Here is a 576,716-nt window from a genome sequence, read left to right as displayed (position 1 = left end):
GGTAATTGACGGTCTCTGTTTGTATCTGGGAACGGTGGACAAAGCTTGAATGTGTGGGCAAGGGTGTTCCCGCCCACTGATTTAGGTAAAATGGAGGACCCTGGCCTAGCCCCGTCTCTTCCCACCCGCACTGCACAAGGAGCCTTAGAAAAAAGGCCTGATACACTATAAGTGCTTAATAAATATTAGCTATTATTATGTTTCCAGTTGGCTTAGCGCAGGGCCTAGTCCATACTAGGTATTTAGTAAGTTATTTTTTTTTGAGTGAATGACTCAATGAATGGTTGATTGAATTATTAGCAAATTATTAATTGGAGTCCTGTCTTGGATCTGTTCTTAGGAAAAGTCACTGTGGATTTTAACTGAGGTTTTATTCATTTACTATGATGTTGATTGGCTGCAAGTAAGAAACACTGACTTGAATTCACAGGTTTAGTGTGAATTGCAAATTTCCTTTCCTTATCAGAAACAATGTCTTACCAGTAATTTCACCCAATAACAGTTCTCCAAAAGTATCTGCATCTTATTTGAGTGAATAAATTATTGTCTTTCACAAGATAACCACAAGGGATTTGATTTTATGCACTCTCTGATGTTTTCTCTTTTAGAAGTATCCACCCATGCTCTTATATTTGCAGAGATATTTATAGCAGTAGGATTTACGACAGGATTCTAGGCTTCAAGACAACTCCAGTGGTTTTATAAACACAGAGGACTTTTATAAGCAAAGTAAGTGGCTGACTATATCATTATTTGAGGACCAAAAATCCCAGCCCTGATGGCTAAACAGTGGCCAAGAATCTCGTGATTTTTATCACTTCTTCAGTTCATTAACAAATGTGGAAGGATCATGGACTTTAGAGACAGAGTGGGATCAATCCCACATCTATCACTTGTTAGATATGTCATCTTGAACCAATTTTTTTCTTTGCCCCAGTTTTCTCACCTGTATGAAGGGACTAATAATATCCGGTTATCATCATCATCATCATCATCATCATCATCATCATCATTATTATTATTACTGCTACTACTACTACTACTCAGGTTACTGAGTAACTAAAAGAGGTGATACTGTTAGAGGACTTAGCATAGTTTCTGGCATCCAGTAGATTTCATTCCCTTCACTAATAACCATTTATATGGCCGTGAAACAGAGAGTACCTTCTGCCTTGATCTTGTTTTGACAGCAGTTATACAGGAGGGGCTGAACACAGACTTTTAAATCTGATTAAATAATAAAGTATTTCACCAATGCAATGTGTCAAACATGAGCAAACTTGGTAAAAATTAGTAGTGAGAGCACAGCAAATTTTTAAAATGTTTAGCAGACTATTTTTAAGAGCCAATTCAAACATTCAGTTTGTTTAAACCTTGTAAAATTCCATTTCATTAAATTGCATCTTTATTTGTGTAAGATAATTGTCATTTTATTGTTAAAGGAGGTAGAAGAGTATAAATAATAAAACATCTTTTAAAATAAAATAAAGCAAAATTATGTGTGTGTGTGTGTGTGTGTGTGTGTGTGTGTGTGTGTTGTTGTTTATTTATTTTTTGGTGGGGGAAGTGCAGGGTCCAAGAATTGAGCCTGGGTCTCCCTCCTGGCAGACAAAAATTCTACCACTGAGCTAACTTTGCACCACCCAAGCAAAATTATAATTTGGCTGTGGTTTCTCCAAACTTACTTAGGAAGGTGTTCTGGTTTGAAACTGTTATGTACCCCAGAAAAGCCGTGTTCTTTTAATCCAATCTTGTCAGGGCAGACCACTTACGGGTAGGCCGTTTTGATTAGGTTATTTCCATGGAGATGTGACCCACCCAATTCAAGGTGGGTCTTAATCTTTTTACTGGAGTCCTCTATGAAGACAATGAAAGGCAGAAAACAGGGAGAACTCAGAGCCGCAGAGAGAGCAGAGACTGAAACCATGAAACAGATATTTGGAGATGCTAAGCTAAGAGATGAGTTGGCCCAGAGAAGCTAAGTGAGGACCCACAGATTGTTAGAGATAAAAGCCACTGGAATCAGAAGTTGGAAGTAACAAACCGGAAGCAAGGACCAGCAGATGCCGGCCACATGCCTTCCCAGCTGATGGGTGTTCCAGCAGCCTTTCTTCAAAATCAAGGTATCTTTCTCTAGATGCTTTAATTGGACATTTTCACAGCCTTAGAACTGTACATTTGTAACCTTTGTAGAAGCCATCCATTTTTGGTCTATTGCATTCCCACAGCATTGGCAAACTGAAATAGATGGGAAAAAATATCTCCAAGTCAATTTTGGATCATTTTTAAACCAACAACTCAAGAGCTGCCTCGGGCCCTTTGTCCCAGGACTGGTGAGGAGAATACACTTTTCCCTCCTGAGCTTCATATCCCTCCAACCCTCACTCCTGGCTGCCTCATTCTTCCTTCCTTCCTTTCATCCCCACTGAAGTCTGTTCTTAGAAGGAAAAGAAAGAATCCGACATTCAATTCCTTAAATCAGGGACAGTGAGCTGAGTGCCAAGAGGAAAGCCCTACTTGGAAACGGACCTTTCCCTTGGTGCTGCAGCCAGCTGGATGTGACTTCAAGAGCCTGAGTGGCTCGTTCCTTCTCCAAGAGAATCTGTCTCTGTCCTTCTTACCGGAATACGGAAACTTCCTTTCTACTAGTAGAGATAGCTTTGGGACATGCGAATGCCTCTTGGGGAAAGGAACCACAGTGACTAAAACTCATGATAAAAAATTAAATGACTGAAATCAGTGAGATTCTTGGAAGTAATTTTGTTGGGGATGGGAAAGGTGAGGAAGGAAAGAATACAAAGTGTGAAGAGAAGGGTACAACAAGAGACAATAGGGAGCTCAAAAGAAAATCCCCCTGGCTGTGGTTTTAAACCAGAATCTGAAGTTTTGAAATTCTTTAGTTCTAGCAATGGGCTATGATTTAAAAAGGAAAGAAAAAAAACTCAAAATAGACATGCAAAACGTATTTCACATATCCACTTAGTGGTGGTTTGCAGCCATTTAACTAACATGCTCGGTAGTGACTCCAGGGTCTATTATGGATGTCAAGGCAATAGCCCGGTTTTTATTTTATTTTTTTTTTTTACAGTTTGATTTTCAAGACTTTCCCATAGCTTTTAGTAATATTTTTTTGACTCATCTTCATTAAGGATTTTAAAAGCAAAGGTCTTTGCTTACATTGAAAGTATTTTTTTTTAGCATCATAGTTCCTTGCTAATGGGTTTCTGAATACCATTTTCATTATTTAATTTTTATACAGCTCCACTTCCTTTATTATTACATTTGCCTTTGTAATATGTACAATCTGTTGGCTACATATTACTAGGCTTTAACTATTTTTCCTGTTTACCATTAATTAAAAAATGGTTGCTGACTCATTTGCTTTGCAGAATAATTCACTAATCCATCCATGCTCAACAGAAAAATTGTAGGTATTATCTCCTGATTATACTCACTAGCTATTTTGTTCTGCTCTCTCTCTTCTCTACACTAGTGAAGTCATAATATTCTTTGGTTATGGAGAGGAAACAGGCACAATAATAAAGCTGTTTAGACATTAGAAATTTAATATTAATCATTTACCTACTTAATAGTAATTAATATATATACTGGGCAGTTTACTGAAGACTTTCACTTATTACCACGCTTGAGTTCTAAAGGATTGGCTTAATACTTATCTCAAAGATTACCAACCCAAATTTATGATTAGTAAGTGACTCAGGTGACCTCATTCTTTCCTTTAATCAGGTTCCAGTCTTTTCCATCTTAAAAACCAAAATCCTTTTTCTTGTCCCACAATCCCTTATAGTTACAACTCTCTTCTGATTCCAGTCAGAGACAAGCCACTTAAGAGCAGTCTGTATCACTTTTCCCATGTCCTCACTTCCCATTTGTTTTCCAGAACACGGAGATTGGAGGTTGTGTCCACCCTGTACTGGACCTACCCATTCTTAGAAAGGTCATGGCGCCCTGCTGGTTGCTAAGTGCAATCAGTACTTTGCAGTCCTTCTTTTACTTGATCTCTCTTGTACTATTTGCCACTATTGATTATTCTTGCCTTCTTACAACGTTTCCCCTGGTTTCTGGGACACCACTCTCTTCTGGTTTTCTCCTCCATCTCCAGCAGAATCTTCACAGCCTCTTCAAAGATTCCTATTCCCACATTCCCCCATAAGTATCGAGATTTCACAGGATGACTGCTTCCAGTTAGCTCCTTTGCCTTTTTGTTCTCTTTCCTTCTCATGCCATACGCTCTCCCAGATCAATTTTATCCATTTCTCACTCTTTTCTCTATAGTTAAATAACTCTTTTTTAAAAGAAATTTATTAATAAAGCACCATACAAACACACAAACATTCTTAACATACAAACATTCCCTACATGGTGTACAATCAATGGGTCACAATATCATCACATAGTTGTGTATTCATCACCATGATCATTTTTTTGAACATTTGCATCACTCCAGAAAAAGAAAGAAAAAAAGAAAAAGCTAATACATACCATACCCCTTACACCTCCCTCTCACTGACCACTAATATTTCCATCTACCCAATTTATTTTAACCTTTATTTCCCCTATTATTTGTTTATCTTTTATCCATATTTTTTACTCCTCTGTCCATACCCTAGTTAAAAGGAGCATCCGACACAGGGTTTTCACAATCACACAGCCACATTATAGAAGCTATATCAGTATTTAATCATCTTCAAGAAGCATGGCTTTTGAAACACAGCTCTACAGTTCAGGTACGTCCTTCTATATACACCACGTCCACTCCAATATACCATAAACTAAAAAGAGGATATCTATATAATGCATAAGAACAACCTCCAGGATAACTTCTCTACTCTTTTTGAAATCTCTCAGCCACTAATACTTTATTTTGCAGATGACTCTTTTTTAAAAAAAAGTTACGTGTGTTTTCAAGCAAAAATAGAGAGAATGGTTTAATAAATGTCCATGTACCCATTATTCCTCCGAAACAATTATTAACAGTTCGCATTATCTTGTTTTATCTATCTTTCCCTATTATGACAATTCACTCATTAACGTTTCAATAAACATTTCTGATAATAAGGGATTTTAAAAATTATAACATCCATGCCATTTTTGTACTTAAGTAAAATTACTTAATATCATCTAAGTAATACTTAATATCATTTTTGAGACATCTAAACTCCTGATTGTCTCAAAAATATCTTTTAATAGTTGCTTTGTTTGAATACATATTCAATCAAGTAGTTGATGACTCCTAAATAGTCCCCATTTCTAGTTCTGTCAGACTCAACCTCTCCCTTGGGCATCAAACCCAAGCATCTAGCTGACCTCTGATAACTCCATTTGAAGGTCTCAAAGGTACTTTGGACTCTAACTTAATTTCCTTTGGCTCCAAAAGCTGACCTTTGTTTTGGGCTTCCTCTCTCAGTGAATGGCGCTACTTGTCCACTGTTCTAGTTTGCTAGCTGCCGGAATGCAACACACCAGAGACGGATTGGCTTTTAATAAAAGGGGATTTATTTTGTTGGTTCTTCAGAGGAAAGGCAGCTAACTTTCCACTGAGGTTCTGTCTTACGTGGAAAACACAAGATGGTCTCTGCTGGCCTTCTCTCCAGGCCCCTGGATTCCAACAACTTTCCCCGGGGTGACTTCTTTCTTCATCTCCAAAGGCCTGGGCTGAGCTGCAAGTGCTGAGATAAGGAATGCCGAGCTGCTTAGGCTGTGCTACGTTGAGCTCTCTCATTTAAGCACCAGCCGATTAAGTCAAACGTCACTCATTGCAGCAGACACGCCTCCTAGCCGACTGCAGATGTAATTAGCAATAGATGAGGTTCATGTACCGTTCGTTGGCTTATGTCCGCAGCAACAAGACTAGGTATGCTCACCTGGCCAATTTGACAACTGAATCTAACTAACACATCCATCCAATTGTTCAGGCCAGAAACCTGGTTTTCACCTTTGATCGTCCCATCTCACTCACTAAGTTATCAGACACTGTAAGTTTTGTCTCCTAAATATCTTTCCAGTCCAATTTTCTCTCTCCATTGCCATTGACTTAGTTCAGGTCACCATTTCTCTCCTGACTTGCAACAGTGGTATCCTAAATAGACCCCATTGCTGATTCTGCCTCCTCCAAGTAGTCTTTCTATTATAGCCAGGGATTTTCTGAAGTGAGAATCTGGTCCTGTCACTCCTTCACTTACAACTCTTCAGCGGCTCCCCACTGTTTTCAGGATCAATTTTAACTTATAAGGCCTTCAAGACCTATGCCTTGCTCACCTCTCCAATCCCATTTTCCTCTTTTTCTCCTAATGCTGTATGCTGCAGCCATATGCTCCCCTATTGTTCTATGTCCCCCTCACCTTTTTTTTTATTTTAATCTTGGGCCTGTGCATATGATGTTCCTCCTACTCAGATTATTCTTTCATTTCTTCTCTGTTCTAGTTTGCTAGATCCCAGAATGCAATATTCCAGAAATGGAATGGCTTTCAAAAAGGGGAAGTTAATAAGTTGCTAGTTTATAGTTCTAAGGCTGAGAAAATGTCCTAACTAAAACAAGTCTATAGAACTATCCGATCTAAGGTATCCAGGGAAAGATACCTTGGTTCAAGAAGGCCGATGAAGTTCAGGATTTCTCTCTCAAGTGAGAAAGCACATGGCAAACACAGTCAGGGCTTCCGTCTCAGCTGGAAGGGCACGTGGCGAACACGGTGTCATCTGCTAGCTTTCTCTCCTGTTTCATGAAGCTCCCCGGGAGGTGTTTTCCTTCTTCATCTCCAAAGGTCGCTGGCTGATGGACTCTCTGCTTCGTGGTGCTGCAGCATTCTCTGCTCTCTCCAAATCTCTCCTTCTCCAAAATATTTCCTCTTTTATAGGACTCCGGAAACTAATCAAGACCCACCCAGTTGGGTGCAGACATGCCTCCAGCTAATCCAGTTTAACAACCACCCTTGATTAAATCACATCTCCAGAGAGATGATCTAATGAGAGTTTCAAACATACAGTATTGAATAGGAATTAGAAGAAAAGGCTGCCTTTACCAAATGGGATTAGGATTAAAACATGGCTTTTCTAGGGTACATACATCATTTCAAACCAGCACACTCTCCTTATCCTTTCCTTATTGATTTACATCCTACTTGGTTTTACATCTTTATTTAAGCTACACTTTTGGGAAGTCTTCCCTATTCCCCATGCCTGTGTGAGATGCCTGAATCTGGGTGCCTATTGTTGCATCTATTCCACAGATTAATAATTGCTCATTTATTTGCTGTCTCACTGGATCCTTAAAGGCAGGGATTATGTCTCATTTATGGTTCTATTCTTAGTGTCAAGAGTAGTTTCTGGCATGAGGTAAATGCTCAAAAATGTTGGTTGGATAAATGAAGTAATGCCTCTTCTAAGTCCCATGTTCTTTCCAGTAAACCACTCTGTTTCTTGGTGTTGAAGTATTGTGTGTGAAGGGCATGACTCTAGCATCTAGATCTTAGAAAATTCAGACTTAGTTAAACATGGGAATAAGGTAGTGTAGGGTAAAGATTGGGAACTTGTTCCTGCTTTAGGGCCTTTGTGCAAATTATTTATTCTCCTTGGAATATTTTTCCACTATTTTCATCTAGTGGGCTTCTTGTCATTTAGACATAAGGATGAATATCCCTCCCTCAGAAGGGCGTTTCCTCACCACTCAATCTAATCTAGCCATGTGGTTAATATTCACTGTTCCAGTTTTAAGTCTCTGCACAGCACTTATCTTACCCTGTTTGGTTGTGTCTCTCTCTCACACAAGGGAGGCAAGGGACCTTCTCTATCTTGTTCACTGCTGTATAGTAGACACGCTATAAATACTTGCTGAATTCATGGGAAAATGCCTGAATGAATGACTGCTATAGGAATTGAAGTAATACAGTGCTAGGACTGGTAAGTGAAAATGACAAGCCTATTTCCCAAGGGGTAATGTTTTACCAAAATAAGCAAATCCTGGGTAGATGCTTGGTTATGTATGTAGCCTCTTTCTGAGCTATTCCTAATTTGCTTTTTCTTAAGGGGATGTGGAGAGCTGTTTGATGGATGCTCCATTAGACCACCTTGCTTTAGTGAGTTGATAAGCATGTGCTAATATTAGCAGAACCCAAAGAGAAGCAAGCTCTGGGAAAGGTGTAAATGAATAAGAAAAGTAATCTGGGAGTCTTTTAAGAAATCTTTTAACAAAAGAGAAAGGCAATAGTTTGCATCCTTTGATTTCAAAAGGCTTATTTGTAGTGGCTCATTATGACGCTAATTTAGCCCAAACAGCAACCAGTAAGGTTCAATTTGAATTGCTGGCTTTCTGCTCAACACTGGCAGTTATGCAGACATCAGGCAAAAATGAGAGGTTTGGTAGGACGGGCAGTAGGATGTGAAGTTACAGTTCTAGTGATAGAGCCAAAACCTCGCCCTTGCAGGCAAGATAGAGCCCATGGCTGTGAAGGTAGGTATGAAGAGTTGGATTAAATTACCTTCTAACCTCTGAGAATGTAGTTTGAGGATGTCTCAATATCACAGTGCCCATTTGGTAGCCATGGTAAATCCCTGGGTGGAGCATCTACTCATGAGACCAGCCTTGAATTGTAACATTTGTCTTCTCTGGTTCATTGACCGTGAAGTCAGAACATATGGCTCTCCACCTTCTAGTTTCATGGTTTCTGAATGTCAGTGCTCAGTGAGACTTTTACTAGCTCCTGATGAAAAGAGAGAAATAAGCACACCAGAGAGATTTTTTTCATAAAAGCGACATGCAGTCCATTTCAAGGACCGTCCTTTATTCTGAAGTGGCCCTTTTGGTGTTAAGCTTTTTCTTTTATGAATTGATGATGAGAAGTATTTTGTAGCTTTTTTTAAAATATAGAATCTTTGTGTAGAAAAAAAGTAAGAAGTTGGCAATTTGTCTTTTTTAAAAAAGTTTTCTGGTCAGTGAAATGCAACCACTGGTCTAGCCCATTATCCGATCACATTTGCATTGCTTCCTTTTTTGTTTCCTAACACATCAAAGCCTAAATATGTGCAGTGTGAGAGTTCTGGGAAAACCTGTACAGGCAAAGGACTGTGAGATCTCAGTGCTATCACAGCCCCCACTCTTCTTGTGTATCCGAGACCTGTGTTTGCATATCACGGACCTCATCCACTAACTTTGTTTGTGTCTAGGAATCTATCCTTATCTGCTTTAGCGCTTTCTCAGGACCTGTTTTAAGAATCCTTTAGTCACCTAGAGAGACAGGGTATTCATTCACCTAGAGAGAAAGAATCATGTACCGAGGCACAAGGTGTGTGCAAGATTGGCTGGTTCAAGGAATAGAAGCAACAGTTTGGTGGCATTTGAGCCCCAGGTCTCTGGACAGATGAGGCCTGGGAAGCGGGTCTGAGTTGTGTCACGAATGCTGTCACGAATTTTGAATTTTGTTCTTTGGGCAATGGGAAGCCGTTACATTTTTAATGCTAGGGAGTGGCAACATATGTTTCGTGTTTGAGAAATATTACTATGGTCAGCCATGCGAGGAGTGAGGTGGAGGTAAGGACACTAGGGAGACACCTCTCAGGATGGTCCTAGGAGGAAATAGGGATTTGAGAGACATTTAGAAGATAACTGAGGATATGAGGAATATAGAGCAGCTGTATGAGACGTATATTTCGGGTTTGGGCAACTCGGTGTCATTAACTGGGATAAGGACACTAGTAGTAGTTGGAGAAGTGGGTCTGGGAAGAGAATGGTGAGTTTAATTCGGAGCATGTCAGGATTGAGATGTCAATGATATTGATAAAGAATAGGAATTAGAAGAAACGGCTAATTTTCTCTGGGGTCTGGGATGGAGATGGGAGTTTTAGCTAGATCTGAGGGGAAACCAGCATCAAAGGATGAAGGGAGCATATAAGAACTCCTTGAGAAGGACCAAACAGCTCTCATTTTAAGGTGCTCACCATTTCCTGAGGAGCACATTCCATTGGTCATTCCTTTCTGAATTCTTATATATTTCCTAGATTTTTAAGCCTGTAAGTCTTCAGCAGAGTACTGTGCAAGAGAAATATACTGTGAGTCACAAATGTGAGCCACCTACATAATTTAACATTTTCTATTGGCCACATTTTAAAAAGTAAAAAAAAAATTGAAATGAATTGAAATTAATTTCAATAGTATATCTTACTTAATTCAATTAAAAGTATTTCAACATGGATTCAGTGCAAAATTTATTGAGACACTTAATATTTTCTTTTTTTTTTTTGTACCAAGTCTTCAAAACTTGATGTGTATTTTACATTTACAGCACAGCTCAATCTGGCATAGCTGCATTCAAGTTCTCAATAGCTACTCGGGGCTAGTGGCTACTGCTTTGGACAGTGCAGCTCTAGTACCTCGTGTCATTACCTGTTTGACAGGGGGCACAGTGTCCTACCTTCCTAACGAAGTGTAAGCCCAGCCCCTCTTTGAAGCAGCAGTGCCTCACATAGGGTCCTGCACAAAAGACAGCTCAGATGAGACCTATCTCAAGAAGTCTTCCCTAGCAAACCATTTCTCCCTCCTTTGCATTCCTCTAGTACCTGCCCTGAATCTCTGGGGTGCCTTTATCAGTTTTGACCTTGCATTGTAGTTGTTGATGTAAAAGTATTGGAATTCCTCTTTGTAGATGTGAGCTCCTTGCAAGCAGAGTCTGTGTCTTCATTTTTGGTTTCCCCATGGTGCCTAGTGTACTACCTTACACAGAGGAAAAGCTCAAAGCTCAATAAGTATCTGTTCAATAAATAAATACACATAGTAGGCACTTAATATTGGTTATTGAGAATTTTGGTAAATGATGAGTACGTCTGGGCTTTGCCAGATGAAAAATGGTAAAATGGATTGGTACATCCCTAAATACTTGAGATCATTTCCTCTCTATTTGGCAGAGTAGTTTTATACAAGTTGATTGTAAGAATAAATAATTAAGTTTGTATTTATACTTAGTTATTTCCTTCTTATAGTAATTAATTAAAAAAACAGCTTTATTGAAGTATAGTTCACTTAAACTATACATATTTAAGTGTAAAATTTGATCAGTTTAGACATATGCGTACACCTGCGAAATCATCACACTCAAGTGAACAAATTCATTACTTCCAAAAGTTTACTCATGCCCCTTGGTAATCCTTCCCTCCTGCCCCTCTACCCTTCCCTGATAGACTTTCCACTATAGATTGGTTTGCAATTTCCTTAGTTTTATATAAGTAGAATTATACTTTATTCTCTGTCTTGTCTGTCCACTCTCTGTCAGTGTAATTATTTTTAGATTCATCCAATATGTTATGTTTATCAATAGTGTGCTCCTTTTTATTGCTGAGTAGTATTCCATCATATGGCTATATCACAATTTGTTTATCCATTCACCAGCTGGGTTGTATTTAGTTTTTGTCCATTACAGGTAAAGCTACTTTGAACATTTGCATACAAGACTTTCAATGGACGTATATTTATTTTTCTTTTGGGTATATATCAAGGAGGAGGGTGGCTGGATGAAACGATATGTCTGTAACTTATTAAAGAAGCTGCTATACTGTTTTTAGTCTTACATTCCCACCAGCAGTGTATGAGAGTTTTAGTTCCTCCATAACCCTACCAACACTTGTTATGGTCCAGTTTTTAAAATTATGAGCCATTGTAATAAGTGTATGCTGGCATCTCATTGTAGTTTTGATTTGCATTTCTTTAATGAGTAGTGACTAAACATCTTTTCATATGCTTATTTGCCATACACAAGTAAGCACATACATGTACTTATGTGATAAAGTGTCTGTTTATATCCCTTTCCCATTAAAAAAAAATGGGCTGCTTACATTTCTTATTATTTTGAGTTTTTTGTTTGTTGGTTTTTATTTTGAGTTTTGAGAGTTGTTTATACATTCTGGATACAAATTCTTTAGCAAATATGTTCTTTACAAGTATTTTCTCTCAGTCTGTAGGTTGTGTTTTCATCTTCTTGGCAGTATCTTTTGAAGAGAAGACATGTTAAATTATGATTTGTGCTTTTAGTGTCATATCTAAGAAATCTTTACCTAACTCAAGGTCACAAAGATTTTCTCCTACATTTTCGCTAGAAGTTTTACAGTTTTAGGTTTTACATTTAAGTCTATGATCCATGTTGAGTTAATTTTTGTATATGGTTTAAGGTATGGATCCAAGTTCTATTTCTTTTGCTTTTTAAAAATTTATGGATATTCAGTTATTCCAGCACATTTGTTGAAAAAGGCTATCCTGTTTCCTGCCTTTGTTAAACACTAGTTATCCATTTATGTATGTTTCCCCCCCAATTTAATTGAGATGTATTAACATACCACACCAACCATCCAAAGTATCAATCACTGGCTTACAGTATTGTCACATAGTTGTGCATACATTCTGATGATTGGTTTTAGAACATTTTCGTTACTCCAGAACTGAAATAAGAATAAGAAAATAAAACCCAAATCCTTCCCTACATCTTATTCGCGCCTGCCCCCCATTATTGACCCTTAGTATTGGTGTAGTACTTTTGATACTGTAATGAAAGAATATTAAAATATGATTGTTACCTAGAGTCCATAGTTCGCAATAGCTGTGGTTTTCCCCTTATACCCCTCTTTTTTTACATTTGTAATGGTTCATGGAAGAACCTCTTAAACATATGACTTTAAACAACCGTTATCAATCAAATTACCTACAATATTTCTTTTAATCCCCAAAATGAGCTGCCATCATCTCTGTCCATTCCCAAACATTTAAGTTCAATCTTATTAACAATTCTGTACATATTAGGTAACCTCTCCATTCTCTAGCTTCTGTCTCTCTTTAGTTACCCTAGAATCTACATTTTCCCCTTGCATGTCTTTATTATATTACCTGTCTAACCATACACTGGATAATGGGGGTATCAGTCACAAGATTTTTACAATCACACAGTCACAAGATAAAAGTTACATAGTTATACAATCATTATTAAAGATTTAGGTTACCTGGTTGCAGCTCAGTAATTTCAGGTTTTTTCTTCTGGCCATTCTAATAAACTAGAATCTAAAAGGAGATATCTTTATAATGATTCAGTAGTGATAATCATTTGTTAAATCCTAACTTCTCTGTTACAACTCCTCCCCCTCACTTGATCAATCTCTCAATCTTCAGAGGTATTTGGCAGTGACCATTCTAACTTCTTCATGTTGAAAAAGGATGTCAATATTATGGGGTAGAGGAATGCAACTAGTTAATGTATTTGGAGAGACTAATACCTCTGGGTTTCTGGGCTTATCTGTCATAGGAACAATCTACAGATTTTAAGTTTCTGAAAAAAATAATCTTAAAAGTAAAACTTTTGTGGGGTCTTAGATAGAGCTCAGGGTATTATTTGGGGTTTTCAAGAATATTAGTGGTTGGGCTTGGCATTTCATAGCAATTTGCAATATCTGGCTGAAGCTTGCATAAGAGTAAACTCCACAGTGACCTCTCTACTCAGAATCTCACAGCCATTGAAACCTTATTTTGTTTCATTTCTTTTCCCCTTTTTGGTCAAGAAGGCATTGTCAATCCCATGATGTCAAGGCCAGTCTCATTCCTGGGAGTCAAGGCCCACATTGCCAGGGAGATTTATATTCCTAGAAGTCATGACCCATGTATAGAGGAGAGTAGTGAGTTTATCTGCAGTACTTGGCTTAGAGAGAGAGAGGCCACATCTGAGCAACAAACGAGGTTCCCTGGGGTGACTGTCAGGCATAATTATAGGAAGGCTTAGCTTTACCATTACAGAAATAAGTTTCATAAGGCCTAGCCTCAAGGTTGAGGGCTTGGCTTATTAAATTGGGAGTCCCTAAAGATTATAAGATTATCAGGAATTATCCAGGTGGGGAAGTTTAATAGATCTGTATATTTTTTCTCTAGTCCCTTAAGGGACTTTGCAATATATGGCATATTTTTGGACTCTCTTTTCTATTGCATTGTTCTATTGTCTGTTTTTTATGCCAATACTGTTGTTTGATTATTGTTCTTTATAATAAGTCTTGAAAGCAGGTAGTTTTAGGCAATTAAAAAAAAAGACTTAGAGTAGCCCAAAGAAGAACAAAAGTGGAGGCCAAAACTTCACACACATACAGTCCATACATGGTGTAAAATCAATGGCTCTCAGTATCATCATATAATTGTGTATTCATTACTATGATCATTTTTAGGACATTTGCATCACTCCAGAAAAGAAATAAAAAGGAGAAAGAAAAAGCTCATGCATTCCATACCCCTTACCCATCCCTCTCATTGACTCCTAGTATTTCGATCTACCCAATTGCTTTTATCCCTTATCCCCCCTATTATTTATTTATATACATATTTTTTACTCATCAGTCCATACCCCAGATAAAAGGAGCATCAGACACAAAGTTTTCACAATCACACATTCACATAGTAAAAGCTATATTGTTATAAAATCTTCTTGAAGAATCAAGGCTACTAGAACACAGTTCAACAGTTTCAGGTACTTCCCTCCATCCATTCCAATGCACCATAAACTAAAAAGGGATAACTATATAATGCATAAGAATAATTTTCAAGATAACCTCTCAATTCTGTTTGTAATATCTCAGCCACTGAGACTTTATTTTGTCTCATTTCTCCTCTCTCCCTTTTGGTCAAGAAGCCTTTCTCAATCCCATGATGCCAGGTCTTAGCTCATCCAAGGAGTTCTGTCCCATGTTGCCAGGGAGATCCACATTCCTGGGAGTCATGTCCTATGTAGGTGGGGGAGGACAGTGAGTTTACATGCTGGTTGGCTTAGAGAGAGAGACCCCATCTGAGCAACAAAAGTGGTTCTCTGAGGGTGACTCTTAGGCCTAATTTTAAGTAGACTTAGCCTATCCTTTGCAGGAATAAACTTTATAGGGGTGAAACCCAAGATCCAAGGCTCAGCCTATTGATTTGGTTATCCCCACTGCTTGTGAGAATATCAGGAATTCTCCAAATGGGGAAGTTGAATATTTCCTCCTTTCCCCCCAGTTCCCCAAGGGGACTTTGCAAATACTTCTTTATTCACCGCCCACATTACTCTGGGATATATTAGGTCATCACACTAACCTGGACAAACCATCAAAAGCTCAAGTCTTATTCAAGATTCCATGTAATTATGGTGTTCAACTAAATTGACCCTACGAGTTAAAATAGATAAGCGCTACCCAAAATAGAAATTTTGCACCAAATAAAAATCTTTCCCTTTGGTCTCACACAAAAGTTGAAGTTTTAAAATACAGATGATATCATTCTTTACCCTGTATTCTGATCTTCCCCAGTCCTATCCAGATCATCTTCATATCTCTAGTTGAAATCTGAGCCTCTTTTCAACTTTTTAAACAGTTCCTGTATGGGGTAGTGCTGGCTTTCATAGCTTCAGAGATCTAACTCTGAGTCTCAGGTGTCATATAAATACTCGAAGTTTCTGGGGGATGATAAGGTTATATACCAACAGCTCAGTATCTCAGAATTTAGAAATAATAGTTACAACTCCTTACGTCTTAAAATCTTGGAACCATTACAATAGGTCCCAACCTGATAACCCAAGTTCTTGACTTCCAGTCACCGAGTTTTTACATTATAGTGAGTCCAATGAGTAGGGCATGATAATACTTGTCTTTTTGTTTCTGACATTTCATTCAATGCGCAGTCCTTAAGGTTTGTTCACCTGGTTTCATGCCTCACAACTTCATTCCTTCTTGCGGCCACTCAGTAGTCCATTGTATGTGTACACCACAGTTCCCCCTTCCATTCCTCACTCATACCCATAGGCCACCTCCATCCATGATGAATACTAAACATTCTTACCATAAACACCAGTACGCGAATGTCCATTCATGTCCCCACACTCAGTTCCTCGAGGTGTAACCTAGCAATAGGGTTGCAAGATCATATGGCAACCCCACATCTAGCCTCCTGTGGAAATACCACACTGCCCTCCAAGGGGCTGCACCTCTCAGCTTCCCTACCAACAGTGAATAGGTACATCTCTTTCTCTGCATTTTCTCTAGCACTTCTTTCTCTTTGTTCATTTATAAGTAGTTTTATTAGCACATCATACAATACAACCTGAGTACATAGATACGCCTTCTCCACCATAATCTATATGAAGGCATTTCCTTTTCTTCCATAAGAATCCATACCCCTCCCCCATACCCTCTCCCCCACCTGTCGACATTCAGTTTTGACATAACGCCTTCGTTACATTCAATGGAAGCATATTCCAATGTTACTGTTGACTATAGACCCTAACTGGGATTGATTGTCCTTTTCCCTGTATACCATCCATTTTCAACACCCTGCAGTGTTGACATTCATTTGTTCTTCCTCAACCAAAAGCATTTTTTATTTGTACATTTAATCACCATCATTGTCCACTCTTACTCTAGGTCTTTTGCATTTCCATGTGAATTTTAGAATCAATTTGCCAATTTCCACAAAAAAATATTGGATTTTGATTGGGATTGCATTAAATCTGTAGATCAATTTGAGGAGAACTGACATCTTAGTAAGTATGATGTCTTCTGACCCATGAACAGGGTATACCTCTCCATTTATATAGGTCTTATTTAATTTCTCATAGCAGTATTTTGAGTTTTCAGAATACCTTTCATATCTTTTGTGAGATTCATCTCTAAATATTTCCTATTTTAATGCTATTGTAAATGGTAGTTTAAAATTTTAGTTTCTTATAATTTGTTCCTAGTTCATAGAAATATTGATTTTTTATATTGATCTTGTATCTTACACCCTTGCCCCATTTAATTTTACTTATTTATAGTAGGTGTTTTTCAGATTCATTGAATTTTTCATATTTTGGTTTAAAATATATAATGAGTCAAGATAACTTTGTTGGATTCAATCACACTTGGCCAGAAGTGTGTATTGCATTATTAAACTTGTTTCTCTAAGTGAAATTAAGGCATTGAGCCAATAGTAATTGGATTCCTGCTGTTCTAATTGGCTCTTTGGAGGAAATATGGCAAAACAAGATGGGCCTCTGATTCTGATGTAAGAACTTGGGGAAAGAGAAACCTAGAGAAGAGGTTATGTGAGGTAAGGTAATGAAAGACATAAACTTGGAACTCACCCTAGGGTTACTGTGGTTGCTATTACGGGCATCATGGCCCGACAGTGGCTTTGGGCCTGGGCCCACCTCTCTGACTTTTCCCGGAAAGGACCTCAGCAGTATTCAGCAGCTGGGCTGAGCTGTAAAGAGTCAGAGCCACTAGCAGTGTCTCATCCTCAGCCAGCTGCAACCAGCCTTAGATCCATGACAGGTTTGATTTTTGTCCTTGGACAGGGGCCTTAGGTGGAAGAATAGGGATTAGGCAAGAGTGAATTTCTATGACTTCATTTTAGTTTTAGTTTTTTAACATTCAGGAAAAAGACCTCCTTTCTCCCTCTCTCTCCCTCCCTCCCTCCTTCTCTCTCTCTCTCTCTCTCTCTCTCTCTCTCTCTCTCTCTCTCTCTCTCTCCTTCTGTTCAGGTTAAGTGTTCAGTTTGGTATCTATGTTTACTTCATGATGCTGTACACCAAACAGCACATGTTTGGTGCCCTAACTCGGTCACATTTGGGGCACTGCAGATGAGGTGAACTACAGGTTAGTCTGATCACGGGAGCTCATCCTTTTCTCACGCACATCTGATCTACCTCACAAAGCTGGGGTATAGATCAAAAGAGATAATGGTGTGGAAGTGTTTTTGTTACCATTTTCTAACTATCAATAAAGGATGTTTATTATTTTTTAACTAATATTGATTGAACACACTGCATGTTAGGTACAGTAGGAGTAGAGAGAGAACAGGCTTTGTCTCTGCTCTTGTGGTCCTCACACTTGAGTGGGAGAGACAGATAGGTATATTATATAATAGGTATATTATAATCATATAAAAGATTATATGAGTATAATTGTGATAAGTGTTATGGGGGAAAAGTATGAGTTCTGTGAGAATGTAAAATGTAATTTGGCTTGGAAATCTCAGGAAAGCCTCTCTGAGAAGGAGACATTTAAACTGAGAGCTGAAGGACGAATAAAAATGCCCAGACAAAAGGAAGAACATTTCAGGTACAGGGCACCATATGTGTGAAGACAAAGCAGCAAGATAGAGATTAGCATATTTGAGGAAGTAAAAACAGCTTGGGGGTTCTGGGGAGGAGAGCCACTAGTTGAGGTCAAGGAGGTGGGTGAGGACAAGATTCTGTAGGATCTTGAGGCCACATCAGGGTTTTTGGACTTTTTCCCAAGTGCAGTAAAGGAAGTTAAATCAGTTAAGGTCATGTCAGGAAAACAGCAACCTCTCTATCTATTTCAAAGGAAGGAAGTGAATACAGGGAATTGGCTGCACATGTACTGGAGGGCTGGGAGAGCAAAAAGGGGCCAATGAGAGAATTGGGATTAGGATTGCAGGCAGCAGGTATTATCTGAAGGACTGATGGTATCATGAGAACCCAGGAATGCACAAGAGCGACCTTTGGACGGGTGGAGGCATCGTGGACGAGGAACCTGGGGTCAAAGCTAGGATCGCCAAAGGTCATACACAGCCATTTCCAAAGTTGCTGTCAGAAACTGAGAGAGAGAGAATGGAGGCAGAGGGAGAGAGAAATGCCTTTGCCCTTTTGCTGTCCTGCAAATACCACCCATTAGTAGAAACTCCTAGGCAGCCAGCTGACAAGAGAGGAAAATGTAGTTTATAGACTCCACTGCATTATGGAGTAGAGTAGAAAAGGGTGGGTATGGAATTGAGAGATAATAACAACGTATGAGTCAGGAAAAAGTTTAAAGGGAAAGAGCCCACACAGTCAGAGACCTTTAAAGATGAAGGAAAATGCCCCCAGGGGAGCTTCATGAAACTAGAAGCTGGAGAGAAAGCTAGCAGATGTGGCCATGTTCACCATATGCTTTTCCAGTTGAGAGAGAAACCCTGAACGTCATCGGCCTTCTTGAACCAAAGCATTTGTTATTGTATTGCTCACTCACATTGATTCAGCATGGAAGACTCCAAATAGCTCCCACCTCTGCAAGGACCCTCACTTGTTTGTTTCATAGGTAGTATTATCTGGTGAATGCCCCAAGCGCTTAATTTAAAACCTGTTGAGCTTACGTTCCTTTTTTCCAATCATACCTATGAGTTACTCAAGAGGATCTGTTAATAGATACCATTCCTTGACACCTGCTATATTCCAGCACATCACAATGTCTCGTTTATTCCTCACAACAAATCAGTAATCTGGGTGCTTTTATTTTCTCCTCTTTATAGTAGGGGTGACTGAGCCTGAAGGAGGTAATCTGAAAATGGCCTGAGGTTTAAACCAGGTTTTTCTGACTGACAGTTTGTGTTCATAGCATTATAGCAGTGTCCAGCCTTGAGTTCTGGGAGAGAGCTCTTCTCTGTAAACTTTGACATGTGAATTTATTAGCTGACATCCAATTTCTTCTTAACTGGGGCAAGATCCCAAATGGGAATTCTGTGTTAACTGAGCTGGAGGTGCAGCACCCAGGATCTCTAGTGTTGATTTTTTTTTACTATTGACACTTAAAATTTGTGATTAAGGAAGTTTGTTGTTGTTGTTTACTGTAGGTAAATATTCTCACTTTTACCTATAAATTATACAGGTCTCTTCCTAATAGAAAAGTTATGATTGAATTCCCCCATCCCTCTGGTTCATTTTTAATCAGGTTATTTTGTTGAGAATGCAGTTTAGTTAAGTAGCAACCAGTGTGAAATGTTTTGCAGATAATTTAATGAGGCCACAGTGACTTAAAGAGAAAAGAATTCTTCTGGAAGAAGAGCTGAAATTCCTTCTTAGTATCTATCTGACCCTTTTTTGAACTTTGTAGCAATATAAAAACTAAATAGTGTTTGGAGAGCGTTTAAATCTAAAGCAAACCCATAAATACCATTGTACTCTATTTACAGTTCAATTCAGGAAGGGAAGGACCCGTGCACCTATTAGTAAGACAGTGCTATTTTAAAATAAAACATGGAATGTGTTTTGTCAAAGTAGGCCAATTGGTTGGTGCTGATTGTTAGGTTTTTCAGAAGCTGAAGTGTAACGACTCACCCTTTTGGTAGAAAATCTATTGGAAAGGCGGCAGAGAGACATACACTAAAGTTGCAGGTGATGTTATCATAACAGTGGATGTGCTCTGAATATGCATGATAATGGTGTATTAATACAATATGAACAATGCCATCAGACCTTGACCATTCTGCTTAAAAATGTGTTGTCATTTCTCCAAAATTGATTCCTATGTTAGTTTAGTTCCTTTTTTAAAAAATTAGAGGCCAAGGTCTTTATTTAACAGAATCATCCATGCAGAGATGTTCTGTTTTAGGCATTGTGCCACGTGAGGTTTTTGTTAGAATCGCTATCATTCTTCAGGTTCCTTTCCAGTTACTCCTCATGCCACAAGCCATTTAAAATTACTGCTACAAGCTTTTTATAACATTCATTCCTGAAAAGCCTTCAGGCTATTGAACAAACTTCAAGGCGGTGTACTTATCATGGAAAATAGTATTGTCTGGTTGATATTTGGTCCCTTTTGTCATCCAGGTTATTAACTCAAGGTGATGTTCTTGTGTATTCTATACCCTTCTGGCATGTTCCCTTGGTTGGCTTACCATTAGGTAGCTGCTATAAAGATAAACATTGGTGGAAGAAATGACATACTAGTTGTCAGCGATTGCTTTAACTCTTTGAAGCCACCTGAGTTCCATGTTAAATACAACTGTTCATGCCTTTCCATAAAGGGAGAAATAAGTCTAGATAAATTGTCCAAAGGGCAGAGGGCAGTTCTCAAGCAGCACTGTCTTTGCTGCATCCCATCACATTTTCTTTTCTTTCCTTTTTTCTTTCTTTTTATTTTTCACATGTGCAGGCTCTGGGAATCGAACCCGGGTCTCCGGCTCGTCAGTTGAAAATTCCTCCACTGAGCTATTCTTGTACCACCCCCATCACTTTTTGCATGTTTTGTTTTTGTTTTCATTTGTCTCAAGATATTTCCTAATTTCACTTGTGATTTCCTCTTTAACCCATTGGTTGTTTAAGAGTATGTTGTTTAGTTTCCACTTATTTGTAAATTTTCTATTTTCCCTCTGTTATTGATTTCTAGCTTCATTCCATCATAGTTGCAGAATATGCATTGTATGATTTCAATATTTTTTAATTTATTGAGACTTCTTTTGTGATCTAACATACAGTTTGTTCTGGAAAATGATCTCTGTGCACCAAGAAGAAAATGTATTCTGTTTTTGTTTTTGTGAAGTGTTCTATACACATATCTGTTAGGTCTTGTTGGTTTAGAATATCATTCAAGTCTTCTATTTCCTATTGAGCCTCTGACCAGATGTTTTATCCATTATTGAGAATAATGTATTAAAGTCTCCGACTATTAATATAGAACTATCAATTTCTCCCTTCAAATCAATATTTGCTTCATGTATGTGGGGCTCTGCTGTTAATTGCATATATATTTATAATTGTTACATCTTCTTGTTGAATTGTCCCCTTTATCAATATATAATCATTATATTTCCTCTAGTAACTGTTTTTGTTGTAAAGTCTATTTTATCTTATATTTATTTAGCTACCCCAGCTCTCTCTTAGTTCCTTTTTGCACAGTGTATTTTCCTCCATACTTTCACTTTTAACCTATTTGTATCTTCGAATTTAAGGTGATTCTTTTTCAGACAACATATAATTGGGTCATGCTTTTTTATCCATTCTGCCAATTTCTGCCTTTTGACTAGAGAGTTTAACCCATTTATGTTTAAGTTTTCTGCTGATTTTATATAGGACTTCCTTTCTTATTTTGCTATTTAGCCTTTGTATGTCTTATGGCTTTTTTATCCCTCATTTCTGTTAATGTCTACTTTTATATTTATTTTATTTTGTGTTGTATCATATTGAATACTTCCTCATATGTATCTGGACATATTTTCCATCTCTCTTCTTTTGGTTACCACAGGGTTAAATTTTAACATCCTAAATATATAACAATCATATTTAGTTTGATACCCACTTGACTTCAATAGCATGTACATACACTTTTCCTGTACTGCTCTGTTTCCTCACTGTTTTTTTTTGTACTTGTTACCCCTTACATCTTTCTTCACTGTATGTCCAAAACATAGATTTATCATCACATTTTATGCATTTGCATTTTAGCACTTGTAGGAAGTAAGAAGTGGAGTTGCATACCAAACAGTACAGAGTGGATTGTTGTTGTAATAACACTGGCATTTGTAATTACCCAGATGGTTACCTTTACCACAGGTCTTTATCATTATTTTTTATACTGCTTTGAATCACTGTCTAGCGTCCTTTCCTTTGAAGCATTGCTTGTAGGGCAGGTCTATTGCTAATGAACTTTCTCAGCTTTTGTTTATCTGAGAAAGTCTTAATCATTCATTTTTGAAAGAAAGTCTCACTGGATAAAAAATTCTTGGCTAGCAGTTGCTTTCTTTCAGCAATTTAAGTATTTCAACCCACTGCTTTCTTGCCTCCATGGTTTCTGATGAGAAATTGGCATTCAGTCTACTTGGCATTCCCTTGTACATATTAGGTTGCTTTTCTCTTGCAGCTTTCAGAATGCTCTCCTTGTCTTTTGCATTTGATAGTGTGATCAATATATGATGGGGTGTATTTTTCTTCATGTTTATCCTGTTTGATATTCTCTGGGCTTCTTTGAAGTGCAAATTCATATCTTCTGCTAACTTTGGGAAGTTTTCTGTCATTATTTCTTTGAATATTCCTTTTGCCTCTTTCTCTCTTTTCCTTCTTGGACTCATATAATCAGTATACTGGTACACTTGATGGTATCCCAAAGGTGTTTTAGGCTATTTTTGCTTTTAATAATTCTTTTTTCTTTCTTCTCCTCAGCCTGACTCATTTCAAGTGTCTTTTCTTTGAGTTCACTGATTCTTCTGTCCAATCCAATTTGCTCTTGAAAACTTCCTGAGCCTTTCTCATTATAGTTATTGTGCTCTTCATCCTCAGTAGTTCTATTTGGTTCCTTTTAAATTTTCCTCAATTTTCTTTACTAAGAATCTTATCCTGGTCATTCATGGTTTTCCTCATATCCTTTTGTTCTTTCTCTGTATTTTCCTTCATCTCCTTGAGCATATTTAAAAGCATTTTTTAAAGGAGCTTTACAGTATATCCACATTCTTGTATTTTTTTAGTGGTGTTTTCTGGATTTTTACCCTTTCCCTTTGGATGAGCTATTATTTCCTGTTTCTTTGTTTGTCTTATACTTTTTTTGTTGTGCACTACACATTTTAATATTTTAAAATGTTAACTTTGGGGTTTATTCCTTGAGAGGTCTGTTTTTTGATTTTGTAAACAGCTGATGACAATACAGAGATTTTCTTGAACTTCAGCCCTCCTATCAGGAAGGTCTGTCAAGGTAAATGCAGTGTGCAGATTTTTCCGTATCTTCCTGGGCCTCTGTCTTGTCCTGGGCTTTTGCTTATTAGTTGTTGTAGAATCTTCCTGTTTACAGAATTTTGGTTGTCCCTTCTTTTTTACCTACCCTAGGTGTTTGAAGCCTGCAGGCCTTTGCCCTGTATATCCAGCCCTGTAGTTTCTTACACTCCTTTTGTTGTCTCAAGCTGCTTTTGCCTGGAGGGCAAATTCTGGAAGGAGGGGCATGCTGTCCCAAGTCAGTCTTTCCCAGCCAAAATGGGGCCAGGGACTCATGAAAGGGGCAGACCAGTGCCAATGTGCCCTGGGGAGGGGGTCAGCTTCTTCCACGGCTCCCCAAAGCTGAGCTTTCCTGGCCTGCCCCACAAATGCAGCTCTTCAACCAACTGTCCCCTGTAGCCCTAAGGAAGTGCAGCTTAACGTCTGCAACACCACTGTCCCTCTTTGGAAGGCTTGAAACAATGGCTGCCACTGTCTTTGTCTGAGTATTTAGCTGCTATTGAAGTGATGGCTGCCCTCAGAGCTGGGCCCCCAGTGATCCAAATTCACTCATCAAAAGCAGTATTCAGCTGTGCCCACCCTGTTAGTGGAGAAGAGAGTTTTTATGTCCTTTTCAGTCACCAGTGCATTAGCCATGGGCTGGACCCCACGGTGGCCTGTTGTGAAGGTGAGAGATGGGTACTGTTCTTAACCATAATTTATCAGCCTCTTCCACCTGCTGTTCTCTGGATGCTGCACAATGTTTTTCTGGCCTCTGGAGTTTTAAAATAGCTTTTCCAGACATTTCCTACCTGTTTAATAGTTTTGGTGGAAGGACTGAGTCCTGGAGCTCTCTGCTCCTCCATCTTCCCACCCCAATGGGTTTTCTAAATTTCAGTTATTGTATCTTTCCATTCTATAATTTATTTTTTTAAAATAATTTCTATTTTTTTGCTGATATTTTCTGATTTTTTCTTTTTTTCAGGAGAACTTATAATTGCTTGCTGTAACATTTTTTAAATGCTTCTTATTATTAAATATAACATGCATACAAAGAAAAGAAAGAAAAAACAATGATTTGAAAGTACACTTCAACAAGTAGTTACAGAACAGATTTCAGAGTTTGTTATGGGATACCCTTCCACTATTTCAAATTTTTCCTTCTAGTTGCTCCAAAACACTGGAAGCTAGAAGAAATTTTTTTTCTTTTTTGCAGAAAATAACATATATTAAAAAAACCCAATAATTTTCAAAGTACATAGCAGGAATTAGTTGTAGAACAGATTTCAGAGTTTGAAATTCCACAATTTTAGGTTTTTACTTCTAGCTGCTCTAAGGTACTGGAGACTAAAAGAAATATCAGTATAATGATTCAGCAATCATACTATTTTGTTAAACCCTGCCTTCTCTACATAACTCCACCATCACCTTTGATCTTTCTCCCACTTCTTAGGGGTATTTGGGCTATGTCTATTTAACTTTCTCATGTTGGAAGGGGATGTTGATAATATGGGATAGGGAGATGAAACTAGGTGATGTTCTGGAGAGACTGGTCCCTCTGCATTTCAAAACTTATCTAGTCTAGGGACTCATCTGGAGGTTGTAAGCTTCTGGAAAGTTACCCTAGTACTTGAAACCTTTGTAGAATCTTATATAATGCCCTAGGTATTTAGGATTGGCAGGAATGGTCCTGGTTGGGGTTTGGCAAGTTATGACAGGTAGCAATATCTAACTGAGTGATCTCCAGAGTAGCCTCTCAGCTCTGTTTGAACTCTTTCAGCTGCTGGTACCTTATTTGTTACACTTCTTTTCTCCCTTTTGGCATTGTTGATCCCACGGTGTCAGGGCCAGACTCATCCCTGGGAGTCCTCTACCACACTGCCAGAGAGATGTCATGTCCCACGTAGTGGGGAAGGCAATTATTTCACTTGCAGAATTGGACTTAGAGAGAGAGAGAGAGAGAGAGAGAGGCCGCATCTGGGCAACAAAAGCGTTCCTCTGGAGGTGAATGTCAGATATACCTATAGATAGGCTAAGCTTCTCCACTACATGCATAAGCTTCACAAGAGTAAGCCTCAAGATCATGGGCTTAGCCTATTGATTTGGGTGTCCCTAATGTTTGACGCAGTATCAGAGGTTTCCCCAGTGGCAAAGTTTAACAGTTCCGTATTTTTTCTCCCATTCTTCAAGGGACTCTGCCAACACTCTTTGACTATCTGCTTAATATACTCTGGCATGGATCCAGGCACTACACCAAGCTGCCCAGTATTAAAGACCCTCATTCCCATTCCATGCTCCCTGTGTTATTTGCTATAACACTTTTATGATGGTGGCTTTAAAATCTTTTTCAAATATTCCACCATCTGGTTCATCTCAGTATTGGCATCTATTGTTTGTCTTTTCTCATTTATGTTGTGATTTACCTGGCTTTCGGCATGACAAATGATTTTTCATTATATCCTGGATATTTTGACATTATGAGATTTTGGATTTTATTTTATCTTCTTTCTTTTTAGTCAGTAGTCCCACACATGAGATGGAGCTTGAGGGTCAGGTGGATCTATAAGGTGCCTCCCTCTGGGCCCCACTAATCCCTTCCCAGTGAAAGTGGGACACTGACGCACACTACCTAGTGGCTTCTGAATGAGGGGGAAAGATCAATTCCCTGCTGGGCCTCACTGCCACCAGACAGGGGGAGAGCTGAGGGTTGGTTCACACCACTTTATTGCTGTGAGGTGGGGGCAGAAGGTCCTGAGGATGCCAGGGAATGGGAGGGAAGAAAGCAGAGTGACATCCGGCCCTGCTTTTCACAGTATTGCTAAGCCTCGTTGCTGCTGAGCTGGTGGTAGAAACTTGACAGCCCCCTGGTTCTTGCTGACACCATGGAGAAGGACTGCTGAAAGCCCTGCTTTGCACCACCCACTAAGTCTCACTGATACTAGAAAGAGGCTCAATGTGCTCCTTGATTTCACTGTTCACTGATGCTAACTAGTAAGAGAATCAGCATTGCCTGCTTTTGCCAGGTAGAGGATGGAAGATCAGCTTTGTGCTCAGCGCTGCCAATACTATCCCAGGAGGGGAATCTAAGCACAGTGCCTGGTTCCATTAGGTGAGTGAAGAAAGAGCAGCTGCCCATTGGTTGGCCAATACTTCTCCCATGGGGGTGCCGGGTTGTCACCACTTACTTCTGTCCATCAGAGGATGGAAGATCACTCCCTGCTCAGGCTGTCACCAACACCTGGCCACTGCCAGGCAGGGGACAGAAGGTTATCTCTTCACTTGGCCCCACCACCACTACTACCCAGTGGGGAGTTGGAACATGCTGTCTGCTTCCCCAGGGCAGTGGGGTGGGTACATACAAGAGCCTCTTCCCACTCTGCTGAAATGTGGACAGTCCAGATTTTTTCTGTTTGGCTGGACTTGGGTGGGTATTGTCAAAAAGATTTTCTGTTGTTAAGGCACCTTTTCCCCAGTCTTTTGGATAGGGAAAATAGAATTTTCGTGGAGCTTTTTTGGGTCTATACCTGTTGACAGTTCCAGGTTGGAAGCATCTGAAACTTCCTCTCTGGACCACGTGGGAGACAATAAGGAAACTAAGGGAACTCATTGCTGTGTAGTTTATCACATCCTGAAGCTCCCCACATAGAGGCTTCCTCCTTTCTGCCTCTCAGATACTTCCTATGCTTGTTTGTTGTGTTATTTCTAGGGTTTTTAGTTGAAAGGGGAGGACCTGGGAGGGACAGAGTTACTCCATCTTGGCAGAACCAGCAGGCTCTGGTATATATTAGTTGAGAAGAGTGACTTCGTTTATATTTTTGTGACTCCCTTGAATGTGCAGCTGGATCTTCATATTTGCTTCTTTATTCAGCTTGTGGCAATATGTTGTTTTGGTTGAAGTTATGAAGAAAATCTGTCCTCATATAGATTTAAAGGGGAAGAAGGGAAGGGTATTTTAATATCATTTTCAGATAACTGTGGATAATCCTTTTGGATACTATTCCAAAACTGGATAAGTGGTAGTTTCTTCAAGATTAATTGCAATCTGAAATCCAAAACCTTATCAATGAGCTTTTAAAATTCCGTTAGGTTGAATTGATTTTTCACCAAACAGAATTTTGTAATCATGCGCTGGATTAGTGATTTAGAAACTATTGCTTCATTGAGTTATGGAGGTTTTCCAAATGTTCACGTATTTCATTACACAATATTTTAAAAATCACATTGAATAATATTGATTTTATCCAAAAAATCTTTAAGTTTTGAGAAGCTATTATGCTCAGGGAAGTTTATTCAAATTTTCTAAAACTGATTTTCACTTGAAACCTCAAATTTTGATCATTAGCAGCAAATGCTGTCATTTGTTTTCCTTGGAGTGACTGGCTCATTTGGTCATTTTCAAGAAAATCTCTGCTAAATGCGCAAGTATGAATAATCAAGATTTGTTTCTCAGTGATTCTTTGAAGTAAAAATGGTATTCAACGTAAGAAAGTGACTAGTTTTTACAAAGTTTTTACTTTGGTATGCAGCAAATGGGCTTTACATATACTTTCCATTTCATTACACAGAATATTAAAAAACTCAATGTACTTAAGGGTTGAGATTTAATAAAATTAATAACTTTTGCTGTTTCATCAAAGATATTCTTAAGTGAAACTGACAATTTTTTAAAAAAATTGCAAGTATGTAGCTATGAAGAAAACAGTGACTACTAACAGTTTGGTATCAGAACTTTTACCCAACATTGATAGTGTACCATCAATGCAAATGTCAACACAATGAAAAAAGGCAAATTGTGTCTTACTTAATTTTATAAGGAAAATAGTTTTGACCTTATAGACATCTCAAAAGGAGCTCAGGAACCCCAGGACTTGAGAACCACTTGGTATCTTTGTCCCTCCATCTTTTCGTCTCTCTCTCTTTTCTGCAAATGTTCTATGGAATTTGAGAATTCAGGTTGAAAGAGGATTTAAATATCATGTAGCTCATTCATCCTCCCTATCCAATGCTTAGATACTGTTCTAGTTTGCTAGTTGCTGGGATGCAATATACCAGAAATGGAATGGCTTTTAAAAGGGGGAATTTAATAAGTTGCTAGTTTGCAGTTCTAAAGCCGAGAAAATGTCCCAATTAAAACAAATCTATAGAAATGTCCAATCAAAGGCATCTAGGGAAAGATACCTTGGTTTGAGAAGGCCGATGAAGTGCAGGGTCTCTCTCTCAAGTGAGAAGGCAAATAGCGAACACAGTCAGGGCTTCTCCCTCAGCTGGAAGGGCACATGGCGAACATGGTGTCGTCTGCTGGCTTTCTCTCCTGTTTCATGAAGCTCCCCAGGAGGTGTTTTCTTTCTTCATCTCCAAAGGTCGCTGGCTGATGGACTCTCTCCTTCGTGGTGCTGCAGCATTTTCTGCTCTCTCCAAATCTCTCATTCTCCAAAATGTTTCCTCTTTTATAAGACTCCAGAAACTAATCAAGACCCACCCAATTGGGTACAGACATGCCTCCAGCTAATCCAGTTTAACAACCACCCTTGATTAAATCACATCTCCAGAGAGATGATCCAATGAGAGTTTCAAACATACAGTATTGAATAGGAATTAGAAGAAATGGCTGCCTTTACCAAATGGGATTAGGATTAAAACATGGCTTTTCTAGGGTACATACATCCTTTCAAGCCAGCACAGATACCTTCTACAATGCCTCCACAAAATTGCTATTCAGCTACCACTTGAACACTTTCTGAGTTAGGCAGCTTACAATCTCTTACTATTCATCTTCAGATAGTCCTGATGTCATGAAATACTTACAGTGAACTAAATCTTTCTCCTAACTATTCACCCAGTGGTTCTAGTTCCATGCCTTTGGTGCCATATTGAACAAATTTTAAAATACCTATTATGTCATGGAATATTTAATACTTAGGATAATGATCCCAAGATTTCTCAGCTGTGGCCATTCTCTCTCCTTGATTCATACATCTTGTAAATTATGGTCCCTAGAAGATGGAATGCCAGATTGGTCTGGCCAGTGAGGAATAGAGCAGGACTCTGTTCATTTATTCATTCAACAAACATTTTCTGAGTTCCTACAAGAGTCAGTGTATTAGTTTAGGAACATAGAGATGATTAAGGAAGACATATTTCCTCCTTTCATGGCTCTGTCTGTCAGAGAAGAGAGAATGAAACAAATAATTTCAAAGATGATCTCCCTTATTGTAGAATCTATATTGCCATTAACACAAATTTAGATTAAAATGGCATTATTCCCCCCTCCCCACCCCAACAAGTTCTCCCACTTTCTACCCTATGATCAAAGTTTTTCTTCTTGCCTTGAGCCTGGATTTATATTCTACTGTCTGTTCTCTATGGGATGTACCAATTCCCTAAAACTTACCTCTTTTCTGATTCTTTAGGACTGTGGTTAAATATTTTGAATATCATCACTGGCCTGAACTATGACTCCATGCTATTCTCTCTCCCCATTTCCTCTGGCCACCCTTTGGGGATGCAATCAGTGCCCCATAATAGAGTAGCACTTTAGATTTGGGTGGAATGATGACCTTTTCTACAGTTCACTTGTTAAGACATTTGATCCTCACCAAAATCCTGGGCAGATAATGTATAAGTCCCATTCAACAAATGAGGAAATGAATGACTAAGAGAGACCAAGTGAGTTGCCCAAGCAGGAAGATTAAGAACAGGCACAGTTTCCTAGACTCACTTCTAGGTTTTACTCTTGCCTCAATCATAGCTTGCTTGTCTCTTCAGAACTGACCATTAAATATATTTTCCAGAGGACGAGGTCTAATGGCATAATAGAATTCCCTGTCTGAAACATAATTATTAATACTAATGGTTGGGTATTATCTGGCATGCATGTGCTGGGTTTACAGTAAAGAATGTCTACTTTTTATTAACTGTCCTTTTAGATATATTAGTGACTGTCACACCTGAATTATAACAAAGAAGCACTAGAGAAATTCAATGTGGGCGGCAAAATTCTTTGAAGAATAACTAGTTATAATTGGGAAGTCTACACACATTTCAGAGTTGCACGTTTAATATGCAGTATGGTTAATTGCACTGTAATTACAGTATTTTAGAATGCCATGCTAAGTGTTTAATCCTTTTCAGGTTTGCCCTCCAATCAGTGGTCTGCCTTCATTTTCCAGATTGATGAAGTCTGCCTCAAAGAAGTGGGTAGGTAGTAAGATTGTGCCGATGTGTCTAATCAGCTGTGAAAGTTGTAAAATGCATCTTTCCTATCTAGATTTTATATTTAATCACATTTATGTTCTTTTTATGAATAAGTGTTGATTAGTTAGTTGTCGGCAGAGGAAAACAATAAAAGCCTATATTTACCAAGATATGTTATGCCAGAGTCATTATTTGGGTCTGATTTAGTTGATGGAGATATTTACATTACCTCAGTCCACAGACCCACTTAATCTTATTCACATCGTTAATTATATACTCAGAGTTACTGCCATGCCCTTATTTATGTAGCTTACCGTTAGGGTTTGTTTATACATGTGGTAATTGTATGGCTCCCCTCTCCTCCACTGGACTGCACTCTTTATACAATTGCAAGATGCATCTCAACTAGTTATCCATATGCAAAAGAAAAAGAGGATCTATATTTCACACCTTATACAAAAATTAACTCGAACTGGATCAAAGACCTAAACATTAGAGTTAAGACCATAAAACTATTAGAATAAAATGTAGGGAAATAGCTTTCCTTACACCCAAAGGATGGGCATTGAAAAAACAACTAGATAATGGGATCTTCTCAAATTAAACACTTTTGTGCATCAAAGAACTTTTTCAGGAAAGTAAAAATGAAGCCTACACAATGGGAAACAATATTTAGAAACCACATATCAGATAAGGGTTTAGTGTCCAGAATATATAAAGAGATTTTACAACTCAACAACAAAAAGACAAACAACCCAATTTAAAAATGGGTAAAAGACATGAACAGACACTTCTCAGAAGAGGAAATACAAATGGCTAAAACGCACATGAAAAGATACTCAACCTCTCTGGCTATTAAGGAAATGCAAATCAAAACCACAATGAGATATCATCTCACATCCACTAGAATGGCCATTATCAAAAAACCAAAACACAACAAATGCTGGACAGGATGTGGAGAAATAGGCACACTTATCCACTGTTGGTGGGAATGTAAAATAGCGCAACCACTCTGGAAGGCAGTCCGGCAGTTCCTCAGGATGCTAAGTATAAAATTGCCATATGATCCAGCAATCCCACTATTAGGTATATATTCAGAAGAACTGAAGGTAAGGACACGGTTGGGCATTTGTATATCAATGTTTTTAGCAGCATTATTTATGATTGCCAAGAGATGGAAATAGCTCAAATGCCTATCAACAGACAAATAACTAAACAAGCTGTAGTATGTACATACCATGGAATACTACACAGCTGTGAGACAGAATAATGTCATGAAGCATGTAACGGTGTAGATGAAAGTTGAGAACATTATGCTGAGTGAAATTAGCCAGAATCAAAAGAACAAATACTATATGATCTCACTAATATGAACTAATATTAATGAGTGAACTTTGAGAGTTTAAGTTAAGAACAGAGGTTGTCTGTCGTAATGAGTCCCTTTATCTGATGTGCATTTTACTCAGTTTATTGAATCCTTTGCCTTACAAATTTTGATGGTATTAAATAATCTTTTAATACAAAAAAAGAACAGAGGTTATCAGGAGATAGAAATAAGGTAGAGATTGGGCATTAGGTGCTGAAGGAATACAGATTGTGCAACAGGACTGATAATAAAAATTCAGAAATGGATAGCACAATAATATAAGTATGCTGAATGAATCTGAATGTGAGTATGTTTGAGGAGAAGGGCCGGGGGCACATATGACACCAAAAGGAAAGATAGAGGCTAAAGACTGAGATGGTATAACTTAGGAATGCCTAGAGTAGACAATGATGGTGATTAAATGTACAAATGTAAAAACGCTTTTGCATGAAGGAGAACAAACGAATGTCAACATCGCAAGGGGTTGAAAATGGATGGTGTTCTAGTTTGCTAGCTGCCGGAATGCAACACACCAGAGACGGATTGGCTTTTAATAAAAGGGGATTTATTTTGTTGGTTCTTCAGAGGAAAGGCAGCTAACTTTCCACTGAGGTTCTTTCTTACGTGGAAGGCACAGGATGGTCTCTGCTGGTCTTCTCTCCAGGCCCCTGGGTTCCAACAACTTTCCCCGGGGTGACTTCTCCAAAGGCCTGGGCTGAGCTGCAAGTGCTGTGATGAGGAATGCTGAGCTGCTAGACTGTGCTACATTGCGTTCTCTCATTTAAGCACAAGCCAATTAAGTTAAACGTCACTCATTGCAGCAGACACGCCTCCTAGCCGACTGCAGATGTAATTAGCAACAGATGAGATTCACCTACCATTGGCTCATGGCCACAGCAACAGAACTAGGTGCTTTCACCTGGCCAAGTTGACAACTGAATCTAACTACCACAGATGGTATATAAGGAAGAATCAATGCCAGCTAGGGTCTATGGTCAACAGTACCAGTAACATTGTAATATGCTTCCACTGAATGTAACGAAGGCATTATGCCAAAACTAAACGCCCACAAGTGGGAGGCATAGAGGAGGAGCATGGATTCTTTGCTGAAGAAAAAGAAATGTCTTCATATAGATTATGGTGGTGAAGGCATGTCTGTTTGCTTAGGTTGGATTGTATGATGTGCAAATAAAAATGAACAGAGAGACAGGGTGCAAGGACAGTTCAGTGGTAGAATTCTCACCTGCCATGCTGGAGAACCGGGTTTGATTCCAAGCCTGTGCCACTCCTTTCTACCCCCTGCCCCCCCCAAAATGAACAGAGAGAAACAAGTGTTAGAGAAAATGTGGAGAAAGTGATGTGCCTATTCACTGTTGGTAGGGAAGCTGAGAGGTGCGGTTCCTTGGAGGGTAGTGTGGTGGTTACACAGGAGGCTAGCGGTGAGGCTGCCATATGATCCTGCAACCCTGTTGCTGGGTATATATCTGGAGGAACTGAGAGTGGGGACACAAATGGACATTTGCACACTGGTGTTTACGGCAACAGTGTTTGGGATTCACAATGGATGGAGGTGGCCCAAGGCTACAACAACTGAGGAATGAAAGGGGGAACAGTGGTATTCCCATACACAGACTACTGTGCAGCTGCAAGAAGCAATGAAGTTGTGAGGCATGCAACTAGGTGAATGAACCTTATGGACAATATGCTGAATAAAATGTGAGAAACAAAAAGACAAATATTATCATGCCTCACTTATGTAGATTAACTATAATATATGAATTCAGAGAACTGAAGGCAAGAGCAAGGGTTATCAGGTTCGGGCCTAATTGTAAAGGGATCTAGATTTTAAGCTCTTACAGCAGTCACATATATTTAAGAATTGTAACTGATATTTCTAAATTCTGAGATATTGAGCTATTTGTGTATAATCTGATCGTTCCCTGAAACTTCAGGTATTTATGTGACACTTGAGACTCAGAGTTAGAGCCCTGAAGCTATGAAAGTCAGCATTACCCCATTAAGCAATTGTTTTAAAAAAAAGCTGAAAAAAGTGATCAGACTTCATCTAGAAATATGAATGAAGCTAATCTGGATAGGACTAAAGTAAATAAGAATACTTCAACCTCTGTGCAAGAGCAAAGGGAGAGATGTCTATTTGATGCAAAATTTATATGTTGGGTAGTACATTACCTAATTTAGCTTGTATGGTTAGTTTAGTTGAACACCATAAGTACATAGAATCTTGAATACGCCATGAGATCTTGCTGGTTTGTCCATGTTAGTGTGACGCCCCAGTATATCCCAGAGGAATTTGGGCAAAGAATAAAGAAGTATTTGCAAAGTCCCCTTGATGGGCTGGTGAGAAAGAAGGAAATATTAAACTTCCCCATCTGGGGAATTCCTGATACTATCGCAAGCAGCAGGGAGCAACTAATTCAATAGGCTGAACCCTCAATCTTGGGGCTTGCCCCTGTGAAGCTTATTCCTGCAAAGGAGAGGCTAAGGCTACTGATAATTATGCCTAAGAATTAGCCAAGTTTTATTCATCCTTCAAGACCTGGCTTGATATTCCATTTCTCAGGAAAGTTTACACTAATGCTACCAAAGAGAGTTAATCACTGCCTCCCTCCTTTGTCTCACTGCTATACCTGAACATTCATTCCATCACAGCCCCACCACACTGTGTAAGATTTATTTTTCAGTACGTTGCTTTCATTATCAGACTGGTTTGTTTGAGAGTGAGCATTGTATTATACTCATCCCTCTGTCATGGAAGTTTAACTGCCTGGGATATGTTAAGTTCCTAATTTCTCAGTGTTGAATGATGCAGATTATTCTTTTTAAATTCTTTATTATTGAGATAATTTACATACTACAAAATTCACCCTTTTAACATTTTTCAATTAAGTCATTTTTAATATATTCACAAGTTGTGGAACCATCACACAATATAATTCCAGAACATTTTTATCAGGCCAAAAAGAAACTCCATACCTGTTAGCAGTCATTCCTTATTCCCTCCTTCTTTCTGCCCTGGGCAATGATTTATCTGTCTTTATCGATTTGCCTATTCTGGACCTTTCATACAAAGAGAATAATATAATTCTGTGGAACTATACAATCTACACTATACAATCACACTATACATTGTGTGACTTCTCTCACAATGCTTTCAGGGTTCATCCATGTTATAGCATATAACAACACCTCAGTTTTTTGGGCTAAACAGTCCATTTTATGGATACAACATATTTTTTATCCATTCATCAATTGATAGACATTTGGGTTGTTTCTACTTTTCAGCTGTTATGAATAATGCTGCTATGAACATTCATGTAGAAGTTTTTGTATGGATATATGTTTTTAATTCTCTTGGTTATACACTCGAGTAGAGTTGTTGAGTCTCTTGGGTATATGTCGAGGACTGGGATTCCTGAGTTATATGGTGTGCTGGTTTGAAAGGATGTATGGACCCTAGAAAAGCGATGTTTTAATCAAAATCCCATTTCATAAAGGCAGAACAATCCCTGTTCAATACTGCATGTTTGAAACTGTAATCAGATCATCTCCCTGGAGATGTGATTTAATCAAGAGTGGTTGTTAAGCTGGATTAGATGATGACATGTCTCCACCCATTTGGGTGGGTCTTGATAAGTTTCTGGAGTCCTATAAAAGAGGAAACATTTTGGAGAATGAGCGATTCAGAGAGAGCAGAGCAGAACGACATAGCCAAGAGAAGCAGAGTCCACCAGCCAGCGACCGTTGGAGATGAAGAAGGAAAATGCCTCCCGAGGTGTTTCATGAAACAGGAAGCCAGGAGAAGAATCTGGCAGATGATGCCGTGTTCACCACGTGTCCTTCCAGATGAGAGAGGAACCCTGACTGTGTTCACCATGTGCCTTTTCAGATGAGAGAGAAACTGACTGTGTTAGCCATGTGCCCTTCAACTTGAGAGAGAAACCCTGAACTTCATCAGCCTTCTTGAACCAAGGTATCTTTCCCTGGATGCCTTAGATTGGACATTTCTATAGACTTGCTTAATTGGGACATTTTCTTGGCCTTAGAACTGCAAACTAGCCATTTATTAAATTCCCCTTTTAAAAGCCGTTCTGTTTCTGGTATATTGTATTCTGGCAGCTAGCAAACTAGAACATATGGTAACTCTGTGTTTAAACTTTTGAGAAATTGCCAAACTGTTTTCCAAAATGGCTAACAATTTTACATTCCACTAGCAAGATATGAGGATTCCAATTTCTTCATATCCTTCTTGTTGTCCTTTTGATAATAATCATTGTAGTGGGTGTAGGGTGGTATCTCATTATAATTTTAATTTGCCCTTCCCTAATAATTAACGATGACTAGGATCTTTGCTTATGCTTATTGAATTGCTTATTCGTAAATCTTCTTTGGAGAAATGTCTATTGAAATCCTTTGCCTATTGTTAAATTGGGTTATTTGTCTTTTTGTTATTAAGTTGTAAAAGTTCTTTATATATTCTACATCCAAGTTTCTGATCTGATATATGATTTTTGAATATTATCTCCCTTTTTGTGGATTGTCTTTTCATTTTCTTGTTGGTGTTAAGATGCAAAAATTTCTAATTTTGATGAAGTCCAATTTATCTGTTTTTTTTTTCATCACTTGTACTTTTAGTATCACATCTAAGAAACTATTGCCTAAACCAAGATGGTGAAGATTTATAAATGCCTATATCTTTTTCTGAGAGTTTTATAATTTTGCCTCTTATATTTAGAAATTTGATCCATTTTGAGTTCACTTTTGTATGTGTTGTGAGTTAGGGGGTCTAGCTTAATTATTTTACATGTCCCAGCAACATTTATTGAGACTATTCCTTCCCCTTGAATGGTTTTGTACCCCCTTTCAAAAATCAATTGACCATAAATACGAGGGTTTACTTCTGGACTCTCACTTAATTACATTGATCTTTATGCATACCCTTATGCCAATATCACACAGTCTTAATTACTGTAGCTTTGAAGTAAGCTTTTTTTTTGTTTGTTTTGCATGGGCAGGCACCGGGAATTGAACCCGGGTCTCTGGCACGGCAGGTGAGAACTCTGCCTGCTGAGCCACGATGGCCTGGCCTGAAGTGAGTCTTAAAACCTGGAAGCATGAGTCCTCTAACTTTTTCAAGATTGTTTTGGCTATTTTGGGTCTCTTGCTTTTTCCATATAAATTTTAGGATCAACTTGCCACTTTTAGGGGAAAAAAAAGGCAACTGGGATCCTAATAGGAATTGTTTTGAATCTGTATGCTTGTTTGGGATAATACTACCATCTTAACAATATGGCAAAACTGAAAATATTAAGTGTTCCAATTCATGAACATAAAATATCTTTCCATTATTTAGGTCTTTTTTAACTTTCTTCCATGATGTTTTGTAGTTTTTGGTGTGCAAGTCTTGCACTATTATTGTCAAATTTATTCCTAAGTATTTTATGCTTCTTGACGCGATTATAAATGCAATTCTTTCTTAATTTCATTTTCAGATTGTTCATTACTAGTCTGTAGAAATACAGTGGCTTTTTTCTTTATTGATCTCATATCCTGGAACTTTGCTGCACTCATTTATTAGCTCTAAGAATCTGTGTATGTGTGTGTTTGTGTCTGTTCCTTAAGATTCTTTTCTTTTTTTTTTTGATGCTTTATGGTGGGGTCGCGTTTCATTATTTTCCCATGTGAGTATTCCATTATTGCAGCACTCTTTGTTGAATTTTTGTTTGTTTGTTTTGTTTATTTTACTTGTTTGTTTGCTTTTGGGAAGTGTATGGACCAGGATTTGGACCAGGATTCGAACCCGGGTCTCCTGCATGGCAAGCGAGAATTCTACCACTGAACTACCCTTGCACCCCCTATTCCTTAGGATTTTTATTATAAAAGAGCATATAATTTGCAGACAGAGATCTTCCTGGCTGGAACCTCCGGTAAAACTTTGACTAGAAGAGGCAAGAGTGACATTGTTTTTTTGGTTCCTGATATTAGAGGGAAAGCTTTATGATATTAGCTGTGGGTTTTTGGTAGAATTCTTTGTCAAGTTGAGGAAGTTCTTTTCTATTCCTAGGTTGTTGTGTGTGTTTATCATGAAAATGTGTTGGATTTTGTCAAATATTTTTTCTGTGTCTATTGTGGTGCTCATATATTTTTTTGCCGTTAAGTCTATTAATAGAGTATACATGTTGAATTTCACATGTTAAACTGACCTTGCATTTCTGTGATAAATATCATTGCGTATGGTATATATTACTTTCTATATGTTGCTTGATCAAGTTTGCTAGTATTTTTGTTGGGGGGGTTGTGTCTGTATTCACAAAGAATAATTAGTGTGTAGTTTTCTTTTTTGTGATGTCTTTGTGTGGTTTTGGTTAATACTGATCCCATAGAATGAACTGAGACGTGTTCCCTCTTATTTTTGGAAGATTTTGTGAAGGATTGCTGTTAATTTGTCTTTAAACATGGGCTCTTTATTGTGGGAAGGATTTTCAGAATAATATTTTTATTGACATATCTTCACACACATTTGGTATATAGATAGTGTACAATCTGTGGCTCATAATATCATCACATAGTTGTGTATTCATCACCATGATTATTTTTAGAATATTTGCATCACTCCAGAAAAAGAAATAAAAAGAAAAAATTCATAGATTCCATACCTCTTACCCCTCCCTCTCATTGACTACTAGTATTTCAATCTACCCAATTTATTTTACCCCATCCCCTCTATTATTTATTTGTTTGTTTATTCATCTGTCCATACCTTGGCTAAGGAGCATCAGACACAAGGGTTTCACAATTTTGCGGACACACTGTAAAAGTTATACCGTTATCCAGTTGTCTTCAAGAATCAATGCTACTGGAACAGAGCTCAACAGTTTCAGATACTTTGTGTGAAAGATTTTGATTACCAACTCAATCCTATTACATGATATAGCTCCATTTAGATTCTCTGTTTTATCTTGAGTCAGTTTCAGTGTTTGTGTCTTTGTAGGATTTTTTTCATTTTATTGTAAATTATCCAACTTGCTAGAATAAAATTGCTCATAGTATGCCCTTATAAGCTTTCTTTTTTTTAGGTAAGGTCAGTAGCAATTTCTCTCCTCTCATTGCTTATTTTAGTAATTTGAATCTTCACATTTTTTTTCCTTGTCAGTCTACCTAAAGGTTTGTCAATTTTGTTGATGTTCTCAAAGAACCAAATTTTGGTTTCACAGATTTTCTCTAATTTTTCTAATTTCTGTATAATTTATTTCCATTTTAATTTTTATCATTATTTTTCCTTCTGCTTGCTATGGTTTTAATTTATTCTTCTTGTTCTAATTTATTAAGATGGAAAGTTAGCTTATTGGTTTGAGGCCTTTCTTCCTTTGTAGTGCAGGTATTTACAGCTTTACAGTTTTCTCTAAGCACTGCTTTTGCTGCATCTCCTAAGCTTGATAGATTGTATTTTCATCTTCATTCATCTCAAAGCATTTTCCTCTTTCCCTGTTTATTTCTTCTTTGAACAATTGATTTATTTAGGAGTTTGCTATTGAAATATTCAGGAATTTACCTCCATTATTGATTTCTAATTTTATTCCATTGTGTCATTGGAAAACATATTTTGTATGATTTTAATTCTTTTGAAAAATTTTAGCCTTATTTTATGGTCTAATATATTGTGCTGGTTTGAAAGGATGTATGGCCCCTAGAAAAGCCATGTCTTAATTTAAATCCCATTTCATACAGGCAGAATAATCCCTATTCAATACTGCATGTTTGAAACTGTAATCAGATCATCTCCCTGGAGATGTGATTTAATCAAGAGTGGTTGTTAAACTGGATTAGGTGATGACACGTCTCCACCCATTTGGGTGGGTCTTGATAAATTTCTTGAGTCCTATAAAAGAGGAAACATTCTGGAGAATGAGCAGATTCAGAGAGAGCAGAGCAGAGCAGAACACATAGCCACGAGAAGCAGAGTCCACCAGCCAGCGACCTTTAGAGATGAAGAAGGAAAATGCCTCCCGGGGACCTTCATCAAACAGGAAGCCAGGAGAAGAAACTAGCAGATGGAGCCATGTTTGTCATGTGCCCTTCCAGCTGAGAGAGGAACCCTGACTGTGTTCATCATGCGCCTTTCCAGATGAGAGAGGGACTCTGACTGTGTTCACCATGTGCCCTTCCACTTGAGAAAGAAACCCTGAACTTCATTGACCTTCTTGAACCAAGGTATCTTTCCTTGGATGCCTCAGATTGGACATGTCTATAGACTTGTTTTAATTGGAACATTTTCTCGGCCTTAGAACTATAAACTAGCAACTTATTAAATTCCCCTTTTTGAAAGCCATTCTGTTTCTCATATATCGCATTCTGGCAGCTAGCAAACTGGAACATATACAATCTATCCTTAAGAATGTTCCATGCATGCTGGAAAAGAATGCTTATTCCGCTCTTACGGGTGGAGGAGTAATGCTACTGATAATCTGTTAGGCGTCATTGCCTTATGGTGTCCAAGTCTTCCATTTCCTTGATCTTCAGCTTAGTTTTCATTTGTTATTCAAAGCGGATAATTGAGATCTCCAACTTTTATTGTTGAATTGTCTATTTATCTCTTCAATTTATTCAATTTTTGCTTCATGTATTTTGGGGTGCTCTTGTTGGGTGTCCCTTTACAGATATGATTTGCAAACATTTTCTTCCATTCAATAAATTGTCTCTTCACTCTCTTGATCATGTTCTTTGAAGCCCACAAGTTTTTAATTTCGATGAAGTTCAATTTATCTATTTTTTATTTTGTTGCTCATGCTTTTGGTGTCATGCTTAAGACTCTTTTGCCAAATAAAGTCCATCAAGATTTACCTCTATATTTTCTTCTAATAGTTTTATAGTTTTATCCTCCTGTTGGATCTTTGTTCCATTTTGAGTTTATCTTTGTATACAATGTGAAGAAAGGGTCCAATTTCGATCTGTGCATGTGACTATATGGTTGTCCCAGAACCATTTGTTGAGACCTGTTATGTGGTCTTGGTACTCTGGCTGAAAATCAACTGACCACAAACATGAGGGTTTATTTCTGGACTCTCAATTCTATTACAGTGGTATGTCTGTCTGTCTTTGTGCCAGTTCCACACTGTCTTGATTACTGTAGTGCTGTAATAAGTTTTGAAATTTTGAAATCAGAAAGTGTGAGTCCTCTTTGTCCTTAGTTTTCAAGATTGCTTTAGCTATTCTGGGATCCTTGTGATTCCATATGAATTTTATAATTAACTTGTCAATTTCAGGAAAAAAGCATTTTTGATTCTGATAGGGATTGCCTTGAATCTATAAATGGAAGAGATTGTCATCTTAATAATGTTAAGTCTTCTGATTCATGAACATGGATATTTTTCTAATTATTTAATCTTTCATTTCTTCAACAGTGTTTTGTGGTTTTCTGAATATATGTTTTGCATTTATTTTGTTACATTTATTCCTAAGTTTTTAATTCTTTTTGATGCAAGTGTAACTAGAATTGTTTCCTTAATTTCATTTTTAGATTGTTAGATTATAAGCACATAAAAAGTCAATTAATTTTTGTATATTGTTATTACAAACCTACTGAACTGCAACCTACTGAACTGGTTTATTATTTTGAATAATTTTCAGTCAATTCCTTAGGATTTTCTAAGTACAAGGTCATATCACCTGCAAATACAGTTAGTTTTACTTCTTCCTTTCCAAAATGGATGCTTTCTTTTCTTTTTCTTGCTAATATTATGGCTGGAACCTTCAATGTAATGTGGCATAGAGGTGGCAAGAGTGGACATTGTTTTCTTGTTCCTGATCTTATGGGGAAAGCTTTCAGTCTTTCATTATTAAGTGTATGTCAGCATTGGGTGTTTCTTATATACCCTGTATCAGGTTGAGGAAGTTCACTGATATTATTTTTTTGCTGAATGTTTTATCATGAAAGTATGTTGGATTTTGTCAGATGCTTTCTATACATCCATTGAAATGATTTTTGTTTTGTATTCTATTGATATGGTATATTACATTAATTGATGTTCACATGCTAAATCAGCCTAACTTTTCTGAACATTTATTTTATTATTTTTTTAGTGGATGCCCTGGAAATTACAATTAGCATCTTAATTTATAAAAATCAAGTTTGGAGTAATACCAACTTAATTTCAATAGTTCTGAAGTCTTTGCTCTTATATAGCTCCATTCCCTCCCCATTGCTTTGTGCTATTTTACATAGATTACATTTTTATGTACTGCCTGTCCGTCAATGCAGTTTATAATTATGGCTTTATTCAATTATCTTTTAAATCAGATAGGAGAAAATAAAGCTACAAACAAATAACACATTTATACTGTCTTTTCTGTTTTACCTATGTTGTTACCTTTATTAGTTCTTATTATGAAGTGATGTATAATCTAATTACTGTCTGGTAGTCTATATTTTTAACCTGAAGGACTCCTTTAGTATTTCTTGTAGCCCAGTTCTGCTTGTGATGGATTATCTCAGTTTTTGTTTATCTGGTAATGTCTTAATTTATTTGTCATTTTTGAAAGAGTCGTTCCTCTCTTGCTGCTTTCAAGATTCTTTCTTTGACTGACAATGTGATTATTATGTGTCTAGGTGTAGCTCCCTTTGAGGTTCTCCTACTAGGAGTTATGGAGCCTCTTGAGTATGTAAACTAATGTTTCTTATCTGTTTGGGAAGCTTCCATTCATTTTTTTTCAAAATTTTTTTGTGTCTTTCTCTTCTCATTCTAGGACTCCTATTATACACATGCACACACACGCCCAAAAATATATATATCTAATGGTTTATATATATTTATATATATATATATATAAATTTATGTATATGTTGTTGGATTTGATTGTGTCCCACTGATCTCTAAAGCTTTGTTCATTTTCTTCATTCTTTTTCTCTCTGTTCCTCAGACTAGATCATTCAATTAGCCTATACTCAAGTATGCCGATTATTTCTTCTATCAACTTGTATCTGCTGTGGAGCTCCTCTAGTGAATTTTTATTCTCACCCATTGTAATTTTCTACTCTAGAATATCTATTTGGTTCTTTATAATTTCTCTTACTGGGATTCTCTATTTAGTGAGACCTTGTTCTAACACTTTCCTTTAGTTCTTTAGACATGGTCTCCTCTAGTTTTCTGAATATATTTAAAATAGCATGTTAAAAATCTTTGGTCTACTAAGTCCAACATCTGTATTCCTCAGGGATAGCTTCTGTAACCTGATCTCCCCCTACACATATTGGCATATTTTCATGTTCTTTGCTTGTCTCATAATATTTTGCTGAAATCTGTATTTGAAATAATATAATGTGTCAACCTTGGAAGTCAGATTCCCCTTTCTCCCCAGGGTTTGTTGTTGTTACTCTTTGGAATTGTTCTTATTGTTATTGCTGTTTGTTTTGTTCGGTGACTTTAATTCTGTAAAGTCTGTATGCTGTCTTGTGTATGACCTCTGAAGTCTCTACTTGGTTAGTTTACTGATTAATAAATGTTTAGAGAGGGATTTCTTTAAATTTCTTGGACCAATGTGTCACCGAATCTTTGCTGAAGGGGTCTTCATGCATTTTGGAGCATACCTTCAATGCTCAGGCAGGATTTTTACAGCTCTACCTTAGCCTGTACTTCTTGTGCATAAAGCCTCAGGATCAGACAGAGGTGAGAGACTAGAGCCTTCTCCAGTCTTTCCTGGTCATATGCACAGCTTCTAGATTCTCAAGAATATGTGAGGCTTTTAAAACTCCCTATATCCTCTCATTCCCTATCTTTTCCTTTTTTTTTTTTGTTACATTTTTCATTGTGAGATATAGTATATTGTCATGGTCAGGTTCATTTGTCAACTTGTCGAGTTGGTGGTGTCTAGTTGTCTGGTCAAGCAAGTGCTGGCCTGTCTGTTGCTTTGAGGACATTTCATGGACTTAAATCATGATTACATTGACTGCACCCACAGCTGATTCTGTTTGTAATCAGCTATAGGGAGTGTCTTCTGCAATGAGTGACATTTAATCTAATCACCAGAAGTCTTTTAAGGAGGATTCAGAAGAGACCATCACTCTTCCTGCTTCAGCTGGTGAGCCTCTCCTGTGGGTTTCATCCAGACCCTTCGTAGGAGTCACCAGTCTCACAGCTTACCCTACAGATCTTGGACACTTACATTCCCACAGTTGCCCGGTCAGCCTCTCCTGAGAGTTCGTTGAAGACCTTCATTGGTTGCCAGCTTGCAGCCTGCCCTACAGACCCTGGACTCTGCATTCCCAGTTATGTGACACTCTTTTATAAATTTTGTATCTACAGATATCTTCTGCTGGTTCCGCTTCTCTAGAGAACCCTAGCTAATACACATATATATGAAAGAGCAATAGTTTTCAAAGTACGTTTTAATAAGTAGTTATAGAACAGATTTCAAAGTTTGGTATGGGTTACAGTTCCACAATTTTGGGTTTCTTCTGACCACTCCAAGACACTGGAGATTAAACTGAGATATTACTATAATGATTCAGCAGTCATACTTTTTTGTTAAATCCTAACTTTTCTGTTATAATTCCTCTTTCTCCTTTGATTTTTCTCACAATCTTTGGGGATATTTGGCTATGCCCATTCTAACTTTTTCATTTTGAAAATGGGTGTCAACAATATGGGATGGGGGATGGAACTGACTGATGTTCTTGGAGTGACTGGCACCTCTGGGTTTCTGTACTTATCTGGCCTAAGAACCATCTGGAGGTTATATATTTCAGGACAGTAAACATAGTACATGGATTTGTAGAGTCTCAGTTGGAGTCCTAGGAGTTCTTTGGGTTTAATAGGAATGATGTTAGTTGGGGTATGGCAAACCACGGCAGTTTAACAATATCTAGCTGAAGTTTGCATAGAGTAGCCTCCAGAATAGCCTCTGGATTTCATGTGAACTCTTAGCCATTGAAACCTTATTTTGTTACATTTCTTTTTCCCTATTTTAGTCCAGAAAACATTGTCAATCCCATGGTGCCTGAGCCAGGCTCAACCCTGGGAGCCATAGCCTCCACTGTCAGGGAGATTTTCATCCCTGAATGTCAGCCCATGTAGGGGAGATGCTAATAATTTTCCTTGCAGAGTTGGGCTTAGAGAGAGAGAGAGGTCACATCTGAGCAACCAAAAAAATTTCCTGGAAGGAACTCCTAGGCATAATTATAGGTAGTGTTAGCTTCTCCACTACAGAAATAAGTTTCATAAGGGCAAGTCTCAAATTCTATTTTCTTGGAAAAAGAAATACTGTTGAGACAGTATCAGGGGTTTCCCAGGCGGGAAAATGTAATATTTCCATAGTTTTCTCCAGTCCCTCAAGGGATTCTACCGGTACTTTTTATTTATCAGCCCACCATAGTCTGGGGTGTATCCAGGTATTACATAAGCTATACAGAATTACAAGGCCTCATTCCTTGCTGGGCTCCATGCATTTGGGTTGTTGAAATGATCTATCCAGAAAAGTTGATTTACATTGTGTATTACAGAAAATTTAGGTTCTAAACGCAATACACCTCTTTGCCTTTGGTCTCATACAGTAGGTGAAGCACTAGAGTATATAGAATATCATCTTTTGCATATTATTCTGATTTACCTTACTCCCAACCAGATTACCTTTGTTTCTATCTCTAATTGAAATCTGATCTCTTTTTTATTTACTTTAACAGTTGTTGTATGTAGCAGTGCTGACGTTCAGAGCAGCAGAACTCCAACTCTGAGTTTTAGATGTCACAGAGGTATCCAAAGTTCCAGAGAAATATCATCTTATATATATTTAGCTCAGGGTCTCAGAATGTAGAAATACAGTTACAACTTTGGACAAAGTATGACTGTTATAAGCTTACAATCTAGGCTCCAATTCTCATAAGTATTCTCTAAAAGAGACTATAACATATTTGTTCTTTGGTTTTGGGCTTATTTTGCACAACACATACTCTCCAAGGTTCATTGAGCTCATTGCATGTCTCATGATGTCATTCCCTTTTGTAGTCACACAGTGTTCCATTATATCTATAAAACACAGTTTGCCTTTTATCTTCTCAATCATTGTACCCTTCGGTCCCCTTCTTCCATTGGGCATCATGGATAATATCCAAAATAAGCCAACTCTTACAGTGTCCTCATATGGTTGTACAAACAGCAGCACTCTGAATTGTAGACAATTTTCATTGGTCCAAAGAGACAAAGAACTGATAAACACAGCTTCATCAAATATCAAATCAAAACCTCCTCTAATTTCTTGTTCGCTCTCTCCCCCACCTCCAAGTATTTACCCTTGGTTTTGCTGTAGTACTGTTGCTGTCTTCCTGTTAACTATAGGCCAAAGCATACAATATTAGTTTTCCTCCTATACCTCAATTATTGACTCTTTGTAAAAGATCAAACCTTTGCAGGAGTTCATGTGAGAACTTATTTATAATTATAGAGTTAATTAGTGGGATATGTGGCACTAAACATTCCCTTTCAATCATATGCACTTTCAATATGGCAGTGTTACCTACAAGCCCGCAAATTAGCTACCAACAGTTCCAACCATTCCTTAACATTTCAGTTCAACCTCGTTCGGTAATCTTACTCCCATCCCTAGCTTCTGTGTACCTCTAGGTCTCCAATATTCTACAGGGTAAACCTTTGAGATTTTCTTTACCAGAGTCATAATAGCAAAGTCATACAGTATCCATCCTTTTGTGTCTGACTTAATTTCACTCAGCACTATGTCCTCAAGGTTCTCCATGTTGTCATATGCTTCAGGACCTCATTTCATCTTAGTGCTGCATAATATTCCATCATATGTATATGCCACATTTTGTTTATCTACTCATCTGTTGATGGACACTTGGATTGCTTCCATCTTTTGGCAATTATAAATAATGCTGCTATAAACATCAGTGTGCAAATGTCTGTGCCACTGTTCTCAGCTCTTCAGGATTTATATCAAGCATTGGTATTACCACGTTGTAGGGCAACTCAATATTTAGTTTTCTAAGGAACTGCCAAAACGTCTTCCACATTGGGTGTACCATGATACATTCCCAACAGCAATGAATAAGAGTTCCAATTTTTCCACATCCTCTCCAACATTTGTAGGAAGATTTTTGATGACTGATGGAGTCTATTTACTTGTAATTGCTTTATTGAGATCTTCTATTCTTTTTGAGTCAGTATAGGTTGTTCATGTGTTTCTTGGAATTTGTCCATTTCATCTAGGTTGTTAGTTTATTGGTATATGGTTGTTCATAATATCCTTTTATGATTTTTAAAATTTCTTCAGAATCCATGCTAACGACCCCCCCTCTCATTTCTGATTTTGTTTATTTGCATCCTCTCTCTTTTTTTCTTTGTTAGTCGAGCAAGAGGTCCATCGATTTTCACAAAGTGCCAGCTTTTAGCTTTGTTAATTCTCTCAATTACTTTCCTTTTTGTTCTCCAGTTTGTTTATTTATTCTTTAATCTTTTTAATTTCTCTTCTTCTATGTGCTTTTGGGATATTGTGCTATTCTTTCTCTAGTTCCGCCAGGTAAGCAGTTAAATCTGTGCTTTTTGCTCTTCTTTTTTAATATAGACATTTAGGGCAATAAATTTGCCTCTCAGCACAGCTTTTACCACATCCCAGAAGTCCTAAGATGTTGAATTCTCATTTTCATTCATCTCCAAATATTTTACCAATTTCCCTAATAATTTCTTCTTTGACCCATTTATTTAAGAGTGTGTTGTTTAATCTCTGTGTATTTGTGAGAGTCTGGTTCTTTGGTGTTTATCAATTTCCAGCTTCAGTCTGTTGTGATCAGAGGAAGCACTTTGAATAATTTCAATCTTATTCAATTTATAAAGACCTGTTTTGTGTCCCAATATATGATCTGTCCTGGAGAATGTTCCATGAGTGCTAGAGAAAAATGCATAACCTGGTGTTTTGGGGTGTTATGATCTATATATTTCTATTAGGTCAAATTCCTTTATCACCTTAAGTTCTCTATTTCCTTGTTGATCCTCTGTTTGGTTGTTCTATCTATAGAGGAGAGTGGTGTATTGAAGTTTCCCACTATTATTCTTGAAATGTCTATTGTTCTTTTCAGTTTTGCCAATGTTTGCCTCATGTCCTTTGGAGCTCCTTAATTGGGAGCATAAACATTTATGATTGTTATTTCTTCTTGGTAAATTGTCCCTTTTATTAATATGTAGTATCCTTCCTTGTTTCTTATGACATCTTTACATTTAAAGTCTATTTTATCTGATATTAGTATAGCTATTCTTACTTTCTCTTGTTTACAGCTTGCATAGAAAGTCTTTTTAAAATCCTTTCACTTTCAATCTATTTTTATCCTTGGGTCTAAGATGAGTCTTTTGTAAGCAACATATGGATGGATCATATTTTCTAATCGATTCTACCAATCTGTATCTTTTATTTGGTGAATTTTGTCCATTAACATTAAAGGTATTACTGTAGGAGCAGTTCTTGAGTCTACCATCTTATCCTTTAGTTTTTATCATATCTATATATTCTTTTCCCTCTCTCTTTTTATCCTTTAAGTTACCCTTATCGATACTTTTCAATTCTGTGCCCTCCTCCAGACCTCCGTCTCCTGTCTCTTTTTTTCAACTGACAGAACTTCCTTTAGTATTTCTTGTAGGGCAGGCCTCTTGTTGACAGCTTCTCCTAGCCTTCGTTTGTCTGGGAAGATTTTAATCTCTCTTCAGTTTTGAAGGACAGCTTGGCTGAATAAAGAATTGTTTGCTGGAAGTTTTCCTTGTTCAGGGTCTTAAATATATCATACCACTGCCTACTCACCTCCATGGTGCCTATTGAGTAGTCTAAACTCAGTCTTATGTAGTTTCTCTCATATGTAGTGGATCACTTTTCTCTTGCTGTTTTTAGGGCCTTCTGCTTCTCTCCAACATTTGACAATCTGATTAGTATATATCATGGAGTATGCCTATTTGGATTTATTCTATTTGGGTTCATTGGGATCCTTTGATTTGCATATTTATGTGTTTTATAATAGTTGGAAAGTTCTCACCCATTATCTCTTCTAACCTTCCTAGCCCTTTATTCTTCTCTTCTTCTGGAACACCAATCATTCTTATCTTTGTGTTCTTTGTGTTGTCAGTTATTTCCTTGAAACCCCATTCCATTTTTCCATCTTTCTTGACATTTGTTCTTTTGTGTACTTGAGTTAAACTGTCCTGTCTTCTAGCTCACTTTCACTTATCCTTTCTTCTTCCTCTTCAAATCTGCTGTTTTTTTTTTTTTGCCTCTAGTACATTTTTAATTTGGTCTACAGTATCTTTCATCTCTGTGAGATCTGCTACTTTTCTATTTATTCTTTCAAATTCTTCTTTATGATCTTCCAGTGTCCTCTTGATGTCCTTTACATCCTCATGAACATCCTTTATTAGTTGTTCCGAATTCCATGTCCCCTCCGGTGTTTTAATTTGGTCAGTTGGTTGGACCATATATGTCAGAATCTTCATGTACTTTGTGATTTTCTGTCACATTCAGGGCATTTGATTATCTTGATAAGGTTGAAATGCAAGTTGGTTTCCTTCATCGGTCTAAGGTGTTGTATTTGCTTAGTTTTATGTTGAAGGTTCTTTTATACTTGCTTTGTCAGTAATTCTCAGCCAAAGCAAGGCTCAGATCTCATGATGGGGTGGCAATTCTGCTTGAGGCTTCCCAATAGATGGCGCTCTTGAGTCATCTCTTCCCTTCAGGCCTGCCTTTCCGTGAGTGTGGTGGCTGTCTGAGCAGATGGAGACCCAATATAATTCTGTCACTGATATTGGTGCACCCTGAGAGTCTCCAACCCCAGGGTTGGAGGATGAGCAGTGTGCACCACAGCAGAGCCTCCACTTATGGGCCCAAAGGGTCTGGTGGCCCCTAGACTCCTGCTTGGGATGACCTTGGGCCGTGGGGCTGGGTATTTCAGCTTCCCCTGCCCATAGCCAACTGGGAAATGCCTGGCAGCTGGTCCTGGCGCATAACAATTGGTGGGTTCCATCACATGGCAGGGGGCTGGCTGCTGCACATGGCAGGGTGACTGCTCCTGAGGCAGGACATAGTGGCTGGTCGTGGCGCCCAGTGGGGCCGCTTTTTGTGGTGCCTGGCAGGGTGGTTTGTTGCAGGGCCCAGCAGGGTGGTGCCTGGTAGGGTGGCCTGGTAGGGCCTGGTGCCTGGTAGGGCGGCTGATTATAGTGAGTGGCTGGATGTGCTTCTGGGTTCCTCACAGGAGCTCCTGGCTATGGAGCTGCATGGGAAGATTTCCCAAGCTAGCTGCAGGGGTAGGCTGCAGTGGAGGGACAGTCTGCTCCTTTGGACCTGCACCTCCCCATGTGCTGCTGTTTGACCGCAGTGGAGTCATGCCCAAACTCATTCGCCCCATTTTCTCCATCTCAATTTCTCCAGTTTTTCATCCAGCATCGCCCTATACAATGTGGAAGACCTTGTCTGATTACTTGCACCCTGGTACTGCAATCCCAGTCTTTTTTCTATGTGTCTCCTTCCATTGTTCCACAGAGCAGGGGTAAACTCATCCTGTCCTATTCTGCCTTCTTCCCAGAAGTCCCCATCTTTTCCTTTTAAGTTTTTTGTTGACTAGTTGGTTACTCCAACTGTTGTTGCTTCCTCAGGCAGCTGTGATTTTAAACAACTACCGTTGATTGTTTTTGGCAAATGCATGGCAAAAAGGCAATTCATAGTGGGTGAGCCCTGAGTCAGGTCTCATAAAGACAATTCTCGTGAGTGGAAATTTCCTGCCAGTAGATCAAATAATGACAGTTATCTGGGAATGGGGCTTTGCAGGAGCTCCAATCCCTTTCTTCCCCACCCACCCCCGACAGAGTGTACTAGCTTGCTGGACTTCACTGTGTTTGTGGAACTGTCAGTTTGCAAGTCTACCTCTGAGTTGGAGAGAATGTAATGCAAATAGAGCAAGTTAAAATGACACAAAGCTCATTATTCTTACCAAGATTCAGCCATTTTTCTTGAATAAATGCTCCCCATATTGTTGCAAGGCTTGGATTAATTTTCACGGTTATGAAAAAGTGCTTTTGACAGTTTTTCCCCATGTTCTCATTGTTTTTACGGAGGAGAGGCATTAGGGAGGTCATTACTCTGTCATTCTTACTGATGTCCCTTTGTATGATTCTTAATAATGAATAGTCTTAATGTGCTCTCTAATTTTCAAATAAAACAATTTCCTTTTTTGTTCGGAAGAGCTTAGAGTTAGCACTCTTTCAAAAATGGATTTTCTAGAATTGTGAAAATGGCCAATGTATTCTGATAGTTAACATTCAAATAATTAGTTGCTTGATGATGGTTCAAACATTCGCTCTGCATATTTATATTAGACTCTGATAAAGTATTAAAAAACTCAAAATATGAATTTTTAAATGACGCAAATCCCTGAGGACTATGCTTTTTTTCTTTTAGCATTTAAATATGGCAAAACTTGGACTTTCATTATAAATGTTATGAGACAAAGGTGAGATTTCGTAGTTTCTCATTGTTAGGCATTACTGATAAAAAAATATCTTGACTATACTTTTCACTTCTACTCAGATGTTTTGGTACCTGGTGCCCAGCTATTCAAGGTTTTCCAAGGTATATTTTTCAATGCTGATGTTCTGCTGTGTATGCCAGAAAAATAATTCAGGTTATAAGGCTTTTGGCCCTTTTATTTGGGTCAAAAGAGACTTGTAGTCTTGCCACTAAATTACCTGTTTGACTTCAGATTGGCATAGAAAATACTCAAAATAGATGTCAGGAATGGATATCCTGCATTGTTAATTTATTGCAGTTTTGAGAAAGAAATCTGGCATAAAATATTTTATTCGGACATAAATTACATCATCGTCATCAAAGTAGTTTATGGTATATTCTACTTAGTTTCAAGGTCCATTTTTAAGAGATGGAGATTTTTCCATCATACAAAATAAATCAATAGTGTAATGATTTCCCTCTTTTCATGTCTGGAATGTAATGAAAGAAATATATGAAAAAATAAGAATAGATTTATGGTATTCTTAATATTAAAATACTGCTTTCAATTACCTTTTCTTATTGGGAAAGTCTTAGACTCCATATGGGTTAAATGTTTGTGTTCATTAAAGTGACATTAATTAGGGGAATAAAAAGAAGAGTTGCAAAGGTGCTACTGATCATGAACAAAATGGGAAATGCATCCCCATGAGAGCCATATTTTTATAAATCACACTGGATTTTTTCCACCAAATAAAAAGGTGAAATTGTCTTAATCCCTAGAGAAGTTAATCGAACAAGCAAACTGAATAGTTATCAAATGTAATTACCAAGATGATTAACAATGTTCCTGTGGGACTTTCAGTATTGGTAGAGAGGGGACCAAAGGAGGGTAAGGAGAATCTCAGACTTTTGCATAGTGCCAATAAATTGGAGCAGATGATGAAGGCATGGATTTGCTTCTGAGCATGAGAGCTCTGATTACATAGGAAGAGCTCTTTCCAAAGGGAAGTAATGAACAAAGGACTCTGGTGTTGTGACTAGTGAACTGCTATTCTTGGCAAAGGTGACCTATAAATATAAAAGGAAAATGACAGAATTAATGCCTGGAAAAACTTGAAATGCAGTCTCTCTTTCCTTTTCTCTTTCTTTCCTCCCTTCTTCCTCCTTCTTTTCTCCTTATCACCTTCCTAACACCCACATTCAGAGACCTTAAACAAACTGAGACACGTATGGCAGGAAATCTGGATTTGGGTTTGAATTCCGCCACTAAGTAGTGAAGTGAATGGGAACACATTATTTAATATCTGTGGGTCTTATTTTCCTCTTCTATAAAACAGAGGATGGCGAACTAAAAATACTGATATTCTTCCAGTGTTATCATCCTTTTGATTCTATGAGTAAAAGGAGTTTGGGAAATTAAGTAACAATTTGTCATATTGGTTGCTCTAAAGAACAAATAATTTATGTGAAAAGCACGGTGTGCATCTACTGTACAATAACACTAATGAGTATATTTTTCTATTGTTGTGGTGGGGTGTTGGTAGATACATGTGGCCATAAGGCCACTCTAATTTCTCTTTGGAAAAGTGAGATAATCACAAGTGCTTTGGGAAATAAACTGTTCTCCTAACTAATGTAAACTAATGTGATTCCTCAAGACAAAAGGTAAGAGTATTAAACTAGTCAACCTTTTTTTTTCACTCTTGATCCTGTGTATATGGTATCCTCATAGCAAACAATGCCTGTCGCTGGAGCAATTGGAATTCAGAAAAGAAAACATATGTATGGTTGGAAACAGTTCAAAAAGATGAAGTATGGGACTCCTTGCTGACACATCAATATATAGTGTCATTTATTTATTCATCTAGTTTTTTTCTAGCATTGACGATCAATTTTAATAAAATTTTAATAAAATGGTTGCCTAGTAAATTTGAGGAGTGACATTAAAATACTATTTCTGCTGAATTTCAATAGGTACATGTGTTAGTTAGATTCAGTTGTCAACTTGGCCAGGTGAGCATACCTAATCTTGTTGCTGCAGACATAAGCCAACAGTATGTGAACCTCATCTGTTGCCAATTACATCTGCAGTCGGCTAGGAGGCGTGTCTGCTGCAATGAGTGACGTTTGACTTAATTGGCTGGTGCTTAAATGAGAGAGCTCAACGTAGCACAGCCTAGCAGCTTGGCATTCCTCATCTCAGCACTTGCAGCTCAGCCCGGGCCCTTGGAGATGGAGAAAGAAATCACCCCGGGGAAAGTTGTTGGAACCCAGGGGCCTGGAGAGAAGACCAGCAGAGACCATCCTGTACCTTCCACGTAAGAAAGAACCTCAGTGGAAAGTTAGCTGCCTTTCCTCTGAAGAACCAACAAAATAAATCCCCTTTTATTAAAAGCCAATCCGTCTCTGGTGTGTTGCATTCCGGCAGCTAGCAAACTAGAACAGTACACTTACGCTGGGAAAATATATTAATGAAGACATACTTTGGTATAATGCTAGCTGAGTACTGACCACCAAAAACACTTAGAAAAACAGTCATTGTCTTTGAAGGGCTTATGACCTGGCTATCAAATTAAGAAATACAAAATATTTAAACATCATCACAACTTAGTTTTCAGGTGAATTAAACTCTTCAGACCATGGAAAGCACCAAACAAACAAATAATCTTCACTAGAGCATATGCATTTTATTAAGAAAGATTCTCTCAATTTCATAAAATTCATAGGCCAAGTGTTCTCTTTATTTTAAAACACAGAATTCTAAATAGAATGATTTTTTAAAAATAAACAATTTTTCAGAACAGTTTTGGATGTACAGAAAAATTGCAACGGTAGTATAGAGAGCTCCCATGTACCCCATAGCCAGTTTTCCCTGTTACTACCCAACCTTAGCATATAGTATATTTGTTACAACTAATGGACCTATTTTAATACATTATTATGAACTGAAGCCCACATTTTATTCAGATTGCCTTAGTTGGAAAACTAATGTCCTTTATCTCTTTTTTTACTAGAGAAGTGGTAGGTTTACAGAAACTAGTATATATTTTTCTCTTCCTGGATCCCATCCAGGATACCACATTCCATTTAGTTGGCATGCCTCCTTAGGTACCTCTTGGATGTGACAGTTTCTTAGACTTTCCTTTTCTAAATGAACTTGACAGTTTGGGTCAGGTATTCTGTAGAATTTCTCGCAATTGGGATTTGATGTTCTTCTCACGACGAGACTTTGGAAAGGAAGGACCACAGAGGTGAGGAGCCGTTTTCATCACATCATATCAAGGATACACTGTCAGCATGGCTCGTCACTGTCGCTGTTAACCTTGATTCCCTGCTGAGGTGTTTTCCGGTTTCTCCACCGCAAACCTACTCTTTCCCCTCCTCTCTCCATCCTGTAATCTTTGGAATGAAGTTATTGTGTGTAGCCCACACTGTGGGGAGCTGTGCAGAGTATCAGCATAAATTATTTGGAGTTCTCCTGTATGGGAGATTTATCTCATCTCTTTCATATATTCTTTATTATTTATTTATTTATATCATGAATATATTGATGGATATTTATTTATTCTGTTGGGAGCTCTTTCCTTTGTCTCCTGTCCCTATGACATATGCCCATCATTGTAGGGTGGTGGTTGTTGTTGTTTTGAGCACTTCGTTAGTTTCTGACACTACAAGATATTTCAGAATCATCTTGTACATTTCCTGCCTCACTCCTAGAATCAGTCCATTATTGGGGATTGGTGTTAGAAACCCAGATCTGGACATGAGATGGGCTCATTGCTGTTGGGGTGGGAGATGACTTTTCTTCTCGGCCTTGTTGACTGACAGAACAAGGAAATATATGTGTTTATACTAACCTGCATATATACGCATATCTATAAATATTTTTGTAGGTAACTATCTGCATCTATATTAAGTTAAACTTGACTTCATTCTGATATTTCCACCATTACCATCTAGATCACTTTAACCTCTTCTCTTTTAGTATCTGAAAACTCCTACTTCAAAAGTGGGAAACCTGGATCCCAGAATACACAAAAATGCATTTATTAAATTGTTCCGTTCTAGTATACATGTATAGCAATACCTGAATTGTTTACCTGTACCCCTGTGAGAAAAACAACTTCATCACCTGTAGTACAGTGATTAAGTAACAGTTTCTTTTGCATTTAGTTTTTTTTTAAACTTTTTATTGTGATATATAACATATATACAAAAAAGCAATAAATTTCCAAGTGTATTTTAACAAGTAGTTACAGAACAGAGTTTTAAGTTTGATATGGGTTACAGCTCCATCCTTTTTCATTTTTTCTTCCAGCTGCTCCAAGACACTGGAGACCAAAGGAAATATTAATATAATCATTTAGCAGTCATATTCAGTTTGTTAAATCTTATCTTCTCTGTTATACTCCTCCTCTCTTTTTATATTTTTTTGTGGAAAATAACATATATACAAAAAATCAATAAATTTCAAAGTACATCACAACAATTAGTTGTAGAACAGATTTCAGAGTTTGGTATGGGTTACAATTCCACAATTTTAGGGTTTATTTCTAGCTACTCAAAGGTACTAGAGACCAAAAGAAATGTCAGTAAAATGATTCAGCAACTATACTTGCTTGTTAAACCTTAACTGCTTTGTATAATTTCACTATCACCTTTGATCTTTCTCCCACTCTTTAGGGGTATTTGGGCTAAGCCCATTCTAACTTTTTCATGTTGGAAGGGGCTGTCAATAATATGGGATAGGGGGATGGAACTAGTTGATGTTCTGGGGAGGCTGGCCCCTCTGCATTTCAGGACTTATCTGGTCCAAGGACCCATCTGGAAGTTGTAGGATTCTGGAAAGTTACCCTAATGTGTGGATTCTTTTCAGAATCTTGTATAATACCCTAGATATTCTTTAGAACTGGCAGGAATGGTTTTGGTTGGAGTTTGGGAAGTTCTGATAGGTAGCAATGTCTATCTAAAGCATATGTAAGAGTGACCTCCAGAGTAGCCTCTCGGCTCTATTGACTCTCTCAGCCACTGATAGCTTATTTGTTACACTTCATTTTTTCCCCTCTGGTCAGAATGGCATTGTTGATCCCATGGTGCCAGGGCCAGACTCATCCCTGGGAGTCATCTCTCACTCTGCCAGGGAGATTCTCATCCCTGGATGTCATGTCCTACCTAAGAGGGAGGGCAATTGTTTCACTTACAGAGTTGGGCTTAGAGAGAGAGAGGCCACATCTGACCAACAAAAGAGGTACTCCAGAAGTAACTTTTAGGCATACACATACTTAGGCTAAGCTTCTCTGTTGCATTTAGCTTTTAGGTTTTTTTTGCTTTTTTAAAAATTTTAATGTTTTTTTTTTATTGTGAAATAAAAGCAATAAATTTCCAAGTGCATTTCAGCAAGTAGTCAAAGAACAGATTCCAAAGCTCGGCATGGGTCACAGTTTCATGATTCTTCATTTTTTCTTCTAGCTACTCCAAGACACTGGAGACCAGCAGAAATATCAATACAATGATTCAGCAGTCATACTCATTTGTTAAATCTTATCTTCTCTGTTATACTCCTCCTCTCTAAATAACATATATACATAAAAGCAATAAATTTCAAAGTACATCAAAACAATTAGTTGTAGAACAGATTTCAGAGTTTGGTATGGGTTACAATTCCACAATTTTAGGTTTTTATTTCTAGCTGCCCTAAGATACTGGAGGCTAAAAGAAATATCAGTATGATTCAGCACTTACACTCATTTGTTAAACCCTATCTTCCCTGTATAACTCCACCATCACCTTTGATCTTTCTATCCCTCTCTTTAGGGGTATTTGGGCTATGCCCATTCTAACTTTTTCATGTTGGAAGGGGCTGTCAATACTATGGGATAGGGAGATGGAAATAGTTGATGATCTGGAAGGGCTAGCCCCTCTGCATTTCAGGACTTATCTAATCCAGGGACCCATCTGGAGGTTTTAAGTTTTGTAGAGATACCCTAGTGCATGGAACCTTTGTAAAATCTTACATAATACCCTAAGTATGCTTTAGGATTGGCAAGAATGGTTTTGGCTGAGGGTTGGCAAGTTATGATAGGTAGCAATGTCTAACTGAAGCATGTGTCAGAGTGACCTCCAAAGTAGCCTCTGAACTCTCAGCCACTGATAGCTTATTGGTTATACTTCTTTTTCCCCTTTTGGTCAGGATGATATTGTTGATCTATGGTGCCAGGGCCAGGCTCATTCCTGGGAGTCATCTCCCACTCTGCCAGGCAGATTTTCATGCCTGGATGTCATGTCCCACATAGGGGGGAGGGCAATTGTTTCACTTGCAAAGTTGGGCTTAGAGAGACAGAGAAGACACATCTGAGTAACAAAAGCAGTCCTCTGGTGGTAAATCGTAGGGATACTTATAGTTAGGCTAAGCTTCAACATTGCATTTAGGTTTTTTGTTTGTTTGTTTTTTGCATAGGCAGGTACCAGGAATCGAGCCCGGGTCTGCAGCATGGCAGGTGAGAACTCTGCCTGCTGAGCCACTGTAGCCCACCCTGCATTTAGTTTTATACCTTTTATGCATTTCCAATGTTACTTCTGTCAACACCTTTTCTCCCACCCCCTTTGGGGAGGTTGTTTCATACATTGGTAACAGTTCTATCACACTTTGCATTCTATCCTGAGATTCCCCTGACTTCTAAATAAAGTTTTATATTTGCATACCTTAAGGTTCAGTCTCTGTATATTTTGGCAAATGTGTAATTTCATATATCCAACATAACAGTACCACACAGAATAGTTTTACCACCTTAAAAGTTCCATTGTCCATCGCCTATACAACTTTCCTCCTTGCACTGCTGAATTCCTGGTAATCACTGATCTTTTCACTTTCTCTCTCCAGTTTTGCCTTTTCCAGAATGTCATTTAATTGCAATCATGCTGTCTATACCCTTTTCAGACTCTCTTCTTTCACTTAGCAAATGATTTAATATTTACCCATATCTTTCTGTGGCTTTATACCTCATTTCTTTTTATTGCTAGATAATTCCATTGTGTGGTTGTACCACAGTTTGTTTATCCATTCACCTATTGAAGAGCATCTTGATTGCTTCCAGCTCTTGGCAGTTATGAATAAAGCTGCTCTAAATCACATGCAGATATTGAATGAATGTAAATTTTCAAATCAGTTGTGTAAATATCTAGAAGTGCAATTACTGGATTGTATAGGAAGATTATGTTTAGCTTTGTAAGAAACTGTCAAAGCCTCTCCCAAAGTGAATGTTCCATTTTAATTTACCTTCAGTGATGAATGAGAGTTCCTGTTGTTTCATATTCTTGCCAGTAATTAGTATTGTTATTTTTTAAATTTTAGCTATTCTAATAGGTCTATAGTGATATCTTGTTTCAATTTACAGCTTTATTGCTATTTGTTGAAAAAACCTTCCTTTCACTATTGAATTATGTTGGTGCTATTGTCATAAATTGTGTATGGTTTGCCAAGATATGTATTGGTTTACTTTTGAATTCTCTATTTTCTCTTTTTGTTCTATTCATCCTTAAATAATTATTTTAATTTTAATTACTGTAGCTTTATATTAAGTCTAGAAATCATGTAGTGTTAGTTCTTAAACTTTATTCTTCTTTAAAATTGTCTTGGCTATTCTAGGTCCTTTGCATTTACATGTAAATTTTAAAACCAGGTTTTCAATTTATAAAAATGCCTCCCAGAATTGAAATTAGCGGTCAGTTCATGGAGAATAGTTATCTTAGGACTATGAAGTCCTCCACTTTATAACATCCAATATCTGTCTATTTATTTGGGGCTTTAATTTCTCTCAGTGATGTTTTGTAATTTCCACTGCAGAAGTCTTTCATTTTCAAATGCAGTTTGTTGAGATATATTCACACAATATACAATCCATCCAAAGTATACAGTCAGTGGCTCACAGTATCATCACATAGTTGTGCATTCATCACCTCAATCAATTTTCATCATTCCAAACAACAAACAAAACAAAACACCCCATACCCCTTAACCCCCCCATATTATTGACCTTCAGTGTTAGTGTACTACATTTGTTACTGTTGATGAAATAATATTAAATTATTACTGTGAACTATAGTCCATAGCTTGCAATAGGTCCATTTCCCCCATAAACCATTCTATTATTAACTCCTTGTAATAGTGACATTCATTTGTTCTGGTTCATGAAAGAACTTTTTAATATTTGTACTAATAATCATAGTAATCATGCACTACAGTCTCCCATTTTAACGTCTAGCTTTCCTTCTACTGTCATCCATGACTCTAAACTTCCCCTTACAACCACAGTCATGCATATAATTCAGTACTATTAATTACACTCTCCATAACATGGTACCATCACTTTTATCTGTTTCCAAACATTTAAATTCAACCATGTTAAAAAATTTGTACACATTAAGCATCACTTCCCATTCTATCTCCTGGTAACCTATATTCTAAATTTTATCTCTGAGTTTACATATTATGACTAGTTTATAGTGGTGAGATCATACAATATTTATTCTTTTATGTCTGACTTAGTTCATTCAATATAACACCTTCAGAACTCATTCATGTTGTCTCATGCTTCAAGACTGCATTCCTTCTTACCGCTCAATAATATGCCGTCATATGTTTATACCACGTTTTGTTTAGACATTCATCAACTGATGAACACTTGGATTGTTTTCATCTTTTGATGGTTGTAAATAATGATGCGATGAACATTGGTGTGCAAATGTCCGCTTGCATCCCTGCTTTCAGTTCTTCTGAGTATGTACCTATTAGCAGAATTTCCAGATAATATGGCAGCTCTATAGTTAGCTTCCTGAGGAATCACCAAACCATCTTTCACAGCAGCTATACCATTTTACATTCCCACCAACAGTGAGTAAGCATTCCTATTTCTCTACATACTCTCCAACACTTCTAATTTCCTGTTTGTTTTATAGCGACCATTCTAGCAGGTATAAAATGATATCCCATTGTGGTTTTGATTTTTCTTTGATGGCATCATTCATATTTAATAATGCTAGTGTCTTTTGTTATAAAGAATTAAAATTCTTATTCATCCATTAACTAATATTTAGCATTAACAGACTGTAAAATAAAGAGCTTAATTAGGCATTGTCTTAATGTAGTTTTCCAAAGGGAAAGAGTCCATAGGGAAATAGTGTTCCCAACCTGAATGCATTTGCAGAACCACTGCCAATTCCAGTATTAAAGTCTCCTAAAATTACTGTTTAGTAATTATTGTTAATAATTATTGTTTAGTAATTGTGCTGGTTTGAAAGGAAGTATGCCCTAAGAAAAGCCATGTTTTAATATAAGTCCCATTTCAAAGGTAGAATAATCCCTATTCAATACTGTTTGTTTGAAACTGCAATCAGATCATCTCCATGGATGATGTGATTTAGTCAAGAATGGTTGTTAAACTGGATTAGGGGACGACATGCCTCCACCCATTTGGGTGGGTCTTGATTGGTTTATTGGAGTCCTATAAAAGAGGAAATATTTTAGAGAATGAGAGGTTCAGAGAGAGCAACACTACAAAGTAGAGAGTCCACCAGCCAGTGACCTTTGGAGATGAAGAAGGAAAACGCTTCCTGGGGAGCTTCATGAAACCAGAAGCCAGGAGAGAAAGCTAGCGGATGACACCGTATTTGCCACGTGCCCTTTCAGCTGAGAGAGAAGCACTGACTGTGTTCACCATGTGCCTTCCCACTTGAGAGAGAGAAACCCTGAACTTCATCGACCATCTTGAACCAAGGTATCTTTCCCTGGATGCCTTTGATTGGACATTTCTATAGACTTGTTGTGATTGGGACATTTTCTCGGCCTTAGAACTGTAAACTAGCAACTCATTAAATTCCCCCTTTAAAAAGCCATTCTGTTTCTGGTATATTGCATTCCCGCAGCTAGCAAACTAGAACAGTAATCTAAAGGATAGTTGGCAAAAAATTATGTAAAAAATAAGTATAAGAAGCAGAATTTTGAGGCTCTCTTCCTGTCTCTATCTTGAGTCCTTCTAGAACTTGTAGCCTTTCAAATTTTAAACATGAACAATTCTGTACGTGAAATGTTCTAAATCTTTTTTTTACATTTTTACTGAGAAATACACACACACACCCAGTCCAGTCACATTATGCAGTCAATGGCCCCCAACATTATCATGCAGCTCTGTACTCTTCACCATGATCACCTCTAGAACATTTGCATCATTCCAGAAAAAGAAAAAAAAAAGCATGCATACATCCCATACCCAGACCCTTTCCCCTCACCTACCCATCATACCCCAATCTAGCCTAACTCCACCCTCCACCTCCCCCCATTATCCATTCATTTCTTTTGTTTTCCACCCATCTGCCCATACCTTGGAAAGAGGAGCACCAGACACAAGGTCCCCACAATCACACAGTCACATTGCAAAAACTACACAGTCACAAAGTCATCCTCAAGAATCAAGGCTACTGGAACACAATTCAAGAGCTTCAGGCACTTCCCTCCAGCCACTCCAATACACCATGAACCAAAAAGGGATATCTATATAGCGCATAAGAGCAACCTCCAGGATAACCTCCCAACTCTGTTTGAAATCTCACTGAGACTCTATCTTGTCTCATTTCTCTCTTCCCCCATTTAGTCAAGAAAGCTTTCTCACTCCAATCATATCAGGTCCTGACTCATCCCTGGAAGTAGGTCCTACGTTTCAAAGGAGATTTACATTCCTGGGATTCTCATCCCACGTAGATGGGAGAGCAGCTAGTCCACTCACCAAGCTAGTCCAGAGGTAGAGGTCATATCTGAGCAACAAAAGAGGCTCTCTGGGGGTGACTCCCAGGCACAAACACCAGTAGGACTAGCCTCTCCCTGACAGGTATAAGCCCAAAAAGGGTGAGTCCAAGATTGAGGGCCCAGCCCACCAAACTGGCTGTCCCCACTGCTTGTGAGAACACCAGGAATTCCCCAGATGGGGAACTCTAATACTTCCTCCCTTCTTCCAAATTGCCCAAGCAGACCCCACAAACACTCCTTTATTCTATGCCCAAACCACTCTGGACTACATCGGGGTGTCACACCCACCTGGACAAGCCAACAAGATCCCATGCCCCACCTAAGACTCCGTGCAATCATGGTGTTCCACCTAACTGACCATGCAAGTCAAATTAGATAATGTGCTACCAAAAATATAAAGTTTGCACCAAATAAATTTCTCTCCCTTTGATCTCGCACAGAGGCTGAGGTTTGAAAATATGGACATGTCATCATTTATACCCAGTATTCTGATTTACCTTAGCCTTATCCAGCTCAGCTTCATTCATATCTCTAGATGAAGTCTGATCACTTTCTCAGTTTTGTAACAATTGCTGAATGGGTAATGCTGACTTTCATAGCGTCAGTGCTCTAACCCTGAGTCTCAGGTGTCACATAAATACCCAGAGTTTCAGGGAATGACTGGGTTATATACAATTAGCTCAGTATCTCAGAACTTAGAAATATCAGTAACAACTCCTAAATATATGTGACTGCTGTAAGAGCTTACAATCTAAGACTCTTTACAATAGGCTCCAACCTAATAACCCGTGCTCTTGACTTCAGTTCTCTGAGTTTGTATATTATAGTTAATACATATGAGTGAGGCATGATAATATTTGTCTTTTTGTTTCAAACATTTTATTGAACATACTGTCCTTAAGGTTCATTCACCTCATTGCATACCTCACAACTTAATTCCTTCTTGCAGCCACTCGGGAGTCTGTTATATGCAAAAGCAATAGTTCCTCCTTCCATTCTTCAGTTGTTGCGCCCTTAGGCCACCTCCATCGATTGTGATAGACACCATTGTGCAAATGTCCATTCATGTCCCCACGCTAATTTCCTCTGGATATATACCGAACAATGGGGTTGCAATATCATATGGCAAGGCAGGGAAAGATGGCAGCTTGGTGAGGTGTGGAATTTAGTTCGTCCTCCAGAGCAGCTATTCTAGTAAATAGCCAGGAACAGTACAGAACTACTGCTGGGGCTGCATTAGTGATCAGACATACAGCATACGGTGGAACGTCTGAGACCCCACACAGAACTATAAGTCCCCCAAGCCATGGAGGCCAGGGCCCCATCCCCATGGGCATGGAGTCTGGTTTCCCAAGGGGAAAGGAAACAGACATTAGTAGCATCAAGGGTTTATAGCAACCAAGTTTAAATTGCTAAATTAGTTAACAAATCCTGACTACTGTGATAAACTTGGAATAAGCACTAAAGGTACTAGAAGTTTTTGTCCCAGCAGAGAAGGGGCAAGGCTGATGGAAAAAAAACAAAACAAAACAAAAACACGCTTTTTTAGTTTGACAGCACAAAATACTGGAAAAAGGCTGGACCTCAAGAAAAGGGAACACATAGAGCCTAGAGATACATAGAGTCATGCACCAACTTAAGTTCTTGATTGACAAACCTGAGGAGCAGGGGTCCTGCTCTGAAGAAGCTTTTTTTTCTTTTTTTCTACTCCTTAACAGCTCATTACATAGAACTGGAAGTGTTCTCAGTCTCCAGCATTGCTCCAGGAAAGAGCAGAATTCAGCTTTTCTGAGAGATAAAGTAATTAGTCAGGTGAAAGGAGTTAATTCCCTAAAGGTTGTACCTTTCCTAAGAGAAAGGTGGGGTCCAGCTCAAGCAGAATCCCTTGTTAAAGGAATTTAGGCCCTGGTGACTGGAAAACTGAAGCAATTAATGCCAACCTACAACCTCACCTCTGACTTAACCATGCCCATGGTAGGAAGAGTCTACTGAAATTAAAGGCACCGCATCACTTTATACTGGTGGGAAGCTGTGGACAGACAAGTGCCATATACTGGGCAGTTTAGGAAAAGCACAGAGTCTGGAGGCTTCATAGGAAAATTGGACAACCTGCTGGTTCTCACCCTCAGGGAAAACTGATGCTGGTGACTCTTCCTCCTGAGAGGAGGCCAGTCCATTCTAGGAAAATCTGCCTGGGGTTCATAATATCTGAGGAGACCCTCCTGCAAAAAAGAAGGCCTCATATAAGCAGGGCAAGAAACAAAAAAGCAAGAAGTGGAAAATTCTGATTGGCTAAGCAGAACCTGTGCCAGAGGTCTAGAATAAGTTGAACTGAATATCAAAGAACAGATAGAGAACAAAGCCATCCAGCAAGAAAATCCTAAATGAAAGAATGAAAACAACTTCCAGAGTAAACTAGTTAAGGAAATCAAATGCCTAGATAACAGCCAAAAATAACAAGTCATACTAGGAAAATTAAAGGTAACACCCAGTCAAAGGAACAAACCAACAATTCAGATGAGATACAGGAGTTGAAACAACTAATTCAGGATGTTTGAACAGACATGGAAAAATCTCATCAAAAATCAAATCCATGAGTTAAGAGAGGATATAAAGAAGACATTGGGTGAACAAAAAGAAGAATAGAAAGTTTGAAAAAACAAATCACAGAACTTATGGAAATGAAAGGCACAAGAGAAGAGATAAAAAAAAAAAGGAAACTTACAACAATAGATTTGAAGAGGCAGAAGAAAGGATTAGTGAACTAGAGGACTGGACATCTGAAATTTAACACACAAAAGAAAATATAGGGAAAGGGTGGAAAAATATGATCAGTCTCAGGGAATTGAATGACAACATGAAGCACACAAATATGAGTGTTTAGGGTGCCCCAGAAGGAGAAGAGAAGGGAAATAGAGGAGAAAGACTAATGGAGGAAATAATCACTGAAAATTTTCAATCTCTTAGGAAAGACATAAAATTACAAATTCAAGAAGTACAGCATACCCCAAACAGAATAGAACCAAATAGACATACTCCAAGACACTTACTAATCAGATTGTCAGATGTCAAAGAGAAAGAATTTTTAAAGCAGCAAGAGAAAAGCTGTCTCTCAATCTGTCTCATACAAGGGAAACCCAATAAGACAATGTGTGGATTTCTCAGCAGAAACCATAAAGGTGAGATGGCAGTTGCATGATATATTTAAGATTCTAAAAGAGAAAAACTGCCAACCAGAAATTCTATACCCAGCAAAACTGTCCATCAAAAATGAGGAGGAGATTAAAATCTTTTCAGAATAACAATCACTGAGGGAATTTGTGACCAAGGGACTGGCTCTGCAAGAAATACTAAAGGGTGTGCTATAGGCAGATAGGAAAAGGCAGAAGAGAGAGGTCTGGAGGAGAGTGTAGAAATGAAGATTATCAGTAAAGGTAAAAATAGAAAAAAATTAGATATGACATATAAAATCCAAAAAACAAAATTGTAAGGAAAGTGATGCCTTTACAATAATAACACTAAATGTTAACAGATTAAACTCCATAATCAAAAGACATAGACTGGCAGAATGGATTAAAAATAGAACCCATCTATATGCTATCTCCAGGAGACACATTTTAGATCCAAGGACAAAAATAGATTGAAACCGCAAGGTTGGGAAAAGACATTTCATGCAAACAACAATCAGAAAAAAGGAGGAGTAGCTATGCTAATATCTGACAAATTAGAATTCAAATGCAAAACAATTAAAAGAGACAAAAAAGGACACTGCATATTAATAAATGTAACAATTCAACAAAAAGACATAACAATCATAAATATTTATGCACCAAGCCAGAGTGCTCCAAAGTACATGAAGCAAATACTGAGAACACTGAAGGGAGAAATAGACACCTCTACCATAATAGCTGGAGACTTCAATTCCCTGCTCTCATCAATGGATAGAACATCTAGACAGAGGAGCAATAAAGAAACAGAGAATATGAATAATATGATAAATGAACTAGACTTAATAGACATTTACAGTACCTTACACCCCCACAACAGCAGGATACACCTTTTTCTCAAGTGCTCATGGATCATTCTCAAGGATAGACCATATACGCTGGATCACAAAGCAAATCTTAATAAATTGGAAAAGATTGAAATGATATAAAATATTTTCTTGGATCATAATGGAATGAAGTTGAAAATCAATAACAGACAGAGGGCCAGAAAATTCACAAAAATATAGAGACTCAACAACATACTCTTAAACAACTAGTGGGTCAAGGAAGAAATTACAAGAGAAATCAGTAAATATCTTGAGGCAAATGAAAATGAAAACACAGCATATCAAAAATTATGGGATGCAGCAAAAGCAGTGCTAAGAGGGAAATTTATTGCCCTAAATGCCTATATCAAAAAAGAAGAAATAGCAAAAATCAAGGAATTAACTGTTCACTTGAAAGAACTAGAGAAAGAACAGCAAACTAACCCAAAGCCAACAAAAGAAAAGAAATAACAAAGATTAAAGCAGAAATTTATGAAATGAAAACAATTGAGAAAATCAATAGAACCAGAAATTGATTCTTTGAGAAAAATCAATAAAATTGATGGACCCCTAGCTGGGTTGACAAAAAAGAGAGAGAGAGAGAGAAGATGCAAACAAATAAAAACAGAAATGGAGGAGGAGACATAACCACTGACCCTGCAGAAATAAAGGAGATATGAGAGGATTCTATGGGCAACTATATGCTAATAAGCCAGACAATGTAGATGAAAGGGACAACTTCCTAGAAAGGCATGAACAAATGATGTTGACTCTACAAGAAATAGATGACCTCAACAAATCAATCACAAGTAAAGAGATTGAATCAGTCATCAAGACGCTCTCAAAATAGAAAAATCCAGGACCAGAGGGCTTCACATGTGAATTCTACCAAGCATTCAAGAAAGAATTACAACCAGTCCTGCTCAAACACTTTAAAAAAATTGAATAGGAGGGAAAACTACCTAACACATTTTATGAAGCCAACATTACTAAAATATCAAAACAGACAATATACAAGAAAAGAAAATTACAGACCAATCTCTCTGATGAATATAGATGCAAAAATCTTCAACAAAAATACCTGCAAATTGAATCCAACAGTACATTAAAAGAATTACACACCATGGCCAAGTAGGATTCATTCCAGGTATACAAGACTAGTTCAATATAAGAAAATCAATTAATGTAATACACCATATCAATAAAACTGAGCATCTCGATTGATGCAGAAAAGGCATTTGACAAAGTTCAACATCCTTTCTTGATGAAAACAATTCAAAGGATAGGAATAGAAGGGAACTTCCTCAACATGATAAAGGGAATATATGAAAATCCTGCAGCTAACATCATCCTCATGTACAGAAGCACTACTGATTTCTGGGGAAAGACTGAAAGTTTTTCCTCTAAGATCAGAAAAAAGACAAGGATGCCCACTGTCACCATTGCTGTCCAACATTATTCTGGAAGTTCCAGCCAGAGTAATTAGACAAGAAAAAGAAATAAAAGGCATCCAAACTGGAAATGAAGAAATAAAATTCTCACTGTTTGCAGATGATAGGATACTATATGTTGAAAATCCTGAAAAATCTACAGCAAAGTGACTAGAGCTAATAAATGAGTACAGCAAAGTGGCAAGATACAAGATTAACACCCAGAAATCAGTAGTGCTTCTATACACTAGTAATGAGCAATCTGAGGAGGAAATCAAGAAAAAATTTCCATATTCCTAAAAATATTTAGGAATTAATTTAACTAAGGCTTCAAATGACCTATACACAGAAAACTACAAGAAATTGCTAAAAGAAATCATGGAAGACTTAGATAAATGTAAGGGTGTGCCATAGTCGTGGATTGGAAGACTAAATAAAATTAACATGCCAATTCTACCTAAATTGATTTATAAATTCAATGCAATACCAATTAAAATCTCAAAAATTTACTTTGCAGAAATAGAAAAGTCAATAGCCAAATTTAATTGGAAGGAAAGAGTGCTGCGAATAGCTGAAAATATCTTGAGAAAGAAAAATGAAATGGGAGGTCTCACACTACCTGACTTTAAAGTATATTATGAAGCTACAGTGGTCAATACAGCATGGCAATGGCATAAAGATGGATCTACTGACCAATGGAATAAAATAAAGTGTTCCGATATAGACCTTCTCATCTATGAACAATTGCTCTTTGACAAGACAGTCAAGCCAACTCGCCTGGGACAGAGCAGCCTCTTCAATAAATAGTGCTTGGAGAACTGGATATTAAGCAAAAGAATGAAGAAGGATCCATATCTCACACCATATACAAAAATTAACTCAAAACAGGATCAAGGACCTAAACATTAGAGCTAAGATCATACAACTTTTAGATGAAATGTAGGGAAATATTTTATAAAACTTGTGTTAAAAGGCAGTTTCCTAGACCTCACACCCAAAGTACAAGCATTGAATAAAGAAATAGAGAAATGGGAACTCATCAAAATTAAACATTTTTAATTTTGTGTGTCAAAGAACTTTGTCAATAAAGTAAAAAGGCAGTCCACACAATATTTGGAAATCACATATCAGATAAGGGTTTAATATCCAGAATATATAAAGAGTCTTCAACTCAGCAGTAAAAAGATAAACAACTCAATTTAAAAAAGGGCAAAAGACATGAACAGAAGAGGAAATACAGATGGCTAAAAAGCATATGAAAAGATGCTCAACCTTGCCGGCTATTAGGGAAATGCAAATCAAAACCACAGTGAAATATCATCTCACATCTACTAGAATGGCCATTATCAAATAAACAGAAAACAAGTGCTGGAGAGGATGTGGAGAAAGAGTCACACTTCTCTACTGCTGGTGGGAATGTAAAATGGTACAACCGCTGTGGAAGGCAGTTTGGCGGTTCCTCAGGAAGCGAAGTATAGAATGCCATATGATCCAGCAATCCCATTGCTAAGTATACATTCAGAGGGCATGAGGGCAAAGATACAAATGGACATTTGCACACCAATGTTTATAAAGCATTATTTACAATTGGCAAGAGATGGAAACAGCCCAAATGTCCATCAACAGATAAGTGGCTAAATAAGCTGCAGTATATACATACGATGGAATATTACACAGCTGTAAGACAGAATAAAGTCATGAAACATGTAACAACATGGATGGACCTTGAGGACATTATGCTAAGTGACATTAGCCAAAAATAAATATTGTATGGTCTCACTGATATGAACTAACATTAATGAGGGAACTTGGAGAAGTGTAGTTAAGAACACGTTATAAGGAGATGGAAATAGGGTAGAGGTTGGGCAATTGGTGCTGAAGGAATACAGATTGTGCAACAGGACTGATCATAAAAATTCAGAAATGGATAGCACAATGCTATCTAATTGTAGCAAAATAATATAAGTACACTGAATGTGAGTATGATAGAGGGAGAAGTTCTGGGAGCACATAAGAAATCAGAAGGAAAGATAGAGGATAAAGACTAAGACGGTATAATTTAAGAATGCCTAGAGTGGAAAATGATAGTGAATAAATGTACAAATTAAAATATATTTTTGCATGAGGGAGAACAAATGAATGTCAGTATTTCAGGGTGTTAAAAATAAATGGTTTGTGGGAAAAAGTACACTCAGTGTAAGCTAAGGTCTATAGTCAACAGTAACAATGTAATATGTTTCCACTGAATGTAACAAAGGCATTATGTCAAAACTAAATGTCAACAGGTGAGGGGCATGGGAAAGGGGAATGGATTCTTTGTGGAAGAAAGGGAAATGTCTTCAGATAGAGTATGGTGGTGAAGCCATGCCTATATACTTAGGTTAGATTGAATGACCTAAGTATATAGACTTATGTATTTCTAGCACTTGTTGAAAAGTGTTAGAAAAAATGTAGAGAAAGAGATGTATCTATTCACTGTCAGTAGGGAAACTGAGAGGTGCAGCCCCTTGAAGGGCAGTGTGGTGGTTTCACAGGAGGCTAGGCATGGGCTTGTCATATGATCCTGTAACATCTTTGCTCAGTATATCCCTGGAGAAACTGAGTGTGGGGACACAAATGGACATTTGCACACCAGTGCTCATGGCGGTAGTGCTCCCTATTCACAATAAATGGAGGTAGCCTTAGGGTATAACGACTGAGGAATGGAAGGGGGAACTGTGGTTTATATATACAACAGACTGCCTAGTGGTGGCAAGAAGGAATGAAGATGTGAGACATCTAGGTGAATGAACATCAAGGACTGTATGTTGAATGAAATAACAGGAACAAAAAGGCAAATATTATCATGACTCACTCACATGGACTAACCATAATATAAAAACTCGGTAAATTGAAGTCAAAAGCATGGGTTATCAGGTTAGGGCTGATTGTAAAGGGTCCTATTTTGTAAGCTCTTATTGCAGTCACATAAATTCAGGAGTTGTAACTGTTATTTCTAAATTCTGAAATGTTGAGCTGTTTGTATATAACCCAGTCGTTCCCAGAAACATCAGGTATTTATGTGACATCTGAGACTCAGCATTAGAGCTCTGAAGCTACGAAAGTCAGAAGTGCCCCATAGAGGAACCACTTAGAAAGCTAAAAAGGTGATTAGATTTCAAGTAGAGATATGAATGAAGCTGATCTGGATAGGACTAAGGTATATCAGAATAAAGGTAAAGGATGATATCGTCCATATTTTAAAACTTCGACTTCTGTATGAGACTAAAGGGAGAGTTGTTTATTGGGTGCAAAATTTGTATTTTGGGTAGTGCATTTCCTAATTTAACTTGTATGGTCAGTTTAGTTGAAGACCATAAGTACAGGTTTAATATATTTCTAAGGGTCTATCTCTGAACTGTCAATTTGATTCCATTGATCAATATGTCTAACTTCATGCCAGTACTGTGTTGTTTTGACCACTGTAGCTTTATCATATGCTTTAAAGTCAGGAAGCATGAGTCCCATCCAAATTCATTCTTCTTTTTCAAGATGCTTTTGTCTGTTTGAGACTCCTTACCCTTCCAAGTAAATTTGATTATTAGTTTTTCCATTTCTGCAAAGTGAACTGTTGGAATTTTGATTGGTATTACCTTGAATCTGTAGATCAATTTGGGTAGAACTGACATCTTAACCACATTTAGCCTTCCAATTCATGAATACAGAATGGTCTTCCATTTATTTATGTCTGATTTTTTTTAGCAATGTTTTGTAGTTTTCTGAACATAAGTTCTTCACATACTTGGTTAAGTTTATTTCTAGATATTTGATTCTTTCTGTTGCTATTGCAAGTGGAATTTTTTCTTGATTTCCTCCTCAGATAGCTCATTACTAATGTATAGAAACAATAATGATTTTGGGGTAATGAGCTCATACCCTGCTACTTTGCTGAATTTGTTTATTGGTGCTAGCAGTTTGTTGTAGATTTTTTGGATCCTAAATATATGATCATGTTGTCTGCGAATTGTGAAAGTTTTACTTCTTCCTTTCTAATTTGGATGCCCTTTATTTCTTTTTCTTGCCTAATTGCTCTTTCTAGAACTTCTAGCACATTGTTGAATAATAGTGGTGATAGTGGGCACCCTTGTCTTGTCCCAATTTCAGAGGGAAAGATTTTAGTCTCTCAGTGTTGAGTATGATGTTAGCTGTGGCTTTTTCATATATGTCCTTTACCATGTTGAGGAGCTTTCCTTTGATTCCTAGATTTTGAAATGTTTTTTATCAAGAAAGGATGCTGGATATTGTCAAATGTGTTTTATGCATCAATCAGAGTGATCAAGTGGGCTTTCCCTTACTATTTGTTAATGCGGTATAGTACATTAATTGATTTTCTTGTGTTGAATTCACTCTTGCATACCTGGAATAAAACCCACTTGGCTACAGTGTATAAATATTTTAATGTGCCATTGGATTTTATTTGCAAGTATTTTTTTGAGGATTTTTGCATCTATATTCATTAGAGAGATTGGTCTGTAATTTTCTTTTCTTGTGATATCTTTTTTTAAATTTTTTTTACTAATAAAACCAATCAACACACAATACAAGCATTCTTAATATGTGAATCTTCCATACTTGGTGTGCAACCAATGGCTCCAATATCATCACTAGTTGTATATTCATCACCATGATCATTTTTCAAAACATTTTCATCACTCCAGAAAAAGAAATAAAAAGAAAAACTCATACATACCATACCGCTTATCCCCCCCTCGTTGACCACTAGTATTTCCCTCTACCCGATTTATTTTAACATTTGTTCCCTCTATTATTTATTTATTTTTAATCCATAATTTTTACTCATCTGTCCATATCATAGATAAAAGGAGCATCAGAACAAGGTTTCACAATCATACAGTCACTTTGTGAAAGCTATATCCTTATACAATCGTCTTCAAGAAACATGGCTACTGCAATACAGCCCTACAGTTTCAGGCACTTCCCTCTAGCCTCTCTATTACACTTCAAACTAAAAAGGGGTTATCTGTATAATGCATAAGAATAACCTCCAGGATAACCTCTCGACTCTGTATGAAATCTCTCAGCCACTTACACTTTATTTTGTCTCATTTCTCTCTTCCCCCTTTCAGTTGAGAAAATTTTCTCAATCCCTTGATACTGAGTCCCAGCTCATTCTAGAATTTCCATCCCATGTTGCCAGGAAGGTTCACACCCTTGGGAGTCACGTCCCACATAGAGAGGGGGAGGGCAGTGAGTTTGCTTGCCATGTTGGCTGAGAGATAGTCCACATCTAAGCAACAAAAGAGGTATTTGGGGGTGACTCTTAGGCCTGATTTTAAGTAGGCTTAGCCTATCCTTTGCAGGGATAAGTTTCATATGAACAGACCCCAAGATTGAGGGTTCGGCCTGTGGATTTTGTTGTCTTCACTGCCTGTGAGAATATCAGGAATTCTCCAAATGGGGAAGTTGAATTTTCCCTCTTTCTCGCCATTCCCCCAAGGGGACTTGCAAATACTTTTCTATTCACTATTCGAATCACTCTGGGATTTATTGGGGTATCACTCTGGACAAACCTACAAAATCTCATGCCCTATTCAAGGTTCTGTGTCCTTATGGTGTTCAATTAAACTGTGCACATAAGTCATATTAGGAAATGCACCAGTCAAAATATAAATTTTATACCAAATAATCATTTTTTGCTTTAGTCTCACACATAAGTTAAAGTTTTAAAATATGAATTACCATCTTTTTCAACACCCTGCAATATTGACATTCTTTTGTTCTTCCTCACACAAAAACATTTTTAAATTTGTACATTTAGTCATTATCATTATACACTCCAGGCATTCTTAGATTATACCACCTCAGTCTTTATTGTCTATCTTTCCTTCTGATTTCATATGTGCCCCCAGCCCTCCTCCCTCTATCATTCTCACATTCAGCCTCATTCAGTGTACTAACGTTATTGTATTATAGTTAGGTAGTATTGTGCTATCCATTTCTGAATTTTTACAATCAGTCCTGTTGCACAATCTGTATCCTTTCAGCTTCAATTATCCAATATCTATCCTATTTCTATCTCCTGATGACCTCTTTTCTTAACTGAAATTCTCCAAGTTCATTCATTAATGTTAGTTCATATCTGTGAGATCGTACAGTATGTGCCCTTTTGTTTCTGGCTAATCTCACTCAACATAATGTCTTCAAGGTCCATCCATGTTGTTACATACTTCATTACTTTATTCTGTCTTACAGCTGCATAATATTCCATCGTATGTATATATCACAGCTTGTTTAGCCACTCATCTGTCAATGGGCATCTGTTGATTGGGCTGTTTCTATCTCTTGGCAATTGTAAATAATGCTGCTATAAACATTAGTGTGCAAATGTCAGTTTGTGTCCTTGCCCTCATGTACTCTGAATATATACTTAGTCATGTGATTGCTGGATCATATGGCAATTCTATACTTAGCTTCCTGAGGAACCACCAAACTGCCTTCAACAGCAGTTGGACCATTTTACATTCCCACTAACAGTAGATAAGTGTGACTCTTTCTCCACATCCTCTCCAGCACTTGTCATTTTCTGTTTTATTGATAATAACCATTGTGGTGGGTGTGAGATGATATCTTGCAGTTTTAATTTGCATTTCCCTAATAGCCAGTGAAGTTGAGCATCTTTTCATGTGCCTTTTGGCCATTTGTATTTCCTCTTCTGAGAAGTGTCTGTTCATGTCTTTTGCCCATTTTGTAATTGGGTTTTTTGTCTTTTGCCTGTTGAGTTGAAGACTCTCTTTATATATTCTGGATACTTGATCCTAATCTTATATATCATTTCCTAATATTGTCTCCCATTGTGTAGGCTGTCTTTTTACTTTCTTGACAAAGTTTTTTGATGTACAAAAGTGTTTAATTTTGAGGAGTTCCCATTTATCTATTTCTTTCTTCAATGCTCATGCTTTTGGTGCAAGATCTAGGAAACCGCATCCTATTATAAGATTTATAAGATATTTCCCTACATTTTCCTTTCAAAGTTTTATGGTCTTAGATCTAATGTTTAGGTCTTTGATCCATTTTGAGTTAATTTTTGTATATGGTGTGAGATACAGATCCTCTTTCACTCTTTTGCACGTGGATATCCAGTTCTTTAGGCACCATTTATTGAAGAGACTGTTCTGTCCCAGGTCACTTGGCTTGACTGCCTTATCAAAGATCAATTGTTCATAAATGAGAAGGTCTATATCTAAACACTATTCGATTCCATTGGTCAGCATATCTACCCTTATGCCAGTGCCATGCTGTTTTGACCACTGTAGCTTCGTAATATGACTTAAAGTCAGGTAGCATGAGACCTCTGACTTCATTTTTCTTTCTCAGGATATTTTTAGCTATTTGGGGCACCCTGCCCTTCCAGATAAATTTGGTTATTGGTTTTTCTCTTTCTGGAAAGTAAGTTTTGGGGACTTTAATTGGTATTGCATTGAATTTGTAAATCAATTTAGGTAAAATTGACATCTTAACTATATTTAGTCTTTCAATCCATGAACACGATATGCCCTTCCATTTATTTAGGTCTTCTGTGATTTCTCTTGGCAATTTATTTGATTTAAAATAAATTTATTCCTAAATATTTTATTCTTTTGGTTGCAATTGTAAATGGAATTTTTCTCTTGATTTCCTCCTCAGATTGTTCATTACTAGTGTATAGAAATATTACAGATTTTTGAGTGTTGATCTTGTAACCTGCCACTTTGCTATACTTATTTATTAGCTCTAGTAGTTTTGCTGTGGATTTTTTTTTTTTTTTTTGGTTTTCTACATGTATTATCATATCATCTGCAAACAGTGAGAGTTTTACTTCTTTCATTCCAATTTTGATGCCTTGTATTTCTTTTTCTTGTCTAATTGCTCTGGCTAGGACTTCCAACACAACACATTCAACACATGTTGAATAACAATGGTGATAGTGGACATCTTTGACCTGTTCCTGATCTTAGGGGGAAAGTTTTCAGTTTTTCCCATTGAGGATGATGTTGGCTGTGGATTTTTCATATATTCCCTTTCTCATGTTGAGGAAGTTCCCTTCTATTACTCTCCTTTGAAGTATTTTCAACAAGAAAGGATGTTGAATTTTGTCAAATGCCTTTTCTGCATCAATTGAGATGCTTATGTGGTTTTTCTGCTTTGATTTGTTTATATGGTGTATTACATTAATTGATTTTCTTATGTTGAACCATTCTTGCATACCTGGGATGAATCCTACATGGTCATGGTGTATAATTCTTTTAATGTGCTGCTGGATTCAATTTGCAAGAATTTTGTTGAGGATTTTTACATCTATTTTCATTAGAGAGATTTGTCTGTAATTTTCTTTTCTTTTAGTATCTTTGCTGGCTTTGGTATGAGGGTGATATTGGCTTCATAGAATGAGTTAGCTAGCCTTCCCTGCTCTTCAGTGTTTTTGAAGAATTTGAGCAGGATTGGTACTAATTCTTTCTTGAATGTTTGGTAGAACTCACATGTGAAGCCATCTGGTCCTGGACTTTTCTTTTTTGGGAGCTTCTTAATGACTAATTCCATTCTTTACTTGTGATTGATTTGTTGAGGTCATCTATTTCTTCTTGAATCAATGTTGGTTGTTCATCCCTTTCTAGGAAGTTGTCCATTTCATCTACATTGTCTAATTTATTAGCATAAAGTAGTTCTTAGTATCCTCTCATTAGCTCCTTTATTTCTGCAGGATCAGTGGTTATGTCTCATCTTCCATTTCTGATTTTATTTATTTGCATCCTCTCTCTTCTTCTTTTTGTCAATCTCGCTAAGGGCCCATAAATCTTACTGATTTTCTCATAGAACCAAGTTCTGGTTTTACTGATTTTCTCAATTGTTTTCATGTTCTCAATTTCATTTATTTTTGCTCAAATTTTCATTATTTGTTTCCATTTGCTTGCTTTGGGGTTAGTTTGCTGTTCTTTCTCTAGTTCTTCCAGTGAACAGTTAATTCCTCAGTTTTTGCTCTTTCTTCTTTTTTGATATAGGTATTTAGGGCAATAAATTTCCCTCTTAGTGCTGCCTTTGCTGCATCCCATAAATTTTGATATGCTGTGTTTTCATTTTCATTTGCCTCGAGATATTTACTGATTTCTCTTGTAACTTCTTCTTTGACCCAATGTTTGTTTAAGAGTGCATTGTTGAGTCTCCATATTTGTGAATTTTCTGACCCTCTACCTATTATTGATTTCCAACTTCATTCCTTTATGATCTGAGGAAGTGTTTTTATGATTTCAATCATTTTAAATTTATCGAGACTTGCTTTGTGATATGGTATATCCTTGAGAATGATCCATGAGCACTTGAGAGAAAGGTGTATCCTGCTGTTGTGGGGTGTAATGGTCTATAAATGTCTGTTAAGTCTAGTTTGTTTATTGTATTATTCAAATTCTCTGTTTCTTTGTTGATCCTCCATCTAGATGTTCTGTCCATTGACAAGAGTGGGGAATTGATGTGTCTATTTTGGTAGATGTGTCTATTTCTCTTTTCAGTGTTTTCACTGTTTGCCTCCTGTGTTTTGGAGCACTCTGGCTTGGTGCATAAATATTTATGATTGTTATGTCTTCTTGTTGAATTGTTCCTTTTATTAATACATAGTGTCCTTCTTTGACTCTTTTAATTGTTTTACATTTGAAGTCTAATTTGTTGGATGTTAGTATAGTTACTCCTGCTCTTTTCTGATTGTCATTTGCATGAAATATCTTTTCCCAACCTTTTACTTTCAACCTATGTTTATCCTTGGGTCTAAAATGTGTCTCCTGTAGACAGCATGTAGATGGGTCCTTTTTTAAAATCCATTCTGCCAATCTATGTATTTTGATTGGGGGTTTAATCCATTAATATTTAGTGTTATTACTCTAAGGGCAGTACTTTCTTCTACCATTTTACCTTTTGGATTTTATATGTCATATCTAATTTTTCTTCTTTTTACCTTTACTGGGAATCTTCATTTCTACACTCTTCTCCACACCTCTCTCTCCTGTCTTTTCCTATCTGTTGCTAGTTCTCCCTTTAGTATTTCTTGCAGAGCTGGTCTCTTGGTCACAAATTCTCTTTGTGATTTTTTTTGTCTGAAAATGTTCTATTTTCCCCCTCATTTTTGAAGGATATATTTGCTGGATATAGAATTCTCGGTTGGCAGTTTTTCTCTTTTAGTATCTTAAATATGTCATACCACTGTCTTCTCACCTCCATGGTTTCTGCTGAGAAATCTACGCATAGTCTTATTGTGCTTCTCTTGTATGTGATAAATTGCTTTTCTCTTGCTGCTTTCAAAATTCTGTTTTTCTCTTTGACATCTGACATTCTGATTAGTAAGTGACTTGGAGTATATCTATTTGGATCTATTCTGTTTGGGGTATACTGCACTTCTTGGATCTGTAATATTACACAAGAGATGGGAAATATTCAGTGGTAATTTCCTCCATTAGTTTTTCTCCTCCTTTCCCTTTCTCTTCTCCTTCTGGGACACCCACAACATGTATATTCGTGCACATCATGTTGTCATTCTATTCCCTGAGTCCCTGATCATATTTTTCCATTCTTTTTCCTATATTTTCTTTTGCTACTCAGATTTCAAATGTCCCATCCTCCAGTTCACTAATCCTACCTTCTGCCTCTTGAAATCTATCATTGTAGGTTTCCATTTTTTTAATCTCTTCTACTATGCATTTCATTCCCATAAGTTTTGTGATTTGTTTTTTCAGACTTTTGAGTTCTTCTTTTTGTTCATCCCTTGCCTTCTTTATATCCTCCTTCTGTTCATTGATTTGATTTTTGATAAGGTTTTCCATGCTTGTTCAAATATTCTGAATTAATTGTTTCAACTGCTGTATCTCATTTGAATTCTTGGTTGGTTCCTTTGACTGGGCCATATCTTCAATTTTCCTAATATAATTTGTTTTTTTTTTTTTTTGCTGGTGTCTAGACTTTTAATTCCGTTAATTAGTTTATTCTGGAGATTGTTTACACTGTTTTTTACTTAGGATTTTCTTGCTGAATGACTTTGTTGTCTATCTGTTCTTTGACATTCAGTTCAGCTTATTCCAGACCTCTAGCTTAGGTTTTATTCAACAGATTAGAATTTTCAGTTCCTGTTTTCCTGTTTCTTTGCCTGCCTGTATGGTGCCTTTTCCCCTCCTTAGGAGGGTCTACTTAGATATAGACCCCAGTCAGATTTTCCCAGGCCAAATTGGCCTCCTCTCAGGAGGAGAGTCACCTGCATCAGTTTTCCCTGAGGGTGAGACCCAGCAGGTTGAAAGACTTTTCTATGAAGCCTCTAGACTCTGTGTTTTTCCTATCCTGCCCTGTATGTGGTACTTCTCTGCCTGTTGGTCCCACCAGCATAAGGTGATGCGGTACCTTTAACTTCAGCAGACTCTTCCTGCTGGGGGTGTGGTTGAGACAGAGGAGAGGTTGTAGGCTGGCTTTAATCACTTCAATTTTCCAGACCATGGGGTCTGAATTCCTTGAGGAAGGGATTCCACCTGATCTGGACCCCACCCCTCAAACAAGCTCTCAGACAAGCTTAATTCTGTTCTTGCCTAGTGCAGTTGGAGCCTGAGAAGCCTTGCAGTTGTATCCAAATAGCAGTCAAGCCTAGAAACATAGCCAAAAAAAAGAAAAGAAAAAAAATCGTTTTCAGAACAGGACTCCCATTCCTTGGGTTTGTCAATCAAGCGCTTAAGTTGGTACGTTGCTCTCTGTATCTCCAGGTCCTATGTGCCCCCTCCTTTCCTTCAGGGCCCAGACCCTTTCAGATATTTTGTGCTGTCTGACCCCTGAGAAACCTGTTTTGTTTTGTTTTTTCTTTTTCCATCAGCCCTGCCTCCTCTGTGCTAGGGCAAAAAACAGCTACCTCAGCTTTTACTCCAGGTTCAGCTGAGCTGGGGACCTATTTTTAGTAGTCATAATTTGTTAATTAATTCCACAAATTGGAGCTTGGTTAAGCTCAGCCCCTTGCTGCTAGTAAAGTCTCTTTCCTTTCCCCTCTGGGAACCAACCTGTGGGGAGGGGCACACCTCCACAGCTAGGGGGACTCAGTTCTGGGTGGGATTACAGCTAGCCCAGCTTGTCCAGACTGATGAACACTGTGTGTTGGTCACTGATGTCACCCCAGCAGTTCTGTACTGTTCCTGGCTATTTACTAGCTGCTCTGGAGGCCAAGCTAAATCCCACACCTCACTAAGCTGCATCTTGGCTCCTTCTCCTCTTGTGGTATCTTTATCAGGCTTTGGTATTAGGGTGATGTTGGCTTCAAAGAACGAGTTAGGTAGTATTCTCTTCAATTTTTTGGAACAGTTTGAGCAGGAATGGTATTAATTCTTGGAATGCTTGGTAGAATTCACCTGTGAGGGTAATCTGGTCCTGGGCATTTCTGGGTTGGGAGGTTTTTGATGACTGATCCAATCTCTTTATTTGAGATTGGTTTTTTGAGATCTTCTATTTCTTCTTGAGTCAGTGTAGGTAGTTTGTGTGTCTCTAAGAATTTATCTATTTCATCTATGTTATCTACTTTGTTGAAACACAGCTATTCATAGTATCCTTTTATGATCTTTTCTATTTCTATGTTGTCAGTGATCATGACACCTCTCTCATTTATGATTTTGTTTATTTGTATCTTCTCTGTTAGTCCAGCTAAGAGTTTCTCAATTTTATTGATCTTCTCAAAGAACCAACTTCTGTTTTTATTGACTGTTTTGTGTTTTTTTATTGTTGCTGTTGTTAATTTCATTTATTTCTACTCCAATCCTTGTTATTCCTTTCCTTCTGCTTGCTTTGGGATTAGTTTGCTGTTCTTTCTCTAGTTTCTACTGGTGTTCAGTTCGGGATTTGATTTAGCTCTTTCTTCCTTTTTTGTTGTTGTTTTTTTTGTTTGTTTGTTTAACTTTTTTATTAATTAAAAAAATTAACAAGCAAAACATTAAGATATCATTCAATTCTACATATACAATCAGTAATTCTTAATATCATCACATAGTTGCATATTCATCATTTCTTAGAACATTTGCATCAATTTAGAAAAAGAAATAAAAAGACAATAGAAAAAGAAATAAAATGATAACAGAGAAAAAAAAGATTATACATACCATACCCCTTACCCCTCGCTTTCATTTACCACTAGCATTTCAAACTAAATTTATTTTAACATTTGTTCCCCCTATTATTTATTTTTATTCCATATGTTCTACTCTTCTGTTGATATAGTAGCTAAAAGGAGCATCAGACACAAGATTTTCACATTCACAGAGTCTCATTGTGAAAGCTATATCATTGTTCAATCATCTTTAAGAAACATGGCTACTGGAACACAGCTCCACATTTTCAGGCAGTTCCCTCCAGCCTCTCCGCTACATCTTGAACAACAAGGTGATATCTACTTAATGCATAAGAATAACCTCCAGGATAACCTCTCAACTCTGTTTGGAATCTCTCAGTCATTGACACTTAGTCTCATTTCACTCTTCCCCCTTTGGTTGAGAAGGTTCTCTCAATCCCTTGATGTTAATTCTCAGCTCATTTTAGGGTTTTTCCTCAGTCCTTTGATGCTGAGTCTCAGCTCATTCCAGGATCTCTGTCCCATGTTGCCAGGAAGGTCCACACCCCTGGGAATCATGTCCCACGCAGAGAGGGGGGAGTGGTGAGACTGCTCGTCATGTTGGCTGGAGAGAGAGGCCACATCTGAGCAACAAAAGAGGCTCTCTTGGGGGTGACTCTTAGGCCTAAATTTTAAGTAGACCTGACCTATCCTTTGTGGGGTTAAGTTTCATATGAACAAACCCCAAGACTGGGGGCTCAGCCTATAGCTTTGGTTGTCCACACTGCTTGTGAGAATATCAAGAATTCAACTTGGGGGAGTTGAATTTCTCCCCACTCTCACCATTCCCCAAAGGGGGCTTGCAAATACTTTTCCAGTCACTGATCAAATCACTCTGGGATTCATCGGGGCATCACTCTGAACAAACCAACAAAATCTCATGTCCTACCTGAGAATTCAAGTACTTATGACATTCAATCAAACTATCTACATGAATTATATTAGGAAATGCTCTAGTCAAAATATAGATTTTGTAACAAATAAACATTTTTTGCTTTGGTCTCTCACTTAAGGTGACATTTTAAAGTATTAATTATCATCTATTTTCAGCACCCTGCAATAATGACATTCCTTTGTTCTTACTCATGCAAAAACATTTTTAAAATTTGTACATTGTACATTTCACTATTATTATACACTCTAGGCATTCCTAGATTATACCATCTCGATCTTTACCATCTATCTTTCTTTCTGATTTCATTTATGTCCCCAGTCCTCCTCCCTCTATCACTCTCACATGCAGGTTCATTCAGTGTTTTAACATAATTACATTACAGTTAGGTAGTATTGTGCTGTCCATTTCTGAGTTTTTATATTCAGTCCTTGTGTTAGTTAGATTCAGTTGTCAACTTGGCCAGGTGAGCATACCTAGTTCTGTTGCTGCGGACACAAGTCAATGGTATGTGAACCTCATCTGTTGCTAATTACATCTGCAGTTGGCTAGGAGGCGTGTCTGCTGCAATGAGTGACGTTTGACTTAATTGGCTGGTGCTTAAATGAGAGAACGCAATGTAGCACAGCCAAGCAGCTCAGCATTCCTCATCTCGGCACTCGCAGCTCAGCCCAGGCCTTTGGAAATGCAGAAAGAAGTCACCCGGGGAAAGTTGTTGGAACCCAGGGGCCTGGAGTGAAGACCAGCAGAGACCATCCTGTGCCTTCCATGTAAGAAAACCTCAGTGGAAAGTTAGCTGCCTTTCCTCTGAAGAACCAACAAAATAAATCCTATTTTATTAAAAGCCAATCCGTCTCTGGTGTGTTGCATTCCGGCAGCTAGCAAACTAGAACAGTCCTGTTGCACAATCTGTATCCCTTCAGCTCCAATTACCCAATATCTCACCCTATTTCTATCTCCTGATGGTCTCTGTTACCAAGGAAATATTCCAAGTTTATTCACTAATGTCAGTTCATATCAGTGAAACCATACAGTATTTGTCCTTTTGTTTCTGGCTAATCACACTCACTCAGCATAATGTCCTTAAGGTTCATTCATGTTGTTACATACTTCATAACTTTATTTTGTCTTACAGCTGCATAATATTCCATCTTATGTAAATGTCACAGTTTGTTTAGTCAACTGTCTGTTGATGGACATTTTGGCTGTTTCCATCTCTTGGTAATTGTTAATAATACTGGTATAAACATTGGTGTGTAAATGTCCATTTGTGTCCTTGGCCTCGTGTCCTTTGAGTAGAGACAGCATATAGATGGGTCATGTTTTTTAATCCATTCTACCAGACTATGTCTTTTGATTAGAGAGTTTAATCCATTAACATTCAGTGTTATTACTGCATGGGTAGTACTTTCTTCTACTGTTTTGCCTTCTGGATTTTATATGTCTATTTACTTTTCCTTCTTTTTAACTTTACTCATAGTCTTCCTTTCTACACTCTTCTCCACACCTCTCTTCTGTCTTCACATCTGTCTCTAGTGCTCTCTTGGTCACAAATTGTCTCAGGGATTTTTTGTCTGAAAATGTTTTAGTTTCTCTCTCATTTTTGAAGGACAGTTTTGCTGGATATAGAATTCTTGGTTGGCAGTTTTTCTCTTTTAATAATTTAAATATATTATCCCACTGTCTTCTCACCTCCATGGTTTCTGCTGAGAGATCTGCGCATAGTCTTATTGGGCATCCCTTGTATGTGAAGGATTGCTTTTCTCTTGCTGCTTTCAAGATCCTCTCTTTCTCTTTGACCTCTGACATTCTGATTAGTAAATGTCTTGGAGTATGTCTATTTGGATCTATTCTCTTTGGGGTATGCTGCACTTCTTGGATCTGTAATTTTAAGTCTTTCATAAGAGTTGGGAAATTTTCTGTGATAATTTCCTCCATTAGTTTTTCTCCTCCTTTTCCCTTCTCTTCTCCTTCTGGGAAACCCACAACACGTATATTCGTGCGCTTCATGTTGTCTTTCAATTCCCTGAGTCCCTGCTCATATTTATCCCTATAGTTTCTGTTTCTTGTCAGATTTCAGATGTTCCATCCTCCAGTTTTGAAATCCTATGTTCTGTCTCTTGAAATCTACCATTGTAGGTTTCCATTGTTTTTTTTCATCTCTTCTACTGTGTCTTTCATTCCCATAAGTTCTGTGATTTGTTTTTTCAGACTTTCAGTTTCTTCTTTTTGTTCTTTCCTTGCCTTCTTTATATCCTCCCTCAGTTCATTGATTTGGTTTTTGATGAGGTTTTCCATGTCTGTTCGTACATTCTGAATTAATGTTTCAGCTCCTGTATGTCATTTGAATTATTGGTTTGTTCCTTTGACTGGGCCGTATCTTCAATTTTCCTAGTGTGATTTGTTATTTTTTTCTGGCATCTAGGCATTTAATTACCTTAATTAGTTTATTCTGGAGATTGCTTTCACTTCTTTTATCTAGGGTTTTCTTGCTGGATGAATTTGTTGTCTATCTGTTCTTTGACATTCCATTCAGCTTTATCTGGACCTTTAGTTTAAGTTTTGTTTAACAGAGGAGAATTTTTCAGTTCTTGTTTTCTTGTTTCTTGACCTGTTTGTGTGGTGCCTTCCCTCCCCCCACACACACACACTTAGGAGGGTCTACTTAGATATTACAGACCCCAGCCAGATTTTTCCAGACCAAACTGGCCTCCTATCAGGAGGAAAGAGTCACCTGCATCAGTTTTCCCTGAGGGTGAGACCCAGCAGGTTGAAAGACTTTCCTGTGAAGTCTCTGGACTCTGTTTTTCTTATCCTGCCCTGTATGTGGTGCTTGTCTGACTGCAGGTCCCACCAGCATAAGATGATGTGGTACCTTTAACTTTGGCAGACTCTCCCTGCTGGGGGCATGGTGGAGACAGAGGAGAGGTTGTAGGCTGGTTTTAATGGCTTCAAATTACCAAGCCCTGGTGTCTGAATTCCTTGATGGAGGGATTCCACCTGGGTGGGGCTTCACCCCTCCCCTGGGGAAGGCACAGGCTCCAGACAAGCCCCCAAAAGAGCTCACTTCTGCCTATGCCTGGGGCAGTTGCAGCCTGAAAAGTCCTGCTGCTGTATCCAGAGGCAGTCAAGCCTTTGTAGATAAACAGCCACAAAAACCTCCATTTCCTTCTTTTTCTGCCCCCCTTTTTCTGTCAGTCCTTCCCCCTTGGCACTGGGGCAAAAATGAGCAGCTCTGCTTTGATCAGGTTCACCTGAACTGGGGGCCTATTTTAAGTAGTCAGAATTTGTTACTTAGTTCCACAATTGGCGTTTGATTGTGCCCAGTCCCTGCTGCTGGTAATGTCCTTTCCTTTCCCCTCTGGGAAGTGGCCTGTGGGGGAGGGGTGCTGGCCGCTGCAGCTTTGAGAACTATCGGTTCTGGGGGGGCTCGCAGCAGGTCCAGCTGGTCCAGACTGGGGTATGCTGTGTGTCTGGTCACTGACGTGGCTGCAGGAGCTGTTCTGTACTGTTTCTGGTTATTTAGTAGTTGTTCTGGAGGATGAACTCAAACGCGCATGTTGTTAAGCTGCCATCTTGACCCGGAAGCTCTTTCTTCCTTTTCAATGTAGGTATTTAGGGCTATAAATTTCCTTCTTAGCAGTGCTTTGTTGAATCCCAGAAGTTTTTATATAATGGGTTCTTTTTTAAATTTATCTCCAGCTATTTACTGATTTCTCTTTCAATTACTTCTTTTACTCACCAATTATTTAAAAGTGTGTTGTTAAACTCCATAGTTTTGTGAATTTTCCAGTTCTTTAATTGTTATTGTTTTCTAGTTTCAATCAAAGCATTTCTCTGATTTAAATCTCTTTAAATTTATTAAGACCTTTTTGGTGCTCTAGCATGCTGTCTATCTTGAAGAATGTTCCATGTGCACTTGAAAATAATGTATATCCTGTTTGAGGGTGCAATGTTCTATATGAGTATCACTATGTCTTGCTCATTTATCCTATATTTTATTCTCTCTTTCCTTATTAATTCTTTGTTTAGATATTCTATCTATTGAAGAGAGTGCTGTATTGAATTTTCCCACTATTACTGTAGAGATGTCTGTCATTCCTTTCAGATCAGCCAGTGTTTGTCTCATGTACTTTGGGTAGCTGTGAGATATTTATGATTGCTATTTATTCTTGGTGAATTACCCCTTTTGTTAATATATCATGTTCTTATTTTTATCATAATGTTACTTATTTAAAGTCTATTTTCTCTTTTATTAGTATAGTTACCCCAGCTTCTTTTGTTGTTGTTGTTTTTACTACTTCAATGGAATATCTGTTTCCAGTCATTCACTTTCAATCTGTTTGCATCTTTGGATCTAAAATGAGTCCCTTTTAAATAGCATATAGATGGATTTTTTAAAAAATCCGTTCTGCCAATATGTGTCTTTTGATCGGGAAGTTTCATCCATTAACTTTCAATGTTGTTACAGTAAAGGCAGTACTTACTTCAACCGTTTAACTCTTTGGCTTTTATTGCCACATCTGTCTTTTTCTTTCTTTTTATCCTTTTAGTTACCCTTACTGATAATCTTCATTTCTATATTCTCCTTCAAGCCTCTCTCTCCTGTCTTTTCTTTTCAGCCAGCAGAACTACTTTCAGTATATCTTGTAGGGCCAGTCTCTTGTTAATGAACTCTCTCAGCTTCTATCTGTGAATATTTTAAACTTTTCCTCATTAAAAAAAGAATATTTTTATTGATAAAACAACATACAAAAATTCTTAAAATACAAACATTCCATACATGGTGTACAATCAGTGGCTCACAATATCATCATATAGTTGTGTATTCATCACCATGATCATTTTTTTTAACATTTGTATCACTCCAGAAAAAGAAAGAAAAAAGAAAAAACTCATACATAACATACCCCTTACCCCCCCTTTCACTGACCACTAGTTCTTCCATTTACCCAATTTATTTTAATCCTAGTTCCCCCTATTATTTGTTTATTTTATCCATATTTTTACTTATCTGTCCATACCTTAGATAAAAGGAGCATCAGACACAAGGTTTTCACAATCACACAGTCATGTCTCCCTCATTTTTTAAAATTTATTTATTAATTTAAAAAATAACAAATGAAATAAAAATTAACATAGATAATCAGTAATTCACAATATCATCACTTAGTTGCATATTCATCATTTCTTAGAACATTTGCATCCATTCAGAAAAAGAAATAAAAAGACAATAGAAAAAGAAATAAAATGGAAACAGAAAAAAAAAGGATTATACTTACCATACCCCTTACCCATTGCTTTCACTGATCACTAGCATTTCAAACTAAATTTATTTTAACATTTTTCCCCCTATTATTTATTTTTATTCCATATATTCTACTCATCTGTTGACAAGGTAGATAAAAGGAGCATCACGTCTCCCTCATTTTTGAAGAACAGCTTCGATGGACAAAGAATTCTTGGTTGGCATTTTTTTTCTTTCAGTATATTAAATATGTCATAACACTGCCTTCTCACTTCCATGATTTTTTATGAGAAATCAGCTCTTAGTCTTATTTGGCTTCCCTTGTATGTAGTGAATCACTTTTCTCTTTCTGTTTTCAGAATTCTCTTTTTTCTCATTGGCATTTAACAGTCTGATTAGTATGAGTCTTTGAGTGGGTCTATTCAGACTGGTTCTGTTTGGAGAATGTTAGACTTCTCGGATTTGCATATATATGTCTTTTATAAGGGTTGGGAAATGTTATGCAATTATTTCCTCAGATATTCTTTCTGGCCCTTTTCCCTTTACTTCTCCTTCTGAGACACCCATGATGCATGCTTATGTGCTTCATGTTGTCAAGCATTTCCCTGAGACCCTGCTCAAATTTTTCCATTCTTTTCTCCATCGGTTATTCTGTTTGTTCAAATTCAGATGCAATGTCTTCTACTTCACTGATCCTTTCTTCTGCCTCTTCAAATCTTCGATTGTGTGCCTTTAGTGTGTTTTTAATGTCATCTATTGTGTTTTTCATTTCCATAAAATGTGTGATTTTTTTCTTTGTATGCTTTCAAATTGCTCTTATGCTTACTCAGTGTCTTTTTAATATTTTTATCTCTTTACCCATCTCCTGGAATTGAGAATTGGGAGATTTGTTTGAGCATCTTTGATTAGTTGTACCAAATTTTGTATCTCCTCCAACATTTTAATTCCTTTCTTTGACTGTGCCGTATCTTCCCATGTTTTAGTCTGCCTTGTGATTTTGTAATTGTTGCTGTTGATATCTGGGCATCTAATTATTTTGATGGGTTTATTCTGAAGGTGGGTTTCTCTCTTTTGTCTAGGATTTTGTTGTTGATTGGGTTTATTCAATGCTCTTCTTTGACAGCTACTTTGTCAGTATTGCTGAGCCCAAATAGGGCCAGACATCCATGCTGGGGGCACAGACCAGATCTAAAGTGCCTTGAGAGGGTCTGAAAGACTTCAAAAAGACCTTTCTGTTTTCCTTTCATGTCACCATGCTGCACTTTCTGGCCTACCCAGCAGATGGCAGTCTTTGGCTTCCTCTTTCCTTTCAGCCCTTGAAGGCAAGCTATTCTGTCTCTTTGTCAGTTGCACTGCTTACACGGTTCCAACAGTGGCATCTGACTGTGTCTGATTGGACAGCCTGAAACTATGGGATCCCATTCTCTCACTTTGGCGGCCAATGTTTGGCTCCAGTTTTAGGCTGTGTTTGGCTCCAGTTCTTGGAGCAGAGGACTTCCACAGCCATCTCAGCCTGTGGCTGCCTCTCTCCTTTTTTTTTTTTTTTCGTGACAAATTCTCTGAAATTTCATCAAGATAAGACATATTTTTTAACAATCTCAAATAATAACTTTTATAGGTATTTTTAACCTGTGCTAATTACCAGTGAGAAGGATGGCAAATTTCTCTTTTTTTGTACAGGTATAATTTTTATAAGTAAAATTTTATAACAGGCAGATATACTCAATTTCACAGACCTCCCCTCAAATTTAACTTGTCAGTGCCATTAAATCTGAAGAAACCCAATCACAATAAAAAGTAAACAGGATTAATATTTTAACTTTTGAGAGAATATGCAGAAAACATAGAAATAGGGCCACAGAAATATTTGTGCTTCCATTAATTTTTTGATTAAAATTGAAAGAAATGAAATTCCAAGTTAAAAGGAATCCAGAATCACTTTCAAATTCTTGGGAGTATATTAAACGCAACATAAACTGTTCCAATCCTATTCATTAGTTTAGCATTTGCCAGCTAATGCAAGGATTGTGCCACCAGCTGCTGCTTCCCTTGAGGGTAGAGCATGGGCACCAGTAACCACATTCAGAATTACTACCAGTTTCTGACCACAGTTTCTCAGTCTTTTCACCTTGCGCTTGCCTGGATATTGTACTGAACTCCCCTGGTCTCCAGATCCTGAAAACAATTGATTCAGTTTCTGCCTGGCTACTTGCTGCTTTTTGGAGCAAAGTGGGTTCTGCTGCACACCTTCTATTCCTCCATATTGGAAGCTCCTCCTGGGGGCACTGTTTTTTTATTGTAGAGTATAACATATATACAAAGCAAAAAAATGAAAAAGCAATAGTTTTCAAGACACTCTTCAACAAATAATCATAGGACAGATCCCAAGTTTGTCTATACGATCCTCTCGTATTTTTCCTTCTAGCTGCTCCAGAATATAGGAGGTGAGAGGGCTTAAATATCTTTTTATCATCACAATAGACTTTTTTTTCCCTTTTTTGTGTGAGAAAAATAACATATATACAAAAAGCTATAAATTTCAAAGCACAGTACCACAATCAGTTGTAGAACATATTTCGGAGTTTGACATGGGTTACAATTTCACAATGTTAGGTTTTTTACTTCTAGCTGCTCTAAATACTGCAAACTAAAAGAGATATCAATTTAATGATTCAGCATTCATATTCATTTAAGTCCTATCTTCTCTATATAACTCTACCATCACCTTTGATTTTTCCATACCTCTCTTTAGGGGTGTTCAGGCTATGACAATTCTAAGTTTTTCATATTGGAAGGATCTGTCACTAATATGAGGTAGGGAGATGGAACTAAGTGATCTTCTGGAGAGGCTGGGCTAGGTTTCCGGACTTATCTGGACCAGGGACCCATCTGGAGGTTGTATATTTCTGGAAAGTTACTCTAGTGCATGGAACCCTTGTGGAACCTTATATATTGCCCTAAGTGTTCTTTAGGATTGGCTGGAATGGTCCTGGTTGGGGGTTGGCAGGTTTTGATAGGTAGCAAGATCTAACTGAAGCTTGCATAAGAGCAATCTCCAGAGTAGCCTCTCGACTCTATTTGAACTCTCTCTGCCACTAATAAAGTATCTCTCTGATACTTTATTAATCTATTTCTTTCCCCCCCCCCCCTTTGGTCAGGATGTAATTGTTGATCCTATGGTGCCAGGTCTGGATTCATCCCTGGGAGTCATCTCCCATGTCACCAGGGAGACTTCCACCCCTGGAAGTCCTGTCCCATATAGGGGGGAAGGCGATGATTTCAATTGCAGAGTAGGGCTTAGAGAGACTGAGGCCACTTCGAGTAACAAAAGAGGTCCTCCAGAAGTAACTCTTAGACATGACTGTGGGTAGTCTAAGCTTCTCTGCTACCTACATAAAGTTTTACAAGAGTAAGCCTCATGATCAAGGGCATGGCCTATTGATTTGGGTGTCCTTAAAGTTTGACACAGTATCAGGTTTAAGAGTCTCATAGCCTTTTTCCCAGCCCTCAGGGGACTTTGCCAATACTTTTTGATTCTCTGTTTAATATACTCTAGGATGTATCCAGACGTTACAATAATCTACGCAGGATTAAAGGACCTCTTTCTTATTCTGAGCTCCCTGTGTTTCAGTTGTTCAAATGAGGTATACAGATAGGTTGAATTAGATTATGCACTATAGAAAATTTCAGTTACAGACCAAATAAATCTTTCTTCCAATGGTCTCAGAGTCTGTGTGGTTCTAAAATATAGACACTGTCTTTCTTACCCCGGTGTTCTGAATTACCTTAACCCCAACCTGTTTTGTTTCATTCTTATCTCTAGGTATCAGGTTATATAAATAAAACAGCCTCTCAAAATCCAGAAATAATAATCACCACTCCAGACTTAATGTATCTGCTCTAAAAGCTTACAGTCTAGGCCTCTGTTTTCTTATAAGCATTTTCTAAAGGTGACCAATTCATTCTTGTTCTTTTGTTTCTTTCTTATTTTTGTCTCACCAAATGTCCCACATGTTCATTCACATCATTGCATGCCTCACAACTTTGTTCGTTTTTGTAGCAGCACAATCTTCATTCTTAAGAATACACCATCATTCACCAATCTACTTCTCAGTCAGTGCAGCATTCAGACACCAAAATTCATTGGCCATCATGTAGAGAGCTCAAAGTCCATAGTCATCAGTATTCTGAATTTTACATAATTTTGTTGTTCCCAAGAAAAAGAAAACCTTTTGAGCTTAGTTCATAGCATGCAATAGCAGTTTTCCCCCTGTACCCTGGACTTAAACACTCTTTGTACAAGAATCATATCTTTGAAGTAATTTTTGGAAGAACTTATTCATATTTCAAGTGTTAATCAGTGGGACATGTAGGTCTATACAACCCTTTTCAATCTTGTTCACCTTCACTATGGTAATATTACTTATAAACCCACTAGAGAACCACCTTAACTCCTATCTATTCCCTTACACTGGAGATCATCAGCTAATGGTTCATCCATCTCTAGCTTCTATGTATCTCTATAGTCCCCTATCTTCTATATTATAAGCCTCTGATTATACATTTATGCTGGTCATAAAAGTGGAGTCATACAGTATCTATCCTTTTCTGTCTGGCTAATTTCACTCAGCATTATGTCCTCAAGGCTCATCCATCTTGTCATGTGCTTCAGGATGTCATTTTGTCTTATTGCTGCATAATATTCCATCATATATATATATATATATACCCAATATTGTTGATCCACTCATTGGTTGATGGGCATTTGGTTTGTTTTCATCTTTTTGGCGATTGTGAATAATGCTGCTATGAACATCGGTGTGCAAATGTCTGTTTGTGTCGTTACTTTCAGCTCTTCTGGGTATATTCCAAGTAGTGCTATTGCTGGGTCATAGAGCAACTCAATATTTAGTTTCCTAAAGAACCACCAAACAGTCTTCCACAGTGGCTGCACCATTATACATTCCACCAGCAATGCATAAGTGTCCAAATTTCTCCACATCCGCTCCAACATTTATAGTTTCCTGTTTGTTTAATAGCAGCCATTCTTATAGGTGTTAGGTGGTAGCTCATTGTAGTCTTAATCTGCATTTCCTTTATAGCCAGTGAAAATGAACATCTCTTCATGTGCTTCTGAGCCATCTTTATTCCTCTTTAGAAAAATATCTATTCATATCTTTATAATTGGGTTGTTTGTTCTTTTGTTGTTGAGTTGTTTGATTTCTTTGCATATACAGGAAATCAAACCTTAGTTCAATATGTGATTTCTTTTATTTTCTCCCATTGAGTTGGCTGCCTCTTCACCTTTTTGAGAAAGTCTTTTGAAGTGCAGAAACATTTGATTTTGAGGAGTTCCCATTTATCTATTTTTTCTTTTGTTGCTTGTGCTTTGGATGTAAAGTTTAGGAAGCTACCTAAACTAAACTACCTATTCTTAGATCTTGAAAATGTTTCCCTACATTTTCTTCTAGAAGCTTTATGGTGCTAGTTCTTATATTTAGGTGTTTGATCCACTTTGAACTAGTTTTTGTGTAGGGTGTAGGATGGGGTCCTCTTTCATTCTTTTGGCTATTGTTCTGCCATGTCCAATTATTGAAGAGACTATTTTGTCCCAGTTCAGAGGATTTGGGGGCCTCATTAAAAATCAGTTGACCATAGATTTGGTGGTCTATTTCTGCACTCTTGATTTAATTCCATTGGTCAATGCTCCTATCTCTGCCCCAGTACCATGCTGTTTTGACCACTGTGGCCTTATAATAGGTTTTAAAGTCAGGGAGTGTTAATCCTCCCACTTCGTTCTTCTTTTTTTAGGATGCTTTTAGCTATTCAGGGTCTCTTTCCCTTACAGATGAATTTGGTAGTTCGCTTTTCCAAATCTTCAAATTAGGTTGTTGGAATTTTGATTGGTACTGTTGAATCTGTAGACCAATTTGGGGAGAATTGACAATTTAACTATATTTAGCCTTTCTGTCCATGAGCAGGGAATGTCTTTCCACCTATTTAGATCTCCTTTGATTTCTTTTAGCAATGTTATGTAGTTTTCTGTGTATAAGTCCTTTATGTCCCTAGTTAAGTTCATTCCTAATATTTGATTCTTTTAGTTGCTATTTTGAATGGAATTTTTTCCTTACCTAACTCCTCAGCTAGATCATTGCTTGTGTATAGAAATGTTACTGATTTTTGCACTTTAATTTTATATCCCACCACCTTGCTAAATTTGTTTATTAGCTCAAGTAACTTTACTGTGGATTTCTCAGAATCTTCCAAGTGTGTTATTATATCATCTGCAAACAATGAGTTTTACTTCTTTCTTTCCAATTTGGATGTGCTTTATTTCTTTGCCCTGCCTGATTGCTCTAGCTAGAATTTCTAGCACTATGTTGAATAATAGTTGTGACAGTGGGCATCCTTGTCTTGTTCCTGATCTTAGGGGAAAGCTTCCAGTCTCTCTCCATTGAGTATGATGCTGGCTATTGGTTTTTCATATATTCCCTTTATCATATTGAGGTAATTACCTTTGATTCCTACCTTTTTCAGTGTTTTTATCAGAAAAGGATGCTGAATTTTGTCAAATGCTTTTTCAGCATCAGTTGAGATGATCATGTGATTTTTTCCCTTCGATTTGTTAATGTGCTTTTTTACATTAATTGATTTTCTTCTCTTGAACCATCCTTGCATTTCTGGTATAAATCCCACTTGCTAATGGTGTATAATTCTTTTAATGTGTTGTTGGGCTTGATTTACTAATGTTTTATTGAGAATTCTTGCATCTATGTTCATTAGTGAGACTGACCTGTAGTTTTCCTTTCTTATAGCATCTTTACCTGGTTTTGGTATTAAAATGATATTAGCTTCATAAAATGAGTTAGATAGAGTTCCTCTTCCCTCAATTTTTTGAAAAAGTTTGAGCAGGATTGGCATTAGTTCTTTTTGGAATGTTTGATAGAATTCCCCTGTGAAGCCATCTGGCCCAAGGCTTTTCTTTGTGGGAAAATTTTTGATGACTGATTGAATCTCTTTACTTGAGCTTGGTTTGTTGAAATCTTCTTTTTCTTCCTGAGTCAGTGTAGCTTGTTTATGTGTCTCCAGGAATTTGCCCATTTTATCTAAGTTGTCTAGTTTGTTGGTGTATAGTCATTCATAATATCCTTTTATGATTTCTTTTATTTCTTTAGGGTCTGTTGTAATGCATCCCTTCTCATTTCTGATTTTGTTTATTTGCATCCACCCTGGTTTTTTCTTTGTCAGTCTTGCTAATGGCCCATCAATTTTATTGGTTCTTTGAGAAAACCAACTTTTGGTTTTATTGATTCTTTCTAGTATTCTTTTGCTCTCCCATTCATTTATCTCTGCTTTAATCTTTGTTATTTCTCTTCTTCTGTTTGCTTTGGGGTTAGTTTGCTGTTCTTTCTTGGGTTCCTCCAGGTATGCTTTTAAAGCCTCGATTTTTGCTCTTTCTTGTTTTTTAATATAGGCATTTAGGGTGATAAATTTCCCTTTCAACACCACCTTTGCCCTATCCCATAAGCTCTGATAAGCTATATTCTCATTTCCATTCATGTCCAGATAGCTACTGATTTCTGTAATGATTTCTTCTTTGACCAACCGGTTGTTTAAGAGAGTGTTATTTAACCTCCATATATTTGTGAATTGTCTCATTTTTGTTGATTATTAAGATCCAGCTTCACCCCATTGTGATCAGAGAAAGTACTTTGAATAATTTCAGTGTTTTTAAATTCATAAAAACCTGTTTCAAATTCATAAAGACCCCAGCATATGATCTATCCTAGAGAATGTTCCATGAGCACTAGAGAGAAATGTATATCCTTGTGCTTTGGGGTGCAATGTCCTATATATGTCTGTTAGGTCTAATTCATTTATCAAGTTACTTAACTTCTTTATTTCCTTGTCAATCTCTATCTTGGTGTTCCATCTATAGAGAGTGGTGTATTGAAGTCTCCTCCTATTATTGTTGAATCACCTATCACTCCCTTCAGTTTTGCCAATGTCTGTCTCATGTACTTTGGAGCTCCTTGATTGGGATGGGGGCATTTTATTATGCAATACTCCTCAACAGCTTATGTTCTACCCTGGGACTCTGTGGATTTGTATCTCTGTGTCTGGATAGGCATGGGGTTTTATATGCTGTGAGAGGCTTTATGGTCTGTATCCCCAGTGGGAGATGGGGGGGGATCTGGGTCACTGCCTCTGAGCAATTCCCAGAGTATGTGGGACCAAGCAAGGCAGAGGGAAGAAGAAAGGCTGTTCTGGGTCAGGAATTTCCTACCTGATATTTTTCTTTCTTTGATTCAGCATTTTTGGAGTTTTCTCCAATCTCTACCATCCTTTCAGCCTTATGAAAACTGGTTCCTGGGTCCTTTGAGATGCCCCTTGTCTTGTCTTATCTTGTTTTGTCATTTTCTTTTCTTTTTCCTGGTATGTGAGATGCTTTAGGCTCATCTTGTGTTTTTCCTATCCCAGCCTTAGAATGAACATTCTCTAAGAAACCCTGGTTTCTTTCATTGGAGAATGGTATTTAGAAACCAAGATCTAGGCACTGGCTGTGCTCATTGCCAATGGGATGTCACTATTTTCAGGCCCTATCAGTGGACAAAAGTAGAAAACAAATTATGTACATTAACCCATGTATCCATGCATATCTATCTATCTAACTCTAAGTATATATATTAAAATAAACATGAGGTCACACTAGCATATTGTCTTGTCATATATCATATCATGCCATATCCATACTATCAAATCTTTGACTCTATGCCAGCACCACAGGGTTCATTCTAGCTTTTTCCTTGCTTATTGGTATAGTCAATTCTGATATAATGCTTTTTTTGAAACACAAATTTGTTTCAACATGACTGATGTGTTAGAGGACAATTTGAGCATGATGCAAATTTCACATTTTCTTTTGTGTGATTTCAACCTGAGAAATTCTAGGTGAACAGAGGAAACTGCACCCAGTTAAGTTGAGCCATGTAGGAATACATATAATGTACACTTGCATACACCTCAACTTTCTACACATATCTCGGTTCATCACATGTTTTATCCAATAAGTTATCTTTTGAAAGAAATAAGAGAACGTTGTATATCTCTTGAGCGAAAGGTATAAAAGGGATCCATATTTCAGATTGTCAGAGCAAACTATGAAAATAAAAGAAACATTGATAGCTAGAGCAACTTCAAGTGCTATGAAGTCAATAGAAATAGAAGAAATGGAAAGATTGTTGAGCCTATTAATTTAAGCCCAAACTAAAAAGATCAGGAACATCTTTTCTCATAAAGAGAAAGTGCTAAATATGGAAGACCTTACACAGGAATTGGCAAAACCTGCAGAAGTGGTTCCTTTGAATCCTAGCAGTTACTGGTTTAGTAGTTTCAAACATCACTACAATTTCTAAAACCTCCAGCTGTCTGCAAGCTGGAGTCAAGCTGAGAAAGCCAAGTGCAGCTGTGAAGTGGCAAAATAATTTCCAACTGTGATACATTAGTTAATTTAAAAGAGAATGCTATTTATGGGATCAAAATTTAAATTTTGATGAAAGTTATCTTTTATAAATGTTTTCCTCAAAGGACTTACATTTCAAAGTCAGAAAAAATATGCTGAAGGATTTGAGGCTGTGAAAAAACTGATGATGGGGCCAATTGCCAAGCCAAGAAGAATGAGCCACCCCCATCCACATCTGGAATTATCACTTTCCCCTTTGATTTTAGACAACCCTCCTTCAACCACTTCGTAATGATTCATAAATTGCAGCTGTTCTGTTGTCCATTTTCACAGGCAAAGTTCAGGTCATTTAAAAGGTAAAACACAATATTAATTGTAGCAGTAATTCATTTATTAATCATTTAAAGCATGTAAAACTATGCTGTTGCTTTTATTGGATTATCTTCTTTTATATGTGTAACTGATGAAGTTTTTGGGTGTTGTGCCTCTAACTCCTTTTATCTCATAAGGCTTGTAGTTTTTATTGTGGAATTTTGCAGAGTATAATGATTTTTAAGAACATATTCATCATGTTATAGCAGAAGTAACTTCTTTTTCTGACAATGAGAACCCTGCCCCCCATTAACTATAATTAAGAACTTATTTATTCAATCTTAGTATATATGTAAAGTACTTTCAGAATTCCTAACTCTTATCCTTGAGCAGAGGAAATTTGTTTACTGAAATACAGTTTATGTACAGTTCCTTTTTCTTGAGCCTTTAGTATCCAGTCAAATTACTGTTATCCAAAGTTATTTAGGTCAGCTGCTTTATTCACCACTCCTTTTAGGTTATGTCATACATTTATAGTGTGGTTAATTTTATTTGTCATAGCCTGTGTTCCATCCAAGGAGCTCCGGAAAACATGTTTGATTTATCAATTTGCATATAGTAAAGTTTATTGTTTGTGGTATATACATCTATGGATTTTAACAAATGCATAGGGTCAGGTACCTACCATGCCAATACAAAAAATAATAGTTCTGTCACCCTAAAAATCGCCCTATATAGCCCCTTTGTATTCAGCCTTGCTTCTTCCCTCAACCTCTAGCAACCACTGATCTATTTTCCTATATTTTGTTTTTTCATAATGTCACATGAATCAAACAACACAATATGTAGTTTTTGGGGGTTGGCTTCTTTAACTTAGCAAAATATATTTAAGCTTTATCAACATCATTATGAACTGGTAGTTCATTCTTTTTATTGACGTTCAGTTCTCCATTCTATGGCTGTACCACAATTTGCTCTTTCATTCACCTATTGAAGGGGCATGTTGCTTATTCCCAGTTTTTGGTAATTATGAATAAAGCTTCTATAAACCTTTGTGTATAGGATTTTATATGAACAAAACTTTTCTATTCACTTGAGTAAATACCTAGTGGTGGGATTTTGTTGGGTTGTATGGTAAGTGTAAGTTTAATCTTGTAAAAAAACTGTCGAACTGTTTTCCAAAGTGGCTGCGCCAATTTGGGCTTCTACCAGCAATGAAAGAGTTACTGTTGCTCTGCATCCTTGTCAGCATTTGGCATTGCCACTTTTTAAACTTTAGCCTTTCTAATAGGTTTTTAGTAATATTGTATTGTTGTTTAATTTGCATTTCCCTAGTAACAAGTAATGTTGAGACTCTTTTAGTATGCTAATTTTCCATTTGTTTATCTTCTTTGGGAAAATATTCATATTTCTGCCATTAATTTTTTATTGCTGAGTTTTAAGAGTTCTTTATATATTTAGGATATAGGTACAGTATCAGGCATGTGATTTGAAAATAGTCTTCCAAGTCTGTGGCTTGTCTTTTCATTTTCTTTCATTTCTTTTAATTAAAGATTTTTTTTAAATTAAAGATGGTGTAGGTTTATTTAAAAATCATGTATAAAATACAGATTATCCATATACCAGCCTATTATTAACACCTTGCCTTATTGTAGTACATGTATTACAATCATTGAAATAACATTTTTATAATCGTACTATTAATTATAATCCATTATTTACAATAGGGTTCACTGTGTTGTACAGTCCAATGATTTAAAAAAAATTTTATTTTAGTAACAAACATATAACCTAAAATTTCCCATTTTAACCACAGCATTTCTTTTAATTTTGCTAAAATCCATTTTATAATTTTTTTGTTTTATTGATTATGCTTTTAGTGTCCTATACAAAAATTAATTGCCAAACTAATTATGCAGATTTCCTCCTATGTTTCCTTTTAGAAATTTTTACCATTTTAGGTTGTATATTCCATTTTTAGTTAATTTTTATATAAGATATTTTTATTAGTTCCATTTGATGAAAAGATTATTCTTTCTCTATTGAATTGCCTTTGCAACCTTGGCAAAATTAAGTTGATTATATTGGGTATATTTCTGAGTGGTCTATTCTGTTTTAATTTCTATGCATCTATCATTTTGCCAGTACTAACTGTATTGATTACTGTAGATTTGTAGTAAATCTTGAAGTCAAATAGTGTGAGCTCTCCAACTTTGTTTTTAATTTTAAGAATTGCTTTGACTATTCCAGTTCATCTACCTTTTTATATAAAATATAGTCAGGTGGGTGATATCTACAAATAAGCTTACTTGGATTTTGATTAGAATTGCATTGAGTCTATAGATCACATTGTGGAGAACTGACATTTTAACAATAATCCCTGGATATGAGATATCTCTCTACTTAATTTTATGTTCTTTATTTTATTTTGCAGTTTTGGGCATGCAGGTCTTCCACTTATTTTGCTTCATTTTGGGGGGTGCTAATGTAAATAGTATCTGCATCCTTGTTAGCATTTGGTATTGTCACTTTTGACTTTTATTTCAAATTCCATTTGTTCATTGCTGGTGTGTGGGGATACAATGGATTGAACTTGTATCTTACGACCTTGCTAAACTCAAATATTAGTTCTAGGATTTTTTTTTTATTTTCCACATGCATAAATATGCCATCTATGAATAGAGACAATTTTATTTCTTCCTTCCAATCTATATGATGCTTATTGAATTTTCATGCTTTATTGCACTGGCTAAGGCTTCTAGTACATTGATGAGTAAGAGAGATAAGGGAGGAACATCCTTGTCATATTCTCAGAATTAATGGGGAAATTAAATTGTACCGTTAAGCATGATGTAAGCTGTAGATTTTTTGAATATGCCCTTTACTAGACTAAATAATATCCTTTCTATTCCTAATTTGCAGAGTCTTTTCTAAAACATCATAAATAGATGTTGAATTTTTTTGAATTCTTTTCCTGCAACTATTGACATGATCATACTGTTTTTGTTAATTAGTTTTTCAGTCTGGTGTATATATTGATTGATTTTTTTGGGGGGGGGGCTGCATGCTCCGGAAATCGAACCTGGGTATCCCGCATGGAAGGCGAGCATTCTACCACTGACCCACTCATACACCCTATATTGATTGATTTTTGTATGTTGAACCAGTCAGGTTTCAGCATGAACCCCATTTGGTTGTTATTCTTTTTATTTATTGCTATATTTGATACTAATGTTTTCTTGAGGATTTTTGTGCCTATGTTCATATGTTCATAGATAGTTTTCTATTTTTGTCTATTACTGGTTATAGTAATAAGATAATGCTGACTTCATAAAATGAATTGTGAAGTGTTCCCTCCTCTTCTGTTCTCTGGAAGAGATTGTGTTGAAAAGTATTATTTCTTGGTAAAATGTTCAGTAGAATTTGCTAGTGAAATCATCTGGCCTGGAACTTTATTTTTTGGAAGGTTTTAAATTGAACGTTCATTTTCTTCAGTAGATTTAGGAATATTAAGATCATTTATTTCTTCTTGAGTGAATTTTGGTAATTTGTAGCTTTCAAGGAATTGGCTAATATAAGTTTTCAAATTAATAGGCATTGAGTCTATTCATAATATTCTTTTATTGTTCTTATTATTTGGGAGATCAGTAGTGATACCACATTTTTTTATTGGTAAGTTATGTTCTCTCTCTCTCTCTCTCTCTCTCTCTCTCTCATCAGCAAGGCTAGAGGTTTACCAATTTTACTTATCTTTTCAATGACTCAGCTTTTGCTTTCATTGATTTTCTGTATTGTTTTTCTGTTATTGATTTCTTTGATTTTTGCTCTATTTATCATGATTTCTTTCCTTAAGCTTAGTCTGGGTTCAGTTTGCTCTTCTTTCCCTAGTTTCTTTAGGAAGAAGCTTAGGTTACTGATTTTAGAACTTTATTCTTTTCTAATATAATCATTTAATGCTATAAATTTTCCTGTACACTGATATAGCAGCAAATCATCCATTTTGACATGTTGTGTTTTTATTTTGCTGATTTTTAAAATTTCCTGAAGCTTTCAATTTGACCCTTAGGTTATGCTATATAGTCTCTAAATATTTTGTGGAAATATTTCTGTGATTTATTCCCTCTTAATTAATGGTATGAGAATATACTTTGTATGATTTCCATTCTTCTAAATTTGTTAAGGTTTGCTTTGTGACCCAGAATGTCATCCATCTTGGTGAACGTTCCATGTGCACTTCAGAAGAATTCATATTCTGCTGTTGTTGAGTGGAGTGTAGTATAATTGCCAATTAGGTCAATCTAGTTGATAATGCTGTTCAGTGCATCTATATACTTATTGATTTGCTGCTTACTTATTCTGTCAATTACTGAGAGAAGACTATTGGAGTCCCCAACTATAATTGTGGATTTGTCTATTTCTCCTTTCAGATCTTTTTTTGATAATATATATACCTCGGGTATTTTGAAGCTATATTCTTTGGTGCAAACACATTTAGGATATTATGGCCAGACAATCCTACAGTACTATCCCGCCCCCCAATGACCAAATAATTCTGGCCTCTTGGTGTCCACACCTTTGTGTAATCCCCTCTCCTTGAGTGCAGATGGAATCTTTGGCTTGTTTCTAACCTGTAGAATATTTGTGATGAAATGCCACTCTCTCATTAAGTCATAAGAGTCCATCTTAGCAGATCACAGCTAGAGACTCTCCTTGTAAACTCATGAAGTAAGTGACCATGTTGGAGAAGTCCACTTGGCAAGGAACTGTGGGTAGCCTCCAGGAATTCTAGCCTTTAGATTCTGAAGGTGGCCTCCAGGCAGCAGGCAGCAAATAATGGATTCTTCACCTGTCAAGCCTCCACATGAGAACATGACCCATTTGACACTTTGATTGCAGCTTATTGAGACTGTGAACAAAGAAACCAGTTAAGCTGTACCTGTATTCCTCAGTCACAGAAAAAGGAGATCATAAATGTCCATTGTTTTACCATGCTAACTTTGTGTTCATTTGTTAATTTGTTATGCAGCCATATAAATCTGATACATTATATGTTCTTGGATAGTTTATCCCTTTTTAATCTAGTTTGATAAATTTCTGTCTTTTAATACCCATCAAAGGTATTCTTCATTTCTGTTACTATGTTTTTGATTTCTAAAGATTTCTATATGATTCTTTCTGATAGTTTCTCTTCTGAAATTATTTATATGATCTTGTATATGGTCTATCTTTTCCATTAGAGCCTTCAACATATTAATCATGGTTATTTCCAAATCTCTTCTGATAGTTTCAACATCTGTATCATATCTGAAAATGTTCTGATGATTCCTTTTTTTGCTCAGAATATGTGGGTTTTTGCCTTTTCTAGACCTTGCAATTTTTGGTTGTATGTAACATTAGATGCTGAGGTAAATACTTTTTATGCCTGGAGATGAGTATGTCTCTCCTGCTTGGCTTTTAGAGTGGGAGTTTGTGTTAATCTAGACAGAAGTTGGGCTGATTTAAGTTTGTTGTGCTATGTTCATACTCAGTGCCCCGGAGGCTTCAAATTCCTCTAGAAATACCTTGCTTTAGTCTCCTCGTTTGGCTTTATCTGTTTTCTCTGTATTGCTTCCTAGATAAAGTTTGTCTCTGAAAGCTCTACAGCTGTATTCCTCTGTTATTTTCACTTGACACTTGTGGTGGTGGTTGTATGAGATGTGGGTGGAAGGTTTTTGATGTTTTAATTAAGCCTCATTTTTAGACATGTATTATTAACTTGGGTCTCCTGGTTGTGGTTTTCACCATATCACAAGTTCTCCTGTCCCTTCTCCAGATGTAATACCTGGCTGAGTACATATTCCTGATCCTATAGAAGAGGATTTGCTTCTTTTTTAGCTTCCTCTGATGCCTTTTTCAGCCCTAGGTTTCCCACCAGTTCTCTCAGGATACAGGTTTTGATTACTTTCTCCCAAAATATTGAAGTTTTTCATTCTATAGGGGAGGTAGGTCTGGGTGGAGTTTTGGCAGCGGCAGCTGTTTTCCTCCCCCAGCCAGCACCATGGAGAAAGTGTTATCAGGATTCTCTCTGTTCTTTCCTATGAGTTCCTGGTGGAGTTTTGGAGGTGAAGCCTATAAGGGAGGTGTGAGACCCACCCCCCTTTTCTCTATGGTCCTCAGGCTGCTCATACGCTCATCTTAGCAACTGACCTTTAGAAACTTGTTTAAATTTTTGGCTATATTTTCTTACAGGCTCATAAGGCATTTGGGGGCCTCTGTTTCATGTAAGTGCCCTGTGGACACTTCTCTCTCCAGAATTCAGGTGAGATGTTTGCTCTGTGACCTTAGCAGTTTCATCGGTTGAAGGAAAGTTAATATTTTGCAGTTTGTCCAGCTTTTATCTTGTTTTCATTGTGGGAGTGATGCCCTTCATAGGTCTCTATCTCTTCAAGGTGAAACTGGAAGTCTGATTAATTTTTGAATGCTAAAACATCTTTACATTGCTAGGATAAATCCCATGTGGCCATTATATGTTAATCCTTTTAAATATTCCTGTACATGATTTTGCTAATATTTTGTTAAGTATTTTGTGTCTGTGCTTATATAGGATATTGCTTTTAATTTTCTCTTCTTGTATTGTCTTTGTCTGGTGTGGGTACAGGGTTATTTCCTAGAAGGCTTCATGTAGAATTCATATTATAGTGAAGTTATTTGGGCCTGATATTTTAATTGCCAGTAGGTTCCTAGTTACAAATTTAAGTTATTTGACATGGGGTGTTTTGGTTTGCTAAACCTACCAGAATGCAATATACCAGAAATAGGATGGCTGTTACAAAGGGGATTTATTCGGTTACAAATTTATAGTTCTAAGGCTATGAAAATGTCCAAATTAAAGCATCAAGATGAGGATACTTTCTCTTAGGAAAGGCTGCTGGCATCCAGAGTTTCTCTGTGATAGGGAAAAGCACCTGGTAATGTCTGCTGGTCCTTCTCTCTAAATGTCTCTGGGCGTTTCTCTCTTAGCTTCTCTGAGCTTTTACCAAAATGTCCCTGCCTTTTATCTGCTCACAAAAGACTCCCCACCTTGAATAGGCTGGTCACATCTCCATGGAAATGTCCTAAGCTAAAGGCCCCACCCACAGGGATAGATTAAAAGAACATAGGCTTTTCGGGGCGGTGGGGGGAGGGGGATGTAACAGATTCTAACCAGCACACTCCACCTTCTGGATTCAAAAAGACATGTTCTTTCTACTTGCAAAATACATTCATTCCATCACAATATCACACAGGCTTAAATCATTTCAGTAATAATAAATAACTACAAAGTCTTATAAGAATCAATTACAGGCATGGTTTGTCCTAAAGCAAAATTCCTGCCTGGCTTAGAGCAAGTTATCTGTTTCCAATATACAAAGTGGGGACAGTCATAGGATAAATGTTCTCATTGCTATAGGGAGAAATTGAAAGGAACACAGGGGTCACGGGACCCAAACTGTACCGAAAACCTGCAGGGCAAACTCCACTGGATTTCAAAGTCTGAGAATCACTTATAGAATGTCTCTCCATGGGCTTACACAGTGACCTTGCTCTCTCCAAACACTGGGGTGAGGTTGCAATATTGTGGAGCATTGAGGACCGCCTTGTTCTCTGTTCCACCCTTCAGGAATCTGGGTGGCACCTGGACTCTCTGCCATCTCTGGGGCACAGGTTCACCCCTTTCTGAACAGTGGGTCATGGCCAGGCTCCCCCTGAACCCCACGCAATGTGCTCTACCTCTGTGAGGCCTGGGACAGCAACACTCTTCCTAAACAATGGGGTAGAGGACCCGCCATCTGCAATCTCCAGGGCAAACTCATGCTCTCCACATGCGTGGGTGAGTCTGCTCTCCTGACCTGAAGTGTCTTAGCTCCAGACCTTGGTTCCCATGATTCTGTCTTTGAGGTGACTTTTCCTTCAACCTGTCCCTTTTGTGTCCCTTTAAGTGCAGTCTGGCAGTGGTTCTATTCATACAGCTCTTGCAAAAAACTTGTCAGCTTAGCATGTAGTATACAGGGATCCCAATCAGCAGACAATAGAATTTTCCACAGATCCTTCCTGGATAACTCCATTTCAAATCCTGGCTTGTCCTGACACGGCTGACTGGTTAAATTCTCACATGGGGCTCTATTCTCTGTAAACTCACCTTACAGAAACTCATAATTTTCCAGGCCACCAATTTCTGGTTTCTTTGTACCCAAGAATTCAATTCTCAGCTTATCCCTTTCTTCTCATATTTTACTATAAGCTGCAAGGAGGACCCAGGCTGCATCTTCTACATTTAATTTGGAAATTTCTTCAGTTAAGTATCCCAGCTTTCAAATTCTCTCTTCCATCCAACACCAGTATTCAATTTTGCCAAATTCTCTGCCACTTTAAAACAAGGGTTGCTTCCTTCCAGTTTACAGTGACACATTCATCATTTCTGTCTAAGTCCTCAATGGAAGGATCTTTAAAGATCATATTTCTACCAACAGTCTCTTCAAAACAATCTAGGCCATTCCTATCAAGCTCCTTGCAATTCTTCCAGAATCTTCCCCTTATTGATTTATAAAGTCATTCCAGCATTTTTGGTATTTGCAAATTGCAGCACCACACTCTTTTTTTTTGCATGGACAAGTACCAGGAATCGAACCCGGGTCTCTGGCATGGCAGGCAAGAACTCCACCACTGAGCCACCATGGCCTGCCCTAGCACCACACTCTTTTGGCACCAAAATTTGTTTTGGTTTGCTTAAAGCTGCTAGAATGCAATATACCAGAAATGGGTTGGCTGTTACAAAGAGGATTTATTAGGTTACAAATTTAGAGTTCTAAGGCCATGAAAATGTAAAAATGAAGGCATCAAGAGGAAGATACCATCCCTTAGGAAGACCTGCTGGAATCCAGGGTTCCTTTGTCATGTGAGAAGGCACATAGTAACATCTGCTGGTCCTTCTCTCCAAAATGTTGCTGGGCATTTCTCTTAGGTTCCCTGAGCTCTCACCAAAATGTCTTCCTTTTATCCTCTCATAAAGGACTCCAGCAAGGGAATTAAGACCTACCTTGAATGGACTGGGTCACATCTCTACTGAAACAACCTAAGTACAAGGTCCCACCCACTATAGGTCTGCACCCACAGGGATGGATTAAAAGAACATAGGCTTTTCTGGGGTACTTAATAAATTCAAACCAGCACATAGGACTATTAAAGTTACCTGTTCTTGATTGAGCATGGGCATTTTTGTGTCTGTTCTAGTTTGCTAGCTGCTGGAATGCAATATAGCAGAAATGGAATGGCTTTTAAAAAGGGGAATTTAATAATTGCTAGTTCACAGTTCTAAGGCCAAGAAAATGTCCCAATTACAACAAGTCTATACAAATGTCCAATCGAAGGCATCCAGGGAAAGATACCTTGGTTCAAGAAGGCCAATGAAGTTCAGGGTTTCTCTCTCAAGTGAGAAGGCACGTGGTGAACACAGTCAGTTTCTCTTTCATCTGAAAAGGCACATGGTGAACACGGTCAGGGTTCCTCTCTCATCTGGAAGGGCACATGGCGAACACGGCATCATCTGCTAGCTCCTTCTCCTGACTTCCTGTTTCATGAAGCTCCCTGAGAGGCATTTTCCTTCTTCATCTCCAAAGGTCACTGGCTATTGGACTTCTGCTTCTCATGGCTATGTCATACTGCTCTGCTCTCTCTGAATCTCCTTCATCCTCCAAAATGTTTCCTCTTTTATAGGACTCCAGAAACTTATCAAGACCCAGTCAAATGGGTGGAGACATGTTGTCACCTAATCCAGTTTAACAACCACTCTTGATTAAATCACATCTCCAGGGAGATGATCTATTTACAGTTTCAAACATACAATACTAAATAGGGATTAGAAGAAACAGCTATTCAATCCTAAATGGGATTAGGATTAAAACATGGCTTTTCTAGGGTCCATACATCACTTCAAACCAGCACAGTGTCTTTTTAAGGAATTTGTCCATTTCATCTAAATTCTTGAATTTATTGGCATGCAATTGTTCATAATATTCCCTCATTTTTCTTTAATTGTTTTGGGATCAATATTACTTTTTATGTTCTTGATATTTATAATTTATGTCTTCTCTCATTCTTTTTTTAATCATTCTGGCTAGATGTTTATCAATATTATCAAAATTTTAAAGAACCAGCTTGTGCTAGTTTGAAATTGTGTGTACTCCAGAAAAGCCATGTTCTTTAATCCTTATTCAATATTGCTGGATGGGATCCTTTTGATAAATTGTTTCCATGGAGATGTGACCCACTAATTTGTGGGTGGGACTTGTTGATGAGGTAGTTTTCATGGAGATGTGTCTTCACCCATTCATAGTGGCGGCGCTTACTGGAGCCCTTTGAGAGGGACAATTTTGGAAAAAGCTTCAGAGCCTACACAGCCAGAGACTTTTGGAGAAGCAAAAGGAAAACACCCCTAGGAACCTGTCTGAAGAAGCCAGTAGAGAAAGCTAGCAGTCATCAGTATGTGTCTTCCCCAGTGACAGAGGGGTCCAGAAGCCTAAGACCCGAGCAGAAAACAGCCACATGCCTTCCCAACTGACAGAGGTGTTCCGGATGGCATCAACCTTTCTTCAATGAAAGTAACCCCTTGTTGGTGCCTTAATTTGGACATTTTCATGGCCTTAGAACTGTAAACTTGCAACTTAATAAATTCCCTTTTAAAAAGTCATTCCATTTCTGGTATATTGCATTCTGGCAGTTTTAGCAAACTAAAACACAGCTTTTTATTTCATTTGATTTTTCTGTATTGTTTGTCCATTTTGTTTTATTGAATTTTGTCTTACCTTATTATTTACTTCATTCTGTTTACTCTGATCTTCTTTTTTAGTGTGCTCATCTTTTTCTAGTTTGTTAGAGAAGAAGCTTAGATCTTTGATTTCAGATCTGTCTTCTGTTCTACTAGAACCATTTAGCATTATAAATTTACCTCTAAGCACTTTAATGACATTCCATAAATTTGGATACGTTGTGTTTTAATTTTTTATTTAGTTAAAAATAGGTTTCTAATTTTGCTCATGATTTCCTCTTGTATCATGGACTATTTACAAGTGTGTGGTATAATTTCCAAATATTTTTGGATTTTTTAGATATCTTTATAGTATTGTTTTTAAATCCATTGTAATCAGAGAACATCATTGTATGATTTCATTCCTTTTATATTTATTGTGATGTTGTTGTAGGGCCCAGAGTTTGGTCTGTCCTGTTGCATGTTCCACATGACCTTGAAACGATGTGCATTCTGATGCTGCTAGATGGAATGTTTTATATATGTTAACTATAAATTTCATAGTGCTTTTCAAGTCTTCTATATTCTTAGAGCTTTTGTCTACTTCTCCTAGCAAGTTCTGAAATAGGAATGTTAATCTTCAACTGTAATTGTTAATTTGTTTATTTTTCCTTTTAGCTTGATAAGTTATTTCTTTATGTAATTTTGAAGTCATCTTATTGGATGAGTACACATTGGTCTTCTTGATAAATTTACTCTTTTATGAGATTAATCCCTTTAATTCTATAATATTCTTTGCTTTGTAGTTTACTTTGTTTGATATTAGTATAGCCACTCCAGCTTTCTCTTTATCTGTGTTTTTGTAGTATATATTTTTCCATACTTTTATTTTATCTGAGTCTTTATATTTAAAGTGGACCTTTTGTAACTTTTTATCCAACCTGACAATCTCTTCCTTTTAATTGGAATTTTACAGCATATATAAAGGCAATTATTGATATATTCGTTTTGAGTTACCATCTTGCTATGTTTTTTCTTTCTCTTTTCTGTTTTGTTTTTGCTATTGTTATGTTTTTGCCTTCTTTAGGCATTTTTTTTTAAACGAGTACATAGTTTTTCTACTGTTGGTCTTTTAGGTATATCTGTTGTTTGTTTTGTTTTTTTAAATTGTTGCTTTAGGGTTTATGATATAAATCTTTAACTCGTGACAGTCTACTTTCAAAGATATTATGCTGCTTCATTTTACAGTAATATACTTCCATTTTCCCCTCCTGTCCTTTGTCATACATTTTACATCCATTTATGTTATAAACCCCAAAGTACATTGTTGTTATTTTCGCTTTCGTTTTCTTTTATGTTTTCCCTCACATTTACCTTTTAGAATGCTTTGCATTTCTTCATTTGGACCCGAGTTTCTGTTATCATTTTACTTCAACCTGAAAAACATACTTTAATGTTTATTGTAGTATAGATCTGCTGGGAATGTATCCTTTCAAGTTTTATTAGTTGTAAATTTTTTTTTTTTTTGCATGGGCAGGCACTGGGAATCGAACCCCGGTCTCTGGCATAGCAGGTGAGAACTCTGCCTGCTGAGCCACTGTGGCCTGCCCTTGCCTGTATTTTTGAAATATATTTTCACTTTATATATTATTCTAGGTGAATTTATCTTTATTTTAGGACTTTAAAGATGCTGCTCCATAGGCTTCTGGCTTGCCTAATTTCTTTGTTCTTCACTACATAATGTATCCTCTCTCTTGCTGCTTTGAATATTTTTTTCTTTATCACTGGGCTTTTTTTTTTTCTTTCATTAGAGAAGTTGGGGGTTTACAAAGCAATCATGCATAAAATACAGGATTCCCATATACCACCCTATTATTAATACCCTGCATTGGTGTGAAACATTTGTTATAATTGATGATAGCACACTTTTATAATTGTAGTATTAACCATAGTGCATGGTTTGACTTAGGGTGTACTGTTTGTGTAGTTTTACTTCCATGGATTTTAAAAAATTCTGTTACCACATTTATAAATTTCACATTTCCCCCTCTAATCATATTCAGACATTTATTTCAGTGCTGATAATCATGTTTACAGTATTTCAGGTTTTAAACCTTTATCAGATAGGTGGTTCCCAAATATTTTCTCACATTGTGTAGGTTTCCTTATACTTTCATGATAAAGTCCTTTGGGGCACAAACGTTTTAAATTCTGATGACATTCCATCTATCTATTTTTCCTTTTGTTTGTTGTGCTTTGGGTGTAAAGTCTAAGAAATTACTGCCTAAGACTCATCTTCAGAAGATGCCCCCCTGTTTTCTTCTAGGAGTTTGATAGTTCTGGCTGTTATATTTAGGCATTTGATCCATTTTGAGTTGATTTTTGTATGAAGTGGCCTCCTCCTTTTTTTTTTTTTGCAAATGAAGATCTAGTTTTTTCAGCACCATTTGTTGGAGAGACTATTCTTTCCTATTCAAGGGTCTTTGCCTCCTTATAAAAAATCAGTTGGCCATAAGCATAAGGGTTGATTTCTGAGCTTTTAGTTTTATTGCATTGGTCTATCTGTCTGTCCTTGTGCCAAGACTATGCTGTCTTGTTTCCTGTGGCTTTTAATAAGTTTTAAGATTGGGTAGTGTGAATTCTCCAACTTCTTTTTCAAGGTGGCTTTAGCTATTTGGTGCCCCTTACCCTTCCATATCAATTTGGTAAGTGGTTGTATTAGTTTGCTAAAGCTGCCAGAATGCAATATCTGGAAATGGAATAACTTTTTAAAAGGGGATTTATTAAGTTGCAAATTTAACATTTCTAAGGCCATAGAATGTCCAAGCTAAGGCATCCAGAGAAAGGTACCTTAATTCCAAAGAAAGGGCTGTTGACGTTTGGGGTTTGCCTCTAGGTACATGGTGACATGTGCTAGCTTTTTTTACCAGCTTCTTAAAACAGCTTCTCTGGGAGTGTTTTCTTTCTGCATCTCCAAAGGTCTCTGGCTGTGTGGGCTCTAAAGCTTTTTCCAAAATGGTTCCCTCTTCAAGGACTCCAGCAACCCCACATTGAATGAATGTAGACACATCTCCATGGAAATTACCTAATAAACAGGTCTCATGCACAACTGGGTGGGTCATATCTCCATGGAAACAACTTAATAAAAAAGATATCATTAAATTCCTGGACCATGCACCCCCCCAAAAAATGATCCCACCCAACGATATTGACAAGGATTTAAGAACATGGCTTTTCAAACACAACACAACAGTTTCAAACTGGCACAGTGGCTCTTCCATTTCTGTAAAGAAGGTTATTGGAATTTTGATTGGGAGTGTATTGAATTTATAAATTGCTTTGAGAAGGATTGACATCTTAATGATGTTTAGCGTTCTGATCCATGAACATAGAATATCCTTCCATTTATTTAGGACTTCTTTGATTTATTTTAGCAGCATTTTGTAGTTTTCTGCATACAAGTCCTTTACATCCTAGGTCAGATTTATTCCTAGATATTTGATTCTTTTAGTTGCTATTGTGAATGGAATATTTTTCTTGATATTTTGTTCTGATTGACCATTGCTTGAGTATATAAACTTTACTGATTTTTGAGTATGCTCTGGTATCCCACCACTTTGCTGAATTCATTTATTAGTTCTAGGAGCTTTGTTGTGGTTTTTTTTAGGATTTCCAGTATATGTCATCTGCAAATAGGGAAAGTTTTCTTTCTTTCTTTCCAATTTGGATGACTTTTATTTCTTGTGTGTGTGTGTGTGTGAGTGTGTGTGTGTGTGTGTGTGTGTGTGTGTGTAATTGCTCTATCATGAATTCCCAGTAAAATATTGATTAACAGTGCTGACAGTGGGCATCCTTCTCTTGTTCCTGGTCCTAGATGGAAAGCTTTCAGTCTTTACCCTTAAGTAGGGTGTTAGCTGAGGGCATTTCATATATGTCCTTTCTCATGTTGAGGAAGTTACCTTCTAATTCTAGTGTCCTAAGTGTTTTTATCAAGATGGCTTTTATCATAACCCCTTTTCTGCATCAATTGAGATGATCATGTGTTTTTTCCTTCATTCTTTTAATGAGGTTTATTACATCAATAGATTTTCTTATATTGAACCAACCTTGCATACCAGGGATAAATTCCACTTGTTCATGGTGTATAATTCTTTTAATATGCTGTTGAATTTGGTTTGCTAGTATTTTGTTGAGGATGTCTGCATTTCTATTCATGAGAGTTATAGGTCTGTAGTTTTCATTTCTTGCGGTATCTTTATGCAGCTTGGTATGAGAGTGATAATTGGACTCAGAGAATGACTTAGGGAGTGGTACCCTCCTCTTCAATTTTCTGGAAGAATTTGAGCACCATTGGAGTTCATTTTTCTTAGAACATGTGACAAATTCCCCTGTGAAGTCATCTTGTCCTGGGATTTTCTTTATTGGGGTGGTTTTTGATTACTTATTCAATATCTTTACTATGAATTGTTTTGTTGAGATCTTCTATTTCTTCTTGAGAAATGTAGGTAGTTTGCATGTTTCTCAAAAATTGTCCATTTCATCCAGGTTATCTAATTTATTGGTGTCATGGTTAGGGACAGGTGTCAACTTGGCCAAGTTGTGGTACCTGTTCATCTGATTGGGCAAGCGCTGGCCTGTCTGTTGCAATGAGGATATTTCATAGGATTAGGTCATGATCACGTCAGCTACATCCACAGCTGATTCCATTTGTAATCAGCCAAAGGGGAGTGTCTTCTGCAATTAGTGATGCTAAATCCAATCATGGGAAGCCTTTTAAGGAGGACTCAGAGGAGACAGGTTCCATTCCTGCTTTGGCTGGTGAGCCTCTCCTGTGGAGTTCATCCAGGCCATCCATTGGAGTCATCGGCTTCGCAGCCTGCCCTGTGGATTTTGGACTCTGCGTTCCTACAGTCACGTGAGACACTTTCATAAATTTTATATTTGCAAGTGTTCCCTGTTGATTCTGTTTCTCTAGAGAACCCTAACTAATACAATTGGTATACAGTTGTTCATAGTATCTTTTTATAGTCTTTATTTCAGCATGATTAGTGATAATGTCTCCCTTTTCATTTCTGATTTTCATTATTTGTATCCTCTCTCATGTTTTGTCATTTACCTCTGCTCTAATCTCTATTATTTTCTTCCTTCTACTCACTTTGAGTTTAGTATGCTCTTTTTCTACTTCTTTCTGCTTTGAGGTTAGGCATCTGATTTGAAGCCTGTCATCTTTTTTAATGTAAGCATTTAGAGCTATATATTTCCTTCTCAGCACTGCCATTGTTGCTTCCTATAGGTTTTAAAAATAGATTTTTATTGAGAAATCCTCACACATACACAGTCCATTCACAGTATACACAATATCATCACATAGTTGTGTATTCATCACCATGATAATTTTTAGAACATTTGCATCACTCCAGAAAAAGAAATAAAAACCCCTCCCTCTCATTGACCACTACTATTTCAATCTACCCCATTTCCCCATAAGGTTTTGCATGTTGTGTTTTCATTCCCCTAAAGTTACTTCCTAATTTCACTTATGATTCCTCTTTAATCCATTGGTTGTTTAAGAGTACATTGTTTAATTTCCACATATTCGTTTATTTTCCATTTCTCCCTCTGTTGTCAATTTCTGTCTTCATTCGGTTTGGTCAGAGTATATATATTGTATGGTTTCAATATTTTTGAATTTATTGAGACTTGTTTTATTACCTAACATATGGCCCATCTTGAGCTATTATCCATGTGCACTTGAGAAGAAAGTTTCACTGGTTGTAAGCAACTTGATTATCATGTACCCTGTTGTTTTTTATGTTTGTGTTTCATTGAACTTTGAATCTCTAAATTAATCTGTCACCAAATTTGGGCTTTTTTTTAGCTGTTATTTCTTTAATATATATTTTTCTTCATCAGGCTTTCATTTCCTTCTGGGACATCAATTTCATGCATATTAAACTAGCTGATATTGTCTTACTGATTTGTGATGAGTAGTTAATTTTTAAAATTTTTTTTTATTCTCTGTGTCCTGTGTTTCAAGATCATGATATTTTCTTCTATATTTTAGAGTTTGCTATTAATTCTATCTTGTTTCTATTTCATTTCAGATATTGTATTTATTATTTGTAGTTCCATTTGAGTCCTTTTTATATTCCCATTTCTGTCCTCATCATTTTCATGTTTTTCTTTCTATCTTGATTATATCGATAAGACTTATAATAGTACTTAAGTCTTTGTCTACTGATTTCAACATCTGTCCACTTTTATTGCCTGAGTTTTCTCCTGGTTATGGGTCATATTTTCCTGCTTCTTTGCATCTGTAATTTTGGTTTGGATGCTGGCTATTAAGAATTTTCTGTTGCTGTGTGCTGTTTTTCTTTAATCCTTTAATTAGTGTCTAATAAGAAATCTGCCATCATTTTTATTGTGATTTGCCTGTATGTAATATGTATTTTTCTTTAGCTGCTTTCAAGAGTTGAGTTTTTTTTCTTTATGGTGCATAGTTCTGGGCAGGTCTCCCGCATGGAAGGCGAGCATTCTACCACTGAACCACTCATGCACCCAAGAGTTGAGTTTTTAAAACTTTAGTTTTCAGCAGTTTGACCATGATATGCCTAGATGTGGTCCTTATTTTCATTTTGCAGTATTCATAAATGGATAATACTAGTAACATCTCAAATGTCTAAGAATTTTAAATGTCTCAGTACACACTGATACAATGGAATCTCAGGGAATGACTATCTAGATTATATCGGTACAAGTTAAAGGATATATGAAAAAATGTTTAGTAAAAAAGTAGAAGGAACTGTTATATCCACACGGATTTTAGAAATTAAAAACATGTATTTTATATAGGAAACATCATTCAATTTTACACACTATTAAGTAAATAGTGTGTTTATGTAAAAGTGTTTTTCTGCTGAAAATGTTTTTATAACAACTTTATTGAGATGTAAGTTGCACACCATAAAATTCACCCATTTAAAGTGTACATTTAAAGTGTTCAATTATTGGCTTTTAGTATATTTCACAGAATTGTGCAACAAACACCACTATTATTTTTGAAAAATTTTATCAACCCAACAAAAATCTTTGTGCCCATTACCAGCCACTGCCCAGTTTCTCCAACCTCCCCCAACCCTAGACAACCACTAATCAATGTCTGTCTGTATGGATTTCCGTACTCTGGACACTTTATATAAATGGAATCATGCCATATGTGGTCTCTTCTAATTGGCTTTTTTTCAATTGAGGTTCATTCAAGGTTCATCCATATTGTAGCATGTATACAGACTTTATTTCTTTTTATTACTGAATACTTCTGTTACCATTTTTATGTTATAATTAATATTATAGTAAATAGCTCTGTACATAATGGCTTTGCTTAGGATGGATTCTTCAATATGGAATTTGCAAATCAAAGGCAGTGAACCTTTTTTTCCATTTTATTCCAATTTTATTTATTTATATACCTCAAAAGATTGCATAAATACTGAGATTTTTACTTATCACTTTCTGCAAACACAAAGATGAAATTGTTTTTGACCACTCTACTCTCCCATTCCACTCTGTACCCTTGGACCTGTTCCTCTAGTTTCTACCCCCAGGGGCAACGCTTATCCTGATGTTGGTATATGTCCTTCCAGTTCATTTTTAAAAAACTCTCTCTCCCTTCTCTGTCTTTCTCATTACACACACACACACACACACACACACACACACACACTATATATATATACACACACACACACATACAGACATTTTAAAAAGTTTTAAATTACGTATTATTTGGAGGTTAATAATAAATCCAATGTGATGCCTGTAACATAAATCCCTATGTGCATTATTAACCAGAACAAAAACTAATTATATCACTTCTAACCTTTCCATCAATATTCATGTCATATAAATAATCCATAGTGTAATGGGAGCTCTGAATCTCAATAAGTGACTCTACTAGCTATCCTAATAATTCATCCCATGCTCTCAGGATAATTCCATATTATATTTCAGGAGGCTATTTTATTTTCAAGGAGGGTAACCTGGATGAACTTCAAGGGACTGCAGGTTCAGATGGGATAGATTTGATAATTAACCCATTCTTAAACTCCCAAAGTGTTATCTAATTACTGTACAATTGGAGTAGACAATTAAATCAGCAGTTTAAAACTGGAACTTTGTGAACTAACCCAAAAATATAATGAATGCTCTGCTTATTTTAGGCTTGGAAGGGGCTTCTCAGTTTTGTCTAGCAGTCAGGGTGACTGATTAGGTTTAATAGTTTTCCTGGCTGTGTACAAAATCCAGATGGCCATGATTTGTCACCCAAATAACTTGATTTTCCTGGAAATAAATGATTTCCCCTCACACATAATACCTGTGGCAGCACGCATCACTCGTACATTCCCGTAGTTGAGTCTGAACTCTCTCACCTGTCCTGGGCCTTCTGACTAAATTGAAGATTAAAACGGAAATCACAGAGCAAAGGTCATCTTGTTATTTCTGGGGATTTTCATGGCTGCTTATCTACAACTATGGAAGTTACCTTATGAAAAACTAGGAAAAGAATAAAGTAGTAAAATCCCATACCAAAATTATTTTTAAATTTTCAAAATTTAATTTACTGTATTGAAAGCCACTATGCTGCTCTTTTATATCATTCTATCACTAAATCATTCAAGCTAAAATACCATATTGCCTTTTTTCCCCATGTTTGTCTTGAATTACTGTTTAATAAGGAGTATCTGAAAGATACAGAATACAGCATTTACCTATATACCGACTCACCCCTTCCTGGTTCTATCATGGAGAGACAGGTGTAGCAACAGAGCTGGGCATTTGCATGGAATAGCAAGCGAGGATTTAGCAGAAGCCCTGGTCTAGCGCAGTACACAGAGAGGTATTGGTGTATTGAGGAAAAAACCAAGACGTACAGTAAATCTGATTCACTTTGGATGTATTTTGTATTTTGGATCAGTGTAAAAAAAGCTGCATCTGTTTTAACTTATAATTAGCATCCACAACCCCTCACTCACAGATCTGTAACCTTAATTTAAAAGAGAAGAAGTGAATACCTACTGTATGCCAGGTTCTGGATTTGGTGTTTTGTATATTTTCCCTCTCCCCATTTAATCCTTACAATCTTCCTGGAGAAAGTAGGTGTTATTATTACCATTCTTTAGATGAAGTTCTAAAAGTCAAGCAACTTGACCAAAGATTAACCAAAAACTGGGGATAGGGAAAAGTCCTTTTTGAAACCAGCTGGACAGGCACCTCTCTTCTGGTCAGGGGCTAATCCAGAGCTGGGTTTAAACAGGACAGAGGGCAATGAAATAGAACAAATGTGGTTCCCTGCTGTGAGGTAGTTGTGTGGCATTGGGCATCTGGGCTGCAGTGGGGAGAGAGGACCAGGTGACCTGCCAGTGTCCTCCAGGTCGGGCAGTCCACCAGCAGCAGGGCCCCAGTTCTGACCACCTTTCAAAGCTGCTGTGGTGGTGCTGTGGTGGGGGTGAGGGGAACTATTGACTACCATTGCCCTCCTTTGCTTGCTAAGTGGTATCTACTCGCTAGGTGGGTGGGTGTGATTCTATTGCTGACTGCTTTTGAAGGTGCAAAAGGTGTGAAACTGCCCCTGCTGTGTAGGTTTTCCCACCCCCCCCCCCCCAGAACCTGGGTTTATTGCCCACTATGTCCCGCTCTATTGCGCTGGCTCCTGGGGAGCAGCATTCAGAGTGAGGTTCCCAGAGATGTGTGGACTCAAGGCTGGTTTCCTCCATGGTCTTTGTGTCTGGGGGGTGGGGGTGGAGAAAGGGGTGCAGGAGCCAGTGATACCGGACAAAAACGCAGATTCACCCCCAGATGTGCTCAAATGACCTATTCGGAGATGCCCAGGATTTCAAAGACATAAAGAGGGGCCGACAGTCCAAGAACGGGAAGTTAAAACCCAAGTTCTGTCTCCCTGAATGGAAGAAACTTGGAGAGTTTTATCGTCTTCAAACAAAGGGAGGCAGTTTAAGGGTAATGGGCAAGGTGGTTAATTCTGGGCTGACTCATGCTGCTTCATTAATAATTAAGGGAGTTAACCTGCAGGAGCAGCAGCTCTCAGGGTTGTAAAATTACATAAGGGGATACAAGAGGGGCCAGTCACCAGTTGTCTTGTTACTGTCCAGTTACATAAATTGAGATAGGGGAGTCCTGGCGAGGTAGACACGAGTTACAATATAAGATGTTATCTCACTCAAGCATCTGGGTTGCAGTTCAGTGCCTTAACACATTTACAAGTATTTGTTACCTCAAATGTTAAGACAAGATAGGGACTACTGACAGGGCCAGTCTCTAGTCTTTAAGAAACGTTACATTTATGGGATAAGGTGTGTACAGTCAAGAAATAAAGCATCACCCTCAAGGCATCCAGGCATCTAGGTTACAGTTATCGCTTTACAGTTAAGTAGCCCAAGGTTTTTGCTTCGTTCGCATACATTTGGGCCAGAGTTTATCTAAGGTTTGACTATTCTCTGTCAAGACTATAACAATAATTAAAGCTGGTCTCAAGTAGTTCAGCTGCCATAGTTAACAGCAGGTGCGGTTTCAGCAGTGCGACCCCACGCGGGGCCGGCGCCCTCCAGCCTGCCCGCCCCCGGGTGCCGGCCCCCTCCGAGCAGGCAGAGCCGCCGCGGCCGCCGCAGGGTAGGGCGTGACCTCCGGCCCCAGCGCCCCTCCTTGGTCCCCACAGGGGCCACAGCCCCCAGCCCGCTGCCCCTCGGTCCGCGCGGGTCCGCGGGTCGGCAGGTGAGGCCGCCGCAGCCGCCGAGTAGGTGCGTGGGGATGATCTCACTCGCGCGCTCCGCGCCAGGAGGAGGAGGAGGAGGAGGAGGAGGAGGAGCGGGAGCAAATCCAACTTCCGGGTAGTGAAGCCGCACGCCACCGGCGTCTTGCTTTTTCTTACCCCTCCCCCTGTATACCCTTCTCCTCTCCCTCCTTTCCTTCTTTTCCTGGCCCCACCCGCCAAAATGAACAGCTCAGACGAGGAGAAGCAGCTGCAGCTCATCACCAGTCTGAAGGAGCAAGGTAGGCGGGCGCGCGGGCGCCAGGTGCGGGCAGCGGCGGCCCGTGGGCGGGGGCGGCTCCGCGGCGCGGGGTGTGCGGCAGGGCGGAGCTGGGCGGGGGTGTCGCGGCCGCCATGGGCACCCCAGCGGCCCCGCCACCCGTGAAGAAGCGTCTTCTGTGCCTGGCACGCGGTAGAGAGCCCAGGGCCGAGAGGGCAGCGTGCGAGGGCCCGGGAGAGTGTGCCCCGCAGTGCGGGAGGCGCTACCTTCCGGTTGCGTTCGCTGGCAGCCGGGACTTGGGGGAAGGGGGCAGCGTTCGGCGCGGCCCAAGATCCACTGCACCACCTTCCACGAGGGCGCAGCGGATGGGGCAGGGTACCTTGGGGGGTGTGGGCAGCCCAGCTGGCCCAGCTCTCCAGCCACGGCCCCACCCCTGCACATTTGTTGGCGATGCGAGGCCCCAGGGCCGCTTTGCAGCCTCTCCAGTTTTTCGTTCTGGTCCGGCTTGGTTCCTCTTTCCTTGCTTACCCAGCTGAGATTTTCGTGCCGTGATGTGTTTTATCACTTCCCATTTTTAGCAACTAATTAGTCATGAGTCAGCACCCTGCCTGTGTCAGGGCTTTCTGAATTAACAGGGTGGGCGCTGGGCCACAGGAGGGCCAGGCCGTGGGCTCCCACTTCCACGCTGCTTGGGAGTTGGGGCTTAATAAGGATCTGTTTCAATCCGTCATTTTTATCAATTACCATACTTCTGAACAAAGATCAGTGATCAGATGTGAACCTGACACATTTTTTTTAACGCCCTTTTAAAAGGATGGCCTGAGAATATGGTGCAAGGAAGAGAGGAACCACACAGATTTAGGAAGTAAGAATATGTAGGAACTTGTGTTTTCTGTATGATTTGCTCACATGACTGGGGAATGGCCATCTGATGGCAGGGGCCCTACTCAGTGGTCAGTCCTGGTGTCTGGTCCCTAGCTTTGTACTTCTCCTGGCTCAGTTCACTAGTTTTGTGAACTTGGATGAGTCTCTTTCCTTCCTTGGGCCTCATAATCAAGCCTCACCTGACTAAAGGCAACGGCTAAACCAAGACGGTTTCCTAAGCTCCTGTCCAGCAACTGTGACTTGTTGCTCCTAGAAACCTCGGACATACCATCGGAACGGGCTATCCCTCTGGAGTCCACAGTCTTGGAATCAAATCTTAATGTTACTGTTTACTAACTGTGTGACCATGGGGTAATTACTTAACCTAGCGTGCCTCTGCTTCCTCATTTATCAGGTGGACATAACACATTGCTCAGAGGTACCTAGCATCTGGAAAGTGCTGGATAAATTTTAGCATCTTTCCCTTTCCCAGTAACTCCATCTCCCATCCCAGATTAGCCTAAGGTCATAAAGTTGCAAGCATTAGTTAGTCTAGTGGATGAGCAGAATAACTTTATCTAGAATTTCTTACTTGTTTTAGTCAGGGGCTAGATTCTATTGGTATTTTATTTTAATACCCTTCCTTCCAAAAAATAACACATCTTGATTTATTTCCTAGGATTGAGGAGCTTTCATTATTTATAATACCTGTCAGTGGACACCAGATCTTTTGATGGATGGGTGGGTTTCAAATAGTAAAATGAAAAGTTTCACCTCCTTTCATTGTTTATTTAATTTCAAGTGTAGATTAACCGCAGATGATCCACAAATTGCTTATATTTGATATGAAGACATATCTGTCTCTGCTGGGTTGGAGGACTGAGAAAAGGAGAGTTCTCAAGTTTCTTCCTCTTTGTCTTTGTATTGTGTTATATTGGAAAACAAACAAATCTAATGATATTTTTTGAGGATATATTTTCTTGATTAAGGGCATATCAAAGGTAATAGACCAATTAGACTTTGAAATCTGTATTTCTTAGAAGGGACACATTCTTTTAGGATATTGAGTTTGGTTATGTAGGTGCTGGGATATTTCCAGCCTGCATTCTGATTTTTATACATCACAAAACCAGGGCAGTTGTCCCTGGGTCATAAACAGATAGCAGGTGACTTATTTCAATGGTAATTTAATTGCTGTTTGAAGTATGGAACTAACTGGAAAGCTGAGGATTTGTTGTGGAGAAACAGGAATGTTTGAGAACTGCTAACATCATATGTTGTAAGTCGATGGTGTGTGCGTGGCTTAATTTTGAAAATAAACAATACTTTTTACTATCTCTTTACTATCTATTTACATGGTGAGTAATAATTCCACTCCCCCTATTTAGTGTGAACAAGAAGAACCATTCCTAATTAAATACCTTATTTCCCTATGTAGCACTGAGTGAACATATTTATTCATTCCCTTAACAAGTATTTACCAAGTACTTATTATATAGGATGTGTCCAGCTGCTGTCAATGGGGTGTATACATGAGGAGCCAAATAGATACAACTCTTGCTCTCACCAGGTTTACTGACTAGTGGAGAAGCTAGTCACTAATCAACTAATCATACAAGTAAATATCCCTTTACGCACTGTGCTTAGCAGGTATTTTTTTTCTCTAGAACAGATTCTTAGAGATGTATTTGTTGGATGAGAGGGCATGTGCACATAAAATTTTGTTAGACATTGTAGAAATGCTGCCCACTCCCCCCAAACGGCTGCACCAATTCACGTTCACACCCAGTGCCCATTCCCCTTTCCCACTGATGGCAATCTTTATTAATTTTGATAGTCTGGCAAGTTACAATTTTTGCCAAGCTGATGGGCAAAAATGGTACCTTTTAAGAATTTATACTGCCCTGGTTATTGGTGAGCCTTGAAATCTTTTTGCATACTTGTTGGTCATTTAGTTTCATTATAGTTTCCTCCCCAATGAGTTTTAGATCTAAAATATGGACCCTGTTCCCCAGGAAGGTATTCAGAAGGAAGGTTCCTATCTAGTCGGAACAGCAGAGCTGACAGCAGCCGTCCTAATGTGAAGCTGTCAGTGGCATGGTGAATAAGGTTGCTTTTGACAAAAGTTGTGAAATGTAATGACGGAGTCTGTCATAATATGAACAATCTCTAATTTATACTTACTGTTCCCTAGACTCTATGTCTTGTAAATCACACCCACTTCTAAATTGCTTCAAAACATTGTATGTTCTCTTCTAGTGAATGGTATAATTAGCTATGTCTTTCTAGAAAGTTATATTATGTCCCTTTAAAAAAATTAGCCATTGCACGATTGCTTATGTTCAAGCAGATGTTGAGGTAATGAGGTAATTCTCCTTTTGTATATTTTTTGGGGGTGTGGTGGGGGGCTTTATTTTACTGGGCTGATTGACATCTTTAATGCACAGAGAAATGGCAACTTTGGATCCTATTCCTGATGCATATTTCCTAACTACTAAAATGGACATTTCCCTTACAAAACATCATTCCATTTGCGTCTCTCCAGAATTCTGTTAGAAGATGATAAACTTAGTCCAGTATTTAAGTACATGAATTTCCGTGTAATTCGGCCCACATACGTTGAATATTCATAGCCAAGCATTGTGCTAGACATAGGAGACACAGACTTTGCTAGTGAGAAGTTCCTGGTTTAGAGGCATTGAGACACTGAGTGACAGCCATGTAAATTCCTGTGAGAGTGTCATATTGACTTGGTTTGGGTCATGTGCTTGCATCATTTGGCCAGGGGAGGGCAGGGCACCCACCAGTAGTTGTGGAAAACCGAGTGGGGTGCCTCTGACAGAAGAGGGGATGCATGCTGGGCAGGCACAAACAACACATGTCCATTAAACTGGTCAGCATAGTAATGCTGTGTCGCTTAGAACTTGATGAAGTTTTGAAAAGAGTGATTGCCACTTAACAAAAAATAAAAAAGTTATGGACTGTTTTCAGGCTATCACTATTTAAAATGGATTTCCTATGGGGAGATAATTGAGTTTTAAAGCAGGCTGATCTTTCATCTTTAGAGTTAGTTATCATTTTCTCCAAGATTTTTGGGATGGTGTTTAAGATTCTGATGAAAATTTAGTCAACTCCTTCTTAAAGGTTTTAATAGTTAAAAGATTCTTCTAGTGCTCCCCTGGCTTGTAGGCTACATGGTAGCTAGAGCATATTTTGACAGCAGATCAAATATATTACCATGTGATAGACTGAATTATGATCCCCCTCAAAAGACTTGTTCTTGATCCGCATTCTTGTGGATGTGAATTTATTTGTAAAGAGGACCTTTTGGGGATATTATTATTAGTTAAGGTGTGGCTAACTGACTCAGGGTAGGTCTTTTATCCATATAACTGGAAGCCTTAGAAAGAGAAGGCCAGGGGGAAAAGCTGGAAGTCAGCAGAACCCCGAAGAGCTGACACAAGAAAATAGATGACCATGTGGCAGAGGAGAAATGCAAGCCAAGGAACCCCAAGGATTGCAGGAAGCCAGTGCCAGAATGCTCCAAACTTCGGGCAGAAAACATTGCCCTGCCGATGCCTTGATTTTGGACTTCTGCCTTCTAAAATCATGAGTCAATATCAAAATATCCATCCTGTGATATTGGTCAGAACAGCCTGGCAAACTAAGACACCACAGTAACCACAGTAGTCTGGGAAAGCTGAAGCATTGTTTCAGTCTTGGATCCATACAAAGTCAGTCAATGGAAAGCAGTTGAAACGACATGATTTCTATAGTAGGTTTCAAATGCAAACTTGGTTTTTATACCAGTATTTTTTAAAGTGTGTTCCAGGAATAGCTACACCCCTGAATCACCAGGGTGCTTGTAAAAAATGCAGTTTCTTCCTGAAGTTAGTGAACACTGCTGAAGAGACACCAATGGGCAGCGCTCCGTGAGATAACTCGAGAAACTGAATCTTCTGGTCAGAATTTCACTATTCACTTGATGTTTCTAATAGGTAATATGCTGATTTGAAAAAATTATGTACCCCAGAAAAGCCTTGTTCTTCTAATCCTGATTCAATATTTTGGGGTGGAACCTTTGATTAGAGTGTTTCCATGGAGATTGACCCTCTCAATTGTGGCTGTGACCTTTGAGTAGATTACTTCCATGGAGATGTGGTGCACCCAATTGTGAGTGTGACCTTTTGATTAGATGGTGATGTGACTCTGCCCATTCAAGGTGGGTTTTGATTCCTTTACTAGAATCCTTTAAAAGGGGGAACATTTTGCTGAGAGCTCAGAGCCGACAGAGATGCAGACATTAGGAGATGCTTGGAGTGCCAACAGAGAGAGCTGACACAGAGTGCCAACAGAAAGAGCTGACACAGATGCAGAGCCCAGCAGATGGCTCCATGCGGCTTCCTGTGAGATGTTAAGCAAGCCAGAAGCCAGAAGGATCTACAGGGGTTGAGAGAGCCGTTTGAAACCAGAAACCAAAGGACCAGAAGATGCCAGCCACATACCTTCACAAGCTGACAGAGGTGTTCCAGACTCAACAGTCTTTCTTGAATCAAGGTATCTTTCTCTGAATGTCTTAGTTTGTACATTTTTATGGCCTTAGAACTGTAAACTTGTAACTTAATAAATTCCCTTTATAAAAGCCAACCCGTTTTTGGTATATTGCTTCTCCAACAACATTAGCAAACTAATATGGGTAGATTAATCTTTTATTTCTTAAAAACTAAATTTTAAAATAAACATTTGGTCATGGTAAAAAGAAAAGTGTAAAATGAAAATTACAAATATCAGTTGTTTCTCAACTCAGTTTTTTCAGGCTTCATTTCATTATTATCCCCCTGAGAATGGCATGTTTTCCTGAATTGCTCCCCCACCCACAACATAATGAAATTTTAATGCTACGATCGTCTGTATATCTGTTTATATGCTATGGCCCTATAAAAGTCCACGATTGTAATATCTAAGATTATTTTGCTCCCTGGACAGCGATAACACCTTTGTTATGGTTTGAGTTCGTGTATCGACTTGGCCAGATGATAGTGCCAAGTTGTCTGGTCAGGCAAGCACTGGCCTGACCATTACTACAAGGACATTTCGTGGCTGCTTAATAAACCAGAAGGCTGGTTTATTAAATCATCAGCATGTTGATTGCATTCATGGCTGATTACATCTGCAGTCAGCCAAGGCGAGTATCTCCTGCAGTTAGTGACGTTTATTCTAATCAGCTGAAGGCTTTGAAGGAGAAGTCCAAGGGAAACTCTCCGCTTCAGCCAGCCAGCCTTTTCTAAGGGGATTCATTAAGACCTTCATTGGAGCTGTCAGCTTGCTGCCTGCCCTAAGGAATTTGGATTTGTGCATCCCCACAGTTGTGTGAAACACCTCTATAAAATATCTTATCTCCTGTTGGTTCTCTTTCCCTAGAGATTCCTAAACTAATGCAACCTCGTTGACAACATGTGCTCTAACCCTGTTTTTTACCTCATAATTATCCACTGTGAATTTTTGTTGTATTTCCATCCAGACATTGTATGTTTGTACCTACACATACATTTTGCACTTTATATATATATTGTAGACTATGTAGAACTTTATATATATTGAGAATTTCTCATACAGCACATAGAGTTAAATCATTAAAATTTCATTAATATTCCACCATGTGGATCTACCACAGTATACTTACTGTCCTCTAGATAAACATTTCTAGGTTTGGGTTTTTTTGTTTGTTTGTTATTAAAAATAATGCTGCTGGGAGTGGATTAGAGTTAGAGACAGCAGCATGAATTCATGTTTAGCTTCATAGAGATATAGATGGTTATATATAGACATATTTGTAGATATGTACATACGCTGGTTAGTACACGCACATACTTCCTTGCTCTGACAGCTGGGAGGGCCTAGACTCACTTATAGCAATAGCATACCTAGCACCCAGACCTTGGTTTCTAATGCCATTATCCAGTAAAAGGAACCAGGATTCCTTGGGGAATTGGCTGGTTCTAGGCTAGGACAGGAAATATGCAAAATGTGCCTGATGTATATTGTACTATTAAAAAGTAAGGAAGTGCTAAAAACCACAAACAACACCCCTCCCCGCCCCCAACGCATCCACATTGGTGAGTGTGTCATAGGGGCACAGGAGCTAACTGAAAGAGCTTCCAGTGGCCAAAGCTGCAACAATTTGTATATTAAAATAAAGTGGTATTGGATTATAACCCAAAGTATGAAATAAATGTCCATGGGTCTAAACTGATTTGTGTAAAATGAATAAATAAATAAATGGGGAGAAGAGAGATATTTCCTGTGCAGAAAAATTACAGTCCTTGAGTGTGGGCTGTGCATCGTGACTTCCTTCCAAAGAGTACAGTGTGGAGAGGTGGGTAAGAGCGACTTCATACTGGAAAAACCTGAAAATACTACGTCAAGAGATAATCAAGGTCAGTATAAGCAGTGATGAGTCATGCTGACAGTGAGTTCCTTGTGATATGATAAAAATGGCACTTTACCTTTGAATTCTTCCTTCCCTAAACTCTAATTCCAGTCTAATCATGAAAAAAACATCAAGAAAATCCTAATTAAGGGACATTTTACAAAATACATGATTTGTACTCCTGGAAACTATCAAGGTCATCAAAAGCAAGGAAAGTTTGAGAAGCTGTCAGATGAGAATAAATGTAATCTATCCTTGGTGGGATCTTGGAAAAGAAAAAGGCTGTTAGGTAAAAACTAAGGAAATCAGAATAAAGTATGGACTTTAAATAATAATAATGTATCAGTGTTGATTCTTAAATTATAACAAATGTCAGATGTTAATATTATGGAGAATGGGTGTGGGTTTTATGGGAACTCTAGACTATCTTTGTACTTTTGCTGTAAATCTGAAACCGTCCTAAAATTAAAATTTATTAAAATAGTGCCTCTTACATCCCTGTACCTATACTTGTAAATGCAGTCGTAGGAAAATTTCTCAGAAGAAAAAATTTTTCAGAAAAATAGTAATTTTGGGATCGAAAAAGTATGTTTGTTGTGTTACAGATTTTATTGTATACTAGAAAGTGTAATAGGAACTCAACTTTTGTTTTTCTTTGCTTATCATGCTGACTAAGCATTTTAACCAGTAAAATATGAGTTCTGGAATTTTTATGTGGTACCATGAACAGTAATATGTCTGGATCCTTTTGGTTACTTGATTTTCTCTCAGGTTGCCTCCCACATCCTTTTGTGGCACAAATCAGGGTACGATTCTGCTGTATACATATTTTAAAGTTACTCAGTTTCCTTCTTTCTAATTGGTTAAATTGAAGTCATTAATATAGTTTGTCAAGAGTACTTCTTGAGCATCATTAATTCATTAATATTGTACAGTGTGTTCTATCAAATAATGAATGGTCATAATTTTTTTGCAGTTGTGATTTCTATCACTTTTGTCTTATGATCAGGTTTCTTAGCAGTGTTTTTCCTGGCTTTTCTCATGATTTAATTGACAAATGGGGTATAAATGTCTTTTCTCTCTTTACTTTTGGCCCTAACAGCGGGACTCATTGGGATGAGTGCAGAAGGAATAATATCCTAATGGAACACTGCCTTTTATGCCTCATGTCCTCATTTCCCACTAGGAAAGGGTTTCAAGGCTCCATGAGTCTCAAACATGTAGACTCAATGGATGAGAATCTACATTAGAAGATCTCAATGAGGCAGTGTGTTTCTGCTTACATTGGGTGGCTATTTAAAGCTTCATTTTTATTAATTATCCTGATGTAACCATGTGGTATAAGAGACTTCTAACGTGCGGAGGGGGTTTTGTGGTTTTAGATAATTGACTCATGAAGCCCAAGACCCATTTTTCTTTCTTCCTTAACAGATGTTTGTCAAGAACCCACATGTGTCAGGCATTGTGCTAGATGTGAGCCTCTGGATGGATAAATAAAGACACATAATTTTTGCTGTAGAAGATAGTTTCTGGTCTAGTACTAACAAATTGCATCCAGTAATCTTTTTTTATAGGACTGGTTTTGTAATCAGTAGATTGGTTATGCTACCACCATTTCTTATTGTGGGTTTTGACTTTTCTGTATGTTTGTGTCTTCGTTTGTAAAATAGGAATGTTAATATTTGGCTTAATTGCTTGCCCTACCTGGAATCATTTGAACTGTTCATTCATTCAACAGATGCACTGGCTTTGTGCTTGGTATTCTGTTGGGTGTAAGACGTGTTGCAATGATGCAGTGGGAGAAAAGACAAGAAAACATTCCTACGTACAGATAATTTCTCATACTCTCTGTAGATTCTCTAGTCGAGAAACATAAACATGTACTTTGATGGTATATTAGAAGGTAAGTGCCCACATTGCCTAAGGTATATGGGGAAGATTTCTTAGAAGAGGTGACAATTGATTACATTGAAAAGTGGTCCCAGGGAAGATGAGGCAGGGAAGACCATGCAGGCAGAGGAAAATATATTTACAAAGGCACAAAAATACGAAAGGTATTGGAGAGCTTTGGGGTGTTGGAGGTGATGGAGTGAGTTGTGATCTCTAAGGATGAATTGGGCTGGGGGTAGATTAGGGTTCCAGGTTGTGAAGGTCAAGTCTTTGGAGGTTTGAAAGAAAAAAGTGAAGTATGCAACTTTGTTAATATACTGACTATTTACCACCTTGTAAGGAAAGAACTTGAGGTAGAGGGAAGCTAGAGGCCAGAATGGAGGGTTTTGCCATTGTCAGGGATCTGAGTTAGAGCAGAGATATGGGCTACAGAGGAAGGGCAGATTGGAAGTATGGTTTTTAGAAGTTTGATGGTCCTTTAAGGGGTGGAGGAAAAGGGGGGAATCATGGATGACCTTGAAGGTGTTGGGTTGATGACTGGGTAGATGGTGAAAGGAGATCTTGTATATGGGAAGTAGAAGGTTTGGGTGAAGATGGAGTTGATGAGTTCAGTTTTTGACATGTTGAGTGTGAAGTGTCTGTAGGGCATCTGGACAGAGAAGTTTAGACAGCAATGTCCAGTTGGACTTTCTGTATGATGGAAATGTTCTATTTCCACTGTCCAACATGGTAGCCACCATTGCATACTCAAAATGTACTTAGTGCAACTGAAGAACTGAATTTTAAATTTTAATTAATTTAAATAGTCACATGTGGCCAGTAGCTACCATAAGGACAGTGCTGGTCTAGAAAGTAAAGGTTGGAAATGCTCATCTGGAACTTGTGCTAGAGGTGGGGTGACCAGCCTACCTGGGACTAAACAGTTTCCTGCAATGCTGGTCAGTGCTCAAACTGGAGGAAGTCCCCAGCAAACCATGATTCATGTCCACCCTAGCTAAAGTTGGTTTTGGCCTGTAGTTATGAACTTCAGCTGTCATGTTTCTGTAACAGCTAGTCTTACTCCCTGCTGGGCTCACTGTGACATGATTTGTAGCTTAGGGAAAAAAACCTCCCTTTCTTGACATTAGGGGGTTAAAAAATAAAAAAAATCAGCATGATTCTCCAAATGTGATATTCTCTTTGTTTTCTCCACCATCTTTCTTTTACGTCAGTTCCATAAGCTTATGTGGTAGATTTCCATCTAGAATCACCTGGAACAATCTCTTCTGAAAAAAATACAGATGCCCAAGCTCTACCCTAAACTAATTCAATCAGAACCTTTGGGGTGGGGTGAGGGGCTTAGACAGCTATAAAATTTAAAAGCTTTTCTGGGTGATTCTAACATGCAGCTGGGATTGAAAAGTACAATTCTCAGATGTGCTTTGTATAATAATATATCATTATATAAAATGACATGTAAAAGTCATTTTTTAATGAATTTTTTTATACGTCATATAAAAAGTATGACTTCTTTAAACCACAGTGTCAAGTTGATCTGTAGCTCTCTTTTCCCTCCCTTATTTGGTGGAGGATAGCAGTACCTGGAGTTTCAGAGACATTCTGGTCTGCCATCTTTCAGGCCATGTGGTACAAAAGGCAACTCAAGATTGAGAGCCTTAAGGAGCAGCCTCACGTGTGTACAAGACTTGATGTACTTTACTGTGTTAGTGGTAATGACGATGCCTAACGTGCAATTATATGCCTAAGTACTCTATACGGATTAACTCGTTTACTCTTCATGACAGCACTATGAGGGATGTATTATTATTATTCCTATTTTCCAAATGAGAAAACTGAGACCGGAGATGTACTCATTTTCCCACGGTCCCCCAGCCAGTAAATGCTAGGGGTGGGGTTAAGCTGCATTTTGAATTACTGTGTACAGCCTGGGGTAAGTCTGTATATATGTATCTTCAAGCCTGAGATATGAATTTTCCCCACACTGTGTTTATCTTTCGTGTGGAGGAGAACTGGTCGCATTCATTGTTTCTTTTGCACTGGTTAATTCCGGACCTGAGGATCTCTCTTATCAAGTTATGTGGGCTGTGTAATCTCACTTTCTTTTTTCAAACTATGAGCCAGTTCTGAAACAATACAGAATCTTTCTCTTGATTCTTTAGCATTGCCATAAAGTGTTCACATTAGTTTTTGCCAGTTTGGGGTTATATATGTATTCACCATGATTTGTGTATTACTATCATTAATGCTGTTTAGGTCAGTGAGTTTGGTTTTCGAACTTCAAGAAAAATAAAAGCGTAAGTAAATGTTTTTCTTTCCTTTCATGCCTCGCCCCCCAAGTAGCCTCTTCTCACTATCAAGTGGTTGAATTCTTCCCATACTTTACTTTTCCTTTCCCTGTACCTGATTTTATTATTTTTTTAAGTTGCACATAGTCACAAGAAAGCATGTTTTTCATGATTTCTATTGCGATACGGTAGGTGATAAGTTCTTAACGTTTTTCATAAAAACCCAATAATTGGGAGCCTATGTTTAATCTGGATTCTGTGTCAATATAATGGAAGAGTAAGTAGCAGTTTTTTTTTAAAAAGACTGCAAACCTGTTATACAGGTTTAAATAGGAAAAGAAATTTCTTAATGCCAATATGAGATCATTGTTTTATAAGCCTTTATTGTTTGTTCTGTATGTCTGTAAAGCAGGTCACCAAGAGTAGAGTGTTAAATCAATTTTCATTTTTCAAGTTCATCTACTGATGCTTTTAAATATCAAGTAACTTAAATAAAAATCTCTCAACAACATATTTACATGTTTATTTTTTGAAATGATATTAGATAAGGTATTAAGATTTGGGACCGTAGACTACCCAACATTTTAAGTGCATATTTTTAGGATCAGTTCTTGTTTCTCTCTGTTAAAAAATGGTAGGAGGGAAATTTCAGGGATTTTCCAGATCGAGGGACAGTTTAGCTGTCTGAGTGGTTGGGGTGGCGCTGGGGAGGGGGCTGATGAGGAGCTGGTATGTGGAAAGCTTCATTCTGTGGTCAATACAATCTTTTCCATTGAAAATTTAGTTATTTGCAAAAGAACTTTATCTTTGTATCTATACATTCAGCTAGTTTCTGGGCTGTCTGATTTTCAAGGATTCATGGTCTTTTTTTTATGAGGGGGTGACTTCAATAAAATTGTCCATTCTATTTAGTCTTGGATGCTAATAAAATTTCTGAGCATATAATCCCATAAATCTTGGCTAATTTGAGTTGAATTTTAAGATTTCAGTTTTACCATCAGAGTAGCTATTCACAATGCTTTGGATCACTACTGGAGGAAACAAAACATGTACTTTACTGTTAATTGTTTGTTTCTAGGGAGTTCTTTTCTCCCATGGCTAGAATCATACATTTCCAGAATTAACGACCAAGTTAACTGGGATGTTTTTGAAGCCTCTGCTTTTAGATTTCATTTCTATTTTCAGGTTATTCATAGAAATAGAAATATTTCTCTCTCTTTTTTTTTAATGAAAGCTGCGCTTCTCGTGGATAAATATCACTTAAATTAAAAAATAATAATGAAGGTGTGAAAATCCACTGGCTTTCTGGTGCTGACCAAAGTGCTGGCCCGGGGGTGGCCGTGGTTTTGCCCGGGTTTTCCCTTGGCCTTTTCCGCTCCTTCATGAATCTGAGCTCATTTTCTTCCTCCCCATCTCGTAGGCGATAGACTTAATAGTCTCGACTTTGAGCAGGTCTGAAAATGGTGCTTCCGCTGGAAAATGACTGTGAGGATTCGGGTTACTTTATTTTTCTGGTAGTAGAAGGTTTTAAAGTAAAAAAATGCTGGGTTTCTTCTACATAGTTGAAAATATTTCTAAAACAATTCACATGTTTTCCACACTCAGAGGAATGTGTGTGGCTGGTGACTGGTCACGGCTTGGTTATTGATGATGTTGCAGTGTCTGAAATAGCTGTTGGTGGCTCTGAACATGAACTTGTTGCTCTGTGAGTAAAGCAGATGGGCAACGTCAGTCTGAAAGTAGAAGTCTACTTTATTTGGTAGAGGCTGATTTTCTAAATAAGCCTTTGTAGCACCATGCACCAGTAATACTGGAAGGAACTTCAGGGAGCAGCCACCTCTCTCCTTGCCCAGGTTCAGATGCCGAGCATCAGAGAGGACAGTCGACTTCTCATTGGTCACTTTTTATGGCGCTGAGCTCTCCCTACTGACCTAGGGAGAGCAGAGAGTCAGCTTGGTGGGCTCACATCTGGTATGGTTTCTTTTTCTTCCTTACTCTTAAGAGCAGAAGCCCTTCCCCTGTGGCCTCTTCTCCACCCCACAGCTAATTGACTAAATAGACAATCGGAGTTAGTTGGGTTCTCAGCTTTGTTTTTACAGTAAACTCTGGATAATATTATAATGTTGCTTTCCTTTTTTTTCTTTTAGCAATAGGCGAATATGAAGACCTTAGAGCAGAGAACCAGAAAACAAAGGAGAAGGTTCGTATTTTACGTTTTTTTTTTCTCATTTCTTAACATGTGTAAAAGCCTATTCGGCATAGTGCATTGTTCTACCCCCAATTTCAGTGAAATGTGAATGAGCTTTTTTTTTTTTTCTCCTTTTCTCTTGCATGTGTAGTTTAAGCTAATATCTACTCCAGGCTCCAGATGGTAAAGAATAACAGGCATGCCGCAGTGGGTGCAGCTCTGGGAGATTAACTACATGGCTAAATGTGCAGTAAGGCACCAGGCCAAGCAACCCAAGCTCCCAAGAATTGTACTTTTCCCTAACAGATTTAGGATTCTGATGATGGAATTGAAGGCCTGAGACGTTTAGCTTTGGGACTTTGACATTTTGGATCCTGGCAAACTACTTGTAATTAGTCATTTGTGTCTAGCTTAAATTCTTCTGGAAATCTTTTGTATATTTGCTTCTTCTGCCTGTCTGAATAACATACCAGAAATTGAAAAACACCCGATATGAAATGGGTGAATATTTTCAGGGCCTCTGGCAGTTTTATATTCAACTGTTAAATAATTGAATTCTGTTTACTTTTACAAATTATATCTTTGAGAATGTCTATTTTAGGCTTGTGAACATTTATTTAAGTTGTTTATATTTTCCGTGTATATTTAGGGAGAAGACAAATGCAAGGGCATTAATTATAGAGATAAGATTAATTTACATTGACTCTGAAATTACTTTGTAAAAATGCTTTGTGTGACAGACCAAATATTTCAAAACATAAGGTCCGTGGTGGAAAATTAATGCAACAGATCCTTCCTGGTTATTAAAAAAGGGGGCCATCACTACTGCAAATTAGGAAATGTTACCTCTAACAACTCAAGAGTCGAGGTGTATTGAACATCTGTAGTGGGCCATACATCTGTAAAATGTGGGGCATATTTAAAGTATTTGTTGAGTTCATGAGAGTCATATTTCACTTTTTCACTCACATTAATTTACCATTTGTTATAGCTGTATTATGGTTAGTGCTATTTATGGTAAGTACAAGCAAAGTATGGATCATTGCTTTTCACCCACTTTGTAAATCTCTGTTGTAAATGAGTCCCTTATATTCTGTGAAATCTTAAGTTTCCTCTTTCCTTCATCAAGTGATTTAGAGAATAGTAGGTGGGGTTTATGGGAATATCCTTAATAGAAAGTGGCTGGCCAAGCATCTGTAATAGATAAGAAAGTCACAGAAAACTTTGATATAATTTTAAATCTAATAGCATAACCATCAAAGACGATGTTGTGTCCCGAGGATGAAAACAGGTGGAGAGGTTTTGCTTTAGTTCCTTGGTTCTTGGTACCCTGTAACTTCAAAGTAAAGCTGAAGAGTGATGCTTAGGCTGCATAGCTTGGGCCAGTTTCCCTAAGATACCCTGCAGCATCTTACAGCTCTCAAAAGAGGCTGAGAGGTCATCAGCTGATTGGGTCTGCAGCTGCTCCTGGCACAAGCAAAGTGAGTTGCAGAGTTAATCCAGGAGAATTCTTTGACTTAACCTAGAATGTAGGACAGCAAGCAAGTATGCCTTTATATGACAGAGAAAGAAGGATATGTAATGAAAGAAATAACATAGGAGGAAGAAGTTTTGTTTGGTTTTCTTCTTTAATCTCTGCTTATTTGTAGACCCAGCAGTGCCCTGTGTATCAGAGGTACCCATAAATATCTGTTGTTGGAGGTCATGATAGATCTTTAACTGAGTGCTGCTTTCTGTAGTGAGATTTTTATGTGAACATCTGTTAGGAAAGCAGAATTACAGGTAAGATGCATTTGTTTGAAGGATTATAAATTACCTCAGCCCATTAACTGTTTACATGTTTCTCTCCATAGAGTATGGCCTAATACTTTTGTAGCATCCATATGCATTATTGATCTTCTGTTCTAGTTCTTCAAAAATAACTATTAACGGCAATGGAAAGAAAAGAAATGAAAGCAATATGGAAACGCTGTGTGGTTGGGTAAAACAAAGTAGAGTGGTTTTAAGTTCACTGCACTCTGTTTATCTTCTGTTAAAAGACTAGCAGGCTTATTACCGCAGATTTTTTCCCAAAAAGGGGGGGCTGTATTACACAGGAGGGAAGCATGTAATAAAAGCCTTTTATACAGCATAGAATGAGTAAAAGCAGCTTTAGTTCCGGAGGTGGTAAATGGAGAGCACCATTTTCTCTGGCAAAGCACTTTCCTGTGCCTGGCTGGGTGAGCTTTATCCTGTCCGCATCAGGACACACACGTGGCCAGCCTTGCCTCGTCTCGTGGCCCTAAATCAGAGTTCCGTTAAATCAGTCAATGATAGGAATCGGAAGTAAGTCTCCTTTTGCCACATTTGATGTGGGAAATTCTGCGTGAATGGGGGGAAGCAAACAACCAGAAACAAATTGCAAGTTGTGTCTCCCTTACACATACCCACATTAAGTCTAAACTACCTTTGTTGCCAGGCCAGAAGCCTTATCAGTGGGTACAAGCAATGGATGCAATTCTCTTGGGGAGGCTCTTTTTCTTCCCTGTTTGGAAACGCCTCTCTGAGACAAGTGGTAGGGCTTGCTGCTCTTCCTGGCAGACAGTTGCTTAGAGGTTGTGTTTGTAAAGAAACTACTGTGTGTTCACTTACCACCTCGTCCAGTGGCAGCACCATTTCACAGACAGCTGAACAGGACCTCGAGGCTTCACTGAGCTTCCCAAGGGCACACAGATAATTCTCAGAGGCAGAGTCCTGATTGCGTTATGGCTCTCCAGACCACAGATGAAGCAGGTAGAACCTAGTGACTTTTTTCCTTTCTGCAGAGGTTCTGGTTTTATTCTCAGGCTAGCTCATGAATTTTTCATAGCAAATTCTCAGACTCACTATTTTCTGGATCATTTGTTGTTACCATCTCTTGGTTTTTAATCAAGAACTGAAAGTTAAATAACGAATCAATCTAGGCTTCTTCTACCCCTGATCATACACACACATGCCAACATACATGCACAGAGGATGTATTCCAAGGCTCAAAGTAGACAGTGGCTCGCAGTGGGAGGGGAATTAGGCACGTGTTTAAATTGGTTTTTCCCTTTGCGGATCTCACTTTGTTAGGAAGGATAGAATGTTAACCATGTTGTGGTTTTTATCTATGATTTTGAAAATAGAATCCGAATCTGAGTTTATAGGGAGGGTTTTTTTTTTTTTTTTCAAGTGGAAGTGTTTCAGGTCCTACTCTTGAGATAAACCACCCCTATAAGGGACGCTGGTGAGATGGTAAATTATGCTGTAATAAGTAAGTGCCTAGAGCTGGGAGTGAGATTGGAAAAGAACAAAAAGATGGGATTCCCACTCTTTTCCATGTTACAAACCATTATGAACCTTCAGTTCCTGGCTGTCACTTATTTGTTTCAAAGTTATCTTTAACTCTGTCACAAGCAGAATTAATTACTTGATTCTTTGTAATGAAAACATCTGCATATTTCTTATGTACTTATCACATTTTATCAGCCAACAGTCACAATTATCAGAATATTAAATAGGGTGAGTTAATTTAAAATGTAAAAACTTGAGGATTTTTTTTAACTGCCGTCTGGTTAAATGGGGATTATGGAGAGGTTGCTACTTTCATTATGTTTTCCCAGTTTCTAAATGACAATATCAACAGTATGTTCAAAAAGGAAAGAATCTATCACATTGAAGTCAGCAAACCTTCTGAATTCTATATTTTTGTACATTGAAAAAGAGTGGACTCTCTGTTTTGGAATCAGCCAAATAAAATAATTTACTTTGCCTGTGTAGCAGTCACCATATTCAAATGTTAGTCATGCTTCTACAATTGAAGTGCAGTCTTTCATGACTCACCCGGGATCTTTGTCATAATTGTTTGGGGTTTTTTCCTATATGGGGGGAAGCCTCATTGAGCCTTGAAAGAAGTAGCTTTCACGTTTCTCAGAGTGGCGGGGAGGGTGTGTGTGTGGAGTGTGCATATAAAGAAGGAAATCTGTATAATAGAAGAGTATCTGCCTTCAAAGAAGTATTTATGTTTAATATTATGTTCTGAGATCGAGTTTTGAAATGAATAAATGTTTAAGTGGCTGATTAGAAGTCATTTGGGTGAGCTCCTGTAACAGTGCATCAGGCGGTTCTGTCAGGTTGCCAGGAAAATGAATGAAAGGGAATGAGACAGACACTTTCCAAGACTTATGTTTCAAGATGCAAGATATATGATACTGTTTGCATCTTGGCCCAGTTATCTTTTGTTAAAATGTCTTCCTCTTGTGTCATTTTCAGAGGTGAAGGTCCCAGAGTATTTTATTAAAAAAAGAAAAGAATAAAGAAGCCACTTTAAAGAGCAAGATATGCATCCATTATGCTAACTGTTCATGCATAATACATCCACATACATGCAGTTTCTTTGAGACAGAGTGGCAAGTGGTGGTGCCAGAGAAAAAGTAATTACTTAGCAGTTTGAAAGTGAAAAATGAGTCTCTTATTAACAGCAATCTATCCAGAAACAAAGAGCAAGGATCTCTGTTCTGATGACATGTGTTTCCATCTAACGCACAATACCTAGAATTTGGAAAATGCTGTAAGACAGCTTTTGGGGCAGCTACTACTTCTTTATTGCCTGTGAAAATTGGAGGGAAAGAACTTTGAATTGGAAGAAATAAGAGCGCCAAAAGAGAAAGAGAGTAAAAGGAATTCCATCCTACTGGGAATGGTTAAGTTATTGTATCTTTATGGATAAGTGTGTAGAAATCCAGAAATCACAGTTGAATTCCAGCCAAGAGTTACACAGGTGGTACAAAAGTAGTGTAAATATATTAAAAATTATTGCATGGTCCTCTTACTGCATCATCAAGGATTCTAAAACAGATCAATGTGCATAATTTTGATGCTATGCATTTTATGTTTAAATTTTTAAACTGGTCATAAAAGGAATAAACTTTGAGAAAATAACTAGAAGGGGTGTGGGGGTTGAGACCTCATCAGACTTTTAGTGTTATAGCCTCTGCTTTGTGTTCCTGTAGTGCATGTGTCATCTTGTTACTCTCTTGGAAGATTTACATTTTGTGAAAGTGCATTTTCTGTTATGTTCCCTGCTGTATTGCTCCAGTGCCTAACCCAGAACCTGGCAGGTGTATATGCTCTATAAATAATTGTTCAGTGCTCAAAAGAAGGAAGTAGAGGCAGGCATTCTATTGCATGGGGACACCAAATGCTTATTGTAGATACTTGCTTAGAAATCTAATTCGTAAGGTTCTTGCCTACGTATAGATTTTGTGTGTTTGGGCTCCAAATTGACCTTTCTGTAGGCTGGCAACTCTCCGTTGTACTTGTGCACTAGGGGGATAAAAATGACTGTGTATGTTAGTTGGGAACTAGTCACAATTCAGAATTTTATTTTGTTTCTTTTGGCATTAAATATACATAGGTCACCATGAAGCTGAATGTGGGTGCCGTGGTATCTACATCAGCTGGGTGACCTCTGCTCAGCCCTTAAAGCAGACATTTTAGTGCTAACTATGGTTGGATCATAAGTGGGGGAGAAAGAACTGAGCTGCCCATGTTGGGGGGAGGATGGGAGATGCCAGTTCATACTGGAAGGACTTCTCTTTGCACATCAGTCTGGCAGTGTTTCGAAATGCTGGTTTTGTTTCAGAAACCAGGTATCTACCTAGGTGAGGCTCAAGGAAGAGAGCTGGAAAATAGCCAGGGCTTCTAATAATAAGAGCTTTCCAAACAAGAAAGGCAAATCTCCAGTCGTTTCACCACTTCATGAAGAGCCAACATAGAAACTCCAGAATAGTTGTCATACCATCCAGCTTACTTAAGCCAGCCAGCACTCATGCTGCTGGGTTCTACCGCAGCTTTGAGCCTCAGAGAATCATTGGGCATCATAATTAAATGACGTGGGCCCAAGAACATCTGTTGCCATCGCAAGGTCTTCATGAGCAATTCTCACACAAAAAGAAGCAGTTTGTACAAAATGTGCAGCTGCAGAAACAGGATAGTAGAAGGGGTGCAGTGGGTGAGGGGCTTCTATGGGGCATAAAGATTCTGAAAAACCATGCTAACATTTCTTCTTATTGGTAGAATGAGAGAAAGGTTACAAGATATTTTTCTGGATTTACCTTAAATGATGAAACAAATGGGTATTTGGATCCCTGCCTAGTAAATAGATACATTTTCCACATTTTGTTCAGCTCTGGTTTAGAATAAGTAAGCTGCATTCACAGCATGTGTAGATCCATCCCCACCACCCCCCAAAACACACTCCTTTCAGTATCCATAGCAGATGGTAAATTCTGTGGCTGCCAGTTCTATCATAATGTGGTTGCAGAAAATAGAAAGCAAAGCATCATGAAGACCCCTGGTAGAATGCAGCTGGGCTCAGAGACAGCTTGTGAATCTACTGGTAGTGACTGCAGGATTAGTGTGATAGTATATGGCTGGGCTTTAGAGAGTGGTTACGTGCATGTTGGAATCAAACAGTGATATTGAGACCCTTTAACCAAAGCCTGCTTACTTGGGCCTTCTGAGCAGAGCAGAGCATAACGTCTTCTCGGTGACTGGTATAAGACTATCTGAGACTGTCATGAGCTGATAATGTCACCAAATGGTAGCCGCATTGGTGTTTCGTCTGTAAGTCAACTGTGGTAGCCTTTTTCATATCTGAATACCTAGAGCATTTTCCCTGTTTAATGTTCTTGTCGTGTATAGTCTCAGTGAAAACTCTGGCTATTTGATTTAAATGAGAATTGAATTATCCTCTTATTCCTTCAGGTGGTCCTTTGAGAGGTATATAGACAAGTGACACTAAGGCAGGAGAAGACCCTCAAGTACAGACACTTAGATTAAGAAAGGTTTTCAGGGGTCATCTCACATTTTCAGAAATTTCAGATTAAGAAATATGGAATCATTATGAGAGTGAAACACCAGATAGGTTTTATGTTTCATTTGGCGTTTGTGACTTTAAATCTGGTTGGAAAGAATATATTAGATTCCTTTTTGTGCATTAGAATGTACTGTGCAGTTTGGGGTGAGCATTTGTTTCCCTGGCAGGAAAGTACAAAACAAATGGAACGTTCTAGAAAACAAGAGGAATGTTCCTTAGCAGGATGGCAGGTTCATAGAAGTACATGCTGTAGTGGAGTGGGATCATGGGGAGAGGCTAAGAAAGCCTCGAAGGTCTAGAATGCTGGTACTTAGAAATTTAAAAACCAAAAAGCACTAACACAGTTTCTCTGGTAAGTTAGAAACAAACTCTTTATTAGACAGAATGATTTTTTCAGAGGGTAGTAGGTTCTTAACGAGAAAACTTCAATGAAATAACATGGCTTCTCCTTTAAGAAATGAACTTGGGCCAAAACGGATCCATTTTTTCTTTGTTAAATTCAGAGACTTTATTAATATGACCAATTTATTTGGCTAGTAAATGACCCAGCTAGAATTTAAATGTTGTTCTAGTTGTCTCCCAATCTCAAAGTTTTAAATATGCTCATCTTTAGGAGTATATAGCGCTCCTAAGTTTTACCAGAAGTCACCCCCTTAGACCAGTAATCCGAGAACCTTCCCTGTAATCACAGCCTTCCTTCCTTTTGGCTTGTTCAGAGAAATACTCCCATGGGAACCTCACTTCCGGTTCATCAGCTGCCTCCTCATTGCCCATTGTTTTTTAATCAGCAAAGTTGTGGGTTTACAGAACAGTCGCGAATAAAACATAGGAATTCCCAATGGCACCCCACCACCAGCGCCTTGCTTTGGTGTGGAACATTTGATACCATTGATGATAGCACTTGTATATAATTGTTCAATTTTTTTTTAACAGCAGTTACCTTTATTACAATTGATGAAAGGTTACTAAAATAGTGTTATTAACTATTGTCTATAGTTTATATTAGGTGTATTTTTTCTTCCATATGCCACACTATTATTAACACCTTGTATTAGTATCATACATTTGTTATAATTAATGACAGAACATTTTTATACTTATAATAGTAACTCTAACCCATTGTCTGCGATAGGGTTTAGTGTGTCCTATGTTTTTTCTTTTAATTTTTATTCTAAAGCACATAAGACCTGAAGTTTCCCTTTTTAACCCCATTCATCTATGTAATTCAGTGTGTTAATTACATTCCCAATAATGTGCTATCTTCACCGTCATCCATTTCCAAACCTTAAGACTCAACCTAAATAGAAAATCTGTACAAACTAAGCATCAACTTCTCATTCTCTAACCCTAATCTATCCCCTAATAAACTATATTGTACATTCTAACTCTATGAATTTGCTTATTATAATTAATTCATATCAGTGAGATAACACAATATTTGTCCTTTTGTGTCTGGCTTATTTCACTTAGAACAATGTCCTCAAGGTTCAGCTATGTTGTCACACACATCAGGACTTGATTCCTTTTATGGCTGATGAGATTCCATTGTATGTATATGAATACCACATTTTGTTTATCCATTCATCATTTGATGGACACTTGGGTTGCTTCTGTCTTTTTGCAATTCTGAATAATGCTGCTATGAACATTGGTATGCAAGTATCTGTTCAATTTATTGCTTTCAATTCTTTGGAGTATATACCTAGAAGCGGGATTGTTGGGTCATATGCTAATTCTGTTATTAGCTTCCTCAGGAACTGCCAAACTGTCTTCCACAGCAGCTATCCCATTTTACATTGCCACCAGGAATGAATGAGTGCTCCCTTTCTCTGCATCCTCTCTACCACTTGTAGTTTTCTGTATTTTTAGGAGTTACCTTTTAGTGGGTGTGAAATATCTCATTTTATTTGTATTTCCCTAGTAATTAGTGATGTTGAGCATCTTTTATGTGCTTTTTTTAGGTGTTTGTGTATCATCTTTGGAGAAATGCCTGTTCAAGTCTTTTGCTCTTTTTTAATTGGGTTGTTTGTCTTTTTTATTGTTGAGCTGTAGGATTTCTTCATATATTCTGGACATTAAGCCCTTATTGAATATGGAGTTCACAAATATTTTCTCCCATTGAGTAGGTTTTCTTTTTACTTTTGTGACAGAGTCTTTTGATGTGCAAAATTCTTAATTTTGAGGAGGTTCCATTTATCTGTTTCTTCTTTCATTGCTTGTGCTTTAGGTATAAAGTCTGAGAAACCATCGACTAGCACAAGATCTTGAAGGTGCTTCCTATGTTAGTTTGCAAGCTGCTGTAATGTGATATACCAGAACTGAAGTGGCTTTTAAAAAGGGGAATTTAATAAGTTACAAGTTTATAGTTCTGAGGAAGTGAAAGTGTCCAAATTAAGGCACCAGCAAGAAGTTACCTTCACTCAAGAAAGGCGATGGGGCTAGAACACCTCTGTCACCTGGATAGTCACGTGGCTGGCAGCTGCTTGTCCCATGTCCCTGGGCTCCATTGCTTTCAGCCTCTGTTTCTGTGGGGGTTCCTCACTTACCTTCTCTGGGGTTGGCCTTCATCTCTTAGCAAAAGAATGAAAGAGGACCCCTGTAGTAGTTAGATACAGGTGTCAGCTTGGCCACATGATGGTGTGCCATTGTTCTGTTGCTGTGGAATTAAGTCATCAGCATGTTTGAAATTCAACTATGGCTGATTTTATCTGTGGTCAACTAAGGGGAGTACCTTCCACAATGAGTAAGGCTTAAAAAGAGGGGTCAGAAGAGAGGAGCTCAGAGCCAACTAAGACCCAGACATTTGGAGATACAGAAAGAAATCACCCCAGGGAAAGCTGTTTGAACCCAGAAACTGGAAGGAAAGGCCAGCAGACATCACTATATGCCTTCCCATGTGACATTGAAAGCCAGAGGAAAGCCAGGTGCCTTTCCTCTGAAGAACTCATAAATCCCCTTTATAAAAGCCTGTTCAGGGCTGTGCGACAGTGGCTCAGCAGACAAAATTCTCACCTGCCATGCCGGAGACCCAGGTTCGATTACTGGTCCCTGCCCCGCCCCCCCCCCCCCCCCCCCCACCAAATCCTGTCCATTTCTGGTGTGTTTGCATTCTGACAGTTTTAGAAAACTAAAACAACCCCTATCACAAAATATATACAAAAAATGAACTCAAAATGGATCATCTCTTGGCTTCCCTTGGCGCTTGGTTCTGGCTTGCTTAACATCTGATGGGAAGGCATATGGTAGCGTCTGCCTGGCTCCAAATATCTCCAGACATCTGTGTCTCTGCTTTCTCTGTTGGTTCTGAAGCTGTTGTTGCTCTCTCTTTGTGGCTCTCTCGTTTCTATCATTTCTCCAAATGTTTCCTCTTTTAAAGGAGCCCAATAAACTAATCAAGACCCACCTGGAATGGGTGGAGTCACCCCTCCATGTAATCAAGGGTCACACCCACAATTGGGGCACTACATCTCTTCGGAGATCATCTAATCAAAGGATTCCAACCTATAGTATTGAACCAGGGTTAAAAGAAATGACTGCCTCCACAAAATTGAATCAGGATTAAAACATGGCTTTTCTGGGACACATAATACATTCAAACTGGCACACGTCCCTACATTTTCTTCTAAGAGTTTTATAGTCCTGAGTCTTAGTTTTTGACAAATATACCATGGTTATATAATATTTTAACATTAGGAGAAGCTGGATGAAAGATACATAGCCACTCTTGTACTATCTTTTTTTGCAGTTCTCTTATATTCTTTAAATTATTTAAAAATGCTTATTTAAATAGAAAGATAGAGATCTATCTATGAAAGATACTGTGCCAAAACGTATATTGGTGCAGCTGAGCACTTCTTTGCTTATTAGCTGTTCTTTTATGAATTGCCGGTTATAATCTTTGTCCATTTTTTTGTTTAGGTACACCTTTACATATGGTTGCTGTCAGGGACTTTACTACTACATGCCCTTGTTTTGGGCTCTGTATGAAATTGTACCAATAAATGAAAAACTTTTTTTTATTCATTTGTATATGGATATCCAATTCTCTAAGCAGGGACTGTTCTTTCACAATTGAATGGACTTGGCAGCTTTGTCAAAAATCAGTTGGCCATAGATATGAGTCTATTTCTGAACTCTCAGTTTGATTCCATTGGTTAGTATGTCTGTCCTGGTGCCAGACCATGTAGTTTGAACATTGTAACTTTGTAATATGCTTTAAAGTCAGGAAGCCTGAGTCCTCCAATTTCATTCTTCTGTTTCAAGATGTTTTTGGCTACTTGGGGCCCCTTACCCTTCCAAATAAATTGGATAAGTGTGTTTTCCATTTCTGGAAAGTAGGCTGCTAGAATTTTGATTGGGATTGTATTGAATCTGTAAATTATTTTGGGTAGAATTGACATCATAAGGATATCTAGTCTTCTAATCCATGAACATAGGATGCCTTTCCATTTTTTTAGGTCTTTGATTTCTTTTAGCAATGTTTTATAGTTTTCTGCATTCAGATCCTTTACATCCTTGATTAGATTTATTCCTGGATATTTGATTCTTTTAGTTGCTTCTTTTTTTTTTTTTTGCATGCAAGACCCAGGAATTGAACCTGGGTCTCCAGCATGGCAGGCAAGAACTCTGCCTGCTGAGTCACTGTGGCCTGCTCTTAGTTGCTTTTGTAAATGGAATTTTTTCTCGATTTCCTCCTCAGATTGCTCATTACTGGTGTGTAGAGACACTACTGTTTTTTTAGTGGTGATCTTGTATCCTGCCATTTTGCTGAATTTGTTTTAGTTCTAGTAGCTTTGTTGTAGGTTTTTTTTTTTTTTTGAATTTTCTATATGTAAGATCATGTTGTCTGTAAATAGTGAAAATTTTACGTCTTCATATCGAATCTGATTGCCTTTTATATCTTTTTCTTGCCTAACTGCTCTGGCTAGACTTGCAGTACAGTGTTGAATAACAGTGGTGACAGTGGTCATCCTTGTCTTGCTCCAGATCTTAAAGAAAAAGCTTTCTGTCTTTCACCAGTAAGTATGATGTTAGTTGTAGGTCTTTCATACATGTACTTTATCATGTTGAGGAAGCTTTCTTCTACTCCTGTTTTTCTAAGCATATCTTATCAAGATGACTTTATCATGATGCCCTTTTTGCATCAGTTGAGATGATCGTGTTTTTTTTTTTTTTACTTCATTCTGTTAATGTGGTTTATTACATTAATAGATGTTCTTATGTTGAACCAACCATGCATACCAGGGATAAATCCTACTTGGTTGTGGTATATAATTCTTTTAATATACTATTGGATTTGGTTTTCTAATATTTTGTTGAGAATGCCTGTATTTCTGTTCATAAAAGATGTTGGTCAGTAGTTTTCTTTTCTTGTGGTATCTTTATGCAGCTTTTATATGAGAGTGGTAATTGGACTCATAGAATGAGTTAGGGAGTGTTTCCTCCCCTTCAGATTTCTGGATTTTGTCAAAGGCCTTTTCTGCGTCAAGAAATGATCTGTGTTTTTTAATTAAAAATTTAAAATTTTTAATCCCTTCATTTATAATGTGGTTTATTATAGTAATTGTTTTTCTTGTGTTGACGTACCCTTGCATACCTGGGATAAAACCCACTTGGTCATGGTGTATAATTCTTTTAGTGTCCTATTGGATTCGAGTTGCAAGTATTTTTTTTTTTTTTGAGGATTATTGCAGCTATATTCATGAGAGAAATTGGTTTTTAATTTTCTTTCCTTGTAGTATCTTTATTTGGCTTCAGTAGTAGGGTGATGTTGGCCTCATAGAATGAGTTAGGTAGTGGTCCCTCTTCTTCAGTTTTTTGGAAGAGTTTGAGCAGGATTGGGGTTAATTCTTCTTGGAACGATTGGTAGAGTTAATCTGTGAAGGCATGTGATCTGGGCTTTTCTTTGTTGGGAGGTTTTTGATGACCAATTCAATCTCTTCGCTTGTAATTGGTCTATTGCAGTCTTCTGTTTCTTCTAGAGTCATTGTGGGTTCATATGTTTCTAGGAATTTGTCCACTTCAGCTGGGTTGTCTAATTTGTTGGTCTACTGTTCATAGTAGCCTCTTATGATCCTTTTTATTTCAGGGGGCTAAGTAGTAATATCGCCCCTCTCACTTCTGATTTTATTTATTTGGATCTTCTCCCTTACTGTCTTTGTCAGTCTAGTTAAGGGTTGTCAATTTTATCGATCTTTTCAAAGAACCAACTTTTGGTTTCCTTAATTCTCTCTGTTGTTTTTCTTCTCAGTTTCATTTATTTCTTCTGTGATCTTTGTTGTGTCTTTCTTTCTGCTTGCTTTGGGATTAGTTTGCTGTTCTTTTGCTAAGTTTCTCCTGGTGTGCAGTTAGTTCTTTGGTTTTAGCTCTTTTTTTGAGGGGGAGGTTGTTGTGCATGGTCTGGGAATCGAACCCAGGTTTCCCTCATAAAAGGTGAGCATTCTACCACTGAACTACTCTTCTTTTTTTTTTTTTTTTAATGTGTTTAGGGCTATAAGTTTCCTTTTCAGCACTGCCTTCGCTGCATCCCGTAAATTTTGAAATGTTGTGTTCTTGTTTTTATTTGTCTTGAAATATTTACTGATTTCCCTTGCAATTTCTTCTTTTATTCAACTGATTGTTTGAGTGTTATTGACTTCCATATGTTTGTGGATTTTCTAGTTCTCTACCTGGTCTTGATTTCTTGGTTTATTCCGTTATGGTCAGAGAAGGTGCTTTGTGTAATTTCAGTCTTTTTAAATTTACTGAGATTTGTTTTTTGACCCAACATGTGGTCTATCCTGGAGAATGATCCATGTGCACTTGAGAGACATATATCCTGCTGTTTGGGTTCAGTATTCTGTATATGTCTGTTTTGTCTAGTTTGTTTATCATATTATTCAAGACCCCTATTTCATTATTCATTTTCTGTCTAAATGTTCTGTTGTTGAAAATGGTATATTGAAATCTCCAACTATTATTGAAGAGGGCTTTTTCTCCCTTCAGTTTTGCCAGTGTTTGCCTCATGTGTTTTGGGGCACTGGGTTTAGGTGCATAAATATTTATGACTGTTATTTCTTCTTGGTGAATTGCTCCTTTCATTAATGCATAGTGTCCCTTATAACAGCTTTTGACTTAAAGTCTATTTTGTCTTATATAACTACTGTACTAATAATTACCATTTGTGTGGAATATCTTTTTCCAATTTTATATGCTGAAACTTTAGGAGCACCTTTGGTTCTAAGGTGAATCAATTGTAAACAACATATAGTTGGATCATGCTTTTTTTTTTTTTTACAATCTGCCATTCTGTCTTGTGATTGGAGAGTTTAATCCATTAATAGTCAGTGTTCTTATTGTAATATCTATATCTATCTATCTATTTTTTGTCTCTATTTTCCTTTATTTCAGCCTCTTTACTTGACCTTTTATGATGTATCTATCTGATGGATCCCTTTCTTGCTTTTGTTTCTATATATTTTAAAAATACTTCCTTTGTGGTTACCCTGGGATTTATATTTCACAGCTTACATCTATAACCTACGAATGTGAGAAGATACCAACTAAGCTTTGATAGTATACATATTCTCTGCTGCCATATCTGTCTATTTTCTCTCATGTTGTTTTTGTCCCACTTTATCACTTTATATTCTGCATGTCCATTATCAGTAAATGTGGCTTTTTCTTGTTCAATTGTATTCTGACCTTTTAGGAATTAGAGAGTAGAGTAGTATATTGAGGATACAGTACTACTGGGTTTTGCATTTTAGTTACCCTTATTGGTAATCTTCATGTCTTCACAATACTCTTACTCTCTCCTGTCTTTTCCTTTACACCTGTATAATTCCTTTAGTAATTCTTGGACAGCAAGTCTTTTATAGATGAGCTCACTTAGTTTCTATTTATCTATGAATATTTAAAACTCTCTCTCATTTTTGAATGACAGTTTTGCTGGATAAGGTATTTGGGGATGGCAGTTTTTCTCCTTCAATACCTTAAATCGTACACCGCCTTCTCATCACTATGGTTTCTGATGAGAAACGGGCTCTTAATTTTATTGAGGACCCTCTGTATGTGATGAATCCCTTTTCTCTTGCTGCTTTCAGAATTCTTTCTCTTTGGCATCTAGCATTCTGATTAGAATGAACCTTGGAGTGGGTCTATTTGGATTTATTTTGTTTGGAGTACATTGTAGTTTTTGGACTTATACAGTTATGTCTATCATAAGAGCTGGGAAATTTTCCACCATTATTTCCTCAAATATTCTTTCTGTGTCTTTTCTCTTCTTCTGCGCTATATGCTATCACTCAGATCCCTGTGACACTGCTCAGTTTGCCTTTGAGCAGCTGTACAGGACTGAGTGAGGGGGAGGGAAGAGAACCAGCATGTCTGGGATGGAAGTTTCCATCCTGATACTTTTCTTTTTCTTTAATTCAGTGTTCATAGAGTCCTCAGTTTCTGCTGTCCTCCAGAGTTTTAAGAACGAGGAATTTGTCCTTTTATTTGCTGAATCTTTGGTGAGGTTTTCTTAGGGGATATCTTTTATTACCATGTTGATGATGTAACCTTAGGAACCCTGTGCACTTTAAGTATTAACTTTCCCTTCCCTACCCTTACCCTGTCTCTTGGTAAGCTATATCCTAGCTTCTGACTTTGAATTTGCTTATGCTTTCATATCGGCGAGAATATACAGTATTTGTCCTTTTGTGACTGACCTGTTTCATTTAACATGATGTCTTGAAGGTTCATCCATTTGTCACATGTATGAGGATGTCATTCCTTTTCTGAAGCTGAATAATATTCCATTGTATGTCTATAACATATTTTATTTATCTATTCATTGCTCAGTAGACACTGGATTGCTTTCATCTCTTGGTGAATGTGAATCATGCCGCTATGGGTATTGGTGTGCAAATATCTTTTAGAGTCCTTGCTTTCAGTTCATTTGGGTATGTATCTAGAAGTGGAATTACTGGGTCATATGATAGCTCTATACTTTAGCTTTCTGAAGAACTGCCAAACTGTGTTCCACAGTGTCTATACCATTTTACATTGCTACCAGCAATGAATGAGTGTTCCTCTTTCTCCATATCTTCTCCAAAACTTATTACTTTCCATTTAAAAAAATAGCATCTGTTCTAATGGGTGTGAAATGATATCTCATTGTGGCTTGATTTGCATTTGCTTCCCTAATGACTAATGATGTTGAGCATCTTTTCATGTGCTTTCTGGCTATTTGTACATCTTCTTTGGAGAGATATCTATTTAAGTCTTTGCCCATTTTTTTCTTTGTTATTGTTTTGTTTTGCTTTTGTTGTTAAGTTGAAAGATTTCTTTATAAATTCTGGATATTACATTTTGACTGGATATGCGGTTTCCAAATATTTTTTCCCATTGTGTAGGTTGTCACAAACTGATCCATTTTGAGGAAGATCTAAGTCAGGTTATATAGTAGCTGTGCTAATTTAGCACTATATACTTGTTTCAGGCACTCTTGCCACAATGGATTTGTACATTTATACAGGAAGAATTTTAGAAGTTTCTGTGGTTCTTTAGAGACTGAAGGGGAAAACATTGAAATATTAGTTCCCTAATTTTTTTAAACTTTTTTTTATTGTATAGTATAACATATATACAAAGCAAAGAAATGAAAAAGCAATAGTTTTCAAACCACTCTTCAACAAGTAGTTACAGGACAGATCCCAGAGTTTGTTGTGCACTAGCATATGATCTTCTCACATTTTTCCTTCAAACAGTTTTAAAACACAGAAAGAAATGAGAAGGGACTCAATATGGTATAATACAAAATAATATAAATATGAAAGTAAGTATTAATGGAAGATTTGAAGGACAGAACAGGTAGATAGTGTACAAAGACTGAATCTCAAAATGGCAGAAGAAAATCCTATGTTATCAGTAATGACTTTAAGTGTGAATGGATTAAATTCTCTGGTCAGAAGGCAGAGATTGGCAGAATGGTAAAAATACATGACCCGACTGTATAGTGTCTACAAGAGACTCACTTTAAATTCAAAGACATAAGAAGGTTGAAAGTAAAAGGAAGGAAGAAAATATACCATGCAAATAGTAACCAAAAGAGAGCTGGAGTGTTCTGGTTTGCTAGCTGGAATGCAATATACTAGAAACGGAATGGCTTTTAAAAAGGGAATTTAATAAGTTGCTAGTTTGCAGTTCTGAGGCTGTGGAAATGTCCAAATTAAAGCAAATCTGTAAATGTCCAAATTAAGGCACCAACAAGAGGTTACCTTCACTCAAGAAAGGCCAGTGAAGTTTCGGGTTTGTCTTTCAACCTGAACTTGGAGACATCTACTAGCTTCCTCTCCAGGCCTCTTGCTTTGTAAAGCTCCCCAGGGGTGTTCACCTTCTTCATCTCCAAAGGTTGCTGGCTGGTGAACTCTGTGGTTCTCTTGTTATTCTGTAGCTTTCTCCAAAATGTTTCCTCTTTTAAAGGATTCCAGTAAACTAATCAAGACCCACATGGAGTTCGTGGAGTCACAGCTCCTTCTGTTCAAAAGTTAATACCCACAATGTGGCGAGCCTCATCTCTGTGGGGATAATCTAATCAAGTTCCCGGTACAGAGCTCTGAGTAGGGTTTAAGAGAAGTGGTTGCTCCCACAAGATTGAATTAGGATTAAAGCATGGCTTTTCTAGGGTGCATAAATCCTTTCAAACCAGCACATTGGGTAACTTTACTAATATCAGATAAAATAGACTTGAAGTCAGAAACAGTTATGAGGGACAAAAATGGTTATTATATACTGATGAAGGGATCAATTCAACAGGAAGACATAAAAAGATAAATATATTTACACCTGACATTATAGCTCCAAAATAAATGAAGCAAACATTAACAGATTTAAAAGGAGAAAGATGGTTCTCCATTAATACTAGGAGACTTAAATACACCACATTCAATAATGAAAAGAACACCTAAGCCAAAGATTAATAAGGAGGTAAAAGAATTGAACGAACCAACTAGATCTAAGCCAACTAGATCTAACAGACATATAGACAACACTTCATTAACAACAACAGAATAGATATTTTTCTTAAGTATATACATGGATCAATCTCCAAGATAGACCATATCTGACATCACTTAATAAGTCTCATAAATTAAAAAATACTGAAATTATACAATGTATGTTTCCTGATCATATGGAATGAAGCTAGGAATCAACAACAGAGAGAGAAATGGAAAACTCTCAAATATATGGAAATTAAACAACGTACTCTTTAACAACCAATGGGTTAAAGAGGAAATCACAAGCAAAATTAAGAAATATCTTTAGGCAAATGAAAATGAAAATGCAACATACCATAACTTGTAGGGTACAGCAGAGACAATGATGAGATGGAAATTTAGAGCTGTAAATTCTTACAGTAAAATAGAGACCTAACCTCAAAACTGGAAGAACTAGAAGAAGAGCAAACTAAATGCTAAGCAAAAAGAGGAATAGAATAACAAGGATTAGAGCAGAGATAAATTAAATGGAGAATAAATAGAGAGAATGAACAAAACCAAAAGTTGGTTCTTTGAAAAGAGCCATAAAGTTGACAAACAATTAGCTAGACTGATGAAGAAAAGAGAGGACACAAATGACTAAAATCAGAAATGAAAAGGAGGATATTACTGTCAACTCCACTTAAATAAAAAGGGCTATAACAGGATACTATGAACAACTGTACACAAACATATTAGATAACCTAAGTGAAATGGACAAATTCCTAGAAACATTAACTATCTGTACTGACATAAGAAGAAATAGAAAATCTCAACAAACCAATAAGTAGTAAAGAGATTGAATCAGTAATCAAATACCTCCCAACAAAGAAAAATCCAGAACCAGATGGCATCAAAGAGGAGGTTTACCAAATATTCCAAGAAGAATTGACTCCAGTTCTGCTCACATTCTTCCAAAAAGTTGTAGACAGAGGAACAGTGCCTAATTCATTCTATAAGGCCAGCATCACCCTCATATCAAAGCCAGGTAAAGATGTGCAAGAAAGAAAATTACAGACCAACATCTCTTATGAATATAGATGCAAGAATCCTCAACAAATGACTGGCAAATTGAATCCCAGAACATATCACAAGAATTATATACCATGATCAAGTGGATTTTATCCCAGGTATACAAGGGTGGTTTACTATAAGAAAATCAATTAATGTAATACACTACATTAACAGAATGAAGGAAAAGAACCACATATCTCAATTGATATAGAAAAGGTATTTGATAAAACCCAGAACCCTTTCTTTATAAAAGCATATTGAAAATTGGGACTAGAAGGAACCTTTCTCAACGTGATAAAGAGCCTATATGAAAAACCCATGGCATCATACGGGTGAAAGGCTGAAAACTTTCCCTCTGAGGTCAGGAACAATAAAAGGATGCCCATTGTCTCCACTGTTATTCATTATTTTTACCAGAAGTTCTAGTTGTAGCAATTAAGTAAGGACAAGAAATAAAAGACATCCATATTGGAAAAGAATAGGTAAACTTTCCCTATTTGTAAGTGATATGATCCTATATACAGAAAATCCTAAAACCCCACAATGAAGCTCCTAAAGCTAAAAAATGAATTCAGTAGTGGTGAATTGGAAGAATACCCCCCAGATCAGTAGCATTTCTAAGCAGTGAACAACCAGAAAGAGAAATCACTAAAAAGTTCCATTTGCATTAGCAACTAAAAGAATCAGATATCAAGGACTAAATCTTACCAAGGGTATAAAGGACTTGTAAACAGAGAACTTCAAGATATTTCTAAAAGAAATCATAGAAGTCCTAAATAAATGGAAGGGCATTCTTTGTTTATGGATTTGGAGACTAAATATCATTGTCAGTCATACTCAAAGAAATTTATAGATTCAGTGCAATCCCAATCAAAATTCTGAATAGGCTACTTTGCAGAACTGGAAAAGCCAATTATCAAATGTATGTGGAAGGGTAAGGAGTCCTGAATAGCCAAAGTGATCTTGAAAAAAGAATAATGAAATTGAAGGACTCATACTTTCTGATTTTAAACTTACTATAAAGCCACAATAATCAAAACAGCCTGGTACTGGCACAAGGACAGATATATATATGTAGATCAATAGAGTTGCATTGAGATCTCAGAAATCAATCCTCACATTTATGGCTAAAGATTTTTCACAAGGGGGCACAGACCACTCCATTGGAAAAGAAAAATCTCTTCCACAAATGGTGCTGGGAAAACTGGGTCTCCATTAACAGAAAAAAAAAAAAAAGAGTACTACTTATAAAAAAATTAACTCAGACTGGGTTAAAGATAAAGAGCCAAAACCATCAAATTTGTAAAACAAAATATAAGGCAGCATCTTCAGGACCTTGTGTTAGGTAGTGGTTTCTTAGACTTCACACCCAAAGCATATGCAACAAAGGACAACAAATAGGACTTCATTAAAATTCAAAACTTCTGTGCCTCAAAGGACTTTATCATGAAAGTAAAATATCAGTCTATACAATGTGAAAAAATTTTGGGAACTGCATTTCTCCTAGGGGTTTAATATTCAGAATGTATAAAGAAATCCTGCTCAGTTCAACAATAAAAGTCAAACATCCCAATTAAAAAATGGGGAAAACGCTTTGAATAGGCATTTTTTTTCAAAGAAAAATAGACATTTCTTTAAAGAAGATACACAAATGGCTATAAGCACATGAAAAGATGCTCAATAGTATTAGCCATTAGGGAAATGAGCTATCATTCATACTTACTGGAATGGCTCTTATTATAAAAAAAAATAGAAAGCTGCAGGTATTAAAGTGGATGTGGAGAAACAGGAATACTCATTCATTGCTGGTGTTAATGTAAAATGGTACAGCTGCTGTGAAAGACAGTTTGGCAGTTCCTCAGAAAGTCAAGTATAGAATTACCATATCAATCCCACTTCGAAGTAAATACCCCAAAGAATTGAAAGCAATGACTTGACAGATATTTGTGCACTGATGTTCACAATTGCCAAAAGATGGAAGCAACCTGTGTCCATGAACTGAAGAATGACAAATAAAATGTGGTATGTATACACAATGGAATATTATTCAGTCCTAAAAAGGAATGAAGTTCTGATACATGTGACAGCATGAAATTACCTTGATGACATCATGTTGTGTGAAATAAGCCAGACATAAAAGGATGAATACTGTGTGGTCTCACTGATGTGAAAGAATAAACAAACTCATAGAGTTAGAATATAGAATATAGATTACCAGGAGATAGGGTGGGTATAGAGAATAGGGAGTTAAAAGAATCAAAAGTTGCAGAGTTTATCTGGGATATGGAAAAGTTTTATTAATGGATGTTAGTAATAGTATAACATTGTGAATGCAATTAGCAGCACTGAATTACATAATTAAGTGTTTGATTAAAAGGGGAAACTTTGGTTAGTTTATATGCATATATGTTAGAATAAAAATGAAAAAAGAAATCCATGAATCTAGGGTGCATGGGTGGGAGAATGCTCACCTTCCATGTGGGAGAGACCTGGGTTCAATTCCTGCACCATGCACCCCCTGCCCCCCCCCCAAAAAAAATCCGTGGATCAACACAATACAAACAGTAAATGCCAAGTTAAACCATGGAATATAGTTAATAGTACAGTTATAAAAATGTGCCTTCATTAATTGTAACAAATATACCAATGTGAGGTGTTAATGCAAGGAGTTTTAGTTTGCTGATGCTACCAGAATGCCATACACCAGAAATGGACTGGCTTTTATAAAGGGGATTTATCTAGTTAGAGATTTACAGTTCTTTACAGGGGAAAGACAGCTTGCTTTCCTCTGGCTTTCTCTGTCACTTGGGAAGGCACAATGTGATGTCTGCTGGCCTTTCCTCCTGGCTTCTGGGTTCACACGACTTTCCCGAGGGTGGTTTCTTGCTGGGTCTCCAAACATGTGTGGTTCAGAGTGAACTCTGAGCTGCCTTTTGCTGTGCTGAGCTGTTTTTCTTTCTTCTGACCTCTCCTTTTAAGCCTCACTCATTGTGGAAGACACTCCTCTTAGCCAACCACAGATGTAATCAGCCTAGATGAATTTCACATGCTGATGATTTAAGTTCCCAGCTACAGAACAACTGGGTACCGTCACCTGGCCAAGTTGATGCCTAAACCTAGCTATTACAAGTGGTATATGGCAGTCTTATATTTTATGCATGATTTATGGCAATCCTGTATTTATGCAAAATTGTTCTGTAAGCCCACAACTTCTCTAATAAAATAAAAGAGGGGGGAGGGGAATATCCAAAAGCCTAAAATCTCAATATATTTATCTGGCATGCAAGGAATATAATATAATTTGAAGTTGTGCCTTATCCATGTGGCACTCTTAAGGTAATCATATTTCCTGATATTCCCAGAAATTAAAATTTTAATTATCACTCCAATAGCTAAATCACTTCTCAGTTTTAGGTACTTTTTTTTTAGAATTTTTTATTTATTTTTTAACATGGGCAGGCATTGGGAATCGAACCCGGGTCCTCTGGCATGGCAGGCAAGCATTCTTGCCTGCTGAGCCACCGTGGTCCGCCCAGCTTTAGGTACTTTTGATGGTCTTATCTCTAAAATGTGTTATACTTCCAGTTTTGTGAAATTCAGAACATACTGATTCAGTCCTCATGATAAATATTGTATTTTGTTAACATTTATTATTACCTTTAAGACTGAAATGAGAGACATTTTGTTTATATTCCAGATGCCCTAAAAATAACCATGCTTTAATGGTTATTTTTTCCTTTTATGGTCTTGCTTCCTAAAGTCTTTTCAGTGAGTCTTCCCAACTTTTTTTTTTTACAAACAAACAAACAACTATATTTCAGGTGCAGCTTCATTCAGTGTTCCAACATAGTTACATTACACTTAGGTATTATTGCGCTGTCCATTTTTGAGTTTTTGTATCTAGTCCTATTGCACAGTCTTTATCCCTTCAGCTCCAATTACCCATTATCTTACCCTGTTTCTAACTCCTGCTGGTCTCTGTTACCAGTGATATATTCCAAGCTGATTCTCGAATGTCGGTTCACATCAGTGGGACCATACAGTATTTTCCTTTAGTTTTTGGCTAGATTCACTCAGCATAATGTTCTCTAGGTCCATCCATGTTATTACATGCTTCATAAGTTTAGTCTGTCTTAAAGCTGCATAATATTCCATCGTAGGTATATGCCACAGTTTGTTTAGCCACTCGTCTGTTGATGGACATTTTGGCTGTTTCCATCTCTTTGCAATTGTAGATAATGCTGCTATAAACACTGGTGTGCAAATGTCGGTCTGTGTCTTTGCCCTTAAGTCCTTTGAGTAGATACCTAGCAGTGGTATTGCTGGGTCGTAATCCATTCTGCCATTCTATGTCTTTTGATTGGGAAATTCAGTCCATTAACTTTTAGTGTTATTACTATTTGGGTAATATTTTCCTCTACCATTTTGGCTTTTGTATTATATATATCATATCTGATTTTCCTTCTTTCTACACTTTACTCCATACCTCTCTCTTCTGTCTTTTCGTATCTGACTCTAGTGCTCCCTTCAGTATTTCTTGCAGAGCTGGTCTCTTGGTCACAAATTCTCTCAGTGACTTTTTGTCTATAAATGTTTTACTTTCTCCTTCATTTTTGAAGGACAATTTTGCTGGATATAGAAGTCTTGGTTGGCAGTTTTTCTCTTTTAGTAATTTAAATATGTCATCCCACTGTCTTCTAGCTTCCATGGTTTCTGCTGAGAAATCTACACATAGTCTTATTGGGTTTCCCTTGTATGTGACAGATTGTTTTTCTCTTGCTGCTTTCAAGATCCTCTCTTTCTCTTTGACCTCTGACATTCTAACTAGTAAGTGTCTTGGAGAATGCCTATTTGGGTCTAATCTCTTTGGGGTGCGCTGCACTTCTTGGATCTGTAATTTTAGGTCTTTCATAAGAGTTGGGAAATTTTCAGTGATAATTTCTTCCATTAGTTTTTCTCCTCCTTTTCCCTTCTCTTCTCCTTCTGGGACACCCACAACACGTATATTTGTGCGCTTCATATTGTCATTCAGTTCCCTGATTCCCTGCTCAAGTTTTTCCATTCTTTTCCCTATAGTTTCTGTTTCTTTTTGGAATTCAGATGTTCCATCCTCCAGTTCACTAATTGTAGCTTCTGTCTCTTTAGATCTACCATTGTAGGTATCCACTGTTTTTTCCATTTTTTCTTCTTTGTCCTTCACTCCCATAAGTTCTGTGATTTGTTTTTTCAGATTTTCTGTTTCCTCTTTTTGTTCAGCCCATGTCTTCTTCATGTCCTCCCTCAATTTATTGATTTGGTTTTTGAAGAGTTTTTCCATTTCTGTTCGTATATTCAGCATTAGTTGTCTCAGCTCCTGTATCTCATTTGAATTATTGGTTTGTTCCTTTGACTGGGCCATATCTTCAATTTTCCGAGCGTCATCCATTATTTTCTGCTGGTGTCTGGGCATTTGATCAGATTTCCCTGGGTGTGGGACCCGGCTGGTTGAAAGGTTTTTCTGTGAAATCTCTGGGCTCTGTTTTTCTTTTCCTGCCCAGTAGGTGGCACTCGTGGCGCTCGTCTGTCTGCGGGTCCCACCAGTAAAAGGTGCTGTGGCTCCTTTAACTTGCCAATCCAAATCTCGCAGTCGGCCCGGGAAACCTTGTGTGGAGGGGGGGGTCGCCGGCCGCCGCGGCTTGGGGGAGTGCCGGTCCAAATTGCCCAGCTGGCCCGAGACGCCAAGCGTGGCGGGAGGGCCCCGCTATCCAACGTTCCCAGTCAGACTGGGGAGCCACGTGCGTGGAGGGGACCCCAGTCGCCAGCCGCCCCGGCCGGGAAAACGCGTGCCCCTCGGGTATCTCACCACAGCAGATTCTCCCTGCCCGTTCAGCCGTTCCAGAATGGGGTACGTTGTCTTTTTGGTCTCTGTCGTGACTCGAGGAGCTGTTTCGTATTGTTTCTGTTTCTTTAGTTGCTTTTGTGGAGGAGGAACTAAGACCCGCGCGTCTTACTAAGCCGCCATCTTCTCCGGAAGTCTGATCATTGTTTCTTAGTACATTTGCATTGGTTTAGAAGAACAAATCCAAGATGGAGGGAGATGATTCTACCTTGAACCTACAAAAAAGTTTTACACAATAAAGAGATATGTTCCAGCTCATGAAATGGCTCCAGCAAACTGCCTGGATGCTTGGCAATTCATTCTGCAATCGCGGCGCTCGGGGTCGCTCGGGGCTGAGCTGGTTGCTCTTCCCAACTTTTTAAAATTAAAAATCAGTGTGTATAATGATACCTGCTTCTTGTGAAATAGTTTATCCTCTCTCCTTTTAATTTGCTACCTCCTTCTATTCAGAAGTCTAAGGACACAAAGGTGATTTTTCCCTAGGTGACAGAGTGCATGGAATGTATGGCAGCCATTTGCCTTCTCTCGGTGGTCTTTCCATTCACTGCCAAGGGTGCACCAGTGCTCGGATAGTTGAAGCTGTTGGGAATCTGACCTACAGATAAGTGGGGTCTTCACTGCATTGGCAAAATACCTATTTAGCAAGAGGCACAGACATTTTAACTCAAGGATGTTAAATTGGTCTGTTACTGAGGAGATAATGAGCAGTAAGGTGGCTTATTATTTTGGAAAGTCTGAGAAAACTGGCCAGATACAATGGTATACTTACCATGTGACCATTTTCATTTTTTAAAGGTTTTTCAATTTTTTTTCCTTTTCAGAAAATTGCGGTTATCTGTAAATTTGCTGTTGCTTGCCTTCATAAACTTAAAATTGTGATACAAATTTAACATTTCATTTTACTTTCCTCATTTCAGTGTGACAAAATTAGGCAAGAACGAGATGAAGCTGTTAAAAAACTGGAGGAATTTCAGAAAAGTACGTAAGCATTTCTTTGAAATGAATTGTAACACTTGTTATAATATTTTAGGGATTATATGTTTTGGGATTATGGGGTAGACATTTGCCTTATGTTTAGTTGCTGATGCATTGAGCATCCAGTCAAGAAAGCAGAAATCATCTTTTGATTTTCCTACGAAATGCCTGACATTACCATGATTTTTAAAATAATAGAGTGAGCATTATTATTTTATGTGTGTTTTATTACAAAACAGATTTTGTTTTTGTTGTAACTTTTGTTCCCTATGCATAAAAATTAAAGGAGAAGAAAAATTACTTATCTTGATTCTTTGAGAAAATCTAATTTAATAATTTTTAGTCTATCCTTCCTTGTCTTTTTTTTTTTTAAGTCTCAGTTGTCTGTTTATTGAAGGGAATGTGAACTCTTAAGTCTAGGATTTCATCTTGTCTCAATGCTCCATTACTTTTTTTTACTTTTTTTATTGTTGAGTATAATATATACTTATTATATATAATATATATAATATATACAAAGAAAAGAAAGAAAAAGCAATGATTTTCCCACTGCATTCAACAAGTAGCTACAGAACAGATTACAGAGTTTGTTATGGGTTATTATTCTACTAGTTCAGATTTTTCATTCTAGCTGCTCCAAACCACTGGAGGCTAAAAGAAATATTTTTTTTCTTTTTTTCTGAAAAATAACATATATATACAAAAAGACAGTAGATTTCAAAGCACATTGCAGCAGTTAGTTTTGTACAGATTTCAATTTGGTGTGGGTTACAATTCCACAATTTTGGATTTTTATTTCTAGCTGCTCTAAGATACTGGACACTAACAAAATATCAATATAATGATTCAGCAGTCATACTCATTTGTTAAACCCTATCTTCTCTGTATAACTCCACCGTGACCTTTGATCTTTTTCCCACTGTTTAGAGGTATTTGGGTTATGCCCTTTCTAACGTTTTCCTGTTGAAAGGAGCTATCACTGATACAGGCTAGGGAGATGGAACTAGCTGATGTTCTAGAGAGGCTGGTTCCTCTGCATTTCAGGACATATCTGGTCCAGAGACCCATCTGGAGGGTGTAACTTCTGAAAAGTTACCCTAGTGCGTGGAACCTTTGTAGAATCTTACATAATGCCCTACTTTCCTTGTCTTTTATCTGTATAATATGTATGTATACTTTGCATTCAGTTTTGTAACCTCCTTTTTTCAGTAAATAGTTTATTAAGGTCATCTGTACATGTCAGTAGAGATGTATATTGGTTTTAGTTGTTGCCCATAGCATTGTATTATAGTACCATAATTCATTTAAGTATTCCTTCACTGACAGGTGAATTATCTCTCTTTTTTTAGCCATTATAAATAATGTGTTGGCAAGTATTTTTATGCATACATCTTTACAGTGGCCTGATTAGTTTCTTAGGCTGATTCATAGAAATGGAATTACAAGTTAAGAGAGCTTACACATTTTTAAGAATTTGAAAATTTTTGAAATTGCCCTCTCAGTGAGGAAAGTTACATTCTCACGAAATGGCTAATTCCCCATAATCTTCTTCTAAATTTTTGCCGTTACTTTTTCTTGTGATGTCAATCTGTTGTTACTTTACCCCTGAGAGAGCACAGCTGATCACACCCAGAAATGCATCATGGGAAAAGGGTAGCCTTTAGTAGGGGAAGTGGCCCAGTGCCTTGGAAACAAAGCCTTTCTCCTTCATTCTCCAGACGCCGTAGCAGTCCATCTGTTTGATTATATCGTAAAGTGTTGACTTGGTAACTATGCAACAAGACATTTATTCTGATTGAAGGAGAAACAGCCATCCAAATGCAGCATTATAGTGAAATTTTAATAGGCCAATTTATTTTTCAGTGTCTGGCTATAATAAAAACTAAGGGGATATTGTTGATATCACTTATCTGGGAAGGCAGAAATAGCTCTTACTTGTGAATGTATGAACTGCAGCAGCATAGGACTTTGTCCTTCCCTAATGCAGGATTAATGGAGTGCCCTTATGCCGACACCAGACCACATTGGAAGGAGCTTTATCATTGGCATTGTTATCAATTAATGTGCATGGATTATCGATATCAGGTTAGCATATTGTGTGCAGTGGCTATGGTTCAAGTTCTTATGCTTGGACTTTTCAGTTGTTTTGGTCCAGGTAGGTAGTAGGGATTTTGCCGCCTGTATTATACAAATAAATAGAAACAACTTCCCCCGACAACCTTTAGAGTAACATGCAAACTTTGCTTTCATCTGCCATTTCTCTTTTCCCTTTCTTTATCTCTTCTGAATACCTCTGATAGCTTAAAAAATATGCATTTTTCCTTATGAGCAGCTTGAATTAAAGCCTGAAAGGATCAGTTTAAAAGTTAATGAAACAATCTCAATTGTTGTAGTCATTTCATCTTAATTTTACCAAGTTTATTCATAAATTCTAAGTTTAGATGCCAACCAAACAGGGTTTTAACCCTTTTCTCAGTCTCAAAGCAATATTTGTTAAAAAACTATATCTGAATAGTGAATAGCTTTCGAAGAGAATGTTAGAATTCCGTATTCAGAAGGGAATGAAGCCATGCATCAGCTGGTATGAATCCATGTATCTTGAGCAAATTTCTCCATTATTAAAACTAGGTTCAATGACCTTCCCTCATAGGTCATTTTGAGGATTAAATGAGATAATCCATGTAAAAAGTGCCTAACCCAGTGCCTAGGTATAGTAAGTGATCAGTAAGTGTTAGCTGCTGCTACCCCCATTCCATCTGCTGAGCTTTCCAGTGCCTGATGGCCTCCAACATAAAGAGTTTATATCATTCACCTGCAGTGAATTAGTTCCCAGACACCAGACTTCCCATTTGGGTGGCTCTGGGGGAAAGTTTATTTTTGTGCTGAGTTGAAATCTGTCTCTGTGCAATGTTTGCCTACAAAGCCTGGTTCTTGACATGTAGGAAGGGTAACTGAATAAGATTCCAGAGCAAGCTTTGAGAGGCCATAGGGTTCTCTTCTCCCCAACTTCGCATGCTCTTCGTAGCTGATTTTATCCGTATTTCCAGGCCATTCTTGCCTCACTCTCAGCTCGTCCTGAGCCTCACCTGCAGTCTTCCTGCACAACCACATAGCAAAGCCATGTTCCCTAGAAAGACAGCTGAGAAAGAAGTAAATAAGATCTTTTCATTTCTTTCAGGCTAAAACATCAGGCCCTTTGTTCTGTTTTAGGGCACAGCAGTTTCCCTGCGTACATGCCAACTTTCAAGACCATTTGTTACTACTTGAAAACCTTTCTGAGTAATCTGAGTTGAAGAAGAACTTGTGGAATGTTCCCCATATATGCTTTAGAGGCATCCTGCACCCAGATATTGCTGGGAATTGGCTGGATGGAGAGGAGTTGTGCTCAGAAAGCAATGTCAATCACGTCACCTTTAAATATGATGAATTAGAAAGAAACGTAGAAAATTGGAGTCACCTAGAAATGGCTTTGATTTGGGATATGTGATTTGTTTTGGTCCTCAGTTTTCTCAAATATAAAATTTCTGTGATGATACCTACCTCATAGATTACTGTGAGGATTTATGGGACGACACTTGTAAAGGGTTTAGCACACAGTGGATACACAGTCAAGTTCAATAAATGGTGATGGTGGTTGTTTTCTAAGCAATGCAGTACTATAGGGATTATTCTTCTAAAAGGAGATGAACTTAGACCTGATACACTTTTTCAGTCATTCAACAAACCTTTTTGAGTACCTGCTTTGTACAGTATATTATACTACGTGCAAGAGAATCAAATACGGTAAAACAGAATCCCTGCTCTAATGCTCATGCTCAGTAGAAGACCAAAACAAATAAAAAAAAAAAGTTACTCTACAATGTGATATGTACTGTGATGGCAAGTACATGTACACATGCTTTGAGGTCATTGGAGGGGGAAGACAAACTTTGCTAATTCAAGCAGACTAAAAGAAGCAATGAGATGTACTCTTAGGATTATACTTCTTTGAGTTCTCAGGGCCCTTAAAGAAACTTTTATTGTGAGGAAAATTTTAAACTTACACAAAAGTGAGAAAATAGTATGATGAACTCCCACGTGCCCATCATCTAACTTTACCAGTCAATCTGGTTTCATTTGTACATCCAGACATTCATGCTCACTCTCACCCTCCTCTATGAATTTTTGAGACTAAATTTAGTCATAGATCATTTTATCTGTAATTATTTTAATATATATCTCTAAAAGATAAGGATTTTTCTTTTTTTTTTAACGTAAGCATATCATTAGATCACTTTATTTATTTATTTATTTATTTATTTATTTATTGGGATGCATGGTCCAGGAATCAAACCTGGATCTCCCGCATAGAAGGTAAGCATTCTACCACTGAACCACCCGTGCACCTCATCACTTTATTTTAATATCATCTTTTTTCTTTTTTAAAACTTTTGTCATTCAAATATGAAAATGTTATAGGAGTAGCAGCCATGGATTATGGAGATTACTAGATAGTCCAAGTTCAGCTCCATAAGGCAAATCATTAAATGAACAGCTAAAAGACTTTTAAAACTTTTAGCCTTTGAAAGGTATAAATAAATACACATATCAAAAAAAAATTTGTTTGTGGTCATTTGATCTGACTTTTGGTTTCGGAAACGAGGTTATGTTTTTTAAAGCTATAAATGCCCTTTGAAATATGTTCTTCCTTTCTGAACCAAGAAAATTGGTAATTAGGTTCTTGTGCTACTAATTTAGCCTGGGGATAATTTCTTAAACTAAAATTAAGGCACAATTTTTAGTTTCCACTGTTCTCTGTGTGAGAAAGATAAAAATCCCACCTGCTGGAGTGTACTGTGTCAGTATTGGAGAAAATGTGGGCAAGTGTCACCTCGTTAAGTTTATCAAGTTAAATTACATGACACCTTTTACAAAAGATTTAGAAAATGAATGTCTTTTTTTTTGTTTTTTTTTTGTTTTTTCCTTTTTTGCTGGGCCTAAACCTCACTACTGCAGAATAAATTTTCTTACTCTTCTGTGAGTAAGAATGTTATTGAATAAAAAGTCAAATTCCTATGAAAAATGCAGAGTGTTTATGTTTTTGTTATGATAGTGGAAATACCAGATTGTGGCAGAAGATGTCAAGTAGTTAAGGCTAAAAATTCAAAGTCATATTTGATGTTGTAAAAATTGTATAGGTTTCTTTTCTCTTTCCCTCACATTTTTGAAGAACCCACCTTGTAAACACAGTGATAAAATGCCTGGAATATTAGGATTTTAAGGAAATAATAGAGCCTATTATTTAAACTACAATATAAAAGGCAATTATATTGATGAAGAGCTACATGGGCTTTGTGTGTGTGAATAAACTTGGCCTCTGTTCAGCTTCTATTTGTTCTTCTGGCATAAACACATATTGTGTGTGATTCCAGTTTAATGGGGACCCGTTTGTATGCCAAGCAGCTGCATTTTAGGGCCTATTGCGTGATTTCATAGCTCTCTGAAAATTGGTTCTATTCAGAACAAGAGATAGAAGAGGAGATGGGGGGGTGGTGAGGAAGGGGTGGGGGGGGGGGCTTCAACACACAATCATTTCTTTTCAATTGGAGCCAGAAAGGTTGATGACAACATGGCCATTGTGTTATAATGATAAGACCACTAAGGCATCTGTACCTCTCATCAAGGCTTTCACACAACAGCAGATACAATTTAATTCACTGCTCTGTCAGCAGTGCTGATACCATTATGCCGTCTGCCTCCACAGCTATAATCACTGTCCTCTGAGAAATGCAGTTGAAATGATCTTGAGCAGTCAAAGAAACTCTCAATTAAGGCTGCCACTTCCAATGTGTCAGATTGTGTCTTATGCACTTGGTACAATTTTCACTTCCAATCCTGTTTATTTACAATGTCTACCAGTAATTACACTTAACGTGTCATTTAGCGAGGGGGGCCCCTGCCAAGCCGATTGTTGGGTGCTGCTGTACCATTGAGTGGGAGTTTCTCGAAGTCAATGCCATCAGCAGCTTTTAGGCCCTGATGGGATGCGGTAGTAATGTTGATAATGCAAGTATCGTGCTCATCAAGTCATAATTAGATGCCACTCAAATGTGCCACTTGTAATAACAGTGTTGATTCATGTTTTTCTCGGTGACTGCAACTACTAATTAGTTAAGTGGTTTTTGGTTGGCCTGCATTTGCTGCAGATTATTATTACCCCTGAAAAAAAAATGTCAAGGTTAGAGATGTTTCTGGCCATTTAGTGCTGCTTTATGAATTTGAATATTAACATAGTAAGAACTTTGGACAGACTTAGGAAGTAATACATTTTTTGTATTTAATTTGGAGAGACATTTTTTTCCCCCGAGTTTAATCATAATTGCAGGTTAATTATGCTTAAATGAAGCAAAAGTAATCTCTCTTTCTGGTATGTGAGCCCAATGCTCTTTGCTTAACTTTGTTGGGTTTCATGTTTGGGTGTCCTTTAAATTTTTTTTTTTAAGCCAAATCTACCAATAAGTATACATGGCTATAGTTAGGTTTGAGATTTTGAGCATTTTCTTTTTTTTTTGGTGCACCGTTCCTGGAAGTACTGCAATACCAGGTCGATGCGTGGAGTGGACGGAGCAAGCTCCTACTCCATCTCCCTGCTCCAAAAATCCATTTAATATATTGTCCTCGGACAGAGGACGTATCAGATATTAAACTGATAAGAACAGATACTACACTTGATCTTAGCCAAAAGGCCGAGAAGCGATTGAGCATTTTCTTTTAACTGGAAATATGGGAGGGAGGAATTAGTAGGCTTTTCAAATCAGAATTCAAGTTCGAAATTACTTTGTACATTTAAACCTCAATTTATATAAACCAGTTACTAGGAATCCAAAAATTATTATTTTTTGTGAATTGATAAAATAGCAAGTAAAATTTTATTTTTCTACTCTTCCTGACCATTTATGATGCAAGAAACAATTGATTACATCTGCTCTCATCATCACATGGTATATAAATATTGCTGCTTTGATTTTCTGCCCTGGAGTTTATTAAACAATAGTTAGTGGCTACTTTGTCACTAATAAATATATTGCAATGTTGTAATATTGCACTCCTTGCCTTAGCTAAGCTGCCACATTGTTGCTGTAGTGAAGAAATCAATTGAAGATTTATTTTTCTTTTATTTCTTATTAGCTAAGTTTCCTAGTTGGAGCCATGTTTTATATCCTGCTAGGAAACCATATGTTTGCCGCTTCTCTTTATTTATGAGATTCTTTTGTTTAATTTAGCAGATATTTCTGTGGATGTGTATATAGTTACATCAAAAATAGGCACTATTTATAAAGTCTCCTAAGTAGCTCTCTTAAAATTTAACAGCAGTAAAATTTCATTTTCTTTTTTTTACTCTTTATGTTAAAATATTAGCTAAGATTTAATTAGATAGCTTTTCAAGAACTTTTTTTCAGTTATAGTTGAAGATCTGGCCAGCTAAAGAATTGAAGTATTCTTAGTCATGGGATAAGATGCGTAGGCTTCTGGAATAGCTGACTAATCTTTGAATGATGTGATTTTTTCCCCTCATTCCTAGTTTCTCACATGGTTATAGAGGAAGTTAATTTTATGCAGAACCATCTTGAAATAGAGAAGACTTGTCGAGAAAGTGCTGAAGCTTTGGCAACAAAGGTGGGTATTCTAATGTAGAAATTTTACCTGAGCTTTTTTATTTCGTCTGGCTTTTCTAAACAGTGGCTTTTAATCTTTTTTTTGCTTTTCTAGTTCCGTAATCAGTTGTTTACTCAGCTGAATCTATCAGTTATCTACTGAGATGAGAGGGAAGCATCATAAGATCTCAGAATCTTAGAATATGATTATGTAAATATCTGCCTTAAAGGAAATGTTATTTTTATTTTTCAGAAAAAAGCATCTGTATGTGTGTGTTTCAGCTTTTGTGCTTTTTTGTCTGGGAAATATAGTCCCAGAGTAGTCTGTTAAACTGGACTTTCCAAATGTATTTACATTTGGTTTAAATGGTGACCAAGTTTAAAACTAACCTGATGTGACTTAAAAGAGTAGTGAGTGTTTCATATTTGAATCAGATGAAAAGTCAGCCTCGAGCCTTGCATTTCAGGTGATTATTTGTGAAAGCAAAATGAGGGCATGTGAAAGGTGACCTCTAGTGCTCCACTGATTGCTTCTAGCTGATGAATTTACCAAGTGTGTAATTTTCTATGTTCTGTCTCATCAGAAGTACATTATTATTAAAGAATGTTTTTATCTCTGTCTTATGTATTTTGGGTTGGGTAAAATGCATCTGAACCACTTCATCAGAAAATGGATTATAGCAATTTTCGACCAAATTTCATTACTAATGCTGGTTATGTTTCTTCTCTCCTGTCTCCCCCTTTGGAAGTATTTCTTTGGATGTGACTAAAATCCTACTGCTGGTAAATAAATAAACAGATCTATAGCAGTGTGCTTGCTGGAGGTATTTGCTGAATTGTTTGCATAGCGACGCTGTATTATAATTCATAAGATATTCACAGAACTTAACTAAGTACGTGAATTTGTGTATGGAACTTCTCTTCTGTTTCTTGTCCGAAAAGTACGTAGCAATACAAGCCATTGCTTTAAAAACAAAAATAATGCAGGTACTCTCATTTCATCTTAGTCTGCTGAAAATCACTGGAGTTCACTAGTCCATAGCACTATGTTAATTCCCTTTTATTTCCCCTTTTGGAACAGGTAGAGAAAAATGTACTTGGAGCGTACTAGCTACTCTGGGTCTTCTAGTGTCTAAGAACAGTCTCTGGCTGTCTTTTCTTGTCATTAACAAGTATTCCTATTGCAATAGTGCATCCAAGAGTGAGAGCACTGACTTCTAAGACTGGAAGAGTTTGTGGAAAGAACAGCAGTTTTAGAAGCAGTGTATATATAGTTTTTATTTCCAGTTATGTTGTTTTGGGCATTTGGGCCTTTGCACATGTTCGTTCCCCTCTTTTGGCTGCAGTTGTCTCATCTTAAAAGACAGGATGGACCAGAGTTAGGACTGGGATGGAATTGGGTGGCAATCATTGTCCATATATGGCCCTCTTTTAAATTTGTCATCCCACCCCTTCCCTTTATTAGCAGGTGACTTTGGCCAAGAGAATTCATCTCTCTGGGCTATATTGTCTTTTCCTAAATGTCAGAGTGAACTAGGATTGGCTTCTTAATAACTCAGACCCACTGGTCCTAGGGATATGGTCCAGGCAGGAATATATTGGAAAAACTGCCCAGTGACTGTTAGAGTCTTCCCTGGTTAGAAGTCATTGTATTACATAATCTCTAAGGTCATTTTAAAATTTTAGTTTTTACAATAGGACCCTTTAACTTCACGATTTACTACTTGTTCTTTAAGAAGCTTTTTTTGAAAATGGATACAGTTTATGAGGACACACTATGAATTAGGCCTGAAATAAAAAATGAGCAAAAAAGACATATTCAGTCAAACACTGTAGGTATGCTTTTTGGATGTGGACGATACGACAGCTTTGCGAAATTTGAAAGCTTTGTTATATGAATGACCAATAAATGAATGTTTTAGCTCCCAATTGGCATTTTTGAAAGTAGGTTCCATTTTGAGCAGCAAGGTATCTGTGATACTTATTTTTGTAGATTTTTGCCATCAAATTAATAGCAGTAGAATGTTTGATTTTTATGATGTAGTTTGGCCTTATAATATTCTTACAAGCAGGTGCGGACCCTTTGCTTTGCTAAAATATGTGGGTTAAACCGATAAATGTAAACCACATTTAAGACAGTCTAACTTGCTTATTTTGTACCTTCAAATATTCATTAAAGTGTGTTTAATATAAAAACTCCATTTGCATTTGAATATAGTGGAAAGTTTGGTTACTATAGGTTATAAAATAGTTATTCTTACCTTGCAACTTATTAAGATAGAAAGGTTTCAAGAAACAAGTAGTGTACCCTTAACCTCTAACTGGAAAAGTAACTGTAGTGAAATTCTTAACCGAAATTTGTGGATTCAGAGTTCTCAAAAATTTCCAATTAGTATGTATTCATGACCTCGTGTATGTGAATCGTATATTTCTTCTTTTAAATTTGAAAATGGTGTTTCAGAGGAGTATTATGAAAACTACTACCTGGCTTATTTTTTGAGCTTTAACCTTAGTTAAATAGAGTAGTTGTACTACAGCCTCCAGATAGCAGCTGGTAGATTTTGGCACTTGGTTTGGTAGAGGCATTAAACTCTTTTGAGGGCAGAATTGGTCACCATTTAGTTGTCAAGTATTTCTGCTATACTTGGGAAGTTATATATTATCAGATGGTAAAAATTAATATTTTCACTTTTTCATGACTATCCTACAAAAAAAGAAAGCATAGATGAAAACTTGGTTGAAGAAAACTAGTTGATAAATGGTTTTCAAAGGAAGATTAGACATAAAACTAAGGCTCTTTTGTTACTATTAATAATTAATACTTACTGAATGCTTTCTGTATTTCAGACACTTTATTCAGTACTATCTATATAATATCTCATCTAATCCTCATGTTGCCCTGTGGGATAGAGATTATTTTTATCTCCAGTTTGGTGATTAGAAAACCGAGACACTGAAAGAATAGGTTAGTCCTAGAGGCAGAGACACGATATCATAGCAGAGCTAGAGTCTTAACTGTCTGCTATACTGATTTTATAGAAATGTATCGTGAAGCATTGCTTTATTCTACATGCTGACCCTAGTCTTGCTGTACCGTAGAATCACCTGGGAAGCTCTGAAAAAGTACTATGCTAGGGCTCTGCTCCAGAAATTTTGGTCTTCGGCGGGGGGGGGGGGGGGGGGGGGGGGTTTGGGCGTTGAGATTTTTAATAGATTAGGAGGCAGGGTTGTAAATTAAGCCTTGAGTTCTCCCACTTTTTTCTAAAATTGGTATTTTCTTCTTACCCATGGAAAAGATGGCATGATTGGAGAATTCACAGAAAGGGTCATGACTTTAGACAAAGAAAACCTGTCTGAATTTTCCATTTTGAGGGAGAGGGACTGAGAAATTATGGGCCTCCTCTCTGGTCCCTGAATGCTGGATGTAATTTGTGGAGCTAGAAGCTGGAGCTGTGGGCTGGGGACGGGATAAAGGGCTGTGTCTGATTTCCCTGAATCAGGCTCCCCAGGCTTCCCAGGAAGGACCCATGGAAGGGTTCTTAGTAATTTCCAAGAGATTCTTCCTGATCCTCCAGAGGTCAGGGGTACTTCCTGAACTCCAGACCCTACCCCCTGAGTACATTTAGGTTCCCTGTTTTTGGGATAAGAATCAGATCTCCCAGATTGAAGTAGGCTGGGCTTTCCCTGTGAGAAACCCCAAGGGGCCCTAATTACAAGCACGAATGAATGGCCAAAACCAGCCTAATGCCATACTGCACCTCTTAGTCTAGTGGGAGGTTCTCGGTAGGGAAGGCCAATTAGTTTTCCAGAGAATTCTGTTTTGGTTTGTATTTATTTCCAGTGCTAATTATTAAATTCAGAGTTTGTCTCGACAGCCATTAGTAAAAAAAATTTTGCATTTTTGTGCCTTACATTTTATACTACGTTAACCATCTACTAAGTACTTTCATGTGCTCAAGTAAGAGAAGACCTTTTATTTTTCAATCTTGAGAAGAGAAACCTAAGGAAAAACATTTTCCTTTTTTGAATTTGTTTACAAATCCTAAAAGGACTTTAGTCTTTGTGCTTTGAACTAAGGTCTAAATGCACTAAACATATTAAAGAAAGGTGATTCAAGTTGAGTAACTAGAGCTAAAGATCAACTAATTTCCACATCAAAGAGTAATATATAAATTAATGAATTTTAATTTATTAATTTCTTTTTTCTATCATGAATTGAAATTCTTGTAGCTATACTAGAAACTCATTTTGAACTTCCTTCTACCATGTATTAGAAGGCTTATGTACAGATAGTAGAAATGCATCCCAAACTACCTTAAACGAAAAGAAAAAAAAAGGTGAGAATTGCTTAGGAGAGATATTGGCATATCCCATAGAATCTGTGAGCTAGGAACAGTTCTGGAATGGACTGGAACCAGAGACTGGAACCCTGTGGGAAACCCTCCCTCCATTGCTTTCCGCTGCTCCTCTCTTGTCAGCTTCATCTTCGGCTTCTCACCAGACTCCCCTCCTCTGTCCCTCCCTCCAGTGGTAGCATGTGGTGGCCAGTAGCCCCTGTATATCCAGACTTGTGGAAAGAAACTCTTCTGTCTATTCCAGCCTCCAAATTCCTAGAGAACAAATCTGATTACCCAAGCTTGGGTCATATGCCTTATCTCTGGATTAATTATCTATGGCTAAAGGGATGGGGCATATTATTTGAGAGCATGGTTGTTCCGATAGAAATCATATGGAACGATAAAGAGGAGCAGCAGTGTCCAGAAAAGAACGGGTATTGGGCAAGCAAACATTTAAAAGGTATTCACAGCATACCAACAAAACATTCGCTTGAAATAAACTACTTTAATTAAGACTGTTAATGACTATGGAGAAATTGAATATTGATTTATCTGTACGTGTGTATTTTATTTTAATTCCTCCTGCATTTCTTATCAGTTATAACTAGCATTATCATATGCTGCTGGCTGTCATCCAGCCATCAGGTCTTACTTAAAGTAATAAGCTTTAAGTAATAATATTAAGAAGTGTAAATAGAACCTCATTTAAGGAATCTGCTAATTGTTAGTTCCTGCTGTGAATATTGATGGAGATGTAAGACAAAGATGCATTTGATTTGTCTATTGTTTAAAAAATCCAAGATACTCATTTGACTGCTGTTAAAATCACCATTTTTATATTTTGTCTTAGCTAAATAAAGAAAATAAAACATTGAAAAGAATCAGCATGTTGTACATGGCCAAGCTGGGACCAGATGTGATAACTGAAGAGATAAATATTGATGATGAAGATTCAGCTACAGACACAGAGGGTGCTGCCGAAACTTGTGTCTCAGTACAGTGTCAGAAGCAAATCAAAGGTGGGACTCTTAGCTGAATTATTGAGTATATTTTTGTTCCTGTTAGGATAGTGCTTCTCAACCCTGGCTGTATGTTGTAGTCATGTGGGAACATCTAAAAATACTGATGATACCTGGGTTCCATCCCCAAAATTTCTGTTTTAGTTGGCCTAGGGTACAGCCTGATTGAGAATCATTATAAGAGGATACAATATCTATGCTTTATCAGTTATTTCCTTGTTTAGGATTAGATATTTTTGAAAGCTTATTCTTGACAGAAACAGCAGGTTAGACTATAAACGTCTTAAGAATATGGATTATGTGTTAAGAAATGCAAGAAAGAATGAATAAAATATGTTGTCAATACCTCCTGTTTGTTTGATTCTCTTTTGGAATCTTTGGAGAAGATTACTCTCCAAATCACTGTCTCTGCCCTCAAAGAACTTCCCATCTGATTCAGGCCATGAGCTGTAAGCAGTTGCAGTATTCAACAACTGTGTTCAGAAAATGGTACTTGTAAGGCAAGACTACATGATACATCTATTAAATACACAGATTTATTCATGCATATATATATATATATATACACACACACATGGTTGATGTTAAAGCTAGAAGGAAGCAGGTTTTGGCTTAAGAACTAATGGAATGTTTTAATTTAGTGCAGTTGTCAAAAGCAATAGTCATTAGTTTTTGATAGATAAAATTTCAACTGGAAGTATGAAAATAAAAGGATATGCAAACACTATCTTTCCTTGACCCTCCAGCCCCTTAACTAAGACAAAATAGAATTTACATTGGTGGTGAGTGGAAGGAACGTTAAAGGATTTCCTTTTTTTCATAGTTTTCTCTTCTAAGTCTCGAATAGTATGACCTCTTGTCCTTCCTTCAGGATTAGTCAGTCAATGCAGAAGGTGATTTAGAACCAAGTCTCTGAGAACTCCTTCAAGTTGGGTTCATGTTAAAAGTTTGACTTAATTTATAAGTAACCACATAGCAGGTTTCTTATTGCCCCTGGATAGGGGTAAAAAATTAAAAGCAGTTAAAAACTAAATGATAAAACAGTAGCCGGCCAGAATATAAACTTAAGACTCAATACTTCAGAGTATGGCTTTTGACAGATGCACTAAGTTAAATAAATATATATAATCCATGTATATCTTTCAACATTTGAGTGGTAGAAGAAACTTGAACATCAGAAGCTTTTGCACTTCCAGTTGCTAATATTTTCATTCTAGCAACACATTTTCATTAAATACCAATAAAAAAATATATAAAATTAAGAAACTAAACACCCACAACGCTGGAGAGAAAATTACTGGAATTAACCCTTCTTTCAAATAGGTTATATTTTGAGTCAGTTCAAATAATGTTTAAAGGCTATAAATTGGCAGCAGGTCAGAACTTTTTCCTTCAAATCAAAATCTCCAAATTATTAACTGCCCAGTTGTTTGTTTATATTGCATTGTGACAAGAGCCCATGGCCATTATGAAATAAAAAAGAAATTAGTACCAAGCCTTAATTTGTATTATGGAAAGCTTAAAAAAAATCTACTTCCAAAATGCCAGATAGTTTCTAGAAGAATATGGGTTTGATAGAATGCAAGGAAACAATATCTGATACATTCAATGTAATGAGATTACATGATGTAAAATTAGTAGCCATGGCTTGTTGGGGGTGACCTTTGCTTCTCATTTTTCTTTTTAATTGTTAAATAACCTTGACCATTAGCTGCACATGGGTAACGTTTAAAATTCTTTTGACCAGATTATTTCTTCTTTTAAAAGTAAATCTTTCTTATTTTTCTTTATTCTTTCTTTTAAAATGCAGAACTTCGAGATCAAATTGTATCTGTTCAGGAGGAAAAGAAGAAATTAGCCATTGAACTAGAAAATCTCAAGAGCAAACTTGTAGAAGTAATTGAAGAAGTATGTATCTTAGGCCTGAAGGCAGGAGCTTTAGTGTTTTTAGGATGTTTGAAGACTGGCTAAATTTAAAAACTTGCTGCTGAAGCTAATTTAATTTCTGACATAAAAACTATGTGCCACTTTGAATCTTCCTTTCTTCCCTCTGTTTCAGACATACACAAAGGTATGGAGAGTAAAATCATAATCATTCCTGTACCCACTTTGTGGCTTTAAGTAAAACACTAAAATAGCCTTGAAGTAACCCCTATTGTCCCCCACTTTGTGCTATGTGAGGGCAGATTTATGAGAATGGTAGCTACTGCTCCAGGTTGCACACTTTGTTGCTGGTGAAGAAAGAAGAGAGTATTTTGCTTCTGCAGTGGCTGCTTGGTTCACTGGGAAGGGCTGTCCCCTTGGGTCCCTCCAGGCAAGCAGTATGGTAGGTGGTAGAGTGGGTTCAAGTGGCTGTTTGGAGAATCTTTTTTTTTTTCTTTTCAAACTATCTGTAAGGACAGGGGCATATCATTGCCTCTTTTTGTGTGAGGCTTCAAGTAAGGATCTATCTACCTTTTCATCTTGATTTAACTTGTGTCACCATAAAGCTAAGTGTTGAAGCCCTCTGTGTCAACGGCTCTTAGATCGCGATGCCCGGAGCTTCTCAACCAAGGGGCTCTAACACCTTGGTATCCCTGCAGTGGCTTCCAGACATGCCAAGGTGTTGATCCCTTAATGAGAGCCTCATCCAGTTACCCCAGTCCTACCAGATTTTATCATTTGCATGAGTGCCATGATATGAAAAAGGTTTGGAAGCAGTCCAACGACTTCCTAGCCCCAGCTGTTTTTCCTTGTTGCAAAACATTGTAATGGAAAGAAGGATGATGATATATATATATATATATATATATATATATTTTTTTTTTTAACATGGGCAGGCACCAGGAATCGAACCCAGGTCCTCTGGCATGGCAGGCAAGCGTTCTTGCCGGCTGAGCCACCGTGGTCTGCCCGATGATGATATTTTAGAAGGGCCATTCCTTGTGGGCAGTATATACCAGTTACTAATTTTAGCTCAAAACTAAACAGAAAATATGTAACTTACACTACAGAAACCAACTTACAGACTCTCTGGAGGTGGTGATAGATTCCAATCCCCTTTCAGGACCCCTATCCTTGTTTGTTTCATGATGGTGCCCATAGGAGACTGAAAAGAAGCACATTGTGATGTGCTCTATTCCTCCATTTATTGGTGATTCTCTTCCCTCCCACTTTGAGATGTTTTGAAAGCCATTTCAAAGGTTATTTTTTATTACGCCTATTTCAGGCATCTACAGGCATCTAAAGAACAAAATTGGGAATGTCCATAAACCTCGACCCAGCTTAATCCATGAAGCTAAGTGTTGAAGCCCTCTGTGTACCTCTCTCCAATTGCATTCGCCTCACTCCCTGCCCCATCTCCCTAAAGAGCCATCCATCATTCATCATTCCAATATGTATATTTCTGTTTTTCCTATGTACGTACTTGTATCCATAAATGGTATATAGTAAAAAAAGTTATTTTGAGTGTTTTAAAACTATATAAATGTACCAGCATTTTTTTCCAACATAATGTATTTGAGATTTATCTACCTGGATATGTGCAACTTTACATTCTCTTCTTTCTTTCTTTCTTTTTAACTGCTCTCTGGCATTCTCTTCTGTTGATAGACACCAAAAGTTATTTCAGAAATTTAATTTTGGAGGAAACATTTTCATATGTATTTTTAATATGCATTTTATTTAAGCAAAACTCACCAAAGTTTAAAATGAATACCTTAATTGAGTATTCAGTCTTGACGTAATGACTCAGGTATGTTTTCTGGGTGATTTCTAATTGGATTTTTGCATTAAAACATTAATCATTTTCACTGGATGGCTAGAACATTGTTATGTTTAGAAACTGATGCAATGGCAATTAGAATATGAAAATAAGTTCTGTACCAAATGTACATACTATCATAAATAACTACCTTTGAAGCTTTAAGAACAACTTACTAACCCAGGGAAGCCCCTTTCTACTTTAAATTGTAACTTCATGTTGAAAGTTGAATGGAAATTTGAGTGCCACTCTTCACTACATGAAATGTTTTACAATTTTGGGTGTTTTCTCCTCTCAAAATCTCACATTTTCAGGTAAATAAAGTTAAGCAAGAAAAAGCTGTTTTAAATGCAGAAGTTCTGGAACAGAGAAAAGTCTTAGAAAAGTGCAATAGAGGTATGTAATTCCAGACTTTTTTCTCAAATACATATGCTTTTGTTGTAATTATATGTATTTTGTGTTTTAGGCTCTTGCCTAGATCTTATAGCAAGAATCTTCTCCTAGTTTCTGTTTACTTGACCTCCGGTAGCCAGTTTCTTTCATTCTTACTATGTTATCATCCATCTTAGAGTCTGGGGGCTTTTAAAAGTGCTTTCATTTGAAGAATTAGGGACCTACTCATTCTGAAACTTCGAACCCAAATACATACTTCTTCTGTTCTGTCTATTTCCTGTGCCCCTGGCCATATCGGCTATCCTCTCATCATTTGTATGTTTAGTAGGTTATTTATTATGTCTCAATCCAGAAGAAAATTAGGATATTTACATAAATGCATAAAACATAACATGATAAATTGGTAAATTAAGAGAATGAGGAAAATGGGCAAAGGAAAGTGAGAGTATAGATTGATATGCCCAGTACATATTTGCTCTGCCCTTGCCCATTTCCTGACCATGTGCCTGAAATCTGGCTCTTGAGTTTACTAGGGGCCAGTACAATGAGGGATTAGTGATCACTTACATAGATTACACAAAAACAAGCTCATTGGTTACAGCCACTGCAGAATGGTATAGGGTTTTAATCGCATCTTCCTTATTAGTTCAGAGGCTGCAGCACTAACAGGAAATCTTTCAGACCCCAGGGCTGTCTTTTTATGGGGGGTGGCTCTCAGCCTTTGTGTCATTCAGAAATTGGGATTTTTGAATAAATGAAGGACCTTGTAGTTGAGGGTGACAGATGAACTAGACTGTAGCATTTCCTCAGCTCTTTATACATTTAAGAAGCTAGAACTGGTGTGGGAGAATTTTCAGTCTTGATGCACTGAGCTAGAAACAGAGGGATTTACAAAGGTTAGATGCATGACTAGGAGCAACCTAATTTCTTTCAGAATCTAAGTGAAAAGGGGCTTGGGCATCTGAAAATACACTTTTTTATTATACTGTTCTGGATACAGAGAAGAGAGTCAGTTAGTTATTTTACCCAGGATTTTCAGGTATTCTTAGTCTTTGTTTTTTTGTCATGAAATTTCTTTTCTTACTAAGTTTGAAAATCATTTCGTTCTCAGGGACCTATAATTCACATCCCAAACTGCCACTTACACTGCTTTACTTGAGTAAGACTGTTAGTCTTTCGTCTGAGGAGACCGTGGATATATGAACTACAGAGTTTGAAATTCTATGTCATTACACCTTAGTCAGTTAGGATGGACGTGCCCTGGTGGAGCTGGCAGCTGAAAGCGACTATTAAGGGAACCTTTTTAGAAATGTTATTGCTATGACTCAGCGCAGGATGGAGGTAACTCGCCAGAGGCAGGTGGAGAGCGAAGCGTGGGGTCTGTCCACAGTGTGTCTCATTTCTAACGCGGCATCATTCCCTCTGTCCTGACTACATTGGCTAGGCCACGAAATGTCAAAAGTAGCAGAGAATTCATATTGCTCTTTTTTGAAAGTTCCTTCCTCCAAAAGTTTTCTCTCCTTCTGTCCACTGAAGGAATTCTTTAGTGCCTCTGGGTCTGAATGGATCCATGGCTGTTTCTTTCCTCTGTAAGTGTGGAGGACACTTAAAAATAACTTGTAATCCTTTTCTTTTTACTCTTTTGGTGGAAAGTTTAGATTTATATAGGAAAAGAAGAAAAATGTCAACTTTTACAATCCAGAAATAAGCACTTTGAACGTTTCGGTATTTATTCTTCCTGTCTTTAAAAAAATGCCTGTGCATATATTTTGTGTTAAATGTTTGTCATCTATATGGATAACAAAGAGAATATCAGTAAAAGAAAACTGTCTATCCTTACCTGTAGGCAAGTCCCTGAGCCTCCCTCTCAGCTCGTGGCCTTCTCTTTTTCTCCACAGAGAGCAAGCAACACTAGCTTGAATTTTTATTGTTTCCTTTCTTTTATTTGAGTTTTACCAAATACCTATTATTCAGATAGCACTTTGTTTAATTTTACATGTTGTGAACTTTATGTAAACAGAATCATTTTGCATATGTTCTTCTGCAGCTTGCTTTTTTGTGTTTGTGAGATTCATTCATATTGACAAGCATGGCTGTGGTATGTTAATTTCCCTTTTGTATAATATTCCATTACCTGGCCATATCAAAATCCATTATCTTAGTGGTAGACATTTGGGTTGTTTCCAGGTTTTTGCTATTACAAGTCCTGTTGTTAGGGAAAATCGTATACATGTCTTCCAGTGCACACATCCAGGAATTTCACTAAGGTGTATGCCTCCATGTAAAATTATTTATCAATTCGCAACATAAGGCCAGTTATATTTTTTTCACTTTCTCTTTATTTTGGGTGCATGGACCAGAAACCTGCATGGCAGGTGAGCATTTTAAAAACATCAGCCGATTTACACTCCCATCAGCAATGGATGAGTTCCCACTTTTCTGTCTCCTCTTCAACACTTGATATAGCTATACTTTTTAATGTTGCCTTTTTGATGGGTGTAGAAAGGTATTTCCTTGTGTTTTTACCTTTGCATTTGCCTGATTAGTAATGAAGGTGATCTTTTCACATGTTCATTTGTCTTTCATGTTTCCTCTTCTGTGAAATGCACATTCAGATGCTTTTTTATACATCTGTGGTATGTCTAATTTCTAATGGCATCATCATTCCGTCAGTCCTGCCTACAGAACAAAATTGAGCTCATTTTACACTAATGATTTATTTATTTTCTTATTATATCATATCACAAATGCCTTTTTTTCCATTTACTAAATATACTTCTATAATATAATAATTGTAATGGTAGCATGATATTCCTTGTATATACCGTAATTTACTGATCCCAGTGTTAGACCGTGCAGGTTATTTTACTGTTTTCAGCATTGATGCAGAGAACATCAAATGAAATTTCTGCATATGTAATTATGATCTATTTTCTTAGGGTATGTGTTGTTAGATGTGGAATTGTTGCATCAAGGGTATGAAAATTTTCAGTTTTTTTAATTTACTTGCCAAGTTGCCCTCTTAAAAGATTGTATCATTCCAGCCAGCAGTGAATGAGGGTGTCTATGTGAAATCTCTCTTAAATACTATTTTTCATCCATATTCCTGATAGTTTGTGTGACATATTAACATCCATTTTCTTTTCTTGTCTATTTAAGTGTCCATGCTAGCAGTAGAAGAGTATGAGGAAATGCAAGTAAACCTGGAATTGGAAAAAGGCCTTCGGAAGAAAGCAGAGTCATTTGCGCAAGAGGTGGGTATCTTACAGAGATCCAGTTTTTCGTTTTTGTTGTTTTAAATGACTTTGCTGATGACGTGTTATTTTTTTTAATTTTTTTATATTTTTTGAGATTGGGTAAGAACCTATCACTTTGAGTTAAGGGTCAGCTGACATGGGGTGAGGACAGCTGTAGTATCAAGATCACTGAATGGATGTCAGAAGATCTGGGTTAAGATTTTGGCCATGTCGATTATGAGTTGTATGACCTCATAGCACTCCCTTAGCCTCTTGGGTTTTGCTTTTCCCACATGTGGGTGACGATATGAGCCCAACCAAATGAATTTTAAAATCATTTACGGATGCTTGTAACTTCTGATGGAAAGTCTAGCCTGAGTACAGGCTGTCTGTAAGTTTCAAAGAGCCTTCAGAATCTGGTGTATACCTCCGTATGTCATCTCAGAGAACAGAATCATGGTATTAGTGTTTCTTTTCAGCCACTGTACAGTGCTTTCATTATGCAAGTGGTTTTTCCATTAGCTGTCAAAACATTTCCACGTTGTACATCCGTTATCTCAGCCTTTCACCAGTGTAGTGATTTTCCTCTTGTGTTAGAGATTAGCTTTGTACTTCTTGTGTTCTGGTTTACTGCTGTTGACATGTAGTTGTTGGGTATTTCATGCTCTGGGACTGGTTTTCAGGGAAATGATAAGGCACCACTTGGTTCGTGGTGTGGAGCGGATCCCCTTGAGATTGGCTCAGTTCTGACTCTGTGTGGAGACTGTGTGGGTTGGAGGAAAGTAGCTGAAAAATGAAAGACAGCCCTAGTTGAAGGTATCCAAGGTATAGAAGGAAGACAAAACATGAGGTTATGGGAATGACATTTGAAAATCAGATTATTTTCTGTAGGAGTCTTTCTGTGCTTGGATATGGCTGTGGTAGCAATGAACTCCACAAAAGGTTTAGTCTAAGTAGCTCCAATTTGAAATATTATGATTTATAATATTCAGTGAATTTAATGCAAGGTGAGTAAATATTGTTCCCTCTACTTGGAAGAAAAAGAAAAAGAATTGAAGTGTGTCAGCGTCCTCTGGAAAAAGCTGCAGCAGTATCAATAATGGATTTCTAATAAATGGGGTGGGGAGGTGGTGGAGCTAATGTGAAGACAGATGCCTCAATCGCAAAACTGCAAAGATTGGCTGAGCTTGACCCAAATGCCAGAGTCTTGTGTTGAAAGACATTTTCAGTTTTCCATCTGTTGTTTGTTGAATGATGTTAGAATACAAAGCATCGTGTAAGACCTTGAAGGCCGTGGCAGTAGCGGAGAAGAGAGATGGAAGAAGGAGGATTCCACTGAGAACACAAAATTGAGTGATTTACTCTGCCACTCGCCTGGTAGGGCCTTAAGCCTTAGTGATTGGCGGAAACAATGAAGCTGACCTGTTCACCTGAAATGGGAACAGGAAATAGAGGAGGGAAAGCAAGAGCAGTGGCAGTTTATTACTGATAGCATATATATACTTGCAGTGGCGTGCAATAACTTGACAATAGATTCATTCTAAGCAATAGTGAGAAGAATTTTTTTTAATAGAGCTAGATTGAGCCAGTATATTTCCTCTTTTGCATGGTTTGAATATTCTCAGATTTTTAACAGGTAAAGTACTGCTAAAAGGCACATGACTTAGTTTAACAAGAGGGATTCCGTTCTGTTCCGCTTTGTTCCTCTGTGCACCCAGCAAGCATCTTTTTAAGTTTCTTTGTACCGGATGGTGTGCCAATATTGTGAGTATAATGGTGAAGAAAACAAATGTCGTCCCTGTTCTCAATTTTTAAGTTAAATACATCATCTTTATTTACAAAGGGAAATGTATATACCATGTAAAAAAAATACAAGAAATTCTCGAATATGTAAAGTAAAAAATGAGTTTCTGCTTGAACTTCCCTTACCCTTACTCCCACTTGTTCTTTTAAAACAAAAAACAAAAATATAATCCCCTATATCAAGAAGAAAACAGTGTCTTCATAACTATGCTGTTATAATATTTCTTCAACACAATTTAAATTTTTAATGACTTTCCTGCATTTTTCTTGCTATTTAGTGTAGTTTGTTTTTTTCCTAAGGTGTGGATGCCTTGTTTAACATATTCCCATTATGCGTGTGAGAATATTATGTATTAGATTTTTTCCCAAACAACAGTGATGATATTTGAGTGCTGTTTTGGAAAGAATTACTTACATTTAATGACATAAGATCTTCTCATTGTCATTCTTCTTTTGCAAAGATTTATAAATTTTTCTGAAATTCTGATACCTGTTGGTTTTATTCAGCTGATAGAGAAATTAAGAGAGCAACTTCCTAACTCCAGCCAAGTTCTTAATGTAGCTGATAATCAAATTCATTAGTGTTTGGTAACTTAGAATTCTCTTGAAATATATCTCTAGAAAAGGAGTTATATCAAATATTTCATTTTAGTACCTTCAAGTTTAGAAAAAGTGGTCTAATGAGTAAATTTATTAAAGTTTCCATTGTTATTTACAGGAATTCCTTTCCTATATATATTTTATCTTATACCATTATCATTCAGAAATAGCTACAGGGACTCTGCAAAAGAAATTCACATTATTAGCATCTCCAAGATTGGATGTCATATGTCTTTACCACTCTTCTCTCCAAAATAACAAAGTTGAGATAATTTATAATCATGTAAAGTTAAGCATGTTTTCTTTAATGTGTGCTGCATGAAAAAGGAGCACTAGCTCTTTCTCCCAAGAGAAAACCAAAGCCCAGGGAAGCAGTGCTACCCTCGTGTTGACCTGACACCACGTGGCCTGACTTTTCAGTGCTGAGTTCACCCCCTCTGTCCTGACCACCCCACTCTCTGCTCCCTGCCTCTGAGCACTGTTGGTGAAAGACATTGCTTGGTGGAAAGCCAGGAGACTTCATATCAGCTACCATTGGAAGGGCTTACGTGTTGCCTCCCAGAAGACTTCCTAAGATACCTGCAGGAGACCCACCTTGTTAGGTTTTAGGAGGGAAGGTGTATAAAAAATTTAATTACTGTAATAAAAATGATAACCTCAAATAATTCACTTCAGTTAAATCATTGGTCTGAATTTGAAGATACTAAAGTGAAGTATTGATTACTCTTCCCTAGTATGTTGGAGTACCCAGTCTCACTGTTCTTGAACGCAGCACACCTTGGCACGTGTGCCTTCACGCACACATGCTCAATCATGCTCTATACCCCTCACTCTCGCAGAGAGGTAGGGCGTCAGGTAGAATAAGAAGGTAGATTTCACTTTAAGATGCTGTTAAGAATCTGAAAATGTGAAACTGTACTATAAAATGGGCCTAATTTCAGAGTTTGTAAAACATCTCACTCTTGGATTGGCAAATTGTACAGGGTTAGAGAAAAGAAATAACATGTGCATGGAAAATAAAATTGTTTTCAGTCATGCAAAGTTGTGAGGATTAAATGAATAGTCTATGTAAATTACTAAATAAGGTGTTCAGTAAACATTAGTATACCGTCTCCTTTTACCCTCCTACCTTAACTGCTCTCATCACTTGGAAAGAGTGTCATTAGATCTAGTGAACTGCAGAGAAATTTAGCAGGTAGTTCAGGGTTTTGGGTTTGTAAATCAGACAGACCTGAGTTTAAAATCTGTTTTATTTTTTTACCCTTAGATGTTTCCTTGATAAAGTTGCTTAGCCCCAGAAGTTCAGTTATCTGATCAGTAAAAGAGGGTGATACTAGAATCTACTTGATAGGGTTGTAAGGATTGCATATAAGGAACAAAAAATGATTAGTACCATATTTCTCATGTAGAAAATATTTAGTAAACGTTGGTTATTTAACTTGTGGGATTGATGGAAGGATTGAAGTAATCCATGTAGAATCCTTAGTAGGGTATGTGGTATTAAAGTTCTAATAAATATTAACTACTACTATTAGTATTAATGCACTTTAAAGCAATGGTAAAATATTAAAACCGATGTATAGGACTAAATTATTATGTATATATTCCTTTTTGGGGACGGGGTAGAGGTACTGAAGATGGTATAAAAGTTACGAATGAAATTATAGCAATGACTTCTTCTAACACTGTTATACTATACAATACACCAGAGAGTGCCTTTTACTACTTTTTTAATAAGAACTGCATACACTTTTCCTTTTTCTCAAGTTGTAGTTGGAGAACTATGTGGGATTGTGTGGTATACGCTCTTTATGTAATTAACTTTTGCAGATGTTCATTGAACAAAACAAGTTAAAAAGACAAAGCCACCTTCTGCTACAGAGCTCTGCCCCTGACCAGCAGCTTTTGAAAGCTTTAGATGAAAATGCAAAACTCACCCAGCTACTTGAAGAAGAAAGAATTCAGCATCAACAAAAGGTATAAATTTAAAAATGTATTAAGATATATATATAAGTGAAATGAGAAGTGTCATTCCAGTTATTTCTAATTCCATATTTTGCCTTAGTTATTCAGTCCTTCCAGTCAACTTTTAGAAAAAATAACTACCAAGGGAACCTGATTAGTGCCTAACTAAAATATATAGATTTATACAGGTCCTTACAATGTCCATAGGGTCAGAAGAAGCAGAGAATGGGAGGTTTGACTGAGAAGGAGCTTGCGTAATGCACAGTCTGGAAATCTGTGAGTTGGTTTTGTTTTTCAGAGACTGCATGTACTATGAAGGTATATTAGTCTCCAAAACTTGTTGGAGGTCATAGGTTTCATATAAAGAGGGAGGGAAAGTCAAGTCCATGTTAGCAGTAATTGTTTGCTTAGAGAAAATGTCTAACTTTGTAAACTTGCACAAATGTATATGTTTATGTTAAAGACTTCCTAAGTGGTTATTTTACTTGTCTGAGTGGAGCTATTCCAGCTGACACAGGCGACTTTTGTGTGCTAGGCAGAAAGTGTAGTCATTGTGGTAGGTGGGGAAGAGGAGGTGGGAGAGGAAGAGAGGTGAAGAGGTGGAACAAAGGCTTTCAAATTAAAGGGCCACTTAAGGTAAATTACATCAATATTTATACTCCTTGCAGAGCCCCTAGCTTGTGAAGGAAAGGCTGCTCGCTGCTGTAAGTGAACACCTATCAGTCTCTTTAAGCAATTATTTTGAAATTTAATCCTCAGAAGTTTTTACAAAGTTGGTCTTGAAGTCGAATTTTGTTTGTTTGTTTTGTTTTGTTTCTTGTTAAGAAATGTTAGTATATGTCTAGGGTGCTTCTGGATGCACAGGCAAGAAACTGGTGATGGTGGTTGGCCTGGAAAGAGGACAGGGGAGAGGACAAGAGAGAAAGAATTCCTCTCCCCCCTGCCCCTTCCCTCCCTTTTTCCCTCCCTCCCTATCTCACTTTCTTGCTCCTTGTTCTCTTCTCTCTTTCCAGTTGTTCCCTCTCCCTTTCACCTCCTTCCTCACTCCCCCTTTCCCTCTTATCCTCCTTTTTCTTCTCCCTCCCTCTTCCCTTTCTTCCTTTTTCCTTCTTCCTCCCTGTGTCCCTTTGTTCCTTTCCCACGAACAGAAATTACCTTTTCAAATAAAGAAAGAAAATATGCACTTTTTAATTGAGCTTTTAGTTCTGAAAAGTCCAACCACTTGCAGTGAATTTATTTAGCGTATAATACATGTCTCTGACCTGCTGAGTTGATCTGAGATACAGGACTCAATTATTGTGACCCAGCCTTGCTGGAGCAGAGTTGAAATACTGAAGATTATATAAACATTATGAATGAAATTATGCAACTACTTCTTTTAAAACATTTATGCAAAACTATACAATTATTCTGGGTAGTCTTTCATGTATGTGATTTAAAATACTTCTTATCTGTTTGTAAAGTCCCTTGCAGATTTAGCAATCTTTAAAACATAGCTGTATTGTGTATTGTTGTTGTGATTATAAAAATAACATACACTTATTATAAAAAAAGTTTAATATTGAAAAACTTTAAAAAGAAGATTGATTACCCAAGAATCCCAATATCCAAATTTTATTTAAATATATAATTTTATGAATGTCTATATTGTTAAAATGGAATTATGGCATACATACCATTCTGTAATCCAATTTTTCAATTTGTAATATATTTTCCTCTGTTAGTGTAAAGTTGACATTTGATTTTAAATGCTTGTGTAGTATTTCATTTAATGAATGCCCCATAATTGATTGTCTTTATTGATAGATATTTATTATTTCGTTTTTCTTTTCAGTTATAAAGAACACTTTAGTAAGCATATTTGCACACTTGTGTGAATATTTCTTTAAAATAAATTTCTAAAATACTATTACTGAACCAAAGAGTCTTTCTTTTCTTTCTTTCTTTCTTTTTCTTTTTAAAGGGTTTTGATATTTATTATCAAATTTTTCCCCAGGGATCTTTTAATACTACCAGAATTTTTCTCTTGAAAATAGGTACAAAGTTCTCTTTTAAATGAACTTTTAGTTATTATTTTACTTTTGCCACCTACTTATAAAAATTAGAGCACCTGGCACATTAAGTCCCCAGTAAATTTTTATGGAATCAAATTGCTGGTAATGATTTTGAAGTATCATCTGTATCCTAACATTTGCACGATAGTGTGCTGTCTCCACTGTGAAATGCAGAATCAAAAGGAAACATTTATTTTTTCCCTAGTAAAGTAAGCACTACCACCAAGTAAAGGTTTGTTTATAATTTATAGGTCAAAGAATTAGAAGAGCAGTTAGAAAATGAAACACTCCACAAGGAGATTCACAACCTCAAGCAGCAACTGGAGCTTCTAGAGGAAGATAAAAAGGAATTGGAATCGAAGTATCAGAATTCTGAGGAGAAAGCAAGAAATTTAAAGCATTCCGGTAAAAAGAATGAGTAGGCTTCTGGACTCTTGACTATCTGTGACTCTCTCAGTGCGTTATACGGAACCCAGCCGATAGTTAGTCTGGAAATTTACACTAAATGCTGTGGAGAAGCATTTCCAGCCCCTTTACCTCTAACTGTTGCAGGCCAGCAGAACGGCCAGTGTCATCAAGTGGCTTGCAAGTATTTGGGGCTCTTTTTTAGACTCAGAGCCTTTGTGAACACCACATTCAGAGTTAAGTGAGAAAGATATCATTAGCATGGAATATAAAAAATTTCAGCATTTTCCAGGGCTTCAGAGAAGATTGTTCATTAAGTTCTTACTTTGTTTTGTTCACTTTAGGATACTTAAAAAAAGGAGTTAAACTTTTAAGATTCAAACTGCCTTCATCTTTGGTGTCTAATTATACACATGAAATAATACTTTCAGTATCACACCTAGCAATAAAGTGGGCAACAATATATATATTAAATGGAAAAACTTTTAAAACACCAGGGGATGCTTAAATCAAAGGATTTATTCTTTCAGTTCTAGAAGGCTTAACAGGAATGTGTGAGTTGGATTACCACACAGGCTTAAGAATAAGTTTCTGTTGGAAGGTAGGTAATTTAAAGAGGCAGGTAATTCCCTTTATAACAGCTTCAACATTCACTTCAGATATTTTTGGTTGATTTTATACTAGAATTTTGAAATCTGCAGAAGAACCATGTAGGCTTTTTTTTTTCCTTTTAAAAAGATGCAATGCTTTCTAATACAAAATGAAAATTAATTGCAATTTATTTTTTAAAAATTGATCCAAAATCAAAAATATTCCATTCTCTTTAGTGAATATCAGCATAGCCTATAACCAAAGTCATCTTTATTATGAATGGAGGGGACAGACACAAGAGATACTTGAGGTTCAGTTTGGCACGTGTTTATTAAGTACCTGCTGTTCCTGTGCTCAGCCCTATCCTAGGAAAAGAAATAACAGACGACGTCATACCTTCTTTCCTCCATGCACTCAGCTTCCCTTTAGAGAGATGTATGCATTCATGTGAAGTAGCTCGAGGGCTTTTGGAGTCAGAGGGCTTAGTCCATAATGCCTAGATAAGGGTTGAGGATAAAAACAAATGGACGGGTTGCTGGGAAGTACCGTCAGTCATGGAAAATGGAATTGCTGGGACGGGCAGAGCTAGTTCCTGAGTGCAGACATAGTGTTCAGTGCCTCTGGCCATTCGCCATTTTGTAGGTGTTGGCCTTTGGGATGTAAATGTAAATGGAGCTCCCTGAAGTCAGAAACTGTATCTTGCACAGCACCCATCACAGACCCTTTCACATTATTGGTACTTGGTGAATGGTTGTTGCTTTAGTGACTTGAATGAATAAATTTTATTTCCAGAAGGCTCATCAGAAGAGCAAAAAGTTTTTAAGGAGTTTGAGCACATTTAATAATGAATAATTGCTAATAAGACGTTTAAAATCAAGGATGCTGGTATTTGCAGTTTGTGAAGGAAAGTGGGGGAGGGAAGTAGACAGCTATTAAAATTCATTTTTAAATGTCATGTTTAAAATTAATTCTTGGTCTATGCATTTTGAAAGTCAAGTAATAACAATTTCTTAGTGTTTGAGTAGTGCGCTTCATTGTTAGCAAATATTTCTTCAGCCTACTCATTCCTTCCTCTCCCAGCCATGCAGCCATTGTCCTGGTTTTTTGTTTTTTCTTTTTCCTTTTTATAGTTGTATTCATAGCAGATGGTAACTTTTTCTTTTAACAAAAGATGGAAGTTCTTGCAGTTTCACATTAAAATTTCTAACTTTGCCTTAATTAAAGGTACTTGATTTTGAGATTTTCTTGTTCATTTAAAAAAAAATAAATCAGTTGCGAGTTTCAGCTCTCTTCTGAATGCTTGCCCTCTGTGCAGTTGATGAGCTCCAGAAACGTGTGAACCAGTCTGAGAATTCTGTGCCTCCGCCTCCTCCTCCTCCGCCACCACTCCCGCCTCCACCTCCCAACCCGATCCGGTGAGCACACCCAGGAAGACTGCTGTTCAGCAGAGGTTATTCCTCATCAGAAAACCGGAAGTTTATGTTAACAGTATCCTTTAAAAAAAAAAATGGCTAAGATTGTGTCATCAGAGGGACAGTGCGAAGTATGGAAGATATCAGCTCCCATTTCTCTCAGGGAACTTTCTAAGGGCCAATATGCATTACTTCCCGCTTGAAATGTTTATAGAAAGGGTCTAAAAAATACCTGGGAAAGAAATCTTGTGTCCCACAGCACTATTCCGTTGCAGACATTTGGATTCCATGTAGATATTTTGAAATCAGAGCTAGACATGTTTTTTCATATCATTTCGTTTTGTCCCAGATACTCCAGTTTTAAAATTTCAATCCATGACTTTAGAAAATTTCCTGTTACTGGGAAGTTTTGAGCTTCTCTGGAATGTTTTCATCTTTTTCTCATACTATTTGAATTTTAAAAGCTCTACTTTGTTTAATTATGTTAAAAATGAAAGTGCTAAACTAAAACTTAAATTGGAAGTACTGATTATTATAAAGTAGTACTTGAACTACTTAAGTTTATGCACAACTTCAAATTTAAACCTTTAATAATGCTGAGAGAAGAGCCTTCATAAGAAAAAGAAATTATATTTAAATGCTTGCAGTAGAAAATCGTATATGCAGATAGGAATTTAATTTTCCTGAAACTTAAAGTGACTTAAGGTGTTACTGAGTGCCTAACCTTGGGTATAATACATACTAGGAAACCTAGTGTCAAAATTTACTGTCTCTGTCGTTCTGTGCTTCACCATCCAGAATTACATTCTATATTCCACCATCTAGAAAGACAGCCTATGTGTGTTGGTGATAATTTACTTCCTCATGTGTGATGTTAGCTGCCTCTGTTTAATCTGTTCTTGAACAAATGGCCTTTCAACTTTTGCTAGATTTTTATCTTTCATTAACTCATGTGATTTGTCTAATCCGCTCACACAGAGAAGCTATTTATTCATACTTTGCACCTTTGCTGATCCAGCTGAATAGAAACTGTAGTATGTTCCTCCCACATGATTATGAAAATGGGACTTTGCTTTTTAAAAAGATTCTCATTAGTTTTCCTTACTGAGTAGGGTATGCCATAATCTGCTTTAAAGCTATTGAAGTAGTTAAGGCAAAATAATTTTTACACGTGATCGATCCAAGAGTGAATTGAAAGAATTTCGGCTATTTTAAATTGTTTCTTTCCTGGGTAGCTAAATCTGTAGGATAGATTCTGAATTTGACATTTAAAACTGGAAATTCATCACTTTGATCTTTCTGTCAAGATTTTGGGCTGATAAGAAAGGTCACTTCGGCCTGTAATGAGGGAGAACTATTAAATAGAGATTATAGTCTTGCTATTGGCCTTTAATTTTTAGTCCCAGAGACCTTGAAAGCCCCTAGAATTAAAAGTAAGGTATAACATATTAGAATAATTTTCCCAAAGAACACTTCACAGTTTGGCTGGGAAATGAAGGTAGGATTTAGAACTATGTATGTCAAAGAAGCGTGAACTCTTTTAACTTATAAGACATAATTTTTCAGTGAAAAGATTTTTTTTCATGCTAAAGAGTATTTTCTTCTCTAAGAAGTATATTTGTATGTATGTCGAGTTTCACTGGACTTTGACTCCACTAATCAAGATTATCCAACTTTGTTCCTCAGCAGTTTGTTTTACCCTGGTGCAGATCATGGATAGAAATGAAAGTGGGAAAAAAAAAAGTCTAGGGCTCAGGGCTTTTCTGAGTGGCTTTATTGCTTTTTTCTTCCTCTTCTCACACATTTGACCTCCGGACAAGTGGAAGAAAGAAAAGAGAGGAAGGAGTATCTTGGTCATTTTGTACTACTAGTAGTAAAAGGACAGATGCTTGGCAGGTGTGGCTCATGGAGAGAAGGGTGGACATGAAAAACACTTCTCGAAGGACGAGCTGAAAATCGTCCATTGAACTTTTCCATCTTCAGGTGGCCCTTTCCTGAAGCTTTTATCCATCCAATTGAATAAGACTGTGAAATGGGGCAGTGATAGCCAGCATTTTTCGTTAATGTCTCAGGTGTCATGTCCTGGTCTTCTCATCTGTCCTGTAAACCCACCCTGTCTGCTCTCTCTATTCTATAAGTCCTCATATTGACAGAAAGTTCTTTTTTACTGCCTACATATAGTATATCCTCTAACTACATATACTTATATTTTTGCCTGTTTTTGAACTTTACATAATTGGAATTTTACTATATTCATTTATGTCTTGCTGTTTTCACTCTACATTTTTTCATAAGATTCATCCACGTTATTTGGTGTAGTTCAAGTTCATTCATCTTCATGGAAGCGTAATCCATTTGATGAAGCCCCTACATTATTTATCAATTGTGGTGCCCATGGGCACTTGGATTAGTTCCACTCTAGGGCAATTGCAGAAATTCTACGTGAACATGCCTGTACATGTGTCCTGGTGTGCAAGTGCTCGGATTTCTGTAAGGTACCTAGAAGAGGAATCACTGGCTCATAGGATATATGTATCTTTAGCTCTACTAGATAGTGCCCAACAGTACCAATTTATATTGGTACACTTGATATTAACAGACAGTTTTCTAAGGTGGTAGGTAGTACCAATTTATATTGGTATACTTGATGTTAACAGAATTTATATTTCTTGCCTTTTTGGTAAGTGTGAAGTAGTAACTCAAGTGTGGGTTTAATTTGTATTTTCCTGTATGTGTACTGGCAATTTAGACATCCTGTTTTATGGAGTACCTGTTTGAGTATTTTGTCCATTTTTCTGTTGGGTTGTCTTTGCTTTCTCATTGATTTGAAGACTTTCTTTGTATATTCTATAGCTTTTTTTCTTATTATTTATGTTAACTTATTATATATGGTTTTAAAATTTTAATGTGGACAAATTTGTCCTGATTTCAATTCTATGTAGTTTTTTTAAAATGTGGACTAGAAAGGCACAAATATACCTTATATATTTGATTTATTTGACTTACTTCATGCAGATTCAGATTTTTTCATGCCCATATTTCAGAAATTTATCACTGAAACTTTTATAAAAGGCTCCTTATGTGAAGCCTATCCTGATTCTTTCATCCTTCCCTCTCCCTGAAACATATTACGTAGTTGACTGTTTATGAATTTTAAATATGGATGTTGAATTTTCCCAGTATGTTTTACTTGGTAAATGTATATGTATTATATTAGTAATCATAGCAGGCCCCTTCCCTCTGGTGATTAGTTTTAGCTTTTTATTTTGAAATAATTTCAAACTGGACTGTTGCAAGCATAATACACAGACAGCTCCAATATACCCCTTACCCAGATACTCAGGTTTACCAATTTTTAACATTTTGCTGCTTTTGTTTTATCAGTCTATCTCTGTCTGTCTGTATTCTGAACATTTGAGAGTGATTATATGCATCATGCTTCTTAAACACTTAATATTTCCATATATGTTTCCTAGCAGGGATATTCACTTATGTTACCAACTTCATAAGTACAGTTATCAGGTTCAAGAAATATTAGCATTGATAGAAAGTTTACAGTCCATATTCCAATTTTTCAATTGTCCCAATGTCATTTTTTAAAATTTGTTTCATACAAAAAGGGATGAGGCATCTTTTTCATCCTTAAAGTTGGTAAGTTTACTATTATTAAAAAAAGTAAGTAGCCTACTTAGGTTCTAGTTATATATTCATGCACCTAGAGAAAAATTGGACTTTTACTGCTTATTTAAAATCTGTAAGTTTCATTTCTTGGATCATGAAGAAATCTCTATTGATCTTTTCCTTTCTCCAAAGATCCCTCATGTCCATGATCCGGAAACGATCCCACCCCAGTGGCAGTGGTGCTAAGAAAGAAAAGGCAGCTCAACAAGAAACAAGTAAGCTTTGCCTCTGTTTTATTTCAAGTTGCTATGCCCAGTTTTTAAAAAACTCATACATTTCTTGAGTTCTTAGACTATTGGACATTTTGGTGGGGAAGAGGTGTGAAGGACTTAACTGCTATCAAAATGAACCAGCTAGTCATTGCCTTCATGTAGCTTATTGTCTGGTAAAGATGACATGTACACACGTCACCATCATGTGAGACGTACTGGGAATTGGAAGGTTGCTGTAAGGAAAAGAGAGGAGTAGTTCCAAATGATGAATTTGGGGAAGGCTTTCTAGAGTTGATATAGCAGGTCAGCAGAGACTTTAGAGGCACCTACTGCATGTCAGGCTTTATGCTGTGTACAGGAAGTAAAAAATATTGAAGGTAAGTGTGTAGTTATTGAAGTACAGTTTTTGGTGTGCTGTAGAGGAGTACAGGGTTCTAAGGATGCACTTAAGCATGTGGACTGCAGGTATCAGAAAGTGATGTTTAAACTGGGACTTGTAGATTTTGAAAGTCAAGAGAAGGTGGGTAATGTTTAGGTTAAAAGAATTTCAGATTGAAGGGTTGCAGAGTCAGAGGTCCAGAGTGGGAAAGAGCTTGGTGTATTCAGAAACTGGAAGAAAGATGATATTGTCCAGACATGGTACGCAAGAGAGGAGGTCCAAAAGGTAGGTGTAGCCAGATTCTGGAGAGCCGTATAGACCATGGTCAAGATTGTGGATTTTATCCTGAGGGTAGTAGAAGTTTTCATCGGGGGTATAGCCTGATGAGATTTGTTTTTTTTTTTTTTTAAAATCACCCTGGCTGCAGAGGAAGAGCAGAGAGAGAACAGAACATAAAAGGGTGAGAGTGGGTGTGGGGAGATGAGTGCAGTCGTTGAGGTAAAAGTTGCTGATGACTTCAACAGACAAATGGATCAACAAAATGTGGTTTTTACATACATAGGATATTATGCAGCACTAAGACAAAATGCTGTCCTGAAGCACATGACAAGATGGATGAGCCTTGAGGACGTAACACTGAGTGAAATTAGCAGACACAAAAGGATAGATGCTGTATGGTTCCACTTTTATAACCAGCATAAAGGTATAATCAGAGGCTCATAATACAGAATATAGGGGACTTAGAGATACATAGAAGCTAGAGATGGGTGAACCGTTAGCTAATGAGGTTGAACTCCCATGTAAGGGAATAGATAGAAGTGAAGGTGGTTCTCTGGTGGGTCTAGAAATCTCCAGTATTTTAGAGCAGCTAGAAGTAAAAACCTAAAATTGCGAAATTGTAACCCATGTCAAAGTCTGAAACATGTTCTACAACTAATTGTAGTGCTGTACTTTGAAATTTATAGCTTTTTTGTATGTGTTATTTTTCACAAAAATAAGAAGGAAAAAAATTGATTGTGATGGTAAAAAAGTATTTAAGCCCTCTAACTTCCCATATTCTGGAGCAGCTAGGAGGAAAAATCTGAGAGGATCGTATGATAGCCCATGACAAACTCTGGGATCTGTCCTGTAACCACTTATTGAAGAGTGCTTTGAAAACTATTGCTTTATTATTTCTTTCTTTGTAGATATGTGATGCTCTACAATAAAAAAAGTTAAAAAAAAAAAAAGGTTGTGATGACTTAGCTGAGAGTGGTTGTGGTAAAGATAGAAAGAAATGGGTCTCTTCCGGCAGGTGAAATTGAAAGGACTTCGTGATTGGCTGGATGGGGAGGGATTGGGAATTAGATGAAGAGCTGGGAGTGGGCGGAGAAGGGCCTGCATAGCGCGCAGAGGCCTCAGGTGGGCTCCGTGCAGTCCTTTCACAGAGCTGAGAAACGGGTGTGCAGCCCCGGTGAGAGCCAAGGCTTGAAATGCTAGGGCCGGATCTTGGTTTTTGTGACTGAGAATGGTGGAAGCCAAATTAAACTCAACAATGTTTGCTCAGTCTGTATCGCAGATAAAGCCCAGTGGCTTTGCCTGGAGTCTGGGGCTTCTTTTTGACCCCCCTTCCTGTCTCCAGATTTCTTTGTTCCAGTCCAGCTGTCTTCACGCGGTTGGCAGTGTGACGTTCTAAGATCACAGGTCTGACTGATTTGTTTTATGCCTCTCGATGTTTTGATGCTCTTCAGTGCATCAAGAATATTGTCCAGACTCTGTAGCCTGCTTGTAGAAGTTCTCTGTTTTTACTGCAGCCTCATTTCTCCTTATATCTGACAAGCCTTATGGCTGGGTCATAACCTCGAAGGCCCTCTACATTCGCTCCTGTCTTCATTTGTCCTGCTCTTCCTCTACTCAGAACCTTTTCCTTAGACAAGGTGCTGGTCTAATCTGTCTCCCCTCTGTAGATTCCATGTAGAGCGCCTGTGTGTGGCAGGTTCTTCCTCCTTCTCTAATTATTAGACTAGTATTAATAATCCAAGACAAAATGGCTATTACCTTGTGTTGCTGTAGCATTCCGCCCAGCTTCTGTTACACTGTGGATTTAATGTCCCACCTTCCTCCCCTACCCTGGTGTTTGAGTTATTTCCATCTCTTCTCCTGAATGGATTGCAAACTCTTTGGAGGTTTATTCTTCTCTGTCGCTGCCCACAGCTTTCATGCATGCTGAATGAATTAAAAAGTGGACCTAGCCTTTTCTTTATTAGCCAGGTACCTCACAGCACCATTACGAACAGAGAAAGCTGTTTGATTTCACCTCTGTGAATTGGATTTCTGTGCCTTCCCTCCTGCAGCTCTGGGGTATCTGTTCCTCTGAAGAGTAAATGGGACTCAAAGGCAAATTCTGCTTTGCACTCAGCATTGTGAGACTCAGAAGCAGTTCTGCCTTTGGTGATTTTCAGGGCACCCCTGCTTAGGGTTACTGGCTATTAGCTTCCCTGACACTATAATTTAAATTTTGTTTGTCTTGTTTTGGGCCAGTTAGTATGTTTTAGATGATCAGGAGGGCAGTCAGAATAAAGTGATTTTCCCCTCAAAGTGGATCACATTATGAGCTTGTCAACTTCAATAGCACCCTTAAATAGAAAGTTTTCTGGACTTCTCAACCCCCGTGTTAGGAGCCATACAGTTTTTCTTACAAAAATGATACTTTGTTTACAATTCATGAAATTCAACACTATTTTCTCCCACATCCTTGGGCTATTGGATTGTTACTTGAAGAATCTAAGTAGAAAAGTGTGCTTCTAGGTTGCTCCTGGAATTTTAATTTGCTAAAATGCAATGATGTGGAGGCACACGTGGCTGGAGCAGTAAGTACCCTCTCTCTGTCTGGCAAGACAGTTATTTATAGTGTCTTGTTCATAATTCACACTAAAAGATAATTGTTGAATGAATAAATCAATGAGGATTAAATACATGATGAGTGAATGTAGCGCATCAAACAGTGGGATTGTCTGTGGCTCTCAGGAGTCTGAATTTATAACATGGGGACCGGTTTCATTATCACAGTGGTTTATGTGATGCTTATAGCTCTTTTTATATAGCTGGCATGCTTTTCAGAGCATGAGTGGTGAAGCTTTCATTTTGAGGTTCTGGCTCTTACAAGCTTGATTGTAGGGAAGGTCTGTACAATATTTTAGAAGTCGTTTTAAGGTCTGAATATAAGAAATTATTATAAATGTTGAAATTAATAGTTGTCATCTCGAACAAGAATTCATTTATTGGGCCAGTTCTAGGATTTCAGAGGTGTGTCTGCTGTTTGTCACACATTTAGGCCATTAATGTGTTTTTATCTTAATTCCCTGTGCCTCAGTTTGCTTACCTGGAGAATGAGGATATAAGCAGTCCCAATCCCAAAGGGCTGTTAGGAGAATTAATGAGCCTCACAGTAGGGACCATGTTCAGAGTGGTCCCCAGCACACAGAAAATACTCAAAATGTTAGCAGAAATACAATGGTAAAGGGGCCAACCCAAGCCTCTTAGGGAGGCCGAGGAAGCCTTTTTTCTGTAGATTCTTGAGATGATTATTGTAAGTAATTGAAAATTACCTTAACTTTATGACCTTAATTCAAATCTAAACTTACTCAACTTTAATGTGTTCTTTAGAAATTTCATACATCATGGTAGCATAGCATTTTTTTATAATACCTTCCTAAAGAATGTTAGTGAAAGAGAATAGTAATCCTTTGGAATTTAGAAACTCCTTTGAGTTTCTAGGTAATAACAAAACGTTTCATTGAGCAACCGGGTAATGGTTTTGTCTATGGGTCTTTTAAGGAACTAAAGGTCTTTTTTTTCTTTTCTTTTCTTTTTTTTTTTGGAGAAACGAACTTATTTTTCAAGTGGGTCTTAAAATTTAAGCGTCGATTTATTACATGTAGCTTTCTGATGCAAGACTGACCTTGAAGCACTATCTCAAAGAACATTTGATTTTATTTTCCTGTGGCAGTTCAGTAACATTAGACCTGTTGTCTTCGTTTGTCCCTTTTCTTTAATCTCCAGTATCCTGCATATTTCTATTGTTACTCTGATTACATGCTTTTGTGAGACAATTACCAACTGTGTGATTGCAGAAAGAATTACAAAACATACGAAGAGCTCTCTGTAGGTAATTCTTGCCAATTTATTAGAACTGCTTTAATAGTTTGGAAGTTCGTATAGATTGCTTTTTGCTAGTTCAGAAAACAGGGTCTGCGAATGAGAAGGCTTGTATGCTAACATCACTGTATATTGTGCCTGAGTAGGGAATCTGGTAAAAATGATTTCTTTTCCTTAAGACCAGTTAAGCTTTTACATTTGAAAAAGACTGAAAATTAATGCCTGGTTTATAATCTGTACACAATACACAGATAGTGGCACTTCTCTGAATTATCACTATGATTCTGGCAAGCAGATATAAGAAACTGCTTTAAATTCCTGCTATGTTGGATGCTGTAGCAGATTTGAATAGTGTTGACCATAGTTCTCCATCTGTCTGCCTTAATTAGTTTTTGTATGGTGCATTTAATTGGGTTTCAGTCATTCCTTACAGCGTGCTAATCTGTTTGTAGGCGGGTGTTCCTACTGCCACACAGCTCTTCCCAGCTTTACTCAAAATGGCAGCTTTTCTGAAAATCCAGTATTTTTTGTGGACATTAAAAAAAAAATTCTAGGAATAAATTCCATACCTATAGCAGGTGCTTGAATGGCAGGCAGATCTGGGTTGTGTCCCTCCCTGTGTTTGAACAGGGTCAGCAAAAAACACTGTATAGTGCATAATAGGTAATCAGATAATGAATGAATGAGTGAATGAATGAATGAGTGGGTGGGTGAATGCATGAATTTCTACCCATAGTGACGTTCTTGCCTGTCCCCTTGTGGATCTTTGTGATCCATCAGCAGAAACATCCAAAGATGCTGCTTCCAGGCACATGGTTGGCCAATCCACAGTTTTTCTTTCATTGACTGGTAGATGTATTTGACTTTGGTGACCATATTTCCCATCAGCTGGCAAAAGATACTTTACTGACCTTGAGGTCTGAAAGATGTTTGGATGTTGAGAAATTTTACTTCATGCCATTTCAGTGGCTTGGGAGGATAGCAGACGGTATTTGGAGTCAGGACCATGCCAGAAACTCTAGGCAGTATGGTCAGCGTAGAGGAGTTCCCATCAGTGGGATGATCATGGAACTGTCTGGACTCTCAGTTGCTCTCCTAGGCTCTCGTAGAAGAGAAATGGCTGGCTGCTCAGGGTTAGAGTGAGGTCATGTCGTGTAGCAGAAAGGTCTCCTCAGCACAAAGCCGGACTCTACTCCTAATTAACTTGGGGATAGAGTCGTGATCACCTCTGTTTCGAAGCCAATCTTTTAGTCGGTTCTGCTCAAATAGTAAAAATATTCATAGCCATTTAAAGCCCGTTCTTGAAAATAAGTCAGTTGGTAGATACTTAAGGAGTACCCACCATAAGCCAAGGTCCTTATGAGATGCTAAGGCTTAAAATATTGGCTGGGATGAGTTAGATGGAGGTAGACACAAGATCTAGATTTGCATTAGTGGTGGTAAATGTTCCAGAATAGGTTCTATGCTTTTGGTCAAGGTTTTCTGTTAGAGCAACAAATGTTACTCATTATTGTGACCATTAGATTTAAGCTCGCTCACTTCAATTGTATTCACATAATTGACATACATCTCAAAAGCTTTATTGCTTTTATAGCAAAATTGTGCAAAGGTCAGACAATAGGCAGTTTTAATCAAATGTAATTACTTGATTGTAATAATTGCTGGGCCTCTCTTTTCTTTTAACACTGACAGTTTTAAAAGATTTGGAAAAAGGTTTACTTTAAATGTTTCCTTTCTGTGTGATTCCTAAACAAAAGATTTAGGAAATAAATTTTACCTATTTGCTGTTCATCTTTTGACTATGGATGGGTTCCAACAAGATAAAGATCCCTTTGGTATTTTCTTCAAATGGCTTTTTGATAGTTATTCCTTATTTGGGCTGATTTCTTTGATGTCAGATGTACTATAAGTTATAAAACATCTTCGAAGCAAAGTTGATTATTTGGAATTAGGTACAAAGTTTGGGTTTTTAAAGACCTGGAGAAATTCAGGTCTATAATTATGCTTACAAATAGAACAAAATCCATTTTAATTGTTTAACACAGTTGAGCCAGTGTTTATTTCCGTGCTGTGAATTCAATCTTTTTTATAACTCTTACTTCTCCTTTCAAATCTTTGATTTTTTTAAAAAAGCTTGCTACCAGGTACCTGTTAACCTTAGTAAATCATTGGTGTCCTGTGACTGTCTGAAAAATGCAACTAATTTATATAATGCCGTCTTTCCAAGTCACTGAATATAGGAATTAGCTCTTTTCTTGTAACATAAGATGATTTATATGTGTGTTCTTGGAACAGCCGAAGAAGTCACAGATCTGAAGAGGCAAGCAGTTGAAGAGATGATGGATAGAATTAAAAAAGGAGTTCATCTTAGACCAGTTAATCAGACAGCCAGACCCAAGGCAAAGGTATGGAATGGCTTGGTGCTTTTTTTCTTCCCCCCTTGATGTTTCTTTTTTTTTAATATAAAAATTTGAAATTTGATGAGAGCTACATCAGGACTGAACTGTTAAGTTTTAGGAAAAGACCATCAGAAGAGCTTTTACTTCTGCTTAAGCATGTTTCAGGAAGACTCTAAATGACCTATCGTAAACCTAAATCAGTATAATAGAAAGTAAGGCATGTTAAGGCAGGGTGCTGTCATCTCCTTGAGAGAGATTTGATATGAACTATTATGCCAAGCAAAAGCAATTGCTACACACAAACTTATCCTTGAACGTTTGTTCTTGCTATAATGCAACAAAGATTTACAGAGCATCTCCTATATGCCAGGCATTGTTTTCGGCTCTAGGGATAAAGCAGTAAATAAAACAGACAAAAATCCTTGCTTACAGAAGGCTTCTAGTTTAGTGGGGGGGAAATCACATCATCATAGTGGCAGAACAGGCCTAAGACAGGTTTTGAAAAATGATGAGATTTATGTGGTTGATTTTCATTAATTCCGCAAACCTACTCCGGGTCATATCAAGGAGAAAGTTTTGTGTATGAGTGTTGTCAGCAGTCTTCTAAATCAGATCACCATGAGCCCTTAAGAATCTGCCAAGGCTCCTAGGGTCTAGTTCAGTCCTTCTCCCTTCCCTTCCCTTTATATGTCCCATTTAAATAAGCCCAGTAATTGAGTTTTTGACATTTTTTCTTGAAAAATGCTTTTCTTTTCTCATTCTAAGTAGATGTCAACAGGTTGGTTGTCTCTCTTCTTCTTTTTAAAGGCAACTCTATGGTTCTTTTCTACTCTCAACGATGCCTCTGTTCTTCTCCAGCTGCTTGAATGGGCCTGAGTGTCATGACTGTTCAGTGAAAATTTTGCTGGGTTTGGAAGGTCACCACTTTGTCCCAGGCAGGCAAGACAGCCAGGCAGGGCAGGAGTGGGCGCAGTGTGGACTCTGCGTGGAGCAGGGCTTGGAAAGAGGGAAAAAAAAGCTTCTCTGCTCCAAGAGTAGAGTCACATATAGTGAAAGGGAAGCTTTGGCCAACCATGTGAAGTAGTTCAGTCTTGTGCCCCCAATGTTCTGGAGGCAGTTTGTCAGTAAGGGGCCAAAATTAGAAGAGAAACAGAGTGTGCGGGAGGACTAGCCCAGCTGTTTCAGAGCTTGCACCCCTCTCTGCAGAGTGATGGGGCCTGGTGGGTGAGCAGTGAGCGCTGGTATTGGGGTGAGGTCCTTGCACTCTCACGCAGCTCCTCCTGGCTCTTTCTCTACAAAATGGGGACAGCTCCTGCCCTATCTGACTCACGGGGCTGCCTCCAGGACCAAATGAAATAACTGGCTATGAAAACACTTTAAATGCATGGTCTAAGCAGAATCTTTGAAAAGAATACATTTTTATGACTTTTCTTGTCAAACCACTATGAAAAGAATAAGCGAAACCAAACTATTACTAGAGAAAAATGTAATGTCATAGAGAAATGTAAAATTCGTTTAGGAAGAAAAATATGGAAAAATTCTCAAGTCATAAGCAATCAGTGCTCCGTATTTACTTTCATTTTCAGCGTGTCACTTTGTACTTTTTCTTTCTTCCCATGACTCTTCCAGCAGTTACACATTATTTATTGTCAGTTCAGAATCTGGAAAGGAACTGAACAAGGACCAGTGGACGGCTGGGTTTTTTGCTGGTAATCATTAAATTATGTAGATGTGGTGCTGAATGACCTGGTCAGTAACCTTTAAAACAAATGGTCACTGCATGCTCGAGTGTGGACTTGTCTTCCCGTTACCATCAGCGCTTTCCTGAAGTGCCCCCAGGTTATGAGTTTATGCAGTCCAGGCTTCAGTGGGCTGATGCAGCCAGAGGGTAGCTTGAGTGGCATGGCGGCACTTTTGAGTATGCCTTCAGGCGGGGCATTTGTTCAAAAGTCACAGTTTGTCACCTGAACAGTTTACCTGCAGAAGTTAAGCCTGTCTTGAGAATACTAATTTAATGGCCTATTTTCTAAGTTCCTCGGTGTTGTTGGTGGCGATGGTGTGGTTAAAATTCGCACCGTAGAGCTTAAGACTGGCACTGGTGGCATGTCTAGTTCACAGAAAACCTGCGCTCTGAAGGATAATGCCTTAGTCTAGTTTGTATGTGAGCAGCAAACTTCTCTCTCTCCATTTTTTTCTTAATTGAAGCAGAATCTTATTCTTTTATTATCTTTTGAGAGGAAAGGATGATTCATGGTTATTGATCTCCCATTGCTAGATGGAAGAGAAATAACCTTATTTCTTTTCCAGTGAAGGGAAGTTTGGGAGGTTCCTTTTACTAGGTCTTAGGAGGTTTATCTTCATCTCTCTCCTTTGTGAAAGGAAGTGGTACCGGGGAGATCAGAGGTCTTTTTTCATCTTTTGCATGAGGACCTCATGCCAAATTTTCCCTCTACCAAATGAGCTGACAAATCCACGTAGACATTGTGGGGCAGGCAAATGAGACCCAGAACTTAATTTCAAATTACTTTGTTCATGGTGTAGCCAGAAGAGATCTAGGCTTGTAGTCAAGACACGACTCAAATTCCACCTTCCCCAAGGCCTAACTTTCCTCAGCTCATAAGTAAGATGAAGCGATTAGAATACATATCCTCCAGAGTCCTTTATTGCTCTGGCAGCCAGCATTCTCCTGCCAGCAAGGCTCTTTGCTGGTCCATGCTCCCAATTTGACCATATTGTAGAATTTCCTGAAACGAGGTGCACCAGTGCCCTGTGAGCCGGCCTTTTCCTGGAGCTAATGGAGCGGAGAGAGGTTTCCTGCCCCGGCTTGCTTCCGCGCTGCGCCGCCTTCTTTCTGTTCCTCGCTTATTGGCCGAAGTCCAGCAGTCCCTATGGAGAAGAGTTTATTATAAAATGTGCTGAATAATTTGGAATTAAATCTTTGAAACTGGGTGTTTACCAGATCTTTTCTATCTATGATGATGACCAAGAGGTAACAAAATGATATTTAGAAGACAGTAGCTTGAGTCCTTTTGCTTTGAATATAACTTTGTATTTTCTATTTAACTGCCATTTGGAAGCACTAACATGGCTAATATTTTTCCCTAACCTCAAGACATAGACCTAATTTTAGAAATATATAATCATGCACAGCAGCAATATATTATTTCATATCTTTAATAAATGTCATGTGGAAATCTTTGTTTAATATTTAAAAACTGAAGTATTCACGGTTTTCTTTCCTCCTTAATATTGCAGCCAGAATCTTCAAAAGGCTCTGAAAGTGCAGTGAATGAACTAAAAGGAATACTGGTAAGAATACATTTCAGTTTATTATTTAGCGAACAGGGAAATGTTAGTTTTGTTTTTGATAGGTTTTATTTTCATCTAGAATAAGTCTCATTCCTTTAACGGTTTCCTCCACTGTATTTAGAGCTTTCTCCATCACAGGTGCCAATAATGTATCAAATAAAGCTGTTTTTTTTGTTCTAAAGGACAGTCACTTTCGGGTAATGGTTATACTTTCACCAAAAATTGTTGTTTTCAGCTCTTGCCTTCCAATCCTGGCCATATATGAGGATCAGTACTTATTTATTAATTACAGAAATATGTCAGAGCCCCTAACATGGAGAGTGGTTTATGTGGGGGCATGGAAGTTGGAATTCTTCATTTATAGTAAAGTTGAGCTCCTACCCAAATACATTAGTGTCAAGGTCACATTCTGCTTTTTTACTCACAGTTAAAAAATTTTTCTGTGTGGTCAATGATGGAATAAAATAAGTCCCTCTCTATGTGTCATTAATTTCATTTTCTAAAGGTTTTTCATATACATGGGAGAACACGCTTAATGCCCATCTCTAGTCATACTTCTGCTTTCCAAAGCATGAACATTTGCAGGCAGAATAAATGGCCTCTGCCCTCTCTAACAGTTGCTGTCAGAGACAAATGCCTCACTTAGAAAATGTTTCAGATACTAAGAGCTCTATTCTCAGATCCTGTTATAGTCCCAATACCAGTTATTATGCACAGTAAGTCAACAAACACGGGCGCGTTTAGTCCTGTACCTCCGCCCCCGTGTTTGTTGATACTGTGTTAATTATGCATTGCGTGTAGACATCCACATAATTGTGGTAAACAAAATTATTTTCATCAAGCATGTCTTTAAACAGTAGACGTAATTCAGAATGGCTTAATTAGTTTGCTTCAGTTTTTAGGTGAGTAGGATCAGCATGGAAGGGAGGTATATCTCTGGCTAACAAAAAGGTCATCTACCTGCAGAATAAAATATTAAAGCTAGGGCAGGCCACGGTGGCTCAGCAGGCAGAGTTCTCACCTGCCATGCTGGAGACCTGGTTCGATTCCCGGTGCCTGTCCATGCAAAAAAAATTAAAGCTATAGAGAAAATATGTGGTTTTATTTCTTCGGTGGATCCCTTGATCAGAACGTTTTGTTATGCAGCGTTCTGTCAGGGAGAACTCCCTGCGGACAGAGCTTCTGCTGGTTTTGCATTATAACAATAAATCATGTTTGTGAAGATGTTTTATGGGCACTCTAAGGTCTTAGATATAGCTCTGAATCAGTGAAAGGAGAAACCATACTGACTTTGACTTTTTAAAAATCTGATTGATTTGAAAAATCTGACACCCATATGAACTATATATGATAATATTCGAATTACCCTTGATATCCTATTTCCTGATAATGCTGGGTGGAAACAAGTTCACTAAATTACAGCATTGCTCTTGAAGATCATTCTCACTGTAATTGTGAGAATTTCAAGGAGAAGAAGTCTGTGAACTAATTTATAAATTATAAAATTTTTTAAAAACATCTTCCTTTTCTGAAAACGGCTACATCTTTGCCTTGGATTTATCATTAAATCTCTCTGCCTTAGCTGGTATCAATGCATCTGTAGAAATTTTTATTCTGGCATTGTTCTTTATTTGCATTAAGTTTGTTTGTTTTTTAAAGCTCATGATCCTTTCCCCTACTTTTTTTTTTTTTTTTTTTTTTTTTTTTTTTTTTGCTGAATACCAAACTCCCCCCATTGACATTTTCTTTGAGGGAACTTCTCATTCCCTTGGGGTAAGAACACCAAATAAATTATTATAAGACAGAGAGGAAAAAAAGAGCCCCTGAGCCTACCAAGAAAATGGGGCTTTATTGGTACTTCTTGCTGCAGTTCAGACTATGAGGATTATCAAAGTTAAAACCCAGGGTAGCACATGGTACCAGTCTTGCAATCGTGGCATGAGAGGAACAATCTTGAAAGAATATGGAAACCCTTCAGATTGTGTCCTGGGGATTGTGTCCTGGGGTGGAAGGTAAAAGGTGAGCACCTGTGCAGTGAGCCAAGAAACCCTGTGTTCAGTTCTCCGGTGGAACAGAAACCAGGAAAACTCTCCGCGTGCGGGCATGGCCACTCGAGCGGGATGGGACCAGGCGGTCAGGGGCACCCCTCCGTTGGAGCTCTCTCCTGGTGAGGAGAGTTCATGCATAGATTGAAAGCAGATCCTGTGTTGGGGAGTTGGAAACCCTCACTCTATTTTTAAGTTACACAGTTCTCATGCCAGTTTTTAAAGACTCAGCGAAGATGAAACTTATTTTTTCCAGGCCTGTTTTCACTTAACCTTTCTGTGTACTTTATAAATAAAAGGTACGTAATCCCTTTATCATAGCCACACAAGGATTTTGAAGTCTGGGAAACCTCTTGAGTCAACCCAGTCATTTAAAAACAACTCGAAGTGAAAATGGCTGTTTCTGAAGAATAAATCAATACAAATTAGCCTAAAATTCTCTCCTTAAGTTCATTTGGCTCCTTAACCAAAGAAATAAAAGCAGCTTTTAAAAAACTGTTTTGTGGGTCTTTGCCCAGCATCCTTAGCTTTTCAGAGTATCCAGAAACTATTAAATTGTTTTCCCATTTTACAGTAAGATTAGTCAATTATTATGAATGTTTAACTAATGTGAGGGATCGTTAAATAATCACAGCTGTTAGAAGAGATGTGCTGGTTTGGAAATTAGATGTGAATTCTGGGTCCAGATCAACTGCAGGCTTATGGGGTCTGGTCCAGACCCCGAGGCTCACCGCATTTGCATTCTCTTTCCATAAAGGGAAGGGATTGTATGTACTGTATGGTTTCTAAGGTAATTTCTGATTCCCAAATTCCGTGATTCTAATATAAATAATAATTAAGATACTCTTGGTGCTTTATTACTGGGTTCCTTCATCATTTCCTTTGAGAGTCATACAGAAACCTTTTTGTCCTTCATAATTGCCTCTGTATTTGAAGCTTGCTCATATATTACCTGAATCAACTACACCAGTCAGTAGTAAATGGAGAAAGAAGTTCAAGGATTTGAACTTGGTAAAAAGATTCCTTCAGTGTCAGCTGTGATGAGACGCCAGCTCCCCACAGTCAGGAATTTGAGGAAATAATGCTACTACCCAAATGAAAAATAGAAAATATTGTGAAAGATAAATTCATCAATAAAAGGTATCCTTGAAGATATATGTGCATGTACACACACACACACACACACACTCTCTCTCTCTCTCACTCACATCTTTTCCTTGAAATAACTCCAGCCATTGGGATAATCACATGGGATGTCCTTGACATTCAAGCAATGTGTTCGTTTTATGCATTATTATAATAGTAATGGTCTTAAGATTTTCAAATGGCTGTTAACAAATGATACAGATGGTTCATTTTTAAAAATTATGAACACAAATGATTTGGGACAAATATTTCTAGTATATTTTTAAACATTTTGTCTATAGTGACTTTAGTTCTGTATTCCTTGACTTGTCAGTGGCAGTCATACCTTATTAAATGGCTCTGAGGAATAGATAGAAATTTGCATTGTTAGCCATTAAATAAACCAAATCATCTCATTTTTATAGCATACGTTCTTATAGTGTTATATGCAGCTTGATACTCCTTTGGTTATACCTTGTTAAATTATGCAGTACACAAAAAGCAAAATATGTATTTCCAGGGGAAAAAGTATGCTTGATTGAAATATGAGCCTTACCTGGGATTTCACACATCAGTTTTGGTTAGGCATCTGACAGTAAGAGAATGTAATCTAATATTGTTAGCCAATTTTCTCCTGATAACAGACTGATTTCCTATGACTTTTGAACAGTCAGGAAAAAAAAAAAGAACTCTCAAAACAAAATGAACTATATCATTTCAAATTTATAACCACCTGATTCTGCAGTAATTAGTTTTGTTTCTGAGGCTACCCAAGAAACATGGGTTACCATTTTTAGTCAGTAGAATTCTTAGAATCCTTCAGGAAGTTGGCAAGGGGAAGGGAGCAGGATTAAAACAACCCACAGTGAGCTCAGAAATGAAGAAGACTGCCTTGGTTATTAGCGCTGTAGAAAAAAAGCTGCCTTCCGACTCTGGCATGAAGTCTGGCAAGTTATGCCAGACTTGAAATTCTGACTTGCTCTAATCAAAAGATTGTAGTTGTCCTGGTGTGTGTGTCTTATTTATTTATTTGATTTATTTTTCACCCTGGGGCACAGTTGAGGAGGCCCGTATCAAAGAAGTCATGGGCATTTCTCAGGAAGGACAAATGGGCCACTTGTGCTGGTGTGGTGCTAAACCCTTACAGGTAGCCATGAAGGAATGCATCCCCCAGTGATCTGCACAAACGCTCAACGCTCGGCTGCTCATGGCCCTGGAAACCCATAGCGCTCCCTCCGTAACCCACTTCTAGGGGAGCCAGGCCAAGGAACCATCGCAAGGGGTGTCTCTTTCTTCGTGAAGGCCAGTACCACCTTCCGCATCTCTTGTCTTCTTCAGTATCTTCCTGGTCCTGAGTACATTCGCTTTCTCCTCTGTTAGGAAGAAGGAATTAAGATGCCCAGCACTTCCTTACTCCTCTGTATGGCTGTAACTTTCCCCCTTTCACACCGAAGTCCAGGTGTGATCAGTGCAGGCTCGTCCGTGCGCTGCCGGAGGGCGGTACGTGCCTCCTCTGGCCGTCCCCACGCCACGGTCACCAGTTGTGCAGACAGGGTCACTCTGTGTGAAGAATCAGCCATACATATTTCAGTGCCGCAAGGATTTGTGTTCAGTAGCACATGGCTGCCGTATCAAGATACCCTTCCAAGGTGAGTTTATCATATCTATTCTCTTCTACGTGCGAGCTCCATACATCGGAATCTTAATCATCAGTATGCAAGTTTGTACCTTTTCACCGCTCACGTGCATGCAGCTAGCTCCGCAAGAGGTGTCCTTGCACTGTCCTTTTGCTATCAGAGACGGCATCACCATCATCAGTAACATCTTCTTAAATGATCCAACACAACGTGTTGTTTAAAAATGTGTATGTGAAAAGATACAAGTATGTAGAGCAAATTTGTTTTATTCCCTTGTTTCCATTTAAATTCTGTAATGTTTTGTTGCTTTTACTTTTATATTATTTTGCATATTGTATTAAGACATTAACCTTTTTGTGTTTGTTTTTGTTTTGTTTTCACTTCAGGGGACACTTAACAAATCCACTAGTTCAAGAAGCTTAAAATCCCTTGACACTGAAAACAGTGAAACTGAGTTAGAAAGGATTTTGCGCCGCAGAAAGGTGACGGCAGAAGCAGATAGCAGTAGTAAGCTGGTTTGAATTCTCCACAGTCCTACTCTTTACCTCTGAAACATCTTCCTTTCAGTCCTTTCTAACATGAAATGTTCTTTTTTCAATTATTAAAATACTTTTTAATGTGAGTGAGAAGTATTGGATGGGCAGAGGTACCTATGGCTGTTTCATAAGAACTCTTATGCATTTTTGTGTCTCGGTATGTTTATTTATGTATTTGGGGGTAATAAAGCTTTTCTAGGTCTGGTTTGCTTAATGTAAGAGGGCCCTGTGTAAAGGCACTCAGCTCAGGCTCTGGCAACAGTGAGCCTTTGAATACAAGCTGCAAAACCAGACTGCCTGAAATTGAGTCTAGCTCTGCCACTCACTACTCCTTGCCTTAAGCAAATTGCTCAACCTCTCTGTGACTCAGTTTCTTCATTTGTAAAATGAGAATTATAAAAGCCTCTACTTCTGAGGATTATTGTAAGGGTTAAATAAACCAATATATGAAAAGGGCTTAGCATTATGCCTGGTACACAGTGCTACTATACATTGCTACTATTACTACTAATTCATTTACAGATGCAAAGAAACTTTACTCTTCATATGCCTTTAGTTATTGTCTCTCCCTGTGAACCAGATGAATGAGAAATTCCAGCTGCATTACATACTGTAAGTGTACCATCTGAATAAATCTTGAGCTCACAATTTGCATTTGTGACTTGTTAGGCATATAGTAGACTTCTAAATCTGTTCCAGAATTAATAGTCTATTTTCGTTTTTTTTTTCCATCAACCTGGTCACAGAAATTAGCAGAAACTTTTATGAGGTTTTCCCCTGTGGACAGATAGAAGGGTGACTTTGAAAAACTACCATATAAAATGATCAGTCAGAGCTAATGGGCTGAATCTTTTAGATTTAGTTTATGCTCTCTTTTCTTTTCATGTTTAGCCACTCCAATTAGTCCATCTTAACTTTTAAAATCTTGAGTCATGTGAACTAAGTTTAAGTTGCTAGAATATTAAAGATTTGAGCTTAATGATAACCAAGCTCTAGTTTTCACATAGAGATTCATTCACACAATTGAGTTGATTTCCTTTACCCAAAGGTAGCATAAATACCAGCCAGACTCTTTTATTATACACGCCGTTCAGTTTTTAGTTTGGTCTGGATATTTTGCTGTTTAAATCCTACAAAGATTTCCCCTACCCCTAAAATAACTATCTTCTGGGAAGATTAAGGAGTGCCTAAAAGAGTTTCTCATAAGACTACTTTACAAGCATTTACTCAGCCTCCATGATAAACCATCATTTTTTTGTGACTACTTGAGTGCTTGAGCCATCCTTTCCATCATTTCATTCTTGAAGTACTCATGTAGGCATCATTGTTACTCATGTAGGCATCATTGTTACTCATGTAGGCATCGTTGTTACTCGTGTAGGCATCATTGTTACTCGTGTAGGCATCATTATTACTCGTGTAGGCATCATTGTTACTCATGCAGGCATCATTATTCTTTAGGAATTCATGGATGCCATGATAGAGCTGTTGTCATTTACGTTTCATATTTTGCCACTGGCCTTTTTTTCTGCAGAAACATTCTTATTTCACTGATGAACTTGGTCAAACATGCCCAACACTCACTGTTTCAGAGTTATTTTTCAATAGGAGAAATGAGAAAACATTTTCATTTTAGTCAATATGATAATTTGAATACTTCAAAGAATGGAAAAAGGTAGGAACAAGTTTTAGGCATGGGGAGAATTTTTAATTTTATTATATTCTGCCAGTGTACAAATATCTGGTGTATTATTTGAGGAACATTAGAATAGAATATATATATATATATATATATTCAATCGAAGCATTGTATGAATAGAGAAATATGAAAAGTAATTGGCGAGGTGGAGGGGAAATATATACTAAGGAGAATGACTTGTAATTGCGCAGAAATTTTCTTTGGAACTTCCTAGGAGCCAAGACAAAAAGAAAAGGACGGAAGCAAACTTACAAATCAATTATTTAGGTGATATAGACATTTTCCTAGCGTCCAACTCAAACAGCTATTTTCCGTGGTCGTGGGATGACATAGTGTAGTAGTGACAATGTCACTGGGGGCCGGGGGTCAGAAGGGAAGTAAAGAAGAAGGGGAAGCAGCATAGCTGCATACTGGAAGGCAAACTACAGAGATAAGGACTTCAATAGATCAGTTTGGGCCTTAAGTACACTTGAATCTCTGAGAATTTTTCTTCTGCAAACAGAGACCTATGGGAAAGCTTAAATATGAGGTCACAAGTGAAGAAGGGAGGCGTCATAAGAGAGGCAAAGAGAAGCAGCCTGAGATTTACAGAATTCAGATGCCAGATTGTGGATATCTTCCCTAGAGGCCAATGAAGTGCCTTTTCCTTTAGAATTCTTCTTATAGACCTGACTGACGTTCCCTGGTTTTACGTAGCCTTGTGGTCTACCAAACTGACATCTCAAAGAGTTACAAGTGCCTCTTGGAAAACATTGGAGGGCTTAAACAGGATGCAATAATAATAATCATCTTAAACATGTATTTTTCTTTATTTCTTTTTGTATGTAGAAAAATAAGAGTTCTGGCTCAGTTCACCCACTCTCCCTTCTTTTCAATGTCACTTCAGTTGCAGAACAAGCAAGCATACGTTGGTGTATTCAGAAGTGGATCTTGCAATCCTACAAGGACATATTGTTTAAAGCTGTCTAGTGTTGCAGTCAACAATTATCCAAGGGCAGAATAGAGCTGGTCTGAAGCAAATCTTTAATTCACCTTCATAATTATATTTTCAGGAGGTATCTTTTCTTGATCCCCCTATGCCTCTTTTTTACTCCCCACATCCCCACTCAGTATGAGGCTTAACATACGTGGGAGGGAAAGGCCTTTTGAACCAGAATATTCAGTTATGTCACAGTCGCGTGTGCCTCGGTGTTCTGAATGAAATAGTGAGGAAGAGACACTTGGTTTATGGGTGGGGCTTGCCCCAGAAAGGACAGCCGCCTCCCCACATGGAGTCTTCAGTCCCTCAAGAACAGCTCAACAGTTTTCTGGCCCCTTGTAGGTCGTTTTTCAAATCAGAACTTCATCCGTGGGGTTGATATGTTAGTACACCAGGCACATTGATATTTAAATATGAGTAAAATTCCAGAGCCTAATATAAATGGTCACGAACCAACTAGCATTTGGGACTATACTCAATGGTACTTTCTCCCTTGGGAGATGATCTGACATTTCCTAAGGGTACCGAGACCCTCAAACTTTGCCTTCTTCTTAGTGGCACCTTTCATAGTCGTCCTCTAACATGACTTTTAGAAATTCTAATATCATTTGCACACCTAAGACATTTTGTAAGTCTCTCCACTTTAAAAGGTTTCCTTCTGAAGTTTCAAAAAGGACACACTAGAATCTTCCCTGTGAAAATCTGCCTTGGAGAGAATCTTTCTACCTAAAGATAGAAAAAAAAAATCATTATGGTGCTTAGCTTCTGGATATTTTCAGAGATAGGCCAATAATTTCAGTAACAAGTCCTATTACAGTTTCTAAATTCTGCCCCAAGGAGCAGAAAAATCCAAAAGGTAAACAGCCAAACTCCTTGCCATTTAATTTTTATAATCCTGTCTCTATATTTTAAGAGGAAATAAATCCACTTACTTCTCATTCACATTAAAATGGAAATGTTCATAAAAGCTGTTTAATTCTCAAGAAGCCTTCAGAGCCTTTTTAAAGGAGCCTTTTGACATCTTTCCATTTACCGTTTAAAACAAGGAGCTGAGTTTGGGGAAGAATTAACTCTTGGGAGGCGAAATGGTTCAAGTCGGGCTGTCAAAAAGCCATATTCTGTGAGAAGAGAAGAGTTCTCACAGTTCCACTGTTACTAAGGCCTCGGCCAGCCAGGGAACTACAGCTCGGGGTTTTGTGGTTTTTTTAAAGGTTTGTACCTTTAAAGGTTCCTCAGCCTGGTCCCAGGTGCACTGAAAAGCAGTGATACCACCAGAGCAGAGCAAATTTCCAGTAGAAATATTTTCAGCATGCTCTTGAAATTTTGACAGGTTTGGCCTTTTTGATCTCTGAGGGATTTTCAGCTAATCTGTTTTTCAGTACCATATTAATAAGCATTACACAGAATTATTAAACTTGAGGTATGTGTTTGGTTTTAAGGTCCAACTGGGATATTAGCCACCTCAGAGTCCAAATCCATGCCAGTGTTGGGTTCTGTATCCAGTGTAACAAAAAGAGCCTTGAACAAGAAAACTCTGGAGGCAGAATTCAACAGTCCGTCCCCCCCAACACCTGAGCCAGGTGAAGGGCCCCGTAAATTGGAAGGATGCACAAGTTCCAAGGTTACATTTCAGTAAGTAATGATGCTCTTTATTAAGTAGTGTGTAGAAGAATCTGTGATGACTAACTCGTGTGCCACTTTGGTTGGTTTCTCTTTGGAGAGATTTTGATTTGGTTGGTTAGCCAAAAAAGGACTTTTCTTCCTTCATTTGATGAACCAACTTCTGATTCAAGTGCCTAGCTAAGAGTCTCATTCAGATGCAAAGCAAATACCAGCGTAAAGAGAATTCCGCATTCTGAACTTGTCTGTTAATCAATACAAAGAATTGACCCGGTGATACCTGTTCTGCATCAGAAGACGCTTATTCTTTCAAGATTAAATGTTCATATGATCCCTTTTAAAGGTTCATAAACAGTCCAGGAAGAACCTAGATCTTTCAGAGGCCGCTTTGAAAGGTATATTTTACAACTGCAGTTTCTGGTCTTTAGTTAAATATGTACCTTATTGCTCCATCCTAAGAAAGAAACCACACTTTACATATAAAGGGTTATATACATAGACTTGACTCTTCAGAGTGGTGCTTTGATTGTCAAAGAGTTAATCCTGCTATTGAAGGTGTTTTAGACAGATCTGGAGGAGAATCGAGTTGTTTTATAACAATGGCAAGCTCTTTTTTTGAAATTAGTCTACAGTTTTACTTTAATTCTCTTGCTGTATGTCAGCTAGTTTGTCACTTAAAGAAAAGGAAGAGGTGAGCTAAATCAGATCAGCAGAATATTATAATCACAGTTAATGAAACCTCTGATTTCCTGTTCTATCAGGAGAAAACCCCCCCTTTTTTTTGTAGTTTTTACTGCTTTAGCTCAAAGGGTGAAACCTGGACAAACGAAGGTGAAGCTCAATTTGAGTCTATTTTTGCCAGCTGGTATTTTCTTCCACCCTTGCATTTCTCTCATTGGTACTATTAACTTTTTTTTTTTTCTCTTTTGGAATGAATAGGCTTCTGTGCTGACTTACAGTTTTATTTAATTTCATTGTACTTAAAAGCACATTTCTCCTGCAATCATGTGTTTCCTTTCTTTTGACTAGAATCATTTGAACAGTTGCAACAGAAAGATGATCTATATTCATTCTTCTTCTCTTCTGTTAAATTTGTTTAACACCTTGTTTGACATCAACAGTCTGGCTACATTTGAACCAATATCCAGACACAAAAGCAATTTGACTGAGACAAGTTAGTTTCTGAGAAATGCTTCAGTATGTGTGTATAGATTTTTTTTTCCCTTTACCATTTTACGCAGATAAAATCTTAATCAGAAAATACTGCAACTCCTTCTTCCTTTTGTCTGCCTTTTATTCTCCAAAAGTAAGTGGAAATTACATTTCCAAGGAAGGAAATGAAATAATTGCAAGCCCAAGGTCTGCAAAATCTGTGTTGAATTGACAGTGAAAAGGACCCATGTGTTGGCAGACACAGTTGTTAAATGCCATAAAGGCCTTGTGAAGCCAGCTTATTTTTCATCCTGCCTGTTCAATGACTGCTTAAGAGACACATTTCAATTTAATTTATCTACTTAAAGCTCTAATACACTTCTGTATGATGCTGTATTAACTTTTAAACTTTATAACCTACTGCTTGATTATTTGGTTCTCGACATTCTTTAGCTGAAATAACTGTTGCCATGTATTTTCATATTGACAGTCGTTCAGCAAATAAGAGCAGCTTTGTGAAAAGTCTGTTTTTAAGTACAATTAGCCTATACAAATGAGTTTGAGAATTTTGGGTAAGTGCATAGTAATTATTCACTCCCTAGATAGGTAGACTTCATTCATTTATGCTTAAACTTCGCTTTTTAACGACTAAAGGAAGTTTAATGTAGTTACATGCAAGCTTTAAAGTAAAAATTCATCTTAATCACAATCCCCTGAAAGGTTATTTTCAGAGGTATTTCTGGCTCACTTTTACTGGTCATTTTACCCTGTTACACCAGCCATCAGATAGAGGCAACCAACATTGTCTTACCTCATAGACCTGAAGTGTCAAAGCACTTTGAAGCCAAGTCAGCAATTAAAAAGTGAAATGTTCCCTTCGCTATTTAAAACTGTCTTTGCACTCTAGTAGCTGCACCTTTATTTTGAAGGTTATTTACATAGTGTTTCAGGCGTGCAGCACTGCCAGCTGTTGTTTATAGGGAGTCACGGTGAGGGAAGGATGCCAATCACAGTAGCCTCCAGTATAAACCCTATTGCCCTGACACCGCCACCCCCAGCCCCCACCACGCCGCCCTCCCTCCCTCACTTCACTTTGGCTTCTTTGCCCAGGTGGCTTTCTACCTTAGGCCCTTTGCTTTTGCAGTCCCCTTTGCCTGGTATGTTCTTTCCCCCATAGCTGCATGGCTCACTCCCTAACCCCATCAATTCTTTGCTCAGATGTCATCTTCTCCATAAGGCGTACCCTGACCACTGCAGTTAAAATTGTAGCCTAGTTCTCCCTTAAGTCCTGCTTTGTCCTTACACTACTCCATTTTCCCCCATGGCAGTTATCACCTTCTGACATATCAGATGCTTTATTTATTATGTTTATTTTATTTTATTTGATATCCCCTGCTAGAATGTAGGCTAGGAGGGTAAGGATTTTTTTTTTGGGGGGGGGGGTCTGTTTTGTTCCCTGGTGTATCTCAAATGCCTGGAACAATGCCTGGCATATGTTAGGCTCTCAGCAGAGGCTTACTGAATAAATGAATGAATACATTTTTAGTATCAATAATAGAGTAGAACCTCAATTAATTGCAGTACTCAGTTAACCAGCATTGCCCCATCATTCAGCAATCGCAGATTTGTACCAGCTAGATATTAGAGGTTTTATTTATTGGTTGTTTGGTTGTCTAGTTTGTTCTTTAAAACATTTTCTGGATACCAAGGAATCTTTTATATTCAGATCAGTCTTCTTTATCTTTTTTATTCTTGTACATACACAACGTAAAATTACCAGAGATGACAGTGTATCCAGTTGTAAAAGAAAGATTCTGCTGTGTTCACTTGTTTGGTCTCGGCTGGACAGGAAAGTTTGCTAACCTACTAAGAGAGGTTTTAAATGAAAGAATAGCAACAAAGATGTTTTCTGCCGAAGATCTTCACTTAACCAGAACATCAAATAACACGTAGCCATCCCTCAGGTCTAGAACCCCATGTTTCCTAAATAATCCCGATCAAATGTGGTCATTTGATAAAGATGCTCACAGTGAGGTTAAGGAGCAAAAGGTAAGGATGTATTTTCTACCCACAACATGTCTCTCAGTATAGGTTTACAGTAAGACATATGCAAATCCACAATTGTGAAATAAATCATTTTTTAAAAACCGTCAGACTTTGTGAAGTCCGCATCACCGTGTTTGTTATCTTCCTGATAAGTGCTCTTAGGAGTCAGGATGCTTAGTCCAACCTTGTCACTCTGTCACTGTTGCCCCCAATGCTTTTAGATCGATTTGGATAGTGGTGCCTGATCACAGAGGAAATACATTGGGCGGTCTTTCCTGCCTACTTATTTTGGGTGGTGAAAGTGGGTGAGAAGTAAACATGGCCCTCAGAACCACTCCACTGGTCTTAGGAAAAAGTTAGGGTCAGTACTTATTTTGAGTGAAGAACAATATGGCTCGTTTCCAAAAGACTTTGACTTTTGAAAGTGGATTCAAAATATGGAAATTGCCTTCATTTTGCCACCATCGCAGATTTTTCTCAATGTGGCATAGACACTTGACATGCCTCCCGTGTGTACAGGAGAGCACTGTGTAGTAGCCAGGCTGAAGCTGGTTATGCCTAATCTTTCCTTTTTCGCCCCAGTTAACTTAACTCATCCCAAATTTAAATATTCTGGGATGTTAATTAATGGATAACTAGAAAATTAATATTGTTTGTGTTTTTCTCTTCTTTTAGTTAATATTTTCTATTACTCTTCACTGCATATTCATATTAAAATAGTATCCATCTAAGGGTATATATGCTCAAATATACCCTTATATCAAACAGATGGAGGCTGTTGCATATTGGAGATGGATTCCAGTTTAGGGATTGAGGATTTTGGAATATGCTTCTGTAACATTTTATAGTTACTGCATTTCACTGACATGTATTAAGCCAGGTACTTTTATATGTTATTTTGTTTAATTCTCACAAGTCTATAGATTGAATATCATCTCCCATTTTATCAATGAGAAAACTGAGACTCAGTAAGGTAAACCATTTTCCCCAGATTGTACTCCTCATCAGTAGTTGAGCCACATTTCATTTGAACCCTTTTTATTCTATTTCCAAAGCCCATGCTTTTTGAACTGTAATATACTGCATTAAATGTGCTCAGAGCTTAAGGAATGGGAGAGCAGGGAACGGCCATAAGGTTTCTTCTATAGAATCTGAATTTAATCTGCAGTTAAATTGCTTGATTAGCCCTCTGACCCTGCCTGCTTACAGGTATACTTATACTTACAGGTTTTTCATCTCTTCCTCCCTCATCCCTTCCTAAGTCTCGCCTAAGCAAATGTAATTTAAAGGTTTGTTGCGAAGGGAAGAAAATGTTACTCAGAAAAACATCAGGAATTCTTAAAAGGATAACCAGTTGGCATTAGTAAAAAGTCTTAAAGACTAATTAGAAATTGTCTTAATGTTTTACTTGACAAATGCCCCATAAAAGGGCATGTTTCACCAATAGACTTTGGAAATACCGTTTCAGAACACTAGCCAAAGCTACTTCAAGCTTCAGCACAAGTTTCATTTATGTGTTTTTTTTTTTTCAAATGGGCAGTTCAGACATGCTGAAGAATAGTTTACTCCCAAAAGTCGGACATTGTGAAAATATCTGCCTCTAATCATTGGATCAGAAAGGTAGTTTATCAAATTATAGCATCGTGATAATTTAAAGATTCATCACTATTAATCCAGTTGTTTCGAAAACATACTAAGCCCACAATGAATTTTATTGTTGTATCCATTTTGCCAGGCTGCGCCTCTTTGAGAGAGCTCCAGCTTTGGTCAGTTACTGGTTAGCTCCTTTGAGTTTGTGCTTAAGTGTCCATATGCCATCACGTTTTAGGACATCTGTGTTATAAAGAGAGGCAGAACAAGCGATCATTCAGAATGAAGAGGCTGATGAGCAGACCCGAAAGGATTTCGGCAGCACAGTCAGGCAGATACTGAGAATGGCTTGTGGTCTTGCCATCTTGCATTTCCTCTCCAAACAGTCTCATGTAGAAGTAGCCCTAAAAAAACTGTTGCTAAATATCATGATTTACTTGATAAAAAAATTGTTGGGGAATTATAAATGGAGGTAGGATTTAAATACCATCTCCTTCTAACTTCATATGACTGAGAAAGGAATGAAATTGGACCTGAGTTATGCTGATTATCTGGTACCTTTGACCTTATCACCTATCCTGCTTGGAGGAAGAGGGATGAAAAAAATTTGAACGAGTAAAGGGACCTGGCATACTATGACATTTAATGTCTAAATGAAACACTATATTAAAAAGTTTGATTTTAAGTAAAAAATAAATCTCTATGCTATTTCTTGTTTCCAAATAAATATAAATGCTTTAGGTCTGACAAAACATCCAATTAGATTTGATGATGAGTCGTGCTTTGTAAATTGTATGAAAAAAGAAAAGAAAAAAGAAAAGTAGCCCTCCTAGTCCACAGTGAGCTTGTTCATCCATGCTTACTTTTGTATTAATTTCTTTCAGGCACGTGAATATCCTTCTCACAGCAACAATTTAAACAAGGCAGTCAGCCTCAAAGATGATGTTTCATTTCATCTAGCATCTTCTATGAAATTTTGCTTCAAAAAGAACCATTTGAAAGAGAACTTAGATTTCATTGCACCTGCTGCAGTTCGCAGGGCTTTCTTAGCCATGTCCTCATCTCTCGGTCATTATCACAGATCCCTTTAAGCCCCAGTTTCCATAGACTCTTCCAGAAAATGCTTCTCTAATTCATCGCTTCTTCAACCCCACATCCCTCTCAAACTGCAAGCTTTATCATGCTCTTTTAAATTTTTATTTTAACCACCAATAGGCAGCTAGCTTGCTTTTTTGTGTGTTTTGGGGGGCCAAAACAGGTCAGATTCTGCTCTATAATAATTTTTTTTTAAATCCCGTGTAGCAATTACAGGACTTCAATTTCAATAGAAAAATGTCCATTTCCAGTGAGACCATTTTTTATTTTAATTTGCATTTAATTTCTGTATCTGTGGAGTTTCTAAATACATGTAACTTTCAGCCTCACACATATTTAGTTTTATAAATAAGAGTTCATCTGGTTTGGGACATTAACTGAATACCAAAGGGTAGGTGATAAAAGACAAATTTTAGATGTCTCTTGGTGTGAATCAGTCAAGCATTTCTGTCAAAGAAAAAAAATCTGATTGCCTTTCAGGTTTTGAATTAAATGTTAAGATTCGTTTTATCATTGACCTTTAATTGGTCTCTTCAGTTTTATCTTATTTCCGATGTGAAGCTAATGTAAAAATTGAAATTGAAAAGTGCTGATTTTTTTTTTTCTAACTGAAGCTGGAGAATCAGAGTTTTTGAAATGCTACCAAATAGAAATTGAAATTCTTAATTTACTGTTAGGGAAACTTGGCATAAGATTATCTGTCAAACATCGGTCTCAGTTGGGAATTAATTTAGTTGGCCATATGACCATTCCTTAAAGAAGGTTTGGGTCAACGTTTTGCTCAAATGCAAACTAGGGAAGTTCTTTCAGCCCCTTGATGGCAAAGGTGGGTTTTTCTTCCTGTTGTTCTTACCTCTACCATTTCCTTATCTCCTCTTTCTTTCTCTCCTTTTGTGTGTGTGCATATGGAGTGGGGGCACCTTCCCTTTGCTTAGTAAACATTTGTTTCTGAGAGGGGCCTACTCGCTAGCAGATTGAACTGCATGGAAGTTACTGCTTAAGCTGATGCTCTTACACAATTAAAGGATTTGCTCCGCTCTCAACTGTAATCTTAGTACTGCTGAATTGTGTCCGGACACCGCAGGAAACGTCTCTGTCCCAGCAAAGCTCTACCACAAAAGTCCTCCGTGTGTGCCTTGTATATGGACAATTAAGTTTTAACAACAAAATTAGCAGAACAGCTGGATGCTCTGGAAGTTGAGATCCCCTCCCTTAGTCTCCCTTCTCTCCCCACAAGTACTTATCCTGTGGACCGCCCCAAAAGCAGCCTGTCCTTGTGGTTTTTACAGATGTTCTGAGAGGCAATCCGGAGGGGAACTTCTCCCAGATTAATTGTTGAAGATATATTACACCCATTGCCAAAATAGCTGATTAAGTGCTGTTGAGTATATCTCAGAATGACTGTTAAAATGCTATTGAGTGATTCTCAATTCTCTGAAAGAATTAATTGCCTGCTAACATTTGCTTCCCATTGTAAGCAACTATGATTTTTAAGAGACTTTGCGTAAAATATATCATTTCTGCATGAAGAACCAAATTGCTTTTGGTGCTTTGTAGTCTTGTTAAAAGCCATCTTTGGATAGATTCCTTGGTGGCTCTGTTGCTTTTTATTTGTATATAGTGGAATAGAGGATAGATTTGTTGTTTTTTTTTTTAATTCAAATAGAAGTAGCCGGGCAGGCCACAGTGGCTCAGCAGGCAGAGTTCTCGCCTACCATGACGGGGACCTGGGTTCGATTCCCGGTGCCTGCCCATGTAAAAAAAAAAAATAGAAGTCACTGACTGAACTGAAATGTGATTTCAGATCTAAGGATAAACTGACCTAACTTCTGAAATTTAATAGAAACATTTTTTTAGGAGTATACTTTGTCATATAACTGTATGAAAAGTAGCAAACCAAATTCTTTGTGGTTTCCCATCTTAAGAGGAGTTTAAAGTATATGATAATGGAAAAGTTAAAGAAAAGCTTCAAAATACTAAAAAAAATATGTTGCCCGAAAAACTTAGAATGAACACACAAGCATTTCGAGCATGGCAGCTTTTTTTTGAGAAGCCATTGTTATATATGGTGAATTTTGTGGAATACTTTATGCCTCTTAAAATATTCTTTTAGATAACACTGGACTTTTAATGGCTGGGAGATGAGTGGATTTTCCACAATGACTGAGTTTTACAGAATTACAGAAAGCCCAAAAAAGATCACGACACGTTTCAGAAGCTTTGCTAAAAGCTGAAATCAGTTGTAGTTCACCCATTATTAGCATTGATTTTGCTAGGATGGAATGGTCCAGATTCCTGAAACTCGCTGTATCTGTGTATTTTGGAATATGCAGATGTCTGCATTCCAGTTTACACTAGAGGAATAAAGGAATTGGTCTGAGGGCTCAGAGCATGCACCATTTCCAGGATGTTTGCTGTGCACTGCAATGCCTGGGGGGCTGTTACCTGACTGAAGAAAATATCGTACATATAGATACAGAGCTCTTGGCCCAGCCATTGTTATATAGGTTAAAAGGGAATTCTTGTTCATCTTAAAGGCAAATCTCAAGAGGCTGCTGGCATGGCAGATTTCCAACCATGGGTAGTATTTGGTTGTTGAACAGCATTATTTTTCATAATTAAAATTCTGTTTTTCCCTATAATAGAAGCAGAACCAAGCTGACACATCAATTTACTATTTAAGCTAAAATGGAGTTTAAAAAATAAAGAAAGCCAAAAATTTAAATGAGCTTTACTCTACCTTCATTATATGTAAAGGTATAAATTGGTGGTAATATGGGAAACTTTACCAATATCTAAAATTTTTATTTTGTGAAGTTTGGGGAAAGTGTATTATAAGCTCCTGAAAAATGGGATTTCTGAGAGAAACAATGATAGGAACCTCTGCTATAATAGCACACTGTTCGCATGCTGGAGTACTATGTAAAGGGCTTAGAAAAAAAAGTGAATTTATTTTTATGCTAGGGGAAAATATAAAACTGATTGCCTTTCTGGAGTTTTCTCAGGAAGCTACTTTATAAAGACAAATTTAAATCTTTCCGTTTTCTGTCCTTGAAGGTGGTAAATATGATTGCAGCTTTATCCATTTTTATTGTAAACGAAACAGAGTTCAGACCGTCCGTCTGTGCGTCATTTGTTGGATGGCTGCCACAGACTAATGCAGACGTCCCACTGGGAGACCAGAGAAGAACTATACTTTGATTCACCAGATTGTGTTAAATAGTCCAGCTGTTGCGATTTGAAAGATAGTTACCTCAGAAGTGAAATAGAAATGAACTTGGCATTTATGCCTCAAACCATTTTTATACTGTTTGGCAATCAGCTTTTCAGAGGTAGCATTTTATAAAATAACTCTCACCACTTAAAAGTTTCATTCACTGTAATGTTCAAAATGTCCCACCTTTATATTATCAGTAAAATTAAGCTTGAGTGATATGCAGAATTTGCATGAAATAAGCATTTCCCCCTTCATTTCATGAGCTTTGATTGTACTCAATTGAGCTCAGAACCAGTCTATTAGGGCTCTTTGGGGCATTAGTTAATTTGAATTGCAGCCGAAATGTTAGCTAGAATGTTGTCAAATATAATTGGAATACGGAAAGTTGATTTTGAAAAGAATTTCATTGAATGCAAACAGTGTTGTGCTTTTTAAAATTTAGAATGCTGAGTTTTTGTCTCCTGTCACAGAATCTGAGAAACCCCTGAGTACCTTTATAAAGTTCATCGTTGGCATAACCATTTGCAGTAGTTCTGGTTCGTCCGATACCAGGAAATCTGGGAGTCAGGTCATTCCTTTTACCCTTGGCCCTACTGGCCTGAACCCCACATTCTGACTCTCCTGCAGTTGGGGAACAATAGCTGCCTTCCAAAGGGCACCCGTGTTGTACCTGGGCATCAGGCTTAGTAGAATGGTCTGGGTTTGTAGATTGTCTCTTAGCTTTTGTTTTGCTTTGGGTTTTTATTTTTGTCTTAAAATAGCCTTTGAGCATATAGTCTAAAATCACCCAAGGAAAATATCCATTTGAATGGACTATAAATGACTACCAGTATCAAATACAGCCTGGCAGTATGCTGTGGTAGGATAAACATATTGGACAGCAAATCAAGAATCCACAATTTGAATCTGGATCTGCCACTAACAGGTCATATGCCACCATACTAGTCGTTTTACTATTGCATGGCGTCTTCATCTGACAAATGAGGCGCTTGGATTAGCTCACTATCTATGGTCCCTTTCAGCCCGAACATGCTGTGATTTTACTCATACTTCATACCACCTCTAATATTTTAAATTTTACTTGCAGCACGGGTGAAGGACAGTATTATTTACATAAATACTGACTTAAATTCCTTATTTTAGTCATTGTCCTTAGGTGCTGAATTAAAGTAGAAAAATCGAACAGAATAATAGTGTACTGCCATTCCTATTGTATTGCTGCAGTTGAGCTCCCAGGATTTCTGCTTGGGAACAGGCTGTGGGCCTAACCTTCTAGAAGCTCCCACCGTGGCTGCCTACACTGAGTCCGGGTTCTTGGCACTATGGCTGGTGGAGCTTGCGGGGTGCTCTGATGGGTGGCAGTGGACTTAGAATGAGGCCTATGAAGAAGTCCCCATCCCAGAAGGAGCCGGCGGCAGGGGAGAAGAGCAGCAGCAGCAGTCTGTCTCAACTCTGATTAGCACAGAGGTAGCTGGATTGTTTAGAGGGCACAAGAAGGCGGAGATATTGGGAATGGGAAAACTGAGAGGGCTTGGGAATGGTCTGGAAAGGGAAAGGGAAATTGGAAGATTGTTGAGAGGGGTCCGGAAGAAGTCAGGGGTTTTGGCAATGGGCTTACGAAAGGGAGTCAGGCAGTTGTGCAGTCTTCCTGCAGTTTAGATGGTATTGCCTCATATAAGGTAAGATCTCAGGATGAGGTCAGAGGTCCACCCAGGGAGATGGCCTAGCATTGGGGAAGTCCACATCTAAGTTTGGTTGTGTCTCTAGTGCAACTGCTTGGGCAAGACCAGGGGAGTTGGAGCAGCAGAGTCTTTTGTAAGGATTCAAAATTCGGAATAGGGATTCAGAAAAAAAAAAAATCAGTGAGCATGCCAGAATTGGCCTGTGCCATCATCATCTCGTTTCTAGGGGATGATGCCTTTTGTTAACAGCATGGTGCTGTGCAGAAAGCAGGAACAGGGAGACAGGTGCCCCAGTTGTTCTTGCTCTGCCACTGATGAGCTGTGTGATTTAGGCCAGGCTCTTCCTCTCTCTGAGCCTCATTTTCTTCATCTGTAAAAGGACAGGTTGGCTAGATGATTGCCACCATCCCTTTCAGCCTTAACCCATTGGGATTCCAAGTCAGTGGTCATTATGCTTACACAGGCAGCTATTCTGCCTCTGAGGGTGGCAGTGGATGTAGAATTAGTCCCGCGAGGAAGTCCCCTCATTCCAGAAGGAGCCCTTAGCAGGGGAGAAGGGTAGCCAGCAGCAACCTCCGATTAGCACTGAGGTCACTAGATTTTTTAAAAGGGTACAAGAAGGAACAGGAATAATTGGGAATTTGCATAGATTCAGGGAAATTGCCTACTATGCGTAGTGCAATGATAACCAACAAAGGATTTCTCAAATTATAGCTTACATATGACTTAATGATTAATCTGCAATTGAGAACAATTCTTTGGACTCAGACAATTCTAGGACAATCTCAGCTGACAATACAAAATGGAGTTTCCAGTTCAATCAACATTTATTTATTGCCTAGAGCTCTGAGAGCACTTCCTGGAAACTGTCAGCCTCCAGCTGATGAAGAAAGCTTTTTCTAGGAGATATTCCCTATCCTTTCACCTGTAGACACACATGGCCATCTAGAAGGAGATAAATACTTGACTTTTGCATGCCTCCAGTAGATTGGCATGTGTAATAGTGGAGTCAGAGCCAAGATGTGGAAACCGGACTGGTGACTGGACCTGCAGATTTTCTTGTGGCTTTAATAGTTTCGCTAGGCTCGAACCTCATTTCCCAGAATTCTCCTGTCATTACGTTTCCAGGATAAGGTTGGCTACAGGAGAAATTTGCATGAGATTTGAAAGGCAGAAGTGAGCCAGTTGAGCAGCTGCCTTTTTTTGCTTTCTCTTTGTTTTCTTTTAAAGCTCTGAAGGCCCTGGAGGCACTTACTGCTCATGCATGTGGTTGCTGATGTGCAGTGTTGGCATATGACAGCAGTTGGGCCCATAGCACCTCCAGCTCCCCACCAATTCCCGGGTCTTCCTTCAGCTTCCCCAAATCCTGGGTCATTTGCACATGCAGCTTTGTGGGGAAGGGCTTCGGCTTACCCTGCAGGTCCGTCATCAGGATTGGAGGTGGTGAGAGACAGGTAGAATTCTTGTTTGTCCTTGCTTACTGTCACTTAGCATCCATCTCCCTCCCATCCTCCAGAACTGCTGGCTTCAGGCCCAGCTTTGGTTGCAGAACAATAGACTGCCTAACTGGCTCCCTCCCTCGCCTAAGGCCTAATTTCTACAATAAATAGCTTTTATTACTCATAGTGGCTCTGCTTCTCTGAGCAAACCCTAATGCATAATCTTCCAAGTCAACAGGTACCTCTGGGGAAACTATGTTCTGAGTCATGAACAAAAGCAGGCTAAGAGAATGGTGTTTAGAAAAGGATGCCGGTGGGGATTGAATCTTGTTCCCCACAAAAGACAAGTTCAGTCCTAACCCTGGTCCTGTGGGTGGGAACCCATTTGTAAATAGGACCCTTGAAGATGCACAGTTAAGGAGTGGTCAGACAGAATGAGGGTAGACTTTAGTCCAATATGGTTGAGGTCCTTGTAAGCAAAGGAAATTGGATGTGGAATTAGAAGGCAAAAGTCAGCGGAACAGACACAAGGAGAGATCTCCAGCGATGGGGGATTGCCAGAACTGTACAGACTCCAAGGGGAAGCCAGCCCTGCCAGTGCCCTGAGGTACTGCAGCCTCCAAAACCATGAGCCCACAATTTCCTGTTTTTTAAGCCAGCCTATTGTGGTATGTGTCTTAGCAGTCCTGGAAAACTAAGACACAAGTCTTTTAAACAGCATGCAGCTTAAGACTGCGCTGTCATGTTATAGTGAGAGAAGCTGACTCCCAAAATGTAGCCACAGATGTCTTGAGAATAGGTCCTTGGCCAGGGAGGATGAGCCAAGTCCTGGTGTTTTCTCATGAAACATGCTTTGCTAAATCCAGGCAAAAATGAAAGAACTTGTCCTGAGTACAGCATAGCATTCCTCCTGGGCTCCTGGTTGTCTCTTTGCTTCTACAACCTTCAAGGCAGAGTTATGTATTAGTCAGTGACAAAGACAGCCAAGCCTTGCGGTTTGTATAACCAGACAGCCATATGGAGTGGATTTTGAGCATTTGGACAAATCTTGTGGAACTGCTCAGAAGGTGATAAGATTGTGTGATCATTGAGTTTGAAGGTTTTTTTTTTCCTGTGACTGACTGCATCATGCAGACACTTTCTCTCAACAGTTGAGCATTTGTTCTGTTGCATTTGTTGTGTAAGAGAAACCTGCAGACCTGCCCACACCAGAGCCCCATTCGTTCTGAGCCTTTCACAGTTAACTTATTGGTATTCACTCACTTATTTATTCCATAAAATCCAGAATCTGAGCTAGGTGCTTGGGAATGTAACTGAACAGAGCTAACAGTCCCAGCCTCTTGGACATTTGTTTTATTTGAAGAGTCAGACACTAAACAACTAAATGCATCGCACCGGTCTTTAATTACAGTTGTGGTTAAGTCCAAAAAGGGAGAAGTATCGGGTGGTAAGAGAGTGTGGAGTAGTGGAAATCAACTCTTTGGTGGAGACCTAGGCAGACCCTTCGCATGAATTCCCAGGAGGTGTCCCAATGCCACAGGAGGGACGGGGGTGTGCTGGGCATTGCCTAACCTGCAGCTCCCTGGGGCAAAACGCCCAAATTCTAGCATTTTCCAAGAAGACCAGAGCAGCGTGAGTAGCCCCTGCCCAGCCCACTAGAGCTGCCTCCACCTTCAGCATCAGGTCAGCAGCCCGGGTGGGTGTTGACTGTGACTTCCGAGAAGAGTTAAATGCCAACAACCTGATGTCCTGACACGAGGAAAGAGAAGAGCGTTTTCGGAGACAGCTCTCTTTCCACAACAGAACGGTCAGCCACTGTGCTTGACAACCAGTCACTTCCTGCCTCTGGAGAGAAGAGAGGAGGCGTCTTGATGGGAAAATAATCAGCATCTGAAACTCAATAAGGAGTTTCTCAGGATACCTGATGTCGCTTTTTGGAAAAAGTCTGTGGGGTAACTTAGCATTTTAGCTGCTTCTCTGCATTCTCCCATCTCCCCTTGCCCCTTCCCCACCCCTCCTCGGGCCTGACCAGGTCTCTTCTAGCCAGTAGAGGCAGCAGCTGCACCCACCACGGTCAGGGCTGTTTCTCCTCATCCATGCAGTCTCCTCAGCTGACCTGCTACCAGGTGGACACTAGGGGTGCAAGGGCAGGGGGGTAACTGGCTCCTTCCAACCAGCCAGGTGTGGCGGGCGCCGGGCGGCAGGTGCGAGGAGGAGTGCAGGGTGTGTCCCTGAGCTTTGTGCTGCCCGAAAGGAGCATGTAATGGTGCAGGTAGGTGTATTTCCCTTTTTAACACTTCTCTGGTTGATTGCTCTGACTTTTCACCTTCTTTCTTCACTCTTTGTACTCCTAATACGTAATCTGATCATTTTATTAATAGTTGGCATCTGAAAGACAGCTTGGGGAGTGTTGGTTAGACTTACAACATTTGGGTTTCTTTTGTTTGTCTGAAGTCAGGAAAATGAAAGATATTTTCCTTCTCTGCTTTTTAATTTTTTTTTATCTTTTTGATTTAACTGTTCATCCCCTAGGCCTCCCAGTAATAACGGATCCCAGAGAAAATACATGGACAGTGAAAAGCAAGCTGGACCAGTTGTAGTTTTAAATCCCATTTCCACACATGAACCCCAAACCAAAGACCAGGTGGCTGAAAGAGGTCCAACTCCACATGAGGAGAATAAAGTCGAAGTTAAACCGGAATGCAAAGAAGACAGCATTGAACAGACAAGAGAGACAGACAGCTCCAACTGCTGATTCCCACAGCAGAAGGCTGACAAGTTTGGAAGTCCTTTTCAATAAGCACATGATTAGTTTTGGTGTATTGGCAAGGGCTACAGACATTCTGTTCTTGTAATATATTCAGAATACAGGTTCTTTTCTGATGTCACTTTGTAAGTTAAGTAGTTCAACTATAAATACAAGTAAGCTGTTTAGCAAAATACCCATTCTAAGTAATTTTTGTTTTTTCATCTTTATTGGGGTTAAGGTTTTTCCTTGTTACTGTATTAAGTGTGACTTCTTTTAGAAGGTTACAAAAAATTCAGAAGGTGATAACATTTTAGGTAATATACGTACCACTCACCATATGTAATGCTGAAAATTTGTGGCACTTGTAGAGAACTGGATATACAGAAATGACCAATTTGAGGTAGTTTTAAGTCCCCAAAGCAGTGTCTGTTTTAGGTTTAATCATCTTTTGATGGAGAAACCACAGCAGCATGGAAACTGTTGGCATTGTGGCATACAACTCGCTTTCTGGAGGATACTGAGATAAGCTTAAAATTCAGGAGCTGGCATCAGACTAGAGGTTGCACAGTCGATCTTACACACCTTAACATCAATGGAATGAAAAATATATGCTATTGGTCATGTTTAAAGCCTCCCGAGGACTTCCCGGGGAATGTTCTAGGGATCTGGTTGTGTTTTCTCATATACTAAGGTGGCACAAGTACCCTCGTTTATCACAGTTTTCATGTAAAGTGAAGTGAAGTGACAAGCACACAATTTTCTTGCTTCACTGCTGTTCTGTATTATACAGGGTTTTTTCATTTGTTTTTTTGTTTGTTTGTTTGTTTTAAGAAATGAAGTGGTAGTTCGTCTCTAGAAATACAGTGTTTCAGGCTACCACAGTGAATACATAGAAGTGTAATCAGGGATTGAAAAAAAAAGTCTTACACAGCTTTTCAAAATTGATTGTTTCAAATTGGTGTTTATTTAAAATAAGTGGCAATGTACTTGAATGCATTTTTTATGACAATGATTCAGTAATGGTAATTTTACTATTAAAGAAAGTGAAAGGTTTAGTTTTGTTAGCATGGCTCAGCATGTAGCTGTCAGGTGTTTTTTACCTAAGGGCAACAGAAAATGATAGTAATAATTGCAGTGGTTGTATTTTATTTCTGCACGTGTACTAAGCGTAGGTTTAAAGAGGTGGGAGTCAGTCAGGTAAATGTACTTCCTAAATTTGGAGATAATTGTCTTTCTATAGGTTTGTTATGCTTGACTCTTTCCATGTTCTTCCAGTGATGATTTTACAGTCTCTTATCAGTTTATTCATGGGGAAGTAAAATGCAGTTATTTCCATGGAATTAAAATGTAGCACGTGTTATTTCCTCAACTGAATAAGACTGCTGTAAGATAGGCTAATTACAAACTGCATTAATTCACTTAAACATGTTCTGTTATGCTGTGATCTGAACTCTCCTCACAACAACTTATTAAAAAACACCAACAGTTTCCCATTTCAGGGTCAGTTGTGGTGATTGTCATTTCTGGGTTGGTTCCCCATGCTTGATATTCAGAAATAGGATAATTGTGAGTAGATCATTTTAATAATTTTTTAAAATCCACAACATAGTTATGGGGGGAGGAATTTTATTCCATGTTTCTTTAGGCTAACTTCCTTCATCAATCTACTGGCATATATCTTAGATACATTTAGGAAATGAAGATGCATACGTTTGTTGTCCCGTATTTTATTACACACATAAATGAATAATGTGGTTATAAGGTGACCTCATTTCCTAGGTAAGAAGTCGGCTCTGGTGAGATGCATTAGTTGGAACAGACAGCAATTATTTAGTAACTGGTATTTTGAAAGAGAACTTGCTCTTTTTTTTAAGCTGCTTACTTTCCTTCACTATAATCTTAAAGCATATACATCAATTTGATATAAAGGTATTCAATGCGGTTGTTTCCTCTTTTTTTCTTCTCACAGTATTTCCCTCTTTCACCTCAATTTTGGGACACTTTTGCCCCTGGTAGGATGCTTGTCAACAAAAGCAGTTCTGGATGGGAAAGCCTGGGAAAACTCGTGCTGTATCTTCACGGTACTTCTTTGCTATTTGCATTAAAAATTGTAGACATCCTACTTATACTCTTTTAAAGTTGGAAGGGACTGTTGTCTTTCGTTTTTTTTTTTTTTTTCTTCTCAAAAAGGTTATTTATTCCCTTCCAAAAGGGAATAAATGAATAAAGGGAACCAAAAAAAAAATTTTGTTTTGGAAATGTTCACTGATGTTGAAGCATTTTTATGGTCAGAGTGAGTCAAAGGGTAGAGGTACTTTGTGTTCTTGCCACTAAAGAAAAACCACGTCTACCTTTTCTGGAAGAATAAGAACTTAATGAAAATTCTGGCACCCTTTCATATCTGCTCTAACCTTAACTGAGCTCCTCACCTCCCGTAGTTTGGGCAGTTTGATCAGCAGCTCTGAAGCTTCTGACTGGCAGGGTTGACAGGGCTATAACCACCCAGCTTTGGCCTGAGTAGAAAGGACGGACTACTCACTGGTAGTTCTCTCTCTCTCTGTTAACAGTAAAATGTTTGTTAGAAACAGAATAGATCCGTCCAGACCATATTTAGGCTGTGTGACAGGTAAATGACAGTCTGTATGTCACTGACTCTTAAAAACAAAATCTAGATGATTTTTCTAAATGTGCAGTATACACGTGTATCATCTTCATCACGGAACAACTTTAGATTACATGCCAATAAACTGTGGAGAGCAGATAACCATCCATCATTATCACCCATCTTAGAAGGATTATCAAGCAGTCCTCACTTAAGGATTGGACTGGTTTGGGTTTTCTTCCCAGCACTAGCATTCCTGCATCTTACCATCATTTAAAAAAAATCTGGGATGACTAGTTTCTTTTGTCTCTTTAACAGATAATATTTTCCTCTATTTATGTATATTTATCATTCTACAGAAAAAACAAATCACATGAGTCCTTAGCACTTGGAGAAATTTAATTTAAATTAAAATACTACCTTTCCATTGGCGGGCCCAATCCTCAGGTGAGGTTAAGGCGAGTGGGCTGTGCTGTACGTTGAAATTAAGGTGCTGACCTGGTGGAGATGTTAAATCACCTCTTCAGCTAATTTAATTTAGTTGCTAGTTCATTAACTTTGTTGTGCATTTCTGCTCTGGTTTCATCCATTCAAGTATAATTTGTACCACAGTTCTGGGGTGTAGCCCCCTACGATCTCTGATAGAAGATTGATTGTGTGCGCGTGCATGCGTGTGTACTTGGGCCTGAAGACATGCACGAGGCCTACCTGAGCAGCCACTCAGTCATCTTCCTCTTGCCTTGAAAACGAACCGTCCCTGCCCCAGGTTCCTCATACCCCACTGTCTGTTGCTAAGCATCAAAAGAGGCAGTGGCTGGGACACAGTTCCCCCAACTGAGAGTGAGACCATCCGCTTCTCCTGCCTTGTGCTCTGGGAAACCCCTGAGCCAGTTTCAAATCACAGCTTCGAGAGGAAGGCCTTGGCTCTACAATGAGGACAGTAAGTTCCTTTGTTATGTTACTGTTCAAAAGGAAAGGTCCTTGGTGTGCTTAGTAAAAATGTATAGAATTTATCAGAAATCAAAACAGCCTCCTCTCCTGCAGGTCAGCAGATAGCAATTTATATAAATTTTGGAAAAGACAAATAGTAGCCTTTTAACAAAGGATCTCAAGCATACAAAGCAGTTATGTCTACAGGTAAGTTTGAACATGTTTATTTTTGATACTGCTCTGCAATCACCCAAGTACTGGCTTTTAGAGGAGGCAGTCTGTTTTAAGTACTTGCTGACTGCTTGTTACATGCCGTTGTTTAAATAATTTGGCTTTTAGTAGCCTTAAGAATATTTATTCATTCATTGATATATTTGTAATTCATACTCATTCTTGTTCCACACCATCTAAAGAGACCCACAGAGGTGTAAATAATACAAGAAAAACTAAATTTTTAAAAGAGGAGGGAATCAGGAAAAGGATGAAAGGTGAGAGAGCGAGACGGAGTGATGCCGAGGCGATTACAAGAAGTTCTCAGACTTCCGCCTGAGGTTGGCTGCAGTAATGTGTCCGTGCTAGTTTTTAGCACGGATATATAAGATGAACGCAGATGGTCACCTTTTCCTGGCCCGCAGAGCCTGTAGTTTAACTAGGTGTTTATTTTCAGAGATGTTCTAATTTGTAAAATGTGAGGAGGCGCTTGAATTGGGTTTGGAATTGGCAACAAAAGGATTGGCCTCTTATTTGGTGATGACCTTAAAAATGCATAGGAGAGCTAGAATCTTTATGGAAATGTGATTGCTATAAAACAAGTTCACAGGGCTAATTTCAGTTAAATCTACCGTACATGTATTTTACCGAGCAATAAAGAAGAGTAAAAACTACATGAGTTAGTGAAGTTTTAGAGCAAAAACAATGTGGAGCTGTGCCTCGCACCCACCACTCTGATAATAGGAAAGGTGTGGCTGTAAGCTGGTGTGCGCACAGCCTTAACCAGGAGGCACTCATGTTTTGGTCACAACTTCTGTGGGGAAGAAAGGCTCCAGGGGTTCAGGCAGCTCGCCAACAGCCAGCGCAGCCTCGGCAGCCTTTTCACCTTCCTGGGAACAGGTTAAAAATGTGTGTTCTTCATTAAAACCTATGTATAAAGAGAGCAACAGTGAAGTTTACAGTCTCACCCAACAGTGCCAAGTGTAATGTGTTATTTGCTACATGGCTTTAAGGACACGGCTTTCAGAACTGTCTGGAGGTGTCACGTGGCGGTGCAGACTCAACAGTGCTGAGACCGCCAGCAGAGAGGATTCCAGAACCATTTAAAATGGGGCCTGTCGGGCTGTACTCAACTGTGCGGTGCAACTGTTTTGTTCAATTTTCATTATACCCTAATACAACGTTCTGGAACATTGTAACGTGGAGTACACTTTGGGCCGAGCCTTAGAAGAGGACAAGAGGAAGGGGACAAGCAAGAGGCGAGGCCAGTATTAACACATGAATACAAACCGTCAGGAGCTAACTGTGAGGTAAATGACTGCAGACTTGGACTGTCAGGTCCGTGTGGGCCAGGACAGCAATTTAAAGGCTGAGCTTTTGCCAAGATATCCTACTCCAAAGCAGGAGTGGACAGACTTGGTTTTCCACTTTTTCGACCGCTTAACATTTATTGGCCACTGCCAAGATCAGAGAAATTGTAGTTAATCCATAAAGCCATTCTGGAATGCTCTGGGTCCTGCACTGTCACCCAGCAGCTGGGCCTCGGGACACTGGACTGCTTTTTGTTTCCCTGAAGCTGCTGTTTCCCTTCTGGCAAAGTCTGGCTCGAAATTGGGGTCGGCTGGAGAGCCTAAGGCCTCCACAAGTCAGACAGGACATAAAACATAATCAGGTGAAAGGTGGAGCAGCCTAACTCCACCCACTTAGAAAATTAAGCCCTTGTATTAAATACCAGAAACTTTTAATGGCCCTCACATGGCTCGAAAATAGTTTCTCAATCACGTCTTTATTTTCTGTGCCCTGAGGGTGTGTTTCAAGATCACTACTAATGTTAAGCATGACAACTTGCCAATCACGATTTCTCTTTAAATGTTTCTGCATGCTATTTGCCTCCATCACAATCACTAACATAAAATATAAAAATACATACATGGGGTGTTTCTCTCCAGTAGCCAGTGCACAATGTGCTGCTACCTGTTGAAATTTACAGAGGTCTGATTTCATAAAGGATTGGTTCATTTCTCTTGAGACCTTAGTCTTTCCAAGGCACAATGTTAAAATTAACATGCTGCCTACTTGTTTTAAATGCAATGAGCTGTTTCCAAGAACCATCAGGAAAATATATCTGCCTTTAACTTTCCCGGGCAGTGCAGAAAAACCTTTAGTATAATTTGGACCATAACAAAAGGTAGGCTTGGAGATTCCAATCAATTAATTCTACTGAAAAGCATCACGCAGCCTATTCAGCAAGAGAAAAGGGGAGCATTTTAAACATTCAGGTAAATAGATAATCCATTAAGATAACAATGTACATTGTGGCAAATGCCATCCTAGTTTTGTCAGCACTTATTTTTAGTCTTTGGATTCCCTGCCCTCCTGCCGAGGGGCTTCTATTTCCCCTCTTCCCATCTTTGTTCTCTTATTCATGGCTAAGTGAAAACAAAGCAAGAAAGCAGCACATACCCAGTGTTCCATTCTGGACAAGTTCTTCCTCTATAGTAAAAAGGCGGTTGTATTTAGTCACCCGTTCACCACGAGAAAGACCTCCCAACTTGATAAACCGGACACCAAGTCCGACGGCCTTAGGGGAGGAAAACAACTTACTTTAATAAAAGTAAAAAGAGTCATGTTTTGCTAAACAATTCTTTAGAGAGAGGAACTTTGTCACGGTGTGTGTTTGTGTGTGTGTTTCATATATATATAAACTTAGTTTTTTATCTTCACACAAATAAGTGGCCTTTTTGCATGCTGAGAGTATCAAAAGGTAAGGAAATAGTATAATAGTATGACTGTACAGTAGGCGCTTTACTAGAATATAAGCATGCTGATTTTATCTAAGAGCATTCTGGCCTTTCTCACTTCGTTTTAAGAGTTAAGATTGGAAGTGAACGACCCAGTCATTTACGTGTGCACATCATTTTTTCTCGACTTCAATCTTTCTTCTTTTTAAAAGTTCAAAGATTAGCTCTTTGCAAAAGGTAGCTGTCTGGGAGGAAGCAAGTCTATTTCATAAAAGGTTATATGACTTTCTCCACCAAAGGCTGCATTTCTTTGAAATACCAATTCGTGATAAAAGCAGTGTTTTGGCAATTCTGCAATTGACCAGCTTTCAGCACTTACCAAATCGACAAGGCTATCATCAGGCGACTCTCCTTCTGTACTTCCAAAGGCGGTGATGTACTTCTTGCCTGTAAGCAGAGGAATGCTTTTCAATTTCATATAGTATAGAAGCCGTCAACATATATATGAGCCTCCGAGATCGATATTAAAAATTTGCCAGAGATTTACAAAGTCCCTATAAGGAATCAAACAATTACTTGACCATCTAAAAATTCTAGTCCAAACATTTACACTTTCATTGTCCTGATTTTATCTGTTTATTCCTCCTTCTAGTAGCTTAGATGTTAAATACTAAATGAATAACCATGTCTCATCAAATTTAAGATACCGTTAATTATAGGATGCACCATTTTTGTTATTAAGGATGGAAAAATGCTCAAATTAGATCGACACATTTCTAAGACCACAACTGAAAGACAAATTCAACTTTCCTTGATGTTCAGTGTAGAAAAATGTACACCTTTGTGCTAATGAAAAATGGTAAGTGCAAAGGTATTATGGGTGAGTTGATATTTATAAATGATGGCTTCTCACACTTCACAATGTAGAATTTTATTCAAAGGAAGCTGTCATTCTGAATGTTTCCTCATTAGAAAGCAGTATTGATAATATTTAATCAATCATTTCAGGATCTCAAAACCCCTTGAAATTGAACACAGCCTACAAAGTACAAGCTGGACTTCTTCCCATAGTGTTGGTGTTTGCATTTTAAAGGCAGGTGCTACAGAAGCAATGTGAAGTGGGTGACAAAATGATGAGGGAGATGTAGGCCCAGGAGAAAAAGCCAGGGCTAGGGCTTTTTCTCTTCCTGATTCCCAGACTAGAGCAGCTTGCAGCCTTAGGGACTATGATCATTTCATTCCTTCTGCCACCAGCCCAGGTGTGACTCCAAGTCCTGCCCCACGTGTGAGACAAGCCCTTTGTGAATTTCCTGAGACCCACTCATGGTTAATGTTTCAGGTACTGTGCATGAGCTTGAGGATTTTATAGACTAGTGGGGAAGAGCAGACATTAAATAGTTATACAATTGTGGTCAGTACTATTCTGGATGCTATCAGAAAGATTCAGAGCAGAACACTGTTAGAGGTGGAGGGAGTCAGGGAAGGCATATATATCTGAAGATGTAAGCCAACACCTGAAGAATAAAGAATAGTTACGTAAGTAAAATACAGGGCAAAGCATTCTAGGCTGAAGGAACTGCATATTCAAAGACGCTGAAGAAGTAAAGAGCTTGAAACTATTGAGGATTTAAAAAAAGAGCCATGAAAAAACATCCTGTGTTCATAGATTAGAAGACTTCATATTGTTAAATGGTGATACTGACCAAAGCAATCTAGAGATTCCATGCAATCCCTATCAAAATTCCAACAACCTTTTTTGTAGAAACAGAAAAGCTGATCCTCAAATTCATATAGAATTGCAAAGTGCCCCAAACAACTGAAAGAATATTGAAAAGAAAAAGAAAAAAATTGGAGGTCTCACTCTTCCCAATCTCAAAATGTACCACAAAGATACAGTAATAATAATAATAATAATAATAATAATAAAGTATGGTACTGACTGAAGGATAGAGAGAGAGATACCAGTGGAATAGAGTTGAGTGTCCTGTATAAACCCAAACATCTGTAAACTATTTTCATCAAGGGTTCCAAGTCTGTTCAGTGGGAGAAAGAATAGACTCTTCAACAGATAGCAGTGGACAACTGAATCTCCACATGCAAAGGATAAAGATGGCCCCTTACCTTGCACAACAAACAAAAATTAGCTCAAAATCAATCAATGATCTAAATGTAAGAGCAGACAGCCTAAAACTCTTAGAAGAAAACATAGGGGTAAATCTTCATGATTTTGGATTTGGCAGTGGAGTCTTAAACATGACAACAAAAACATGAGCAACAAAACAAAAACTAAACTGGACTTCATCAAATTTAAGCTTTTGTGCATCAAAGTAAATTACCAAAGTTAAAATATGGGGACAATATTTGCAAATAACATAACTGATAGGGGTTTTTGTATCAAGAATATATATATGCATTTATATATATATATTTATTTATTCATCCTACACCTCAACAACAACAAAAAAAACCCTGATTAAAAAATGGGCAAGAAAACTTGAATAAACATTTCTTCAAAGAAAATATATAGATGGCCAAGAAATACATAAGATGCTCAACATCATTAGTCATTAGAGAAATGCAAATCAAAACACAATGCAATACTAATTCACACCCACTGGGATAACTATATATTTTTAAAAGATGAAAGTAACAAATGTTCGCAAGGATGAAGAGAAATTGAAACCCTTGGACATTCCTGGTAGGAATGTAAAATGGTGAAGCTACTGTGGAAAACCGTTTGGCAGTTCCTCAAAAAGTTAAATATAGAATTACCATATAACCCAGCAATTCTACTCCTAGAACTATACCCCCAAAGAACTGAAAACAGGCACTCAAACAAATACATGCACACACATGTTCATGGCACCACTATTCACAACAGTCAAGTGAACGAACAGATAAACAGAATGGGGCACATCCATACAACAGCACATTATTAAGCCATAAAAAGGGATGAAGTACTGATACTTGCTCCAACATGGATGAACCCCCCAAAAGGTCATATATGATTCCATTTATGTGAAATATCAGAATAGACATATGCAAAGAAAGAAATCTGATTAGTGGTTGCCAGGGGCTTGGGGGAGGGGGAAATGAGGTATAATTGCTTAATGGGTATAAAGTTTCCTTTTGGGGTGATGAAAATGTTTAGGAACTATAAAGATGGTGGTTGCACAACACTGAATGTATTAAATGCCACTGAATTGTTCAGTTTTTAATGGTTTGATGTTATGTAAGTTTAACTTCAATTTAAAAATGGAGGCATGTAGGGTAGTGGGATCACTGTAGGGTAGTACCTCATCTCTCCAAGGTCTTGTTTCCTCATCAGTAATATGGAAATGACGTTGACCGCTGGGTTTTTGTAAGGACTAAATCCAATTCTAAAATGCCTGATGCACTGACACTAACTAAAGGCTCTCTCCTCTGGCCCCCTAGACCCACCAGCATTGGAGCCCAGTTTTTCCCTTGTCCTGTGCTGATCCCCATGCCTGGCAGCCTTCTCCTGAATCCCAAGTTGATGACTGAGGCCCTGCTTCCAACCTGCCCACCTCCCTGCCTGCCTCTCAATGCTGCCTGGTGGTGAACATACCCCAGCCCCAGTGTCTCTGTAATGATAGAAAACTCCCTGCTTCTGATTGAATCTTCTTTTTGCCTGCTTTCTTCCTGCTGAAGCAGACCTGCTTGTAGTGGGTGATCTACTGCTTAATTTGGATCCCTCCTAGACTCCCCTAAGTCAACGCAAATTAACATGGCTCATTGGTATCTGATTATATGCCAAGTAGCTAAATTTCTTCTCAAACAAGTAATCACTACACCTTACTATGTACTGATGTGTCAGGGGTGAATCTAGAACATAAAGTGAGAATAAATCATAGAGAATTTTCAATACCTTACAATATGATACAGGCTAAACATATCTGAACCTGCTGCTCTTAGGCGTGAAGGTTTGCCTTTGTAAATGGGAAGCAGTTCTCGTTAGCTTGAACACTGCATTCATTGTGCCTGGAAACCTGGCTGAGGCAAATGGGTTCCCAGGTATTCCATGGTCTGTGACCCAACATCAGAGACTTCTTCAGCAGTAAGGGTTAGGATATCCCTCTAGGTTTCCTTAAACCTAAAGGTTTTCTGTACGCCAAACTCAAGAGTCCCAAACAAATACCCTTTCAGAATGAATCAGGCCTTGGTTGTATAATGATTTACATTGGTTGTACAGTTAAGGATTAGAAGAGAGTTCCCTACTGTGAAGCTGACAGTGGTGTTTCTTGGTGAAGGGGATGAACTGACGGAGAGCAGCGCTGAGAGGTGAATCCATACATTGCGTGTGGTTTTCCAGCACTAAATCTCTCCCAAGTGGTTGGAATTTTTTCTTCAAGATTTATTCAATGACTGTATTAACTGTGAAGTTCTGCTTTTTTTTTTTTTTTTTTTTACTTTTTGCATAGCAAAGTTAAGTCCATTGTGGATCTTTCAAGTCTATATTTTTACTCACTTTCAATGAGATCGGTTATTTCCACCAGGTCAGACACAGTAGTCTGATTTGTGTGATTTATGATCAGCCCACTCGATTTAGGGGTGCTGATGTTCCCATCCTCTAGAAGTTTAGAGATGCTTTTGGATGCATTTCCTGCAATTATGTAACACCTGGAACCAAGAGCGTTCAGGATGCTGTCCCACTGTTCAGAGTCCTGGGTAAATATTTAGGAAGTGATCATTGTAATGTATTGAACATCATTTCAGAACAAGAGGAATCACATAGCACAAAAAGTAACACACTGACTGAGAGATACACAAAGCACTATTTTCTTTTCAGGATGCCTGCCACCTACAGAAATTAAAAGCTTCATGGACAAGAATTTGAAATGACTTAGATTAGAGCTTAAAGATCCAGAGAAGAAAATGCTAATAGACATTAAATACTATTCTCTGGCATTCCTCAAGATTCCCATCCCCTGTGTGATATATGATGCTGCTGCAGCTGGCTGGGCATGTCATTTTGCAGTTATTTCTGGTAAATGGATCACTGAAAGAAAAGAGCCTGTGAGGGCTCTGTTCCCTCTTTGTCCTCACAATCTTTGTGGCAGATTGAATTATGTTCCCCTTCAAAAGACATGGCCTTAATCCACACTCCTGTGGGAGTGAGCTTATCTGTAAATAGGACCGTTGGGGGACGTCGTTACTGGTTAAGGTGTGGCTCACTGAATCAGTGTGGGCCTTAGTCCATTTAACTGAAGGCTGACAAAGAGAAGGCCACAGGGAGAAGCTGGGAGTCCAGTGGAAACCAGAAGAGCAGATGTAAAGAAAGAGAGCTCCCCATGGGAAGGCAGGTCGGGATGCAAGCAAGAATTGTGGCAAACCAGCACCAGGTGCCGTGGGTTTGGGGAGAAGGCAGGGCCTTGCTGACTCCTTGGTGTTGGACTCCTGGGCTTCTGAACCATGAGCCAATAAAGTGCTGCTGTGACGCCAACCCATTGTGTAGGCTTTGTCACAGCAGCCTCGCAGACTAACGCCACCTGTTTTTATTGCAGAGACTACAATATCAAATGAATGTTTTCAAAATGGAAATAATATACAAAGTCATCTCCCAGCATTGAACCAGAATTCCTATCCATTAAAAGGGTCATTAAAAGAGACCCTGCAGCTATATCCTATCACACTAAAAAGAGCTGTGGTCAGAGCTTCGAGACAATCTCATCAAAGGGCAGATCTGGCACCGTTAAAGCTTAGAAGGTGTCTTTCCTGAGTGCTGGTGTATAGCATAGGATGTGAAAGATAGACATAAAGACTGGGACTGAGATACTCTGGGACTCCAAATGAGATCCAGCACTCATATGACTCCCTCTTCCCCATTTGAATAGTCGAGTTGTCTCAAAAAGGATAAAGTAATGTCCAGTATATCTGTTTGATAAAGTTAATGATTCTCAAATTCTTAAACATCAAGAATTTACATTTTTGACTTTTTTAAGTGGGTTAGGAGGAGAGACCTTCTTTTGTGATAACGAACACCTCTTGTCATATGCATTAGTTGAATAGATCACACAAGTTCAATTGCAAACCTTTTTTTTTTTTTTTTTTTTTTTTTTTTTTTTTTTTTAACGGAAAGAAAAAAAAGAAATTAACACAACATTTAGAAATCATACCATTCTACATATGCACTCAGTAATTCTTAACATCATCACATAGATGCATGATCATTGTTTCTTAGTACATTTGCATCAGTTTAGAGGAACTAGCAACACAACAGAAAAAGCTATAAAATGTTAATATAAAGAAAAGAAATAAAAGTAGTAGTAATAGTAAAAAACAACAACAACAAACAAACCAACAAGCAAACAAAAACAAAAAAAAAAACCCTATAGCTCAGATGCAGCTTCATTCAGTATTTTAACATGATTACTTTACAATTAGGTATTATTGTGCTGTCCATTTTTGAGTTTTTGTATCTAGTCCTGTTGCACAATCTGTATCCCTTCAGCTTCAATTACCCATTGTCTTACCCTGTTTCTAACTCCTGCTGAACTCTGTTACCAATGACATATTTCAAGTTTATTCTCAAATGTCCGTTCACAACAGTGGGACCATACAGTATTTGTCCTTTAGTTTTTGGCTGGATTCACTCAGCATAATATTCTCTAGGTCCATCCATGTTATTACATGGTTCACAAGTTTATCTTGTCTTAAAGCTGCATAATATTCCATCGTATGTATATACCACAGTTTGTTTAGCCACTCTTCTGTTGATGGAGATTTTGGCTGTTTCCATCTCTTTGCAATTGTAAATAACGCTGCTATAAACATTGGTGTGCAAATGTCCGTTTGTGTCTTTGCCCTTAAGTCCTTTGAGTAGATACCTAGCAATGGTATTGCTGGGTCGTATGGCAATTCTATATTCAGCTTTTTGAGGAACCGCCAAACTGCCTTCCACAGTGGTTGCACCCTTTGACATTCCCACCAACAGTGAATAAGTGTGCCTCTTTCTCCGCATCCTCTCCAGCACTTGTCATTTTCTGTTTTGTTGATAATGGCCATTCTGGTGGGTGTGAGATGATATCTCATTGTGGTTTTGATTTGCATTTCTCTAATGGCCAGGGACATTGAGCATCTCTTCATGTGCCTCTTGGCCATCCGTATTTCTTCTTCTGGTAGGTGTCTGTTTAAGTCTTTTTCCCATTTTGTAATTGGGTTGGCTGTCTTTTTGTTGTTGAGTTGAATAATCTCTTTATAAATTCTGGATACTAGACCCTTATCTGATATGTCATTTCCAAATATTGTCTCCCATTGTGTAGGCTGTCTTTCTACTTTCTTGATGAAGTTCTCTGATGCACAAAAGTGTTTAATTTTGAGAAGCTCCCATTTATTTATTTCCTTCTTCAGTGTTCTTGCTTTAGGTTTAAGGTCCATAAAACCACCTCCAGTTGTAAGATCCATAAGATATCTCCCAACATTTTCCTCTAACTGTTTTATGGTCTTAGACCTAATGTTTAGATCTTTGATCCATTTTGAGTTAACTTTTGTATAGGGTGTGAGAGATGGGTCTTCTTTCATTCTTTTGCATATGGATATCCAGTTCTCTAGGCACCATTTATTGAAGAGACTGTTCTGTCCCAGGTGAGTTGGCTTGACTGCCTTATCAAAGATCAAATGTCCATAGATGAGAGGGTCTATATCTGAGCACTCTATTCGATTCCATTGGTCGATATATCTATCTTTATGCCAATACCATGCTGTTTTGACCACTGTGGCTTCATAATATGCCTTAAAGTCAGGCAGCGCGAGACCTCCAGCTTCGTTTTTTTTTCCTCAAGATGTTTTTAGCAATTCGGGGTACCCTGCCCTTCCAGATAAATTTGCTTATTGGTTTTTCTATTTCTGAAAAATATGTTGTTGGGATTTTGATTGGTATTGCATTGAATCTGTAAATCAATTTAGGTAGGATTGACATCTTAACTATATTTAGTCTTCCAATCCATGAACACGGTACGCCCTTCCATCTATTTAGGTCTTCTGTGATTTCTTTTAACAGTTTTTTGTAGTTTTCTTTATATAGGTTTTTTGTCTCTTTGGTTAAATTTATTCCTAGGTATTTTATTCTTTTAGTTGCGATTGTAAATGGGATTCGTTTCTTGATTTCTACCTCAGCTTGTTCATTACTAGTGTATAGAAAAGCTACAGATTTTTGAATGTTGATCTTGTAGCCTGCTACTTTGCTGTACTCATTTATTAGCTCTAGTAATTTTGTTGTGGATTTTTCTGGGTTTTCTACATATAGTATCATATCGTCTGCAAACAGTGATAGTTTTACTTCTTCCTTTCCAATTTTGATGCCTTGTATTTCTTTTTCTTGCCTAATTGCTCTGGCTAGAACTTCCAACACAATGTTGAATAATAGTGGTGATAGTGGACATCCTTGTCTTGTTCCTGATCTTAGGGGGAAAGTTTTCAATTTTTCCCCATTGAGGATGATATTAGCTGTGGGTTTTTCATATATTCCCTCTATCATTTTAAGGAAGTTCCCTTGTATTCCTATCTTTTGAAGTGTTTTCAGCAGGAAAGGATGTTGAATCTTGTCAAATGCCTTCTCTGCATCAATTGAGATGATCATGTGATTTTTCTGCTTTGATTTGTTGATATGGTGTATTACATTAATTGATTTTCTTATGTTGAACCATCCTTGCATACCTGGGATGAATCCTACTTGGTCATGATGTATAATTCTTTTAATGTGTTGTTGGATACGATTTGCTAGAATTTTATTGAGGATTTTTGCATCTGTATTCATTAGAGAGATTGGTCTGTAGTTTTCTTTTTTTGTAATATCTTTGCCTGGTTTTGGTATGAGGGTGATGTTGGCTTCATAGAATGAATTAGGTAGTTTTCCCTCCACTTCGATTATGTTGAAGAGTTTGAGGAGAGTAGGTACTAATTCTTTCTGGAATGTTTGATAGAATTCACATGTGAAGCCGTCTGGTCCTGGACTTTTCTTTTTAGGGAGCTTTTGAATAACTAATTCAATCTCTTTACTTGTGATTGGTTTGTTGAGGTCGTCTATTTCTTCTTGAGTCAAAGTTGGTTGTTCCTGTCTTTCCAGGAACCTGTCCATTTCTTCTAAATTGTTGTATTTATTAGCGTAAAGTTGTTCATAGTATCCTGTTATTACCTCCTTTATTTCTGTGAGGTCAGTAGTTATGTCTCCTCTTTCATTTCTAATCTTATTTATTTGCATCCTCTCTCTTCTTCTTTTTGTCAATCTTGCTAAGGGCCCATCAATCTTGTTGATTTTCTCATAGAACCAACTTCTGGTCTTATTGATTTTCTCTATTGTTTTCATGTTTTCAATTTCATTTATTTCTGCTCTAATCTTTGTTATTTCTTTCCTTTTGCTTGCTTTGGGATTAGTTTGCTGTTCTTTCTCCAGTTCTTCCAAGTGGACAGTTAATTCCTGCATTTTTGCCTTTTCTTCTTTTCTGATAAAGGCATTTAGGGCAATAAATTTCCCTCTTAGCACTGCCTTTGCTGCGTCCCATAAGTTTTGATATGTTGTGTCTTCATTTTCATTTGCCTCTAGGTATTTACTAATTTCTCTTGCAATTTCTTCTTTGACCCACTTGTTGTTTAAGAGTGTGTTGTTGAGCCTCCATGTATTTATGAATTTTCTGGCACTCCGCCTATTATTGATTTCCAACTTCATTCCTTTATGATCCGAGAAAGTGTTGTGTATGATTTCAATCTTTTTAAATTTGTTAAGACTTGCTTTGTGACCCAGCATATGGTCTATCTTTGAGAATGATCCATGAGCACTTGAAAAAAAGGTGTATCCTGCTGTTGTGGGATGTAATGTCCTATAAATGTCTGTTAAGTCAAGTTCATTTATAGTAATATTCAGGTTCTCTATTTCTTTATTGATCCTCTGTGTAGATGTTCTGTCCATTGATGAGAGTGGTGAATTGAAGTCTCCAACTATTATGGTATATGTGTCTATTTCCCTTTTCAGTGTTTGCAGTGTATTCCTCACGTATTTTGGGGCATTCTGGTTCGGTGCGTAAATATTTATGATTGTTATGTCTTCTTGTTTAATTGTTCCTTTTATTAGTATATAGTGTCCTTCTTTGTCTCTTTTAACTGTTTTACATTTGAAGTCTAATTTGTTGGATATTAGTATAGCCACTCCTGCTCTTTTCTGGTTGTTGTTTGCATGAAATATCTTTTCCCAACCTTTCACTTTCAACCTATATTTATCTTTGGGTCTAAGATGTGTTTCCTGTAGACAGCATATAGAAGGATCCTGTTTTTAAATCCATTCTGCCAGTCTATGTCTTTTAATTGGGGAATTCAGTCCATTGACATTTAGAGTTATTACTGTTTGGATAATATTTTCCTCTACCATTTTGCCTTTTGTATTATATATATCATATCTGTCTTTCCTTCTTTCTACACTTTTCTCCATGTCTCTCTCTTCTGTCTTTTTGTATCTGACTCTAGTGCTTCCTTTAGTATTTCTTGCAAAGCTGGTCTCTTGGTCACAAATTCTCTTAGTGACTTTTTGTCTGAGAATGTTTTAAATTCTCCCTCATTTTTGAAGGACAATTTTGCTGGATATAGGAGTCTTGGCTGGCAGTTTTTCTCTTTTAGTAACTTAAATATATCATCCCACTGTCTTCTAGCTTCCATGGTTTCTGCTGAGAAATCTACACATAGTCTTATTGGGTTTCCCTTGTATGTGACGGATTGTTTTTCTCTCGCTGCCTTCAAGATCCTCTCTTTCTCTTTGACCTCTGACATTCTAACTAGTAAGTGTCTTGGGGAACGCCTATTTGTGTCTAATCTCTTTGGGGTGCGCTGCACTTCTTGGATCTGTAATTTTAGGTCTTTCATAAGAGTTGGGAAATTTTCAGTGATAATTTCTTCCATTAGTTTTTCTCCTCCTTTTCCCTTCTCTTCTCCTTCTGGGATACCCACTACACGTATATTTGTACGGTTCACATTGTCCTTGAGTTCCCTGATACCTTGTTCAAATTTTTCCATTCTTTTCCGGATAGTTTCTGTTTCTTTTTGGAGTTCAGATGTTCCATCCTCCAAATCACTAATTCTATCTTCTGTCTCTTTGAATCTATCATTGTAGGTATCCATTGTTTTTTCCATCTTTTCTACTTTATCTTTCACTTCCATAAGTTCTGTGATTTGTTTTTTCAGTTTTTCTATTTCTTCTTTATGTTCGGCCCATGTCTTCTTCATGTCCTCCCTCAATTTATCGATTTCGTTTTTGAAGAGGTTTTCCATTTCTGTTCGTATATTCAGCATTAGTTGTTTCAGCTCCTGTATCTCATTTGAACTATTGGTTTCTTCGTTTGACTGGGCCATATGTTCAATTTTCTGAGCGTGATCCGTTATCTTCTGCTGGCGTCTGGGCATTTAGTCAGATTTCCCCGGGTGTTCGACCCCACAGGTTGAAAGATTTTTCTGCGCAGTCTCTGGGTTCTGTTCTTCCTATCCTGCCCAGTAGGTGGCGCACGTGGCACACGCCTGTCTGTGGGTTCCACCAGCGAAAGTTGCTGTGGGTCCCTCAACTCTGGAAAACTCTCGCCGTAGGGGAGGTTCGGCAACCGAAGCGTCTTGGAAGAATGCCAGCCGGCCCGGGGTTCCAAACGCGGGGAGGGTCGCCGGCTGTCGCAGCACAGGAGAGCGTCCGGCCAAATTAGCTAGTCGGCCCGGGGCACCAAGCGTGGCGTGAGGGCGCCAGCTGTCGCAGCCCGGGAGAATGCACTGCTCCCAGCCGACGGGGGAGTCACGTGTTTGGAAGGGATCCCCCGGTCACTGTTCTCCGCAGTCTGGGGATTTCCGACCCAACTATCTCAGTTGTTCCGGGGGGCCTCGTTTGGTGGGGGCACCAGCCGCCGCGGCCTAAGGGGACCGCCTGTCCAATTCTACCAGCTGGCCTGGGAAGGTGGAAGGGAGGGACTCCGGTCGCTTGCTGTCCCACCCAGGAAAGCCCGTGCCCCTTGGTGATCTCACCGGAGCTGGTTCTCCCAGATAGTCAGCCGTTCCAGGATGGGGTACGCTGTCCCTTTGATCTCCCTCGTGGCTCCGGGAGCTGCTCTGTATTATCTCCACTCCCCCAGTAGTTGTTCTGGAGGAGGAAAGGTGAGGGCGGCAAGGCTGTCGAGGCTGGTGGCGGAGGAGCACGGTGAAGGCGGGGGAAGAGGGCACCGTGTTGGTTGGAGAGCAGCCGGAGCAGGAGGGGGAGGAGGGGGGTAGGGAGGTCGGGCGGCTCGGCTGCTGCGGGGCGCGTGCGCCGCGCGGCGGTCCGGCGGGGAGAGAGAGGGGGTAGGGAGGTCGGGCGGCTCGGCTGCTGCGGGGCGCGTGCGCCGCGCGGCGGTCCGGCGGGGAGAGAGAGGGGGTAGGGAGGTCGGGCGGCTCGGCTGCTGCGGGGCGCGTGCGCCGCGCGGCGGTCCGGCGGGGAGAGAGAGGGGGTAGGGAGGTCGGGCGGCTCGGCTGCTGCGGGGCGCGTGCGCCGCGCGGCGGTCCGGCGGGGAGAGAGAGGGGGTAGGGAGGTCGGGCGGCTCGGCTGCTGCGGGGCGGGTGCGCCGCGCGGCGGTCCGGCGGGGAGAGAGAGGGGGTAGGGAGGTCGGGCGGCTCGGCTGCTGCGGGGCGCGTGCGCCGCGCGGCGGTCCGGCGGGGAGAGAGAGGGGGTAGGGAGGTCGGGCGGCTCGGCTGCTGCGGGGCGCGTGCGCCGCGCGGCGGTCCGGCGGGGAGAGAGTCAATTGCAAACCTTTTAAAAATATGGCTTTATTACTTTTATGCATATGTAGTAACTGGATTTAGGTTAAAAATCTTTGACCTAGTAGAAGATGTATTTCTAGGAGCACATAGGATATGCTATATGATTAACCTATTGAAGCACCAGCTAGCACCGTGGGCTCAGCCTCCATCAGTTAGGTTGCCTGTAAATGTGGACAAACTCCTAAAATGCTTGTTTCATTCCCTAGACAAGCACACTCTTAAGTAATTGCATTTCCACTGGACATTTGCTTAACAGGTGCCTTTTCTCATAAATGCCAAAATAAAACAAGTCAGCCCAGTCCAAATGGCCACATATTTTGAATAATAGAGGTCCAAAAATAAGATTTTATTGTTCCATGTTTTGTTATAAAAGTTAAAATGAGTCCTGCTTACCTCCTTCCGGAAAGGATCAATTAAGGCAATAATTGAAGGGTATTTGTTGATCAGATCCACATACAGGTCAACCATCTCAGTCGCATTTTTGTATGTTCCCATCATCACTTCATACTTCCCTTTACTCTGATATGTTGAAGGAAATTATTAAAGGATAAATGGTGACTTCTTCAAATGCTAAAGACATGATTCAAATTCAGGTAATCTTATACAAGATTGGAAATCGATTCTTTTTTGGGGTCACATTCAGCTGGGAAATCTTTTCATTTTACTTCAAATATCTGGAAAGTATTAACCTGGGGGAAATCAAGTCACTGTTTAAAGTGAAATAGCTGTGCTTGTTCAGATGCCCATTCCCTGTGATGCCCCACAGAGCTCCTGCCACTGGCTTCAGATGATGCCTTCTTCACCAACACCAGCAGGTACAGGGGGAGAGGAACAATGTCTAATTTAAGTTTATGATGTGGTGCTGGGATACCCAGCTGCCTGGGTAGATGGACGACACCATACATTTATCAAAGGACAAATCGAGGAGCAGTGCAAAGTTGCCCACCCACTAGAACCCACCGTCTTCCAGCTTGTGGTGGACAAATCATCTGTTCCACCTACTGTGAATGTCCTAGAATATGAAGCCAGGGCATATAGTTTCTGAGACACTAACAACCAATATGAACTGTCTGGTGACTTATGTGAAGACATTTCTTTCTCAGGTGGTGTCATGGTTAGGGACATGTGTCGACTTGGCCAAGTTGTGGTACCTGTTTATCTGATTGGGCAAGTGCTGGCCTGTCTGTTGCAATGAGGACATTTCATAGAATAGGATCATGATCACATCAGCTGCATCCACAGCTGATTCCATTTGTAATCAGCCAAAGGGGAGTGTCTTCTGCAATGAGTGATGCTTAATCTAATCACAGGAAGACTTTTAAGGAGGATTCAGAGGAGACAGGTACCATTCCTGCTTTGGCTGGTGAGCCTCTCCTGTGGAGTTCGTCCAGACTCTCCATCGGAGTCGTCGGCTTCACAGCCTGCCCTGTGGATTTTGGACTCTGCGTTCCTGCAGTCACATGAGACACTTTTATAAATTTTATATTTGCAAGTGCTCCCTGTTGATTCTGTTTCTCTAGAGAACGCTAACTAATACAGGTGGGATGTAACTTCTAGTCGTAACAATATTGTCTTGAAGGTGGAATTTGAGTGTAACCCTATTCTTTTGAAGCCTGGGAAGTTCCCAGGTCATTAAGTATAGAAGTAAAGAGGGATGAAGGATCTAATGTTATTCAGCGAAACAAAGCACCTTTGCTCCCACATCTGTTCAGGGGCAGCACCTGGGATGGACATAAATATATATTTTTTCTAACCGATAAAAAGTACAGCTTTATTAAAGCAAAAATTTTAAATCCACATTGTTTCCAATATAATTTTTCATTTTAATAAACTACCGTTTATACGAGTAAATGAATGTGGTAATAATATCCCTGAAGGTATACTTTTATAATATTCAACAGAGCAAGCCACTGTCAACATTACTGAAAAGAAGTTCTGCCTTGCTTTTTTATGTGATGAAAGATTCAAATTGTATTGAAAAAACTCTGTGAAAATATAAGATTTTTATTCTTGTTAGAATATTTTAGAAATATTTGTGATTATGACATTCAAGGTATTCATCTCCATGAAAAAATAAATTCAAAAGGGAAAGTATGCTAAGTTAAGCCTGAGGAATGGGTCTCCTGTGAGTTTAACAGATATCCTTTAATTTTTTTCCAATTAAAACAAATGTGATGCTGAAATTTTTGGATTAGTGAACACTGAATGAATTGGTGTTTTTCATATTGCCCAATGCAGAAATGAATATAAATACTTTGTTATTAAAATGAAGATGATTATTCTGATATGTATATACTTTTGGTATATAAAATAATGTTGTTGTAGGCATATCAAAAGTTATAATGCAAGGTTAAAAAAAAAGGATAATGACAAAAAGACATCTGGGATATTTAGGTCCTGGGAGAGAGGTGGAATGGAGCAGTGTGGCTGTTTGGTTTGCTAATGCCTTCCTGCTGCCGCTGCTAGAATGAATTCCATTGAAATTAAGCAGGTTCCTAAGAAGTCCATAATTAAAGGGATTTTATGGTTTTTTCCCCCATATTAAAAAGCAGTAAGAACTTTAACTTCCAGAATGTGAAGCTTAAAAATCATGTCTTGTCATTGAGGAAATGCTAATGACTTTGAAGTAACATTAGTGTAGGAATTATTTGATATTAAGCTAATATTATACATTTTACTGATGAAAAGCAATAAATACCCATTCTAGCTAGCACTAGGCAAGTCAGCATATTCTTAGTTCTTGGTACATGTTGTTGATGAAAATGTGCAATTATTTTTCTTAATGGTATGCCTAGGAACCAGTCGTTACCCATGAGGGTTGGAAATTATTTTAAACATTCCTTTATGTGCTTAGCTTCCTTTGAAAAGTAAAAGTACTTTTAGAAATCAGCCAGATTCAATGTTCGTATATACTGTTCAAAATTTCTTCTGAGGTTAACATAAGAATCGCAAATTAAAGCAGAATCCTATTTATTTATATCTCCTGAATTTGACATTAATTACCAAGTCACTATAAATGCCTAACAGTATGCTGGGCATTTTCTAAGATGTAGACTGAGCATTTGTGTCTTTGAAAATGGGAAGTATGTTTATGTGTCTGAGACAGAAAATTTCTAAGAGCTTTCCTAACATACCAGTTTTCCCAGTTTAAAGGTTAATTGTTGGTGCATTATCCCAAAGAAGTGAGGACTGCAACGCTTTGTTATGAACTTTTTGCTGCTTGGTTTGAGTTTTCCTTTCTCTTTATTAAATAACTCCCTCCAGTAAGTTATAGCATAAACTTCAAAAAACCACATTTCTAGATGGGCTTATTGAGTCACAGTTATAATTGATCTACTTTTCTTGCTTGACGAATTCAGCATTTACCAATCGATTGTATGCAGCAGAATAAACTAGTTTGCTAAATTATCTTTCAATAGCTCTCATGATTACAATGTAAGCAACCCATTTTAAATAATTTCTATCACAGAATTTTTGTATGTGATTTTACTAAGAAATTTTCTGTTATTAATTGTTTGAATGAAGTGATTATGTTATTCTCTGGTCATTGATTAATTTGACTTTCCCAACTCCATTCATAGGGGGCCGTGTCATGCAATAGTAATTTAAAAAAAAACGATAGGGTCTGTTTGGAAAATATTCAGTTTGGCTCATCTTTTGTATGCTAATTTAAAAATAATGGAACCGTCAAAAGCAAAAGTTGTAGAAACTTACATAGTCCATCAGCTCATGTGCAGCACAGTTGATGGCTAGATGCAGATTTATTCCCAGTTCCAGCCCCAGGCTCGCACAGATTCCTTGTATTAGTAGCAGTGGCTGCTCTGTGGTGTCATAGTTAATGGTTAAACAGCCAAGATGGGACATCTTACCGGTGATCTGCGGCTGCAAAAGGACAAGAGCATGATCAAGGTGCTTAGGACGTTCTGTGATAGGCACAGTTCCTAACCAGACACGGCTCTGGGAAGAGGAGGTCTTTTGATTCTCCATAAATCCTACTTCCAGGTCCCACTCACCTCTTGTGTCTTTTGGGCACATGATTTGTCTGTAGTATCTGGAAGTAACTTTGCTACTCCTGAGCTTTTCAAGTTTGACCTGGAAGCACCCTTTACCCTCTTCGCCAGCTCTGCTGTTATACAGGGGCCTAACTCGAGTCACAGCCACCGGGTGGGTGAATGTCCACGCTCTTGCTGGACATGTCCAGCCTGCCTGTCCTCTTCCTCAATCCCTTCTGCAAACCTGCCCTCTCCTATATGTCATTATCCTTTAAAGGACATGTCTTTTTAGGCTCAAAATGCAACCCTTACTCGGAAAGGCTGTATTTTAAAAAGAATTGACGACTTCAGCTAAAAGGGTGCAGCACTGAGGAGGAATTTCAGTGAAAGAGGATTTGGGGACCCAAATGACCCAAGGGAAAGGCAGCCATATGCCTCTATTGCAAGGTCAGCCTTGATGTGGCCTTACCGTAAATTGCTACTATGCAATTGTAGTATAAGGTGAGGCAACATCAGTGATTCTGAGGACTTAAGGTTTGTAGGGATGTGTGTGTGTGTGTGTGCACGCATGTGTGTTTACCAAACTCAAGCACAAACATGAACCCAGGTATAGATATTCCATTTTTACTGGTGATAGCACCAGCTAATTTTAAGAACCATTCAGTATTGTTAATGTCAATGAGAGAGACTTTTAATTCAGCAAAGGAATAATTGTGTATCAATTGAAGAATTTCATTACCGATGCTTCTAAATTATGAAAACATCACTAAATTCTAGATAAAAATCTAAGTGTTTCACATAAATATTTACTCCTTTTGTCAATTTGATGAAGAAGGTACTATTACTGTCTCTGTTTTCAGAGAGTTAAGTAATTTGGAACAGATTTTAATCCAGGCAGTTTGACTACTGAGTCTCTGCCCATAAGTGGTCCAGCTGCCTTTCTAGAATCTAGACTCTCACTTGTTTGTAGCAGGAAAAAGAAGTAAAGCTGGTCACAGGGAAGGGGCTGATCTTGATCTAAGTTAACTTCTCAGAACATAAGATGCCCTTGTTGGAACCCAGGGGACAGCAGTGAGGTTGGATTACCTCTTCACTATTTCCTACCTCTCTTGCAAGACCTGGGAGTGCTTTTCTCATTCCAGCATATACAAATGTCAAGTATTTTACTTACTGCTTCTTTTATTCACATATCTCTCCTCTTTCTCCCAATTTTGAGAAGAAACGTAATTTTGATCTTTACCAAGACCTCTCCTATTTTTAGTGTCCCTTCTTGCTGATGACTTCAGCAGGCTCTAGACCCTGACCTCAGACTTAAGAGACCAAATATCGCAGGTGCGGCCCCTCTCCCTCATTTACATTATCTGCAGGTGCTTCCACTTATAGTGTTGGAAGTTTTAGCACGCAGGAGGTGGATCTAGCAGAGCGCTTATGATCATCAAAGGGACCAACTGACCAGGTCCAGCCAGTCTCCCAAGGCTCTCGCAGCCTGCGTGGCTGATTTGTCTATTTTCCAAGGAGGACGTATAGCCCGACTCTCCAGACACAACCTGAATTCTGGCCATGGTTCACTTGAAACAGGGTTTCAGTGCCTTTGGTGGACCAGGCAGAAGGAATGGCCATCTTTTTGTGCCTTGACATTCTCTCTTTGGTAGTAGTAAAATTAAAATCTAAAATAGCCTTTATGCCTTTCAGTTACTTATCAGAGAATCAACTTCCAAAACACCTCACCTATAGGGTTTCAAGTATAATCCTATTACCCTATAAATGCTTTGCTGAGCTCTCCAGCATTCCAAATGCCCAGATAACTAGCAGCTTTACTGGCCAGGCAGCCTGCTGCTGGGCTCAATTATATTCCAGATCTGCGGAGTTGCCTTGTTAGGTGCTCTTGGAACAAAATCACAGTATAATCTCCAATTGCCTTCACCCTGTTTTGGAGCAAGATGACCATGGGAGAGGATATGGGACAGGGAATATGTAAATTGGGTCTTACAGAAGTGTGGCAACAAATAAATATATATACTTACTTGACCCCTTTTCCCTCCATTATGCCCTTTTTTCGTTTCTGCTTTTGGAGGAAGGGGCTGTGGAATGGAAGACAAAAACCCATCACTCGATATTTGCAGACATATCTGTGGCAGCAAGCAGAGCTTCAGTCCCTCTGTCCTGTCGGCTGCCTGGGGGCTAGGTCAGTCCCTGCCCATCACATTCTTACCCACACATGTGTTGGGATGATGTCAGCCACTCCCTGCTTTTATGAACCCCAAATTATTTCTCATATTCTGGCACATGTTCCCATTTAGTCCATCCATACCTTCTGCCCCCAATCACATTTCTAGTCCCATAAATGGAGTCTTCCTTGGCCATGTACTGAGCACCAGGTGTGCAGGCGTTTTCCCAGGCCCTCTCCTAGGGACGAGGGTGCCTTTAAGACATAGCAGCACTAGGATTGGCTCCTATGGGGCTAGTACAGGATTTGGGATATCCTCAGGGCGCAAATGCTTTCTCCTGCAAAGGTGGATTTGACTTTGGAAATGGCCAAAGGTCGTAACATCCAGTCAATCCTGTGGGTGTAATGCCATTTGAGGTTAAAAGCGAAGGTAAGTCCTAAGAAGGAGTTCCCACAATGTTTGGGGGGCAATGATCCCATACTTTAGCAAGTATTTTATCTTTTAAGTGATGCATTTTAATGCCCACCACTTACTGGCTGTATAAACTGGGGGGCATGAGTGTCGCGATATACACTTAAGTACGTGCAAATGCATTATCCTGCTTCTTTAGCCATGGAGTGAAAGTACTCGTACTTAGTATCCCCTGGAAAATATAACATACTTAGGAAGCAAATCGATGTGCCAGGCACGAGAGCTACAGTGTAAATAACACACCCAAGGGAGCTTGCAGTCCAGGGAGGCAGACAGGTGCCAGCTAGCTATGAGTGAGAAGCCTGTTGTAACAAGGGAAGATGGTGCAATGGGAATGCCGAGCAAGGGGACGTTGTTTGTGTAGAAGATCGGGGAAGCAGGTCTGAGGAAGCTGACACGTGGATGAAGAGTGGGGCTGAGCCCTTTGGTAAAGAGGAGCGCATGTATGAAGGCCCCGAGCTGGGAGCGTGGTCCCAGGAGCAGTGAGAGAGCACCCCCAGCGAGCGGTGAACATCTGGGCTGGAGCAGTGGGTGAGCAGTAGATCACCAGGAGGACTACGCTGAGGACTTTGGACTTGAACCTAAGGGCAATGGGAAGCCATGTGATACAGTCAGGTGAAGAGGTGCAGGATCCCCTGAAGCGGCTCAGCTCAGAATGGCAAACACTGAAGAATACTGGTGGCTTTCATTAGTATTGACTTTCTCCTGGTTTTCCTGTCTTTGCAATGAGATATTAAACTTCCTGAGGGCAGGAACTCGATGCTTATCCCTGTGGCATAGAACATGGGGCCTTGTACCAGCAATAAATAACTGAGAGAAACACCCAATACCAATTTTGGTTTCCTAATTTTGACAAACGTACCATGGGTAATGTATCCTGTTGACACTGGGGGAAACTGGGTGAGAGGTATATGGGAACTATCTGTATGAATTTTGCAACTGTTCTGTAAGTCTAATATTATTCCAAAATAAAAAGGATATACACACACACATTTATATACACACATTTTAAAGCCCCGCCCCCTCCCCAAAACTGAATCCCACTTCTAGAGGCTGAGGTCCAGACCTATTGTATTCCTGGGCACTGCTCTAAAGAGAATATGATAGGATGACCAATGATTCCCATAGCTGCCTCCCATCCTGCCTGGTGACTTCCCCAGAGAGGGCAGCCTGGCCAAGCGCCCTTGTATGCCCAATGCCAGGCTTCCAACATAGGCAATCTGGCTACAAAGTCTGCCCCTTACCCACTATGCCAAACTGCCTTTCACATCCCAGAGGCCAAATCCTTTATTTCTTTTCAAATCCTAAGGGATCATCTTTGCATAGAGCCAGATGCCTCAGAAATCAAAATGAAATTAATAAAAACCATTAGAAAAAGGATCTATAGCCAATGATGGAATGTATAAACTTGGTTCATATGGGAAGCCCAAAGCAAATGAATATATTTCCCTTATGAATAACAACAACTTTGATTTAATTTCATAACAAGCTACAAGTTGGATATTAAAAGATGTACAAGTCTGTATCAGTAACTGGTCACCAAAGAATCTCTTTACATACCATTTCAATTGTTTTGTTAATGTGTTTCTGAATTTCCAGGAGCATCTCCACACCCTGTAAATAGAATAACCATAATCTTCCGCAACTGTAGTCTAGAAATTTTAAATAGAAAACATATGCCACACATGACTATTTCTAGCACAGATTATTTGTAGGGTCCATGGCTAGTGGGCGACACGCTCTACAAAATCAGACCCCTATTTTCATTCGGCTGAGTATGAATGAGAGGCTTGCCTCCTCAGTAGTCTCTCTTCACTGTAGGGAACTGATTGGTTTTGTTGGTTGGAGCAAATTTAACTGCATTCTCATTCACAGTCTCCGACCAACCTGGACAACCTTCTTACAAATACATGTCATTGGTCATCAAGAGGTTAGAGTCATTGAGTCAGTGTAAATTCATTGCCACTTAAAAAAACTGAAAATATATTCTGATGGTGGGGTCTATGTATGAAGACAGGTCAAGAATGACACATTAAGTGTTCTGGTACCCAAGTAATGCGATATTAACCAAAGGGAAGATCCTCACACCAGGCTCTGAAATTCCAGTCTTTCACAGCTGATAAATTGCAAGTTAATGATGGTTTTCTTTATAAAAGAATTCTTATCATAAAGAAATCTCAAGTTTTTCCACATGGTGATTTCCACTACCACACATAAATTATCCCTCAGTTTATTATAGGAAAAAAAAAGGCTTCCTGTACTTTTCCTGAAAATGTACACTGCTGAACATGGAATATTGTGTTCTCTGTAATGCCCATTAGTAGAATATTTTATCAGGACTTAAAGAGGCATATTGATTCATTCAGGCCACTGAAGAAACAACACAGAGAACATGCCTCTGAGCAGTGAAGATGTGATTTAGGATTCATTCGTTCCATAAATATACATGGCATGTCTCTTATGTACCAGGTAAGCTACTGGGCCGTGGAATTGCTATTTAACAGAGTGGGCTGTTAGGAAAGTGCCAGCTCCTACATACTGCTGCCATAGTCATAAACCAGGAATAAAGATAGCCCAACTCCCCCAAATAACAGCCCCCCAGTACTCTCGAAGCCTGCCAAGTCACTTGCCCATGTCTTCTCTGTGAGTCACTAACTAGAGTAAATGTTCTAATGAGTCAGATGTCGCATGTGGTCTAAATGGGTTCTCTTTTGTTTAGGGTCTTGACTTGCCTCCCACCAGCCATGCTGATTTCCTAAAATGTTTATTCTCATTTTCTATTTAATTCCCTCTTCCTTGACGTCATAAGCCTTGGGGACCACGCTACACTAAAACTCACTGACGATGCTACGTGTGTGTTTTAAGACAAAGCAGCTTGAGATAATGTAAGGTACTTGTTTGGCTGTTAATCCAGGATGGGGTATGCAAATCACTTCTTTCATTAAATTCAGTTTCCCAGGAGATGACTTCCCACAGCTGATCATAGATACCATCAGCAAAGGTATAGTTAGCTTTTTCTGCTGTTCCTGAAATATAAGAAAAGCAAGGGAAACTGAGAAACATGATTCATTCGTATTGCGATTCTGCTGGGTTCTCATAATGGAATATAATAGATACGTACCTGCCTGTGCTTCAGTAATGCAATATTTAAGTAGAGAGGATTATTGCCCAGCATGGCACTTGTCTTGGCAACAGCTAGCGACACAGCCCCAATGGCCATGCTTCCACTGAGTACACGTTCAACTGGTTCCGCAGGTGTAATGGGTTTCTCTACAATAATATCATTTCTCCCTGGGGTGGGGGGATAACATTGTTAAAAGGTCCCTTTTAGGAAGTTTGACTATAACAAAACTATTCTTTTAAATGTTTTCATTGCAGATGCGAAGGTCCAGCAAAAAAGATGAAAGCTGAGGTTGGGAAAAACCTATTCTCTGCATCAACTCTTAAGTCTTCTGTTTGATTTCACTCACTACCCCTAATGCTCAAATAACCCTCAGCCATGGATTTTGCTTCATTAAGAAATTCTGCGCCATTCACTATTAACTCCTCCAACAATCCCGTGAAGTGTGTGTTATTATCCCATGTTCAGATATAAGTAAACTGGGGCTTAGAGAGGTTAACAGAATTGCCCAACAGCTAATGGTGAGTGGATAGAGAGGATTTGCACAGTCTTCAAACCTCAAATCCTTGTTTTGCTGTATTTCAGCACAGCTGCTACACGACCAACTTTCTGTTGAACAGCTCTTCATGAGCACGTCTAACTTGCTCTCTTTCTTCCCAACCCAGACCAATGCCTTATTCTGTGTTGATGATCTTTAGCAATGCCTCCCAGATCTAACCATCCATCCAGAAATCTTACCCATCTCCCTGATCATAGGCTGTCAGCCACACACCCCCTATCTGATCAGGTACCAGAGCCCATCACATAATCTCTGTTCTCCCTCCTTTCCTCTTCCTCCCCACAGCTACTGCCCTGGGTCAGGTCCCCAGTGGAGATAAAATATTTAAGCACCTAGCACATAATGAGTGCTTAGCAAATTACTGACCCCTCCTGCTTCTCCCCTTTTCTTAAGTCCTACGTCCTCTCATTCAAAAGGAACAAATGGCACATCCATGGGTGGCTTCTACCTAATAACTTGGTAGTGGCCAGCCCAGGTCTCCTAACAGAAGACTGGTCTCATATAATTCTTTTGCCATTGGCAATCCCTTCCCCTCTCTGTTCCTCAGCACCTGAAACTATGAAATAAGAGATCTTGTCTCTTTGGTCCCTTCCTGGTTCTGGTGCTCTTTTATTCAACGAACCCACATGGACTTGGTATTTAGTTTGTATCTCACATTGTGCTGGACACTGGCAATGCCAAGTTAAATGAGTCACAACTCATACCCTTAAAGAGCATGCACTAGTTGGGTAGACACACTGTTCCAATACTAGCAGCAGTGCAAAAATTAACATATTGGAGGGGCTGAGGCCTGCAATCTGGATGGAAGGGGTGGAACAAATGGCTGTGTTGCTTACATGATATGCTTTAAAACAGCAAGGCTTTTCACAGAAATTTTTATTAATATATAATATCAGACTGACCAAATGCTGGTTGTCCCTATCAAGGTATATAAATATTCTTTCTAGTATGAGCTAATAGAAAATTGTAGTTGTGTGTTTTGTGTGTGTGTGTAGGGGGTGTTAAAATTTCTCTCATGCCACCCACCCCTTGCATTGCCACTGCTGAGTGAAGTATGATAAGTGATTAGGGTGGGATGAAGGGAAGTCCTGCTCTCCCAACACAGCAGACTTGGCAGGCTTCGAGAGTACTGGGGGGCTGTTATTTGGGGGAGTTGGGCTATCTTTATTCCTGGTTTATGACTATGGCAGCAGTATGTAGGAGCTGGCACTTTCCACTACCATGAAGTGGCAGGGAAGACGGATGGCACATGGCTGGAGCCCAACCTGGGTCAGCAAAGAGACTTGGGAAGGCAGTCCAAGCTTCATTCTTCCTCACACACTTGCCACTAAAGGTTCTGCAAGATGACAAGCCACCAACCTTGCTTTTGTCCTTTCTTTTTTGCAGGAGGTGGAGGTAGAACTGGTGGTAGAGGTGAAAGTATAGGCACTACTACTGAGTCTTCGGTGCTCTTTTCCAATTCTCTTTTCTCCTTCTCTTCTTGTACTTTATTTTCAAAGAATATCCTTAATAGCAAGAAAAATATGATATTACAATGGGATAGTTAGGAATATTGCTCTGTAATTTTGTTCATGCTTTGGTGCAGACCCCACTATATTTCAATAATTTATTTTGCTTTTTTTTTTAGCTACTTAAGAACAAACCAGCTTCAGTTTCCAAGGTCGGAAATGATTATGTTGTTATAAAACTGTGTTTAAGAACTGAAATTAATTTTGGCCTGGAAATAAATTTTTAAAGAGCTCAGATGCTCGTTTTTGAAATTGTGTGATCCCTGTTTGCATTGTGAAAGTAAAATTTGAAGGCATAATTTGGTTACGGCCTTTGGGTTTTCTTTTTGAATAAGTGACCATCAAAAGACAAATGAGGGGCCTGGAGTAGGAGCCATTGCTGCAGGAAAGGGTCCTGCAGAGCCTAGCAGTCAAGATGTGTGACCTCATGGAGGACCAGACAGCAGAATTCAAGGAGGGCTTCCAGCAGTGTGACTGAACAGGTGGTAGCAAGATCCGGTAGCCAGCGTGGGGACATAATGAACGCCCTGGTCTAGAACCCCACAATCACCGAGACGCTTATGGTCTTGTGGAACCCCAAGAGCGATGAGATGAATGTAAAGGTGCTGGACTTGGAACACTTCCTGTCCCTGCTGCAGACTGTGGCTAAGAACAAGGACCAGGGCAGCTACGAGGACTATGCTGAAGGTTCAAGGATGTTTGACAAGGAAGGGAATGGCACTGTCATGGTTGCAGAAATCCAGTATGTCCTTATTACAGTGGGTGAGAAGATGACAGAAGAAGTAGAGATGCTAGTGGCAGGACATGAGGACAACAATGGTTGTACTGACTATGAAGAGCTTGTCCATATGGTGCTACACAGTTGAAGACAGCCCTTTCTATATCCCCAGAGCCCATACCTTTCCTGTCTGAGACCAGCCCTGAAGGGCTCCTAGGCTCTCTTGTCACAGCACCTTTCCCATCCTGGTTCTCTTGGATAAGATTTGCCAACAGCATTCACCAAATAAACTTGCTCTCTGTGCTCTAGCCCACCCCCAAAGAAAAGAAGGAAAAATGAGTCAAGAATAGCCACTGAAAGATAGCACTATATGTACTTCATGGCTTCTTTTCTTTTTTTTTTGGCTTAAACAAATAGTTAAAAAAAACTTGGAGAAATCCAGCTTGGGTTGTTCACATGAAATTTCAGCCCCCAAAGAAAGAGAAGAGACTAAAATCTTCCCGAGCAAACACAGAACAAACACTTGGGAATCAGATTTGCATCTGACTTGTCAATAACCCAGATGCCAAGAGGACACTGCCTTTGATGTCTGGAGTGAAAGTGATTCCAACCCAAGGGCCTATACTAAGCAAACTATCCACCCGAGGGCAGAGTCCTGACATTTCCACACATGTAGGAACTCAAAAAATTGACATCCCAAATCCCCCTTCTCATCTTACTTTTAAAGGATGTATTCAGTGAATCAAGAAAAAGGAAGATATTGGATCCAGGAAACATTATGAAGGGAAGGCATCTCTGCAGTAGGTCTAGAAAAGAAGCAGTCCAGATAGGAGGTTTGAAGAGGAGAACTCCAGGAAAAAAGGAATGCACTAGAATAGAAAGTATGACTGAGCATGGAAAAATCTAGGGATCTGATAATGGCAAATAAGACCAAAAAAGGAAAAAAGGGAATTTTAAAAATGGCATTTAGCAAACCCAAGGAAACCAAAAACTATAAAAAAGATTTTTTACAACAGTAAACATGCTCCAACTCTGAAGCAAACTGAAAAGTGATGTTATTCACAAGTGAGCACATGATGATGCTTAACAGGATCCATTTGACCTTCGTATGGCCCAGAGGGTGGTGGTGTTGGCACTGGGCCTGCACAAAAAGGAAAAGTTCTCTTAACACAGGGCCTGGCTGGGCCTTGAATGATGCTTACATAGCCCTAGGAATGCAAACACTTCCTTGGTTTTCAAATTTTAGCATCAACCTATAGACAAAGCATGGAAGGCTTGGTGGCTGCTGCAGGATCGAATGTCAGCATTAGCAGCTGTGGCTCTATGCAAGGACACGAACAGCTCAGGAGGTGGGAGCTGAGGGAGTGGGAAGGGGGCAGGATATCTTCTGGGTTATTGACCTGACCCTTTTCCTGAGAAACTTTTATTGACTCCTAAGAAAATTCTAAGCATGAAAAGAGGCCAAAAGACTTTAAGGAATTGCACACAGTAGAATTCTTTTTTTTTTTGTATGCTGTATGGCAGGGTCACATTTCATTATTTTCCCAGGTGAGTATCCCATTACTGGAGCACCATTTGTTGAATTTGTTTTTTGGGAAGCGCATGGACCAAGAATCGAACCTGGGTCTCCCGCATGACAGGCAAGAATTCTACCACTAAACTACCCTTGTACCGCCCCCTGCCCCCACAGTAGGATTTTAATCACAGAGTCTGCAGAAGGAAAAAAAACACTATTTTCTGCTAAATTTTGCTACTTTAACACAATGCTTCTTAAATGGACTTCCCAACCCTACCCTCCAGATGCCACAGACCTGTTTTACTGATAGGTAAAATGGAAAGAAAATGGATGCACATTTCTATTTCACATTTGTATTTCAAAGTGGGAGAGTCACCTGAGCACCTGATCCACCTGGGCCTGGTTAGAGGGTGCGATGCCCTGAAGCTCCTGGGTGATTGCCTCGTTGACCCACTGCACGGCGGTGCTGACGGCATCCTTCCTTTCCAGCTCCTCTGCGTCCACCTGCTCAGGCAGAGCATCCTCATGCACTTCAAAGTGGGACGAGATCACCACGGAACATATGTTCTGCAAATAGCACGGACGTGCTCTATGTCTTCCCCAGCTCTCACAGCCAATAGGAAATTGAATTAATCCAGCTTTTAATATGCAGGATATTTTCTCACCAATTTCAAGCGGAAAATGAGAATATATAATTTTCTTTGAGTATTTCTATAGCTGTTCAAACATTGTGAAGCCCAACTCCAAGGAACATTTAAAATTATTACCTCGTTAAAATCCCCTTATAAAAACCTTACATTGAGCTTCATTTTTATCACTACTTCTCCAATAAATAGCTAAAAGAATACTAACAGATTTCATCACAATTATTCTCTGCCTGGTGAGTGTAGCAAACTAATGTCTAATAGCAAATATGTATGAATATAACCTACTAAAATGAATTTTCCTTATGTAGATCAGCATACATATACATAGATCTATATAAACTTATATATCAAACTAATCTATATCAAAATACATTTGATCACATTAATTATGTCAAAGCTTAAAACTGTTTTCCTCATTTCCTTTCTCCATCTTGGGTCATTGCAGGTAGCTTGGCACATTTGTACTGGAGTTACATTTAGAGACAGAAAAAGCCAGCAGGGCTGATGGTATGACTCATGTTTTATATATATGACTAGCAATGAATAGTATTTATAAATATTTCACAAATGCTGAATTTCAAAACATTAAGATAATTTTTTATGGTTTAGACAAGAGTTACTAATCAATGCTGTGGGGGGAGGGAGGGAGGCGGCCAGGACATACTGAAGAAGGCACTTAAGCTGTCTCATACCTTGGCAAAATTTTGAATGGTGCAGAATATTTCCACTTGCAGTGTCGGAAGCCCCAGTCCATCCAGGACGTTTTTCCCCACTACTCTGCATATGGTGGGAGGCTTTGCAAGTTTAGAAAAGCAGTTTGCCTTCAACACAAAGCACAAAAATCACAACAGCACCTCTAATTTATCTTTAAAAGGTCATTCGTATTTACTCTTTTTAGTTTCTACTAAATTCTCCCTGAAGGTCATTTCTGGTGCCAGGATTAGACTAATAGCTCTGTGGGACCTACCCTTCCCCAAAGTGCTGAGATTTGAATCAGCCTGATGCCAAGTCTCTAGTACATGTTGTTTTACGAACTCTCAGAAGAAATATACATACATTTATTTAAGGCCCTGTGTTACCATTTAGCAACCCTTCTTAGAGTCAACTCAACTCACTAACGTACCTTTGTCGGTTTGAAATGTTGTGCACCCTAGAAAAGCCGTGTTCTTTCATCCTCATTAAATATTGTTGGGTGGGATCTTTTTAAAGTTGTTTCCATGGAGATGGGACTCACCCAATTGTGGGTGGGACCTTTTGATTAGGTGATTTCCATGGAGATGTATCTCCACCATTCAAGGTGAGCTCCTTACTGGAGGCCTTTCAGATGGAACCATTTTGGAAGTAGTGTTAGAGCCCACACAGCCAGAGACCTTTTGGGGATGCAGAAGGATAATGCCCCATGGAAGCCTTATGAAATGAAAATCTGGGAGAGAAAGCTAGCAGACATTGCCGACTGCCTTCCCAGCTGACAGAGGTATACCAGATGGCATCAACCTTTTTTGAGTGAAGGTAACCTCTTATTGGTGCCTTAATTTGGACATTTTCACAGCCTTAGAACTGTAAACTTGTAACGTAATAAATTCTATTTATAAAAGCCATTCCATTTCTGGTATATTGCATTCTGGCAGCTTTAGCAAACCAAACCTCTATCCCTCTGTCCAAGAGATAGTAATTAACTGGTCTCTAGAACACTATGGTGTATTCGAACCTAAGAAGTCTGAAGTGGGCCAATCGTTATTGATATTGCAATAATATTTACTGATTTGATTCTTTAAATATGTAATCTAATGATTTACCGATATTGTCAAGGTGAAGTCATATGCAGCAGCTGTAACTCACTTACCACCAGTCTGTGTATGATCCTACATGCTCAAAGAGGATTATTGGGAACCTCAGTAATAGCAGTTTCATTGATGTGGAAAAGTAGAAGCCATTTAGAAGTGATCAAAGGGAGAGAATGAAGAAAGAGAATGAAGTTGAGGTAGAAAGTTCACTCAGGGAGTTAGAGGAGCTAGGAGAGAACAGGAGAAGGAAAAGTGAAGACAACCCCCCTTGCCCTCTTCATTACTATATAGTATTGAGCTCTTTGTTTCACTTAGCAGACATCTGATCTTTCAGTTCAAAATCCAACTTCAGGGCGGGCCGCGGTGGCTCAGCGGGCAAGAGTGCTTGCCTGCCATGCCGGAGGACCCCGGTTCGATTCCCGGCCCCAGCCCATGTAAAAAAAAAAAAAAAAAACAAACAAACAAAATATAATAAAAACAAGAAAATGTTTAAAGATGTTTCCCTTTCTTCCTCCCTTCCTTCCTTCCATCCTTCCTTCCTTCTCTGTCTTTCCTTCCCTTCCTCCCTCTAAAAAAAAAAAAAAAAAATCCAACTTCAGTTTAGGTAACAGGTACTCTCACACTCAGCAATGTGCCAGCTCAGAGGTGGTACCCCAACAGAATTAAGGCAAAAGCCAATTTTCAAGCCATTTATGCATTTTAGGGATGGTGATTTGTATATTACAGCAATGTGCCAGCTCAGAGGTGGTACCCCAACAAAATTAAAGCAAAAGGCAATTTTCAAGCCACCTATGCATTTTAGGGATGGTGGTTTGTATATTATAGTGCTCAGTGCATAAATAAATTTGGATGGAATCAGAAGCAACAAAAATATTACCTAGCTTATACTCAGTGTATTATAGTGAGTTCGATTCAACAAGTACCAGGCCCCTTCAGTGTGCCAGATATTGCGTCATAAGAGGAAAGGAACCAACAGTTTTTGGGTGTGTCCAGTGGCAATCTTAGATGGCTAGAACAGCTGGGGCTGACTGGGTATCTTTCTCCCATCCTGGAAGTATCAGATCTTCTGGAGCCTCTCTCTACATGATCTCTCTTTCCAGCAGGGTAAACAGGCTTCCACACAGCATGATGACTAGCTTCCAAGAGGAAGTGTTCCAAGAGGATGAGCATTTATTAAGCCTCTGTTTGCATTATGCTTGCCAAGGTCCTATTGATCAAAGCAAGTCTCATGGCCAAGTTGAGTCCATGTGGGCACGACTTGCATAAGAGTGTTCAGACTGGAGAGAGGGCTCATTGGGAACCATCAAGGTACACAGCTAATAAGTGTCAGAGCCAAGAATCAAATCTCCATCTGCTTGATTCCCTAGTTAAAAACTTTTTCAATCATAAGTTGAACGACGAAGGAATAAACAATACTGCTGTTGACTACAGGGGTCATCCCCATCCCTGAATTCCTTTAATACATAAGAGAAGCAGAGAGGAAAAGGTATTTGAGTCAAATGTTGGAGGATTTACAATATTTCAAGGGCAGACTAGGGGAGAAGTCAAGGGCAAATACTTTAGGTAGAGCGGGACAGGATAAGCTAACAGGATGGAAGTGGGAAACTTTGGCTTTGTGGGGAATAATAAGTGATGCAATGTGGAAGTGGTGAGGGATAAGCCTGTTGTCAGAGTAGGGACCCAGTACTCGAATCACACATGTGAAGCTGTTGGAGCTCACTAAGCGGTCAAAGGGAAAGCACAAGAAGGTTCTCATCCAGAGATGATGGTCAGGCTGGAGTATTAGGAACATGCTCTGGGAACACTGTGCAGGATGGACTCCGTAGAGGGAGACAAGGTGAAAAAAAGGATTGCTAAAACTCAGACTGTGATTATGAAGATGAAAAGGTGAGTGTTTTCCCCTGTGCTTTTGTCCAATTCCTGTATATCTCCAAAGTACAAGCCCAAACTATCCTGGATACCAAAACCTACAGGGATCTTCCCCCTCCAGGAATTCCTTTAATAGGTATAGTAATCTCTCTCCCAATCTAGCATGCAATCATATATCACCTTATCTTTTTCTCCAATTATTTTATCTATCAGTGGCTTTTCTCCCCAACCAAGGTTCCTAGAGAGCTATACAGACCACTGTCTCAGCTGCCCTGACAGACTTGGAAGAGCATTACACTGGGAAACCAGAAACCAAATTTTCTAGCCTTAGCTTTTGTGCTCAATAGTTGTGGGACTGGCCAATTACTTTGGACTTGGTGTCTTTATAAAATGAGGAAGTTAGATTAGATAACTTGCAAGAATTTCTCTAACATGAGATACTGGGAAGAATGGAATTCAGAGTTAGGCGTTCATTTCACGAACAGTTCTGAGCGCCCACCAGATAAATCATTCACTTTGCTATGTACTAGGGTCGCAGACCTTGTTTGGTTTCTGCTTCCATCACTCACTGTGTCCCTTGCACAAATCATTTAAATTCACTGAGCCACAGCTTCTTTATTTGTAAAACAGGATTCACAATTTTCATATCATGGGGTGGTTCTAAGGATTAAGTGGCATAACATAAGCAGCACAGCACAAGGGGCTTAGTAAACATCTCATCACTCCCTGCCCCCAAACATACAACCTCGATGTATAGGCCATAACAAGAAGAAACGATCATTGCAGGGGCATCCTCTATAACAACTGCCTTAACAAGATGTTGGCTTTGAACGCTTACAGCACATCGTGCCTCTTCATGGCACTTAAACACTCAGCTTGATTTTGTAATATTATCTCCTTGCTTTCCCTCATCACAGTGCAAACTCCTACCAGTCCCAAGCACACCGCCTTCCAGATGGCAGGTGTTGTGAAAACACCTACGGATCTGGACTTGAAAAAACACCTTTGTTTCCACTGCTCATTGCTAAAGACTAAATAAGTTATGTGCCAGATAGCGAGCTGGGCACAGGGACTAAGGAGGTGATAAGGAAAGGGCCCAGCCCTTAAAAGGAACTCACATGCTAGCTAGTGAGGCAGGCTCGAAGCATTACAATACACGCAGAAACTGCTACAGGAACATTTAAGAACGATGGAGTGGGGAAGGCTTTGATCTGAATCTTGGAGCTTAGACAGGAGCTGGTAAGGTGGGACGGGCATCCAGGCAGAGTAGGGCGCACATGGCAAGGAGTTGAGACCTGAAATCGGACTGAAACCCGCATGCACCAGGAGTTGGCAAGACATTAGGTCCCAGGCCAAGCTGGAACAAATGCCAGCGCGCTGGCCTTCACCCCCTAGGCAAAAGCAGGGTGGTAGGACCTCCTTCCCTTCTGGTGCTTTCTTCCCACTACTTTCTCTCACGAACATCCTCCTTCCCCTCTCCAGACCCCCACCCTCCGCCAAGATAAGTGCCTCGTCTCTCAGCTAACCGGCAACCCGTAGCTCTCCAACCCCGCGGTGGCAGGGTACGCATGCGCGACTGCGCAGCGCAGGCGCACCGAGTTGCCGCAGCGCGGGACGGGGGGCGGGGTTGGAGGGAAGAGGATGCCCGCCCCAGGTCCCTACCAGGTGTCCGTAGACGTCGGCAGGCTGGAGGTAGAAGGTGGAGTTGAGCATCTCTTCCAGCCTGCGCGGAACGTCGTTCTGCTGGTAGTACTCCATCGCCTGCTGCTTCAGCTTCTGCAGCTCCCTAGTGGTCCCACAGCTGCGGCCGCCGCCTTCTTCCCCCATGGTAGGAGATTTAAGGCTACAGAGGGGGTTAGACTGGGGCCCGCGAGCGTCCTTCCTGTCGCTAGGCAACGCCACGAGAGGCTGCCTCCACATCTCGCGAGGCTTCCAGCACTAAATTACTCCTGCGGCTGGAGCTTCGCCCCTCTTCCCAGGGTAGCTAATGGCTTCTCCGACTTGTCCCTCCCCTGTCCCTGAGGGATTGGGGCTCCCACCTTTCGGGAGAACAGCGCTCTCCCAGCTTGATTTTTCACCACATTTCCCGACGATTTTGCAGATGGGGAAACATCTGTCTGCTGAAGTGCTTTTTCGGTTTCGGAGCGCTTCCTCGGCCCTCAGCTGGGTGGCGACTCGCCCCCTCGCGGAGCCCTAGCGGCGGGAGCTCCGGCTTCCAGCTGGGCACGCGGACCTCGGGGAGCGCGCAGGGTTCCCCGTGGCCTGGAACTCGGCCGTCCCCCCTTCCCTTGTTCATCGCGGTTGGAGAGCTCCCCCGGATGCGACGGCGGTCCAGAGCTCAGGGTGTCCTTACTAAGCTGTGGAGGCCCCAGGGATTCATTCATTCAGCCAGTTTTGGTCAACTACCTGCTCCGAACCAAACACGGTGCTAGGCTGGGTATACTGTGATGTCCAGGGGAGAAAAGTCTGCGCTCCCTTCCCTGGGAGATTCGTGGGCGTGAAATGAAGGAAAACCAGTGTGGTCCGAAAATACTTGGGGCGAACCTTAAGAGGTGGTTAGGGTATGAACAGGCCTAGAGGTGGGGGATGGAGGACTATCATAGGGTTGTATTCCCTCTCAACCTTCAGAGGCTGCTTGTGCCCTTCCTTTTAAAATCCAAAATGTCCTGCTTGATTTCACTACACTTGCCAGGTGTTCTGTGTAATTATAGAACTTAATACTGTGTGCGCTCTGCCCTAGACACTCTACTGCAAGAATAGGCCGAGATGGGCAGGATGTTATTGTTCTTATCTTAGCTGTGTGTGTTTCTGACATAAGCAGATCACTTAATCTATGCATCACTGTGCTCATCTGGAAAACATCTTACTCACTCTCCCTGCTTCAGAAGTCATTTAAGATAAAAGGAAGTGAGTGAAAGAACTTTGGAAAGTTAATTTCCGATGCATGTATGGATATGGCTATAAGTATATTTCCATTCCATTTTTGTGCCTTTCCTCAATCCGGCTGGGTGGATGAAGGTGAACACCCACCTTGTAGTGCCTGGGCTGAGTCCCACATCTTCAAAGAAGCCATGCTCTACCCCCAGCCAGTCTTTCCTTTCCTCTGAACTCCTTTCCCACTTGGAAAATGGGTCGCAAAATTCAGTCCTCAGGGATATGTTGAATCATCTGACATTTTAGTGGAAGATTGAAAGTATCCTGGGCTGGGACCACCATATTTCTATAACCCCTTGGCCTCTAAGCTCCATAAGGGCAGGGACTTGGTCTGTCTTGTCCACCACTGCATCCCCAGTACGTTACCTGGCAGAAGAGCTATTCAATAAATATTTGTTGAATGAATGAATAGGTTTTGCCTATAACATGCTCAGTAATTATTTGACTTACAACAAAATGTTTTGACGTTGAGTAAATGATGAATGTGTTCACCATTCTGGCTGGAACAAAGGATTTATTTGCTTTTCAGAAATAGTTTAGAATAAGGATGGAAAAGTAGCCTGAGGCTAGACTGTGAAAGGGTTTGAATATCATTCTGTAAGAGTCAGAAGCAACCACAAATAGCTGAATATAGGATGGTGTCTTAGTTTGCCAGGGCTGCCAATGACTGATACCACAGACAAATTGGCCTAAATGACAGGGATTTATTGTCTCACGGTTTTGGAGGCTGGAAGTTCAAAATCGAGGTGTTGGCAGCATGTGCTTATTCATGTCTGTACTGTTCTGATGGAAGCTTACCGGCAAGTCCTAACTCTGCCTCTGTCAGTTGCTATCTCTCTGCTGATGTATCTCCTACTTCCTTGTTCAAATTTCCTCTGCTTATAAGGACCCTAAGCATACTAGATTAAGGTCTACCCAGATTTAATTTGGCCCTTTCTTAATAGGATATTTGAAGATATTGCTTATAATGGAATTCCCATCCGTTAGACTGAGGTTTAGGACTCGAGCATATTTCTGTGGGGAACATGATTCAATCCATAACAGATGGGCCAGGTGGAAGTACTGTTTTAGGAAGTAGATTGGTAGCAGTAGGTAGGATTGATCAGGGTGGTAGTATAGCAAAAGCAGAAGATCCAGGTAGGAAATAATAAAGAAGGAAAGACCAAACTATAATGGGAAGAGAAGGATGAGAGGAATAATAGGGAGGATGGAAAGGGCTTTGAGTAACTGGTTGTGGGGTTAGGGAACCAAAGATGGCTGAAGAGGATGAATGTAGACATCTGTCAAGTTGACAGAAATAGGATAAATGAGTTATTTGGTTTTGATAGAGGGAATCTGATTCATTTGGTTTCAGATGTGTGGCGTTTGAAGTGCATTGGTATCACAGGGAAAAGGGAAGGGCAAAGAAACAAAAGACATACACGAAGTGTTTTAAAGTTGAATCCTCTGGAGGGAAAAGTTGAACTAAGAACCTGAATTTGGGGGAAGGATTATATTTAGGACATAGGAGTGGAGCAAGAAGATATAACAGGACAAAAACAAAAAGGGTTAGAGAAAAAGGAAGAAAATCTGAGTCATGGAGGCTGGGGCAGAGGGTTTGGGGAAGGTCAGCGTGTGTTTTATATAGACGTGGATTAAATAAAGTCTCAAAGGGCAGATATCAGCAGGTTAATTATGTTGTCTTTGGGTAATGGGATCATAGAGAATTTTTATTTTCTTCTTTGTACACATTATTAGTAACCAGTTTTCCTAAAATTAATGTATTGTTTGTATAGCAGTGATATATATACTCATTCCACCTTTTCAAATAAAAATACCATTCCTGTCTACTTCTGCCATTTATGCAATCAATGAATATTTATGGAAAGCATACCATGTGCCAGACACACTGTTCTAAACACAGAAAAATATCAGTGAAAAAGATAACAGTCCCTGTTTTCAAGGTACTTAAGTTCTCATGGTGCTTAAATTCCAGTAGCACGCACATCCTGGTGATCCGTAGAGATGGTAAACTGAAATAATAGATGTGAAGGCATTTTGAAAAGTGGGTATACTAGGGGTTTATTAACAACCCATTAGTATTGACAGATCCAGTATAAATAAAATAACTATTCATGAATATTCCAATTTTCTTATTTTTCATACATATTAGAAGCACCAGGGTTTTAGCTGTAAAATACATTCATACATATTCATATTTTATATATACTTAACATTCCCTTGTTTTAATACATTGGTGAATATACTTCCACTTTGTAATGAGATTAAATGTCCAAAGGCATTTACAGAGTATCAGAGTTTGAAAGGGATTGAGAGTTGGGGCTGGGAGGGAAAGGGAAAGGATTAGGATATACAGAACGTTCTGGAACTTATCCAGGGAGAATGGGTAGGACTGTGCCTACTCTGCCTTTTGAAAGAGGAATGAGAATCCTGATACAGCCATGACTCTTAACTTTATATGAATCAGGTGTCTGCATTGGAAAGGATGCAGGTATGAGACAAGGACTATTTGGAAATTAAAAAAACCTAGATTAGATTCCTGGCTATCCCCAGGATCGTCTAGGACCTCACCAATAAAATAAGGGGGTGGGGCTAGATTATTGCTTCCCACCCTTTTTAAAGTATGAAGACAGCAAAAAATCTGAGCCTTTCCCTCTCCCCCATGTAACAGTAGTTGTATATAGTAACTATGAATGCAGTAGTACTTTTGAAACATTTGAATGTTATCTATGGATATACTCTGTACATGTGGAAAATAATACATATATTGGTAGGCCATTATTCAGTATCCCAAGAGGGTTTGGTGCATGTTTGGATTTGTGGACCCTTTACACAGAGTCTGCAGGTGTCCTGGTGTCCTTGGTTGGGAGCCACTGAACTCGATCTCTCCATCTTAGGTCTCTTCTATTTTGTAGCTCTGATCTCAGTTAAAATTTCAAGACTTATTAGTTTATTCCAATGTGCTAATTAAAGACCCTTCCCAGAGGAAATTAACCATTGTTCAGTCCTCATTTGAAGAAAGAATTTCTAAGCTATGTCAGACATTTCCTAAATTAAAGAGGACAAAGAAAAATGCATTTTTCATTTTTCCTTAATCCAGTTTCCTTAAATTAGAACTTGTTTGCCATGACTTTAATGTTCAGAAGTGATTATTTAGGTGTTATTTGGGGGTTGCTATCAAGTGCTTGTTAATTCTTTCCTGCACTTGACATCTGTGTTGAATATCATTTTTCAGGGAGAACGAATGAACATGATTGCAGGTGCCTTTAATCATAGAATCATAGAGCCTGGAGACAGAATAAATGGAAATGTTGCCTTTGCCTCATCTAGAAAATGGGGGTAATAATGTTAACCTTCCTCACCCAGTTGCCATGAATGGGAAATGTGATTGTCAAGCTAATTGCAAATATAAATGGCTGTAAATTAAATGCTAAGAAATAAAACTAGGAATGATTTGACTAATAAAAAAAAGTTGTTTTTTAATTTGATTTTTTTTTTCTATATTGATGTCTCCTGGCAGTAGCTATTACCATGGTAGTGGTAATAACAACAGCAAAATCCACAGCAGCAACTGCCATTTTTTATTGAGCACTGTTATATGTATGGGGTTGTACTCACATCATCCCACTGAATCTGCAAAACAGCCATAACAGGTAAGTGAGTGGGCCTAGTGTTACACAGTTAATAAATAGTGGAGATGGAATTTGAACCCTGGTCTGGGCACCTCCAATGCCCATGCATCCCCTGTTGTTATCCACTGCTTCTTTTTTTTTTTTTGCATCGGCACCGGGAATCGAACCCAGGTCTCCGGCATGGCAGGCGAGAAGTCTGCCTGCTGAGCCACCATGGCTCGCCCTGTCCACTGCCTCTTAAATCTAGAACTTTCTTAGTCACATTCTGCTGTCTTATGTCACTCTTATGTCTGAACTCTTGCCTGTGCTCTCTGGAGGAGCCAGTGGGTTTAGCCACACTCAGGGCTTGGGGAAAGGTCCTTGGCTAAGTTGTGTTAACATCTGCACATTAGAATCACCTGGGGATTCTGCTAGATTCTACTGGAATTGAAGTACCATTAGAAGTCAGCACCATGGACAGGATTGTTACCTGTTTTGTTCAGTGCTATATATTGAAAAATACAGATGCTTGGGCCCCACCCCAGGCCTAAGAAATCAGAATGTGCAGGAGTGGGGCATAAGCACAGGTATTTTTTATAGGTTATATTGGTGTGCAACCAAGTTTGAGAAGCCTTGTTCTGAAAGATATATCCATGGATTTGCTCAGAAAGAGAATAGTTAAAGCTAGGATTGGTTTGACAATGGATGCAACAAAGAGGCCTTAAAGTGTTGGTTCTAGAAATCTGATTGCATGGGTTCAAGTCCTGGTTCTTCCAGTTTCCAGCTGTGTGACGTGGTTCAGGTTACTTAACCTCTCTGGGCCCATTTCTTCAGGTGTTAATATTTTCTACTTCATAGGATTGCTATGAAGCCAAATCCTCTCTTAAAATCCATGTACATGGCTTTCTTCCCACAGTGCCTGGCACATAATAAATAATATTAAAATTACCAAAGAAATTAAGGAAAAGGAACATAGAGCATTTTTTTTAGCAGTTTTGCAGTATTTGAAAATTTTTGATTTAGCTTTGTAGAGGAATTCAAATAGAATTGAAGTAAATGATAGAGAAGGAGGGGTCCCCTTTTAAAACCAATGTTAGTGGCCTTTTGAGGTAATTAATCCTCCTGATAATACTTTTAAATTAACCTTTAACATTTGGGCAAAATTATAGTTTCTCTCTCCCTTCCCAAATAATTCAGAAAGCTAGAGCCATAGTCTTAAGCTGAGTGTTCGAAGCTGGCATCCTATCAAAGTCGGTTTTGGATTCAGCCTTCCAGCCATTTGTTCAAAAGCCTTTGACACTGAAGACCATAAGATGCTTTTGGAGATGCTACTGCTGGCAGTTTAATTGATATTTTTCAGGGTATAGACACACATTTTATGTATTGGCAGAATGGAACTGGAAGTAGAGCAATTATCCAGAGAGTTCAGACAGTAAAGAGAAAGGGAAAAAAATCAGCCAAAAGAAATTCTTTAAGCAGGCTAATTTTGCCATTTTTAAATAGTTAATTTCTTAACTTTACAGAAGCAGGTACAATATAAGGGTATTTTTGTGACATAATTACAGGGCTAATAAAGCAAAATGAATACATATAAAATATCCTACAAAAGCCACATTTTCTAATTTGTACTTCTTTTCTTAATATAAAAGTAGCAAAACAAATACAGTAATTGCTTTTACTGTGAGTGAAGAAAATGTTAAACATATTTTCCACATAGGGGGCAGCAAAGAAGAAAGAGAGGAAGAATCCCAGTTAGGAGGACCTGCTAGAGGTTTTATCAAGTTACAGCTAAAAATGTTTTCTCTCTGTTACTGTTGCAAATATTGATTGGGTTTGTTTCCTGGTCTCTGAGAATCCTGCACTGCATGTTTTGTTGTTGCACTTGAATGAGAGTTAATAAATTGTTTGACTGTTGTAATTAAACTTAAGAACCTGACTGAAGGGGATTTTAACTTCCCTGAAAATGTACTTTACGTTAATCTGCTTAAGAGGAATTATCTCTTTTTTTATTAGCAAAATCAAAAGACTGTCTATGCCTTCATAACTGGTTATTTTTACGGACCTGGCCATAATGAATCTTATGGTAATGTTACACCTTCATAAAATTATTTAGGAGAATTCCTAAATTTTAGAACTTGACTCTACATTTATTATTGGTAAATCATAGGGTTTTTGTTGATATTGTTGTTTTTTTCTATTTCTCCCTCAACTTGCCTTTTAGAAATGCTACCTGTTTTGTCTTAGGAGGTTTGAGAATTCTCATTCTTTGAATATTTAAAAAAATACATTAGTCACAGAAACAGAATGAAAATTATTACTTCAAAGTTTGTGATTACTGGGAGTAAATTCCCAGGACTATTTAGCAAATAAAATCATTGTAGGCAAATTCCTCAGTGTTTATTTGATTTAACTGTACTTTCTGACAATCATATATAAATTGTTATCGTTGGAGGCCAAGTCTGGGATTGACTTCCAAAGACTGTTTAATATGACAGTGAATGAACCTCATATGCCAATCCAGTACACTAGATTAAATTTCTGTATAAAAATTTTAAAAATACACCTAATTATGCCATGTATTACCAAGGGATAATGTACAGTTGAGCCTGTTTTTAATTAAACAATACAATTAATGTATTTTGTGATTATTTACTTGAACATTCAGCCTAATAGGTGGATATTATAGAAATAAAACTAATAATGATCATTTTCTCCAAAAGATAATGCTTCTGCTAATATTTAAGAAAAAAAGTAAAAAGGATGAAAATTGAAATATATTTCTAGAGTGAAAATGCTTTTCATATATTATTAATAAAGCTTATCTTTGGCTTGGGCTATGATTAGCATAACTATATTTTAAGTGCTACAGCGTAAGGGTCGGAAGGATTGGGAAAGAGCAAGAAATCTAACTCAGCTTCATCAGGCAGGAACAAAGACTGATGCATGATTTTGTGGGAAGGTACTTTTACTTGAAATAAAGAAGTGAGGCAAAAGTGAGGTTTGGAGTAATATTTGGGTAACTGCCCTGATCCCCGATTCTTTTCCTGTGCATAGAAATACAGCGAAGGGAAGAAATATAAGTAATCCAGGGTCCCCTCTCTTTCACTGCCTTGTTGGACCTAGCAAAGCCCCCTAATGGAGCCGCATTTTGTCCGACAGCTTCGTGATAGATAGTTGTAAAAATCTGAATCGATTAATGAACAGACATTTGCTTTAAATATCCCTAAGCTATCCTAGCTATTCTTCCTTTTCAAACTTCATGGCCAAATGTTTGCATTTCTAGTCTTACAAACTATGGGAAATTGAAAATAGAGAAGATTGTGAAAAATTTATGAGGTGGGAAATTTCATAGAAAAGAGCTGCCTCAGATAACCTTAGATATCTGTACCATCTAAAGAATTTTCCTACCTCAAAAATTTTAAAAGTAGAGTTCCTGTTTGAGGGAAACAGCATTGAATTTATTTGATGTAAAATTATAACATGCCAACATTTGTTGGAGTTTTTATTAATATGTGGATCTGACCTGGACTTTGGTTGCCTTGTCTTAAATGCTTTCTTTTCTTTATAGCCAGACTAGCAGGATCTAAGGGAAAACTAAAGTTTCTGTTTTGATTTTGAAAATATAAAATCAAAGACTGTTTTTGTAAGGTAAGAGCCCAAAGGGATATAGCCATAATTTTTATTTTAAAGAATGATATTTGAAATAAATAAAATGTGTCCTTATCAATTTATAACTTTTAGAATAAATATTATATCATCATCATTTATTAACTTACTGAAAATAGAGCAATTCTGAATTCTTAATTAAGGCCAATGCAGGAAAAATACTATCTGTTTAATATTTTTGCTGTAAATTTCTTATAAACTTATTAGAAAATTAGCTGTCTTTTTTTGTGATAGTTATAAAGCTTTTAAAACAGAAAATGCAGTCAAAATGAAGAATTCCAAATTACAGGAACTCTTAATTTATACCTGTGATAGACTTTATGTCCAAATATTAGAATCATGATGTGCTTTTTTAAAAAAAAATGTAGAAATAACCATTCTTTCTTACCCCTGTGTATGTTGTCTGGGATTGACTCTAAATTACTAGGGACATGCCTTGAACTTTTCACACTGTTTTTCCGAGCCTTAATGCTATGAAAAAAAGCACTAATTCCTTGGCACAAAAACTAGACCCTGGATAGTCGATCAGAGTATGCCACACACGTGCCTGCACCCTCTGGGGATAAGGCTCAGCTGTCCCATCCGTCCATAGATGGGTATGTTTATGACATACTCAGCTTGCCCCCCAAATTTAGACTAGGATTATACATCTCATGCCACCCTATCTCATCTCTTTTTGGCAAAATGTGTAGGTGAAATTTAGGTCTGTTTATAGCTGACATCTATAACTGCTCCTTGCAGTCAGTTGAACTTGAGTTGATTACAAACGTGCATCCATTCAAATAAGAAATTGTAAAGCAAGCTTTAACTCTGGGAGGATGTGATTAGAGGGAAGAGGCTGTGATCCTGTATCAGCGGAAACCAGAGTATGGGAAGACTCATTTAGGTGCGCAGGACTTTCTGCCTTAGAAAGATAGGACGCTTTGAAGCAGGAAATTCTAAGAAAGCTGTAAGAAACAAAAAGGCAGGACAAGGGTCTTCATGGGAGAGGGGAGTGAAGTTTGTGCTCCTGTAGTCTCAGTAATTTCTGGGTTTATCATAAAAACCGCAGCTGAAATGTTTGCTTTTAATGATCCTGCACAGCTTGCAAAGCCATCGAATAGTAAAATATTTTTCCACTTTTAGCCTGTGGTTCTGTAGTAATTCAGAAGTTATAAAAGTTCATGTAATGTGAGTTTCTAAACTTTTACACATCAGCCCCATGTTAGCATTTATTTAAGTATGAAGAATCTTCATATCTACGTAAATGAAGTGCTCAGATTGAAGTTATCTGTGGCTCTCACTATGTAAATAAAGTTACAAAACAGAATTATGAGGAATGCCAGCTCTTATCATTGAGAATAATCCCATACAAGCCTGGGGTGTAATTCCCATTATCCTGTTTTCATTTCAGCAATTGAATAAACATGGACGAGGAGCGATGCAGCGTGTTAGAGTGCACCCTTTCATTCTTTAAAGGCATGCCCAGCATCTTTACCCACCTTATTTAGTCTGAAGTTCAAACAGACTTAGCCAAAGCTTAGCTTATACCTTGGGAAGTCAGGAGATTTAAAATGTACTATGGAGACCCACAGGAAGAGTAAGATGCAAAGCATGGTTTTGTTGTCTTTGAACTTTGGATTTCTGTTCAGACTTCTTGCATCATGTGTAAATAAACCAAAAAGGAGGATGCAAAAGTAAACCCAGTTCTGTGGCCGCTGTCATATTTGACATCCATTCCTCTGACGATGGGCATGTTTGGCTTGTTTTTCTCCTCTTCAGATGAAGTTCTTGCCCCACCCCCGTCCAGCAATATGGTGAAACAGTCCTAAACCTGCCCACGCACGCTGTCGCTCTGGGTGTTCATGCAGAGGACACGCGCCCCCCAGCCCTCGCCTCCCTCCCACCCGCGAAGGCCACCTTCCCTGCGCGCCCCCTTCTCATGTCTGCTTCCTGCACCACTTCTTGAGAACGGATTTCGGTTTCTATGCATTATAGTCCCGCTGTCCTGCTCTTGGCTGCAGATTTAACCCACTTTGACTGCCTTAACTGTCTAATCGGCAGTGCTGCTAGAAATAAGTGTGACGGTACATATACAGCTCACCTCTCTATTTCCTATAACACGAGTCGTATTTCTACATAAGGGAATCACAATGTTTGAGGCAGGAAGAACTCTTGGGGTTATTTATCCACATCCTTATTTTACAGACCAAAAAAAAAAAAAGACCTTCCAATTCAAACAAAAAGAAAAAAACCTCAAGTTGCTGGTTAAAAGCCGGCAACATAATTCTTCATATCTAGAAATTTGCTTAATTGTTGTGTTTAAACTTGAAGGATTTTTTAAGCATTCTCTTCACTGTATAAGTAGATAAAAGAAAAATCCCTTTTATCTCATACAGTATGTTTTGGTGTGTTATGTGTAATTTCCCTATATTTAAAAGATTTTAAAATCTAAGATCCAAAATGCTTAAATTCCAAGGAAAAAAGTGCCACACCTCTGTACAGGTATGGAACTTCTATTATGACATTTCAGAGGGTTTAGCTGTAAAAAGTTCTACACCTTTCTTCAGATTTATAATTTTAAATGGTCTTCTTTATAGCTTATTTTTCTATACTCTTGCTGCCAAGCAAGCAGCCAGATGTTCTTGCCTTTTTTTTTTTTTGAAAAAGTACAATCATAAGCACAGCTATTAACTACCCTTACTCCATCTGCTACAAAAAAAAAAATATCCATGGCTCACCTTGATGGAAAATGATTCACCTGAAGCATTGTTCCACAAATTAATAATGTGGCAGCGTCACATTTGGCAACTAGTGCTTCCCACCAATTCAATTGGAAGAAAGTCCCTCTGTTTCAGATACAAACTTAGGCTTTCACCTGTCCGGAGAAAATAAAACCATCCCTAACGGCCCTTTATGTCACAGGCAGCTTCATGCCTAACGCAAAGTGCTTTCTCCCAGGTGAATGGCTCCCTCACGTTGGGGTAGAATGGAGTATTTAATAAAGCTCTTTATGAAAACTCTTTTAAGTGTGTGGGCTTCATTCCCACAGATGTGTCACTGCTGCCGCCAAGTGACAGGTCCTGAAAATTAGCAAATCCTAAACAATTAGAGCATCAATTCCTCTCTCCAAAACCAAGGCCCCTGTTACCGCCTAGGCCATCTCCTGGGATGAGAAAACGAAGGCTCTCCTGAGTCACCCTTGACCCAAGTGGGCCGTGGGTTCTGAGAGAAGAACACCATGGATGATTAAGAAATTAATTTCCCTCTGAACGTATCTATCTGCGTTTAGGATCGAGGGAGTTTTTAAATGTGTTTGGTTGGTTAGTTTTCCACAATCTCACATAAAATCACACACACAGGAGAGGAAGAGAAATGCTCTTTCTTAAGCATCGGTGAGCCCCACCCGAAACTTGTAACTCTGGAAACATGGCAAGTACTTGGGAATATATGCAAAGACTGTTCTCTTTAGCAACCTCCTTCTTGAACTGGGGCTAAGAGCTTTTCAATTGCTGTGACATTTTCAGCCAGGGAAGTAGTAGTTGTTGCAGAGCAATGTTTTACAGGCAATTACTTTATATGATCAATGGAGCAATTCCCCTTCCAGAAAGGAACCAAAGCGATCAAGTTAAATCATTAAAGAGAGAAAGAGAGAGCAGGAGAAAGGATTCATCTCATTAGCAGGTGTGGGTCCTCGGCTGCACACAACAGCACTGGTCCTTTAAGACAATGACGGAGCTCCCCCTGCGATTGCCGCCCCCCCTCCCCTGTAGCTGTTGACAGGCCTAAACCTCCCTAGCAGCCCATTGTGGCCACAGTAGGAGGCACCTGCAGAAAATGTGCCAAAACCAGGCAGGGAGCAAGAGCTTTTCAATAAGCTCCGCAGCTGGAGAGGAGAGGCCACACTAAACAACCAGCCTCGGACCAGGCATGTGATGGGAAAAGGGGTCAAAACCAGACACCTCCTATTGGCTTTCTGAGCACTGTTCGGTTCAATTTGCTGGCATCGTGTAGCTGGCTTTTCTCTATTTGCTTAATATGCTGAGGTATTTAGCTTAAAAGCACTAAATGCTCCATCATGATGAGCAGGTTTCTCCATTTCTCATTTACTGTTATTAAGGATGTTCCCCCAGTATTTTCACTCTCTTTCTGCTCCAAACTAAGATTGTTTACTTTTACTTTTCTCCCATTACTAGTTATAGGCAGTTTCCACAATACACAGCCTGCTTGATTTTAATCATCTCTAACTCAAGGATAAGTAAAGCTCTCCAAAGTTCAGGTGTATGCTGCCTTCCTAAAGTGCACACTCCCAGTGCTGTAAGCTCACGCCTGGCAGCAGCATTGTATTTCCTCTCAGTACACATTTATTGTGCACCTACTGCATTCCTACCATATCCAGAGATTATGTGTTTCTCCTCCTGCATTGATTAGGATCCAGCAGAGAGGCTAAATGGTCAGCATTACTGTATATCTTATGTAGAATATAACTATACATTTTTAAGAATTTGTTTTGCACCCATGCACTTTGTTTTTCATATTTACAGCCCTTTTGGGACGGAGCAGTAATGGAAGGGAAGGGCAGGAATGGTCCTGGGATGTGCTGGTGGCATCGTGGCTTTGTGGAGCTTGCCACGGGAAACAAGAGGACACATTCTCAGTTTAATCCCTCTGAGACAAATGATAAGTGCAAACCTGGCACTGTCCTCCTTTTGTCAACTCCTATCTGTTTGTAACTCTTTACATTTACCAAACACTTTCCAGTTTTCCTAATTCCATCTGTTTCTTCTTTGAAGTCGTAAGGTATTATCTCTGTCTTACAGAAGAAAACATCTGAGACTCAGGGCTAAGCACCTTGGCCAAGGCCACACAACAAGTAGGTGGTAAGTGCAAAGGTGGGCCAGGAACCCAGCTCCTCTGGCGTCCACCTAAATCTTCATGTCTCTTCTACCCCATGCTGCCTCTTAAAACTGTTAAACAACACAAAGACACAGTCGAAGAGCAACATGGAAGCAGACCAAGTGACATTTTCACAGTGAAACTCTTCTCTTTCCCCTCCTACAGATGCAGAGTGCTGGCGTGTACGGATTCTGTGGGTGTAAAGCGAGGAACAAATTGAAGTGTGATTCAAGGTGGGAAATAACCACTTCAGGTAGGAAATGAATGAATTTGTGCAGGTGTCAAACTGGTGTCTGAAATAATTACCCCAAGAACGCCATTTCTTTAGAGAGGGGCTAGTTACCTCTATGACTGGTAGCCTAGGAGGCCCACGTAGGACACGAGACATGCACACATAAGAATTTGCTAAATCAACCGCTGCAAAGAAAAATCTGTTTGTTCAAAATGCCAACCAGAGGTGACGGGTGTGAGAGAAGGGGTCTAATTCAGAGGCACCCTTGGATCAGGATATAGTTCCCCACCTACCCAAAGCCTGGAATTGTTGTGCTGCACACTCACGCACCAGTATAGATTGTGGGGTGGGACCTAGCACCAGCCTGGCCTGCTAGCCCCCTGCTTGTCCCCGGGTGGCCCTGCAGGCCTGTCTCTGCTCTGTGCCTATACAAAGGCAGGAAGAGATGGTCTCCCCACTCTTCTGAGCTTGTTTATGCTTTAACTTGTCTCTCCTCTCAGAGGACTGGTCCTCTTCGTCCTTCTTCCCCAGCCCCTCCCTCCGATTTTGGAGAAAACAAGTGGACTATTCATGTACAAAGAGAAAGAGTGAGATGGGAGGGGGGAGATGCCACCGTCAAACTCCATTGAAAGCCACTGGCTGTTCATTTACATTCACACTTTTAAAAAATGTTAACTAATGATGTTAAATGGTTTGCCAAAGGTCCTGGCGGGTCAGTTGTAGAAGTGTCATTTCTGCCTAATTAGGGCTCTTGTGGCTGCCCAGGGCCTCCCAGTGCAACTGGTGACAAGCCGAGAGCTGACAGCTTCAATTGGTGCCAATAGGAAGGTTGGGCCGGTCATGTTTTCCAACTCAGCCAGGTGTTTGCTGAATGGGGGAGGGGGCTTGGCGAGATCTGAGCTCTTCTATGATCCTTTTTCTTTCACGACTCCCTTGCAAGCCCTTCCCCTTTGCCTGTCTTGTCTTGTGTCAAGGTCAAGAATGGGCTTTGCTAAATCAGCAATTTGGGTTATCTCTGGGAGGTCATTAGCAATCCCCGGCTCAGACATTTCAAGTGGTCTCAGACCCCAGATGCCAGATTTTTTTTTCTCCCTAAAAATCAGAGAGTAGGAAAAGAAAGGAAATGTTTTAGGGGAAAAACAATAGTAGGAAGAAAACAAAACAAAAAAAACCCCAGAAAACTCTGCGTAGCCATCAAAGTGTTAAACTTCTGAAGGCATTTGTAATAATAAAACTGCTCAAAGAGAAAATAGCCAAAGCGTCCTGCTGAATACTTTAAGCTTTTTAAAGAAGAAAAAGCAATAATGAAAAGTCCTATATGTTCAACTAGATATATAGTACCCGTCACATAGTAGGTGCTCAATAAATAATTTATTGTTGGGTTTTATTATTCTGGGGGAAATTATTTTCTGAGAAACAAAGAGCGATTGATAGAGATCCTACTATTTTCCATGCTTACTTTAATTGTTTCCACAAGCCCTTTAAATTTCTCCAGTGACCACAAAATACCTGCTAAGTTGGAGTACCACGTTGTGGTTGGCTGATGTGGTTTTCAGGGTTTTGCTACTTTTCTTTCTCTTTTAACAAGTTCAAACAAACAGAATATCCTTGGTGCTCAACACTTCAGGTTGCAGTAGCTACCACACAAACAGACAGCCCCACGGCAGTGGGAGGATATCAGTTTCCCGACTTTGGATTTGATGTGCTGGCAAAACCTGCAGGGATGACGGCCCTCCCCATTTGCGCCTAAATTGAACACCTCAGCACACGAGCACAGACACACACACATCCGCGAGGAAGGACAGAATTGATACATGGGTTCTTGGGGAGCAATGCTGTGTTACGTGAAAGGGGGAAAGTGAACTGGGAAAAGCAATGGTTGTTTTATGAAAATCTAAGACCAGATCCAAAGTTTACAGTTCCAGGAAGGGGGAGTCTAAAGAAATGAGTACCTGAAACTTTGCGTTTTCAGCGTTCTTTCCTCGCCCAATGACTGCATTCCCTTCTGCTCCCTCTGTTTTCTCTAATAAGGGACAATGAGAATCGGGGCCAAAAAATAGATGTCCATGTCTGTTGACTTCATCGGAGGAGAGTTATGAGGAGTAAGTGAGACAGCATGTGTGAACACGCCTGGGACAGCGCCTGGTGCTTGCCCAGTGCTGAATGGCAGGTAATTCTCTTCCTGCTGCTGTGAGACCAGGTGCTATGGCAGCAAGTTATTTTCTCAGCCTCCTACAGGTGAGCTATTTGAGTTAAGACAGGAACCAGAGAGTAATGCAGCTTCGAATCTTCAGAACTGGCAGGAAAGGTGCCCAGTGCCTATTTGAACAAAGAGGATTAGTGGAAGTGACTAATATATTGACCCACAAATGATGAGTGAGCAAGTGAATCTAGACATATTCACACAGTTCAGTTGAAAGCCTCTAAATTTCCTTAGAATATCTACCTTACATTTTTGTTCTGTCCCTTCCATACCATAGCGTGTATTCTTTTATACTTTTTAATTTTTTTTTGCATGGGCAGGTACTGGGAATCGAACCGGGGTCTCTGGCATCACAGGCAAGAATTCTGCCACTGCGCCACCATTGCACCACCCTGTAGCATGTATTCTTTTTTCTCTTCTTCAGCACCCTTCTTTGTCTTTCTCTCTGCCTCCTGTAGACTTGTTTACTCATACTGCTTTTATGCTAGGGCATCATTTTCATTTCTAGTTCCAGTTCTCACCCTGATCTTGGCTCTGCCTCTCATCTACCTCCATCTCTGAGTCCTGAGCCGCAAAGCTGGTTGCTGTTTGCGTACTTTGAGGGCAAAAGGGTTTCGTTCTTACAAATGCTAAGAAGTAGCCACTTAAGAAACCCCTTGTGACTATTTAAAAATCTCTCCTGAAGGTATCAGTAGGAAAGAGACCTTCTGCAATAACTCAACTGACGTGAGAAAGTCAATTAGTTCCTAGAATTAACAAACAACTTTTGAAGACTTGCAAACAGAGGAAAGCAGAACATGTGGATTGCAGTAAGCCCTCTATTTTCTGGCATTAATATATAGTCAATTCCCATTACTCGCAGTGGTTATGGTCTATACAGTCTCTGTGCATACTGAATTTGCAAATACTGAATCGTTGCTCCTTGGGGAAATACAGGGTTATGTTCTTGTGAGCCTCTGATCACATTTTCATCAACTGATCAATACCTAATGTTGTTTATGCGTGTTTCTGTTTTAAAAAACTTATTTAATATGCTTTGCTTATTCATTAACATTGAGCTCACAGCCAACAGCTCTATAACTCACGACTGAGCAAGGCTTATATGACACCCGTATTCTCTCTGTAAGGCACATTGCAGCTTTCTTACACTTTGGACGCTGGACGGCACTTCAGTGCTATGGTCGGGGGCATTTTAAATGGCCAAATCACCGTCAAAAAGCACAAAAACATGACAAACGTGGCACCACATGTGAGAAGGACACTTATTTACAAGTGTGAGAGTCTAAGACAAAAAGGCAGAGTGTTTGACCTCAGCAGGGAATGTGCCTATCAGGAGACTCAAGTTTTTTGCTGCTCTGCCCATGTGGCCACGTGACGACAAAAGTGCTGCATTTCAGTCAGTGGTTACAATTAAATTTTAACAAGTAGGCGGATTCACAAAAAAGGAACCCATTAATAGTAATGAATATAGTTCAGCGGTATTTATGGTAACTGATTGGTCCGCTGGTAGCCCTGGAAAGGATATATTATGTTCAGATGAAGGCTACCGAGGCCTTTCTGAAAGACAAATTTGCTTTTGTCACTCCGTCACTAAAGGCTTTGCGGTGGCCCTTTCAGATCTGACTCTGGCTTCTTTTTTACCTCGAACCTTGCTGTAGCCATGCTCGTTCACTGGCTGTTCTCTGGACATGCCGGGATGCTTCATACCTCAGGGCCTTTGAACAAACTTTCTCCCTGTTATTCTCTGGAAAACACCTATTTATTATTACAGACTCAGTTGCCTGCCACCTTCTCCATGAAGCTTTTCCTGATACCCATCAAGTTAGGTTGACCTTTTTCTCCTTGTGCCCCCTACAAGAATCTTACATTGTTCTCCATAATAATAATCATGATAATTATAGTAATAACCAAAGTTCTCTTTTATTGAGTGCCTTCTGTACGCTGTCACTATAAGGGCTTTTCACTTAAATTGTTTAATCCCCATCACCCTATGAAGAAGGTACTATTGTAGAGATTCATTTTACTAATGAGGACCCCGAGACTGAATGAAGCTGCATGTTTTATGTCACACAGTTGGAAGGGATGAGACAGGGACCTGAACCCAGCCAGTGGGACTGGACCACATGCTACTAAACACTCAGAATACCAAACCACCAAACCATGCTGCCTCCCGTTATAGGCAGCCACTATGCTCATAGATATGGGGTTTTATTCTCAGTTTGTTTCCTCTCTAGATGGTAAACTCCATGAGGGTAGTGACACCGTCTTATATAGCTTTATGTTTTAGTGCCTAGCATATGGCCAGCACATAGCAGAAACTCTAATATTGGTTTACTTTAATAGAAATGAATTATGTTGAATTATGCTGTGTATACATATATGTATACACGTTTGTATATGTGTAGATGTATGTATATGTATTTATTTTCTCTCTCTCCCACCACTTGCTCTCATTATATACATATCTCTCTATCTCTGTCTGTCTGTCTGTCTATCTATCTATCTAGCTATCTATCTAACTATCAAGAGAACAAGAGAGGTACTGGGTTTGGGAGAGAATTGGTGCAGCCTGAAGGAATATACTTGTACTACACAGTATCTTTTACTTTGAATGGTGAGTTTGTATTCGGGATTAATCTAGAACCTTTGTAACACATATGTTAATAAACTGCCAGAATGCAATATACCAGACTGGAATGGTGTTCACGAAAGGGAAATTTAATAAGTTACAAGTTTACAGTTCTAAGGAAGTGGAATTGTCCAAATTAAGGCACCAACAAGAGGTTACCTTCACTCAAGGAAGGCTGATGGACCAGGAAGACCTCTTGTCAGCTGGGTAGTCACATGGCTGGCATCTGCTGGTCCGTTGCTCCTGGGCTCTGTTGCTTTCAGCCTCTGTTCCTGTGGAGGTTTCTCACTTTACTTCTTCGGGGCTGGCTTTCATCTCCTGGCATCCTTTGGCTCTCTCCAGGTTCTGGCTTGCTTAGCATCTCATGGCAATGTCTCTTCTCTAAGTGTTGGCATCTGTGTCAGCTCTGCTCTGAAGTTTCTGTTGGCTCTGTCATTTCTAACTCTCTCCAAAATGTTTCCTCTTTTAAAGGATCCCGGTAAATGAATCAAGACCCACCTGGAATGGGTGGGGTCACATCTCCACCTAATCAAATGGTCACAACCACAACTGGGTGTGCCACATCTCCATGGAGATAATCTAATCAAGTTTCCAACCTACAGTGTTGAATCAGGATTAAAAGAAATGACTGCTCCCACAAGATTGGATCGGGATTAAAACATGGCTTTTCTGGGGTGCATAATACTTTCAACCTGGCACAACATGGATGAGACTGCATGTATCTTGGCTTACATACTCCTAAAGGCAGATCTCTGAGCTTTCAAAGTCCTACCATGTGTGTCATATTACATTGAAATCTGAAAGGTCATGAGAGGAGGGGAATGCATATATAGACTGAAATAGTTTTGAGTTTCCCTAGGCATTATTTCAGTGTAGAGATCACACATCTCACACTTTTCAAATATTTTTCCCTCGTCATTCAGTCTAGTTGAACCTGAGTTTGTTAATCTTGGGGAGCTTCAGGGTTTCTTTGTTTGCCACAGGCTTTCTCTCGTGATGTGCTGTGCACTTTCTGGCATTATGTAAAGGGCAAACCCGATTAATAACCCAGCCCTGACAACTGTCTTTACACAAAACCAAAAGCCTTTTGCTAGAGCTACGAGGCACCTGTGAGACCTGGAGAGTTGGGTGAAGGTTAAACAATGGCCAATTCTGGGCAAACAACTCCGCTTGCTTACCCTTTGGATTCTCTTCTTATGCTCTTTGCTTGTAGAAGGAAAATGTTCATGTGCCATTTATATAAAAGTGCCTTTTTCACATTGAGTCAGTCACAGCTATTTTACCCTCTGTGAACATGACATCCCTGTTTTAAAAGCAGATTATAAAGCTTTAAAAGCTGTCAAGTTCCTAGCTGTTTTTTCAAAATTCAGTAGCCCCATGCGAGCACTCGCCACCTGTTGACCATCCTCTTGCCCACTGACAAAATGTGTCCCTTGTTCCCCTCTGCTCCTTTGCTCCCCTTCTCGGAACAATTTCCTCTCAGCCTCACCAAGTCCTGCACTACTTTGACAAGCCTCCACATTGCCAGCTACTTGTGCCCATGGTGACTTACCCTTTTCTACTTTGCTGTGGCACCTACTGTCTTCTCATGCCTTCCAACCCCTCTCTTAAAATGCAGAGCTCTGATGAGGGGTGGAGGCTTGGATGGAAACGTGGCAGAAGTTAGGACAGCATTTATCATAACTTTTCTACCATAGTGGTCCAAATCATGGGGCTGAATCACCAGTACTTCTGCCAGGATGTAATATACTTGAAATTTTCTAAATATTTGCCAGTTTTTAGTTTTCTTCCATAAAAAGCATTTTGTGGTTATATATAAAAGTAGTTTTCTAAATTATACTTTTTTAAGTATAACTGATGCTTTAGGAACTGATGTGCCCTGTTTACCCTGTGGCTGGCGTGACCCTGATGCATCACTTCATACATTGGACAGAGCTGGCTTCACAGGTGTGAGGCACAGGGCTCTGTGCTTGGTTTAATTCTCTGCTGACATTATCTTGAAATTCATAATAATTTTTGGACCAAGGGGTCCTGCATTTTCATTTTGCACTGGCCCCAACAAGTTATATAGCTGGTTGTGCCATTGGATTATATGAACCCCTAACTGCCAAGCATATTGTCACAGCACTAAAACCTTAGCATGAACTCATCTGTCACAGCCCACCTAGGACAGCTAGGAATTTGGGTGCTCTTTAGGCAAGGCATTCTGGGTGGAAGGAAGTAGAAAATCAGGAAGAGTTGGAGACCCTAGACCAGCCATGCCTGGCAGAGTTCTTGATATCTGCCCACCAAGGGCAGGGAGGGGAACAACCATTCTGCAAATCATGTTCAGTAAAGCTGCCTGAGAGAGCCTCGCTTTTTCTCTTGTATCTGTTAAGTCATTTGGCCAAGATATTCTGCTTTTTTGAAAAAGTCCTCAGAAGAAACCTCTAATGAAACACACCAAATTTGAAAATGGGCTTTCTTTTTCTAAAAAATATGTATATATAAGTTTGTATTCCATCTCTTCATTGTATTTCCTTTTGCCTTTATAACTACTGTCTTATTCCAAAAGGGACTTTCCGACATAAATATAATAAAATAAAAATGGTACATCTGAGAAATGGAACAGAAAGGAAAATAGGGTGACATCAGGTGTAAGGTTTGTTCCCAAATGTAATCCATGAGGTCTTGTTGTATTTTAAAATCTGGGTCACAGAAGTATCCCTGAGCTTCCTAGCAACCCGAGCAAGAAAGGATTGTGGGAGAAGAGTGCAGGTAGGGAACAGTTCTCATTTGACCTCACTCCAATGTCTGTCCCTGAAGGATTTAGAGATATCTTGGCAGAATGTGCTGGGCTCGTCAAGAATCTGTTTGCATGAAGGACCAGAGAAGTCTATCAAAAAGAATTCATCCCAAGATAAATCTCAGTGAAGCATCATTTGGATGAGAGTGACACTTTTGAACACTTCTGATGTTTTGTGACTCAGTTTGTCTCTTGTCTTAGTTGCCTAAAAAGAAGGGGAGGGCTTCACTCTTGCTCCTTACCATTTCTATAGTACCTGTCCATCTCTGGGAGCTCTGGAAGGTACAGGGACTGTGCCAGCTCCAGCTCCCTGCAGTGTGACAGGAGGCAGCAGCCCCGTGGACCTGGTGCAGTGGCAGAGAGGCGGTGAGCCCGGCGCTGGCAGTGTTTGTGGCACTCGCATGGTAGCAGTGGCACCAGCACTGGCGGTGGCGGTGGCACCAGCACCAGCGGCGCCTGTACCAGCTAGAGGTGGCTCTGGCCCCTTTAAAGTGAACACAGCAGCATCGCAGTGGCTCCAGGTATCTATCAGCTTCAATAAGTATGGAAGGCAAGTGGCTGGAAGTGGCCCAACATAGGCTTGGCCAGCAGTGGGGACACCCCTCTGGTTGTCTCTGTTGGGGACAGAAGCCTGGATACAGGAGACTCACTTGGAAACCAGTAAGTCTCACCTAGAAGGCATTGGAGGTTCCCCTTAAGGAAGACTTTTCCAGTAGCTGGTGGGAATAAGAGCCAAAACAATGCTCTTTCTGCTGTTCAGATGACCTAGGTTTTCATCTAAGGTTAGGGTAACTCAGGAATATTTGTGTGATGGAAGATTTAGAACCTGTCATAAGGTAAGAACCAACCAGCTGGTTAAGAGAAGCTCAGGTGTGGATTCCAGGGTGGGGATTCGAGCACACATTCATTCATACAGAGATTCATTCAGCAAACATCTGTAGAACCCTTGCTGGGGTCCGAGTCAGATTGCTGGGATCTCAATCTGGCTCCGCCATTTCCCTGTCTCTGATCTTGAGCAAGCCATGTGATCTCTCTAAGCCCAGTTTCCCCATCTGTAATGTGAAATGTGAATAATATAAAGTACCTACCTGATTGGGTTTTGTGAAAATCAAATGCCCATAAATGTGAGCTATTCAAGGCTTGGGAATGTACATGTATGGACAAGATGCATCTGATCCCTCCCTCAAGTTTGAAAGGCAAAGTTCACACACCTGTAAAGTTACCTAACACTCCAAGTCAGCAAGAGACGCCAGGAGGCAATATATGATTAAGTGCCAAGTGAATGGAGGAAAAAACAAGTGCTTTGTTCATAAGAGGAGGAAATTCATAGAGGTTGCATTGCTTGAAAAATGCTTCCAAGGTGAATGGAGACTATAGATAAACCTTGAACGAGTTGGCATTGGATCATAATTGTATTCTGCTTTTCGACACACTATAAATTTTTGAAGCACTTTTACGTACATTTGCCCGTTTTGACTTTTCTCTGAGATAGTAAGAATGGGTAATTGAAGAATCTTTTTTTAAATTTACACGGGCAGGCACCAGGAATCGAACCCATGTCTCCGGCATGATAGGTGAGAACTCTGCCACTTGAGCCACTGTGCCCCCCCCCCCATGAATCTTAGAATTAGAATAGAATTTTCAAATTATCTAGTCAAATATGAATCTGAAATATTAAAATGCTCATGCTCCTTACTTCAAAAGTAAGGGGAAATTACCTTAAGGAAATGATCAGACATGTGTGCACTAAATAAGGCTGTTCATTTGCAGTGTGGATTATAGTGGCAAAAAAAAGGAAGTGGAAATAAACTAAATGCTGCCTGGTGAAGAGTTGGAAAGTATCATTTGTCTATACAATGACATGCAGCATAGCCAAAGTCTGGAAGGATGTACTACGTTAACCGGGCCATTGCTGGGTAGAGAGATTATGGGTGCTTTGACTTAAAACTGCTTTTTAGAATTTTTCTTTCCAGGGTACAGAAACTACTTATATTTTAGAAGAGAAGGGGGGCAAGCCCTATCTGACCTATCTTCGGTGCCCTGACACTTCTGTCCGCCATGTGCTTGAACCGTAGCGCTGTGGAAGGTTCGGTGTCACTCAGTGCCGCTTGTGGCACCGAGAGCAGCGTGACCCTAGGGGAGTTTTTCCTTAGACTGTCTGCTTATAGTTTCTAACGGTTGTTTCGTTCATCCATTGATTCACCAAATATCCCTGTAGGCCAGGCATGATAGGTTCTCAGGAGACAAAGGTGAATGAAAACCTACGTGGTTCCTTTATGGAGGCAGTAATTTAGTGGGGTCCTCGGACTGTAATACGGTAATTAAATATGCCGTTCCAGGTGGAAGTGCTGTGAAGGTGAGGAACACGGTGCTGTGACAGTGTGCTACGAAGAGGTTGTCCCAACGAGAGGGGCAGGGCCAGGGGAACGTCCCTGGGTGATGACAGCTAAGCTGAGATGTGTAGCACGTGTAGGAATTGTTGGGTATGGGGGGGGGCATGGGATTTGGGGTGGGGGATAAGTAGCCAAGATGGAGGTGGAGAGTTTGATTTGGGGCCACACAGAATGTCCAGTTCCCTTTCTATCTGATAGCCCCTCAAAGAGTTGAAGATGGCTTCCTCCCCGGAGTCTTACTGTTTTACTCCCAGACCCTTTAGTTCTTTACAGAACTATATGATTCTGTATACGTGGTTCTACCTCCATTACCATTCGAATATCCAGTTTGCCCATTTCTCTCTCCTCCCCCTTTTACTTTATAGCGACTTCAGATAAAATCACATATTGCACGATTCCCTCATTTAAAATGTACAATTCAGTGGTGTTTAGTTTATCATAGGGTTGGGCCCCTGTCACCACAGTCAATTTTAGAACATGTTCCTCACCCCCAAAAAAGCCCTGTAGCCATTAGCAGTCACTCCCCATTTCCCTCCAACTCCCCCAACTCTGGGCAACCTCTAACCTACTTTCTGTCTCTACACATTTGCCTATTCAGAACACTTAATAATAATGGAATCATACAATATGTGATCAATTTTAAAGTTTATACATGTTGTAACATGTCAGCTCTTTATTCCTTTTTACTGCCAAATAATATTCCATTGTATGGCTAGATCACATTTTGCTCATCATTTGATGGGCATTTGGATTGTTTCCACTTTTTGGCTATTATGAGTCATGCTGCTATGAACATTAGTGTACAAGTGTTTGCGTGAATGTATGTTTTCATTTCTCTCAGGTATATACCTAGAAGTGGAATTGCTGGGTCAAATGGTAACTTTGTGTTTAACCTTTTGAGGAGCTGCCTGACTGTTTCCCAAAGTAGCTGCACTGCTTTACATTCCTACCAGTGTATGGGGCTACCAATTTCTCCACATCCTCTCCAGCACATGTGATTTGTCTTTTTTATTATAGTCATCCTAGTGTGTGAACCGATACCTCATTGTGGTTTTGGTTTGCATTTCCCTGAAAACTATTGATGTTAGGGTCTTTTCATGTGTTTATTGGCTATTTGTGTATCTTCTTTGGTGAAATGTCTATTTAGATCCTTTGTACATTTTTTAATTGGGTTATTTATCTTTTATTATTGTGTTTTAATGGTTTCTATATTTTAGATACAAGTCCTTTGTCAGATACGTGATTTGCAAATATTTCCTCCCATTCCGTAGATTGCCTTTGTAATTCATGATGGTGCCCCTTGAAGCACAAATTTTTTTAATTTTAATGAAGTCGGGTTTATCTATATATTTTTCTTTTGTTGTTATACCTGAGAAAATATTGTTTAATCCAAAGTCATGATGATTTATACATGTGCTGTTTTCTAAGAGTTTTATTGTTTTAGCTCTTAAATTTTGGCTGTTGATCCATTTTAAATTAATTTTTGCATACTGAGGGAAGAAATAAAGCAACAATTTTATTGTTTTGCTTGTTATCTGGCTGTCTGCGTACCATCTGGTGAAATGACAATTCTTTCCCCATTGAGTGGTCTTGGCACCCTTGTAGAAAATCAATTGACTGTAAATATGAGGGTCTATTTCTGGTCTCTCAGTTCTGTTCCATTGAACTGTTTGTCTAGCCTTATGCTGGTATCAAACTGTTTTTCTTGGGTGCATGGGCCAGGAATCGAACCCAGTCTCCTGCATGACACGCAAGCATTCGACCACTGAACCACCCTTATACCTTTTGGTATCTCATTGTTTTGCTTACTGTAACTTTGTAGTAAGTTTTTAAATCAGGAGGTATGAAATCTCCAACTTTGTTCTTCTTTTTCAATATTTTGTCTATTCTGGGTCTATTCTGGGTCCCCTGAATTTCTGTATGAATTTTGGGATCCTCATCAATTTTTACCAAGAAGCCAGCTGGAATTTTGATAGGAATTGCACTGAATTTAGATCAATTTGGGGAGTATTTCCATCTTAATATTAAGATCCCTGATCCATGAACATAGATTGCCTTTCCATTTATTTAGGTCTTCTTTGATTTTTCTCAACAATATTTTGTAGTTTTCAGAGTATACTTTTTGAACTTCTTTTGTTAAATTTATTCCTAAGTATATTATCCTTTTTGATGTTCTTAGAAATGGAGTAGTTTTCTTAATTTCATTTGTGCACTACTCATTTCACATACCTTTAATATGTGCTCCCCTAGACCCATCAGACTATCAGTGAACACAGCGGGGTGTTTACCCCACACTTATGGGTACGAGTCTATGAATATAGGTCAAGTCTGAGTTAGATTATGAGAAGGGATAAGGTGGAGTGTTGATATTAGGCACAGTGTTTCAGTTTGCTTAAGTTGCCACAATGCAATATACCAGAAATGGAATGGCTTTTATAAAGGGAATTTATTAAGTTGCAAGTTTATAGTTCTAAGGCCGTGAAAATGTCCAAATTAAAGCACCAACAAATTGTTACCTTCACTCAAGAAAGGCTGATGCCATCCAGAACATCTGTCAGCTGGGAAGGTGCGTGACAGCATCCACTAGCTTTCTCTCCCAGCTTCTCCTTTCATTAGGCTTCCCTGTGAGCGTTTTCCTTCTGCATCTCCAAAGGTTTCTGGCTGTGTGGGCTCTGAAACTTTTTCCAAAATGTTTCCCTTAAAAGGACTCCAGACAGCGACCCCACCTTGAATCGATGGAGACACATCTCCATGGAAACCACCTAATCAAAAGTCCTACCCACAGTTGGGTGGGTCACAGCTCCATGGAAACAACATAATAAGAAAGATCTCACTTAAGAGTATTGAATGAAGATGAAAGAATATGGCTTTTCTGGGGTATGCAATAGTTTCAAACCAGTACATGCAGTTACATCACACCATGGCTTATGTCAATAAAAATTGCTCGTACATTTTCAAGTCTTCTGCTGCAAAGCCATGCTTTTCTCTTTGTATGCCTGGGAATTTAGTTCTTTGGAGCTGAAGGTAGCAAGTTGCCCCTACCCTTTCCATTTTGTATTCTTAGGTTCAGTCCATTGCTTCTAGCCTGGCAGTGAGATTGATTTTGTTCCTGTTTGTGACCTTGGTCATGACATCTTTTGCCCCCAGCTTATCCCCAAATGCAGTGAACATGTCCTCTTTATTTTCATTCGAGCCAGTGATAAAAATTTGCCAAGGAGTTCAGTTCTTCTCTCTGAGATGATTAAAGTACAACCTTGGAGCATAGGTTTCCAACCAGTGCTTAAATCACCCAGTGGTCTTTGCACCCAATTATATGTCAACCCCACTATCAAATGCCCTTCTGAACTCCACTAACCCCTGATCTACCTTATTTTCTAATAATCCTGTCAAAGGAGGAAACAAGATCAATTTGTCAGTCAGCAAACTCATTGTGGATCCTGATGATTCCTGCTTTCTATATTTTCATAAACCATAAATCCCCTTTACAAATGCATCCCTCATCAAACTCACTAGCTAGTTATCCTCTTATAAAATAATAAATTAACCTCGGATGAAGAAACTGAGGCTCACAGAGGTAAGGTCATAAGCAAGTTTGGTAAGTGTGGAGGGAAGATAGGGACCCGAGGTTTATGGCCATTTAGCCTGTGCTCCCTCCGCTCAGGATGGAGAGAGGCTGTCCCCATGCGAGCAGTGATGGGGGCAGGTGTAGATGTGGGCAGAAACTGGGTTATCCATGTCCTTAGAGAAACCTAAGGCTCTACCTGGAGCAAAATATTACTACTATGCACAAATTGATAGAACTGCCTTCACGAACACTAGAGGACAGACAGAGCATAAAAAGGAATCTTTTAAACCAAATTTGTGCCTTCATCTGACCTCATTTAATTCAGGTTCTTCTTTGTCCTAAATTATCTAGGTTTTATTAATGTAATACTCACCCACTTTTTTCCAGGCCCTGTGGTAGACTCTGGGGATTCTGAAATGAAAGAGGCTCGATGCCGCTGGCAGAGAAGGCTGGCAGATCACTAGAGCCCTGGGCTGTTCCGTGGTGAGTGCCATGATGGACTGTGACTTTCCATCCCATGCCCTGAGGCCTAGGGTTTCCTTCCAGGGAGTGAGATGGTGAATCAGTGTGCAACCCCAAACCAGTCAACAGATCTTTATTTAGCATCTGTTACATGCTGTGGTAGTTAAGAGTCAGGTGTCAGCTTGGTTAGGTGAAAGTGCCTAGTTCTATTGCTGTGGACATAAGCCAGTGGCATGTAAAAACATCATCTGTTCCTGATTACATCTGCAGTGGCTAGGAGGCATGCCTGCTGCAATGAATCATGTTTGATTCAGTTGGCTGGTGCTTAAATGAAAGACTGAACGTAGCACAGCCAAAGCAGCTCAGCATACCTCATCTCAGCACTCACAGCTCAGCCCAGGCCTTTGGAGATGCAGAAAGAAATCACCCAGGGAAAGTTGTTGGAACCCAGAAGCCTGGAGAGAAGGCCAGCAGAGATCACCCTATGCCTTCCCATGTAAGAAAGAACCTCAGTTGAAAGTTAGCTGCCATTTCTCTGAAGAACTAATGGAATAAATCCTCTTTTATTAAAAGCCAATCTGCCTCTGGTATATTGCATTCTGGCAGCTAGCAAACTAGAACACATGCCAAGCACTGTTCTACATATTGGGATACTACAGTGAATAACATACAAATTCCTTTCCTCGGGGAGCTTACGTTTTAGTGGGGAGATGGTGGGGAGGTAGGACAAAATCTTAATAAATATATCAAGTGACAAATCTATAGAGAAAAATAAAGCAGAATGGCTAATAGGGAATGATGGGGTGGAAGTAGGGATAGAATTTAAAATAAGGGGGTTGGGGAGACCTCACTGAGAAGGTGACATTTGAGCAGAAGTCTGAGGAAGGTGAGCGACAAAACCATGTTCATACCTGAGAAACATCCCAGGCAGAAGGAACAGCTGGTGCAAAGGTCCTGAGGTGAGATTGCCATCAGAAGTCCACCTAGCTGGGAGATGAGGCCAGGTAGGGCTTTGTGGGCCTCTGAGATGGGATACCAGGGGGTTGAGTAGAGAAGTGATGTGATGTGAATTGCATTTTTAAGAGATCCCTCTGATTTATTGAGACAGGACTTTGGCAGGGAGGGGATTAGCCAGAGGTGGAAGCAGGGAGACCAGTTAGGAAGCTATCTCAATGATATAGATAGGAGATGGTGCCAGTTTGTTAATGGTGATAGTGGTGGAGGTGGTGGGAAGCAGGCATGTTTCAGACAGGAGGTCCCAGGATTTCTGATGACTGGACGAGGGGGTGAAAAGAGAAGAGTAAGTACAATGCTGGCATTTTTGGTCTGAGCAACGGGAAGAATGGGGTTACCAATTACCAAGATGCCAACAACTAGAGAAGGAGCTGGTTTGGGAAGGAAGATCAGATATTGGGTTTGGAGCTTGTTCCTTTGAGTTCCCTGCTAGATATCCGAGTGAAGACATGGGGGTTCTCAGGCTAGAGATGTCAACATGGGAGTCGTCAGCATGTAGAGGGCATTTAAAGCCAAGAAACTAGATGCAGTTCTGCCAGGAGACAGTGTAAATGGAAAAGAAATGCCAGGAGACTCAGGCCTGGGGTGCACCTACATTTAGAGGTCAGAGAGATGAGGAGGAACAAGTGAGGGAAGAGGGGAGCCTGGATAACGGGACATCCTGGGTCAAGTGAAGTATTCCTTGGAGGTGTGGATGCCTGCTGTGTCAGGGGCGCTGACCAGCCACTCCTGATGAGGACTGAAAACTGACCTGTGTCAATACCCTGTTCCCAGGTGGTCCCCAGCGTCCTCTCAGGACTCAGTGCATCCACATCCTCCCCGGGTGGCCACTGTTAATTGTCCTCCTCAGAAGTCGCTCTAGCTCTAGCCCCATCCTCTCACCTCCATTGTGGTCCTTAAAATGGCAAAACAAGCCTCATTCTCTTTAATATTCCTTTAGCAGCAGGTGGCATGCTGAGCAAGACATTTGCGAAGAGGTAGAAACAAGTTTTTTGTTTGTTTTTCCTTGGTTTTCTATATTTTAGTAATCAACACGCGTTTGTCTAATTTTAATGTTATCAATTCAATTCAACTTATTTGTACCAACTAAAAACACAAATTATTCCCAAACATGTATGGTACATTTCCAATGCACATATCATTTAATGTTATGATTTCCCGATATTAGCATTGCTTTCTGGATCATTCTTACTCATCCTATAAAAAATGCAATGGGAATCAATTCTGCCCTCTTTGTTGAGGGCAGTGGGTGGGCAAGTTGAGAAAATCTAAGAAGCAGAAGCCTGAAAGATAAAGAGGGGTGCAGGGTATACCAGACAGATGATGGGCATTTGTGGCGGAAAGATGACAAAAGCAAAATCTTGGAGCTGGGGAAATGCACGTGAATTTGGGACCCATGAATGACAGTGTGGCTGGAATGTAGACTCATGGAACACAGTGCTGGGGCTGCCCAAGCAAGGAGCTGCCTGTGAAGCAGAGGAAAACAGAATGGGATCCCATTCTGGCACATCTGTCCCAGAGAGAAGGGGGGCAGTGGAACCAGTCAGCTGTGGACGCTGGGGAGGCCCAGAGGGGCAGAAGCACGAGAGCAGTGAGGACTGACAGGAGATTCATAAACCAAGACAAAGTACAAAAGTCCAGAAAGTATGACTGCCAGTCTAGGAGTACTTCTCTCCACAATTTGACATCCATTATTTACTCTTGTTTTTCATTTCTGTCTTATCAAGAAAAATTTTAATTTTTACACTCACTGCTCTAGAGCAGAACTATGATTTCTGGGTCACATACTACCGTGTTCCTTGTGAACATTTCTCATCTTTGACCATGAAATATTTCTCCCTGGGCCACCAGACCATTACGTCAAAGTGTTAAGGGATTATGCTGTAGCATTTGTCTCCATGGGGCCAGTATGTGGAAACATATCTGCATCCCACTTCCTACAACTCTGCAGTTATGGTTGACACAGAGAGCAGCTGAGCTGAGTAGAGAAAAGAGCCCATGGAGACCTGGGCTTCCCCTAAGGGGTGGGGCTGGCTTTGGGGCAACTGCTGAAGGAGCCCAGAAGGACAGGCAAGGTACATAGGTTTCTAATTGCAATTAGCTCACCTGCCAGGTTAGGGCATTGAGACTTGATTCTGCAGTGAAGAGAGAGCAAGGTTTGGGTACGTATTTGGAGAAACCCACCGGCAGCGTGTGGCCAGGGAGAAAGACAGGAGGCTGGGACAGCAAACTGGGCTGGTGCAGCAGCTCGGGCAGGAGGTGAGGAGGACCTGGCTCGAGGCAGAGACCATGGAGAGGAAGAGGAAGCTGGGGACAAGCTTGCTATTGTGGCGGTCTGAGCAATGCAGTTGGGGTCTAATTTGGTTGGGGGATGCAATCCAACAAGACTGCCGGGCTCCTAACTTAGGCAGCGGGTTCTATGATGTTTTTAATTCCTGCAAAGAATAAGTCAGTGAGATGATCTTGCACTATCTTTTATTTTGCAGATTATTTTAAATGACCCACATTTTTCAGGCAAAGATTTTGGGAGGAGAGGTGAGCCTGAGATATTCAGTTAATTGTCTCAATTCCCCAGTTCTCTATAGTCTATTGACAGCCTGAGATTTTGCCAGGAGGAGTGTTGAGCAGAGAAGCCTTAAATAGAGAATTGCTACAGAAATGAGAATGTCCTACTCCTGGATTGGAAGGAATGGACAGAAGTCCCCGCTTCCTGGCCTCAGGAGGGGCTCAGCTAAGATCCGCGTCCCCTACCCCCATCGCTGGCGGTGCTGGGGTTTAGTGCTCAGTGCACAAAACCAGGACCTTGTTTCCTATTGTCTCTTTAATTCCATTGTTTTAAGCAAGCTAATTTTGTAGCCAGAGTTCAGGCACTACAGACAAAGCTTCTGTTAGAAAAAATAGATCTCAGAAGCTCTTCAGAGAGCTGGGGGAAATCACAGGTCATTGGCAGTGGAAGTTTCAATCCCAGAGTCCTAGGCAAAAATTGCAGATGCGCTTTCTTCCTTTTTTAATTGTGAAAATATATACTATTTTCATACGGCATAAACAGTTCTAGATGGGGGTTGTAGCCTGCAGTGCTTATTTACTCTTGCCTGACTCTGATTACAGTTAGAATTAGGTATTCAGATGGATTCTGGCAAGCTATAGATTGTTTTTCGACAATCAACAATATAATCACCAGAAAGGGAGAAAGATATTAAACAGGGAAGTCATGGCTTGAATTAATGTTTCAACTCTTTTTTCAATAATATTTCAATTCTGCTGAAATAATGTTTCAATTCTGTTTTCTTCAGGTGACTGAATGTTTTTTTCCTCAACCAGTTTGGGAATTGTTTTAAAGACAGCCCATGGATCAATTTCTTTACCAGGAAAATAAACTCAGTTACAGTAAGATAGCTGAGCAAATGTGTAGTTGGAAACACTTTGCAACCCAGAGCATGAAAAGGAATCCTTCAAAGCATTGTTCCAAAAACTCCTTTGAGGCAATTTTAAACCTTCTGGTATTTCTCATTAGAAAGACTTCACTTAAGGAGGAAAAGAGAGAAAAACCCCATTTAAAAAAACATTGTTGCTCGTGGCAGTTTTTTCTGGAGACCACAGCTCAGGCCATTCAGATGAGACCTCAGAGCTGTTTCATGCAAGCAAGGTGGGACCTTTCATACTTTCAATGTCGACGTGTCATGCCAGCCTGTGATAGGAAGTCCGCGAGTGAGACATGCTGTCCCTCCTCCACTCGCTCCTTTGGTGAAACATTTTGGGCACTGTGAGGTGGGAGGGTTAGTGAGGGTTGGTGTTATTGAAAGCTCCCGTGCTTCTGGGGAAAGGTTGAGAGTGCACTGATGAAACTATAATTGGGTGCATCACTGGGCCTGGCACGTGGCCAGCATTCTCCGCTCTGCGTGCGGAGGTGCCTGGAGGTGCCGGAAAACTGTGCTGAGCGCCTTCTGCCTCCAGAGATGGCAGCTGAACAGGGAGGATGATGGTTTCGGGGGGTTGTACACTCTTTCTTCTGCCAGAGGCCGGGTGATACAAATGTTTTAGGAAGAACAGCTGAAAGCTGGAAAGGGCTCCAGAGGCCCTTCAGGGAGGATGGCCCAATGGTGTTGAGCTGAGGGTGGTGCAGGCAGATGGCCTGGAGTCAAGCCTTTTATATGCCACTCTCTGGCTCTCCGACCAGGGAGAGTGCACTGATTTCTGGGACAGCAGTAGCAAAGTACCAACTGAGTGGCTTCAAACATCAGGAATTTATGGTCTCACAATTCTGGAGGGCAGAAGTCTGAAATCAAGGTGTCAGAAGGACCAGGCTTTCTCTGAAGACTCTAGGAGAGGAGCCTTCCTTACCTCTTTCAGCTTCTGGTGGTTACCAGCAATTCTGGGCATTCCTTGGCTTGTAGCAGCACAACTCCACTCTGCATGGATCCTCACGGGGCTGTCGTCCCTCTGTACCTGAGTCTCCTCTCTTCTTATAAGGACTTCAGTCACATTGGATGAGGGCCATCCTAGTTCAGTAAGAACTCATCTTAATCTGATTACTAGTGCAGAGAACCTATTTCCAAACCAGGTCACATTCACAGGTATGGGGGTAAGGACTTCCAACATATCTTTTTGGGGGGATACAATTCAACCTGTAATAGCAAGTGACTTATCTTCCCTGGCCTCAGTTTCTTCTTTCATAACATAAAGAAATAATATCTACTTGATAGCATTTTTAAGAGGATTAATTAAGATGATACACTAAGGAGCTCAGCACAGTGCCTGGCACACGGTAAATGCTCAGTATTTGTTGTTTAATATAAATTGCCTGCTTCCTTCATTTAAAGGGTATAGCTAAAAGCAAGGTGATCACATGAATTCTGCAGATACATATTTGGTCTGACAGAGACACCGATTAGGAATAGAATCCTTCCAACCACAACTTTCTGTCTCATATCACAGTCAACAGCAGATGTCTAGCAGAAAGTGGGTACACACTGCACTGAGGAGTTAGAATTTGTGACTGGCAGCTTGAACTGGGGTCAGGAGCGAACTTCCAAAGAAAAATGGCAGGGTTCTGTTTCTTCCCATGTTAACTCAAACAATTCACTCAACTTGCATGAAACAGGGTACTTACATGTTATTCCTTTCTTGGGTTTTGGTTTCTCTATTTTATTTTTGCATTTTGTTCTTGTTTCCTTGTTTCTTGCCCTGCTTGTATGGTGCCTTCCCCACACACACACACTTAGGAGGGTCTACTTAGATATTATAGACCCCAGCCAGATTTTCCCAGATTGGCCTCCTATTAGGAGGAAAGAGTCACCTGCGTCAGTTTTCCCTGAGGGTGAGACCCAGCAGGTTGAAAGACTTTCCTGTGAAGTCTCTGAACTCTGTTTTTCTTATCCTGCCCTGTGTGTGGCGCTTGTCTGACTGCAGGTCCCACCAGCATAAGATGATGTGGTACCTTTAACTTTGGCAGACTCTCCCTGCTGGGGGCATGGTGGAGACAGAGGAGAGGTTGTAGGCTGGTTTTAATAGCTTCAAACTACCGAGCCCTGGTGTCTGAATTCCTTGATGGAGGGATTCCACCTGGGTGGGGCTTCACCCCTCCCCTGGGGAAGGCACAAGCTCCAGATAAGCCCCCAAAAGAGCTCACTTCTGCCTATGCCTGGGGCAGTTGCAGCCTGAAAAGTCCTGCCGCTGTATCCAGAGGCAGCCAAGCCTTTGTAGATACACAGCCACAAAAACCTCTGTTTCCTTCTTTTGTTTTTTTCCCCCCTTTTTCTGTCAGTCCTGCCCCCTTGGCACGGGGGCAAAAATGAGCAACCTCCGCTTTGATCAGGTTCACCTAAGCTGGGGGCCTATTTTTAGTAGTCAGAATTTGTTAATTAGTTCCACAACTGGCATTTGATTGTGCCCAGTACCTGCTGCTGGTAAAGTCCTTTCCTTTCCCCTCTGGGAAGCGGCCTGTGGGGGAGGGGCACTGGCCGCCGCTTTGGGAACTCACGGTTCTGGGTGCTCACAGCGGGTCCAGCTGGTCTAGACTGGGGTACGCTGTGTGTCTGGTCACTGACGTGGCCACAGGAGCTGTTCTGTACTGTTTCTGGTTATTTAGTAGTTCTGGGGGACAAACTAAAACGCGCACGTTGTTAAGCCGCCATCTTGACCCGGAAGTCTATTTTTGCATTTTGGATCTGAAGCAGAGGAAATCCTCTACTCTGGTCAGAGTTGCAGGTGACCCGAAGTTTGAAGCCAATTCATTGGCTGCCACTTTTACGGAGAACCCAAGAGTTTGATAAGAGTTGATATATTAATTTAAAAATTGCATAGGGCTAAGTTCAAAGTCCTGTATTTAGGTCCCAAACTGCAGGATGAAAGGCTCACATGACAAGAATTTATAATTTGTCCCAATCTGTTGGAAAGGTAAGATCCCTTTCAGGCTTCTTTCCCACCTCATGGGTCTTCGGAAATTAAATCTTAGCTCTGGTGAAAGGGGATTTATTTTGCTGTCCCCCGTAATTAAGCTATACTCAAAAAACAAATGTACACCACAGTCATCTTTTCTCCACAGAGAACAGGAGAGTTATTAGATTTTAACAGAAGGTGGTGGTGGTAAAAGGTGTGATCTGGTTTGGCAGTGGCCGGTGGGCTTCCCACACATCCTATCTGGTGGGGATCAAGCAAGTTCCAGAGGTGTCCTTCCCTTGTTGGTACTAAGCAGTCACCCCAAGGCTTGTTCTGGCCCTTCCATTGAGACACAGCTAGAGAATGGCTTACAGGATAAAGGATGTCTCTGCCTAGTAGAAAACTATAATTTTTACAGTTTGGTAAAAATGTTGAAGGTCACTATTGATTTTAGTTTGATACAAAGTCAAAGAAACAGTTCATCTTTGCTTGAAGATGGTATAGACAGCAAAGATGGCTTTTTATTTGCTGAGACGTCCAAGGTGAGGCAGCAATAAGGGAAATGTTTAGGAGGCAAGACTCCATGCCAGGTGGGCAAAAGGAAGAGGCCATTTAGACCCCCACCAACAGCTAGCCTCCTTCTCTTTTGAGGACTCCACTTACATGTTAGACCTTTCCATGCATCCCCATATCTCTTATAATCTTTTATGTCTTTTCCGATATTTTTCCCTTTGCACTTCTGTTGGAATATTTTGTATTGACGTGTCTTCAAGTTTACCAATCTCCTGCTGAGTCTAATCTACCATTAAAAGCATCTACTGACTTCTTAATTTCAGTTATTATATTTTTCAGTTCTATAATTTGTATTTAATTCTTTTAAAAATAGATTACAATCTCTGGTGGAATGACCCACATTTTAAATCTGTTTCTTATATATCTTGAACATGCGCATTATAGCTATTTTAAAGGTTTATCAGCTAATTCCGGTATCTGGATTACCTGAGGGTTGTTTCTATTGGCTAGTTCCTTTCTTCTCTTGGACTTTCATAATTTAGTTCTGTTAAGAGGCATGCCTATTAATTTTTTATTGAATGTTGGACATTATGTATCAAAAATCAAAGAGTCTCTAGATGGGCCCCTTTCCTTCGGGGCAGATAAAGTAGGAGCTCGTCACTGGAATCCAATCGGACACTTACCTCTGTCCATCTTGGGTTCGCCCCTGTTCATAGGTGATAGCCTCCAGGTGCTCCAGCTGAGAGCCAGGGTGTTCACCAGGGACCCTCCTCTCTGGCAGGAAATACTTCTTATTTCCTTAGCACTGCAAGGGTGCTGAAAATTCCAGTCCACTTTTCAAAAGCTTAGCTTATTAGCCTCCTGCCCTGGTTGGCTTCAGAATTTGGCAAAGTCTCAAGGTGGGAAGACCGGCAGCATGTTTGGTTAACTTATCTACCTTTCATTTTCATAGAAATTCCATCCCCCACAAATCCCCAATTTTTGTCCTTCCGTCTCCATGGGATTGCCTAAAGCTCTGCTTGTTTCTCCGCCTCTTTGTAGCAGCACCCCTACTGAGGCCTTTGCCCGGAGCCCGAGCCAATCATTTCACGCCCAGAATTAGCAAATTCCCTACTATAAAAAGCAGCTGCAGAATGTCAGATCCCCTCACCATCCAATTCCTCCTTCTGTAAAGTTTTGGTCCCTTTAGGTCCTGGGTGCCTCGGCACCTCTCCAATGCCTTCACGCACAAAGGTTTTCTATTTTATTTCCGTTTTTCTTATTGGACACAGCGGGAGTGATGGTTTGCCACAAACCGCTCCATTGTACATGGAAGCAGAGGCTGCTCTCTTCTGGTTTTGATTCTAAGGAGCAAAAATCCGTTTTCCTGATGGTTAGAAGGGTTTTCCTCTTTTACTAAGGCAAAGGACAAATATGCGAAGTGTGTTTGTGTCATGGGTGAAGGGCCTCATCTGCTCTCCCAGATGAATGGAGCAAGCAGTCTTCTTTCTCTCTCCCACTCAGACTGTTTTTATTCCAGGATGACAGGGGGCATGTCGGGAGGATGTAGTACCATTGCATTCTGGCCTGGCCTGAGGGAGAAAACTGCTGGTTCCCGCGACCAGCAGGAGGAATAACAGGGCGGTGTGGGGCCTGGAAGCCAGCGGCTCACTCTCACTGGTGGCCTCCTTTGGGCCCAGCTCTGCTGATCCCTTCACATGCTCTTTCTCTATTAAATGTCTCAGCAGACCTACACGGTGGGGGTTATCACAAATGAGTAAACTGAGGCCCAGGGGTTGTGTCTAAGTGGCAGAGCCAGACTTGAGAGCAGGCAGTTTGCTTCCAGAGCTCGCCCCCTTAACCAGGCCACCACCATGTTGCCTTGTGAGAGACGCGATGATGCTCAACCTGGACAAAAAAAAAAGGTGATGTGGGAAGAAGATTCGGAGTTGGGCTCAGTGTAAAGGAAGATAAGTGAGGACCACCCAGAGCTGGACAAGCTGCCTCGCCTCTGGAGTGAGGGAGGTGTGTCAGCTCCCTGGGACTGGGGGGCCGAAGCGAGGCTGGAAGAGGCAGGTCGGGCCGGTGGTCTGAGACCCTTTCTGGCAGATGGAGCTCAGAGAGCAGCAGGGGTGCCGAGGAGGCCAGAGGGCGCTGGGCGTGAGGCCCCTGCGGCCCTGCCTGACTTCATCCTCAGCCTCTCTCTCTTTCTTTCTGTCCTTGGTCCCACCTCTGCCACTCTGCCCTCACCCACCAGGCTCGTGCCACACCAGTCTTTCCATTTCTGAAACAGGCCAAATACTTTTTCCCTGCCAAGCCTTTACCCAACCTGTGGCCTCTGCCTTGATGCTCTTTTTTTTTTTTTTAATTTTTTTATTAGTTTTTTAATTTTTAAAAAAAAATGACAAGAAAGAAACACAAACATTCCTAACATATGCTCATTCCGTTCTACATATATAATCAGTAATTCACAATATCATCACATAGTTGCATATTCATTATCATGATCATTTCTTAGAACATTTGCATCAATTCAGAAAAAGAAATAAAAAGACAACAGAAAAAAGAAATAAAATGAAAACAGGAAAAAATATTATACATCCATACCCCTTACCCCTCCCTTTCATTGATCACTAGCATTTTTCAAACTAAATTTATTTTAACATTTGTTTCCCTTATTATTTATTTTTATTCCATATGTTCTACTCATCTGTTGACAAGGTAGATAAAAGGAGCATCAGACACAAGATTTTCACAATCACACAGTCACATTGTGAAAGCTATATCATTATACAATCATCTTCAAGAAACATGGCTACTGAAACACAGCTCTACATTTTCAGGCAGTTCCCTCCAGCCTCTCCATTACGTCTTGAATAACAAGGTGATAACTACTTAATGCGTAAGAATAACCTCCAGGATAACCTCTCAACTCTGTTTGGAATCTCTCAGCCATTGACACTTTGTCTCATTTCACTCTTCCCCTTTTTGGTTGGGAAGATTTTCTCAATCCCTTGATGCTGAGTCTCAGATCATTCTAGGATTTTTCTCAATCCCTTGATGCTGAGTCTCAGCTCATTCTAGGATTTCTGTCCCACATTGCCAGGAAGGTCCACACCCCTGGGGTCATGTCCCACGTAGACAGGGGAAGGGTGGTGAGTTTGCTTGTTATATTGGCTGGAGAGAGAGGCCACATCTGAGCAACAAAAGAGGCTCTCTTGGGGGTGACTCTTAGGCCTAATTTTAAGTAGGCTTGACCTATCCTTTGTGGGGTTAAGGCATATGAACTAACCCCAAGACTGGGGGCTCAGCCTATAACTTTGGTTGTTCACACTGCTTGTGAGAATATCAAGAATTCAGCTTGGGGAGGTTGAATTTCCCCTCGTTCTCACCATTTCCCAAAGGGGACTTTGCAAATACTCTTCCACTCACTGATCAAATCACTCTGGGATTCATCAGGGCATCACTCTGGATAAACCCACAAAATCTCATGTCCTACCCAAGGTTCCATGTTCTTATGGTGTTCAATCACGGTATCTACATAAGTTATATTAGGAAATGCACTAGTCAAAATACAAATTTTGTACCAAATAAACATTTTGTGCTTTAGTCTCACACATAAGTTGAAATTTTAAAATCTTAATTACCATCTGTTTTCAGCACCCTGCAGTAATGACATTCCTTTGTTCTTCCTCATGCAAAAGCATTTTAAAAATGTGTACATTTAGTCACTATCATTATTACACTCTAGGCATTCCTAGATTATACCATCTCAATGCCTTGATGCTCTTTTCCTGCTGTTCACCATCATTATCATCCCAGCCATCACCATCGTTATGGCTGACCTCAGTGCCGTACGTCCTTCTGTGTGCCAGGCAGTGCGCTAGTCACATTACTGGGCTCTTCCACTTTCATCCTCACTTTGGGAGCACAAATGCTATTTTCATCCCTATTTTTTGTAGATAAGGAAACTAAGGTCTAGAGAACTGTAAAAAGTTGCTCAACCCCAAGCTAGAAAGTGTTATATCTGGTTCTGAAGTTGAGTCTGGCTGGAGCTCTTGCCTTAATGAAGGTACAAGGTGCTTACCTCTGAGAAGGAAGGGGAGCAGATGGAGTTCATTACCAGAGCTGTACTTAGGCCATTTGTGCTGGTGTCTCCCCCTCACCCCAACATAACCATACCTCATTGCCATGTCGCATGCCAGGAAAAGCCACCCCAGCAGAGCCACTGCCTGGAAGCTGCTTTACCAAGTCCCTGACAAAGCCCTTTGTGGTATCACTCTTACTTGTCCTCTGGCCCTAGATATGGGCAGGTTTCCCAGGAAGCAGGAACCCAGCCTGGGTGGTGACCCCATCAAAGGAGGAGGGAGGCAAGGAAGATAAGCTGGTGGAAGTAAGTCCCTCTGAACCCTGCTTCCCCCTGACCACCAGCTACCATGAGAAGGACACTGAGTTATAGCCATAGCCCTTTCGTTGTCTGAGCAGTGGAGTGGCCAGGCTCTGAGAGCCCTGGGGCAGCATCATGCTTCCTGAACAATGGGGAGGAAGGCCTACCCTCAGCAAACTCGGGGCACACTCACCCTTTCCACGAGTATGGATGGGTCTGCTCCCATGGCCCGAGCTTTCTTGGCTCCAGACCTCTTGTTTCCCTCAATCTGTCCCCTTTCTGTCCCTTTTAGTCCAGGCTGGCAGTGGCTCTGTCCATATGGGCAGAAACTCGTTGTTTTCCCATGCAGCACACAGGTTTCCCAACCATCGGAAAATAGGACTTTCCACAAATCCTTTCTGGATAGTTGCATTTCCAATCCTGATTTGTACTGAAATGGCTGACTGGTTCCAGATTTGGTTAAATGGGATAGTGTTCTCTGGGGATTTGTTTTCTGAAAGCTCAGAATTTTTCAGACTATCAAATTCTGGTTTCTTTGTACCCAAGAATCTAGTTCTCAGCTCTTATTTTCCATTTTACTGAAAGCTGCAAGGAAAAGCCAGGTAGTATTTCCCACATTTAGTTTGGAAATTTCCTCCGCTAGATATCCAAATTTGCCACTTTCCAATTCTGCATTCCATCCTACATCTGGACTCAATGTTGCCAAATTGCCACTTTAAAACAGAGATTGCCTTTCCTCCAGTTGGCAATGACGCATTCATTATTGCTGTCTAAGACCTCATTGGAAGTATCTTTAATGTCCGTATTTCTACCACCAGTCTTTTCAAAGCAATCTAAGCCTTTCTGATCAAGCTTCTCACAATTCTTGCAGAATCTTCCCTTTATCTATTTATAAAGCCATTCTAGCATTTTTGGTATTTGTAAATCGCAGCACCCCACTCTTCTGGTACCAAAATCTGTTTTGGTTTGCTAAAGCTGCCAGAATGCGATATACCAGAAACGGACTGCTTTTAACAATGGGGATATATTAGCTTGCAAATTACTGTTCTTAGACTATGAAAATGTCCAAATTAAGGCATCAGGAGGAAGTTACCTTCTCTGAGGAAAAGCTCCTGGCATCTGGGGTTCCTCTGTCAGATCGCCTGGCACATGGCTGGGGTCTGCTGGTCCTTTACTCTCGGGTTTCGTTGCTTTCACCTCCAGGTCTCAGTGGCCTCCTCTCTGAGCTTCTGTGGGTCTTCTCTTAGCCTCTCTGTGGCTTTTCTCTCTGAGCTCTCTTGGCTTTTTCTGCCTTTTATCCTCTCATAAAGGGCTCCAGTAAAGGATTAAGACCCACCTCGAATGGGATGGGTCGCATCACAACTGAAACAACCTAATCAAGGTCCCACTTGCAATAGATCTGCACCCACAGGAATGGATTTTAAAAATAAGGCCTTTTATGGGGTTTATAACAGCTTCAAGCCAGCACACCAGGCTTCCAAAGAATCCCGGTTGTGTAGATTTTTGCAGAGTGTTTCTTGGGGTGACACAGAGGAGGAAGTTAGATCATGCATCTTGCATCCAAACTTCCTAAAACTCCTCTTTAAGTTTCCTAGCTTCCCCCCAGAGTTTCCCATCCAGTAGCAGTGGACACATCTTACTCCTCTTTTAGCCGCTGCTCGCCCGGCTGGTTTTCTTCTTTTTCTTCTCATCTCTTTGACGCCCCTCAGCTTGTGTTCCTCATCAGCAAAACTGAAGACTTGTTAGCCAGTCTTCAAATACCTCCTGCTCCTCCACAAGTGCTGGAGGCCCTCCCATAACCCAGACCTGCACCATGACTCTCCCAAGAAAGAGATGGGGTGGTCACAGAACCCACAGAGCTAGTGGCCCAGGAACCTACTTTGGGAACCCCTGTGCTCCAGCCATCCGTTGAGGACACAGCTGGGGGCTTTGGGAAGGCCTGTTCGATTGTAGCAGCGAGGCCAGGCTTGCCCACCCATTATGACTGTGTGGCCTCCTAGAGAGTGGGGCTGGGAAAGATCCTAGGCCAAAGTCTGGACACGTTCTGATCAATTAGTGATATCTGCCATGGCCGTGAGGACCATGGCGCTCCCAGGGCAGGCTCAGCGGCTGCATTGTCACCCTTGTCCTGTTCCACGTTTGCAGTGTTTCCCCTCTGTGGGCTTCAGTTCCCTCGTGGCAAATGGGACCTAGTAGCACCGACCATCCCCACTGCACAGGGATGCTGTGAAGATCTGCCGACCCAATAGGTGGAGAATGTTCCAAAGGAGTAAATGTGCCACTGAGGACATGGAAGGGTCATCACTTCGGCGGACATCTCCGTCCGAGCTGGGGTCTTGGCAGGATACAGCAGCACCCTCACTGTAATCCACTTAGGAAGGTTCGTAAAAGGGACTTTTTTTTTTACCAGCCAGCCCTAGGCCTCAAAGGGTGGGAGGCTGGTCCTGGGACCCAGAAGCCAAGAGGCCCTTTGAGAAGCCTACCTTGAGGAGCCGTGACTTTTGGGTTGAATGACACAGCCAGTTCCCAGTGGCACCATGGACAGCACTCCCTCTGGAGGCTCTAGGAGAGAGTCCTTGCATTATGGATTGAATTGTGGCCATCAGGAGGTCATGTTCAAGTCCTAATTCCTAGTCCCATGAATGTGATCCTATTATGGAATAGGGTCTTTAAAGGTGTTATTAATAAATGAGCCCCTTCTAGGAAAAAGGTATTGGAACACAGAGAGACAGGGGAGAGAGACAATGGACTGCTGGCAAACCACCAGAAGCTAAAAGAGGCATGGAACGGATTCTTTGCTACAGATTTTGTTTGAAGCATAGCCTTCCTGAAACTTTGATTTCAACTTCTAGTTTCCAGAATTGTGAGACAATAAATGTCTGCTGTTTTAAACCACTCAGTTTGTGGTACATTGTTTTGGCAGAGCCCTAGGAAGTGAAGGGATCTTCCTCGCCTCTTCCAGCTTCTGGTGGCTCCAGGGGTTCCTTGGCTTGTAGCTGTATCACTGCCTTCTCTGCTTCCATCCTTACACAGCCTCCTCCTCTCTCTGTCTTCTCTTCTATCTGTGTGTCTTTCCTCTGTGGGTGTCTTGCAAGGACTTGTCATTGGATTTAGGACCCTCCCAGATAATCCCAGATGTTCTACTCATCTCAAGATCCTCAACTTAATCAATCTGCAAAGACCCCTATTTCCAAATATGGAAACATTCACAGGTTCCAGGGATTTGACATGGCTGTATCTTGTGGGGGGGGGGGGTCACCATTCAACCCACTACACCAGCCTTCCCCATCTCTACTGTTACTGTGACGTCCGGACGTTGCTGAACCAACCATCCGTCTCCCAAAGGCCTTTCAGAACTGGGACCACATCTAGCTCTGTGAGCTAGAGCTCCGTTGCATATCCTTTGCAGATATGCCAATTGGGGGTGGCAGTGGAGGGGTGGGTTCCCCTCTTACTTCGTTTCACAAAACAATAACCTTATGACCTTTGGCAAATGACATGTCCTCCATGAGTCCCTGTATCACAGCTAAACAACGAAGCTGTCAGATTAAGTAAAGTCTAAAACAGTGTCCCCCTCTCAGATCTCATTATGCTGTACCAAAGCCGGGCCGGGGTGACTATCTCTGTGTCAAGTTTAGAGCCGCAGATGTCTTCAGGCTCTGTAGCCTGCCCTGCATATTCATTTGCTGCTGCCCCCTGATCACAGAGGAGCCAAGGATGCTGGTCTGACCCCTCACCCAGGACCAAAGCCTCCTGGTCTTGTTTTCCTCCTGGGGAGCCCGGAGGTCCAAGGTGGCATTTAAGATCAGGTATCTTTGGTTAGCTCATATTTCCAGCCAAGTGATTCTTGAATCCTTTCATGCAGCAAAATATATCAGTGACACCATGACACCTTTTCTGGTTTGTGTTTTAATTGAAAAGACTTGATTTGATTATAGGAGCCTACACTGCGGTTGAAGGACTTGTTAAAATACACGTTTTAAATGGAAAAGATTGCAATGTTTCCCTGTGTAATTATGTAAACAGTTGCATAAATGGAGCAGTTTACTGGCAGCAGGGATGCTTTTTCAATAGCACAATGGTAAACTTGCATGGTTGATCGGTGACAGGTTAATTTATTTTTTCAAGGACAAATGCAACTTGGTGTTCCCCTGCCATCAGCCTGGCCGACTCCTTCATTCCTTCCTTTGGTGTACATTTTTCTTTATAATCCATTGTGATTTTAAGTAACGTTTCCGTGTCCTCATGTGTGCGTGCCTTTCCCATCATTATTAAGAAAATAAAATGTCTCGAAAATGTTTAGATTTCTCAGCAGCAAAAATGATTCAGGCATTTCAAAAACAAAATCTTCAACTGTCAGTTTAAAAGAGGAATCGAACTACCTTAAAATTCCCTGCAGTTTTAATGAAAGTGTCCATTAAATTTACTGAGGATAAAAGAGCAATTTACCTCCAAGCCCACTGTCCCTGCCTCCCCAAAGTACCTACGATTCTCACCGATCTTTTTTGAACTTCAAAATAAATGAAGCGTTCATCAGAGCTGTCACTGAAACATTACTTCTTCCTGTCCATCACTCGTTCAGCCCTGGCTGCAATCATGGTTTCCTCTCCGCCCCGAGAAAATGGGAGCCGCAAATGGGCTGGCGAATTATGTGCTTCCAGCAGGTTTGAAGGGAAGCGTTTACTGAGGGAGAAAATTGTTTTAATCTTATAACAACCAAGGAGGAGAGTTTGTAAAAACACAGAACACCTACACGTACGCTTGATTTTGTTGCATCGGAATACACAGGAACATTTCTCCCACAAGCATGGGCGATGTCTCAGCTGGGGGGCGTTGCTGTGGCTGGGCACAGTAGAGGGGGGGGTCGGGGGTGGGCATGGGGAGGGGAGATGAAGGGACAGGACAGGGAGGCATGAAGGGGATGGGGAGGTAGAGACCATGGTGGAATCTGCTGGGGACCAGGTGAGAGGGGGCATCCCTAGCGCAGGATCAAGGCTCTCCAGCTCCTCTGGAAATGTGGTGGGGCCCAAGAACACCCCGAAATTGGCTTTCCCAGGGCCCAACCCCTCCAGTTGTAGGACAGAGGATTCTGGTACCACTTTGACCCAAGGAGGACTTGAATAACTTCATGGCAACTCCAGACTTAGTCCTCCTTAAAGGTCCTTTGGAGTTCCTCCTGAACTCAACATATCGGGGTGCTTGTGAGTCAAGTGTCCACGCTGGCCAAACATAACAAACGAAGTCGGATCTTCAGAAATCAGTCCTAGAAAAGGCTAGAAGGAGAAAATAAAAATAATAAGTGATTTAAAAGAAAAATGCACGAAGCCCACTTCTGGAGGGAGGAAGGGAAATGAAGGATACAAGTGTGGGATGTAGGATATACAAGGGGTGCATCCGAAGGGTATGCCACGTGGGATTTCTGTGTAGCTGGAGGTGCAGGAGCACGGGGGTCCTCTGGGGAGAGCATGGCAAAAGGGGGTTTTCCCATTTTTCCATGTGTACTTATGGGTTTGCATCATTTTCCCAGGACCCTAATAATGGCCTCTTGGTGCCAATTTCAAAAGGAGGCAGGAGGTAGGGGGGCATTTTAAAAGGAAACAGCTGGATCTAGAGCTGGGGGGATCACAAGTGGCCTTGGATACAGCACATTATAAATGAACCCGAGTAACGTGGTGGAAGAGGTGAAAGAAAACTTAAACTTTATATCCTTCATCTAGGTCCCATCCCTTAGTTTCTTGTAGGAGAAGGTAGTTCACAGAAAGATATGCTGTCTTGTTCGAAAGGGAAACAGCTGGTTTCTGGAAATACAGTCCACACTCAGATCATTTCCAAGAGACACAAAGCATGCCTCCAAGAACGGCTCTCATCGAGCAGGTAACAAAAGGTGCTACACGGAACCTATTTTCCTGGAAACTTTGGATTGAAGGGAAGAGCAATTATACTGTTGATGACTGTTTTTGTGTTTTATTAGAATCCTTCGATTTAGCTCCTTTAGTGCCTGTGGGTGCTGGGTTCCAGAAAGGTGGTACCTGTGGCTCACCTGTGGGAGCCTCTCCCTCCCCAATGCATCTCTTTCCCTCCTGCTCTCAGGCAGGGCCGAAGATCACCCAAATGGGGGCTCCCAGCTTCTCGGCCTGCCCCCAGCACCAGGCAGAGAGCTTGGCACATGGTTCCTTGACAGCCCCTCTTGGTTTGGGGACATCCTGCCATCTGCCTAAAGTACTCTGTGGTTCTAGCTCTCCCTGTACCAAGGTCTTCAGCCAGGGGCCTCGTTTTCCCTCTGACCTCCAGGCCCTCCGTCCCCAGGCGCCCCTGCTCCTCTCTCTTCATTCAACCTTTTGGTTCATCTATCAGTTGCCTCACAGCCCCTTCATCTCCCTCCTCGGCCATCCCCTTCTCTCCACTTCTGCCTTCCCACTCCTTTGCGTCCAGCCAAACCCAGCTCCTCCCTGCGCCCTTCGCCAGTCACCCCATCACCCCATCACTCGACCTTTCCTGATGCCCATCCTTTCTTGTATGCCTGTTGGGGTCCACGTTTCCAGTGACCACCAGTGCCTGCCTCCCCTCTGCTTCTGGGAGGCCCCAGGATTTCACTTTCCTGCCCCCGGGGACTAGTCTGGTCCATGAAATGTGAAGGGAAGTGAAGTGATAGGCGTCACCTCCAAGCCAAAGCCCTTAACTCCAGCGCTTACCTCCCCTGCCTTGGGGGAACGCTGGAGCCTGAGGCTGAGATGCCAGGGGGCCTCCTCCATCAGCCCCGGGTCTCAATGACTAATAGGAAGACATTGACATCTCCCCTGCCCCCGCCTCTGGTCCTGCCAGCCAGCATCGGATCTGTAGGGTAACAAGAAATAAACTGCTTGTTTTAAGCCCACTGAGATTTGGGGGTTGTGTCACACCTTACATAACTCATCCTGTCCTAACTGATATCCACTGTGCTCCAGGCAACCCAGGAAGCACTTGCCGAGTATCAACTTTATTGTAAAATAGCTGTTAGCAGCCCCATTTTTCAGAGGCATAAACTGAGGCTTAGGGAAAGTCAGTGACTTGTTCTCAAAATCACACAGTGAATGCGTGGCCATGCTGGGCTTTACACCCAGCTCTTTCTGATTCTTAACCACACACAAGCAAGCTGCTCTTGCTTTGTTTTCCCGGCTATTCTACACTGCGCCCTGTGGACTCTGTGTGAGCGTATTTGCAGTATGTGTGGATTTGCAGGCGTGAGTGCTGCCTCCCCAAGTAGATGGTACACATGCTTCTCATTTTTTGTGCACACCTCCTTGCCCACCCCCCACTCTACCTCCAGTAGAGATCCTTCACCTGATAAAACCTCAACAAATAGTCATCAACTCCTTATAGCCTCTTTGCTCTTTATATTGCTTTTTTTGGTGCCACTTTGTTCACAGTATTATCTTTCATTAGATAAGGCTGCAGTAATAAACACCCCCCGCATCTCAGTGGCTTGCCACAGCAAAGCTTTATTTCTCACTGTGGTTGCATGATAGGTGCCAGTTGGCTGTGGCTTTACTCTATGTGTCATCGTCACTCTGGGAACCAGGATATCAGGAATGCACAAAGGGTAAAGCTCAACAGAGCTGGTGCAACCATGCAATGGTTCATACAACTTCTGCCCAGATTTTGTGCATTCTCATCTGCTCACCTTCCATTGGGCAAGTCACATGACCAAACCTGTCAGTGGGCAGGGAAGGACACTCCTCCCAGAGGTGGCACTGCACGCCCCGTGGGGCTGGACAGGATGTGCAGTCCTCCCCTGGGGAGGGGACAAGTGGGTGCTGATGGAAGCAACTAGCCGGCCTCTGGATCCCAGGCTCTTGCCACTCACCCTAAGCCACCACCTTCATGTGGCTCGGTGATTCAGCTTTTCTCGAGTCCCAGGCCAGGTGTTTGCACTCTTCCAGGTACCTCCCACCTTGCCTCCATTTTCTTTAGTTTTTCTGTTTATTTTTAAATCATATAAGCAATACATTGTCACTAGAATGTATTTCAACATAAAAGCGTCCCTTTATCATTCCTGCTAACAACTTTCCATCTTCGAAACAATCACTACTAACTGTTTAGGGTATATCATTACAGGCTATTTTCCATGCCTGTACAACCACATAACATGTATATAAGATTTGAGAGAAATAGGGTCTTCCTATATATACATACATGTGAATATAGAGGTATGAATGCATACGTATATATTCATACGTATATATGAATTTGGTCATAGAATTCTGTGCCCAAGTTTTATAGTTACCAATACATCCCATATATGTTCACATTGAGCTGCCTTGTTCTTTTTCTGATCGCACAGTATTCCATGGCACCACAGTTGATTTATTACTTACCTGCTGCTGGAGATTTAGTTTGTCTCCAACTCTTTTTTCTGCTATAATAGTGCCGCAGAGAACATCCTATATGCACATATACAAGTCATTCTGTAAGCTAGATTCTTAGAAATGCAATCACTGGGCTTGTGCCTTTTGCAAATTCAGGGAAACTGCCAGACTGTCCTTCTGAAAGGCTGTGCCAGCTCATGTCCTCACCAGTGATTTGAGTAACTACCTCCATTTTACCCCTGCCAGATAGGAGCATCACCGTTCACTTTGAATAATTTTAGATTCACATTGAAGTTGCAAAAGTGGTAGAGCAACTTCCTGGGTACCCTTCTGTGGTGGCTTGTGGCTATGCACCCCAGCATTAAGGACACGTACCCCGTGTTCTTAAATCTAATCCATTCCTGTGGGTGCAACCCCATTGTAAATTGGACATTCTTGATGAGATTATTTCAGTTAAGGTGTGGCCCACCTCCATCAGGACGCGTCTTAATCCCATTATGGAGTTCTTTATGAGTGGAATGAAATTCAGAGAGAGAGAGAGAAAGCTACAGAGGAAGCAGCCAGAAACTGAACATCAGCAGAGCATGTAATAGATGGGAGAGGTCAGGAGAGGCCGCCGTGTACTTTGCTATTTGCTATTGGACAGTGAAACCCAGGGCCAGTGGTCACCTGGGCCAACACCCAAATGCCACAGTCTTCTGCCTTGATTTGGACTTGTCCTAGCCTCAAAACCATGGCCAGTAATCCCCATGTTCAAGCCAACCCATTGCGTGGTATTTCCTTGAGTAGCCAAGGAAACAAAAGCACCGTCACCCAGCTTCCCCCAAAGATGGGTGTGGGTTTGGACCCAGTCAGCGCCAGGAGGAGTGCCAGGTCTTCAGTGTGAGGTGGCAAGATGCTAGAAATCCACTTTCTCCAACTTTCCCTTGAGCATCTTCAGGACACCTGGCCTCCTGGCCTCTGCAAGCATTACGTTTCAATTGCTCAGTAAAAGGGAAGTGGACTCTCAAGTTTGTGGCATGATTCTTTAGGCCTGAAAATCTTAGATGGGTGTGTTGTGAAAACTTTATAGGAAATTAATCTTGGAGAAGCAAAACATATCATTTCTTTTTATTTTATTTTTTATAAAAATAAGAAGAAAATGAATGATAGGTCCTTTGCTTCCTATGTATTTATACTGAGTTTATTCTCTTAGAATGAAGCCATTATGAATACATTTGTTTTTGATGAAAGGAACCCAGCATTAGACTGGAAATAGGATGACGGGTATTGAAATCAATTTAGTGTCAACCACATCAAGCCTTTTTAAAATTGTAGGTTTTACAGACCTTAAAACATAGCTTGTTTATTTGGTAGAATCTATCTGTGATTCCCATTTCTCTGAAATATTCAGAACCTTGAGAGTGAAGACAAATTGCAGGCGGGCAGAGTCCTGGGTGAGAAAATGGGATTTTTGAAGTAGCTCAGCTCTATCGAGGCCCCTAACCCCAGTTTCTGTGCATTCAGAGTGAAATGAAGATTTTTTTCCAAGGCTGCATATTTTGATGGTGCTTTTGCCTCATATACACAGGTGGGGTCCTTTCAGGGACTTCTGTCTGGAGGGAGAAAACAGCAGGGCAGACACACAGCCAGATCCTTTGGGGTGAGCATCCTGAGCCCGTGTGTGCCTTGGGTGGGGTGGGGGTGGGGGTGGGGAGGGAAATACTGTGCACAGCATCAATTACTGTCTCCTCCAGCAAGGAATCCACCCTGGAGATGGAGCTCAAGGCACCTCTGAGCTCTTTGCTGTAGGCTGGCAAGCAGATGAGAAAGGGAATGCGCATGGAAGGCTCTGGGGCAGCTGGGGCAGCGGTTGTCTCAGGGCTGGGCAGGACTGGACAGCTCTTGCTCCCTCCCGCCTAGGTCAGCCTCTGGTCCCAAGAGTGAGTGCCAGGGTTGCAGGGGCCAGGGGACAGAGGGCACAGCAGGACCCAGGAGTTGGGGAGGACTGCAGAGTTACCCTAGGGTAATGACAGCGTGTGAGTTGATGACGCTCTCTCAGGTCTGTGAGGACCCAGTGATGGAGCAGGCCTGGTGTGGGGTCCCCAGCATTCAGAGCTGGGAAGAAGGGGGGTTGGGAGGGCGGGGGACTGGGGACACAATGTGGAGCTTCTGTTCCCCTCCAAAGCCAACTTGTTGCTGGGAGTGTCCACCTGGGGCTTTACCCTGGAACCCTCTATCTGCAAAACATCCAGCCACTCACAATCTCAGCCTTCTTGTCTTTCATTTGTGGGGAGAAGTAGGTTTCTATTTCATCCACTTCCATTGTCAGTACAGGAAAATGGGATTCGTGTTAGAGGAAGCAGGATTCCAAATGGATACCCTGGAAAAAGCTAAACCAATTCACAATGACAAAAAGAAGCCTTCACCACCAACTCACCCACTCACCTGTTCGAACAAGTGCCCCCGAGACAGAGCTTCTCACCGGTTTTGTTCACTGTCCCGTGAGTGCCCGGGAAATAACACTGACTGAAAGGACGCGTCACTCATCAAACACTTGCTGAGCACCTGCTCTGGGTCAAGGGCTTGAGAGGCAGAGACAGAGTCAGAGGTAGAGGGTCGGGCCCTGTCCTGTGGAGCTTGCGGTCCAGAGGAGAAATGGGCAAGCCAACAGTCGTCACCAGGCGGGGCAAACCATGGGCAGCTGTGGGCCCAGCAGGGCGGCTTTGGAGAGCAGGCAGCACATTATGAGGTTTCCAAAAGCTCCGAGGTTTAGCATGTCCTCTTTGGGGAGCTTCTAGCACCCTCCCGTTGGATTAGTCCTGCAAGAACAGAGGAAAGACGCTGGTGTGTGTGTGCGTGTGTGTGTGTGTGTGTGCGTGTGCATGCGTGCGCACTCAGTATGTGAGAAACTAGAATGTGCACCCACATCTCCTCCTCCAAAAGCGATGTTTGCTCCATTAATCGGGCCCCCAAGGATGCGCGGTTCTAGTAGATGACATGACAGAAGTCCCTGCGCCCGGGGGCAAAGTGGAAAGTGTACAAAGGAAGCTGCAGTCTGTGCTAGGAGCTGAGCTAGCTCTTGTGACTGCAAGTGGTTTGATCACCTCTGTCTTTACCACTAGACACTCCAAGTGAGTGGGAGGTCCAAGGTCATGGCACACGTTGGAAAAATAATCATACGGAACCATGGTCTGGCCACCAGTCTGTCCATCCTTTCGCCACCCCATGGTCAGATTTTAAGCGCCCCCGAGCTTAGGCACCGTGGCTCAGCGAGGCCTTGTCAGCCCCCTGCAGCAGGCAGTGAAGTAGTTAGGATTAACATAGGCAGGCCCTAACATGTGTTTAGTGGTGTCAGACCAGCCACCAGCTAACTTCTCTGCTTATCCAGCAGCTGCGTCCTAGGGCTCCAAAGAGAAAGTTGCAGCTCCCCCTGGTGGTGGCAAAGAGTCAATGTTGTCACCCAGCTCTCGGGCCTGGGAAATGCCTCCCACCCTGGTGGGCTTCACTTCGGTGGAATTTCCTTGGACTGCCTCAAGAATAGCCTCAAGGAGCAGGGAGAGCCGATCAAGGGAAAATAAAAGCATTGCAGAGCGCAGGCTGCTTGCAGCTCTACCAATCATCTTTGAAGAGAGAGGAAAAACCATCCACTTAGAGCCTGAAGATGCCAGATTGGAAGTTTTCCTGGTGGGAAAAACCCCCAGACACCCAAAGATACCACTCCTGTTAAGTCATAAAGGTCGGGTGTCCCTAGCACAGGGCCGGCCTTGCACTGTTCCAGGGCTGTGTTCCCCGCCCCAAGTAGAGGTGCCCCAGGACCGGGTGCCTCTCCCCCAGCCCCAACACTCAGCCTGACAGCTCAGCTGGGGTACCGCAGAGGCCTCAGCTCCCTGCAGAGGCGTTTTCCCCTTTAAATGAAGCTTTTGGAGCGGGACGGACGGCAACGCTCCAAGCCCCAACAGCTCTCTGTCCACCCTGAGTGCGAGTGAGTTTGTCAGCGCCGGGGCAGAGTTGGTCTTGCTGGAGGGTGGGGCCGGGGCAGGCGGGGGAGACCTGAGCAGCAGGCGCCCCGGGGGATGGGCGCCAAGGGGAGGCTGCTGGGACCAGTTTTTTTGTTCTTACTTTTGGCCTCCAGGGTTCAACACGGGTGTAAAGTTTATATTGGAGGCCTTAATTGGATCAGTGTTTCCAACATTTTAAAACATTCAAGTAATCATCTATTATTATGATAACTAATACTGATGGAGCTCTTAAGTACCAGGGACAGTTCAGATGCTTTCCAGTAATATATAAATTTATAGGGTATTCCTTTATATTTTGTGCATACCTTATTTAAGTCTCATGACAGCACTATGAGTTAAAAACTATTATTAGTTCCATTTCAGAAATGAGAGGGTTTTTTTTTTGTCAAATAATAGTATATTTGACAAAAATAGCAACGTTCTGTTTGCTAACTTTGTATATCTTTTCCCACACTTTTTACTTCCCAGTTTTCGATATCCGTAAGTTTTAGTTGTGATTCTTGCAAACATCAAATAATTGAATTTTTAAGAATTTTGTCTGATTTAAAAAAAAAAAACTTCTACCAGGAGCAGCTGTTCCCTTATTGTAATTATTGTATATTAGCCTTTGTAGCTATCTCATTTTATGCTTTCTGTTTTTTCATTTCCTCTTCTTTCTTATAATCTTTTGGATTGATTATTTTTTCTCATTCCTTCCCCCCCCCCCCCCAGTTAGTTTTGGATTTATATACTCTGCTCTATTTTTTTGGTGGTTAACTTATCAAAATTAATATTTTTACTTTCCATCTGCACAATACAAGCATCTCCCTGCACTTTCACTGAATTCTCCTTCTCGTCTTCTATTGTGGTGGCATAATTTAATTCTATCTTGTTTTTCTTTAACTCCACCAGACATTATTGTTGTTTTACACAGTCGATGTTTGTTTAAATATCTGTGTTTTTTTTTTTCATTCCTTCTTACCTCTTTGATCTTCAAACTGGAATTACTTTTCTTTTGCCTGAAATTCATCCTTTAGAATTTTCTCTACCAAGGTTTCCTGGTGGCAAATTCTCTCCATTTTTGTTGGTTCTTGAAATGTACTTTTCAGTGGGCACAGAATTCTAGGTCGACAGTTATTTTTCTCTCCCTATATTGAATGCATCATTCCCTTCTGCTAACTTCCGGTCTTGCTAATAAGAAATCAGCCATCAGTCTTACTTTTACACTGTTGAATGTAATCTGACATTTCTTTCTGACTGTATTTTTTAAAGCCTTCTCTTTGTCTTTGGTATTAAGCAATTTCACAGTTCGTGTCAGAGAGTGGATTTCTTTTTATTTTTCTTACTGTGGATTTCTTGGGCTTTTTGAAATCCGGGGGTTGATAGCTTTCATCAGTTCTGGAAAGTTCTTTTCCTATGTTGTCTCTGCTCTATTCACTCTCTTTTCCTTCTAGAGCCTTTTGCTCTATAATCTTTGTCTGTAAACCTCCTTTCATATTTTGCGCTCTTGTCCCTCAGTGAATAATTTCTTCAGCTCAGTCTTCCAATTACCATCCTCTTATCCAGGGAATTTTAAATAAAGTTTTCCAATTCTTGAAATTCTATCTGATTCTTTTTCAAATCTGCTTTAATCTTTCTTTTTAGTTTCTTGGTCCCTGTGCATCTTTCTATGCTTGTCTTTCAGTCAACATAAAAATGAATTTATAGTCTATGTCTGCTAATTCCACAAAAAGAGGGACCCCCCAAACTCGTTTGAGACTCATGCGCCTGTACCCCATTTAGATGAGTGCAGACCTCCCCCCCCCCCAATCATGTACCTCACAGGCTGCTCTGCTTCCTGAAAACAGCATCCTTTCTTGGGGCTGGGGTTCGAGATTTGTTTTGCGTCCTCCATATCCCCAGCCACTTCTCTCGGACAGGGAGGCAGGGAGAACATGGTTTCAAGCCCAGAGAGACCAGCTGAGATGGGAAGGCTTAGAAGGTTTTCTTCTAGGCACCCGGGAGCCTTAGGAGATGAGGGTAGGCAGGAGAGCAGCGACGTCAAACAACCCACTCAACAGAAGAAAAAAGCAAATGAGCAAATGCCTTGCCAGGGCTCTTCCATGCATGTGTCCCACTCGTTCGCTTTGGTGATGAATGTGCATGGATGTCCGTGGCTGCACATGGATTAAAATCACTCAGGCCATACTCATTAGCACATGCCTGAGATGGGAAAATGTTAAAGCGTTTATTTACTGCCATTGTTATTGTTATTACTAGTACATTCCCAGAAAAGGCCGATCTGTTGAGTGAACATTTCCGAGCTCTCAAGTTACAGATTTTTCAAACAACACGGTCACCCGAGCAGGACAGATGTGTCTCTTTTGCCCAGCTGACAGATTAAGCTTAGAATCATGCCTGGTGCATAGTAGGGAATCAGGAAACACCTGTGGCAGGAATGAAACCTATTTGCTGAGACAGAAGATTCAGCAGGTAGCGAAACTGCATACCTAAGGAAGAGGGGAGATGAGCCCTGGGGGTGCTGGTGAGGGTCGGAGGTGGGAGGTGATGAATAGGACGTGCCAACCTTTTCTCAACAATTTTGTTACATCTTGGGGAAAAGGGAGGGGGGCTGAGTAGGGCTCTATGATGACAGCCTGAATTGGGGAAAATGTAAGGATAAGGAATTACTAATTAGTAATAAGGTGGAATACTTAAGTGTATGAAATGAATAATATGTAGCTAAAAAATAATGATATAGCATTAGACATTTGAGACATGTGGACTCCAAGCAATTAACCTCTATTCTTCTTCTGAATTGCAGTTGCACTAATTGGCTCCTTTACTCTGATGGGGCAATATTAACCTTTCCGTTTTTCTCTAAAGGAGCAAGTACTTGGGTAGATGTGCTGCTCTGGTTTGGAAGAAAAGTATTTTTCTCGAATAATTACCTATTTGCAATTTTTCCCCCCTCTAAATTGTGGCACTAAAAAGGTTCTGTCAGATTTTCCTGAGAAAGCTCCATAGAGATGGAAAGGATGAGTTAACCACTGTTGACCTTATTCTGGGGAAGCCAGGAGAAACCTCATTGTATGGGCCATTCAAGCTTTTGACATCCATGAGTTAGCAGCTTCTCATTCATTTACACGACACATACTTATCCTGGACCTATAGGGCCAGCCCCTGTCCTGGGTGCCGGGGACACAGCACAGGCAACGCAGCCTCTTGCTGTCAAAGTAGCTGATAACTTAGTGAAGAGGAAACACCAAAGGCAGATAAACACACAGATCTCTAATAAAATCTCAGAACTATGAAGAAGAAGAAAACTTGGAAAGGAGAGTGTCTGGGAGATGAGAGGTGTCCTCTGAGGTAGGGCTGTTGGGAAGGCTTCTCTGCGGACGCATCAACTGAACTTAGACAAGAAGGAAGTGAGGGAGAGAGGTGGGAGCCGGTTGGGGGCCTTTGACTTCCCGGCAGAGGGAATAGCAAGTGCAAAGGCCCTGAGGCTGGAATCTGCTTCAAGTGTCAGATTCCACTGACACTGAATGTGGAATGACCACTGAAGGGTCATCAGGGACCATATTGCATAGGATCTTGGATCGATTTCCAGGGTGGAGAGAAGCTGCTGTAGGGATGTGAGCAGGAGCCTGAAAAAGGCTCTGTCCTGCTGCCAGGGGAGAACAGCCAGAGGGGAGGGAGAACGGAGGCAAGGGGAGCAGGCGTGGAGATGGAGTGATAGATGGGGGCAAGGCGTCCGTGGGGACATCTAAGTGTAAAAGATCCAGAAAACCTGACCCGAAGTCTGGCGAGGTAGAGCTCCCAGAGCTTCCAGAGATAGCAGAGCATGGCTGGAAAGAGAGTAGGCACTCCAGAAGCCCTGATGGGCAGAGTGCAGCCACGTTAAGTTCACTGCCACGGGTGGACAGTCACAAATCTTTGGTAATGCAAGTTTTAACACTGACCTGGCAACTCGACACTTTGCAATTTCCCTGAAGGAGAAAATCAATGTACAAAGTATCCACTGGAGCTTTGTTTGGAGTAGAAAAAAATCGTGAACAACCTAAATGTTCATCAATAGGGGATTATTTACATAAGTTATGATATATTCAGACCTTGGAATAATATGTTACCATCAAAACGGTATTTTTTAAATCATACAATACAGAAGAGAAAAACTGAAAGGTAAAATTTTCACTCATCCTCTATTTTCCTACATTATATTCCCTAAGAGTTTGTCCAGTATCTGTTGAGAAACATTTTCTCCTCATATACAGGTGTGTGTGTGTGTATATATATATATACATATATACACACACACACACAATACACACATAATCTTTTTAACTAAAATGGAGTCATTCTATTCATAGTGTACTGCAATGCAATTTTATTTCATTTGACATATAGCCACGTCAGTGCATTAACTCAACAGCTGCATACTTTTCACAGATGGATATAACATAATGGATACCACATACCTGACTCAACCAACCCACATTGACATTTTTTCCTCTTGTATTTATGTCTGTCCAAGTGTGTGAATTTATCTGTGGACATATTTTCACAAGTATAACTTTTACAATTTCAAACACTAAAATGGTGATGTCACCTGTATTTCCTTACGGATGTCCACAATATATTACTGAGAGGAAAAATCAGTCTACAAAATAGCACAGTCCCATTGCTGGGAATCTGCACATCTGTGTGTGTATATATGTATAGAGTAGAGAGGGATCCTTAACTAAAATGGCAGTGGGACTTATCAACCATAGTCTGTTGATTCCAGGTGTGTTTTCTTGCTTTGTTCTTTTCAATTTATTAAAATATTTTACAATGAGACTATATATTTTTGGGGTGGGTGGGAAATGAAGTATTTCTTACTTTGGGAGAAAAGTTGGTTGGGGGTTCTTCTACCACATTTAAAATGTGAATTTTGCGTTTGGATCTATACTTTTCTTCTTGAGAACTTCGTTTCACTTCAGGGTAAAACTGTGCCTTATCCTTCTCTAGTCTGGAACACACAGGCGGCATGACCGTGGACCTGAGAGCAGTTCCCCGGTAGCACCACGAGAGGGCGGTGTTTGCAGGCTATTGTGCACCCAGCCGCCTCCCTGGCTCACCAAGGCCTAGAATTTTGCAGGACGTGATTTGGGCTGCATGCCATGTGGCCTCCAGTTTGCTCCGTGACATCGATATTTTTCCTATCCATGCATTTGGTGTGACATCTCAGGTTGTCCATTAACTGTGCTGTGTGGATATGGCTAGAGCGGGGAAATTGCATCAGCTCCCACTTTCCCCCTGCGAGCCTTTGGCCACAGCACCCCAACCCCTTCCATCCCTGGGCCCTCTACCCCCTCCCTAGGGGACTCAGCAGACTTCGGCCTCTAGGCCCCCACCTGACCAGGGGCCATTTGGGGAGCCTCCCTCCCTCTCCCCCCCCACCGAAACTGACTGGGAGCCGCTGAGCCCCGCATTCTTGGCCAAGGCCCTCCCCATCTTACTCCCTGAGCCAAGTAGGGGCCTACTCTTCTCTTCCCTTCTTCTCCCTTCTCCTCCCTGTTCCCGTCTTCGCCTCACTATATTTTAAAAATAATAATAATTTCATATTCATGACAAAAATTCAAACAATACAAAAGGAAAAACAGATGAATGTCAGGTCTTCCCTCCTCCCATCTTATCTCCCCAGTTTTCTTCCCTAAAGGCAATCGCTCCCAAGAGCTTTTAGAGCTGTCTGTCTTCTTAGAGATTCTGGCTGCATGCACAAGTGATGATGCTCACGTATATGCACAAAAACCACACCCTCCAAGGCGCCTTCTTGTTGGCATTTCCCAGTGGTGTAGGGAATCCTTCCACACTAATACACAGAGAGCTGCTGCGTGCTTTTTACTGGCTACAGAGTATTCCTTCTGTGCACACTCCAGGACGGATTTACCTGTCTCCCACTGGTGGGTGTTCGGACACTGTCCCATATCTTGCTATTTGTGAGCAGCAGGCGGTAATTTCCCGCACACGCAGCTTTAAGCACAGGTGTCAGAGCTCCTGCAGGCTAAATATGTAGGAGTAGAAATGCTGGTGGGAGGGTGCAGGGGCGTTCAGCTTTGGTACTCATTGCCAGGTGGCTCTCCAAAGGACTTTGTAACCAGTCAGCACTCCCACCTGGAATGCACGAGATACCATCCTGGCCCGGGCACAGTGGAAGTTTTCTTCCTTTGCTGCTCTGACAGGTCCCTGCTTCTCAATCCCAGCTGCACTCAGAATTGCCTGGGGAACTTTCTGAAAGTGCCTATACATGCATCATACCCCAGATGAATTAAAATCAGAATCTGGCAGATGTGAGTGTGTGTGATGGGGGCGGGGAGGGGGCTGAGAAGAGGAAGAGGGAATCCGGGCATCAGTATTGTAAGCATTTTTCTGAGGAGATTCTAATGGGCAGACAGGGATGAAAACCACTGATAGGTTAAAAAAAAAAACTCTCTTTGATTTAGATGTACATTTCTTTAATTATAAATGAGGATGATCATTTTTCATTGAGAGCAGTGGTGTAGACTTTTCTTAAATCACAGACCCCTTGAGAGTCTAACAAAAGCCCAGCATCTTCTCCCCAGCAGGACGCACACGTGCTTACTTTCAGTGGCCCCGGCCCCCCAGGCGCTCCCCTGCGCTCCTCCCCAGGGAACACGAGCCCCAGGTTCAAGACCAGACCCACAGTGGTTCTTCCCAGCCCTTCGTCCCCCTCCCTGAAGCCCCCACCTGGCCTGGGGCAGCAGCGGTCCTCACCCCATGCTCCCCCCACCTCCCAGCTCAAATCCACCGAGAATCTCCTCTCCAGGTCCCCTCTGTCCTCCTGCCACACAACAGTGGGGGGCTTTCCTGGTGCCTGCCACATAGGGGCCCCTCATGGGGCTCCAGAGAGTCACGGCACACTCGGCCTGCCCAGCAAGTGGACGAGCCTGATGTCATATGGGCTGGGACGATGGAGGCGACATAGGTACAAGGGAATGCAGAAGAGGGGTGCCCCCGCAGGATGGGGTGAATCCTGAGCTGAGCCTCAGGGACGAGTAGGAGCTGGCAGGCAGAGGTACAGGAGGAGGGGAGGGAATGGCTGAGGCCCAGGAGGTCCTTGCAGGCCAAGGAGGCTGTGGGGGCAAAGCTGCAAAGGCTTGGCGGAGCATGGCCTGTGCTGGGTGCTGCGAGGAATTTGAGATTGGGGAATGCAGGGGTCAAAGTGGGGTAGTCTTCTAGTCTATGATATACCAGCTTAGGGTATATCATAAGCTGCTGGAATACGATATATTAGAAATGAAACACCTTTTAAAAAGGGGAATTTATTAAGCTGCTGGTTTGCAGTTCTAAAACTGTGAAAATACCCACTTTAAAGTAAGGATATAGAAATGTCCAAACTAAGGTACCAGCAAGAGGTTACCTGCACTCAGGAAAGGCCGATGAAATTCAGGGTTTCTCTCTCAACCGGAAAGGCACGTGGCGAACATGGCGACGTCTGTTAGCTTTCTCTCCAGGCTTCTTGTTTCATGAAACTCCCCCTGGGGGAATAGGCTGATCCTCGGGTGTTAGGGCAGTGGGGCTGCAGGTCCCATGGTACCGGGGAGGGGGAAGCCTGGGGTACTGGTGGGTGGGATCGTTCTCTGGGGAGGCTCAGGGAGGGACGGGGTGACAGTGCTGAGAGGGCAGGTGGGCATTCGAGGTTGTGTGTGTGTGTGCGTGTGTGTGCGCGCGAGAGAGACAGCAGCAGAGAGAAAGCATTAGCGTGCAGGCTGATGGCGAGGCTGGCGTGCCTTTCCCAGAGGCCAGGGCGTGCCAGCGGTCTGCCTTTGAGGGAGCAGCCAGAGGGGCAGGCGGAGTTCGGGTTTGGGGCAGCAGCGGTCCTGGAGCCAAGGGCAGAGAGCGGGGCAGGAGAGCTTGTCTAGGCTGGGCCCCCCCTTCCTTGGCCGCCCACCTGGCTCTGCTCTGCCTGCGGGACGGACCTGGGCGTGGGGTACTGGTGTGCACCCTTGTTCCAGAATCCAGCCCCCCTCCCCGAACCCCTCCCCAGGCTCTGCTCGTTCTAATGCCATAAGGGGTGAAATGGGAGAGGAAGGGCAGTGGAGGGGCAGGCTCCAGAGGCCAGAGGCCGGGAAAACGGCTGCGCTGGCACCGCGTTTCAGGCCTTCTACTCCCGATCCGCAGTGCCCAGGCCCTGCTTTTCCTTTTGCTCAACATTTTAATCCTGAGAGTCAGCCAGGTCGCTGCATATAATATTTTATTACTGTATGCTACATATAATATTCCATTGCTTGACTGTACCACAACTTCTTTATACATTCTCCAGTAGAAGGACATGTCATTTATTTTATTTTTTGGATTGCTGCCGCATGAACAGCACTGCCGGCAGCCTTCTGTACCTGCCGGCTGAGCACAGGGGCTAGAATATGCCAAGAGTGGAATTGCTGAGTCAAAGACTCACATAGCTTCAATTTTTTTAGAGATTGTCAAATTTCTTCCAAAGCAATTGAACCAATTACCGTCTTACCAGCCTTGCATAAAGGCTCCGAGCTCACCCACACCTTCCCCAGCCCCCTTGCATCATCACTTTCTTATTTCCTCCCGTCTAGTGAGTCGCAGTTTGCATCTCGTTATGGTTTCATTTTGCATCTTCCTTGGCCTGACATGACTACAGTCAAACCTCTTTTCAAAAGTCTTTTCCATTCCTGCGGCCTCTTCTGGGAAGTGGCTGATCTCTGGTTTTTTTGTGTGCCTGTTTTTCTAATGCATTGTCTTTTTCGTATTGATTTGTAAATTTCATTTATCCTGAATACTGGCCCTTTGCCAGTTATAGGTGTAACGAATATCAGCTCCCAGTTTGAGACTTTCGTTCTACCAGCTTTATGGTGTCTTTTGATGAACGTGTGTTCTGAATATTAATAGAATAGAATGCATCCATCTTTCCTTTCATGATTTGCACTTTTTGAGTTGAGTCTTCAGAAATCCTTTGCTTGTGGGATCCGATTCAGGAACGGCACCCAGAGGGTCCATGAGCAGGGAGAGCAGCTCCCCCACTCCCGGCACAGCCCCTGGGGCTCTCGGTGTGGCTGACAGCTGGGAGATTGATTAAAACCCAGAGTGAGGCAGGAGACAATGACAGGAGAGAGGCTGAGTGCTTTGAATTTGATCCTTATAGGAACAATTAAGCAGTAACTACAGATGGGCTGGCCGGGCTGGGCAGGGGAAGAGACTTCCTGAGCACCAGAGACTGGCTGCAGGAGAGACTGCCCTTGGCCTCACCTTGGACCCCTGGCCACGTGCCACCAGCAGCTATTCCTCCCCACCCCTCCCCATCAGCCTTTATTGAGACATTTCATTGAGGCAAGGATCTTCTCCCCAGGAAGGGTAAACTGTTAAGAGCCTGAGAGTGGGTGAGCATATGCAGCGTGAAATCACCCAGGGCTGAGTGAGAGTTATTAGTAATAATAATAATAAATAATTGATGTTCCATGCATTGTCACTGATTGGGGGGTGGAAACTGAGCCCACAGGCAGCCTTGAGCATGGGCCTTAATGGGGCTCGTATTCAATTCAAGGGGTCAGTGAACTTGGAAGGGAAAAAATTTGCATCTTTATTTTCACTAATCTTTAGCTGAAATTCCCAGTTCCTGCAATTAGGATTGTAGGAAACACATCCATCAGTGCTAGCAAGGCCTTTGACTTGTCACCTGGAGAAATCACATTTATTTTGATACCACGTTGCTTTTATTGTAGAAAGAATCACAGTGAATATATGTTGACTAGATCTTGTTTTTTTAATGTATTCATGAAGAAGCACATATGTTATTATTCTACAATTTTTTAAAGTACTTTGATAAGTGTATCACAAAATAATCCGGATCCTTAGCAATCCTGCATGCTTATTGCATGCATTTAAAAACATTAACCCGCGAGGGAGGCCATCGGCTCCTCAGACAGCCAGAGGGTCTGGGAAAGAGAGAAGGTTGAGGGTCAGGCTCTAGAGTGAAGACCCTGCCCCCAGAGGGAAGCTGCTAAACTTGGTGTCTCAGGCCAGCCAAGAGGTGAGGGCAGGATGGAGGTGACGTAGCAGTGAAACACAACGGTGCTTTGCAGGCATGCGAGGACTCTCTGCTCTTCCTGGCGGCCTGGCGCCCAGGTCCTGTGGAGAACACGGACTCCTGTCACTTGGGTGAGAACCAGTTGGTGCTGAAAGCTTCTCTGGGCGTAATTGCTTCCCACCATCACCACCTGTCTTTCCAGGTGTCTGTGTTATCACAGTAGACCGCAGGCTCCTGGAGGGCACACTACTTCTTGTCCATGTCCGGGGAGAGCAAAGGGCTCCGGTGGTCCTTTGTCTGGGGACCAACAAACAAAGGACTGCCTTGTTGGGGGTCCTTTGTTTGGTCCTTGGCGTGGGGGGGTGGCCTATGAGAAAGTAATGCTTTGTGAGAAAAGGACCTGCAGATTCCACCCCGGTAGGTGCAACTCTGCCCCAGGTCATCTTCCTTTGGAGACCCAGCTGGACAGGCCTTTACCTGGAACCAACCACAGGCGGCCAGGCGCCGCATCACTCCCCATCACACCTCATTGGGTAGAGTGAGTCACCTGGCCTCACCTGCGGTCAGAGGAGCAGAGAGGGGACCACAACCTGACCGTCCCGTCCCTGCCGCCCCTGGCCTGGTCTCCTGTCTTGGTCTCCTTTCTCTCCTGCCCTATTGCTCTCATGTGTGGTTGGGGTGCTCAGATCTGCGTCTTAGTGTTGGTAGATCACCACCTGCAACCGTGTGTAAGCACAGCAGGGGTCCGTCCGTGACGGGAGGTGATTTCTGCTGTTGCGAGAGGAAGCCACTGGATGGCTTTGAAAACGACCTCGCCGCCAGGGAGGGTGGCAGGTTCGAGAATTTTAAGCACGGTGTCCTGCTGCCTGATTTTAAAGTTGATAACTGACCTATATCAGAACTGAGTGCCTCTGTGACCCAAGGACAGACGGACACTTCCACTCAGCCGTGGACTTGTTGACCAAGCCTGGCTGGGGGGTTGTGGAAATTATGGGTCAAGAAAGACGAGTCTCGTGTGTCAAGATCAGAGCGCAGCTGCTTTTGCACTGGTTTCCGAAGGCCTGGAACTGGCTGTGTGGAACCAGCCCCTTTCTCCCACCTAAGTGCTTCTGCTCTAGCGCCCCCTTGAGGTCATGGCTACTGTGCGGTCGATCATTTGTGAATTAAGTGCATCGCCCAAGACATATGTGGGGATGGGGGAGGGGACCTGATTTAAAGTCTGTATTATTTGGAAATGTAAAGGAACCATCTGTTCAACCCAGCCATGATTAAACATTAAATGATAGAAAATTAAAAATGAATAAATTGTATTAAAAAACAAAGGTAATAAATACCCTGGACTCAGCATTTCTGAATTATTTACTGCACTTTACTACAGCCTCTGCTCCTGGGGTTATTTCTGTCTATTGTACCTGTATGCCAGAAATACTACTTCACAGCACACATCTCTTTCCAACTCCATGTTCGGTGACGTCATGTTAGCAGCTTAAAATCGGCCAAGGCAGGAGTATTTTTACACCACAGAAATCTGCGAATGTGTCACAAATCAGCCATGAGAGAGCTGGTGGCTGAACATTTACCCGCACGCTGCTGGGTATGTCCCCTCCTGCTGCAAATGTCCCTGCCCAGCCAAGGCCCGAGGAAGCCTGAGTTGGGGGCTCCACAGACCTGGGGGGGGGGGATGGGAATTAGAGGGGAGTGGTAGGAGGAGAAGGAACAGGCAAACCTGCCGCTTTGTCCACCTTAGGACTCCTGCTAATACTTGGGAAATGGTGGATTTGCTAAGGTAACAGGCAGCAAATATTATTCTAAAATATATGATTTTGAATAATTTCTCTAGTTCTTGTTTATTTTGGCCACTTGTGAGCGTGGCAGGCCAAGCCTGAGGTTCCCGTGGAAGGTTCCAGAGGGGGTGAGCATATCTGGAAAGGGCTGCAGCACAGGCTCACCTGAGGGGAGCATGCCCAGCGCTGCCCAGCGAGGGTTTAACGGCCGCGAGGGGGCTGGTGTGGGGGCGGAGGCCAGCAGGCTGGGGATAAAGGCCGAGCTGCCCCCCAGCCTAGCTGCCATCTCCCGCCACACAGGAGCCGTGGCCCACCCAACGGCTCTCTGAGCTTCTATTAATCCTTGGTACTTGCTTGGGGAATAAATCAAATGGAAAGCAATCTTGAACAGAGTTCTGTGTTTGAACCCAGACAAATCCTTAATGCAGTTGTTGAGCCATTTATAGGATGCTTTGCAGCCCTAACTTAGCATCCTTGCAACATGTCATCAAAGATATCTGTAGAAATTAAATATGATCCTAAATCTTGTCTATAATCCTATCTGAATACAATTATATTAAGTCTGTGTTGTACCAGTTTTTGGAGTTTTAAACATTGTATAGGAGATAATTTTTTTTTAATTATACTGATATATTTTATATTGCCCTTAAATCTGATGTCGTCTGGCTTCCATTGAATGGGTTTAAGTAGTTCAGGGAAGTAATAGGTTTCTGCTAAGACAATGAACTCATTGGTTAGTTTTGACTATGAAGTTAGACTTTTTTCTTTTTTAGTCTCACTGGGAAAACAATAGTCTTGAAAGACTGGCTTTGTTAAAAGAGAAAAATGATTTTCTAAATTCCAGCATTTCCCTCATAATACGGAGAGTCAATACCAGCTGGCTTTGATCATGGAATTGCACTATAGACCATAAATAGATGTCAGGATCCCATGCCAGCAAAGCTCCCCAGAGACGGGAGACGAAGGGGAGGGTGTCCCACCTGCCAGGAGAGCTGGGAATGAGAGAACCCAGAGGAGGGGGCAGGTGCCTGGGCAGGGGACGTCCAAGGGGCCCAGTGACGACCCCTCTTGTCCAGCCCTGCTTGCCCTTTCAGAAGGCCCACAAGTGCAGGCTGTCCCCAGGGAGCACAGAGATGCCGAGGGGATGAGTGGACAAGTGGCCAGGTGGCCACCGAAGACAGGGACATGGGTGCCAGAGGCACAGAAGGGTTAGCAGCTGTGGGTGCAGTAAATTCAGCCAGGACAGGGGCAAGTGGGGGGGGACACTGACCTGAAGGTCAGAGAGGACATAGAGGACAGAGGTGGGCCCGAAACCCCTCCCCCATCTGCAAGAACGCTTCAGTTTCCTTTATGACTCTGAGCTGCCATCTTGGGAAAGGGAAGGGATGGAGGATCGGGTTGCCTATAAAATGAATCATATTTTAGGATAAGTGTGTCCAATGCAATATTTTAGTATGAGTGCATCGTACACAATGCTTGGGACATACTGATACTAAGAAATAATTCAGTGTTTGTCTGAAATTCAAGTTAAAGTGGGTGCCCTCTCTTTTTATTTGCTAAACCTGGCAAGCCTGTAAGGGCAGAAACCCCAAAACACTGAGCATCTACTCAGAGAATGAACTTGAAAGAAAAACCTATTTTAAACCCGAAGAGTTTAAGTTCTGTTTAATTGGTACATTTACATCTTTCCTTCCCCCTGCCGCTACACCTCAGCAGGCATATGATGAGATGAATTATGGAAAATAAAAGGAACCTATAACATTTATATGTCTGAGTGCTACTTGCAAATTTATGGAATCTCAAAAGCCTCCAGTGTTCCCTTGGGAATGCTTGGGCTGCACAGTACCTCTGTGCGTGCTTCTCTCCCAAGGAAAGTGAGATGCCTGGGGAGAAGGGGCCATGTTTTGCTCATCCTGCACCCCCACAGCACAAGTCGTGGTCCAGCCCTAATTTAGCGTCCTTGCAACATGTCATCAAAGATATCTGTAGAAATTAAATATGGTTCTAAGTATTGTCTATAATCCTATCTAAATAAAATAATATTAAGTCTATGTTGTACCAGTTTTTAGAGTTTTAAACATTGCATATGGAGATAATTTTTTTTAATTATACTGATATATTTTATATTGCCCTTAAATTTGATGTCGTCTGGCTTCCATTGAATGGATTTAAGTACTTCAGAGAATGAATAGGTTTCTGCTAAGACAATGAACTCATTAGTTAGTTTTGATTATCAAGTTAGACTGTTTTTTTCTGTTTTGGTCTCACTGGGAAAACAATAGTCTTGAAAGACTATTCAAGCACGAGTCTTGGTCCAGCCCTTCATGCCCAGTCGCATCTGGGAGACATTTCAGGGAAGAAAGGGGCCTCCCTGGCAAGACCTGGGCATGGGGGAGGTGAACGGGAGTCTGGGGACTTGGGCTCCTGTCTGGTCGCTGCTCCCTCTCAACTCACTCTTTGACCTTGAGCAAGTCCCTGGGCTTCAGGTTCCCCATCCATAATGGGAGGAGACTGCAAGGCGATTGCCTACGCCTGCACCGCTGGCCCCAGGTTTTTGGCTCTGGGAAGGTGCCTGGAGGGGCTCAGCCAGCCGATCCTCCAAGATGGGGCTCCCAGCCTGCTGGGGAGACTGATAATGAAGGCCCAGATGCTCTGCGGTGGCTCCAGGGCTTGGCTGTGGAGGGGTAGGTGGGGAGACCGGGGGGCCGGGGCGGGGGGCAGACCTGCAAGGCAAAGACTCAGCCTTCTGCAAAACGGAGCCTGCCCTTAGCCTTTGTCCGGGCTCCTGAGAGCCCTCCGTGGGTACAGCTGTGGAGTGTGAAGCCTGGGGGTGGCGTGTCACTGTGCCTGGGAAAGGGGTGAGCAATGGCAGGCGGATCTTTGCAATGTGGCAGCTGGGAGGGGATGGTCCCGTGGACCTCCCCCAGACCCCGCTCAGCCAGTGTGGCAGTCACAGTGGCACACCTTCTGTCCCTGTCTAAACATAGAAAGCTGCGTGGGCTCAGCTGCGAGTTGGCTTCCTTTGTTTGCAACTCACCTCTGGAAGGTGAGCCGAGCAGCTGGGTTGACTGCTTCCTGCAGGGCGACGGTGACACACTGCCCTCAAGCTGGACAGGGCCTGCCCTGACCCCTGAAGGGAAGGAGCGTGTGTGGGGGGGGTGCACAGAGGCCCACTGCCCTCCCCAGCTGCTGGGGGGCCGCCTGAGATTGGGGTTCTTTTGGGTCCTCACAGCAGGGTGACTTATAACTGTTTAAACCAATGTGGATATTAATAACTTTTGAGAAGTTTTTGATAATTTCATGATCTCTCTGGGAAAGCCACTTTAGGTATTGGGGTTTTTGCAGCACCCCGAACTTAGCCTCCCAATATAATCCTTTGTGGCATCAGCACGTGGAGAGGGCCAGTGGCAGGACAGGCTCTGTTCTGGGCACAGTGGGAAGTGCAGCCGCCCTGCCTCCAGAGCCCCTTGGTGGGGGAGGGAACAGCCAGTGAGAAGTTACTGCCACAAGACACCTTAGACAGGGAGAGTCTCCGGGGGCTGCGGAGGAGGCCTTGAGGGGTTGGGAAAGGCTTAGCATCTCCCTGTTCCTTCTGCACCCCTTCTGGGATCGGCCTTTTCCTTAATGTGCAAATGAAATGGCTCCAGTCCTATCCCAAACATTTGGGGAAGTCAGGGCTCACCCCTGCTTTCCGGAGAATTCCTGGGATGGGCCAGTAGTGGAGGAGAGAAGCGACCTCCTCCGTCCATCACCTCTAGTGGGTGCTCTGAAACTCCAGTGCCATGAGGCTCTCGGGAAGAGAAGATGTCTCCTGGGATAAGGAGTGAATTAATACAGAATGGGGTAGGAAGCCACTTCAAACTCAGTGTTAGATTTCTAGAAAATACATTGGCCGATCCAGCCATAGAGACTTCCTGCCCAGACTGCCCCTGTTTGCTGGCCCCCACTTCCTCTCAGGGCCCTCCAGAAGCCACGGCCTCGGGGACCCAGGGAGAGCTCTGACTTTGAAGCTGGACCAGCAAGAATCCAAGTGCCAGGCTGCCCTCTTCCTGGCCCTGTGACCTGGGTACTCAGTTCCCTCCTCTGTAAAATGGGGTGATGACACATCTCTGCAGCCTTGTGAGTTGCTGAGGTAGTGACATAAAGGACCTTGCATATTCTTGGCACCTAAAAAGCACCCATAAAATGGTGACAATTGCGGTTATTGGCTTCTGGACTGGCTCCTTGGGGAAATCTGTGGCAGGGTTTAGGGAAGGAAATAATGAAGAGTGAAGCGGCAGAGAGAGGCAGTCCCCAGGGCGGGAAGGAGGAGTGGCTGGGGATGAGGAGATGTACTGGGGTGGTGCTGGGTGGGGGGAGACCGGAGGGGTCGGGGCTGGAATGGTGGTTGAGGGGCTGGGGTGACCTGAGGCCCCTGAGTGAGGGGAAGGAGCCACGGGGCAGGGCTGGCAACATGCCATGCCAGCGCAGGCCCCAGCAGGAGGCGGTGAGGTGGGAGAAGGGGGGGTCTGTGAGGTCCCCTGGGCACGTGGGCGCGGAGTGGGACCTGGAGGGGGTGGCTGGGAGAGCAAGGCTCAGAAACGCAGAACCGCAGGGGAGTGGCTTCCTTCATGGCCGCCCTGGGTTTTTCTGGGGTGCGAGCTAAGGACAGAAAGGTCCTTTCCCATACCTACCCTTGGCTCCCTTCTCCAAACCTGCTGGGAGCAGAAAAGGCCACGGTTGCTCACCAGACTGGCTCTGAGCGAGGCACAGCTCCCAGGCCTCTTGCCCTTTGTCTCCTGGTGCTGCCTTGTGGTCCCAGGCCGGGGCCAACGTTTCTGAAAAATGGAACGCCGTTTGCTATTTGTGTTCTCAGTTTGCATTCGTCAGCACAAGCAGCTCAGCTGGAGGAAGCGTCTGCTCATTAGCAGAGTCTCGTACCAGGTCAGAAGTTCATCCTGGGCCCCGAGGGAGGCGGCAGAACCACCTGGGTGCAGGTGGACCTGTCAGTGCCTTGCCGGGACCTTTGGCTGCTCTGCAGAGGAAAAGGAGCAGAAGGAGGGAGGGGGCGGGGCGGCTGCCTCGTTCCTCAAGGAGCCAGTGGTGGCAGCTGGGCCCCGGGGGGGTCCCTCGGGCCACCTTTCTCTTAGTCTGGCCGGGGGCTTGAAGCTGCTTGGCCTGGTTCCTGGCTCTGAAGAACCCCATGTCCTTCCTAGGACAGGGCTTTGGAGCCAGGGGTTTTCTGGTTCACCTGCTCTCCTGCCTTCTAGCTGTGTTTTAACCTGTCTGGGTTTCAGTTACAACATCTGCAAAAGAGCAGTAACCAGCTGCTCGGAAGGGCCCAGCGTGCACTTGTCCTCCGCAAATGCTGCTCCGAGCCTGCAGCCGGCGGGAGCTGGCCTTGTGCAGGGCCGCGAGGGGCTGGGCTGCCCGGGGCCTCTCCCCTGCGCTGGAGCCCCCAGTGCAGACTCGGACGGCCTCTCCGTCTGCCACCCCTTGAATGGTGGGCTCTGGGGTTCCGTCTGGGACCCTCCCTGTCTCGTGTCGCAGGACTCCAGACCATCTCCTCCACCTAAGGTTTCAGGGCTCTGCCCCCTGGGCCCCCAGCCCCCTGGGCCCCAGCCTTGCCTGGACAGCTCCACCTGGAGACAGCCCAGAGTCACCTTGGGTGGAAAGGCTACACCTATCCCTGTCCTGTGCTCCCATCTCATCGTCTGGTTTGCCCAGGCACACATCCCAGCCTTATCCTGACTCCGTCCACTCCACATTCGCCATCACCTGTTCAAGTACAGCGAACTTGGAAAATGTGAAAAATGGGAAATGTAGGGGTGGTGGGGTGGGGGTGGGGGGTGGAGGTGGAGGTGGGGGTGATGGGTAGGGTGGTGGAGATAGGGGTGGGGTAGAATGGTGGAGGTGGGGGTGGGGTGGGAGTGGCCATGGCTGGGAGGCAGCCACCCGGGCTAGACCTGAGGGGGTGACCAGGCCCTCCCAGACCTCCCAGCTCTGGGCATCTGGTCCCCCAGGCTCCTCAGGAGCACTCCTTCACGGTCATGGTCACCCTCCTGAGGCAGTCTCCCCATCTGACACAGGACCCCTCGTGGGTGGGCAGGCAGTCCCCCAGGCCTGGGAGAGGACCCTCCACGCCGGGCAGAGAGAAGCTGCCCACCAGCCCCCCCTCCTCTCCTGAGGCCTACTCCTTTGGGTGGCACGTGGCAGATGACTCCCCAGGATGGGATTTTCCAATTGCAACCCCAGCCCTTGGGACTGCCCCATTCTGGGAACAGCCTCCCAGTCCCCTGTGTCCCGGCGCTGCGGGATGCCCTGTCTGTGCAGACGGACTCCCAGCCAGGCCTGTCCCTGGTCTAAGAGGGTTGTGGCACCGCTTCCCGTCAGGCCCCACTTGCTCCACTGGGGGAGCCTGGCTGAGGGCAGCACCGGGACTCCACGGCCGCTCACCCCTCTGTTTCTGGTTGGTGTCTGTCCCTCAGTGCTCCCCTCCTCCCTGGTGCCCCTCCAGACCCCGCACCCCAAAGTGAGCACCGTGTGGTATTTTCTCTGCGAAGGCGCCTCTGTTTGCAGTGTCCGTGGGGCCGCCTGACCAGGCCCTCTGTGGGGGGCAGAGTCAGGGGGCCCCTTTGTGTAACCGGACAAAGGCTGTGGATTCTTTTGCCTGATGTGCTCAATAATCAATTCCTAACACACCTGGGTTTCAAAGAGAGAGTTTATTACTAGTCATGTAGTAGGACAGCAGATAGCTTAGTGGCCCAAAATCTGGCTCCTTGAACTGCAGTAGTTTGGATAGTTTTATTAGAGAAAAGATGGGAGGGTTTGGGATAAGGGGCACAGCGGCCCCAAATGATGCATTTAGAGGTGATTTAATTACTGAGCATGTGCAGAGTGATTATACGCTTAGAAAAGGTATGTAGGAAAATGGCAGAGAGCTATAGATGATGTGCAGGTTTACGTCTGAGCAGTAGCACATGCCAGGTGTCTCATTTTGGTTAGATCCAGCCTTGGTTATCAAGGTAACTTTGGACTTGGGGTGGGTCTGTGCTGACTCGAGACCCTTCATTAATAAACATTAGGGGCTGTTTTCAGTGATTACAAGACTCTGAAGTTGAAAAACCAGATAAATGGGTACAAATGAAGGTTAGTTGCAAGGTGTTTACAATCACAGGGGCAGAAGGTAAAGGCTGTACCCTCATTATCAGAGATCGAGGCAGCTGGAATACGATTTAGAGATTTCAGGTATTTCCCTCTGTCTACTCCAATATACCAGAAAGCAAAAAGGAATAATCTGAATGATGATTCTGTAATCAAAATCATACCTTCAGTCCTGATTTCTCGGTTATGTTTGGACAGTAGCAATGGGGTGCGCCCTTGGCTGTTCCAACCTGGACCCGCCTGCGTCTGCCGCCTGCACCCACGTGGCAGCCCTCCCCTCCCCTTCTCCTCCCCCTTCCCCTCCCTTTACCCCTCCCCCTTCCCGGCTGGGATGGGACCCGCAGCCCCGCTCTGCCACCTGCGGCCCTAGGGAATGCCCCACCCTGCTCCCCGGCACCGCAGAGCCGGCCGGAAGAGGAGAAGTTCTTCCCTATAGAGACAAACCCTACCCCACAGGGAGACTAGTGTGCGGAGATGTCCTCAGCAAAGGCTTTCAGGCCATGGAGGCTTTTATGTTTTAAAGAAATTCAGAGAACGGTGGTGAGAGCGAAGGCCCAGCGCAGGTGAGACGGGGCTACTTGTCCCCAGGGACAGGAGCCACCCCGGCATCGTGGGAGGGGCACACAGGGTGTGGGGCGAGATGAGATGGCAGGGTGACCATCGTTCCAGGGACAGCCGGGCCGCGGGGCCGCGTTGGGGGCTCGGCGTCTCTTTACCCCCCAATGTGGGGCTGCTACCTTCCCTCCGTCTCCATGTGCCACCTCACGGGGGCTGCCTCCTGCCACCCCACTCAGGCCTTGTGGTTTCAGAGCCCTCAGCCTGACCATTCTGTCCTTCTCAGAGCCCCTCACAGACCCACAGGCCCAGGGGGGTCCAGCCAGGCACTGGCCACGTGGGCTGCCAGCTGAGCCTCTGGCCACCTCCTGGGCCCTCAGGTGTGACCTCCGGACTGGGACGTTCCCAAATCTGCTCCTTCCTGCTTTTGCTGATGGTGCTGCAGGCAGCCCCTCATCTGAGGACTTGCTTTTTATTTCCCCAGGGGAGCACACATCATACCCAACGCTAGATAATTACCTGAGCGCCTGGGCTCCCAGCTCTGCCTTTGCCAGTTGTGTGACCACAGATGAGTCTAAGCTCTCTGAGCCTTGGTTTCTTCAAGCACAAAATGGGATCCTGGCCTCACCTACCTCATCAGGCTCGTGTGTGGATGGACGGAGACAGGGCATGCTGAGTGCCTGGCACCGAGAACACACTTAAGCCATGTGGTGGAACCTGGCGGGTGAACTCACTGCCCGACCCCCACGTGAGACATGACTCCCAGGGGTGTCAGTCTCCCTGGCGACGTGGGACATGACTCCCAGGGGTGTCAGTCTCCCTGGCGACGTGAGACATGACTCCCAGGGGTGTCAGTCTCCCTGGCGATGTGGGACATGACTCCCAGGGGTGTCAGTCTCCCTGGCGACATGGGACATGACTCCCAGGATGAGCCGGGACCTGGCATCATGGCACTGAGAAAGCCTTCCTGACCAAAAGGGGGATGAGAGAAATTGGACAAAATAAAATTTCAGTGGCTGAGAGATTTCAGAGAGAGTTGAGAGATTATCCTGGAGGTTATCCTTATGTATTATATAGATATCCCTTTTTAATTTTTGGTGTTTTGGAGTGGCACTGTTGAAATGTGTTCCAGGAGACTTAGTTCTTGAAAACGATTGTACAATATGACTGTGTGATTGTGAAAATCTGTGTCTGATGCTCCTTTTATCCAGGGTATGGACAGATGAGTTAACAAATAAGGATAATAGATAAATAAATAATAGAGGGAGGATAAAGGGTAAAAAAAATAGGTAGCTTGAAATACTAGTGGTCAATGAGAGGGGAGAAGTAAGGAGTATGGGATATATGAGTTTTTTCTTTTTTCTTTTTAATTTTATTTCTGGAATGATACAGATTTTCTAAAAATGATCATGGTAATGAACACATAGCTATGTAATGATATCGTGAGCCGTTGATTTTAAACTTTGGATAGACTGTATGTGTGTGAAGATATCTCAATAAAAATATTTAAAAAAAAAAAAGAAAAAAGAAAAGAAGTGTGGTGGGATCTCTCTGCCTGCTCACCTTTCTTGAAACCAGAAAGAAGGAGGTTCAGGGACAGGGGGATGGACAGAGAGACCTGGAAACTCTACATAGCATTCTCCCAGCAAGCTGGCACTTCCTTGAGAGCACTTGAACTTGAAGGAATTTTAAGCAGTAGAGCTGAGGCCTGTGCTGGTTAAAATGTCTTCCCCTAGCCTGCCTTTTCTCAAAAAAAAAAAAAAGAACACACAAAACACAAATTGCTATGAAAACCAAATCTTTGCAGAATAAATGAGTTTCTGAGGTGTGTTTTGTTTGCTTCTTCACCTGATGTCTTCGGAATGCCGCTTCGTGCATCTCTAAGAGAGCTGATAACTGAATCAATAGTTGTTTTGCTCTAATTTATTGAGCTCTATTGCCTAAACCTAATTAGCATGTTTCCCAGCCAGGAGGAGCTCCCAAGCCTGTGCTCAGATGCGGGAACTGATGGCCCAGCTGCCCGTGTCAAGTAGACGGGGGGAGGGGCAGGGCTGGACAAATCCTACCAGCAACATCAGACGGCATCATTCCAAGTAAGAGAAACAGCCAGACAGGAAGGTACAGCTCTGGAGGGAAATTTCCCGGTGTTTTGTCCACTCCATGCCCTAGCACTTCACATGGAAGACCACAGGGGTCTAAATTGGGGACCCAACTCCACCTTTTGGGTGCTGGGTGACTTGACTTTCTCCAGACCTGCATTTCCTCGGCTGGGACAAGCGACTGATGACAATGCTATAGGGGGGAGGGAAGTAAAAGTATCCTTTAAGGCATGACCAGTAAGCCTACCCCTTAGGCTTGTGCGATTGTGAAGAGGAGACCCTCGGGGTCCAGCATGGAGGGTCTGAGCTGGACCTGGTGACCACTGTCCTGCTCTGCAAGAATTTTGGAGGCTGGAGGGAGGAGAAGGCCAGCCAAGGTCTCCCAGGACAGAGGTGCTGAATCATCTGATTTATGCGTCTTGCCTTGCTGTGCCGGACGTCACCTCCTCTCTCTCCGCAGACCTGCCCCGAAAGGCTGCTCCCTGCACAGCAGGGATACTTGGGGTGGGAGGGAATTGGACAAAACCTGGCAGATTGGGCCAGTGCAGACAAGAGAGGGCGCACATGGGAAGAAGACTGTAGAATTAGGGGCATGGAGTCTGAAATGACTTAGAACTTGCCCGGGAAGGGCTGTGCTAGAGTCAAAGTCAGGTGACACCAGTGGGCTGCTTTTTTCTTTTTTATCAAAAATGGAGCTATAATTCACATACCATAAAAAATTATCATTTAAAAGCATACGGTTCATTTCTACTGTGTTGTACAGCCATCGCCCCCAGTCTAATTCCAGAACATTTCCAAAGAGAAACCCATAACCGTTAGCAGTCACTCCCCATTCTGCCCTCCCCCTCCCCCTAAACCACCACTAGGCTACTTTCTGTCTCGATGGATTTGCCTATTCTGGATATTTCATATCCATGGAATCATATGATACATGGTCTTTTGTGACAGGCTTCTCTCACTGAGCATAATGTTTTCAAGGTTCATCCATGTTGTGGCATGTTTTAGGACTTCATTCCATTTCATGGCTGAATAATATTGCATGGATATACCACATGCTGTCATCCACCCAACAGTTGATGAATTTTTTGGGTTGTCTCCATTTTTTGGCTCGTATAAATAAGAGCTGCTATGAACGTTTATGTACAAGTTTTGGGGGGACATATGTTTTCATTTCTCTTGGGTATTTGCTTAGGAGTGGAATTACTCGGTCATATGGTAACCCCATGTTTCACTTTATAAGGAACCGCCAGACTGTTTTTGAGGGCTGCTCTTGTAGCCGCTCGCTCGAGAAGTTGGAGGTGTATGTTATTAGATGGGCCGTTGCTGCCTATTGGAGGGGAGACCAAGTAGGGGATGGACGATGGAGCCAAGAGAGCCTGCACCCAGGCGGGGGGAGGGGGCACCTCCTTCATTAACCCCTTCAGACCCCAGCCTTATGCTAGGACCAGAGCCCTGAGGGGTGAAGGGTGACAGAAGAGCTGGGCGTTCTGGGGCGCTTGAAGCTTTGCTGCTGGGTCCAGAGGGTGAGAAGCCACACGCTGCAAAGGGTGTCCTGCCAAGGAATTTTCTTGAGTCCAAGTGTCTGAGCGGACTCCACCTCTGCTGTCTTGGCCTCGCTCCCGGGTAAGAGGGCAAAGTTGACTAACAGCACTACCCACCCCTCCCTTCTTGCGGATCTCAGCAGACAGATAAAATAATCTCCTTTCCCCACCCCTGGCTGAAATGTAGAAAATGTGGCTGCAGCCAGTGTGGTGGGGGAGGGCCGGGAGAAGTGTGGGGAGGCTCCCCACACCCCGGGAGTGGGACCTGCACCCTCCAGCTCACAGAGGGGTAAGGGCCCCTCTCCCTTGGAGGCAGAGCTCTGCCTGAGCTGGGTCGAAGAGACCCTGCCCCCAGTTACTGGTCAGGAGGGGCTGACGCAGGGTGGGGCAAGGAGGAGGCATCAGGGGGTCAGCCTTCTAGAAGAAGCCAGATCCTCCCTTCCAGCCTGTGTGGCCAGCAGAGTCCCTAGCCCCTGTCCTCTGATGGCCTCTTATTCCCATCCTTCCAGGGCCCTTGTCTCCTGGGCCAGTTTTCCCAACCAGGGGACACTGCTAGAATCAGACCTGTGCACACCTCCCCCAGGCAACCGCAGCCCTCCACTCCCCACCCCAGCCCATCTCAGGTCACGAGCGGGGGCAGGGTGCAGCAGGAGTCCCCCCCCTCCCCCCCAGCGCCCCTGCAGCCCTCTGCTCCCCTCCCCAGGACAGGCTTGGCTGTCAGCCCGATGGATCTTTCTGGCAACGCATGGATGCAAACCCAGCAGTTCCCGGGGGGCCTGCATGTGCCAATGCTAGCTTTTGCTTTTTAAGTCCCTGGCATTTTATTTATAGGAAATCTTGCTCTCTCTGTCTCTGACTCTGTCTTGACAGAATTGTTAGCTTATTAAATTATAAGGCCAGGATAGGTGAGAGATAATTCCAACCAGAGATAACGTGAATGGCATTCCTTGCTCCTAGCAAGAGTGATTTGAAGGAGAAACATGATTAAAAGAATGGGATTCCCATGAGTCAAGCTGAGCTGGTTTAATCGTGGGGAGAGAGGGATGCTCTGGGTTAGATTTTTTATGCCTTTTTGCAGGCATTTGAAACCACTGGGGGAGCAAAAGTCCGGACTGTCTTCAGAAGGTGCCCAGGAAGGGCCTCGGATAGTCCCTGGTGGCAGCTGTGGGGTGGGGCCACCTGGTCTGAAGATGCACACGGGGGCAGGAGCCTCCTTCCTCCCTTACAGGCCATGGGGGCACTGGTGTCTGTCCAGAGGGGCCCCTGGGGCAGGAGAAGTCCTCGGGGGCACATTTCCACTCTTGTCCAGGCCAGGTAGAACTTTGCTTGCAGGGAGGGTGGCCAGTGTTTGAGTTTGCCTGGGACTGAGAGGGGACCCAGGTTCCAAGCCTTTTCATTTTTAAACTACGGTGGTCCTGGACAAGCCAAGACCAGCTGTCATCCAAGTGGAGTCCTGGGACACGGGCGTCTCAATGTCAAGACTGGGATGAGTTGATTGGATTGCCTTGTAGTCTCAGAGCTGACACAGTGATCTCTCCCAGTACTGGGGGTGGACAAGGGAGAGGAAGGGGGAGAAAGGAGGCAAAATAGTGGGACGGAGAGGAGGCTGGATATGGCCAAACAGAGAGAGGGAGCGACTGCCGCTCAAACAGGACCAGGTTGCCCACAGTATGGGCTGTCCGTGCAGTGGAGTGCCCAGCTGCTGTGAAAAGGGACAAACTCCAGGTCTTGTGTTGCAAGGAGAAAAAACAAAGGTGCAGAACGGAGTGCATAGTGGGTTCCCATTTGAACCAAAAGAGGAAAGGTACACGTGTGTGTACTTGTCTGTGCGCGGGGTGAAACTGGTACAGAGACTTACTCTGGGTAGAACTGGGAGGCTGGACATGGGGGAGGAAGGGACGCTCCCTAGGGGGCGCCATTGCCCCTGAGGAGAATAACTTCTGGGGTCTCCTGGCCCATTTCTCAGCATCTGGCTGCTGTGTCCTTCCTTACACTCATGTTTCTTTTTTCTTCCAACATTTAATTTTGGAAACTCTCAAACCTACAGATAAGGTGCAAGAGTAGTACCATAAAAGCACTTATACCCTTCACCTAGATTTAATTAACATTTGCCATATTTGCTTTCTCTCTCTTGATCTCTCAACAAAACAACATTTCATTTTTGCTAAGAATAAGAATATTCTTGTACATAGCTACAATGAAAATATCATGGTTAAGAAAATGAACATTTATTCCATAACATCGTCTAATAAGGAGTCCATGTTCAAATTCTCCCAAAAGTTCTTTTTAGATCTAATAAAAACTCACAGATTGCATTTTATTGTTGTGTCTCTTCAATCTCTTTCAGTTTAGAACAGTGCCACACTTTCTTCTTGTTTTTAAAATTTTTCATGACAGTGATTTTTGAAGAGTCCAGGCCAGTTGTCTCATAATTTTCTGATTCTCTCATTCTGTCTATATTTACTAGATGGTGTTCTCCTGTAAAAGAGAGGTCTTCCCCCACTTTCTCTTTCTTTTCTTTTGTTTTTAATGTTACTATGAATTCCTCAATCTATTTTTTATTCAATGATTGTAATTAATTACCATCATTATTCTTTTCTTTTTCTTTGTTTTTGTTTTTTGTTTTTTTTTTTTCTGGCTGAAATTATCTCCCAGATTATACCAGTGGGAGCACTGTCATGCTGTTTCCTGTGTCCTTTTGGCATTGCCTCTTTGGTCTTCGAGCACATGCTGACTTTCTGCCACTCAAGCTGTTTCAGGCTTAACTTGCACTGTTCTTGATCCAGCCCTCGACTCCGCTACCTTTCCAAGGAGCTCAGGCTTCTTTCGGTGCGGCTATGGTATTTAGAAACCAAGACCTGGGCACTGAGTGCACTCCTTGCTACTGGGGTGTCACTTCCAGGTCTCTTCAGTGAACAGAGGTAAGGACAACATTTATTTTAAAACCATGAGCACATACTGATACATCCAATTCAAATTCGGTACCACAGATTTTTCTTCACCTTCTCCCATTCTATATTTACATCTTCCCTCTTCAACAGGCAAAATCCTGGTTGCGAGCATGAAATATTTACCCATTTGCTCTCTCCTTAATGTAAAGCATTGTTTCAGAATTATACTCATATGAGGAACAGGAAGATTCACTTATTTCTTTTCTATAAAATTTAGGGTTTGCTTTTGAAAAAATAAGTTTTGCTTTAATTTGATTTCCAGATATTAAAAAACCACTTCAATTCAAAACCATATAAAAGAGTAAATTGGTAGATGTTTCACTGGCATTAGCATCCGCTTCGCCCTGCTCCCCACCCCGTTTTCATTAATTTCTAGTTTACTGTTCTGGTGTTTCTTTCTGCAAAAGTAAGCAAATATGTGTATGTATATGTATATTCTCTTACTCAAAACGTCGAATGCTATATATAGTCTTTTATGTTTTGCTTGTTCTACTTAATCACTTATATCTTGAAAATTGCTCTCTATCAGTTCTTGGAGATTTTGTTCATTGATTTCTAAGGCTGCATAGAATGTTACTGAGAGGATGTATGATAGTTTTTATCCAGTTAGTCTATGAGTAACCATTGTGTTGTTTCCAACACTTTGCTACCACAAATAATACCACAATAAAAATCTTTTGCATTGTTGTCTCATATTTGAGGGTAGATTCCCAGAAATAGGTCAAAGGATAAATCCATACCTAGTTATTACTTCCATAGGGTAGTCCTGATTGGTTGTGTTGTCAAGCTGTTGAATTAGGAAGGCTTTCCTCATGCCAGCTTATAAAGGAATTCAACTGTCATGCCAGCAATAATCGAGGACCTCTGATGAATTCCATGGGACTCAGTCCTGGCTTTGGGAAAACCTGAGGTTAACTCACCTGTATCCTTCAGTCACAGATTTCCTAGTATGAATACCTCACTGAAGGTTACAGGAAGCCAGAGAGGCCTGTAGCTGGTTCCCTTCCATAACTCAATGGTCCTTTGAGAGCCTTTTCAGTGGTTCCATCAGCATCTACATTTTACCCATCCTTTTTACTTCTCCACAAAAGCCTGCTGTTCTCCCACATTCTATTCAATGGCTTTCAGAATTCATAATTATTTTGGACAAAATTAAAGCTTCAGCCTATGTTGTATTTAAATGACTTTCTTGGGAAACCTCAAATGATCTTTTCCAGTTGGGTTGAATCTCATAGCCCAGAAAAACTCTCAGTCTGGAGTACACTTTGTCCATGAGGGAAAGAAAAATGACTTCTTTGTGTCTGCCTGGAGATGGCCCCAAGTTGGGACTGGGTCCAGCTCGGTCTTTGCCCGGGGCCAAGGCCCCAAATGGAGGGCCTCGCAGCCCCACCCTGCTGTCCCACCCAGATTCTGGGAATCGGGGGTCCTGTGGGGGCAGAGAGACAAGGTCATATCCCACTGTGGAGACAGATGGACACATGAGTAGGAATGAGGTCTGCAGACGCTGCTCAGAGAATTAATGGTTGTTATCTCTGGGTGGTGTGTGCACAGGAAATTTTCATTGTTTTCTTTACACTTACTGATATTTTGTTGTTTGAAAAAGGGGTCATAAGAACACACTTATGTTTTAAAATGTTGATTAAAAGACTGTAGGCTTCTCCTGGTCCACATGTGCCATAAGAACGAAATTCAGGCAAACAAACTCCATTCAGAAGCAACATGCTTCCGCCACACGTGAGTGCAAGCTGAATCACTAAACTGGTAGTGCCAACCCCCTCCCTACCACAGAATGTATTTTTCTATCTCCTGTCACCATCTGTCACCATCGCATGTCTACCTTGTGCCTGGAGCTGTGCTGGAGATGTCCCTAACACAGTTACTATCCTTGAGATGGTGGTAATTGAGTGTCAGGGACAGATGTCCACAAATCACTGCTGGGTGTAAGAAAGAAGCCCCCTGGAGAGGGAAGGATTAGCTTTGTCCAAGGTAAGGGACAGGGTGAATGATTCCCAGGGAAGGCTTCCTGGAGAAGTGATACTGCGCTGAGTCTTAAAGGAGCAAGGAGAATTTTTAAAAGCAAGAAGAGAGCGATGGAGGCTCTCCAGAGGGGTGTGAAATAGTGGGAACATGAGGTGCAGAGGATGTGGGAGGGGGTGTTAGGAGTTAGGCTGGACAGTCCTGAAGACCTTGCCAGAAAGCATGGAGGTTATGATTTCATCTTGCAAATGAGGAAGAGGAAGTCAAGATTTAAAGTAAGGGCACGCTAGGATCAGATTTGCATTTTAGAAAAAACTCTTTGGCGGCATTGTACAAGATGGGTTGGAGTGGGTGGGTGAAACTAGAGGCAGGGAAACAAACTGACAGTACGTAGGGCAAGAGATGCCAAGGACCTGATCTTAGGTGGTGCCCATGGGGCTGTGGGGCTGGAGATGAGCCTGTAGGATGTGGAGACCACCAGGATGGGAGAGCCAGGCAGAGGGGCAGACCGGTGCTGGTGCCACACCGCAAGCTCTGTGAGTGCAAGGGCCGTGCCTATTCAGGTCCGTGGCCCCAGAGTCTGGCGCAGTGCCTGGCAAACGCAAGGAACTCCGTCGATATCTGTCTGTAATCCATAAAAACCGGGCTGCACACAAAGCCAGTCTCAGCACAATGCTGCTTTTGGACAAACATCAATACAACATCCCCAAATAACTTGAAACAATTTATAGCATTACTGCTGCTCTCAAGGAAATGTAAAGGGGGATTACATTCATAACCTACAACAGAACTATGAAAAACTCTTTTTTCTATCATTGCCTGCTTCCCCACCCCATGCCACCCCACTCCTCTCTTTCCACCTATCATTTCCTCACAGTCACGATAGCCACTTCCAACGTCTTCTCCGCTCTTTCCAGATTTGCAAACTTTCTTCTTAGTGTCTATTCTTCTCTTTCTTTCCACCTTCACCTCTTAGATCAAGGCTGCTTTCTCTCTCTCTTTCTCAATAACTCCCATGAAAATTACAGTCCTCTTTTCCACATACACCCAGCTGGCTTCTTTGACTTCTCCATGCTGGCACATGTATTTTCATCTCTACCTCCATTAATGTAATAGAAACCCAAGAATCAAGTATGCACACAGAGGCCTCCTTTTAGAAGAGGGAGGAAAGGGACAATGACATACATTTATAATTTAACACCGTTTATTTAACTGTATGTATTGATGGTAAGCTAATGTTTCCAGCAGATACTAGAAATATTGATCCCTTGCATTTTGTGATACTTAGAGTAGAAAGTACTTCCATGGTTCTTATTCTGTGTAATCGTTAAAAACAAACAAACAAACCCTAGTATTTCCATTTGACAAATAAAACTGAAATTTGAAGAGGAGATGTGATATGAACTTTGGTAATTCTTAGAACAAGTGGAGGAAGATGTGTGGCTTATTTTTAAGGCTCCTGACTGCAGTGAGATTTCCTGGGCTGGATGGGCACGTTCATGTGTGAGTACTTTTTGTTCTTTTTTTTTGCCTTTTCCTGCTGGGATCAAAGAAATTTCAAGGACTGGCTGATCAGAGATGTTGACTGACTTGAAGTCATAGTATGAGTCAGAGGATTGCTGAAAATTGGAGCTGGATTCTGGGATCTAAACTCCAGGAAGTGAGGCACTTGAATCCGATGGACTGGTTAGAGTTCTTTAACTGTGATCAACAAAGATTGCGTCTGGCTATTAAAGACATAAGAAAGAATGTACCAGAAGGGTATGGGGTAACTCATGGAATCACCAGATTCTATCAATCAACCAGGCCTCTGATTGGAGAGAACAGGCACCCTGGACTGAGGGTCTCAGGACAGGAAATTTCTCAGAATAAAAGTAGGTGTTGGCTCAGCAGAAGTAGAATAGGTCCTGGGAAGGCCCAACCATCCACTCTCTACCTTGGGAGATGTCTTCCACTCCACAAAGCAAGCACTGGATGCTGTGGAAACCACTGCTGTTGCCCACTCAATACCCATGCCTCCTCATTCCTTACTGTTTTTTGTCCATCCCCAAGGAAGGTGACCCTGTCCCAGCTCAGGGGTAAACCCAGAGCCACCTAAGCCAATAAAGGTAATCCTGCCATCCTTATCCTTGATTGCACAGTGGTCGTGTGAGCTATTCTGTCCAATGGGAAGCGAGGAGTGGTCTACTGAGGTACTAGGTAGAAAGACCCCCAGGAAGACATACTGTCTGCTTCCTCTGGCCAAGCAGGACACATGATGCTGTAGCAGCCAGCTTATTCCCTTCTGAGGTCAGGCCGAGCCAGAGAAGTGGAGACAGCTACTTCCGTGACAGATCGTTGTTGAGTCAGGACTTTTTATTACTTGCAGCTGGAGGTATCCTAACTGATAAGGAAACTCTCGTAGATAAATGGACAGACTTATTCTGTGTTCCTCCACAGAATGGAACTAAGACCACAGGGTGAGGTTACAGGGAAGACATTTCAACGACGAGAGGAAAAGCTCACTGACATTACTCTGAGGTGGGGGAATGAGCCACCTCTTCAGGTACTGAGTTCCCCAACAAGGGAGGCATTAAACAAGTTGGCTGTCTAGGGTGTTGCAGAAGAGACTTTTAACAGGAGCAGACAATTGAACAAGGTCACTTCTTAAGTTCCTCTGATCTTGAGCTTCTAAGGTTCTGTGATTTGGAACAAGGACCTAGATTCGGACTAAGACTCCATCCCAAACAGGATCAGACTTGCCTATTTCCTACTCGGCTGAGTCCATCCTCTTTATATTCTTGCCTTTGAAATTCAGCTTCTCTGATTCTTTGAAAAAAAACCTGAGCAAGCTCCATGTGTTGCTATCTATTCTTAGAGGCTCTGAAAAACATTTTATAAATGTATTCGCTCTCTCTCTCTAACTCACACGCAGGCACACTCTGACGCATGTGTGCACAAACACACTTGCACATAGTTACTCAATTTATCCACAGGTAAGGATTCTAACCAGAAAATAGGAACCGTTTACCCTGCCTTCCCCAAATTGTCCATAACTGAGTAACCTCTGACTTCTCTGCATCGTGGATCTGTAAATGTCATGAGCTCTGGACTTGAAGTGAGATGACATGGGTTTGAAATCCAGGTATGCTGCCTCGCAGCTGGGTGATTCTGGGCAAGCTGTCTGCTGTCACTGGACCTCAGGTCACTTCCCAGGGCCTGGGACATAGGGGAAGTACGTAAATGGTAGCCACAAGCCTCGGGACTTTTCCCTAAAGGAGGCTTGGACATGTGCAGAGTGGAAGGGAATCTAGAGTGGGGCGAGGGTGAGCAAGTTAGAGACAGCTTGGAGATTTGAAAGGCAAATAGAGGTTTTCAAAGAGATTGCAGTCTGTGCATTGAGGTCCTGCCTTTCTGGAATGTTGTTAGACACTGGCCACAGAGAAATGCTTTTCTGGCTCTTTCCTCTGTTTCCAACCACCCATCTCACATCTGTTGATTAAATTTTTAAAAACTGGCTTTATTCTCATTACAAAAGAAATATATATCACCTGTTGAAAATGTGGAGGCAAAAAGCATAAAGAAAAACAATTAAAATTGTTTTTTAAGCTTATTAATGCAATCCTGCTATTGATATGTTAATCTTTTCAGCCTTTTAAACTGCATATATAGCTATTGGTGATAGATGGAAAGATAGGTAAATAGATTGAGGGCATTCATATTTCCTGAATATGTGTATATGTTAAGAGATCAATTCAGTCTGTCTATAACCAATAACAGCTGACATTTATTGAGCACTTACTATATGCCAACCACTGTTCTATGCACTATAAGGATTAACTCATTGAATCTTTTTTTTAAATTTTAAAATTACTTTTTTTTTTTCTCTCAGATCCCATTGAGAAGCCTTCTCCAACCTGCCATTCTCAGCCGGGGGCGAGTAACTCCCTCACCCTCCCCTAACCCTGAATACTTGGCTTTTAGAGCTTTTTTTTTTTTTCTGTGACTTTTTAAAAAATATATATTTTTATTGAGAAATCATCATACACATACAGTCCATACATGGTGTAGAATCAATGGCTCACAGTATCATCACATAGTTGTGTATTCATCACCATGATCATTTTTTCGAACACTTGTATCAATCCAGAAAAGAAATGAGAAAACAGAAAAAACTCATACATCCCATACCCCTTACCCCTCCCTCTCATTGACTACTAGTATTTCCATCTACCCAATTTATTTTACCCTTTGCCCGCCCATTATATATTTATTTATTTATTATCCATAACTTTTAAAATATGTGTATTTTTATTGGGAAAGCTTTACACACGTACATTCCATACAAAACCCATTGAGTCTTCATTACATACCTAGGAAGTAGAGACAGTTAATATCCCCATCTTACAGATGGAAAAACTGAGGTACCAAGAAATACCACCGTCACACACCAGGGAGTCAAATCCAGGCTTGTGCTCTTAACCATGACCTTGTCCTGCCTCTCTTTTTTCCTGGCTTCGGCCTAAAAGACATTCTCTCGCTTAATGTGGTGCATTTTTCTAACCTCATCCGGTGTGGTTAGCTCCTCGAGCCTGACTCTGGGGAGTCTCCCGTCGCCCCGCCGCTGTTGGAGGGAGGGGGTGTTTGGAGGGAGGGCCGGAGACCCTGAGGGCGGGGCCTGGCTGTCCACACTGCTTCACTCAGCGCGGCCCGAAGGGGGCCCAGTTCCTGCATCGAGGACCTGTCTCCCGGCCCCGACGCTCGGACTCAGAAGGGTCAGCCCACGTAAGGGAGGCTCATGCCATAGCCCGCCTCACGGAACACTGTCCTGGGCCGGAAACCACCCTTCATCCATCCACATGGAGAATCGGGGTGCCCCACCCTTCATCCGCACAGAGAACCAGGGTGCTCCCGTGGGCCTCCTGCGCCTGCCTGGGCGAGCCACGCGGTGACAGAAGCTGCTCGGTGTCCAGCCTGGGGGTTGGAGTCCCAGGTCTCCAGCTTCTTTGCTGAGCAGCCTTGAGCAAGTCATCCGATCTGTCCGGTGCCTCTATCCCTGCATCCGTAACGCGTGGAGAACGCGAGCGCCCCCCTCTTGGAGGGTGAGCGAGCTCAGCATGATCCTCAGTAATCCCCTCCCGTATGTATTCTGAGCAAAGGGCCTACAGGGCTGGGAACCTAGTAAGCGCTCAGTGGATGAGTTTGGCTCCTGGCCCCACCCTGTGCTCCGGAAGAGACCAGCCACAATTTGGTGGTGGTGATAGATTTGAGGACTTGCTCAAGGCTGCTCAGCAAAGAAGTTGGAGACTGGGGTTTTCGGTTTTCTGTCTTCCCCTTGAGACTGTAAATGCCTTAGGGGTAGGGGCAGTGTCTTCCCACCGTGGAATTTCTCCTCATGACCCAGCCCATAATAACCCCGGAATACACGCGTGCTGTTAATGCATGAACGAGTAGATGAATGAACGAGTTCCCACCACGTAGATCTATGAGCCCCACAAAATGATTTGGAAATTCTGAGCATTTGTCAGAGTCTCAAAGGGGCACGCGACCCACCAGGCAGAAGATGGTCACAAGGCCTCGGGCGGGGCTGTGACGAGCCTTGGGACGCCCGGGTGGCCGAGGCCAGACAAGCTTAGGGAAGGGCAGCCCTTCCGAGCTCACACTCGGGCCCTCAGAAGGCTTTTGTGTGAGGAGTGACATTTCCTGTCCGAATGTGAAATTCCTTGGCCCCGGCACAGAGTTAATGTGTTTGCTCTAATGAAGCAAGTGCTGGAGCTTGTTTGCCGTCTCGTCTCACACGCACAGCTGCTGGTTTGTTTTGAGAACTGCACTTGCAAGAAACAGCAACATAGTTTAGCAACGCTGGAGCTAGAGGAGTGGGTGAGGGGGGACCGGGCTCCCCATCCCTCCCCGGAAGTGAGCAGCGGTCCCTGGGTGGAGAATGGAGAAAGGCAGAGAGAGCAAAGAATGATGGAACCTCAAAGGAAACCTGGCAAAGCGAAAGCCTCCCGCAGGGTCCTGTCACCTTTGTACAACATGTCGACTTTTCTGCATACCAGAATCTGTCCGTATCAGACATAATTTTAGTGGTTATAAATCATTAGGGACATATACTTTTTCTCCCTTTTTTCCCTTTGTATTATATTGCAGCATTTCCCTATGTTGCTACATGGCCTTCAGATTTATATTTGTGCTTTTAGTCAGGGCTCCTAGCATGCAATCATATTTAAAAATACCTGGAAAAACATAATTGTTTTCTCTTGACATAGGATAAATTTATAAAAGAAGGATTTGTTGATCTAAGTGGTTTTAATGTTATCATATGATTTTCCAAATATGAAACTGGCTAGTTTATGATGGCACTATCTGTGCATGTGTGAAAGTATAAATTTTACCACAATTTCATCAGATCTGTGTATTATTGTTTTATAATTGACCCTATAGGTTTACTGTGTCTATATGTGAATGTATGTGTGCATATATATGTGTGTATGTATATAATTTATGCATGAAACATTTATAAAATTACTGATGAGATTGATCCATTTTCCCATATGCTTCTTTGTTTAATTTCTTCTTGGGAATATTCTTGGTGACATTTGCCTCTTTAGTCCTGGCTTTGAGGCCCCTTCACAATTGTGATGCAGCCAATTTCCTCATCTATTTTACTTCTCGTCCTCAATTTTCTTCGTTTCTGAAAAACAGAAACCTAACTTTCTAAGTTTCAGTATTTTGATTTTTTCTTTAATATCGCCTCTTCCTCCAACCTCAGCAATTTATTAGGACACAAAATAGGAAATGAAGAAAATGAAGAATGCTTTTTGGGGATAAAATGAATAGTAACTGTGTCATCGTTGCCCAGCTCTTAGCAGTTTCCATGCCCAGGGTGGATGCAGTGCTCTTCCTTACAACTCGAGGACAGGTTCCTGAGGGTAGGAGGTGAAGCTTGGACTCAGGTCTACTGACCCTGCTCCCTTCTCTTCCTGCCACCCCCCTGCCAGCTTGCGGAAGCCTGTGGAGGGGCAGTTTCCGGCTGGGACCTGGCTGCACAGATGTTGGTGACTAAGATTCCAGGGTGGGGCGGGGAGGGCCTGTAGACCTGAGAAGGCTGTTCTGTACTCTGCATGGGAACCTGCTCTTTTGGGAAGGAGCAAGGAGGTAACATAAGCCAAGGGCTCAGTTTAATGCCCGCCATAAAATGAGCAAACACAGACAGGAGCCAATGGTTATCATTATCGGTATTAAAATCAGTGCTACAGTCAGTCTCCACTCTCTCCTGAGCGCTTGTATGCACCAGGCTCCGGACAAGCATCCCTCATATAGACCTCCTTTAGCCTCCACTGAGGTCCTGGGAGGTGGCTGACACAATTATCCCTATTTTACAGATGAGGAAGGGGAAGTTGAGAGTAATCGGGCTCACAGACCAGGCAGTGGCAAAGCCAGGATCCCGCCCCAGGTCTCTGCCCTGTCCAGTGCTGCCATGACAGGTAGGATGAGGTGGAAGGAGTAAAGGTAGTTTTTGTCCGCATTGTGCAGATGGGGACACAGAGCATCAGAGAGGTTAGGTCACCTGCCCAAGGCCACACAGCCCATCATGGCCGAACCTGGTCTTGGAGCCAGGAGTCCTGAGAGCAGGTCTGGTGCTTCTCCTACCCTGATAGTAGAGATATCTGCAGTCAGCAAAGTGCCCGCCATGTGCCCAGCATTCTTCTGGGACCCTCCCAGTCCTTATCCACCCAGGAGGAGGTCCTGAGAGAGGCTGAACTGGGACCCAGGCATGCCTGAGCCTGTGTCCCTTGCTCTGGCTTTCCTGGTCCAGCCGCCCAGGGGTTTGCCCTGCAGGATCAGGGAATGTGTGCCAGCGTGGGCTAGGAAACAACAGAGCATCTTTGTCCACGCTCCACTGACCGCTAGATTATTCTTCTCAGGCAGAGCCAACATTCCTTGGCCAGCTGATTCAGGAACGCTGAGGAGTTTTATTATTTATTTCATTTGCTTTCCAAATTTACAGACTTTCTGAGGAGAGGCCAGTTGAGTAAAACATCCTAGTGGTCTCACAAACGCGTTCGCTCTTTTACAAAACTTCTGCCTCATTCAGGCAAGCTAGGACTCATTACTGAAAGCTGGTTGGGAGTAATAGCCAATTAGAGTGGCTGTAATTGATGGAGCGCTTCCTTTGTTGCAGAAAGTGGGTTAAGCATTATTTAACTTAACCTTCCAACACTCTGGGACATGTGTTTATCATCCTCTTTTACAAGCGAGTCAGAGAGGGAAAGCGGTTTACCCAAGGCCACACAGCTAAGAAGGATGGATCTGGGATTCAAACCGAAGTATAATCTAACTCCCAAACCCACACCCTCAAGCCCTCTGTTCCTTACCCCTGCCCTCTAGGGCCTTGCTTTCCGATGGAGGAGTATAGGCTAAGTAAGATCCTGGAGCATTTTCCCTGTAAAGTTCCCATGTCATGGTACTGGCCAAGAGCAACCTTGAATTCTGGTTAGGTCAGCCTGTTTCTCTCCTTTCCAAGGGGTTTGAGTGCTTCTTGAGGGTTGCGTGTGTCTGGTTAGACTTTATGTCTTCACACAGTAAGGGAGCCTGCACATGTCTGGTGAACAGGAGAATGAATGAAGGAGAGGATGAATGGATGACCAGGTGTCTTGGCTGATCAGGAGTGGGATGCTTCTGGGAACTGTGTGACTTTAATGCTATCATTACGTTTGAAAGAAAGAGGACATAGACCCATTTCCTCAAATTGTTTTAGAGGATGAACTTTCCTCTCAGCAGTGCTACAGGGCCACTCGCTTACTGGTTCTGCCCTTTCCAGCTCCAAAACATTAAGCAAGTGACTTAACCTCACCTTCCTCAGTTTCCCCATCAGCAATAGAGGCCAATATTAGTTTGCAGTCCTTAGAGGGAGGGCTGTGAAAGTTAAGTGAGCATATTTATATACAAAGCATGACACCTACTGTGATTTCTTTTTGGCAGAGTCACTTTCACTTAAAGAGTTACTTTTGTAAAATCAAGTAATTTGGGTGACGGAGATCCAGGAATTTGTTACATCATTCTCTCTACTTTGGAGGGTGGTTGAAATTCTCTACAGTAAGAACAAGTAATAGATCTTGAAGGTGATAATTTTATTTAGGAAACAAATGCAGTTGTATTTTGTAGTAGAATTCAAAATGTAGTGCAATTTTTAAATGAAACATGAGCTTTGAAAGAAATGATTGACTTACAGCATCCCCTTTAGAATTACTACTTCAGACCAACGTGGCTCATGATCTCACTGGGCCTTTAGTTTTTTCATCTTAAACAAGCCAGAAACAGTGATGCTTCCGTCCTGGTGCAGCTGTTTGATTCAAGTGAGCGAAGAGACGTGAGGGTGTTTGTGAACCGCGGGGTGCCTTCCCCTGCTATCATTTGTTCATTCGTGGAACACCTGTTTCCACGGCGCCAGGTGCTGGGCTCAGCGCTGGGGCACAGCCGTTCCCAGGCTCCCTAAGGAGAGACCAGATAGCTATGGGGTCGGGCTGTTGGGCTGCCAATTCTCAATCAGTTCACTAGGAATACTCAATCTCTTGGGCCTCAGTTTTCTTGCCTATAAAATGGGGACAATAACAGTGCAGTTTCTTCCTTTAGTTTGCTGGGAATGGGGCAATTGCTGGAAAGGGTCTAGAGCAATGTCAGGCACACCCCAGTGCTTAATGTCCCTTATTTCTGCCCACCGGAAGGCTACAGCTTAGTGGGGAGGCTTGTATTAAACAATTAGGCAAAATAACTGTAATATGGGGGAGTGGGGTGGCATGAGATGATACCGAATAACATACAGGGTTGGGGCGGGTCCTCTGGGGAGGTGACCTTGCAGGTGAACCAGTCGGATGATATAAGGCAGGGGTGCAAGTGGGAGCAGAGGGTGAGGCTGGGAAGATCTGGGCCTGTGAAGAACCAAGGTTCGGGGTATGCTTGGGTAGGCTGTGAACTGAACCCAAACCTGGGGGTGTCTCAGACCTGGTGGATTTGCACTTTTTTTTTTTTTTAATAGCAATTTTCTGGCAGATGGAAGGAGGGTGTTATTTGACAAAGTCAGGCTATTACGCTGATTTTCCAACAGTTGGACGTCAAGAATCTTGAAGAAGGGGCTCCTTGTTCTAAGTGTTGGCAAATGTGTCATGCCCGAGGGGGCAGGGGGGAAGATGCTGGCTGAACGGGCGCGGTCACGTCCGGCAGGGGCCCCTAGGCTCGGGAAACAGGCTTGGGCTTTACTTTAACTGCAGTGGGAAGTCACTGGAGGGGTTTTGGACAGGGACAAGGGGCGCTCTACAAACCTCCCAACCATCCCTGTGGCTGCTGCAGTAAGTAGGCTGGACTGGAGGGGACACAGGAGTGGCGGCCGGAGGGCCAGGGAAAGTGACTTGCTGGTGAGAGGTGGTGGCGATGGCTGAGGCTAATGTGATGGTAGTGGCTGCTCATCCTACACCTGTGAATGAAGTAAAAGGCCAAGGGAAAGTAAAAACCCAGGAGAGGTGAGCAGAAGAACGCCGAACTTTGAAGAATTTTGTAGCCACAGGCTATTTCTTCTCCCCCCCACCCCAGCCCCACCCTGAATCCCCAAAGTCCTTAAAGATCCCACACGTCTCAAATTTCCTGACTTTGGTCAAGGTGCCTTTATTCCCAGAAGGCCCCGAGAATTGTCAGTGTGGGAAATCCATCTGAAGCATAATGATTCTTGGATTTCCATAATAAAGGAAGTAAAAAGAAGTAGCTGAGGCTAGAACTGCAGGGCTAGGCTGCGACCTGCAACGTCCACCCACCTTCACCCTGTCTTGAGCTGACACTAGCTGCCATCCCGTCCCGGAGCGCTGCTCTACGCCAGGCCCCGTCTGACCCTTCCACCTGCGCTACCTCAATTGATCTTACAAATACCCTGTGAGGCGGGTGCTATTTCTAGTCTCATTTTAAAGGTGAGAGACTGAGGCGCCGGGAAGGTAGGTAACCTGCCCAAAGTCAGCCAGACCTGCCTGACCCCAGAGCCCTCACTTGCCCCTCAGGACACCGCCCTGGGACCCTCTGCCCAGTGCAGCTGTTTGAAAAGCCGCCACTTTGTTTAACTGCCACATGACCGAGGCTTTGGAGTTTGCTTCTTAACCTGGGGTTGAAGGTTTTTGGCTGGGTTTCCCCGAGCCGTGACCCTAAAACTGCAGAGTGTAGCCATATGTATGTTTCTGGGGAGAAAAGCCACAGCTTTCTCTGTTTCCAAAGAGTCTGTGACCTCTCCCCCACGTTCTGCCAGATAAAGACAGAGTCTTGTTCTTCAAGAGCAGAAATTCTGGCTGCTTTGTTTCCTTCAGGTTCTACAGCAGTGCCTGGTATGTAGGAAAGCCTCAATAAATACCTGAAGAAGGAATAAATGAATCGCATGATTAAAGGGTTCACCCAAACCATTCTCCCTGGGTCTGTAGCTCTCAGATCTGAGGGGCCTCTTTTCATGAACTCTTAGGGAAGACTGAGCCCTTAAAGGCCACTTAATGTAGCCTTCCTAGTTTACAGGTGAAGAAAGGCAAGTGATGGACCCCAGAGGACACCATGCTGAGCTCAGGAACCCAGTGACAAAAACTGCACTCATTCTTGCAGAAGTCGTTCCCAGTTGTTCTGTTTCCATGACAACTGTGGTCATGAAGATGGTGACTTGTTTGCACATTCCAAACTCTGCTGCTTTTGGAGACCTGTTCAAGCATTGCTCCTTGAGGATGCTGTCCAGATTGCGTCCTTCACCTGCTTGCTCAGTTCTTAGCCCGCTGGCCCAGATAACTCTATCATCCTGCAACGTTTGGTCTCCTTCCCTTCGGCCTGCTGCTGCCTGTGTCTCTTCTCCAGGCAAGTATCGCAATGATGAGCTTGCATCAGGATGAAACGTACAACTGGGGCAGGCAGAAGAGCCATGCCAGCCTGCCATTATCTAGGACCACACTAGCATTCCTTGAATGGGCTAGAACCTTCTAGAGAGGCAGCTCTAGGGTTGCAGGTGAACAGGACAGACCCATGATTTGGGGAGATTTGATTTTCCAATGGGCTTTCCTGGCATTTGAGGCTGCAGGTGGCCACTTCCATCCACATTTTTCTTTGCACAGTGCAGACAGCTCTTTTGCCCATACAGAATTCTAGAAAGGAGGGTTCTTGGAGGCCAAGGGATCCTGGGAAGGATAGGACCATGACTTAGATGTCCACACTTTCCGACAGGGGACAAAAATTGCTAACATATCATCACACTTGTCCCACAGAGCCAACACTCCAGTCAGTTGTCACCAATCAATCACAGTTAGCATAAGCCACCTCCAACTTGGCCTTTTAGTGAGGAGAAAATGGAGCTGGGAAGCAGGATGCTGGATACCTGTCCAGCTCTGTCTCTAATTGTGTGACTTTGTACAGGAGATACAGTGTTTCTAGGCCCCAGTTTCCACTCCATTATTTATTTACTTGAACATTCATTCATTTCTTCAACAAATATTTATTGAGCACCTATTGTGAGCCAGGTGCTGGGCTGTGAAAATGAAAGTCGTTTTTTCTCCATGACGAGTGTTCTTTCAGCTCTCATCATCTGTGGGTCTCTGGAGCCCTTGTGATAGCTCCTCTAGCTGTGTGACCATTTCAGCTTTCCTTCTCTGAAGCTTGTCTCACTTCATTGTGTCTTCCTTGAGATGCTGCTTGGGGAATGTTCTGTCTTATTACGAACCAGGAGCTCTGTGAGACTAGGATTTCAGCACTTTTGAGGGTGATGCTGAAGGAGAAACATAGACATTCCCTTTGCTGTTTGAAATACTTATGAAAAATATTTAGATAACCCTCCATTACCTTAGCAGGCATTTTCTAAAGTTTACATTGCAGGCTTGAGTGATTGCGGTATTGGGAGAAATAAATTTCCTCTGGCCCATGAATTTTTTCCCTGGAAGAATCATGCAGCAGCACATGTTGGGTATGTGAAGTGTGTTTTGGAATGTTAATGGAAAGGCTGATTCACACCAGATGAGGAGGAAATCCAAGGAGAAAATGATGTATAAATTGGGCATTACTGTTCACTCCAAGGTTGCACTTTCAAAAATGCATCAGAGGTCAGAGGTCTAGGAGTCTGGGCTTTCCTGAAAGTTTTTATGTTATCTAAGCACCTCTAAATCCTGCTTCTGTAATAAAGGTGTCACTTTTATGATATTTGGTCCAAAGCAGCTTTAACTAGAAGCTTCCTACATAAATGCTCAGATTTGGACTAGTACCATGTTTATCACATGTAAAAAAATTTTTTTAATAAAGCTTTAAAAAAAAGAAAAACCACTCACCCCCGTATCATCTGTGTATCCGCACCAGCCAAGAAAATTTTGCTTGTCTTTATTCTGTAATTTATAATGCATAATAAATAGGTATTTTGTGCTCTAAATATATAAACCAAATAGAAATAATAATGTCATATTTATTTGGTGTAAGTAGCCTGGACTTATTCTGAGTGTTTTATATGTATTATCTTATATAACTACCCTATGCATGATTCTGGTCCATTTTACATGTGAAGAAACAGGCACAGAGAGGTGTGTTCCCAGGTCACCAAAGAGGGGGCCGGGGAGTAGCTGAGCCTAGTTTTGAATCCCGGTCTGGCTGGCTGTACACAATCCACAATCCACCACTTTGTTTCCTCCTCTTATATCTTCCTTGTACCGGCCCCAGAACTCACTGCCCTCAATGGCTGATCCATCAGCAACTGTGCATTCCCCAAAGCAAGGAACCCGACTGCCCCCGCCCCGTGTGTTCAGCTCTTTCCACATGTGAAAGTTGGTGCAGGTGATGTGGTGTGTCCCAGCTGCCTGGTGGAGTTAGCTCCGCCTGCCTCTGGGCTCCAGCTTTGCATGAATTGATCTAGGAGCGGGGGCAGGGTGTGTTTGTTTGGAGGCAGACCAGCAGAAGAGGGGTCTGTTGGCAGGGAAGTGTCTTATGGTCTGGTAGGTGAAGAGGGTCTGGAGAGTATAAGAAGGGTGAGGGTCTGAAGCCGAGGGGCCTGTTTTCCTTCAACATTTAATGTTCTGTGCCAGGCATGGGGCTGGGGGCTGGGGTTACACAATGGGGATATTCCCAACCAGCCCTTGGGAGCTGGTATGGGCAACCTGAAGTTGGAAAGATCCCAGTTCTAGTGTCAGCCCTGCAGCTTCTCAGCTGATGGACCTAGAGTGACCTTAATGGGCCTCAAATTTTTCATCTGTACAATGGGGTGGATAGTATCTCAGCGTCTTGATAAGTGCTTTGATAGGATTATGTGGGGGCAGCGGTGTCTGGCACCAGTGGACAGAAGAGGGACCTCATGCCAGCTTGAAGGGCTGGGTGGTTTCCTGGGGCAAGTGGCATCTGAGCTGAGACCTTAGAAGGAGAGGCCTTCACCTGGTAAAATGAGTGCAGAACAGGGCTCCCAGTGGAGGCACCGGCTCTGTGGGGACCAGAGGACAGGCTTGTACAGCTGAGTGACCATGGTGACAGGAATTGGAAGGTTCCTCTCCAGTTCTGGCTCTGGGCTGAGCACCCTCCTCGTGGACTGGATGTGCAACCAGGATCTGTACTTGCGCTGGTGGGGATGGGGCCATTCTCACCACCTACTGCCATGGATCACAGCCCTGGCCCCCCACGGCCCAGAGGGTGGAGAGGACATCATGTGGGGGACATCATAGTGAGTCCTCAAAGGAGCACCATGGGGAGGAGTCCTTGAAGAGGAGCAATCTTCACTAGTCTGGAGATGCCCTGACATAGCTGGGGGAGCAGAAAGGCAGAGGAGCTCCCAAGAGTCATCCACAAGGGGTGTGTGTGTGTGTGTGTGTGTGTGTGTGTGTGTCCTCCTGGGGGTGGGGAGCCTGCTGTGTCCTGTTTCACTGCCTGCTTCAGTCAGTCAGTCACCAAGCACTGATGAGCATCTGTCATGAACCAGGTGCTGGCCTAGACACTGGGGGACAGAGTGCTGCTGCTGGGGGCAGGGCAGCAGATTCAGATAAGCTAGTCTGGGAAGGTGACATTTCCTACTGGGAACATTTCCCAAAGGCAGTTAGGGAGCAAGCCAGGTACTTTCCTGGAGGATGCATCCTGGAAAGAGCTAAGACCCTGAGGCGGGACCACAGGGGGGCACGGTGGAATATGCGTGTGCCTTTCGGCTTGGGGGGGTGGGAAGGTGGAAGGAACCCAGGTCATCGCAGCATCAGGAGGCCAATCCATATAAGACCTGGCAGAAGAAGAGCGACAAAATCTCACCCTGGCTGCAGTTTGGGGGGCAGGGAGGACGATGGGTGGTGGTGGGGGGGCCTGGGCCTGTAACCTGGTCCTGTGGCTAAGGATGGGATTGGAAGCCTGAGCAGGAGCCTCGCCTTCGTACACTTCCTCTTCCTCACCTGTGACATGGGCAGGGCCCCCGGGGGAATTCGATGAGAGGGTGCAGGTAAACGCCTGTCCCGGCACCTAGCTGGCCAGTATGTGCTCAACCAGGGTGATATTTAATTCCTATGATTATGTATTAAAGCCACGTAGGCAAACCTACAGCTGAGTGGGTACTGCCTTTTATGCTTCCCTGAGAATCAAAACTATCTGCTCTCTGCCCCCACCACTGGGGCCTTCCTGTCATCTCCCATCCTCTTCAAGCACCCTCACATTGCTGCGGGGTGGGGGTGGGGGCACGGTGAGGGCAGGTGGAGCCGGAGGCCTTCCCACAGCAGGAGGTGGCGTCTGCTCCTTGTTGTGACAGCCTGACAAGTCCAGTGTCTTTTATGATGGGGGTCAGGTCCCTGATATGGAGGGACAGGCAGACACCTGTCCGGAGGGGCACCCAGGCCAGAATTAGGGGGGTCAGGGAAGGTCTCTTGTAGTGGGGAAGTCCGTGGTGAGGATAAGTGGTTTGCTAGGCTGCTGCTGGAGGTATGTGGAGCTGAGTGATCTAGCATCAAGCACATTTCCTGCACTTGAAATCCCAGAATAAGAGAGGCAGGGGTTGATCTGAGGGATTGGAAGAAGTCAGTGGGAAGGAATGGAGCTGGAGAGGTGGGCAGGGCAGACCAGATTCACAGTGAAGGAGACAGGACACGAGTCTGAGAGGCCTGTGCAGAGGCTGTTGCAGACACAGGCAGTGAGGGATGATGGTCGCCTGGACAGGGATGTTGGCAAAGGGGAAGGAGAGAGTCTGGAGGTAAAATAGGCAACACTTGACTTGGAGATTGATGGAACTTGGGTGGACACAGAGGGGGGAGGGAAAGCTGATGCCCAGGTGTGTGGCTTGGTGGCTGGGGCAATGCTGCCTTTACTGAGGTCTGGCAGCCAGAAGGGAAGGTAGGAGAGGACACGCTGGGCTTTGGTTGAGTGTAAGGGGCCTGGGAGACACCCTTTCAGTAGGTCTGGAGCCCTGGAGCAAGCTCCAGCCCTGAGTGTGGAGGTGGACATCTTGACAGGGAAGCCTCTGGAGTGCTGAGCTGCCTGCAGCAAAGAGTGTAAAGGAAGAGGAAAAACCAAGAGGCAAGTGGGCATGCAGGAGGCTTCAGGCAGTAGGGGGTGGGTGTCCTAGGAGGTTTCCTTGGACTGGTGACCTTGGATTAGGACCCAGAAGGATGCCTGGGTATGGGTAAGTAGAGGAGAAAGTGAAAGCAGTGTCAGACAGGAGATAGAAGCAGCTTGTGACCGTAACAGAGGAAGACTGGAGTGGAGGGAAGGCTTCTTGGGAGAGAGACTACAAATGAAGAAGGATTGGTCTCACTCCTTGCCAGAGATGCTGAGTGTCACACTGAAGAGTTAGGGCTTTAACCTGTAGATGGGAGGCCCAAAGTGGTTTTGAGAGCGAGAAAGACTCTTTCTGGCCTTGTTGTCCAGGTGTGTGTCCATGTGCCACTGCTGCTCAGTGTCCGGAGTGCTTGTGGCTGTCTCTGTCCTCTCATGTCTCAACCCTTGTGACCTCAGCTTGGCCAGCTTCATTGAATGAGGAAGTATGAGCAGAGCTGGGATGGCAGCTATGGGATGGAGGAACCAAGGCCAGTGCTTGCCCTTTCCATCCAGTGGCCCAGGCCACTGCCTCTACCTTTCCTCCTGCCTGCCTCGGGGGGTACACGCTCCTGGCCTGCCCATATCTTTGGCCTAGCTGAGATGATGGGGTGTCTGCTCAGGAGCCTGGGTAAGGAAAGCGTACTCTGTGGGAACCCATTGTTCTCCTCTCTGGAAGTGGCCCTCAAGTGCTCACCCACTGCCCACTAACCCACTACCTTGCACAACTGGCTCCTATTTGTTTATAAAAAGATGCCTTGGCTTAATAATCGCTATTGTTTATTGGACAGCTTATTGCGTGTCAGACACCATGCTAAGCAGGTTACATGCATCATCTCATGTAAGCCTCTTCAGTCTTAAGAAGAAGATGCCCCGTCACACCCATTTCACAGATGAGGATGCTGAGGTGCAGAGAGGTTAAATAACTTGCCCTTGGTTTCACACACAGCTAGAGCAGTTAGGATTTTTAATATTTGCAAGCAGAGGACACGGCTCATCCTTTTAACTCACCACCCTACCTTGACATTCTGCGCAGAGCCCAGGCACCCTCTGCCCGCCCCCTTCTTCGTAACTGGGTTGCACTGTGAAGCAACCTTAGGTATGCCTAGGTTTCCTCTGGCAGATGCAGCCCAGTTCAGAGAATAAGATAGAACTGATGGTTGGGACCTCAGGGCTGGGTGGAGATTGATGCTGGGCCTCTCACTTGCTGTGCATGATCTTGGAATTTTCACTTAACCCCTCTAAGCCTCAGTTTACTTATGTGCAAAAAGGGTACCACTAGTTCCCACCTCTCAGAATTGAGTGAAGGCAATGAGATAAGATACTTAAACACCTGGCTTAATGCCGGGAACCCAGATACCCAAACCAAGAAGAGGTGCGGGGCTTGGCAGACCCAGGAGCCGCCTGCCCAGGCTGGAGCAGGTGCCAGCAGCGTGTGTGGCGAAGCCGGAGGACAGGGAGGAGGCACCATTCCCCTCCCAAGCCCTGCATTATTAATGTGATTATTCGCAGACTTCTCAGGAGGGCTCGGGCCGGAGCCCATATATGGAAGAGCGACGCAGCCCCCGAGGCAAGCGCCTCGCTGGGCCGGGGTTGCCATGGAGCCCCGCAGGCCCCCTGGAGACGACGCCCGCGGCGGTGTCCGAGCACAGTCCCGCGCCGCTCGCCGCGTCCTCGGTCTGCTGCGGGGGTCCAGGTCGGCGCCGGGCTGCGCTGAGGTCGCCTTTGCGCGGGCCCTTGGCCGCTACTCTGGAACCCGCGGGGAGGGAAATAAACCGGTGCTCATTTCTGCAGAGGGCGTCCCCGGGAGCCGGCTGTGCGCGCGGGGCTGGCCGACAGGTTTCCGGCCCCTGTCGTTCGGCGCCTTCCAGAGCGGCCGTGAGGTCCAGCCGCGGGGCCTCCCTGCGCGCCCCTGAGTCCCGGCCGCGCCACCACCCGGGCCGTGGCTGGCCGGGGGACGAGCGTTTGGTCCCCTAGCTCCGGAGACTGGGGGCCGGGGGAGGGGGTCTGCGGCGGGCGGGGTGGGAGACGGGGCGCCAGCCTTCCCCGGCTTTCCCCAGCCCGCCCGGGCTCGGCGGGGCGGGGCGCGGGCGGGCCGAGGAGGAGCCCGGGGAGGAGCCCGGGGAGGAGCCCGGCTTGCGGCGGCGGCCGCGTCAGTGGGGCTCCCGCTGCCCCGCGCCTCAGACCCGGCCGGGCGCCGCCGAGGACGAGGACAGGGACCAGCACGGTCAAGGCCGCTGCGCCGCGAGCTCCTCTCGCGGGCCAGGGCTGCGCGACGATGGCGGACAAGGAGGCCGGCGGCAGCGACCCGGGGCCCCGAGGTAAGCGCAGGGCACGGTCACCCGACCGCGGCCAGGACAGGGGAAGGACTAGGTACCTTCGGTCCGGCTCCCCGCAGCCCCCGCGGGCTCTGGGAAAGTGGGCGCCCCCGCCCCATCCTGCCCTCGCGGGAGGGGCCGGGGGCCGGAGGCGGCCAGCTGGTCACATGCTCCGGCACGGGCCGGGCTGCGGACACTGCGGCGGGGACGGCGGCCCCCACTCGGGCACCCCAGCTGTCTCCGCCGCGGGGTGGCGCCTCCTGTGGGGTCGAGTGCGAGCCCGGGTGACAGTCGTCACCCCCGTGCCCATCTCCCGTGCGCCTGAAGGGCTTGATGGTTGTCGGGTGAAGAGCCAGCCGCGGGGTGGCCGGGTATCCCCAGCAGCTTGTTTCCGTGACTCAGCGAGGCGGGGATGGGAGCCCTGGGGAAATCGGAGATATGAAAGGGTCCCCTCTCCCCACCCCGCCCCGGCCCGGACGCGCACGCGGGGGATGGGGGCTGCAGTTCCGGGAAGTACTGCAGCGAACCCCTCTCCCCACCCATCCCCAGGGATGCTCTGGGCTGGGGAGGGACGAAGCGGTGGAGGCTGGACTGTCTCCTCTCGGCCCGGACGACGGGTGGGCGCGGCGCCCATTGCAGAGGGAGGACGCCCGCATTCTGCAACTGTACCAGGGCAGTGTGGTTAGGGATCAGATGGAGAGGGGGAAGGGGCCGGAGGGGACCGGGAAAGAGGTGGCCCAAGAGGAAGAGCAGCTCGTAGAGCTCAGGGCTGAGAATCCAGGCTTCGCCTGCGGAACAGGCTGGCCAGGATTCCGATTTTCCTGCGGGTCTCAAGTGGGGAAAGTTGGGTACACGGAGACGCGGCGGATCCCCGACCTGCGGCGTCTCCGCGGGAGAAGTCGCTGGAGGGAAGCGCAACCCGGTGGCATTCCTTAGCCACAGGCAGGCGTCTTGCGAGGATGAAATTTAAATGCCCAGACGTCCGGGAAATTCAGCCGAGAAAGGAGCGCTCGGCTCTGCGGGATTCCAAGGCCAGGAAACTGAGTCTGGTGGCCATGCAACCACCGTTGGCGTTGCGCTTTCGATCCTGCAGTCTGTGGCCTCGGCCCCCGCCCTCTGGAGCTCGGAGCTGCACCTGCCCCCCTCCCCATCCCATTGTTCCTGCAGATCTGGGAGGTGCCTCCCTACCCGGCACTGCAGTAGTGGTAGTGGTGAGGGGGTGGGGTGGGTGGGGTGGGGGTGTAAGCGGGTGGGGATCCTGATGGACTCGCTCCTGGGAGGGGTGGTGGAGCACCTCAAATTTGCCCCCCATCCCCTGCAGTTCCCCAGCTGGCAAATGCTGACAACGGGGCTGAGTGTCTTTGTCTGAACATCTCTCAGCAAACTGAATTGACTTATTTTTTTCACCTTTTCTCTTTAAATTGGAAAAAAGGATGGGGAGGGACTTCTGAGTTAACTAAAGCGTGAGAGTCAGTGAACCAGTTTCTTGCCTCGCATACGGGATAAATAGTTGCAGCTGTATCAAAGGCAGGATTGGCCATGCAATTTGTTCACTCAGAAGAGTTAGCAAGGGTGTGCAAGATGACAGCCAGCCTCATGTGCCACCCCTTCGATACCCTCTTTTTAGCTTTTAAAATCGAATTCAGCTCCCCTCACATCCCCATCCCCCTACCTCCCTCAACATACACTTTAGCTCTTTGTGGTTGTTCTCCCAGGAGTTGAGAGAGGGACCCACAGGAGAAACACCTGTGCTGGGAGCCTGCTACTGCGTGCCTGTGTCTATTCTAGAGCATCTCCTTGTTTCCAGGGGTCTGCAGTTCAAGGCAGCCCGAGAGAATTCCAGGCACATGGACTTAGGACAAAGAACAACCTGATGTGTCAGTCCTTACCCACCCTGAAGAGTGAGCTGTCCTTGAAAATTCACACCTCTCTGGGCTCCCATCTCTTCTTCTGTAAAACGGGGGTCTTAATAGTACCTCATAGGAGCAGAACCTGCTCTCTCCCCATCTAGCATCTAGCACATTTCTAAGGTTTACCCGTTAGAAATTCTAGCCTGGGCACTGAATGTGGTTTCTTCCCCCCTTTCTTTTCTTTAAGCCCTACAGCAAACCCGTCACCGATATTCCTCTTTTATGGGGTGGGAAATGTAAACCTAGAGGTTGAATGACCTATCCAAGGTCATGTATTGATTTGGACCCAGGCCATCTGGTCCCAGGGCTGGAGCCCTTCACCGCCATCCTGTGTAGCTGCTGTGGGTGTGGTCAGTGGTTACTATCCTATGAAAAATGGATTTCTTCAGGGGATTATTTCAGGGATGCTCATGGTACAGATGAATGAAAAGGTGATGCTGGCCGCAGGCATCAAATGGTGATGGAACTTGTGAGCAGCGGGATCCCCAGGTGATAGGGTGTGCCTGAAAGGCTGGTGACAAAACCAGAATCTTCTGGGACGATTTAAGTGGGGTGGGAAGGAGAGGAAGTAGAGGTGGTGATGAAACAAGAATTGGAGAATGTTGATAGTTGTTGTAGCTGGGTGATGGGTACGTGGCAGTTTGTTATACTGTGTTGTTTACTTCGTACAAGTTTGCAAATTTCCTTAAAAGAAAGTTTAAATTCGTTAGTGAACAAAATATGAAGGACCAACTCATAAGTCCACCCTTTAATCTCTGGAGGGTTGGACAGCAAAGGCTTCGGTGATCTCCCGTCCCCGCCCCATCCTATGACCTGAGTTGCTTGACAGATGGATCCCTAGAAGAATAAGCAAACTGGGAAGGGGACAGGAGTGGAACAGGCAATTCTGGCTGGCCAGGAACTATGGCGACCACTTCAGGACTACTTGTGGTCAGTGGAAGCCTATAACATTTTCTCCACTGTGGAGGGTTGGGGAGAAGCATGGTGAGCTGGGGCTTTGCTCTGGGCTGGAAGAACCCCTGGACATGTTATCCTGGGTTTTGGAGGTGGATTTCTTATCATATTGGCAGCTATTCATAGTAAAAAGAAAAAAAATTAAACACTGACATTTACTGAGGACTTTTTTATACCTAAATCTAAGAATATTGAATTATCTCATTTAATTCTGAGCACATTTCTTGTTGAATGGACAGCTCTACAAGGGGGCACTGTTACCCCCATTTCATGGAGGAGATAGCTGATGGCCCCTCAGTCATTCAGCTGGAAAAGGGTTGAGGGAGGATTAGAACCTTGGCAGAGTGATTTGGGGCCTCATGGCCAATCTGACACATGCCTGGCATGTCCTATGCCCTCAGAGAATTGTGCTGAATGTCCAGATGAATGAATATGTGCTGAATAGAGAGTGAGACTGCCCCTGCCCCCCCCATCACGGCCACCAAACTACAAATTAAGTGAAAGTGGACTGCATGTGACCAAAGGAGCCCAGAAAAGGTGGAGGTGATGCTTTGGGTATTGCTGGTTAGAGCTCTGGCTGTGGGGCCTCACTACTTGTGTCAACACCTGCCTCAGCAACCGTGTCCGTGGCCATGGTGGCCCCTACCTGCACCCCCCTGCCCCACACATGCTCCGCACACAGTGTCTTGCATTTCCCAGAGCACTGTAATCTCCTCTGACTTCCACACATGTGTGTCTCCCTGCCTGGAACATCCTCCCTTTGTTTAGCAAACTCCTACTCATCCTTCAAAACTCAGTTCAGTCATCCTTTCTCAGAAGGCCTTCTTGAGCTTACCCATGTGGGTAAGATCTCGCCGGAGTGGTCCCAAAGCCTCGATACTTAACTGCTGGTAATCCTGTGGTGGCTTGGAGCTAGGAACCCCAGAAAACCATGTTCTTAAACTTAATCCATTCCCGTGGGTGTGAACTGCTTGGAAATAGGACCTTTGAATGAGATTACTTCAATTAAGGTGTGGCCCAGCTGAATCGGGATGGGTCTTAATCTTATTGCTGAAGACCTCATAGGGAAGGCCAGAGAGAGAGAAAGTCAGAGGGAGCAGCCAGAAGCTGAAAGTCAAGACAACGCAGAAGAGAAGGGAAAAGCCAGGAGAGATATCCATGTGCATTGTCATGGGACAGAAAAGCCAAGGACCAAAGACGGCTGACAGCAAGATCCAGAATGCCACAGTCTTCCGAAAGAAAGCGTCGCTTTGATGATGTTATGATTTTGGGCTTTCCCTATCCTCAAAACTGTAAGCCAATAAATTCCCCCTGTTTAAGTCAACCTATTGCATGGTATTTGTGTTAGCAGCCAGGAAACTAAAACAAATCACAACTAATGTTTATTGAGTGCTTATGATATATCAGCTTGGTCTGTGAATTCCCATTTATTCCTTCAATAATACTATGAGGTTGGTGCTGTTATTAAACCTATTTTGCAGATGAGGCAATTGGGCCTTTTAGAAATTCAGTAATTTGCCCAAATCACCCAGCCAGTGAATGCTGGGATATGAAGCAAACCGGAGCCTAAAAGCTTGTGCTCTATCCATCATAGCCTCGCCTCCCCACAAGGGCAGGGACAGTGTCTTTCATTTCCATCTTCTTAGTAAGAGCACACAGTAGGTGCTCAATAAGCGTCCTTATGAGTGTTGAGTGAGTATCAGTGTGCAAGACATGAGGGAACCCAGGAGCGGGGAATGGCATCTGCATTCTGCCCACTCTGCAGTGACACTTCTAGAAACGTGGATGCTCAAGAGTAGGCTGGAGCCAGGGCGGGGTGAGGGGGCAGGGTGCAGGCAGTCCCTGAAGAGATGTGGCTTTGATTCCAACAAGACTTTGAGGGACAGCTCAATCTTGTGGGGGCGAAATGCTTTCTTGTCTCATAAATAGGCCTTTTTGGTAAGGGAAAAAGCATCTTTATTACTGTGGTGCGCAATTAGATGGCAAGAGGAATCGGGGGCTTTTAATGAATGAGCAGAACATGGCCAGGAGCAAGCGTCTCCCACTCGTGGCTCATCTGGGTCTGGGCAGGGCTGGGAGACGCATGACCAAGAAAGTTCAGGCAGCACTTGGAAAGGAAACCGTAAAACTAAATCCTTGCTGCATTCCTTTTATTGAAAGGGCTCCCATCCTTCTCTTCTCTAGAACGTGCAGTCACTGAAGTGGGGTGGGTGGCAGGGTAGAGGAGGAAAGTGTCTTTGAAGCCCAAAGAATGCTTGTAAACTCTGGCCAAATTTTTCTTGTCCCAATCGCGAAAGACGGGCATGATGAGTGTGACCTCTTTCACACATATGTGTGAACTCTTTCACACCTACTCCAGGTCTTCGTGAGGACCTGAAGAGATAATGGGTGTCCAGGAAACTGTTCTCTTGTTTATTGAGCATTCTGCCCATAGGAGGAAGCAGGGGTGGCTTCCTCCTCCCAGATGCCCACCAGGGATTTCCGTTTTCTTGTGTGACTTGCTGCTCCATCAAGCTGGTCTGCTTTCTTTGAAGCCTTTAGGGGGAGGGCAGATTCTGCTCTGAGCTCCCTCGGATTTGGGGATTGTGCGAGGAAAATTTTCAGGTCCTGTTTCCTTGGGACCTTCAGTTACCTTATTCTGAAGCAAACCCCTCACCCTCAGGGGGTTGCAGGGACCCCCTCATTTTTGATGAACATGAAATCAGCCCTCCTCACACAGATTCCCCATATCTCTGCAGCTTCCACTGTGGGGAAGCAAGAGTGATTGTCTCTGGACCTGAGGGACTGGGAGCGTGCAGCGTCGGGAGCTGTACTTTTGCCACTGGACATCCCTCTCGGGTTAGTTACCACAGTGATTTTCAACCCTGGCTGGATATTAGAAGCACATGGAGAACTTTTAAATGTCCTGGTGCCCAGACCAATCACGTCAGGACCTCCGGAGTGGGAAACAAGGAATCAGGAGTTTAAAAAATTTCCTAGTTCCAATAGACAGGCAAGTTCGAGAAGCTGTGAGTTCCTGCACATCCGGGTCTCAAACTTGGAACCACAACCTGTTGGGGGAGAGGGAGGGAGCACAGACGGTTGGCATCCCAGGGCTGGGCTGAGTCAGCAACATTTTTAACACCTGCTCTGTGCAAAGTAATAGGCTGTGTCAACTGTATCGTCTCACTTAATCTTCACAAACACCCCATGAGGTGGGGTGATTTTACACAAAGGGAAACTGAGGCCCAGGGAATTGAGTAGGTTCCCCAGACCCCTAAGGGGTGCTGCTAGAAGAGAATTCAGGGCTGTTAGGCACAGGCAGAGCTTATCCTCAGGGAGCTGTTTCCCATGTTCAGCCACGTACAGTTCACCCTCATGCTTCTATCATATCTGTGGACCCCCCAAACTGTGATTTCTTTACTCCTTTTTAACCAATCCATTGTTTTGTGTTTTTTAAATGCATTTATTTTAAGAGGATGATTTATATCAATTCTATAAATAGCCAACCAGTGTCATGTGCCATAAGCAGAAGGTCACCCCGACATAAATGCATGGAAGCCCACATGAGGATGTTACACTTCAGCTAGATGCTGGTGCCTGCGGACAGCCTTGTGCTGGGGCTGATCCTGGGTGCACGTGGAGAAGACCGAGTTTTAGAGGAAGCGAGGGACACACCAGCCCCAAACTGAGACTTTCTGTTTGGTGGAATGAGGTTTGAAAGGGAGTGACTTCAGGAACCCCTTGGGGGGTTTGTGTAATGCCCATTCCCAGACCTTACTGAGTTAGACCTGCCAGGGGAAAGGGGCCTGGCAATGTGTATTTGCAGATCCCCCTGCTGCATTCTGTACTCAGGCCGGAGCTGGTGTAAGTGTGGACGCCTTGTCCATGGACCACCAGTGTCATCTCTGGCCCCACCAGGGGAGTGGGGCCCTCCCTTTGGGGGACCTTGCACTCTCCCTCTGGGGGAGCTGTTTGGGGAGGGTGGCTGGGAAAGAATGTTGCAATGGGATTTTACAGGCTCAGTCACCTTAGATTCCAATTCCAGCTTCATCACTTACTGGCCGTGGAATTCTGGACGTGTTACTTACCCACCCTCTTCTGCCTCAGCTTTCTTCATCTGTAAAGTGGGGATAACTGTCATACCTGCCTCAGAGAGGATTTTACTTACTCCCGTAACCCCTGCTAAGTGCTGAGTCCACTGCCTGGCTCACGGTAAATGCTCACAATTGTCTGTTGGTATAATTTATCGTGGTGAACCCATGGAGGGAGGGTGCTTAGACCTGACTGCACTTGGCCCAGGAAGCTCTGAGCACCCCCAGCTAGGAAGAGGCAGAACCCAGGCCAAGCCTCACGCCATGCAGCTTCTTGTCTGGAACCCCCGGGTGGATGCTGGGTGGCTCAGGCTGTCAGCCCGTTCGTCTCCTACTTGGCCTTTTGTCAAGGCTCTGGGCTCTGGGCTCTCCTGGGTTTCCCGACAGGCTGCCATTGGGGTTTAAGGCCTGTTTGCACCCCTGGGCTCTGTTTGGGGCTGGTGACTGTAGAACACAGTCATGCCAGAGTCTGCCCTCATGTGGACACCCCAACCATCCCCAGACAGGCTCCGCCCTGCTGAGCTGAGGCTCTTCTCTGGAGCTTTGCAGATTTCCTTGAGGGTTCTACCAGGACCACGCCCTCCTCCTCCAGCCTTGACTGTGAGCCCGTAGACATCACATGGGGCCAGTAGCTGCCCCCTGGCACCCCTTCCAGGGAAACCTGAACTACAGAGCATGGACCCTGGTTTTAGATGCCCTATGTTTAGGGTGGCAAAATATTCAGATTTGCTGGGACAGTTGTAGTTTATGCCTCTTGTCCAATGAAATTAGTAGTGGCTCCTTTCACTTTCTACGTATTCCTGTTTAGAAGATAAATCACCTGATTGCCCTACTCACTTTTTCCCTCTTTTCAGTCATTGAGGCTGAACGTGGAACAAGGGAGGCAGTGGGTGGGTATGTGATTAAGAACAGGCATTGGGCTCAGACACATCAGGGTTTAGGGTTTCACATCACTGAGCCCCAGTTTCTTTTACTGTGAAAATAGATGAGTAATACTCCCAATCCCATTGGGGTGCTTGGGAGAATTAAATGAGAGAATATATGTGCAGTGCCTGGAACACAAGCCTGGAACATAGCAGATGCTCAGTCAACGTCAGTCTTCGTACTATTATCAGCATTAGTTTCATTCGGGGGGTGTAGTAGTTAAGGTGGGTCTGAAGCCAGACTGTCTGGGTTCAAATCCGGGTTGTGTCATTTACTTGTTGGGCCACTCGGGCAAGTTGTCTAACCTTGCAGGACTCAGTTTTCTCATCTGTAAGGCATGGTTCCAAAACTGTCTTCTTCATATTGTTTATGTGAGGGTGAAATGAGTTTATACAAGAAAAGCACTTAGAGCAGCAGCGATGAAGTCAACGATGAAGAAACGTTGGCTGTTACTATTAGCCTTGAGTATTATTACGAATTATGCTTTGTGCATTGTCCTCTCCCAGGCAGGGGGAATTATCCAGGCAGACTGGGCTGTTGCCTAGACTTAGGAGTTTTCGTTAGAGAACCTCTGTCTCCTGCAGGAGCTATTGGGTGTGGGGCATGGCTCCTCCTCCACGTTCTATGTTGTACCTGCCGCGTGATGACTTTCTGAAATTGGCATTGTTGGTCAGTCCTTGGTTTTTATTCGATCCTGGTAGGATTTTTGGAGACACTGCCACTTCCATGGGTGGTTGAATCCCTTTTCAGGGACTTATGGAATTACTGAGACCTGAATGAAAGATTCGTTGGCCCCCAAAGGGGTGAGGGCAGTGAGTGAATTATCAAAGCATTAGTGAAATGACACCCAAATGTCACATCATAGAGTCTGTCAGTTCACTATTGTCATGAAACAAACCAGCTCCATATTTAGTGATGGAAAATGAGAGCTCATGATTTTTCTGCTCATGATTCTCTGGGCCGATCTCAGTTGGGTGGGCCTTTGGCTGGTCTCGCCTGGGTCACTCATATCACTGTGGTCATCTTGTGGGTCAGGTGGACTGGACGGTCCAAAATGGCCTCACTCATCGAGCTGGTGGTTGAACTGGCTGCTCTGGGGTGTTTTCTCCACAGGGTCTTTCATCCTCCAGCAGGCTAGCTCCAGCAATGTGATCTGCTCAGGGCAGCGAGAAGATGAGAGAAGAAGCTGCCAGGCCTCTTAAAACCATATTCTCTTGGTCAAAGCAGGTCACAAGACCAGCCCATATTCAACAGGTGGGGAGATAGGTTCAATCTCTAGCAAAAAATTTTACATCTGAGTTAGCTTAACTAAAATATTAAAAGTAAACTTTAAAAAATTGTATTACATCTTGTAACAGCTTGTAGGTTAGATTTTTCTCCTTCTTGAGAAATCAGCCTCTTCTAAATGAAATGAATTTCTCATCGCCACATTATTTCAAAAACAACTTATAAAAGAGCTTCCAGTCATCTTACACTTAAAAACATTACAATTTGTTCTGCTACAACATGTGTTTCTTTGGTGCTACCTCATATGCAACTGGTGTATATGGGAAAGATGTCTGTATATGTGAAAGTTTTGTTGGCTCACTCACACTTTTTCCCAGTATGTTTATGGTTGGACAGATCAGGATGCATTTCTCATGATCAAAGAGGAAGCTTTAGCAATACATGAGAACTAAGGAAAAAACTGAAAACCTATAAATGTGCTTCCCTTTGGTGCCTGGCTCTTTTGTCCACCCACTCAAGTTCTATGGGTAAGCCAGAGCTCTCTGGGGTGGGTGAAAGAGCTGCCAAGACACTGTTACTGGACAAAGGCTGTGGATTCTTTTGCCCGATGGGCTAAATAACCAATACCTGACTAGGCATACAGTAGGAAAATAGATGGCCTATTGGCCCCAAATGTGTCTTCCTGAGTTTAGAGGGTTCAAGGTTTTTATGGATTTTAGCAAGGGGAGATGAGGTCATTACAATTTCAAATAGCAAGTTCTAAGCAGAAAAGGAGACAGTGTTATCATTATCATTTCAATAGGAGAACGGAAAGGAGGGGAGACAGAGCTATCATTTCAATGCTAAAGATGTAAGTGGAAAGGAAGGGAGGCATGTACCTTTCAAAAGCAGAGTCTAGTGGATATGGTTTGCAAATGTAATGTAAGGGACTGAAACTAGTTCATGGCTAACTTCAAATTTTTCATTAGCATTAGAGCCTCTGCCCTGCAAGAAAATGACCAGATAAAGGAAATAACAGCTCTTACAGTCACAAAGGCACAAGATAAGGGCTTTGACAATCATTTCAGATGTTAGGGCAGCTGAATTATAGTTTAGGGATTTTCAGGTGTTTCCCTCTGTTTACTGCCAACATACCAGAAAGCAAAAGGAATATGATTCAATAATCAAATTCATTCCTTAAATCCTAATTTCTGGGTTATAACATTGGCCTTTATATCAAAACAAGGGGGACAAGGCTCTACTCTGGAGCAGGTTTTTAATAGTGATGAGAATGGTCTCTGTAGGAAGTGAATACCTATGAGGCCCTTCATCTCCAGCAGAGAGCATAAACCCCAGAATTAAGGCTGCCAAGAATTCATTTAACTGATTGGGGTGTTGAGTGCAGCTGCCAGTGCCACTTACCTGTGCTAGGATTTTGTTAGCGCTGTCCTGGTTTTGGTGCAGCCCTGGTGACAAGGTTCCATGGGTGTTAAGTGATGTGCCCCAGTCCTAGTTCCTCCATGAAGGCTATTATTTTCAGTGTGTTATTTTGTAGAATGTGAAGTTTTTCAGGAATATATATAGCCTTAGAGCATGTGTTTATATTTCATTTGGAATGAGTGTCCATTTAAAAATATTTGCTCACGCTTGGAGTGGGGCCTCAAGTAACTCAGCCAAAAAAAGAAAAGATTCTGTCCATTGTCTTCTAATGTCACCTAATTTCTGAGTATGTTAAGTAAACTTTTGGGACTGTTTTTGTATGTTGCATGGTGGGGTAACATTTTATTATTTTTCCATGTCAGTATCCCGTTATTGCAGCACCATTTGTTGAATTTTTTGTTTAGTTGGATGGTTTTTGTTTTCTTGTTTGTTTTGGGGAAAGTGCATGGACTGGGAATTGAACTCTGGCAGGCAAGAATTTTACCACTGAACTACCCTTGTGCTCTGTGGGACTGTTTTATTTCCCAAAGATGTTTTATACTTATTGGATAATTCTGCCTACCGTGTTCTGATGTTATTGTTAGAAAGCTGAGGCTCCCCAAAGATAGTACTTATGTAAGCTAGAGTTCCTTTCCTTTTCCTGTTTTGTTGACCTACTTGTCATCCCCAAGATCTCAGAGGAAAGTGCCTTTGGCCTCTTAAAAATGGTCTAAAATGATCTCCCATGTTGCCTTTTGTTGTTCATACATCCAACTCCCTGGCCTGGGTCTCGCCCAGTGGTTTCTGTGCCCAGGCTCCTGGTTCCTGCTTGGGACTCAGAATACGTAGGTGTTTTGACTGGAGACGGCCCACTGTGAGGCCTCAAGCTGGCGTCTCTTTTGTTTTTCCATAAGGGCTAAAGGCTAAATTCTTCTGGTCACTTCCTTCCTTTCTTTTCCTTTTTTCATTGTCCTTGAAGGGCCATCTCTGTGAAGTTGAGTCAGGAAGTAGTTTGCAGCATAAATGTCATGTTCTTAAAGCTGAGCTGAAAGTTTGTGTCAGAAAACAGAGCTTGTGGGTGGTATTTCCGGCCGAGTGAGACCTGGGTTGTCATATGTTTGGGCTAAACCCACCATCTCATTTTGCAGATGGGTAAACTGGGGTTAGGGAGGGAAAGAGACTGTCCTCAAATACATGACAAAGCCAGGATGAGATTCCCGGTCTTCTGACTCCCTCTACACACTTTCCAGATGAACCCAGAGATGGCCTCAGAATCCTTCTTAACACAGCAGCCCAGCCGACCACCCCTATCAGTCAGAGGTGCACTCAGATTGAAACCTTGCTACCATCAATCAATTATTCCCTCCCTGTAAGAAAGTCATTTTTTTTTAATGCAATTTTATTGAGATATAGTCACACACCATACACACCATCCGAAGTAAACAATCACTGGCTTGCTGTATCTTCACATAGTTGTACCTACAGCCCCATGATAAATTTTAGAACATTTTTATTTAGAAAAGAAATAAAAATGCATCCATAGCCCTTATCCCCCCACCCATTGTCGATCCATATTGTTGATGTGGTATATTTGTTACTGTTGAGGAAAGGATTTTAAAATATTAATGAGCCATAGTCCATAGTTTGCAATAGGTACATTTCCCCCCATATACCCCTCTATTGTTAACTTCCTATAGTAGTTTCATAAGTTTGTTCTAGTTCATGAAAGAACTTTTTTATACCGTACAATTAATCACAGACATTGTGTACCACAAAATTCACTGTGTTGCACATCCCATGTTTTAACCTCTAACTTTCCTTCTGGTCACATACGTGACTCTAAACGTCCTCTTCCCACCACCTCGCACACCATTCATCACAGTGAGTTATTGAAGTTCACCTTAAACATTCGGTACATATTAAGCAACCACTCCCCATTCTTTAGCCTCATTCTATATCTTGGTATCCGATATTCTGAATTTTATGTCTATGAGTGTACATATATTAATTAATTCATATCAGTGAGCTCAGACAATATTTGTCCTTTTGTGTCTGACTTATTTCACTTAACATAATGTCCTCAAGGTTCATCCATGTTGTTGTGTGCTTCAAGATTTCATTCCTTCTCATAGCGGAATAATATTCCATCATATGTATATACCAGATTTTGTTTATCCATTCATCCATTGATGGACACTAGATTGCTTCCATCTGTTGGCAATTGTGAATAATGCCACTGTGAGCATCGGTGTGCAGGTGTCTGTTTGCATCCCTGCGTTCTTTCAGATCTTATAGGTGTATCTTGAGTAGCAACATTGCCATATCATACAGCAACTCTGTACCTAAGTTTCCTGAGGAACTGTCAGACCATCCACCGCAGCGGCTGTGCCATTACGTTCCCACCAGCAGTGAATAAGTGTTACGATTTCTTCACATCCTAGGAGATTCGTTTTTAAAAAGTGTGCTTGAAAAAATAATGCCTTCAGTTCTCCCACAGATGACAAAGTCAATGCAATTCCGATCTGGAGCCATTTTGTGAAGAATTGGTGAAGAATATGAATTGTTACACAGTTGTGTACTTTTTGTAAGTATAGATAAACTAAAGAAACACAGGACACCTACATGAGGGAAAGCGTTCTTTATTGACATTCACATAAGATTAACAGAGGTGCATTTCAGCATCCTTCTTCTGGAGAGCAGATAGAAAAATTCTTGTTTTTTATTATCAAACTATGATTAAAAAAAAAATCCACATCTGTACGAAATAATTTTCCCTGATATTAGTAAAAAAAGAAGGCATGATGTGATGTGAAAAGTTTTTAGTGTGGATAAAGACTTAAGCATATTCAACAAAAATAATAGAGAGTCCGTGGAAAGCATTGTATTATGTGACCTTATCAGTATTTAAAACCCAAGTCAAATTCCATTAACCTTAACATTTGTTTAGGTAAATTTCTGAAACATAATTGGATCATGACTTTAACTTTCTAATCTTCGCACCTATTAGAACCAACTTTTAAGGATTCCTCTGCTCTTCTATTTGTCTTAAAATTTACCACTTTACATATAAATCATTTTTTTAATGAATAAAAAAAAATAATAATGCTTAATTCAAAAGAATGGGGTGCCAAATCAAATCATTACGAGTAAAAAGCTCCTTGGTGGCAGTTCTCAGACACAGCCTTTTCTCTTCTACCTTCTTGCATGTTTCCTGAGTCAGCTTGGTGGTTGTCCATCTTTTTTGTGCCCTGACTCTTGGTAGAGTATGTGTTGTAAAAAGTGTGAATTAGGTGGCAGTGCGATGGTGGCTCAGTGGCAGAGTTCTCGCCTGCCATGCTGGAGACCTGGGTTTGACTCCCGGTCCCTGCCCATGCAAAAAAATAAGAAATAAAAAAAGAGTGTGGATTAAGGCATCAAACCATCTCTAACTAGAGGAAGCCAAAAGGAGTCTTTGTGGTGAAAGCCCTGGGGTGGCCTCTGGAACTGAAACCCTGGCCTGCTGTCGGCCCAGGAGGGGAATCGGTGGGGTCTGTGCAGCTAGCTCCTTCCCCGTCGCCCCTCTGCCCTATCCTGCCCTGCCCATCCTTCCTTCCCTGGTGGCCAGCCTTCTGTGCCTCCCAGTCTCTGGGACAAAAGTGCCACCCACATGGCCTGTGTTGCAGTGGCCTGTTCTGGTCACACAATAGTTCTATCTGTCTGTCCATCTTTCTCTCCCAAATCCGGATTCCTGGGGGTGGATTCCTCGGTTCAGGTGTGATTAGATACCTGACTCTGGTCTGGTCACCCCTGCCCTGTGGACAGGGTCCTACTGCCAGGAATGGGGAAGTGAAGGGGGACATTGTCCACTGGTCACAGGGTGTCATCCACCAGTCATGAGGAAATCGTGTGCGGTAGATAGCTTTTAGGAGAGGCTTGTGTACACAGATAGAGAATACATTCACAGTCCTTTTGGAAATACCACTCTTTTATTCCTTCTGGGGAATAAAATTCTTTCTGCCATGTCCGTGTGTCACAGCTGGGTGGGGCACTGAGCCGCTGGGTCCTGCCCATGAGAATAGAGTACAGACCCACAGAGGGGTCTGCTGGGGGTGCTGAGCCGTGGCCAGATCACGTGCAGGGACCATGGGCAGCGGGTCAAGCGTGGGCCCTAGACCAGCAGCTGGAGTGCAGCAGAGGGGAACAGGCCCTGGGCCGGCGATGCACAGAGTGGCTGCCGTGAGAGGCCTGTTGAGAGTGTTCGGAGAGGTTTTTATCACTGGCTGAGACCAGTAAAGCTCTCCCAGAGGGACAGCAGAGCAGACCAAGGGAACTGTGCTGCTCACGCCCCCGGGCCACTCCCTCAGGCCATACCCTTTCCTCCCCACACCCGCTCCCTCCCTTGGCTTCTCCAGCAGGAAATGCTTGGAGAGTGAGAGTATGGGAGTCGGGTTTGCCCTGGCCTGGGGGACCCTGGGGGCCTGTCTCTTCATAGCCAGGTTCCTGCAGCTGCACAAATCATGCACTGGACACGGAACTCTGCCGAAGCTGCGGTTGGCACCCTCTGCCCACGGCCGGTGCCCGTCTGCTGTGCCCCAGCGGCTGGTCTGGAGGACCCACGCTTGACCCGCTGCCCACACTCCCTTCAAAAGGGGCCAGCTGGCGAGTGGGGGTCTGGCCACGGCCCAGCACCCCCAGGAGAACACTCTGTGGGTCGGTACTTTATCCGTATGGGAGGGACCCAGTGGCTCATTACGCCACCCAGCTGTGAAACACTTACATGGGAGAAATTTTTACCAGAAAGAATAAAAGAGTAATATTTCCAAATATTTCCTAACATAGATCATGCACACAGGTGCCCTGGAAGGGCCCTTACCCCACATCCCTGGGGCTCCCTGGCTTCAGACCAGCTTTGGCAAGGAGTCTTTGAAAATATTTGTGACAGTCCATGCCTTGGAATCTGTCTCTGGTAGTCTTGGCCAGGACTCTTGGGTGAGGGGCCAGCAGGGGAGGGGAGAGGAGAGGACCTAGCGGATGGAAAGGGGTGTTAGGGACCCAGCCGTCCTTTGGGTGCAGTAAGACAGCGTCACGGGCTTTAGAATCAGATGGACCTCGATTGAGATCCTGGCGTCTTGTCTTATGAACCACGTAACCTCAGGCAAGTCATTCAACCTCTCTGGGCCTCAGTTAGTATAAAAAACACCCAACACGTCGTGCCTGGCAGCTAGTGTGAAGCAGGCACTGGTGGCATGAAACAGGCTTCCCCGAGTCCTGTTTGGAGTCCTGGCTTCTACCCTGCAGGTGTGTGACCTTGACCCGAGCAGGCTGCTCAACCTCTCTGAGCCTTGGGGACCTTGTCTGTGAAACGTAGATGACAGCTTCCCCCAAGTGGTTCTGAGAATTCGATGAGATCAAGTATATACTTTTTCCAACACACACAGAAAACAGGTGCATTCCAAGTGAGGCATTTAGGGCGCCCACCTGGCACACAGCAGTGTTCAGGAAGACGGTAATAAGGGCCAGAGTTGGCTAAGTAGATGTGGGAGATTTTTTGCTGGGGTGATTTTTTTTAAGTCAAATTTATTGAGGCATAATTTATATAAAGTAAAATTCTCGCTCTTTAGTTGTGTAGCTTGAAGACTTTTGACAAAGGTATGGAGTCATGTAACCATCACTGCAATCACTGTATTGAGTATTTCCAGGTATGGATTAGGGGGTGGTTGTAATCCAGACAATCCTGGATTCAGGGTCTTTCTGGTTAGGGGGACCTCACTTCAGATAATGGGGGACCTCACTTCAGATAATGGGGGACCTCACTTCAGATAATGGGGGACTGCTAGGCCTGTACCTGGCCCATCCAGGAGGGACCCCAAAGTGTACACTAGTTGATAAGATGAGGGGGCTCTTATGCCAAGGCATAGGGTTGGGGTTACAGGGTCCCTCACAGCCTGTTATTCCTCTTTGGCTCTGGAGAACAGGGTGCAGAATCTGGAAGGTATAGGGGTCAGTCTCTGGGCTGGGCAGTGCCTCAAAGGAGCGACCAACAGCATCCCCTTGAATTGGGAGCTGAGTCAAAGCCCACATTTGTCTAACGTACCCAGAAACCCAGGGTGCGTGCGTCCCTGCTTGTCCTGTGGCCATCTGTGCTCAGTGAATGAGTGTACTTTGGCCCAGGAGGCTCGTTGCCTGGCACACCAGAGAACTTGCCGTGGGCCTAGATAGGTGCTGAAGGACCATGGGAGGGGTCCCCATGCTTGCCACTGGCCACAGTGCCTGCAGTTCCACCATTAAGGAGTCTTTTACTCCTGCAGACTTGATTTGGTGCCTCATGCCTTTGGATTCAGCACTCCTCTTTTAAAATGTAGCTCCAGCTTTGAGAATAAATCCCTTACGTAAGTGATGGTACGTAGACTTGAATTTTGTGGGCCACTGCTGACCCATTGGGAGGAGGCTTTCTCCGAAGTGTGTATTGTGCTGGTGTTGGCTGGCCACCGGCCATAACTCAGTCTCTGCCTCTGTCACTTGGCTGTCCCTTTCCCTGTATGTCTCCGGCGATCTCCCACTCCTGTGTCCAAATTTCCTTTGCTTCCAAGGACTCAGATCTGGTTGGATTAGAGTCCACCCTGATTCATTTTGGCCTCACCTTAACTGTTAGCATCCTCCAAGGTCGTATTTACAGTGAGGGCACAGTCACAGGACGGTCAGCAGGTCTTTGTGGGGGCATGATCAGTCCATAGCATAATGTTGTGCTTCCCAACTGCCAGCCTCTGGCCAGTTCTGGTTCTGATGAATGAAGCCTACATTGGTCTGAGAGGATGTTACACAGAGACCATGGAACAGGCTTTCAGGAAGCTAAATTTTTTTCCATTTAAAAAGGATTTTCTGGTATTGTGCCCTTGTGGTCGATTGGTACATTAACAGTCTAAGATAGATCATGTCTCCAGCTACACACAGTCTGCTGTTCTGGGCTTGGCCATGTCACTCGTTTTGGCCAATAGAACCTGAACAAATGCGATGTAAGCAGAGGCTTGCTCGGCGCCTGTGCACTGGGGCTCGCCCGCCTGCACACTAGTAGGTAGGAAATCCAGGTTGTGCTGCTGGAGAGGCCATAGAGGAGAGCTAAGGTTCCGTGACCGGCATCCTCGGGCAAGCCCCAGCGTGAATGAGGCTGTCTTGGACCATCTAACTCCAGTCAAGCCTTCCGATGACTTTACCTGTGTAAGTGACCCCATGTGAGAAAAGCCCAAATTATAGACACCTGTGCAAATAGGTGATTATTTTAAACCATGAAATTTTGGGGTTAAAACAGTTTTTATCGAATAGTTATAACAATAATAAATAATACAGTCCTTCTGTTTTCCTTTCTTTTGTGAATCAAACATAATATTAGAAGATAGTTTTTAAAACTATGTATAGTTTTAATGTCTATTCTTGGCAAAATAAAAACTTGGTAACACTATGTCAGGTCTGTAATTTTGGGGGGGGGGGGTATCTTGGTTTCCAGGCTGCTATGACAAATACTACACAATGGATGAGCTTAAACATCATTTATCGTCTCATGGTTTTGGAGGCTGGAAGGGTCACTTTCTCCCAGCGTTGTTACATTCTGGTGGATTGGGTTCCTTGGGTTTCCTTGGATTCCTTGGCTTTCCCGTCACATGGTGGTATCGTCTCCTTTCTCTTCTGGGTTCTGTTGACTTTTAGCTTCTGGCTTTTTCCATGGCTTTTTTTCTATAAGGCCTCCAGTAATAGGATAAAGATTCATCCTCAGTTGGCCACAACTTTAACTAAAGCTAACATCTTCAAAAACTCCTGTTTACAATGGACTTGGGTTCATACCCACAGGAGTGTGGGTTAAGATTAAGAACATGCTTTTTTTCTGGGGTACATAACTCAATCTGCCACAGGGACGGGGAATGGGCAGGATTTTACTGCTGGGTAAATTGAGTCATCTTGGAACCATCTGAGAGAGGAATTACTGTGCAGCCTTGGGTTTTATCAGCCATTAGCATGTCAGATGGTGTGATGTTGATGATCACAGTGAGAAAAAGTTAAAGTTGAAGAGGGAGGCAGGGGGCTCCGGTGTACTGTGAGCCAACCTCTTCATTCTACAGATGGACAAACAGAGTCCTAGACAGTGGCAGTGGCCTTATGACGTAGTGACAGCCTAGGGCATGCTGTTTACTTCTCAGAGAGCTGCAGCTGCTTGTCTGAACTGGGATCCTGGGGGTCAGAGGAGGGAGGCTGAGGCCAGGACCCAGCTTGGGCATGGTGGTTTAGGGGGCACCCACAGAGGGGACTGTAGGAGGTAAGGGGTTGTCAGCCCAGGGGCACCATGCTTTGGGAACACTCAGGAGGTGGCGATGGCTGTGGCACCTCAGACCTGATACTGTTAGGGCTTGCTGGATCCTGCCAGACTTGTCTCAGGAGAGGCTGCAGGGAAATGTGCATGTATCTGTATGCATGTGCACATTTGTGTGCGTGTGTGGGCATGCGAGAGGAGAGATGGTGAGACAATGATGAGATAGAGGAGAAGTAGACGCTTCTGGTTGGTCTTCCCTTGGAGTTTGCATGGTTCATTTAAATGTGAACCCATGAGGGCATGGCCGGCCCTGGCTGCTAATCCTGACTCAGCACTGTACTTCTTGGGCCTTAGATGAACAGTTGCTGGTGAGATCCCCAGTGAGCCACGTGCTGGGGGACAGAGCCTGACACTCTTGGGAAGGAAGGTGTGCCAGCAGAATGGGATTGATAAGGAACAATAAGAATGTCAGCATTCACTTTGTCCTGCTTTGGTCATTTTTTTGTATCTAAGCCTCGTATGTTCAATGAATATTCATATATTAGAAACCCTTCCTCATTGCACCTATTATGAAAATGGAGTTGTAATCCCGCAGACTCAGACCCTGGATAGATCTTGCTGAAAGATGCAGCTGAATTCCTTTAAGATTCCCCTTCCAAAATGTGTGTGTGTGTGTGTGTGTGTGTGTGTGTGTGTGTATGTGATGGTGGAGCGGGGAGCCACTTTATAATGACAATTAGCAAGGAGGCTGCAAATAAGCTGCAAAACACAAACACAGAAACCAAAAAAAAATAAAAAAAGAAGCCAATTATTGTGGCAGTGGGGTCACCCACTCATCCTGCGAGTAGTCAGGATTTTTGTGCTCTTTCCCAAAAATCTGTGTCCCAAGATAGCAGCCCCTCCACCTCCTTCTCCCAGCAATGCTCCTCCCTCAGCACGTCTCTCACCAGCCCTGACTCACAACTGGTTGCTTCTTCAAGAAAGAATTTGTCAACCTGTTTCCACTGGTGAACATGCTCACGCTTCAAGATGCCCCATCTCCTGCCCACCTCCCACCTCCCCTTGGGTTTTGCACAATGGGGACCCCACATGACCATGTAAACTGCCATTCCCAGTTCCAGGCTTGTCCCTAAATTTGGCAACTGAACCCTGGGACCCTGGCCCAGTATAAATGATTAAAGCTGAGGGGGCTGCCACTTGGAGAGGTCCGGGACCCGACTGAGAACCATATAGCCAGGCCCTCGGGGCACCCTGTGTGAGGTCTGGGGCCTAATCAAATGCCCCCTGCCTCCTTGCAGCCAGTGGAATTTGTGGTGTCCCCACCGAGGATGCCCTGCTTCAGGCAAGGACATTTGGGGGCATTTGGACAGTTGAGTCTTGAAGCCAGAAACAATACCCCTGAAGTGGGGCTCCTGGGTTCTGGGGAAGGCTGAGAGGGCAAGGCAGGTCAAGAGCCCTCCATCTAGAAGGGATGCCCATCTTGAAGGATGTGCTCTCTGGGAGGTGGGGTGGTACTGTGGGACCAGCTTGAGTCTTGGGTTTAAGTGTCAAACCCCCTGAGCTTCTCTTTCCTCATGTTTAGGAAGGGGCGAAGAATTGAATTCTGCCCTGCAGGGTCCAGGGAGTTGACCCCAGTGATGGGGAGCCAGGGTGCCCATGGGTTGGCAGTGGAGGCTGAGAGTCCTGGCGCAGGAGGCAGAAGAGCAGGAGCCCACCTCACGCTGCCCCAGTGCTGTGGCCCACAGAATAGCTGATTCTGGGAGCTCTGGGCTGCAGGCTGTCAAGTGGGGCTGCAGGAAGTGACGGAGACAACATCCGCACACCCTGCTCACCCCAGCCCGGCCAACCACCTCCGCTGCTGTCCTGGGCAGGGATGGGAGCATTGGTTCTCAGAGAGAAGCGATACGTGTGCATTGTAGAAAACACAATCAAAAGGAAGAAAGGAGGAAACACCCACCATGCCACATGCAGAGGCAGCTCCTGTTGCCCTCGCGGTTGTCAGCTTTCCCGACATTCCAGTCTTGTCGAGACAAAGCTAATAGATGCCCCCCCCTTTTTATTATTTTTTAAATTTATTTTTATTTTTTATTTTTTTATTAATACCAAACAAACACAAACATTCCTATTTTGATCATTCCGTTCTACATATATAATCAGTAATTCACAATATCATCACATAGTTGCATATTCATCATCATGATCATTTCCTGGAACATTTGCATCTATTCAGAAAAAGAAATAAAACAAAAACAGAAAAAAAGATTTATACATACCATACCCCTTACCCCTCCCTTTCATCGATCACTAGCATTTCAAATTAAATTTATTTTAACATTTGTTCCCCCTATTATTTATTTTTATTTCATATATTCTACTCGTCTGTTGACAAGGTAGATAAAAGGAGCATCAGACACAAGGTTTTTTTTTTGTTTTTTTTTATTACATGGGCAGGCACTGGGAATCAAACCCAGGTCCTCGGGCTTGGCAGGCAAGCACTCTTACCTGCTGAGCCACCGTGGCCCACCCCAGACACAAGGTTTTCACAATCACGCAATCACATTGTGAAAGCTATATCATTATTCAATCATCCTCAAGAAACATGGCTACTGGAACACTCTACATTTTCAGGCAGTTCCCTCCAGCCTCTAATAGATGCTCTTTTGACAGTCAAGCCCCACTGGGGTCCAGTGTTCTATAAAATACCCTCATTTTATAGAACAAGGACACTGCTAAGGTTCTTGGTTAAGTTTCCAAGGGGAGAGAGCTGGGTGGGAGTCCTGCTGGCTTCTGAGCCCAATGCCTAATCTCTGCCCTGGGTCATATCTGTAACACTGTCACATGCCTGGCCCCAGGCCTCAAGGCCAGACCCTGAGACCCCTTGATCCCCTGACACCAAACGTCCAGGGAGTCAAGACCATGGACTCCAGGATTGGAGTGTGGTTAGGGGCCCATGGGTGGGCATCAGGCAAAATGACAAATGGAATTGAAGCCCCAACCCCTCTCTTTGGAGGTGCCTTAGTGGTGGGGACAGCTGGGATCTGAGGCATGGCAGAGCGGTTGTGGGAGCAGGGCCTCTGATTCCATCTGGAATGCACACTTGCACAGGCAGGAGGTATAATCACAGCTGCCTTGGTTTCCCACAGGAGCTGTCAGGTCCTTCCTTTTTTCAGAGACAGCTTTGTTTCCCACTAGCAGGTGCCCTGTGGCTTGCAGAGTGCAAAGCTGGGGCTCTGCTGGGTATGGCTTGCTGATTGCTGATGGGCAGGGGGAGGGGACTCACAGTGTGGGGTGCATGAAGTGGCAAGCAGGGGACCTGTGGACGAATGTTTGCTCATCCATCGTCTTGGGAAATTTGAATTCATTGCCTATAACTAAAAAGAATGAGTGATTTCTCATGAAAATATGGATTTCTGCCTCCTCTGGAAGATGTGGCACAAGGGCTCTCAGTTCTTGGCTAGAGCTGAAGGGTGCTGGCCCCTCTGGGCAGGGCATGGGTCTCTAGTTTGCAGTTTTCATCCCTCCCCTCCACCCCTGACCATGAGATGTCTTGTATCAGCCCAGTTATACGGTTGCTATTCTTAGAGTTAGGAGAATGTTCTTGAACCCACATCCCAGTAAAAGGGCAGAAGTACATTACCTGCATGGGCCCTGTAGCAGGGGACTTTGATGACCCTGGGGAGCAGATGGAATGCAGTCTTGGGAGTCAACAGACTTAGATTCCAGTTAGCTTTGCTTCTTAACAGATGCAAGAGGCATTTCCTTTCCTTAAAGCCTCGGTCTCTTTAAAATAGGATAATGGTGCAGGGCGTGTGGGAGGATTAGGTGAGAGTGCAGGGAAAGCATGTGCCCAGAATACGACATCTACAGCCCAGATTACAGGAGTCCTTCCTGTTGGCCTCTTCATTATTATTATTGGTATAAATTATATACAGTACAGCACAGTAATCTTAGGTGTACAGTTTGATGGACTTTTACATATGTCAGAGGCAGAATAATGGTCCCCAAAGATACCTGTAAATATGTTACCTTACATGGGAACAGGGATCTTGACATTGGGTGATTATCCTGGATTATCCGTGGGCCCAGTGTAATCAGAAGGGCCCTTATAAATGAAAGGGGGAGGTGGAGAGTCAGAGTTAGGGAGCGATCAGAAGATGCTCTACTGCTGGCTTTGAAGATGGAAGGGAGCCACGAGCCAAGGATTGCGGGCAATCTCTAGAAATTGGAAAAGGCAAGAAAATGGATTCTCCCCTAGAGCCTTGAAAAAGGAATGCAGCCCTGCTGATTTTAGTCCAGTGAGACCCATTTCAGAGTTCCAGCCTCCAGAATAGTCAGGTGGTAAATGTGGGTGGTTTTAGGCAATTGAGTTTGTAGCAACCTGTTAAGCAAAATCATCAGGAACCTAATACACTGTGCAGCCACTGTTCTGGTCAGGATACAGGACATTTTCATCACTACAGAATGTTCCTTTGTGCCCTTCCCAATCTATATCTACCACCCCATGAGGGAACCAGTTTTCTGCCTTAGATTAGTTGTGTCTTTTCTTGAACTTCAAATAAATATAGTCATAGCACATGCTTTTATCTGTCCATCAACTTTCATTCAAATAGTGCTTTTGAGATTCATTCACGTTGAGTATATTGGTAGTTTGTTCCCCTTCAGTTGATGAGTAATATTTCATTGCGTGGCTATACTATAGTTTTTGTGTTTGCTCTCTTGTTGATGGATATTTGAATAATATCCAGTTTTGGGTGATTATGAATAAAGCTGCTATGAACATTCTGGAATAAATTTTTTTGTGGATGTACGTACTCACTTTCTTGCATAAAATTCTAGCAGTGGAGATGATGCAGCAGGTGATGGGGTAGATGTGTGTTCAGCAGGAGTAGAAATGCTGGGGGTTCTGAAGTGTGAGCATGGGTTGTCCTGGCCAGCCTCCTGGGACAGGTGTGTGACTGCCAGCTGCTTCCTTTCCTGCAGTGGCCTCTGGGGTCACACCCTGATGGTGGGTGGGCACTTCTCTGTGTCGAGGGCAGGGGTTATGGGCTTAGTGCTGCTTTGGGCTGGAAATTCAGCTGGAAAACCTCTGCCAGCACATGTGTGCTCTGGGCCATTGGGAACAGTGGCTGAGGTGAGGCCCACTCTTCTGGAGCAGTGGCTCTGTGCCCAGGTCAGTGCTGGAACATTCTTATAAGTTTGCCCATGTGGTCTCTTCAGTAGTCCAGTGGTGGTGAGGGGTGGACTTGGGTGCCCCCCTCAGGCCAGCTAGCCCCGGTCCTCCATCCCATCCCCCCACTCCCAGAAGGGTAGCTCGGATCTGTGCCTGATTGGAGCAGCTGTGAGGGTCAGAACCTCCTCTGTGAAGGTTGGTGGGGGGACCTTTACTGTCTGCAGATGGGTGCATGAGACAGGCTTGCAGGGATAGCAGGTGGCTTTCCAGATGGCAAGAGGTTGTGTGTGGGGAGAGTGGTGGGGAGGGGGCTGTGGTGAGGGGCTGGTGGAGCCATCTGATTGGGCAGTTGGGTTGGATATGAAGGAGGTAGAGAGCCATGGTCAGTGCTTGGGGCTGGGAGAGACGGGGTTGGAATTTGTGGTTGTCCTGAGATCCGGGGCGGGCAGCCTGGAGACAGCAGCCAGCTGGGAGGGTGCAAGGCCCCCTGGGAAGCCCTTCCACCACTCTGCTTCTGCACAAGCTTGTCCCTCTGCCTGGCGTTACCTTCCCACTGGGCAGCCTTGTCCTTCAAGAGGCCAAACAAGCCCTCCCTGGGCCTGCCTCCCCCACCCCTCCTTTAGTGATGTTAGTGTGTCCTAACCCCTCTGAGGCACATACCGTGGTGCCTAATAAGGAGTTCCCATGCAAAATAGAATTTTACAATGTTTTTAATTACATTATTTAAATTGAAATCACTCTCCCTTTCTTTGGCCAGAGAATTCATGGTTGAATTCTCATGAATTAAATGTACAAGTGATGCATGTCCACTGAGGACTAGACAAGACTCCTGGCAGGGATGGGGCAGAGGAGGGGGGTCAGACCCACGGGGAAGGGGGGGAAGGTTGCACACTGGTCCCTGCTCATTCTGCTGATGGACTCTCCAGGCAATGCTGATTCTCGGCGGCTCTGCCTGCTTCCCCACTGCGCAGTGGGCTCCTGGAGTTCTCCTTCCCTAATCCAGAATGGCCCCAGAGTTGCATCCACAGCACCCAGGGCTATGGAGAGGGAGAGAGGCTGGGAGACAAGGGTGGGGAGGGCAGGCCTGTGTGGGTGGCCCTGGGAGACCAGCCCCCACGTTTTCCTGCGGGCGCCTCCCTGGGGGTCCCCCACCCTGGACGCGCTGAGGGAGCCGGGCCGGCCCCTGGGGTCTGGAGCATTCCGCTCTGCAGGGGAGAGGGCCGCAGGTTAATTGAGTCCCAGATGGAGCAGCTAAAGATAACAATGCCTCCCAGGAGCTGTCCTTGCCCATGGTTAGGGCAAATGAAGTGGCAGCTGCCCCCGGGGAGGGCAGGGCTGGTGGGTGAGCAGTGGTCAGGTCCCACGCCCTGGGCCTCAGTTCCTGCCCGCCCGAGGCTGCGGGACTGGGGTGTTGGTGGGGGCGCTGTCCCTGGGGGTCCGTGTGTCCTTCAGCCAGGGGATGCGTGAATAGCACTCAGGCACCAGGGGGGTGGCACCTTGCTCAGTCTGGGCATTTTGGCAGCTGGGCCGCTCCCTGGACCCCAAACAGATAGTAAGTGTAGGGTTCCTGGGTTCAAATGGGGGCCTCCACCTCTGCCCAGGGAGGGGTGTGGAGGGGCCCACACTTGCATTTCAGGGTGGGAGGGAGTTGTGGGTTGTGGTTCTTTTGCTTTTAACCTGCCAGAGTTATTCGCACCAGGTGTTTGTGTGTGTGTGTGTGTAGGGGACGTCGACTTGCTTTATATTCAAAATTTAAATATGAATTCAAAATCTGGTAGTCAGTGTTTGTCTTTTTCTAGGAAGGGTGTAGGGTAAGCAGCCCTGCTGACCTCTGTGCAGCTGCCTGGCCTCGGGTGGACTGCATGCTGGGAGATCCTCTGGCCCCTTGGCTTGGAGTTATTCCTGCTGCTCTGTGGGGGAGCCTGGGGGGGTACACCCCATTCCCTGGAAAATACCTCTGCATAACCTTTATATTCCGTGGGAGAAGACTGAACAAATTCCCTCCTCTTTGTCTGTTTTTACTTCTGTTTGATGCTCTAAAAGTTAGGTATTTTCTTTCAACTACTTTCAAGGGTGGTTATTCTTGAAACTTTTTTGCCTTGTATAGTTAACTTAGCAAAATCTAAAGTTAATCCATATCTTACTTAATCTACCAATTATTTCTTTTTTAAAAAATTTGTTTTGAAATAAATGTAGGTTCACACAAGGTTGAAAAATGGACCTGTTTACCCTTCATCCGTGTTCCCCTGATGGTTACATCTTACGTGACTGTATTCTAATATCAGAACCAGAGAGTTGCCTTTGGTCCAATGTGTGTGTGTGTGTGTGTGGAGTGTGTAGTGTATAGTTCTAGGGCATTCTATCACATGGGTGGGTTCACGAACTCTTTGCCGCCATCGCTGTTCCATTGCCACAAATGTCTTCCTCTTGTCCCCTCTATCGTCACATTCACCCCTCCCCCTCCCCCGCCATCCGCAACCCTAATCATCTGCTCATCTCTTCTCCAGTTCTCTAATTTTGTCATTTCAATAATGTTACGTAAATGGAATCATTCCACATGACCTTTCGAAATTGCATTTTTTTCACTCAGCGCAATAACCTTGAGGTCCAGCCAAGTTGCTCCATGCATCAGTAGTTCATTCCTTTTTGTTGCTGAGTACTACTCGGTGGCAGTACTGCAGTTTGTTTAACCTTTCCCCTATTGGAGGACAGCTTGGTTGTTTCCAGATTTGGACTGTTACAAATGGAGTTGCTATGCGTATTCGCGTATAGGTTTTTGTGTGGACAGAGGGCGAGTGCTCCGGAGTGTGATTGCTGGACTGCGTGGTTTTTGCCTGCCAGACTGTTTTCCAGAGTGTTTCCACCATTTTACATTCCCCCAGCACTCTAGGAGGCATCCTGTTCTCTGCATCCTTGCCTGCATTTGGTTTTGTCACTATTCCTTATTTTAGCCATTCTGATAGGTATGTGGTGATAGCTCATGTAGTTTTAATTTGCAGTTCCCTAATGGCTAGTGATGTTGAACATGCTTTTGTGTGTTTGTCATTTGTGTGTTCTTTTCAGTAAAATGTCTTCATGTATTCTGTACACTAGTTCTTTTTCAGATATGTGGCTTACACAAATATTTTCTCCTAACTTTTTTTCAGGTGCATATAATCTGCTCTTTATCTATTGAGTTTTTATTTGCAGCAGTTATTTATTTATTGCTGCAAGCTCAATTTGATTAGTTTTCATGTCTACCAGGTCCTTTTTGATAGCTCATTGTTGGTTGATCTTTTTTTTTTTATGAATACAGTTTTATTTCTTTAAACATTTTATACACAGTTGTTTATTTTCTTTATCTAAAGTCCTGGGGGAAATCTTCTGATTTTTTCTGCCGAGTCCCCCATTCATGGTGGCTCATTTAGTGATCAGTGATTGTGACCTTCTATTTAAATCCTATTCTGCTGGAATCCTAAAGCTCTGAATTGGGGATGGTTTTCTCTACAGGGATTTTTACTTGCAGAGCAACTACTAAAATGGGATTTAGTACCTTTCGATAGTCTCAGGCTAAAATGTGCCTCTCAGGTTCAATCTGCTGCTGGCTGTGGGCTGAATCTCCTAAGAGCAGATGCCTGTTGTTTGCCTCCTATTCCCTTCTCCAATTTCTGCTAAATTAAAAAAAAAAAAAAAAAATTGTGTGTGAAGTCCCTTGCTTCTTGCAAGTCTATCAAGTGTATGCTTGCTTTAGTTAATTAGTTAATTGCCTTTTTAAAGATCCTAAGGAGGTGGGAGCCTGGGGGAGGCCCCAGAGCTTTCAGTCCAGGAGATAGAAGTATAGGGGCCCAGAGTAGGCGCCAGCTTCCTGACCAGGGCTGGCAGGGGAGGGCAAAGATGGTGTTTGGAGTCGGAGGGGCTACTGGTGTCCAGGTGGGAAGGGACAGCTGCCTGGGGGAGAGGTAAGGAATCAGGCGAGGATGGGGCATCCTCTGTCCAAGCGCCTGGGAACCTTCTCGGTGTGGAGTGGTGAAAGGAGCCAGTGCTTTGGGAGTCAGGGAGGCCTGGATTCGAATCCATGAGAATGAACACTTGAGCCTCCCCCTCCTTGGGTTGGAGGGATTAATAGCAGGTCTGCAGAGCACCACCCTGGGCCTGGCATGTAGTAGGCGCTCAAACACTGCCTACATCGTTCACTCTTTGGCATTGGCTAATCAGCTCTGTTGAATTTTAAAGGAAAAGAATAGAATTAAAGACCAAAGGTTGGAAGCCTATCATTGAAGATTTTGTATAATAAAGTAAGGACTAATTAAGGGGGTTTAAATTAAACAACAACAACGACAATCTCTAAGAACGCCAATCAGTTCCATCCCCCATCCCATAATATCAACAGCACTTTTCTATGTGAAAAAAGTTAGAATGGGCATAAGCCAAATATCCCTAAAGATTGGGAGGAGAATCAAAAGAGAAGGAGGAGTTATAACAGAGAAGTTAGGATTTAATGAATGAGTATGACTACCAAATCATTATATTGATATTTCTTTTTAGTTTCCAGTGTCTTAGAGCAGCTAGGAAGAAAAAACCTGAAATTGTGGAACTATGACCCATATCAGACTTTTAAATCAGTTCTATGACTACTTGGTAAAATGTACTTTGAAATTTATTCCTTTGTTGTGTAGATGTTATATTTCATGAAAAGAAAGTGGATCATCAGAATGCAAGAGGCAGAAGAAATCAAGTTGATGGGTTAGTAACAAGTGTCTTGAGTTGAGTGGAACTGAAAGAAATTACCCATTACATGCCTCTTACTGACTGTATACTGTGAAGATTATCAACACTGGACATAAATTGATGAACTCAGCCCTCTTCTCTTTCTCCAAAGCGACTAGTGATCCCAGGGCAGTTTCACGGCTAATGTGGTTACAAATAAAAGTCTCTGGTTAGAAGGCTCAGTATGTCCAAGCGTGACCCCATCGCCCTCACCTCACAAATGGAATTCCCCTTTTCATTTCCTTGTACTGTGTGTGAATGATACCATAACACAACCAGGTACTCTTGCTTAAAACCTGAGTCACGCGTAATGCTTTTCTTGTGGATGTGAAATGTAATATGCAAATAAAAAAGTATTTGAAAATGTATAGATACATTTTGTTGGAAGAACAGCAGTAAAACCCCAGTCATCCATTATTCAGACATTACCACTCCCCAGAACCCCTGTGCACCCTCCATTTATGTCTCTCTTCCTTGCCCCTGGGGCCAACCGCGATCCTGAATTTTATGGTATTATTACATTGCTTTGCTTTATAGTTTTTGCCATCTGTCAATGTATCCCTAAATGTTTAGAATTGCCTGTTTATGGCCTTTATATAAATGTAATTATGCTGTATACGATTCTTTTACTCATTAATATTCTTGAATTCATCCATGTTGTGTCAAACTGTATTTCATCTCCATGACATGACTATAGCACAGCTTAGTTACCTATTAAAACAAACAAAACAAGCCACAACCTCTCTGGAAAGGAATTTCTCTCTTCTTCATAGCGTGGAAGTCTTTGCCCACCATGTCAGGATGGCACTGTGTTCTAGAGGCAGGGCTACCCATTTGGAAAGGGGCATTTGGTTCCTGCCATGCTCCCTCCACGCGTTGCTCCTCTGAAACCCCCCTCCCTCCAGGCTTGAGTGGGTGGTCCTAGCTTGTCCACCCTGGGGTTCTTTTGGGCTTCTTTTGGATTTGCTCTCCTCTATTCCTTTGTCACACTGGCTTGATAGTAGCTGATACATGCATGGACCCAGGATGATGTTTTAATACTGATGCCCTTTGCCCTCCTGACAATGGTAGGGCGGTGACTTTTGCCGAGGGTTGGTTGTGGCTGTAGCTTATTAGGCATTTTCTTGTGGCACTTGAAGCTGCTTATCTGCTGGGGGTTGGGGATGGGGGACTCCCTGCAGCAGCAAGTCCTTATCCACGTTGCTGCGGCCAAGATGCTGAACCCTGGGGAGCAGATGCTGGACCCTGGGGAGTAGATGCTGGACCCTGGGGAGTAGATGCTGGACCCTGGGGAGCAGATGCTGGACCCTGGGGAGTAGATGCTGGACCCTGGGGAGCAGATGCTGGACCCTGGGGAGTAGCCGGCTGTTCTGCTCTGGCCAGTGGCTTCAGTGCATTAGGGGCAAAGTGAAAATACAGCCAGTGGTGGGGCACTGGCCCCGCTGTGTGCCCGCATTCCTGTGCTGGTGGGGAACAGGGTGTCTGAGGAGAGACCAGAGCCAGCGGCTGACCCAGCCCCTTTGGGGAGTCTGAGTCACAGGCAGCTGGGACCACTGCTGCATGTGTCCCTGGGGAGTTGCTGAGGGCTCTGCCTGCTGGGTGGTTGACCTCGGTGGGGGAAGGAGTGAGTGTCAGTGCCCAGGGTTGGGGGAAGTGGCTGAATGTCCATGGGGAGGGCCCTCCCCTGCAGGAGCAGTCCTTACAAGGCTTTTCGCCAGCTCTTTGATTTTTCACTGCTGTTTGCTGCCGATGGTATGTGCTCTGAGGACTCACAGAGCCCTGGAATGTCAGGGTTGGAATGCGCTGGGAGGAGCTCGGGCATTGGAGAGAGGCACTTACAGGCTGTGAGATTTCAGGAAGGTATTTCACCTCTCTGTACCTCAGTTTCCTCTGCTGGTCAATGAGGTTAATAACCACCTATTCCCTAACGCGTTGGGTTGTCTGTAAGGATAAAGTGAGCCCCCCATGTACATGATAGCTTTTTAAAAAAAGTTGTTGTAACTTATATACAACATGAAATTTCCCATTTTAACCACTTTCAAATATACAATTTGGTGGTATTAAATACATTCACAATTCTGTACTATCATCACCGCTATCCATGGCCAAATTGTTTCTGTCACCCCAAATAGAAACTCTGTAGAGGTATAGAGTTCCTCCCTCCCCTCCTGGAAACCTGTACTCTACGTTCTTTCAATTTGTGTGTTCTAGTTATTTCAAAGAAGTGGAATTATACGATATGTGCCCTTTTGTGTCTGGTTTATTTCATTCAATGATGTCTTCAAGCTTCCTCCAGGTTGTCTCACCTGTCAGGACCTCATTCCTTTTTATGACCGAGTAATATTCCATTGTACGTACAGACCACATTTTGTTTATTCCTTTGTTGGTGGGCACTTGGGTTGTTTCCACCTTCTGAGTATTGTGAGCAATGCTGCTATGAACGTTGGTGTACGTATAACTGTTCGAGTCCATGCTTTCAGTTCTTTTGGTTATAGCTAAAAGTGGCAGTGCTGGGTCAGTTGGTAATTTTATACTTAACTTTTGAGGATCCACCAAACTGTCTTCTGTAGCGGCCGCACCAATTTATATTCCCCCCAACAACGTGTGAGTGTTCCCGTTTCTCTGCAGCCTCGCCAATGCTTATATTCTGTTTTCTTTTGTGTTATTATCATTTGTGGTCATCCTAGTGGGTGTGATGTGGCAACTCACTCTGGTTTTGATTTGCATTTCCCTAGTGGCCAATGATATGGAGCATCTTTAATGTAATTACTGGCCATTTGTGTAACTTCTTCGGAGAAGTATCTATTGAAGTCCTTTACCCATTTTTTAATTGAGTTGCTTTATTGTTGTTGAATAATAGCTACTATTTATTGAATACTTCTTAAAGCTTTTATCTACATTATTCTTACTTAATCTTTCTGATCCTGGAATGTGGGGTCCTGGAAGGTAAGAGTTACTGTTAACTTCTCTGTAATACATAAGGAAAACTAAGCCACAGGGAAGTTTAGCAACTTGCTCAAGGTTGCACAGCTATAGATCAGAGTTTAGTAGCAAAAAATGGAAGACTGACTTTATCTTGCTCAACGTAAAGGAAAATTAGTTTTGACCCTTTGGTGATTTGGAGCTATATGTAACCCAGAAAAACATGTTCTTTAACTTAACCCATTCCTGTGGGTATGAACACATTGTAAGTGGGAACTTTTGATGAATTTACTTCATTAAGGTAGGTGTCCCAGGATGGGTCTTTTTATATATATATATATTTTTATTGAGAAATCTTCACACACATACATTCCATCCATAGTGCACAATCAGTGGCTCACAATATCATCACATAGTTGTGTATTCATCACTATGATCATTATTTTTTGGAACATTTGCATCTCTCCAGAAAAAGAAATAAAAAGAAAAAAGAAAAAACTCATACATCCCATGCCCCTTACCCCTCCCTCACACTGACCACTAATATTTCCATCCACCCAATTTATTTTACTGTTTGTCCCCTCTATTAGTTATTTTTTTATTTATCTATATATTTTTTACTCATCATCTGTCCATACCCTGGATAAAAGGAGCATCGGACACAAGGTTTTCACAATCACGGTCACATTGTAAATGTTATATCTTTATACAATCATCTTCAAGAATCAGGGCTACTGGAACACAGCTCAGGTGTTTCAGGTACTTCCTTCTACCCGCTCCAATACACCATAAACTAAAAAGGGGTAGCTATATACCAGGATGGGTCTTAATTCTATTACTGGAGTATTTTATAAGCTGAATGAAACTCAGACAGAGAGAGAGAAGGGTCATGGAAGCAAGAAGCTGAAATTCAGTGAAACCCAGAAGAGAATGGAAGGGTTCGGAGAGGCTGCCACATGCACTGCCAAGTGACAGAGGAGCCAAGGACAAAGGATCACCAACAGCCAGCCCTAGAACACCAGTCTTTGTGAGGAGAGCATTACCTTGGTGACACTGTGCTTTGGACTTTCTTTTAGCCTCAAAACCATGAGCCAATAAATAACCATTGTTTTAACCCAACCCATTTCACGGTATTTGCTTGAACAGCCAACGAAATAAAACAGACCTAGAACAAGAAGTCCAGAGGTCAGGCAGGCAGGTTGGTTTGGCAGCTCACAGACTCATCAAGGAAGACAGAGGCTCTTCCCAACCCTCCATTCTGCTGTCCTGAGAAGTAGTTGCATCCTGGGCTAGTGGCATGTTGGTGGCTGCTGGTGCTGGCCTCATGCACCTCCACAATCACGTCTCTTCCTAGGGTACTTGCTTAAGAGTCAGGACATTCCTTTCCCAAGAGCCCCCAGCAAACTTCCTCTCCTGTCCCTTAGGCCAAATTGTTAGGGTCACAAACTGCTTTGGTTGGTTAAAGCTGCCAGAATGCGATATACCAGAAATGGGTTGGCTTTTTCAATGGGAAATTATTAGTTACAAATTTACAGTTCTAAGGCCATGAAAATATCCAAATTAATGCATCAAGAGGAAGTTATCTTCTGGAGGAAAGGCTGCTGACATCTAGGGTTCCTCTGTCACAGGGGAAGAGCACATGACGACATCTGCTGGCCCCTTCTCTCCTGGTTTTGATTTCAGTGGCTGTTTCTAAATGTCTCTGGGTGTTTCCTTCTCTCTTATCTTCTCCGAGGCATTTTGTTTCTAAGTCCTCTCTCTCCTCTCTGAGCTCTCTTAAAGGACTCCAGTAAAGGAATAAGACTTGAATTGGGTGGGTCACATCTCCATGGAAACAAACTAATCAAAAGTGCCACCCACAACAGGTCTGCCCTCATAAGAATGGATTAAAAGAACATAGTCTTTTCTGGGGCTACAGAACAAATTCAAACCAGCACACAAACTCATGCCCACACCCATCATTTGCAAAGGGAAGGGGTTTGCTGGCATTGGCTAAGACAGATCATGTTGTACCTTGGGTTTAAGGACCGAAGTCATGTAAAAATGGGGTTCAGCTAAGAAGAAAAATGGATTTCAGGTGGGCAACTAGCAGTGTCCACTGAGACTGGTAAGTAGCTGAGTTCTGTGGGCCGGCGCCTCTGTGTTTGACCAGTGCTGCTTGGCCTTTGCAGCTCTAGCACATGGTTAGTGCGAATGCCTCAGTCCATGATTCCTGAGTTTTCTGATCCTCTTTTCCTCTTTTATGGCTTAAATGGTTGCCTGGCCTTTGCTTGAACTCTTCCAGTGATGGGGAACTCAGTACCTGACCAGACATTTCCTTTCATTTTTGGACTATTACATCAACTAAAAGAGCCTTTTATGGAGTGTTTGGGTGGCCTAGAAAAAGACAAATGCTCTGGGTACAAAAATCCAGAGAAGGCACCAACCTTGGACAGATGTGGTCTTCCAGCTTGTGGCTTGGGGTGGACTTTTATGGTGAGAAAATGATGCCACTTGGGAAGCAGGTCCCCACCGCCCTCTTGGCTGAGGCCTTTGTGCAGTGCACGAACTGCAGTTGTTTTTAGCGAGCCTGCCCTGATGGGATGGACTTCTCTCCCATTAAGGTGCTCTGCAGAGGGGTCTTTAATGTGCATGAGCCTCAACGCTCTTGGACAGCAGCAGAGAGGGGAGGCCTCTGCTCAAGTTCCCCAGGTCTTACCACATGGTGGGGGGGAGGGCCCACGGCACCCATTCCTGCCTGGAGGTGACGCAGTTTTCCCTCATCGGTAGGGTTCAGCTGTGGGAGGGGTGACCCAAGCTGCACCATTCCCCCCCCCCCCCACTCCCCCGTCACTTTCTGCTTCTGTTCTGCCTGCCCCCTGCCCTCCCCAGGGCAGATGGTAAGTGTTCAGGAGGCAAATGATTTCACTCAGTATGACACCAACTGGCAAGAAATGGCACTGACCCTTTAACCTCAGCATTCTCAGCACCAGCTGCACCACCTCTGCAGACCAGGGCTGTTCAGGATAAAAATTGGGGAAGTTAAAACTGAGGACTTCCAGAGGCAAGGGGAAATCTTTTCCTTCAAGTGGGAGAGAGCCTTTACATTTACTGTCAGTTTTAAAACGTGAGAGGGACGTGCAGGCTGAGGGCATGGCCCGAGTTTCATTGGGTGGTGAGGAAGCTGTGTGGCCGCCACATGCTCCAGGGTCATGCTACCAAGCCCCCCCAGAGTGAGAGGACTGACTGCCAGAGTAGGAAGTGGGGCCAGACGCCTCCCGCACCCCTGGCAGTGCTTGCCCCGATGCTCTCCATTACTAAGAGTCTTCCTGAAGGTTCCATTTGCCAAGTTTCTGTCTGGTAGGAATTTTTATCCTTGATTAATAAACCCAGAGAAGGAGGATGTAAAGGGAATGCATTTGCTGACCTTGTGTCTAGATAGGGGCTCTGCCCTGTCCTGGGGTGTGAGCATATGCCCATTTTCTCAAAAGCAGCTGGGCCAATTTTATAATGATGATGATGTTAAATAATGCCTATCATTTATTGAGTGCTTACCATGCATTAGGCTTTATATGTATTATTTCATTTATTCCTCATAACAATCCTATGGTGTGTGTCACCATCATTATCATTTCCTCCACCCCCTGCCCATTTACCAGGTGAAAAAGTTGAGGCTGGAAGAAGTTAAGTAGCTCATGCTTTCCTAAGCCCACACTTTCCTGACTCTGAACTTGTACCCCTAACCTCCATGGTGTCAATATGCACTACCCCTCCTCCAATTTTAGGATTTGAGAATTATGGCTTTTGAAGCAGAGGGCCGTGGTCAACTTTGGAACACCAGGGAATAGCCACAGGGTCTCATGAGCCTGGAGGCAGAGACAGTCATCCAGGGCTTGGGAGCGCCCTGTGCCCTTGACCTCCTCATCTCCTGGACGCTATTTGTTCATCTGTGAAATGGGAATTTCTGTTAACATCTATTTCTTGTGTAGTCTGTCATGAGAAATGATGCTGAGACCTGGTGTTTGGCAAGTGCAAGGGTGCAGACTCTTTCCTAACCTTTCAAGGCCTCCGCTCTCTCATCCATAGACTGGGGATAAAGGCAATATCTCACAGCCTCCTTATGAGGCAGGATTTAATGAGATACACCTAGAAACTTGGCATGACATCCATATCCAGTGAGGGCTGATTATTACAGTTTCCCTGATAGATTTGTAGGTTTGTACATTTCTTTCTAACAATTACATGTTAATAGTTCAAATGTGAACAAACTTGCAAGACAGCCTTACATCAAAAAATATTCATAAACTGCCGTGCCAGAGGACCCGGGTTTGATTCCCCGTGCCTGCCCATGTTAAAAAAAACAAAAACAAACAAAAAACCCTCAAAGTATCTGACCCCTTGAAGGAATTCAGCAAATGGTGGGGCTATTTTTTATTTGTGTTTTGAGGGTTTCGCATGCATTACCTCCTTTGTTCATTGAAACAGTGATTGAGGCTCTGAGAAGAGTGTTCCCACTTCATAGTGGGGGGTGGTGGGCCTGGAGAGAAGAGTGCTACTTCCCCAGACTCAGAAGCACCCACGTCCCTGCATTCCCTGCATTCCCTGCCTGCCACGTCGTATGCTTTGTCACCATCAGGAGCCATTCTGTTTTCCTCATGTTCCTCTAAGGACAACAGTCCAAGCTGTGCTGATTCTTCGGACACAGGCTCCACGGCCCCACAGTCCAAGCTGGCAGCCAGGCCTGCCCCCTCTGCCAAGGCCGACGCTGGGTGCGGGGGGTGGGGGGGTTGGGGGTGGGACTCGGCCTGAAGGACACTGCCTGACCCTTGACCCCACAGGAACCGCCACCTCCCACCCTTTTCACTGGGTGACATCTGACACCGGTAGTTCAGCTCACCATTCCTCACTGGGGTGAAAACCCCCCCAGGAAGATGGGCCTTCAGGGAAGCTTCTGAAGCTTCTGACCCCTCCCATATGGCCTTGGGATTCCATGCGTTTCAAAGACAAAAGTGAAATGGGGAGTCTCCTAGTCCTTACAGCCACCGCCTCTCTTCAGGGGCAAGCTCCACAGCTTCTCACCACACAGAGGGGCCCAGCGTGGGCGAAGGACGACCCCGCACCCCCGACCCTTTTGAGGTCCCTGGTGCCCAGGGAAGCTGCACAGGACAGCAGCTGATGGCTGATTCCCAGGAGTAATCAGCATAAGTGTGAGACCCAGCTGGAGGGCGGGATGCAGCCTAGCTGTCTGCAGAAGGTCCTGCTGGTGCCACTGAAATTCAAACTCCTTCAAGGGCTGTTTCCCTCTGTGAGAACCAAAGCCTTGAGCCCGAGAGAAGTCAAAGCTGATGTGTTGCCCCCACCCAGCCCTGAGACCCAGGTCTGGAACCTTTGCAAGCCTTCAAACTCCACATGTGTAGGTCTAAAGGAAATAATACTTGTATTAGTTTATTTTTTCATTCAACAAGTATGTGTGGCGCACCTACCACGTATGGGTTGCGTGCTCTGACTGACACAGAGCAGGAGAGAAACACCATCGTCCTCCTGGAGCTGGAGAGGCAGGCATGCAACAGGCCCCTTAAAACAACAACTCTTTAAAGCATGCACAAAAGTAGATGAAATAAAGTATTGAACCCCCCTGAATCTATCACCAGTTTTAATCGTTATCAATTTGTGACCAATCTCATTTAATATCTGCACCATCCCTCACCCCTCCATTTCCCCTCCTGTATTATTTTTATGCAAATCCCCGCCATCACCTCAGCAGCACTTCATTTCTGTGGATAATCACTGGTCTCACCTCTGAGAACATACAGAAACATCTATCCATCTATCCATCATCCATCCTTCCATATGTCTGTCCTCTCTTTCTCCCTCCCTCCTTCCCTCCTTCCTTTCCTCCCTCTCCTCTCTTCTTCTATCCATCAGCGCATCCATTCACCCATCAGATATTTATTGAGTGCATGTAACATGCCAGGAGCTGTGGAATTAGAGATGAAATATGACATGGCCCTGCCTTGATAAGCCTAGAGTCCCGTGAAAGAGACAAGAAGGATTTGTGTGTGTGAGTCCTTTGGTAGATCCTTTCCAAATGCTGAGTATAATTCACAAAAATTAGTAGAAAGAGCTGTTGGCCTGGAGAGCATTTCCCCACCTCCCCCAGCAGTTGTCTGGACATGCAGAGACACAGGTCGGAGGCCCGGAGGACTGTGGGTGGTCCTGCAATTGAGAGAGAATGTGAACTGTCTTCGCTGCTGGTGGGTTGGCAGCATTGTGGGGATTTCTTTGCCTTCAGGGAAACCCAGCAGCCCCAATTCTCTCGTGGGGCATCTCAACTCCTGGGCCAACCTGGGGGGCAGATGGCCAACTGGAGGATGCTGTCAGGATGGGCTTGGCACAGCCCCTCATTCTTGTGCTGCTCTTGACGCTGTGGTTCCTGCCACGGTAAATGCTTATTTCCATAATTATTATTTAGCATTTCCAGAGATGTTCCTTTACACCCAGTCTCCTTTGTAGTGAGGGGGTCTCCTGGTTCATGCCAATAAAATTTCCATTTACTCCGGACACAGTGATTAAAAAAAAAAACCCATAAATTATTCACTGAAATGGAAGTTCAGCTTACGGTAATAATGCATTAGTTCAGCTAGCCATGAAGCCTGTTATAGGGTAATAAAATATTTTTTATTTTCCTTCTTAAAAGATATTTGCTAGCAACCTATACATGACCTTGAGCCGATCTGTTTTCAAAGATGACACTGCAGGGAGGGTATTTAAGGAGAGACAGAGAGAGGTAGGGAGGGAGAGAGCCACCCCCCCCCCCCAGTAGCCTGATTTTAGGCAATTTTAGCAAATACCTGTCATCTCTATAGCCAGCAGGAGAAAAGAAATAAAAATATACATTGCATTTTTTTTTTTAGTTGAAGAATCAGACCTTAAAAATCCCTTTGAAATTCAGCATTTATTTGATAGATTCCAAAGGCCAGTAAGGAGGCCACTTGAGCGAGGCTGGGGAGGTCCCACTGCTACACCCACATGCCACATTCTGCATGAGCCTGGAGACGCAGAGAATGAGGTCGGCCCAAGGTTCTATCTTCATCCTTAAAAAGGATTTTATGGAGCAGGATCGATTTGATGGATCTCCGCAGGTCTGCAGTGGTCCTCACAGTCCTCACAGCCATTTGCTGACTAATGTTCCCGGCAGAGAAGAACAAGAACCAAGTTCATGAATTATGGCTTTTTTTTTGACATTCTCTTATCAAGACTATTTTTTATTTTAAGAGTGTCTGCTTTGATTAAAGCCGCTAGAGCCAGGAACAAATAAAAATGTGTCTGAAGTTGAAATGACTTGCCTTTTATAGCAAGAACCCAGACAAAGCCCGCATTTTAATTCTTACACCACGCAGGCAAGTATTAAACAAATAAATTAAACTTAGTTCCTACTCAGCTACCTTGTTTGGGTTCTAAAATATCCCATGGCTGGAGACTTGGTGTTTGAGTAATACTCTCATTTATTTTTATACTCTACTTTGTTGCAAAAAAAAAAAATTGTTTATTTGTTTATATACCCCTCAGTTGCTGCACAATTATTTTAAAAGTGGTTTGATTGGAGAGTGTGCTTGGGGGTCCAGATTTAAGAGTGAACTTGCAAACACCCTTATCAACTTTTTTTTTCAACTTATTTTTATGTTCACTAAACTAGAAAAGATTGCTGCACACTGAATACAGAAGAGATTTAAGAGATTTAATCTTATTTAAGGCAAATAACAAAGGAGACCTGACAATTTCTGTTTGTTCACAGAAAGCTTGAGGGTCTCTTCTGCCTCAGCTGAGCCATATACAGTGTTCTAGTTTGCTAGCTGCCAGAATGCAATATACCAGAAACGGAATGGCTTTTAAAAAGGGGTGATTTAATGAGTTGCTAGTTTACAGTTCTAAGGCCGAAAAAATGTCCCAATTAAAACAAGTCTATAGAAATGTCCAATCAAAGGCATCCAGGGAAAGATACCTTGGTTCAAGAAGGCCGATGAAGTTCAGGGTTTCTCTCTCAAATGAGAAGGCACATGGCGAATACAGTCAGGGCTTCTCTCTCAGCTGGAAGGTCAATGGCCAATACGGTGTCATCTGCTAGCTTCCTCTCCTGGCTTCCGGTTTCATGAAGCTCCCCGGGAGGCGTTTTCCTTCTTCGTCTCCAAAAGTCACTGGCTGGTGGACTCTCTGCTTCGTAGTGTTGCTCTCTCTGAATCTCTCATTCTCCAAAATATTTCCTCTTTTATAGGACTTCAGAAACTAATCAAGACCCACTCAAATGGGTGGAGACGTGTCATCCCCTAATCCAGTTTAACAACCATTCTTAACTAAATCACATCAACCAGGGAGATGATCCAATCACAGTTTCAAACATACAGTATTGAATAGAGATTATTCTACCTTTATGAAATGGGATTTATATTAAAACATGGCTTTTCTTAGGGGACATGCTTCCTTTCAAACCAGCACATACAGCTTTTTAGTTTTGTGGCTGATAGTTTGCATTAAAATATTCAGTGTTCACGTCCTTTATTCGTGGCGATGGCCAACCCAAGTTTCGCCCTACTTGTGCTGCACGCAGGCCCTTTGTTCGATACTTCCTCCAACCTGCAAGAGACCTTCTCCTTGTCACCATGAACTGCATCACCTGCTCCTGGCTCACTCTCTGTGTTCTATCCTAGGTCTTAGGCTTCCCGGTGGTTGTAGCCTCCGTTGTTACTAGCATCATACTCTCCGTTCACCTTCTGCCTTACCTGCCACCTTCCTAAAAGAAAATTAAAAAAAAAAAAAATTCAGTGCTTTTCTGATTCTGTGACATGAACTCATAGAGTCTTTCTCTGCTCCTGCCTTTCATGGTAACTTAGAGTTTGAAATGGAAGATGCTTTGGGTGGTCTTTATTTAATCTACCCAAGGTAGGTATTTCTAAAAACTCCGAGCATCTCCACTTTGCCAGTCTTCTCTCCCTCCATTCACAGGTGGGTCTGTTTCCTTTTCATCGACTCCCTTTCTCACTTCCAAATCAAATCCTGCACTAACAGATCCTCTCTCCCAGTAAGCCCTGGGCTTTGCCTTTTCCTGCTGTTCCCCATGTGCAGAAGTCAACCCGGAGGTGCTCAACTAGAGCAGCACACAAGAGGGGTATCACTGGAAAAATGGTATTGCATTAACTTTATACAAGAAATTTAAACATCACAACAATTGATGACATTTAGCATTTCTTGCTGCGGATAATGACTTATGTATAATTGATAGCCAGGACATAGCATATACCTTGTACATATCCTCAGTTCATATATCAACTCTCTCCTGTCATCTAGGAGCTCCTATCCTGAAAACATCAATAGATTTTCATGATCATAGAATGGAACTAGTAATGGAGGAGGAAAGACCCAAAAGGTTGTAATTGGGACATATGAAAAAAGCTGGAATATGGACTGCAAGCTTCATATCAATATTAAATTGCTTGGGCTTGATAACTGTACTTAAGGTGGTTACATATAAGTGAATATCCTACTGTTCCAGTAGCCATGTTTCTTGATGATGATTGAACAATGATATAGCTGTCACAATGAGACTCTGTGAATGTGAAAACCTTGTGTCTGATGCTCCTTTTATCTACTATATCAACAGAAGAGTAGAACATATGGAATAAAAATAAATAATAGGAGGAGCAAATGTTAAAATAAATTTAGTTTGAAATGCTAGTGGTAAATGAAAGCAAGGGGTAAGGGGTATGGTATGTATAATCTTTTTTTTCTCTGTTATTGTTTTATTTCTTTTTTAAAAAAAAAATAAGTAAATATCCTTGTTCTTAGGACATATACGTGGAAGTGTTATGTGTTCAAGGAGCATGCTGTATGCAACCTGCTCTTAAATGTGTAGAAAATAGATAAAAAGGTAGCCAAGTAGGTAAGTAGGTGGATGGATAGAGATGGGTGGGTGGGTGAGGATGGATGGATGGGTGGATGGGTGACTGGGTGTATGGGTGGGTTGATGAATAGATAAATAGATGAATAGAGATGTAGGATGATAAGGCAAATATGGCAAAGTGTTAAAAGTTGGTGGATCTAGGCATGTGCCTGGGGGGTATGTTGGAGTTCTCTGTATGGGTTTTGTATTATTTTTGTAACCGCCTGTAAGTTTGAAATTATTTCAAAAGTAACAGTTTTTAAAAAGCAGAAGGTTAGGAGACGATATTCCATTGATCCCTATGTGCATTCCTAATCATTTTCCTACTGAATGATTGATCTCAAGCCTGGCCGGGACCATCAGCACACCAGAATTAAATTCCCCACACCCCTCAGGGGCTATGGTGGACTTTTCCTTATCTTTTCCCAAGAAGTTTTGAGCACTCCTTTGACATCCTAAATAGTTAAGTCAAGAAATATCAGCTTGAGAACAGTTTGTCATAACAAGCTTTGTATGTTTCTGTGCTAAAATGATAGACATTACCTGGTAAATTATCTGTGATTTGGAATATGTACAGATATGGATGTGGGTGGGTGAGATATGCACGCACCTATATCTGGAAAAATGTTACCCCTCCATTCCTTGTATGCAGATCAGTTTTAAATCATTGCGCAATATAGCTGAAGGTTAACTTCGGATGGAGAAATCTCACAAAGTGCGACTGCTTCTAGGCCTGGCTGAGTGATCAGTAAATCAATTGATTTGTCTTGTACCATACCAGGTGCAGTGGGGGAGGGAAATGCGGGGAGAACCACAAAAGTCTTGGTTCATGCCCTCAAGGATCTTGGAGACCCATGGGGGAGGCCAAGGCATGTGTTCCCTGTGTGGCCTGACACAGGCCATTTTGCAAGTCAGTGGGATGACCCAGGGACATGCTCAGAGAAGGGCTAAGTGATGGGATAATTAGCACCAAGCAGACAGCGGGGTTGATGGTTTGTCTGCCGATAGTAGCTTGTTTGCTAATTGCCAACACCAGATTTTCTGAGCAATTAGACATTTGGTTTCTTCCAAGACCTTCTGCTCAGATACGGACACATGGCCGCAAGCCTTCCAGGTGGCAGGTGGAGGGAGGGTGGCTTCCAGCGCTGGAGGGCCTCTCTCTGCAGGCTGCCCGAGGGCTATGCGCTGGGCGCCCTCTTTTCAACAGGTGTCAGGACCATCTGACTGGGCCATACTGGAAAGGCAGAACTCCCTCTGCATGTGGAAGGGGTGCCCTGTCCTGGGGGCCTAGCAAAGAGGCGATGGTGGAATTGAGCATCCCAGTCTAGGAACCAGGCTTTCTTCTCCATTCTCTTTTCAAGTTCGCTAGTGGACATCAGAAACAGTTTACTCTCCCAGATGAGCAAGCTGAGTTTTGGCCCCTGTAATTACTTGGTTTATGTACCTTTCTCCCAGAGGTGGGAATTGAGCCTCATTAGGAATGTCAAGGAGAGAGGGGAGGTAGCTGCACAGATTTGAGGCTTCCCATTCACTCTTTCAAAGTTCATTTCATTCCCTCAGCCCATTTGGTACCCACCATAATGATGCTGATTGATTTTTTATGAAACATTAAGAGTCTGGGATAAACCCAAAGTGATTTGGTGGAAGAGGCAGATGGGATCACTCTGAGTTCACCCCAAGAACTAGAGAAGCCTCTCTTGGACACCTCAAACGCTCTTGTTTCCTTTTCTGGAAGTATTGTTTTAGCGATTCACTAGTTTCCCCACCACCACCTGGTTCCAGGCTATGTACTACGGTATTTGCAGAACACCCCTTATAGTGCCTGCTTTTTAGAGGTGCTGGTGTTGGGGCCGCTGTCCCTGCAGTGGGAGCATGCAGTTTTGTCTCTGCTCCATCAGCCCTGTCCATCCTGGGCAGTGGCCAGGGAGGGCCCTTGTGGGGCTTCCCAGAATCAACCAGAGAGGACATGATTTCTCCTTGGGTGCTAAGTCCTGGGGAGAAAGCCAGCGAGCTTGGGGAAAGTAACAGGATAAATGGCATGGCTGAATGATTGCAAGGGCAGCAGGGCAATCAGCAAAATTATATTTCTGCAGCTTGGCTGTTGGCCCTCCTTCTGTGTGACCTTGTGTCTGTTGTGGGGCCCTGTCTTTCTGGGCTAGGAATGCTAATCAATCTGTCTTTTTGCTCTGGTTTTTCTTTTTCTTTTTTTCTTTTGGCTGTCAAAAATCTTCAGTACCACTGAAGAGAGATGATTTCACCAAGTCCTGGCAAGACCCTGTGCCGGAGGGAAGGAAGAGGTGATAACACCGAGTTGGCTAGGAAGCGCTTTCTGGAAGTCGTGCTCCAGAGTCCTATTCTCCCAGGAGAGGGGGTGTTAATCTCATGGGGATCCCACACCCCTCGGGGAACCTGAGAGCTGTGCATCCTCTTCCGAGAAAATGCACGCAGAAGTTTTGCACAGACTCTCAGGTGGTTGCAGGTTCCTCTAGTTCGTCATGGGGCTGGGGCTAAGAACTGGCTTTTACAGGGGACGTGGACCGGGAGGTGGGAGCTATTGGAGAATGAGCAGCGTCTCCTGCCTAGTGGGGCTGGGGTGCTCATTGGTGAGTTCACTGATGGTCTCTTTGCTCTAATTGTAAGTACCAAATACCAGGAGGTGTTGGAACAGACACCTGCCTTTTTGGCTGGGGTTCAGCCTTGCCCACTGTGTCATCTGGATGTTGGCTGGCGTTCTGGAGGCCACGGTGCCTGGAGGAGCAGAGTTACCCAGCTCTCATTTTTGTGCCCCAGGTCAGTTCTAAGGAGTGTGCCTTGTCTTTTCTTTCAGAAATGGCCCCCTCGTCTGCATATTCATCTCCAGCCCGGAGTCTTGGGGACACAGGAATAACTCCTCTGTCCCCTTCCCACATTGTGGTAAGTAAGAACTGTATATGTGTATGTGCAGGGGGCCAGGGGTCAGGCTGATCCTCTGCTTTCTGGGTCGGCCCCCCGCAGGACAGCCTGCTGGGCACTCCCTTCCACTCCCTGGGCAGAGAGTAAAGTGACCTGGCACTAGTCTGTGAGCCCTGCAAGCCCCTTCCCTGCCGGGGCCCACAAGGTGGCTTTCGGTAAAGCTAACAATGGCCACAGCCCCAGGTCAAGTGTCCCCCTCCACCGTCTCCTTTAATCTTCAGCCAGCACTGCTGGGGCTGGGGGTGGGGCAATTATTATTTGCTTTTTACTGATTCAGAAACTGAGACACGGAGAACGAATTTGCTGAGGGTAGTTGGGGGTGTAAATCCAGGGCCGGCTGATACCCAAGGATGATAATAAGGCACTGTTTTTTTTTTTTTTGTTTGTTTGTTTTTTTTTTTGAAAAATATTTAATTCTGTATTGACTAATTAGTACACATAGACAAATAATGAACATGTGTAATTCATATAAAAAATTTTATAAACATGTTAAATTAAAAAAAACTGTACTATATTTAATTTAAAAAATAATTTTATACATAATCTTATTTGCAACAAAACAAAAAACAAGACAAAACAAACCCAGGTCTAGTAACTTCTGCAACAATGTCAATGAAGATTTTTTTTTTTTTTTTACAAGGCTGATAAGGCACTGTTTTGATGTAACATCAAAATTGTGCTCAGACTCTTTATGCATGCCAAATAGATAGACGTATCCGAGAAGCCCTGGCTAGCCTCAGAGTATTCCCGGCAGTGTGCGTGGAGGTTCACTTCAGCAGCCCAGCTGGTCACTGCAGGCATGTGCGGCTTGGCCCCTGGACCCGGCAGCCCTTGGAGGGGAGGGTGGGGACGGCCAGCTAGGCCTGCACCTTTTGCACCACGTGGCACCACATCTAAGGGTGAGATGGAGGGGCCTCGGTGCTCCGGGTGGTCCCCTGGCCTCTGGGCTGGTTCTGCAGGACAGCTTTTGACATTGTTGCGCCTCCCCGAAGCCCCCGGCACCCGCCGTGTCAGCTTTCCCGGGGGGCCTGGGGCTTGGCAGCCATGGGCCCTTGTGGGAAAGCTGAGCAGCAGGTGGGAGGGCCTGGGGCGCAGAGATGATGAGGCACCCATTTGGAATGCAGCAGCCACTTCCGGCTGTGAACCGGTGGGATTCCGAGCCTCTTGTGACAGTACTTGGCCCGCTGCTCCGTCAGGAGGCCTGTGCATGGTAATGGCCTCTGCAGAGGGCCTGGGAAGGCCTGGGCAGGGTTTGGCTGCGGCTGCCCCCTGCCCTGCACTCAAAGCGGACATTGCCAGGCAGCTTGTTCAAGGGGCTTGCGCGTAGCTAGGGACAGTGACCATACCAGAAGAAAGGGCAGCTGCTCATGGGCTGCTCAGAGCCATAAAGAAGATCCTGTCAAGAACTTTGGAGCCACTGGGAGGGGCTGAAAAGTATGAAAGTCCCATGTCCTGGGAAGTCCCTTAAACCCGGACACAGTGGGAGGGCTGGTCCCCTGTGGCCAGGTTCCTGAGGGGTCCCTGGAACAGGTATATGGGGAGAGGGAGCAGGACAGCTGGGTGGGCTGTTCACCCCCTGCTTTGATTGGCACATGGCAAATCCAAAAGGTATTGGTTTCATAATCTGGAGTTCTAAAGGAGTTCAAAAGAAAAAAAAATAGTACCTTCTTTTACCTTCTTTAAAGCTGAAAAGAAAAAAGATGTGGAAGCCTGGAATGGCCCGATTAACTTTAGATAAGGGCGCCGTTCTGGGGCCTGGGGTGTTGTGGATTGGGCTGGGTCCCTGTGGTGCCCAGTCCTGCTTCCGCATGCTGCCCTCTTGCACAGATGGAGGGTTCACCCAGGAGGGCACAGCTGGCACACAGTCTGGGCAGTGCTTGGAGGTCTGCACAGGGCCTCGGGAGGGCAGCTGTGAGACCGTGTACCCAGGGAAGCACTGGGCCGCTGGCCTTGCTGGGGGAGTTGCCATAATTAGCTGCACTCCCATGCAGCTGGGAAAGGGCAAGCGGGGGCAGTGCCCTTGCCCAGTTGGCCCAGGCCTCCTCTTCGGCTGGGCAGCTGCCAGCACTCCAGGGGCTCCTCCGTATCTCCCTTGCTGGGGCTGGCCTGCTGCCTCCCAGGGCTGGCCCTGTGGGAGACTAGAGCCAGAAGGCCCTTCTGTTAGCTGGGGGTACCTTGCTGGGAAGGGGTGGAGCCGCTGGGGCATCCTCGTGAAAGCCGGGCTTGACAGGTCCCCATTCCTCCACCTCTGCAGAATGACACTGACCCGAACGTCTCCGAGCAGCAGACGTTTCTTGTGGTCGTCGCCGTTGACTTTGGGACCACGTCCAGCGGCTATGCCTACAGCTTCACCAAGGAGCCGGAATGCATCCACGTGATGAGGTGAGTGCTGATGAGGTGAGCGGGGCTGTGGCTCGTGCCAGCCACTGCACCTAAGGAGACTTGGGGGTCACTTGGGGAAAGGGAGAGGAATTAGTCAGCAGGCAGGACTGTGCCTCATGGGTTGCTCAGAGCTGTAAAGAAGTCAGCAGGCAGGGAAACAGCACACAGTGGGAGAGTCCCAGGTTCTGGGCTTTCGGCAAGCCACGTCTGATATTTGGGTCTATAAAGGGGTTGGTTTAGTCCTGATGGGGCTGGTGTTGGCAGGAGTCCGAACGCCAGTGTGATGCACAGCCCAGGTGAGTCCAGGTACAGCCAGGGTGTGAGGTGCAGGCTTAGAGGGTATTGGTGCTGGAGGTGATCCAGGTGCTGGCTTGGCCACTTCCTGGGTGTCTTCAGGCAATTGCTGAATGCTCTGAACTTCAGTTTTCTCATCTGTGCAATGGGTACATCAACAGCATCTGATTCACAGGGTGGCATGTGCAAAATGAGATTTGTAGCCAGGTGCTTAGCACACAGTGAAATGTCAATAGGAAGGTGATAATTCTTCCAAGTGAGGAAGTTATGGGATGACAGTACCAGGATCAGTGAGCACCATGCCTGATATAAAGCCACATGGGGTAAGTTTCAGCCAAGTAAATGCAAAAAGCAGAGTTACCCTGGTTCCCTCACTGCACACAAGCAGCACCCACGCCTTACACCTGCCCCCAGCCACGTGGGATCCACGGCACATGAGGACTTCTGGTCCCTCTTGCCACCAGTTGTCAGCTCCACAGTCGGCTTCCAGCAATGACTGCAACCCTGCAAAGCTTTGGAAGCCAGGGGCTAATCACCCCAATTTTCCATTCCAAGGGGTAACTCTGAAGATATGTTGTAATTGGCTTTGCAATTCCTTCAATTGAATAGTTGTGCAATTGAGTTATAGCACCCCAGAGTAAGATTTTAGGTATTTTCATAAAGTGCTGTTTAAAACACAAGCCATATTTAAAGGGACCCCTACCTTTCTTCTCGAACAGCAGATATGGTGGCTCAGCCTGAGGCCCTTATCATAAGAGGTTCCAGAGACCTGAGGGTGCTGTCTCGTCCAGAAATAACACAAAGCCTGTTCTGTTAGAGACCCCTGTGACAGCGGAGCCCTCGGTGAACAATCACCACCAGAAGTCCCCCTCCCATTAGCCAGACAGATGCTGCAAGAGACCCTGCTGTTGTCAACAGAGCCAGAGAACACAAATGGAAAAGGACATGCTGTTAGAAGCTAGAATCAATGTCTACCAGTTTCTAGGTAGTTGTCTAAGAAGTGTTATTTCCGCAGGATAGTCACGCAATGAAAACAAGAAAAGAAAGAGAGGAAATAAACTTGGACTGATTTGGGAAGGAGTATGTATAAAACATCACCAGAATTCATGGATTTTAGAGACATTTTCTTGGTTATTGTAGTGGTTTTTTTTCTTTTTTGTGATAAGTAACATATATACAAAAAAGCAATAAATTCTAAAGCACAGCACAACAATTAGTTGTAGAACAGATTTCAGAGTTTGGTATGGGTTACAGTTCTACAATTTTAGGTTTTTACTTCTAGCTGCTCTAAGATACTGGAGACTAAAAGAGATATCAATTTAATGTTTCAGCAATCATATTCATTTGTTAAATCCTATCTTCTTTGTATAATTCCACCATCACCTTTGATCTTTGTATCCTTTTTTTTAGGGGTATTTGGGCTATGCCCATTCTAACATTTTCATGTTGGAAGGGTCTGTTGCTAAGAAGGGGTAGGGAGATAGAACTAGCTGATGTTCTGGAGAGGCTGTGCCCTCTAGGTTTCAGGACTTATTTGGTCCAGGGACTCATCTAGAGGTTGTAGGTTTCTAGAAAGTTACTCTAGTGCATGGAACCTTTGTAGAATCTTATATATTGCCCTAGGTGTTCTTTAGAATTGGCAAGAATGGTTTTGTTTGGAGTTTGGCAAGTTATGATAGGTAGCAATGTGTAACGGAAGCTTGCATAAGAGCAACCTCCAGAGTAGCTTCTTGACTCTATTTGAACTCTCTCTGCCACTGATACTTTAATAGTTAACACTTCTTTTCCTTCTTTTGGTCAGGATGGAATAATTGATCCCGTGGTGCCAGGGGCAGACTCATCCCTGGGAGGCATCTCCCATGCCACCAGGGAGATTTTCACCCCTGGATGTCATGTCCCATGTAGGGGGAAGGCCAATGATTTCACTTGCAGAGTTGGGCTTAGAGAGAGTGAGGCCACGTAAGAGCAACAAAAGAGGCCCTCCAGAAGTAACTCTTAGGCATACCTATAGATAGGCTAAGCTTCTCTGCTACCTACATAAACTTCACAACAGTAAGCCTCAAGATCAAGGGCTTGGCCTATTGATTTGGGTGTCCCTAATGTTTAACACAGCATCAGGGAATTCCCTGATATTCAAGTTAAATAGTTCCATATTTTTTTCTCCCATCCCTCAAGGGACTTTACCAATACTTTTTGATTATTTACTTAATATATTCTAAGATGTATCTTGGCATTACATTAAACTATACAGGATTAAAAGCCCTCATTCTTATTCTGGGGTCCCTGTGTTTCAATTGTTCACCTAAGCGTATACAGATAGGTTGAGTTAGATTATGTGCTACAGAAAATTTAGGTTCCAGACAAAATAAACTTTTCTTCCTTTGGTCTCAAAGAATATGTGTGGTTATAAAATATAGACAGTGTCTTTGTCCCTGGTTTTGAATTACTTTAACCCCAACCTGATCAGTTTTGTTCTTATCTCTAAATATCAGGTTATATATATATATAAAACAGCCTCTCAAAATCCAGAAATAATGAATACTGCTCTGGACTAAATGTGTCTGCCCTAAGAGCTTACTGCCTAGGCACCTGTTTTCTTATAAGCATTTTCTAGAGGAAACCATACAATTTGCCTCACCAAATGTCCCACAGATTCATTCACATCATTGCAAGACTCATGATTTCGTTCCTTTTTATAGCAACACAATATTCTATCATATATAGACACCATCATTCGCCAATTTACTTCTCAGTCAGTGCGTTCTTCAGCCATCTGCATTCATTAGATATAATGTATAATGCCCAAAGTCCACAGTCCATCAATACTCTCAATTTTAGATAATTTCATTGTTCCCAAGAGAAAGATAACCAATAAACACCCCTCACCAAATAGGAAATCTGAACCTCCTCTCAACTCTTGTCCCTCCCCCCATTATTTACCTCTGCTGTTGCTGTGATAATGCTGATGGTTTCCTCTTAAACGTAGCCCATAGCATGCAATAGCAATTTTCCACTTATATCCTGGAGTTAAATACTCTTTGTACACAAACCATACCTTTGAAGTAGTTCTTGCAAGAACTAATTTATATTTTTAGTGTTAATCAATGGGACACATAGGTCTATACAACCCCTTTCAATCTTGTACATCTTCAATATGGTAATATTACTTATATTCCCACTAGTGAACTGCCTTCACTTGTATCTGTTCCCTTTCATTTGAGTTCAACCTCATTAGCTAACTGTTCACCCATCTCTAGCGTCTATGTATCTCTAAGTCCCCTATATTCTGTATTATAAGCCTCTGATTTTACCTTTACCATGGTCGTAAAAGTGGAGTCATATAGTATTTATCCTTTCGTGTCTGGCTTATTTCATTCAGCATTATGTCCTCAGGGCTCATCCATTTTGTCATGTGCTTCAGGACATCATTTCATCTTACTGCTGCATAATAATCCATCGTATGTATATACCACATTGTTAATACACTAGTCTGTTGATGGGCATTGGGTTTATTTCCATCTTCTGGTGATTGTGAATAATGCTGCTATGAAAACCGGTGTGCAAATGTCTGTTTGTGTCATTGCTTTCAGCTCTTCTAGGTATATACAAGTAGTGCTATTGCTGGGTCAAAGGACAGCTCAATAATTTAGTTTCCTAAGGAACCGCCAAACTGTCTTCCATAGTGGCTGCACCATTCTACATTCCCACCAGCAGTGCATAAATGTTCCAATTTCTCCACATCCTCACCAACATTTATAGTTTCCTGTTTGTTTAATAGCCACCATTCTTCTTATAGGTGTGAGGTGGTATCTCATTGTAGTCGTGATCTGCATGTCCCTTATAGCCAGTGAAAATGAGCATCTCTTCATGTGCTTTTGAGCCATCTGTATTTTTGCTCTTCAGAAAAATGCCTATTCATATCCTTAGCCTATTTTATAATTGGGTTGCTGGGTTTTTGTTTAGTTTTCTGTAGGTAATATTTATTTATTTATTTATATAATTTTTTTATTAATTAAAAAAATTACAAGAAAGAAACGCAAACATCCTTAATATATGCTCATTCCATTCTACATATATAATCAGTAATTCACAATATCATCACATAGTTGCATATTCATCATCATGATCATTTCTTAGAACATTTGCATCAATTTAGAAAAAGAAATAAAAAGACAACAGAAAAATAAAACAAAAACAGAAAAAGAAAAAAAAATTTTACATACCATACTCCTTACCCCTCCCTTTCATTGATCACTAGCATTTCAAACTAAATTTATTTTAACATTTGTTCCCCCTATTATTTATTTTTATTCCATATGTTCTACTCGTCTGTTGATGAGGTAGATAAAAGGAGTATCAGACAGAAGGTTTCCACAATCACACAGTCACATTGTGGAAACTATATCATTATACAATCATCTTCAAGAAACATGGCTACTGGAACACAGCTCTACATTTTCAGGCAGTTCCCTCCAGCCTCTCCATTACATCTTGGATAACAAGGTGATATCTACTTAATGCGTAAGAATAACCTCCAGGATAACCTCTCGACTCTGTTTGGAATCTCACAGCCATTAGCACTTTGTCTCATTTCACTCTTCCCCCTTTTGGTCGAGAAAGTTTTCTCAATCCCTTGATGCTAGGTCTCAGCTCATTCTAGAGTTTTTCTCAATCCCTTGATGCTGAGTCTCAGCTCATTCTAGGATTTCTGTCCCATGTTGCCAGGAAGGTCCACACTCCTGGGAGTCATGTCCCACATAGACAGGGGGAGAGTGGTGAGTTTGCTTGTTGTGTTGCTGGAGACAGAGGCCACATCTGAGCCACAAAAGAGGTTCTCTTGGGGGTGACTCTTAGGCCTAATTTTAAGTAGGCTTGACCCTATCCCCTGTGGGGTTAAGTTTCACGTGAACAAACCCCAAGACTGGGGGCTCAGCCTATAGGTTTGGTTGTCCACACTACTTGTGAGAATATCAATAATTCAACTTGGGGAGGTTGAATTTTTCCCCATTCTCACCATTCCCCAAAGGGGACTTTGCAAATATTTTTCCATTCACTGATCAAATCACTCTGGGATTCATCGGGGCATCACTCTGGATAAACCCACAAAATCTCATGTCCTACCCAAGGTTCCATGTACTTAAGTTGTTATATTAGGAGATGCACTAGTCAAAATATAAATTTTGTACCAAATAAACATTTTTTGATCTAGTCTCACACATAAGTTGAAATTTTAAAATATTAATTACCATCTATTTTCAGCACCCTGCAGTAATGGCATTCCTTTTGTTCTTCCTCATGCAAAAACATTTTTAAATTTGTACATTTAGTCATTATCATTATACACTCTAGGCATCCTAGATTATACCATCTCAATCTTTATCATCTATCTTTCTTTGTGATTTCATTTATGCCCCAGCCCTCCTCCCTCTATCATTCTCACATTCAGCTTCATTCAGTGTTTTAACATAATTGTATTACAGTTAGGTAGTGTTGTGCTGTCCATTTATGAATTTTTATACTCAGTCCTGTTGCACAATCTGTATTCCTTCAGCTCCAGTTACCCAATATCTTACCCTATTTCTATGTCCTGATGATCTCTGTTACCAACGAAATATTCCAAGTTTATTCACAAATGTCAGTTCATATCAGTGAGACCATATAATATTTGTCCTTTTGTTTTTGGCTAATCACACTCAGCATAATGTCCTTAAGGTCCATCCATGTTGTTACATACTTCATAACTTTATTCTGTCTTACAGCTGCGTAATATTCCATCATATGTATATGCCACAGTTTGTTTAGCCACCCATCTGTTGATGGACATTTTGGCTGTTTCCACCTCTTGGTAATTGTAAATAATGCTGCTATAAACATTGGCGTGCAAATGTCCATTTGTGTCCCTGCTCTCATGTCCTTTGAGTAGAGACAGCATATAGATGGGTCTTGTTTTTTTAATCCATTCTACCAGTCTATGTCTTTTGATTGGGAATTTAATCCATTAATATTTAGTGTTATTACTGCATGGGTAGTACTTTCTTCTACTATTTTGCCTTCTGGATTTTAATCTAATTTTCCTTCTTTTTACCTTTACTCATAGCCTTCCTTTCTACACTCTTCTCCACACCTCTCTCTTCTGTCTTTTCGTATCTGTCTCTAGTGTGTAGCTAATATTTAAATAGGAATGTAGGAATAAAACTATGAAGGTTCAAGTCTTGTGAGGTTCATTACCTACTGAAAATGTTACAGTGAATAGTAATGAAAAGTCCATCTGTGAATGGTAGCATGTGAATATATATATATATATATTTAATTAATTCATTCATTCTTTATCCTTATTTTTAAAAGCTTTCCCTTACAATCTTGAAACAGTAGTCTTTCAACATATTTAGGTTAGATACATATTCCAATTTGGAAAAATGAAATAAGCAAAATGTTTACTTTGGTCAAAAAGATAATGTTTAAAATCTTCCTAATTTGACTCAGTTATTATAATAACAACATTACCTGACATTTATTAAGCCACTGTGCCAATCAGTTTCCATGGATTATGTAGGAAGGTACTCTGAACACACCCATTTTACAGATCAAAAAACTGAGCAACAGAGGGGCTGAGCCACTTGTTCCTTGTCATGATCAGGAAGTGGCAAATCTGCCTTTCTCTAAAGGGGCACTGTTCACTACCCTGATTCTTGGGCCTCTTTGTTTCCTCTTCTTAAATCACTCTGGCTTTTTGATTGTTTAGAAGAACCTAAACTTCTTCTCTTTCAGATGTAGCTGAAAGATGTCCTGGGTCCCCACGTGGTACCCAAAGCAGGTGGTCCTCGAGGAGCTCAGCAGCACATGTTGGCAGAAGTTTTTCTCTGTGCTGGCTGCCCAGGCTAGATCCCTGGGTGGCAGCTGCTGTGGCAGGGTTGGGGGGAGGGTGGGGGGAGGTGTGCCACCAAGATGGGGGCTTCACAGACCTGAAAACCCAGCTGGACAATGAGAACTGCCTGGGCTGCCTGTAGTTTCTGAGCAGTGCAGTTATTTATTGAGCCCACCTCAGAGCCGATGCCCCTTAGCTTCTGGGATAGATGTGTCCTTGAGAGGATGTTGATGAACTAAATTCCTTGTCTGCATTAACCAGGCTTCTTGCTGGTAATTTCCCCAAGCATTTCAGTGTCTAGAGGAAATAAAGAGAATCGACATTTGTTATTTGAACTGCCGACTCTCTCCTTGTCTTATTAATGCCAGTGGCGAAAGCTTTTGGCTACTATTGGATTTGCTTTTCCATGAGTGGTGCCTTTAAAGTGGAGTTCCAGTGAGCAAACAGCCACTTAGAGATGGTCAGAAACCCAGGCCTCTCGGTGCCAGGGACCCAGAGGCTACCTGGCCAACGGGCAGCCTGGGGCAGCGATCCTCTCCTGTGTCTCAGTGCAGTCACCATGGGGCTTTGGCTCCCAGGGTGGACACCTGTGTCCTGGTAGGGCTGGACTGGGAAATTGGCCAGGGACAATTCCACACCCATCTGAGCAGCAAATTTGGTGAAGCTGGCCCTCTACCTGGGCAAGGATGGCTACTGATGCTTAATGATGAAGTGTTGGGAGCTGCTTTGAGCACAGCCAGGAACTCGGGCACCTCTCCAGGTAGCAAGCAGTCTCCATCTGGGGCTGCCTGTAGGGGTCACGTGGCTCATAGTGGCAGCCTGGCTGCTCTGCAGTAGCCCCAGGAGGGCCTGTACCTCCCCATTCCCAGTTTTTCTCTTTCCTGTCTTTCTGAGAGAAGGAAGAAACCTCTCTGCCGTTCCACCTCGCCGCTGCACTGCTCCATCACCTCTTTCATCAGTTCCAGGATTTAATTCCATCACACTTGTCTATCTGTCTCCACCTCTCCCCTTCTGGCCCTTCTCTTCAGCCTGTAACAAAGCAGGACATGTTCTTTCTCTCCTTACTCTTATCCTTCAGGCACTCATCCCATCTTAGAGATATGACTGTCACTCTGTATGGCAGCTCTTAGGTCTGTTTCTGGCCTGGGATCTCTCCCATGAACACCAGCCTTGCATTTTCAGCCATTCTCTGAGTTCAATGTCAACATGTCCAGTTGGAGCTATCTATTGTCCCTTCTAAGCCTCTTTCTCATCTACGGCTGCTGGCTTCTGTGACTGGCACTCTCTCCTCCAGCTCCCAAACTTAGTGCCCTGACTTGGTCCTCCCTCTGGAATGGCTTGTCACCCTTCTACCCTCTCCTCTCTCTTCCTGTACGTCTCTGACCTTGTTGGGGCTCTCTCAACTCTGCTTCCAGACTGCAGCCTGAACCTCGTCAGCCTCCTGGTTCCAGGCCTTCTTCCTGTTAGTTCAGCCCCCACAGTGCTCCCAGTTTGCTCCCATGAACAACAGCTCTTATTCTGTCATGCCCCTGCTCTAAAACCTTTAGTGGCTCCCCATTATCCATCAATTAAGTCTCTAACTCCTGTGGTTTTCCCCAGCCTTCTCACATGCTGCCTTCCAACCTCATTCCCCACTCCTCCCCTTTGCACACTCTTCCTCTCCTTAATCCAGTAACTTGGTGTTCCCCAAACATACCCGACGCTTGCCCACTCTGGAGTAGCCTAGAATGTGCTTCTCCCATCCCTGCTATGACATGCCCAGAGCCTACCCTCTTTCAAGCCCCATCATTTGTCACTTCTTCAAGTCTCCCCTGAATCCTGCAGTCCTTGCTCCCCCATCAACTGGCACCTTTGCCTTTCCCCCACCCTTGGTGTTCCCTGAGCCCCTCACTCTCCATCTGGTAAGGTAGGTATTTATGCATTTGTTTATACCTACCTTCTTTCAAAGGAGGATTTTAAACCGCTGTATATCTGTTATTGAGTGCTTGCAAATGAGAAACCAAACCAAACCAAAAAAAAAAAAAAAAGTACTTATTGGATTGTGTGTGCTTTAAAGGCAAGACATGAATGTTTCATTTCTATGTCACCAACACCTGGAATGCACCATTTGCTCAGTGAATGGTAAATGAAAAGATAAAGGCAGACCTTGGTGACTGAGCATGAACTTGGAGCTGGCCCCTTTGGATTGTCCTGTTAACTGAAGTTGTGTCTCTGATCGCTCACTCATCCAGCTGAGCCAGGATGTGTTGGTGGCAGCCCCTGTGAGCCCCCACATCTATAGCCGTCATGCATACAGTAGGTGCTCAAGCCAGTGCACCTGAACAACTGGCATTTTGAGACAAAGCCCAATAACCTCTACCCTTTCTTTGATGGCAGGCGATGGGAAGGAGGTGACCCAGGCGTGTCCAACCAGAAGTCTCCAACCACCATCCTGCTGACCCCGGAGAGGAAATTCCACAGCTTTGGCTACGCCGCCAGGGACTTTTACCACGACCTGGATCCCAATGAGGCCAAGCAGTGGCTGTATCTGGAGAAGTTCAAGATGAAGTTGCACACCACTGGGGTGAGTGAGCCTGGCCCTTGGCCCTGAGTCCTCTCCGTTGGAGAGCCAGGGTCCCATCAGCCTGGGTGGATCTTTCTGACCCAGGGACACTGGGCTTCCTCTGAAGCAGAAATTAAAGTCCATTTGCTTTGATTTCAGAAATGACCAGGAACACACAACACTTGTGGGGAACACACAGCACTTTTTGCTGCACATGTGGGTGGGGAGATATTCAGCATATTTAATAATTTGTTTGACATGGAAATTAACCAATCAGAATGGACACTGGCTGCAGCCCAGGAGCAGGGTGCTGGGGGGGTCCTGCCAGGCCGGGAGTTTCCCTTTACCTGCTGGATGGTTCATAGATCAGGAGTCTGGAAGGAGGGGCTCAGGGGCCTTCGGGGGCGCGTGGTAGTGGTGCTTTCCTACGACCAGCAACACCTGGCATATCGACCCTCCACAGGGCAACGGGTAGCTCAGGAATTCAAGTGCCCAGTAAGTGGTGACCAAATCCCGAAGCTGCGGCCCTGTTCTGTCCCTGGTAGCCCAGTGTCTGTAAGCTGGGCCAAGGCACTGGATGTCAGAGTCAAAGAAGCAACTTCACAGGAAAGTCCATGGGGCGTTGGATAGAATTTTTTCAACTTAAGCATTTCATCTCATAAATCTTCCTTAACTAACAGTCCTTAGGGAGGCAGTATAAAGATAGTATTTAAGGTCATGGACTTGGGGCCAGATGGCCTGAATTTAAATCTTGCCTCTGCCCCCTTTGAGATACTTCATCTAAATTCCTTAATCTCTCCATGACTTGTTCTTCCTTATCTGTAAAATGGAGTGCTGGTCTACCTTCCTCATGGTATATGGTAAATCTAATCAAAGTGCTACCTCCTATTACTAGGAGCTTTCATTTGCCTGCTATTAAGTGTTGCAGATAACAAAGCAAATGTCAGTGGGAACCCCAGCAGCTAGCTCCTGCTTTCCGAGGCTCTCTGTGCCCATGTATAATGCACATTCATCTCTGCTAGGTCTTAATTGTTCCCATCTCACCTGTGGGAATTCAGTGCTAAATATCAGTATAGCACAGGCTTCCCCGCTGATCCTGGGCTGGAGCTGGGAGCCGCTGCCCCAATGCCTGGGGTCCTTGCTGAGCTCCAGGCCTGGAGGGCCACCCATTGGGAGGAATGACTGTGGGTGGCTATGTCAGGGTGACTAACAGACTCACCAAATCTGGGTTTAGTAACTGAGTGCCTCTTCGCACTTCAAAGGCAGAGCATAATTACTCAGCCTGGATCAATCTGGGATCCCTGCTGATTTTTTCTTTTTTCCCTGGCGGTATTGGTTCTGGGAAACCTAGGGGCTTCCTCCTGTTTTTTTGCTCCCACTTTCTGTCCATCCCCCATCCTCCATGGAATTTCCTCATCATTTTATAATGACCTCTGTCTACCCAGCTTCTGGGCTCTCACAGAGCCCCCTCAGCCCATGGCCCGTGCTCAGCGACTGCTTTAGCTTTTGGCAGAGAAAGGGAGGCAGTGATGCTGGATCCGCAGGGGGTTAGACAGCACAAGCCTTAAAATAGGAGCACTTCTATTCTGGTTACTTGGTTGGCAGCTCATTGGGAATGAAAGCTTCATATCTGGTTAGCATCGTACTCAGCAGTGTATTGGCACGATTTCAGCCTCCACTGAGGAGCCTCCCAAGGGTGACCATGCATGTTCACACATAGAAATAGTGTGTAAATTGCACTGGGATGCCTGCTGCCTTTTTTTCTTTTTGTGGGCTCCATCACTGACCCCAAACCTCTGCTCCTAGAGGATCCAGGAGAGAGGGGGAGAAAAAGAGGGATGGAGAGAATTTATGGAGGGAAGAAGAGAGAGAGGTAGAAGTGGCAGCTAAAAGGAGCAGCCAGTCTCCCATGCAGCAAGGGGACAAGGCTGCCAGGCCCTGCTTTGGGGGACACGCAGTCCTAGTGTACCACCTCAACCATTGGGATGCACAAATATGGCTCACGGGGATTCCCCAGATCTTTAAGTACCAAGCCCCAAAGCCAACAGGTATGCTGTTCTTGGTCTTCTCCTGATCTCATTCCTTTCCCCCCACCAGGACCTCACCATGGATACAGACCTGACGGCAGCAAATGGCAAAAAAGTCAAAGCCCTTGACATCTTTGCTTACGCCCTGCAATACTTTAAGGAGCAGGCACTGAAGGTAGGACTGATAGAACCCAGTGCTGTGCATTAGGCAGGGGTGCATGTGCCCCCTTCCTGCGGGGCTAGGTACCTGCCACTTGGGGGAGGAAGTACAGTCTCGAGGGAGAACGCTTGGGCTTTGGAGTCAGAAAAGCAGGACGCACCCTCCAACCCTGCTGGTGGGAACATAAAATGGTGCAGCTGCTTTGGAAAACAGTTGGCAGTTCCAAAAAAAAGTTCAGCATAGAGTTAACATGCACTTCCACTCCTAGAGAAATGGAAACATGTCCACACAGAAACTTGTGCAACTGACGTTCATAGCAGCATTATTCAAATAACCAAACGCTGGAAACAACCGAAATGTCCATCAGCTGATGAATGGATAAACGAAGTGTGGTTATCGCCCCATACAATGGAATATTATTCAGATGTAAAGAGGAACGAAGTACTGATACCTGCTACAACTTGTATGAACTGGAAAACATGGTGTTAAGTGAAAAAAGCTACCACAAAGGACCAGATTACTGTATGATTCTATTTATATGAAATGTCCTAAATAGGCAAATATATATAAAGAGAGAGAAAGTAGATTTAAAAATCCACTGAACTGTACATTTTTAAAGGGTGAATTGTATGGTATGGAAATTATAGCTTAATTAACTATGTATGACACACACTTAGCAGCTGTGTGATCCTGGCACTTAATCTCGCTGATACACTTTCCTGACCCAAAGAGAGGAGAGAATAGTTGACTCTCATATGCCCAAGTGATACTAAATGAAATATTGTGGTGAAGTCTTCCCTCAGGACTACCAAGCACTTGTAAATGATCGCTGTCCTCTCTCCTCCCACCTCCTCTTCTTCCCTCTCCTGCCCCTCCTCCCCCCTCTCCTACTTTTCCCGCCCCCCCGCGCCCCTCCCCCCAGCTTTGTGGCCATGAAGGTCCAGAATGCCAAAACTGCAGCTTTCTAAGTGGGATACAGCTTTCCAATCTGTGTCTTCTCCCATGGTGATGCGTGGGTGCGACTCCGATGCTTAAAGAGCTCTGATGCATTGAGCTTTATCCAAGAAAACCTGGGAACTTCAGAATCATTTGGTATTAGGTGATCACTGGGAGGAATGCTAGTGAATTCTAGAAATAAGGTTGGAGGGAGACAAGGTTTTCCTTTTGGGCGAGAAAGCAATGCTGCCTTCATTCATTCACCAGCTAATGTTTTGGGGGTGACTTTTCTGTGCCAGATGCGATACAGGTTCTGGCGATGTAGAAATGAACCCAGTCCAAAGGGGGGTGTGCTTGGGGTCGTGAAGGGGTGAACATGGGTATTGGGTGGAGGCAGAGGTTTTTTCCCAGTGGGGGAGCAGCAGGGAAGGCTCCCTGCAGGACACGGGTTATTTTAAAAAAGGGCCGGTGTTATTTTAAGCTGGGGAATGACAGAAGAACCGCTTGGGGAAAGAAAGCATAGCAAAGGGCTGTGAGAAGCAAGCACTTTGGAGTGGGAGAGGGGCAAGCCTGGGAGATAAAGCAGAAACAGTGAGCTCAGGTTCGTGCTGGTGCGGAGCCTTGAATGCCGAGCTAAGGAACGTTTTGGATCACGGGAGCTGTGAAAAGATTTCCATTAGGGGAAGTAGTGGGGGGTGGGGGAGCAGGTGGGAGGCTGCTGCAGGGGTGGAGAGAGCCTTCAGTCGGGGGAGTGGCGGCTGCCGCAGAGCCTGGAGGGGGACCGGAACTCCGGGGTCCTTCAGGGAGCACTGGAGGAAGAGCATGAAAACCAAAAAGGAAGAGGGGTTGGGGCATGGGAAGGAGTGGGTCCAGGGAGGGGAAAAATCATTCCATCAGAAAGGAGGAGAGGAAAGGACAGAAAGCAAGGAAGTGGGAGAGAGGAGGGGGCTGGGTTCATTTCCAGAAAGATGAGAGGCAGCGAAAGGCGAGAGCACGTAAGGCCTGCTTGGGCCTGGGGGAGAAGGGGGAGCCCGCTCTCATCGGGTGGCAGAAAAGCGGAGGAAGAGGAGCTGGCAGAGGCGCACCTGACCTCAGCGTGAAAAGCCCAGGCTCCCAGAGGGCGGGCTCGGCGCCCGGAGACCCGTGAGGCCAAGTGGGGCATTGGGCCACCTGCCGGAGGAAGGGGGCGGAGCTCCCGGGGCATCTGCACTCGGAGAAGCTACAGGGACTCAGCTACAGGGACTCGGCTAGGAAATGACACTGGAGCAGGCTTCAGGTTTGCTGGGAGGGAAGGAGCCAGCGGAATGGTGTCTCAGAAAGTGGGGTGGGTAGGGCAGAGAGGAGCCCCAGAAGGTCAGCCAGGGCCGTCAGTGGGGTTGGTGACAGGTCAGCTCAACCAGGGGCTCAGCAACTTGCTGGCACCTTCCCTTTCAAAGGTAGCTCCTCGCTGCCAGTAGGGAAATGCCTTAAGGCAATTCCCCGGGTGGGGCAGGGAGGCCGGGAGCCTGTTTTAGGAGATTTATAGGGACTAGACCCTTCCTGAAAGGGCTGACTGGTATTTGAGGGACAAAGGGTTACAGAGAAGGGGGTTACTGCATGTTTGACTGGAATAAACTGAAGTTGAATAGCTCAGAAATCACAGCAAAGAAAGTGGTTTCCTGGTTTGTGAAGTAAAGCCAGTGAAAGCCCCGACATGACCCAAATGTTCAATTATTCTCAGGTTCCTTTCCATCCTGTCCTGTCCTCTACCCACTAGTGGGTATCTAAACAATTCCCCATAAAGCCCAAGGAAGCGCATCGTTCATTCTCTGAACCAGTTTCCTGTTTAAAGAGTTTTAAATAGCCTGGGTGCTAATGGCATCCTGCTCGGAATCACTCCCAAAACATGTCACGGCGCTCACTTGCTTTTTAAAGGAAATAAAAGAGGAAATAAAAGATAACGACAAAGAGAATGGCTGCTCAAGTTGTCCAAAGCAGAGATGTTTTAAAATGCATCAAAAAAATACATTAAAATAGAATAAAGTTTGCTGCTTGAAGAGGAAGTTGGTTCAGTGAGAGGGCGGGTCCAACCCAAGATAACGATTTGAAACAATAGGGCAAAATGAGACACTCAGGAGGTAAACAAAACAAAACAAAAAAGAGGTATTTTGCCACCCTCTTACTCTTCTGAAAGATGTCCCCAGAGTTGGCTTTGATGCAGAAATGCATTCGTGTGCATTTCAATTCGATTTCAGGTTTGTCTGGTGAGTGTGGCTGGAGCAGGGGAAAGGACGGAAGGAGCCAGCATGGATTAGGGGTCTTTCCTGTGCAAAGCTTGGGGCCAAATTCTCCGCATGTGTTCTCAGTTAAGCTTGCTGGCAATGCTGTGAGTTTTATTATCCCCATTTTGCAGCGGGGAATACTGAGCCGGAGAACTATTCCAGTAGTATTATCTTGCTCTAGTGCACCTGTTAGAAACCTGATGCTTTCAGCCCTACCCACGCCATTTATCTAACATGGGCTCCACCGACATGGTTTAACCTTAACCAAAAGTCAAGGACAGCATGGCTCTTGGGTAGGACATGTCACACACATCTTTCCTGTCCTGTTGAGAAAACTGCCCTGATATGCTTGGGTTGTGGTAAAGCACGATAGTGACAAGTTTGACAGCTGCCACCATTTGTTAAGCATTACCCAGGCCCAGCCTTGTTCTAGATATGAGACCACATGTAACAATCTAGTTATGTATGACCTTGGACTTCAGAGTCAAGGTAAACCTGGGTCTGTACCCAACTTTTGGCTCTGCCCCCATCTAGCTGTATGATTGTCAAAGGCACCAAACATATCTAAGTCTCAGATCTCCCATCTGTAGAAAATGACACAATTATAATTCTTTCCTTTCGGGATTCTTGAACGGGTTTGTATTAGTTTCCTGAGGCTGCTGTAACAAACTGCAACAAAGGTCTTCTGGTCTTTACCGTTCTGGAGGCTGGAAGCCAAAAGCAAGGTGTCAGCAGGTGGGTTCCTTCTGGAGGTTCTGAGGGAGAATCTATCGTATGTCTCTCTCATAGCTTCTGGTGGTTTCCAACAATCCTTGGCATTCCTTGGCCAAGATGCATCACTTCAGTCTCTGCTTCAGTCAACACATAGGGCTCTCCTTGTGTGTCTTTGTGTCCCAAGTCCCTCATTTTTAAGGATACAAGTTGTTGGATTGAGCCCACCCTAATCCAGTTTGATTGCATCTTACCTTGATTATGTCTGCAGAGACCAAATAAGGTCGTGTTAACAGGCACTAGGGATCAAGATTTCAACACATCTTTTGAGGAATGCAATTCAATCCACAACAGGTTAATTGTGATAAAATTTGCAACACACTTGACATGGTGGTTGACCCGTGATAAGTTCTTATAAAATGTAGCTGTCATCATTATCACTGTCGTTATCAATCCCAACAACCTTATGAGCTAGGCATTATTATCTCTGTTGTACCCCTAAGGAAACTGAGGCCTGAGAGGTTGGCATTTGCCCGAAGTCATATGACTAGGAAGTGACCAAAGGCAGGTGGCTTGCAGTCATATTCAGTGAATGAAGCAGTGCTGGGAGCCCCCCTGCTTGCTGAATATTCAGAAACCAGGTTCCTAATTCCTGGTACTGAGTAAGGCCAGGAGGCTGCGGTGTAGACACTCCAAAAGTTCATGGCTGGGCAGCCTCGAGTCTCAGTGGAGGTGTAGGAAGCCATGTCCTCAGGAACCAGCTGTGCCCACTTGACCCACTGTGCTCTCCTTGACTTTAGGAACTGAGTGACCAGGCGGGTTCAGAGTTTGAGAACTGTGACGTCAGATGGGTCATCACGGTACCTGCCATCTGGAAACAGCCAGCCAAGCAGTTCATGAGGCAGGCTGCCTACCAGGTGAGTGGGGGTGGGCGTATGGGACTGGGGATCAGCCTGGGGCAAGATGTCATCAACAGGGTGTGGGCCCAGCCAGCCCTGATTGTGCTTTTAGCCCACAGTAGTGACCATAACCCTGGCAAGGTATTTTGCAGTAGTCACAGTCCTCCTGGGGAGGCAGTAGGGAGGCTCCCGCAGACAGTGGTGAAAAGGAGCCTTCCAAGTAGCACCTCAGCTTCCTCCTGGGGAGAAATTGGGCTTAGTCTCGCAGGAGAGGAGTTGGGCTGCTCAGTCTTCTTGGCTTTATCCGCTTTCCTGGTCATGCTTGCACGGCAGCTCCTCAAGAGTCAGGATGTCAAAATGGGGTTCAGCACCATTTCTCCATAGGTGAATGGAAGTGAGGACCTTAAGGAAGTGGCTAGGGAAAAGGAATATTTGGATAAGAAAGAAACAGACAAGGTCAATGGCCATGAGCCAGGCATGTCAGCTTGGGGTAGAGGTTGAAGGCTGCACACCTGAAGCTGGGAAACAAGGAAATCAGGTCATCCTCTGTAGGTTTCACTGTAGAACAATCCTGGGGCACACGAGCAGTCATTCCAGAGAGGGATGATGGCTGCCAGTCCTGTCTGAAGGGGACCCCTGGATGTGGGCAGTGACATCACTGAGGGATACACTGGTCAGCCACTGAGCTGGAACATTCTAGTGCCAATGACCAGCCCATCCTCCTGGGCACTGGGTGGCATCACCACAGGTACCACAAACTCCCAGGTTTTCTACCTCTTGCACTTTGCTTCCCTGTTTGCAGGCAACTTTTGACATGCCAGGGCTTCCATGAGGCCAAGTTCTTGTCAAGAATGGCTGGCTGTACTGACCTGTGTGTTCTGTTCTCCAGCACGGAGCTGGCTCCTCTTGTAATGAGTCCCCTGGGTTCTCAAAGGGAAGTCCACCCTGGACGCCCTGGTCACCTCTCTGTGTGCCGAGAGTCAGTTTTCTGAGACTTCGACCTGAGGCCTGACTGGGGAAAGTGACCGAGGTAATAGATGCCCCCTGGCCATTACCCATCCCCCTGGCCTCTCAGGAGACAGCCTGCCCACCTTTCCCAGTGGACATACCACTGACATTGAGTTTGGGGCCACATGTACAACCCCCACTTTCAAAACACCACCCAATCAACCGTATTAAAGTAGTCATGCTCACCTCGGCATCAGGAGCAGTGGTCCCCATGTGGGACTTTAATGCCCCTTACAGAGCTTAGCTTGCGCACGTTGAAGGAAGCAGAGTGTCCCCTCCCTTCACTCTCTCCCTTCCTTTTCTTCTCTTCCTGTCCTCAGGCCTCCCCTCTGCTCTCCCCCTTCCTCTGTTCAGCATGAGAATCTGGCCTGGTGTATGTATCTGCCAAAAATAGATTTGCTTTTTATAGAGACGAAGGAAGAGGATGGAACTTCTAGAAAGAGGCAGACTCTTTAAAAGGGAGGATAAAATGCTGTTTGGCTGTCCGCAGAAGCCCTGGGTCTCACAGAGCTCTGCCATGGTGCCCACCTTTAGGGAGTGTCCAAGGTGGGGAAGTCAGGTTATGCCTGTCGATAGAAGACCCAGCCAAGTGCTCTGAGTTTTTCCCAGGGAAGATACTCAAGATTCATGGCTTTGACCCTCATTTTCCAGTCCGCAGGAAGACGTTAGCAACAAACATGTTACCCATAAAAGGATCAATTATTATTTTTAGCTTGATGAAGAAAGAGGTACAGTGCTTGGGAAATTTGTCAGGGCTGTGGGGGCCCCGGGTTGTTTTTTACCAAGGACCATGTTCTTGAATGGGTAGGGGAAGATGGGGGGGGGCCCTGCCCTTGGGGGGCCCAAGGAGGAAACCAGGCTGACGGGTGTGGCATCCTGGGGGTGCTGGGGAATTGAAGTAGCATCTCAGGGTGGAATGTCAGCACCTCTCAGCCGGGACAGATCCGGTGTTGATGGATGGGGGAATTTACCTTCTGAAATCTAGGGACAGATACCTTTGTAGACAGGGACTATCCTCTCCATAAACTTTGTGGTGTTTTTGCAGCATGGTTTCTGACCCTTTGTCATTCTGATTTGATACTTGTGTTCAGTTTAAAGTCATTGTATGGCTTTAAAGATGACAAAGAGCATCCATTCATTTGTTCACCCATTCATTAGACAAGCTTGTACGTGGCCTTCTGTGTGCTAGGGCTATGGTGGGTGCCGAATTCATACCCGTGACCACGTTGGATATGGTCTATGGCCTTGGCCACCCATGACCCTGCCCTCAAGTTGCTCACAGCCGAGTGGTCCGTTGAAGCCTTTCTTACTTTGGGTGGGGTGGGCAGTGGGGGCTTGCAGGGGGGTGTGTTAGAGGCACAGTTGCTTTGCCCCCCTGCCCCCTACTGTGGTCTCTTCAGCCTGTTCTTGGAATAGTTTCTAGGACAAAATGGAGATGAAGCTTGCTACCCTGTGGCCAAAATTAGGCAATCTCCTTCCCCACCTCAAACCCATTTATTATGCAGAATAAGAAAGATGCATGACTGAGCAAAACTTCCATTGTTCTCAGCCTGGCCAGCTCCTGAGAGTGCTCAGTGGGCATCGGCCTGGGCGAGTGGTTTTCATCAGGTAGCTCTTTGCTTCCTTCTATCCTTCTACAATGGGGCACCCACTCAAAGTGCATCCCGGACTTGACTTCAAGCAGAAGAGCCCGGAGGATGAGGTGGAAAAAGGGTGCTGTGTTGGGACGTTTTGAAAGTGGCTGTGTGGGAAAAGGAGCCACTCCTTCCAGACTCCTGGAAGCCTGCTGCCCAGTCTCGTGGGGGTTGAGCATCAACCACCGGCCAGCTTGCTGGAGGAGAAGGCCTGGACCCGGAGCTGGGAGTGGAGGCTCTGGGCAGCATCTTCCATTGCCAGAGGCGGGCCTGGCGTGGATGGGTTCCAGGACCTCCCACACGGATGTCTGTGATTCAGCCAGCGAGGGCTGGTGAGTGGTTCACACAGATACAGTTTCATTTGTGAAACTCCAAAATTCCTCTGGCATCAAGTGCTTGTTGAAGAAATGGGTGAAAACTCTTATATAATTCACAAATTTGGGACTGCTTTATGCCATAGGAGCACTCAGCAAAAAGACAGAAAGAAAAAGAGTGGCAGACGCCTCTTATATGAAGCCTTCAGAGAAAGTTTGAAATCTGGAGGTGGCTCTACTGAGTCTTTTATGGCAGGGGGGAGGTCACGGATAGGATCAAGTCTGGTTTATTTCTGTTCTAGTTTACTAGCTGCCAGAATGCAATATACCAGAAATGGAATGGCTTTTAAAAAGAGAGAATTTAATAAGTTGCAAGTTAACAGTTTTTAGGCCATGGAAATGTCTCAATTAAAGCAAGTCTCTAGAAATGTCCAATCTAAGGCATCCAGGGAAAGGTATCTTGATTCAAGAAGGCTGATAAAGTTCAGAGTTTCTCTCTCAAGTAAGAAGGCACATGGCAAACACAGTCAGGGCTTCTCTCTCGGCTGGAAGGGCACATGGTGAACATGGCATCATCTCCTAGCTTCTTCTCCTGGCTTCCTGTTTCATGAAGCTCCCCGGGAGGCGTCTTCCTTCTTCATCTCCAAAGGCCGTTGGCAGGTGGACTTTCTGCTTCTCGTAACTATGTCATTCTTCTCTACTCTCTCTGAATCTCCTTCCTTCTCTAAAATGTTTCCCCTTTTATAGGATTCCAGTAAACTAATCAAGACCCACCTGAATGGGTGGAAACACGCCTTCACCTAATCCAGTTTAACAACCACTCTTGATTAAATCACATTTCCAGGGAGATGCTCTAATTACAGTTTCAAACATACAGTACTGAATAGGGATTAGAAGAAACGGCTGCCTTTACAAAATGGGATTAGGATTAAAACGTGGCTTTTCAAGGGTACATACATCATTTCAAACCAGCACAATTTCTAAAGGCATTTTGCCTGAAATAGGCACCTGTAGGCTCCAGAAATCTGTCAGATAAATGATATTCACATATGTTCGATGATCTCATCTAACGCTGAGACACAGCCTGCACTTACCTCCCCATCTGAGCAAACTGCATTGAAAAAATAATCATATCAGGAAAAAACTAAGATGAAACAGCCAGAATGAGTGCAGCTGCAGCCCTCCTGCAGCCTGACGCCAGGCCAGCAGAACACTCAACCCTGGCCGTCTTTCTCAGCTATGGACACGGTCCCAGATTTTCCTGGTAGGCTGCAGGGCCCAGGAGGAGAGGTGAGAGCCGAGTCCTTGGTGTAACCACCCATTTCCAGCCCCCCCCCCCCCCGAGGTGTGTGGTTTTCCCACCTGCTCCTCACAAGCGGAGCTCAGGATCATGGAAGAGGCCTGTAGAAAACTCATCAGTGGTGCTTCTGCTGGCCCAGACTCTTGGAGGAATCCGATGGGGGAGGGCTACTCTTGGCTGTAGAATCCCCAGGTCAGGTCCCCGGAATGCGTTTCCCAGAATACTTATGTTCCATAGGGACGAGGGCCAGGAAATTTCAGAATAAAGGCTGGCTGGAGGGATGGTCGATTCATTCACTCAGCAGCTACCTCCTGATCACCTGCCATGCACTACACAGCAAAAAGACCTGAGTGTTGCCTTTAGGAAACATCCCATCTTGCAGAAGAGGCAGGACGTGTCTGTAGCAATGTACAGTTGGAGATGGAATCTGTTAAGTGCCAGGCAGGGCTTCCAGGGAGGGGAGAGCTCGCGTCTGGCACAGTAGACAGGAGATAGCAGCTCCAAAGAGGGAATTAATAAAGGCAGGGGAGGCTCTCCCTGCTCCAAGCTGGCTGGCTGGATGAGACAAGTAGACTAACGGATGTCCCTTGGTCACGCCTCCTGACCACCAGCTGCCACGCCTGTGGGCTTCTGTTGAGAAAGTGTTTATACAGAAACAAAACTCACACTTCCTGGTTCCTCCTGTGGAGAGATAAGGACTTCAGGGTTTCTGAGAGTCAGCCAATTCTTTTGCATTTCCTCCTTTCCTTGCAGTCCACCAGCAGCTCTGGGACTCTTCTGGGGAAAGCAAATCTGAACAGAGCTAGCCGCCTCCTTCTTGCCTCTCACCTTCACTGTCCTGTGGGCTCCCCGGGAGTTTGCTGGTGGGGACAGTTCCCTCACTCTCGCTGGGGAACCTGGCCCCACTGAAGGAGGGTGATGGCTTTGTCCTGGGTTTCCCAGACGTTGCACAGGCCCCATTCTGACCTTGCCTCTCTTCCTCACCTCTAGTTTGGGGTTCTTTTCTCTCCTCCCTCTGTCTGCATCCTCTCCCAGGTACTGTGGGAACGCCACCATGGAAATGGAGAAAAGCTTTTGCTTTAGAGTCAAGGCCAGCCTGGCTGGGGAAGGACCAATGAGAGGCTTTCCATGGGGCCCAGCCCATGCTTGTTTCAGCAGATGGACACAGGGCCCGATTTGGGGCCATCTATGTGTTTTTTAAGCGGCTGTCTTCAGGGTGTGGGATGTCCAGTGGGGGTTACCTCCATGATGGTGGTATCACAGACCAGGTACACGCAGGCCCTTGACTTGTGTAATTTTACTCAAGGCTCTTCATTCCTCTGGGCTTCTGGATTTGATTTTCCATATAAATATTTCACATCCAAATCAGAGCTCTTGCTCAGAATTTCAGCAAAGGTGTACATAGATGAACGATGGAGTTCCTTTGCTGCTTCTCTTTCTTCCTTCCTGCCTCCCACTGCTACCTCCCAGGCCCAGGGGAGCCTTGCCATAGCAAATCCCATCTGGTGGGTTGACATCCCAATGGGACATGATAAGAGTAATCTGACTTTCGAGTTGGCAGAGCCTTTGCCTTACTTCCTTAGTACTGAGTGTTTGGGCTCCAGTATGGCAAGTGAATTTAATATTCTGAAATCTGTAAAGTTTTTATACATAGAGGCCCAGCTGTTTTGTAGATAGTCTTTCCCTCTTCACTCCATTTAGTGGACCCCTGGGCGTTAGCTCCTCTTCTATGAGGCCCTTGATATGACAAACCCAAGAAAATGGAATAATTGCCCTTTAGAAGGGGACTTCTCTTTATTTTATTTTGAATTTCTTTTTCTGGCCCTTCAGGATTAAGGTTGAAAGGGCTCACCTTTCCTGCATATAGCTCATGTTCCTTTTTATTGGGCACTTCAATTTTAGCCATCTTTGGAGTGAGGACGCCTAATGTGACCCTTTGAGAAAGAGAAGCTTGGGGATGAGGGAGAACTTTAATTTCAGGTTTCTGAGTCAGTGGCCTGCTGACCGATGTCAACTCTGGGCACAGCCTGGCCTCAATGCAGGGACTGAGCTTACAGATGTGGGCATTGGACACAGTAGAGGGTAAAAGGCAATGGGGGTGGGGGAACCACTGTGGATGGGCTGGCCACGTGCCAAATCCAATCTAGCTTGGCAGCGTCTTCCAAAAAGGTTCTGCCCTCATTCTGAGGCATCTGTTATTTGCAAAGTAAAGATTTTCAGTCACCTGTCTACTGATAGTATGTCAGTGAGACATAATTAATTGCGTATATGGTCATGACTAAGAAGTTTTGGCTGCAAGTTTAGGAGTGCTGTACCAGAGTACGCGGGTACAGAGAGCGGACCTTTAAACCAGTTGATGAGGGCATATCAGGCACCAGAGAGTTTTGTCAAAGTATACAGGCCTGGGCCCTACCACTCCATCTGGCAGGAACATTTTTTTAAAACCTCTGGAAGGCATTCTGGTGTGCACCCCTGCTAGAGAACCAGATATCTAAACGAATATTTAAATCATCTTTATTTTGATAAGTAATATTTAAATCAACGAGATATCTGACATTTGGATTTTTTAAAAATCCCACATAACCTTTGACCCTTGTTTGCCAAAGAGAGTGCACTCACCCATGAGCACTGGAGCTTGGGAATCAGTTCATTTCTCTGTGAAAGTTGTTTCCTGAGTGCTTCTTGGTTCTGTGGTTGCCCCTTTTGTCATCCAAGTTCATGTTCTCCTTGAGCCCCAAAGAGTTTCCCCTCGAAGTCCTGGAGATGACAGGTGATCTTAAAGAGAGAAGGCTCTGGAGGGGGTGGGGTGGAGGGGGTGGGGGGTGGGATGGGAATGAGACTCATCTCTAATTATCTTTTGATACGGTTTTGTTTCTGAACTATGCAAATATATTATGTAAAATTCGATACAAAAATTACTTTTAAAAATAAATATAATGCAAATCATCAGTGACAACAAAGTCAGCATGTGGGAAGCACTGTAATACAGCAGGCCAGGCCTGTGCTCCAGCTCCACTGGGCAGTGCTTAAAGGAAGGTGGATGCCACCTGGGCATAAGACCTCCTACCTATAAGGAGTGTGTGGTCAGGCTGCCAGAGGCTGTATGCCCAGGACTTACTAAAACAAAAAAGCTGAGAGTGAATTAAAGAGCACTGGTCTGCAAGGCTCAAGACCTGAGTCTGGACTGATTCTGCCACTTCTGAGTTGGATACCTCTGAGCCAGGTTGTCCTGGTCTCAGCACTGAAAGTCCCACATCCCAGGCAAACCAGGACAGTTGGTCACCCTATCTTTCTGAGTCTGGGCAATGCTTCATTTAGCATAAGATGAAGGAGTTGAACTAAAGGCTCTGAAGGTCCTTCGTTTGCATTTTTAGTACTCTAACCTGAATCCTCCTTCCCCTCCTCATCCCGGATGCTGAACCCTTCCTCTGGTGAGTTTAGGGCTCCTGCCTCCAGGTCGGAGGAGGCCTGTGCTAAGTCCTTTGTGCACATGTGAGGTTAGGCAGACCTCCTCTCCCTGGCCTGCTAGAATTATCTGCTAAACTTCATGGGTCTGGTATAGAACTGTGGACCTTTCTCTAGAAGATATGTGTGGCAGGAATGCAGCACCCCGAGTTTCCCTAAGAAAGGGCAACAAAGACAGCCACCAGCAATGGGGAGAGGGAAGCCTGCTTCTATTTATCATCATGGGCTCAACCAAGGAAACTTTATGGTTTGAACAGTTGTTCACACACAGTGTGAACTTATGATCCAGCCCAGGCTCACATGAGGTGGGAAGGAAACAAGCCAGGCTCATTTCTCTGACCATCTCAAAAGGGTGGTCCCTGGAACCTTCTGGCCCTTCATAAGGCTTGGAGGGGCCAGGACTGGAACAGGCCAGAAAGCACAGAGCAGAGGCAAATGCAACTTCTGCAGGTCAAGTTTCCCAAACTGTCCTCCAGTGGAAACCACAGATAGGAACTAGGGGACTGAATTATTAAAGGGATAAAGGGCTTGAATAAGGTAACTGCCAGCTGCCCTTTAACCCACACTCTAGAGAACACTGGACTAGTTGGGATTCCAAGAAGGACATTCTCCTGGACCACTCCTCATTCATAACCACCTGCAGGCAAATAGCAGTTGTCCTTCTAGGGCTCTGGAGCTAACAGCTCAGATTGCTATACAGCAACATGAGATGCTTGCCCAGCTGAGGCCCGGTGGATGGCTGGTTTGTTTCCTAGGCCACCACAGGTTGCTTGGATTTGCTTTGACGTTGTTAGACCACGTGGCCATTGCAACTGCAAATAGATCGTCTTCCTTCAGTCCTGTGGTGGTTTTCAAAGTTTTGGGCCTTCACAGCTCTATTCTTTTCACTGTTTGAGCAGTGAACCCTGTGTGCCTCCCCGTAGTCCATGTTCTCCTGTCTTCTCCCCTTGCATGTCTCAATTCTGGGTCAGGCAAACTCCAACTATAAGCCCCGAATGACCCAGAGACATTTCCATTTCCTGGGGGCCAGGGGAGGGGTGCTTGGACACTTCCTTTGGCCCACCCTGACATGTTCTAGGTACCTGGTTTGGAGCCCAACACTTGAGTGATCCCTGAATCTTAACTTTTAAGTGCTGTGAAGGTCTGTAGAGGGAATTTCCAAAAAAAAAAAAAAAAAAAAATGCAGAGTATGAGTGCTCCTTCCTTGGGGTTGTGACTCCTGGGGCTGGTGGCTTCTCAGCGGGCCTACCCAGACAGCCCTGGATCCCAGCCTCCGTTTCTGTCTTGCAGGCCGGCCTGGCCTCCCCTGAGAACTCGGAGCAGCTCATCATTGCCCTGGAGCCCGAGGCGGCCTCCATCTACTGCCGGAAGCTGCGGCTGCACCAGATGATCGAGCTGAGCAGCAAGGCCACGGTCAATGGGTACAGCGGCAGTGACACAGTAGGAGCTGGGTTTGCACAGGGTACCTCGTGCTCTCTCTCTCCCCCTCCCTCCTGCTCTCTTCCCCTCCAGCCCCCTGGATGCTTCTCTACCTTTGAATATTTTAAAGGCACTTAGTGCTGTCATAAAGATTCCAGATACTCCAGGAGGAGGTTGGCTCTAAGCACCTCTATGCTCAGCCTCCCTACCTGCCCCTCACCAGGTCCCCTGTAAACTAGCAGTGGTTATCCTGGGCCAGCATTCACCCAAGTGTTTTAAGAGAGGGGAAGGGACTTCTCTCCAAGAACCCAAGATTGACCTGAATGCAGTTCTTAGCCTTGCATTTTCCTAGGCTCTTCATCTTGTCTACAAACTGATTCTAAATCTAATCCAACTTGCCTGTTATTAATTCTTTCATTAAGACTGTTGACTTATGGCTGACTCATTCACTGTAGCCGCTTCATCTGTGATGAGCTCATTATGTGTTTAGGCATAAAGCTGGAGAGAATCTAAAACCCACATGAGATTGGGGTGGACTTTTCCTGACCCGAGTGATGCTCATTCAACGGTGGGAAAGGAGCCCCCAGCGAGGGCATTTTAAGGAGCTTTTTCTCTTCAATGGTTGCCTGCTTGAAACTTGCTTACCAGTCTGGGACCCCAGGACTGTTTTCTCCGGTGTCCAGGGCTTGTGGGTCTGCCCCGGGAGTTTGCAGACACCTTAGGTTAGGGCCGGAGCCACCGCCGTGCACATGGGAGCTCGTCAGCAGTGCCACAGGGGGTGCTGAGCTCCGCGTTCCAGTCCCAGGAGAGAGCAGAAACCCACCCCGCCACCCGTGCCCACCCCGTTCCTGGCCGGGAGGAGGGGAGGGAAGACAGTGACACCTGCCCCCAAGTAGTTCCCAAGTCTTCCTCGGTCCCCACACCGGAACCCGTAATGTGCTCTCCTGCTGCACCAGGTCCCCTGGGCTCTCGTCTTCGTCCTCAGGGAGGTGACTGCCCGCCAGGCCACCTCTCTGCATTTGAAATCCAAGATTTAGAGTCTGTGGACTTCAATACCAGGCACTGGCGAAAAGTTCCTTTGTCACCAGGCCGCGGCCCCAGCCTGCGGGGGGCATGCATGCTGACCCCATTGGGGCTCAGGTATCCATAGCGCATGGAAACGGGCTTCCCTTCAGATCTGGGGGCGGCCTCACCTCCGCCAGCAGGGCTGCACCTCCCCAAAGCACGGAAGTCAAACGCATTAAGATTTTGCACACTCAGGGTTAGTATACTCAGCCTTCTAAATTGTTTAAATACAGATCTATTTCAACTTCTTTGTTTTTATTGGAAAACAAAAAGGAAATACTGGACTTCATTCCTTGATGCTGCTTCTTACCCAGTTTTTCATAAACAGAAATCAGGTTTAAAAGCAGCTAATTCTTGGGTGTATCTCTTCTTAATGCTTCTTAAATACAACGCTCAACAGTTTAGGGGAGAAAAATCTGGTTTTGAGTGTTTGCCTCCATGCAAGCTCAGTTTCTGGTTTCCCTTGCTTTACCATAATGTGTCTGCCCCCACGCTGCCTGGTTTCTGTGTCCTGTGGCTTGTGGAATTTGGCTGTCTCCATCCGCCCAGTGTGTCTTTTTGCTTTTTGAAATCCTCTGACTGTTGGCCACCATCGCCCAGAAGGGTGGTGAGGCAGGCAGGGGGTGAGCCTAGTCTTGCTTTGCCTTCCGAACCTCTTCCCCCGAAGGAGAAAGCATTGCTGTCTGGGGTGGGGGTGGGGGGCGCCTGCCAGACCACTTTATCGAGAGCACGTGAGATGGCCCGCGAGGCCCGTCCCCACCCCTTCCCCTGCTCACCGGGGCTTCTGCTAATGCCCAGTGGACTCCGCTGCTGAGGGATGGCAGCACGCAGGGCCTGCCGTCATCATCAGCTGACCCTGCAAGGATGTAATGAATCGATAAAGGATTCACGTTTCACCATCTTGGGCTTAATTGACCTGGAAAAAAAAGGGACAATTGTTTTTTTTTTTTTTTTAAAGCTCAGAGCATGTTTTATTAGCCTTGCTTGGCCATGTTTTATGAATACCATGTAGTTTTGCCATCTAGGTTGTTTTAGGAAAGCAAATGCCCCAACCAGATTCATAAAATAAGCTCATCTGGGGCCACTGCTGGGAAAGGGGAGAAACCCCAAGCTTGGGGATCTTTTCCGGGCCTACAGGAATCCTTTAATCAGGGGACAACGCATCTTTGCTGTAAACCGGATGGCTGGGTGTTTGTCATTCTAATCCCCAGAGAAGCAGTTGTTTTGCAAACAGTGTGCTCCTCCTGGGGGTCAAGGGCTGGATAACCAGCAACAGAGGGATTTGTAGGGCAATTCGCTATCAGCAGCACCAGCTTTCGGATTAGATATATATAGATTGAGCAAGGCTGTGGGAGGGAGAAGCTAAGGGCGATGGACAGAGCCCTCATCCGGGAAGACAGGCTTGCTCTGAGTCGCCCGCTGTAGTTATCATTTGTTGAGTGCCAAGCCTTGTACGAGGCACTTTGCCTTCATGATCACCTCTGTCCTAGGGTTTGCACTGGGTGCTGAGGATACAGTGGAGAAGCTTTCTTTCCTAGCCCAGGAGGAGTTTAGGCCAAGTACTATTATCCCCACTTATAGATGAGGAAACTGAGGCTCCGAAGGATTATGCAATCTGCCCTACCTCTGCCTGGCTCTACCCTTTCAGAGCACCTTTCCCTTCCTTAACATTGCATGATTCTGCATCCTTAAACGTCACTGTACGTTCTTAAACCCCAAAGGCAGGGTCCTTGGTCCGAGGGTTAATGTGGGGGTGGGGGGAGCAAGGCAGCCGTGGGAATCGCTAGCCCCTTAACCCTGCCTGACCAGGTTTCCTCATCGTAACATAAGGACGATCATTCATGCCTGTCCACCTCACAGGGCCTCTGGGAGGCCTGGGAGAGATGCCGCCCCTCCCCCAATACAAGGCATCTCAGCCACCCCCACCCCGAGAGCCACAGCCAGGAGTTGGTGAAAAAGGCCGTGCGGGGCTTTGCTAGGTCCAGAGGTGCAGCGTCGTGGCTGACTCGCCACCTTGTGGCCGAAGCGCATATTGACTTCAGCAGGGTTTGCAGATGGCTCCGGTCCCCTCATCCAGGAACCAGATTAGGAAAACACCTGCCACCTTCCATGAGTCAAAGTTCCCTGGTGTGAGACTGTTTAACCAGGCGCATTGCGGGCTGCGTGGCAGACAGCTTCCTCCTCGGGCAGCAAAGCCGGGAAATTGGCCAATTTTATTAACCCATTCCCAAACTATGTCACCAGGGGAAGGGAATCTCATCAGGGTAAGTTTTTCATCAAGGCACAGGCCAAAGCTGCCAAGAGGCGACTAGATGAAGTCTGGGTGGAAAGAGCTCCTTTCTCTTGGAAGAACTGGCTTTGTCATCCCCGATGTATTTATTTAACTCGTTTAACCATGTATCCCTCCATGTTCCATCCCTAAACCTTCTCACGCTGTTGCCTCCACCAACTGCAGATGACTGTCGCTTTTTCATGCTTTCTCACCCGTCGTCATTTTCTTTCTGTCGGCCACTAGCTAAGGAACACATCCGGCGTAATCGGCAGAGTCGGACCTTTTTGGTGGAGAATGTCATAGGAGAAATCTGGTCCGAGCTGGAGGAAGGTAGCGTTCTTGAATGTCCTTTGCACTTGCTGGGTTGTTTTTTGTTTTTGTTTTTGTGCTGCTGGCAAAAAATGGATTCCCATTTGTTCCTTTTGCACTTTGAGAAAGTGTTCAAGAAAAGACCACTCACCCAGGGAGAGCTCTTTTGGGAGCTATAGTTTTGCATGTTGTAAAACCATGTAGACTCTTCAGAGGACAGGTAGGAATTGGAACCTGCCAGGTCCGAGTAAGTCTTGAGTTGAGCAGCAGGTAATTTTATGGTGGCATTAGCATAGCAAGAAGTCGCCCATGGGTTTCTTGCTTGGTATGCAGCACTGTGTGCCATCAATGCTTGGGTCTTAAAGATTCACTCATCTGGTTCTTATATCATCAATGCTTAACTGTCACTCCTGAGCAAATGTCATTGCATTCTCTTAAGTCATCAGTAACTCAGTGTGCTGCTAATTAGCAAAACCATTGTACTAATGGGAACTGTTGATGACACTTTGTTGGGTGTACCAAGTTTTCTCCCACAGCCTCTTTCAGGGTGGGGGTGACCAAGAATTCTGTGTGAAGGATGGTCATTTATTTTTATACCAGGTGACAAGTATGTGGTTGTGGACAGTGGAGGTGGCACTGTAGATCTGACGGTCCATCAGATACGCCTACCAGAGGGACACCTTAAGGAACTGTATAAAGCAACAGGTGAGCTCCTGCACAGCTAATTTTCTCACACCTGAGACAGATCCAGGCAATTCTGTTTTCTTCATTTCAGATTATGCTCAGTGTTCCATTCTTTCTGTGCCACCAGCACGTGGGGTTGTGGGCAGCGGCAGATACTAACAACTCTTGGCCATTGGAAAGCAAAATGCAGTGAATAGTCTTTAAAACACTCATTGCCACAGTGTGAACTTTGGCATAAAGGGAGCCTGTTTCAGAGTCTGCCCAAGGGATTTTGCTTCTGACAGTCCTGGAAGGGTGTGATTGTAACCTCATGTCTCCTACAATTTATCTACTAAGGTCGGCTTTACCAGGAGGTCGCAGGACACCAGGTCTTTCGTCAGGTTTGCCAAGCAGAGAACATGCCCTTACATTGGTGGGGAGGAGGAGGAGGAGGAATTGGTAGCTTTACAGAGAGGAGGAGAGTTCTGCTGATGTCCTAGACCCCATCCTTTGCATTTCTCGGATGAGAATGCCAGGATACTCATGGTTAGTTAAATGCACTGATTTTTTTTAGAATATAGTTAATTTTAAACAGATTGTTGATGTGTGATTTCTGTAGGGGAAAAAGTTCCTCCCCATGGAATGAGAACAACCCGAGGGTTTTGAAGTGTAAGTTAAAGCATATAGCAGCAGTCCACTGGCTAAGTGGCTCCAAATTTGTGTTACGCTGTGTTTTCGAGAAGAACAGTGGCCAAGCCTGTTTCCCAGAGTTTGGGTTCAGTTTGTGATGGTTTTTAACATCAAAGCCTTCCATTCTGTTCTTGATTCAGGTGGACCCTATGGATCGTTAGGGGTAGATTACGAATTTGAAAAACTTCTGTGTAAAATTTTTGGAGAGGATTTTATCGACCAATTCAAAATCAAACGTCCAGCGGCCTGGGTTGACTTAATGATTGCTTTTGAGTCTCGCAAAAGGGCAGCTGCCCCAGACCGAACGAACCCCCTCAACATCACCCTGCCCTTCTCCTTCATCGACTACTACAAGAAGTTCCGTGGTCACAGCGTGGAGCACGCCTTGAGGAAGAGCAAGTGAGTCGGGCTGGCTTGGGGTTCAGCAAGGTCTAGGGGGTGGATCTCGTTGATGGGAGGGGGAGGGAGAGGTGTGGACTCCGGGTTCCAATCCTACAGGCCAGCTGTGTGACCTTGGGTAAGTGACCCACCTTCTCTAGTCCTCAGACTGTTCATCTGGAAAATGGAGATGATAATTCCACTTACCACAAGGGGCAAATTGGGAGAATGAAGTGAGGTCATATATGTTAGGTGCTTAGCACAATGCCTGGGACCCGGAGAGCAGTTTCTATGTGTTAGCTATTATCATCCACTCAAGCGTGCAAGCTTTATTAAAGCAGGGACGTTGACCTGGTTTGGTCACTGCTGTATCCTCCATATCTAGACCAGAACCTACTATATAGTGGGTGTTCAGGACATATTTGTTGACTGAAACCCTTGGGAGTCTGGGTTTCCTGCTACTCTGAGTCCCCAGGATGCAGGCAAGTTTCTGGGGCTCGGTGTGTTGCAAAATGAACATCCTTAGAAGATGTTTTAAAACTTATGCAAAACAACAGACAAAAATCAAAGGCTTTTATTAAACCCTTTTATAATGGGAAATTTCAAACATTTCCCATGTAAAATGAACCCCATCATCCAGCTTCAGCAGCTGTCAGCTCATGGCCAGTCTATAGCCTCCCCCACGCTCCCCCCAGTTATTTTAAAGCAGATCTCAGCTATAATATCATCTCACTCATCAGCGTGTCAGTGTGTGTTTCTGAAGGAAATACCTTTTAAAACATAAGCAGAATATCATTGTCCCACTTCAAAATAGTAATCCGTCAATATCATCAAATACTCCATTAGGATTAAAAATTTTCCATTTGTCTCATAAGATTTTTGTTTATTTGTTTGTATCCACATCCAAATATGGGTTGTACTTAGCAATTATTTGGTATGTTGCTTAAGTCCCATTTTAATGTCTAGTTCCCCCATCCTATTTTTTATTTTATGATTTTTTTCATGCTTTTAAAAATTTGTTAGGTATATTTGCAAATAAGATGAGCAAAGAAAGTGCATTGTAAAATTTTCTGTTTGAAAACTTGTCCAGTACCGAAAGTCAAAATCTTAGCATACAGAAATTCATATCACATTTTTGTCATATCAAATTCCATTAACTGTAAAACAAAAAGGTGGAATGCACTGAATTTATGATCAATGTCAAATATAAATAAATATGAAACAGCCCCATTCAAAATATGTTAACTCTAAAATGAAATGGTTCATTTTCTTTTTTTCTAACTGGGCCTATATAAATAGATCACTTTTTTATTCATTCATTAAAAAAAATTCATTGAGCCATGCATGTGCTAGTTAACTGGTCTAGATTCTTATATAGAGTGGTTACTAAATCAGATACGTTCTTTGCCTTCAAGGCAATTAATCTAGTGAAACAATATAGACATTAATAATAAAAGGAATAATTGCCGGCACATTTTATATAACGTAAAGAAAATGTTCCATAAATGCAAATTTTACTTACATTTCTGGTTAAATTAAAATTGCAGGATCAATCAGAATGCACTTTTTTCCCAACCCTTAATGATAAAATTTTTCAAACAACTTATTATCTCTTGCCTTGAGGAATGAGGTATACTGACCAGAATAGAATTTAATGTCCTTTGACAATAAAGGCTCTTGAAGCAACTCAAGGTCATGTGTCTGACCATAAATTCTCATTAAACAAAACAATCCACCTGCCAATTAGAAATATCTAGCTTATAAATACAGTCTCACTAACAAACAAGCAACCTCTTCCCTCCAACCACTTCACTCCGGGATGGCCCTCCTGGGCTGTGTTGTTACAACTTCTCTTCTCTCCGAGATGACCCACATTAACCTTTGCCCTGCTCTTTAGCCCTAACATCCATCACCCTAACACAAGAGTGCTTTTTATCTGTCTGCACCTTCACCACCATACACGGGACTAACCTGAAAAATATTCCACCACCTCTGGACTGCAATGACCTATTTCTCTTTCAAAGAAGCAGCTTAGGGCGGGCCACATTGGCTCAACAGGCAGAGTTCTCGCCTGCCATGCCCGAGACCCAGGTTTGATTCCCGGTGCCTGCCCAAGCAAAAAAAAAAAAAAAGGAAACAGTTTAAATCCATGACATAAATATTGTAAACATTATCCTTAAAATTTCTTTATTTTACAATAATCCTTATATCAAGACTTCTGGTTCTCTGTTGCAAAAGACAAAAAAGATATACCTGCAAATATAAATTCAGTTTGGACTGTGTGGTATAAGCAAAATTTTATAACGAAGAAAGAATTTCACAATGTATTTGTAATTTTAAAGACTATTTCGAATAATGCTATTAACAAATTTTAGGGAAATAAATTGTTGATAGACTAATGAAGACCATGTAAATTAATGTAACAAAATTATTCTATCTAAAATAGCATTCACAACATAACTCGAGGAATAAATGTCACAGAATTGTAGAGATAGTAAAAGTACAATACTTTTAGCAGAATTTTAAAACTTTGCTATATGAGTAAAACATAATTATACATTTTCTGATTTTATAACTTCCATGTTCCCAAAACAATTTAGGACCATTAGGCTCTTTAAAAGATTACCTGCCCATGCCAAAAAAAAAAGGGATTACCAGAAAATGCAAGGGTAATTCAGTGGTAGAATTCATGCCCAATTCCTACACTTCTCCACACCAAAAAAAAAAAGTAACACAAAAGATAAAAAAAAAATCAAGTATATTTCATAACTTAATAGCAAAAATCCCCTAAATGGATCTAAACCTAAATTATAAATTTTAGGCTATGAGTTCTGTTTCTTTTTTATTTTAAGCATTTCATTTCTATTTCCCCCTTGCCTTTTTTCTTTCTCTTCTGTAAATAGATCTGTTTTGAATTTACACAAAAATCATGCAGAAAGCAGAGTTTCGAGCTCCCATAAACACCCTCTCATAGTTTTTCCTATTAATATTTTCCATTACTGTGATATCTTTGTTACAATTGCTGTAACAATATTATTGCAGTTCTATGATGAACTATAGCCCATCATTTACATTAGAGTTCACTGTTTGTATTGTACAGTCCTACGTTTGTTTTTTCCCTGGTAACATATACAACCTAAAATTTCCCATTTTATCCATTTTCAAATATACAATACAGTGGTATTAATTACATTCACAAAGTTGTGCCTCCATCATCATCATCATCCATTGCCAAAACTTTTCCATCACCCCAAACAGAAACTCCATACCAATTAAACATTAACTCCCCATTTCCCACCTCCACCTAATGCAATAACAGAAATTATGTGCATATGCTGTTTATTTCACATAAGTGAGATCATACAATATTTGGCCTTTTGTGTCTGGTTTATTTCACTCAACATGTCTTCCATGTTCATCCATGCTGTAGCATGCATCAGAACTTCATTCTATGGCTGAATAATATTCTATATATGTATATACCACTTTTTGTTTATTCATTCTTCCATCGATGGACACCTGAGTTGCTTCCACCTTTGACAATTGTGAATAATATACCCCTATGAGCACCAGTGTGTACATTATCTGTTCCAGTTCCTCCTTTCAGTTCCTTTGGGTATATACCCAGAAGTGGATGGCTGGGCCATATGGTAACTCTATACTTAACTTTCTGAGGAACTGCCAAACTGTTTTCTAGAGTGAGTGCGCCATTTTACATTCCTACCAATGTACAAAGCTTCCACTTATTCCACGTCCTCTCCAACCTTACTATATTCTGTTTTTTAATATTAGCCATTCCAGCGGGTGCAAAATGCTATCTCATTTTGGTTTTGGTTTGCATTTCCTGATGGTTAATAATAGAGAACATCTTTTTTATGTGCTCATTGACCACTTCTGTATCTTCTTTGGAGAAATATCTATTCAAATCTTTTTCCCATCTTTTAAATTGGGTTGTCTTTTTGTTGTTGAGTTATAGGAGTTCTTTATATATTCCGGATATTAAACCTTTCCAAATATTTTCTTCCATTCTGTAAGTTGTGTTTTTATTTTCTTGATCATTTCTTGATAAAGTTTTTAGATGCACAGAAGTTTAATTGTGATTATGTCTCTTTTATCTCTCTTTTTTTTTTATTTTGTTGCTCTTGCTTTTGGTGTGAAGCCTAAGTTCTGTTCCATTCTGCCCTACTCCATGCTGGCTGATCATCAGTAAGTGTAATAACAAAACCAGAATCTAGAATTTTCTCCCAAGATACTTGTAGAACATGAATTATATTGGGTTCAGAAGCAAGATAAATTCTGCTACTTTTCTCTCCATTTCTGGTCACCTTTATATTTCCAAAGTAATTAAATTAAAAAATACCAAGCTAAACTTCTACAATGAGAGTCTGCAATTTTATTAGATGAAGAAACAGGTTGTCCTACAGTTTTGCTCACTACACCTTCATGGTGTTATATCATGTTCTTCTTTTGCAGATTGGTATATTGACCTAGAGGCTTAGTCAGATTTAAGTGTGAACTTTTGGCAAGTCTCCCTCACGGATGGTGGCATTTCCTATTGAACATATCTGGGGACACATAATGTGTGTGCTTGTCTCTTCTTCTGTGATGCTAACAGCCATCAGAGATCCCTGCTTAGATTCATTAATTCATGAGGGACTATCATTGCTTCTTCATGTATTAGCCAGGATACTTTTATGGAGAGAAACTTTTCTCCTCAACTATTTGGTTGCCCAGACATACAGTTCATTTTAGAAAGACAGAATAAATGCTCGGTTCTCTCCCTCCATGTGTAAGTTTTTTTTAAAAAATGAGTTGATTTCCTAGTATCCTCTAAAGTGGCTAACAGGGTTTTTTTGTGTGTGATTTTTTTTCCCTCTTTTTCTGGGAGCATGAGAGAGAGGATCATTAAGAACTCATGAATTTAAGCATATTTGCTATGTTTGAAACCATGGCAATTATGTCTGTATTGAAACTCAAATTGTCCCATGTTGGCCACTAGGCGTTTCTTCAGGTTGACTCCCGAGTCTCTTTGCATGATGCTAATGGTCTTTGCCAGGTTGTTGCCTTCTGCTGTGTAAAGATGCTCCAGACTCATCATGTATACTCTCTGGAATTGGCTATTTCTCTAGGAAGCTCTGGCTCCAGTTAGTGGGGATCAAATTCAATTAGTCGCCAGGTCTTCTTGCTGTTGGAACAGAGTTCTAGCTAGATTCTCTTACTAGGCTGATTTCTTTCTGCTCCAGTGTGCCCCCCCCCCCCCCAGAAGGTACCTGCTCCAAATTGAATCCCAAGTACTGCTCAGGGGCTCCCAGCTCTCCTCCCAGGAAACTGGCTGCATGCTGTCCTTTGGCCAAGACCCCAGAAACAGCTCAGATCTGGGGGGGCCTGGCAGCACACAGAAGGTGTTAATGGGAAGCAGCTTGTGTGTGCTTTGGTTTAGGGACAGAGTTGCCACTTGCTTAGCCCGTTTGAACTTTGGAACAGGCAAGGTCCACACTCAGATTCACATAACCAACAGTTCCTGGCATGCATTTAGTGCCAGAAAGTTTCCAAGGTGTTTCCACAGACATGATATTTAACTTGATCTTCACAACCTCCCCTGGGAGGGAGGTGAGGTAAGTGGTATTATCCTTGATTTGCAGATGAAAAAACAGGGCCCAATTAATGACTTGCCCAAAGTCTCACAGCTAATTAGTGGGGTAGGCCAGACCAGAGCCAGCACTCCTGACTCCCTGTCCACTGCTCTCTCTGTGCCACGCTGCTGCTTCCGAACATGCTACACTTTCAACCTTGAGACAGGGAGGGGACACCAAATGCAATTAGGCTTATCACTGTTGAGTGACAGGTGCCTGGAGGATTGAACAGGTGCACCTGTGTGCACACCTTTGTAGCCTCAGGTAGGAGAAGAGTGGCCGGACCAAGGAGGCCTTAACGTACTCAAATGCAACTACCTGTAGTCATCCCAAACAGGGAGTTTCCTCTAATTATCTCCTCATTTTTCACATTAGATTTTGGTCTTCACTATCCCGGTGGAAGTTCAGCCACCGCAAAAACAAAGGGAAACAGAACAGCTTATGTCTTAGCTTTTGAGCCTCCTGAGGGTCAAGTACAGGCGGTTGATAGGATTTCCTAGGGTGACTTTCAGACCTCTTTCTGCCGCCTTAGATGTGATGGGTGCTGTGCCAGGGCACACGCATGTGCACACAAGCTAGGTAGTGTTTAGACACTCACTGCATGTTCCTCTGTGCACATTCCCACAGTGTGGATTTCGTGAAATGGTCCTCGCAGGGGATGCTGAGGATGAGTCCAGACGCCATGAATGCTCTTTTTAAGCCGACCATCGACAGCATCATTGAGCATCTTCGTAAGTATCAACCAGGGCTCAGAACCGAGAAAGGAGATTGGCTTTTCCAGTATCACCACCCAGTGCACAGGGAGTCAGGTTCGCAGGTGGTCCGGGGCTGAGCTGACAACCATGGGCATGTATGAGGGATGTCGCTGTGCAGAGGCCCCAGCCCTTCCTCTTGGGTACCACAAAGCACCAGGGAGCCTGCACTCACCGAGGCTTCCACGCTGGCTTCAAACATCAGAGATCTGGGAGCTCTAAAGCAATATTGTCTTAGAGCGACACGCCCCAGGGAATGTAGATTCTTTGCTTTATTAGGGCAAATTAGAAATTATTATCCTTGCTAAGGAAGAAGGAGTTGTGTGAACCAAAGGAAAGTCTTGTACATGATGGACAGCAGAACCTGTCCATGCAGTTGTCCTGTGACATCAGTGGTCCTCACCTAGCGACATGCGGTAGATTTACCTGGGGACTTTTTTCGGTAACCAGGTGCCCATCCATTTCCCACCTTTCACCTACCAAGTCAATTCAGGTAGGATGGTATTTTTATGAAAGCCAAAGAATAATATCTGTATCAGCCTGCCTTTACGTACTCAGTTGAACCAGAGGTTCTGGAGAGTTTAAGGAGTATTCATTTATGCATAACAAATTACTATTTCAAATGACCATCATCCATCTGATAAAACAGGTGTCTGCTTAACAGCCGTGGTTTTTGTGCCTGAGTATTGGCCAGCAGACTCCCTTCCTAATTTAAAATTCTACAAAAATTTTGAGTTGACCATTTCAGACTGAACTTGACCTCCAGGTGGCCACGTGGGCTCGCCTTTGCCTGTCCCTCCCAGGCTCAGGCCACCCACCCGCTGCCGCTGGGTTTTGTGCGACAGGACATTCTCCCCACCCCTTCCCTTTCAGGGGACCTGTTTCAGAAGCCCGAGGTGTCCACTGTCAAGTTCCTCTTCCTGGTGGGCGGCTTTGCGGAGGCCCCGCTCCTGCAGCAGGCGGTGCAGGCTGCCTTCGGGGACCAGTGTCGCATCATCATCCCCCAGGACGTGGGCCTCACCATCCTCAAGGGCGCCGTCCTCTTTGGCCTGGACCCGGCCGTCATCAAGGTGCGCCGGTCCCCGCTCACCTACGGGGTGGGCGTGCTGAACCGCTACGTGGAGGGCAAGCACCCCCCCGAGAAGCTGCTGGTGAAGGACGGCACACGCTGGTGCACCGACGTCTTCGACAAGTTCATCTCTGCCGACCAGTCCGTGGCCCTCGGCGAGCTGGTCAAGCGCAGCTACACACCGGCCAAGCCCTCCCAGCTGGTCATCATCATCAACATCTACAGCGCCGAGCACGACGACGTCAGCTTCATCACCGACCCCGGGGTGAAGAAGTGCGGCACCCTCCGCCTGGATCTCAGCGGGACCGGCAGCACGGCGGTGCCTGCCCGGAGGGAGATCCAGACCCTCATGCAGTTTGGGGACACCGAGATCAAGGCCACGGCCATCGACATCGCCACCTCGAAGAGTGTCAAAGTGGGCATTGACTTCTTAAATTACTAGCCAGCCCTCCCTGTCGCCTGCTCCCTTGGACTCAGCTCACCTGCATCTGCTGACTTCGACCCTGACTGTTCTTGCCCTGACCTTGACCCTTGACATTGACCCGCCTGAGCATCAGCAGGGAAGATGGGAACAACCCCGGGCTGGAGAGAGGTGGGGAGTTTTGAGGGCACGCTGGAGTCGGACCGCCTGTCAGAAGCTGAGATGGAGGTTTGGGAATAGGAAAGTCTCATGTCCCAGAAGAGCAGCTGGTTTTCATAGATGCAAAAGTGGAGAGGTACCCACTGACAAGGGAATCAGTACATGTCTGCAGTAACAGCTGAGCTTGCTTTGAACAGACCTCAGTTAAGTTGTTAGGATGCCCTTAACTGTTAACGTTTTTAGTTTTGAAGGGAGCTCTTTAAGCCCAGAGATTATTCTTCATCTCTTTGAGACATTTTCTTTTAAATTGTTTGGATGGTGATCAATATAAAAAGTCATCCATCTGCAGTTAATTTCTTTCCATCATCATGTGGTTAGAAGTGGTGATTCAGTGGGAATTGGGAGTGTTTTTAGCTGGTGGGAGAAGACTGCCTACACTGGGCACTATTTTAAGTTCTCATAAAATTTAAATTCCAGATAGGCTGAGTGAAGAAAAACCGTAGTCCGTGGCCTCAGCTCATCCAGCGGCTTCGTGCAAGGAGAGCTGACACCTCAGCTTTTCAGTAGATAGAAGTTCGCTTTGATGGAAACAGATGTTAAAGGACAACTAACGTCCCAAATTGTATGCTGTGATAGAATTCTGAATGCCAAATCCTGGTGTTTGAACCCACAAATAACTTGTGTTACTCTCAGTAGCACTTTGGTATGAAAAGATGAAGTTACAGTCTTTCACTTCCCAAAGCTCAGGGCGAAGCCCCTTGGCCTGAAAAGTATCTGCTCCCCTAACAATGCCTTCCTCCCTACTTCCTCCCCTTCTCCAAGAGTTATGGCCAATTTCCCCCACATTTTAAAAGGAATACACTGGTGAAACATGAGAAATGAATCTGTTCTATGTTTTACTAAAATCTTGCATTTGTAAAGTCTACCTGAAAAGAATTTGTAGTTCTGTACCTGATGAGCTAAGCCAGCGTTTTTTCCAAGCTGGTCTGTGGATCACTTGCATGTCATTTGCCTGGGTGCTTGTTAAAACAGATTCTGGGTTCCCATCCTTTTTACTAACTGAAGCCAAATCTTGGAGATAGGGACCCGGCATCCACCTTGTCATATACCCCACAGGTGACTGTGGTTGGCCAAAGCATGGGGACCACCAAATTGTGTGTTGAAAGCTGAAGCACAGACCTCAGCCTGGACCCCCCAGGCCTTAGCATTCCCTTAGGGTGCGGGTTTGTCCCTGGACTGATGCTCTTATACCTTGCCTTGTTGGTGGGTGGGGCTCGTCCCCACCTGGCTTGGTACTGGCACTTTTAACCCCCACAGGAAGGACCAGGGGAGGAAACAATTAAAGAAAGGAGCTTAAGAGCAGGACCGGCTGAGGAACCAGCTGGTAGCTCTGAGCTGTAACATCCACCTCTGTACAAAGCCAGAGCCACCTGAGGAAAAATGATAAAAAATCCAACTCACATACAGTCCATCTAACCTGCTCCGAGCTGTCTTTTCCGCCTGCTGGAATTTGTTCATTCCGATTTTAAATCACTGGAGGCATAATGAAGGAAACGAGAATGAACTTAGAATGAATGTTGAATTCACAAACCCCTTATTATAGTCGGTATGCAGATTTTTAAACCACATTTCAATTTCCATTTGAACATGTCTTCTTTTTCACATTGCCTGCTGCAGAATTCCCAACTAGAATCTGAAACGTGAGCAAACCACAGAACTAGAATGCCAGCCACATAACCTGGCGGTGGGATTTCACATCCAGTCTCAAAGGTGTGTTTGCTAGCGTTTTCTTTCTCGCTACCTGCTCTGCTTCAAAAGCCAAATGCTATGGGTCTTCCCTTGGTGTCACCAGCCATACTTTACAAATAAGACTTTTCAATTCATTTATGAGTAATATAATTTTATGTACATACAATATGAGAATATTGTACAGAGTCTTCATTTCTATAATATGCTTTTCTTGTAAACAAGGGAAAAGAAAAATGCTCTTTGATTTTGGTTGATGACGTTGCTGCTCTTTGTTTTCCATGGTCTGGTTTTGTAATTGTGCTCACTAATCATTGATTTGTTCCCATACCAAGCTGTGGACTATGTGTGCAAGAGTGACCATCGGACAGAGGTGGCCAGGGTCAGATATTCATTGAGCAAGTGGGCCACTTGGATCAGCAGCTTCGTCAGACCCTCCTAAATGAACATCCTTCCTAAAGGTTCACAGTTTCTATGTAAAAGAGCATAATGATGTATTGATTCTCCTGTCCGGTCTTTGAGAGCTAAGCATTCTGGTTCTGTAAGCAATGTGCCTATGCAGAAAAAAACCATGAAAACGCTTTGCATCCCTGTGGCAGGGAGCCCACCTCTCCTTCTGGGACAAAGCAGAAGAGGGGAAAGTGTGGTCCACCAGGTGATGTTTTCAGTATGCCAGGGCCAAAGGAAGGAATCAGATGGGGCATAAATCCAGCTTTTCTCCTGGATTCAGTGTAAGTGTAATATACTCAGGGCCCTCTTTTTTTGGCTAATGTAACGCCTTTCCCACCTTGTCTTGAGGATGTCTCCTTGTCAATTTCTCTTACTTAAATGAGCTGGTTAAAATATGCAGTGTTGGCAAACAGATGATGGAGGCTGGGTGGTAATTTTACTTGTCTTTTTTCTGACCCCAGAATTACAACCCCAAGAGTCAAACTCCTAGAAGGAAGCCCCCAAATTTAGCCCCATTACTAAAATATTCTAGAATAATAGCACTGGATAAGTGTGCTTGGGCCTATTTTCTGATCTTAAAAAGTTGCTAAAAGGCCCTTTGTCTTGACCCACTACTGATTTGTCCCTGGCAAATTGCCTGATATTCACATTTCTTAGAAATGGAACTGTGAAAGATTTCCTTTGTAACTACCCTTTCTGTATACAGCAGGCATTAATAAATGCTGAAAGGCAGACTGATTAGAAAGAGGGAGAAATATTCAAGTGCTTTTGTAGAGTGATGGCTAAGATGAGTCCAGATTACAGAGCTTGCCCTACCCTTAGAATGTTATTTAGATCAAGTTTAGCTTTTAGAGTCAGGTCTGGTTAATTGCCAGGGTAGCAAAGAATCGCATGCACCAATATAAACAGGAGTCAAAATGCATTAGTAGTTGAAGATCGAATATCACATTGCAGAGATGTAATAACTGTGATTAAGCTGCATATTTATGCCAGGAAATGTCTTAAGTGGATGGCTAGAATAAAAGTTGTCGGCCATAACATCACACCTCTCATCTGCTTGGAATACAGAACTCTATTCTACAATATCAACCGTTGGGATCTTGTTCACAGCAAGATAAATTTAAACTGCGCAGAACTTTGCAGCAGTTCACATCTTAGCGGAATTGTATCTGAAAACTTCTGTCTTCATGGATATCTAATAAAGCAAAACTCTGGATCTCATGTGGCCCGGAATATTATGTTTTATCTTGCTTTGCACTCTGGATTGTAAGTAGAATTATAGACAGATCATTACAGACCTCCTCCTCGACGTCTCAAATAGAGATAGATTTCCAGGTCCTTTCCTATGTGTTGTCAGATTTATTAACAGTCATTCCCCCAACAACATTGACCCCCTCATTGACTGGGAGCCAAGGCTCCATCGATGTCCATGGCGTCCCTTTTCTCTGCAAGGCAGAAGAAAGCAATCTAGTTGGAGAGCAAGCAGATAGGCTGGGGTGGCCAATGTCAACCCCACTGAACCTTCAGATGAAGGTCACACACAAAAGCAGAAGGCCTGGGGCTGGTGACCTGTCCTGGCATCCTAGCAGGCATACCACGCTGACTGGCTCTGTCTACAGCCTTGGATTTATTCCATGCTCTAGCATCTGGATCACCCTCCAGAGTTGGCTCTAGAAGCTTCTGGGCGGCCCTAAGGGAGTACAAATGGCTTCTTCCTAAATGGCTGGCACCACCAGCCTTTAACTGAAGTTCAATTCCAAGGACAGCAGAGGTAAGGGAAGTTAGAAGGTGTGGTAAAGAAATCAATGGGTATTGGAAAGTAGTGCCCCTGACAGTCGTCTTGCCCCCTAGCCTCAGTTTCCTTGTCTGTAAATGGAACAATTGGGGCTAGGAGTGTGTAGGGGCCATTCCCTTCCTCTCCCTGGTTCATGCACTGGACAACTTGGTGGGTTTCAAAAGGGGACCAGGCTCATCAATGAAAATGGGCACCAGCCTCCCTTGGTTGGAAAGGTGTGGAAAGTGTGATGAATCAACTCCCCTTGACACCCCTTCCTCCAGTGTGGTGTCCCTTTTCTGTCCCTTTCCAACACCTGCCACCCTGGGAATCCCACCTTTCTTAACCAGAGGCAGAAAGGAGTGGTGGCGGTGGTAAGCTCATGGAATGGCCTTTATTTGGAAGCTTCCCATGGTCACCAGTCCTTCCCTGGCTCCCCCTACCCCTTTCGGCTCCCAGTTCAGAGGCCCCTCCCTGTCTGCCCCTTCACCTCCTGTGGCTCGGTTCCGGGGGGGTGGGGGTGGGGGGGGGGATTGTGGAAGGCGAAGGCGCGGATCCCCCACCCAGCCCCGCCCCCACGCCGGGTGAGCGCACAAAGGCGGAGGGGCGGGGCGGGGGCGGAGCACCCAGCCGGGCTGGGGAGCCCGCAGGGCCGCAGGGCCGGGAGCCAGGCAGGCCCAGGTGAGTTGGGCTGGGCGGGGTCCATGTCACTGCTTTTTACACCGGCTTCATCCTCAAGGTCCCTCCTCTGCACGCTCTCCACTGCCCGCCTCCCCCAGGCAGGTCTTCCGGGGTGTGTCCTGCAACTGCTCAGTCGGCCACCTGCACAGGCGTACCTCCCCCCACCTCTCCGGCCAGCCTCATCCCTTTGGGAAACAGAATCCTCCCCTAGAGTTTTAGAGGTCATCTTCAGACCTCCTTGGATGTGAGAACCTTCAAACGAGTCATTTAACCTGTCCGGGCTCTGTTTTTCACATCTGTCAAGTGGGGACTAGAATAAGAACCACTCCTTATGGGAACCGTGAGTCTGAACAAGGTAATGCAGTTCTCCCTCCACATGGCAAATGCTCCTTGAATGTGGGTGGTCATTTCTATCCTTATATGGAAATGGGGATAATAATAGCACTGCCATGGGGCTGTAGAGAGGATGAAATGACTGGAGGCATGCAAGTTCTTAGAGCACTTATTTGGTAAGCCGATGGTCAGAATCTGGAATAAATGAACAGCGAGCGGGGCGTGGATCGGCACCCCTTTCATGGGCCAGGGATTAGACATGCACTAGACATTGCTCAGTCCTCACTGTTCTCATTGGGTGACACCAAACTGGTTAAAGACTGCCCATCACTACTGACCAAACATTGGCCGCTGCCCTCCCCTGCACCCTTCAGGCTGCTCCTGGCCACCAGGGCTTCACTGGAGATTGATGATCTGGCCTTGGTGGCAGCAACACAAGCCAAATATAGAACCCAGGCCATTTGGAGTCTCACTCGGAAGACGGGACCCACATAAAATGGTGCTTGGATGGACCCACCACCAACCTCTATTCACCCACTGTGGTTCCATGACAGTGTTCTTTGGATTTCCTGATACCCTCAGTCCAGAAGGTCGTCCAATCCAGGGTTTCTCCACCTCAGCATTATTGATATTTGGGGTGAGATATTTATTTGTTGTGGGGGCCTGGCCTGTTCCTTGCAGGGTGTTTAGCAACATCCTTGGCCTCTACTCACCAAATGCCAATAGCAATCCCCTCCCCCCAACCCAGTCCCTGTGTGACTATCAAGTATTTGTAGACATTGCCAAATGTTCCTGGGGAGGGGAGAACCTCCTCTGCCTCCCAGTTGAGAACCACTGCAACCCAATTCCACTTAGATTTAAAAAAAAGGTCTTTGGGGATGAAGATGCCCTGTCTCTCCCCTTCCCTAAGCTTCATGGACCTTTCCTAGGGCCTCCTAGCTCTTGCTCATCTTTATATGCCCAAACCATGTGGGTATGCATGGTTTGTGACCACAGTGTGTGTGTGCAGTTCGCAGTTGTTGGGTGGATGATAAATGAATGATGTTTGGATGATGAATGAGTGGATGGGTGGAAAGCTGGCAGATACGAGGAGGCCCTCAGGGGGAGGGGGACAGCTGGTGGGGAATGATCTGCACACCTGCTGTCTAAGTTAATGTGGAAGGAGAAGTACTCAGGTCATTGGTTTTCTATTTTACTGGAAACCAGTCGGTGCTGCCTCAGTCCAAACCTCTGGCAAGGTCATTCTACTCCCAAGGGCTCTTCTTGCTCATATGCAGAAAATACTTGAGGAGGGACGTTTGATGAGATATTTCTTCCCTTCATTAACAGAGAGCAAAAGTATGGAGTCTTCCAAGACCTTCATGAGAAAAATGCCGATCACCCCAGGCTACAGTGGTAAGTAGTGACGTGTCCTGCAGAATTACCTGGTACCCAGGAGGCTCTCAGTTAGTGCCCGTTGAATAGAATTTGGGCAAGTTGCTCTGAGGATAGAGACACATATAAGTTGACGCTCCATCCTTCACCCCAAGTTGGGCTTTCTTAAATCGGGTACAAGGGCTGTTCTCATGGTCCCATTCCTCCCTGTGTACCCTAAAGGGAGGGTGACCTACCATCCTGGTTTGCCCAGGACCATCTTGGCTTTAGCATGGAAAGTCCTGCATCATGGGAAATGTACCACCTTTGGAAAACCAGGTCATCTGGTCACTCTACCTGAAGGCTCCTTCTCCCCAGGCTTCTGAGTTGCAAAGGAGCAAGCCATATCTCAGTAAGTGACAAGCCTAGTGGTCCTCAGAGACCCTCTGTTGTCACATACAGCTATTTGGGGGGGGGGGGGGGGCTGTGGCTAGTGCATGATAAATATCCTGAGCGTGCCCAGCCTCTCTTGATTATCCTACTGGCCAGTCAAGTACAGATTTTGGGTTTTGACAAACTGGGGTTCAGATCTGCTTGGTTACTTCTCTATGCCTCACCTCTTTTTCTGTAAGAAAGAGTGTATAAGTTTCCTAGGGCTAACAAATTACAAATTTGTTGTGGTAACAAATTACCACAAATTGGATGATTTAAATAACAGAAATTTATTCGCTCACAGTTCTAGAGGCCAGAAGCCTGAAGTCAAGGTGTCAACAGGACTGGTCCCTTTGGGGGGCTCTGAGGGAGAACTGTCCCATGCCTCTCTCCTAGCTCCTGGTGGCTGCTGGCCATCCTTCACATCCCTTGGTCTGTGGCAGCTTCACTCCACTCTCAGCCTCTGTCTTCACATGTATCTTCTCTTGTCTCCTGTCTATGTGTCTCAAGTCTCCCTCTCCGTTCTAAGGAAATAGTTATTGAATTTACGGTCTGCCCCAAATCCAGAATGATCTTATTTTGAGAGTCTTAATTACATCTGCAAAGACCCTATTTCCAAATAACATCACATATACAGGTACTAGGGTTAAAACCCGGACATATCTTTGGGGGGACATAATTCAACCCACTACATGGGGAAATGATAGAATCTTCAGAGGATTATCATAAGGTCTAAAGATGCCAGTTTATGTAACCTATCTAAAATGCCCCAACCCTTAGCAAGACTCAATAATAAAGGTAGCTTGATTCCTCCATGTGTGTGCACATACAGAATTATGTAAAATCTGTAGGCAGAGCAAAGAAGGCCCTGATGGTGGAAAAACCTGGGTTTCAGTGGTCTCACCCCATGACATTAGAGGATCTTTTAATTGCCCAAGGGTAAGGGAGACTGGATAGTGTATGGAGAACTTCCAAAATCATCAAGATCAGCCCAGCAATTTGACTCTTCTAGGGGCTTATTGCAGGGCACAGGGTGTGGGGAGAAAGGTGACTGCATTCAGCCAAGAAGCCAGGTTTTCTTCACCTAAAGGCAAAGGCAAAAATATTGGACTCCCGTAGTGAGAGATTATTATTATTATTTTGCAGTTTGAAACCAATTCCTTAACCAGTTTTTCCTAATCTGTTCTTTTTTTTTAAAAAAATGGTTTTATTGTGACAGTATTTCAGTACTCGGGATTCGGGATTCAGCATCCAGTGTAAATAAAGTGTTGTGTTTTACCCATACTAATTGTAATGATTATATGTTATTTTGTGGGAAATGGTGAAAAATTGTTCTTGGGGTGGGTCTCGCAGATAATGAATTTACCTGTTTGTATAATAGGTCTCTGCTTTTAATAAGCCTGCAATTTCCCGTTGGTCCGACAAGAAAGATCCCGAATTGCATTTAGGAAGTGTCAAGGCAAATAAGCCTTCTCTATAAAAAGATGCATAATTTCAATTACTCCTCAGACTATCATTTTGGCCCATTAAATGCTTTCCCCATTTGCCATTCAGGCTGACATCAGGGACTTTGCTATCAAAGACTATTAGTGCCATCGCCACTGTGGAAATGGGCCTCCCCCCCAGCACCCCCCCACCCCAGCTCCAAGGTCATTTTTTGGGGGGGGCTTGGGAGGGCTCAGCCACAGTGGAAACAACAGGACCGCTTGTACGATTGGCCTTTGGAAAAGTGCAGCGATGCTGGCCCAGGAAGAAGTGACAAGCGGTGGGCCAACATTCTGGGGCATTTAGGCAGGGTGTGGTTCCTTGCTGGCCCCCCTTACTTAAGGGCTCTGATCACATCGGCTCTTGCAGGGTTTGTGCCGTACCTCAGCTGCCAGGGATCCTCCAGTGAGGACGACATGTTCAGCTGTCTGAAAACCTTCCAGGAGAACACGCAGCGATATAAAGACCAGCTGGAGGAACTTCGCTGCTCAGTGGCTTCGGCCCCGAAGCTGAAGCCCATCTGTTCCCAGGAGACAGTGCTGCGGACACTGCACCAGTACTACAAGCAGAACCACCCCATGAGTCTGGGTACTGACGCCCCTGGAAGCAGCCCCCCTTTCCCCCATGGTCCCAAGTGCAGGTCATGGCAGGCCAGCGGAGCTGCCACAGAGAGAGAGAGCACCAAATCCAGCACAGTTCCAAATCCCCCGAAGTCTGCAAAATGTAAAGGCTCAGTGGTAGGGTGCTCACCTACCATGCAGGAGATCCGGGTTCAGTTCCTGGCCCATGCACCTTCCCCAAAAGGGAGAAGCACCGTTTCTTAAAATCAGATGGAAAGGTCTCCAGGGGAGAAGGACACATGAGGAGTGTTTCCCAGAGATGAGGGTTCTGGGCTGGGACCCAAGAGCCCCTGGGCAGGGCGTAACAAGTTTTTGGGCATCGGCTTCCATATCAGTAGTTTCCATTTTTTAGTTGCTTTCTCTGTTCTGGGCACCATTATTTCATTCATCACCCAGAACAAACCTATGACATCAGTAGTTATTCCCATTCTACAGCTCCTCCACACAGCATCTCTTGCTGTGCGGGAAGGGATCTGACACTGATTAACAACCGCAATAACCACAACAGGTGATGATGATATGATTGTATAATGTTGACAATCAGAAAGCAACCACCTAATGGCCTGACCTGGATGATTTATAAGGTCTAAAAGCCTGTAGGAAAAGTAATGGACAGTTTTGTTTGAAATAGAAATTTTTAAGAACACATAACGCACATGTTTCCTGTGCCTTAAAATTTTCCAAGCTATTAAAAAAGACATTGGCCCAAGGGTTTGCGATTTAATCCAGCCCTGGGCCTACTTGCTGTGTGACTTAAGGCAGGTTGCATCCTCTCTCTGGGCTCCAGTTTTTCAGCTGAGGCAGGGAGGGATAGACTAAATCCTAGATGTCCCTTGGGTTCTTTCCACCTCTGGCGCCCTGGGACTCATGACCTGATTTGATACTTATAGCAATTGGAGGAGACAGATTGGACGATCATTGTTCATCTCACCAGTGTGAAACTGAGGCTCAGAATAGGGAAGTGACTTGCCTGAGGTCATGCAGTCAGCCAGATTCAGTCATGGCCCAAAGTCAGCTTCCCAAAGGTGAATCTGGTGTGCTGTCTCCTAACCCAGAAGCTTCTCTTGATTCCCTTCTGTGAACAGTCGCAGACCAATGGTGGAAGCTTTTTCATTAGTCTGAGAAAGAAGCGGCATCTGATTAGGAGCAAGAACTTGGGAATCAGAGAGACCTTCCTTGGATCCTTGATCTACCACTTCCTGGCAGTGTGACCTTGGCCCTCTCTCGTGTCTTCTTTACGGTTTCATTCCCCTCCTCCAGGAAGCAGTGTAGCAGTGGTCCCGGCCTCTCACAGTTTGCAGGAGAATGAAATGAGATTCTATATACAAGCCCCTTCCAAGGTGGCTGGGATGGAGAATCAACCAGTGGTAGCTGCCCTTAGTATACCTGCAGGAGTGGGGGTTCACCATGGGCTAACTGTTGGGGTGCCAGCTAACTTGGGGGTGCTACCCACTGTGTAGCTGCACAAAGCCCTTAACCATGATGTCTCTTCACAGAATCCAAATACATAAAGAAACCTCTTGAGGAGCCCCCCATCCCTGGCTGGGCGGGCTACCTGCCAAGGGCCAGGGTCACTGAGCTTGGCTGTGCCACGCGGTACACTGTTATGGCCAGAAACTGCTACAGGGACTTCCTGGACATTGTGGAGCAGAGTAAGAGGGCACACCTAAAGCCGTATGAGGAGTAAGTCTGTATCAGGTCCTACCCAGAGGTAACAAGAACAAGAGAGATGAGCAGCACATGGGCTAGGGGTTTACCAGGTACCTCGATCCCAGTGCTTGGATGGACTGTTTTTGTGTCTGATTTGTTTCATGGAAGGGGCTTTGTTTGCAATTGCAGTACTTGCCAATAGGCAGCCACCTTCACTCCCCACCTATGCCCCAGCATTCCCCAGCAGCCCGCCCTGTGGTCTTGGCTGATCCACAGGGAGGAGCTGGGAGTCAAAAACAGCAATCAGACCAGCAGGGCTTGGGATTTAGTCCAGCTCTGAAACTGCTTGCTGTATGACATAAGGCAGGCCAGTTCCTCTCTCTGGGCTCCAGATTTTTCTTCCAGGGCAGGGCAGGATGGGCTGGAGGCTCCCTAGAGTACTAGGGGAGGGAAATGGCAGGGAACACCAGGATGTTGGCTCTCATGGCCTCAGTTTTCTCTTTTGTAAAATGGGGATGATTATCCTTATCTTTCAGACAGTTGTAAGGATTGGAAATAGACGGTGCTGACATGGCACCTGCATAGTTTATATTTCTTTTTATTATTGAAACAAAGGAGTAATACTGTGACTTTTGTTCTTGCTTTAGAATATATGGCATTAGCTCCACACAACCTCCTCCTCCTCCCAGAATTTTACAGCACGATGGGCTTCTGCCAAAGTATCCAGATTTCTCCATTCCAGGCAAGGAAGGACTCTCTTTTCCTCTTACCATTTTCTGCTTAGCTGGGCCTGCACCTCATGCAGATGGTTTCTCTTCCAGATGGAAGCTGTCCTACCCTTGAAAGACCCCTGAGAGAAGATTCCAGACCTCCACTGACGTGTGGCTTTGCCCAGAAGCCAAATGTATCGTGCAGTGGAAAGGTTTATCTGGAACCACTCTCCTCAGCCAAGTATACAGAAGGCTAGAAGCGTTGAGGCTTCCGAAGCATGAGGAGCCCTAAGGAGAGCTCAGGGGCCTGCTGCTCTACATCAGGATGGGCCCTCCACCCGCACCCCTCGGGTGACCGGGAGGTTTCATAGCTGAAGAATCCTTCTAATTACTGCCTGCACCCTGAGCAGTTGGCAATGAATGGGCATGTCATTAATGACGAAGACCATAGCAAGAAGGTTCATGATGCAAATTAATTTAGACCTTTCATTGTGGTCGGAATAAAAAGGATGCTTCTCACACATTACAGGTCTATGCAGGGTATTTTTTTGCAGGCTATGTTGACCTTGAGGAAAGTCAGGGCGGGGCCCAACTCTTCTTACTCAGGGGAAGAACCTGGTCTGGCCAGACCTGGCTCTCCTCTAAAGCCCTAGCCCCGCCCCCTGACTGCGTCACTCCCGTCAATCATCTTGGGGCGTGGCTTGCGGGTCCCCGACATTGGTACAGAGCCCCCACCCCTCCCCCTCCCCAACTCCAACCTTCTTTTTTCAGAATTTCGGTTCCCAAACAGCCCAGCTGACAGACACCAGCTAACGTCCTCTTGGCACTGGCAGGCACCCTCTCTGACTCAACTGTCAGCTCCCAGCGTGCAGAAGTCAATAGCAGCTTCTCGGAACCATGAGACCCAACACATCAAAACGCTCAAAAATAAGCAGAGCCAAAATCTTCAGCAAGCTACTTCTGGGAGTTTTTCCCAAGGCAGGAATTATTACCCGGTTCTCAGGACCTCCGCGTTTCCGTGGATAGAAGTCAGGCGGTTTGAGAACTTAGATTCTTTGGTGAGAAGAAGTTGCATCTTTCTTTTCAATCAACTCCAGGAGAAATTTAATATTTCTTCCATCGTGAATGTAGGCAAAAAACCACAGCAGTACCTGTCACGTTATCAAATAGAAATCACAGATCTTTCCATAACATAGGACATTTGTTCCAAGTAGCTTGAAATAATGCTAATGCCATCACTCCTTTGTAATTATAGTAGTAGCAAGATAGAGAACTACAGCTATTCTCAAACTGTTCTTTTTGATATTTTGATAAAATAATTCAGTATAATTTGTTTCCTTTGCAATGTCATGTATTTTATTTTATACTTTTGAAAACATTATTCTGAGAAGAGGTCCATAGGTTGCATCAGACAGCCAGAAGGTCCCTGGCAAAGAAATAATTAAGCATACTCATCTAAGGAAACCATCAGGGATGTAGGTAAAGGGTCATTATTACACAAAACAAAACAAAACAAAAACACAAACCCCAAGGAACATGGGTGCAAAACTTCAGGCCATCCCACTATTTAAAGATGATGTAATAGAAGAATACCATTTTCGGAAAAATATTCAGAATCCAGGACGTCAAAAAAGCAGGTTATAAAACTGTACTATAGCAGCCAATCCGTATGTGCACACAAACACACACACAGTAATCCTGTTTTTTTATTTGAAGAAAAGGGTAGAGGGAGCTAAGAGTGGTTATCAGATGTGATTTTTAACTTATCTGTGCTTTTTTTCCAGTTTTCCACAGCCAACAGGTATTGCTTGCATAATGAGGAAATATATTGAATCAATTACAATATATTTTAATATTTTAGGGAGATAATATCTTTAAAGAAAAAAGCCACATTGTGATAGAAGGCAGTTGATATTCTTTTCTTAGGCTAGGGAGAAGCTTCGGGAGTAATCTGAATTTTTTCTGGCGTTTTTGAGACACTGGACAAATAATCCCACCCCCAGATAGGGCACTAGGAGATAAGACAGGCCTGTCACCTGCCAAGGTGCAGTGGCCCAGCCTTTAGCAGCTCCACCAGCCCTTTGGGATGAGTGACACGGAAGACACTCTGCCTGGTCCCCTCTCCCCAACCTGTGGGGGTTGCCGGTGACTGCTCTGGGCTGAAGAGCTCTTTGCCAGGGAATTAACCGCGGTGCCACCAGTGAAGTCACTCCTTGCGGATGGCCTCATTTTGCTCTTTTCCGCGGGATCATATTGTGCATCAATATTTAAGTCATTGATTCATTCATTCTGTACCAAACTTTGAAATACAGTTCATGCTTTAAAACTACAACAATTCACTAACAGAGGTAACGAAAGGGAACGTAAGCAATTAGAAATTCTTTAACATTATCTAATTCTTCTGCAACTTTGTGATTAAGCTCACCAAGTTCAACATGCAGATCTGGAGAAATCCTTCTGTTGAAGCAGTTCCGCATCGCAATTCTTTCCCTTAATACTTATCTTTTCCGTTTCCCCCTAGCCTATAATTTCTGGGGCATCGTTTGTCGGGGATAGGGGAGGAAGAGGCCAAGAAGTGGTTTTAATGTGTGGCAAATTATCATTATTAGCACGAGCTGCATCCGTAATGAGCTCATTCTTGCCACTAAAAAACAATTACCTGATAGGACAAAACTCCCCGGGTCTGGAAATGCTGAAGACAGCAGGGATATGATTTGTACGCTGTCTGGTGGCCTGGCGACTGGAATTTCCATCGGGATGGTCTGAGCTCTGCAGCAATGGAAGTGCTTCTTTGGGGGATCACTTCCTTCGCGTTCTGGGTGAGAAAGCGGTCCCCTGGAGGCCGGGCGTCGGGACACGGGGGCCCAGTTCTCACTTCTGTCCCTTGCCCGGGCAGCCCACGGAGGAGCCAGCAGCCCAGCTCCAGACAGGACAGCGCCCGGCTGTAAGGGCTCCTTCGGTGCCCTGGAGCACGTGGGCAGGAGCCGGGCTCCCTGAGCTCAGCCTGGGGACCGCTTGCTGTTTGCAGGCTGTCTGCCACTGGGGGCTGTGTTTAACCCCTCTGAGCCTCCCAATCCGATCTGTAAAATAAGGATAACAACAGGGACTCCCCTGTAAGGGGGTGTGAGAATGAAGAGGGGATTAGTCAGGCTAAATCTGGCCCATTGGCTGAAACTGCTCAGTGAATATTGCGAATTATAATTAATTATCAGTATTAATTACTTGGGCGGACCCGGACCTGGGACCTGGGAGAAGCTCCAGGAGCTGACCTGTGGTGGGGCTGACACTTCTGAGACCACACAGTGAGTGACTGCCAGAACACGGTTTGGAGCCCAGGACTCCTGGGCCCTCACCAGGTGAGCGCTCTATTCACCACTGCACTTTCCTTCCTGGGATTCCACCCTGTGAGGCAGAACCGGCATCAATAGCCAATGTTAAAAACAACAGGAGTGGCTCGTGAGGATAGAAGGCTTGCTTCTATAATAACATATTTACAATAGCTTATTTAATTAGTATAATCATTTCCCCATTTTATGGATGGAGAAGCTGAGGCACACAGAGGTGGAGTCATTTGCTCAGTGTCACAGAGGCAAACAGGTGGCAGAGCCAGGATTTGAACCCAGGCACTCTGGTACCAGAATCTGTGTATTTAACCATCATGCCACACCCCTGTGTCCTACAAGGCTCCTCTGTGGCCATTGTCACAGTAACATGAACTCCTACTAAATAAGTCAGGTTTCAACATTAATTTGGCTCAGAAAGAAAACAAGCAAAACCCTAATAAGCACGATGGCCGCAGTGTAATGGGGTGAGAGTTGTGGAGAGCTGGGCTCTGGGGCCCCTCACACCTGTTTCTGCCACATAACTGCTGAGCAAAAGAATTACCAGCTCCAAGCTTCAGTTTTATCATGTGGATAGTATTAACTTCTTTACGAGGTTATCTGGGAGAATTAAATGAGATAATGCACACAAAGGATCTAGCACAGTATTTTGCAGGCATCCAACTCATAGTTGGATGTTTCCAGTTTGAACACAACTGAAAGCCCTGGAGAGGAACTGTATTAGTTTATTAAAGCTGCCAGAATGGCTTTTAAAAATGGAATTTAATAAGTTGCAAGTTAAAATCCTAAGTCTGTGAAAATATCCAAATTAAGGTGCCTTGCAAGAGGTTACCTCCACTACGAGAACACCTCCTCCATCTGGGAAGGCATGTGGCTGGTATCCACTGGTCCTTGTTCCTCGTTCATTGCTTTCACGTCTGATGCCAGTATTTTCCTCTCGAAGCATCTGTGAGCCTTCACTCAGTTCCTCCAGGACACAACTCTGGGTTCTGGCTTGCTTAGCATCTCATGGGAAGGCAGGAGGCGACGTCTGCTGGACTCTGCATCAAGGCATCTGCTCTCTCTGTCGGCACTCCATACATCTCCAAACATCTGTGTCTCTGTCAGCTCTAAAGCAGTTGTTCTCCAAGCATCTGCATCTGCTCGCTCTTCACAATGTTTCTCCTTTTAAAGGCTTCTGGTAAACTACTACCACCTTGAATGGGTGGAGTCATACCTCCATATAATCAAAAGGTCACAGCCACAATTAGACATGTTACATCTTTGTGGAGATAAGCCAATGAAAAATTTCCACCCTACAATATTGATTTAGGATTAAATCAATCCCCCCACAAGATTGGATCAGATTAAAACATGACTTTTCTGGAGTACATAGTAGGCACAGCAAAGAAGAAATTAAAATAAAACAAAAGTTTCAAAGTTCAATTAAAGATAAAGACTGGACACATTAGAAAAGAGCAAAAATAATTAAATTAAAAAAAGATAAAAAGTTCAATTAGGGTGAAGACTGGGTGTACTAGAAAGGAACCAAAAAATAACAAATAAAAAGCAAAAGTTAAAGAGTTCAACCAAGAATAGAGACTGGATGCCGTCAACTTCCTGCTCTGTTCTTAGACTTGATTCAATCAGGCCCTTGTCTCACCCCAAGGTTTTCAGGAGGTGGAACTCTTTTTTCCAGAGTTTCAAGAGCTAGAGTGTTGGTTCCTCCTTTCCCAGAAGGCCTCTGCGTTCCTTGAACAAATTACCTCCTCCATAATGAGAGAAGTTTTTGTTGGCGTCTGCCCCCCCCGGGGAGCACTCCATAAGCACGAACTTTTATTAGGTGAACCGACCTGTGCAGGCAGAGCCCCCGTCCCACCTCTCCTAGGCAGCTGGCCTCTTCCTTTCAGCTGATAGGAATGGACACTGAGAGAAAGTGGGGTACACCACCCTCTGAGCCTACAGAATTCAGACTTCCAAAAGGAACATGGTACCCCCCAAAACTGGCCCCCCAAATGAGACCATATTTCCCCAACAAAAGCCCATGTCCATGCTTGGACCCAAGGTGAATTTCTCTACGATGCCCAAAGACTCAGAGTATTTCCCTAACCAACCTGGGGCACCGTCAGGAAGGGGCAACTGGTCTTTGTGGTTCAGGGGAGCCTGGCACCCAGCCTCAAGTTCCTTCAGGCACTGGTCCTGATGGATACCTGTCCTGAGGGTCACACAGAGGCAGCTCTCCCTAGGCTCCCCCTCCTGGCTTCTCTCCTGGCCCCCGCCTTCCCCAGCCCTACACTTGGGCCCCAGGACTGGGCATCCATCACAGCCGGTCACAGAGCCCTTGTCTGATGCAGGTTTTCCTGAAAACTGTTCCATTTGCTTCCACTCAATTTCTGTGAATGTTTAAAATATTTCTCAACCTATTTGTCTCAGGGTATCTCTGATGTAATTTTTTTTGTGTGTGGGCAGGCACCGGGAATCGAACCTGGGTCTCTGGCATGGCAGGTGAGCACTCTACCTGCTGAGCCATCATGGCCTGCCCCCCCCGCTTTTTTCCCATGTAATTTTATAATAGTTCTTGTATGCATTTATCACATCTGCAGCTTTGTGAAAGCTGGGGTTGTTTCGTTTTCTTTTGTTGTATTTTTTTCCCCATCTTGTTTGTTTATGAATACTTTGGGGGCCTTTTAGCTTGTATGCCTAAAACACCCTTCTATCAGATTTATTGTCATAAATGCAGCATTGGATTCGAGCACTCAGCCTCCTGCTTGGAATTCCCCAACTCCTATTAAAGGACAGAAGTTACTAAGATCCTTCTATTAAACCAGGGGCTGAGAACATTTTTCTGAAAGGAACCAGGTAGTAAACATTTTAGGCTTTGTGGGCCATGTGGTCTCTATCACAACTCGTCAACTCTGCTGTTTTTAGCAGGAAACACTATAAACACTATGTCACCGAATGCATGTGTCCGTTTCCTCTAAACCTTAAGGACACAAATTTAAATTTCATACAAGTTTCATGTGTCATGAGATCTTCTTCTTTTACTCTCTTTCAACCTGTTTAAAAATGTAAAAACCATGGTGGCTCAGCAGGCAGACTTCTCACCTGCCGTACCGGAGACACGGGTTCGATTCCTGATGCCTGCCCAGGCAAAAACCAAAAAAAAGTAAAAGCCATTTTTAGCTTAAGGGCAGTACAAAAATAGGTGTCCTGCAGGTCCTGGTTTACAGACCTTGTATTCAACCATAAATTACCCCCAAAGGAATGATAGCAGCCAGGATTTAGCCGTTGAGTGATATATTAAGCAATACTGGCCAAGAAAGCACCCGCCTTAGAGACGCCCTAAAGCAGCTGATAACCTGACCCTGCATTGAGAACGCAGCCCGAACCCTCTCCCCACGGGGAGATGGACAAGCATGAGTGGCGCTCCTAAGAGCTGGGGAGAGCCTGCAATTGCTCAAAAGACAAGACAGAAACAAAGGGCTTGTAGAGGCTTTTCATACCTTGCATTAAAGTGAAAATTTTAGATGAAAGTGGATACATAGAAATTAAGCGTGCAGGCGAGGCTTCCGTTTGTAAGTTGTGTACACTGTAACGATAGCTTTACCAAATGTATTCCCCTGGCTTGAAGATAAAGATGCTTTTTGAGATCTGATTTTGTTGTTTTACAAATTATTTTAGCTTTGTGAATAGCACAAACTCCATTTCTGATCCGCTTCAAACAAAAAAGACCATTAAAGTGTTTAAGATTCAATCAAAGGCTTGAGGTGAGTGGCGCAATATTAAAATAACAGGAAAATCAATTCAAATTTTATTTTGAACACGATTTGTCACAAATAGCATTCTAATAGATAACGCTGATTATATGGTAGCAAATGTAATTTATATATACTGAGCACTATGCCTTTTTCAGAGTTATCATTAAGGAATTTGACACGTATTCAGGAGAATAATAAATGTCAAGTGAAATATATACCAGTTAGATAAAATTGGGGATGCTGAAATGAATGATGCATGCACACTCTATACTTATAGGTAATGATATGCAGTCTAAAGTAGCTTGTGTTTTCAAACAAAAAGTCTTTTTATGTTGTCATTTAAAATAACTCATATTTCTGAAGGTCAGAAATAAATGGTACCATTAGCATTAAAAGCTAGTAAAAGAAAAAAGTAATTTGTTGTTCATTTAACATAACATTTTATGAAATAGCTTTGTAAAGCAGTCATTTTTCTCCCAGGAAGGCTGAGAATACTGGATGCAGATGCCTGATTCCTAACAGAGGTGTTTTTTTTTTTTTTTATTACACTTTTATCATCAGCATCTTGATTTAGTGGGCTCTTTGGGGAGTTATGTGGTTTGTGCTGGGGCAGGCGAATGTGAGGACTAAAGCTGCCTATACCAGTGGTCTTGCTTGGCTCAGCAGGGTGGCTCCCATGTGCTGGGTCTGGTCCTCATCAGCAGCGCCTTTTTGCACAGGGATGACAGTGTAACTCCGGGACGAGGGGTGAGTCTGAAGATGGAGGGTTTGGTGTCACAAGCACAGTGACCCAGAGAAAGAGGAGGCGAGGCTTTTGCTGTGTGTCTTAGGAACAGTGCCAGAAAAACCAAAATTTGAATCCAAAATAAAGAGGACCATTTTAGGAAGAGTCAGCCTCAGAAACCCACCCAGTCCCTTTAACCAGAGACCCCTCCCACCCCCACGTGTCCTGCACTCTCAAAGTGGCCGACGTCCTCAGTGCGGGCACACCGGGAGCCCTCCCAGGCTCTCTCTCCCTGTCGCTTGTCCCCTTTCTCTTAAATTTGGATAACGACTTAAAACTAAGAAAAAATAATAGTGCCAAACATCACTGTAACCACCGCCTGGAATTAGCAAGGATGGTCCTTCTACATATTTTCTTCAGATCCTTTTGTAATGAAAAATAAAAATGATATTACTGATAAAGAAGAGTTCTGAATGAACTTCTAGGTCATTTCGGCATTTTATACCATATACCTGGTATTTTGTGAATAAAAAATACATATAAAGGTAATTTCTGTATCTGATTGAAATACTCTTGACACTTGCTTTCCACCCCCCCATTATTTTTAATTGCTACAGTTACACTGTTGGTCATCTGGTCCTTGCTTTAATCTGTATTCTCCTGACTGCTTAGTGAGGTTGAACTTCAAACATATTTACTTTTTATTCAGGTTTCTTCTTGTGGACTCTCTGCTCATATTCTTTGTCCATTTTTCTACTGGGTTGTCCTTTAACTTTTGAATTCTGAATAGTGGTCCTCTGTCTGCTGTGTCCATTTCTAACACGTTCTCTGCAGCTGTGGCCTATCTCTTCTTTCTGCCTCTGGAATCTCTGCTGCTCTTAAAGGATAACTCACCTCTGCCAGCCCTTCCTGCTTCCTTTTCTGACTGTTTATTATGCGCCAGCTACCGTATGAAGTGCTTTGCATGTTTTCTTCTTTAGCCCAGTTCGCAGTGTTTTAATTGCTCCCCCCATTTGCAGGTGAAGGAGGGATTCCCGCCCTAGGGTTATGGGGAGGGCCCAACGCAGGACATCTGACACCGGACAGGTGGGATGGACAGTAGTTTACTAGCCACATAGACTCACAGTTGGGGACGGGGGGGTGGGGGGGGGCGGAGACAGACACCACACTCCATGCAGGGCCCCCCAAGGGTCGCACTCAGGACACAGGGTGAACCCCCAGGGCTGGGGAAGGCAGGCTTTGTAGTATCAAAAGGTTGATACCCCACCCCCGGTTCCTTTGTCCCCTAGTTCCTGTGGAAGGATGGGGCTTGTTTGAATAATTCCGTGGGCTGGCAGGGAACCAAGACCCGCTTTTCAGGGCTAAGGAGAAGCTGAGTCCGGTCTCCTTGCAAAGGAGAGGACCTTATCTGTGGGAGGGGCGTCCCTAGGGGAGCTGACAGGCCATCTGAGGCTGTCCTGATTTCACCAGCTATCAAGGCAGCACCTAATATTTGGACCTTGACTTCAGTCCTTACACCACACATAGGGAGAAAGAGACAAAGCTGGATTCTAACCCAGCTCAGCCTTACTCCAGAGGCTGAATGTACAACCCCCACAGCATTCTATGTGAATTGGTGCGCGTAAAGATTAGAGAGAGTCATTGCAAACTTTTGGAGGGAAATATGTATGCAATAATTTTCAACTTTGGCTGAACATCCCCTGGGAGCTGTATAAAATACTGGTGCCAGGCCTGATCCCAGAAATTGATGGGTCGCTCTGTGGGGCCTGGTGTAAGTACTGGAATGACACTCATGATCTTGAATCCCCAAAACATTGTAAACATGCTGAGCACAGTTAGAATGGGAATAGATGGGAAAAAAACATGTTACTGAAACGTGATGACATTCGTGCAAGGGTGTAATATGGCCTCACCTGACACCTGCCTGAGGACACTCCCTGCCCTGTGGGTTATAGTTTTATTGAGCTCTGGAAGGTCAGAGGGTCTCAGACCAGGACCTATTTGGCTGTACTGGGTGAAGATTTTGAATGCTGTGTAGGGCTGTAAGAAAAAGAATTTGGAGAATACAAAGGAAAGGAAAGGGAAAAGGGGGGATGAAACAAAAATCCCAGGGTGTTGAACTGCACTAGCTCATTTCCACCAGGAATAGAGGCTTCTGTGTGCAAGCAAGGGAGCGCTCCTTGGGCCAGCTGCCTCCCATTCTCTGGAGCTCAGCGGATGAATCAGGGTCCTAGGAACTGCATAGTGAACACCCCCACGCCGGCTCAGCACGCACACCCTACCCCCCCCACCTCCGATGCCGAAAGTGGCACCAGCCCATTTATTCACCTGGGGCCCCACAAAGGAGCGGGCACATTTGTGGGTAGCAAGTGTGAGGCCATGTGTGGGCGGAGACCATTGGAAACTGCTGTTCTGGGGGAGACCGATTCCAACCCCCCCCAAGGTCCTCGCACAGCCTTAGGCCCATCATTGGCCTTGAAAGAAGACGGCAGAGCAGCAGTACCTGGCTCAAGAAGGAAAGCCAGAAACCTGAGCCTCACGGGTCCCACTGGCCCTGACCTTGTGAGGGCAGGCATATAGGTCTGGCTGGGCAGCCCCTGGGGTTACAGGCACCTGCAGAACTACCAGGGGGCGAGCTGGAGCACTGGCTGACCAGGTGAGCTACTGAGACCTGTTCCAGGCCTTCCAGCTTTCGGTTTCCTGCCAGGGTGAGGGATGGGGGACCTTCTGGGTAAGTGTCTCCCACCTTGGAGACCCCCGTGGCTTGGCATGAGCTCTGGAATCCACCCGGCTCCTACCTAATTCCACTTCTTGCTTCTTCTCCTTTATCAAGTGTTCTTCCTGTTGTGGAACAGTCACTTCTGTTCTGGAACCCCTCTGCATGGACTGGGCACACACTCTGCCTGCAACCATGCAGAACCTCACATGCACCACCTCACGGGTCCTCACAACAACCCAAGATGTAGGGATTATTATCCCCATGAATGAAGATGAAAAAAAACTAAGGCTCAGAGAGGTTAAGTAACTTGTCCAAGGTCACAAAGCTAGGAAGGAATGAGACCAGGAAGCCTGTGCCCCTTGGCCCAGTACCACCAAGGAATATTTGTTCAGCATCTTATGATTTTATAGGCACTATTCATTATTCTTGTGATTCCCTAGTAGGATTCTATTGGTAACATTTTAGGAAACAGAGGCCCAGTGAATTAGGAAATTTTCTTGTGGTCATAAAAGGAGATCAGATGAATCTAGTTAGAACAAATTAAGTTAGATCACTCCCAAATAAAACTAGAATTCAGGTTTCACATTAACGAATTCCATTTTCTTCCCAGATGAATGGAATTTTTTTTAAATCAATAAATGATTTTGGAGCAACTGGCCAGCCATCAAGAAAAAAGAGTCAATCTCTTATGTCATTGTTTATACCAAAATACACTCAGAAGGACTGACTATTCAAATGTAAAAATGAAACCATAAAAGAATCAGAAGAAAATATGGAAGGTTGCTTAAAAAAAAAAAACAGAAAAACCCTAACTGGTAAGGCTTTTCAGCATGCCATAAAACCCAGAAGCCAGCAAAGAAAATATTGATACAATAAAAGTACGACTGTCTGGAAGCTAACCAGCATCATAAAAAAGGAAAAACAAAAGCAACATAAGAGTAAATTGGAAGAAATATTTGCATGGCAGAAAATTCCAATTTCCTTAATATCAAGGAACTCTTTAAACTAGCAGTTGCATCCAAAAAATGCATAAAATTGGCAAAATTGGAGGTGTCACAGAAAAAGAAATAGAAAGGGCCACTAAACACTTAAAAAAAAGTTCCTCTTCATCCATAATAAAATCACTGCAAATTACAGTCTAAGAAAAGGCAGTTTTTCCTAACAAATTGGCAAAATGTTTGATCACACACATGTTGGTGAGGGTGTGGCGTGCTCCCATGTTAGCATCAATTATAGGAATCGCCAGTATTTTGCCTACAAAAGCAGCACTTTCATACGGTCAAGCTATTGTGTTGTTGGCTGGAGTGTAAGTTGGTACAATCATTCCAGAGGGCAATTTGGAAATAACAATCAAAATAAGCATATTCTAAAGATTTGTTGGACAAATACATATAAAGTAAAAAATAAGTGCAGGCCACAGTGGCTCAGCAGGCAAGAATGCTCGCCTGCCATGCCAGAGGACCCGGTGCCTGCCCATGTAAAGTCAAAAATAAGTAAAGAATATTAATTGATTGCAGGGATATTTTTAATAGCAAACTCTCAGCAGGGACAACCAGACCACGAACATCCTTTGATGTCCTAACGACAAATGAAGCGGCTCTTCCACTAGAGAGTGAAGCCAATTTCTTGTAAGTGAAAAAAAGCAGGTGCAGAACAGAGAATATATACTGTACACTATCATTTGTGTTTGAAGAAATAGGTTGGAGGGGGCCCTGGGTATGTGAGATAGATACACACATACACATGTGGAGAATATTTCTGGAAAATAATCAAGTTGCCTCTGGCAGGAGGAGCTGAGGGATTCAAGGCAAGGGTGGAAGGAGCCGTGCATTTGTTAGAACACCCTTTCCTATCGTTTGAATTCTGTATCGTGTGCATGTATTAACTTTCTCTTTTTGTAAGTCCCTCTTCCCCATGCCACAGACAGATTTTGACCGAAATCATAATCATTTGGAGTTGAACGTGTGCATTAGCTCTAGTGTCCTAGGGCCACTGTAACAAATGACAGCAAACTGGGTGGTTTAAGACACCATCAATTTATTCTTTCACAACTCTGGAAGCTGGAAATCCAAAATCCAGGTGTCAGCAGGGTTGTTTCCTTCTGGAGTTCTGAGCGAGCATCTGCTCTATGCCGCCACACTCCTGGCAGGTGCAGGCAACCCCCAGCATTTCTTGGCTTGTAGACACATCACTTCGATCTCTGCTTCTGTCTTGACATTATGTTCTCCCTGGGAATCTGTGTCCACATTTCCCTCTTCTTATAAGGACATCAGTCACACTGGATTTGGGGCCCACCCTAATCCAGAGTGACCTTACCTTAACTTGATTAATCTCAAAAGACCCTATTTCCAAATGAGATCACATTCAGGGGTTCCAGGTGAAGAAGAATTTGTGGGGGTGACGGGGGAGTAGAACGCTACTTGGCCCAGTACAACATGCCACGGGCTGCTCTTATATGGTGTTAATAGATATGCTCTTAATAGCTGGGTGGGCAACACGTGGGAACAACGAGGACCTTTTCACTAGGACAGAACTTTAATATCTAAAGAAGTAAAACACGTGAGAACAGGCCATGCAAAGTGAGAGGTGGTGGTGGTGGAGGCAGGTGGGTGGGAAGTTTCAGGCATTACCTGGGGCCAACTTGGCTCCAGTCCCAATAATCATTTCCAAAATGTGACACGGGGCCCTGGAGAAGAATTATATATGACTGTCAAGCTAAGCGCATTAAAACATTTATTACTGCCAAGATTAAGAGCAGCATTGCATTTCTAACAAGGATAAAGAGACTGTAAAACGTCTTCTTGCACAGTGTCGTCGCTACAAAAATTATACCTGTGGAGGAAAAGATTTTCAGCGTGAGGCTCTTTGGCTTGTGGCAACGTGACCTTGGAAGAGTAAATAGCGTTGAGCCAGCCCCCTGGAACGCCCATCCCATTGACTGAAAAGCTCACCAGACAGAGTCCAAGTGATTCTGATAAAACAAACCCTCTCAAAGAAATTCCTTCCCGCACTGTGGGCTCTTAATGAGCTGAATTTGAATCAGGCTTTACAAAAACAAGGGCATCTCCCATGGCAGTGCACCTTTGTGAACTCCGGGGGTTAAGCCTGCCGAGAAGGTATTACCTCCATCGAATTAAGATCACAGAGGTCCCTTACACTACTTGTGGGGATGTAAAATGGTGTTGCTATTTGGGAGAACAGTGTGACAGATCTTCAAAAGATTACTACTATATGACTCAGGGGTCAGTGGCTCAAGGAGGACTGTGTGTCCAAGCTACCCTCTCTCAGGACTGAGCTTCAGAAGGCAGCTCCTTGATGTAGGGGCCCCTATAGGAGGTGGGGTCTTCAATGTTGGGGATATATAGTGTGTGCTCTATACTGTACTTGAAAATAGAAAACCTAACCACCCTCCTCCAAATAATGAAACATACAGACTTATCCAGAATGCATTTCACAGCCATGCTTTATGCGCTCCTCAGCCCCACCCCCACCCTACCCCACACACTGTGACCTGGATGGGCACAGAAGAAAGAGCACTGGACTGGCGATCAGAAGACTTGGGCCCCAAATTCTCATTATATTCTGCTCTCAAGCACACAAAGTAATGGTGCAGGCAACAGTCACAAGTGACCCTTCCAACCACATGCAGAGGAACTGGCATTATTACCATTTTACAGCCAGCAAAGTTAAGTCACACGGCTGAGCAAGGTCTTGGTGTATGCCTTCAAATGCATTTTTAGGGCCAATATTCTTTCCACTGGCTTTCCCACGTGGCCTTAAGACAACTTACTTGACTCTCCACATCTCACTTTCTTCATCTTAAAATGAGAGCAGTTGAGAGATGTCATCTACGTTTCTTTCAAACTCTAACGTTGTATTATTTTCTGATTAACATCTTTTAAAGTGCTTCCTCTTTTTTTCTATATTTAAGAGACAGTATGTTCCCTCTTTGCTCTTGATTCTATTCCCTCAGCATGAGAAGAGCTTTGCCATTTGAGCCAGATTCCCCAAATGGTCTATATTTTTCTCACACTGAAATCTCTAAACAGTTTATATAATCGTACACTAACCGAAATTAGCTTGGAAATCTCCTCCAAGTACTTCCTAGGTGTTTTCCTTATTGCTTCAGGTGAGATAAAATAGTCTCATATTTGCTGATTACTTGACTGTGTGCCTTACAGGTGATGCTTTGCCCTGGCCAAGTTGAACTTGGCTTAATACAATTAATTTTTAACTTTTCAAAGTAAAGCAGGTGGATAGATGGAGAGTTGAGATGAACAGCTGGGTAGATGAATGGACAGCTGGGCGGATGAATGAGTGACTGATGACCTGAAAGGATGACAATATAGATATCTGCATGAACGGGTGGATAGATAAGTGGATGGGTAATTGTGTAAGTGGATGGGCAGAGAGGGATGGAGGAATGGATGGATGGGTAGATGAATGGATAGGTAAATGGATACGTAGATGGGTAGATGGGTGATTGTATGGACAGATGTGTACGCCAACAGATGATACATATAAATAATCAGACATAGATGGAGTAAAAGATACTCACTTAGTCCCATCTTTACCACTTTGCACTATGATTTGGGAAGCCCCCAGTCTAGGATGGAAGAGATTTATCACATTGTTGTTCCAGAGGAACTTAACCTTCTCGATTTTTCTGACATTGACGTCCACATCAATCTCACGCGTATGACTTGCACCTGGTTTGAGGGATCCTCTGAAAATATAGACATAACATATTATTTCAGCTGGATATATGGATATATGGGATTATCCGTAGCAATCTATTATTTCTCCAAACAATGGCTGCTGTTGTTGGTTTTCTGCAAATACCTCCAGTGACTTTATACACAGCCAGGGGCTGCCTGACATAAATGTATTTGTGCAGAACAAACCTTTATAAAATATTGGACTCTAGCCTTAGTGTGTCGCTAGGGGGAAGTCAAACATTTGGAGTGGCATATTCATCTGCTAAGTACACAAGAGGACCAATTAATGCAGTGTGTCCTGTTTCAAGAAGCATGCAGTTCAGCTGAAGCCATTTGTTGTTATCTTATATCTAGATCAGGAATATGTCAAAGAATTTTAAGTCAAAATGAAAATGATTATGTAAAAGCTAGTGCAAAAATAGAGTCTAATTTTACAGCACAGGTGATGTCTTCATCCAACGCATATTTACCAAGCACCTCATATACTTGGCAGCGTGTGGGGTGCTGAGGCTACCACAGCAACAAGAAGTGGGACCCAGGCTTTGGGGAGCATGCATACATGTGTGGGGTGGAGTATGGGGGGCTTGGCATATAGATGTGCCTCATCTGAGGAGAATTTGATATTCAAATAACCTCAGTCAGGAAGCAGTGATTGACATTTTGAAAGGAACTGGCATCTGACTCCTTTTAAATAATGAGTTCCCTCTTTCAATTTTCCCTTATCCAAAGTGGGATGATTGAACTAGATGCTAAGATTTCCTTCCTGCTCTGACTGTCTTGGACTCAATGATTTGATTTATAAAGCAGTCTATACCCAATATTTTATGAATAATCTATTATGGAAAGTATGGCTATTTCAGCTTAATATCAAACTTACTTGAAAATCTCATACTGTTTTGAGTTTCCGTTACTTCCATACAAAGCAATCCTGATGTACCCACTCACTTTTCTTTTCCCAGAGAGTGTGAGTGATACTTTATATCTCCAACCTGGCCAAAGAAACACAGTCAGCTCACTGGACTCATCTTGTTGAACAGTAACTTCTGGAAGCATTATTGCTCCAAGCCCCAAATCCCCCACGGGTAAGAGGTAAGAGGGAAGGTGATACACGGTCTCCTTCAACAGAGCCAGGGGACCAGGAATCCAGATTCTAGGTGGGGGTAAGGACTCAGTGGGTCGTACATATTTCAGTTCAACACAATCCTTTGCCAATAGCAAGGTATGCTGTTGGCACACATCAGTGCATGAAAAGGCCACAGAGAGAGGGACATGGTCATGGCTTAAGGTAACTAGTTGGCCTCTATCCTTAACCTTGACCAGTGGTTCTCAAATGGGGATGACTTTGCCCCCCCCCCCGCCCCAGGGGATGTTTGGTCATGTCTTGAGACATTTTTGGTTGTCCCAGCTTGGAGTGAGGAGGTGCTACTGGCATCTGGTAGTCAGGAGGATGTCTGGGAGCATTTAGTACGATGCTACCAAACATGATACAACACACAGGCCACCCCTCCACTGTAAAGAATTATCTGGCCCAAAATGCCAATGGTGCCAAGGTCTAGGAACTCTGATCTAAGAATTTATATACACATATATGTGTATTAAGGTTATCTAGGTGTTTTTCCCTTCTGTAAATGCCATGTGCTGTTATTCTCTACTCTCTCTACCCATCCTCACCCCAGATCAATTGGTTGCCTTCTCTGCCCTGTCCTGCACTTCCAAAGGCTGCCCCCAGCAGACCATATCACCAGAGATCCTTGAGGGCTGGGTTCTGGTTGGATATCACCAAGGATAGGCTTGGGCAGGAGAGCAGAAGGCAGGAGAAGGGAGGTTGAAAGAGAGGTGGAGACATTTCTTCTCCTTGCTCCCACTGTTCCCTCCCTCCCTGCTCTGGTCCATGTCTCTGACAGTAACGCCTTCCCTCCATTCTAATGGTCCCATTCCCAGCAGTCCAGCCTCTGGGATGTCAGCTCTCACTGGGCTCTGCTAATATGGTTTCCTCATTTTGTCCCCTGGACCTAGCGGCTGTGATGGCTTCCCACAATTGCTAGATTGCGGGTGCCTTCCTTTTAACCCTGCCCACACGTCTAGAAGTGGGCCCTTCAATAAAGTCTCTTCATTCGAACCATTTAGATGAATTCTGTCTCTTGTTAGAACATCGACTCAGTCATGGGGTGCTGAACATGTTGCTTTGCCACTTGCTTTTCCCTTTAATATGCCTTAGAGATGTTCTCTTCTCAGTGCACAGAGCTATCTCCTTTTTGATGGCTATACAGAATTCTATGGTATATAATCATTTTCCAATTGGTGGGCATTTAGTTTTCCTCCCCAATCTTTAGCTATTAAAACCAATGCTTCAGATTTATATTTTGGGTAATGCATTATCTAATCTAATTTTTGTGGTCAGTTTAGTTGAACACCATAATTACATGGAATGTTGAATAGGGTGTGAGATCTTGTTGGTTTCTATAGGTTAGTGTGATGCACCAATATATCCTAGAATATTTTGGACAAAGAATAAAAAGTATTTGCAAAGTCCCCTTGGGGACCAGAGGAGAATGGAGGAAATATTCCATTTCCTCATCTGGGGAGTTTCTGATATTCTCGCAAACAGTGAGTGGGGACAACCAAATAAATAGGCTGAGCCCTTGATTTGGGGCTCAACCCTTATTCCCGCAAAGGAGAAGCTAAGCCAATTTATAATTATGCCTAAGAGTCACCCCAGAAAACCTCTTTTGTTGCTCAGATGTGGCCTCTTTCTCAAAATCAATTTTGCAGGTGAACTCACTGCCCTCCCCACTATGCGGGACATGACTCCTAGGGGTGTAAATCTCCCTGGCAATGTGGACAGAACTCCCGGGATGAGACAGGACCCGGTGTCGTGGGATTGAGAAAGTCTTCTTGACCAAAAGGGGGAAGACAGAAATGAGTCAAAATAAAAGTTTCAGTGGCTGAGAGATTTCAAACAGAGTCAAGAGGTTATTCTGGATGTTATTCTTATGCATTGTATAGATATCCCTTTTCAGTTCATGGTGCATTGGAGTGGCTGGAGGGAAGTACCTGAAACTGTTGAGCTGTGTTTCAGTAGCCTTGATTCTTGAAGACAATTGTATAGCTATATAGCTTTTATGTTGTGACTGTGTGATTGTGTCTGATTGTGTCTGATGCTTCTTCTATGCAGGATATGGACAGATGAGTAAAAAAATATAAGGAAAAATAAATAAATAAATAATGGGAGGGATAAGGGGCAAAAAAAATGGGTGGATTGAAATACTAGTGTCAACGAGAGGGAGGGGTAAGGGGCATGAGATGTATGAATTTTTTCTTTTTCTAGAGTGATGGAAATGTTCTAAAAATGATCATGGTGATGAATGTACAACTATATGATGGTATTGTGAGCCAACGATTGTATACTTTGGATGGGCTATATGTATGTGAAGATTTCTCAATAAAAATATTTAAAAAATAAAAATAAAGCCAATGCTTCAGTGAACTTCCTTGAACATGCCTTTCTATGCACACATGCAAATATTTTTCTCAAGTAGATTCAGAAAAGTGAAATTACTGGAATTACAGGAATATGCATATAACATTTATAGATACTGCCAAAGTATTCTCTTTTATGATAACTATCATGAGGAATTCATGAAATATTGTATGCAAAAATTATTTTTTTAAGTGTAATATACATTTTTCAAAATGTGAAACTTCCTTGGAAAATAACCACACTTTTATCCAGCTGTGATGGGATATTATTTATAACAAATGAGTTTTGATGACTTTATTATACTGTACTTTCTTAATGAGAAACTGGGCAAAACAACAAGAAAACCACTGTCCATGTGTGTTTGTAGGGGGACTGGTATGCTAGAATATAACTGTGGTTGCTTCTTGACTCATAATGACTTTGCCTCAACTTGTCCTCATCCTTGTTAATTAGACCCATCCTTCTTGCATGGGGTGAACATGTGACCCAGGTTGAGTCAATCACTGCACTTCACTTTCATCATCAGAGTTAAAGGGGTAGAATGAGACCCAAGACAAGAGCTAATCTACTCTTCTGTTGGGAATTGAATCATGTCCCCCATAAAAGTCATGTTCAGGTTCCAACTACATTGAGGGCGGGCCTTAATCCAATGTGGTTGAAGTCCTTATAAGCAAAGGGAATTGGATATGGAAGGACAGAAGCCACAGGGAGCAGCTAGAAGCTGGAAGCCAGTGGAACCCAGAAGAGAAAGGAGATGCTGCCTGTGCATTGCCATGTGATGGAAAAGCTGAGAAACCCCAAGATTGCTAGCCAGCCAGAAGATACTGATGCTGGGAGGAAGAAGCCTTCTGGCTTCTGAAATAAGGAGCCAGAAAATTCCTGTTGTTAAATCAATCCATTGTATGGTATTTGTTTAGCAGCTACGACACCAATACATCTTCCAATATACCTTAAACTGGTTGAAGTTAAGTTTCTGTCATTTGTTACCAAGAATCATGACTAATGACGCTGCTACACCTCTTAAAATTATTTGCAAGAATTTTTAAAAGAGTAAAATGGAAACTTACAGGTGAAGTTCCCACTGTCTCCTGTGTTCAGGAAAAAGGTCTGCCCCACAGCACTAGTTTTCCCCTTAAATTGGTCAGCATAGTGCCCCATTTGAGGGCATCCTTCTTCTCGGCAAGGGAAACAGTCATTCTAATGAGAAAAAAAAAACATAGTGTGTCTGATAATGGTAGACCTTTGTCCCACTGACTCACTCACTTAATCATTTCCCCAGCCATCCTCTCATTAATCCATCTAACTATCCATCTATCTATCTATCCATCTCTGCCTCCATCCATTTTCCCATCTATTTATCCACTCCCATCTTTTCTCTCATCTACACATCCGTCCTTCCATTCATCTATCCAACCTCAGTAATGTGCACAGAACTCTACTAATACCTTCAAGGTTCTCAAATGGTACCTGTAAGGTACTGAAAGAAGTACCTTAGAAACAAGAGCATAGCTGGGGAGACAAGTCATATGCAGTGTGCTGATTTGAAAGTATTATGTATCCCAGAAAAGTCATATTTTAATCTTGATCCAACTTTGTAGGAGCAATGTTTCTTTTAATCCTAATTCAATATTGTTGGTGGAAATTTTGATTAGTTCATCTCCATGGAGACGTGGCATGCCAACTGTGAGTGTAACCTTTTGGTTAGATGGAGATGCGACTCTACCAATTCAAGATGGGTCTTTGATTAGCTTACTGGAGTCCTTTAAATGAGGAAACATTTTGGAGAGAGTCAGAAATGACAGAGCCAATACATAGAGGGAGACCTGACACAGATGCTTGGAGGCCAGCAGACATAGCCATGAGATGTTAAGCAAGCCAGGATCTGGAGAGAGCCAAGGGAAGCCAAGAGATGAAAGCCAGCCCCAGAGAAACAAAGTGAGGACCCCCACAGGAACAGAGGCTAAAAGCAATGGAGCCCAAGAGCAAGGGACCAGCCTGCTTTCCCAGTTGACAGAAGTCTTCCAGACAATCAGCTATTCTTGAATGAAGGTATCTTTCCATGGATGCCTTGGTTTGGACATTTCATAGGCTTAGAACTGTAAACTCTTAACATTAAATTTCCTTTATAACTGTTCCATTTCTGGTATATTGCAGTCCGACAGCTTACAAACTAAGACATGCAAGAAACAGTAAAATTAAATGGAAGGGAAACACAAGGAAAAGTCTTTAGGGAGAAGTAAATGGGACAGATAAATTATTTCAATAAAAGAGCCAAGGAGAAGATCCGTGACTTTCACTTTAATGTGAATTATTTCTTCAGACCAGTTGATCCCCATTTAATGTTCCCCACATGGCAGTTCATTGGGCCTGGAGGAGGCAGCTTGCCCTCTTTTGATCAGGCTAGCACTTTATGTCACAGCATCACTGATCTTCTCTCCCTTCCCCTCACCAGATCATTATACACTGTGATCAGAGTTATTTAACATTTTGAAGAGCACAAGGCAAGAGGTAAAAGCATTGTGAGTTATTATCCTTGCCCCAACAGGAATCAGCACAGCTGAAGTTATTCAGTGAACACTCTTAGGGATCAAATAGTATGCCCTTTTGACCTTAGTTAAATCAAAGAGTGTAAAGGTCAAAATTAATTTGAAAGGCAAAAAAAAGGAATCTGAATATAATTTTAGTTTTACTTTTGAGAAAAAAATTTTTTTAATTATCAAGCTTTGCAAGCCCCAAATGTAATACTTGATTTGGATAAGGCTCATCAACAGAAGCTCAAACCATTCACCAGGTAAAAGGTTGTTGAGAGACAGCATTGTCCCACAGATTACTTAGGGGAAACTTAATACTTTTATAAGAGAGAAGTCTAGCAGGCACTACCCTAGCCAAGTAATCAAACTTAACATCAGCAATAATGAGACAACCTGACATTAAATGGAGACCTCTGGTGATGATGTGTTGGGCAGGTGCAATAACCAACATCACTGACTAATCACAGAGAAACAGTCAAATAAATTCAGAGTGTTGGATGTTCTACCAAACAACTGGTTTGGCATCTTCACAACTGTCAATGTCCTGGGAGACTAAGGAAAATGGGGAACTATTCAAGACTGACAGAGACAAAAGAGAAAAGATAATAAATGAGATGCAAGGAAAAGAAAGAAAGAGGATAGAAAGAGGAAGGAAGAGAGGAAAGAAGGAAGGAAGGAAGGAAGCAAGGAAGGAAAGAAGGAAGAAAGGAAAGAGAAATAAAAGAAGGAAGGAAGAAAGAAAGGAAGGAAGAAAGAAGGAGGGAAGGAGGGAGAGACAGAAAGGAAGGAAAGGAAATAAGAAAGACATGGCTCTAGAGGACAATATTTGGACAAATGGAGAAATTTAAATATGGACAATAAATGGGAAAACATTAGTGTATTAATGTTCAATTTCTTAAATGTGGTTCTATAGGAGAATGACCTTGTTCTCAGGAGATGAGGGATGAAAAATCTATGAGTTCAGTTACATCTTCAGCTTCCTTTCACATAATTTAGAAAAAAATGTATATAGATAGATGGAGAAAACGAACAGGAGCAAATGTGGCAAAACTGCCAACTAGTGCACCTGGGTGATGGGTGTACACAAATTTCTGTACAGATATAGATTTGAAATTTCTCAAATTGGGAAGCAGGGGACGCTGGGGTAGAGCCAGCACAGACAGTCTGTGCCACCTCCACCTGCCCACCAGCCCCTGGGGGAAGCTGGGTGAGGCTCAGTGGTTCCAATCTTTCTCCTTTCCCAGGTTACACCTTTTTGTCCCATTCTAAGCCACAGGGACAGAAACACCAACAAAAGGGACACCATCAAGGTCTTTCCTGGACTCCGGCATGACTTACCTCCTGAAACTTCTTGTAGGAGGCACACGGGTAGCCCAGGAAGCCGTCGGGGCTGAGGATACTGCTTGAGTAATACTTGTAGCTTCTTAGGTGATTGCAAGCCACAAAATTGCGGGTTCCTGTGAAAGCAAAGGTCATGGGTGCTTGCTGGAGGAATTTCGCTTTTTAAGGGTGGCCCATCCTCATCAATCACCTCCACATCTCACAGATGCGTGTCGGCACTCCTGAATGCCTTGGTCACAGTTCAAATTTTCCATCACTGACATTGACATATTCTGAGGTAAGTAGGGAATGTGGAAACTAGATTTGTGGCGGTGATTGGTCAGGGTCACCTCCTGCCCCCACCACCACGTCTGCTTGCTGAGGAGGGCTACTCAGGGGTGGACAACTGGTTAAGCATGACAAGTTCTAACAAGTAGGCTTGTCCAATCCTCCAGGACCCAGGAAGGTAGTATAAACGAATGAGGAGGGCCGGGAGAGAAGAGTCAGAGATAGAGAGAGAGAGAGAGATGATGAAATTACAGGTGGAGACAGAATAAGAGAGAGATGAAAGAGAGGGGATGGGGGGAAGAGAGAGACAGCACCAGCTTTAAGGGATTCCTACCCAGCCCGTGTGGCTGTATTAAAGGACAGGCTCCGATGCTTAGTCTTCTGAAAAGCTGGGTAGAATCTGGACTTTCATGTGAAAATCTTTCCATGCTTAAATGCTGGCAATGCAATCCCATTTTTTTAAGAGTCACTGTGAAGACCAACCAATTACTGCCGTGGGCTGGGCACTCTGCTCCCCAGCCCCAGTTGGACAGCTGAGGACCACCCGGGAAGGCCTTTCTCATGAACCAACCTCTCTGCGCCTGTGGGCTCAGGCTGAGTAAGCCCTCCTCTTTGCACAGCGTACAAGCAGACAACAGCACGGTCACCAGGCCAGCCATCTGGCCACTTTTTGATTGCATTTTATGGATGACATTTTTCTTTAAACCAAAGTTCTTTGGTTTGGAAAATGTGTGTTTTTTTTTTTTCAACTTGGTACAAACCTTCCAATGGGGTGGTCCACAGTGACCCTGGACACGCCTGGGGGCCACTCCTGGGGGTGGGGGAGAGCGGGTCTGGTGGGCTTTATTTGCCACCTACCGAGAAAGGGACATTCCCTTTGTGTCCAGAGTGGATTAGCTCGTCACAGCTCCCAGCTCCGCAGAGCCCTGCGGCCAGCGATTTCCAGCCGAAGGCAACTCCGGGCACCCCACACCAAAGCTCATTACCGGGCAACAGAACCTGTTTCAAACTTAATTGTTTCTTTCATCCAAAATTGCTGCCCAGGGATCCCATAATAGAGGAAAAAAGTGGGTTTAATTGTTCCTCAATGCCCAGCGCCTGGGCGACCTGGAGCTTAACACAATGGAAACACACTCCAGTGTGCAAGGGCTTGTTACTTTAAATTGCCTCTTTAATTAAACCCAGGCTCGCTTCCATTGTGTGTGCCCTGCGCGGCCTCTCTGGGAGGGGGCAGCTACCATTGTGACCCTGGTGTTCTTTCAGGGGGCGCCGAGCGACCCTGTGGTGCCCCGTGTTACCTGGTGTTGAGCTCAGAGGAGAGCTCGGTTTTATTTGTCAGTGGCTGCAGGCCATTGCTTTATTGACTCTACTCTTTAAGCACAGGAATATTAAAATGTCACACAAGTCCACTCAGCTCAACCTAACTGACTGCACTGAGAGGGCTCTGGGTGAGGCTCTGAGTGGGACGCCGGGGGTCTGGGAAGCCCAAGGCACAGTCGCTGGCCTCGGGGAACTCCCAGCTCAGAAAACTAAGGACCAAGATGGAACGATTACAGGTCGACGCCTCCACTTTCAAGGAGGCGAGTGGAAGCCGGTCTCGGGGGAGGGCTAACAGGAACAACTGAAGGCCAGAAGGTGGGGCAGCCAATCCACATGGGGCTTTGATGCCACCTAATCTTAGGTGTGTGGCGCATGCTCGTTCAGAGAAACTAAACACAGGGCTCCCCAGGAGTGGCCATGGCACCCCCAGACTTCCAGGCCTCCCCCTCCAGATCCGTGCCTCCAAAATCCAGGGAGCAGGTCCCTCCTTTGTCTTCTCACTAACTGATTCCTTTTCCATCCCTAGGACCCGACAACTGCAAATGGCAAGAAAGTCAAAGTCTTTCAAATCTTTGCCTACGCCCCGCAGTTCTTCAAGGGGCAGGTGGAGAAGGAAGGACTCATGGCCAAAGCCAGAGCCAGGTGTTTGACAACATGCCAGTGCAGCCCTGGCCCCAGCATCCTGGTAACTGGGGGATACGGCACAGGACGGGGCACAAGATCAGGGCTTTGCAGACAGGAATCCGGTGGCCATGGGCAAGATATTTCATTTTTCTGAGTGCCGGTTTCCAACTCTGGAAAATGGAGCCAATCGAAGTAACCATCTCATAGCACTGTTGACTGGCAAATTCAGTATTATAAAGGCCCAACCATGTGTTCTGCTTTTGTTCCACATGGAGCAGCTGCTGTCTTTAATTGACATACCTTGCTGGTTTGAGGATGTTGTATACCCCAGAAAAGCTGTGTTCTTTACCCCTAACTCAACATTGTTGGGTGGGATCTTTTTATTAAGTTGTTTCCATGGAGATGTGACCCACCCAATTGTGGGTAGGACCTTTTGGTTAGGTGGTTTCCATGGAGATGTGTCTCCACCCATTCAAGGTGGGGTGGTTTACTGTTGTCCTTTAAGAGGGTACCATTTTGGAAAAGGCTTCAGAGCCAACATAGAGAGAAATGCTTGGAGATCCAGAAAGAAAACACCCCTGGGGAAGGCTGTTTTTTGGGTGCATAGTCCAGGAATCGAACCCCGGTCTCCCACATGGAAGGTGAGCATTCTACCACTGAACCACGCACTGGGAGAGCCTTCTGAAAGACGAAGCCAGGAGAGAAAGTTGGAGATGTTCTTCAAGTGCCTTCCCAGCTGACAGAGAAACCCTGAATGTCATCGGCCCTTTCCTAAGTCAAGGTATTTTCCCCTGGATGCCTTAGTTTGGTCATTTTATGGCCTTAGAACTGTAAACTTGCAACATAATAAATTCCATTATTCGAAGATCACCCATTTCTGGCAGTATTAACAAACCAAAACACATACCTTCCCATATTCCATTTATATCAATGATGGTTGAAATGATATTTTTCTTACATCCAGGCATTTGCTTTCCTCCATTTGGATAGAAATCCAGGTGGCCCACCTTTTGGCTCATTCCAAGACCTGAAACATTTGAAGCAGGGATGAGAAGGAAAGTGAGTGGCTCCAAAGTTAGGGTCCTGCCACTGGGAGTGTTCAGTTTATTCCAACCAGGGAAAGCACCTTCATGGCAATTCTCCCCTTAGCACAACCACCACTGGCCCTTGCTTTGCAGAAAGTTCCAGGAGAAAGGCACTTGGAAAGAGGAGGGGGGAAAAGAGAACAGAGGAAGTGAGACAAGGGGGAGGGTGGGCTTTGGGTGACCAGGCACATGCGTGTGTCTTTTTTGGGGAGGCCCTGGACAATGCTGATGTGGCCTGATGTCCTGAGACCAATATGTACCAGTAGACACAGGTCAGGACTGAGCAAGACTGGTACAATTTTTTCATTATTTTATTCATTTAAATTTTTTTATTTCTATGTTATATTTTATATTGAGACCACCTAATGTTATATTGAGAGACTTAGCATGATGGCTAGAAGCTTCAGCTTTAGAGTGACACAGACCTGTGATTAAATATTGGTTTCACTTACAGACTTTGTGATCTTGGGTAGTTATTTAACCTTGCTAAATCTCAGTTTGCTCAACTGAAAAATGATGATGCAATAGTAAAGATTAAGGAGGTCATGTGCACAAAAGGCTCAGTACAGCACCTGGTGAACACTGAGAAAGTGAGAGCTGCTCTTAGCTTCGCCATCGTCATTAATTATGCACTCTTTGTTGGCAAGTTTCATAAACAGTTATGTGGGTAATATCAAAAAGAGATATTTCTGAAAAGAAACTAGATTTTCGAAGGAGTATGCAAAGGGATCTATTTAGTCTAAAATAAAAAGCTAAAATAAAAGAAGTTAGAAAAAAGTCCAAAAATTCACCATGCGTTTTGCAAGCATGGTCAAACATCAGTAATAAACAGATTTGCCCCTGCGGATATTGGCAGATTGTGGAAGGATGCAGTGTTTTAAGACTGAGTGGCAGCTTTGATAGGCTGTAGCAATGCTTGTTGCCCTACCTGGGGCCCCAGGCTGTTACCGCTGGCACTGTGGTTTATTTGTGGCTGGCACCCATCTGACTGGGTGGTGCCCAAGCCATGCCTGTGGTTAACCATGCTGACTATCAGCCCTGCAGTCTGTGTGCCTGTGGGGAGGGAGAGACCTAGGCGCACTGCCATCATTTACGGCCCTGGTCCCCAGGAGGAGGGGGTTGGGAGCTCACCTAGGTAAGGGATTATGGGAGCAGAATCTGTGTGAATCACATCTACAAACAGGGCATCAGATGGGTCCAGACGAACCTCCTCGGGTGTGTTCTGGAAGCAGGGTTGTGCTGGATCCAGTCCTGAAAGGGAGATGAACAGGGCAGGTGGTGCTCCAGGACAAGCTGGGATCTAACCCTAGTATCCACAAACCGGATGTGATGATTCTTGGCAAAGGGCTCCATACCTCAGCATCTGTGGTTCAGGGGAGTGGGGCTGCAGCTTCCTGGGACAGAAAGGCCTATAGAGGGACCACTGCCTGTCAGAGAAGACTCCAAAATTCCCAGTGTCTGGGTCCATGGAGGACCTAGTCAGTGGCACCCTTGCCCTCCTCATTCCCCTTTTCCTTTTTTGTCCTTGTGCATGTTACTATTTGGCCCTTGATCTTCCAAACTGTAAGCCTGCCTGCTTTGCTCAGCTATTCCCCATCCCCGCCCCCAGCTCCTGAGCCCTGCACACACTAGTCCTCTGTGTCTTTGCCCGTGCTGCTCCCCAGCCTGCCAAGCCCTTCTACACATTCTTCTTTTCTTTAAATCTTTCTCCTCCAAGATCCAGCTCCAATGCCACATTCTCAGTAAAGCTTCTCCATCCTAATGAGTTCATTTTAGCTACTCCTTTCTCAGCTCATCGCATCCACATGGTATAGGATTATTTTGCTTTTACTAATTCTGCTTTGCATTTTATTTGCCCCCTTAGTTGTCTGCTTCCAGGACTAGCCTTGAATTCCCTGCAATCAGGGGCTGTGCCCAGCCCATCTTCAAAGAGAAGCAGAGGGTGGAAGAAGCAGGGCACTGAGGACTCAGTGGCTGACATTCTGGCTCTGGGTATGCTCAAGGTCAAGCGCTTGTCCTCTCTGAGCTCATCTGCAAAGTGAGAATAACAACCGCTATCTACTTCATGAGGTTGTTGTGAGAACTATGTGAAAAAATGTAAAAGAAAGGGCTTTGCAAACTGAAAAATTCCACATAAGCCTGAACTTATCCCTTCATCCTTCACTCCATGCAAGTGACTCAAGCAAAGGGGACACTCTAAATATTGAATTTAACTGTTTGCCAAAGTAACGCACTCAGTTGCACAAAGTAAAGGGTAGTCTGGGTGGATGTGCTGTGCATTCATTTTGTCTAGTAATTCACTTATTCACTCAGTATTTACTAAGCACCTCCTACATGGCAGGTTTCAGCTGGTCTCTTTCACATCCTGCCTGTGCCAGGCTCATCAAAGGCACAATAAATATTGATGGAACTGGTGAGGTCTTTTTCCCCTCAAATCAGTTCACTTTTCTTTTACTTTGCTATACTTTAGCAATAAAACCCTGAAGTCATGGGTTTAATGTGTTAGTTCTAGTTTTCTTTTCCTTTATAAATGCACTTTTATTTATCCTTACCTATTTTTTAATGCCTGTAGAAATACATGTACAATTATTTTTTAAGTTCGGGCATCTCCCCAAGCCAGTTTCCAGAGGACCAGTAGGGGTGCCCTTCTCCACGGGAAGCGCAAGGGTCCGGGCTTCCGCCACCCCACCCCAGATCTTGGGTGTCCCCCGCCCCCACCCCCCGCGACCCCTACCTGTGATCCTGCCCACGCGGCCCCCCAGCCTCCGGCCCGCCTCCGCGGCCGTGTGCGCACCCAGGCTGTGGCCGATGAGCTGCACGTCCTCGAGGTCGTACCCCAGCTGGGTCTGCGGAGGGACAGCGGTGTCAACCGCTCCGCGGCGCGGGAGCCCAGGGCGGGTGGGGACGTGCCAAGCGGGGAGGAGAACCCCCGACCCAGGCCGGGGATGAGGGAAGGATCCCGGCCCGAAGCTCGGGAGGAGTTCCCCCGGCGCCAGGGTGCCGTCTGCGAAAGCGCGACCCGGGTCCCCGCCGCGGGGGTCTGAGTGTCCCGCGGGCCCGAGGCCGCTGCGCCCGCTGCCCGCGCCCACCCCCCACCCCAGCGTGGACTCGTCACACTTTTCTTGCCGGGTTGGAGTCTATCTGGGAAAGCTTGAGGATCGGGGTTGGGGGGTCTGGAAAGACCTTCCAGAAGGATGTAAAGGGCCTCCCTCCCGCGCTGAAAGTGAAGGCTTGTCTTCTGGGCTGAGAACTGCGGGGAGACCCAGTGTGCTCTCCAGTTCCCAGAACGGCGGGCAAGGTCCCGGCCTTATTTCAAAAGGGAAACTGAGGCTTCAAGAGGGTCGATCGTTTTGCCCCTGGCTCCACAGCTTGGAAATGATGGGGTCTGGGGTCTTCAGGGCAGCAGGTGAGAGAGGCAGGCTGCAGCTTCATCTTAGGAAAGGCCTTGCTGGGTCAGAACCTGGGGCTACCTGGCTTCCAGCCGCTGCCCCTGGGGTCCCCAGGCTGCCTCCGGGGAAAGGGCAGCCCTGGCCTGCCCTCTCTGTCTCTCACCCAGAGTCCCAGGCCCAGGCAGGGTTTTACCGAGAGCACTTGTAGTAGGAGAGCGATCTCCGCGCCCACGACCCGGATGTTCTGGATGGCCTGGGAATATGGTGCCCGGGATCCGCCTTTCCAGTCCACGCAGATGCAGTTCACCTCCTCCACCTTGAATAGTTTCTAGGGAAGACACGCAAAGGGAGAAAGCAATTCACACACGGCCCTAGGCTGCAGACACTGGAGACAGGAATTCACACTTCATCATGCACCTCTATATGTCAGAGCTTCAATATTGCTTAATATCCCCCCCACGAATCTTCAAACCAGGTATACTGCCCCATTTAGCAGCTGTGAAAACTGAGGCCTGGAAGTGGTGAGTGACTAGTAAAAAGTCTCACAGATGGTTCCTAATACAGCCAGGTCTAAAAACATCACTTATAAGATCAGGGCTCTGTAAACTGCAACTGAAAGGCCAAATCTACCTGTTTCTGTAAAAGTTTGGTGGAACGTAGCCACACCCATTTGTTTGCATACGGACTATGGCTGTTTTCACATTGCAACAGAGTTGAGTTACAGCCATGTGACCCACAAATCGTAAGATTTTTGCTGCCTGATCCTTTAAAGGAAAAGTTGGTCAAGGCCTGCATGAACAACAAGACTTTGGTTGAAGATATCAAGTACTGAAGGAAAAGCTTAAGAATAGGACATTTAGACTGAGACAGGTGGGTTGGGAGAACCTGGGAATGGAGGCCTCTGAGAACCCAGGCTTTCCTGGTGGTTTTAGGAAGGACCCCTCTCTCCCTGGAGTATTTCATTTTTCAGTCTCAGGGCCTTCGGAGCTGCAGGGGTTGAATCTGTGTGCTGAGTGCCGGTCTCACGGGGGAATGGCCAGGTGAGGAGGTAGCTCCCTACCTGGCACATGTCCAGCAGCCAGTTCTCTTCCCCCTTGTCTATGAAGCCGTGGATGATGAAACGCATCTTGCGGTCCAGTCGTAGGTTTGATGCCTCGATGGAGTCTAGGTCAGTGGCGGTGATCAGCTGATTTAATTGGAAAAGATATATTTGAATCTTGGCCTTTCCAAGCCATGGATATGTCAGAGCCGGTCTTGCTTAGACCAAGGCCACAGATGCAACGACCATGAAGTGGGTCTGGGCTGGAACAGAGGTTCCTAACTAGGAATTTGTGAGTAGAATTCAGGAAGTCCAAGTTCATGGGCTTTCTATTTTCACTAACCTCTAACTAAAATGTAGTATTTCCATAAATTATGAAATTAGGAAATAAATCACAATAGTAGTAGGAGTACCATGATTCTGTCTCTGAAAGAAGTCACATATATTCTCACATCACATGTAGTGTTGCAGATAGCTCAAAATATCATTTACAGGGTGGTGTAATGAATGGGGTCTCAGTGGCAGAATTCTTGGCTGCCATGCCAGAGACCTGGGTTCACTTCCCTGTGCCTGCCTATGCCCCCCCCAAAAATATATATATATAAAATTTACATTCTTTGCTACTTTGTTACAGTAGTTATAGTACCAGCTCCTAGATCTCATTTAATGAGATAATAAAACAACATGTATATTACTGCATCACTTGTTTGTATTTTCTAATGTTTTGATAATTTTTTAATGTAATTTTTTTTGTAACTCCATGTATTTTATTTTATGCATTTTAACATGTTATACTGAGTGGGCTTCCGCAGAGGGCCAAAGACGGTCCTGGCCCTGGAAAGTTGAAGAACCTGTTGGCCAGAAGCTTCAGACATGAGGGAGAACCAGCCCAAAGGAGCTGGGAGGGATGGTCTCCAGCCTGGGAGTCATAAGAAGAGCTGGTGCTCCGAGATGCCCCAGGCCTGTCCAGGCTCCCTCTCACCCCATCCCCTGTGCTCCACGGATGATATGCTGGAAGAAGAACAACGAAAACAGCACAGTGACCAAGCCCATGCAGACTCTCTGCCAGAGCACTGAGTGGGGAGTTCGTCACCCAGAATCCCACAGCAGGTTGGGTCATGTACAGGGGCTGCAAGCTGCTCAAATTCTTAGCAAGATCTTCCTTAGAAGGCTTTGAAACTGTCTCCCAGTCACATCTAACTAACTCTGCTTTGTTTCCACTTGGCAGGCCTTCTGGGAACTGAAGCCTTCTGTGAAGAACCACAGCTTTTCTCTCTTGTGAGTAGATAGCTCCTCTACCCATCTCTGTCTTCTAGCTCCTTTGGAAGGTTTTATATTTCTACAGGGGCTTCTGTCCCACTACTGACTGCTGCAGGGAGGTATTAGACTCTCCTGGGGATACACCAGGTTTGGGTTTCCCCACAAATGTTGCTCATGCTCCCTTCTACTCATGCCTTAGAACAGCATTCTTCCAAAAGCCCTAAAGCTCGTGAACAACTGTGTGTGAATGTGTGTGTTTCTAGATTGAGCATCTATAGATTTTATCAGACACTTATAGGGGTTAATGATCCCTGGAGCTACAGTGGCTCTAGGTCTAACATTGGTGAGGGAGCTGTCATCTAGAATCTTCCCAGACAGTGATTTATGCTTCTGTTTCTTTCCTGTTCCTCCTTTATCAGTGGCATGGAATAACTTCTACAACCCCACAAGTAGATTGCCCCCAATCAGCCCCTTGCCAGCTGGGGTCATTGGCATGCCTGCACTTACTTGGAAGTTATTCGGGTTTTCATTTGTGTACAGAAGAAAGCGGGTGTTGATACCCTTGGGATCCCAGGGTAATAACTTTACTGGCCGCTGAATGATCCCCGCCCATGGTTTCTCATCAGAAAAGCAGCCAAGACGTCCATAGCAGATTTCTTTCCCTGGGGCAGGAAGAACCACAAACATGACATTTGTGAGGTTCTGAAAAGGAGCATTGTCATCTCAGCCATGAAGAGACACTACAGGAAGGAGCCTGGTCAGCCCAAGGCCAACACTGCTTTTTATCTTTGCCATTGGTGTTCCCAAACTTGTGTGATGATATGAATCACCTGGGGGTTAGAAGCGCCTGTGTGTATTGGATATACACATTCCCAGACCCCTTCCCGCAGAGATTCAGATTTGGAGGATCTGGGTGGGGCTCTGGAAACAGCATGTTTATGATCAGCAAGTTGAAGAATTGCTGATCTACAATCTACTGCCCTAAGCCAGCCTCCTCCAGGAAGCCTTCCAGATGGCCCTTTAGGTCTATTCATCAAACATTAAATATTGACCCAGTGCCTAGGAACTCTCTAGCACACACAGATGCTACTTGACTCATCCTGACCTCTCCATTACATCCAGCACATGCTGTATACACAGCGAGCATTCATGGGTGTGTGTCCAAGTCACACACTTTCATCACATCTTTTAATGCACATTTTGTTTTTTCAAGTTATTTTCTGATATTTCAGATTTTTCACATTGCTCTTTGAAAAGGTAGGTTTCTTAGAAAAGGGATGGTTCATTTTTGCATCTTACTGTACTCTGTATATAGTAGGGACTCAGTATGTGCTGTTTATTAATTGGTAGCCCAAATCACTAACTGTAAATTTAAGGACTTTTTTCTGATCCATGAAATAAACATTTTCACAGAAATGGTCACTGAGGGGTGACATAATTTCAAACCCAGAGGGATACAATGGTCTATTCTCTTAAGCTTCTTCAGTTCCTGAACTGGTGGTACCACATGCTGGTCGTTCATTCAAAGACTAATAATAGTTAACGTTTCCTGTTTACTCTATGCCAGATACTATGCTAAGTACTTTCCATGCACTAACCCATTTAAGCCTCAAAACAGCCCCGTGAGTTGGTATCATGTCCATTTTACAGATTAGAAAACCAAAAGCACATGGAGATCAAGTGAATTGCCCAAGGTCACAGGAGCCAGAATTTTAACCCAAGAAGCCTAGGTGGGAATAAAGCTAGGAACACAGGAGAACAAAGACAAATCAGATACAAACCTTGTCCTGAGGAGAGGAGATCTAATAGGGGAGAAATAATGATGGGATTGAGTTTAGCCCAGGAAGAGAAGAGTCTGAGTGAAAACTTGTAAGTGGGACTATAGGACACTGACGCTACGTTTGCTGGAGGGAAAAAGGCAGTTGGGTCCAGGTCGTAAGTAAAGGGGTCTGAATGCAAGGGGAAGATGTCTGGGCTCCGTAAAGTGGGCAGCAGGGAAGCAAGGCTGTTGGGTGTTAACCTTGGGGCCTGGGGTATGTGCATGCTTTGTGAAGGTGTTCTGGGGAGCTGAGTGTAGGTAGCTCAGAAGCAGGAGAGCCAGGAATCAGGTGGACAGTGGGGTCAGTGTGGGGGTCTGGAGAGGAGAGGATGCACTACGTGATGGGCCTTCTAACCCAGGTAACTAGAATGGCATGGACATGCGGGTGGGGGAAGGAGATTGTGGTGTCCTGAGTCTGGTTTGGGGCAGGTGAACTTGAGGCATGACTGTGTGGTGGAGCTGCATGGAGCTGGGGAGGCCAGTGGCTGGGCAAGGGGGAAGGCCCTGAGGAAGAGACTGATGAGGAGAGTGCCTGGTAGGGGGTGGGGTGGGGGACCAATGGGGTGTGCCCATGTCTGGGGCTGGAAGGGATCAGAGAAGAAGTCCAAGGGGAGTAAGGCCCGAGCCCCAGCCGGACCCACCCCGGCTCTGCGGTCTGGAAGGCAGAGAAGGCAGGCCAAGAAGGGGCTGGAGGCCAGCCTGATTGCTGAGAGATGTGGGGGAAGAGCCGGATGCGGAAGCAAGCCAGGCAGGGACTGAGGAGACCAGGTCTGCTCACGGGGACAGCGGGCCTCAAAAGGAGGAGGCAGGGCTGGGAAGCAACGAGGCTGCCGGTGCAAGAGGCTTTGGTGGTAAGGGAGGTTAGTTTTGTTTTAGGACAAATTGAACTTGGGTATCTGTATCTCCTCTGGACAGAAGCAGAAGAGGGATAAATTGGAGGTGGGTGAGAGGGAGCAGACCGCTGAGAGTGGCAGGAACATTGGGGGTGAGGGTTAGGAAGTGTGCGTTCAGCTGGCAGGACTGGCAGGACAGGGAGTTCTCGGGGGGCACAGCCAGAGGGCTTAGTCTGCACTCAGGCCCTTGTCCACATGGAAGGATGGAGGGTACTAGGGGCCTGACAAGAGTGCCCCACCCTCCCCTCGCCCCAGCCCCTGCCACCTGCAGCCAGTCCCTTAGAGCCACCAAAGCCTCTTCAGGAAGAACTGGACAAAGCATGACAATAGCTGGAGATCTTCTATTAAAGCATGTTGCCCCATATTGCCACAGAATCAACCCTCCGAATGGGAGCTATGGTTTTTCGTGAAATAAAGATGATGTTATTAATTATTATTATTAATATTCCCTCTAGCTCATCACCCAAGGACCAGCCCAGGCATGGTCTCCTTCTACCCAAAGGGATGGTTAAGTGTCCTTACCTCTGACGGTGGCCAGCAGGAGAAGGCCAGCGGTCCACGAGAGCAGCATCTACGTGCAAGGTGTGAGGCTGGCAGAACCCGGACAGGGCACGTGGCTCTGCAGTGCGTACAGGACTGTGAATGAAACGGGAGCCCAGGGGCCGGGCCTTCTATGGCTCTCCCTGGAGGTGAGGAGCTGGAGGCTGAGCCTCGCAACCCACAGGCCACGCCCGACTGGGACCAGCCCTTGAGAGTTGTCCCTACTCAGTGCCACCCCCTTCTGCCCCACGCTTTACAGCCTCCTGCCCAAGCGCGGCCTGGGCTGACTGGGCAATCCCAGAGTTTGCACTCACAGCCTAGCTGTTGGACATGCCTTTTATAAGCAGGCTTTATCCTTTGGACTTCACTTAGAGGAAAGGACGGGGAAAGATAGATAGGGTACCGCAAATGCTTTGAACTGACATTAGCATAAACACATAAAGCCAGCTCAACCTGGAAGCAGGACTGTTTTTAAAGAGAGATATGGGGACAGGAAAGCAAACTTTGGGGATATGAAAGGGCTCTATTAATCTATATTTACAGGTTCAGGTGCAACAGGAAAAAGAGATGTATACCCAAAGTGATAGCAGAGAAACACGAAGCTGCAGCCCCTCCCATTCTAAATCCCTTAAGAAACATGAACCTCAAACCCATCTTGGTGACCCATCCCTGCTGATGGACATCCCAGGAAAGGGACCCCTGCAGACTGGCTGCTCAGTGGGTGTGCTTATCTCTGAAGACACACGCCTCGTTTACTTTTTGGGGGGTGGGTAGACAGCACCTCTCCAACGAACCCAGATAGAAGATGAAAACATCAGCAATCCAGAGAAGAAAATGAACACTGTTCACATGCAGCTTTGTTTGGAAAGAAATCTGGCCGATTTTTAAAGTACTTCTGAACTGCAGCGACTGTACGTTGGCCTAGAGATAAGAAGGTGAAGGTGTTTTCTTTCCTCCGCGGCTGAGAGGAGAAACTGGGTAAATAGGCAGGTGACGCCCTGCAATTTTTTAAATTGACAGATGATTTAGACACACCAAAGTGCACAAATATTAAGTGTATGGTTTAATGAGTTTTGACAAATGTAAACTCCCATGTCTACTCCCCGGATCAAGATTATAAAACGTTTCCAGCCATCAGAAGGTTCTCTCATTATGTTTCTACCACCACCTGTGGAACCACCATTCTAATGTCCATTACCCTAGATTAGTTTAGTCTGTTCTAGGATTCCACATTCATGGAATTAGATGGTATGTGCCCTCGAGTGTCTCGCTTCTTTCATTCAACATGGTTTTGGAATTCATCCGTATTGCTATATTTATCAGTAATTCTTTTTTTTATTGCTGTGTTGTATTGATATATTTACATGTGAATATATCATCATTTCTTCATTCTGCTGTCGATGGACATTTGGGTTCTCTCCAGTCGGGGCAGTGATGAACAATGCTGCTAAGAACATTCTAGTCTAGGACATGTCTTTTGGCAGACATAGGCACTCTGTCCTCTCAGGTTTTTACCAAGGAGTAGAATTGCTGAGTCATGGGGTATGTTCATGCTTGTTTTTAGGAGATACTGCCAAACTCTCTTTCCAAAGGGATTGCACCTGTACAATTTCCCACCGGAAGTTGGATGAGAGTCCCAGTGCCCCACATTCCACTTCTGCCTTTTAATCATTCCTAGAAGCACTGAAGTTGTTAGCATTTTCCTGATGGTTTCAAGTGATCTTTTGTAAATCTCCATCGTGAAAACTCTAAGGGTGGAGGTGAGCAGTATGGAGATGAGAGGAGCCAAGGATTGGATTTCTTCATATGTTGAGTGGGCTTGAGAAAAGTTGAGGTTTATGGAACTGGTAAAATGGTGATGAAGCCTGAATCAGGATGTTTGAGCGTCTCTGAACCCAGAGTCAGAAATTGCCACCTCATAGCCCCTGGAGGTGCTTAGCAGCTGTGGGAGCAGGTCAGGTCTTAGCCTGGCACCCGTGCTCAGGAAGGACTCCACTGAAAAACCTGGAATTGGCAATATTAGGCTGAATGGAGGCCCAGGGCCCATGACATGGGGAAAACCCCAAACTCCTTCCTGGAGCCCTGCTGGGCCCCACAGTGGCCCTTGCCTCCTGCTCCACCTCCACTTGTACCTCTCTCCCTCACCCACTAAACTCCAGGCACACCACTTGTGCAAAGAGCTTCTTGAAAGTACCCATCTCAGGGTCTTTAAATATTGTGTTCCCCCTTCCTGAAACAACACTCTCAGACTTTCCCTGCCTAAGTGACACTCATTTTTCAGGTGCCAGCCTAAAAGTTGTGTCTTCAAAAAGCCTTCTTCAGCCCCCAAAACTAAACCAGACCTGATTTAACATCTCTTATCATACCCCCTCTTTCAGTTTGCTAAAGCTGCCAGAATGCATTCTACCAGAAATGGGTTGGCTTTTACAATGGGGATTATTAACTTAACAAATTATAGTCCTCGGGCCATGAAAATATCCAAACCAAGGCATCAACTAGATGATACCTGGGCTCTGAAGAAAGACTGCTGGACACCTCTGTCACATGGGAAGGCACATGGCCAGCATCTTCTGAAGGCCACTGCTCCTGTCAAACAGCCCCCGTCCCACAGCCACCACTTTCCCTAGCTCCCCTAGGCCACAGGGAGGTAAGAGCTTCCAGCTGCTGCCAGTCCCTGCTGCATCCCTGCTTTGTCCCCTTAACTCTGTCCACACCTCTGCAACTGTCCTTCAATAAACCCTTCAAGTGGGCAGGTTTTTTTTTACTACTGGGGCCCTGAAAGAGGCAACTGACCCCTGGACTCCCCCTCAGCGGGTGGCAGTTGTTCAGGAATTTTTGTCCCTTTGGTGCACATTAGCTGGGACTTGGGCACCTGCCTTTCTTGACTCCATATTCCTGGTGTGGATTTTTGTCCTGATTAACTTCTTCACCAGATTATTAACTTCTTCTTGGATTGTGTGTTTCTTTGACTTAGGTTTTGCCACCCATACTAATTCCAGCCAACCCATTCTCTGAATTGTTTGTTGTTTCCCTAAAGGTCTAGCAGAGAGACTTTCAGCTCACCTGTGGGTTCTATCATTGTCCATCCTATGATTCCAGCCATGGAGGGATGGATGTTCAGCATTAGCCAAAAAACCCAGAGAAAACGTCTCACTGAGAAGCCAACGGTGCTTCCTTTGCTCATTATTCCCTCCCCCTCCCCCACAAAGGCCAGAACTGAAAAGAAGAGGAATGGATACAGTTTGTTTAGGCCAGGAGCAATTTGTGTTATTGCCAGGTTACCAGGTGCTGTGTTAAATGCCAAGGGCAGGATATAGTCACCTCTGCTCTCAAGAGACTCTCTGAGGTAGGTGTGCTGGTTTGAAAGGATGTATGGACCCTAGAAAAGCCATGTTTTCATCAAAATCCCATTTCGTAAAGGCAGAATAATCTCTATTCAATACTATATGTTTGAATCTGTAATTAGATCATCTCCCTGGAGATGTAGCCCAATCAAGAGTGTTTGTTAAGCTGGATTAGGGGAGATGTGTCTCCATCCATTTGGGTGGGTCTTAATAAGTTTCTGGAGTCCTATAAAAGAGGAAACGTTTTGGAGAATGAAGGAGATTCAGAGAGCGCAAAGCAGAACGACATAGCCACGAGAAGCAGAGTCCACCAGCCAGCGACCTGTGGAGATGAAGAAGTAAAACGCCTCCTGGGGAGCTTCATGAAGGGAAGCCAGGAGAGAAAGCTAGTAGATGACGCCCTGTTTGCCACGTGCCTTTCCATATGAGAGAGGAACCCTGACCCTGTTCACCATGTGCCTTCTCACTTGAGAGAGAGACCCTGAACTTCATCGGCCTTCTTGAACCAATGTATCTTTCCCCGGATGCCTTTGATTGAACATTTCTATAGACTTGTTTTAACTGGGACATTTTCTTGGCCTTCGAATTGTAAATGAGCAACTCATTAAATTCCTTTTTTAAAAAGCCATTCTGTTTCTGGTATATTGCATTCTGGCAGCTAGCAAACTAGAACAGGAGGTTTTGCATAATATACGGAAAAGCTTTCCAAAGGTGAGAATCATTGGACGATAGAATAGTGTTTTGATGTTGGGGAGTGAGCTCCCTGCCTCATTTGAATGGAACTACAACTTGGTTTGAGGTAGACGGAAGTCAAGTTTCAGGTATGGGTGGACTTAGATGATCCTCTTCTAAGGTCCTTTTCAATTCTGGGATCTTACAAGAAGTTTTGGAAACTGTGACCTGGAGAAAAGTTGCCACCTTTCTATTCAAGCAAGAATCACCCCAAAGAAGCACAATATCTGAACTCCTCTTTTCTTTTAAAGCATCCACTTGAGAGGCAACAGGGCCCAAGTTAACGAGAAATAACCTGAATAAACAACCTGGAGAAATATAATCTCAAGAAGAGGTATAGGGGGCCACAATAGATAACAGAGTATCAAAAAGGAATCAGTAGGTTCTGGTTCAAAATGTGTCCTGGGAGAAAGTGGCAGTGATGGAACCAAGTTCTTAGAGCTACAAAATGCTCATGAAATAAAATGCCTGGCTTATTCCCACTTTACAGCCCAGACAACAGAGGCCCAGAAAGGTTAAGGAGCTTAGCTTAAGGGTGATGGAAGAGTAGGGCCTTGATCTCAGGACTGCACCCCTGCCGTGGTGCTCTGCCAGCTGCCTGCCGTGGGAAGGAAGCGAAGGCCAGCACCTGTGGGAAAAGTCATCTGCCAGCAGTGTGATTGGCGGCAGCCAGGGTCAGGGCCTGGGTAAGCCTTGCCAGCTGGATTTTCCTTCTCCTGCGCCCTGAGCTTGTTGAAATGTCACCTTTCACATCCCTTTTATCTGTCCCTTCCCCTCCACTCCCTGTGCCCTTGCCCAGAAGCGTCCGGCATCTCATCTCCCCAGGTCACTGCAGTCTCCGGCTCCAGGTCAGCCTCCCTCCCTCACCATCCGAATGTCCCTCTCTCTTTCCATCCTGGGGATGGCCCACATGTTCATTTACTCACTTCTGTTTTGATTTTGCTGCAGTGTGCTGGATGCACTTCAGTCCCTGAGGTACAACAGGGAAAAAAACACTCTCCTGCCCTGCCCTCATGGCACTGGTGATCCAAAGAGCACAGACACTTGCTACCTACACAAAGGAGAAGAAGGGCCTTGGGGAGGGCTTGTATGCAGGCCATGGAACTCGGGTCTTATCGAAAGAGAATGATTTGGGGGTACTGGGGTGGAGAAGAGTCAGAATTTAGGGTAAGTCCAAGCTGCTGAGCCTGGCATGTGAGGCTGGCCTCCAGCCCTGCCTCCAGTCTGGCCTCCACCCAGCCTCACTTCTGCCACTCCTGCAGTTTCCCACACCCTGCCATTACTCAGACAGGAGGACTCACAGCTCTGGAATGCACCTGCCTTTCCCCCTGCCAGAGATGTTCACTCTCCACCCCCTTCCTTTGCTCCCTGCCCCTTGCCAGCCATCTGGGCCCCCTGAATGGCCTCTCTCTGCCCTCTAAGATCTGTGGGTCTTTGATGGCTCTTTGGCATTTTCAGGCCCAGTCATAATCCCCGAGCATTCTCAGACCCTAGTAGGCACATGGACACCATCCTTGCTAAAAAAAATTCTCACAACTCCCTGGAATGTTCCCACTGATCTCATTTTATTGAACATCAACTCAGGAAGCAAAAGTCTTATTTTAGGTTATTAGAACAAAGGGAAAGCTTTGTCTCTGTAATTGGAAAAAAGAAAAGAGAGAGATTATCATTGCAATGAAAACACAAAAATAGTAAACTCTCAGAGGAGAGCAGGTCCCAGGGAGGCCTGGGACTCAGAAGATGACCGAGCATCACCAAAATAGTTATCTCTGGGAATCTCTTTACCTGGCAGCCCAGAGAATCACCTGCAGCTTCTCAACCATGCCCGATGCCCTGGCAGTGTCCTTTAATTGGTCAGGGTAAGGGATGGGGGTCCTTCTCCCCCCAACACTTTTTGGAAGTGTTGCCAGATTTTGGCTTCCAGGTTCTTGGCCATGCCACGAGAAAGAATTCATGAATTCAGCACAGCGTGAAGTAAGCAGATAGAAAGTTTATTGAATAAACATGTGAGAGAGCATGCAGGCACCCTGTCAAGAAAAGAGGAGTAAAAGGTGAGAAATACCAGCAATGTGGGACCATTTGCTTTTATAGATGAGCTTTACCTACTTCCACTCCCCCTACCTTGTTCTGGGCTCTTCCTCCTACCCTCCCTTCTCTCCAGGGCTGTGCCCACTGGTAGATAGTGCACTTGGGTGAATGAGTTGGCTCCACCCTTCACCATAGATGGCTCACTCAGGTGGGGGTTATCTGGCTGCAGATGTTTCAGCTGCTACTGGGTATTTCCCATAAATGGGGAGCCCCCGGGCAGGTGTCTGTGGGAACATGGGCCCTCCTGACCTTGATCAACTGTCTTTGCTCAAGGGCTTCACTCTCTTCTCAGGTCCCTATTCTAGTCTGCCTCAGAAGCCCCCAAGTGACTCTGGTTTGTAGCTAGAATAGAGACCCTCTGGCATTCTCTGATGGTTGATCACTTCCTGATGAGTCCCTCCAGTGCCCGGCTGGCCCCAAGTGCACACCTCTGTGTTTGAATACAGGACCGCGGTTGGATGGGCACAAAGCAGACCTTAAAAAGTTCTGCTGCCCAGTGGGTCCAGGAACCTAACCTCTGGGCCTATAGCTTTCTGGTAGCTTTGGGGTCTGGGGCTAGACTGAGGCCACACTCCTTAGGTTGCATTTCTATGGTGCCATTCATTCTCTTGTTAGATCCATAAGACAACAAGGCAAGGCAAGAAGGTCTGGGGCTATTGCCTCCATTTTACAGATGAGGAAGCTCTGGCCTAGGAAGGTGGAAATGTCTTGTCAAGGTCATCTGGCTGGACAAGAATCCCAACCTATAGCTCAGTGCTCTTTCCTGTTGCTTCCAACCAGACTGAATGTCCTTCTCTCATCTGAAGTTTATGCCCATAAGTGGAATATTAGTATGGCATATTTCATTGCTCCCAAGACCGTATCCATATACATTCTAAATGATGCACCACTTTTATTGAAAACAAAACAAGAACAAAGTCCAAGCAAACTGGCCCAATGTAGCGCCTTAAATCTGGAGGCAATTATATTTGGTGAGGGCTACGTAGAGCCTGCTGGTCTACCTCAGAGTAACCACAGGTGGCCCCAAGGTCACGTGGCCCTGGGACACTGTGTTTGGGTCATGGGTCTATGGAACTGAGCTCAAACTCCCTAATGTGCTAGGAGCACCTCAGTGTCAGCAAGTGGATGCCCCATAACCACCCTGATAGCCAAGGTCCATGGTGGTGACCTTGGAATCTGCTGTCCTTTGCCTTCCTGGGCATTTTCTCCAGCTGCACATCTGATAAAAGCATGTGCCCGAGGGAAGTGGAGGGGTTTGGAGAACAGCAGAGGCCTGGCCCCACCCCAGCTCTGGTCTCCATTGCTGCCTACCCTGTTTGACCACCACCGTACCTGTGTCTGCTGTTCCCAGGTCACACAAGGTCCCCCAAGGCTCAGGGCAGTGCCTTGGCTGAGTGCTTGTGGTGTGGCCAACAGCCTTGGACAGCTTCTCCTAACTGGTTTCCTCCCTCCTCAGCTCTACACTCTTCTCAGCTTCTCCCCTCTTTTATAATGGTTTACCCTAGTCATCTTCCACGTCTGTTAGTCTAGGGATCCGGTGAGGCAGGCTGCCCTTGACTGAAGAGAAGGGCTCTCACTTGTAGCCAACCAGTCACACAAACTCCACTGGGCCTCAGCTCCATTCACCCACTGCCTTCCCATGGGCCTCACCACCTCTTACCAGGATAGCTGCAGCCTGTTGTCTCGGCCCTATATCGAACTTCAAGCTGGGCCTGGAACCACCATCTCTGCGGCATCTTCCCCTTCTGCCTCCTCTGTTTCTGGGCTGCCCTGTCCTGGCACAGACCTTGAGTTTTGTGTCTACAGGTGGTGTTACTTATGTGTTGGGCTCCCTGCTGCTGTGTACTCTGGAGGTCCGCACAGGAGTCTTTCACTTAGCTCCCACACTAGTGCCTGGCATGATGATGGGCAAAGAGCCAGCGTCAGCTAAGGGTTTGCAGGGTGTGCATTACATAATTGAGCTCTTCCTGAGCAAATGCTGCCTTGCACATGGTGCGGGTTCAGGTCAGAGCTGGGTAAATCTGTAGCCACAGGCTGCACTGAGGGCAGCCTCACTGCTGGGTTCTGTCCTCTCCTGCCCAGGGCCCTACCAAGGAGCCTGGTGCCCCCGGCTATACCATCACCCTTATCACCCTTGTCATTGCCACCCCATGCTCTTTACTGTGAGATCCTTTACTACATTTGCTCCTTTAATCCTTACCATTTCACCATCTTCAGGGAATAATCTGAAACAAACTCAGGCTCAAGTTTGAAAGCCCATTAAGAGCCTGACGTGCCACCAGTGGTTAGAAACAAGAGGGTCCTGAAAGTGCCCTGATGACCAAGAAGGAAGACACTCAGCGCGGCCCACAGTGACCCCTGGGGATGGATGACCTTGAAGACTGCTCTATTCTCCCTGGGTCTGGCAGGGCGGGCCCATGATGAGGACAGACTGGTGGGGCCTCGCCTGTGGCCCCAGCCAATCAGCTAAAAGAGAAGTCTGTCCTCTTCAGGGGACTGTGCTGTGTGCTCAAGAGCCTCTCAGAAACCATCCCATTGTGTCCCTCTCAGCTCCTGGGCCCTGCAGGCAGAGAGAGAGCCCTGGGCAGCCCTGGCCCAAGGCAAGGGGGCTGCCCAGTCAGAAATCTGCAGACGTGCCCAGAATGGCATCTTTTGTTGCCGGAGCAACATCAACCTCCCCAAGAGCCAGGGACCCAAGTGGTCCCATTGCCAAAAGGTCTCTGACCACAAGGAGACCGCATCACAGCAGGCCTTCCCCTGGTGCCTCAGGGTGCTGTCCGAGGCTGAGAGGAGCCCTGGATCCTGAGCCAGGGGCTGGGCCGTCAGTCCTGGCACCGACACTGATTCCCTCTGTGAGCCGGAACAACTAATTCTCCCTCTCGGGCCTGTTTCCTCACCTGTCAGATGAGAGGACAGGATGCCCATTCTCTAGTTCGCTGTTAATTGCCACTCCTTAGGGTGAGGGGAAGACCGAGGGCCTGACCAAGGAAGTAGGGAACTAAGGGGTGTTTGATCGGGAGCCAGTGGCAAGAAGCCCACGTATGTGGAAAAATGCACACGGAATTTTTAATATTGCCACCCCAAATGTCCACACAGGCAGGAGGTGACTCAGGCAACGGACTCTGTGAGTCATAGCTGCATTGGGGAATTTTACTGATGTTGACACAGTGGCCACATTTTGTCTGGATGTTAACAGGGTGTAAGAGTGAGCAGGACGTCTTCTCTCACGGTTTCTTCACTGCAGAAGCTGTACCTGTGGAGAAAAGCAAACGCTTCTTTGGTGTTGGGCATCCTTAGGGGAAGCTCAGTGATTTATGAAGCAGAGGTAGTGGGTGCACTGCAGTCCAGGAGGGATGAGGCAGCACGCCGGTCCAGCAGGTGCTGGAGCGCCCAGTCTGAGGTCCGGCTACCTCCCAGTCTGCAGAGGCTCCTGAGCCCAACAAGACTGGAGGGCTCCTTGAAGCAGGTTCTAGACGCCTCCCTCCTTTCCAGTCTCCACCTGTCATGGTGGGCCCTCAATAAATGGTTGAGATGGACTCACTCTTCCAGTCCCTCTTGGATCCGTTTGAACAATCTAGCAACTGTTGCTAGCTGGAGAATATGCTTACCCTAGTAGCACAGAGCAGGCTACTCTTTGTACTTAGTTCCCAGGGGATTAACCAGCCCTTCTCAGTTCTGCTTACAGGAATAAGATAACAGAATAGTATCAAGAACACCTGGCGGCCCAGTGAATCAGTGACTGCCTCCTCAAAAGACAAAAGCTTGAAGGGTCTTGAAGACCCTGTAAGCAAGAACTTGCACATCGTGACCTAAATCTAATCACAGATGCTGGAACAAGATGTGCCTGAGACAACACAGGATTGAGAAACTGCTTCTACCCTCCTCCCAAAGATCCAGCGCCATCACGGACCTGACACGAATGAATCCTGTGGAAATTACTTAGTTTGTGACCCATACCCCTTCCCTTTACCTACGAAACCCTAACTCATATCCCCACTTTGGTTTTGGGATGTTTCCTCCAGTTCCTTGCAAAGTGCCCTTGCATTAAATCACCTTCACCCTGAGAGATGTGGTACTTCTTTGTAGCACTGGTCAAAGTAAGAGAATGAAGTCAGAAGGGAGGGAGGGATAAATGAAAAGGAGGGAGGGTCCACATTGCTCTCGTGATACGGTGGCATTAAAGGGATTCTAGTCAGGTTCCTTACTAGGACTTGATACCCCAGCAAGATGGTTAAAAATACCCAGGGGAATCTGAGACAAAAGGTTGGACCAAAGTCATGATTTCCTTTAGTCCTCCAAATATTAACTTATTTTTTAAAAATCTCACTTACTGGCTGTTTTCACCAAACATTTAAATTATTTGATTAATTTAGCTTTGTTTCACTCTTCAAACTAGTGTGTGTGATTTGATGCTGCTTTCAAATGACCAAAATTTAAGAAATCTGAGGTCTAAGATTCAGTTTCTCTTCAAATAGATTTTCTGTGGTGGAGACAGGTGAGGGAAGCTGCCCTCACGCCACTGAGGGGGCAGCTGGGGTGCTCAGGGCCACAGCGGCGGTTCTGCTCCATTTCTAGAGAGTACAGAAAGTCACGGCCTTTCCTCAGAAAACCTGAAATATGCATCCCTGGCTGATTTGGTCTCATATTTGTTTTCCTTCTTCAAAACCAGCTGTGAGCACATCATGTCCTGGGGAACGCCTCCCATTTTTAAGATTCCGATGACACCACCTTCTTCTAACACCTTTTTAACCACCCAGTTCCCAGAATGCACTTCCTAATGGGCCTGGGGGCGCTGACCCTAGATGCTGAGCATCCTCCCATGGGAGCGGGCAGGGGCCCCCCGAAGCCCAGGCCTGGCCTCCCTGTGCTGGGCTCCAACTGAGAGGACCTGTGTTCCACTGGCCACCAGGTCGGGCCAGCCTCTCCGTCCTCCCTGACTTTTGGGGACAGGTAGGGCCTCGCAGGGATTGTCCAGCCTGAAGATATGCAGCTGTGAAGTTGGCCCCGGGGCCACTCTGCCAGCCCACCCTCCCTGCCTGGGGATGCAACAGTCCCTGGGGCCCGAGTTCAGTGCAGCTCTGGGCCCATCTCATCCCCTAAACCCCTAGACCATCAGCAGCTGAGAACTCAGGCTCCTTTTCCCAGAAACCCCCACCAGGAACATCCTTCTGGCCAGACATGGGGTCAGGGCTTTGGGGATGGTTGCCCTCCCCCCTCAGGTCATCACCCCACTTCCCTCCAGCTGCCCCTATTCCCTACTCGACACCCGCCCACTCCCACCCCCCATGACACAAAGCGAGGAAAACCACAAGGTCAGGGTGAGGCCCCACAGGCATTGCCACCACGATGCAAGAGTGCATGGCCTTCCATTTTATGGAGTTTGCTAAAACCGATTCCTTTTTCCCCTTGATTACCTGAAATTTCACTGGTCTTCCCCTTTTCTATCTATAGCCACTCCGGCCCATACATATAACTTTGTGCCTGTTTCATGTTTCTTTTATATTTCCTTCTTATTTTCCCCTGAAGACAAGGTCATATACTTTGTCAGCTGTTTGTTTGCCTGGGGAAAGGGGATAGATTTTCTTGGCTTTTCTGGCTTATCATGACTGATTTTCTGGGATGATTTTCCATTGCACATGTGAATCTCTAGAAATATGCTTACACACAAGCCAGGAAAGATACTTACACTTTCTTCTCGTCTCCCTTTTGCACAGTGATCTTGGTTGCACCCACTTTGGGGAAGGTTGGATTTATCACGTTGTTATTCCAAAGAAACTTGACTTTCTCAATTGTTCCAACATCAAGTTCTGCATCAAACTCATTGGAATGGGTAGAGCCTGATTTGAGATATCCACTTGAAATAGAGAAATAGAAACATTCCTTGCATAAAAATAACTTCTAATGGCCATAGAAAGCCCTGCCAGCCTGTTGTACTCTAGGTCGCTAGATTACTCTAGAGTAACAAGATTCCTTTTCCAAATTAATTCTCAAATAAAGGACAAAAAGCTAGATGTATGCTGATGGCCTCAAACTATTATTTACATTGTTTCCTCAAACCCTAGTCACTTTCTCCTCCAACTTTTGCATAGGAAAATATACAGTTCCTTCATATTTTCTTTGTTCTGGAAGCATTATTTGTACAGTAGCAAGTGAGCTGCTTAGTTTAGCAAGCACATGCTACTTTACTAATCATAAAACATATCTGTAGTAATATTTCATTGATGTTTAATAATCTCACTTATTGACACAGAATGAACTAAATGTCTGGGTTTATAGTAAAGAATAGAAAATTTATTAGCAGAAGCCTATTTACTTCAGTACATAAAGTAAATAAATTAAAATCATCGATATAGAAAGTGATGGTAAGAGTTTCAGCACTGGACTTGCTCTGCAGACCACGCCTGACCTTGACTGAGATGGAAAGCCAAAGCAGGAAGCTTACCTGAAGACGTCGTACTGCCGGGTGTTTCCGTTACTTCCAAACAAAGCAACTTTTACCTGGCCAGTGGCTGCTTTTCCAGACAGTGTTACGGCTACTCCGTATCTCCAGCCTGCACAGACGATGGAAGAGTTCAGTTTATTCACACACAAAATAGGCACCCCGAACCCCAGATTCCTGTTCCTGCCCCTTACACTGTGGCCTCGACATGTAAGGAATTCTACTTGCTAATCTGCAATACAAGTTAGATCTCCAGAGGAAATGCACACACACACCCGTGTCTTCTCCTAGAGCTGCGCTGTCCAGTGCAGGGACAACTAGCCAGATGTGGCTATTACATTTAAATTTAAATAAAATAAAATGAAAAATTCAGTTCCTCACTTGCACTAGCCACATTCCACAGGCTAAATTGGCACCTGTGGCTAGTGGCTATTGGATCCTGTAGAATTACCACCATTCCAGAGGGTTCTGTCAACAGCCTTGCTCTGGTATGACAGTACTGTGAATTGAGATGAAAACAGAAAGAATAAGGGCTTGTCTCCATATTCGGAATTGTAGCTCAGGGGTGCGGTCTGGTGAGCACCACAAGGCAAGGCTCTGTGCCTTTGCTCTGTGACCCCTGGGCCCTGGCAGTCACCAGCTCAGTCATCACCTATTTATCACCGGCTTCCCCTGTGTTCCTGTGTGTGAATACATGCAGACACCTGCACACATCCACTCACAGACATATACATGCACGCACATATTCCCACGTGCACACATACATATGCTCACACACACATACACCTGCACACATCCACACCCACACAGACATAAGCATGCACACAGATGCACAGAGGCACGCACACGCCCTTCTTCCAACTCCTACTCATCCTTCAGATCCTCAGCTGCTGTCCTGGTCCCTGCCTGTGGTCAGTGCCCCCCAGTCTCCTGTCCCACGGAGCCACAACAGCCACCTGCCATTGGCCAATCGCAACACATTTCAAATCGCTCGCTCCATTTCTGTGGTCTCCATTGGATTATAAGATTCATGAGTATGGTGTCGTGTTCATGGCTGCACACCAGCGCGTAGCACAGCCTGCGGCCCCTGACTGCGCATGTTGGATGAAGAATGAATACATGGTTTTGGATGTCGATTTTGCTGTTGTCAAAATATGGGCAAGTATTTCCTATATCATCACATCATTGCATGAGTGGAAGAGTTGGCTAACTAGAGGCTAATGTATTTTATACATATCTTACGTATATAGCCATAGAAATGTCCTATATCTTGATAGTGGTTAGATGACAATTCCTTTATTAAAACTCATAGAACTACACACGAAAAAGGGTGAATTTTGATGTATATAAATTATACCTCAAGAAACCTGGCTTTTAAAAGCACATGTCATGTAGTACATGTTTTTAACAGCACATCTTATGGAACTATCACAGGGCAGGTGGATAGACATTGGCCTAAACATGCCCTTTTCTATCCTATGTTCTAGTTCATTCAGCAGATTTTGAGAAAAATCACACCCTGTGCTGGTTTGATGCTGTTATGTGCCCTAGAAAAGGCCATATGCTTTAATCCATCCCTCTGGGGTCAGACCTAATGGAGGTGGGACCTTTCGTTTAGGTTGCTTCAATGGAGATGTGACCCACCCCATTCAAGGTGAGTCTTAATCTTTTACTAGAGTCCTTTATGAAAGGCTCAAAGGCAGAGATATTTGGAGAGAGCTTAGAGAGAAAACAGCCCTGGAGATGCTAAGAGAGGACCCACAGATGCTCAGCAAGAAAGCCACTGGAATCAGGAGCTGAAAGCAATAAAACCCAGGAGCGAAGGACCCACGGATGCTGGGCATGTGACTTCCCACATGACAAAAGAAACCTGGATGCCAGCAGTTTTTCTTTAGAGAAGGCACCTTCCTCTTGATGCCTTAATTTGGACAGTTTCATGGACTCAGAACTATAAATGTGTAAATAAACCCCCATTGTAAAAGCTAATCCATTTGTGGTATGTTGCATTCTGGCAACTATAGCAAACCTAACACCCCCCCCCCCCCCATTCCCACACGTATTCTATCAGAGAAGCAGCCCTGGGTGTCAGCGGTCCAGGGAGCAAGGGGAGAAAGTAGAGAGATTGGAAGTGGACTTCAGGGCCTAGCCTCGCAAACAGCTGGTATCAAAACAATATTTGTAGAATGAATAAAGAACAGGTTCATAAGACAGTGTTAAAAATGAAAAGAACAATGATCTGCGAAGTGGTGAAAGCCAGGATAGATGGCCCCCAAAACATGCAAATTGTCACATCCTATTAATCATATTATTAATTACATTATATCATACTATTATAAATAGTATACTATAAATAAAACTATAACATAAAAATAATATAAAAAGTATATACATAAATTACATTATGAATTATACTATTTGCTTCCACTTTTGTTATTGCTTTTTATTCCCATAGCAATAAAACAGAAGGAAAACAGATTCTTTCTAAGTCCTCAGCTGAGACTTAAATGTGATTTCTTGGGTGAATGTTTCTTGATACATCAAACCAGGAGATAAAAATGCATTTCAGCTGCACATGGAGTTGATTATTAGAGTTTTCTAAGAGTATTAGAACATGCCCACAAATATTTCAGGTTGAAGGCAAACCCTTTATTTGTAACAGAAACTAAATTTTCTCTACGTTGGCGAGAAAGTCAAAGGTGCAACTTACGAGCAAACTTGCTGGCGTCTCCTGTGTTCAGGAAGAATTTCTGCTGCTCCTCACTTGTCCTGCTGGCAAATTTATCCGCATAGTGACCCATCTGTGGGCACCCTTCAGCTGGGCAGGGGAAGCACTTGTTCTAAAGAGAAGAGATAGATCGGGCCATAGGTGAATTTGTCTTTTTAGGACTGCTGTACCCAGAGAAGCAGGCACTCAATTTCCCTAAAGCCTAAGTTTCCTCATTTGTAACAGAAGAGGGGTTGGAACAGATGATCTCTAAATTACCTTCATCTGAGGCAGTGATTCCCACCCCTGATGCATATCACATGAGAATTATCTGGGGAGCTTTTACAAATACTGATGCCCTGGCCCCAGTTTACATCAATCATAGTGTCCACTGGGCAGCGAACTGGTAAAGGTTTAGCAGTGGCTCTCAGAGGGGCTGGAGGGAGGGGAAGGCGGGTGAGGCTCTGATTGTAGCATTTACTGATTTCCAACGTGTAAAGACTCCCCGTGACCAATTTCAAGTTACTAACATGATGTCACTGAATGAGAAGCTGGGAAAACAGACATGTACTGGCTCTCATGAGCCAGTTTAGGCTGACTCCAACACATCACTTCTTCCTTCTTCTACTTCTCTCTCTCCTCATCATGGAAAAGCATTAACTCCCAGCCTGGCACAGCAGAGCCTCAGAGTCTAGCTTTCCTTCTCTCATGTTCTTTTGTACCTACTCTCCTCTTGCCGGAAATGTACACCTGCTCTCTTCCATCTTTCTAGACACTACTATATTCTGAAACAAATTCGAATGTCACTTCCTACAGGAAGCCTTCCTAGATCATTGCATCAATTGCCCCTCATTCTGATTAGTCAGAGTCTTCCTCTCCCACTCATCCGTGGACTCATCAGGTAGAATTTTAGCCACTTTCTGCCTAACATTTTTGTTTTGTTTTTGCTCCACTCCCAGGACCACAATCTATGAAGGGTGTTGCCAAACCAGTAAGGGATGGTCAAGAAAAACTTGTGAGAGGGTACTGCGAGCCCCAAACAGCAAGATAACAATCCCACACTGGGATGGTGCCAGTGCTACAGGCAGGACAACGGCTTACAGATGTAAAGGACTTGTAGGAAGCACAGGGGTAAGCAGTGAACCCATCGGGGTTGAGGATGCTCTCTGAGTAATACTTGTAGCTCCTTAGGTGATTGCAAGCCATGAAGTCCCGGGTTCCTGGAGCGACAAAAGATGAAGTCTGCAAAGGTGGTCCATAGACCGTGGCTGCTCCCGCCACCTATCTCCTAGTGGGATAGTTACAAAGAGGGACTGTATTTTCAGAAATGCAACAGAAGTCCAAAATTAAGCCACAGTAATGACAACCTTTAGAGGGTGCACTCTGTGTACTGGGCACATTATATGCGTTTCCCATGTACTCCTCCCTTTCTGAGGAGGAGGGTTCCCTGCCATATTGCTTCAGAGTTACAGATTATAGCTAATAAGCAGTAGTGCTGGTAATTAAACCCAAGGCCATTATCTGGTACTTGAGTCACACCTTTAACCTCTGTGGCACCCCGTCTCACGGACACTGGGCCCGGCGTCCTTGAAGACAGAGCTGACATGACCAAGCCAGCCTGCGGGCATTTTCACGCTGTATAGATGTAAACATATAGGAGGGCTGAGCAGCTTTAGGCAGCCCCGTCTGAGCCTCTCTCTCACAGTGCCCCACTTTTCTATATGGCCTCCAGTGGGTCCCCAGCACCCCTGCCAAATGGCCAGTGTCACTGCGGACCTGCCAACCTTACCTGCTCGGCCACTAACAACAGTGCTACCATCTCTACGTAAACTCTCAAGAGGCTTTAAGGGACAAAATAGCCCTAATATCTGTTTTGGTGGTGTCCATGCCAGCCAAACCATGTTGGTCAAATTCAATGAAAATCTCTACCCATTAGATTTCATCAAACCGCTAAGGGTTTTAGCCTGTGAGGTGACAAATGACCAGTTTGGCAGAAAATTTCACCTGTTCATTGTCCTTTTGACCTCATGAGATACAAATCAGAGCTGCCCCTGAAGGTTGCCCTTTATTCCCAGATGTGTTTGATCAGTGATGAAGATAGATCATTGATAAAGACAACCGCCTCTGCTCTAACCTTCCTCACCTGTGACAGCTCCTGACTCCTGCCCTGAGCTAGGTGAGCAGTGACTCTCCTGCGCAAACGGCTGTGGCCACGGAGACAATCACAAACGTTCTCCTCCTGGCTATTGAAGGGAAGCGGCGTACACAGGTGTGAACCATACTGCTGGCTCTCAAGGGAGAACGTGCGGAAAAATTTTCTTAGATGCAATAAGGATATTTACTTCTATGGCATCTCGTCCCTCTGTAGATAACTTCCAAATGTCAGAGCTGTACCTTTAAGCCACAGTGTTGCAATTCTTTGTCCCTGTATACTCCAGGACACTCCAAACAGTGGTTTGAGGAAGTGTGAACTCAGTGGGGCTGAGACATATCTAATAATGTAGCAGTATTTTTCAAGAATAAACTCCAGAGGGGAATTATTTTTTGGAGAGAGGTGTGACTTTCATCTTTAAGGCCGGCTGTGGAAAGGATGCTGCTCCCCCCAGGGAAGCCACGCCCTCTCTGCTGAGGCTTTACCTGTCCAGATGCCGTCCAGGTCCACAATCTGGGACAGGGCATTCTTCTTGCATCCTGGCATCTCTTCTCCCCCATTGGGGAAGAAGTCGAGGTGGCCCACCAGCTGGCTCATTCCAAAGCCTGAAACATGGGGAACAGCGGTGACCTGAGCGCGCCCTGGGTGCTCACGGTTGGAACTCAGTGGCACATGCTCACGGCCGGAGCACCGCGGGGCTCACCCATGAATGGGATCAAGGGAGCTGCGTCCGTGTGAATCACGTCGACAAAGACAGCATCAGAAGGATCGAGTCGAACCTCCTCAGATGTGCCCTCGAAACTGGCTTCCGTGGGATCCAACCCTGAAAGAGATGGGCGGTGCTGCAGAACAACGGGCCTGCCTGGAGGTGCTGGCAGGACTGAGGGGTACAGAAGCCCAGGCTGCGCACTGCTCAACTCAAGGGGGTGCCAGACCCTGGAGCTGGGCACTGCTGTGGCTCTGGGTGTGGAATATGGGGACATGTCGTCTCAGTGATGTTCACTACACGAGGGCACCGTTGGCATGGACAGAGAAGGGCCAGTGAGCAAAAAAATTTAGGATTTGGTTCAAGTAAGATATTTTTCCATATCTGACCCTCCCACTTACTCGTATACCTTTTTTTCTTGAATATTGTCTTTCTCTCCTCAGGTTTGAGAAAAAAGGGGTGAAGCAGAATCATACCATGGTGAAGAGGAAACCTTTACTCAGCTACCTCTTGGGTAAATTGTATAAACTTGGACAAGGCCCTTGGTCCTTTAGTGCCTCAATTTCACCATATATTTAAAAAATTATAAATAATAATAGTGTGCTGGTTTAAAAGTGTTATGTACCCTAGAAAAGACATTTTTTAATCCTGATCCAATCTTGTAGGAGCAGCCGTTTTCATTCAAACCTGGTTCAACACTGTAGGTTGGAGTCTTTTGATTAGATTATCTTCACAGAGACATGGCACACCCAATTGTGGGTGCAATCTTTGATTAGGTAGAAATGTGACTCCACCTATTCCAGGGGTCTTGATTAATTTATTGCAGTCCTTTAAAAGAGGAAACTTTTTTTTTTTTTTCTTTTTAACATGGGCAGGCACCAGGAATCAAACCCAGGTCCTCTGGCATTGCAGGCAAACATTCCTACCTGCTGAGTCACTGTGGCCCGCCCAGAAGAGGAAACATTTTGAAGAGAGTCAGAAAGGACACAAATGAGAAAAATGACAGAAGTCTTAGAGCTTCCCAGCAGAGCTGATACAAATGCGGACCAAGGTAGAACAGAGACACGGATGTTTGCAGATGCCTGGAGCCCAGCAGATGTTGCCAAGAGATGTTAAGCAAGCCGGAACCTGGAGAGAGCCAAGGGACACCAAGAGATGAAGGCCAGCCCCGGAGAACCAAAGAGAGGAGCCTCCACAGGAACAGAGGCTGAAAGTAACAGAGCCCAGCAGCACGGGGCCGGCAGACGCCAGCGGACAGAGGTGTTACTCATCCATCAGCCCTTCTTGAGTGAAGGTAACCTCTTGTGGGTGCCTTCATTTGGACACTTTCACTTCCTTAGGACTGAAATCTTGTAACTTATTAAATTCCCCTTTTTAAAAGCAGTTCCAGTTGTGGTATATCACATTCTGGCAGTTAGCAAACCAACACAAATAGTCTCTATTTCATATGGTTATTATCAGATTAAATCAGTTGATATATGTTAATATACGTAGCATTTAGTATAGTGCTGGAACACAGTCAGGATATATGTGTATTAATTATTAATATTAATTATTAATTATTATTTCCTTGACTCTTTTTCTTCTTGACTGGTTTCTAGATTTTTCAATAGTTCTTTGAAAGTTTGGTCAGAGCCTTTGGAAAGGCATGAGATAGCTGTCTGCCGAAAATAAAAGGGAGAGTCTGTATTAAGGTAGAGCGCAGCTTGAGCCCAGAGCCAGCAAAACTGGGTTTGAATCTCAATTCCACCACTGGCCAATTGTGTGACTTTGAGCAAGTCACCTCACTTCCCTAAGCTTCGGTTTCTTTGGTTCTGAGAACTACCTGAGAAAATGCATGTAAAGCACTTTGCACAATATTTGGGATAAGTAGGCATTTAATCTATGGCCTCTGTAATAGTCTTATTATAACATACAAGTGTATATTTCACTGTTGTTATTATTGTGACTTAAAGACTTTGCTTGGGTTTAAAGGATGCTTTTGGCCAAGATGGTGGCTGTTTGCTCTACAGGCAGAGGCTGTGGGAAATATAGTTTTCATGTTCTACTCTGCCCTTGATTTCAAAGAGAAAGAATGATGTGGGACCATGTGGCGCCTTCTTAATTATGCTTTCGTTCATGCTCAAACTAGTCTTACTCCTGGGTGCTCAGTCTTGTACCACCTGAAAACTTGGGCTTAGAGAGGAGGGATGAAGACAGAGACAGAAGATGCAAAGGAGGACAAAGCCACCACCTCTGCCTATGGCCCATGGGCTCCCTGGGGGTTTCTTCAAGTGTTTCGTGCAGCCTCGAACCAGTTGTGCCACAGCCAAGGGACAGTCTCCTTCAAGGCAGCCGCAAACCGGGCTGTGGTCTTCTCAGTGCCCTCAGGGCTTACCCGTAATCCTGCTCAGGCCTGGGGTCCTGCTTCCTGCTTCTCCAGCCACATGGGCTCCCAGGCTATGACCAATGAGGTGGACTTGGGAAGGTGAGTAGCTGTAGTGAGTCTGGAAAGGAAAGATTGTAGTTTCAGGACTTTTTGTGCTGCCCCAGTGGTTTTTCTAATATGGAAGCCTGATGATATTACTCCCCTGCTGAAAACCTTCCATGGCTCCCACTGGCCTCGAGATCAAGCCCAAACCCTTTACAACAGCCTCAGAGCCTTCTTGACTTGGCACCTATTTTTCTAGAGTCTTCTCTAGTTAAACTAGTTTTAGGCCTTTATTTATATTATTATATCTCTAGTTTTGAGGCCTTTATTGAATTTAAGGCCTCAAAAAGTCACATTATTCTCTCAGCTCTGGGCTCCTATCCCAATTGTTGTCCATCCCCTAACCATGTGCCCAGCTAACACTGACACAGTCTAGCCTCTGCTCTCAGATGCCACTTCCTCTGGGAAGGCCTCCTTAATTATGCCTCCTTCCGACCCCCAGTCTGGATTAGCTGCTCCCTGTGTCCTCCTATAGCACCCCAAACTCTGCCCATCAGGACCCCGATCACACTGTATTGTCATTGCAAGTCTTCACTGAAGGTCTGTTCTGAGACCTCTTCATGGGCCCAGGAACTTATTTACCCTATTCCCTGCTGAATTTTTTTTACCTCCTAGCACTCCTGATACTGGATGCATAAGCGAATGACATAGCAACACAAGATGTTTGCACATGGTGGTCTTTGAGGTGTTCACCCAAATGTACTTCATTTATTGGCAAAATTAGAACCACTGTGATTGTGCGTCCTCAGAAATCAATGGTCTACAGCCAGCCCTGGTGCCAGTATCTTGGACTTTGATTTCTGCAGGGCTGATGGCTTAGGAACCATCCAGAGATAACTAGAACCAACTGGGTCTTTTCTAGAAACTTTACCTATAAGACAGAAATGGCTGGGACCTTTGCCTGGTATAGATAAAATCATGAAGAAGTAATTAAAAGACCAGGGTTGGAAGGAACAACTGAAATGATCGTGGCAGAAGAAATTCCCCTGTGTGCCTCTTGAGTGGGTGCATACCAGTGGTGCTCTCCATTAGCTCTCCTTGGGAAGGTCTTGCTAGGCCACCAACCAGCCCCAGTGCCATGGGTGAGAGCTGGACCCCGGAACTGGGTGGCCTAGACTCAGCATGAACTCACCCACTCTGTGCTTTTTGGACAAACTACTTAACCTTTCTGGGCCTCTGTTTTCTTACCCGGAAAATGAAGATGATAATAAAAGTCCCCACCCCGTCAGTATGTTTTCTTCTACTAGTGTGCAGTTAGTTGTCAAGGCAAATTTCAGAGGCTGAAAAGTAGGAACCTGCGAGAAGTTCGTTCTTCCTCGCCCTCAAGTACACAGCTCCCCGCTGCGTCTTGAGCGGACAGAGGCCCGACTCACCGAGAGGACGCCCAGCATCTGGGCCACCTGGGCGCCCACCACCCGCGCGTTGTTGGCGGCCTGCGTGTAGGTGGTCTGGGAGCCCTTCTTCCAGTCCACGCAGATGCAGTTCACCTCCTCCACCTGGAACATGTTCTGGAGGCAGGAGAGGCCGGGGGCAAGGTCAGGGCCGCGAGCCGGCGCTCAGAGTGGCGCGCACGGACCTGCGGCCTCTGCCCTGCTCTCCCCACTAGGATGCAAAGATAAACTAGACTTGGCTGTGGGATTCTGTTGGGGGTTGGGAATTATCCCCCAGGGGGCGGGCTGCCAGCCAGGCAGATGACCTGCTCTCTGGCGTGCGAGTAAATGAAAAGCTGGCCACCCTCTGGTTTTCTTCCACCAAATTCAGTAAGACTTATTAGTTGAGTAAACACAGACACACACAACTGCATCAGTAAAAGAACCTCATTCAAAAGGGAAAGCTTCAAGTGCAATCTCCAATGGCCAATGTCTAAACAACAATGGTGGATTTGACCGCTAGTGGTCCTCTCGGCCTTGCTGTCAATTGCTGGGCATTTCCTAAGAAGTAAGGTAAGGGGAGGAGCTTTGCTATTTTTATGGCAGGATCACACAATATTTCATGGAGAAAACGTGCACTGCAGATACATGGAAAGTAGAACTGCACTGATATAAAGAGAATGAAGAATTCTGAAAGAAAAACTTCTTCCTGGATGTTGGAGGAACTGGTGCATAGCTTTGAAATTCTGTCAAGCAGCACATATGGCCAGCTTGGGTGTAAAATGGTGCCGTAATGTCAAAACCCACTTGGTATCTTTTTACATATATGATACTAATATGGATGATCACAGAGTTACTGCCAGCAGCTTTCTGGTGACATTTTTTTTTAAGTAATCCTAAAAAGTCTCGCACATGCTTACAAATCTGGAGAATCTTAAATATAAACCTATATCCATAAGATGCTTATTAAACAGGTGCTGAGAGTTAAATGCCTGGAAAACTATAGGTGAAGGCAAAAGAATTATAATTTTCTGGGTTTATAATTTTTCCACATCCCAGTTAATGGTGGTTTGAGTTGCTAATGTTAGGGGTGGGGGCAGACTGCTGGAGTAAATTCTTAGGTGGCAGAAAAATAGATGGCTGAAAAGATGATGATATATTTTGCATGTCTTTGTGTGTGGGCACATATGCACCCATGTGCACCCGTGTGTCTCTGCATGTTGCGTGTACATGTATACCGTGTGTCTCTGCATGTTGCGTGTACATGTGCACCCGTGTGTCTCTGCATGTTGCGTGTACATGTGCATCCGTGTGTCTCTGCATGTTTGTGCATATGTGTACATGTGCATTGGGTGCATTGGTCTGTGTCTGTCTTTGTGTGAGCGTGTGTACCTTCTGTCTGTCCTTCCAATCAAAAAGTGCCATATGGCCTATAATTCTGACAATTTCTCTTCTACCATTTTAATCACCTGGTCAGTCTTCCTCCATATCGCAAATAAATGGTCATAGCAACATGTTTCAGAATCTCTGGGATGTGGGAGAGATTTGAATAAAAAGAATATAACACTTCATTTATAAGGAGACAAAACATTCTCACCGAAAATGGAAGCAGGAAACATTTAGCCTTGTTTTATCCAGAAATGAGATAACAGAAGCATTTGCACAGAAAATGTCATTGCTCCAGGGAACATACATATTCTACAAACGTGGTATGGATTTTTATTTCTGCCAATAGAGGCATTTTAATTGCACAAAGTTACCTAATACGTAAAGACTCTTTTTCGGGCTCGTCCAGGTGTTTCCAAGCTCGCTTGCTGGGGTGGGTTAAAGGGAGGTGGGGACGGTAGCAGCAAGCAGTGGCTGCAGCCCACAGGGGTTAGGGTGGATGCCTACCTGGCACATGCGCAGCAGCCAGCTCTCCTCTCCCTTGTCTATGAAGCCATGGATGATGAATCGGGTCTTCCTGTCTGTTTGAAAATTTGAAGCCTCAATTGTTGAGGGGTCCGAAGGAAGGAGAATCTGTGGCAAAGGCAGAAGCATCTCTTTTTCTGCCCATCTCTCCCCTTCCCACCTCTACCTGTCCCAGTCCCCATGAGCTTTCAAAGCTCAGCACAAAAGCCACTTCTTCCAGGAAGCCCACCTGCCCTCCCATTTCCTGCCCCATCTTCCCAGGTCATCAGTGGCTGCCCAGTCATCGGGGGCCCAGTTCGCCCTCATTGTTGAATGTGGTCACGCAGCCTTACCAGATGAAAACCATACAACCAGCTATAGGTTCTGGCAAATGGGAACCATCGTTCATTTAAGCAAACATTTACTGAAGGTTCACTCTATCCTGGACCCACTGGCCCAGTTGCAATGATCCGACGGCGGCACAAGGTCCCACCTGGAAAGTGTTCGGGTTTTCATTAGTGTAGAGAAGGAAGCGAGTGCCAATCTTCTCAGGGCTCCAGGGCAGAACCTTCAGGGGCCTGATGACAGTTCCTGCCCAGGGCTCTGTGTCAGAAAAGCAGCCCAGGCCTTCATAGCAAACTTCGTTGGCTGTAGTGAGAGGGCGAAGAGGCTTAAGGGTCAGCTCCAAAAGCCAGGCTCTGGGGTATCACTGCTGTTCAGGTCACTCCCCTGCCTGGAGACAGTCTAAAGACAAAAGACATCCCCGTGCCCTGCCTGCTTTCTGCTCTCCCCTAGTACCCACCTGCTGGCCTACTGGGTCCTATACAGACTCTGATGGGATCTCAGCTCAGAACTTCCTTCAAAACCTAACAGTTCTGCCTGTCCCCTAGCTCTTCTGTGTATATAAATATATATTTAAAGAGGATGCTAATGGGTATTGATAAGGCAATATGTTAAGGCAGGGAGGTTGCATTTTGATAGGATCATTTAACGCCTTACCTGGAAAAGTCTGGCCTCGGGTGACAGGGCAGAAGGCATTGGGCCCTCGGGGCTTGAAGACAGGTCAGTGGGGAGAGGCTGGGAACCTCCTGTCAACCCCCCAGCTTTGTCCCCGGGGAGGTGCGCCAGCCCACCGCTGAGCGGCATGTATGATGCTCCTTACCCCTGGCTGCTCCCAGCAGGAAAAGTGTGAGTGTCCAGATGCTCAGCATCTACAATAAATTCACACATACTCAGCCTCGCCTGCGCTTCATCAGAGCCAGGAGCAAGGGCCCCGGAAACCCAGGTGTCAGGGCCACGCTCTGCATTGTAGCTGGGGGTGACAGGGGCGCGGCTTACCCTGTAGGATGTCCCAGCGGCCCCTCCCACTGCATCGCACCCAGGCCACTTTTTATACCCGAGTCTTATCACCTGGGTGCCACTCAAGGAAACAGGTGACGATAGAACTCACTGTCTGCACTTTTTAATCTGCACAAGTACACAAAACACTAATGATAGTGGTCAAAACTTCCCACCAGTCTGAGAAAATGAAAGAATGCTTGATTAAAAAGGGCAGGGCCGCTTAGAATAGATGTAAATGCCTCCAAATAACTGAAAGTAAAGAAGTATCTGATAAAGAAAACATCTTCTTTCTCTCTTTCTTTTTTCCCTCCATCCCTCCCTCCCTTCCTTCCTTTCCTGCTCTCTCTCCTTCTCCTTCTGAACCCTTCCCTTTCTTTCCCTCTTCTCTCTCTGGCAAACTAACATGTGAGCTTTGGTGTAGATTCTGTCACTTAACCAGGCATAGGACCCCCACAGGGGCCTCTGACCACACTCCTCCATTTGCCACCTGTCCCAGGTATTGATTGCTATGTAATAAACTGCTCTAAACCTCAGTGGCTTAAATGCAATCACTATATTATCCTCCCAGGGGTAATAGCGAATAGCTGGATTCAGGAGCCCCCCAAAAGCCCAGGAACCCAGACCAGGTTGCATCTGCTGAGTTTCCCCTGGTCCTCCAAAGTTTGCACACCTGTCACGTAAGGCTTTGCCTTGCGTGGCCTGTGCGTTCCCCCACAGACATGCACCTGTGTGAGCAGCTGGGCACTTCACACACCTAGGCAGATAAACCTTCACCTGGAAAACACTGTTGGTGTCCCACCCCCAAATTCAGTATGTCCCTGACTTCGAAGTTCGCATTCCTCCTGAATAACCCAAACTCAGGGACGGGCCGAGGGACCCTCCCGAGAAGACAGTGGGGAGACAGACAAGTAGCTGACAGTTATTGAGGCAGTTCTAAGATTTTTGTATGGATTACCTAATTTAATCCTCACCACAACCCATGACATAGGTACTATTTATTATTCACTCCTTTTACGGATGTGGAAAGTGAGGCACAGAGAGGTAAGTAAATTTCCCACAGAATCGTACAGCTAATGAATGGAGAGGTAGAGTCTGAATCCAGGTTGCACTGAGTGAAATAAAAAGTTGTTAAATCTTAGGTTTTTCTGAGCAAGTAATCAACATGAGTTGCGGCTGTCAACCCCACAGAGTAGGGAAGATACTTACACAGAGTAAGTCAAAGTAGAAAGCAAATTTCCCCTTAAATTGGTTGGCCCATCAGCAGATCTGATGATGAGGTATTTTATCTTAAGTCTGTCCCTGTGGTCTAACAAGCTGCTGGAGCAATTGACAAACACCATGGTGAATCAAAGGTGCTTTCCCTTTTTTTGGCATTGCAGTCCCTGACACAGGAAGAGACTCATGATGGTATTTTCCTGGCCACTCTAATGATGGATAAATAAATAGGTAAATTGATCAGTAGGAAAAGTCAGATGGCCTCCTGCCTCCCTGACCCCATGTCTCTTCGCTTTCTACTTTGCCTTCCCAAAACAGACTCATTGGCCTCATGGGGCACGGCAAGCCCTTGATCACCCCAGGGCCTTTGCACTTACTATTCCCATAACCTGAAACTCCTTCCCCAAACCACCACTGGGTTGGCTCCTTCCTACTTATCATTCAGCAGTTTGTTCAAATGTCACCTCATCAGTGAGGTCCTCACTGACACCCCTCAAGTCCTTCCATGACCAGCCTCCCCCTCACACCACCACTGCCTCCAGCACCTTGTTCATTTCTTTCAGATCACTTGTCATAAGTTGTGATTATCTATCTTTTTTACCTGTGTGCGTGCAATCTTGCACCCCCATCCCCACCCTCCTTCTCAAAATACAGCTCCATGAGAACAAGGGCTTCCTCTGTTTTAGCCGCTGATGGGCCCCACGCTTCTCCAGTCATGCCTGACTGGGAAATGGTTATGGATTAATGAAAAGATGAGTGTAATGCATGAGTGGAGTTACAGGCATTTTGCCTTTATTCTCAGAGTGAATTTCAGGGCTGGCAAAGGTGAGGGGGCAGAGTTTTGAAGGGCAGGGGGAGAAAGAGGCATTGTTTTACAGAGAGGCAGGAAGGGCCCGAGGACAAAGACCCCACGTGAAAGGGCCGCAGTTTTTCCAGTGGTGAGACACGCGTCCCTATTTCCCCCCCAGCTCACCTCACTGGCACGTTCATCTGTGGGCTCCACGCACACCTGAGTCGAAGGGCCCTTCCTCAGTGGTGAGTGGGTGAAACCCATTAAGGGTGGCCGTTGCTGATATGGACGTCTTCTAAGCAGGAAAACAGGGTTTATTTCCCTTGGCAGCCCCTCGGGTCTGGTGCCACCAGCACGTGTGGGCTCCAGGGCTCGAGGGCTGGGGCTGGGCATCAGGGGTGGGGTTTTCTTTCGCTCAGTTTTGTAAATAGGTAATGCTCGCCCATATTACAAAGTTCAAAATGGTCCTTTACCAGTTCCTTGTGTATTTTTCCAGAGATAGTCTAAGCATTACATACATATATACATACATATATGTTAATTTATTTTTTAAATTTAAATGGGTGACATATTCCACACACTGTTTTGGAACTGAGTTTTAAAATAGATAACCATATGTCCTGAATATCATTTCTTATCTGTGCATATAAATCTGCCCCAATAGCTGCACAGTATTCTGGTGTATGGATTTTACTTAACAAGTCCTTTATTGATGAACATTTGGTCATTTCTAATCTTTTACTGTTCAAAACAATGCCCCAATGAATGGTCTTATGTATTTGTCATCATGGAAGGGTATAGCTGTGTGATGAATTCCTCCAAGTAGATTTGAAGGGACAAAACCTGTGTACACTTAACATGTTAATAGCTGATGCTGTCCCAGGTTTTCGATAGTACTCTCCATGACCAGAAATCCCCATATATGCTGATTATTCTGTCCCCACACCAGCATCCCACCCCCAACCTACAACAGCAAAGTAGAGACAATCAAATATTTAAACAGTTGACTTTTTAGAGGTATATTAGTTATGGCTTTTTTGGTTGTAAGCAACAGATATCAATTCCAGCTAGCTAAATTAAAAACATAATATTTTTTTAAAAAGGAGGAACTTGGGGGTGCAAGGGTAGTTCAGTGGTAGAATTCTTACCTGCCACGCGGGAGACCTGAGTTCGATTCCCAGTCTATGAACTTCCCCAAATACGAACAAGCAACACAAACAAACAAACAAAAATTCAACAAATGGTGCTACAACAATGGGCTACTCACAAGGAAAAACAATGAAATGTGACCCTGCCACATAGCAAAAAAAAAAAAAAAAAAAAAGAATATAAAAAGGAGGGACTTGTTGGAAGAATCTTGGAGCAGCTCATGGAATCCATGGACTCATTGAACCATGAGGCCTGGGAAAGCCCAGGAAATGGGGCTACTCTAGAGATCTTGGCACAGGGGTTTTCAGACCCCCTCTGCTCTTGATTTGATTCTGCTACAAAGACTCCCTGGTCCTCTGCATCTCAGTTCAGAATTCTTAATTACCAGGTGATTGGCTCTGGTTAGGTCAGGAGCCATCCCTGAGTTAATCGGTTCTGGGGAGTGGGTGGCATTAGGCAGGCCAGGTTGAGCGGGGGCCTCGCAGTGCATCCAAAGATGGAGATGAAGTTGTGAGCTGGGAAGCCACTATGACAACTGTGTGGGTCTGCTATAGTAAGCCATACAGCTGACTCATCTGCATTTCTGCAAAAGTTAGTGCTCAACACTAACTTTTCTCAACACCAGAGCATAAAGGATCTCTCCAAAAGCACGGTTTGTGCTTGTCACAAACACACATAATGAACTGCCAAGGCTGAATGACAATTCCAGAGACCTAGTTTTCCATAGTGGAATATCTGATCAGGACTGCCATGCTGTTCTAAGATAAGAAGCAACCTTGTATTCATCAGCATTAGTTGCAAAGTCTGTTTTCTATGGAAGTCAAAAGCGAGTGAGCCAAAAGAAGCCTTCACCTCTGATGACAGCAATGAGGAAAAGGAAGTACGAGAAGGCCAGACACTGGAGGTTGTGCTGACTCATCACTGTGAAAACCTTCTTGAGACCTGACCCTTTTCATGGAATGAGTGGTAATGTTATAAAGGAAATTTCATTTAGCTTCCATACGGTTGATTCTATTATTTATTTTAAAACCACGACCCCTTGTGCTGAGAAAGTTCAAGGTGACATTAAATGATGTTTTCATTCTGATGAAGTCTAACTATGATTATACATTGTTTTCTGAAGGAGGGAATATGCAAGTTTTGAGTCTATTTTAGAGAAGCAGTTTTCCAGCCTAAGTTTGGCATTTTCCTGGTGTCTGTGCAATATCTTGAAATTTAAGAGACATTGCTCTCTATCACTCGTTTCACATTTGATTTCTTATTCATTTTCTCCTTGTACCATTTCTTGTTTTTCAGAGCTTGAGTCGGAGATAAACATGTAAGTGAATGAAGTCAATCTTGCTTCATTCTGGTGGAGGAGAGCAGCTATCTCCGCCCAAGGAGGGTCACGTGGCAGAGTGCTGGTAGCCGAGCCCCCATGCCCCACCGCCATCACCAGCTCTAAACACAGCTTTCCTGCAGAGCGGTGTGGTAATGCAGGGGGAGGTGGTGGGTGGGAGAACAGAGAAGAGCTTTAGCTGCAGAAATGTATTTCCCAGTAAGTCAAGAACATCCAAGCAGGTGGATTATTATGAACTTTGAAAATACTATATCGCTTCAGAAATGAGCTCTCATTTCTGAATGAGAGTAGATCTGCTCAGGAGGTGCCAATTAATTTACCTGCTACCTGGCACCATCCCATAGTCTATCACCATGTAGCTGGATCCTTTTCGCCCTATTTTTTATACTGAATGTTCCTGCAAATGCTTATCATGGTACCATTTGCTCGCTTCGAGGTGTTTTGTAAGTTCAAGGAGGTGGATGTTTATAGCTATGTAGATATTGAACAAAAACATGTTAATTTCTTACTTGTTGGCACTTAACAAGCCCACTTTTTTATTCCACCCTCTCCTCCTTTGGCTATTATGTGTGTGTGCGTGTGTGTGCATGTATATGCGTGTGTATGTGTGTGTGAGCATAAGCTAGAGGGGTTGAGGAGGGGAGGAGATGCCTTTGTAGAGTCCTGAACTTCAGCAGCTGTTATGTAAAGCTAGATCTTAGAGTCCTAAAGCAGGAATGTGAGGTTGCCCCAATCCTGCTGAGTCATCTGGCTAATTAAAAGGGACAGATGTGAAATTTTATTTTCAAGACAACCTTAGGAAAACCTGGTCCACCACTTAATAGCATGGTTACCTTAGGCAAGTTATATAACTTCTCTGTGCCTCAGTTGCCTATAAATTGGAAAAATAAAAGTACCTACCCCAAAGGGTATTGCCAGAATTAAATGATATGTATATAATTTATATATAACTATAAATTATACAATGTATATTTATATAAATATGAAGATAAATTTTAATATATACCACTTAGAATTGTGTCTGGTGCAGTTTAAGCACTATGCACGTCTAGGAAAACAAAAAACAAATGAAAAGGGGGAAAAACATGGAATTGGCCATTACTTGTCTTCTAAATCTCTTCCTGGACTTGAGGCTGAACCACAGAATCTAATGCAATTGGCTCTTTAGACCCAACCTTGGACAAAAGGAATTCAGCCCAGCAAGAAACAAGCCATGTTGAAAGTCATGTGCTGAAAGTAGGTAGTTTATACGTCAACTGACCCGTCCTTTCAAACCGGCATGCAGCGCTTGCCTGAAGGGAAGAGTTAAAATTTGATTTGGGGCTTTTGGGAATAAGACTATTTCCTAAAAATATACTGAGTTAGGAACTAAATAAATAATATAAGTAAATAATAATTCATTTTAAACAATTAAAGCAATTTGCAAACTGCTTCATTGCCATGAAAATGGATGCCCTTCTTACTAAAAGGGTTTTTAACAGATGCATTTTTTAAATTAAGTTTTTTAAATGTCTTCATTCCATCTTATTACTTGAGTAAATTTGCAGATGGCCCTTTTATTCATTTATGTTATTCATTATTTATTATTCACTTTTATTAATGCTATAGGAAAGAGTCATAGCAATTATAGACATTTATTAAGTACTCACTATGTATTAAGCATTGTGCTAGTCTCTTCACAGAGAATTGCAGGGCTTTAGAAAATGCCCTCATGCATTGATATTCCAAAGTTTCTGTTCTAGACCAGACCTCCAACTCTGCTCATGTATCCATCTGTCTACTTGAAATTGTCATTTGGATAGATAATGAACATCTCAAATTCGACATTACTAAAACTGGCCCCCTGATCTTCCTCCTCAAGCCTGTACCTCCCAAAGCATTCCCCATCTAAGTCAATGGCGACTCAACTCTGCTGCTGGACTGGCCCCAAACCAGGAGTCATCCTTGACTCCTCCCCTTCATTCAGATGTTTATTCTTCCTCAATTTGGACCATGTACTTTGGGGATGCTGGACTTATCCCCTATCCAGGGTTGGGTCCTGATATGCTCATGCCAATTAGCACATTCCATTTCCCTGGCCACAGACCAATGAGAGTGAATCACAGGAGTCCTGCTTGGAAAGATAAGAAGGGATATGTGTTTTCTCTCCCTAAGAGGCAATCTGTAGCTTCAGTTGTGGTTGACAGACATCCTTCAACTGGGAGAGGAACCAGCCTTGGTAAAAACCATCACCACAAACAATAAGGCATGGAAAGTGGCTCTTAAGGAGATCACTGAGTTACTGATCACAAAGCCTGAGAGCCCCCACGTCCCCCACCTCTGGACTTTCCAATTTATGAGTCAATACATTTTCCTACTGTTTAAGCCAGTTTGAGTTTGGTTTTTGGTTCATGCAAATGAAAGCATCCTAATTAAATCCCTACCCACCATTAAGATCTAGCAGAAAAGTCCCTTTCTCTTTTAGGATAGTATTGTTTGGAAATAGGCTACTTTTTTTTTTTTTTGTATGCTCTATGGCGGGGGTCACATTTCATTTTTACTCCATGTAAGTATCCCAAACACCATTTGTTGAATTTCTTGTTTGTTTGTTTGCTTGTTTGTTTGGGAATTGCATGGGCCGGGAATTGAACCCGGGTCTCCTGCATGGCAGGCGAAAATTCTACCACTGAACTACCCTTGCACACCACCCCCTGCCCCAGACAAGGGCTACTTTTGAATGTCTTGACCCTAGTATCTTCATTCATTCTTTCAGTTAGTAAAATAGTCATTCAAAAAATATTCACTTCCCTCATACTACATGCCAGGCATGTGCTGGGCATAAACAACGTGCAGTCCCCTTAAAGAGTTTACAAATGGGATACACAGAAAAGTGAGCAAGTAATGACAATATGGAGAGATAGGGGGGATCTTGGGTACATTGGGAGTGTAGTGAGGTAGCTCCCAATCTATTCTTAAGGGGTGTGGGTAGTGGATGCGAGAGAAGGATTCCCGGAAGAAGTGATATCTACAAGGAAATTTAGAACCAGTAGGAGTTAAACAGAAAGGAAGATGTGGGAAAGAACATCATAGAAAGAAGAGTTCATACAAAGGCCCAGCAGTACTTGCAGCAAGGGCAGTGCCTGAGTATAGAGTTGCAGAAGGAACATGATTAAAGATGAAACTACAACTATGGTAAAAACCAGATCTAGAGGGACGTTGCAAGGATCACTAAGAAATGTGATTATGTGGGCCATTAGGAGGTTGTCAAATTTGTGTTTTAGAAAGATCAGAGGCAGCAGAGAGGGGAGGGGTCTGGAGAACCCACCCGAGAGCAGGGAGACCAGCTAGAAAGCATCAGATCTACCCAATCCTCACCTCCTGATATGCCATCTCCCCTGATTAGGAGCAGCCACAGAATTTAAGGACACTGGGAAAGGTGACCAAGGCTGGTACTTTCTATGCATGTCCACAAAGAAGGTAAGAATTCCATGGGCGTCATTTGGGATCTGGAACTATGCGCTAAATGATCAGAATGATACCAGTGATGTTAATAATGTAAACTACATTCCAACCTCAAATGCCATAAATATATGTAGTAAATTTCAACAGTCATTTGTGGTTCTTCAGACTAACTTGATTTTTTTTTATTTTATTGCTTCATCTAAAAGCTTTACTGTGAATAATGGACATTGATGACAAGGGGAAGGGATGCATTGATTCACCACTAGATGCTATGAGCAGTAGGACTCAGTGGTCACAAGCCAGCAGCTCCTAACACGGCATGAGGGTGAGCAGAACATTTTCCCTCACAGTTTCTGTGCTACAAAAGTTGAACCTGGGGAGAGAAGAGAAGGAAGATGTCAACCCTTACTGCACATAGCCTGTGGGTTGAGCTTGAGGGCATTCTCTGCTCTCTCCCACAGTCTGAGTGAGGGGCACACCCTATGCCCGAGACCCAGATGTCAACTAGGAAGACCTCTTCTGTACAAAGTACTGGATTCTCCTCTCCAATTCTGTTTCATGGTTGTGCCATACCAGAAAGAGGAGCTGTCAATGACTTTCCAAGAAAAAATACACTAAAGGACAGAGAAGACTCATTTGTTATATCCTAAAAGCTTCTACTGCATATTCAGTACATTGTCAACTAACACAACCAAGGAACAGCTGCAGGACAAGAAATCAGCCTGGAGTACAGATTTTAAGGTCTGTTCTCCCAATCCTGGCATTATATTGGCTGAGCATCCTTATTGTAATTCAATAACTAAATTGAAGTGACTAAGTTTTTTCTCATTAAGATTGAGCAATACTTAGGATGTCTTGGAGTGAATTCTCGTTAATAAAAAATATATCACCATACGACCAGGAGTTATACATGGCTCTTGGTGAAGTCAATATCACAGATTCTTCATGTGATAATTTTGTGCTTACTTCTCTTTAGAAGTGACCTTGTTCTCCCAGCATTTCTCCTCTATCCTACCATTAAGTAGCTTGCTTTCATGAGATTTCATGTCCACTATTCCTTAATCCCAAATTTTCTTTTTACTCCTTAGCCTCAAATGGGATATTTGGCAAGCAATATACTGAAAGATGACAGATAGCCAGTTTCAATGGATCCTCATTGTACTAACTATTCATGGAGAATTTTCTGTCTTGTCTCGAATCTGCAGAAACATTTTCATTCAATTAACAAATATTCATTGAGTGATCACCATATTTAGGCACTATTCTATGCTTTTTAAATACATCAGTGAAGCACAAATCCTTGAATGAGGTGTTAATGCTTAAATTTTACACAGTTTCTATTTGGAGTGATTGTTAACGTCTATATAATGAATGGTAGTGGTGCTAGCACAACATTGTGAGTGTAATTAACAGCACTGAATTACTTATGTGAAAGTGGTCAAAAGAAGAAATTTTATGTTGTATATATGTTACTGGAATATAAGTTAAATGAAACACATAGGACTGTATAACACAAAGAGTGAACTAATTGTAAACGAAGAGATACAGTTAATAGTATAATCATGAAAATGTTCTTTTACGAATTGTAACAAATATACCACACTAATGCAAGGTGTTAATAATAGGTAGTATATGGGAACTCTGTATTTTATGCATGATTTTTCTGTAAAATACAACCTCTCCAATTTAAAAAAGTGTTTTAAAAAAATATATACCAGCATATGTAAAGTGTCCGGCACATGAAAAGTGCTCAGAACACTCTTTCCTTCACCTTTATTTCCCTCTCTGTACTCTGATAGCTGACAGCCTAGCAAATGATAAATTAAAGGTTAAAAGCTAATATTAATAAAGTCCACAAGAAATGAATCACACAAGATAGCTGCAAATGAATAAAGGTGAAATGAATTTGTTTTCTAATAATTAAGAACTTGCTGGCGTCAAACTTCCTGCATATGAATTCTGGTTTTGAGCTTTCATTTACTTATGCGTAAAATGGGAATTCTTACATTTTAATACCTACCTCATAGGGTTTAATATTTTTTTTTACATTTTTAAAACAGCTTTACTGAACTTAATCAATATACTATATATATATGTATTTCCATGAACTAGTCACTACTGTCAAGATAGTAAACATATCCATAACCCCCCCAAATTTCCTCCTGCCCCTTTGTAATCCTTAGTTCCTATCCCTCTATCTTTCCTCCTTTAGGCAGCCATTGATCTGCTTTTTGTCACTATAGAATATAGTAGTTTCAATTGTCTAGGACTCTATATGAAGGAATCAAAATAGGTTGCATTCTTTTTTCTAGCTTCTTTCATTCAGTTATTCTGAAATTTATCCATGTTGTTGCATGTCAGTAGTGCATTCCTTTTTATTGCTGGGTATCATTCCATTGTATAACGATACCAGAGTTTATTTATCCAGTCCCATGTTGGTGGACATTTGGGTTGTTTCAAGTTTGGGGGGCTATGAATACTTCCCACCCCTCTTTATATACTATATAGACACACACACGCACATATAGAGAGAGACTATGTTAAGTTCAATAAAACTGCTATGAATATTCAGGAACAAATCTTTGTATGAGCATATGCTTTCTTTTCTTTTGGCTAAATACATGGGGGTAAATGGCTGAATCCTAGACAGGTGTGTGATGGCTTTTTAAAAAACTGTCAAACTGCTTTCCAGTATGGTTGTATCATTTTATATTGCCAATAGCAATATACGAAAGTTCAAGTTTCTTCACATTATCACCAACACTGGCATTTTCAGTTCTTTTAATTTTAGCAATTTTAATGGTACATGGTGGTATCTCAAGATTTTAAATTGCATTTTCTTAATGACTAATGGTATACCTTTTTCTACCCTTTAACATTTAACCTATTTGTTTCTTTATAATTAAAATACATTTCTTGTAGGCAGCAAAGAATTGGGTACTGCCTTTTTAAAAAAACCCAATTTGACAATCTCTGCTTTCCAAATGTGTTGTCTAGACCATTTTATTTAGTATGACTGCTACTACGTCAGGTTTGAGTCTCTTGCCTTATTTGTTTTCTATTTGTCTTCTGTGTTTTGTTCCTTTTTTCTTCTTATTATTTCTTATTTTGGATTAACTGGATTTTTTTTATGATTCCATTTTATCTCCTTTGTTGGTTTATTAACTATAGTTATTAGTTTTTTTATTTTACTGGTTGCTTTAGAGTTCAAAGGATATATGTTTTTAACTTATCAGTTTCTACCTTTGAGTGATAGTATAAAAACCATGTACAGTAGCAGAACCTTACAATATTATTTCTTCCCTCCTACACTTTATGGAACTGTTGACTTACATTTTACTTATGCATATGTTATAAACTCCCTCAAATACTCTCATTGTTTTTAAAACAATTATCTTTTAAAGATACTTATGTAACAATATTTACAAGTTTTATATATTTGTCAAAACGGTCATCATTTCCAGTGCTCTTAATTTCTTTTTGTGGATCCGTTTCCAACTAGTTTATCACTGTCCTTCTGCCTAAAACCTTCCTCTATCATTTCTTCTAGTGCTGATCTGCTGCTGCTGATTCTTTCCGTTTTTATATGCCTGAAAAGCTTTTATTTCATCTTTGCCTTTTAAAGATATTTTTGTGGGTATAGAATTTTACATTAATGTTTTTTTCCTTTCCCTACTTTAAAGATGGTCCATCGTCTTCTACTTGCATTTCTTTCTTTTGGGAAATCTGGTGTTATTTTTATCTTTGCTCTTCCCTATATAGCATATTTTTTTCCCCCTCTCACAGCTTTTAAGATTTTTCTCTCTGTAACTCGTTTGGGCAATTTGATTTTGATGTGTGTTGGTGTAGTTTTGTTTTGTTTTGTTTTTCTCATGTTTCTTGGATCTGTGGTTTATAGTTTTCATTCAGTTTGAAATTTGCAGGGCCATTATTTCTTCAAACATATTTTTCTGCCCTGCATATTTGGGGACTCCAGTGAAAAGTATAGTAGGCTGCTTGATGTTGCCCAACTGCTCACTGATGCTCTTTTCTCATTTAAAATTCTTTTTTTCCTTCTGTGTATCATTTTGGATAGTCCTGATTATGTCTTTAAGTCTACTCATCTTTTCTTCTGCAATATCTAATTTCCTATTAATTGAACCCAGTGTATTTTTCATCTCACACATTGGAGTTTTCATCTTTAGAAGCTCAGTTTGGGATCTTTTCATATCTTCCATTCTCTGCTGACCTTTGTGAACTAATGTAATACAGGTATAATACCTGTTTAATGTCCTTTTCTGCTATTCTAACATCTATGTCAGTTCTGGTTTGGTTTCAAATGATTGTTCTCATGTGTTGTGTTGTTTTGGTTCTTTGTATATCTGGGAATGTCTGAATGCCAGATATTGATAATTTTACTTTGTGGGCTGCTGGATAATTTTGCAGTCCTATAAATCTTCTTGAACTTTGTACTGGGATGCAACAAAGTTATTTTGAAATACCTCAACTTAAGCTAACTACTCCCCACCACTGAGTAAAACCTTCCTAAATACTCTGCCAATGTCCCCTGAATTCTGAGTTTTCCAGTCTGCTTGGTAGAAATAGGCACTATTCCTGGGTACTATTTCTTCTAATCCTTTAGCTATTTCACTGGCCTTGGGTAGTTTCCTCACAAGTATGTACAGATCAGTACTCAGGTTATCAATATTCAATATTCCAGAGTTTTCAGACCTCTTGGGTTGTCCCTCTGTGCAGCTCTCCACTCTCTGGTACTCTGTCCTGCAAAATCTAGTCCCCTTGGTCTTTCTGGACCGTCAGCTGTCTCCTCAACTCAGGGAGCCTGTTGGGAAATGCTTGCATTGCTGCTTCCTGTGCCATATCCTGGACCTCTCTGAAGGTAATAAGCTGAGCAACTGTAAGGCTCTCCTTGTGTGTTTCTTGTCTCTCAGGGATCATGGTCCTTTGATGTGTTACGTCCACTGTCTTGAAAACTGTTGTTTCATATATTTTGCCTGAATTTTTTTGTTGCTTCAGTTGGGAAGGTAAATCTGGCTTCTGTTATTCCATTCTTACCAGAAACAAACATCCCTTCCTTGGGTTTTAAGGGGACCAAGTGGCATGAGGGCAGAAGAAGCACAGCTGTGTACCTTAGGACTTAGCTTACTACTCGAAACACTCAAGCTAATATTGGTATTGTTATAATTATAATCATTATCAGTTCATCCTTCCTGGTAGTTCACAGTGGTATATATCCTTTGGCTCACATGTATGCCAGTCTTGGTTAAAACCAAAGGTTTTCTTGGACTTTTGTCTTCATTCAGGGGGTTAGTCATATAGAATGCTTATTTCTATTCAATCGTAAGTTAAGTGTTTTCCTGAAAGCTTAAGCAATTTGGTGAACGAGGAAGTTTGGGGAAGATGGTGGTCTCCCATTAGCATGTTAAGTGCATGTATCACACAAGGCAGAGTGACTAAATGAAATCACTTTTCATCTTAGGCTCATGAGGCCAGATTCTCATTCTAACTTAATTTGTATCTGATAATACACTTATCTACAAATCTGTCCGAGTTCTTTTCCTAAAGTTCTATGCTTTTCTCCTAAAGAGACACAAGGTAGTAGGTATCACTGTAGGAGGCTGAACTTAAAGTAGACTTTCAGTGGGAATAGAATTACCAATATGACTCACTCAGTATTTCAAATCGCTTTGGATTTTCAGCATCATACTTACACTTTTCCATCGTTTCTTTCCACTATGATCTTGGATGCTCCTACCCTGGGTAGAGTTGGATTGATTATACTGTTATCCCAAATGAATTTAACCTTCTGCACATCTTCAACATTCACATCTGAATCAAATTCATTGGAATGAGTACTTCCAGGTTGGAGATAGCCCCTTGGGAGTTGAGAAGTTAACAAAAATATACATAAACATACATAGATATATATTTTTACAATGCATATCTAGCAAAGATAATTGATATTACATTTGTCACCTCAATGTCGTCAATAAATGCAGACAAAAATGCTAATTCAGTAGTAATTCACTTGCTACTAATGCCTCCTGTTACTATTAAAGCCATCCTTATTTTTATAAAATCCCAACAATGTTTTAGTTACAATTCCTCCATAGTTTAATAAATGGTGACATCAATATATCATTTTTTTGATGTTTTTGCTGGCAGCACACTTTTTTACTGATTATAAACTACACGCCAGGCTTTCAAAAATAAATTTCTTAGCAAAGTTACTATCAAAGGTTTTCTCAGGAAATAGCAAAGAAAAATTAAGAAACAGAATTCTGAAAAGTATTAAAGCACAGGGGTGAAACAATCTCTTGCACTTTATTATATGTGGCAGTACTATACTCATTTATATAGTAATGAATAAGCTATAATGAAGATAGTATAAATGTTACATGCAAAATATTCCAACATTCTAGGAAATTAGAGTAAAATTTCACTTACTTGAAAATTTCATACTGTTTAGTGTTTCCTTTATTTCCAAACAAAGAAACTAACACATGTCCTGTAACCCTCCTTCCCGACAATGTGACAGATACCTTATACCTCCAACCTGCAAGAAAAAAAAAATTGCAAAATGTCAGTTTGTAGAGAAAAATACACTGAGAAAAGGGTTAATTTGGATTCTATTTCTGTAGAATTTTGGATAATTTGTATATGTTATTGGTAATTCTTCCTTTACCCAAATATTCAGGGTACCAGCATAGGAAAAGGACAGAATCTTTCCAGTTAATAGATGCATTTTCAAAACAAAGGGACTAAAATCTATCTGTTTTGCTTCTATTCTTTTAATCTAGCAATTTTTCTTGAATGTTATAAGAACTTTATGTTAAAAGGTTATGTTTTCACCAGTTTACTTCATTTCCATAGATAAACAAATTTTAGATTAATATCTTTTTTTTTTTTGGTTAGAGTTTACAGTTATTTCCAAATATTCTATAATTAGGATTTCCACTGCCATTGGGGATGTATTAATTTATGGAACCGAAAGAGAGTTCCCTTGGTGCTAGTCTAGTGAACTACTAGTTTTTGTCATGTAGAGATATCTTGGGCCAAGTCAGGGAGAAAATAAAACTTGCATTTAGTTTTTAGAATGCTGCTAAACCCATGTAATCCCATCCAAATAGTTTTCTTCCTCTTTTGCCCAGAAAAGGACTCTGGAGACTGTCCCCATTCTGCACAACCGTCCACACTCCAATCCCCAGCATCCATGGAGTATGTAATTCTAATTATCTCTTGGGTATGTCAACTCCTCTCCATTCCCACAGCCTTTGTCATCTGACTCCTGAATTACTCTTTCTACTTATACGAAACAGAATTTTGCTCAGCAAAATGTTTGAATACAGTGGTTGACATAGAGGAAAACTCGAAAATCAGTCCTAAAATCAAATGAGATGTGTATTTTGCATCACTGATAGTTCAGGCCATAAACTCTGTTTAGCCACCCAAATTAGTAATAATTACACTGAGTGATGGATATGAACAATTTTCCACTTTGAAGAGGGTGTTTAAATTTAAAGATTTTTTTGTGTAGAAAAGCAATATCACACATTTTCAAAGGACATGACAAAATACATAGTATCCAGAACTTAAGGCAAATAAGAAACTTACGGGCAAAATCACTCATATCACCGGTGTTTAGAAAATATTCCTGACCCATTCTGTTGGTTTTCTCAGGAAATCTATCAGCATAATGACCCATCTGCGGGCAGCCTCCATTTGGACAGGGAAAGCACTTGTTCTAGTGAAAATAAACAAATGAAGGATGAGAATGCTCTTTCTTTTAATACTGTGCCATCTTTTCCCCCATGATACTGCAGGTCAATTCTCATGGGAAAAGGGCATTTGAAGAGTGTTTCAGAAAAGGCTAAAAACGCGTGTTCTGAAAATGGATTATTCATAATGATCAATTAGCAGTATCACTGCTGAATAACACAATACTAACAAAAATATTAAAAACAGACAATAGAAATATATGTATATATGTTGCCTTTCTAATTGCCACAGTTGATCCAAGACTTCCATCTGCCTGCAAGATGGTTAGTATTTATTTTAGAAGGATTGCGAAGAGAAAGAACAGAAGGTGATAATCAGCTGCTGATGTGCAAAATAGGATCCCTTAGGGAGACAAGAGGCTAAAAAGTCAGGCTTTTTTCAATTCCTTTAACTCCTTTTTAGCATATCAAGGCCTGAAAGTATCAGCTCCCAGAATTCTCTATAGGTGAAGAGAGAATGCCCCAGCTGGCCATTCAGGCTTAGCTGGGAAATGGACCTCTGTAGAAGATGGAGATGATATAGGACAATGCCCGGTTTTTATGTTTTAAGGAATTAAAGAGAGGGAGAGAGGGGAGCAGAGTGGTGAGGAGAAGCACTCTAATTCCCACTATAGAGAATATACTACTCTACAGGAGAGGTGAGTGGTGCACTCCTGATCAATGGAGATGATGGACTCGGCAGGAATATGTATCCAGCTAAGTGGAGACTGAACCAAAGCTCTCAGAGATCATTGCCCAAGTAAGAAGAATAGACCAGCCCCAGATTGCATCTGTAAGTGCCAGTAGTGCCACAGGATATTGCTCAGCAGACTTTCCACCGTGGATCTCCAAGGGTTCCCCTCTGACACACACACTAACCACCACCACCTTGGAGAAACTGATGAGGGGTCCAATGGCTGAGAAATCTGCAAGACTGAGAATCTTTCTTATAAAAGTGACTAAACATCACCTACAAGGATAATAATTTAAATATTATTAAATCAGAATAAGTTTTAAGCAGATGCGACCCAAAGTTTATTTGGTTGTTTTCTACATTACCTACAGGTCAGAGGACTTGGGAAAAAGATAATAAAGTCAGACCAAAGAAAGGTAGGATGCATTCTCATTGCACATGCGAACTTAAGTATGAATAAAATATATCACTCCCCTATAATAGCTGATATTCGTTGAATGCTAATTATTATATTTTAGGTTGTAGACTAAATCACTAATATGTCTCCTCATAAAATCCTCTCACCAAACCTTGGAGTCCTACCATAATTACTTACATTTACAAAGGAAAAAACTGCCTTAAAAATTTAAGCATTTTGCCCAAAGTTATTTAGGCATTTTATGGTGAAAGCAGGATTCACATACTCTCTTAATCACGAAGGTTTATCTCCTTGATAATTATGATTTCTCTGGACTGGTTCCTTGACGTTTTATTTGTTAAATGGTTTAGGTGACAAATTTTGATTTGAAAGAATTTACAGTGAAAAGAAAAGCCAATTTAATGAAATAATAGACAATAGATATTTCATATTCAAGATTACGTTTAATGAACCAACCTAGATATCTAGAGAATCCCAAACAAGAAGAAAACTAAAAAAAAATCTTGGTAAACATGAGATTGTATAGAAATATTCGCATATCTCTAATTAAAAAGGTTAGCACTTATGAAAATTTCCCATTTCCATCAGCATACTGTAGACATAGCTCGAATTCTCACACGCTGTTTTTCATTAGAACTATTTCCAAAAAAAAGCTTGAAAATGTACCTGATACATCCAGAAGTGAAATAGTATGGGAACATTTTCGTTTACCAGACATTTTTCTTTAAAATTTGCTTATCTGTAATCATTGTTAAAAGTTGTGTGAATGAACAGTATAAGTAAAAAGCATAAGTAATTTGAAGTCGCGTGGTAATATTCACTGAATGCAGCTGTGTATAGAGAACCACACCAGTCATGAGAAGTGAGTCACGATATTTTTTTAGGTGGAAGGTAAAATCTACTTACTGCAGTGAAAACTTTGTAAGAGGCACAAGGGAATCCAGCAAAACCATCAGGGTTGAGAATGCTATCAGAGTAATACTTGTAGCTTCTTAGGTGATTACAGGCCACAAAGTCACGTGTTCCTTTGAAATCAGACATGATTGCACATCAGCAGCAGATTTTAGATTTCCAAGATTTCAACTTGATCAGAATATAGTTGTTTAATAAATTTCTCTAATTGGTGTCCACTCAAGGAAGTCACAGATGAAAATCTTTTGTGAAGAGTATTTATATTTTGTAATGAAATCAGAAATTAACAAGAACTTTTAAAGATCATAGCTAAAATAACTTTAGCAGGGAAAGATTGGTATATATAGAAATAAATGTAATTTAGCAGTGTCATTCTTGAATGAGCACAATAGAAAGTTGACTGCAAATACATTTCTTTCCAATGGTCTCCTCAAGCTCCTTTCCCCTAATTAAAAGCCTCACAGAATGCTCTGGGACACAATTAAAAGTTCTTTGTTATACAGAATGTGAGACTCGAATGATACCAAAATATTTAGCAATTTTGGTAAAACAAAATTGAAACTTTCTCCAGGAAATCTCTTGATACACAGAATGGCTTTACCTTCCCAGATCCCTTCTATGTCAACAATCTGAGAGAGAATATTCTTCTGACATCCAGGCATTTCTCTTCCTCCATTTGGAAAGAAGTCTAGGTGGCCCACAGGCTGGGTCATTCCAAACCCTGAGAATATTAAAACAAGGGACGGTTGATGTTAATGTGTAGATGCCAAAAACGAGCAGTTGACAACGTTAGGAGGTGCTGGGGTGCTCACCCATGTAGGGGATTACAGGCGCAGCATCTGTGTGAATGACATCCACAAACATGGCATCGCTGGGGTCCAGTCGCACTAATTCGGGGGTGCCCTCAAAGCAAGGTTCAGCAGGGTCCAGCCCTGGAGGAAATAGGATGCAACATGCTAATATCCATCAGCGTTTATCCATGGTTACCTTTCTTCATTAGCTACAGATGTGAGAGCAGGCACTGGGAAAAGAAAAGCTAGTTTTTACTTACTTTACCAGTGTTTGAAGGGAAATCAGCTTCTAGTTTTCTATTTGCATTAAAGTCCATTGTCCCTAAACACGGAACTGGCCTTATGGATGCTTAGTCACTGGGGAACAAGACTTACTACGAGCAGCAGTTACAAGGAAAAAGCCATAGTCTGGGAGACACTGCCCCCTAAAGGTTTCTCTGACTACAGTAGTCCCCACTAGACGTTCAACTCCGATGAGGGCAAGGACGTGGGCTATCACGGCTACTAGGACCTCAAAGGGACCTAAGCAGTCTCTTGTCAACATTTAGAGACTCCAGGAAGGAATGTTTTGTGTAGAACATCTCTCCAGCAAGTTATTGGATAGACATACTGGATATTTGCACTCATCCAAATGCAGCAACTTAGAAGTATTAAAAAGACATAGGAGGTCAGAAACAATGTTGAAAGATGGTGGAGGAAAGTGGTTGTTGCCTGAAATACTCACCTCTTTGATCCAGATGTTGGGATACCAACATCTTTCTTTCTCTCTCTCTCTTTTTTTTAACATTCTTTATTGTGAAATTTAACATATATATATATAAAAAGAGCAATAAATTTCAAAGTACATTGTAACCAGTAGTTATAGAACAAATTTCAGAGTTTGGTATGAGTTACAGTGCCACAATTTTAGGTTATTCCTTCTAACTGCTCCAAGACACTGAAGACTAAGAGAAATATCAATATAATGATTCAGTAGTCATACTCATTTGTTAAATCCTATCTTTTCTATTATAATTCTCTTTCTCCTTTGATTCCTCTTGATCCCTCTCCCAATCTTTTGCAGTATTTGGGGTATGCCCATTCTAACTTTTTCATGTTGGAAAGGCTGTCAGTGATATGGGATAGGGGAATGGAACTAGTTGATGCTCTTGGAGAGACTGGCTGCTCAGTGTCACAGGTCTTATATGACCTAGGAAGCCATCTGGAGGCTGTAGGTTTCTGAAAAGCTATAGTGCATGAAACTTTTGTAGAATCTCAGCTAGAGCCTTAATGTTCTTTAGGGTTAACAGGAATGCTTTTGGTTGGGGGTTTGGCAAACCATGGTAAATAGAAAATCTAGCTGAAGTTTGTATAAGAGGATCCTCCAGAATAGCCTCTCAACTCTATCTGAACTCTCTCAGCCACTGATGCCTTATTTGGTTACATTTCTTTTCCCACTTTTGGACAGGAAAGCATTGTCGATCTGAAGGTGCCAGGGCCAGGCTCATCCCTGGGATTCATATCTCATATTGCCAGGGAGACTTTTACCCCTGGCCAACATCTTTCTTATAAAAGTTGTTTTAGGGCCTAGATATCCAACCAGTGACCCCATTGGCCAAATGTAGCCATTCTGAGGTTTGTAAAATAATATTTTCTATCTACTTAGCAGCAGGTGGAACTGGAAGCCTAGCCTGACTCCTCTGCCCTCACAGCTCTTAGGTAAATTGACTATGTTTGGGTTAATTAGCAATTGCTTTTGATTCTGAATATAATTAATTATGCAATTTTGAGCTCTACAGGATTAATTCTATTCAAATTACATAAAGAAACAAGTGCTGACACTTTGTCAGTGTTTCCCTGACAAAGGGAAAGTAGAAATCAGTAAGGTCTCCAGATATTCTTAGTTCACATTTTAGTCACATGTAAGATTTATACATTAAGCTAGGTTCTACAGATCAAAGATTGATATCAATAAAAATTTACAAGGCCTCAGAACAGAAAACATTAATTTCCAATCATGAGGCCCAATTTGGAAGATGTGAAAGCTTTTGTCCTTAAGTAAAAAGCAGGGCTGCACCAAATTTCCATCCCATATTTCCTTTTAGATCCTATAAAAGATATACACAGTCCAATTTGCAGCTTTCACTATTTGGACCCACCTGTGATTCGCTCAATGGTCCCATTTAATCTCCTTCCAGCCTCCGCAGCAGCATGGGCACCCAGGCTGTGGCCAATGATGTGCACATCGGAAGGTGAGTACCCGAAAGCCGCCTGTTGAAAAGAAAAACTCTCAGAACATTTTCAAGTATTGCAGAATCAAAGATGGGTACAGAAGGGCACTACCCAAAACTTGATTTTTAGGAAGACACCACTCCATCAAAGCAATTGATTTTCATGGATTGTTTTTTTTACAGCTATATAAGAATATGGAAATGGGTCCAACTTTTATATTAAACTAGTGGAAGTAGGGCTCACTTTTGTCATTTTGCTATGTAGACAGAACCCTTGGTACCTATCGTTAATACGAAGGGTTGTGACCCCGAGATGATGAAACAGGAACCTGGCTTAGAAAATAATGAAAGCAATTACTTAAGCACATTTAAGTTTAGGATTTTTGTTAACAAGTCAGAATAGTTTATTATCATTATGCCTTTCTTAAAAACAAAAAACACATTAGAAAAAAACAGCTTAGTTTTGAGGTTAGCATTGAGATATCAAATTGGTTTAAGGACTGGTAAAGTTCAAAGTGAAAACAACCTACCTGATTGGTTGAATAAATTCACTTTTAAAAACTAGTTTATTGAATTAAATAGGTTTATTGATGAAGCCCAAATCTGGCTTTTTTTTTTTCATTTTCTTTTTACAAAAGCCAAATATCAGTAGAGAAACATCAATACCAATTATCATACCTACAGCTTTTTTTTTTTTTTAACAGCATCCAGAGAGCAGCATATATGGGCTTTTATAAAATGACAAAGAACTTACCTGGACAACTTCAACAAAATAGGCCACTTCCGCCCCTACAACCCGGATGTTCTGGGAGGCCTGTGTGTACCCGGTTCGGGAACCAGATTTCCAGTCCACACAGATGCAGTTCACGCTTTCCACTGTAAAGAAGTTCTGGTGGAATAGACACAATAAACTGGTAACTAATTTGGGATCTTATTAACTATTAATTTACACGTTTGAGGACAAGCATCAATTCCCTACTTGATCTATATAATAGCATGCTCACTTATTATTATTATTATTATTTTTTTTTTTTTAGCATGCTCACTTTTAACTCCAAAGCAAAGAACAAAACTTCTAGCCTGTTATGGATATGTCTCTTTCTAAAGTTTAACATTGACTCCAAATTAAAGGTTTGGCCATAGAGGGAACTGGATTCTTGGGATTTCCACTGCAGCTGAGGCATAGAAATTTGATCCATGGAAAAATGAATAAAATGTGACAAAGTGGGTTGTCTCATTAGAACATTATAAATGTCCTAAGACTTTTCTCTCACTCGAATGTACATGAGGGCATTGCCTGCTGTTTACAGCTGTGTCCTCAGAGCCCAGAGCAGTTCTCAATAAATATTTGTTGAACGAATGAAAATCTGTGTTAGGATGCCTTAGCTAAACATATTGATGGCAAATGAGTTAGCTTTTCCATGATGGAAAAATTAATCAAAGTTTTTGAATAAATCAACTTTACTGTATTTCACTGAAGAGCTATGCTATATAAAACATAACCTCACAGATATGTACTGGGAGCCTTGTTTGATGGGGATCAATTATGGTTACATGAATGTTAGATCTGGTAGGAATTTTGTTTGAGTGTGTGTTTATAAATATCCCTACCTCATTGCAAAAAAAAAAAAAAGAATGTGAGAAAATGAAGCAACCGTAAAAATCATTTTCAATTCTCTCATTTCATAGATGGAAAAACATCCAAAGAGGGGAGGTAATTTGCTAATGTCAATGGTTAGCAAATGATAGAGCCAAAACTGGAATTTAGGACCTCTAACTTCTTGTTTAATCCATTTGCGTCTCTGTCATAATGCAACAGTGTTGTCAAAACCAAATGAAATATGAGAAAAACACACCTGCTTCTGAGATCTTGGAAATACATTGTGTACAAATATCAACAATTCCACATTCCTTTTGACCTAAGAATGACTTAGACATTTTTTCCCTGTTGCACAAAATTTTATCTCTCTACCCCTACCCCATGTCCCATATTTTCAGCTTTAAATTATTTTGGAGGGCAAGTTATGGTTTTGCTCTGATTATTTTTAACCTTGTAAAGTGAATGGACTCTAACTTACTCATTTTGGCTGTCTTCAAGGACCAGTGAATGCACTGAATTGACTGAGTTCAACCTTTGGCTTGAGTTTTGGGCAGTCCTCAAATTAAATGGGCTTAGGCTGACCATAGTGGCTTTTTTCTTGCACTCTCTGAAGAAATGACTGTGTCTTTGTGTCACAATTGGCCACAGAGACTTGATAGATATATGAATAAATGAATCATTGATGATGTTGCTTGAGCATGAGTAGCTACAAGGAAAATCATTCTATTGATTTTCTCTGTTATAATTCTTCCTACTCACAGGGAATGTTGCCAAAGGCAAATTAAAGAAAATGGTACCACTGCTTGCAGAACATGTTAGAACAACAGAAATAGAGTATGAAATCTCCAGTTTTTATTTTCCTAGATATAGCTATCATAGGATCAAACAGAAGCAAGAGAAAATCAAGGGAAAAGACTTAATTCATGCAAAAGGAGATATTTTAGCTCTTCACACAAAAATTAAAAAGCTAGTGAAGAAACAAGGGTCTTGATTAACTGGTATAAATTAGGACAGCCGCATCTGTTACTAAAAATTTGAAATCCCTCCAAACTGATCACTAAATACCCACTGCCCTGAGCCAACAAATACCTGTTTGCCCTGACTGCCTAGAGTTCCTTCCCCACTTCCCTTCTTGTGGGAACTTCAGGCCCAGCAGAAGTCACAGCACTCGCCAGCGTCATGGTGGCCGACATGTCCTGAGTGGGGGCTCTGTGTCTTCCCAAGTGGCTAAATATTAATCTGGAAACAACCTTTCCTTAAAAGAGTATCACACCTCACCCTGCACATATCGGAAAGCCAATTTTCTTCTCCCTGGTCTATGAATCCATGGATAATGAATCGGGTTTTCCTATCCATTTTGAAATTGGAACCCTCGATAGTTGATTCATCTGCAATCAGTTCCTGTTTTGGAGAGAAAAGCATTAAAAGTTAAGTTTTTTATAATAGCCAATAGAAATGGTTGCACTTGGAGGGAGGTGGTAGGTAGGAGAAGATTGCAGGGTTTGGGATTCATCTGAGTAAGGGTCCTCCCCTTACAACCCAGCTATTCGTAACCATCATCCAGCTGCTACTTCCCAGCCATCAAAACTGTAGCTGTGGTTCAACTGAAGAGAATAAGCCAGCTATAATATTGGTGGTAGGGGTACACTCTTGCCTCTACACAATCGAAGACTCTTGTGGTGTGCATGTATGTGCATGTGTGCGCATACACATATTCCCGTATTTAGTATAATTATTGTATAGTATGACAGAGGTAGGACAAGGATAATTAAAACTTAACAGATTTTTAAAAAGTATATTATATAAAATAATACGCTCACTGTCACAAAAGCCTACCAAGATGAATCCTGCACTGCCTGGTTCTCTTTAGAACACTTAAATATTCAGTTATCCTAAAATTGATGGCACTTAGTTGTAAAACGATGAGCACTCTTACTTGAAAGTTGTTTGGATTTTCATTAGTGTACAGGAGGAAACGGGTGTTGACATCTTTTGGAGACCAGGGCAATATTTTGAGGGGTCTTTCCACAATTCCTGCCCATGGGGAGTCGTCACTGAAGCAGCCTAGCCTTGGGAAGCAGATTTCTTTTCCTGCAATCACCCGGAAGAGTTTCAAGGATGTTAGTTTAACCAGATGTTCTTTTTAATGGTCACTCTGCTGAAATAGGTGTTAAATTGCATTTGATGACAGATTTTCTTCCTCCACATCCAAACACCTCTCATCCATATGCTCATAAATCAACTTCAAAAGTCAACATCCTGTGGAAGACAGGACTATCGCTTCTCATTTCCACCATGCAGGACTGCCTGCTCCCCCTGCATCTCTGCTCAGCCCTCTCAACTGGGGTGTCTGTTTGCAGCGTTGTAGATGAGGAAGGGGTGGCCTTGTGTCCCCAGGTCTTGGTGGAGGGGTTGAGGTTCTCAACTCATAGCCACCTTCCAGCTTTGTGTTTTGGTAGACAGCCTAAGTTTCATTTAAGGGCTGAAACCGTCTTTCTTCACCTTGGATTCCTGTGATGAAATTACTCACAAACGAACAAAATGAATGAATAAATAAAATTCATGGTTTAACAGCATTCCAGGCTTTAATGTTGTCCATAAAAGAACAACTCAAAGGAAGGGTTCACAAGAACATAAAATCTAGAATACTAGTAGGAGTAGGCATAGGAGGTGGTGGCTGCATTTATTGAACTCTTACTATGTGCCAGGTAGGATGATTTACAGGACTTATTTTACCTAAATCTCACCAGAACCCTATGAGAGGGGGGTATTATCATCTCATTTCACAGGTGAAGATACCGAAGCACAGAGGGGTAAAGGAATTTGTTGAGGGTAATATAGTTGTAGTTGGTGGTGCCAGGATTCAAATCCTACACTTGACTCCAGGCTATGGTTGCAAGAGTTAGCAAATAAAGATACAAAACACTCAGTCAAATTTGGATTTCAGATAAACAACATTTTTTTTTTTGTATAGTAAGTATGTCCCGTATTCACTGTTTGTATGGAATTCACATTTAACTGGGTATCCTGGGCTTAAACTGACAATGCTACTCCAGGCACTTGTGCCCTTACCCGTGCTGCTCCTTATCCTTGTGGTGACTTGAATTTACCAACACCGATTTATTAAAAGTATTGAGCAGTGGGTCTCTCCCACCACCACATGAGTATGTTTTCTTACCTGCCACTGCCCCCAGCAGCAGTGAGAGTGTCCAAATTAGCAGCATCTAAACAAAGTTTAAAACATGATTGAGTCTGGATAAATAAATTTTTCAAAGATTGGAATTATTCAAGTTCAGTTAGATCTTTTGGGGGTGGGCAATGGGTAAATTCTAATAAATTCAGCCTGGAAACATTCCTGACTCACCGTGGCAGTTCCATCAGGTTCTGCTTACAACCAGAGAGTACCCAAAGGTCCTTTTATAGGCAAACCTTATCATTTCAATAGTTCCAGGGGAAAGTGGCATGAAAAGAGAGAAGATAAACCAAGATAACAGAATTGGGAAAGTTTTTCCACTGTAGTTGTGGGAAAATGAGTAGGGACTAGGTATGCAAAGTTCTCTTCCAATGTGATTGTATTGTGCCCAGAATCACCTTAATTTCATCATAGCAAAAGGTTCTAACCTGTCCCCTTTCTAAGTTTACAATTCTCTGTACAGGTCTGTGAGCATGTGTGAAACTAAATTGTTTTCACAGATTTCATAACAGCTGCCTTACAACAAATATGAAATGAATATGAAAAGCTTACCAGCTCATACGGTTTTTGTATAACTTTGCCTTACCCTCAGAAATGGTGAAATAGAGCCAATTTTTCAAGAGTTCATTCCTTTTAGGAAAGCAGTTGATATTTTATTTTGATAGTCCATAGAACTAGTATAAATACAATACAAATATTGTATTTCCCCTAAATTCAACCTGCTGAATACTTTAGCCTGGGTGTGAGATTTTATGAACCATATGGTTACATCCAGGCCATTAACATGCTACCTAAGCATATCTGTTTATATAATGTGGCAGAGGTTGCTGGTATTTTCCTAAAAGGGCAAGAACTAGACTCTATTTTCCAACCTTCCTTTCAGGTAAGGTGGGGTTACATGAAATGTGAAGGAACAGAGCTGAACCAGGTCTTGTCCTGCCTATTAAGGCCCACTCATGGCCCTCCATGTGCCTCCCTCTCATGGCTCAATGCAGACAACCACCACAACCTTGGAGGCCAGTGTTGAGGCTCACAGAGCCACAAGGTGGAAAGAGCCTGGGTTCCCTGCTGGGAAGAAAGCCATCTATCAATCACAAACACCCATTTGTTTCACATGAGCAAGCAATGAACTCCTATTGTTTTAAGGTACTGAGATTTCAGGGTTATAGCAACTAGCATTCATTACTATAGTGTATTTTTTTAACACACAGATTCCTCATACTGCCATGAACAGTTCAGCTACCAATGTCCAATCCCGGGCTGGAAATTACATCATGAGATTTGGATGGCATTTACACATGACACTAATGCAGATAGAAGCTGGCAGAGGTAAAAATCAGCAGACTTGAAGATAGGATATTTGAACTGAGTCAGGTTGAGAAATAAAAAGAAAAAAGAATGATAAAAAGTGGAGACCTCTGAGACACCATTAAGCTCACCAATACATGCATTATGTGAGCCCCAGAAGGAGAAGAAAGAGAGAAAGGGGCAGAGGGAACATTTAAAAACACAATGACAGAAAACTTCCCAAACTTAGCAAATGATGTGACTATGCACATCCCAAAATCCCAAAAAACCACACAAGATAAATTTGAAGAAAAATATGCCTTCTTCACATACTGATCAAGTTGTTGAAAGCAAAGGACAAGAAAAGAGTTCTGAAAGCTACAAGAGAAAAGCAACATGTCATATATAAGGGAGTCCCAATTAGGTTAAGTGCTGATTTCTCACCAGAAAACATGGAGGCAAGAAGGCAGGGGGTAGAAATACTTAAAGTGCTGAAACAAAACTATTCCCAGCCAAGAATTTTATATCTGGTGAGGCTTTCTTTCAAAAATGAGGGAGAGAGTAGGCCACAGTGGCTCAGCAGACAGAGTCCTTGCCTGCCATTCCGGAGACCCGGGTTTGTTTCCTAGTGCCTGCCCATGCAAAAGAAAAGAGAAAAAGTGAGAGAGATAAAGACATTCCTAGATGAACAAAAGCTGAGAGAGTTCCTTACCACTAGACCTGTCTTACAAACAGTGCTAAAGGGAGTTTTTTTTAGACTGAAAGGAAAGGACACTAGACAGTGGTTTAAAGTGGCATAAAGAAATAATGACTTCCAGTAAACGTAACCATTTGGGTAATTATAAATGCCAGTACTACTGCATTGTATTTTTTGGTATGTAACTACACTTTTTACTCCCTACTGGTGCTAAAATGTAAATGCATAAAAAGTAATGATAAATCTATGATTTGGGACATATAATTACAAAGAAACAGTTTGTAACAAGTATGAAAAAAGTGGGAGTACAGAAGGTTACAGAAACATTGTATGTGTACACTATTGAAGTTAAGTTGGTGTCAAATCAAATATGATTGCTACATATTTAGAATGTTAAACTTTAATGCTGTTATAACTGTGGCAAAAATATATGAAAAATATATCCAGATAGAAGTGAGACATGAGTCATTGCAGTACAATAAAAAATATATATGATAGTAAGCATTAACAGAAGAATTGAGGGTCAAAAACTATTATGACGTACAGAGACCGAATAGAAAAATGGCAGAAGAAATTCCTACATTATTAATAGTCACTTTAAATGTAAATGGATTAAACACTGCAGCCAAAAGGCAGAAATAGGTAGAATGTTTAAAAAAAGCACTAACCAACTATATACTGTTTATAAGAGATTCACCATGAAGTCAAAGGCATAATAAGTACATTGAAAGTGAACAGCTGGAAAAAATTAGTCCATTCAAGCAGTAACCAAAAGAACATTAAGGTAGCGATTCTAATATTAATATTAATACTAATACTTTAAGTAAAAAACTATTGTGAGAGACAAAGAAGATCATTTTATACTGATAAAAGGGCAAATTCAACAAAAAGATGTAACAATTATAAATATATATGCACCTAAAGTAGAGACCCAAAATATATGAAGCAAATGCTGAGAGATTTGAAAGGAGAAATAGACAATTTTCAATCAATGGTATGAAAGTTTACTACACCACTTTCAATAATGGACAGAACATCCAGACTGAAGATCAAGAAGGAAATACAAGACTTGAACGATACTCTAAATCAACTAGACCTAACAGACATATATGGAAGGCCTCAGCCACCAAAAAGATAATACACATTCTTCCCCAGTACACGTGGATCGTTTTCCAGGATAGACCACATTAGGCCACAAAGACAATCACAAATATTCAAAACTATTGAAATCATAGAATGTATCTTTTCTGATGGAATTTACAATGGAATGAAGTTAGACATCAATAACATCGACAAATGGAAACTTCACAAATGGAAATTAAACCATGTACTCTTAAACAAACAATGGGTTAAAGAAGAAATCATAAGGAAAATTAGGAAATATTGTGAACCAAATGAAAATGAAAATATAACACCAAAACTTGTGAAGCGCATCAAAAAACAGTGCAGAGAGAGAAATTTCTAGTTTTAAATGCTTACATTTTAAAAGAAGAAAGATTTCAAATCAGAGACCTCATTTCAAAATTGGAAGAGCTAGACAAAAAAGAATAAACAAAACCCAAACTGAGCAACAGGAAGGAAACAGGCAAGATTGGAGTGGAGGGAAATGAAATAATTAATAGTAATAGGAAAAAAGAATAAAAATTAAACAGCAAAATCCATGGAACTGCACAACACAGACAGTGAAACCTAAGTTAAACCATGGAATATAGTTAATAGTACAATTTTTAAAATATGCTTTCATCAATTGCAACAAATGTACCATGCCAAAGCAAGGTATTAAGAATAGGGTGGTATATGGAAATCCTGTATTTTATGCATCATTGGTCAGCAAAGCCAAAAGTTGGTTCTTTTAAAAGAGGAATAAAATTGATAAAACATTAGCGAGACTGATGAAGAATCAAAGAGAGAGGACACAAGTAACTAGTACCAGAAATGAAAAGGGTGATATTACTATCAATCCCACTGAAATAAAAAAAATGATTATAAGAAGATACTATGAACAACTGTATACCAATAAATTTGATAACCTAGAAGAAACAGACACATTCTTAGAAACACACAAGCTACCTACACTGACTGAAGAAGTAATACAATATCTCAGTAAAACAATAAATGGTAAAGAGATTGAATCAGCAGTCAAAAACCTTCCCAAAAAAGGGAAGCCCAGGACCAGATGGCTTAACAAGGGACTTTCAGTGAACATTCCAGAAATAACTCAAACTAATCCTGATCAAAGTCTTCCAAAAAACTGAAAAGAAAGAAAAACTCCCTAATTCATTCTATGAGGCAGCAATCACCCTCAGACCAAAGCCAGATAAAGATACTACAAGAGAAAATTACAGACCAATTTCTCTTATGAATATAGATGCAAACGTCTTCAATGAAATATTAGGAAATCAAATCCAACAGTACATTAAAAGAATTATACACCATGTTCCAGTGGGATTTATTCCGGGTATGCACGGACGGTTCAACATAAGAAAATCAATTAATATAATGTACCACATTAGCAGAATTGTGTTACTCAAGCTTCTCTAGGGAAACAGATCCAACAGGAGATACTGTAAATACGAAAATTTTTTGTAAGAATCGTCTTACAAAAGTCCGAATTTTGTAGGGCGGGCTGTAAGCCGGGACTTCCATGAAGGTCCTCAATCAATTATCCAGGAGAGGCTACCTGGTTGAAGTAGAGATGGAAATTCTCTCTTCTACTGCTGAAATAGTAATTTCTCCTTTTAAAGCCTTTGATGAGACATCTCTATTGCTGAAGGCAATCTCCTCAGTTGACATTAGAAGTAATCAATCAGAAATAGAATCAATTTACTGGTGATTTACAGCCACAAAATGTCATCACAGTAACAAACAGACCAGGCTTGCTTGACCAAACAACTAGTCCTGCAACTTTGCAAAACTGACATATGAACTCAACCATCAGAAGAATATAGGGGAAAAAATGCATAATCATTTCAGTTATCACAGAAACAGAATTTGAAAAAAATCCAGCACCTCTTCTTCATAAAGACACTTAGAAAACTAGGAATAGAATGAAACTTCTTCAATATGAGAAAAGGCATATACAAAAAACCCCCACAGCTAACATTTATTGAATGATGAAATGCAGAAAGCTTTCCCTCTACAATCAGGAACAAGACAAGGATGCCCACTGTTGTTGTTACTCAACATTTTACTTGGAGTTCTAGCCAGAATGCATAAGCAAGAAAAACAAATAAAAAGTATCCTAGTTGAAAAGGAAGAAGTAAATGTTTCCGATTTGTAGATGACATGATCCTATAAACAGAAAAACCTGGAAAAAGAAGTCCTTAGCACAGCTCCTAGGGCTAATAAATGAATTTAGCAAGGTGGTGGGTTAAAAACCAAGAGTAAAAAAATCAGTAGTGCTTCTATGATTAGCAATGAACAATCAGAAGAAGAAATCAAGAAAAAATTCCATTTAAAATAGCAATTAAAAGAATCAAATATCAAGGAATAAATCTAACCATGGTTGTAAAAAATGTGTATACAATAAGCTACGAAACACTGCTCAAAAAATCAAAGAAGACCTAAATAAATTGAAGGACATTCTATGTTCACGGAATGGAAGACTAAATGTTGTTATGATGCCAATTCTACCCAAAGAAATTGACAGATTCAATGCAATTCCAATAAAAATTCCAACAGCCTGCTTTGCAAAAACAGAGAAGCCAATCATCAAAATGATTTAGAAGGGTAAGGGATCTCTAATAGCCAAGATGTCCTAAAAAAGAAGAACAAAGCTGGAAGTCGCACACATCCCAATATGAAAGATAATTACAAAGCCACAGTAATAAAAACAGCATGGTGCTAACTCAGGAACAGCCATATAGAACAATGGAATCATACTGAGCATTGAGAAATAAACCGTCACATTTATGACCACCTGATCTATAATAAAGACCACTCAATTAGGAAAGAATAATGTCTTTAACAAATGGTGCTGGGGACACTGAATTTCCATTTGCAATAAAAAGAAAGAGTATCCCTACCTCACACTATATACCAAAAAAAGGATCAAAGACCTTAATATGAGTCGCAAGTATTGAAACCCTAGAAGGAAATATAGGGAAGCAGCATCTGGAACTTGCGTTAGGCTATGGGTTCTTAGATTTTACATGCAAAGCACAAACAACAAAAGCAAAAGTAGATAAATGGGACCTTATGAAAACTATAAACTTCTGTGCATTAAAGGACTTTCCCATGAAAGTAAAATGACAATCTACACAATGGTAGAAAGTACTTGGAAGCTACACATCCAAAAGGATTTACTATCCAGAATACATAAAGAAATCCTTCAACTCAACAAAAAAACGACAAACAACGCAATTTTAAAATGGGCAAAAGACATGAATAGACATTTCTAAAAAAAACACATACAAATGGCCAAAAGGTACATGAAAAGATGCTCAACATCATTAGCTATTATGGAAATGCAAATCTAAACCATGAGGTACCATTTCAAACCTACTAGAATGGCTACTATTTTATAAAACAGAAAAGTACAGTGTTGGACAGGATGTGGAGAAATAGCAACACTCATTCACTGCTGGTGGCAACATAAAATGGTGCAGCCCCTGCAGGAGACAGTTTGGCAGTTTCTTCTATGGTGCATATAGAATTAGCATATGCCCTGCCAATCCCTCTTTTAGATTTATACCTCAAAGAATTGAAAGCTAGGGACTCCAACAGGTATTTGCACACTGATGTTCACAGCAGTATTAGCACAATTGCCAGAAGATGGTGGCTACCCAAGTGCCCATCAACAGATGAATGGGTAAAAAAAATGTGGTATATGCATACAACAGAATGCTATTTGGCCCTTAAAGGGAATGAAGTTTCCACACATGTGACGACAGAGATGATCCTTGAAGACATCGTGTTGAATGAAATAAGCTAGGCACAGAAGGATCAATGTTATATGATCTCACCGATATGAAATAGTTAGAGAAAGAAAACTCATAGAGTCAGAATCTAGAATATAGGTTACCAGGGCATAGAGTGGGGTAGGAAATAGGGAGTTCAGGCTTAAAATACACAGCTTCTATTTTGCATGATGGAATAGTTCTGGTAATGGACGATGGTGATGGTTGCACAGTATTGTGAACATGATAAGCAGCACTCAACTACATACTTGAGGTAACTAAAAGGGGACATTTTAGGTTGTGTATATATAAATGAAATAAAAAATTTTTAAAATCCATAGAATCGTACAACAAAGTGAACACTAATTTCAACATAAAAGTACAATTATGAAAATGTGCTCACATCGATTGTAACAAATGTACCACACCAATGCCAGGTTTCAATAATAGCATGGTATACAGGAACCCTGTATTTTATGTATGATTTTCCTATAACCCTCCCATTCGTCTAAATGAAAAAAAAAACCGAGGTGAGCTCTGGTTTAAAAATGATTCTACATCTGTTAGTTTCAATAGAGCATTATATAATGTTGACTCTGAAACCTAGCATGAATAAAAACTGCAAACTTGGAAGCTTCTAATTCAGTAGCTATGTTTACAGGGGAGTTAACATATTGACATAGTTTAAGCTCTGATTCTGGCAACCTTGTGCTGCCAAACTCGGAGTGAGGGAAAGAAAGGCCCTGGAACACCTGCGTGGTCAGATAACCAGCATGTTAGTCAAGAGGGGTTTCATTTACTTGACCTTTGCCTGGCTTATCCTCCCCTTACCCAGTTTAGCCTACAGCCCAGGGCCATCATGGGAGGGAGGCTGTATTCACAGGAGGATGCCAAAATTCCCTAAGCAAAAACGCACTGCTATGGTCAAGGTTGAAATTTTTCACTCCTTACAGGGCAACCACCCCACCAAATGTGAGGAATCTAGTCCACCCTTACCAATGCAGTAAAACTATAGTCAACTCTTCCCCATTACCCAAGGCGGTGGTTGACTTTGTTGATTAGAATAACAACTACACCTAATATTTTATAGCATTATTTATTTAGTTTTGCACACTTAATTTTTTTTTCATTTTTTTCCCACAGAGCCCATGAAAGTTTTAGCTGTTTCTTTTCTCATGATAAACGTGACACTCAGAGGATTTAAGCAACCTGCTCAGGGTCACACAGCTGGAAAGCCACAAATTCTTTCTACTCTCTCTGATAACTTTTTGTTTTGTGTCAGTCCCCAGAAGGTCACATTCTCCTGGGCTGTGTTAGTTCTAGAGTTTATCTAAAAATTGATCAAGGGTGGGTCATGGTGGCTCAGTGACAGAGTTCTTGCCTGCCATTCTGGAGACCCAGGTTTGATTTCTCGTGCCTGCCCATGCAAAAAAAAAAAAAAAAAAAAAAAAAATTGGTCAAGAATAGGGACCCGGGTTTGATTCCTGGTGCCTGCTCATGCGGGAAAAAAAAGAAAAATTGGTCAAGAATAGGTGCAGCTGGAGACATAAGTATGTATATGTATATACACATGTCTAAATGGGTGTCTGCTTTCTAAACAAATTTCCACACATATTTATGGGTAACCTATTTTTTGTTGTTTTATTTATATTTTTCTTGCCTACTACTAAGGCAGCAAATGTCAAATTTACAAAAAGAAATACCATTTTTGTGTCGTCTTTGGGCTATCACAGTAGTCTTCTAACCTCTCTCCTTACTCAAATTGTCCCTTGTTTTGTCTGTCCTCCACACATGGCAGGAAAGCAGTTCTAACATGCATACTGGCCACACAATCGTCATTCTCAAAACTCTAGCCATGCCTCCCCAGCCATGTGCTTTCGAGATTGGCAGGGTCCAATTGAAATATGATATTGGTTAGATAAGTTATTTCAAAATTTCTTTAGCTACATTTAAAAAAAGTGAAAAGAAGAGGCATAATTAATTTCAACAATGTATTATCTTCAATGAAATATATCCAAAATTCTATCATCTCAACAAATGGCACAATTCACATTTTAAATAATCAGTGGCACATGTGGCTACCATATTGGACAACACTATTCTATGTCAAGCTCACTTTTTTTTTTAATTGTATAGTACAACATATAGACAAAGCAAAGAAATAAAAAAGCAATAGTTTTCAAAGCACTCTTCAACAAGTAGTTACAGGGCAGATCCCAGAGTTTGTCATGGGCTACCATACAATCCTCTCAAATTTTTACTTCTAGCTGCTCCAGGATATAGGAGGTTAGAAGGCTTAAATATTTTTTTTATCACCACAATCGACTTTTTTCTTTCTTTTTTGTGAAAAAGAACATATATACAAAAAAAGCAATAAATATCAAAGCACAGTACCACATTTAGTTGTAGAACAAATTTCAGAGTTTAACATGGGTTACAATTCCACAATTTTAGGTTTTTACTTCTAGCTGCTCTAAGATACTGGAGACTAAAAGAGATATCAACTTAATGATTCAGCAATCATATGCATTTGTTGAACCCTATTTTCTCTGTATAATTCCACGATCACTTTTGATCTTTCTATCCCTTTCTTTAGAGGGGATTTGGGCTATCACCATTCTAACTTTTTCATGTTGGAAGGGTCTGTCAATAATATGGGGTAGGGAGATGGAACTAACTGATGTTCTGGAGAGGCTGGGTCCTCTCGGTTTCAGGACTTATCTGGTACAGGGACCCATCTGGAGGTTGTAGGTTTCTGGAAAGTTACTCTTGTGCATGGTATACTTGTGCAATCTTATATATTGCTCTTGGTATTCTTTATGATTGGCTCCACTGGTCTTGATTGGAGTTTGGCAGGTTATGACAGGTAGCAATGTCTAACTGAACGTGTAGAAGAGCAACCTCCAGAGTAGCCTCTTGATTCTATTTGAACTCTCTCTGCCACTGATGCTTTATTAGTTTCACTTCTTTTCCCCTTTTGGTTAGGATGGAATTGTTGATCCAATGGTGCCAGGGCTGGATTCACCCCTGGGAGTCATCTCCCACACCACCAGGAAGACTTTCACCCCAGGATTTCATGTCTCATGTAGGGGGGAGTGCAATGATTTCACTTGCAGAGGTGGGCTTAGAGAGACTGAAGCTCATTCTTCTTGATATTCCAAATAAGCTCTTCAGATCTGGTTGGCTCCTCCTAGGTTTTTGACCTCACCCATTTCGCACATATATACTTGGCACATTTTCCAGCCATCCTGAACTCCTTTAAAAATATTAACTCTCAAGTGGTTCAGAGTAGAAGCCAAACATAGGTTACTTTAAAAATAGAAAAAACAAAACAAAAAAAAACACCAAGATCATCCAGATGCCATTTAGAAGGAAGACAGGGCAAATAGTGGTGACACAAAATTCAGCAAACCCAGAGATCATAGCTTGGGCATTGGGAGCTGTGATGAAAGAATATAAAGACTGTGAGAGATAAGTTTAGAAAAAAAAAGTAATTAAAGAAAAAATAAGACTAAATGAATATTTTGTGTCAAATTTTTGCTGTTGTTTTGGTTCTACACCTGAGATATTTTGGACTGAACAATTAGAAATGTTCTGAGACTTCTCACAAAGGGGCAGGCCAAGACACAGGCTGTCACACCATGTACATTTCACAAGCAGTCTTGTAAGGCAAATAGAAAAATATATTTCAAAAGTTATTGAAATCTTTTTTTCGGGGGAGTGCATGGTTCAGGAATCAAACCTGGGTCTCCTGCATGGAAAGTAAGCATTCTACCACTAAACCACTCATGTACCCTAAAAGTTATAGAAATCTTAATTTAAGTTTTTTAGTTAATTTTAGTTTTTAAATCTTTGGGACTTCTAGCCATGATGAAGCAATAGGGATGAAATTTGTCTTTTTACCATAAACAAAAGGCTGGATAGAATTTATGAAACAATGGATTTTTGAGATTGGACAACCAACAGTGCAAGACTGCAAAAAATGAGAAAAAGAAAACAAGTAATCTCAACCCTCTAATCACTCTAGCTACATGCCCAGAGATATTTCCTGGATTCTAGAGCAGAGAGGGAGAATTCAAGAACATGGCAGACTCATTGTGTTGAGAGACACAGATTACAGTTCAGTGACTTTGAAGAGGTTTAAGTTTACAGGGCAGAATACCAGAGAGAAGGAAGCTACAAAGACAAAGGCCATGAGAAATTAGCAAAGTGGTCTATGTGAAACATTGACAGAACACTAAAGTGTGCTTGTGGAGCCTATATATATATATTGGCCAGGGTTCTCTAGGGAAACAAACCAATAGGAGATACTTGTAAATAATATGCAATTTTATAAAAGGGTTTCATGCAAATGTGAGGCGGCACGAATCCAAATTACAAAGGGCAGGCTACAAGCTGGCAAACCCAACAATGGTCCTTGAGGAATTCCCTAGGAGAGGCTGGCTGGCTGAAGTGGAGATGAAAATTCTTTCTCCTGCTGCTGAAATGATCACTTCTCCTTTTAAAGCCTTCAACTGACTGGATGAAACATCTCTTATTGTCAAAGGCAGTCTCCTCAGTTGATTTTAGATGTAACTGGCTATAGATTTAATGAATTTACTGAAGATTTAAATCCAGCATATATCCTCGGAGTAAGCAGGGTAGCCTTGCTTGACCAAGCAACTGGGACCATGAACTGACCACGTTTACATGTGAGCTCAACCACTACAAGAATGAAGTAGTAAAAACCAAATTATCATCTGAATTATCACAGAAAAGGGATTTGACATAAGCCAGCACCCAATTTTGATAAATCACTTAGAAAACTGAGAGTGGAATGAAACTTCTTCATTAACTGAATGGCAAAAGACAGATGTGGCTCTGCTATCAGGAACAAGACAAGGATGCTCATTATTGTTGTTACTCAACATTGTACCCGGAGTCCTAGCCAGAACACATAAGCAAGAAAAACAAAAAGTATCCAAATTGAAAAGAAAGAAGCAAACATTCATTATTTGCAGCTGACATGATCCTGTAAACAAACATGAAAAAAAAAATCCTCAACAAATCTCCTAAAGTTAAAGTACGAATTTAGCAAGGTGGTGGGTTACAAAATCAATAGTGAAAAATCAGTAGTGCTTCTATAACTAGCAATGAATAATTGGAAGAAGAAATCAAGAAAAAAATTCTTCATTTAAAATAGCAACTAAAAGATTCAAATACCTAGGAATAAATTTAACTGCAGTTGTAAAAGACTTGTAACAAACATTTCAAAACATTGCTAAAAAAAATCAAAGAATATTTGACATATGACATAGAAGGATATTGTGTGGTCATGGAATAGAAGACTAAATATTGTTATGGTGTCAATTCTACCCAATACAGTTTATAGACTCAATGCAATCCTGGTCAAAACTCTAGCAGATTGCTTTGCAGAAAAGGAAAAGCCAAACATCAAATGCATATGGAAGGGTAAGGGGACTTGAACAGCCAAAGCCATCTTGAGAAAGAACAATGAAGTTGGAGATCTCACATGTTCCAATCTTAAAACTAATTACAAAACTAGAGTAATTTAAACAGCATGGTGCTGGCTCAAGGACAGCCATATGGAAGAATGGAATCATACTGAGCATTCAGAAATAAGCCCTCACATTTATGACCACCTGATCTATAATAAAGACCACTCAATTAGGAAAGAATAATGTCTTTAACAAATGGTGCTGGGGACACTGAATTTCCATTTGCAATAAAAAGAAAGAGTATCCCTACCTCACACTATATACCAAAAAAAGGATCAAAGACCTTAATATGAGTCGCAAGTGTTGAAACCCTAGAAGGAAATATAGGGAAGCAGCATCTGGAACTTGTGTTAGGCTATGGGTTCTTAGATTTTACATGCAAAGCACAAACAACAAAAGCAAAAGTAGATAAATGGGACCTTATGAAAACTATAAACTTCTGTGCATTAAAGGACTTTCCCATGAAAGTAAAATGACAATCTACACAACGGTAGAAAATACTTGGAAGCTACACATCCAAAAGGATTTACTATCCAGAATACATAAAGAAATCCTTCAACTCAACAAAAAAACGACAAACAATGCAATTTAAAAATGGGCAAAAGACATGAATAGACATTTCTCCAAAAAACACATACAAATGGCCAAAAGGTACATGAAAAGATGCTCAACATCATTAGCTATTACGGAAATGCAAATCTAAACCACGAGGTACCATTTCAAACCTACTAGAATGGCTACTATTTTATAAAACAGAAAAGTACAGTGTTGGACAGGATGTGGAGAAACAGCAACACTCATTCACTGCTGGTGGCAATGTAAAATGGTGCAGCCCCTGCAGGAGACAGTTTGGCAGTTTCTTCTATGGTGCATATAGAATTAGCATATGCCCTGCCAATCCCTCTTTTAGATTTATACCTCAAAGAATTGAAAGCTAGGGACTCCAACAGGTATTTGCACACTGATGTTCACAGCAGTATTAGCACAATTGCCAGAAGATGGTGGCTACCCAAGTGCCCATCAACAGATGAATGGGTAAAAAAAATGTGGTATATGCATACAATAGAATGCTATTTGGTCCTTAAAGGGAATGAAGTTCTCACATATGTGACGACAGAGATGACCCTTGAAGACATCGTGTTGAATGAAATAAGCTAGGCACAGAAGGATCAATGTTATATGATCTCACCGATATGAAATAGTTAGAGAAAGAAAACTCATAGAGTCAGAATCTAGAATATAGGTTACCAGGGCATAGAGTGGGGTAGGAAATAGGGAGTTCAGGCTTAAAATACACAGCTTCTATTTTGCATGATGGAATAGTTCTGGTAATGGACGATGGTGATGGTTGCACAGTATTGTGAACATGATAAGCAGCACTCAACTACATACTTGAGGTAACTAAAAGGGGACATTTTAGGTTGTGTATATATAAATGAAATAAAAAATTTTAAAAATCCATAGAATCGTACAACAAAGTGAACACTAATTTCAACATAAAAGTACAATTATGAAAATGTGCTCACATCGATTGTAACAAATGTACCACACCAATGCCAGGTTTCAATAATAGCATGGTATACAGGAACCCTGTATTTTATGTATGATTTTCCTATAACCCTCCCATTCGTCTAAATGAAAAAAAAAAACTGAGGCGAGCTCTGGTCTAAAAATGATTCTACATCTGTTAGCTTCAATAGAGCATTATATAATGTTGACTCTGAAACCTAGCATGAATAAAAACTGCAAACTTGGAAGCTTCTAATTCAGTAGCTATGTTTACATATTGACATAGTTTAAGCTCTGATTCTGGCAACCTTGTGCTGCCAAACTCCAAGTGAGGGAAAGAAAGGCCCTGGAACACCTGCGTGGTCAGATAACCAGTATGTTAGTCAAGAGGGGTTTCATTTACTTGACCTTTGCCTGGCTTATCCTCCCCTTACCCAGTTTAGCCTACAGCCCAGGGCCATCAGGGGAGGGAGGCTGTATTCACAGGAGGATGCCAAAATTCCCTAAGCAAAAACGCACTGCTATGGTCAAGGTTGAAATTTTTCACTCCTTACAGGGCAACCACCCCACCAAATGTGAGGAATCTAGTCCACCCTTACCAATGCAGTAAAACTACAGTCAACTCTTCCCCATTATCCAAGGCGGTGGTTGACTTTGTTGATTAGAATAACAACTATACCTAATATTTTATAGCATTATTTATTTAGTTTTGCACACTTAATTTTTTTTTCATTTTTTCCCCACAGAGCCCATGAAAGTTTTAGCTGTTTCTTTTCTCATGATAAATGTGACACTCAGAGGATTTAAGCAACCTGCCCAGGGCCACACATTTGATAAGTGACAAATTCTTTCCATTGTCTTCAGATGACTTTTTTTCGTCAGAACCCAGAAGGTCACATTCTCCTGGGCTGTGTTAGTTCTAGAGTTTATCTAAAAATGGGTAAAGCATAGGTACAGTTGGAGGCATGAGTATGCATATATATATATATATATATATATATATATATATATATATACACACACACATGTCTAAGAATGCGTATCTACTTTCTAAAACAAATCCACACATATATTTCGGGGTAACTTATTTTTGTTTTTGTTGTATTTGTATTTTTGTTACTTACTACTAAGTTAGCAAATGACAAATTTACCAGAAAGAAATACCATTTTTTTGTCACTGATTATGACAGCCATTTAGTTCCTGGGCTATCACAGTAGTCTTTTAACTGCTCTTCTTAACCTCAAACTGTCCCTTCTCTGTCCGACCTCCACACCTGGCAGGAAAGCAGTTCTAACATGCATACTGGCCACACAATCGTCATTCTCAATACCTCTAGCCCTATATGCTTTAAAATTGGCAGGGTCCAAAAGAAATATGACACTGGTTAGATAAATTATTCCAACATTTCTTGTAGCTACATTTTAAAAAAGTGAAAAGAGGAGGTGTAATTAATTTTAATAATGTAATGTTTTAAGTCTAATAGATCCAAAATAGTATCATTTCAACAGGTCCATTTTGTGTTTCAATGATAAATGGCACATGTGACTGCCATGTTGGGCAGCATTATTGTATGTCAAGCTCACTCTTCTTAACATCCCAGATAAGGCTCTTTAAATCTTGTTAACTCCTCCTAGGTTTCTGACCTCACCCACTTCGCACATATCCACTTGGCACATTTTCCAGCTTTTCTGAATTCCTTTAAAAATATTAACTCTCAAGTGGTTTGGAGTAGGAGCCAAACATAGGTTACTTTAAAGACAGAAAGAACAAGTTTCTCCAGATGCTGTTTAGAAGGAAGACAGGGCAAATAGATGTTGACACAAAACTCAACAGCCTCAGAGATCACAGCTTGGGTTCTGGGAGGTGTGATGAAAGAAGAATATAAAGACTATGAGAGATGGATTTAGAAAAAAATAGCGAAAGAAAAAATAAGACTACATCAAAAATTTGTGTCAAAGTTTTGCTGTTGTTTTGGTTCCACAGCTGAGATATTTGGGGATTGAACAATTAGAAATGTTCTGAGACTTCTCACAAAGGGGCAGGCCAAGACACAGGCTTTCATACCATGTATATTTCACAAACAACCTTGTAAGGCAAATAGATAATGTATTCCAAAGTTATTGAAATCTTAATTTAAATTTTTTAAAATTATGAGACTTATACTTCTAGCCATGATGAGGCAGAGGGGCCATTTTTGCCCTTTTATCGTAGACAGTTGAACAACGGTTTTCTGAGATTGGACAACTAACAGTGCAACACTGTAAAAAATGAGAAAAGGAAGCAAATAATCTCAACCATCCAATCACTCCAGCTATATGCCTAGAGGCATTTCCTCGATTCTAGAGAGGGAGAATTCAAGAAGAACACGGCAGACTCATTGAACTGAGAAGACAGAGGTCCCAGTTCAGGGAGGTTGCAGTAGTTGAAATTTATAGAGCAGAATACTGGGGAGAAGGAAGCCTCAAAGATTAAGACCACCAGAAAATGGCAAAGTGGTTTATGTGAGACATTGACAGAATGATAATAATCTGTGCACGCAGAAAGTAAGAACACCATGAGGTTGGTCAAAGAAAAACTAGTAGCAACAAAATAACTCCTGTAACTCACACTTGTTTGGGAGACATTCTAGTCCAGAACAATGGAGTAAGAGAGTTCATTGAACAAACAAGGCATTCAGTAGGCACCAAAAAATTCCATACCTTAGGAGGAGGGACAAAATACATCTATTGAAAGGCTAATTTCAATCTGCATTAACCAAGCATAAAACAAACCTCGAAAAGATCAAGTTGCTGTGCAAGTAAATTAACTGTCTTACTGCATCAAAGAAATAAAATTTAAACACATGTAGTCTTTTTTGAAAAGAAAACTAAATGTACTCGGTAATGTTGTAGTCTTAGTGCCTAGCATCTGATTACAAATTATTAGCCATACAAAGTAGCAGGCTTCTCACAAAGGGAGTGGCTCTTGAGTTAATCGAAACAAATTCAGAAATGACAGAGATGATAAAATTACCAAAGACTTTAAAGCAGTTCTTATGAATATGTTCAAGATTTAAAGGAAAACGAATATAATGAGAGAAATGGAAACCATTAAGCATGTACTTAACAACTGATTTTACACATAAGATCAGTAAACCGAAGATACAGCAATAGAAACTTCTCAAACAGAAGTATAGTGAGAAATGAAGTCTGAAATTTTGAATAGAGCTTTGGTGACATGTGGGATTAAAAAAAAGCAGTTTAATATACAAATAATGGGAGTCCTGGGGGGTGAGAGGTGGGGGTGGTGGTGTTAAATAAAATATTTGAAGAAATAATGCTGAAAATGTCCAATATTGAATTTTTAAAATGAACCCACAGATCAGAGAAGCTCAATGATCCCCAAGCAGGGTAAATCCAAGAAAACCATATGAAGCCTCATCATAGTAAAATTTCTGAACCCCAATAATAAAGTTAAAAAAATTAAAAATAACCAGAGAAAAAAAGACATCACATACAGAGGAAACAAAGATAAGAATGACTGTAGCCTATTTAGAGTGCTGAAAGTCATAGACTAAAATGTAAAAGTTAAAATTAAAGCATTCTAAGGGAAAACATAGGAGACAATGTTTGCTACCTTGGGGTAGGCAGAGATTTCTTAACCATGACATAAAAAGCACAAACTACAGAAAAAAAATAGATAAATGAGGCTTCATAAAAATTACAAATGTCTGCTTTTAAAAAGACATTTTTAAGAAAGTGAAAAGGCAAGCCATAGCTTGGGAGGAAATATTTGCAACTTCTAACAGAACACTTGTTCCCAGAACATATAAAGTACCCTTACAACTTGATAATAAGACAAATACCCTATATTAGGTAGGGTTTTCTAGAAAAACAAAATCAGTAGGAGATATCTGTAAATATAAAATGTATAAGTGTGTCTCACGTAACTCTGGGGATGTAGAATCCAAGGTCTGTAGGGCAGGCTGTAAGCTGGCAGCACCAATGAAGATCATCAACAAACTCTCAGGAGAGGCTGGATTGCTGAAGCAGGAAGAGTGATTGTCTCTTTTGAATCCTCCTTAAATGCCTTCCAATGATTAGATTAAACATCACTCATTGCAGAAGACATTCCCCTTAGCACAAATCAGCTCTGGACACAGCCAACGTGGTCATGATTTAAGTCCATGAAATGCCCTCATAGTAACAGACAGGCCAGTTCTTGCCTGACCAGATAACTGGACACCAACACCTGGCCAAGTTGACAGATGAACCTGACCTGACCACAACACACCCTTATAAAAATAGGCAAAATATTTAACCAATCACTTCACAAAGAAGATACACAAATGGCTCATAAGCATACCAAAATATACTAATCATCTTTAATCATCAGGGAAATGCAAAATAAAATCAGTAAAAAAGCAAAAGTTCTGACAATACCCAGGATGATGGTACATATAGAACTCTCATAAACTGCTAGTGGGAAGTATCAAATAGTACAACCACCTTTGAAAACAGTTTGGTTGTTAGTTTCCTATAAAGTTAAACATCACTTTCTGTAGGAACAATCAATTCCATTCCTAGGTATTTACCTGAGATATAAACATAAACTTACAAAAATACTTTTATGTGAATAGAAGCTTTATTCATAATAGGCCCAAAGTGCAAACAACTAAAATGTGCATCAATGGTATATGGGTACACAAATCATGTTATATCCGTACAATGCTATCCGGTTATGTATAAGCATGCTACTTATACATGCAACAACATAGATAAATCTCAAAAATATTGAGCCAAGGCAGTGCAGGATGGCAGTGTAAAGAGGCGTAGAATTTAGTTAGTCCTTTAGAGCAGCTAGTAAATAGCTAGGAACTGTGTTGAACAACTGTTTGGGGTATATCTGTTAATGGACACGTATCATACACCAATATAGAATGGGTGAAAAGGTTGAGATCATAGCACAGAACTGTAAGTAAAGGCCCCAGACTCTGGAGGCTGGTGTCCCTCCCCCACCGGCATGGCAGTCTAAGTTTAGAGACACTTCCCCATGGGAAAAAGAAGCCCTCTCTACTAGGAGCAAGGGAAGGCAATCAACCATGCTCTAACTGCAGTTTGTTTTTTTTTTTAACATGGGCAGGCTCCAGGAACTAATTGCAGTTTTTAATGAACAAATTTGGACTGCTGAATGCAAGCTCCAGGCAGATAAACCAAGAGAAAGCAGGACAATAACCCTGGCAGAGAATATGGGGCTGATGAAGAAAGAAAATGGAAGTGGCCAAGCTCAGAATACTGGAAAAGTGTTGTGCCCTAAGGAAAAAAAGGCGCACAGAGCTGAGTACCAACTCAGGCTTTTGCCTGGCAAACCTTGGGGGCTTAGGACTGGCTCTGAAAAGGGATTTTATTTTATATTATATTTTCTTTCTCTCTGCTTTTTCTTTCTTCTTTTCTTTTCTTTTAAGTTAGAGAAAGGTTCAGGCATTTTCAGTTGTCAGCACTGACCCAGGCAAGGGCAGAATTAAGATAGGTCTGTGAGACAAAGTAACAAGTCAAGTGAATGAGATAATTCTCTAAGGGCTTATCTTTCCCAGGAAGAGGGATGGTAGGGACCAGCTGAAAGGTGACTCTCCTTAAGAGCATTCAAACCCCAGGGTCTGGAAACCAAGAATACTTGGGATTGCCTTCCACCTCAACCTCTGGCTCAACTATGCCCCTGGCAGGCTGAGAATTAAAGGCTTCATACCACTTTACACGAGTGAGGTGCTGTGGGCTGACAAGCATCACCTGCCAGGTAGGATAGTAAAAGCACTGAGTCTAGAGGCTCCACAAGAATGTTAGAAACTTGTTGGGTCTCATCTCAGGGAAACTTGAAGCTGATTGCAACCTTCTCCTGAATCTGGGCCTATTTTGTCTGGGAAGATCTGATTGGGGTGGATCATATTTGGGGAAACCTTCCTCAAAAAATGATTCCATATAGGCAGGGCAAAAACCTGAAAACATGAGTTGAAAAATTCTGTTTAGTCCAACAGAAGCTATGTTAGAGGTCTAGAATAAGTTGAACTAAATGCCAAAGAAAGGATAGAGAACAAAGTCAACCAACAAGAAAGCCATAGGTAAAAGAATGAAAACAGTCTTCAGAATAAACTAATCAAAGAAATCAGATGCCTAGATACCAGCAAAAAATTGTGAGTTATACTAGGGAAAACAAAGACATGGCCCAGTCAAAGGAACAAGCTAAGACTGTAAAGGCAAGCTAATGCTTTAGAAAAGATACAGAAGTGAAACAACTAATTAATGTTCAAACAAACATGCTAAATCAATTAAAAATCTAATCAATGAATTGAGAAAAGATATAACAAAAGATATGGAAGATAAAAAGAAAAACTTGAAAGCTTGAAAAAACAAATGGCAGAACTTATGGGAATGAAAGTCACAATAGAAGAGAAGAAAAACACAATTGAAACCTACAACAGCAGATTTGAATGGGCAGAAGAAAGGATTAGTGAACTGCAGGACAGGACATCTGAAATTCTACACACAAAAGAATAGATATGGAAAAGAATGGAAAAATATGAGCAGGGTCTTAGGGAATTGAATGATAATGAAGCACATGAATATATGTATTATGGATGTTCCAGAAGAAGAGAAGGAAAAAGGGGCAGATAGAATAGTGGGAGAAATTATCACTGAAAATTTCCCAACACTTATGAAAGACATAAAAGTATAGATCCACGAAGCACAGCATACCCCAAATAGAATAGATCCAAAAAGACTTACTCCAAGACAATTACTAAGCAGATTGTCAAATGCCAAGGACAAAGAGAGAATTCTGAAAGCACTAAGGCCATGAAAATATCCAAATTAAGTCATCAACAAGAGGGTAACTTCACTCAAGAAAGGCTGATTCCCATCCAAGATTTCTCTATCACATTGGAAGGCACATGGTGATGTTTGCTGGCCCTTTGCTCCCAGGTTTCATTGCTTTCAGCTCCCGGTCCCAGTGGCCTCTTCTCTGGGCTTCTGTCTGACTCCAAGCATTTCCAAACATGTATGTCTGTGTGTCGGCTCTATGTGCCAGCTCTTTCAAGTAGTCCATTAAACTAATTCAGACCCACCTTGAACTGGCAGCGTCACATCTCCATCTAATCAAAAGGTGCCATCCACAATTGGGTCACATATCCTTGGAAACAACCTAATCAAATGGTCACACCCCCAATTGAGTGGGTCACATCTCCATGGAAACAATCTAATCAAGAGTCCTGCCCCCCAATAGGTCTGCCCCATAACAAAATTGGATTAGGATTAAGAGAATATGGCTTTTCTGGTATACAAAATGGTTTCAAACCAGCACAGATGGTATAGGGAAAAAATTCAATCAATGCAAAGTAGGGTTTATAGTTAACAAAAACACTGTACTATGCTTCCATTAAATGTAGCATAGGCAATATACCAAAGTTAAATGTCAATAAGAGGGGAATATAAGGGAGAGGTTTGGGATTCTTGGTGTTGTTGCTTCCCCTTTTTATTTTTATTTATTATTCATTTTCTTCTTCTTTCTTTACAGAAGAAATGGAACAGTCCTCATATAGATTGTGGTTGTGAATGCATAACTATGTGATTATACAAGGAACCATTGATTCATTACTTAGGATGTATGAATAAAGCTGATTAAAAATTAACAGAAAGTCACAAGTGCTGGAGAAAATATGGAGACAGAGATGTACCTATTCTCTGTAGGTGGGGAAGTAGAATGCTGCAGCTCCTCTGGAGTGGTGGTTCCACAGGAGGCTAAGTATGGGGTTGCCATATGATCCTGCAACCTGGTTATTAGGATATACTTGGAAGAACTGACAGCTGGGACACAAATGGACATTTGCACACTGGTGTTTACGGTGGTAGTATTCATAATTTTCAATTAATGGAGGTGGCCTAGGGATACATCAACTGATGATTGGAAGGGAAAATGTGGTGTATACATACGATGGAATAGTGAGTGGCTGCATTACTACACAGCAACTGTCTAAAAAGCTGAAAAAGAGTTCAGACTTCAATTAGAGTAGGAATGAAGCTGATCTGGTTAGTATTAAGGTAAATCAGACTAAAGAGTAAAGAATGATATTGACTGTATTTTAAAACTTCAACTTGACAAACTTCTGTGTGAGACCAAAGGAAAAAGTGCTTATTTGGTACAAAATTTATATTTTCTGTAGCATAGTATCTAATTTAACTTGTATGGTCAGTTTATGGGAACACCATAATTACATGGAACCTTGAATAGGGAGTGAGATCTTGTTGGTTTGTACAGGTTAGCATGTTGCCCTGATATATCCCAGAGTAATCTAGGCAGAAAAAAAAATATTTGCAAATACGCCTTAAGGCACTGGGGAAAAATGTGGAAATATTAAATTTCCCCATATGGGGAAGACAACTGATATTCTCGCAATCATTGGTGACTGTCAATTTGATGGGCCAGGCCCTTGATCTTGGGGCTTGCCTTTATGAAACATATTCTTGGAAAGGAGAAGCTAAACCCACTTATGATTATGTCTAAGAGTCATTCCCAGACAACTTGTTTTGTTGCTCTAAGCCAACTCTGCAGGTGAACTCACTGCCCTCCCCGCTGTGTGGGATATGACTTCCAGGGTATAAATATTCCTGGCCAGGTGGGACATGACTCCTGGGGATAAGCCTGGCCCTGGCATCATGGGATTGAGAAAGATTTCTTGACCAAAAGGGGGAAGAGAAATGAGACAAACTTTCAATGGTTAAGATATTTCAAATAGGGTGGAGAGGTTATTCCTATTCTTTTGCATTATGTAGACATCCTTTTCAGTTTTTGGTGTATTGGAGTAGCCATTAAACTATAATCCAGTAGCCTTGATTCTTGAAGATGACTCTATAATTATGTAGCTTTTATGGTGTGACAGTGTGATCTTGAAAAACTTGTCACAGACACTCCCTTTATCCAGTGTAGGGACAAATGAGTAAGAAAATAAAGACAAAAAATAAATAATATGAAGGATAAGGGGTATGGGAAGTTTTAGGTATTTTTTTATACTTTTCTTTTTTATTTTATTTTATTTATTTATTTTTTTAACATGGGCAGGCACCAGGAATCGAACCCGGGTCCTCGGGCATGGCAGGCAAGTATTCTTACCTGCTGAGCCAACATAGCCCGCCCTATACTTTTATTTTTATTCTTATTGTTGTTGGAGAAATTAAAATGTTCAAAAATCAATTGTAATGATGAATTCACAACCATACCATGACACTGTGAACACTGATTGTACACTTTGAATGATTATATGGTATGTGACTATAACTCAATAAAATTGCACTTAAAAAATATTGAGCCAAGTGAAAAAAAATCCCCAAATAAAAGAGTAAATGGTATGTACTATGTTTACATGAGGCTGTAGAAGAAGAAAAACTAATCTATAAAAAAAGGTAGTTCAGTGGTTGTCTAGGGTTGGGCCTAAATTAGGGAATTGTTTACAAGGGGCAATGGAAATATTCTATTTTTATGGCTTACTTGAATATATATATTTGTCAAAACTCATTGAGCTGTACTCTTAAAATGGGTGTGTTTTCTTGTATGTAAGTTATAATTCAATAACATTATTACAATTTACATACCTGGCCTGTAATAAATTCTCAAAAGCTATTTGTATTGAATTATATCTTATTAAGGATGGCTGACAACTGGTTGATTCTTTCAATTAACTTATTCTTGATATTTTGATACTGGTCATTCATTCATTCATTCACACATTCTGTCAGTCAGATAGTTATTTTCAATGTGCCTCCTAAGTCATTTCATGCCTTCTAGTCACTACCGTAGGTCCTGGGGACACAAAGGTGTTAAGACCCAGACCTTCTCCTAAAGACCTTATACCTAGTCTAAGAGATACAGACAAGCATTAGGTTGCTACAACACAGTGGGATTTGTTAAGCAAGAGTAAGCAGCATTAAGTACATAATGGCAGGTTGTCATGGGAACAATCTTGTGGAATTAGGATAGGCTGAGGAGGTAACCAGATATTGACTGATATTCCAGGTGGAAAATCTGAGATAAGGGATAGCAAGAAATGATCATGGAAATGCAAGTAGCTCAATATGTTTGGAGTCAGTGCTGAATAACTCAACGGGCAGGCAAAGAGAATGTGCTTGGGGAAACAGCGACAATTTGGGCCATGTAGAAATAAGTCAAGTTGTTTGTTGAGCGACTTTATGCTCTAAAATACCAACATGCTGGCTTTTCAGGGAGCATTTTTGCCTTCCAGCTCCAGTAGGTGAGGAGTCCACAGTGTCAGAGGTTCTAGCCTGCATTGCCCAGACCCAATGATATAGAAGGAAGCACTCCATCCGATCATCCTCCTTTAATTCAGGCTGATCTGTAACTGACCATCTGAATTCCTGTGTCCTGAAATTCCCACAAAATCTCCTAGTCATCAGGAGACATGCTGGTCTCAGACTCCCACCCCTTGGTCTTCTATTGTCTTTTTTCCTCTTCAGAGGCTAGACGCATGTCCCAGGTCTATGGTGTTGCACCATGGCATTCACCAAGCATCTGTGTGCAATCAGATGCTATGTCAATGAGCATACCTTACCATACCACAAAGCTGAATTAATCCCTTCTCTGATTGCATTTGTCTCTGGAAAGTATTTTCTCTTGTTCTATGAGTATAACATATTCACAGAACTGAGTGTATTGCTTGATCCTGGATCTTCTTTTACTATAATGTAATGTCACTAGGACAACTGGGGAAATCTGAAAGAATTTTGCAGATTAAATAAAATTATTGTATCTGTGTTAATTTCCTGATGTTAACTACATATTTGGCAATTACATAATGTGCATACCTATGTGTGTATTTGGGTAAGGATAGAGAGATGATAGATAGATGAAAGATATATGTAGATAGACAGACAGATAGATGAGACAGAAGGAGCAAATGAGGGTGTCATGGTTAGGGACAGGTGTCAACTTGGCCAAGTTGTGGTTGGTACCTGTTCATCTGATTGGGCAAGCGCTGGCCTGTCTGTTGGAATGAGGACATTTCATAGGATTAGGTCATGATCACGTCAGCTACATCCACAGCTGATTCCATTTGTAATCAGCCAAAGGGGTGTGTCTTCTGCAATTAGTGATGCTAAATGCAATCATGGGAAGCCTTTTAAGGAGGACTCAGAGGAGATAGGTCGCATTCCTGCTTTGGCTGGTGAGCCTCTCCTGTGGAGTTCGTCCAGGCCATCCATCGGAGTAGTCTGCTTCGCAGCCTGCCCTGTGGATTTTGGACTCTGCGTTCCTACGGTCACGTGAGACACTTTCATAAATTTTATATTTGCAAGTGTTCCCTGTTGATTCTGTTTCTCTAGAGAACCCTAACTAATACATCTTGGTACCAGGAGTGGTTCTTAAGGAACAGAATCTTAAAAATGGGTTTTTATGAATGGTTTTCTACTCTGACTGGACTCAGAGACACTAAGGACTCTGATTCCCGTAATCAGAATGACACTCCCAATCCATGGACTGAGTTGGCAAAGGAGATAGTCAAAATATCATCATTCGATTCTCCTAATGCTTCGCTTGTACAAAGCCAGACTCTGGGGGATAATGTTTTTGACACCTTTACAGAGTTTTGTAGAAATAAGAGTTATAGAGATGTTGGTTGGTTGTTGTTAGATACACTGTCTACATTAAAGGGTGAAAGGATGGGCTTAAGGCTTCAAATGAGAAGCTTAAGCGCCGTCTGAAAGATGTAGAGGTTTCTATGAGTATCCTGAAGGAAAATCTTATTTCCTGTAGCCGTAGACTTGAGATCTCTGAAAATCAGACTCAGAATCTTATTGTTAGAGTAGCAACTTTACAACGTAAACTGAAATCTCAGTCTTGCATGGTGTCTGCCGTTAAAGTGAGGGCATTGATTGGAAAGGAGTGGGACCCTGAAAAATGGGATGGTGACATATGGATTGATAATGATGTTGGGGGTGAGGCTGAAACCCTAGACCATGCTGAGCCTTCTTTAGATAACCCTGTAATAGTCTGCCCTGAGGACATAGCCGCCCCACCTCCAGCCTGCCTTGAGGAATTGGCCACCCAACCTCCTCCTGAAGGGATTAGCCCTAGAGTTATTAATCCTGTTTCACCAGATGAAACTGCAAATGAAAGCCCTGAAGCAAATGGCTTGGAAGACATTTCTAATTCTTTTCATGACCCACCCCCACCACCCCTCATTTCTTTCAGACCTATAACTAGACTAAAGTCCCAACAGGCCCCTAAAGTTGAGGTACAAAGTATCACACATGTGGAGGTACGTTATACTCCAAAAGAACTGTGTGAGTTTTCCAATTTATATAGACAGAAATCAGGGGAATATGTGTGGCAATGGATTTTAAGAGTGTGGGATAATGGTGGGAGAAATATAAGGCTGGATCAGGCTGAATTTATTGATATGGGCCCACTAAGCAGAGATTCTGCATTCAATGTTATAGCTCGAGCAGTTAGAAAAGGTGTTAACAGCTTGTTTGGGTGGTTGGTTGAAACATGGATCAAAAGGTGGCCAACATTACCTGAGGTTGAAATGCCAGAACTGCCCTGGTATAATGTAGATGAGGGGATCCAGAGGCTTAGAGAGACTGGGATGTTAGAGTGGATTTATCATGCAAAGCCTGCTCTTACACCCCAGGAATGTCCAGAGGATGCACCTTTTACCAGAACAGTGAGAAATAAGTTTGTGAGACTAGCACCATCATCCCTCAAGAGCTCTGTGGTTGCACTTCTCTGTAGGTCAGATATTACTGTAGGAACTGCTGTCACTGAGCTGGAGTCCTTAAACACAATGGGGATGACAGGATCCCGAGTTGGCAGAAGCCAGGTGGCAGTACTTAATTACCAAAGACAGAGTAGACGCGGCTATTATAATAGACAACAAACTTAAAGGAGGCATCAAAATTATATGACATGCAGAGATTTGTGGCATTGGCTAGTAAATCATGGGGTGCCTAGAAATACAATAGAAGGGTAGTCTACTAAATTCTTGTTGGAGCTGTATAAACAAAAGAGTTCTAGGTCAAGGGAACAGAAGTCTAACCTGAATTACAAAAACACAGAGTCATGGCCCATTAATCAATTTCCAGACTTGAAACAGTTTACAGACCCTGAGCCCCTTGAATGAAGGGGAGGCCAGGTCCCTATGGGGGAGAAACCTGTTACACTGCCACAAATTTATACTGTTAATCTTCCTCCAAGTCTTCCCCAAGGAGACCGACGGCCTTTTACCAGGGTAACTGTGCATTGGGGAAAAGGAAATGATCAGATATTTCAGGGATTATTAGACACTGGTTCAGAAGTGACATTAATTCCAGGGGACCCAAAACGTCACTCTGGACCACCAGTCAGAGTGGGGGCTTATGGAGGCCAGGTGATCAATGGAGTTTTAGCTCAGGTCCATCTCACAGTGGGTCCAGTGGGCCCCCAGACCCATCCTGTAGTTATTTCCCCAGTTCCAGAATGCATAATTGGCATAGACATACTGAGCAACTGGCAGAATCCCCATGTTGGTTCTCTAACTCATGCAGTGAGGGCTATTATGGTGGGAAAGGCCAAGTGGAAGCCACTAGAACTGCCCCTACCAAGCAAAATAGTAAATCAAAAGCAATACTGTATTCCTGGAGGGATTTCAGAGATTACTGCCACTCTTAAGGACTTGAAAGATGCAGGGGTGGTGATTCCCACCACATCCCCATTCAACTCTCCTATTTGGCCTGTGCAGAAAACAGATGGGTCTTGGAGAATGACAGTGGATTATCGTAAACTCAACCAGGTGGTAACTCCAATTGCAGCTGCTGTTCCAGATGTAGTATCATTGCTTGAGCAAATCAGTACATTCCCTGGTACCTGGTATGCAGCTATTGATCTGGCAAATGCTTTTTTTTCAATAGCTATTAGTAAGGACCACCAGAAACAGTTTGCTTTCAGCTCGCAAGGTCAGCAATATACTTTCACTGTCCTACCTCAGGGGTATATCAACTCTCCAGCCCTATGTCATAATCTTGTTCACAGAGACCTTGATCATTTCTCCCTCCCACAGGACATCACACTGGTCCATTATATTGATGATATCATGTTGATTGGACCTAGTGAGCAAGAAGTAGCAACTACTCTAGATTTACTGGTAAGGCATTTGCGTGTCAGAGGATGGGAGAAAAATCCAACAAAAATACAGGGGCCTTCCACCTCAGTAAAATTTCTAGGTGTCCAGTGGTGTGGGGCATGTCAAGATATCCCTTCTAAGGTGAAGGATAAATTGCTGCATCTGGCCCCTCCCACAACCAAAAATGAGGCACAATGCCTAGTTGGTCTTTTTGGATTTTGGCCACAACATATTCCTCATTTGGGTGTGCTACTCCGGCCCATTTATCGAGTGACCAGAAAAGCTGCTAATTTTGAGTGGGGACCTGAACAAGAGGAGGCTCTGCGACAGGTCCAGGCTGCTGTGCAAGCTGCTCTGCCACTTGGGCCGTATGATCCAGCAGATCCAATGGTGCTGGAAGTGTCAGTGGTAAATAGAGATGCTGTCTGGAGCCTTTGGCAGGCCCCTATAGGAGAATCACAATGCAGACCCTTAGGATTTTGGAGCAAAGCCTTACCATCTGCTGCAGATAACTACTCTCCTTTTGAGAAACAGCTTTTGGCCTGCTACTGGGCCTTAGTAGAGACTGAACGCTTAACCATGGGCCACCAAGTTACCATGAGAACTGAGTTGCCTATCATGAGTTGGGTGTTGTCTGACCCACCAAGCCATAAAGTTGGGTGTGCACAGCAGCACTCTATTGTAAAGTGGAAATGGTATATACGAGATAGAGCCAGAGCAGGTCCTGAAGGCACAAGTAAGTTACATGAAGAAGTGGCACAAATGCCCATGGTTTCCACTCCTGCTGCCACATTACCTTCTCTTTCCCAGACCAGAGCTATGGCCTCTTGGGGAGTTCCTTACAGTGAATTGACTGAGGAAGAGAAAACTTGGGCCTGGTTTACAGATGGTTCAGCACGATATGCAGGTACCACCCAAAAGTGGACAGCTGCATCATTACAACCCCTTTCTGGGGTGTCCTTGGAGGACAGTGGTGAGGGAAAATCCTCCCAGTGGGCAGAACTTCGAGCAGTGCACCTGGTTATTCATTTTGCTTGGAAGGAAAACTGGCCAGAGGTGCGTTTGTATACTGACTCATGGGCTGTTGCTAATGGTTTGGCTGGATGGTCAGGGACTTGGAAAGACCATAATTGGAAAATTGGTGACAAAGAGGTCTGGGGAAGAAGTATGTGGATAGACCTTTCTGAGTGGGCTAAAAACATGAAGATATTTGTATCCCATGTGAATGCACACCAGAGGGTGACTTCAGCAGAGGAAGATTTTAATAATCAAGTGGATAAGATGACCCGTTCTATGGATACCAGTCAGCCTCTTTCCCCAGCAACTCCTGTTATTGCCCAATGGGCTCATGAACAAAGTGGTCATGGT

The 576,716-nt window shown here is 42.1% G+C and overlaps 7 protein-coding genes, 4 long non-coding RNA genes, 1 other non-coding gene and 1 pseudogene across 24 annotated transcripts; 4 read left to right on the top strand and 9 right to left on the bottom strand.

Annotated features, from left to right (window-relative positions):
- The first annotated feature begins 121,929 nt into the window (after positions 1-121,929).
- SHTN1 (shootin 1) lies at positions 121,930-227,443 on the top strand. Its single transcript, XM_077126150.1, has 17 exons — positions 121,930-124,040; positions 132,236-132,288; positions 157,969-158,029; positions 165,588-165,682; positions 170,848-171,016; positions 172,827-172,924; positions 175,073-175,154; positions 178,311-178,405; positions 182,621-182,767; positions 185,061-185,214; positions 187,121-187,220; positions 191,031-191,113; positions 197,922-198,031; positions 201,281-201,334; positions 206,528-206,648; positions 210,795-210,987; positions 225,729-227,443. Exons 1-17 carry the CDS (start codon positions 123,974-123,976, stop codon positions 225,949-225,951), a joined length of 1,905 nt encoding a protein of 634 aa, XP_076982265.1. The 5' UTR covers positions 121,930-123,973; the 3' UTR covers positions 225,952-227,443.
- LOC143654648 (U2 spliceosomal RNA) lies at positions 164,573-164,763 on the bottom strand. Its single transcript, XR_013161853.1, has one exon. It is a non-coding gene; the product is annotated as a U2 spliceosomal RNA (small nuclear RNA).
- Positions 174,440-265,790, bottom strand: ENO4 (enolase 4). Of its 7 annotated transcripts, none has more exons than XM_077126143.1 (14): positions 265,218-265,790; positions 260,595-260,723; positions 259,632-259,861; positions 256,873-257,018; positions 254,955-255,124; positions 254,728-254,859; positions 253,394-253,447; positions 251,219-251,275; positions 248,917-249,084; positions 245,596-245,721; positions 236,918-237,113; positions 232,808-232,875; positions 232,151-232,268; positions 174,440-174,597 (listed from the first exon to the last, which is right to left on the bottom strand). In XM_077126143.1, exons 1-14 carry the CDS (start codon positions 265,473-265,475, stop codon positions 174,455-174,457), a joined length of 1,995 nt encoding a protein of 664 aa, XP_076982258.1. In that variant the 5' UTR covers positions 265,476-265,790; the 3' UTR covers positions 174,440-174,454. The 7 variants fall into 7 exon arrangements, with proteins under 7 accessions (XP_076982258.1, XP_076982263.1, XP_076982262.1 ...); XM_077126148.1 differs by having other exon boundaries at positions 259,632-259,759; positions 265,218-265,789; XM_077126146.1 differs by lacking the exon at positions 174,440-174,597 and adding an exon at positions 200,329-200,911 and having other exon boundaries at positions 265,218-265,789.
- LOC143654584 (myosin light polypeptide 6 pseudogene) lies at positions 257,437-257,887 on the top strand (annotated as a pseudogene).
- On the top strand, positions 265,174-453,934 carry HSPA12A (heat shock protein family A (Hsp70) member 12A). Of its 3 annotated transcripts, XM_077126140.1 has the most exons (13): positions 265,174-265,383; positions 278,807-278,894; positions 408,765-408,850; positions 411,144-411,271; positions 420,807-420,993; positions 423,070-423,174; positions 427,868-427,984; positions 436,978-437,149; positions 440,687-440,773; positions 441,353-441,457; positions 442,246-442,504; positions 448,744-448,847; positions 449,742-453,934. In XM_077126140.1, exons 1-13 carry the CDS (start codon positions 265,381-265,383, stop codon positions 450,377-450,379), a joined length of 2,079 nt encoding a protein of 692 aa, XP_076982255.1. In that variant the 5' UTR covers positions 265,174-265,380; the 3' UTR covers positions 450,380-453,934. The 3 variants fall into 3 exon arrangements, with proteins under 3 accessions (XP_076982255.1, XP_076982256.1, XP_076982257.1); XM_077126141.1 differs by lacking the exons at positions 265,174-265,383; positions 278,807-278,894 and adding an exon at positions 364,311-364,425; XM_077126142.1 differs by lacking the exons at positions 265,174-265,383; positions 278,807-278,894 and adding an exon at positions 406,478-406,685.
- Positions 279,855-282,879, bottom strand: LOC143654336 (uncharacterized). Its single transcript, XR_013161767.1, has 3 exons — positions 282,718-282,879; positions 280,826-281,192; positions 279,855-279,965 (listed from the first exon to the last, which is right to left on the bottom strand). It is a non-coding gene; the product is annotated as an uncharacterized LOC143654336 (long non-coding RNA).
- On the bottom strand, positions 354,704-357,198 carry LOC143653247 (uncharacterized). The gene is made up of 3 exons (XR_013161193.1): positions 356,961-357,198; positions 355,894-356,045; positions 354,704-355,066 (listed from the first exon to the last, which is right to left on the bottom strand). It is a non-coding gene; the product is annotated as an uncharacterized LOC143653247 (long non-coding RNA).
- Positions 429,207-439,084, bottom strand: LOC143654335 (uncharacterized). The gene is made up of 3 exons (XR_013161766.1): positions 438,948-439,084; positions 434,842-434,979; positions 429,207-429,355 (listed from the first exon to the last, which is right to left on the bottom strand). It is a non-coding gene; the product is annotated as an uncharacterized LOC143654335 (long non-coding RNA).
- On the bottom strand, positions 451,978-455,006 carry LOC143654334 (uncharacterized). Its single transcript, XR_013161765.1, has 3 exons — positions 454,978-455,006; positions 454,012-454,158; positions 451,978-452,050 (listed from the first exon to the last, which is right to left on the bottom strand). It is a non-coding gene; the product is annotated as an uncharacterized LOC143654334 (long non-coding RNA).
- Positions 455,007-455,092: 86 nt separating this feature from the next.
- SPMIP5 (sperm microtubule inner protein 5) lies at positions 455,093-462,270 on the top strand. 5 transcript variants are annotated; one of them, XM_077126137.1, is made up of 7 exons: positions 455,093-455,168; positions 455,267-455,523; positions 456,831-456,896; positions 459,141-459,359; positions 460,888-461,074; positions 461,689-461,783; positions 461,863-462,270. In XM_077126137.1, the coding sequence occupies exons 3-7, from the start codon at positions 456,842-456,844 to the stop codon at positions 462,006-462,008; spliced, it is 702 nt and encodes a 233-aa protein (XP_076982252.1). In that variant the 5' UTR covers positions 455,093-455,168; positions 455,267-455,523; positions 456,831-456,841; the 3' UTR covers positions 462,009-462,270. The 5 variants fall into 5 exon arrangements, 4 of the variants coding, with proteins under 4 accessions (XP_076982252.1, XP_076982251.1, XP_076982253.1 ...); XM_077126138.1 differs by having other exon boundaries at positions 455,107-455,168; positions 455,473-455,523; XM_077126139.1 differs by lacking the exon at positions 455,267-455,523 and adding an exon at positions 455,876-456,138 and having other exon boundaries at positions 455,150-455,168.
- A 12,018-nt stretch (positions 462,271-474,288) lies between these two features.
- LOC143654328 (pancreatic lipase-related protein 2-like) lies at positions 474,289-496,906 on the bottom strand. The gene is made up of 12 exons (XM_077126135.1): positions 496,562-496,906; positions 493,835-493,989; positions 492,089-492,214; positions 491,222-491,356; positions 490,374-490,485; positions 488,771-488,890; positions 487,462-487,581; positions 484,341-484,459; positions 481,539-481,668; positions 477,868-477,979; positions 476,831-476,998; positions 474,289-475,104 (listed from the first exon to the last, which is right to left on the bottom strand). Exons 1-12 carry the CDS (start codon positions 496,608-496,610, stop codon positions 475,041-475,043), a joined length of 1,410 nt encoding a protein of 469 aa, XP_076982250.1. The 5' UTR covers positions 496,611-496,906; the 3' UTR covers positions 474,289-475,040.
- Positions 496,907-505,872: 8,966 nt separating this feature from the next.
- Positions 505,873-521,913, bottom strand: PNLIPRP1 (pancreatic lipase related protein 1). Its single transcript, XM_077126134.1, has 13 exons — positions 521,813-521,913; positions 521,637-521,685; positions 520,968-521,122; positions 520,478-520,603; positions 518,588-518,722; positions 517,122-517,230; positions 514,742-514,861; positions 514,524-514,643; positions 512,988-513,106; positions 511,890-512,019; positions 509,186-509,294; positions 508,430-508,597; positions 505,873-505,996 (listed from the first exon to the last, which is right to left on the bottom strand). Exons 2-13 carry the CDS (start codon positions 521,683-521,685, stop codon positions 505,933-505,935), a joined length of 1,404 nt encoding a protein of 467 aa, XP_076982249.1. The 5' UTR covers positions 521,813-521,913; the 3' UTR covers positions 505,873-505,932.
- A 7,986-nt stretch (positions 521,914-529,899) lies between these two features.
- PNLIP (pancreatic lipase) lies at positions 529,900-547,583 on the bottom strand. Its single transcript, XM_077126133.1, has 13 exons — positions 547,493-547,583; positions 547,307-547,352; positions 546,065-546,219; positions 545,407-545,529; positions 543,283-543,417; positions 542,457-542,568; positions 540,340-540,459; positions 540,129-540,248; positions 539,522-539,640; positions 537,361-537,490; positions 536,194-536,302; positions 535,458-535,622; positions 529,900-530,122 (listed from the first exon to the last, which is right to left on the bottom strand). The coding sequence occupies exons 2-13, from the start codon at positions 547,350-547,352 to the stop codon at positions 530,059-530,061; spliced, it is 1,398 nt and encodes a 465-aa protein (XP_076982248.1). The 5' UTR covers positions 547,493-547,583; the 3' UTR covers positions 529,900-530,058.
- Positions 547,584-576,716: the final 29,133 nt, after the last annotated feature.

This window comes from Tamandua tetradactyla, chromosome 13 (genome assembly GCF_023851605.1).
Source record: "Tamandua tetradactyla isolate mTamTet1 chromosome 13, mTamTet1.pri, whole genome shotgun sequence".
Taxonomy (NCBI): domain Eukaryota; kingdom Metazoa; phylum Chordata; class Mammalia; order Pilosa; family Myrmecophagidae; genus Tamandua; species Tamandua tetradactyla.
The sequence above is the reverse complement of the archived record's forward strand: the minus strand, read 5'-3'. Positions and strand labels throughout refer to the sequence as shown.

Excerpts from the sequence above, each read along its gene's own strand:
- SHTN1 (XM_077126150.1), top strand. The coding sequence starts at position 123,974 with ATGCCAGCCACATACCTTCACAAGCTGACAGAGGTGTTCCAGACTCAA. Across the intron at positions 165,683-170,847 it reads CTGAAGCTTTGGCAACAAAG|CTAAATAAAGAAAATAAAAC; the intron begins GTGGGTATTCTA and ends ATTTTGTCTTAG. Across the intron at positions 182,768-185,060 it reads GAATTCAGCATCAACAAAAG|GTCAAAGAATTAGAAGAGCA; the intron begins GTATAAATTTAA and ends TATAATTTATAG.
- HSPA12A (XM_077126140.1), top strand. Across the intron at positions 423,175-427,867 it reads TTAAGGAGCAGGCACTGAAG|GAACTGAGTGACCAGGCGGG; the intron begins GTAGGACTGATA and ends CCTTGACTTTAG. Across the intron at positions 441,458-442,245 it reads GGAACTGTATAAAGCAACAG|GTGGACCCTATGGATCGTTA; the intron begins GTGAGCTCCTGC and ends TTCTTGATTCAG.
- ENO4 (XM_077126143.1), bottom strand. The coding sequence starts at position 265,475 with ATGTGGAGGCAGCCTCTCGTGGCGTTGCCTAGCGACAGGAAGGACGCT. Across the intron at positions 259,862-260,594 it reads CCATTCAAAATTTTGCCAAG|AGCTGGGGAAGACATAGAGC; the intron begins GTATGAGACAGC and ends ATTGGCTGTGAG. Across the intron at positions 251,276-253,393 it reads TTAACAAAACAATTGAAATG|CCCCTTCCTCCAAAAGCAGA; the intron begins GTATGTAAAGAG and ends TCCATTCCACAG.
- SPMIP5 (XM_077126136.1), top strand. The coding sequence starts at position 456,842 with ATGGAGTCTTCCAAGACCTTCATGAGAAAAATGCCGATCACCCCAGGC. Across the intron at positions 456,897-459,140 it reads GATCACCCCAGGCTACAGTG|GGTTTGTGCCGTACCTCAGC; the intron begins GTAAGTAGTGAC and ends CGGCTCTTGCAG. Across the intron at positions 461,784-461,862 it reads TCCAGATTTCTCCATTCCAG|ATGGAAGCTGTCCTACCCTT; the intron begins GCAAGGAAGGAC and ends TTTCTCTTCCAG.
- LOC143654328 (XM_077126135.1), bottom strand. The coding sequence starts at position 496,610 with ATGCTGCTCTCGTGGACCGCTGGCCTTCTCCTGCTGGCCACCGTCAGA. Across the intron at positions 477,980-481,538 it reads AGACAGTGGGAACTTCACCT|GTTGGAGATATAAAGTATCA; the intron begins GTAAGTTTCCAT and ends TTCTTTGGCCAG. Across the intron at positions 475,105-476,830 it reads AGTGGTAAAGATGGGACTAA|GTATAATTTTTGTAGCGACG; the intron begins GTGAGTATCTTT and ends TTTCCTCCACAG.
- PNLIPRP1 (XM_077126134.1), bottom strand. The coding sequence starts at position 521,685 with ATGCTGAGCATCTGGACACTCACACTTTTCCTGCTGGGAGCAGCCAGG. Across the intron at positions 517,231-518,587 it reads AGATGCTGGGCGTCCTCTCG|ACTCACTACAGCTACTCACC; the intron begins GTGAGTCGGGCC and ends TTTCCTTTCCAG. Across the intron at positions 512,020-512,987 it reads CCTACAAGTCCTTTACATCT|AACAAGTGCTTCCCCTGCCC; the intron begins GTAAGCCGTTGT and ends TCTTCTCTTTAG.
- PNLIP (XM_077126133.1), bottom strand. The coding sequence starts at position 547,352 with ATGCTGCTAATTTGGACACTCTCACTGCTGCTGGGGGCAGTGGCAG. Across the intron at positions 536,303-537,360 it reads TGATATGAGTGATTTTGCCC|GTTGGAGGTATAAGGTATCT; the intron begins GTAAGTTTCTTA and ends TTTTTCTTGCAG. Across the intron at positions 535,623-536,193 it reads AAACAGTATGAAATTTTCAA|GGGCTATCTCCAACCTGGAA; the intron begins GTAAGTGAAATT and ends TCAACTCCCAAG.